The sequence below is a fragment of the Camelus ferus genome, chromosome 1 (genome assembly GCF_009834535.1).
Source record: "Camelus ferus isolate YT-003-E chromosome 1, BCGSAC_Cfer_1.0, whole genome shotgun sequence".
In the NCBI taxonomy this organism is placed as follows: Eukaryota; Metazoa; Chordata; class Mammalia; order Artiodactyla; family Camelidae; genus Camelus; species Camelus ferus.
Window position 1 is genome coordinate 120,235,579 of NC_045696.1, and position 494,108 is coordinate 120,729,686.

The 494,108-nt window shown below is 42.5% G+C and overlaps 3 protein-coding genes and 4 non-coding genes across 10 annotated transcripts; 3 read left to right on the top strand and 4 right to left on the bottom strand.

Annotated features, from left to right (window-relative positions):
* Window positions 1–41,891: 41,891 nt before the first annotated feature.
* On the top strand, window positions 41,892–158,967 carry COL6A5 (collagen type VI alpha 5 chain). The gene is given in 42 exon segments (XM_014566446.2): window positions 41,892–42,160; window positions 60,685–60,780; window positions 62,161–62,751; window positions 66,041–66,673; window positions 72,656–73,216; window positions 76,524–77,078; window positions 79,129–79,247; window positions 79,249–79,705; window positions 82,611–83,186; window positions 85,225–85,565; window positions 85,667–85,748; window positions 87,861–88,003; window positions 88,803–88,895; window positions 90,448–90,501; window positions 92,219–92,290; window positions 92,614–92,640; window positions 92,728–92,772; window positions 92,862–92,915; window positions 94,675–94,737; window positions 95,386–95,451; window positions 95,888–95,941; window positions 99,679–99,714; window positions 100,971–101,033; window positions 102,451–102,513; window positions 103,536–103,598; window positions 104,928–104,990; window positions 106,522–106,572; window positions 106,694–106,729; window positions 108,100–108,162; window positions 109,085–109,147; window positions 109,699–109,734; window positions 109,848–109,884; window positions 113,641–113,652; window positions 115,682–116,169; window positions 119,456–119,549; window positions 120,089–120,742; window positions 123,748–123,838; window positions 127,823–128,031; window positions 139,666–140,355; window positions 141,826–141,922; window positions 142,656–142,906; window positions 158,188–158,967. Coding segments are annotated over 41 exon segments (7,833 nt in total). The 5' UTR covers window positions 41,892–42,160; window positions 60,685–60,713; the 3' UTR covers window positions 158,208–158,967.
* On the bottom strand, window positions 157,346–157,417 carry TRNAT-AGU. The gene has a single exon. It is a non-coding gene; the product is annotated as a tRNA-Thr (tRNA).
* A 2,444-nt stretch (window positions 158,968–161,411) lies between the features above and the next one.
* COL6A6 (collagen type VI alpha 6 chain) lies at window positions 161,412–329,813 on the top strand. Of its 4 annotated transcripts, XM_032489339.1 has the most exons (38): window positions 182,821–183,045; window positions 227,267–227,373; window positions 228,337–228,434; window positions 230,709–231,296; window positions 233,235–233,855; window positions 235,628–236,188; window positions 237,408–237,965; window positions 241,107–241,682; window positions 244,210–244,779; window positions 252,679–253,022; window positions 253,105–253,183; window positions 257,188–257,342; window positions 259,629–259,721; window positions 261,044–261,097; window positions 262,780–262,851; window positions 262,938–262,964; window positions 263,290–263,334; window positions 263,426–263,479; window positions 264,345–264,407; window positions 267,172–267,237; window positions 268,771–268,824; window positions 275,001–275,036; window positions 276,560–276,622; window positions 278,408–278,470; window positions 286,101–286,163; window positions 291,078–291,140; window positions 291,920–291,970; window positions 294,142–294,177; window positions 295,051–295,113; window positions 299,987–300,049; window positions 303,150–303,185; window positions 303,302–303,338; window positions 305,355–305,366; window positions 308,742–309,235; window positions 312,038–312,134; window positions 314,904–315,575; window positions 318,342–318,435; window positions 329,334–329,813. In XM_032489339.1, the coding sequence occupies exons 3-38, from the start codon at window positions 228,368–228,370 to the stop codon at window positions 329,590–329,592; spliced, it is 6,849 nt and encodes a 2,282-aa protein (XP_032345230.1). In that variant the 5' UTR covers window positions 182,821–183,045; window positions 227,267–227,373; window positions 228,337–228,367; the 3' UTR covers window positions 329,593–329,813. The 4 variants fall into 4 exon arrangements, with proteins under 4 accessions (XP_032345222.1, XP_032345213.1, XP_032345230.1 ...); XM_032489322.1 differs by lacking the exons at window positions 182,821–183,045; window positions 227,267–227,373 and adding an exon at window positions 161,413–161,777; XM_032489332.1 differs by lacking the exon at window positions 227,267–227,373.
* Window positions 232,820–232,889, bottom strand: LOC116666651. The gene has a single exon (XR_004323578.1). It is a non-coding gene; the product is annotated as a small nucleolar RNA U2-30 (small nucleolar RNA).
* On the bottom strand, window positions 233,050–233,129 carry LOC116666654. Its single transcript, XR_004323579.1, has one exon. It is a non-coding gene; the product is annotated as a small nucleolar RNA U2-19 (small nucleolar RNA).
* A 2,779-nt stretch (window positions 329,814–332,592) lies between the features above and the next one.
* PIK3R4 (phosphoinositide-3-kinase regulatory subunit 4) lies at window positions 332,593–403,184 on the bottom strand. Its single transcript, XM_032489342.1, has 20 exons — window positions 402,723–403,184; window positions 401,226–401,998; window positions 393,808–393,941; window positions 392,063–392,645; window positions 388,204–388,338; window positions 386,374–386,595; window positions 381,345–381,518; window positions 370,205–370,350; window positions 368,121–368,324; window positions 363,118–363,319; window positions 361,180–361,367; window positions 360,120–360,330; window positions 357,063–357,228; window positions 344,507–344,671; window positions 340,366–340,577; window positions 338,116–338,247; window positions 334,773–334,873; window positions 334,184–334,272; window positions 333,788–333,896; window positions 332,593–333,073 (listed from the first exon to the last, which is right to left on the bottom strand). The coding sequence occupies exons 2-20, from the start codon at window positions 401,956–401,958 to the stop codon at window positions 332,903–332,905; spliced, it is 4,077 nt and encodes a 1,358-aa protein (XP_032345233.1). The 5' UTR covers window positions 401,959–401,998; window positions 402,723–403,184; the 3' UTR covers window positions 332,593–332,902.
* On the top strand, window positions 344,308–344,382 carry TRNAN-AUU. Its single transcript has one exon. It is a non-coding gene; the product is annotated as a tRNA-Asn (tRNA).
* Window positions 403,185–494,108: the final 90,924 nt, after the last annotated feature.

The following is a 494,108-nucleotide window of genomic DNA, read 5'->3' on the forward strand; positions in this document are numbered from 1 at the left end:
GGACAACTGCCTTCTCAAATAGCTTTCTTCTGTGGGGAGAGAGGAAGGGGTGCGGTGGGGGTAGAGAGAGAGAGGCAGAGATCATCTGGTGTCTCTTCTTATAAGGACACTAATCCTATAGGGTGAGGGCCCCACCCTTATGGCCTCGTTTAACCTTAGTTACCTCCTAAAGGCCCTATCTCCAAATACAGTCACATTGGAAGTTAGGGCTTCAACATGCTCCGAGTTTAAGGGGACACAAACATTCAGTCCACAACAGATCACTGGCAGCTGGTGGCTGCCCCCAGGGACCCAGAGAGGAGCTTGCTTTCTGGCAAGTTCCTGGTTCAGGCATGAAAGCTGTGATTCTAGAATGCTTTTTGATTCTCTCCTCAGCCCACTGACACCGCATTTGGAGTGGGAACAAACTTGGTCACAGAAACATTAACATTTTTATTCTGTTGTTATGACAGTCATTTTTATCTGAGCTCAGAAGAATAACTGTGTGTCGATGGTAATAAATTCATAAGACATAGAAATACACATGGAAGAAGTAAAGGTCACTGATAATCTTTTCTCCCTGATCATTTTGGTATAAACCAGGCTTTTTCTAATGCCTAGAGTACTATCTTTTTTTTTTTTTTTAACATTCTACGTCATAACCTGTTTTGGCTAAAGCATCTACATGATGGGGAGGGGAGAGCTGGTGTTCACTGGTGCACGGAGAGCTGCTCATGATGCCAGGTGTGTATACATTTCTGTGTTACACGTGACCTCAGCTCCCTGGCACAAAGGGGCCGGGCTTACCCATCCTGAGGATGGCATGTGATTTGAGCTGGGGTCTATTTTCCACTTGTTATTCCTGCCCTGCCCCCTGCCCTTCCCAAGTCCAGGAGTTGGGAACGAAAAGGCAGAGATTCAACGGTGTTGGTGGCTGTTCCCATCCTTGAAGTGCTTCTGAAGGCCACCTGCAGGTCTCCCAGCATCTACAAGGCAATGGTTTAGCCCTTCCAGGGAGGGACTCTCCCTCCAGGGGAGGGAGGATGGGCTGAGACCAAAGGAGGGGTCTCCTGCCAGACATAAAGGAGCTCTACCTTATGGTCGGCCTCAGAGGCTGTCCTCCCAGCCCTGGTGATTCTGGACTGGCTCTAAGGTTGGTGGGGAGGGAAACAGGGATGACGGAAACAGAAGTTGGACTGGGATGCAGGCCGATCCTAACGGCAGCCTGGCCAAGCCTGCAGAGAGCTCTGCGGCGCAGAGGGCTTTTCGGAGTTGCCCCAGGTGGGCTGAAAGGTTGCGCCTGTCTGCCCGGCCTCCATGGCCAGGGGATGTGGGCTGCCCCAGGAAGGCGTGTTCATGGGGGAGGCAGCTCTGCTGCTGTGGCAGCCCCTGTGGGGGCCCCGCTGAAGGCTGTCGGCCAACAGCAGCCCCAGCGGCTGGGCCGAGAAGTCCTTCATGGAAGGGGGATCCGGGTGGGGCGTCTCCACGTCCGTCACCCTGCCTCTCCCTGGAATGTCCTTTTGCATTCTGTTTCCAAATTTCCATAGCTGACCAAATCTAACAGGACAACTCAAAAGCCTGAGTACGGTGTACACGCCCGCAGGGATCCGGGCTCAGCATCCATCTCTCGCCCCACCGATGACAGAAGCTGCTCTTCCCCTCCAGATTTCCCCTTGAGCAATAACAACAAAGCAATAAATGCAGTTTCCTGGAAATTCCATACTCCACCCATCCATGCTCTTGCCCTTGGTGGTGCTTCTGTGAGTAATGCCTTTAATTCATTTATCTGAAAAATATTTCATCGGCACCTGCTATGTCCCAGGCCCATGGTCTGTGTCAAAATCCCAGCTCAGCACTCATTGCCTCTGTGAAAACTCCTCTTTTTTAAAAAAAATTATTATTTTTTAAACTGAAGTACAATTACAATGTGTCAGTCTCTGGTGCACAGCGCCATGTCCCAGTCATGCAGATACATGCATATATTCGTTTTCATGTTTGAAAACTGCTCTGATGATCACTTTTCATAGACTCACAGACATGGAAAACCTATGGTTACTCGGTAGCGGGGGGAGGGACAGATTAGGAGCTTGGGGTTAGCAGATACACATCACTATACACGGAATAGATAAACAAGGACCTCCCCACAGCACATGGAGCTATATCCAATTTCTTGTAATGAACCGTAATGGAAAAGAAACTGAAAAAACATACACGTATGTATGTACATAATGGAATCACTTTGCTGTACCCCTGAAACTGAAGCTAACGTTGTAAATCAATTACACTTTGATAAAAATTAAGAATTAAAAAAAGACTGTTAAAAGAAAGAAAAATCAAAACAAAAAAAGAATTAGTCGTTGTCCCCTATAAGCTTCCTTGTACACACTTTTCTTTTTGCCCTTTCCCCGTCAATTTATACCCTTTGGCCTTCCATCTTCTAGACCGTGAGCCTTTTCACCTTGGACCTGCCACGTACAGGGCTGACACATGTCCTTTCGGGTCTTGTATGGTCAGCCCACCCAAGATGGCTGTACTCTTGCTCTTGGCACATCCCCTGCTGGACCAGTGCCTGCCTCACCTACACCTACTCGCAGGACTGACCTTCCTGCATACTTGTCACCCCCTGCCCCCACCTGCCACTAGTGACTCTTCTTATCCAAGGGGCAGTGAGGGCCGTGCCCCCTGCTGGTTTCCCTGGTAACTGATGAGCCACCTGACCTCAGTTCCCCTTATAATGGTAACCTCCCTCTCCCTGCCCCCGGGGAGCAAAGACTGCTGCCAGTGTTCTGCCGCCATCCACTGCCCACGGGTGGGCAGTCACTCCAGAACCTTGCTTCAGGCGTGTGAGATCCCTGCATCCATTAACTCGCTGATGTCTCTGTCGCTGACTCCAGGCTCTTTCTTCGGTCTTGAGGCTGGGTGAGTACAGTGCTGGCAGGTCTGCGGGGTGCACCCCAACAGTTCTGATTTTTTAACTCTCTGCCTGTCTCCAAACAGTGTTAGAAATGTTCCCCCCGCCAACAGTGCTTGGCACTTTCCTTCCAGGTCTCTTGCTCTAGAAAAACTCTCTGCTTTGTAGATGTTCTTGAATTTGTTTCAGACACCAGGGCATCGGTGCCTCAGCAGACAAATGGGAAAGGTTCACATGTTTTAAATTTCTCCCTTGGATCTGTTAGTCCATTAATTATCACCATGCACTGCTTTTGGGGTTACTAACTTTTCTGATGAAAGTGTTAAGATGCAGAAGGGTCAAGTCACATCAAATCTAATGCAATGAATCGGTTGGTGGCCTAAAATTAGAATTAAAACATGTTTGGGGCTGATTTGGCATCCGCTTGATTCACTCTGCAATGTTGAAGGGTTTTGGTCATTGTGTGAATTGCCCACTTTGTACTTTTGACCCTATAAAGAGTTTTGTTGATCCTGGAAAATCAGAAGGTTTAGGGTTGTAAGCTCAGAACTTGGTTCTCAGGCATCTATCAAAGTGTATAAATGAATCCAAGGATTTTTCCCAAGTGCTCCCTGACTGAGCATGACTCCCAGGATTTCTCCTTTGTTCTTAATTTTGCCATCTTGTGATCCCATGGTGGATTAGTCCTCTAATTTTTTAATAATTCCAAAGGTATATATTGAAAACAGCTTGGGGTTCACTGCTGGGATTATGGCCTTACAGGACTTCCAAGCCTGAGGCACCTGAATTCAGCACCTGGTTTGCTCCCTAACATCCCTAGTGACCTTACACAGGTGAATCCAATTTTCTGAGCCTCAGTCTTTTCTGACTGAGGAGACAGGAGTTGAGAGAAACACCTCTTGACCTTCCATATTCTTTCTAAATTCTGCATGCAAAATAAACTCTTCGTTAAAAAAAAATCCCATTTCTCATCTTTGGTCACTGAAAGAAAGAAGTTCAGCTGAGAACAAAAGAACCCGCCGAGCTGAGCCCAACACAAATTAATGAGCGGTTTTAAGACACTAAGTCTGGGGTGATTATTATTTGGCAAAAGTTGTGGCTGAGTTTGCTCACATGTCCGCCGTCAGCTGCCAGCTTTTTAGGTCAGCTGGCTGGCCTCAGATCACTTCTTAATGCTAAAAAAGTTATGTATTTTTGTGCACCTAATAATACAGCCTCAAAATATGTAAAACACCAATGCAGTTAGATTTGAGAGAGCATTTAGGAGCAGAAGAACTAGAAAGGAAGAAATAATCTCTGTGTGTAGGTGACATGAATATGTATCTAGAAAAATTAAAAGTTCTACAGTAATAGCAATGTTACAGTTAGAGCCTGCACCATAGCCAGTCCTGCCATGATCATGTGACAGTTTACACGGACGTGAAATGTGATTGGGAGAAATACCTTTGTTGTTGGAAGCCACTGAGGTTTGGAGGTTGGGGGTTATGAGTGCGGCGTTACCGCGCCCATCCTCCGTGATACAGATCGATGGGAACGGAGGCTCTCAAATCTGGCCGCTGGGAGTGCGCATTAGAAAGACTTTTGGCATTTCCTAGTAAATTTGGAAACACAAATACGCTGAACCAGCCATTTTACTCTTAAGCCTATTCCCTGGGGACTCAGGTGCACTGATCACCAGGATACACCCACCTTCATTAGCAATGCTCAGAGCAGCATGATTTAAAACCCCAAGGTCGTGCACAGCCCACGCGTCCGCTAACAGGGAACCAGGTGACGGTGCTGTAATCCATTAAAGCGAGGTGCACGGCGGTGGAAATGAACGCATGCAGCTGAGTTACGGTTCAGTAACTGCGCTGAGTCTTAAAAACATATTTTTTGAGAGAAAGACACAAAAATAGGCACACAGTAGGATACCATTTATCTAAGCTTCAAAAACAGGCAAAAATAAATGGTTATCCCTTATGTGGTGAAACTAGAAAAAAAAAAAAGGCACAGGGCGATTCCCATTGGAGTCAAGATGGCGATGTGGTGGAGGCTGGGACGTCCTCACATCCCCCATCAGGAACGAAGGCCTGTATCCCTGTGCTGCTCTGAGGGCTCCTGGAAGGGGACCCTCGGGGTCAGCCTTGGCCTGGAGATTTCCGCAGCTGAAGAAGAATCTGAATCCCTCAGTGACTGATTAACACTGAGCTCTAAAGTGAGCCCCACGACTTGGGATGACTCTTAAGGGGCCATCCCAGCTCCAGAGCTGCCTTTGGGGCTGGCTGAGACCTTTGCTGAGACCGCAGCGCAGCCCAGCTTCTCTCTCTGTCTCGTTTGACATCCTCTCCTTCCCTTCCGCAGGTGTTAAGGTTAAATATCCTATGTGCTTAGCTCTGTTGCAGAGACTGCTTCTTGGGGGTCCCCAGCCTATAACCCTTTTCCTGGTCCTGGGAAGCAGAACTCAGATGCTGATAACGTCCTATCCTGCCATCACAGTTATATTTTCATAGCTCCTTACTTTCTGCGTATTCATTCAAGTGGACACTGATGTTTTATGTGGTTGGTTTGTTTTATGCATCATAGTGATCCAGAAATTCCGTAGAAGCATAAATCTGGTACACATGAGCTCATGGTATCTTCATATGACCCTTGGTTTAAGGACGTGAAACATATTCTGTGTTGGCCTGAGTTAATCTCTTTCTTTGGAAGGGATAGCAAATCCTCCCTTTTGCATTTATGAGTGGACTTATTTTAAAAGCATGATTTTTCTTATTTATTGGAACACAGCAATTGCATCAGAATTCTTTCCATTACGAAAAGAAAAAAAAAAAAAACAACCCAGACTGGGTCCAAGTCCTGAATTCTAAATCACTTACCTCAGGGGAAACTCCAGAGGGATGTTAGCATGTTCAATCTCATTTTAACATCAAGGTCTTTTAGAAATAAGTTAGTTTTGACTCGTAGAACTGGACAGGGGCTTATAGAGAAACTTGTAAAGGGAGATGTAAGAAGTAATATCTGTGTGTTCAAAAAATGTTCACTGAGCACTTACTGAGTTCTTTTATGCTTAGAGCTCGTCTATTAGCTTGGGATACATCTGTGGAATAAGAAAAAAATCGGAAATTAACACAACATTGTAAACTGACTATACTAGTTAAAAAAAGAAAAGAAAAGAAAAAAAAATCATTGCTTTCATTTGCTCACATAGTTACCATTTTTTGGTGTGTCGTGAGAGCACCTGAAATCTATGGTAGCAAATTTCCAGTGTACAGTATAGCATTATTGACTACAGTCCTTATGCTGTACGTTATAGTATCTCCAGTATCTCTAAACTCATTCATCCCACTGAATTGTAACTTTTATCCATTGACCAACATCTCTGCGTTTCACCCACCTCCCTGTCCCTGGTGACCACTGTTCTCTTCTCTTTTTCTGGGTCTTTGACGTTTTTAGATTCCACATAGAAGTGAGATCATGCAGTATTTTTCTTTCTACGTCTGGCTGGTTTCCCTTGCATCATGTCCCCCAGGTTAATCCATCTTGTAAATGGCACGATATCCATCTTTTTAAAGGCTGAATAATATCCCACTGTATATACGTAGCCATGATTTCATTCAATACCTGTCAGCGGACACTTGGATCATTTCTACATTTTGGCTACTGCAAAGAATGCTATACTGAATCTGAGAGCACAGATATCTCTTCAAAAGACTGCTTTCAATTCCTTTGGATATATACCCACAAGTGGAATTGCTGGATCATGTTGTGGTTCTATTTTTTATTTTTATTTTTTTGAGGAACCTCCGTACTGTTTTCCACAGTGGCTGCGTCAATTTACATTCCCACCAATAGTGTACAAGGGTTTCTTTTTCTCTACATCCTCGCCATCTGTTACCTCTTGTCTTTTTGAATAATAGCCGTCCTAACAGATACGAGGTGATATCTCATTGTGGTTTTGATGAACATTTCCCTGTTGATTAGTGATGTTTCATCTTTTCATGTACCTTGGCCATTTGTATGCCATCTTTGGAAAAATGCCTGCGTAGGTCCTTTGCTCATTTTGCAATCAGGTTTTTTTTTTCCCTGCTATTGAGTTGTACGAGTTTCTTATATTTTTAAGATATTAACCCCTTATTAGATATATGGTTTGCAAATATTTCTCCCACTCATGGTTGCCTTTTCATTTTGTTGATTGTTTTCCCTTGCTGAGTAAAAGCTTTTTAGCTTGATGTGGTCCCTCTTGTTTATTTTTGCTTTTGATGCCTGAGCTTTTGGTGTTATATTGAAAAAATCATCCCGGTCAGCAGGATGGCAGAGTAGGATAGACCAGCCTTCACCTTCCCTCCCCAAAACAACAATTAGACAGCTATCCATGACAAAAATAACCCTGGAAGGGCTCAGAAGTCCAATTAAGAACCTACAGTAATACACTGGCACAAAAAATGAAGAAATACACAGAAAAGACAGCTGAGGAGATCACATTGGTTAAGATGTTTGGCGATGACAAGGAGCAAAGAAAAAGACCAAGGGCTGTCAGGATTAGCCATGCGACAGGTGCTGTGTGCTGCCACCTCCCTAGTGGCCTGCTCTGCAGAGGTCCCTGGCAGCCTCTACCACAGAAGATCTCACAGCCCTGGTGACAGCTGCAGATTCCTGACAACCTTCACAGCAGAGGACCCCATACTGTTCACTAGCATGGACCGCAGTGGCTTTTGCCACTGAGGTACCAGGAGCCAGAGCTGCTGTGGACCCCTGGGAGGGAGATGCGGCTATGCATCCCTCAGGAGGAGCAGCTGTTGTGCTGCTGTGGGTCCAGGACTGCCTGCCCTCCCAGCCCCAGGCACACCCAGACCTCAGACCCCCAGCTCCTCCGACCCCCAGCTCCTCCACATGTGCCCACACTTCAGACTCTGGCCCCGTGTATCCACAGGCATAAGGCCATGCTCCAGAGCCTGACTCCAAGGTTGCTCTGTGCACACCCACATCTCAGGTGCTGGGGCCACTGCTGCTGTGGGTTAACCAGTACCCCTGACCCCAGAGCTTCTCTCTCTCCATGCAGGCATGACTCCAGAGCCTGGCTCCCTGACTGCTTGCTGCTTGCCCACATCTCAAGCACCACCAAAGGAACACAATAATTTTTCAGTAACTGACCCAAAAGAAATGGAGATCTACAAATTACCTGACCAAAAAAAAAAAAAAAAAAAAAGAAAAATTTTTTTATGGAAGCTCAGCAAGCTACAAGAGAACACAGATATACAACTCAATGAAATCTAGAAAACAATACATAATCAAAATGAGAAGTTCAACAGAGAGACAGAATTCATAAAGAAGAACAAATGGAAATTCTGGAACTGAAGAGTATGATGAAATGGAAAAATGCAACAGAGAGCATCAACAGCAGACTGGAGCAAGCAGAAGTAAGAATCTGTCATCCTGAAGACAAGACAGTCTGAAGAGAAAAAAGAATGGAAAAGAGTGAAGCAAGTCTATAGTGAATTATGAGACACCATCAAGAAAGCATTTGAATTATGGGCATCTCAGGAGAAGAGAGAAAGGAGCAGAAAGGTTATTTAAAGAAATAGTTGCTGAAAACTTCCTAAGTCTGGGGAGAGATGTGAATGTCCAGGTACAGAAAGCTAATTAGTCCCCACACAGATTCAACCCAAAGAGGACTTCATGGGGATACATTATGATAAAACTGATAAAGATCAATGAGAGAATTTTGAAAGCAGCAAAGAAAAGAAATTCATTACTTACAAAGGAGCCCTCCTAAGGCTACCAGCACTTTTCTCTGCAAAAACTTTTGCAGCCAGGGGATAATGGGATGGTATATTCAGGAGTGCTGAAAGAAAAAAAAAAAACTTGCCAACCAAGAATACTTTACCTGACAAAGCTGTTCTTCAGTGAAGGAGAGAGAAAGATTTTCGCAGATAAACAAAAGCTGAGGAAGTTCATCACCATGAGACTTTCCTTACATGAAATTTTAAAAGGAGTTCTTCATGCTGAAATGGAAGGGTACTAACTAGTAACATGAAAACATATGAAGTATAAAACTCATGTTAAAGATAAGTATATAGTCAAACTCAGAATATTCTCATACTGCAAAGGTGGGGTGTAAGTCACTTAACTGTAGTCAAAAGGTTAAAAGACAAAAACATTAAAAATAACTAATAGCGAATACACAGTATAAAATATGTAAATTGTGGTATCAAAAACATAAAATGTGGTGGTGGGGATTAAAGGGGTAGAGTTTGTAATGTGATTGAAGTCAAGTTGTTACCAGTGTGAAACAGACTGTTCTGTGTAAGTCTCATGGTAACCAATAGCAACCAATAGTAGATACACAAAAGAGAAAGAGAGGAATTCAAAGCATATCACTACAGAAAAATCATCAAAAGAAGACAGCAAGAGGAAAGAAGGAATAAAAGAACTGCAAAAGAACCAGAAAACAACAAAGACAGCAACAGTAAGTTTTCACTTATCAATAATTATTTTAAATGTAAATGGATTAAATTCTCTAGTCCACAGTGAAGGTGGCTGAATGGATTTTTTTAGACTCAAAACTCCTTCTTTAAAAAATCTCTAGTTCAAGTGTAGACGAGTCCCTTGTCACTGGTGCTTAGTCAAGCCTCTCTTGGATATAAGAAACAAAAGTGAAACTCAAAACGATTACTTACGGCAATAATACGAAGTCATTTTCTCCTGTGTCCCTTGGAAGGAGTGAATACAGCTGGGTTTCTGGAACCAAAGTCTCAAACACTGACTAAACTCCAAATTTCTGTCCTTACTTCTGTTTCTCTCTGTGGATCAGTTATAGTTCTTCAGACCAATTTCTCGACATCTTAAACCATCATCCCAAGAGTTCTTTGGTCATATCTTCCCCGCAAAATCACCGGAAAGTAAGGATCCTTTTGTTTTGTGAAAATGGGACACACGCCACAGAGCACTGTGGACTTCCTGCCTCCCAGGCCCCTTCTTCTGATGGTGTCATCTAAAATCTACTACTAGGAAACCTCTTCTTTGACACCCTGACTCTGAATAATCAAAATTAGAGTCTCATTTGAGTCTTACTACCTTGGTAGTTAGTACCCCTCATACTACCTTGGTGACCGCTTCTCCAAATTTCTACTCTTCAGGTGATACATATAAGAGGGTAGCTTTTATCTTGAAATATTATCAGCATATCTTAATAAAATATAGGGATCCCTTTTTAAAATTGAAGTATAGTTGATTGACCATGTGTTAGTTTCTGGTGAACAGCATAGTGATTCATTCATTCACATATATGTATTCTTTTTCATTATATGTTATTACAAGAATATAGTTCCCTGTGCTATACAGTAGGACTTTGTTGCTTATCATGTTTTTTATCTAGTAGTTTGTATCTGCTAATCCCAAACTCCCAATTTATCCCTTCCCACTCCCTTTCCCCTTTGATAAGTTTGTTTTCTATGTCTGTTAGTCTGTTTCTATTTTGTAAGTAAGTTCATTTGTGTCATTTATTTAGATTCCACATATACGTGGCACCATGTGATATTTTTCTCTCTCTTTTTGGCTTACTTCACTTAGCGTGATCATTTCTAGGCCCATCCATATTGCTGCAAATGGCATTATTTCATTCTTTTTTATGGCTGGGTAGTATTCCATTGTATAAATGTACCCCATCTTTATCCAGTCATCTGTTGATGAACATTTAGGTTGTTTCTATGCTTTGGCTACTATAAATAGTGCTGCTATGAACATTGGGGTGCATGTATCTTTTTGAATTAGAATTTTCTCTGGATATATGGCCAGGAGTGGGATTGTTGGATCATATGGTAACTCTATTTTTAGGTTTTTAAGGACTCTCCCTACAGTTTTCCATAGTGACTGCACCAATTCATATTTCCACCAGTAGTGTAGGAGGGTTCCCTTTTCTCCACACTCTCTCTAGCATTTATTATTTGTAGACTTTAATGACGGCCATTCTGACTGGTGTGAGTTGATACCTCATTGTAGTTTTGATTTGCATTTCTCTGATAATTTGTGATATTGAACATCTTTTCATGTGCCTGCTGGCCATCTGTGTGTCTTCTTTGGAGAAATGCCTACTTAGGTCTTCTACCCATTTTTGATTGGGTCCTTTCATTTTTTGTTCTTGAATTGTATGAGCTGTTTGTATATTTTGGAAATTAATTCCTTGCCAGCTGCATCATTTGCAAATATTTTTTCCCAGTCTGCAGGTTGTCTTTTTATTTTGTTTATGGTTTCCTGTTCTGTACAAAGGCTTATATGTTTGATTAGGTCCCAATTATTTATTTTTGCTTTTGTTTCTATTGACTTGGCAGACTGCTCTTGGAAAACATTGCTACGATTTATGTCAGGGAGTGTTTTGCCTATGTTCTCGTCTGGATTTATGGTGTCCTATCTTATATTTAAGTCTTTAAGCAATGAAAATATAAGCATCCTTTTAACTGTAACTACGTACCTAGGTAGCAGGAGAGGAGAAAAGCATGTTGTTCGCTCATGGGTCTTCCCCCACCCCTACTCCAAATTACGTGAGAATATACTTTTCTAAGGAAAACCATAAAAGAAAACTCAAACCACCTGGCACGAATTAACTAAGCCTCAAGGGGACTGACCAGAGTTATGTGAGTCACCATGTGGTTTTTTGAGTCAGGAAAAAGAAAGAGTATTTCAAGAATTTCTCCACCATGATTGAAAAAGTGTTCAAAGATATAAACCAAGAGAATTTTTCTAAAACATGTACAATTAAGGAATATTCAGAAGTTTTTCCAGTTACTGTGACTGAGTAATAAATGATCCCTAAATCTCGGAGTGTGAAAGCTGTTTATTATGCTCACAGATTCTGTGGATGGGAATATGGACTGGGTACCATGAGAGCCTGGCTCTGCACCACAGTGTCTAGGGCTCCACTAGAAGATGTCTTGCTCTATCCTTGGAAGCCACACTGCATCCTGTTTATCAAGGCAGTCACAAAGTCCTGTCCAGATTCATTAGCACTTGATGGGAGTGTCAAATGAAGAGCATCTGAAGCTGAAAATATTGCTTTGGTCAGTTTTGAAAAACAATCTGTCACAAAAATAAAACTGGAGACATAAGTATAGATAAAACAGAAGTGTAGGAATCCTAAGAATATTCTCCACTGCACTACCATTAAATTTGAAAATGGCACATGGCCTTCTCATGCATCCACATGGTTTCTGATCATGATGGAGTGACAGATATTGTACTGTCTTCTTTCTGTAAACATCCATAAAACTGGCCAAAACATATGCAGCAAAGCGTTTTCCAGCATTAAAGAGTATGCACGGCTGTAATCCTCAAGGGAATGGAAAACACCCGGCGACCTGCACATTAGCTCCAGCTGTCTGCATTGGAGGCTTTTCCAAACTGTAGCAGGAGAAAGCGGATCCCGGAGACCAGTGAGCTGCTGATGTGGCTCTGGTGTGCACCCGAGAAACAGAAGGATGCGGTACAGAGAAGGGTCTCTACTGAAGTCTCTAGCAATCTCTCGAGCCTTTGGCTGAATGTTAATCTGGGCTGACACAGCCGTGAGGACCGAAGCAGAAGGCTCACTGTGGGTTTGTGTGCTACATGGAATTTTCTCAAGTCACAAAGCATTGGAGTTCTAACTGGTGGGGGGTGGGGGGTGGGCTGGAGAGACTCCCTGGACAAAGGCACCAGCTGAGAACTCAGAGCAGCCACAGCTTAAGGGCAGGGCTCACAGACGCTAGGATGGGCTGCTTTAGACCCACCCTCCAGAGTCCAGAGAAAGGCATCTGACCTGTCAGTAAATGAACTGCCTTATACAGCAAAACTTAACATTTATGAATGAAAATGGCCCATAGCTGTTTCCTTTCCTTGCTTTGCGTCACCTCTTTCCGTATTGTCCCTCCAGCCCTCCTTCTCTTTCCCTCTTCCCTTCCTTCCTCTCAACTTTCTTTTTTTTAAAATCAGTGTCATGGAGGGGAGGGCATAGCTCAGTGGTAGAGCGTGCACGAGATCCTGGGTTCAATCCCCAGTACCTGCATTAAAAAAAAGTTAATAAACCTAATTACCTCTTCCCCAACCCCCCCCCAAACTGAACAAACAAAAAACAGTGTCATGTTAATACTGTAGAATAAATTAGATAGTTTCTGTAACTTTCTACTGCTCTTGAACAATTGACATAGGAATTTTCTAATGATTAATTCCATTCATTCATAATACTCTCTGGGTGTGGTGGCTGTTTCAGGGGTACATCTTTGAGAACTTAATGCAGTTTTATTTTATTTTATTTTTTGACACCTTTTATTATGGTAAGTTTCCTGTACAGTAAGCGGTTTATTTTAATATTACTGGTTTATTAAGGTTTTCCTCTACTTACGATTGTTTTGGCAGTTTACATTCCTATGTAGTCTCTATTTTTGGTTAATGTTTGTTTATTTATTTATTTAGAATCTAAAAATAACCAGTTCTCTTTTACTCTCCCCACATAAGCTTCTCATTGCGTCAAGACGGAATGTGAGACGGAGATTCTAATTGGTCAGATATGTTAATGATTATTGCATGAAGCCATTCACAGTAATCTTTAATTTCTAACCTCATTCCTGTGTGTAGCCTCACTCTCTCAACTCCAGGATTTATCTCTATGGTCTTCCTCTTGTCATTGTTATCAGAATGACAAAATTTTTGTCCAGTTTATTATTCTTTTCAAAGAATCAGACTCTGGTTTTATTGATCAGCCGTCCCCCCTTTTTAAAATTATTTTTTTAACATTTTTTGTTGAATTATAATCATTTTACAATGTTATGTCAAAATCCAGTGTTCAGTACAATTTTTCAGTCATTCATGGACATATACACACTCATTGTCACATTTTTTTCTCTGTGAGTTATCATAACATTTTGTGTATATTTCCCTGTGCTATACAGTGTAATCTTGTTTATCTATTCTACAATTTTGAAATCCCAGTCTATCCCTTCCCAGCCTCCACCCCCCGGTAACCACAAGTCTGTCTTCTCTGTCTGTGAGTCTATTTCTGTCCTGTATTTACTCTTTGTTTTTGTTTGTTTGTTTAAAATTATTTTTTGATAACCACGATATATAAAAATAGATAAAAAACAAATTTCTTCTGTATAGCACAGAGAACTATATATTCAATAGCCTGTAATAACCTTTAATGAAAAAGAATATGTAAATGCACATATGTATCTGCATGACTGGGACATTGTGCTGTACATCAGAAACTGACACATTGTAACTGACTGTACTTCAATTAAAAAAAAAGTTTTTCTCAAACAGGCAAAGACTCAAGATATAAAGCATTTATAAGCTTTTATGAAGATAAGCCTTTGAAAAGTGATTAAAAGAAGCATGCAACTAAGGGAAAAAAATTTTAAAAAGGACTCATGGTAAAGAATCATGAGTTGAAAGGATAAACAGAGGCTGCTGATTCTTTTAAAATATACAATTAACACTAGACAAATGTAGGTATGAAGACATAGAACAGAATGCCAACATCAAACGTGATCTTAGATTAAAATGCAAATAAATATTTGGAGGCAATTTGGAAGATGGTTAGAGGGAAACTTTTTAAGTGCACTAATTTCTTCAAATTTCATAGTTGGGAGTTAATGAATACCACATGATTGGGAAATTTTTTATGAGGTTTAAGTTTTAAGGATTGTCATGTACTACATGTTTATATGTAGTAGCTAACATTTACAAGCTCAAACTCCCTAATTTATCCCTTCCCACCCTCTTTCCCCTGGTAACCCTATGATTGTTTACTATGTCTGTGAGTCTGTTTCTGTTTTGTAGATGAGTTCATTAGTGTCCTCTTCTTTTTTTTTTTTTTTAGATTGCACATATGAGTGATACCATACAGTATTTTTCTTTCTCTTTCTGGCTTACTTCACTTAGAATGACCTTCTGTAGGTCCATCCATGTTGCTGCAGATGGCATTGTTTTATTCTTATGGCTGAGTAGTATTCCAGTGTGTGTGTGTGTGTGTGTGTGTGTGTGTGTGTACCACATCTTCTTTATCCAGTCATCTGTCAATGTACATTTAAGTTGCTTCTGTGTCTTGGCTATTGTAAATAGTGCTGCTATGAACATTGGGGTGCATGTATCTTTTTGAATTCGAGTTCCCTCTGGATATATGCCCAGGAGTGGGATTGCTGGATCATATGGTAAGTCTATTTTTAGTTTTTTGAGGAATCTCCATACTGTATTCCATAATGACTGCACCAAACTACAATCTCACCAATAGTGTAGGAGGGTTCCCCGCCTGTCTGAGAAAAACTTTTGGTAGTTTTCGTGTCCAGATGACTGTTGGCTGGTGAGACATTCAGAGTTCCATCAGGGAAGGAGAACCACGGTGAGTTTGGGGTAGGATTCAGCAGAGGACTCAAAACTCTATACGATTGTGCAGGATGTGGGAAGTGAGGATCCTGGAGGAAGCTGGAGAAACTGAGGAGTCAGCAACCTGAGAGGGCAAGCCTGCCTAGGCACTGATGTCAGACTATGGAGAGGAAGCATGTGGGGAGGTCCATGGGAGCCCTGACTCTGTGTGGCCACCACCTCTGCCAGTCTTCCTTCAAGCAGCTGGTGTCCAGCCTGGGGCTGCTGTTGGTCCACAGATCATCAGCTGAGAAGAGCTGGAAATGAAGCAGAGGGTGCAAGGGTAGGCTGTGTTCTCTCTGCTCACCTTGTCACTACATTTATTCATGGCAGCCTGCAGAGACCTTCACGTTCAAACTTCTGAACCTCACACAAATCCCTCTTCTGTCCAAATGGAACCTGTAATCATACAGCAAAGAGACTTCTGGGAAATGTAGTTTTCAACAAACTGCCACAGTGCCAACTTCCAGAACTGGGTTCGTGAGAATTTTTGTTCTTGAGTTTTACAGTTTTGCATTCTCATGAATACTCTTAACCTTTTCCTCCACTTTATAACTCATCCCTCAAATCACAAAATACACATTAACATACACTTAAATTTTTTTCTATTATGCTTAACTTCTGTCTAACTGAAAAAAGAACTCTTCGCAATGTTTATTGTCTTTGCATTTGAGCATCTGTTTTTATGAAGGGCTCTGAATTTCAGAAGCTTTTATTTATTTTTGCCTTATTTTTTATTAACCTATATCTTATTGCAGTCATTAAATGGATTTTCTTCTTTGACCTACTAAAAAAAGTTGTTTCATTTAAATTTTCTATTATTAAATAATTCTTAAAAATGGCATTGGGTCGTGGTGCATTCTTTGAATCCAATGCCTTAATCTATTTACAATTTTATTTAAGTATTATTTAATGTTGAATAGTATCAGATCATGGCTTTTTCCCTTTTGTATCATTGTCAAGATTTGAGGCTTCTTAAAAAGCAATTTGTAAGCTTATTTTCTTTCTCTGGGTGAAATAGTATCAACTCTTTGTATTTTGTTTTTAGTGAAAAACGCTAATTAAAATATCTGAAATCGTTTGTTGTTTTGTTTCTCTGGGAGAATGTAAAGAGAATTTCTTTGGAAACTTTCTCAATTCATGGTTTTAATTCATTTTTTTTCTATTTCTTCTTGAGACAGTTTTAATAATTGTTAAATTGCAGAAAACAATGTTTTCAATCCAAGTGGGAGTGATGATCTAAGTTAGTATCATTGAAAGTAGAACTCCTTCATCGAGTTTTAAATTTAATTGGCATCCAGATACAGAGGTACTACACACGTATTTTTCAAATCTGCTTTATCATTTGCGATAGTGCCTTGTCCCTATCATATTTGTCATTCTTTGTTTTAACTCATTAATAATTTCAAGTATACTTAATATTTTATTTGTATCTGGTCATTCCACCAACTGAGGTTTTGAGACTCTAATTTTAATATGTGCTGACTCTGAAGATTCCTGTTCATGGTGGCTTGTTATCTGTTTCTTTTCTTGTTCCTTTATGCTTTGTTTTCTAACTTGTGTTAGGCAGAGTTTTATCCATCAGAAATTGTGGGTTCAGTATATGTCTTTCCAGAGAGGATTTGTGTTGGCTTTTGCCAGGAATCCCAGGGTTGTTTTTAATCCAAGACCACTTTTAGTGATAATTTCTTAACTTGGGGACCCTATCATTCACAGGATGTTTGAACCCCTGTCCTGTGTGAGATTAGGCCTTTGCCTATAAATTCTCTGGTGGAACATTTCTTCTTTCCACTCAGGGCCCAGGCCAAGGCAGCTGAGTTCCGTGTCATCTCCTCTTTTTTTCTGGAAAGAGCTGTTCTTTTCTAATACCCTCGTTCACCAAGAGGGTCTCTCTTCGAGAATCTTGGATTTTTGTGGGGGTCTCATTCCAAGTCCTTGTATAGACCCAACACCTTGTCCTGTCCCCAAGGGGTCGTTAAAGTCCCTTGGTTTCTGTAATTGACAAATCATGCCGTGATGCTTTCCAGTTTCTTTTTGGCTTTGCCTCGGCCGTGGGGGTGGGGGGTTCCTCTCACTTTCTTTAAACTCAGGCATAGAATTAAAAGGTTAGTGCATTTCACCAACATTTCTAGTTGCTTTAAAGTGAGAGGTTCTTCCCCCATTCCCAATATACATAGCACATAATATTAATGGAATTGGAAATCTGCCACACAGTGTTCATTTCTTCCTCTGCTTAACATTTAACTTCATTCTTAATAATATTTTACTGGCACATAGATTAAGAAGTCAATCGGTTACACTCAGGTAACTACAGAAGATAGAAATTTCTTGCCCCTTACCTCCTCAATTCAAGCTCTCCAAAGACAATCACATCTAACTCTTTCTTTTTCATTTAATACTCTTGCACAAATCTTTCTTGACTTTTGAGTTTAAATATTCTCCACTGAATTTCTTCTACAGGTTTTCTTATTCAGCTGTTTCCCTTCTCTGAATCCTCCAAATAATTATATTTATATAAATGAGATCAATGTTCGATGTTTATATTATTATGATCATGCAAATATTATTCCCAGCAGGGTGATGTGTTGTACATTTCATGGAACTTCTTTGGGAGTAATAGTCACCTTCTTCTATTCCTTGCTTTGTCTGACAGCCAGTTGTATACATATTGCTATTTCATTGCCAAATGCTATGAGGACTGTAACTCTCCTCTCAATCTATTCAGACACAGTTTTTCTGTCGGCTTTTATCTCTTTACATCTCTCCTGGAGCCCTCAGCCTTTCTTCTCTGAAGGAATCTACAGGTTTATATGCTTATATTAGAAAAGAAGAAAGATTTAACATCAAGGACTAAGATCCTCCCTTAAGAAGCTAGGAAGAAAGAGCAAATAAAACACAAAGTAGGTGGAAAGAAGGACGTTGTAAAGAAGAGAGAATAAATCATTGAAAGGAAACAGAGAGTAGAGAAAATTTAACAAAATTAAGATCTGGTTCTTTGAAGAGATCACTATTGCCTTGACCCCTTATAATACAAATTTAGGGTTATTTGTTCTAGTTCTGTGAAAAATGTCATGGATTTTCGATGGGGATTGCACTACACCTGTAGATTACTTTAGGCTGTATACACATTTTAACAATATTAACTCTTCCAATTCATAAACGTGGGCTGCCTTTCATTTGTTTGTATTGTCTTCAATTTCTTTCATCAATGTCTTACAGTTTCCAGAGTATAAGTCTTTCACCTCTTTGGTTAAGTTTATTCCTAGGTATTTAATTCTTTTTAATGCAATTGTTTTCATGCTTTCTCTTTCTGATAGTTTATCACGAGTCTATAAAAAAGCAACAGATTTCTGTATATCAATTTCATTCTGCAACTTTCCTGAATTCCCTTATTATTTCTACTTGTTTTTTGGTGGAGACTTTAGGGTTTTCTATGTACATTATCATGTCACTGCAAATAGTGACACTTTACTACTTCCCAATTTGGATGCCTTTTATCTCTTGTCTTAAAACTATGGCTAGGCTTTCCAATACTATATTAAATAGAAATGATAAGAGTGGTCTTCCTTGTCTTATTCCTTATTTTAGAGGAAAAACTTTCAGTTTTTCACCATTAAGCGTGGTGTTAGCTGTGGGTTTGTCACAAATGACCTTTATTATGTTGAGATGTGTTCCCTCTGTACAAACTTCACTGAGAATTTTTATCACGAATGGTGTTCAATTTTGTCAAATGCTTTTTCTGCATCTATTGGGATGTTTTTTGTCATTTTCCTCATTCATTTTGTTAGTGTGGTGTATCACATTGATTGATTTGTGGGCACTGAACCATCCTTGCATCCCTGGAATAAATCCCACTTGACCATGATTGTAAGGTCCTTTGTATATATTGTTGAATTAGGTTTGCTACTATTTTGTTGAGAATTTTGCATCTATATCCATCAGAGATATTAGCCTGTAATTTTCTCTTTTTTTGTAGTGATTTTGTCTGGTTGTGGCCTCATAGAATGAATTTGGGTGTGTTCCCTTCTCTTCATTTTTTGGGAATAGTTTGAGAAGGACAGGAATTAACTGTTCTTTAAATCTGTGGTAAAATTCTCCTGTGAAGTCCAGTTCTAGATTTTCATTTGTTGGAAGTTTTTAAAAAATTATTGACTGAATTTCAATACTAGCAATTGGTCTGCTCAGATGATCTGTTTCTTCCTGATTCAGTCTTGAAGAACTGTATGTTTCTAGGAATTTATCTGTTTCTTCTAGTTTGTCCTAGTTGTTGCCATATAATTGTTCATAGTGTTCTCTTATAATTGTTTGTTTATTTCTGTGATATTGGTTGTAATTTTTCCTCTTTCATTTCTTATTTCATTTTATGGGGGTCCTCTCTGTTTTTTTCTTAGTGAGGCTGGCTACAGGCTTATCAACTTTGTTTATCTTTTCAAAACCGGCTTTTGGTTTCATTGATCTTTTCTATCTCTATTTTATTTATTTATGCTCTGATCTTTATTATTTCCTTCCTTTTGTTGACTTTGGGCTTTATTCTTCTTTTTCTAATATCTTTAGATGGTAGATTAAGTTGTTTGAGGTTGGTTTGTTTATTTGTTTGTTTTGAGGTAGGCCTATATTGCTGTGAAGTTCCTGCTTAGAACAGCTTTGCAACAGCCTACAGATTTTGGAACGTTGTGTTTTTACTTTTGTTTGTCTTAAGGTATTTTCTGATTTCCTTTTTGTTTTCTTCATTGAACTTTTTTCTTTTTTAGTGGCATATTGTTTAGTCTCTACTTTTTTGTGTTTTCCTCATTTTTCTTCCTATAATTAATTTCTAGTTTCATACCATTGTGGTGAGAAAAATGCTTGATCTAATTTCTACCCTCTTAAATTTGTTAAGACTTGTTTTGTGGCCTAGTATGTGATCTATCCCAGAGAATGTTTCATGTGCATTTGAAAAGAATGTATATTCTAGTTTTGGATGAAATGTCCTGAAGATGTCTATTAAGTCCAACTAGTCTAATGTGTCTTTTAAGACTACTACTTATTTATTGCTTTTCTGTTTGGATGATCTGTCCATTGATGTAAGTGTTGGGGGGGGTGGCAGTTAAAGACCCCTGGTTAAATTATTATTGCTACTATACTACACCAAACTAATACTACACCAAACTAATACTATACTATATTATACTAACACTACATGTATATACACATATACTAATATGTACTACACTGCTATGTGTATCATTGTAATATGTCTGTTAATATCTGCTTTACGTATTCAGTATTTATGAACATTATATCCTATTCTAGTATTGATCCTTTTATTATTATTTAATGCCCTTATTTGTCTTTTGTTGCAGGCTTTGTTTTAAAGTCCACTTTGTATGATATGAGTGTTGCTACCTCAGCTTTCCTTTTATTTACATTTGCATGGGATATCTTTTTTCCATCCCCTCACTTTTAGTCTGTGTGTATCTTTAGCTCTGAACTGAGTCTCTAGATGGATCCTGGCTTTTTTTTTTTTTTTTTTAATCCATTCAGTCACCCTATGCCTTTTGATTGGAGCATTTAGTCCATTTACATTTAAAGTAATTATTGATAGGTATGTACTCACTGCCAATTTATTACTTGTTTCCTGGTTGGTTTTGTAATCCTTCTCTATTATTTTCTTCTTCTTTTAGTCTCTTCCCTTATGGTTTGATGATTTTCTTTAGTGATTTGTTTGTGTTTCTGTCTGTCTAGTTTTTGTGTGTCTATTGTAGGTTTTTGATTTGTGGTTACCATGGGGGTTCATGTATGTTGACCAATAACTATATCTACTTGTTTAAACTGATAGTCATTTAATTTCAAACATTCTAAAAGCTCTGTGTTTTTTACTCCTCTCTCAAGCTTTTTGTGTTTTTGATGTTATATTTTACATTTTCATGTCTATGCCTTAACTGTTTATTGTAGTTATAGTTTATTTTATAACTTTTGTCTTTAACCTTTGGACTAACTTATATAAGTTTGCGATCCACAGCCTTTACAATATATTTGCCTTTACCAATTGGATTTTCCCTTCCTATGATTTCTTATGTCTTGCAGGTTTTTCTTTTTCTCTTAAAGAAGACACTTTAACACTTCTTGTAAGATTGGTTTAATATTGATAAACTTTTATTTCTTGCTTGTCTGAGAAACTCTATCTCTTCTTGAATTCTAAATGATGAGTTTGCTGGGCTGAATATCAGAATTTGTAGGTTTTTTTCCTTTCAGAACTTCAGATATATCATGCCACTCCCTTCTGGCTTGCAAACTTTCTGCTGAAAGTCAGCTAATAGCCTTATGGGGGTTTCTTTGTAACTATTTGTTTTCCTTTTGCTGCCTTTGACATTATCTTTTGCCATGTTAATTATTATATATCTTGGTGTGGCTCTCTTTGGGTTCAACTTATTTTGGACTCTGTATGCTTCCTGGACTTGGATATCTGTTTCCTTATTCAGGTTCAAGAAATTTTCAGCCATACTTTCATCATATGTAGAATCTCCCTTAAACTATTCTCATTTTTTAAAATTTGTTTTTCTTTTTGGTGATCTGACTAGATCACTTCCATTTTTCTATCTTCCAGATAACTTATGCATTCTTCTGTGACTCCTAATCTGCTGTTAATTCCCTCTAATGTATTTTTCATTTCAGTTATTGTATTCTTCAGCTGTGACTGGTTCTTTTTTATATTTTCTACTTCTTTCTTAAAATTCTCACTATGTTCATCTATTCTTTTTGCAGATTCAGTTACAATCTTATTACTGTTGCCTTGAACTCTTTATTAGGTAAATTATTTATCTCTATTTCATTAGGGCTTTTTTTTTTTTTCAAGTTTTTCCCCCGTTCTTTCATTGAAAACATATTCCTCTGCTTTCTCATTTTGTTTAACTTTTTCTGTCTTCATGAGTTTAGGTGAAACAGTCACTTATCCTGGTTTTGAAGGCATGTCCTTGTGTGGGAGCATTCCTATATAGTGTGCCCAGTGGCCTTGGTGGGGAGCTGGATCTGAAGTGAGCATGGGCTTTTATTCTCCAGGATGTGCTGGCGGCCACCACCTTGGTGGGTGGTAGGGCTAGGTTGGAGGGGCAAGAGCCAGAGCCAGGTGTAATCTGGGGCATCTCCTATTCTCAATGACTGTCACTGCTGTACTGGGGGCAGGGTCAGGCCTGGGGACCTAGAGTAGGAGCCCTGAAGGAGCTGGGTTTCACCTGGGTTTGATGGCAGTCTCAGCCTTGTTTGGGGGTGTAGCTGGGACCTGAGGACTTGGGGATGCACTTCGGAGCTGGTTTCACTATTTTCCTGGTGTTTGTGCCTTGGTTAGAGATTGGGTTGGGGCTGGCGGTGTTGGTGCCACACTACTGAGCTGGTTTTGCTGTCTCCTAAGTGTGCTCAGGAACATGTAGGCAGGTGATGGCAGTTTCTGCACTGGAGCTAGTTTCACTCCCATCTTGAGTGTGGGCACTGTTGCATGTGCACTGGTGGTGGCTACCTCCACCTGGTCAGAGGCAGGTCCAGGACTCTGAGCCGGCTCCATTCCCTCCAAGTGTGCACACTCTTGTTGGCAATGCCTGCCTCTGCCTTAGTGGGAGAGCAGCACCAAGAGGGGCTGGAGCCGGAGCCTGGTATGGGCTGGGGAAGCATGCTGGGTGGTCAGTGGCAAGCCAGTCAGAGACCCAGGCGGTTTTCAATCTTCTGCCTCCGTGCTGTGACTGGGAGCAGGCAAGTCTGTGCATGTGCTTTTCGAGAGCAGAGCTCAGTTTCCTACAGCCCTGCAGTTAAGCCCCATTGGTTTTCAAACCAGTTAAGGGAGCTTGTTTTCCAGTTGTTGAACCCCAAACCTTGGATACCTAATATGTGACTAGAACACTTCTCTTCCCAGGGAGGGTTGCTGAGTCTGTGATACCGCATCTCTTCTGGGTACCCCAGTAGGGGTGCAGGTCAACCGGATCACTTCTCCCTTCCTACCAGACTCCCTGTGGATCTTTCTTTATGGCCTTGGTTGTGGAAGAGCCATCTTGCTAGTTCCCAGGTCGGTTTCATCGAGTCTCTCTCTATGTAGTTGTAGTTTTGATGTGTTTGTGAGGAGAGGTGAGCCCAGCGTCCTCCTAGTCCACCATCTTGATCTCTTCTTTCAAAGATTGTTTGGCTTTCTAAATGAAATCCCAAGACTGGGCCATTCCTACTGAAAGAACATTTTTCCTTTGATTTTGATGAAGTTTACATCGAGCCCTTTATTTTTGCTGGATGCTTGGATGCCTTTGGAGAGTCCTGTTAATCATGAATGCTTTGATTACAAGCTCAAAGACAAGACAAATGCTTTGGCATTGAACTCGAGACACTTCCTCCTAAGTCTCTAGCTATTCGAGTGAGCAGTCCTCCCTCCACTCTAGCTAAGCTGATTTCCCCACTCTCCCTTGACATTTTTGCATTGTGCCCCTTTAGCCTGTGCTCGGGTTATCTTTCATGCCTGGAATACCTCCTTCCCTCTTCTCCTCCATCAACATATCCTATCCCATCTTCAAGGTCTTCTCTTCAGGAGACTTTCTCTCATCTGATATATACCTTATGAGAAATGTTCTTTCCCTACCGTGAACTTTAGGGGAAGAATAGTTAAGCATAAAATCTCCTGCCAATGCAAAAATTCCTCCCCCCAAATATATAGGAAAGACAGAAAACAGTGTTATTATTGAACAGACGTTGACTCAGACTACAATGGACATCATAGGCTCTCTGCTACAGAGGTTGCAAAGACAAGAGAGAAAGCTCTTCCTTTTGTCTAGACAAGCAGCTATAACCCATTATGTGCATTTTCTGGAGAGAAATGATAGCTAGTCGAGAAGACTTGACAGCACCATTTGTCATACATAGTTCATTCCAAGTTCATCTGATAATTTGGGTGGTCATCTGTGTTTGTTAATTGCCTTTATCCAAAGAAAAATTGTTCCTTACCACAGAGGTGGTTTTGCAGCATGGAGCCAGGCGCCCTGCCAGAGTTAGGATCTTACTCTTCTATGGAAACTGAGAGATAGAGAAGCTATCTTTCTTGATGATTGTATTTTAAAGAGATGGCTTCCAAATCCTTGAGAAAAACATTCCTGGGTTGTAAAACTGGCAAAAAGACTTATTTAACTTAAAAAAATTTACATGTATCTCAAAAAGGCCAAAAAATAATTTGCAAATATAAAAGTTCTAAAGTAAATGCTTTAAGAAAAAGGAAATGAGGAGTGTCCCTCTTATCTTTTTTTTTTTTTCTCTTGTGCTAGGAAGACTTTTTTTTCCTTTTAAGTTGTATTTCCCCTTACAAAGTCAGACAGCCTTTTCAGTGAGTGCCATTAAAATGCTGCTTCTTTGTCGGAGGTATCTATATGCTCAGTGTGTCTTGTTCCTGCTGTGTCATGGCAGGAAACGTACCCTGTGCTTCTGTGCTCTGGCATTTGATGTGTCCCCTGTATATTATTGGAAGTTAATTAAAATTGATTGAAGAATCAATATACCTGTATGATGTAGTAGCCAAGGTTGTGTTATATTTCTTTCTTTTTTTTTCAGTCTTTTTAATTGAAGCATAGTCAGTTTACAATGTTGTGTCAATTTCTGGTGTATAGCATAATGCTTCAGTCATATATGAACATGCATATATTCATTTCATATTCTTTTTCACCATAAGCTACTACAAGATATCAAATACAGTTCCCTGTGCTGTACAGTATAAACTTGTTTATCTATTTCAATATATACTGATCCGTATCTGCAAATCTCAAACTCCCCGTTTTTCCCTTCCTAACCCCCTACCCCCTGGTAAGTTTGTTTTCTATGTCTGTGAGTCTGTTTCTGTTTTGTAAATAAGTTCATTTGTCTTTTTTTTTAGATTCCATGTATGAGTGATATCATATGGTATTTTTTCATTCTCTTTCTTGCTTATTTCACTTAGAATGACATTCTCCAGGGCCATCCGTGTTGCTGCAAATGATGTTATTTTACTATTTTTTATGGCTGAGTAGTATTCCATTGTGTAAATATACCACAACTTCTTTAGCCAGTCATCTGTTGATGGACATTTAGGTTGTTTCCATGTCTTGGCTGTTGTAAATAGTGCTACTTGTGTCATATTTCAAAGCTACTTTACTTTCAAATATGAATCATCTGTTCAGTTATTTTGGTGTTAAGTTTACTTTGATAAATGCACTTTGTGGGGGGAAACTGAAAATCAGTCTCAAGGGAAAATTTTATACAGTGCTAAGTTCTGCTTAATTTTTCATAATGGCTTCTAAATGCCACATTCAGAGCCTTCAATATAAAAGAAATGCCATTGAAATCACCAGTCAGAATGGATATACATAAAAGAGAAACTGTACAAAATTTAACCCAGTTAGATCTTTGTCAACCAGAAGTCTCCAAGAGAATTATCCTTTAGTGCCTTAAGGTGGTGGTTTTCAAAGTGTGGTCCCAGACTAGGAGCACAGTAATAGCTGGAAATTTGTTAAAAATGCACATTTTCAGGCTCCACTCTATACTTTTTGAATCAGAAACTATATGGAGGTTGGGTCTAGCTGTTTCTGTTTTCATAAACCCTGAAGGTGGTTTCTATATTCCCTAATGCTGAGAACCACTGACCCCAAACATCCGTTGCATGTAACGAATTAGCTTATTTCCATTGCATCTAATACTACTTATATACCATTCTTGGGAGAGTAGAGAAAATAGCCACTCAAGTGATTTTTTGTGTGTTCAGATTGAGAAAGGCTACAGCGGATTTTAGCTCTTTCAGGCTACTGTACTGTCCACCCTACAAGGATGCCAATACACGGCCCAAAGGGGTGACATGTCTGGGACCTGGAGCCCTGGACATCCACTTGTGAGCCTGTTGTCTTTCTATTCAGTCCCATCCCTGGTTTCAGTCATCAATTCCCAAGCATCCCCAACTCCTCTGACTCTTATCCCCTGAGATGCTGTGGGCCTACGAATTCTCTTGGGAACTGCTTTCTTGATGAGCCAAGGTAGGTGCCCCACGTACATCTGATGGAACCTGCTTGTCTTTCTGGTGTGGGTTCTAGGGGAGTCAGTAGTAAGAAAGCAGTACCTTTGGCTGAAAGTTGGAAGGATGCCATGTGTACCAAATTAGCCTAAGACACTATTCTCCAATAGTGAATCAGACTGGGAGAAAATAATAGGATAAAGTCCTCCATTCCCCGATGGCTCTTTATCTGCTAATAACTGCAGTAGGTTGTGATTAACACTTCAGGAAAAGGTACTGAGGGGAGGTACTGAAGTTTTGAGGGGGAGCACAGAGAAACAGAACGCCCTGCAGAGGAAAAGCCAAGGGTAACTCCCAGAGGATGTAGCAAGAGAAGAAGGGACAGGATAACATGTCTAATGAGAATTGTTACTAGATCTGTTTAAAAAATTTTTTTTGATTTGCTTTTGGGGGTGGGGAGAATTATATATATTTATGTACTTACTTACTTACTTATTTATGGAGGTCCTAAGGGTTGAACCCAGCACCTCATGAATGCTAAGGGTATACTCTACCACTGAGCTGTACTCACCACCCTCTCAGATCATTTTTACAGCGTGTGAGATAAGTCCTATTTTGTTGCTCATTTGAAAATCATCAACAAAATCTACATTGCTCATTAATCCTTTCAATATGAGTGATAGCCTTTAAGAGGATTAATTTAAATTTCTTCCCACAGAGATGATGAGTCCTGGCTGTTTTCTAGGTTTCTTAAGGCCAAAATAGAGACAATGTTTTAATTAAACGTCATTCAGAGATTCAGATGCTTTAACAAAAATTTCCCAGCAGTGCTTCTGTTGAATATTGGCATGATTTCAAAGAAGGTTTTCAGGAATTAAATGGAGGTGGGAAGCTTCTCTTATCTCTTTCTCTAGACTAAGGGTCCTTTTCAAGATCTGTTTTCATTTGAGCAAGAGAATAAAAATTGTGGTCCCTGGCCCCAGTATTATTCCAGTTAAACCTGTGCAAGGACTAGATCCTGGCCTCTTTTCCAGATGCTAAGCTTGGCAGGATACAGCTAGCTCATGCTCCAATGGCCAGGAGGGTTTTGAAGTGGTCTTTGGCTATTGTTGATGCTAAGACAAAGGGCTTCTCTGTCTCTCCCCAGTGCAAAACTCATCTCCATCAATTTCTTATGTTTTTATAGAGAGCCATTCAGCTTGGACTTGGCTATGTCCATCTTGCTTGTTCACATCTGCTGCTTGACCCTGTTTTCGAAGAATTTGAATCATTCTGGAGAGGATGCTTTTGTTTGGTTTACGGAAACAGAAACATCCTCCAGCTATAAGTATCCACTTTCTCAGAAAGTCACAAGGATTATGAAGAATAAACAACTTTTCTCATCTCACTCATGTCACTAATAACGTCTCTCATTCTCCCAAAGCACTCAAGCCAGAAAACTCGTGGCCAGCCCTAACACCTTTCTTCCCTTCATGTCCTGTGTCAGACCTAGGGCCAAACCAAAATATTGTGTTGTCAAGTGGCTCGATTGTGGCCACTTCCCACTGTTTTCACTGTCATGATGGTGGTCGAGCCCCCATCGCCTCTTACCTGGACCTCTGCAGTAGTCTCCAGTCTGGTTCTCTGCTTCTGTACTCACCATTTAGTTATCACAAAGCAGGTGTGGTGTTCTACTTGAAATGTAAGCAACATCATGTTTCTTTCCTACCCAAAATCTTTCAATGATTTTTCGATGTGTTTGATAAAATCCAGGTTCTGGAACAAGCTTACATAATACTTGACCCTGCTTACTTCTCTGAGCACATTTTGGGCTATTCCCCACAGCCCCACTCCCAATGCTTTTGTTCATTAAATTGTTTACTTGTTTGGCTGTATTGGAATGAATTGTGTTTGCAAATTCCCAAAGCTTAGCCTAAAGCTTTAGCCTATACATTCTATCCATGGATCTGTAACAGTGTAATACATATCACATAGGCAAGGCATATATCATATGTTACCATATCATACAAAATGTCTTACTTTTGTCTGGATCACCATGGAAGAGTATCAGGCATTTTAAAAAAATCTTGATCATTTTCAATCTTTTTTTTTTTTTAACATTTTTTATTAATTTATAATCATTTTACAATATTGTGTCAAATTCCAGTGTAGAGCACAATTTTTCAGTTATACATGAACATATATATATATATATTCATTGTCACATTTTTTTCTCTGTGAGCTACCATAAGATCTTGTATATAGTTCCCTGTGCTATACAGTATAATCTTGTTTATCTGTTCTACAATTTTGAAATCCCAATCTGTCCCTTCCTACCCCCTACCCCTTTGGCAACCACAAGTTTGTATTCTATGTCTATGAGTCTATTTCTGTTTCGTATTTATGCTTTGTTTGTTTGTTTGTTTTAAGATTCCACATATGAATGATCTCATATGGTATTTTTCTTTCTCTTTCTGGCTTACTTCACTTAGAATGACATTCTCCAGGAGCATACATGTTGCTGCAAATGGTGTTATGTTGTTGGTTTTTATGGCTGAATAGTATTCAATTGTATAAATATACCACTTCTTCTTTATCCAGTCGTCTGTTGATGGACATTTAGGCTGTTTCCATGTCTTGGCTATTGTAAATAGCGCTGCTATGAACATTGGGGTGCAGGTGTCTTTTTGAAGTAGGGTTCCTTCTGGATATATGCCCAGCAGTGGGATTCCTGGGTCACATGGTAAGTCTATTCCTAGTCTTTTGAGGAATCTCCATACTGTTTTCCACAGTGGCTGCACCAAACTGCATTCCCACCAGCAGTGTAGGAGGGTTCCCTTTCCTCCACAGGCTTTCCAGCATTTGTCGTTTGTGGATTTTTGAATGATGGCCATTCTGACTGGTGTGAGGTGATACCTCATTGTAGTTTTGATTTGCGTTTCTCTGATAATTAGTGATACTGAGCATTTTTTCATGTGCCTATTGATCGTTTGTATTTCTTCCTTGGAGAATTGCTTGTTTAGGTCTTCTGCCCATTTTTGGATTGGGTTGTTTGGTTGTTTCTTATTAAGTCATATGAGCTGCTTATATATTCTGGAGATCAAGTCTTTGTCAGTTTCATTTGCAAAATTTTCTCCCATTCCGTACGTTGTCTTTTTGTTTTACTTCTGGTTTCCTTTGCTGTGCAGAAGCTTGTAAGTTTCATTAGGTCCCATTTGCTTATTCTTGCTTTTATTTCTATTGCTTGGGTAGACTGTTCTAGGAGAATATTTTTGAGATGTATGTCAGATAATGTTTTGCCTGTATTTCCTTCTAGGAGCTTTAAGGTGTCTTGTCTTATGTTTAAGCCTTTGATCCATTTTGAGTTGATTTTTGTGTATGGTGTAATGGAGTGTTCTAGCTTCGCTGATTTACATACTGCTGTCTAGTTTTCCCAACACCATTTGCTGAAGAGACTGTCTTTATTCCATTGTATATTCTTGCCTCCTTTGTTGAAGACTAGTTGACCAAAAATTTGTGGGTTCATGTCTGAGCTCTCTATTCTGTTCCATTGGTCCATATGTCTGTTTTGGTACCAATACCATGCTGTCTTGATGACTGTAGCTCTGTAGTATTGTCTGAAGTCTGGGAGAGTTATTCCTCCAGCCTCTTTCTTTTTCTTCAGTAATGCTTTGGCAATTCTAGTTCTTTTGTCCTCTCACTACTTAATTTTTAATTAGATATTTTTCTAACTCATTTGTATGGAGTTCCTTGTGTGTTATAAATATAAGTAATATATTAAAGGGGTTCAAGTCATACAAAGATTTTTCTTTGAACACACTGGAGTTCTATTAGAAATCAATACCAGAATGACAGTATTTTTCCCTTTAATCTATTAAGTGATCTTTATTTTCTAATATTGAGCTATCTTTGCATTCCTGGGTAAAATAAACACTGTTCAAATTACATTATTCTCTTATTTTTATTCTATTCTCTTCTTGTCTAATTCTTATATTTGATATCAGTGTTCTCTTAGCTAAATAAAATTAGTTGGGTAGTTTATAATCTTTGTCTATGTTCTGAAATAGTTGATATCAAATAGGATATTTCAAAGGATAATTAATCTCTTGAAAAATTGGTAGAACTTCTCTATAAAACTGTTTGGACATGGGGGCATATTATTTAGGAGTGGTGTTTGTTAGGTCCTTGATTTCTATAAAGTTTTCCTACTTTTCAGGCAGTTTTGATATTTTATATTTTTCTATAAAATTTTACTTTTAGCCTGAGTTTTAGGATAATTTGCATAAGATTTTATGTAACACCCTTATTATTTAACTTCCTTTATATCAATACAAAAATAATAATAATAGCTAATATTTATATGGTTATTTTCCTAAGCAGGTTTGCATATATTCCTTATGTAAGTTATTTGTGCCTTCTGTTTTTCTTCTACAGACTTTTCAAAATATTTTCTATTTATTGGTGTTTTTAAAGAAGTACATATGGTTTATTGATCAAATGTCCTTTTTTTTATTTTAGTAATTTTTGCTTCAATTTTATTATTTCCTTCAGTTTACTGTTTTCAGTTTATTGATATCAATACATATTTTTCTATCTTTTAAAAATTAATTTACCTAAAACTACAGACATTTCCTCTGACTACTGCTCCAGTTAAACAAAAAAGTTTTTTGTGTATTCTTCTCATTTTCATTCATGTCTAAATACTGTCTAACTTCCATTTAAATTTCCTTTTTAACCTGAGTTAAAGTATTTTCTTTCCATTTTTCCACTTGTACTTATTACTTTTGTAACAAGAAATCATTGGACTATGACTTGTTTGATACGAGTGGTTTAGAATTCATCAGGATTTCTTTCGTCACTGTATTAACGTTTTAGTTGTTTTCCCAATTTCTATTCCACCCCTACCTCACTGTATCCCATTCATGAAATGTGGGTGAAACTGACCTCACCTCTACTCCAGGAATAGGCTTTGATTGGCCTAAGACAATCAGGGTAATCTCCCCTTGTCACTATAGTGGTTCAGGTAATCCTAAACTAATCTAGTCAGTGTCTGATCTTCCTGTGAACATATGAATTTGTTCAAGATTTATATTCGCTCTGTCTAGGTAATCCCCAGACCTTGAAGTTAAAATGGTTCCAAGCTGGTGATACTACCTGATACCCAGCAGAAGCAAATACAAATTCGTCCTGAATTTGGAATGAGAATAGAAATATTAATTAATTATTACGTATGCATGCTATGTTTTTAAGAGTAATGACTAAAAAAGTAGAGAGTGCATAGTTTCCAAACCAGTAGGAGGGAATAAATGGAATTTTTAAAAAAGGATTATTGTACCATAGGAGCAGTACAAACAACTTTATTTATAGACAATGTAGGATATAAAACATTTATTACATTAACCCAGGTTATCTCTAAAGGTGTAAAATATAATGGTTAAGAAGATGGACTCTAGAATCAGCTTAGGTTCAAATCCTACTCTCAGTACTTATTAGCTTATTAGTACTTGTGATCTCAAGAAAGTCATGTATCTTTCCTGTTCCTCAGCTTTCTCATCTGTAAATTAGAGGTTATAACAGTACATGTCTTATAGAGGAGTCATAAGACTTACAGAGTGTCATAGACATTTATAGAGTGTCTTATGAGTTAATAAATATAAAATTCTTGGAACAGAAATCAGTATAGAGTAAACACATAAAATGCTACTAAGATTTGTGTTTAGAAAGGGGAAAAAAATTGTTTGCTTGTTTATACCTATCTCTGGAAGATTCACAATTAACTGATAAGAATGGTTGCGTTCACAAGGAATCATATTCAATTTCTTGTAATAAGGTGTAATGGAAAAGGATCCAAAAAATATATATACATATATACACACACACACACATATGTATATGTATACCTAAATCACTTTGATATACACTTGAAACTAACATTGTAAATCAACTACACCTCAATAAAAAATAAAATTAAAAAAAAAAGAATGATTGCCTTCAAGGAATTGCCTTCAAGAACTGTAAACCTTCTATTCCTTTTGATTTTGATCCATGTACAGTTATTATCTATTTTTAAATTAATTTGGAAATATAGAGATAATGTATATTTTAAAATATATTTTAAATACATTATAAATTTTAAAAGATCACTGACATACTAGAATAGGCTAACTGCTATAACAAATAGACCCAACTCAACAGAAATTTATATGCGGTTCAAGTGTCCTAAGTCACCATACCAATTCCTCCTGCTTTTCCTCTACCTTACTTACAGCTTTGTAATAGGTCCTTTTATTACCCTCTCTTCAAATTACCCAGCTGGAGTCTTCCATCTAGGACTAAGATTAGGGAAACCCATCAAATTGAGGGGTGATGGAGGTGCCCAGTCAGATGTGTCCTTTTTACCACTTCCTTCACACGAGTCCCATGTGGGGCACCCATCCTCTGGGGTCTCTGGTGGTTAAAAAGACATTCCCCAGGCTTTTGGCTTAGTCATGATTTGCAGCTTTTCCCAGCTGTTTTTCCCTCAAAAGCATAACACTGAGCAATCACTCAGAAAAGCATTTTAAGATTGCAAATGGGAGAGAGGAGGCCAAGATGGTGGAGTAGAAGGACGCTCGTAGCTCACCCTCTCCCACAAATACACCAAGACTCACATCCACAGACCCACTCAGCCAACCAGAGCACCTGCAGGAACTCCGACAGAACATCGTCCTCTTCAAAAGACAGAGACGCCAAAAATCAAGTAGGAGAAAAGGAAAAAGGAAAGAAGAAAAGGCAAAACAGTGCTGGACGGTCCCACAGGGAGGTAGGGTCAGAGGAGGACTGGCGCTGGTTTGCTGGGTCTCCCCTCTCCAACCAAGAGGCCAGCGGGATGGAGGGGGAGCGTCCGAGTCTTGGATCTGTACAGAGCAGCCCTTGACCAATGGAACTTAGTTAAACGGGCACAGAGGGTCTCCGCGACACCAAGCCTGAGAGGCAGGCTGGCAGCTGGTGCCAGGACAGGCTGCCCGAGCGAGTGGAGGACTAGGGCAGGCTGCACTGAGGCAGCCCTGGGGGAATGAAAAAATGCTCAGTATCACTAATTATCAGAGAAATACAAATCAAAACTGCAATGAGTTACCACCTCACACCAGTCAGAATGGCCATCATTCAAAAATCCACAAACGACAAATGCTGGAAAGCCTGTGGAGGAAAGGGAACCCTCCTACACTGCTGGTGGGAATGCAGTTTGGTGCAGCCACTGTGGAAAACAGTATGGAGATTCCTCAAAAGACTAGGAATAGACTTACCATGTGACCCAGGAATCCCACTGCTGGGCATATATCCAGAAGGAACCCTACTTCAAAAAGACACCTGCACCCCAATGTTCATAGCAGCACTATTTACAATAGCCAAGACATGGAAAAACAGCCTAATGTCCATCAACAGATGAGTGGTTAAAGAAGAAATGGTATATTTATACAATGGAATACTATTCAGCCATAAAAACCGACAACATAACACCATTTGCAGCAACATGGATGCTCCTGGAGAGTGTCATTCTAAGTGAAGTAAGCCAGAAAGAGAAAGAAAAATACCATATGAGATCATTCATATGTGGAATCTAAAAAACAAAAAACAAACAAAACATAAATACAGAACAGAAATAGACTCATAGACATAGAATACAAACTTGTGGTTGCCAAGGGGGCGGGGAGTGGGAAGGGACAGATTGGGATTTCAAAATTGTAGAATAGATAACGAAGATTATACTGTATAGCACAGGGGAATATATACAAGATCTTATGGTAGCTCACAGAGGAAAAAATGTGACGATTATATATATGTTCATGTATAACTGAAAAATTGTGCCCTACACTGAAATTTGACACAACATTGTAAAATGATTATAACTCAATAAAAAATGTTAAAAAAATTAAGTAGTGAGAGGAAATAGGCAATTCAAACCAGAAGAGGTATAAATAAATGACCATAAAACAAATATAAAGATGCTAAACCTCACTATTACATATGTAAGTGCAATTAAACAACTTTGATATTTTTTTTTCACCTAAGAGACTGGCAAAAACCCAAAACCAAAATTAACAAAGCACTCATAGTATCAACTGTAGTCAGGCATGTAAACAAACAGGTTCCCTATTTGTTGGAGTGTTAAATGTAACCCTGAAGCTAGCAGTTCATGACATAGACCTCATATACTTAAAGGGTGATCTTCAATTTAGTCATCTGTGTGGGCTATGGTAGATTTGAATCATTGTTCTCATTTCTTGTGAGATGTATCCATGCCTTTTGCCTTGTGACTTGCTGAATCCTCTCACTAGAGTGAGGGGGCATATTTCTTCACTCCATTAATGGTTTGTCATGTGTGTAGGTAACCACTGGTCTAAGGAGAATATGGAGACATGTAAAGGAGACCTAATACGAACCCAAAGCTTGGGGTCAAACCCACCTTTCTCATAGACTGAAGCAGAGACAACTCGAACCATCCCACTGGTCATGCATACTTATCACAGTGATAGATGAATAACTTATGAGCTGTAGAAATGGAGATGAGCCTGTAAACTGGAAAGCAGTTTCAAATCCAACTCCCAGACAGGAATAATCTGGAGGTGAAAAATAGGTGGATGAGGTCAAACGGTAGGGTAACTGTATAGCAGCCTTTGTAAACAGAGGAAATCTCTATAATTTCTCTGAGTCATTCTATTACAATTTTATTTACACATTATTTATTGAGTACTGCCTAAGCTCGGTAATTCTCTGGGCTCCTGAGGAAACAGCGCTGAACAGGATAAGCAGTCCTTGACCTCAGAATCTTAGAGTCTAGTGGAGAACCTGCTGTTGAACTAGATAGACCAGTATTTAATTTCCTATGTGTATGAAACAAACAAAAGCACAAAAACAAAACCCTGGGTGTGTAATTTCCCATCAAAAAGTGAGAGACGCTGTGATGAATACCTATACAACACTGTTTTTTGCAGCCTTCTAGATGCAACTCCTCCTTGTAGAGTGCGGATGCACACATCTGTTGAGGATAAGGCACTTTCTAAAGAAATGAAACTACTTGACCTCAGATTTTATTGTTGACAAATATCCTGCAAAGTTAGGAAATTGGATTTATTCTGAGCACATGCTGAGGTGAAGGATGTTAACAAGTGCGAGGAGGAAGCAGAAGGGAGGTGGTTATTGAGGAGTACACAACACAGAGATCTGACCGGTGGGCTTTGCTAATCTTTATATCCAGCTTCACTTATGAGAAAGAGATACCACACTGAATATTCACCAGCTTGGAGAAACTACTCTTATTTTTGGACTTCCCTAACTCTAGGGATGATGATACTGAGAGCCAGGAAAGTGAGATCATTTGCCCATTTTAAGCCCCCATAGTGAAACTGGGGTGCTGCTGAGACTCTGCCGAGATCCACCTCTTCCTCCACCTGGCAAAATTCTACATATTCTTCAGAGCCTTGATCTTGCGGTGTCTCCTCGCTGCATCCTTTCTTGACCTCCACAAGTGGGATGATGATTACTTCCATTGTAATCTTGTAGAAGTCTGGTGTTGACTCTACCAAGCTGTATCATGATGTCTTGCTGTTGTTTGTCTAGACATTTTACTCCTCTATTCCTCACCCCACTAACTTATGACCTCCATCTGGGCAGGAGCTGTGTGAGGCTTAGTTGTTACTACACAGACCATACGATAGTTTTATTTGCTCTTGCCTTATTCCTTCAGCAGCCATAGTTAATAATTTGGACTCTCCAAATCTGGTAGTTAGGATGAGTGGATGGAGGCCAAACAAACTTAGGTCAAGGAGAAGTCCTGCTCATCACAAGGGCAAACTGAATGGGCATCGTGGTTTGTGAAGCAGGGGATTGTGCATTTGAGTGTGTGAATCAATTCTTTGGACTAGTAATACTCAAACATGTCCAATCAAAGAGTCAATTTTGGAGCCTTAAAATATCCAAACTCTTGGCAGCAACACCAGGGATTCTGATTCAACAAGTGTTTGGTGGGGTCTATAAATACATATTTTTAAAACCCTCAATTGATTTTGATATAAAATCAATTTGAGAATATATGATCTAAACTTGATCTCTTTAGTAACCTAATAAAATAAAAGCAGGAAAATTGAGGTCCCACACTCACTAGGGTACAGCAGCTCCTCTAAGATTTAACTTTCCTGGTAAATTGACCTCAGTCGTTGATAACATCACCAGTTTTAACATCCCAATAGTACCGGGTTTGGGGATGGCATATTTTTTGCAATCTGAATGGAATTTGACCTACTCCTGAAAATCCTCCCTGCGGACTTGACATTCCGAGGACTTGCCCACCTGCTTAGCAGTGGTTGTTGAACATTACACATGGTGTGTACTTAACACACACAGCACCAGCCATTGAATGGGATCTGAGACCTGCTGGAGTTTCCTGTGATGAACTCTTTATTTCAAATGGAGACAGAGAACATCACTGTTGGTTTTTCCTACAGTGGTGCCTTTTATTCCCAGGTTACTTCAGTGTAGGCCCCTGGCTGAAGGCTCTAGAGAATAAGCCATGGGCTGAACTGATAAACAAGCTGTGAGGAATGTCACGTATCCAGGCTGGATAAGAAATGGCCTACTTAATGAAGTTTTGTGACGAACTTTAAAAAAATCTGTCCTTGATCATGTAACATCCTGTGGTTACTGCAGGAACTTGGGGACCTAAATAGATTAAGATTATTAACATTGTCACAACTTAGATGATATGTGAGGCATCGTGCATGTCCTATATAAACCCTTTTCCAAGAATCAATAAACAGAGAACTGCTTTGCTTCTCTCCACACGGTGTTCGTGTGTACATGATATCATGTCACCGACATTCAGGACAGTTCTGAGATACCAAAATGAGTAAAAGATGGTTTCTGTCATCAAATGCATTCAAGATGAAGAGGGTGAAACAGTCATTATATTAGACAAGCTTCTTTAATTGAATGAAACGTAACTAACTAGTTTTGGTCAAGAATGGATATTTCCTGGCCAATGGGCACACGTTGTGGGAAGGAAGAAGTTTAAAGATGGTGCAACATGGAACTTTAACGCCCCCAGAAGGCTCTTCCTTTCTCTTCTCTGCAGATCAACTCTAGTCTTTAATAGTCTTCATTCACAGTGCCTGGAATGTGGCTTCCATCAGCCTTCAGACTCACATTTATCTGCTGACGAATGGAGGCTCAGTATCTGAACCCAAGATTCCAGGGCTGACTGGTCCTGGGGATCAGGGGATCAGGGTCGTCCCCACACCAAGAACTAGGCTAGGGAGGTGGTACCCTGAAGAAATGGCAGTTCTCTTCGGAATCACGCAGGTAGAAAAAAAAGTTCCCAGGAGAGAGGAAGGGAATGTTCTTCTAAGAATCTTATCCTGGACGATTGATGTCCAGTATAGACAGGAAAGTTAATGGTTCCAGTGTTGAGACTGTAATTTGCATGGGTGTCTGTATCTCTGTTCCTGTCTGTATAGACTGTGGTAGAGGTCAGGATAATGAACACTGAGTGGAGGTGATGATGGGAAGAGGCTTCATAGAGGAGGTAACATCGCAGGGACTCTTTGAGGCTCACTAGCATTTTACTAGGCCGGGCAAATGGAAATAGCAATTGCAAAAGCATGAAGGTATGGATGGAATGGTATGTGCGGGCCACAGCAAGGTAGCTTTGATCTGGGTGTAAGTTAGAAAAGCAGACAGCATCGAGATCGGTAAAGAACTTCTCTCCCTTGTTCTATGTTGAACTCTGTCCTGGGAGATTGGGGACCCATTGCGTTTTTTCACGAGGTGAGTTTCAAATCAGATTTCTCTTCCAGGAGGACTGGTAAGCAGTCCAAAGTTCAGACTCCAGCTGGACACTTGAGGCTGGCCTGCTGCTCTGTGCTCTGTGCTCAGCTATAGCTCAGCATCCCTCTCTTCCTCGTTGTTCTCCTGGGCTTGCGTCCTAGCTGCAAGTCCAAGGATGCTTGTAGAGGGAGTCGGGGGCATTTGTACTACAGGAGAGGCGTACTTTGTCCTCCTGAAGGCCCCTCCACTTGACTCTTGACTGGAGGTCAACAGCTCTGACCCTCGACAGCACTAGGGTGAACATTGGGGATGACATATCGGGGGAGGGCTGGGGCCTGAAAGGATGCAAAGGACAATGATTATGGGACATCAAAGACGAGTTGCATCTACATCAATATGTTGCCTGGGCTTTGCCTCAGTACCTTCCATGATGAAGCTGATTTCTACCCCAAGTGCCTGGGCTCCTAGTTTGGTTGGTCTTTGAAAATCTGACAGGCTGAGAAACTCGGGGCAAAATTCTCCTTCTTGCCCACTTTGAATCAGGAGCAGAAATCCATGATCATCATGCTGTTTTTCCTATGTTTCAATCCCCCCTTGTTCTCAGTATGGCTTCACATAGAGAAAAGAAGGTATACCAGATTCCTACATAGTTTAATACAGAAACAAGAAAGTTCATTATCAATATTGCATTTTGTTTATCGATTATTTTACCTACTGGTGTACAGGCACGATAGAGTGATACACGGTCAGTTGGTGAGAGAAGTGCTTACTTTCCCCCCGCTTCTTCTAATAATTCTGATTGCACCAGGGAGAAATTCCATCACTTCATTTAAATCATCTCTGGCCGCAGATCATCCTGTGTCCTTTCTTATAGTATGGGTTCCACAGTTTTGGAAATAATATTTCTCTGTGAGAATTAAAAAGTGCAGAGTAGAGCACAGTTGCTGTACTCAGTCTAAGAGTTATCTCCTTACTTAAAACAGTTGCAGAAACCGCAGACTGTAGTGGCTGGGCTAATGAAAAAGAAATGTAACTAATGATGAATTCTGGGAAAACACTGAATATCCTTACCACAATTTTGAAACTCTGGATTTCTTTTCTTTTATTCAATTACCAAAGCCAGATAAATATAAGTCCAATTAATCTATTTTCTGTGTGAAGAAATTGAAAATGTGGTGGTTTTAGTATCTTAAATTCCTTCAAAAGTTCAGCTTAAAACTCCTACTTTCTAGATAAACAAGTTTCTTCTGCATAGCGCAGGGAACTATGTTCAGTATCTTGTAGTAACCTATAATGAAAAAGAATATGAAAAGGAATATATGTATGTATATGTATGACTGAAACATTATGTTGTACACCAGAAGTTGACACCACATTGTAAATTGACTATATTTCAATTAAAAACAAAAAAGGAGAAAAAAAAACCCCTTATTTTATGAAACAAATTTATGCATCCTTAGTAGAGTAAATGTAATTCTCAGTAGAGGACAGATTTTGCATTATAATTTCTTTAGGGAAAAGACTTGTTTGAATTTTACAAACAGAAGAAAGGAAAAAGAAGGGTTGAGCTCTCTGGAAAAGGCTGTCAATCCCCAAAGCCACTTTTATATGACTGTATGATTGTGAAACCTCAATTGTAAAAAACATTCCCACAATAATACTTTCCAGAAAAGTTACTCCAAAAAGCCAGCTTCCTGTTGTGCTAACATTATTTAAATGCTGCTGCTGTAGTTGGAAGGGGAGAACCCCACCCTTCTCCTGAAGTGAAGTCAGCCTCCTTCCCTCCCTGGGGATTTCACTCTTGGTTGGAAAAGAACGACTCAACTAACTAGTCTCTGTCAGCTGGGGATGTCTGGACACAGCGTGAGCACAGCTCCCCCCGAGGCCCGGCACAAGTGGGAACTGCAACGGTATTTGGTCCCTGAGGCCCCACGTTCTGACCTTGCCCGGACAGGACCTGAGACCCGCTGATGTTAAAGGTTGAGTCTTGGGGTGGGGTGTGGCGTGCACCTCAAGTGGGGAAACCATTCTTTGGCATCTTGAGGTTTTTTTTCTGATTATGTTCCAGAAATGATGCTAGGTGGTGGTGTACCAGGAGCGCAGCCGCCCACCTCTCCCCGCCATTTTGCTTTTGTTGGGTTGTGGTCTCTGTTCTCATGACATATCTTGGGGGACTACTGAGCGGGGCCAAGTCTGACAGTCAGAACAGGTCTGGTGGGCGCTGCCAGGGACCATGGATACTCAGCACACCTCCCACCCCCCAACACACACACACACATGAGAGGAAAACCTTAAGAGGGAGGAACCAGGTCAGGCAGGTTTGGGGGTGCTGACCCCTGAGGACCAGGAGGAGACCTCCCCCCCAAACTGAACAGAACTGTGTTCAAATTGAGCATTTGAGGGTGTCCTGTGCAGAACCCCCTGGCTTCCTGACTGTTTTAAGTAGATTCCAGAAGTCTAGGTCACCTTTAGCTTAGAGCAAATACACTGTCTTCTGGGGAAAACCATTTCCTCCTTATTAGTAAAAAGCACAAAGAAAACCAGTTACAAGTTCACACATATTTGTGTTCCCTTGGTTAAAAAAATAATAGTCAAAGGAAAAGGTCCCGACAGCCCTCGTTCAACTTCCCTCTTTCCATCCTTCCAACCACATTCTTCCTCAGATACACCTGGAAACTTCCTGATTAACTTAAGGAGCAGTTCCAGAATCAAGAAGCCTAGTGCCCCAGAGGTCCTTGCTGAGCAAGGCGGGGCTCCCACCTCTCATGTTTCCTCTTGGCCTTTTAATAAACTTTCATCAATGTAAGTAATTTCCCCATGTCTCTTCGTGGACAGCCGAGAAGCAGGCAGGCTACAGCAACAGACTAAAACAAATAAAAGATTGAATCCAACTGCACAAGCTGGGAACATGTTTACCTATAAAATCCCAACTGTGGGTCCATGTCCATGAGAAACAAACAAACAAACAAACAAACATTAAAAAAAGCCCCTCTAGATAAACAACAAATTCCTACTGTATAGCACAGGGAACTACATTTAACATCTTAAAATAACTTACAATGAAAAAGAATCTGAAAAAGAATATCTATGTGTAACTGAATCACTATGCTGTAGACCAGAAACTGACAGAACATTATAACTCAGCTATACTTCAGTTTAAAAAAGTAATCTGTATAAAAATCTTGTTCTCCAGCAAATTTTCATCAAAAATCTTAATGCCTCTTTTGCCCAGTTATGATGATAGCTTCGAAAATGTTGCTGTTTTAACTTTTTCATTCCTTGTACATTTATTAGTTGGCATTCTGTGATAAAGAAGGTCTTTTGCTCCTTCTCTCCATTGATTTATTTACAATTTTTAGCGTCAGTATGGTCTCAGATTGTTTTTAAATTTGATTTATTATATCCACTACTGTCATTAGGTTTCTTAAGTTGTTTTGTTGTGGTGTAATTTACCTACAGTTAAAAAAAAAAAAAAAAGCCTTCAAGTTCTTCATTGTCATCTCTGTGAGAAATCAGAACTTGATTTTTGATGCCTGCCCCACTTCCCTGGCTCCCGTTCCAGGGCGCTGCAGGGCAGCTCCTGATACCTGTACAGGTGCGCTCTCTGGTCCCTCTCCGACCTCCGCTTCGGGACATCGCCCTGTCCTCCCCCCAGCCCCCGCCCTCGAGACTGTCCTCTGGTTCTCTGCAGGGTAGCGGAGGAAACCGCTGAGGAACCCGCTGGAGCCAAATGGCCGGCCAGTCCTCAGCCCAGTAGCAGCGGTGGCCTCAACTCAGCGGCCAGCAGATAAAGGTTGTCCTAGGTTTCTGAGAAACTGCCTTCTCAAGTTCTTTTTTGGCAGCCCCCGTCTTCCCCCGAAACGGCTCGTCAGAGCCAACAGCTGGAGCGTCTCCGGACACTCACATGAAACGCGGGAGGAGTTCATCGTCAGCCTGCAAGCTGAGGTCAAGGGTCAGCGCCGGCTTTAAAGAGCCGCGCGGGCGCTGCGCTCCGGGTACCACCTGCGGCTTCCCGGCCGCTTCCCGGCTCCGCGCTCTTCCCCGGCCGGCCGCGCGCGGGCACTGCGCCCCGGCGCTCCTGCAGCCCTCGGGGAGCTGGGGTACTCTGCGGGGTTCTCAGTGGCCCCAGACCCCAGGAAAGCTCGGTGAGTGCGGCGTGCGGGGGTTTGGGACCTGAAGGGGGCGGAGGAGGACAGGTGCCTAGGCGTGAGTACATTCTGATGATTTCGCACCTGGAGGACGCCCTATATCCCGGACTTCAAGGAATTTTGCAAAAGGTTGAGACTGGGTTTTTAGAATTGGAAAGGACCTTGGAGCAGGGCTATCGAAAGTGTGGTCCAAGGACTAGAAGCAGCTCCATACCCTGGAACCTTGTTAGAACTGCGAATTAACGGGCCCCACCCCGCACCTGCTGAGCCCGAATCTCCGGGGCGGGGAGGGATGGGCTCTGAAATGCGTGTGTTAACAAGCCCCCCTGGAGATTCTTATGCAGCTGAAGTTTGATAACCACTGACATACAGGTCATTTAGGCTAGCACTTGGGCCCCTCACCCCACGCAGGAACCGGCAAATAAACAGAGGTGGGTGCAGGGACCCTGAGCCATAAGGCATTAGATACAGGGATATATTCAGAAATTGCCTAACAAGAACTTTGAAATACTCATGGTTGGTGGGGATTGCTATTCTGTTTCAAACTGTGAACTAACATCTTTAAGCTTTCCTCAAAACAGCACTTAACTGGCGTTAACGAACATTTCTGAGTTTATTCTATGTGCAAGGTTCTATCAAAATGAAGGAGGGAGGTACTGGTTCTTAGGATCTCCAAACTGGTGTATTTTTTTCTTAACCAAGATCTTTGTAATTTGGTGTAGTGCTTCATACCGCACTTTTATTTTGGCTTTAGGTATTTAAGTGTGCCTTCTGAAGTTGATTTTTGTTCTTGTTGTTAACCTGGAATGCCAGCATAGATATTTTGGAAGAGGTATTTATTTTGAGAGTTCTGAAGGAAATCTTAAAGGAAAAAAAAGCTTCACTTTCACATTGGCAAGACACATTTTTTGATCTTTGTACTGATATTTGCATGCCGTGATATATTTTATGAATAGAATAAATAGAGTCCCTGAGATTTCTTAAGAATCAAAGTGAGAGAGACAATTAGTTGTCTTCTCTGAGGAGTCCAATGCCACAGCAAGCTGCCTTGTACAAACTCGGAGAAGAAATCCATTGCTTTGGGGAAGCTCCTTAGAAACAAATATGGATGCCATGTATACCCAAATCATGTGGTTCCCCATTCTGCAAGTTTCTGAACAGTTTCTGCTGATGAACCAGGGACCCCATTCATGAAATACTGGATGATGAAGGTTCTATGATTGGTCTGGTGTCAGTTGTGTTGTTTGGTTCTCCTTTGTCTAATCTTTGGGTGGCTTAATTTAAATATTAAATCTAAATCCACTACTGACTCATTTGGAAACTTTGGAGCAAATGCAAATTTCTGTTTTCCTCTCATCTATGGGTGGATACGGGATGTATGGTTTATCTTAAAAAAATTTTTATTGAAGTATAGTCAGTTTCCAATGTTGTGTCAATTTCTGGTGCACAGCATAATGGTTCAGTCATACATGTGCACATATATTTGTTTCATATTCTTTCTCATTATAGGTTATTATAAGACATTGAATATAGTTCCCTGAGCTATACAGTATAAACTTGCTGTTTATCTATTTTATATGTAGTAAGTGTCTGCAAATCCTGAACTCCGAGTTTATCCCTTCCCACTCCCTTTCCCCCCTGGTAACCATAAGTTTGCTTTCTATGTGAGTCTCTTTCAGTTTTGTAAATAAGTTCATTTGTCTTTTTTTTTAAAGATTCCACATATGAGTGATACCCTATGGTATTTTTCTTTCTCTTTCTGGCTTACTTCACTTTGAATGATAATCTCTGGGTCCATCCATATTGCTGCAAATGGCATTATTTTATTATTTTTTTATGGTTGAGTAGTATCCATTGTACACATAAGGATGTATGGTTTTTGTTTTGTTTTTGTTTTTGAGTTTTGGAGGCAGGATGTATAGTTTTGAGGTAGCACTTGCTGGCAGCATCCCACAGTATCTCCCCAGAGTTCCCTACCTGTTGTATGGTTGTCACACTGAATCCTTATTAATATGTTAAAACAGAGAAAATACTTAATATCACGATCCTATCACTAATTATGTATGCACATTTTAAGTTAAAACATCTAAAAGCCTTGTTCACAGATTTCAAAGACTAACTTCTGTTTCAAATCAGCTTTGGACGTGTTGGTGAAATTGGAAGCCACTGCTAGGTATGTCACAGGCCTGTGAAAATACAGTATGCCACGGTAAATATTCGCCTGAATCATGACTGCACATGCTTGTTCCTAAGTATTCAAAGAGCATGTACTCAGCCTCCTTCTGTAATGAAGTAGGAGATTTACAACCTAGGTCTTGTTTTCATGTTATTGGATGTTGTGATTTTCCTCCTCCAAGTTCAAATCACCTTTTAGAAGGGAAGAATTTTGAGTCCGGGATTATCTACCCTTTAGCTCTGACAATAGAGGACAGAAACTCCCCTGAGATGTGTCCTTTTCATTGCATTGCAGTCTGCTTTTAGGATGTTCCTGTCTATTTCATAGGATCTCAGATCCAGGTCCTCTCTGCAGAGGAGGAGGAGGTGGGTACTGAGTAAAACTGGAGCCTAAGATACAAGCAAAATGCATGCCAGCTTCTAAGGAAGAGCCAGCTGGTGGTGCGTGTCACAGTTGTGAGCATCTGTCACCCTTGTCAATCTCCAGTGCCCAGTGGTACTGCCCTAGGTTCCTCTGACTTGTCTGAATTCTGATCCTTCAAGCCACTCTTTGGGGGCATACTGTGATTCAAGACTTAGTCTCTGAAAGGCTGTTGTAAAATTTCAAATTATTTGAGGGTCCCAGGTGACACCCTGAACCTTCTCCCTTAACATGATTAGCTAATCATCATTTTGGAAGATATTAAGGGACACGAAGAGCCAAGAATAGGAGAAGAGATCTTTGTAAAGGCAGTGTAGGGCAGTGGAAAGAGCATATCTCTGCAGGCAGAGAGACCTCCAGTTTTGAGACAAGCTGTATTACCGCTCTGACCCTCAGTTTCTTCATCAGTATTATGGGCACAATTACTGTGCACAAAGACCTACTTTTCTGCTGGGCCATCTACTTTCTGTGTATATTTCATCAGCTAACCTTTGCTACAAAGGAGGTTTGGAACTATGTTCTTATTGCTGAGCATGTTGCCCCATCCATCTATTGGTATGGAGGTTCTCTTAATAAAGAAAGGTGGAACATCAGGTAATAGGGAGGCAGCTAGAGGCCTCCGCAGCATGGATGCCGGACAAGAATGGTTCTTTGGAGAAGAGCAAGTGACCGTGGTTGTGGTGGGTAGTGGTTTGCACGTGTGTGTGCACTGAGGAATAGAAGGTGGAAGAGAAAATGTAACAATAGAAGTTTCTAGGCAACTCGATGGCTTGAGGATGTTCAAGTCAAGCGGACAGCCCCTTGGAGGAGAAGTAATCTGAGTGTGATATTGTGGTAATAATGGTATCTCTGTCTAGGTCTTGAAGCAGTTTATTAAAGTGGTTGTATTTAAATCTCACAGTGATATCCAAAGTTAAACACATAAACACATCTACTTTTTTTTTTTTTATTACCACTTCACTGATGAGAAATTTGAGGCTTGGGATTATTAAAACCTTGCCCAAGAGCTCATGCCCAGTTAGTACAGAGCTACCCTAGACCTCAGCTTTCCTGACACGCCGTTCATCTCCTTCATGGAGAGGGTGCAGGTTGTAGAAGAAATGAGAAAGTTAAGGTGACTCCACATACTTTATTTCAATGATTACAATTAAGTAAGAAAACAAATTTGTGCATTTGTTAAAAACACACAAATTTGAGAGATAACATAATCAAAATTTGCAAATGGTAGAATGATTTACGATCCCACTTACCTGGGTTCCAATCAACATTTCATCCCTTCCTAGCTGTGTGAACATGGGTAAGACATTTAACATTACTATCTTCTCCTGTCTTATGGGCAAGTAGTAGCACTCACCTCACAAAGACGTTGTAAAGATAAAGACAAAGAATCGTGACACATAATAAGAAACACATAAATGCTTGTTGGTCCAGGTGGACCATAACTAAAAGAAACAATGGAAAATTAATTGAGTTAGTTGAGATTCCTGATGACAAAATAAATCCAGAAAAAAAAATCAATAGCTTCTCTATAAGTAGTAACAAGCAGCCAAAAGTATGATGAGAGGAAAGTGTCTGTTCTTAATAGCAATAAACTACAAAATAGCTGAGAACCATGAACATGAAATGTACAGGACCAACTTCTGTTGGATCCAAACTTTACTGCCCTCACCTCACACTCCTACCTCAAACAGCCACCCCACACACACACTCAGAGGCTGCACAGAAAACCCATAGCACCAGTATGGGTCTAATGCAAAAACACTTCCAATAAACAAGGAAATATTTATGTTACATGCAAAACAAAGATGAAGAATTATTCCAGGAAACAGAAGAAAATGACTCCAAACTCTAAGGTGTCAGAGAAAACAGGTTTTGTAAAGAAAGAGCACAAAAAAATGCAAGAGATAGTGAAAGGCAAAGCCAAGGAAGGCACAGAAGGAGAATAAGACCATTACAAAACCCAAACCCGAACTAGAAACAGCTAGATGTAAGTCAGCCGTGTGGAAAACTGAGTTTGGACTTAGAGCCCACCTGCCTGGGTTCCAATCAGCATTTTGCCAGCTTGGGGAAAAATTTCACAGATCGCAGAGGGAAAAACTGGTGAAAGAGAGTAATAGTGATGGAAAACAACAGAGAAACAGCATGGGACTATGTGGACTTCATGGGAAAAAGAAAAGAGACCAAAAGGAACTGAAATAAATGTAAAACGTATTTGATCTCAAACTATCATTAATTTCAAGATGTACCATTAATTTCAAAATAGTTTCTGAGGGAAAAAAAAAGAAAAGGAAAAAGACAAATGAACATAAATACAAAACAGAAACAGACTCATAGACATAGAATACAAACTTGTGGTTGCCGGGGGGGAGTGGAGTGGGAAGGGACAGACTGGAAGTTCGAAATTTGTAGATACTGACAGGTATATATAGAATAGAAAGACAAGATTATTCTGTATAGCACAGGGAAATACACACAAGATCTTGTGGTAGCTCACGGTGAAAAAGAATGTGACAATGAATGTATGTATGTTCATGTATAACTGAAAAATTGTGCTCTGCACTGGAAATTGACACAACATTGTAAATGACTATAACTCGATAAAATAAAATTAAAAAAATAAAAAAACAAAATAGCTTTTGGGGGAATAAAAAGAAACAGTAAATTATTAAATAAACAATCTACTTACAAGTTATTAATCAGTTTAAGACTGAATGTGAAAAAATCTTCTAATTGAGGAAATATGGAATTAGATGAAAACTTTCCCAAAGTAAAAGAACATCTGGCAGGATCAAAAACCTCGTTATATTCCAGAAAACAAAAACAAAAATTACCATGATGTTATTGAGGACAATTGGTAAACTTCCAGGCAGAAAAATTAAAAATAAATTTGGCTAGCCATATGAATTATCTCCATAACATCAGATTCCAGAAGATAATAACTCAGAGGCAAAGAGCTAAGAGGGAAAACAAAAGGAATGAGACCCAAGGATTCTACAGTCACATTCTGTATATGCCTTGTGTTCTATTTCTATTAGCACTGATTTCGATTGCTCTAGGTGGCTAGTTGAAAAGGTATCAGAAAGAGATTCTCAGTTATGTCACACCTCAGTAGATATAACCTAATCTTTTACTAACTCAAGGTGTTTTCAGAAGACCAGCATCCTAATTTAAGGGATTGTTAAAAATGCAGAATCTCAGGGCCCACTCCAGAACTACTGAATCAGACCCTGCATTTAAAAAAGATGCTCTACACTGGAATTTGACCCAAAACTGTAAAATGACTATAACTCAATTAAAAAATGTTAAAAAAATTAAAAAGATGCCCAGGTAATTCTTGTGCATATTAAAGCTTGAGAAATACTGTCTTTTTTTTTTTTTTAACATTATTATTTTAGTTTAGTTTAGTTTTTATTCGAAGTGTAGTTGATTTACAATGTTAGTTTCAGGTGTACAGCAAAGCAACTCAGTTTCTTTTCCATTATTGGTTGTTACAAGAAATTGAATGTAGTTCCCTGTGCTATGCAGTAGGTCCTTGTTGTTTATCTATTTTTATGTAGTAATGTGTATCTGTTAATATCAAACTTCTAATTTATCCCTCCCCCGCCCTTTCCCCTTTGGTAACCATAGTTTGTTTTCTATGTCCCTGAATCTACTTGTGGTTTATAAATTAAATTTGTATCATTTTTTTAGATCACATATATGTGATGTCATATGATATTTATCTTTCTCTGTCTGACTTACTTCACTTAATATGATAATCTCTAGGTCCAACCACATGGCTGCAAATGGCATTATTCCATTCTTTTTTATGGCTGAGTAATATTCCACCACCCACACACACACACACCCCCACACCCCTACACACACACCCCCACACACACACACCACCCCCACACACACACCACATCTTCTTTATCCAGTCATCTGTTGATGGATATTTGGGTTGTTTCCATGTCTTGGCTATTGTAAAATAATGCTGCTATGAACATTGGAGTGCATGTATCTTTTTGAATTAGAGTTTTCTCCAGATATATGCCCAGAAATGGGATTGCTGGATCATATGTTGTCTATTTTTAGTTTTTTAAGGAACCCCCATATTGTTTTCCAAAGGGGCTGCACCAATTTAAATTCCCATCAACAGTGTAGGAGGGTTCCTTTCTCTCCACACTCTCTCTAGCATCTGTTGATTGTGGACTATTTAATAACAGCCATTCCGACTGGTGTGAGGTGATTGAGAAGCACTGTCTTAATGAACCACTTCCTAAAAGTCATCCAGCCCAGCACTTCCTACCTGGTGTATGTTGTAAGGACGATGGATGTGCTAAGATACTGCTCTCCTTGGCCTGGAGCAGTGGGGTGGAAGGCTTTGGGTTGAGGACCTAAACATTGTCATTTTCTGTGTGTGACCAGTGTGGTAGCCACTCACCATACATGGCTGTTGACCACTTGCAACATGGTGAGTCTGAATTGAGACCCACCATAGGAGTGAAATACACACTAGATTGTGAGAACTCAGCATGAAAAAAGAATGTGCAGTATTTCATTACTAATCTTCCTATTGATAATATATTAAAATTATATTTTAGATACGTTAGGTTAAGTAAAAGATATTATTTAATTAATTTCACCTATTTCTTTGCTAATGTGGCTACTAAAATCTTTTAAATTACTTCCTTGGCTTGCGTTCCATTTCTCCTGGACAGAGCTGATCTGGTTGCTTTTGATGGCAGAAAGATCAATCAAAATAAAGAACCCAAGAATATATGTGTACTTCTAGAGTGCATTACTTCTATTTAAACTTAGAAATAAAGTGAAAATACCTGTTGTATTGGGATCACAAAGTATGAATTCTAATTCTTGCAAGAAAGGATATAGTATAAGAAACCTATAATGAAAAAGAATATATGTATATAAATGTAAAACTGAATCGCTGTGCTGTCCACCAGAAATTAACACAACACTGTAAATCAAATGTACTTCAATAAAAAGAAACCAGTAGGGAAAAGTAGAGAATAATATATAAAATGGGGGTGGCAGAAGTAAGCCAAGACATACTTTATGACATAAAATTGAGTTTAAATTCCCCTCTTGAAAATATTCCCAGGTCAGATCAAAAAGCTGAATTCAGCCAAATGCTCTCTACTAGGGATATATCTAAAATAAAGAGATTTGATAATTGATATTAATGATATACCAAGAGAAAACAGGGATTATAATGTTATACCAGATAATACTGAGAGCAATAAAAAATGTATTAAGTGAGGCCTGCTGAGTGCTTTTTTAACTTCCTTCCCTTTCTTTTCTCTCTCTTTCTTTTTCTGTTTTTGCTTCTTTTTTAAAAAACCAAAGATGGACCTAGAGATTATCATATTAAGTAAGTCAGACAAAGAAAGATAAACATCATATCACTTATACGTGGAATCCCCGCCCCCAAAATACAAATTCGATTTGCAAACCAAAAACAGACTTACAGACATAAAAAAGAAACTGGTTACCGAAGGGGAAAGGGTAGGAAGGGATAAATTAGGGGTTGGGGATTAACATACACACTACTATATACAAAGTAGATAAACAACAAGGACCTACTGTATAGCACAGGGAACTGTATTCAATTTCTTGTAATAACATATAATGGAAAAGAATCTGAAAAGGAAAAATACATATGCATATACATGTTTAACTGAATCACTTTGCTGATACCTGAAACTAACATTGTAAGTCAACTACACTTCAGTAAAAATTTTTTTAAACATAAAAAATAAAAACTAGTATGTATTGAGTACTAACTACTGCCTAGGTACCAGTAAAGTCTGGAGATGCAACAGTGACCCAAAGCACTGACTGAGCTTCTGATCTAGGGATGGTGCAAACTGTTATCAAAGGTCACATTGTAAGGATAAACAAATGAAGACTACAGTCCACGATGAAGATATTACTATCACAACCTTAGGAAATAACTAGTATGGTATAGAGCTATATAAAGCTAAAATGTAGGAAATAAAAGAGAATTGATGAAAATACAGTGTGAAGGAAACACTGATGTACTTACCTTAGTTCTTGAGAGATGAGACAGGCAAAAATAAATAAGGATGATCCAATAGACTATTAATAAATTTTGTAACATCAGGAAAAACATACTTTCTTTTCAAGCATCCACTAATCATTTAAAAAAGTGAGCCTAAATTCAGTCACAAGGGAAACCTCAGTATATTCCAAAAAAGGGACAATATTACCACATTCTCAGATTCCTGAAACCACCAATGTAATAATGGATTGGGAAAGGAACATCAGTGGATAATAAAATCATTCTGTTAAATGTTGGAGAACATTATAGTCAGATGGTGACATAAATCATTCCACAGATGACTTATTAATTGGAAAGTGGGAAATAAAGGACTTCACAATGAGGAACCTTGTCAGTCACTACGTTTTAACAAAATAGGCTAAAGCGAGGCTTACTCAGGTGGGAAATCTCACATCAGGAGCTTACCTAAGGCGATACAGCGTCACCTAAGGCGCCTCTTGCTGACATACGTTCACTCCAAGGCAAATCACGCTTCTAGACCTCACTTTCATTTATGGGAAATCTAGAGGTTGAAGACTAAATAAAATGACACAAGGATGAAATAATGAGAACCAGACTGTGATTCGCTTTATACAAAGAAAGGTTTGGACTCCATAAAAAGTCAATGTTATGAAAGAAAATGCAGAGGAATGTCCCAGAATAAAAGAAGTTACAGAGATGTTAGAAGCAAACACAATATGTGAACTTTGACGGATACTGGTTCAAAAATCTCAACTATAAAATGTATTTGGGGGACATTGGAACATTTGAACAAAGAATTAATTCTTACCTTAAAAAATGTTTTGAAGCAAAGAGAAAGAAGAGCAGCTTCCAAATCATCCTTAGGAATCCAGGAGAACTGATACAAAACCAAAGATAGCTGACAGGAAGTAAAAGACAGGCATTCCTCAGTTCCGAACAATGATGCGAATTTCCTGAATCGGGCATTAGCAAGTAAAGTCCAATAGCACATAAAACAGAATACAGGATGATCAAGTGGAGTTTGTTCAAGAATAGTAAATATTAAGAACTCTAATCAATTACTAATATTTTGTTAAAGATCAACATACCATTAGATTATAAAAGAAAAAGCATACATGGTAATTGCGGTAGATACTGAAAAGGCATTGGGTAATATTTAGTAGCTGGGGTTTTTTTTAGTAGCTGTTCTTGATTTTCTTAAATCTGAGGTTTAAATGAGAAGATGGGATATTTTCTTAACATGGTTAGAAATATATATTACAAACCAACTGCCAGGATATCACACTTAAAGGTGAAACACTTGAAATATTACCAGTAAGTTAGAAACATTGGGACCACCATTATTTAACATTGTTGTCAAAGTTCTGGTCAGTGTAATAGTATAAGATAATATAAGAATATAGACATTTTAGAAGGAGGAGCCAAAGTAATCATTATTTCTGTTTCAAATAAGGATATACTAGAAAAGTCTAGATGAGTCAACAAGAAATTTCAGTAAAGTGGCCAGTAAAAATTATTTAGTAAAATGAGTAGAAGAAAAGATTCCATCTACAATAGCCACAAAGAATATAAAACTTCCAGGACTGTGTATATTCATAAATGTGAAGACTGTATCCAGATCACTACCAGACAGACACTTAGGAGGAGAGATGGCTGTGAAGGGTCTTAGGTAGACAGTTCAGAGGAGAAGTATAATTCCTAGGCTCACTAGTAACTAGAAATGCGAAGAACCATGTGTAATATGAATTTCTCCCTGCAATCAGGGTTCCAAAATCTAAAAAATGTGTGATGAGATGAGGACATAAGGACTCCCATATGTTCCTGGGGGAAATATAATTTAACGTAACCTTTTTTTGTTGCAATTGTTTAATATCGATAGTAATTTTAGATAGACATTCCCTTTGATGCAGAATTTCCACCCCTAATAAGTCATCCTATAAAAATACTTCTCCCACTGTGCTGGGAGGTTTATTGCAACATTGTTTAGAACTGTGAAAAAATTGGAAACAATCTAAATATCCATCTATAGAGAATTGGTTGAATAAATTAGGATACATTAATATAGTGAAGTACTATGCAACTGGTCAGCGATAATTATTAAGGACTTTCAAATAAAAAATAAGTAAGGAAGTAGATTCAACAGCTAATATGAATATTAATAAGGTATGGATGAAGTAGATACATTTAGGAAGAATAATTGCATCAACAATTGTTTTTAAAATTTAAAAACGAATACCAGGCAGAATGATAGAGATTATATCATAATACTAAACTTGTAAAATTATTTAGTGCAGCGTTGGTAGCCTGCCGCCAAACATAGCTCTTTTTGCGGGGGGCGGGTAGTTAATTAGTTTTATTTATGTATTTAAATGAAAGTGCTGGGGATTGAACCCAGCATGCTGAGCATACGCTCTACTAGGTGTACGCTCCTCCACCCATAGTTTTATTGAAACACAGCCTCACAGGGCCAACTTATCTACTAGGTACAGCAGGCAGAATGAATGGGGCCCATAGGACTTTTAGAAGCCATGAAATGCCTTAATTTCTTTAAAAGTCAGAAGGAAAAATAAATATCAAACTTTTAGGGTAAAAAATATTTAATATTTTTCTCACATCAGAAAAAAATGCAATGTTAGGGCCCACACAAGTCTATTTTTTTCCACAAAAGTCTATTAAATTTTGCCTAAAACAAAAAAATAATTCAAGTATCTAAAGCTATTTAAAGGTGATTTTTAATTTATTTTGTTATGATGGGAGGGGTCCCTAAGTGGGAGGACCACAGAAGTCCTAACACAGTCCTGCAACCGTGCTTATATATCTGCTTCTCCTTCTGTGGCTGAACGAGAACAAGAGTTTGCAAGAACAGAATTGAATACTTGTGTTGGACACAAATCCTAAAATACTTCCTATCTGGTTCTTTACAGGGAAAGTTTGCTGACCCTTGGCTTAGTGTATTTGCGCTCACGATGTTAAAAAAAAGTTTATCTTTATGAACTGGACTTTACTTTTACTTACTTCCATTTTGCCCATGAACTTTTTAGGGAAAATGTCCTATTTTTGAATTCTTCGTATTTCAGGACCATTTGTAACAAGGGGGGATGTCAACGGTCAGTTGAAAATTTTAAGAGAAGGTATTTACATTAAACTACCTTCATGCGAGACATGACAAGGACCATAGACAGAATGAAGAGAAAAGGAAGTTTTAAGGAAAAAAAGATCTCCAAATAGTATGCTCTTCACCAGACATCAGTTGCAAAGAAGCATCTGTAACACAGTGGCTTCAGGAATAATCCAGCCAGAAAGCGTGCCTGAGACAATTGTTCCTGAACTCTAATGCCTGTTGTTTATAACTCTGCTACTCGAGTTTTAAGAAAACAACAATCATTTACAAGTTTGGCATACAATTTCAGATTTATTCTTGGATTCCTCAGATTTGTGCTATGTTGGGGCTATATTTTAGCTTAGGCTAAACTATCTTAGTTTTAAGATTGAGACTCTTGGCATTCAACCATCATAAATTATGACTTATTCTTCCAGACGTTTTCTTATGCATAAGTATGTCCAAACTGGTACGAGCTTTATCTCCAGGGATGGAGATGTGTATCAGCTGTTTTACCAACATGGAGATGTGGTGGAAGTGGTCCAGGCAGCCAGGAAGAAGCAGATCGTTACTGACATTGATTAGAATTGCTAGCTCATTGGGATGATAAAAAGCAGGTCAACTGTATTTTATTATTGTTTTTAAAGTCTCCACACACCCCTTTATGCCTATCTTTAGTCCAGACTGCTCCCACCACCCTGCCCTTGGCACACCACTCTTAATGATCACATAATTTATCATCCAAACTGGGCACATCAACTGTATTGATTGTCACAAGTGGCAAGATTTCATTCCTTTTTATGGCTGAGTAATATGCCATTGTATATGTAACCCATGTCTTCTTTATCTAGTCATTGGTTGTGAAATCTTAGATTGCTTGCATATCTTGGCTATTGTAAATAATGCTGCAATGAGCATGGGGGTGCATATTTCTTTTTGAATTAGTGCTTTGTTTTCCTCAGAAAAATAGCCAGAAGTGGATTTGATGGATTGTATGGTAGTTCTATTTTTAATTTTTTGAGAAAACGTCATACTGTTTTCCACAGTGGCTGCACCAATTTACATTCCCACCAACAGTGCACGAAGGTTCCCCTTTCTCCACATCCTTGTCAACATTTGTTATGTATTGTCTTTTTGATAATAGCCATTCTGACAGATGTGAGGTGCTATCTCATTGTAGCTTTGATTTGCATTTCCCTGTCAAAAGGTGTTGATCATCTTTTCATCTGTCTGTTGGCCATCTCTCTGTGTTCTTTGGAAAATGTCTATTCAGTTCCTGTGTCAATTTTTTAATTGTATTTTTTGATATTGAGTTGTATGTGTTCTTTTGAATATTTTGAATATATTTGAAAATAGTATTTTGAATATTAACCCCTTATCAGATATACGGTTTACAAATATCTTCTCCCATACTGTGCTGCCTTTAATTTTAATTTAATTTTTAAATTTTTAATAGTTTCCTTCACTGTGCAAAAGATTTTTAGTTTTATGTAGTCCCATTTGTTTATTTTTGCTTTTGTTGGCCTTGCTTGAGGAGACATATCCAAAAAATATTGCTAAGACTATGTCAAACTGTGAACTGCCTATGTTTTCTGCTAAGGAGTCTTTTGGTTTCAGGTCTTACCATTTAAGTCTTTAACCCATTTTGGGCTTATTTTTGTATATGGTATATGAGAAAGTAGTCCAGTTTAAATCTTTTGTGTGTAGCTGTCCAGTTTTCCCAGTATCAGCTATTGAAGAGGCTGTCTTTTCCCCATTGTATATTCTTGCTTCCTTTGTCATCAATTAATCGACCATGTTAGTGTGGGTTCATTTCTGGGCTCTGTCTTTTCCATTGATCCATGTGTCTGTTTTTGTGCCAATACCGTACTGTTTTGATGACTGTAACTTCTAGTGTAGTGTGAAATCAAGGAGGGTGATACCTATAGCTTTGTTCTTTCTCAAGACTGTTTTGGTTATTTGAAGCCTTTTGCATTTTCATACAAATTTTGGAATTTACTTTATTTCTGGGAAAAATGTCATTGCTTATTTTGATATGGATTGCACAGAATCTGTAGATTGCCTTGCCGGGTATGGTCATTTTAACAGTATTCTTCTAATCCTTTTGCACAGTGTATCTTTGCATCTGTTTTTGTCATCTTCAGTTTCTTTCATCAATGTCTTACAGTTTTCCGAATACGTACTTGGTTAGACTTATTCCTAGGTATTTAATTCTTTTTTATGCAATTGTAAATGGCATTGTTTTCTTAATTTCTCTTTCTGATAGTTTGTTGTTAGTGTATGGAAACACAGCAGATGTCTGTATATTAAGTTTGTACCTGCAAGTTTACTGAATCCATGTATTAGTTCTAATAGTTTTGGGGGAGCATCTTTAGGATTTTCCATATATTGTATCATGTCATCTGCAAACAGTTACAGTTTTAACTGCTTTTTTCTAATTTGGATTCCTTCATTTCTTTTTTCCTGTCCAATTGCTGTGTCTAGGATTTCCAATACTATGTTGAATAAAAGTGATGAGAATGAGCATTCTTCTCTTGTCCCTGATCTTAGAGGAAATGCTTTCAGCTTTTCGCCATTAAGTATGATGTTAGCATTATGTGGACTTACCATATATGGCCTTTATTATGTTGAGATGTGTTTCCCTCTATACTCACTTTCTGAAGAGTTTTTTTTTTTTTTATCATAAATGAATGTTGAATTTTGTCAAAAGCTTTTTCTGCATGCATTGAGATGATCATATGGGTTTTGTTCTTCAATTTGTTAATGTGCTGTATCACATTGACTGATTTGCAGATATTGAAAAATCCTTGCATCCTGGGACAAATTCCACTTGATCACGGTGTATGATTCTTCTAATGTATTGTTAGATTTGGTTTGCTGATATTTTGTTGAGAATTTTTGCGTCTATGTTCATTAGTCATATTGGTCTGTAATTTTCTTTTTTTGTGGTGCCCTTGTCTGGTTTTGGTATCAGGATGATGCCAGCCTCACAGAATGAGTTCAAAAGTATTCCTTACTCTTCAATTTTTGGTAATGTTTTGAGAAGGACAGGTGTTCACTCTTCCCTAATTGTTTGGTAGAATTCACCTGTGAAAATGTCTCATTCTGATTTTTTGTTTGTTGAGAGTTTTTTTTAAATAACTTATTCAATTTCATTACTGGTAATCAGTCTGTTCATATTTTCTATTTCTTCCTAATTCAGTCTTGGGAGATTGTATGTTTCTAGGAATTCATCCATTTCTTCTAGGTTGTCCATTTTATTGGCATAGAGTTGTTTGTAGTAGTCTCTTATGATCCTTTCTGTTTCTCGGTTGTCAGTTGTAAGTTCTCTTTCATTTATGATTTTATGGATTTGGGCTCTCTTTTCTTTTTCTTAATGAGTTTGTCTAAAGGTTTATCAGTTTTGTTTATTTTTTCAAAGAACCAGCGCTTAGTTTCATTGATTTTTTTCTATTATTTTCAGTCTCCTTTTCATTTATTTCTTCTCAGATCTTATTTTTATTTCCTTTACTAACATTGGCTTTTGTTAGCTCTTGTCTTTCTAGTTATTTTAGGCATAAGGATAGCTTGTTTATTTGAGATTATTCTTGTTTGCTAAAGTAGGCTTATATCACTATAAGCTTCCCTCTTAGAACCACTTTTGCTGCGTCCCATAGATTTTGGATCATGTGTTTCAATTTTTATTTTTCTCCAGGTGTTTTTGATTCACTGCTTTAATTCTTTGATTTACTCATTGGCTGTTTAGTAGCATATTGTTTAGCCTCCTCTTGTTTGTGTTTTTTGTAGTTCTTGTGGTTGATTTTTTAAATTTTTTTTTATGAATTTGGGTTTTATGGATTTGGGATTTTTTGGGGGGAGGAGATAATTAGGTTTATTTATTTATTTAATTGGAGGTACTGGGGATTGAACCTAGGAAGTATGCATGCTAAGCACGTGCTCTACCCCTGAGCTCTACCCTCCCCCTCCTTGTAGTTGATTTCTAATCTCATACCATTTTGGTCAGAAAAGTTGCTTGATATGACTTCTTTCTTCTTCTTTTGCTCTCTTCCCTTGTGGTTTGATGACTATCCTTAGTGTTATGTTTGGATTCCTTTCGCTGTCTTGTGTGTTTATATCCATTATAGATTTGGGTTTATGGTTACCATGAGCTCTGTGTGTGTGTGATTATTTTAAGTTGATAATCTCTTAAGTTCGAACACATTCTGACCACCCTGCCTTTGTACTCCCCTCACCACACATTTAATGTTTTGACATCATATTTTACATCTTTTTGTTTTGTGTACCCCTAATCTACTTATCGTGGCTATAGATGGTTTTATTACTGTGTCTTTTCACTTTCCTACTAGCTTTATAAGTAGTGATCCATTACCTTTACTGTATATTTGCCTTTACCAATGAGATTTTTCCCTTAGCAATTTTTGTCTTTCTAGTTGTGGTATTTTATTTTCTACTTCGAGATGTTCCTTTAACACTTCTTGTAAAACTGGTTTAGTGGTGCTGAACTGTTTCAGCTTTTGCTTATCTGTAAAACTCTGGATCTCTCGTTCAAATCTGAATTATAACCTTGCCAGGTAGAGGGTTCTTGGTTGTGGATTTTTTTTCTTTCATTCCTTTAAATATATTGTGCCACTCCCTTGTGGCTTACATAGTTTCTGCTGAAAAGTCAGCTAATAGACTTAATTGGAGTTCCCTTGCACGTCTAATTGCTTTTTCTGCTTTTAATATTCTCTCTTTATCTTTAATTTAATTTTAATTACAATGTGTGTATGTGTGTGTGTGTATCTCTTTGGGTTCATCTTATTTGAGACTCTCTGTGCTTCCTGGACCTGGCTGTCCTTTTCCTTTCCCAGGTTAGGGAATTTTTCAGCTATTACTACTTCAAATAAGTTATCTACCCCTTTCTCTCTCTCTTTTCCTTTGGAACTGCTATGGTGCAAACATTAGTATGTCTGATGTTGTCCCAGAAGTCTCTTAAACTAGCCTCATTTTTTTAAAAATATTTTTTTCTATTTGACGGGTGATTTTTACCACTGTGCCTCCCAGTTTGTTGATCTGTTCCTTTGTATCATCAAATTTACTGTAAATGGACAATAGCAAGTGTTGGGGAGAATGTGGAGAAATTGGAACCTTTGTACCTTACCAGTGGGAATGTAAAATGATGGAGCCACTTGGGAAAACAATTTGGCAATTTCTCAAAGTGTTAAGCATAAAGTTACCATAAGACCAAAAATTCTACTCCTAGGTGTCTACCCAAGAGCAATGAAAACATATACCCACACAAAAATTTGTACATAAATGTTCATAGCAGCATTATTCATAATAGCCAAAAAAAAGTAGAAACAACCCAAATATTCACCAACTGATGAACAGATTTGTTAAATGTATATTCATACAGTGGAATATTACTCAGGCATGAAAGGAATGAAGTACTGATGCATGTCACAACGAGGATAAATCTTGAAAACATTATGTTAAATGAAAGAATCCAAACACAAAAGATCACATAATACATGGTTCCACTTATATTAATGTCTAGAATGGGTAAATCCATAAATAAGAAAGCAGATCAATGGTTTCTGGGAACTCTGGGAAGGGGAGAATTGGGAGTAACAGCTCATGGGTATGGAGTTTCTTTGAGGGTCATGAAAATGTTTTGGTATTAGTGAGAATGGCTGCAAATCCTGTTAATCTACTAAAACACATTAAACTGTCTACTTTAAAGGTTAAATTTTATACGGTGTGAATTATGTCCCAATAATTAAGTTAATGAATAAGTCAAATATAGGGTGTATTAGAATATAGTGTGTATAGATTTGAAAGTCGTTGCTGATATGATTTAGCCACCAACTTCTGGGAAGCCTCAATTTCCTCCTTGGCAAAATAAGAGTTTAATCTAAATGATCTATAGGATGTCTTTCAAATCTAGTTTCCAATGATTCTCTCAATCTTCCTGTATGATTAGCAATTTCAAAAGAACTCCTGGAAAGGTCAACTGTAGAATAAAATTCGGCACTTACACCTTTGGTGTCTCATTGAAGGCATCACCATTTTTGAGTATTGGTCATTTTATCTACTTCCCTATTAATAATGGACAACTTTGACTTGGTGGAATTTCTGTAAGATTGTAATTTCCCATGAAGACTTCTGATTGATTGTGAGCTCATGGGGAGAAATGCTGAAATTAAAAGTAATTTGTAAAACTGAGTATAACCACCAGTGAGAGAACAGTTTTCACAAGGGTTTAATGAAGAAAGAAATATGAGTAGCTGTTGGATTTTTGAGCCAAGTTGGGAACATATACAATAATTATAGTTGACACAAACATAGAGGGTAAAGAATAGTGACTGTGTAAGTTCTGCGAGTTCACAGATTTTGTGTAGTGCTCACAGCACAGTGGTTAAGAGCTTATGGCTCTGCAGTCGCCTTGTCTGGGTTAGGGTGCTGGGTCCACCACTTACCAAGCCACTCTGTGCCTGTTTCCTCATCTGTCACTGTGGCTACAGTAGTTGTACCTCCCTGTAGGACTGTTGCAAGGATTAAATAAGCTAATATGTATAAAGCACTGAGAAAGTATCTGAGCCATGGTAAGGACTCAACAAATACTAGCATTATCTGTTTTCAACAAATATTCAAATGCTTGATGAATGTTTTATGAACACCTGGCATCGCTTTGACAAATACCTGTTTACAGTGTATTGTGCTGGAACACGACTTTCCTAGTAGTTTTTTCTTATTATACAGTGAAATTTTTCATGGTGTAAATAACATTTTTTTAACAGAGTAAAAGCAAGAGAACTTCACTAACAAGATGAAGACCCTGCTAATTATATTTGTCCTAAACCTTTGGACTGAAACACTGACAGATCAGAGCCCAGGTACCAGTATATTTTATGATTGTTATTATTTAGGAAAATACATATTTTTATGTCTCAACAAATCTTTATTTTAATACATAGAAAGAAGGTATTTATTTACTAAAAAGTCAAGGTAGACAACATTTCTTCATAGTTGGAGGTACACAATATCAAGCAAACTTAAGCTCTTAAAGATGACAGAAAGCCATGGGCAAAAGTCATGAATTATGCTACACCTGGCTAGAAAAACTTTAAATATTCATTGATTTGCTTAAGTTCCAATGTTCCATGCCTCTGTGAATAGAGTCAACCCATTTGTTTTGTAGGTCAGTCTGTGGGTTGGCCTTAATAAATGGAAGAAAAGGGAAAAAAAGGAACCCCACAGAGCAAAGTTTATATACATCTGGAATATGAGAGCTAGGGTTTTCTACTCTTCTGTAATTACTAAAAACATCATTCAAAAAAAGTGTTTTTAGCTCTGTGCTCTGTGACCCTAGGATTCCCTGATGAATTTCGGGGTCACTTTGAAAGAAATGTCCTGCTTGGTTAGACATGTACCAGCAGGTCTCTCACTGAGAGTGTGGAGGTGGCAGATCATGACTGCTGAAGTCAGCGTGGTTGGCGCCTCCCCTTGTGCAGACCCTCTTTATCAGGCTGGCACACCTCCCCCAGCCCCAGCTGCTGGGAGGATCACCTGCCACAGCTCAGGCTGAACCCCACTTTCTCAGGAGAATTGCTCTTGGCTTTTCCAGAACCACCTTAACCTGGAGGATATGCCCATAATCCTCTGCTCCTTCCCTCCAGTTCTTGGGGAAGGTCTGCGGCCAATGACGGACTAATAGACGAGGGCAAAAAACTGTCCCTCTTGCCCCAGAGGGGGACACTCTGCTGGAATGGATGCTCCAGAGTCCCCTTGGATCCAGCCACATCCTGCTTTGCTTCACACTTGCTCCTCTTTCTTTGCTTCCCCGTGGAAAGCCCTATACCCACGTCCCCATCTCAGATCTCTGTCTGCTCCGACCCAAGATAGCTGCTTACTCCATGCTGTTTCAGAAGTTAGTCCACAGACCACTAGGGGCCTTTCCAGTATCACATCATTTATTCTTTTAGAACAGTGTCAAAATGTTTTGGGTTCCACAACCAAAAAAGAAAAAAAAATGTCGGTTGACCCTGGCATCCAGTTGAGAAAAAAAAAATCTATCGCTAACTTTACAGAGGCCCTCTTGTTTGACATTTTAGCATAAACAAGGATGGTTTCTTCTGTGAGACCTCCAGAAGACACTTTCCTTGGGATTCTGAGTGATCCTTAACTCTAGGACATAGTCTCAAAGGAGTACTGGTGAGAAAACATCAAGGCTGAACCATCACCTTGTTGGGGGTTGTTGTCTCTTATTTTAATAGGGCCAGGCCCTGAGTACGCCGACGTGGTGTTCCTGGTGGACAGCTCCGACCAGCTGGGAGTGAAGTCCTTCCCATTCCTGAAGACGTTCATCACCAAGATGATCAGCAGCCTCCCTATAGAGGTGGAGAAGTACCGCGTGGGGCTGGCCCAGTATAGCGACGAGCTCCACTCTGAGTTCCAGCTCAGCGCCTTCAGGAGCCGGGGCGCCATGCTCAACCACCTCAAGAAGAACTTCGGGTTCCTGGGCGGCTCCCCGCGCCTGGGAAACGCTCTCCGGGAGGCGCACAGGACCTACTTCTCAAACGGAAGGGACAGGAAGCAGTTTCCCCCGATCCTGGTGGTCCTGGCTTCGGCCGAGCCTGAGGATGCCGTGGAAGAGGCCGCCGAGGCCCTGCGCAAAGACGGTGTGCGGATCGTCTCCGTGGGGACGCAGAGTGTGTCCGAGGAGACCCTGAAGGCCGTGGCCACGGCCCAGTTCCACTACCGCCTCCGCACGGTCCGAGACCTTGGCGCGTTCTCCCTGAACATGACGCAGATCCTCAAGGAGGCGGCTCAGTCCACGGAGGGAGCAGCCCACGCTGAAAGCGCAGGTGAGGCAGCCCTTGGTTGAAGAGGCGCCCCGTCCCCATGGGACGGGCTGCACCCTCCTCTCTCGCAGACCCCATTCTGGTTTCCGTGATTGGACGTAAGGAAGTACTGGCGGTGTCCGCACCGGGACCCTACTCTCACCCCTTCTGCACTTGCTTCTGAGTTTCCTCCGACACAGGAATCCTCTTGTGCTCCCCAGCCTTCCTGCAGCTGAATCACTCCTGCCATCATTTCAATCATTGTGTAAACCTCAGTCCTACTCTCCCGAGGCTTTCGGTTCAGAGTCCTTTCTTCGGTCTCCCAGTTCCTTGCGTACTTCCCAGGCTGTAAGATTACCGAGTTCTGTGTTGGTTCCACCCCCACATGAACCTTTAGTACCACGAGGGCAGAACCGGTAACTTCCATTCCCCTCCGTGTTCTTTGGGTCTACGCCGTGCCTGGCAGTGAGCCGGTGCTCTGTTTCTTAATGAGTGAATCAGTGAAAGTCTTGTGGATAAAGAATAAGATCCTTGTCTGTTCTCTTTCCCTCGTAGTGCTGGGCACGGTGTGAGGCACACAGTAAATACTCAACAAATGCTTGTCAATATATAGGGACACTGGGTGGGAACCAACGCCTTAGACAGAGACCGGGTAGAGAAGGGGGCGCTGCGCGCTGTAAGCGCTGCAACGCGGCAGCCCTGCAGGCGCGCGCGCCATTGGCTCATCCTCTCCTGCGCTGCTTCTCAGTTTGTGTGTGTGTGTGTGTGTGTGTGTGTGTGTGTGTGTGTGTGTGTGTGTGTGTGTGTGTGTGTGTGTGTGTGTGTGTGTGTTTTCCTTAAGGTAAAAATCTCTTTCATGAGTGTCACCATCTGCTAAAGAAGTTCAGCCCATTCTGCCTCCTAGCTGCCCCCCCCCTTTTGAATAGTAAAGTGATTTTATTCTAATAGCTGTAATTACAGTGCTTGTTTGTCGAAATGAAATCTGAAAACAGGTATACAGGGCAGCTGATTACTAATCATGTATTCAAAGCAGTAAGAGGTCCCACAACACCAAATAAAGCAGCTCTGAGGTTTCCCCCAATTTGAAGTTGAACTCCAGCTTCTTCAGTGTTTAGCAAAATACAAAAGAAAAAAGTAGAGGTTATCTTTTTCTTTTTTTCTTTTTTTATTGAGTTATAGTCAGCTTGCAATCTTGTGTCAATTTCTGGTGCACAGCACAATGCTTCAGTCATACCTGAATATACATAAATTCATTTTCATATTCTTTTTCACCATGAACTACTACAAGATATTGAATATAGTTCCCTGTGCTGTACAGTATAAACTTGTTTATCTATTTTATATATACCAGTCAGTATCTGCAAATCTCGAACTACCACTTTATCCCTTTCCACCCCTCTCCCCCAGCAACCACAAGTCTGTATTCTATGTCTGTGAGTCTGTTTCTGTTTTATATATAAGTTAATTTGTCCTTTTTTTTTATATATATTCCATGTATGAGTGATACCTTACTGTATTTTTCTTTATCTTTCTGGCTTACTTTGCTTAGAATGACATTCTCCAGGAACATCCATGTTGCTGCAAATCGCATTATTTTATTCTTTTTTATGGCTGAGTAGTATTCCATTGTATAAATATACCACAGCTTCCTTATCCAGTCGTCTGTTGATGGACATTTAGGTTGTTCCCATGTCTTGGCTATTGTAAATAGTGCTGCTATGAACATTGGGGTGCAGGTGTCTTTTTGAATTAGGGTTCCCTCTGGATATATGAGGTTATCACTTTTGATGGCAGATTCTGTGCTTATGTTTTTCACAGCTAAGACATACATGCTCTGGGCTTCTTGCTTGTTCCTACGTCTTGCTGGCCTTTCTGCCAGAATTCGTCTTCCTTTTTTTTTGTTTTCAGTAATTTTTTTTTTTATTGAGTTATAGTCAATTTACAATGTTGTATCAAATTCCAGTGTAGAGCACAATTTTTCAGTTATACATGAACGTACATATATTTATTGTCACTTTTTTTTTCTCTGTGAGCTACCTACCACAAGATCTTGTATATATTTCCCTGTGCTATACAGTATAATCTTGTTTATCTATTCTACACATGCCTGTCAGTATCTACAAATTTCGAACTCCCAGTCTGTCCCTTCCCACCCCCTGCCCCCTTGGCAACCACAAGTTTGTATGCTATGTCTATGAGTCTGTTTCTGTTTTGTATTTATGTTCTGTTTTGTTTTTTTTTTTTTAGATTCCACGTATGAGTAATCTCATATGGTATTTTTCTTTCTCTTTCTGGCTTACTTCACTTAGAATGACATTCTCCAGGGACATCCATGTTGCTACAAATGGTGTTATGTTGTCATTTTTTATGGCTGAATAGTATCCTCTTCCTTTTGAACCACATGTAACTGAATCTTTTTCTTCATTCACATCTCAACCCAAATGTAATCCTGTCAGAGAGACCCTCCCTGACTTATTTATGTCTCAGATAAGCTAGTCCTCACCCCACATCCATAGCATAGGGCAGCTCAGTTAGGTCACCTGTTTTGTTTCCTTGCTAGCATTTATTGTGGTCTGAAGGGGTATAATCTATTCATCTGACCTGCCTCTAGAATGTAAGCTCCCTGAGGTCAGAGATTTTTCTACTAATTCATGCCTGCATCCCAACACTTGAAAGTGGTGGTGGTTCATACTGGTGGTGGTGGACTTGGAGGTCTTAGTGGTGGCTGGTGGAGGTGGTGGTAGTGAGAGTGTTGGAGATGAAGGTGGTGGCATTGCTGGAGGTGAGGCTGGTGGTGGCAGAGTGATGGTTGTTGGTGGTGGTAGTGATTGTTGTTGGTAGGGATAGTAGAGGTGGCGGTAATGGTGATGGTGTTGGTGTTGGTGATCGTGAAGACCATGGTGGTGGTGATGGTGGTCAAGTTGGAGGAGATGGTGCTGTTGGTAATGGGGGTCATACTGGTGTTGATGATCACGAAGACCATGGTGGTGGTGATGGAGGTGGAGGTGATGGTGGTGGTGGTAGTGGTGGTTATACTGGTGGTGGTGGTCATGAAGTCCATGGTGATGGGATGTGGGAAGAAAATTAGTAAGAAGCATTCTTCAGTTAGAGGAAAGAGCATTGCAAAGCCTCTGGAGTCAATGATCAATGTAACTTTGTTCAGACTTTTTATCTTTCTTTCAGTTAAAAAAAATTGCTAACTGCATCTGTCACGACTACTTCTATTTTCACGGATGCCTGTTGACAATCTGCAAAGTGCGTTTCTCACCCTGGGCCGGGGGTTTGTGCTAATCCTCATGCTTTCTCTCCACAGTTCCCTCTCCCAGGGTGTGTCAGAAAGATTCCCTTGCTGACCTCATGTTCCTGGTAGATGAGTCTCTTGAGACCAGAGAAGATCTCCGGAACCTGCAGAGCTTCCTGAGGAACATCTCCTCCTCCATGGGTGTGAAAGAAAACTGCCTGCGGCTTGGCCTGATGAGTTACAGTGACAGAGCCCAGACGCTTTCTCTTCTGAAATCAAGCACAACCCAATCGGAATTTCAGAAGCAAATTGAGAAGCTGTCTCTGCGGGCTGGAAAATCCAACGCAGGGGTTGCCCTTGAGAAGCTGAGGGCAGAAGGCTTCTCAGCCTCAAATGGTAGCAGGAGGGCACAAGGAGTGCCTCAGATTGCAGTCCTGGTCACTCACAGACCGTCCGATGACCAGGTGCGCGAGGCTGCCCTGAGTCTCCGACTGGAGGACATAACTGTGTTTGCCACAGGCATCCAAGGAGCTAACAAGACCCAATTAGAAGAAATAGTGTCTTACCCTCCGGGACAGATGCTCTCCATGCTGAAGTCCTATGCAGACTTGGAAACTTACAGTAAGAACTTCCTGAAAAAGCTCCAGAATGAAATATGGTCCCAAATTTCAACTACTTCTGAACAAGTGGAACTTGATAAAACTGGTATGTTTTAAAAAATACTTTTCTTATTATAAAAGTAATCTGAATAGTTGCCTAGGGCCAGTGCAGGAGCAAGGGCTGACTGTAATTGGATTAGGGATTATGGAAGTGTTCTAAAACCAGATTTTGTTTGATGGTTGCACAGTTTCATAAATTTCCTAAAAATTATTGAATGGTTGCAATGAATGAATTTTTTAAGCATGCAAATCATACCTCAATAAAATGTAAAAAAAACAATGTTAATTATAAAATAGTTTCATGGTGCTGATGAACATAAAGAAGAAAATAAAATCGCCTGTCATCCTAGCTGTCAGATAAAGCCATTCTTAACATTTATTTCTCTTATCTTTTATTCTCTTCTCTCTTGACACTCATACACACACACACATTTTTTTTTTAAAAAGGATGTAACATTGTGAATATCAGTGCTGTTGAATGGAATTTTCTGCAGTGCTGGAAATGTTCCTTCTCTTCACTGTCCAATAAGGCAGCCAAGTATGGTTATTGAGCACCTGAAATGTGGGTAATATAACTGAAGAAATGAGTTTTAAATATAATTTAATTTTAATTTCTCTTTATTAGAATAGCCACAGGCTGGTGGTTGTCATATTGGACAGTGCAGGAATGCACTGTTAGGTACCTTGTATCAGTCACAATTATAGCTGAGTGTGACTAACAAAAGAAAAAACATAGCAATGATTTAAACAGGATGAAACCTATTTTTTTTTCTGTTTCACACATAAGTCCTAAGGTAGGTTTAAAAAGCTGGGTGATACACCACAGTGTCAGGGACCCTGTCTCTTTCTAAGTTGTTGTTTTTTGTGTTTGCCTCTGATCTCAGCATCATAATCCAGGATAACTGCTCCTGGCATTACATTCACATCCAGCAACAAGAACAATGGAAGAGAAGGAAAACGGCAGGTTTCCACCTCCTTTTCTTCAAGGACACTCCTAGGAATTGCACACACCACCTTTGCTGACATCCCATTGGCCAGAACGTGGTCACGTGTCACACCTCATTGTAAAAATGATGGCTAGAAAGTGTAGTGTTTATCTGGGCAGCCAAGTTCCTAGGCAAATACTGGGGACTAATTGGTATAGAAGGGGAGAATGGATGTTGGGGATAACCAGTACTATATGCCTTCCTCACTCTTCTATGAACCTTATAGAATGAACTTTTGTCCAATTCCTTAAACATTCTTTTGCAACATTTTTTTAAAGATTGGAAATAATATTCCATCTTGTGGATATGACATAATTTGTTTAACACCTCCTAAATTGTTGGCTGTAGAAATCATTGTCAATGTTTTGCTCTTACAAAAGCCTTGCAGGGGTTATCATTGTATTTATTTCTTTATCCTCAACCATGATTTTTTCTCACTTTTTAATCTTTTAAAATTATTTTCCTCCATCATTCAAAGGGAGGATATCCTATTTGAGATGCTCTGTGAATCTGCTGTGGTTTTGCTGAGCTCTTCTCAAAGATGCTCAGAGATACTTGCCTAAAGAGACTTGATGTGGCTTTGAATTTATCTAATTTCTGAGATATCTGTTGCCTTCACACATTTCCCTGCAGATAAAATGCTGCCCAACAATTGGGACTCGAATTTGGCAGCATTCACATGGTAGAGAATTATAATCCTCCAATGATATGAAAGTGTTTTTTTTTTAATGGAGGTACTGGGAATTGAACCCAGAACCTTGTGCGTGCTAAGCACACACTCTACTACTGAGCTCTATACCTACCCTGCTAAGGGTTAATTTTAAATTCAGATTAGTCAATTGAAGGTTTAAGGGCGCACCCTGGGCCAGCCCTGAATTTCCTCTGGCACATAAACATTGCAAGGCAGCAGCAAGAAACCAGGCCCCTCTTACTTCCTGAGTGATACACAGGGAGTCCCTCAGAGTGGCAGTCGCCTTGGTCTAGTACAAACTTTTAGAGCATAGGAGAGATGTGTAGTGTGATCTATCTCAGAGAGTTTGCAGTCATGTGACAAAAAGCTATTATTGTTATAGAATTTCTAAATGGGAAGATACAGGACCGAGGCTAGGGCAAGGGCCATCCAAGGGGATGGCTATCTTTCAGAAGATCTTAGTAAGTGACTTCTTGTTAATTCAGTGGCTCTCACACATTGGTACCTGAGTTAGATTGAGTTCCTCAGAAATAGATGGTAGATAAGGAGTCATGTGAAATCAATGGATTAGAAATATACACAGGAAAAACTGGGGGTGGGTAGGGAAGTGAGGATTTGGGAACATGAGGGCAGGATGATAAGGAAACTCTCAGGGAGGGTCAGATCCACAGAACCAGTCTAGAGACAGCACGGGTGAAACCTTAGAGTCGTCAAGGGGCAAGGTAACAAGAGAATTTCTATTCCAGCATACTTGAGGGAATATACATTTCCAGACACATTCCAGACACTTTCAACAGCTGGAAAGCAGCCCATGTACCAGCAGACACAGGTCCTAGCTGTTGGAATGAGAGCACGGAAACTGGTATACACAAAATAGTAAAGGACTTGAGAGGTTACGGGCAGGGCACCCAAAGTGTCTACTGTGAACTTATCAGAGTTTGCTGCGAAGCTTGTGAGCAATTCAGTGGCCCAACCCAATGACTCTAGTCTCTGTGGGTAGGGCCTAGGCACTTGCATTTTAGAAAGCTCCCCAATGAACTCACACTAGGAATACTGGAGAACCACTACTGTAGTGAATTTGCCATGGTCTAGAGTTGGGTAGCTAGCTGTGCAGTTTTAGAGTGGTCAGACAGAGAGAATTCATCAATATTGACGGTCCCTGAGGTACCCACCACATCTGGCACTAGTAGGCATTTCATTTATTAACTAGAACTTTGTTCAGTCCAGGGAAGACTCACATTAACCAAACCGAGGGACTGATGTATAACAAAAGGATGGCAATTACCTTTGTAATGGAACTTTTGGTGCTCAGGGTCCTGGACATTCATGTCCTCTGAGAAATATAGTCTGTCCCTGTAGGCATGTAGACCAGTGAGCAGCTAAATTGTCATCCAAAGAGTGCTGGAGGTTGTAGAATCAGAGCAAGGGAGTTAGTTTTGTGACTGAAATGTCTAGCGGTATTTAATCAGGGGAATGTAATTTAAAATCAGATATATAGATCTGCATCTCTGCCTCTCTCTTGACATAATTGTGCAGGTGAGGTCGTGGGCCAGGGGACACATTTTTCTTCAGCACTGTCCAATTGAACTTTTTTGATGGAAATATTCTATAATTATACCATCCAGAATGTTAGGCAGCTGGCCACATAGGACTGTTAAGCACCTTGAAATGTGGCTATGACAACTGAAGAGCTTTCTTTTAAATTGTATTTAATTTTAAGCTGCTTGATTTCACATTTTAATAGCAGTGTGTGACTAGTGGCTAGTGTATTGGACCAGCCCGGCTCCAGGTGGGGTTGGATGGGTCTTGCCATGGTTGCCTGCTAGGACTCGGGGGTTTTTCTCTACTTCATTGCTGACCACCATTCTTCCTTCTGAAGAATACCTAATTCTTCTTTATTAGCTGTATAAATCCGTTCATTCTGTCTGCTGTTAAGTTTTGCTGGCCTGGGATCAACCCTGTCTTTTGCAGATCACTGCTTATCTTTGCCCTAATACTTTACATGTAGATTTCGTAATTTAATGCTCAGGGTTACATGTATTTCCAAAATTTCTTATTTCTTAAGGACCAACTCACTGTAGCCTACAGGAGTGTCAGTAGCTATAAATCCCCTCCACCCAAAAACTATCCAGAAAGAAAATAGTTTTGAAGTGACTAAATTGTCCTGTATTTTAAAGATCCTTCAAAATGCAGAGTAGATAAACAAGATTATACTGTATAGCACAGGGAAATATATACAAGATCTTACGGTAGCTCACAGAGAAAAAAATGTGACAATGAATTACATATATGTTCATGTATAACTGAAAAATTGTGCTCCACACTGAAATTTGACACAACATTGTAAAATGATTATAAATCAATAAAAAAAGTTAAAAAAAATAAACATCCTCAACCTTTTGCGCACATAACCTAAGTTTTCAAGGCGTGCTGTTTTCTTCTACCCAGTTTCACCGAGGACTAGACAGAGTTGTGAGCAGGCTATTAGGAATGTTAAAGCACTTTCTCACAGAATCTGCTCAGCACAGGAAGGAACACTGAGAGCTTTTTTATTCAACATTTTTTTGTTGAAATCCTGGGATGTACCAGGCCTACTAGGTGGAAGAGGAAAACTAAGTCAAGTCTCTGCCCTCGTGGAGATGACATTCTGTGGCCCATGAACAAATGAATAGGGTATTTCAGAAGGTAATGGGCACCATAAGGAAAACAAATGGGGTGACTAGAGAGACAGTGATTGCTGTGCTTTAGCTGGAAGGGAAGAGAAGGACTTTTTACTGCCATTTGTGTTGGCACATCATTGAGATGAGAATGAATCAGCCATGTGAATATTTGGGGGGAAGAGTATTCCAGGAAAGGGGAGGGCATGTGCAAAAGCCCTGGGGCATGTTTAAAGCAGAGAGAGGAGCCCATGTAGTTGGAACACGGTGAGTAAGATGAAGAACAGCTGGAAACAGGGTCAGAGAGAGAAGCAGGGGGAAAGACCAGGCTGACTTTTCATGTTTAAATTCTAAATGCAGTAATCAATCATTTAAGTTGAAGAGTAATATGGTCTAGTTCTTGGTTTTTTTTTTTAATTTTGTTATTGAAGTAGTAGTTGATTTACAATTGTTTCAGGTGTACAGCAAAGGGATTCAGTTATACATATACATATATATATTCAGACTCTTTTTCATTATAGGTTATTACAAGATATTGAGTATAGTTCCCTGTGCTGTACAGTAGGACCTTGGTGTTTATTTTATATATAGTAGTTTGTATCTGCTAATCCCAAACTAAATATCCCTCTCCTCCCTTCCCCTTTGGTAACCATAGTTTTTTTCTATGTCTGTGAATCTATTTTTGGTTTGTAAATAAGATTTGTGTTTTTTTTTTCTTTTTTAGATTCCACATATAAGTGGTATCATATTTGTCTTTCTCTGTCTGACTCAGTTCACTTAGTATGATAATCTCTAGGTCCATCCATGTTGTTGCAGATGGCATTATTTCACTCTTTTTTTAATCTTGTTTTAAATTTTTTTTATTGAAGTATAGTCAGTTTACAATGTGTCAATTTCTAGTGTATATCATAATGTTTCAGTTGTATGTATATGTATATATGTTTGTTTTCATATTCTTTTTCATTGTAGGTTACTACAAGATATTGAATATAGTTCCCTGTGCTATGCAGAAGAAACTTGTTGTTTATCCAGTTTATATACAGTAGTTAGTATCTGCAAATTTCAAGCTCCCAATTTATCCCTTCCCACCCCCTTCCCCTGCTGGTAACCATAAGTTTGTTCTCTATATTTCATTCTTTTTACTGCTGAGTAGTATTCCATTGTATAAATATAGTACAGCTTCTTTATCCAGTCCTCTTCAATAGACGTTTAGGTTACTTCCTTGTCTTGGCTGCTGTAAATAGCGCTGCCTTGTTCTAGCTTTAAGTATATTGTTCTAGTTGCTCCAGGCAGAAGAGGTTATTGGGGAAATAAGAACAGAAGGTCATCTATCCCATCCCATTTCTTAGGAAATATAAGGCAGAAACTGTCTGAAAAGGCAGGTGTCAATACTAGAACGATTTTAACTAAGAGCCTGGATACTTGGGAATCTGGTCCTTACCCTATAATTACTGGCCGTGTGACCTCAGACAAACCCCTATGTCTCCTTCAGTTTCAATTTCCTCATGAGATTGTAAATTTCAAAGGCGAAAACGGGCATGAATGTGCTTAGGAAAGTGTCCAGGCTTCTGAAGGGTCCTCATTCTTTAGAACCTTCCCAGCCTCGTGCTCCTGTGCAAACCCACTTGGAATGTTCACTCCAGATTCTCTGTAATTCATGGAAAATGCAGTTTCCACTTTACATTTTTCTGCAGGCTGTGTGGATACAAAAGAGGCCGATCTCTATTTCCTCATCGACGGCTCCGGCAGCATTGAGGACAAACACTTTGAGCAAATCAAGGCATTTATGACGGCAGTGATAGATATGTTTAGCATCGGCCCAGGCAAAGTCCAAGTTGGCACTGTGCAGTTTTCAGACACGACGGAAGTGGAATTTAATATCAGTCACTATTCTAATGATGTGAAATTAAAGCAGGCTGTTTCTAACATCAAGCAACTCAAAGGCGGCACTTTGACTGGGGCAGCACTGGACTTCATGCTGCGAGTGATCAGGGAGGACAGGAGACACAGGACCACCGAGGTCCCCTGTTACCTCGTTGTGTTGACTGACGGGATGTCAACGGATGGCGTTGTGGAACCTGCTGAGAGACTGCGGGCTGAACACATCACCATTCATGCAGTCGGCATCGGGGAGGCCAACAAGATAGAACTACTACAAATTGCTGGGCAAGAGGAGAGGGTTAGTTTTGGGCAGAACTTTGATTCTTTAAAGAGCATAAAAGACGAGGTTGTTCGCAGCATCTGCAGTGAGAAAGGTAAGCCAAACAAAAAGGCTTTATTCCCTGTACCTCATTCGTGGCTTCAGGTGGACAAATAGCCAGGCTCAGACAAGGAGCGAGGGGACCAGTGGTCTGGCTGACACTTTGCTGACTTCTTTCACAACTGTGGAGGGATTCAGCCCCTCATTTGAAACCCGTAGCCGAGATTGGAGAATCCCTCTACAGACAGCTGTCCTGGGGCCATCTTGGAAGTCAGAAGCGGGAAGGTTGCTAAGAGTGTTGTTGCCTTGACAAAGCCCACTTCTGTGAGGGGTAGGAGGCACTATATCCTGTGTGTGTGTGTGTGTGTGTGTGTGTGCGTGCGCGCGCGCGTGCGTACATGTACACACACTCACTGAGGCAGGTAAGTACAGTAGAAAAGAAGATGAGCTCTGACTTTAACTAGATTAGGGTTCAACTCGCTTCACTACCTGAGCCTTGAACTTGCTCATCTGTAAAATCAGGACAGTGCCTACATCAGAGTATCCTTGTAGGTTTAGTGTCATAAACACCAGCCATTATTCCTCTATGGTGAACGCAGATCTGGTACATATGAAACCCTGGTACATACAGAAACACGTATTTGTATTTTTGTTCTGGCTAAAAACCAAGTAACCAAAAGTTAGGGAGAACAAACTTGCAAATTCGTGTACCTGATTGTTATTTCTCTTATTAACATAGCCACTTACTAATGGAAGATGGTATGTGTTGATGGCTGGTCTTAGCACATGAAAATGCTGTCTGCTGAGAGGCATGTTAGCTTCTGGATTAGGATAAAGGATGCAGGAGTCAAAGCATCAAAGTCCACACGCCAGCTTTATCAGTGATGGGCTGCCAACCTGGAGTGGTTACTTACTGTCTTCCTGCCTTGGTCCCTTGTGTGTAGGCTTCTTGTGAAACTTAAAGGTAATAATGTGTGCGGACACTTAGAAGAGTGCTTGGCCCACGGTCAGCGCTGCATAAAACTTAGCTCTTGTAAAAGTTGGCTGAGGTGTGCCCTGAGGAGAAAAGGAAAAGAATTCTCACTTATTTGAACTTACAAAAGTGACAGTGTGTTGGAATTTTCTCTGAGTCACTCAAATCAAAAGAAAACTAAGCGAGCCCATAAGCAGGACTCAAAGCAAAATCCTAAATCACAATGTAATCGGTTTTTCTTCCTGTTGTGGGCAGTAGCAGCGTGGGGTCTTCAGGATGTCTTAGAAAGAGGACCAGAGTCAATGTTCCCTGACGTTTCCTGGAGCTGATGCCAAGGAGAGTAAAAGGGCTTCAGGAAGCATAAGCTGGATTGTAAGTCAGGTCTCTCCAGGGAGGAGGTCATGGACCAGTCTGAAGAGATGCAGTATGCTTTTTGTAGGTCAGGGAATTGCATTTCAGAAGCCCAACCCCTGGCACACTCAATGGAGGAGGCAAACTGTGGGCCAGGAAATGGGCCACGAGATGGAGAACAGAGGCAGAAAGGCTAAGGAGCTGAGCTGAAGGGCCTAGAAAAAGCCTGACTGGTCTCAGCAGAGGTGGATGGAGGGAGACACAGCATATTGGTTAAGGGGCAGTTTCAACTGCTCCAGCAAAAGGACCGCACACTGCACAACCCGGAATATTGTTTCACTCCTGTGTCACGGTCCAGGGTAAGCCGTCCTGGTCTAGCAAAGAGGCTGGTCCATGCACAACAGAGCATCCATCTCTAGGTCAAAAGTGGAGCGTCTGTTCCCATCACCTTGCATTTGTGGGAAGGGAGATGGGGCCAGGAGAGCTCCATTGTTTCGCTATTAAGACGCAGAAGCGGCCAGATCACTCCTGCTCAGACCTGTTGGCCAGAACACAGTCACAGGGCCCCCATCTAGCTTCAAGGAAGCCTGGGAAATATAGTCTGTACCTGGGTGACCATCTGCCCAGTTGAAACTTTATTGACATGGAAGAGATGGGGGAACCGATAGCAGAGGACAAGAAACAGTCTCTGTTCCAAGTAGAGGCAAGAAGGTAGATTCTGTGAATAGTAAACCACATGTATAAGTCTTTTCTTCTGACGTGCGTTTCCTGGAAGAGAGCCTTGCACATTTCACAGCACTGGGGCTTTGCCAAGGACACCAGCATCTTCAGTGACTTCCCTGTTTACAACTTCCAAAATGGCCCCAGGGCAGCTGCGGATCTCCAGTGATGGCCTTAGTGCCCCCTGGTGGGCCTTATACAAGTTATTAAAAATAGTCAGCATCTTTTAATTCTTCTAGGGCTGATGCTCACTGTTCATTTTCAAATAGTATGGGATAGACTCTGCGCATAGTGGGGGGGGGCTGGTAAGAAAATGGAGGTGGTAACTAAGAAGATACATGCTGCGTTTACACAGCCTGTAAATATATTGTCTTTAGCATGTATCTTCTTAGTCTTAACCCTTTTGTCTATATGTGATATATATAAATAAATACATATTTGTCTTAGTATATTATTAATATACATTAATATATTAATGTATAAACGTATGTAATATAAATATATATTTACCTATATATAATATATATGCACGATAGTACGTATATGTATATGTATGTATACATATACACACACCTGTACTATGAGTTATTAACATATTTTATGGCTTATAGAAATTAGTATTCTATGTGTATATATGTGTACAGATACCTATTTACATGTGCATATATATGTCCACTTCCCATCAGTAGGATATCTACAAATTTTATGTATAAATAAACAGTCCATGTTGAATGGATACATACTTACTAATGTCTTTATTACCTCTCGTAAAAGCTTTTGACCCCAATTTCTAATGTTGATTTATAGTGTTTATCAAATCACTTTAAATTATCCCAGAAAATTGTGCTATATAAATATTCCTGGGAACTTTGTGTTTCAAGAAAATACATAAAACCATAGAATATTACTCATATTAGTGTCTAAAATTGATTGCTCTTCTCTGATTTCCTTTTTTGATCACCATTGTGTCTTTAACCCATAGCCTGAAGTTTGCCATTTTGTACACATCAAGAATTATGAATGAGTGAATTATGAATAAATGCATAATGCATGCATGAAGAAACGAATGAATGAATGCATACTCCGGGAGTTGCATTTCTTCTTTAAAACTTCTTAGGTCATCTTCAGTGAATTTCTGATTTAGGGTTCTAGTCAACAGGCTTCTATAAAAGAAGTAACACTTTCAGGTGCAACGGCAGTTGCTTGAGTTAATTTTTGATATTTTCTGATTAATGGATTTATTTCTGCTTTACTGTCTGCATGGATCCTGAGAGCCATGCCAACCTGGTTTATTTCTGGTCTTTTTGATTACGTGCAGGATGTGAAGACATGAAGGCTGACATCATGTTTCTGGTGGATGGTTCTAGGAGTATAGGACCTGAAAATTTTGTGAAAATGAAAACCTTCATGAAAAACCTATTAGCTAAGATTCAGGTTGGTCCAGACAAAGTCCGGATTGGTGTCATCCAGTTCAGTGACTATAATAAGGAAGAATTCCAGCTTGACAAATACTTCACACAAGAAGAAATTTCTGATGCCATAGACAGCATGTCTCACATCGACCAGAACACTTTGACTGGAAGTGCACTAACCTTCGTAGCTGACTACTTCACCGAGCCCAGGGGGGGCCGTCCCACAGTCAGAAAGTTCCTCATCCTCATCACGGATGGAGAAGCCCAAGATGAAGTCAGAGACCCCGCGAGAGCCCTTCGGGACAAAGGTGTGACCATCTTCTCCGTGGGGGTGTACGGTGCCGTTAGGTCTCAGCTGGAGGAGATCAGTGGGGACAGCAGCCTGGTCTTCCATGTTGAGAACTTCGATGATCTAAAGGCTATAGAGAAAAAGCTTGTCTTCCGTGTGTGCGCTCTTCACGGTAAGGGACCCTGTCACCCTTCAGGGCTCGAGGGTGGGTGCTGACGACTTCAGAGTGGGGTGGACAGTGACTGGCACTCTGGACTTCAGTCTTAACTTTTGGTCTTCTCTATATTGAGTAAAACACTCATGACTCATGATTTCTAGGGATATTGCAATTTTGTCCACTAACTTGTCAGCAAAGTAGTCTGACTTTGATGACTTCAAATATATTCCAAGAGGGTCTCAGATTTATATATGTAACTTCCAGCTCTTTAATACCTGTGTACCTAGAGTTCTCCAGAGCCAGTTTTTAATCCCAGCTGACTCCTCCAAATTGTTTCTTGGCTGCCTATAACCATTGTTAAGCAGTAACTAATTAGAGATACAAATTCATCGTCCTGTTAGTTAAGTACAATATCCTAAGCGCACTCCAGCCGCCCCAGCAAAACCCTCTGTGTTTTAAATATATGGTGTGTGTTTTCATTACTTTGTGTTAGCCTTCTTACCCTCAGTCAGCTTAGCATTTCACATGTGCCTGTTCATGCATCCATCTCTTTGGAAAACTTCACCTTGTTACTTTAAAAAAAAAATAATTGCTTGGGAGTGAGGCATCATCCTTTTCATCTGACAAACTGTAGCGCTTTTTGAATTATATTGAACAACCTGCAGTTTGAGCCCATCAGTTTTTTTTCTTTTCTTTTTGTTTTGTAGAGGGGGAGGTAGTTAGGTTTTTTTTTTTTTTTTAATAGAGGTACTGGGGATGGAACCCAGGACTTGGTGCATGCTAAGTGTGTGCTCTACCACTGAGCTCTGCCCTCCCCACAAGCCTGTCAATTTTAATGGTTCTTGAGTGAGAACTTGCTATAAATCTATCACATGTTGTGATCTGTGTTTTGGACACCATGAAGGGAACAGACCAAAGCATTAGTACATTTCTTGTATGCTGTTCCTCTGGCAACACAGACACCTCCTTTGGACTTCGTTCTTCAGAATCCCGTGTGTGAAAACTTCAGAAAGTTAACAAATTAAGATAAACTCTGAGTTTCAGGCAATAGCTCTAAGATTTCCCTTGTCACAGCTTAACTGGAAGTTTTTTCTTCCTCCAAAAAGTGATTCCGAGCCTCTCGGTGCTGTGAAACTTTAGCTGACTTGTGTATGAGCTCACCTCATACATGTTTATCAAGTCGACTCATTAAATGTTCACCCAGTGGTGACTAGTCGCCACATCCCAGTGGGTCACGGCCCCAGGTTCCTCCTGACACAGCCTGGGCTCTTCCACAAGTGGATGAGACTTGGAATTTTGAGACCTGGTTGCCAGAAATAAGGGTTGGAGGTAGGGTAGGCAGGTGGGAGGGGGCAGGAAGGGAGCCCTGGGGAGGCACATGCTTAAGTGACTGAAGGGAGGAAGGGGTGGAAACTGGCTGACACTTTGGAGATCCTGCAGCGTGGCCACTTGGCTTCTCACGTGGAGGAGGGGTCGGGGCTAGGATGAGGCGATAGGAGTTTAGCTCTGCTGCCACGTGGGGCCTTTCTGACTTTCACTTCGGGAGGTCAGGGGAAGGAACACAGGTAGATGTGAAGAGGCCTGGTGCACCTGGGAAAGCTTCTCTCCCAGAAGCCGAGCAGGTGAAACTCCCAGTGTATACACTGAGCCCCGGAGTCCTTCAGCACTGCAGGCTGGTCGGACCAACACTGGTCATGTGTCACCACTCTACTGACACTGAATGACTTTCTGACATGCCCTGCTGGTTGAAAGACCACTTAGCAAAAGGCATGGCACGTCCCAATGAGATTTAGCAGAACAGAGTGGGGAGGCGTGGGGACCACTGGTCATGGGGTCCTGTCCATTAAAGGTGCCGATGTCCTTGCAATCATGATCCGGGCAAGTGGGACATCTCAGAGCCTCCTCTTCTTTCTCCAAAACATGGCAACAGCCACCCCTGAGTGAAGAGTTGCTCCTGGCCCGTGGCAGGCTCGTGGCAGATGTCAGTTGGCTTTCCCTCCTGAGCGGCCAGGCGTAGAACCTGCTGCAGAACAGGTTTGCGATGCCTGCCTTCTTCTCCTTTCAGATTGTAAAAGGATTAAGCTGTTAGACATCGTGTTTGTGCTGGACCACTCAGGCAGCATCAGCCGCCAAGACCAAGAAAGCATGATGAACCTCACCATCCACCTGGTGAAGAAATCGGACTGTGGGCCCGGACCGAGTTCAGTTTGGAGCGCTCACGTACTCTGACCAGCCCGAGGTTCTCTTCTACCTCAACACCTACTCGAACAGGTCCGCGGTCGTTGAGCATCTGAGGAGGCGCCGGGACACCGGCAGGAGCACCTACACCGCCCGGGCCCTGGAGCACGCCGGCAGCCTGTTCACGGAGGAGCACGGCAGCCGCATCAAGCAGAACGTGAAGCAGATGCTGATCGTCATCACGGATGGGGTGTCCCACGACCAAGACCTGCTCGGGGACGCAGCCTCGAAGCTGAGGCGCCAGGGCATCGTCATCTATGCCGTGGGTGTAGGACAGGCCAACCAAGAGGAGCTCGAGATGATGGCGGGGGACAGAAACTACACTGTCCATGTGAGTGACTTCAGCAAGCTGAAGGATGTCTACCAGTCTCTGCAAGACAGCATGTGCACCAACGCAGGAGAGGGTAAGTGCTTCCAGTGCCTCTTCCGGGGTGGCAGTCAGTTTAAGCAGGAAGTAAATGATGAGTCTTGGCTTCCCATTACCTGGGTGTCACAGGCTGCATCGTTCTCTGCTCAGGCTTCGTGTTTCTCATCTCTGGAAGAAATGCACTGATGAAGCAGGAGTCGACAGGTCCTTCGCCACCATGGTGTGCCTTGAAGCGATGCAACACGAAGGTTTCAGAAGCGTTCCTTGCTCTCTGGCCTCGCTGTTGCCCTTTTCTTGGCAGGAAGAACCCTTCTTAGGGTCATATTCACCTCTGCTCATTCACGGTTACCTGTGCCGCTCCGTTTGCGTGATGGTGTCAGAGCAACCACGGGGCATCAGTTTCAGGCCAAACTCAAGTGCAGAGTTTCATGGTTTCAACAGGTAGACTTGTTTTCAGAGATCCAGGGCCGTCTAAATGGGATTATCAACATCCTGTAGGGCCGTTGGACGTCCAAGTGGTGCGATGAGTTTTTCTGAATAAGGGCCACAAGTGCAGAAAGGAGGAATGGGAGCTGAATGTGGAGTCATAGAGACGGGGAGGGAAGGGGCCAAAGCCCACTCCATGGGATACGGCTGGGTTAGGATGGGCTGGAGGCATCACACCCGAGTGAGGAGACGGTGAGATCTGCCCCTGACCTTGAAGCAGGGGAGACTGACAGGTCACCCAGGAGGGCGGCTGTCCCTCCTCAGAAGGCTGGAATCCTTGCCGGCTATTGGCCCAGTCCTCCCGACCTGGGCAACGCACCAGCCAATCAGCTAGCTTCCTGTCTTCCCTCTTCCCCTCCTTCTGCCGACTTCCTGCTCTTTTTCCTCTCCTCCTCCCTCCCTTCCTCTCCCCCAGTTTGCAGCCTACTTTTGTATCCAACACAAATCGTGTTTCTCGGACTGGCGTTAACCCACTCTCATCCCTGTGAGACAGTCCAGCCCCAAACAAAACCTCCCCCAACGCCTGTGTCAGCCTAGCATTTGCTGTGCTGGCTGAGAATATGTCTGACCTCCGCAGCTGGACCTTACTTAAGTCAGCAATAAATCCAGCTCCTTGGTTTCAGATGCTGCGTGATGGTTGCATGTTCAGGGAAACGTGACTTGTCCCGAGGCAGTGGGACCACCTCAGTTCTTACGCCTGTGCCCCCCTTGCCATCTGTCCTGTGCCTTCCAGTCCCTCTTTAACATGAAGCAATCTTCCTGACACACGCTGGACTATGTCACTGATCTGCTCACGGGTCACAGTGTCTAAACTCTCGAGCTCCATGTAGCCCCCGCTGACATTTCCAACCTCATCTATTGCCCCACCCCCCACAGCCTCTCCAGCCATTCTGAAATCCCCGCATCTCCCAGCACTGTTCCACCCACCACGAACACACCAGCCCACCGCTTCCCCTGGCTACGTCTAGCTTCTCTGTCACATTTCAGCCTTTGTTTGCCCGTTTCCTGACCCAGCACCCGGCAGGGTCCCCACCGTGTCCCCCAACTCCTGCACCTCCTGCTTCTCCAGGTGGTTGCACTTGACACATGTTTGCTGTTTCCTCACGTGCGCCTGTCACAAGACTAGGCGCTCCTTGGGCAGGCTTGGCCTCTTGTTGGTCCTCGGGTCCCCACCAAACCTTAGGATGTTGTTGGGACTTCCATCTTTTCCTCGGAGTGCAGGACTGTCTTCTTCTCATCCCCTGGACCTGCCCTTTTGGAGGTAGATGCTAAGATGGAGTCTGGGATGCAAGATGTTTATTAGGGACGACGGCTGTGAAAGAAAAGGGGGAAGCAGAAGAGGCAGAAGTCAGCGACGCATGTCCCGACGTCTCAGTTACCTTCCGTGATCACTTCCGGCTGCAGCATCCCAGCCTTTGCACTTGATTAGAGCTGGGTGTGGGAGGTCATCACCAGGTTACGGGCCGTTTCCCACTGGCCTTCAGGGAGATGACCCTGTGCCCAGTTTACTAGCTGTGAGCACTTGCCCCGTGAAGTTTTAATATCTGGGCTATGGTATTATTAAAACAACTTGTAGTAGAAAAAATCCTGGATGTAAGGGTAAAGGGGACCCAGGTACCAACTCAACCGCATAGTAGTTATGTATTCTGAGGCAAGTTCCTTACCCTCTGGATTCTGTTCCTCTTGCAGGGGGTGGGAATTAGGTCTATTCATTGATCTATCTATCTATCTATGTATCTATCTATCTATCTATCTATTTATTTAAAGGAGGTACCAGGAGTTGAACCCAGGACCTTGTGCATGCTAAGCACGCACTCTACCGCTGAGCTATATCCTCCCCCCAGATATTTTTATTTTATTTTGTTTGTTTGTTTATTATTTTTTTGATAGAGGTACTGGGGACTGTGAGACGACTCCTGAGCTGTACCCTCCTCCTCCCGATTCTATTTCTGTGCCTAAAATCAGAATAATTCCTCCTAAGGTGGCCATGAATATTAACCATTGTTGTATGCTGGAAACGTTTTTTAAATGATCATTCTCAGCACAGATGTAAAGTGGTGGCACAATAGGAGCAGGATTACTATCGCAGGGCAGTGGTACCATTGCCGTGACTCGGGTGAACCTCCCGGGGGGGTGTGTAGAAGGGATTCCTCACCTTCGCCGTGACCTTCTAGTGGACATATTCAGGAGCCAAATTTCTTACTTTCCTTCCCAGAGTAGCTTTCAGCATCCTTTCAAATGAATTGTGTAAATAATTAAGATTTGAAACAAAATTGACCCTTTTTCTCCTCCCTGCTGTCTTCCCCGCTCTTCGAGGGCCGCTGGTGGTTCTCTCCTCTGTCCACTTATTTGCCACGAATGTGAGGATTTAGCAAAGCAGTTTAACTATTAGAACAAAGGGAAAATTTACAGTAATCCCTAAGGACAGTAACTGATTTCTTGTTCTTCGATTGCAGTCTGTCAAGTTCCAAAAGCCGACGTGATCTTCTTTTGCGATGGCTCGACTAGGGTGTCCAATACAGAATTTGTTACCATGATGACTTTCTTGTCGGACTTAATGGATGATTTTGACAGTCAGTCTCAAAGAATGCAAATTGGGATGGCTCAGTTTGGGGTCCGCTACCAAGAAATTATTGAGTTGCAAAATTCTCTGACTCCAGCCCAGCGGAAGGCTCGGATTCAGACCATCACCAAGAGTGGCGGGCATCCGAGGATGGACTTGGCCCTTAAACAAGTGGGTGTTATGTTTGAGCCATCTGCTGGGAGCAGAAGAAACGCTGGTGTCCCCCAAATTTTGGTTGTCATCACATCTGGGGACCCCACCTACGATGTGGCAGCTGCAGCGAAGACCCTGAGAGAAGACGGAATTTGCATTCTGGTTTTGGGCATCAGAGATGTTCATAAGGAACAGCTTCTGCCGATAACGGGCAATTCTCAAAAAATCATCACTTTTCAAGACTTTGATAAGCTGAAGAAGGTGGACGTGAAGAAAAGAATGGTCCGTGAAATCTGCCAGAGTTGCGGGAAAACCAGTAAGTGTCCCCTGGCTCTTTCCTTGTTTTTATTCAGCTGTAGTTCCCAGTTGTCTGCTTCCCGAGGAGTCTCGAGTCTAGCAGAGCGCAGTGTACAATGGTGTGCAGTGCGAATAGACATCTCCGCTGTTTCCAGGCAGGCTGGGCTCAGCCAGCCTCCCCCAGACCCAGAGGCAAGGGCGCAGAGGCCGGAGGAGGCCTGGGTGATGGCCTCTGGTCCGCCCTGCCCCTCTCTGCAACCCAGTGTCTATGCAGGTCTTAGTACCCGGAACTCCTCTCCTATTTCTCCCCTCTCCACTTCCAGAAGTCGGAGAACAAGGTCTTGCATCCCATAGGAAGTAAGTAAAAGGAGCATTTGCTGATTGGAAGTTTGACTATTTTAACTTTGTGAAACCAGCTTGTCAGGGACTCAGTGCACGTGCATGTGTGTGTCCGTCCGTGGGAGTGCATGTCTGTCTCTTAATGATGGCATTCACCTAATCGTAACATAGTGAAGATCTGACTTATCCTTAGGGATTATTTAATTTCCAGAGGGCCCCAAATGCCAGTGGCTGCAAAGGTGAGGAGGGTAGTGGAAGTGAGGCAAGGGGACAGGGAGAGAGGAAATGAATGCTGAGCCCTGGCCCATCTGATGGGGATGTCACCCTTCCGCTCCAGCTGAGGGCCCCCGTGTGGGACTCACGTTCTGTGCATTTGGGGCTGGGGGCTGGGAGGACAGAGCCCCAGGAAGCAGCAGTGAATGATAACACTTTGTGGAATTTGCACAACATGAGGAAATGCCCCAGGGTGCGTCTGGTTCTTGACTTGTTACAGTTGAAGCCACTTCTTTCACACAACATAGTGGCTTTTCTGAGCCCTCTGTTGGGGAGCTCACCTGGGAGCAGATTACAGTGGTGGAAAGAGCCCTGGTGGGGGCTGGAATCAGGAAGCCAGGCTTCCAACTCTGGTACAGCGGCAGCAACCTCCACGAGTCACTGCCCCCTCGACGGTCTGGACGGGCTCAGGGGTGACCAGGTGGCGACTTGCAGTCGAGTTGTGTTGGTCCTGTCTGGTGTGGACAGCCTGTGGAATTAGTTGACTGCTTTTGCATATTGGAGATTTTCCACTGAAATGTAGATTTCACCAGCAGGGATTGGGGGTGCAAAGGGATAAATTGGGAGTTCGAGATTTGCAGATATTAACCACTGTACATAAAATAGATAAACAACAAGTTTCTGCTGTATAGCATGGGGAACTATATTCAATATCTCATAGTAATCTATAATGAAAAAGAGTATGAAAACAAATATATGTACATTCATGTATGACTGAAGCATTGTGCTGCACACCAGAAATTGGCACAACATTGTAAACTGGCTACACTTCAGTAAGAAAAACGCAATTGTATGAAGTTGGAAAACAAAACAGACAAAGAAAGAAATGTAGATTTTAGGCTTCTCTTTGAAAAATCGGGCAGTGTGACCACACTGGGCCCCCTTTCCCGCCGGCGACGCTCGGCTGGAGTTAACAGTGAACAGACGGGTTGCTGCTCTGTTTTCATCTCTCACTCCCTGCCCACGAGACTCGTTTCCGTTACCCTCCTGGGCTTCACAGCCATCTGAGTTAGTGACCTCTGGGTTAAATAGACCCTAAGGACAATTCAAATACTTACTATGTTATAATTCTATGAATCAGAATATGCCATCATTAAAAGAATAAAATACACGTGCATTCGCGTGCGTGTGCATACGCACACATACACATACATGCACACGTGCACACACACACATACTCACACACACAGGAAGCCAGCCACTGAGAATGAGACTAGACTGTGATCAGACTTCAAATAGCTACTGAAACTTAATAGCATTTGCAAGGGCACTGAGGAAACACCATGTTTCATCTTGATCGAGAAGCCAGTATCTTCCTTCTTGGATGCTTTGGGTGCCAGGGACCCTCCAGTCCTGGGCCATGACCGCTTCCTCCCTCTTGCCATGTCTATCCTACCTTGCTTCCATCTGCTCATTAACTCGACCTTGTTTCCCGTGGTCTCCAGACTGCTTTCTGGACGTCGTGGTCGGCTTCGACATTTCCACACACCTGCTGGGGCAGCCGCTGTTCCACGGCCACCCCCGGCTGGAATCCTACCTCCCAGGCCTTTTAGAGGACATCTCCTCCATCGGGGGGGTGAGCTGTGGGGCAGGTGCAGAGGTGCAGGTGAGTGTGGCCTTTAAGGTGAACAGTGAGAAGAGTTTCCCTACCAAGTTCCAAATCTACCAGAAAACAATATGGGAAAACCTCCTGCAAGAAACCGTCTCTGGGCCAACTCACCTGAACGCGCAGTTCCTGCAGTCCATGTGGGACGTGTTTAAGGATTCACCTTCATCCCGAGGACAGGTACCCGTGTCACCTTCTAGCTCCCACCCCAACGTGTTCCTCCTCCCAGTGGTATATTGTGTTCTCATGCCATCTCCTCCTATGGTTTGCTCTTTCTCTAGGTGCTACTCATCTTTTCAGATGGTCTTGGGGGTGAGAGCAAAGCAGTGCTTGAAGATCAATCGGACAGGCTCAGAGAAGCAGGTATGTTTGAAATGGAAAATGGCAGTGACGAAGCTTGAAAGGTGCTGGACAGCTCCCTACCTTCCCAGGTGCTCTGGAACTGGGAGCAAACGCTACTGGTACCCAACGCCCTGGACCAGCTGCACCTCATCCCCCAAATGCCGCAGATGCTACAGCCACGTGCTTACATCTGTGACCGTCTACAGACGCGTGCCCTTGACTGATGCCAGTGTGACCTGACACTTGGAGAGGGGTGGGTTACACCATGTCCCACCTAGGAGGCAGGGGACCGGGAACAATCAGTGCAGAGGGATACAAAAGCCCCCCGTGCCTTTAGTGGGTCCACTCTGGTACAATTTACACGCCAGGGTCCCTCGTGAATCAGACCAAGGTGAAGACTTTAATGAGACGCATCCTTGCTCCCAACTTCCCTTCCCTTTCCTGTTTCTGTCTCTCCCTCCATAAGTCACAGGCACCCAGATTCCTCTCTCAGATTCTGCTTGTAGAGAATCTGACCTGAGACACTTCCCACTGTGTCTGATTTTCTGTGTGAAAGTTAGCCACGTGGACTTTTAAAAGCACTCGTCACTCCGCACCCCCATCCGGGTCATAGTTTCAGACTGAGCTGGAAGCTGAATGCAGAGGTTGGGAGTAGTGTGCAGAGACAGGAGGCGCGGCTGGCGGGCAGATGGGGCGCGTTACGGGAAGCTTCCTTGGTGTAGGCTCGCTGGCCTCGGGGTCCAGTTTCCACCCATGTCCTGCTTGGTGGCTGGGCTGTGCCACCCTCCCTTCTCAAAGCCCCTCGACACCTGCCCACCGTGCTTGGAACCTTGAATCCCTTCTGACCCGCGGGGCTCTGTGGGATCTGGCCCCGCCCCCCAGCCCAGCCTTCCCTCCCTGCTCACACTCAGTGGCCCAGCATCAGAGCCTTCTCCACTCTCCCTCCAGTGTCCTCCCAGCCTCGTCCTCCCAGACCTTGGCCGTACTCTTTCCCTGTGTGCAGAACCCTCCCCACTCTCAGCTCCCCTGCAAGTTCTTCTCCCCACCTGCCGTCTCTGGTTCTTTCTCTTGCCGACTTCCATTCATCCTTTATGACCCGCTTAGACATCACTTCTTCGCAGAAACCTTCCCTGAGCTTCCAAAACTGAGTTAGGAGCATCTCCCGCAGACTTCCGTAGCCCCCTGAGCTGCCCTCCCCAGCACCTCTCTGCCTCTTGCCTGCTCTCCTGTGAGACCACACATCTCCAGAGAGAAGGAGACGGCCGTCTTCTTCACCTTGTATCGCTGGTACAGAGATTACTACATAACAAGCTCCTGTAGGCAAGGTCTTGTTTCATGGAAAGAGGGAAACAGTAAGTGGACAAGTCAATGAATTAATAGGTGAGTGAGGGAGGGAGTGAATCAGTGAATGACTGAATTCCGGGGCACGGCCAAGAGTTCAGCGGAGACGGGAATCACCCTGGCCTTTCCTCGCCTGCAGCCCCCAGAGCCTGGCTCCCCGGGTATCTGGCAGTGGAGACGGCTGGAGAGCTCACGTCAATTTCCATTCAGAAAAATTCAGAAGAACTCTGAAGATGAACGATACCTTTTTTAAAAAATTGCTTTCAAATGCCCAAGAATCGCATTCAACTTGGTGGCGAGGTGGCAAGCACAGTTTTCTGCTAGTGTTTTTCTTGTAAGATTGGTAGTTTGTCTTGAATACTTTTCCTGGGGAGATTTCACATTACAGGCAGGAACCAGGGCCAGACGTCTGCTGAAAATGCAGGCAGAGCTGTTGCTGGGTTCTCCGCGTGTCAAGAACACTTCTTTCTTTTATTTTTTTCCCCTTTTTGATTCTTTGAATAATGCTCACCGGGTGGAAATATGATAGGCTTTCCTTCTTTTCCATGCACAGTTCCTTAGGTTTTTATCTGTTTTTTTTTTTTGTACTGTTTTTCCTTAAAAAACAAAGTTTTTTTTTTTTTAAATGAAGAACATACTCTTTTTTGTTGTTGTTGGGGGAGTAATTAGGTTTGTTTGTTTATAATGGAGGTGCTGGGGATTGAACCCAGGACCTCATGCATGCTAAGCATGTGCTCCACCCCTGAGCTCTACCCTCCCCCCGGCCCCGTATCTGTTGTTTTCACTGCCTAGGACTTGATGCTCTGCTGGTGGTCTCCCTAAACACGACTGCCCATGATGAGTTTTCCAGCTTTGAGTTTGGAAAAGGATTTGATTACAGGACTCCCCTGACCATTGGCACGAGAGAACTGGGCAAAAGGTTGTCGCAGTATCTGGTGAGTTGTTGAACAAAAACCTCCATAATTCACAGAGCCACAGAGGCAAGATTGGAATCTTCATGCTTTTTTTTTTTTTTATTGAGGCATGTCAGTTTACAATGTTGTGTCAACTTTTTTTTTAATGCTTGCTTTCTTTCTTTCGGGGGTAATTAGGTTTGTTTGTTTGTTTGTTTATTAATGAAGGTACTGGGGATTGAACCCAGGACCTTGTGCATGCTAAGCCCGGGCTCTCCCACTGAGTTCTACCCTCCCCCTCCAAAATTGGAATCTTGATAAGTATTTCCCGAGACTACTTGGTCTGCTCTCTTGGCAGTACATGGTCCTTAGCGCATGAAAAAGTGTGAAAGACCAGAGCATCGCCACCGTTGGTTCCCCCAAGCCCTTTCATCCTTTGTCATCTCGACAAATGAATGCACGGGGAACTCAAAAACCCAACCAACCCCGAATCAAACAAAAAGCCCCCAATGGATTATGCCACAGAAATCCCGAGAAATCAGAGCCTGTCAACCAGGAACCAGTCAGTCTGGTGCACACCTGGCCTGTGGCCATCTGTGTGGCGAGCGCCCCTTCTATAAATAGAGGTCCTGTCCTTGGAGAAGTTATGTCACCAGTGCAGTTGCTAACCTGGTCCCCTCTCTTCAGTGTTAAGTCACTGAATTGGCTGCCTCCCCTCCCCGCATGGAAAAGGATGGGCTTGTAGGTGGTGAATTACCATTTGTGTGAATTGGATTCTTATGTAATGCAGTTCCTCGCTGCTGCTGCTGCTGCTGCTCACTGGAGTTTGCTTTTTTCCCAGGGAAACATTGCAGAGAGGACTTGCTGCTGTGCATTTTGCAAGTGTCCGGGGGTTCCAGGACCTCGGGGGCCCCGCGGACAACAAGCCTTGAAGGTACCACTCAGCTGTGACAACGTTGTACCTAATGGGCTTTGCTTTGGTGTTGGCGGAGCTGAGGCTCAGTAGTTGAATCTGCAGCTTTTACTTGATGCAGATGAATTATTTTGGGCAATTCTCATGACTTCTGTGGTATAGGGTTCACTTTTGCTGCTACTGTTAAGAATGACTCCATTTTCTCCAGTGTATCCTTGGTAAATTTGCTCCACTGTAGACAGCCTGAAAGGTGACAAGACGTGTCAGAAATAGGGGGACAATTTACACTTCATCAGCAGTGGAACGTGATCAAACTGCAAAAAGAACATAGCATTGCAGATTGATAGCCCTTTAAGAGAACGAATTGTGAAAGATCATTTACACAACCATAGTGCAGATAAATCTATCATGGTATTTTAATTCAATGGAATGCCCTAAGGTAATGAAAATGAATGAACTATGGCCACACATGACAACAGAAATACATTTTACAAACCCTATAATAGTCCCCTAAAAAAGCAAAACACAGAAGAATACATACTGTATGATTCCATTTATAAAAAGTTTGAAAACAGGCAGAACTAACCTATAGCATCTAGGGATGTGTAATTAAGTAGTGAAGTTTTTTTTGTTTTTTTTTGTTTTTTTTTAAATAAAAAGGCCAGGAAGTAGTATCATCAAAGCGAGGGTGTGTTCCCAGTGGGGTGGGGGAAACGGGAGTGGTTTGTGGTACCAGTGATGTCCTACCTCCTGGCTGGGGCGGTGGCTACACAGGTGTCCACGTAATAATAATTAAGCTGTCCCTTTATATTTTATTTACTTTTGTGGGCTTCTTTCAAACGGGTCTTAGCTATCACAACTAAAAGGAGGCAGGTTTGTTTTATTTGAAGAGCTCAAACACCATCCTTGCACCAGAGTCCTGCATGGTACATCCTTGTGAATGGATAGTTGATCTTGGACTGTGCTGGGTTACGATGCTTTGTTTAGCACAGTTCCCTGTCTCATTACATGGCTCGGTGATGGAATTCTATCCCAGGAGCGCAGCCCCTCGGGGTGCAGAGCGGGCAGCGAGAGCCTGTGTTGGAGGGTGGGGAGAGCAAGCCTCCGGTGAAGTCCTTGCCCCAGATCAACCATGAGGCAGTGAAACCACAGAGGGGGAGACGACTGCAATTTAAATATACAGAACCTCGTCGTTGGGAGAAGGGTTATTCTTTTCTGAGCTCTCAAAAAAGCAGAAGACGATAAAATGATCTCTTTTTGGAAATGTCATCCACTTGCCTGCCGATGCCCTCCGGGCGAACCCCCAGGCACAGGGCTGGCCCTGAATCCCAATCTACAAGGTGGTTCCAAGATTAACCTCCTGTAGGCACTGGGAGGGCCACCTTGGCAGAGGGCTGACAGCAAGGACCAAAGGCAGCCCCAGAGGTCGCCTGACTCTTCCCAGACTCACAGCCACACCTGCAAAAACCCACAACCGGGTTGGAGGGAGGGACTAGCCCGGAGTGCCTAATCGTTTTACAAGTAGGAATTGATGGAAAATGACTCAGATTTACTTTTCTCTCTTTCCTCCCAGGGCTTTCCGGGTCTGAAAGGCAGCAGAGGACACAGGGGAGAGGATGGAGACCCTGTAAGTTTTTGTGAGCCACTCTCCACCACACCTACCAGTTTTCCTTTCTTGTAAAAAAGCTTTATTTTCCGAAAGGAGGAGGTGGTGTTTTGCTTATATATTTTTTGTAATTTGGGAGAGAAAATGGGTTGCATTTCTTCTTTTGTTTTCCTTTTCTTTGTCTGAATCATGAGACATTGGCTAAACCTACTTTTGAGGGGAAGGAGGGAGCAGGCTCACCTGCAGTCTGCCTGGCACGTCTTTGTGCGTAGCAAGGAGCTGCACCCTCCTCTCTGCCCCAGTGCAGGGTGTGGCAGGATTGTCTTTGAGGGGCTGTCCCTGGACCTGAAGCCCAGTGCTAAGTATTGGAAAGAGAAGCCGACAAAGCACCCCCCACCACAAACGTGGTGTCATGGTCACGTGCCACACGAGGTTTATGCGTCTCAGTCTTTGACCCTAAAACTGGGGCTCTCTCTTGGTTCACCAATCAGATTATAGAAACGGATTTGGAGGACCTGGAACCACTTGGGCGGCTCCATTTGGGGTGGGTAAAGTTCAGGAAGCATCCAGCCTGTACCTCCATCCCTCAGCATCCAAAACTGCTGTTTGTCCGAACAGCAAGTCATGATTAAGAGCACAGGTCCGGAGTCAGGTGGTCAAGGGTGGACCTAGACGTGGACCCTTAACACAACAGGTACCTTCTTGACCCTCAGTTTCCTTGTCCATAAACACTTATAAATTCCTCTATGACCAAAATTGGCAAGATGACCGCTGAGGAGAGTGTCTAAGTCACCCACCCTGAGCCTGCAAAGGGGTCGTGGAGCCCACCAAGCCAGCCAGGGAGGCCGCAAGTGCGGGGAAGTGCCACCCACTGCGTGGCTGTGAGCCCTCAGCCGCCTGGGAGTCCAGCCGGTGGGAACATGCCGGTACCTCTCAGCATCCTGTAGCCACGGGCGAGGTCTGCTTCTACTGAGCATGATTCTCAGAATAAAGAAAGCAAAGCAGAGGGGAAGGAAAATCACCTCTCCCCTCAACCCCCCAGGAAGGAAAGAACTAAGTCCATTGCTAAACGAATATTTATCTGTACAGCAAACCCTCAGCATCTTCTGTACGCCGAGATCTGAGCCAGGCACCAGGGTCACAACATGGGAAGAGCCAGTTGAGGTTCTTCTCTTGAGACTCATTTCACTGCGGCATTTACTTGTATTTAAATGTTTCCTGGGAGAAGCTGGACCGATGGGAGCTGCACAGGCCTTTGACCTTGGGCGCTTGTCCCTGTGTGAATGGTCTGCCTTTGGGGATCCTCATCCTGGTTGTCTGTCCTTCCCATGATCACCAGCGTGGGGCAGCATCACTTCCTACCAGCTGCCTCTGCTCAGCTCCAGTCCCCTGGCACCAGCCTGCTTCTCTGCCATCAGTGATGCTGACTTTCCCAGGCCAGTATTAGGACCCATTTGTATCCATGAGTGCCTAGAATGTGGCTGCAAAGTGACTTCTGACCCTTTGGCTGTGCTTTCTGATGAGGGCAGGGACACAACTGAGCTCACCCTGCATCTCTGTGTGATCCTAGATCTGGGAAGATGTTTGAAAACAGGGATAAATGAATGAGTTTGCAGGACAGTTTGATTTGCTCGGAGCTCAGTGCCCAGCTGCTCTGGCTTCACTCTCTAAAAGTAAACTGCTGGCAGCTTCTGGCAACGGAGTCATTTTGGATACCTGTTTGTGTACCTTTTCTTAGGGAACACGAGGAGACACTGGACCCCAAGGAAATACAGGGATCGCAGGATGTCCAGGGGAGCAGGGTCAAAAGGTAAATATTCTATTTTAAATTCCCTCCCCACTCCATCCCTGCCCTCTCCCGTGTTCTCTTCCATCTCCCCTTCCGTGTTCCCTTCCTCCAATTACATGTTAGTTTCCTCCTCTGCAGATTAAGTTTTACTGCTTAGTAATCTCAAGAAGTTTGGAGCCTTAACTGAATTCCACCCACAGCCTCTTAGTGGTTGTACAGCCAAAAGCAACCAAAGAAATACACAGTCCCTCTCTTTACGGAGGGGGCCCCCTTCCTGCTCCAACAGGCTACGAGTTCACGTTCTGTCTTTGGCGTGCCGCTGAGAGATATCTGCTCTTTTACAGGGAGCCAGAGGATTTTCTGGATATAAGGTACTGTAGTTTCTTCTCAGTCAAGTTTCATTTCCTGGTGGGGTCAGGGAGCCCTCTGACCTGACTGCTGTCCGTGCTGTCTCGCAGGGAGAACATGGGGACGACGGGGTTGATGGACTCAGCGGGGAAGAGGTAAACCATGCTTCTTCAAGTACCATGAAATTGTCAGGAGGCTGATGTATTTCTTTAATGGGAAGTTTGTTTGCTTTGCCTCCTTTCAGGGCGTGCGTGGATTTCCCGGCAATAAGGGAGAAAAAGGGGACCAAGGATCCCAGGTAACACTTTTCAATACATCAAAGAAGGAGAATTTGGTGTCAGAAATAGTCTCCACTGTTGGGTGTCAGAGGTTAAGAGTGGTGAAGCTGACAGTTGACTTGACCACAGAGTGAAGGTCTGTTACCACTGAATACAAGCTGCATCTCTGTTCAGGGCAAGCGGGTAACTGTAATTTTCAAGAACTTCCAGCTGGAAAGATTCAAGGCTTGCAAAGATCGTCTCCGGACATGTTTTTTCAAAAGTCTGAAAATGAATGCACTGTCAGCAGCTTCTGTGTTCTCTTTATTGCCTTAGAAAAAAAAATAGAAAGCAAGATAAAGAGACAAAATTATTTTGGTGGTTTTGGTGTCGCAAATCACAGTGAAACTTTTTTTTTTAAATTTTCCGTTCATTTCAACACTTATTCATATGTGCCTGCTTGGTTCCGAGTGGCTCAAATTTTATGTTCTGATTTACTTATTTACCAAATACTTTTGAATGCCTGGCATGTGCCAGGCATTGGGTTATGTGCTAAAGACTCAGAGGTGAACCACACTGTCCTTGTCTCCACGGCTCCTCCAGTGTAGCTGGGGAGACAGATGTGTCAGTACCTAATGATGACACAGAGTGTGGCTGAGGCCATGTTAGGGGCGGCCTGAGGAGGGCACCTAACCCCACAGGGTGGGGAGGAAGGGTAGGAAATCTTCCTGGAGGAAATGGTCCTGGAGCTGAAGGAATTAGCAAGACACGGAGAAAGGGCGTTCAGACAGGGGAACAGCATAAGCGAAGGCACGGAGGCTTGGGGGCTCAGGAGCCAATGAGGGGGAGTGTGGGTTTCATTCATTGGATGGTGGGGAGCCTTTGGAAGATTTTAAGCAGGGCGATCATTATCAAATTAGCATTTTAGGAACATGATGTGGCAGTAGCGTGAAGGCTGTGTTGGAGGTGCCGTAGATGGAGAGCAAAGATGAGAGGTGGGTCTGTAATAACCAAGGCGGAAAGCTGTCAAGTAAAGCAACGGCAGTGCGAACAGACACAAGACCCGTGAGGGACGGAACAGGGTCCAGACTGGCATGAGTACCCGGTGTGCAAAACCCACTCATTCTCAGTGTTATGCAGAGAGTGAGTGTCTGCCTAAATTTTGCACCCTAGGTACCTGGCTGGTCTCACCCCAGTTCTGGCTCCACAGTGTAAGCTCTCCAAGGCTAGGTGACCAGAGGAGCAGCAAATGCAAAGTCAGTCAAAATGTCTGCAAGGATCCTGGCTTGGGCGAGTTTAGATGGGAACCATTGAGTGCGCGGTGACAATGGGACGTGCCAGTGGAGGTGTCCAGTGGGCAGTTTCATTACAGGTGTCGGAAGTTGCTAAACTGGCTGGGATGTCCAATCCGATACCCACTAGCAATATGGGACTCTTTACATTCAAACTGAAAAATTCACTTCCATGGTATTTGCTGCACTTCACGTGCTCGGCAGTGCTAGTGGCCACCATACTGGACAGTGCAGATTTAGGACACTTCCATCTCTGCAGAAAATTCTGCTAGGCAGTGCTCTGCTAGACCAGGAGAACTCTTCCCACTTCCCAGCCTCGTTACCAGTAATCCTGACCCGAGATTTAAAACAGGGCTTGGGACTGCTTGAGAAGTCTAAGGGAAGCTGGTTGGGGACAGAGGAACGTGGATCACTTGTCCGATAGATTTTCTCCCTCCAAACACCACCACGCCTGACATTTTAACACCCTCCTACAAGCCAGCTCAGAAGCTCATTGTATTTTTTTCAGGGGAGCCCAGGTTCCAGAGGCCCCCCTGGAGGATATGGGGAGAAGGGCTTCCCAGGGGATCCTGTAAGTTCCTGGGGCCCCGGTGGCTTTGAAATGTCTAATTGCTCCACACCTCTCTCCTTTCTCTTGTGTCTCCTGCTAACCTGTAGGAAGAGGCTTGTCTGGGGAGGGGGGTGGTAGGTGTCGACCAAGGCTTATTGGTTTGGGAAAAATCTGCATCTGATCTGGGCTGGTTATATTAAGAATTCAGGGAGGGAACTTAAGTTCCATCTTCTTCATCCTTGTGTCTTGAGACTTCCAAGTTCCTTTGAGGGTGAAATTTCCCTAAATTTTGCTTATTGGGCTGCTAATCTTGCACATTCCCCTTAGACTCGCTCACAGGGGTATCTTATTACACCTTTGAGGGCGTGGCACAAGCATGTTTGGACTAGTGCATCAGTGAAGCTTCCAGTACAGAGAAGGGACAATCGCCGTCTCTTCAGCAAGCGTTCCTCTAGTTCTTCACTGATCCCTCAGCCTCCTTCAAACTGGGGGAAATATTGCTTTCATTTTTAAAAACAAATCTGTGAGTTTCCAATATGGAAAAATTTCTCCTACCCTTCATTATTTACCCCAAATTAGCTTATTTCTTTGACTATTATACCATTTTGAAAAAAAAAAAAAAAAGCTACTATTTCTTGATTCTAAAGTACTTTTTAAATCTCCCTCTAGGGTAATCCAGGACAGAACAATAATATCAAAGGACAAAAGGGGTCCAAAGGAGAACAAGGAAGGCAGGTAATTGGATCAATTTTACATAAATGAGTTGGTTAATTCTGTTACTGTGCTGAGGCTGTCCTAAAGTCTAATATTAATTTTTTAACAAAATATGTAACCACTTTCATAATTGAATAATCTCCCCCTAAGTTCACGTTTAAGAGAGCCTTATTTTCTTAAAATAAGGCATGTGTGTAGCTGGTGACACTTCTGTGGGCAAAATTGCGAAGTTTCTGGTGATACCATTATGTGAGGAAACTGGTCATGGCAGTGCCTGTTGCTGTCTCATTTCCTTCTGTGATGGATTTATACCCAGGAGTGTCAATGCGCAGAAAGATTCTGGCAGGACGCGTTTGTTCTGCTGCCTTAACTGTGCCTGAGTTTGCATTGCTGACAGCTTTGTCATTCGCTCAGCATCTTTTGCTTTACCATCTTGGGGGAATGGTTGTATTTCTAGGGTAGAACCGGCCAGAAGGGGACACCAGGCAGCCCCAGTTCCCAAGGAAGCAGGGTAAGTGTCCCCGTGGACGTTCGTCTCCCTTCCTTGTGGCCTGACGATGCCGCAGAGGCACACAGAACGCGTGTTGCTGCAGAGTCAGCTGGGCCACGGCTGATATGTGGACGCTGTTGTCCTTGGGGGGCCAGATGATTCTTTGTTGTGGGGGACTGTCCTGTGCATGATAGGGTGTTTTGCAGCCTCCCTGGTCTCTACTCACTGAATGTCGGTAGCACTCCCTCCCTGCAGTTGTGACATCCAAAAACGCCTGCCGACATTGCCACCCATCAGTCGGGGCAGTGGAGGATGGGCTGGTGGGCATATCATCCCTGGCTGAGACCCACTCCCACGGTCTGCCTTTCCCTTGCCACCTGACAGAGGCTTTTGAATGTCCTTGACATAAAAGCCCTCCTCCGGTGTCTTAGCATCTCTGAACTCCCATGAGAATATTAAGAAACAGGTAAACATACTCTTTTCCTCTTCATACACTGAGGACAGGAGAGAAAAATCACAGATAAATTCTTCTGGAATGAACCAAAACACTGGGGACTGGGGCCAAGCCAGTGGCAACCCCGAGACCTTAGAGTAATTTTACAGCATCCTGCATGAGATCAAGCCCCAAACAGGGATGTCAGATTTGCCCTTCTTTTTAGGAACAGCCAAAGATCGCTTTCCCCTCTGTGGACTAGTGAAGTTAGGGACGCTATTTGTAATGTGTTAGAAACCCCTCTTTCGGGCCCTCGGAGCGGAGTTCATAAAAAGAGAGTTATGTACAATGTCCTGGATTCGATGCTGAGTTTTGTCCAAGAGGACGCTGAAAATGCTCGGCTCCCTTTTCTGTTACAAACCTGGAAGCTTCCCACCACTTCGAAATCTGCTGCTGATTGCTTTTCTCTCTGGGGTGGATGGTGGGCGAATGTTTTCATTCCTGTCACTTTTGTTTATCTTGAGTCATAATTCTTATGGGAAGGGGGTTGCAGCTGGACGACTTAGGTGTCCCAGGGCTTCTGGTGAAATTCTCTGGGACTCTTCCCTCCTTTCCACACAAGAAGATTAAAATTAATTAGCGGAAGCAGGAGAGCAGTAAGATGAGCTAACTGCTAGGAATTTGAAAGATAAACCCGTGTGTTTGTTGGTTTGAAATAGCTTTATAGCTGTGACCATCAGTCAAGCGCTTTTAGAAAAGAGATCCCCGGGGTGGGGAGGGGATTATTCTTCAGGCAAACCAGCCAGTGACGTTACATGACTCCAGGCACAGGGGGCTCTCAGCCTCCCTCCCCGTCTTAACCCACTTTCCTGCCCGTCTCTTTGTTTGTGACTTCTTTTCTCTTGAAATAAACAAGGCAACACAGATGTAAAACCACCAGCCTTTCTACCCCTCCCTCACCGTTCCAGGGAAGACCAGAAATGTCTATGAGAGTCACAGGACCTTAAATGGATGACAGATTCTAAGAATACGAGCAAACCTAAGATGTCCCCTCCTGCGTGGCAGAATTTCAGCTCATGTAAATGCATTGTTTTCCCAGTTATTAGCAAAGCAATGTTTCAATGTACGAAGAACCAGAGCATTTGAAACCACACCCCAGGCCCATTGCTTTTGGCCTGCCAGGCACAAAGAAGGCTTATAAATAATAGTATTTATACTTCAAAAGCACCCATTTTGTGCCCGGTCCTGATCAAATAAATCTCTTTCAAATATTAATTCATTGAATCCTCATAACAAGTCTCTAAGGTAGATACTATTATTATACACATTTTACAGATGAGAAAAATAAAGGAACCCTGGGTAAAGCACCCAGGATTAGGAGAGGTATTAAGGCAGAGCTGGGTTTGAACCTGGAGTGTCTCACACCAGGCTCTAGACTCCTCACCTAGACAGTGCTCCCCAGTGTTCACAGAGCACTATTTACAATAACCAAGACATGGAAACAACCTAAATGCCCATGGACAGGTGACTGGATAAAGAAGTTGTGGTCTATTCATACAATGGAATACTACTCAATCATAAAAAAGAGTAAAATAACGCCACTTGCAGCAACATGGATGGACTTGTTCATCGTCATTCTAAGTGAAGTAAACCAGAAACAGAAAGAAAAATACCATATGAGATTGCTTATATGCAGAATCTCAAAAAAAGCCGAATGAACTTTTTTTTAACAAAACAGAAACAGACTCACAGACACAGAAAAGAAACTTACAGTTACCAGAGGGGAGAGGGGGTGGGAAGGGATGAATTGGGAATTCGAGATTTGCAGATACTAGCTAATATATATTAAATAGATAAACCACAAGTTTCTTCTGTACAGCACAGGGAACCATGTTTAAAATCTTGTAGTAACCCATAATGAGAAAGAATATGAAAAGGAACATATGCATGTACACGCGTGGCTGGTCTATTTTGCTGTATACTAGAAACTGGTGCAACATTGTAAACTGTCTAAATGCCAATAAAACATAAAAGAAGCTCAGGACCTCGTGCAGGCTCGGCACCTGGTCTACCCCTGAGCTGCACCCTCCTCCTCTCCTTGCTCTTTAATGGAGACAGAATTATGACATCATGGAAACCATGGTTTCAAGCTTTATTTACTGTTTCATCTCTGCTTTCACCTGTCAGGAGTCCTGTGAGTCACATGAAGATACAGACAGCTGACGAATTATAGTGGGTGACTTCTCCCAAAGGGTATTTGCACTTTAATGCAAAGAGTACCTGGATCATGGGGCAGAGCCTCAGTGGAGGAATTCTGATCATCGGCCAACCTGGTGGAGGGGGCATTTGGTCAGATAGTAAATTCTCAGGAACCTCAGAAGCTGGGCAGCTGAAAAAACAGTCGTTCTGAAATAACCATCTCCATGGCAACCTTCCGGAACAAATGAATAAGTTTTGTTTTTTTTTTTAAGGATTTGCTTCGCACATAAAATAATCCCACCTGTTGATCACCACACACAATATATTGAGTGATGCTGAGATGTTGAGGAATGTTGAGATGGTCCACGGCTCGCTCAGAGAGGCAGGGTGGTGGGTGAGGGTGAGGACACAGTCCTCATCGCTGCCGTTGAGGGAAAATGTTGGGATTCGGGATATGAATCTTCTTCCTGCTTGGCTACCCTCTGGGAAGGAGGGACAGCCACTAAGTGGGGAGCCTCAGCCGGCGATGGTGACATGACATGACTTCTGGAGAGAAGCAGATGGATTTCGGCTTCAGACTGGCTTTTTACAGTTGAACCAGACGGTGGCATTTGGACCAGTGCAGAGCTGAGCAGACCCCATGAGCCATTTCCTCCTTGGAGAACTCCACGGAGACTGACCCCAGGGGGCCTGTAGGAAGCACTGTGTGTAACGATCGTCACTCTTCCCTAAGACGTGATCAGGAGCCCAGGACAGAGAGAGAGGGATGTGGCACAGCTTAGTCACGCAGCAAGCCTGCATCAGCGGATGGTGCCTTGTGGGACTGGCCCGAGACAGAAAGGGACAAGACAGGTGTGTGGGAATGATTTGATGCTCCAAACAGCCTCCTGGGTCATTGTCCGAGTTGTCAGGCTAGAAAGGAGTCTGTAATGACTGTCAGATTGGTTTGCGATCGGTCCCCCAAACGCTGGTTGGTAATTAAGTGCCCAGTGTGAAAACGTGTCTTCAGAAAGTGCCTCGGGGAAGTGATTTCTGTGAGCTGCCTGTTACTTCTGTCTGCCTGTTTGCCTCTAGGGAGCCTCCTTCCAGATACTTATATGCTAACCCTTTGTCTCTTCTGATCCAGGGACGAGAAGGCCAACGGGGGACCCAGGGTGCCCCGGTGAGTATCCTTTCCTTCCTGTCCTCTGTGGGTGGTGGGGCCAAGGAGATGTCTCACGTGTAGATGGTACCACCAGTGAGGGAGCGTTTGCAGGAATGTTGTGGGAAGCACCGAGCCCTGGACATGAGCCCCACTGCCCAGGGGGTCCAAGTGTCCATCAGTTCGCTGGCAGGCACAGGATGGGCCTGACCTCAGGCAGTACCCCCCCCCCAACAGACATGTTAGAGACCGGGCACCTGTGCAGTCCCACAGTCTGAGCTCTGCCCATGCCCTGAGCGGTGACTGTAAGGGAGTGAAATTCTGTATTAAGATGAGAAATGACCAAGAGATCAATTCTTAGATGGTATGGAAGAATATCCTCCTAGGCAAAGTGGGACACAACCAAGAGTTGGACAGAACAGCTTCTGGGTACCACTCACTGTAGCACGAGCTACCATAAAGAGAAACTCTGTGCTGCAGCCGCTGTGGAGAAAGCATGGAGAGTCCTCAAAAACTCAAAATAGACTTGCCCCATGATCCAGCCATCCCACTCCTGGGCATATATCCGGAGGGAACTCTAATTCGAAAAGACCCATGCATCCCAGTGTCCATAGCAGCACTATTTACAACAGCCAAGACATGGAAACAATCTAAATGCCCATCGACAGATGACTGGATAAAGAAGCTGTGGTGTATTTATACAATGGAATATTACTAAGCCATAAAAAAGAACAAAATAATGCCATTTGCAGCAACATGGATGGACCTGGAGAATGCCATTCTAAGTGAAGTAAGCCAGAAAGAGAAAGAAAAATACCATATGATACCACTTATGTGTGGAATCTAAAAAAAAAAAAAGACACAAATGAACTAATTTACAAAACAGAAACAGACTCACAGACATAGAGAACAGACTTATGGTTACCAGGACGGGGAAGGAGATAGGAAGGGATAAATTGGAAGTTCGAGAATTGCAGATACTAACTACTATATGTAAAATAAATAAACAACAAGGTCCTACTGTACAGCACAGGGAACTCTATTCAGTATCTTGTAGTGACCTATAATGAAGAAGAATATGAAAAGGAATATATGTATGTACTTGTATGACTGAAACACTATGCTGTACACCAGAAATTGACAGGACATTGTAATCTGACTCTACTTCAATTAAAAAAAATAACTATGCAAATCTGAAAAACAAAGAGAGAGAGAGAGAGAGAATCTACATGGAAACCATGTGGAAAGAATTCTAACCCTGAAAACTCATCCCTCAGGGACAACCTGGGAACCCTGGACCTCAAGGCGCACTGGGACCTGAAGGATTACAAGGTCCACAGGTGTGTTGGAGTATTTATAAATACTGATGCATGATGCTGTTATTCTGATGGGGAGATGGGAAGGTGTATTATGATAAAAATAAACGACAGGACATTTTAAGCAGCCCCCGCCCTCCTCCAAGGTCCACGTCTCTGGGAGTCTGCATTTCTCACTGTAAGTGGGTGATTTTGCACCATCAAAATTCACAGCTCACTGGTAGAGGAAAGGCATGCTCTTGTGTGCACCTCATATTGTGTCTGCGTTTTAGCAATAATGAATTATTAAGACTTTGATACTATATTAGGAGCCAGTTTCAGGATCAACAAATTGCTTTTTTTTTTTTTTACAGAGAAGTCCTGCACACAGACACCCCCCTCCCCATGAAGGAAAGTTAGGAACTGGGAAGAGTTGTTCAGCTCACCCAAAGCTAACCCCACAGGGCGTGACACTGCTTCTGGGATGTCCCCCGTAGGGCTTTACGTGAGCCATCTGGTCATATCGTTAGTGAGCTGGGCGCTGGAGGCGGGACAGGTCTGTTTCTCGTCCAGTTCAGCAATATGCAGGGGTCGTCCTTAGAGATTCGCTTTGCAACACGTGGGTACTTCTGGGGTCCTGCTGGGGCCCCCTGAGCCTGGACTGTCTGGAAGGCCCCTGCCTGCATAGATGTGTCCATCCTAAGACCTCTCCAGAGGTTCATTGTTCTCCTAGATTCTTAACACTGAGCTGGAATTGGGAATTCTCTTGAGTGGGGCTGGTGTTTCCCAGAGCGAGTAACCGTGGGACCCGCTTCAGCCCATCCCCAGGCGTCGTAGGCAGAGGGGTGTTACTAGCTCTGCTGCTTGGACAGTGAACCAAGCTGGCCCAGGGGCTCCTCCCACCACTGGCCTGGGCACCCGGGACATTTTACAGCTGGTGCTTCGGCGGTGAGACTCATTACCAGCACCTCCGGTTTTTCCTTCTGGTGAGAGAACCATATTAGAACCATGCATTTGATGGGAAATGTGGCAGAAAATCTGCTTTAATTCCTCTGATAGGGATCTGCTGGGGAAATGTCCTTTGGTGTTAATTTTACACATTGTTAAGTTATTTGGCCCAAGGAACCTGCCCCATCAAAGGAATCCTTCTGATGATTGTTTGTGTCTCTCTTCCTTCTTCTACAGGCTTTATTTCTCCTTTTATTCTCTTTTCCGTCTCTCCCTGTTGGAGAGGGATGAAGAACTTATACCCAGGCAGGGAATTCCTTCACAGGAGCTGTTCCTCTGAGTCTAGGTCTCCCCTCAGCTCCTCTCCTGAGACGTGCTTAATGTCAGAGCCAAAGGCTGTGTGAAGGGTTGGACCAGCGCTTTTCCATGGGGCGAGGGGGGATTCAAAGCACTCATGAAGAAAGTCTGTGTTCACTGACTTCACTGCATGATGTTTCTTTTGTTACTGCCAAAGGGGTTAAACGGAATTCCGGGCAGGAAAGGCGAGAAGGGGAACCAGGGTCACAAAGGACCTCAGGTGAGTGACTCAGACGGTACCGTCAGTGGTCTCCAAGCTTCATTTTCCTCTTTCTTCAAGAACATCTTCACATAGAGTTTATTTTACATGAGCTACATATGCAGTATTTTGTTTGGGGATTAGCTTGGGACAAATTGGGGGTAAACAGCTCAGATTCCTTGACCATAGCTTAAGCGTTCCCCTTTCTCCTTCCCTGGGGTTTTACTTGGAAAGCACAGACCCACTTCATCAGCCGGGAGAAAGCATTTGAAAGCAGGCAGATCTCGCTGACTCATGAACGTTTCCAAGCCTGGTCCATGTCTCTGGTTTTTCTAACTTTTAAAAATGATCAGTGCCGTGCCTACGTCCACTGACTACGGATATTGGAAATGGACTCTGTAAAGCTCCCTCACTTCCCAAATTTATTTGGTTTCTAAGTTCAGCTTCAAATTCATCTGTGAAGCTATGTGCTTCCCAAATTTCTGACAGTGAGTAATGAGAGTTTGGATGGTGAGGGATTCTTATGAAAAATGTGCTGAATCTGTTCAGTCCTTCCATGCAAATAGCAAGAGCTCAGAAGGCAAGCAAGCCCTGTGTTTCCTCTGTTATCTTCCCAGTGTGTTTGGAAAAGGTCCCCCTTTGCAGATGGGGAAACTGAGATACGTTCCACATACCATTTTGCAAATGTGGATGGCTCAGGGCACAGAAGTGGCAATGGTACCATGTCTTGTTCTAACAAAATCGGTCCATTACGGCAAACTTGCCACATTCAGAAATAATGTGTGTCGTGACAAGGGTGCCTTTTCCGTTTCTCACTGAGGCCCCCTGTGGACCGTGGTGGCCCTGCAGATGATGACTTAGGGTCATCTGACCAGGACTATCACCTGCACCACCTGGTTTCAGCCCAGATGTCTCCCCTCCCTGGGTGGCTGGTCTCTTGTGGAGGGGGAGTTGGAAAGGACACGAAGAAAAGCAAAACTAATCTAACAGGTTTTGTAAAAATCACTGCAACACCAGTATCTATGTTGCCCGTTTTCTTCCAGGGCGCCGCTGGCCCGGTGGGAGATAAAGGAAGTGATGGAAGGCCTGGACCCTTGGGGAAGAAGGTCCGTGTTGTTTCTAACAGACTTCAAATACTGAGAAAAGAGCAACCCTGTTTTCTCCTGACTTTCTTGTAAATTCCTCACACGATCTCAGCACCCCCACTGCCCACCAGCTTTCTGCCAAATACATTATTTTCCTTCTATTGAGCAAAGAATTTCTAACTGCTGACCTCTCTGTGAAGCTGCCCCATTTCACTGGGAGAGACACAGCTTACTCACTGATCAGGAAACCACTGAAAAATCTCAACTCCCTGGTTTCCTGAATGCACAAACGCACTTGGTGCCAGAGGTGACCAGGGCCGTGAGGTGTCCGAATTCAGATCTGTTTGTGCCTGCAGTTCCCACATCTAACTCAGCCTCCCTTCCCTGAAGGGGCCCTGTTGGAGATGGTTACAGAGCAGGCCTGTTCAGAATCTCGTTGCCCTGCTCAAAACTTTTCAGCATCTCCCTCTCCCAGGGCCAGCTTCCTGGGCCGGGGGCCCGTGCAGTGACACAGGGGGCCTTGCCTAGAAGGCTCCGTGCTGGGCTTCATGCTGTACTGTCACCATCGGAAACTCTTCACATCTGTGTAAAGGGCCAGTGCTTTCATTTCAGTCCCACAAATTGTGTAGCTGCTCTCAACTTCCCGGTGGCCCCGAGGAAAATCTCCAAACATTACGGTAGTTTAGAAAGCCCTTTGACCCCGTTTAATTCTAGGGCCTCTTGGCTCATCTCCCTCCAGTGAGTCTGCCCCAGGCTTCTCATTAGTGCTGGCATCCTCCTGAATGTTTCTCCCTCCCTCTCCACCCTCTCCCAGCACATGCACACAGGCACACACACACACATCATCATCATCATCATCATTATCCTTCCAGCCTCAGCATCCCTGCTCCCTCCCCCCCACCCCACATCCCTGCCAAATCCTCTGACTCACAGCCCCCCTCTCTCTACTGCCGTGACCCTGCCCTTCATTACACAGTGTAGAGTCACCTGTCTAGTTGCCTCTCTTTCCAACCACACTGCTGGGTGAGGTCCACTTTCCAGGACAGTAAGTAATGGTTGGATGGGTGAATAAATCTGTGAATGAACCCACAGTCCCTGCAGGAAATTCTCCACTCTTTGCCTTCGCTTTCAGTCTCCCTGCAGCTGGGAGAGCAGGGCTGGGTCCAGGCGTGGGCTCTGCTGCTGTCTCCTGCTCACCTTGGGGAAGGCGGTGACTGGTTTCCTGCACCCCTTTCCTTCCTGAGCACTGAACCCTCCCAGGGGACCCTGAGTGTCCCCAGCCAGCAGACAGAGCATCCTGGGGTTGGAGCCAGGTCTGATTTTACTGATCTGGGGCTCTCGTCTCATTAGGGAGAGCCAGGAATTCCTGGAGACCCGGGGCCAGCAGGGCAAGCCGGACCTCGAGGAAAGCAGGTACGAGCGAGGTTTGAGGACTTCCACCCTTTGGCAGCTCCGAGGGCTCAGTTCTGAGAGGGGGGCTTGAGCACCTGGGGTACCAAAGGCATTTGGGGAGCTCCTGGGAAGATGTAGGGCTGTTCCTCCCAGCCCCTGCAGCTCTCGTCCTGCTAAAGCGAGGGAGAGGGGGCGGGCGTGCAGAGGATGCTGTGTGCATTCAGGCAGGGTGTTTGTGTATGTTAACAGCTTGTTTGGCCATGTCCATTGAAAATCAGCACAGCCTGTTTCTGTCCACTTGTAAAACTCCAGTGGAGGAGGGTGTAGCTCAGTGGTAGAGCACATGGTTAGTTTGCACCAGGTCCTAGGTTCAATCCCCAGTACCCCCATTAATTTAAAAAAAAAAAAAGGCTCTAAACAAAACTCCAGAGTGACAGGAGGAGGGGAGGAGGGCTGAGAAATTGGGTATCTGTTAGAGGAAAAAATTTTAATTTCTTTGTCTGTAGTAAAGGAAAAAAATTTTCTTTTCAAAAATAATATTTATTGTAAATGTTATACACAGATATTGTAGAAAATTTACTACGCATAAAAGATGGCAAATGCAAAAGAAAAAAATTACCCATAATCCCACCATTTGGAAATATTTATCATTAATGCCCTGGAGATACAAAACACATGACTCCATTTTTCCCTACGAACAGAACAACATACCATGAGCGTATTTCCACGTCGTTACATTTTCCCCTCAGTGTTACTTTTAATAGCTTTAAAATAGTCTACTGAACGTATGCGCCTTAGTTCATTGGATTAATCTCTAATTGTTGGGTATTTACTTTGCTTCCAGTTTTTCACTGCCCTAAATAGCAAGACAATGAACATTCTTGCATGCAATGACATTTTTGGACAGAACTATAATTCATTTCTACACGGAAATTTCTAGAAGCAACATGGCTGGATCATGAAATATGCACATATTTAATGAAGGCTTTGAACTCTATTGCAAAGGACCCTTAGGAAAATTCACAGGATGCGTGCACTCACGCTTTGCGCAGGAGAGAATTGCTTTCAGGGCACACACGTTGACAGGGGGTATTGTCAGTTGCTTCCCCTGCCATCTTTACTAATCTTATTGACAAAAAATGGCAACTCATTACTGTGTCAAATTGCATTTCTTTGGTTACTTGGGAGGATAACAATTTTCCGTATGTTTATCAGCCAGTTATAATTCTTCCTTGGGGAATTCCTCCCCCAGTGTTCTTTGGACCAGTTCCTAATTTTCCAAGCAAGTAATTGCCACTGACTACGTTAGTCCTAAATGACCATCCCTCTGCCTCCTGCAATGTCTCCAAAGTAGAGCTGGCCAGAGGAGTACCGGGGCACATCCCAGGAAGTGCAGAAAACCCAGCAACGTGCAAGTCCCCAGAGTTGAAGGTCATTGATTAATCAGGCCCCCTCCACCTGGAAGCCCCCGGTGCTTCTCTCCTGACACCATGATAGAGAGTACAATTAATTTTCACTTTTGAGAAATTGAAATGATCCAATATGTTCACAGGGTGATTACGGCATCCCAGGCTATGGTCCTACGGGACGAAAAGGAGTAAAGGTAAATATGGAAAACAATTAGTTATTTAATTGGTGAATCCAGCTTAAATCATACAAAAAGACATGATCGTACGGCAGAAATGGTGTGTTGATTTACTTATGTTCTCTGCTGAAAATCGTAGGGCCCAAGAGGATTCCCTGGCAATATGGGGCAAAAGGTATCGTGCACATGAACGTGTTTTGAAATTACTGTGCTCTTGACCTGCTGCTTGAGAATTGAGAGAAGTCTGTGGGTCTGAATGAAATGTAGGGGAAGGATCAGGCCGGCTGTTTCGGCTGAGCTTCATGAAGAAAGGACCATACTTAACTCCCGTGAAGGTTTAAATTGGAAAAGACGCGCTTCATTGCCTGATGTCGCTTGTCTTGCAATCGCACCTCTAGGCATCCTCTCAAGTTTGATTCTTTGTTCTCTTCTTGATTTTTCTGCCTCGGTGACCTCATGCAGAACTCTCGGTCTAGCCTTCACTGTCGTGGCCTCCGCTTCCTCTTCCCTGAAAGATTACAATATTCTTATCCATTTCCAACTTCCAACTTCTCCCTGCTTCAGTTAATCCCGAACCCCGCTGTCACTTGATTTTTTTTTTTCCAAACAGTAGTCTAATTCTGTTACTCTCCTGGTCAGACACCTTCCAGAATTCCTCACTGCCCACCAGGTGGAAATCCATCTCCTTGCTCAACAGCCAGACGTGCCTCCCATTTCAACCAGAGCAGCTCACGTTATACCTGTTTCTACACTGGAATTCTCTAACAGGATTTCTTTTCTTTTCTTTTTTTAAAGTATCCTGTCTAGAAGAGCATCTTCCCATAGTTGATGCTCAAATTAAAATAGAAAATGTGAATTTAAAAAAAAATAGAATGTCTAGGCAAATCATATCAACTATGGCATAGGAAAATTGCCAATTCTTGAGTCCCCTTAAAAGTGCTTTTGATTAATGAGTTACCAAAAGAGTTTCTTTCCTTAGGTGGAGAAGGGTGCAGAAAGGGACCGTATAAATGACTGCTAGGATAGGAGCTCTCATTGTAAAGGACCAATTTTCTCATTTACTGATAAAGAGAGAAAATTAGCATATTTCAAATTATGAATAAATGTGAAATTGACATGATGATAAGGGTGAAATTAGTTTCCCACCAGAGTTAGAATAAAGTTTTGTTGTTTTTTTTTAACCTTCAGCTTGTTCAGGAATGATGCATGAATTTAGGAAGCAGTTCATTCAACAGTATTTTATATAGTGAGTGCCCCATATGTTTTCCTTGATTTATACGTCCTTTAGGTGTTTTTAGTAACTGATTGGACAGCCCTTGCGTTGATATTTATGCATCAATATTTGCATTCTTAGAAAATTAAAATAGTTTGGAGAGCATCTAAGTGTATCAGTGACTTAGTTCCAGATAACAGGAGGAGGTGACATTTAAAGTTTAATATGTAATATAGTTACAAGAGCAATTAAGTTTTGGTTTGGAAAGACTCATTTTTATTCTTTCACAGCTAATATTTTAACATCTTGGTTTTTTATATCTGAATCTTTAGGGTGATGTTGGGGACCCTGGAATTCCTGGGGGGCCCGGACCGAAAGGATTTAGAGGATTACCGGTAAGTGGCCTTTAGTTCCAGAAATAATAAACATTTCTTTGGAAGACTCCATCTTTTATGTTGTAATTGTAAATGTGGATTGTCGATCCAACCCAGGGTCACTTCCTAGCTGTGCCGTCTTCAATACAGCTTTTCAGGGTCTGTATTTCTGTCACATGGGAATTGAACTTAATGACACCAAAGGTCACGTTCAGCTCTAAAATTCTATGGCTCCATGAATCTGCACTATTTTAAATATTTATAGATTGATAACTGGCTTTTCCAACCGTCTTCCACTCTTTTCTAAAGCAGAGATTAAAGCCCGGAATATTAACCCTGTGAGCAGAAATGAAACTGATACCTTCCCACTGTGTCCCAGAGCCTCCTCTGACAATTTCACCCACTCCCCGAGAGTCAAGATTGTCCGGGATGTTTATTTTCAGGAAAGCTGTTGAGATGTTCCCACTAGCTAAGTGCAGAGAAGAGTGTTATACTTACTGAAAAACAAAATGCTGAGAGGAGCAGCCTTTCATTTCAAAGTTTGAGTGGAATCTCACTGGTCGTTACCAGCATGAAAGAGATGCAGTTCAACAATGCTTTTCATCTGGCTGGAGCATTTTGTTAGCATCCGTATCTCTCACGTTGAGGTGCTGGGAATGATATGGCCACCCATGTGCTTGTGTATGCGGGGAGTTACTTCTCTCATTTGATCCTTTGCAGATGGGAGGTTTTTTGTTAGATCTCTGTGTGCTCTGGTACCTTTGCGTTTTTTGAAATAGATGTTTACCAATAATTAAGAATAACTATTTACATTACAAGTAAGGAATTTGCTTGACTTAAATTAGCAGTTGCTATTATTTTTTTTAAGTATGAAGTTTCATTAAACCTGGGGTAATCCCCATGGATAGGTGACGTAGAAACTGATGGTTATTCCTACCTGCAGCTCACTGTAGGTTTGAAAGGTGAAGAGGGTTCTCCAGGACGCCAGGGCCCACCTGGACAGAGGGTAAGTACATTCCTGAGAACTAAGCAGTGGGTACTGGGTTCTCAAGGGAACAGGCACAGAATTGAAAGTCAGAAGCACTGGGTTCAAGGCCAGCCTCTGCTTCTTGCTGCCTGAGTGCCGGTGGGCCAGTCCCAGGGTCTGTCAGTTTTGCCCTAAGACAGAGATGATGTGTCCCATTCTAACCACCTCAAAAGACAGCCATGAGCATCAGATCAAGGTGAACTTTCTTTGTAAACTGTCAAGTTCAAAGCAAATATTAGCTGTTGCTGGTATTCTTTTACTCAAGTTTTGCAAATGGGGTGGGATTGCATAGGCTTCATAAAGTTGTCCCGGCAAAGTTCAGTCGAGCGAGACAAGTTGATAGGTGAGGTTCCCAAACCACTGCTGGGACCCTCCTGACTTCACAATGCGGACTCCAGAGAGATTGGGAAATAAAATGGCAACAAATTTAAAAAATTTTTTTTTTTTTACATTCTTGGTGTGTGTCAGGGAAAGAGCATTGGAGACTCCAATTCACACACCAATCACTTGCTCTGTTTCTGTTTCCCTAGGGCGCTAAAGGCATGGCCGGGCAGCCCGTGTATTCTGTACGTATGTCTTTAATCATGAAAGATAATCCAACCAGTTCACCGGGAAATAAATGTGGCCCCTTGGAGATCACTGTACTCATGTCTGTCTTCTGTCTCCTTGAAATTTCCAGCAGTGTGATCTGGTTCAATTCCTGCGGGACCACAGCCGTGAGTATCTGGGTGTCCTAGACCGAGAGCGTCAGTGATGGGTGAAGGCACTTAGGCCCAAGGTGGGGCGGGCATGTGGAATCGGTGGTGGTGGAGCCTCACGTCCTCATGAGCAGGCTCGCCGTGAGTGCCTGCTGGAGGAACAGCTCGCAGCCAAGGCGGGAGGAAAAGCCACACGCCATAGCTCAGGAGGCACGGCTCGTACAGGGAGAGAAAGCACTCCCATGGGAGACAATCAGTGACCAGCTGGAAAGGTGTGCAGTCAGCTCACACTAGTGCCACAGTTACGTGCAGAGGCCTGGGGTGGGGGGCACGGTGTTCCAGGCAGGAACGTGGAGGAGGGGTTAGTGGGCTACTTAGTTCATGAAGGCTCCTTGGATGGAGGTCACTGAATCCGGATACGGGGACGTGATGGGAGCGGCGAGAGAACAGTTTCAGCAAAGGAATAAAGCAGGAATCGACAAATGGAGGGATCTTTTCTTATGAAGAAGGGGAAGTGAGTTAGCAAAACCCCAGGGATCCCACTTCTGGAAATTTACCCGAAGGAATAAAGGGAAAAATGATAGATAGGGAACGATGGTGTTGAAATAGTATTCATGAGAGAAAAATGACTGTGCACTTAGACTCTTTTCGCTTAAAGAACAATTAGATTGTGGTGCATTGTCTTCTGATAAAATATTAAGCAAATAGAGTTTTTACGAAGACTCAATCTGAATATGAAAATGCTGTCATATTTTTTTCTTTTTGTTTTTATTTTTTGGGGGTAGGTAATTATGTTTATTTATTTATTTATTCCTTTATTTATGTACTTATTTTTAATTGAAGTCTAGTTGATTTACAGTGTTAGTTTCAGGTACATAGCAAAGTGATTCAGTTCTACATATACATACGTACATATTTTTTCTTTTCAGATTCTTTTCCATTACATGTTATTACGAGAAATTGAATGTAATTCCCTGTGCTAGATAGTAGGTCCTTGCCATTCATCTATTCTATGCATAGTAATGTGTGTTGGTTTATTTATTTTTTTAAATGGAGGTACTGGGGATTGAACCCAGGACCTCATGCACGCTAAGCATGTGTTCTACCACTGAGCTATACCCTCCCCCCTGCCCTGAAAAATAGTCATTAAAAAGTAAATTAAATCCTTACTTTTACATATAGGTGTGTGTGTGTGTGTGTGTGTGTGTGTGTGTGTGTGTGTATACCTATATATATATATAAATATATATATATTTACCTATACACACACACACACACACATAGAAAGAAATGCTAGAAGAGAAATTGAACAAAAGTAAAAATCTGTTGTGTTTAGGTGGTAGAATTTTAGGTGATCCTTCTTGTCTCCATTGCGGGTGATGATAACACTTATGCAGTCACCATCAGATGCGTGTAAAGTGGGAAAATCACAGAGACTCACTGAAGTAGACTGGATAGAAATGTAGTCATTGCAGATGTGCGGCCAGGAAAGAACAGGACAATAGCAAGTTTAGAACTTCTGCAGGGCCAGAGCGGGAGAAGTTTGGTATTGCCGTGGGTGGGGAGGCAGAGGAGTTGTGAAAGGGAATCCGTGGGCAGGAAGAGACGATGAGTTGAAACGTTGTAGAGGCCAAGGAATGCTGTGCGGGCCCTAGAGGCACATGATCTCCAGGCAGCCGATGAAACGGGGCTCCCATAAAGGGGAGGATCAGGGGAAGAGACTCAGAGGAGGCTGAGGTCGCCAGAGGAAACTCAAATTCAAAAAGGTACATGCACCCCAATGTTCATAGCAGCACTATATACAACAGCCAAGACATGGAAACAACCTGAATGTCCATCAACAGATGACTGGATAAAGAAGATGTGGTATATTTATATAATGGAATACTACTCAGCCTTAAAAAAGAATAAAATAATGCCATTTGCAGCAACATGGATGTCCCTGGAGAATGTCATTCTAAGTGAAGTAAGCCAGAAAGAGAAAGAAAAATACCATATGATATCACTCATTTATGCAATCTAAAAGAAAGCAAAAGAAAAAAGAAGGCACTAATGAACTCATCTACAAAACAGAAACAGACTCACAGACATAGTAAACAAACTTATGATTACCAAAGGGGAAAGGAGGATAGGTTTGGATAAACTAGGAGTTTGGGATCAACAGATACTAACTACTATATGTAAAACAGATAAACAGCAAGTTTCTTCTGTGTAGCACAGGGAACTATATTCGATATCTTGTAGTAACCTATAATGAAAAAGAATCTGAAAACAAATATCTGTATGTATATGGATGCCTGAAGCATGATGCTGTACACCAGAAATGGACACATTGTAACTGACTATACTTCAATTTCAAAAAAAAAAGTGGCAGAGGGGCAGGAAAGTAGAGATGAGGAAATCCTGCCAAGTGTGGGAAAGAAGCAGGAAGAAGCCAGTGGAGAGATGCTCCCAGGGAGGCAGACCCATGTGAGAGACCCTCCCGCACAGGGAGGAGGTGAAAACCAGCCTGGGGCCACAGGCAGGGACAGAAGGAGAGCCCCTGGTGGAAGGGAGTGTGTGATCTACATCAAATGATCCAAGGAGGTGAGAGAGCTGGGGAGGTGGTACCCGCTTTGGAGGACCTGGAATTTGAGGTTTTTCATCACAGCAGGAAAGGGGTTAGCCAGGAAATGAGGGGGCCCAGGGGAGAGCTGCTGGGCTCTGTCACCAAACAGGGTGCAGATGAGAGCGTGGAACTCCAGAGTGCAGCTCTGATGTTAGCGTGGGGGCGACAGGTCTCAGTGCTCATTCAGCCACCTCACTGGAGGGGTGACATCTCCGAGGTCCTGTGAGGTCGTATTCCTGCTCTAACACGTGAGTTCTCCAGTCCCACAGGAGCTCTAGCCATACTGAGATAAGGCTGTGGGTTCTGGGAGCTCTCTCAGCAGGAAGCTAGCGTGTCAGCTGCTGCTGGGTGAAGACAAACAGAAACATGATGTGAGGGGGGAGGTGAGCCATGGAACAGCTGGACGGGGGCCAGTTTGTTGCCAGTGCCAGGAACATCTTCTGAGTGTATCAGAGTGATTCATTGGCTTCCTAGGAATGGAGTAAAAGGAACATGGAAATCATCAGGCCTGTGCTTTCCTAAAGATTTACCACTTTCCCCCTCCCTGAATCGTCTCCAGCTCTCTGAGTAAATCACTGGGAGAAACCAGATGCCGGTTGGCTCGGGAGAAAGCCCTAGGGGTTCCCCTCCTGTCTGGACACGGAGCTCACTCACACACAGGGGCTGTTTCTTTTTTTAGCAGAGACAAAGTGCATTTGGACATCCTCAGGGTTCTGCAGAAAAAAAAAATAGAGGTTCCCGAGGTGTTCACTGGGGAAGAAAATAAGACCCTGTGTCTGAGCCCTGCCTTGCTGAAAGGCTCTCCGAAGGCTGGAAGGAGGGAGACAAAGCACACTGCATTTTAGCTGTCTTGCTGTTTAATAAGAGGCTCATCTCGTCTGCTCCTAGGACAAGTGATCAGTGATTCAGATTTCAACCAGAGTTCTGCTAGCGTCTGCTGGCCAGGCGTCTCAGGGAGGAAAGGTCAGAAAGGCTCACAAATGAATAAAATCCTGTGTCTTCCTCCGTCCTTAACCTTGGCTCCCCATAATGAGGAACTAGCCTCCTTTGCCATAGAGTCAAACAGAATATTCAGCTTTGTTGAAATTGTGGCGGGGGAATTTGGAGTATTTTTAGTCTGGGTTCCAAAAATGTAACAGGCTCTTTCTCTTTCTTTTTTTTAATAGCTTGTTGGAAAGGTGAGTAATCTTACTGTATTTCGTTTCTTGCTGAATGATGCCTGCTTCTTGCATTCTGATAAAACCGACTGAGAAGCAGCCCTCATGCCCTATGGGAACAGGGGTTTCTCCCTTCTCTGCAGACACCCCTGTCTATCTGTGGGTTATGACTGTATGTACGGTTAATTCACATTTTGACCTGGCTATGAAATGCTGATTGCCCGCCACTGGCCACATCACCCTACTGTTCTCTCTGGGTCCTGCCACCGTTCACAGCTCATGGTCTTCGCTGCCTTGCTGGGCAGCTGGGTGTCAGGACTTCCTGCCTGACCACTTCTGCTGTCCATCCACTGCTCACCCCAGGGACACGCTTCTTGGACGAGTGATGTTTCCTTTCCTCCCTCTGACCTCCCTTCACACCTGCATCTCCACGTGCCCGACACTTGTCAGTCTGACCTGGAGGACGGAGGATGCTCTTCCCAGAACCTGGACCACAGTCAGTGTTAGGTGCAGCCTTAGACCCTTGGATGGAGCCGATCAGGCCAAGTCCAAGAGCTTCCGGTCTCTTGGAGACCTGCTGATGGAGACCCACATGGTCTTCGAGCTCATCCCAAAATTTGGCACCATTCACTTTAACACCTCCACCCTGTCCCCCCCCCCCCCCCCAGAATCCATCACACATCTAAGCACTCAATAAAACTTCATGGATCTGAATTAAATTTATCAAGTACCCTGCTGGGGCACTAGGAAAGGGAGAGGTTAAAAATAAATAAAAATTGATGCTGCCTTCTGGGAGAATCTCTGACAATAGGTCAGTTACAAAGATGCTTATTTATCACTTCATTAATAATTTTTAGTATAGGGCTAAGAAATCGGGACTATTTCATTGTTCTCACTTTATAAGAGTTTGTTCACATTTTAAAAATTCCTTTGCAGTCAAATGTCTTGATTTAAAACACATCTCGAAATCACTGCCTCCTCTTCCATCTATTACTGAGAACAATGGTTGAGGATAAGGGGATGTGTTGAGTTTAATGCTCTCTGGGAGTTAGCCGGATTGGGGCGAGAACAGCCTACGTAGGTGGCGGTGGGGAGGGTTGCTTACTTCCCAGAGAACTTCTTTTTCCTGTGTTCAGACTTTAACAAGGTCTTTGAAAAGTTATGTTTGATACAGAGTGAAATTCCCCAAGCGCAGTCATCATGAGACTAGCAGGATTGCGTTGGGAATTACAGACAGTCCTGCCATTATCATGGCTTGTTGCAACCCTGCCGTGGTCCATGCCTCTCCCTTCCTCCTGTCACCCTTGCTTTCATCCCCAAGCTAGCTTTCACGAAGCCTCTGGGATCCCCTCTCTCTGGAAACAGCCTCTTTGTCCTCTGATCTCCATTAAGAATAATAATCACTCTCTGCCTTTCAAAATAATGATTCTCCCTGGACAAGACCCTTGAGGGCAGACCTGCCTTCGGTTTATCTTTGCACGTATCTCACAGCACCTGTCCCCCTGCGTCTCACGGGGTGGGTACTTAATATTTGCTGTGTGAGTGGATGAATCTCTTTCAACTGACTCTCATTCGTAGTAGATCATCTCTGAAACTCTTTGAAGAGAATAAACTTTCCGATTTTCTGATCAATCGTCTCCTTTTAAAAATGTACATACAGTAAAGTCCACTCTTTCGTTGGGTTTTTCACACATGTATAGATTCCTGTAACCACCACCACAGTCATCACAGTCAAGGTGCAGGACAGTTCCATCAGCCCACATGCTCCCTCCGGTGTCCTTTTAAATAGCAGACTGATAATGGGGAGGGTGGTGAAGTCTGAGCATTTTAGAGCCAAACACACTGCTCTGTGTTTAGGTAACACCTTCCAGCTAAAGAAGCAGAGTCCTTTTCTTCCTTTGCGTGTGGGTACCTCTGGTCTTAGACCTTTGGGTATTACTTGCCTTTTCCCAGACCTCAGCATAAACTCACCTCACTGGAGTAAAAGATGGATGGGAAAGGCTTTTGATGCATTAAAACAACCTAAGACTTCTGCTTCTCATTTCTGTAGAAAAGTGTCCCGTGTACCCAATGGATCTGGTATTTGCCCTGGACCAGTCCTCTGACATCACAGAGCTGAGATTCAATGAAACGAGGAACACCATCACTTCCATCGTCAGTGACCTCAACATCCGGGAAAGTAACTGCCCCGTGGGAGCAAGGGTGGCTGTGCTTTCCTACGACTCAGCCACCAGCTATCTGATCCATCCGTCTGACTACCGTAACAAGAAGCACCTCCTTCAACTTCTTTCCCAGATAAAATATTCAAAGTCTAGAGAAGTCCGAGACATCGGGAACGCAATGCGGTTTGTGGCCCGGAATGTCTTCAAGCGGACGTCCGCGGGAGCCAGTGTGCAGAGGGTTGCTGTGTTTTTTAGCAACGGACAAGCCACCAGTAGGTCATCCATCATCACGGCCACCATGGAGTTCAGCGCCCTGGAGATCAGCCCGGCAGTCATTGCTTATAATGAGAGGAATTTCCTTGATGAGGCTTTTGGGGTAAGTACTTTCCTTGGCACTGACTTTAATTTTAATATATTGGCACTAGGCGGAGGGTGTAGCTCAGTGGTAGAGTGAGTGCTTAGCATGCACGAGGTCCTGGGTTCAATCCTCAGCACTTCCATTTGAAAAGAAGACATTGGTGCTGGCAGGATGGGAATACTGGGAGAGTCGGGGGAGCGATGGGGCCTCGTATCCACCTTTGCAGTTTTCACAGCTGTTTTGTTGCCCGTGTCCGTGAAATCCAGTAGCTACACAAACAAGTGGTCAGTCAATGCCAGCAGCTCCCTCCCCGCCGTGCGCCAGGATCGGGCCCTAGAGCTTTACATCCACACTCAAGATAGCCTCCCAGCCCTCAGAATTGAATGCACTTGGTACCTCCATTTAAAAATCAGGAAACCGAGGCCGGGAGAGTTTGAGTGACTCCTCCAGTTTGGTACCACTGCTCGGTGGCAAAATTGAGATTCGAACTCAGGTCTGTCTGATAGAAAAGGTAGTGAACCCATGCCCTCCCAGCCCTCTGCAGGTCTGGTGGCTCTCAGACCTGTGGTCCACTCAGGGGATACCGTGCAACCGCTGGTCTTAACGTGGTGAGTGACGTTTAGGGGGTCTTCAAATCCCTGATGTTGTGTGAAACCTTGATGTGTATGAACCTTTTCCCCAAGAGGCTCTGTCCCTCTTGGATTCACAGATTCTCGTGGGATCTATGCCCCCACCTTTCTCCCTACAAAACTGAAAATCTTCTCCCATCTCCTGTTCCTGCTATTTTGAAATATATTCCTATTATCCATGAAATACATGCTCCTAGAGCTGGGTAAAGCCATTAGGTCCTCCAAGAGGTTATGAAGGTCACTTTTTGTACAAATACACGTGTTTCTATTGAAAAAAAAAATAAGCCCTCTACAGCATGGAGAGACCCAACCTGCTTGTAACGTATCCACAAATTTTTGAAACTAAGAGCCACAGGGAGAGTCACAATCGATCCTGGCAGAAAGGACAGAAGGAAGACGCTGTATTTTCTATAAAAATAATCACCTCCCCTCATACTGGATAGATTATTTATGTATTATGTTATGGTGTGTGTCCCCTGACTCAAATGTAAGATAGAGATTTTATCTGCTTTGTTCAGTCCTGTATCCCCAGTACCTATTTACCATTGTAGGCATTCAGTAAATGTTTGTTGAATGAATGAATGAATGAATGAATGAACAAACGAAGTGTGTGGTTTACTCCTGTGAATGAACTTCCTTGATTTACCAAGGCAGCACTGAATCTTTACTTGGGGGACCAACCAGGTCGAATACCAAATAGCACCCAAAGCATTCAGTTTCATACACAGCAGAAAAACTAAAACAGTGGTTAATTCTGTGAGTGGTATCAAATTTGAGTGTTATGGAATATGAAAAAAAGAAATGAAAAATTATACTGTTTAGTCATCATTTTATAAAGATCTCAGTATATGGAGAAAGTTTATTTACATTAAAGATAATTCCTCAGAATATGTTAAGTGTTATTAGCTAGTACACGTGCATTATGGTCAAGTTCACTTAGTTCAAGGGAATATGATAGAAAATAATACTACATGGTGTCTTGCTATATGTAAATTTTATAAAAGGGAATGAAGGTTAGTGAAGATATACACAAAAACAGATTTAAAAAGTTTCTTCTGTGTAGCACAGGGAACTATGTTCAATATCTTGTAATAACCTTTAATGAAAAAGAATATGAAAATGAATATATGTATGCATATGCATGACTGGGACACTGTGCTGTACACCAGAGATGGACACATTGTAACTGACTGTACTTCAGTTAAAAAAAAGTTGGTGAAGATTATACTAAATATTTTGTTTATGCAGGTATAGTACCATATTTAAAAATAAATGGCTTTTTTCCTTAAAAATAAAAGGTAGAGAGCAGGAATGTAGTAGGTACTTCCTAACTCTAAGGCTGGAATGATGATAAATGTTTCCAAATGCTCACTCGGCACTTTACAGAAAGACAGAGGGTATGGCTTTTCTAACCTCTACTTTCCCGAAGAAGGAGTAGTGAAGTATGAACCTCTCTGTGGACTGAGGGATGCTCTCAGCACGTGGGAGCGATAGATTTCTTTCACTGTAATCAAAGTGTCTGTTTTGCATAGTGTCTCCTACAGACTAAATACCCAATAAATAGTTCTTGAGTCACTGAATGGATGCCGTGTGTTGCCCATTTCAGTGAGGATCAAAGCAAAAATGGCATCAAGAAACAGACAAAACCGGGCAGTGTGCTGGCAAGAGTTTTGAACAGACCTGGTGTCTTCTGTCTCCTGCCTCTGCCTTTGGGAGTAGACTGTCTGTTGGAATCTGTGGTTGGGAATGCCCACTTGGCACCTGACGGATGACGCCTTCTCGTGGGCGGTGTGATTGGGGTGGAAATCGCTGGAATCACTGCTTAAAGAGGCCGAAGGAAACTTGGAATGGAACATTTCGGCAGGACCTAGCTTCAGAAGCCGACGCACTTGCAGGAGTGTGAAAAAACTCAGTGCAGAATTGCAGGCTTGGAAATAAGAATGATAATTTTTTTCCCCCAGGTATACCATTAACTTACTTTTTTTTTATCGAAGTGCACTCAGTTTACAATGTGGTGTCAATTTCTGGTGTGCAGCTTAATGTTTCAATCATACGTATAAATACATACGTTCATTTTCATGTTCTTTTCCATTATAGATCACTACAAGATAGTGAATAGAGTTCCCTGTGCTATAGAGTAGGACCTTGTTTATCTATTTTATATACAGTAGTTAGCATTTCCAAATCTCAAACTCCCGATTTATCCCTTCCCACCCTCTTTCTCCCTGGTAACCATAAGATTGTTTTTTATGTCTGTGAGTCTGTTTCTGTTTTGTAGATGAGGTCATCAGTGTCTTCTTTTTTCTTTTTTTAGATTCCACATATGAGTGATATCATATGGTATTTTTCTTTCTCTTTCTCGCTTACTCAGGAATGAGATTTTAATACTTGCTTCACCCTGTGGGTGAATCTTGTGGTTATCTTGCAGGAGTTTTCTCATCATAAAATTGGGACGCTAATACCTGATGTGTATACTTCTCCGGGCTTGTGTTTAGGCTCACAGGGACATAGCGTGTGTGTGCTGGTGAAGATGCACCGAGTGGAGCGAGGGGCTGTGATGCGAGGTGATGGTGGTCAGTTGCGTGCTTTCCAAACTCTCAAAGTGGGGCATGATGGACTCCTGATAGTGATTAAAGAAAGCAGTCAAATAAGCACATACTTCTTTTTCAATGCAGTTTGACGACACCGGGACCTTCCAGGTGCTCCCTGTGCCTCCAGATGGGGAATACGAACCATTAGAGAGACTGCGGCGCTGTACCCTTTGCTATGGTAAGACTAATGAGGAGGATTTATTGTGCCGAAACAAATGCCTTCTGGGTGAGCCATTAAATCTGGCTTTATCAGAAATGTCCATTTTGGATTGTAGATCCTATTTTAAGTTTTCCAGTCCTCCAATACCGCAGGTCAGGGTTCCAATCTCTGCAATGTCTGAAGTTTCCATAGAATGTGAAAGTTGGTTTAGATGATGTTGCCAATTGATGTGGGTTTTCTTGGGGACAATTGGGTTGTTTGTACCAAAAGCCTCTAAAATATTACAAATATTTTTGAAATGAGTTTGGATATGACTTGTAGACTTCAAGTACATATGCTACCTACGTCTGCTTTCAACAAAGACATTCCCAGATTGTCTGTCAGTGGCCACAGAAATTGTGGGGGTGTTGAAAATTCCTTATTAATTTAAGTGATGTGAGGCGGAAGAGGTACTGATCAGGTTATTAATTCTCTATCATCAGTCACTTATTCCTTGAAGATCTCAACAGTGTCTTGTGTTGACCTTGAATCAGTGATGAGTCTCTATGTGTTTTCAGATAAATGTTTTCCGAGTGCTTGCAGCAGAGAGATTTTCTTGCCCGAAGACTCATACGTGGATGTAGCCTTCCTCTTAGACAATTCTCAGAATATGGCAAGAGATGAGTTTAAGGGTGTGAAAACCTTGGTGAGCTCGATGCTTGACAACTTCATCATTGCCTCAGACCCTATCATCTCAGACTCTGGTGATAGAGTTGCTTTGTTGACCTATTCTCCTTGGGATAGGAGAAAGAAGGATGTGGTAAAAACCGAGTTTGAGTTTACAACGTATGACAGTCAAGTTCTAATGAAGAGACACATTCAGACTAACCTCCAGCAGCTACATGGAGAAGCTACCATTGGCCAGGCCCTGCTGTGGACTGTGGAGAATCTCTTCGCAAGAACACCCAACCTGAGAAAACACAGGATCATCCTTGTGATCTCTGCTGGAGAAAATCGTGAGAGAAAGGAATTCTTAAAGAAGACGGCTCTGCGGGCCAAGTGTCAGGGATATGTCATATTTGTGGTTTCCCTGGGGTCAACCCATAGGGCGGACATGGAGGAGCTAGCCAGCCACCCACTGGATCACCATCTGATACAACTTGGGAGAGTTCATAAACCGAATCTGGATTACATCGTGAAGTTTTTAAAGCCATTTGTGTACTCAGTTCGACGTAAGTCGCTATTTGGTTTTTCTGCTTCGTTTTAATAATTTAGTGTTTCTTGATAATATTGACAACCCAACCTATCTTTGTATCTAGCGCTAACCCAAATACATGGGTGAGATGTTGAGATAGGGACAGGAATAGGACACGTTCTGGTTTTGCCCTGTTTACGACTTGGTTATAATGCAATGGGACCTTTTTCATGGTAGACAGTTTCTTTGCTAAAGTCTCAGCACCAGGAATTACAGGTGACTGGAGGTCTCCCGAGCCACACTCACTCAGCATAAAGAAGCTCGTAAGTGGTCTCCAGGAGGAGCATTTAAATACAAGTTCCCCCTCCTACACCTGGTTTATTTCCAAACTTGGCGGACCCTGGAGACTGGGGTGAGGGTGGTGACACCATCCTGTGCCGTTCCCAAAGAGTCTGAGCAAACACATCACACAAGACCCCTGTTCAATCGCAGGTTCTGACCCAGTGTGTGGGGGGTGGAGGCTGAGATGCAGCGTTGCTAAGAGGCTCCCCAGCGATGTCGTTGCTTCTGGTCCACAGAGCACACTTTGAGTAGTAAGGTTCTAGGCCAGTGCACCAGAACGTGTCACCCCTGGGATGGGCTCTAGTGCACGAAATGGTCAGTGCAGAGAGAAGTACAGAAATTGAGAATAAGCGTCCAGAAATGTTTAAAGCAATCTGACATGGCCACATCTTACAAGTGTGTGAACAGCGGATTTGGTCTCGTTGAACAAGATGTAAAGCAAACAGATCAGTGTGACACCTTGTCCTTCACCACAAATGGCTTGAGACCCTCTTCCTAGAGCAGTGGTTCTCAGTGGGGGATGGTCCCCCCACAAGATGCCTTTTGGGGATGTCTGGAGGCATTTTTGGTTGTCGCAACTGAGGGAGAGGAGAGTACTGGTATCTAGAGACCAGGGACGCTGTTAAACAGGACACCCTCGTCCCCTCCAGTGGAAAGAAAGGTCCAGCCCCAAATGTCAACAGCGCTGAGCTGAGAAAGCCTGCTCTGCGGGGTTCCTGCGGAATTGGGGCTGAGTCCGTTCTTTCTGGGACTCTGGCGGGCTTGGACTTAGGTTCCACTGGAACCAGTCCCAGCCCCCTAGAAGCCCCACGTTGCCCCCGTATTCAGGGAAACTCCAATATCACCAGCGTGACAGCGTCTTCACAGTTGACTCCTCATTGGAGGAGGAGAACCATTTTCCTTTCTCCTCTGACTCATGTGCGGTTGAAGAATCCAGTCGTCGTTCCCTTGGGGAAGTCATGTTATTTCTTTAACCCTAAATGCCTTCCATTGTATAATGTGCCATTATATGATGTAAAAAGGAAGAAAGAAGGGCTTCTGGGTAAATGTTGATATCAACTTTCCTCTTAGAGCTTTTTATTTTATGGTAACGGAAAGAGTTCTTTTACAGACGACCATGTCACTCTTGCACATGCATACGTGAAACAGATTGATTAAGGCATTCCTAAGACTTCTTCTTGTTCAAAATTTGACTCTTGTGAGCTACTTCTTGACTCAGAGGCATCGATGCCCACTTTTTTCAGTGCAGTGTTGTTCTTTAAGCTGTCAAGACTGATGATGGTGTGGCAAGTTAAAAAGACCCTATAAAGTAACCCAACGCTGGTCTTGCTGGGCTCTTAAGTAAGCTTTGCAACTATCGAGAGCTAGCTTACGTTTCTTCTCTCTCTTTTTTTAAATGGAGGCACTGGGGATTGAACCCAGGACCTCATGCATGCTAAGCATGCGCTCTACCGCTGAGCTACACCCAGCCCTCCTAGGGCCAGCTTACTTTTGATTTCCACCTGAGTCATGTGTGTTGGTGATGACTGTTGGGCGTTCCCACCTGCGCAGGTGATGACAGCAGTGTCACTGCTCCCGCCTCCCGGACAGCACCTGCCAACTGCAACTGATGCGAAGACATAGTCTTATTTCAGAGGATTAGAAAAACAATGCTCCTCTTAGAACCAGAGAAATGTGATTATTGTAAAACCATAAGTATTCTCTGAGATATTTTCATGGAGTCTTTGATCATTCAATGGCCAAAGGTCTCCTTTCACTAAAAACTGTTTATTTTCCTGAGTGAGGGGGATGTATACGTATATTTCTCAATATTCTGCAGGTTATGGAACAACAGGAAGGGGTAAAGGGACACATTATTTAGGTCAGTACCCTCTGATTATTTCCCTCCTAGGAAATCAGTGTTGTTTGGTGCAGAAGCACAGAAATAACATCATGTCATAAAATATTACCTTTCTGACATGTGCGCTATTAGCATAAGACTGCGTGAAAAAGCATGACAGAATGAAATTTCTGTTCAATTATGTTAGGCTGTGCATATGGAAATCAAGCGTGTCTGCATCACAAGTCACACTCACGCAAACAAGCTGAGGAGGTCCGTGTCCATGACCTTGGCAGTTCTTTGGCTGCAAAACAGTCTAACATCAGGTTCTGAACGCGCTTTCCAATTGCTACTATTTTCTGTTTTCATCCAGGCCAGATTGTCCTGAAATATTTTAGGAACATGTGTTGTAGCAGGAAGGTTCCTGTTGGAATTCTCTTTCCCTAACAAATAAAATTTCTAGTTTAAAATTTTAGGCGAGGGGAAGGCAGAGCTCAGTGATAGAGCGCATGCTTAGCATGCATGAGGTCCTGGGTTCAATCCCTAGCACGTTTGATAAAATAAATAAACAAACAAACAAATAAACCTAATTATCTCCCCCCCAACAAAACAAAGTTTTTTTTTAAATAAAGTATTTTTTTTTAAGGGAGAGTGGGTATAGCTCAAGGGTAGAGTGCATTCTTAGCATGCACAAGTTTCTAGGTTCAAACCCCAGTGCCTCCATTAAAAAAAAAATATATATATATATATATACACCAAATTACTTCCCCCTACAAAAAAAATTTTTTAAATAAATTTAAAAATAAATTAAAATTTTAAAGTTAAAAAAAGAAGTAAACATTTAAAAAAAATATGAAACTGTAACTTTTCTCATTCAACAGGAGGATTCAATCAGTACCCACCAGCGATGCTTGAGGACGCCTGCAGACTCCTCAGCTCAGAAGGAGAGGAGAATGAAGACATGAGTCTTCTGTGAGTTGGCGCTGCTGTTGTTTACAAGTGACTGTTGATTGGCCGAGGGGTGCTTAGCGGGGCTGATGGCAGGTTACGGGGCTGAGGAGGCTGATAAGTTCCCTGAAGGAAAGGCTCTTGATGTATTCCATTTTCTGTAGCAGAAGTTACACATCAAGCTGGCTTTCTAGATTGATGTTTTTAAAACCTCCTCATGAGCTCTCTTACAGTGTTGCTGTAAAATTCATGGTTTCCTCAGAAATGCCTGATGGAAGCTTACTCCAGAATAGAACCTGGGATTCAGCCTTAAGCCGCCCCAACCTCCCTTCGCGCCTCTCCCCACCGTAGCCTGAGTTCCGGCCACGCTGGACTCCCGTCTGCCTTCTGTGAACTATTGTTTCACCCTCCAGGGCCTCTGGCCACCCTGCCTGGGGCCCTGTTCCGTCTGTGAAGCCCTACCCACCCCTCATGGCCCTTATTGAAACTGTGTCCTCTTTGAAGCCTGTCTTAACTGGCAGTCAAAATCCACACTTCGTACTTTTTAAAGCAACTTTTGACACCTCAGCTGAGCCATTTACTACCATGTATCCCAGTGTTGTCTCTGTGACGTCCAGGGTTCCCTGTGACTCACTGTTTCATTCCCAAAGCACAGCCTGAAAGACTCCACAATGTCACTGCACATGTAAATAGTTTGCTTTAAATTTTTATCCTGAATGAGAATGTAAATAATGCATCTGATGGATCTTGAATCTCAGAAGGAGAATAGCCCCTTTGGCTGCTGTCTACTCCTCCCTGTGCTTGACTGAGCTTGGACCCCTGACTGCAGACCCTGAAAGCCCAGAGTGAGGTCCATTGTGACCCTATCCTGCCAGATTGCAAGGAAGCAGAGAGTTTCTCAGAATAGACACCTCTATTCTAGAATAGAATAGGTAAATAGGTCCCTCCCACCTATCCAGGAGCAAAATGGCAAGATGAAATGTTCCTCAGAATTCCTGCAAGTACGTCTTCCTCTGACATCAGGCTTCATTTATACTTAGTGGTTTAACGTGGAAGCACCCAGCAGCCCACACCTTCTGGAGGACAGCATGGCCCTGATGTCGAGGAAAGCAGTGTTTCCCAGCATGCACTAGGCAGGAATCTTATTTAAAGGAAAATCCGTTCTTGCAAAATGGTGTTTAAACATCATGTTATTTTAACATGGTCATATGTCAATCTAGCTGCAAATCCTATGTGCTCCTAGTTGCTAGGCAACTATCAAATGAAAACAAATGTGTATATCACATCCAAGCAAGTGCAATAAGACCCCAATTTAGAACACCAATTTAATGTAGTGGATGATTCTGCTTTGCCAAAACAAAATTCCTAAAAACTAAAAAAAAAAAAAAATTATAAATATGGTACATATTGGTGAAATATGTAAAATATGATGCATGCTGCAATTATACTATTGAAGTATAGTTGATTTACACTATTATATTAGATTCAGGAGTACAACACAGTGATTTGGTATTTTTACAGATTATACTCCATTAAAAGTTATTACAGTATAATGGCTGTAATGCCCCGTGCTATTCAATATATCCCTGTTGCTTATCTATTTTATACATAGTTTGTATCTCTTAATCCCATTCTTCTAACCTGCCCCTCCCCCTTCCTCTCTCATAACCACTAGTTTGTTCTCTGTATCTGTGAGTCTGTTTCTGTTTTGCTATATATGTTCATTTGTATCATTTTTTTGATTCCACATGTAAATGACGTAGAGTATTTGTCTTTCTCTGACTTGTTTCACTTAGTATGATAATCTCTAGGTCCATCCTTTTTGCTGCAAATGGCATTGTTTTATTCTTTTTCATGGCTGAACAGTATTCCATTGTATAAAGATACCACAGCTTCTTTATCCAGTCATCTGTCGATGGACATTTTGGTTGCTTCTATGTCTTGGCTATTGTAAATAGTGCTTCTTTGAACACTGGGGTACATGTATATTTTTGAATAAGGGTTTTCATCTTTTCTGGTTATATACCCAGGACTTGGATTGCTGGATCATATGGTAACTCTATTTTTAGTTTTTGGGAAACCACCATACTGTTTTCCATAGTGGCTGCACCAAACTACATTACTAGCAATGGTGTAGAAGGGTTCACTTTTCTCCACACCCTCTCTAGCATTTATTGTTTGTAGACTTTTGAATGATGGCCATTCTGACTGGTGTGAGATGATACCTAATTGTAGTTTTGATTTGCGTTTCTCTGATGATTAGTGATATTGAGCATCTTTTCATGTGCCTGTTGGCCATCTGGCTGTCTTCTTTGTAAAAGGTCTATTCAAGTTCTGTGCTCATTTTTTGAAATTGAGTTGTTTCGGGGTTTTTGTTTGTTTGTTTGTTTTTGTTTTTTTGTTGTTGAGTTGTATGAGCTGTTTATCTAGGTTGGATATTGACCCCCTTGAGGGTTGTACCATTTGCAGACGTTTTCTCCCATTTGGTAGATCATCTTTTTGTTTTGTCAGTGGTTTTCTTTGCTGTGCAAAAGCTTTTAAGTTTAATTAGGTCTCATTTGTTTATTTTTGCTTTTATTTCCTTTGCCTTAGGAGACAGATCCAAAAAAATATTGCTATTATTTATGTCAGAGAATGTTGTGCCTATGTTCTCTTCTAGGAGTTTTATGGTTTCAGATCTTACATTTAGGTCTTTAATCCATTTTGAGTTTATTTTTATATACGGTGTGAGGAAATGTTCTAACTTCATTCTTTTACATGTATCTGTCCAGTTTTCCCAGCACCACTTGCTGAAGGGACAGTCTTTTCCCCATTGTATATTTTTTTCTCCTTTATCAGAGATTCATTGACCATATGTGTGTAAGTTTATTTTGTGGCTCTCTTTCTGTTCCATTGAGCTGTTTTTCTGTTTTTGTGCTAGTACCACTTTGTTTTGATTACTGTAGTTTTGCAGTATAGTTTGAAATCCAGGATGGTGTATCTCCAGCTTTTTTTTCTCAAGATTGCTTTGGTAATTTTCAATGGGATTGTTTTCTTGCTTTCTCTTTCTGATAGTTTTTAGTTTATAGAAAAACAACAGATTTCTGTATATTAATCGTGTATCCTGAATCTTTACTGAGTTCATTTATTGGTTCTAATGGTTTTTGTGTGGAGGTGTTAGTTTCATGTCGTATGCAAATAGTGACAGTTTTACTTCTTCCCTCCCCATTGGGGGCCCTTGTATTTCTTTTGCTTGTCTGATTGCTGTGGCGACGACTTCCAAAACTGTGTTAAATAGAAGTGGTGAGAGTGGATAGCCTTGTCTTGTTCCTGAATTTATGGGAAAACAGTTGACCTTTTCACCATTGTATATGATGTTAGCTGTGGATTTGTCATAAATGGTCTTTGTTGGGTTGAGATATGTTCCCTCTGTACTCACTTTGATCAGAGATTTTGGTCGTGAATGGATGTTGAATTTTGTCAAATGCTTTTTATGCATCTATTGAAGTGATCACGTGATCTTTGTCCTTCCTTTTGTGAATGTGGTGTATCACACTGATTGATTTGCAGATGCTGAACCATTCTTGCATCCCTAGAATAAATCCAAGTTGATCACTGTGTGTGATACTTTTATATGCTGTTTGGTTCAGTTTGCTAATATTCTGTTGAGGATTTTTACATCTATATTCACCAGAGATAATGGCTTATATTTTTCTTTTTTTGTAGTGTCTGACTGGTTTTGGTGTCAGGTGGCCTTGTAGAATGAATTTGGGAGTGTTTGGTCCTCTGAATTTTTTGGAATAGTTCGAGAAGGATAGGAATTTGTTCTTCTATCTATGTGTAGGAGAATTCCCTTGTAGTGTAACGAATCTGAAGGAATTATTTGATTGAAATAAATTTAGATTTTTACAACTTAATCGTCTTTCTTTTAGCAAATGATTAAGTAACGATATTAAATTGTTCAGACATTTTATTTGTATTCCACAAAGTTATTTAGATCCACTTAAAACTTTCCTCTTTACCTTCTAGGTTTTCTTCTGAGCCGCATGAGATTTCTTCAGGAGAAAACAGCTTCATTGGTCAGGAATTAAGTGCTGGAAGAGACTCATCTTTTGTGTTGGGGGACAGTGGGAGTGACCATTTGGTTTACATTCCAAGCCACATGTTTATGCCACCGAAATTAATGACTAAGTATGAAAAAGATCAGGATTCTGGAGAAATTGCAAGTCTCACTTCGGGTAAGGAAACGAAAAGTTATGATGTGATGTGAAAGTAACTTGACTCTCCTCTTTTAACATTTAATAGAGAGTGAAATAAATAAGGCTGGTGCAAAAAGCAATTTTTTTTTCAAGTTCAAGATGGTAGCTACAACTGCTGCTTTTATTTGAATTGAAGATTTAAATGGTCACAGGTAGCACTCTGGAGATCACTGACACAAGCTCTAAGAAATGAGCCTGATATTTTCACCAAATTTAAGATTTCTCTAGAAGCCACAACTTAGAAGGTAAGTGTGATGTCAAAGGAGCAATCTGGAGACTATCAGAGCAAAGGAGGGATTAAAATGACTTTTACAAGTTGGCCTGGCCAGTGCCCCAGAATTTATGAGCACTTGAGAAGGTATAAGCTTTTGTTTGTTTTTTTTTTTACTGAAAATAAAATAAACTCCCCACTATCTTCTCGGTACATTTTAATGGCAAAGCAATAATGCTTTTTGTCAGGAGTTTCTATTTTCAAGCAAATCAGATACATAGAATTTTGGCTGCATTTTCATTTAAAAGGGTGACCTTTTAAACAGACTGTTCAGCTATTCGATCTATGCATCTAAAGTCTTCCAAAATGCTCATTTGGCCAGGATGCCAGCATTTAAAGCGTGTGTGTTGCTAAGAATATGCAAGCTTAAAAGGAAAAGGGGAAATTTCATGCTGATTATTCATAAGAATGAATAATATTAATTCTTCGTAACTTCCCTGGATGAGTAAGTGTTCTTTTCCTTGGATTAACACTTCATGTCCCTATATTGTCCCCCTATTGCTGAAATATGTATATTTGAATTTTATCTTTAAAACAAGCTAAACTTTCCTTTATAGAAGCTAGAATGAAGAATTAAAAAGTCAGTCATTAGTTGAAAACTAAAACTTTTTTGAAAAGGTGATGAAGTGAAACTGTACATACTTGGTACTCTGGCATTAAGGCATCCAAGTGTGTGTATTTTTTATTTGAAACAACGTTTTATTGTTGGGCAGACATAGCTTAAAGAAGAGAACAGAATATTTGTCCTTCTTAATGGATGCAGCCAATCTGGGGTGTTTGCTCTAATGATACGGGAATTACAACAGCCCTCAAGGCACAGGAATTTATTCTGTTTTGGTTTAGAAAGAAAAAGAGAAGTTCTTCGGGCAGTGTTGTTGATGCAGGAAAAACGGTTGTGGGGCTTGAGGATGTAGCTTCAGTAGCTTCATATGTTAGTAAGTTGAAGGACCAGTCTAACTAGTCTGGGGGAAGGGGCTGGGATTCCCAGGGAGTTGGCCACTGCCCACTCTTTGACCTTTTGTGGCTAGCCTTGGGACTGTCATGGCACTTGTGGGTGTATTATTCACCGTGTTAATATGTTACAATGAGCGTACAATGAAGCTCAAAGTCTACTAGAAGTCAGATCTCCCACCATCTTGAGCCTCAAGGCCTACTGGGGGTTGAATCTTCCACCATTTCGGTGTTAATTGCTGTTATCATTCCTTGAATGGCTGTGCCCTGCCCCCTTCCTGTCTCTTTGTCTTTTGTGATAGTATTGTTAGAGGTAAGCATTCTGAAGTCTAATAATTCAGAAGTGGGAACCTTTTCAAGAAAGACAGAAATAATTGGATATTTAACGGAAAAAAGATACCTTTTACCATCATCTTTAACGACCATCATTCAGTAATAATAGCAAGACTTTTCATTTGGTTTTTCAGATGTCTGGCAATTAAGATACTCATACCCAGTTTAAGGTCCAATTTGGCTGAAGAAATAACTGTGCATGGTTCTATAGGAAAAAATGTCAATTTTCTCTTGCTCCCATCCCACCCAATTACTCTTACACTGGGTTGAAGTGTGTTGGAACTTCCGTGGAGGATTATGTGAGGCTGTGGTAGCCTGGAAACAGAGTCTCAGACCGAAGGATAATATATATTATTTTATCCTTTAAAATAAATTTGAGTCTCAGATCATTAAGTGCTGTCTGGGAACTCGTACGAGTCCTTCCTTTTTTTTTTTTTTTTTTCTTTTTTAAAATCATCTTAAGCTGGGTGGCAAAAGCTGCTGAGAACTTTATATAATGTGCCCCATCCTTGTGGAGAGTAAATTGTGCTTCAGATATTTTGTTTGGTCACTGAGAGAGGAGCTTTGATAAGTTGCAGATGCACTGCACAAATCGAAGGTCGATAACTTTCATGAGCACCTCCATATGCTATGCCTATTATTCATTTATAATGTGATTCTTTTGTCTGATGGCTGATTTGTGTGCCCTTGAATGGAGAGTCTTGGGAAAAGTCAGAAGTCTTAACCATTTAAGAAATTTTTAGTGTTCCCAGACCACTGTGAGCTGGCACTGAGTTGTGTATCACTCTCTTTCACGAAAAACACAACCGCACTCTGTCTGTGCCCCTCCCTCTGCTTCTTCCTCCCAGCTCCGATTTCCAAGTTCATCTTTAATTCCATCCCCTTGCCTGGCCCTCTCCACTCCTTCCAGCAGCTCAGAATCACCTGCAAGCCCTTCAGAAGCACAGAATCCTAAACCTGTCTCAGAACTACTGCTTCATAGTTAGGAGTGTGAATGGCTACGAAAAAGCCACATGCTTTAAAACCACCATCGGTGATTTTTGTATGCCTTCATTTTTGAGATTCACTATCCCAGGGATTCTCAAATTGTGTCCTGAAGCCAGCAGCATCAGCACCATCTGGGAACGTGGTTGACAGGCGCTCATCCCAGACTGAAGCAGACACTCCGGGGGTGGGGCTCAGCCGTCAGTCTTAACAAGCCATGCAGGTGATTCTGCTGCAGGCTGAGGCTGAAGACCTGCTGCTCCTGCTGCCAAAGTTGCTCTGTGTTCTCAGCTAAAAGCAACTGGGTAATCAGTCTCACGGAACAGAAGTAAGAATGCCTAGTTCCAAAGGATTCCAGGTGAACTGCATTATAATTTTGCTTTGCACATCCAAGAACGCTGACCATCCATCCATCCATCCACCCATCCATCCAACATCTATCAGAACATTTTTAAGATTCAAACAGGTAGAGATTATCTGGAGATACTATTACGCATTTTGACCACAACATCCACGATATAAAAATTCGTTGGAAAATTCAGTTCCTCGTAATTACTTACCAGTGGAATACACATAGTTCTTTGGAATTATGTAACGAAAACTGGATGGTTTAATTCCAATTGAATTGCAACTAATGACCCAGTGGTGAGCCTAGCATTTTCATCAAAGATGCTAGGTTAACTAATAATTAAGATACAGTTAGTCTACTTTCAAGATTAAAGAGGGACAAGATTTTTTTTTAACATTTTTTTATTGAGTTGTAGTCATTTTACAATGTTGTGTCAAATTCCAGTGTAGAGGACAATTTATCAGTTATACATGAACTACATATATTGATTGTCACTTTTTTTTTTTTGCTGTGAGCTACCACAAGATCTGGACAAGATCATTTTTTTTTTCCATAATACCTAATATTTATTTAAGACCTACAGTGACTGAAAGCACTTCTATACAGTATCTCATCTAATCTTCATAACATGGTCAATACTGTTCTCATTTTACAGTCAAGAAAACAAGCTTAGAGAGATTTAATAATTTGCCAAATGGCAAACATCTGTGCAAGTGACAAATCAGCAGTGCTTAAGCTCCTATCAGTTTTCCATGGTCCAAACAACATTTTATATATGAAAATAAACTAAAACCTGTGAAAAGGATGTTGACAATATATTCATTTGTTAGCTATTTTAAGCCATTAACAGTTATTTTATCTGATATCTGCAATAATTATTGATAATCACATATATTTGTGAATATGTAAAACTTGGAAACAAGATTAAGTATATTAACAATTTAGGCTGCTTTTCTGTTGTCACATAATTTCAGTACATTTATAATACTTCAAGTAGAGTAATCAGTTTAGTCACTTTTTAAGATTGATAATATTAAGTAAAATATTGCAAAGAGTTGAAGTAGAAGTTAAATAGGGGGGCTTAATTAAATAGCCAGGTTTGAATCCTAACCATGTAAAGATGTGTTAATCACTTAATATTTTTAAGCTTCAATTTTCTCATCTAAAAATGGAATCAATATTTCTTTTTTAGCAACAGAATATATTTATTTAATTGAACTATAGTTGATTTACAATATTGTGTTAGTTTTAGGCATACAGCAAAGTGATACAGTTATAAATATTTTTTCAGATTATTTTTCATTATAGGTTATCACAAGATACTGAATATAATTCCCTGTGCTGTACAGTAAATGCTTGTTGCTTATCTGTTTTATGTATAGTAGTTTGTATCTGTTAATTCCTACTCCTAATTTATCCCTCCCCCCTCCCTTTCCTCTTTGGTAACCAAAAGTTTGTTCTCTTTTGTTTTTTTCTTTTTTTTTACTTTTTTTTATTGATTTATAATCATTTTACAATGTTGTGTCAAATTCCAGTGTAGAGCACAATTTTTCAGTTATACATGAACATGTATATATTCATTGTCACATTTTTTTCTCTGTGAGCTACCATAAGATGTTGTATATATTTCCCTGTGCTATACAGTATAATCTTGTTTATCTATTCTACAATTTTGAAATCTCTCCCCCCACCACCCCCTTGGCAACCACAAGTTTATATTCTATGTCTGTGAGTCTATTTCTGTTTTGTATTTATGCTTTTTTTTTTTTTAGATTCCACATATGAGTGATCTCATATGGTACTTTTCTTTCTCTTTTTGGCTTACTTCACTTAGAATGACATTCTCCAGGAGCATCCATGTTGCTGCAAATGGTGTCATGTTGTTGGTTTTTATAGCTGAGTAGTATTCCATTGTAAAAATATACCACTTCTTCTTTATCTAGTCATACATTGTTGGACATTTAGGCTGTTTCCATGTCTTGGCTATTGTAAATAATGCTGCCATGAACATTGGGGTGCAGGTGTCTTTTTGAAGTAGGGTTCCTTCTGGATATAAGCCCAGGAGTGGGATTCCTGGGTCATAGGGTAAGTCTCTTCCTAGTCTTTTGAGGAATCTCCACACTGTTTTCCACAGTGGCCGCATCAAACTGCATTCCCACCAGCAGTGTAGGAGGGCTCCCTTTTCTCCACAGCCTCTCCGGCATTTGTCATTTGTGGACTTTTGAATGATGGCCATTCTGACTGGTGTGAGGTGATACCTCGTTGTAGTTTTGATTTTCATTTCTCTGATAATTAGTGATATGGAGCATTTTTTCATGTGCCTATTGATCATTTGTATGTCTTCCTTGGAGAATTGCTTGTTTAGGTCTTTTGCCCATTTTTGGATTGGGTTGTTTATTTTTTTCTTATTGAGTCGTATGAGCTGCTTATACATTCTGGAGATCAAGCCTTTGGACAATATCATTTTTAATGAATGTTGAATACCAACCCAAACTCAGCCTAAGGCTCACTCATAGCTTTAAGCAGTCCCTGGTTTTAGGATGACTTCAACTGATACTCTTTTCAATGAATTTTATGAAGTAATGAGAAGCAACACTTCCCTCCTCCAACTAGGCTGGAGTTGTGCTCAAGGGAATTTGCATGGATTTTATTTTACATTTTTATTTTTCTAACTTTAGTCTGATTATGCTGTACAGTCAGCTTGATTCCACCCCCCACCCCCCAACCCTGGGAGACTTATGCAGTGTCTACAGACACTTTTAGTTGTCGTTACGGGAGGTACTTCTGGCATTTAGTGGGTAGAGGCCACAGATGCTGCTAAACATTCTACAGTGTACAGGACACCCCCCCCCCCCAACAAAGGATGACCCCGTTGGATTGTCAATAATGAGAGAAACTATTTTAGAAGAAAACTTCATGCCCCCAAGGTCATGGAACTCAAAGATTCGGTATAAGCACTCATGATTCCTACACCCTGTTTGCCATTTCCCATTATACCCTCAGGATTCTGCTAATGTTTTAAAAAATTAGGGAATGGGGAGGGATAAATTGGAAATTTGGGATTTGTAGATACACGCTACTGTGTATAAAAGAGATAAACAACAAGGTCCTACTGTACAGCACAGGGAACTATATTCAGTATCTTGTAGTAACCTATAGTGAAAAAGAATATATGTTTATATTTCTATATGTGTGTATAAGTGAATCACCATGTTGTACACCAGAGACTAACACAACATTGTGAATCAACTATACTTCAATTAAAAAAAAATACTATCACACAATGTAACATTTGAATACAAAGAGTTGCAAATCAAACAATTTAGCAAACTGAGCTATTTGTAGTGTGGAATATATTCTTTGGTTTTCCCATAGGTATATAGGATTACATAGTTTTATTCAACTGCATATCCTGCTTTGCACATAATATGTTATACATTGTACATATTGCTGCAAGCTTCATACTGATTTTTCTGTGTTCTTATAGTGTTACTTCAATGCATTAATTCTTTAATGAATGAATTCTTTAGCTCTTTACCTCTTGTTGAACACTTAGCTTGCTTCTAATTTTTGCTGTCCTGTGTTGAACTTAAATATATATATCTTCTGCTGAATTTAAATATATACTGAAATTAAATGCCACAGGATTGGCCTCTGAGTCACACACTGGAAAAGCCACCAAGCTGAATGTCCTACTGTCTCATCAGTACACATTCAAAAGGGGTCAGTAATAGAATTGGGATCATGTCTGAATTTGAAGGACATGTTTCAGGAACTCTATGGGGAATCTCAACTATCTTGATGCTCTTTGGGGTATAAACGGAGTCTCCTGTTCGTTTTAAACTGTAGATTGAAGTGATTGCATTTACTTTTGCTTGGAAGTTTATTGTAAAGTCATAGTTTGGAGTGTTCTCCTTGAAGACTTTTCATGCAGTGAAACTAATGTGAGCTGCGAGTCGAGGGTATGTGGACGATTTGTCTTCACTGAGGTCGCTTCTTGATGTCTCATGCAGTCGTTTGTGGCAACTAACGACTGTTCTAGAGTATTAAATGCGACACTTTTTTTCATATGGACCTGTTCCTAATGGAATAAAACTTGGGTAGTTGAAGTAGTAATTGGGTGATGGTGGGGGTGTGGGTGCAGCCCTCACTGAGGACTTACTATATGAAGGAACTCGGCTAAGCATTTCCATGGATTTTCCCATGAATATTCAGACATCCTTTCACACAGCAAATATGTATTTGGCTCCTGTTCTGAATTAAGCCCCAACCTAGTCTTTTGGGGGGTTGCAGAGATTTTTTATTTTTAAGATTCAGACAGAAGCCCTGTCTTCAAGGAGTTTGTAGTCTGATCGAGTGTACTCTGTGTGTACAAAAAATACCTTAAACAAGTCAGAAAGTATTCAGTTCAATAAAAAGTGTGGATGGAGCACTTTGAAGGCCAGCATTTATTTCATGCCGTACAGCGCTCAGAGCACTGCAGACACTGTCTCACTTGATGAATGAACAATGTGTGAGGAATAATAGTAACCACAGAAGTCACTGTTTATGTAGCGCAAATACTTGCCTTGCACTGTGCTGAGCACTTTATATATGTGATTTCATTTAACCTTTACCCCAGAAAGCATCATTATTATAATTACTGTTACATCTTATAGATGAGGACACAGATGCAAAGATTCAGAGCCTCCCCAAACACCACAGCTTGTCAGTAGCAGAGCTAGGACTCAAGTCCACACCCATCTTCACAAAAATGCTAATTTTTGACAGTGGTGGGCTGTGCTGTCTGACAGTGGCATTGTCCGCCTTTACAATGAGGAAATCTCTCCAGCTGCCAAATTTGAGAATAAGTGAAATCATGTCATCATTGGGAGAGTTATTTTTAAATAATCTTGTTGGTACAATTCTATTTCTAAATTAATTGAATTTCAAAAAATTCCTGCATATAACTCATTTGGTGGACTTAAGGATCTAGGCCAAGAAAGAGATTTATTCTGTCTTTGGGGAAAAGAATGAACTCTGTTTTAAGACAGTGACTCCTACATGTTCAGGAGAGTCAAGGAGAGAGGGACTCAGACACAAGACGAGAGAATTTGAAATGTATCAGTATTTCCCGTGGGCATAAAATCAGTGACACACAGTCCGAGACACACGCTTGTGCCTACTTCCTGTGTGCACCCACCTCGAGCTCGACCAGTGACCTCACCAGACAGGCCTGGGTCGGTGGTGTTGGCTGGAGAGGCATGTAAATTACTGCCATCACGTGCGTAAGCACAAGAGCATGTGCTGGTATGCGTGTAAGTTGTGTGCCACGAGTACCAGCTGACTTTGCCCTTTTTGGAAATTTTGGTTTGCAGAGAATATAGTATCATGGGTAGGATTTCCAGGTGTCCAAGACTTTCTACTTGTTTTCTTCTTTCTAAAAATTGTGGTGTATTTAGGATGTGCCAGGCGCTGTGAACATTTTATTTAATTCTCTCCAAAATGTTATAAGGTTGTAGTTGATTATTACAATTTTACTAATATTTTAGGTAATGCAACCGAGGCATGGAAGAGACGTGGGGATCACAGAGCTGACAGATGATTTAGACAGGACTCGGTCCCCAGAGACTCCGCTCATAACCACTGCTCTATAATGTCTGGAGAATTTTAAAAATTGCAAATTTTATTGAATTTGTGTACCTGCCTACTTTGGGAAGAAAACTTTCTTTAATAGCTTCAGTCAGAAGGAATAGCATTGACTGAGACCCTGGTTCTTCAAACCAGGTCCTGGGACCTCTGGTGAGGTGGCCGATGAGTCCTCAATGTGTCTGCTCCACCTTCATGTCTGATGACCAGTTCTTCAGGGTGAGTGACACAGAGCTGGGTGCAAATCCTGCCTGTCCCACATACAGGCTGTCATTTCTTGGCCAAATGGTTTGGCCTCTCGAAGCCTCAGCTTGCTCCTCTGTAGAATGGGCATGATAATTCCACCCTCATAGTGCTGTGTGGAAGATTAAGGGAGAGAAGGCAGGCATGGAGCAGAGCACAAGACTGGGAGCAGAGTGGGCGCTCAATTCAACACTTGAGAGTGGGAAAATGGAAGAGAGCATCGCCAGCCTTGTGGGAAGTCTATTTTATTTTATTTTTTTATGGACGTGTAGTTGATTTGCAATGTTAGTTTCAGGTGTGCAGCAAAGTGATACAGTTATACATATATGTACATACATGTATACGTGTGTGTGTGTGTGTGTATCAGCCTCGTGGAAAGTCTTATAAAAAGGGTTAACTGGAAAAATAGCTACTACAGTTCATGTGGACAGAGATGTGCACATCAAGGAGCTACAGTCATCCGTGTGCCTTGCCAATGGAGAACATACGATTGATTTTGGCCCCTGAACAGATTCCAAGGCAGACCACAAGATAACTCATTGCACATCTTGAGATTTCCCACAAATTCCATGAAAGGCAGCGTAGCTACTTCACACGCATATGCAATCCCAGTCCAAATGGCTCAAGTCTTTAGATTCTCCCTTGCCCCTAAATAGCATTTCCACCTCCACTTCTCCTGAAAGTTACTGGAGCACACTTGGCGCTGTGGCTTAAATCTTAGCCAAAGTTAACCTAATCTCTGGGGGCGCTTCCGTGGAAATCCAGCTGGATACCCCATTCCTTTCAAGCCAGTTCCACGAGAAGTGAGCCAGCTCTTCCTCATCTGCCATTCTGGGGAAATTCTTCCCAGTGTTGGAGATGGGATCGGTGTGTTGGTGACATTTCCAGAGAATACACAGCACTGCTGTGAGCTATAAATATACTTTATCCACACTCCTGCCAAATTTTCTTGAAGGAAAATATTTTTGAAGACCCAATCTCCCCAAGTAAGATGATTTAGACTCAAAGTAGGATAATCATAGGTGATTACTGAGTGTTTGACTACATTTTAGAGTTTTAGCATTTACCTTCTTTGACTCTCATGCTCGTCCTGCGAGTGGGTAGAGAACCTAGGTCTAGAGATTTTTATAGGTGAAATACACCTCCTTAGAAAATAGTTCTGCTGGGTACTCTGGAAAAGGATTGAGATTTTGCTCACTTATAAAGAGAAAACTAGGGGAGGGGGAAGTAACATTTCTGGTGTGGGCAGTGTATGAAAAAATATTTTACTAACATGATAAGTCAATCCTCCCTCTTCTTTTAATTGAAGTATAGTTTATTTACAATATTATATTAGTTTCATGTATACAACATAGTGGTTCAATATTTTTATAGATTGTATTTCATTTAAAGTTATTATAAAGTATTTGCTCTATTCCCTGTGTGGTGCAATATATCCCTGTAGCTTATTTACTTTTTTACATAGTAGTTTGTGCCTCTTAATCTTCTTCCCCTCTCTTACCCCTCTCCCCTTCCCTCTTCCACTGGTCACCACTAGTTTGTTCTCTATATCTGTGACTCTCTTTCTGTTTTGTTATATTTATTCATTTGTTTTATTTTTTAGATTCCACATAAAAATGAAAACACAGAGTATTTGTCTTTCTCTGTCTGACTTATCTCACTAAGCATAATAATACCCTCTAGGTCCAACCATGTTGTTGCAAATGGCAAGTTCCCACTCTTTTTTATGGCTGAATAGTATTCCATCGTGTATGGGCCACATCTTCTTTATCGAATCATCAGTTGACAGACATTTAGTTTGCTTCCATATCTTACCTATTGTAAATAGTGCTGCTATGAACGCTGGAGTGTATCATTTCCAATTAGTGTCTTTGTTTTCATTGGATACATACCCAGGAATGGAATTGCTGGATCCTTTGCTAGTTCTGTTTCTAGTTTTCTGAGAAACCTCCATACTGTTTTTCACAGTGACTGCACCCATGTATATTCCCACCAACAATGTTCTTGAGTTCTATTTTCTCCACATCTTCACCAACATTCTTATTTGTAGACTTTCTGACAATAGCCATTCTCACGGGTGTGAGGTGATATCTCATTGTGGTTTTGATTTGCATTTCTCTGATGATTAGCAATGTTGAGCATCCTTCCTTGTGCCTGTTGGCCATCTGTATGTCTTTTTTGTAAAAAGGTCTATTCAGGTCTTCTGCCCATTTTTTGATTGAGTTGTTTGTTTGTTTGTTTTGATATTGAGTTTTATGAGCTGTTTATCTCATGTGGATATTGACCCTTTGTGAAACATATAATTTGTAAATATATTCTCCCCATCAGTAGGCTTTTTGTTTTATCAATGGTTTTCTTTGGTGTGCAAAGGCTTTTAAGTTTAATTAGGTTCCATTTGTTAATTTTTGCTTTTGTTTCCTTTACCCAGGAGCCAGATCCAAAAAAATTATTGCTACAATTTACATGAAAGACTGTTTTCTTATGTTTTCTTCTAGGAGTCTAATGGTTTCTGGTCTTACATTTAGGTCTTTAATCCATTTTGAGTTTATTTTAGCATATGGAATGAGAAAATGTTCTAATTTCATTGTTTCATATGTAGCTGTTCAGTTCTCCCAGCACCACTTATTGAAGAAACTCCTTTCCCTGTTGTATATTCTTGTCATGGATTAATTGACCATAAGTGTGCGGGCTTATTTCTGGGCTCTCTATTGTATTCTAGTGATCTGCCGCAGGTGTGGGAAGGAAGCATGAAGGAAGCATGAAGACACCCCATGCTGTGTATCTGCCATCCTTGGCTAGGAGTTCCAAGTTTATCCTTCTACTAAAAACAGTGACTTGAGTTATTCTGTTGCAGGACATGAAAACCATGGCAGAAAAGAAGAACCAGGTCTTGCTTATGAACCTAGCACTGCCTCTCTTCAAGAATATTACATGGATGTGGCTTTCCTCATAGATGCTTCCCAAAGAGTAGGAAAGGATGAGTTTAAGGATGTGAAAGCGTTTGTAACCTCGGTGCTTGATTACTTCCACGTGGCCCCAGACCCACTGATCTCCATGCTGGGAGACAGGGTAGCAGTCCTGACCTACTCTCCTCCAGGCTACATGCCCAACACTGAAGAATGCCCCGTCTACCTGGAATTCGATTTGGTCACTTACAACAGTAGACACCAAATGAAACAGCATCTCCAAGACTCTCTCCAGCAGCTCAATGGAGATGCTTTTATTGGCCAGGCCCTACAGTGGACAGTGGACAATGTTTTTGTAGGAACCCCCAACCTCAGGAAAAACAAAGTGATCTTTGTCATATCTGCTGGTGAAACCAACCCTTTAGACAAGGAAGTTTTAAGAAATGTGTCTCTGAGTGCCAAGTGTCAGGGCTACTCCATATTTGTGTTTTCCTTTGGTCCTGTGCACGACGACAAGGAGCTAGAAGAATTAGCCAGCCACCCACTGGATCATCACTTGGTCCAGCTTGGCCGGTCCCACAAGCCAGACTTGGACTATATCGTCAAATTTGTCAAGCCGTTTGTTCATTCAGTCAGACGTAAGTCGTTGAAGTTTTCCTCTTCTATTGCATTTGCAATAGAGTCAATGTCTCTTTGTCTAATTCACTAGTGGGATCTAATCCACGATCCCCACTTGGGTCAAGAGTGGTGCAGTCTAGAAGGCAATGAGAAAACCACAGAGAAAAATCCCAGGTCTTAGTGACCTTGACCTTTGCTGCTGTCCTGTCAAGGTCTTTGCCAGAAAGTGAAAGGTGTCTTTTAACCCTAATCTGTGAGTGTTTACTATGTGCCAAGTTTTTTCGATTATGGTATCATTTAATCCTCAGGACAGCCCTCAAAGGGAGGTATTAAGTTTAAAAATAGTTTTATTGAGGTGTAGTTGATTTACAATTTTTTTTTAATGAAGGTACTAGGGACTGACCCCAGGACCTCGTGCATACTTAGGCCTGCACTCTCCTGCTGAGCTGTACCCATCCATCACAGGAAAGTATTAGCATCCCCACTTTACAAGTGAGAAAACTGAGGTTCAGAGACATTAAATAAATGGCACGAAAGCGCACAGTTAAGAGCTGGCAAATTGTAGGCTTGACCCCAGGCATCCTGAGCTCAGAGCCCTGCCCTCGTTCATTAAGCTACACTTCAGTCACTAACGCCTTAACGAGGTGTAGACCGCTGCAGTAAACACTGTCCCCCAGTCCCCCCGCCTGTTCCAAGGATTCCTATTTTATCTTGTCAGTTTTGGTTCTGAATTCAGTTCTTAAGAGCCATGGACAGGAATCTCTCCTAGAGACTCCGTCTCAGACAGCTGGCTCAGGGACAGCCAGGCAAGGGCTATAAGGTTGTTTTTCTACAGTGGGGATTTGAGAGAGGCTGCCCACCACTGTCCCTAAGTTGTAATTGCAGACACGGTTACAGTAGCAAACCTGAGAGCCCACAGCATCAAGCACGGCCTGGCCTCTGCTGGGAATCAGGATGCGGCAGAGGCCACGCCGAGCAGTGGTCTGCAGCCCCAGCAAGTTCAGCGGGGAGTCCCAGGGATGCAGATTTTCCAGCCCTCACGTAGCCCAGGGCTCACGGAACCCTCAGAAATCTTGGAAGTCTGGATTTATATTTAGTAGCAAGCTTGTCACTTGCAAAAAGAAAGTGCCTTCTTCCAACCGCGAGATAAATCGGGTAGTCAATTTCAATGGCTAATACTGTCTTCAGAAAGATCCTCCTTTTAAAGGGAGAGAAACAGATGATAGAAGAGATTCAGAGAGATCCTGGAATTGTATCACAAGCTGGTGACACGCAGAGGGGGAGAATTCTGGACCCCATCGCTGCTGGGTCTCGTTGGCTTGGCCAAGGAGGTATTGCAGCATCAGAGGCTGCCTGCTTGGCTGAGTCCCTTATAGGATTAATTTGCTCTAAAAAACACCTCCAGCCACAGGGGAAGATGACCTGACTTTGAGTGATAGTCCAAATGAGGAAGGGTAATGTTTAGACTAACCAGCCCACTCTCTCTCCAGGCGCCATCAACACGTATCCCCCTGCAGATCTGAGACCCCGGTGTGTTAACGTCACTGCTCCCCACCCAGAGGATGATGGCACAGAAAACACTGTGTTGTGAGTTGACACGTATTCACAGCTCGGGTGGGACTACAGCCGGAAACAGTCCTTAAGACGATCACTTGAAATAAATGGCATTTTAGTTTTTGAGATGCAAGTTTGGCTGTGGGGTGAGGTGTGTGTGTGTGTATGTGTGTGTTAAATGCTCCTGATTTGTGACAACAGCACAGATCTGGTGTTACTAGCAGACAGAATGATTCGTATTAGAAAGAACCGTATTTCCATGTCTGTAGCTTTTATGGAAAAAGAAGCCCTTCTTAATACTTATTAGTAGATATATGATATTGTTCAAATATGGGGTCCTGCCACAACAGAAAACTTCTAAGGTCAAAGGTTAGATGTAACAATGTTAGAGCAAAAGAAACAGATGCAAAAGAAAAACTCACAAAGAAGCAGCAAAAACATTTGCTGTTTCTAAAATGGAACCCCTGTGAACACTGGCAGGAAAGACTCTTTTAAGTTTGATTTTGCAAAGTCCAACCCTAAGTACTCAATAAGCAGTCAGTGATGAAGGTAACATCAGTTTGGAGCCCTAAGCCACTGACACAAATGTCTTGGAATATTAAAAAAACAAATGCCCCTCAGTCAAGTTTCATTCACAAACTGCATCTGGACTATTCAAATCATGCGCATCAGACTGATTCCTGTTCTGTTACCTGGCTGTGTTTACGCTGAATCCTGCAAGGGGCTTGGCTAACATACATCTCGTCGCTTTTCTCTGTCACCTCAGCCTCATTCCTGAGGTGTATGAAATAGAGATGGAGCACGGGGAGCCTTTGGGTGAATTCGGGTCCCAGCAGCAGCAGCAGCAGCAGCTCTCTGAATTAGGGGACAGTCGTAGGAATGGTTCTGGGACCAGCACTGATCTGATCCAGAGGTGGTACATGCTTTCACCTCCTGGGGAGCTGATGAAAGACAAGGACGAGGCACATTCAGAAGAACTCACAGCTGCAGCAGACAACAGACAGCAAGATAAAAAAGGTAACCTTGACGCAGTAGAGTTGACGATCCTGAAGTGCCTTTGTTTGGATTTTCCCCTGTAGAGGGTGAGCGGTGAGAACGCACGGGGACAATGGAGATGGTAGAATAGAGGGGCTTATCATCTAGGGCTACAGGGGTCCCCAAAACAAGGGGCAAAGGAGGTAAAATGTCTGAAGGGCCAAAGGGGGAGACACTGGTGTTGGCAAAACCAGAATGAGATATAAATGCCCGGTGTGGGGACAAGGAACAGAATGTGATAGGGGGTACAATAGGACTGCAGGTCCTGTGGGGGCGGGAGGAGCCCTGCTCTCTCATGGAGGCGGGGAGCTGAGAGGACCAGTCTACAGAGTCTGAACACCTGGGGGCTGCTGTCTCCCTTAGTGATGAGGGCTTTCCTGGTCTGAGATGCCGGCTCCCGGCTGAGCCCCAGCTCCCCGGAGCCTGGAGAGGACAGTGCTGTGGTGGTTCTGAGATCTCTGTGAAGGCTGAGGGGGGGCTTCTAGGCTGCCTGGTGAAATGGCCATGGACTGACAGCTAGAGAGAAAACAGGAGATGGGAAAGAGGCAGCCATAGGAGGTTCTAGGGCAGCTTTCTGCTCAATCTCTGCTGTGTACCAAAATCCTGGGAGACATTATTGTAAAAATAAATATGCCCAGGTACCTCCTAGAGCTGAAAATATGCAGATCCTCTGACCCACTAATTTTAGCCAATGTATATACCCCACAGAAAAATATGTATTCACAAAGAGTCAGGTACCAGAATGTCCATAACAGAACCATTTGTAGTGGGCTCAGAGTGGGAACAAAAATGCCCAACAACAGATATGGTAAATAAATGTGGGTGTAGTTATACAATAAAATATTATACATGTATGGTGTGCAGTGTGTGTGTAAAATGCTATGCATGTATGTGTACCTCATTTACACACATATACAATGTAGATTACATGTTATGTATTATATATACTATGTATATATTAGATGCGGGTATAATTGTAGATACAGCTGTAGAATACAGTCAGCAAAGTGATGGAAAACAAGAACTGAGGATAGAGGAAGTACAAAAAATTTAGACAGGAGAGAGAAGATGTATGAAAAGGAAAAATAAACCTAAGCATGATGAAACAGCTGGTGCGGTCGAGAAGAACTCATCCTGCTTTGGCCTCTGGACGGAGTGAGCCCACTTGGTCTCTCCCAGTGATGACAGCGGAAAACTCCAGACAAAACACAAAAAGCAACTCTGAGAAGTGAAAGCAGATACTGTGAAGGGCCGTGACTTTCCCGTTTGCTTTGTTCTCTTTTGGCTTGGGGCGGAGCCCCAGGCCTGAAGCTGCATGGTGGCAGTGGGGCAGGTGGCTAAAATGTGATAGGGGCCCCATATTTCTGGGCAGAAAAACTAGAATAAAGGGGCCTTTGTGTGTCAAAGATGGTGGAAAATATCCTCATTTTTTTCTCCCTCTTTTCTGTCATGGTTCTGCTCTGAAGGTGGGCACCAGTTTGGAGCTGAGTGGAAGGCTAGACAGCTAAAATTATTTTTTATTGAAGTGTAGTTGATTTACAATGTTGTGTTAGTTTCTGGTGTACAGCAGAGTGATTCAATTATACACACACACATATATATATTCTTTTTCATTATAGGTTATTATAAGGTATTGGATGTAGTTCCCTGTGTTCTGCAGTAGGACCTTGTTGTTTATCTACTTTATATATAGTTAGTAGTTTGTATCTGCTAATCCCAGACTCCTAATTTATCCCTCCCACTCCCTTTCCCCTTTGGTAACCATATGTTTGTTTTCTGTCTGTGAGTCTCTTTCTGTTTTGTGAATAAGTTCATTTGTGTCATTTTTTAGATTCCACATATAATTGATATCATATGATACTTGTCTTTCTCTGTCTGACTTACTTCACTTAGTGTGATAATCTCCAGATCCATCCATGTTGCTGCAAATGGCATGATTGCATTCTTTTTTATGGCTGAGTTGTAGTTCCTTGTATATATCCAGTTATCTGTCAGTGGACATTTAGGTTGCTTCCATCAGACAGCTGAAATTAAAGAGAAGCCCTGTCTTTTGGGGTGGAGGGTTCGAGAAGAGAAGCCCTGTTGGCCAGCATGTGGGGGTAACCTCAGACAAGAGAGCTGGAGAAAGGGGTTCTCCGATTTTAACTACAGGAACTGCATAAGCCCCAGGCTCTCCCCTAAGCTGTACATGGAGGGGAAAGACCCAAAACAGGAGAGCGAAGGCTTTGGACTCTAAACTGAGATTAGAACCACTGCTCACAGAAGGCGAGATGCTTACACTCTGAGCCTAGCACATTGATCACCTGCTTTAAAAAAATTAAGAGTCCTACTGAGAATTACACTAGACTTAGAGTCTAAACTCTAACATGATACTGAAACTTTTTAGGATATAATCCAAAATTATGCAATGTTAACAGAGAACAGGGAGGTGTGAGCAGTATTTAAAGAAAAAGATGACAGATGCCAACTTGAAATTGACAGGTGTTGCAATTATCAAAGGCATTAAAGCAGCTATTATCCCTGTACTCCACGGGACAGAGGTAAACAACTTGAGCAGATAGACATTCTCAGCAGAGAAATGGAGATGAAAAAGAAAAAACAGAAAGATGTTTTAGAAGTAAATACAGTATCTGAATTTTGAAAAGATTTACTGAATGGGCTTAATAGCAGAGTGAAGAGGAGAGAGGGAAGGGCCAGTGAACTTGAAGGTAGATTAATTGCATGATCTGAAAACAGAAAAGAGATTGTAAAAAAAAAAAAAAAAAAACGAGCAGAGCCATGGAGACTTGAGGAACAAAAGTAAATTGTAATAGTTAAGGTCTAGCATTTGTTTCATTGGAATTCAAGAAGCAAAGTAGAAAGAGATTCATTCAGGAAAAAAAAAAATTAGGCAAATAATGGCCTAAAATTTCCCAAATTGGTAAAAGACATGACTTTACAGATTTTAAACCCCACTCAGACACATCATAATCAAACTGCTGAAAGCAAAAGGTAAAGAAACAGTCTTGAAGCAGCTAGAGAAAAACCATGTGTTACAAAAGAAAAGAATGGAGGGGAGGATATAGCTCAGTGGTACAGCATGTGCTTAGCATGCACGAGGTCCTGAATTCAACCCCTAGTACTTCCACTAAAATAAATAAACAAACCTAATTACCTCCCCATCTCAAACTTTTTTTTAATGATTAAAATAAAAAATAAACAAAAAAAGGAAAAAATAATTTTTTCAATTTATAAAAAAAAGAAAGGAACAATTATTGAAATGACTATAGATTTCTCATCAGAGACCATGGAGGCCAGATGACAATAGAACAACATTTTTTCTTTAAAGTGCTGAAAGAAAAGAACTGTGAATACAGAATTTTATATCCAGCAAAAATAGCCCTCCAGAATGAAGACAAAATGAAGACATTTCAAGATAGAGGAAATGTGCATTTGTTGCCAGTGTATCTATTCTAAAGGAGAACTATGCTGGGACAGTGAGGAAATTGGAGTGAAGTCAAATGACTGGCGACTGGATGGTGAGAAAACATACTGGATAGGTGACTTGGAGGAAGGGACAGAAATGAGAGATCGAGAAGAGGCTGGAAGGGGAGGCTGGTTGAGGAAGAGAAGGGGGCAGGCACCAGATGCAGCTCATTCATCTATGGAGCCTTACGTTTACAAGGCAGTTTCACAAACATGAGCTCATTGGAGTCCCTCCAAATGTGGGAGACAGGAATTAATATCCTTCCTATGAAGATGGAAAAACTGAAGCTCAAAGACGTTTAGTGCCTAATTTGAACCTGATCCTGGTCTGGCTCCTCTGGCCTCAGTGTGCTTTCCTAACACTGGGGGCAGGAATTGGGGTGGATCAGAGACAGAGAAGATGGGTGAAACAGCTCAGGATGCCATAACATATGCCAATGGCTGTTTAAACAACAGTAATTTATTTTCTCACAGCTCTGGAGGCTGAGAAATCCAAGATCAGGGCACCACCCAATTTGGTTACTGGTGAGAGCTCTCTTCCTGGCTTGCAGATGACTGCTTCCTTTCTGGGTCCTCACATGGTGGACAGTCCTGGTGTCTCCTCCTCTTCTTAGAATGGCACCATGGCTGTTAGACCAGGCCTCCATTCTTTTTTTTCATTGACGTATAGTCAGTTTACAGTGTTCTGTCAATTTCTGGTGTACAGCATAATGTTCTACTCATACATATATTTGTTTTCATATTCTTTTTCATTATAGGTTACTATAAGATATTGAATATAGTTCCCTGTGCTATACAGTAGGACTTTGTTATTTATCTATTATATATATAGTAGTTTGTTTATTTTTTTAACTTTTTTTATTGATTTATAATCATTTTACAATGTTGTGTCATATTCCAGTGTAGAGCACAATTTTTCAATTATACATGAACATATGTATATTCATTGTCACATTCCTTTCTCTGTGAGCTACCATAAGATCTTGTATATATTTCCCTATGCTATGCAGTATAATCTTGTTTATCTATTCTACAATTTTGAAATCCCATTCTATCTCTTCCCACCCCCCACCCCCCCTGGCAACCACAAGTCTATATGCTATGTCTATGAGTCTGTTTCTGTTCTGTATTTATGCTTTGTTTGTTTGTTCATTTGTTTTTAGATTCCACATATGAGCGATCTCATATGGTATTTTTCTTTCTCTTTCTGGCTTACTTCACTTAGAATGACATTCTCCAGGAGCATCCATGTTGCTGCAAATGGCATTGTTTTATTCTTTTTTATGGCTGAGTAGTACTCCTGTGTGTGTGTGTGTGTGTGTGTGTGTGTGTGTGTGTGTGTGTGTGTGTGTACACACACATATATACACCAAACTTCTTTATCCAGGCATCTGTCGATGGACATTTAGGTTGTTCCCATGTCTTGGCTATTGTAAATAGTGCTGCTATGAATACTGGGGTACATGTATCTTTTCAAATTAGTGTTTCCTTCAGATACGTGCCCAGGAGTGGGATTGTTGGGTCATAGAGTAAGTCTGTTTTCAGTTTTTTAAGGAATCTCAATACTATTTTCCTTAATAGCTACACCAAACCAGATTCCCACCAACAGTGTAGGTGGTTTCCCTTTTCTCCACACTCTCTTCAGCATTTATCATTTGTGGACATTTTAATGATGGCTATTCTGACTAGTGCAATGTGATACCTCATTGTAGTTTTGATTTGCATTTCTCTGATAATTAGTGATATTGAGCATTTTTTCATGTGCCTATTGGCCATTTATATGTCTTCACTGGAGAAATGTTTAGGTCTTCTGCCCATTTTTGGATTAGGTTGTTTGTTTTTTTGTTATTAAGGTGTATGAGCTGTCTATATATTCTGGAAATTAAGCCCTTGTCAGTTGTATCATTTGCAAATATTTTCTCCTGTTGCGTAGGTTGTCGTTTTGTTTTGCTTGTGGCTTCCTTTGCTGTGCAAAAGCTCATAAGTTTAATTAGGTTCCATTTGTTAATTTTTGCTTTTATTTCTATTGCCTGGGTAGACTGCCTTAGGAGAACATTGCTAATATTTATGTTACAAAAACGTTTTGCCTGTGTTTTCTTCTAAGAGGTTTATAGTGTCTTGTCTTATATTTAAGTCTTTAAGCCATTTTGAGTTTATTTTTGTGGATGGTGTGAGGGAGTGTTCTAACTTCATTGATTTACATGTAGTTGTCCAGCTTTCCCAGTACCACTTGCTGAAAAGACTATCTTTTCTCCATTGTATATTCTTGCCTCCTTTGTCACAGATTTATTGACCATAGGTCTGTGGGTTTATTTCTGGGCTCTCTATTCTGTTCCATTGATCCATATGTCTGTTTTTGTGCCAGTACCACACTGTTTTGATTACTGTAGCTCTGTAGTGTTGTCTGAAGTCTGGGAGGGTTACTCCTCCAGCTTCATTCTTTCCCTTCTGTATTGCTTTGGAGGCCTCCACTCTTATGATCTCATTTAACTTTAATCACATCCTTAAAGGCCCTGTCTTCAGTATAGTCACATGGGGGTAGGGGCTTCAACAAATGAGCTTGTGGGGAACACAATTTGGTCAATAGCAGAGGGTATCATTATCAATGTAATCACAGGAAAGAGCCCTATAAATCTGCATTTGGCAAGCATGTCTATGCATTATTATCAGCTGGCTATTTACTGACAATTCCATAGTCCAGCCCACACCCCGCATCAGTTTAATTACATTCTCTGGGGTTTAGACACAGGCATCCATATTTTAGGGAAGCTCCATAGGTGGTTCCAGTGTGCACACAAGTTCGGGAAACACTGCCATCAATCCTGATCGAACCAGTCTTGCTAGATACTTCAAGGCAGTTAATGGCTGAAAGTGATAAGGTTAGCAGAAATAAGAGGATTATTGTCAAGTGAGCATTACCAATACCTTTCTTGTTTACTGTCACTTTTCATAATTTCTTTCCTTGGGAAGTTTTCTCCATTTTCCTATTTAATTCTGTATCATACTTACAGAAGTAGATGATGCCTTTAATCATTTCCCTTGGAGAGATCTAGTCAACAGCTTGATTTGGTGACTTAGACAGCCCTGCTCCTTGAAGTCAGTCTGAGAATCTTCAGAATATGTCAGTTTGACTTCTTAGAATTATGGGAGGTTAGAATTTGAAAATTGGGGTGGCTTTAGAAATCACCGAGTTATTCTGTATCTTTCTAAAGATAAGGAAAGGAAAGCCAGAGACATCTGAAGTGTTTCACCAAAGAACATTCACAGCACCCAGCCCAGTACTGTCTCATCACAACGATTTATACTCTGTATAAATCTTGTCCCCAAAAGGGAGATAATAAAGCTTATCTCTCGGTGGTTGGAAGGTTGGAGACGATACCCATGATGCTCAGAAACAGAGTGTGCCTGCTACATAATCAACTAGTCTATCCCTATACGATTTACCTAGATCTGGTAATGTGTTTGACTATTAAAAATAAAAATCCATTATGAAGACTGATCAGCCTTTATATTGCTTTTCTTCTCTTTTATTTTCCCAAAGAGAGTGGGCTTTTCTCTTCACCTGCCTTTTCTTCTGATATTCTCACTTTATCCCTGCACTTAATATACACATTTTCTGTTTGCTCGTTATAATGTACATTTGCAAGATTTTAATGTACATTTTAAAAAAGTGTAATGCTATTCCTTTTTCCATTATGCCAACCCAGCACTTTTTTCTTAGTCTTTATTTTTCCAGCATCAAGTTCAGCGTTCCTCGAAGTGTGGTTCCTGGACCAGTAACATCAGCATCATCTAGGGATGCATTAGAAATGCAGGTTCTTAGATTCCACCACAGAGCTGCTGACTCAGAAACTTGGGTGGGGGCCTCCAGAGGATTCTGACGTTGGCTAGAGCTTGCAGTATAACACTAACCTAGTGTTATACATACTGAGTCTAAATTCGTCTTCTTAAAGGGGATCTTGTCGCAAGATGTTAATAAATATTTGGGAAAAAATATTTTTCTGTGGAACACTAATGAGTAGGTGTCATTTTTACAGGACTTGTCAGTGACTCTAATGGGCTAATGTTCATTGTGATTCTGAGACAAAGGCTAATAGACCAATTTGACCATAGCATCTTATATCAGGGAGCATCTTATTGGGCTAATGTTTTAGAGAAACCACTTTGGGAAACAGCAGTTGAAAGAGTGAATCTAAGGGTCAGACATGGATTTGAGTCATATTTCTGCAATTACTGGTTATTTTATCTGGGCACATCATTTTTTTTAACGTTTTTTTATCAAGTTAGTCAATAAAATGACAATATGTCAAAATGACAGTGTTTATAGTCAAAAAATTGGCAATGTTGTGTCAATTTCTGGTGTACAGCACAATTTTTCAGTCATACATGAATACACATATATTCATTTTCATATTCTTTTTCACTGTGAGCTACTACAAGATCTTGAATTTATTTCCCTGTGCTATACAGTATAAACTTGTTTATCTATTCTATATATACCTTTCAGTATCTACAAATCTCAAACTCCCAGTCTGTCCCTTCCCACCCACCTCCCCCCGGCAACCACAAGTTTGTATTCTACATCTATGAGTCTGTGAGTCTGTTTCTGTCCTATATTTAAGTTCATACGATGTCATCATCGTCGTCGTCGTCGTCGTTTTCTCCTTCTCCTTCTCCTTCTTTTTTTTTTAGATTCCACTTATGGTATTTTTCTTTCTCTTTCTGGCTTACTTCACTTAAAATGACATTCTCCAGGGACATCCATGTTGCTGCAAATGGCATTATGTTGTCATTTTTATGGCTGAGTAGTATTCCATTGTATAAATATACCACAACTTCTTTATCCAGTCATCTGTCAGTGGAAATTTAGGGTGTTTCCGTGTCTTGTCTGTTGTAAATAGTGCTGCTATGAACATTGGAGTGCAGGTGTCTTTTTGAAGTAGGGTTCCTTCTGGATATATGCCCAGGAGTGGGATTCCTGGGTCATATGATAAGTCTATTTTTAGTCTTTTGAGGAATCTCCACACTGTTTTCCATAACAGCTGCACCAAACTGCATTCCCAGCAGCAGTGAAGGAGGGTTCCCTCTTCTCCACACCCTCTTCAGAATTTATCATTTGTGAACTTTTGAATGATGGCCATTCTGACTGGTGTGAGGTGATACCTCATTGTAGTTTTGATTTGCATTTCTCTGATAATTAGTGATATTGAGCATTTTTTTCATGTGCCTATTGGTCATTCATATGTCTTCATTGGAGAATTGCTTGTTAGATCTTCTGTTGGGCACATCATTTTACCACTCTGAGCTTCCATTTCCCTGTCTGTAGGCTAATGTGAGCAGTAAACGAATGTGAACAGCAATTTGCACAGAGTGAAAGCGTAATAAACGTGAGCTGTTGTTGGAGGTGGTGATGGTAATGACGATGATGTGGATGGCCATGGCGGAAGGAGGGACAAACTGGGAATGAGGAGACCCAGATACTAGTTTAGGTTCTGTCACTAACTAGCTTCGTGGTCATGAAAAGTCACCTCATGGCCCTCGTCCTCAACCTTCTTATGTGAATAAGGAGTCGCTTGGGCAAAGCCACTGTTTTTTATGCTGGGAGATGTGAGGGACATGTGGAGACTTTCAAATACGTGGATTTCAAATGCGAGGACTCTGCCTGAGGATGCCTGTGTCTGAGTGATCCTGGAGCTCTCCTTTCCTGCGTCTCCTTTTACAAAAGCCCCCCAACCCCCGGTTCACACAAAAAGTGGCATATTTCTCAGCCATCCCACGCCTTCTCATGGTGCTTCGCCCAGATGTAAAACCCTGTTGAGGAGGCACAGGATGGGAAGTGGGGGGCATGTTGTCAAACAGAGCGTCATTTTAAATGTTAGATCCATAGGCCTCCTCTAAGCCAAACGGGACTTCAGGTCTTTCCCATCCTGTACAGGTTTATGGCACAGAAATGTGTGTTGCTCGAACTTGGGTATTTGAACTCATACCAACTCACGTATGGTAAAGAGTGAACATGAGAGGAGTTATGACAAATTTCATTTAGCAATCTGGCCTGTTCTATCTCCCAGCTCTTAGCAAAGGATGCATCTCTCCTGAGTGACAATTCTGCAGGAGCAAAGCAAAGAGGATATAAAAGAAATACTGATGGAGAGCAAGTATTGCATCATCAGATCAAAAAAAAAAAAAATCATAGTGACGTCCTTAGTCATTTACCTGTCTTGGAATAAAGTCACAGGACGTCATGACAGAGACCCTTAGTAACATACTTATTTCAATTAGAAGATGAATTCAGATTCTTTCTAAGGCAGAAATTGGTTTTCTAGTAAGAACTTATTCTGCCAATTAGGCTATGTGGGGATATGTCCCATAACATGAGTGAAGTAAGTGGCAGCTTCAAAATATATAAAGCAGATTGTAAGAAATACAGTTTCATCAAAGAATATAGTCATAGTGCACATGTCCAATGTGCTTATTTATTATATAACTGGACGTTTGTACCTCTTAATTCCCTTCATCTGTGTCACCTAGGACCACCCTCTCATCCCAATGCTGCCACGATCTGTTCTCTGTATCTTTGTTTTCACTTTGTTTATTTTTATTTTTAGACTCCACATATGAAATCATGTGGCATCTTTCTCTGTCTAACTAGTTTAACTTAGCAATACCCTCTAGATCCATCTATGTTATCACAAATAGTGAGATTTCATTTTTATGGCTGAGTTATATTCCATTATATCTCTGTATGCACCACATCTTCTTTATCCATTGATCTATCAGTAGACACATGGGTTCCTTCCATATCTAGGCTATTGTAAATAATGCTGCATTGAACAATGGAGTGTATAGATTTTTCAAATTAGTATTTTGTGTTCTTAGAGTAAATAGCAAGAAGTGAAATTGCTGGATCATATAGGAATTCTGTCTTTAATTGTTGAGGTACATCTATATTGTTTTCCATAGTGGCTACAACCATTTACAGTCTCACTGGAAGTGCACGGCCCGAGGTTTCCCTTTTCTCCACATCCTCACCGAAACTTATGTGGTAACTTTTTGATGATGGCTATTCTGACAGATGTGAAGTGGTATCTCTTTGTGGTTGTGATTTGGGTTGTGTTTCCATTTTCATTTGTCTCCAGATATTTTTTAAATTTTCCTCTTTGATTTCTTTAGGGATCCATTGGCTGTTTAGCAACACGTTGTTAAGACCTCATGTGTTTTTTGGTTTTGTTTTTTTTTTTTGCAGTTTTTCTTATGGTTGATGAAGTCGATGATCTCTTAAGTTGGAACACATTTTAAAAACCCTTCATTTTTTTAAAAAAAATTTTTTATTGATTTATAATTGTTTTACAATGTTGTATCAAATTCCAGTGTAGAGCACAATTTTTCAGTCATACATGAACATATATATATTCATTGTCACATTTTTTTCTCTGTAGGCTGCCATAAGATCTCGTGTATATTTCCCTGTGCTATACAGTATAATCTTGTTTATCTATTCTACAATTTTGCAATCCTGTCTATCCCTTCCCATCCTCCGTCCTCTTGGCAACCACAAGTTTGTATTCTATATCTATGAGTCTATTTCTGTTTTGTATTTATGCTTTGTTTTTGTTGTTTTTGTTTTTTAGATTCCACATATGAGTGATCTCATGTGGTACTTTTCTTTCTCTTTCTGGCTTACTTCACTTAGAATGACATTCTCCAGGAGCATCCATGTTGCTGCAAATGGCATTATGTTGTCGGTTTTTATGGCTGAGTAGTATTCCATTGTATAAATATACCACTTCTTCTTTATCCAGTCATCCGCTGATGGACATTTAGGCTGTTTCCATGTCTTGGCTATTGTAAATAGTGCTGCTGTGAACACTGGGGTGCAGGTGTCTTTTTGAAGTAGGGTTCCTTCTGGATATATGCCCAGGAGTGGGATTCCTGGGTCATACGCTAAGTCTCTTCCTAGTCTTTTGAGGAGTCTCCATAGTGTTTTCCACAGTGGCTGCACCAAACTGCATTCCCACCAGCAGTGTAGGAGGGTTCCCCTTTCTCCACAGCCTCTCCAGCATTTGTCATTTGTGGATTTTTGAATGATAGCCATTCTGACTGGTGTGAGGTGATACCTCGTTGTAGTTTTGATTTTCATTTCTCTGATAATTAGTTATATGGAGCATTTTTTCGTGTGCCTATTGATCATTTGTATGTCTTCCTTGGAGAATTGCTTGTTTATGTCTTTTGCTCATTTTTGGATTGGGTTGTTTGGTTGTTTCTTATTAAGTCATATGAGCTGCTTATATGTTCTGGAGATCAAGCCTTTGTCGGTAAAAACCCTTCATTTTCACTCCCTCTGACACATTTAAGGTTTCGACATCTTTGCATCTTTTGTTCTGTGCATTCCTCAACTACTTATTGTGGATATACACACTATTTCTATTTTTGTATCTTAACCTGCCTACTAGCTTTCTAAGTGATTGATCTACTATGTTTACTGTATGTTTGCCTTTATCATTGAGATTTTTCCTTTTGTAGCTTTCCTATTTCTGGGTATGGTCTTTCTTTTTTTTTTTTTTTCCATTTGGAAAAGTCCCTTTATCATTTCTTACAAAGTTTGTTTAGTGATACCAAACACTTTTAGCTTTAGCGTCTGTGCAAAACTCTTTTATCCCTCCTTCAAATCTGAATGGCAGTTTTGCTGGGCAGTGTGTTCTTGGTTGTAGGTTTCTTCCTTCCATAACTTGGAGTATTGTGGCCTACAGAATCTCTGGTGCAGTCTGTTGATTGCATTATGGAGTTTCCCTTGTGTGTAACTAGTTGCTTTTTTCTTGCCTCTTTTAAGATTCTCTCTTTATCTTTAATTTTTGCCATTTTAATTATGATTTGTCTTGGAGTGGACCTCTTTGGGTTCATTTTGATTGGGACTCTCTGTGCTTCCTGGACCTGGATATCTGTTTCCTTTCCCAGGTTAGGGAACTTCAGATAAGTTCTCTGCCCCTTTCCATCTTTCTCCTCTCCTTGGAACTGGTATAATGCAAATGTTAATATGCTGGATGTTGTCCCAGAGGTCTCTTAAACTATTCTCACTTTTTAAAATTCTTTTCCTTTTCAGCTGGGTGATTCCACTACTCTGTTTTCCAGTTCTCTGATCTATTCCTCTGTATCATCGAATCTACTGCTGATTCCTTCTAGTATATTTCTATTTCACTCATTATATTCTTCAGTTATGGTCTTCTTTATATTTTCTAAGTTTGTTAAAATTCTCACTGTGTTCATCCACTCTTCTCTCAAGTTTATTGAGCATCTTTATGATCATTACCTTGAACTCTTGATCAGGTAGATTGTTTATCTCCATTTAGTTTTTTTTCCCTGAGGTTTTTGTCTTTCTTCATTAAGAACATACTCCTCTGCCTCCTCATCTTACCTGATTCTCTTTGTTTATTTCTATGCGTTAGTCGGGCGTTGTATTTGCTGGTCTTGGAGAGTGGCCTCATGTAGGAGACGTCCTATGTGGCCCAGCAGCACACTCCCCTCTGGTCACCAGAGCTGTTGCTTTAGGGGTGCCCCCTGTGTGGGCTACATGGTCCCTTCTGCTGTATTGGGGCTGAATGCTGTGGGTGTGCTGGTAGGCGGGGGTGGCCACCAGCCGGCTGGCTGCCAGGGCCCGCTTTGTGTGTCTGCTGGGCGGGGCTGGGTCCTGGTGCGGCTGGCTGCAGGGCCCGGGGAGGGGTTGGTCCCGGGGCTGGTGCAGGCCCGTTGGTAGGTGGGTAATCCCCTGGCACTCACAGGCCAGAGGGAGGCCTCCGAAGCATGCTTTGCCAGCAGTGTCCTCAGGGTTGAAGGAGCTCCCAGAAATGGCTACTGCAGTGTCTGTGACCCCAGGGGGTGTCCCCATTGCCTCCTGTCTCTCCAGGAGGCTCTCCAAGATCAGCAAGTGGGTCGGACCCACGCTCCTTTCAAATCTCTGTGTCTGTGCGGGGTCTCCGAGTATGTGAGTTTTGCACATCACCTTTAAGGACAGAGTCTGTTTCCTGTCGCCCTCCGGCTGTCCTGTACACACGCCCCGCTGGCTTCCCAAGCCAGCTGTTCTGGGCGCTTGTCTTCCCAGTGTAGGACCCCTCCTGAACTGGGAAGGCCAGTCTGGGATTCAGCCCTTCATTCCCTGGGGAGAGCCTCTGTGATTGTGATTTTTCTCCAATTTGTGGGTCACCCACCCAGGGCTGTGGGTCTTGAATATACCACATCTTCAGCCCTCCTACCCGTCTCTTTGTAGCTCCTTCTTTATATCTTTTTATTTAGTTGTGAAACTCTTCTCTGCTGGTCTTCAGGTCATCATCATGGATCGTTCTCTGTAAGTAGCTGTCATATTGGTGTGCTCGGGGCAGGTGGGGAGGTGAGCTCAGGGTCTTCCTGCTCCACCATCTCGGCTGCACCTCTCGTGTTTACTTTATAACTGGACATTTGTACCACTTAATCCCCTTCACCTATCCCCATCACCACCACCACCACCACCACCAGGACCCACTAGTTTATTCTGTGGATCTATGAGTCTGTTTGGTTATGTTTGTTCATTTATTTTATTTTTTCGATTCCATGTAACAAGGGAAATCATATGGTATGTTTACGTGAATAATGGTGGTTATCAAATCACGGTGATATTTAGATTCCATTAGGTAAATTAAATGGGAAATGTGGAAGTTTTGTTTTTACAGTGTCACAAGTTACATCCTTTCTAACTATTTTAACTCATCATTTAAAAAAGTCAAATATTATTTAACTTTAAAGAATACAAGAAAAGAGCACATGATTTTTTTCCTTTGGTGGGAGATGTAAGCAAAAGTATCTGAAGACAAGTCAGCAGGATCATCTTTCAGATCCTGTTTTGAACCAGGTTCCCCAGAGCCAACCCTGTATGTAGGTTTTGTGGGGGTGGGGAGGAGGTAGTTAGGTTTCATTTATTTGTTTATTTAATGGAGGTACTGGGGATTGAACCCAGGACCTTGTGCTTACTAGGCACACACTCTACCACTGAGCTATACCCTCTCCCCAGCCCCATAGCCAACCCCGAGTTGGGGATTCACATGTCTGTGACTTACTGCCATGGCGCTCACTCAGGGTAGAACCAGGAGGGGATGGTGGCAGCGAGATGGGAGCAGTGGATGCAGACAGGGGCGTCATCTCAGGCAAAGGACCACAGAGGGCAGCTTCAGCTTGCTCTTGCCAGGCACTCAGGCGTGTGAGTGATGCTACAGTGTCGTCCCAACCTGAGGCTTTCTTACTCCCTCATAGGTCATTGCTGGGTCAAGGGCTGCCCCAGGTAGGCTCTGAACTCCCAGGGACTCCCGCTGTGTGTGGTTAAAGCCACTCTTGTAGCTGGATGGCATCCCTCCAAAGAAGAAGAATAGGCGCTGATGCTGGAGGCCAAAGCTCACGTGGGGGTGATCGGGGAGGGGTGCGGCAGAGGGATGAGGGGAAAAGGAAGGTGGTTCTAGATATTAATGATAAAAAAAAGATCAGAGGGATTCCAGATAGTCCTTCTAGCTGCATCAATGGTACCAGCCACTAAATGTGCTAAGTATCAGGTTTCAGATCACCGGTGTACCTGGGTTTTCCTAGGAACAGATGTGTCTACACCTCTTGTATGTTGTTCATTTCTATCTGGAATCACATCACTCTTTTATTATGGCTATTGAAAATGGCAAAACCGTGCATGTTTTATTTCTTATGTGGCATAAAAAAGGAGGAGGCTCAAGAGGGAACATTTTTTAACAAATCCTGTGACATTAAGAGCAATGCATATTTCTACTTTGCAGATGCTGAGGACACAAGATGATCAGAGCAGGAAAGAATGTAGCTCCACGTGGCTCTCACCAGAAAGTTTAAATCATCTATTAGAGGTAGAGTGGTAAGTGGCAGAAATTTTTCATGAAAACAGTTGGCTAATAACATGCCAATTTGTTCTGTTTCGAATTTGAAGGAAAGACTTTTCTGAGTGAGGACTTCAATGAGCAGATCCAAGAAACTAGGAATGATTTTATTTCTTCCAAGAATTGGGACAATGGACCGTGAAGGATTAACTGAATCTTTTCTTTGACAACTCTGTGCCGGGCATCAATGGTGATGATGTATCTGACTAAAGCATATATTTGCCCTAATTTTCATCACATCTGTATCTCAAATTGGACTCGAGTAGAAGGCACTGAGGTTCAGCATCTCCTAAGAATGTCTTCAGTCTATTCAGAGAAATAGAAAGCCACGCCCATGTCTTATTTCCAGTGTGACCCTAATGGTGCATTTAAAACCGATTGCTCTGTAAACCCCCCATCAGGCTACTAACATTATAGTCAATGCCTGCTCTTCACAGGATGTTTACAAAAGAATGGAACTTGTAAGAAAGAAAAAATGAGACAAGGCTCATTTTATGCACTGCTGCTTTGTGCTGTGATCATCTGTTTTAGCATGCTTTGCTTTGCGGGTATTTGATTTTGCTGCAAACAAAACAAAACGTATGGAAAAGCATGAACATACGACCAGAACTGTTCCTGGGAATTAGCAAGAGACGAGTTCTACAATAAAGGCAAGCCTGAGCTGGGCGTTGGCTCTGTTCATTTTTCCTTACCTGTCGTCTAACTCAGACCCACTGGAACAGGATTAAACATATTCGGAAAATATACATATACGTATAAAGTCAAATAAGCCAATAGTGAATTGATTTTAAAAATCACTCAACTTGGTTAAGGCAGCAAGTAACTGCCAAGTCAATGAGTATATATTGTGTGTTTAAAAAATGACTATGCTAATGGCATGATACTGAAGGCAATTTTATATTTTTCCCACATAATTTTCCTTAACATTACTCGTTTGTTTGAATAATTTTAAAATGACTCAGTCAATTAATTCTAGACTGTCAAACATCTGAAAGTAGCCTGGGTTCAATCCCCAGTACCTCCATTAAAAAAATAAATAAGAGGTAAGAAGAGTGATATTAAATGACATTGTTTCACTGGAGGAACAATGACACTGTAAATATAGGGAAGTTTTAAAATAGCTGTAGTATGTATTTTGGACATTTTTAAGCCAAAAATAGAATATTTGAATGTATGCTGCAGGTACAAAATAAGTGGAGACCCAACAGCAGAGAATGACCCTAGGATGGGAAAAAATAGCACGCATAAATTCAGAGTAAGGCTGCCAAGGAGAGCCAGTAATTCTTTTGGAAACCACAGAAGTCACTTGGGATTTAAATAACTGGCGAGGAATAGACGGAATTCGCACCGTTACAAATCCTTAGTGCTGTCCTTTCTTTATGATAACAGTACAAGCTTGTTCCATGCCTTAAAATCTGACCTTTGCTTACTTTTCCAGCCTAATCTCTCCACTGCAAGGAACCCCTTCCCTGCCTCCCTCCTCTTCCTCCTCTGGTTGGCTCTCACATGCTTGGGAACATCTTCAAATTCCCAGCGCTGAGCAGAACACCCTCCTCCCGCGTGGCTCTCTCCCTCTGAGCCCTCACCAGGGAGGGTTATGCTGGCTCTGCCTGTTCACTCGTCTGCATCCCCACCGGGCACTGACGTGAGCATCCCTATTTGTCCATCACTGAACTCCCAACTCCCAGGATGGTACCCGGCACTTAAAAAGCACCCAATAAAGATTTACTGAAAGAATGAACAAACTCATCTTAAAAGATGCACATGGTTTAGTTTGAAGGGAGGAAGGGAACTGGCATGAACAATGACAAGGAAATAAAAGCCAAAACAGGACAAAATGAAAGTGTGCGTGTTTGTGCACTGATGTGAATAGGGAAGTCAGGAATATGTGAGCAGAGATTGTGAGGGGACCAGTGGGACTGGACTGGAAATCTGGGGTAGTGGGAGCTGAGGCCACTGCAAGTGTGGTGAGTGGCTGAAACACCTTTTTTTTTTTAGAGCTTAACAAAACCCAGCAAACTTAAAAAAAAAAAAATCTTGACCCACTCCACAATAGCCAACCTATTTGAATATGGAGTGATCTATAAGCAAAATCGCACGCCCTCAGAGAAGGGCCGTGGCATGTGTATTCAGCGCACCTTTTCCCAGGGGTTCTGTGCAGAAAAGACCCGTCTCTGAGCCGCTGCAGCCTTCCACGACTTGGACGATGCTGCGGAACAGCTGGTCAGAATTACAGATGACTAAGAATCCTGTGATATCTCTGGAAAACTTGATGTGACATTTTAAATCAGATTCCTAAATCTTTCCTCAGAGTGTGAGCAGCGGGGGTTTAAGAATCTGAGTTGAAAATTTGTGCAGCCCCTCTGGGACTCTCGACGTTGGAACCTCTTTCCATCACTGACCTGGGACTGTGGAATTTTCCGCTGACTACATTTCCTCTCCACCGTTGTCCACCGTGACAACCCTAGCACCTCTCCCCTCGTGGCGCGCTAGGATCTTCACAGATGCTCAAGAACCGTTTTGCCTTTTGCAGGAAGGGATGAATGAATAAGCCCTGTCTTGCTGATTTCCTTTTGGCCTCCCTCGCTTCTCTCTGGCTCCTACTTCTCACACTGAATTTGGATTCTGTGCTCAGAGCTAGTCCGATAATAGCTGGAAGGGTTGGCCTCTATCTACACAAACGCTGCTGGTAAGGATGCTCTCGCCTCCTGTGATGAGGACCACAGCCATGTGGGGGTCTGGCTCACGAGACGACTGTTTGCAGCCCCTTACGACAGAGTGTATAAGACTCTCGAGCGAAGGAGATGAGAATAGGCTAGTAAACAGCAAACCTCATCTTTTGTCCTCTCCGTTACTTGCACTTCTGCAAAGTAAAAAAGTTGCTTCTAGTGTGGCACTACTTGATCTACCAGCGCCCTGTGTTTCATGGCTCTGAAGGGCCACAGTCCAAGCTCCTGGAGCGCAGCGGATGGTCCACGAACCAGCAGCATCAGCAGCACCTGGGAGCTTGTTAGAAACGGCCCCGAGGCGACGGATCCGGCATCCACGTTGTTGAGAGCGTGTCCCCCCCCCCCCCCCCGTGATTCCCAGGCACCTCTCCGTCTGGGAAGCGCTGGCGGGAACCACTTGCTTGACGCTCTGCAGAGTCGTCGGTGCCTTTTGCTCACTTTCGGCTTTGCTTGGCGTCGTGTGTTAAGCAACGACCACGTCGCAGGCGTTATGCCAGACACAGGGGACGTGAAAAGGCAGGCAAAGCTGACCTATGCCTGGAGCTCATGGTCTAGCCGGGAAGACTGAGTCAGCAGGAGATCTTTGATTTCCTGTCGTAGTGCTAAGGTGAAGTGGGCAGAGAGCACTGGGGGGAGAAGGGGAAGGACTCCTTACCCCAGACTAGGGACCCAGAGAAGGTTTCATAAAGAAGAGCTCCACTGATCTGAAATAGGTGATTGGATGCAACTTAGCCAGGCAAAAATCAGGTAAGTAACCCAACAAAAAGCAAACCGTCTCCCCCACTTTGTCCTTAAAATAGGTTGCTGTCTAAACCATCAACGCCGTAGTGTGCCTGGGGAAGAGGGGTTGATGGGTGTATTCTGTGCCGCTCGCTGGGTGATGAGAGATGCGGATGGAGAGGTTACACAGGCCTGCCGTAGAGGGCCATGTGCCATGTTGCGATGCTGTCTGGAGGCCCCAGAGAAGGGACGTGGTTGGGCTTTTATTAGCTGGTACTGGCTGCTGAGGGAAGGGAGAAGCGCAGGGGAGAACCAGGCACAGGATAATCAGTGAGCTAGCCAGGCAGCCGTGGACAGCGGCGCTCCGTTGGAGATGAGTGGACGGTTAAGGGAAATATCTAAAAGATGAGTAGGACGTGATAATTGATCAGCTGGGACAGAGGTTAAGGGGGAGGGCTGGGTATTCAGAGCAGTGGTTCGCAAACTTGACTGTGCATAAGAATGCCCTGGAAGGCCCCACCCCCAGAATTCCTGATGCAGCAGGTCTGGTGTGGGGCCTGAAAACGCGCACTTCTTACGAGCTCCCAGCTGACGCTAATGCTGCGCATCCTGAGACCCCACTTTGAAAACCACTGCTCAAGTGGGGCGTCATGGTTCTTAGCTTAGACTGTTCATTGGGAACACCTGAGGAGTTGTTTTTTCAGTGACTGATGCCTGAGCCTCACCCCCAGGGATTCTGATTAAATTGCTACAGGGTGTAGCCTAGACACTGGGCGTTTTTTTCTTAAAAAGTATCTGTTTTGGCATCTTTGGTTTTTCTTCTTTTTTTTATTGATGTATATAGTTGGTTTACAATGTGTTAATTTCTGGTGTACAGCATAGTGATTCAGTTATATATATATTCGTTTTCATACTCTTTTCATTAAAAGCTATTATAAGCTATTGAACATAGTTCCCTGTGCTGTACAGTAGGACCTTGTTGTTTATCTGTTTTATATACAGTAGTTAGTATCTGCAAATCCCCGCCTCCCAATTTATCCCTCTCCACCCTCTTTCCCCTCTGGTAACCATAAGTTTGTTTTCTATGTCTGTGAGTCTATTTTTATTCTGTAAATAAGTTCACTTACATCCTTTTTTTTCTTGGATTCCATATATAATTGATAACATATAGTATTTTTCTTTCTCTTTCTGGCTTACTTAGTATGATGATCTCCAGGTCCATCCATGTTGCAGCAAATGATATTATTTCATTCTGAGTAGTGTTCCATTGTATAAATACACCACAACTTCTTTATCCAGTCATCTGTCGATGGACATTTAGGCTGTTTCCATGTCTTGGCTGTTGTAGATAGTGCTGCTGTGAACACTGGGGTGCAGGTGTCTTTTCAAATTCGAATTCCCTCTGGATATATGCCCAGGAGTGGGATTGCTGGATCATAGGATAGGTCCACCTTCATTTTTCGAAGGAAACTCCATGCTGGCTCCGTAATGGTTGCACCAGACTGTGTTGCCACCAACAGACACTGGGCATTTTTAAAGCTCCGGGTGTGTGCTTCTTTTGTGCAACTGAATACCAGCCAAATACCAATTAATTATATTAGGAACACAGGCAAAGGAGCCATTTTGGCATTTCTTAAATTTATGAAAATTATTTCCTAATATTTCCTATTTTCTAGTAAAATCAGGTAGGTCAGCCAACAAAAAGTAAGTGTCTCAGAGGCTCTCTGTCCTTAAAATAGGTTTTTGTTTAAACCATAATCCCCACCGTGTTTCATGGGGAGAGGGACTGACTGTGTGGATTCTGTATTGAGATGCGTCATTGTGTGTGTCCTCGTATGTGTGGGAATATATGGTCGATCCATTTGGAAGATCAGTATGAGAGTTGATTACTATCTAAGAGGGCAGATGCTGAAAAGAACGAAGAGACACTATTTCCAACACAAGGCAAGAGGAAGCAGGAAAAAACCACACATTTGTTGACTTCCTACCATGTACCAGATGCTGTGATAGGTGCTTCGTAGACGGGATTTCATTTAATGCTGACAACGGAAGGAACAGTAAGACATCACTATCTCTATTTTATAGCTGAGGGATCTGGGATTCAGAAAGAGCCCAAGGTAAAGAGGGATTTAGAGCTGGATTTGCCTGGTTCTTGTGAAGACTGTGTGCTTTTCATGAATTCTCATGGGATGAGAAATTGGCTATCAGGTATGGAGAGATCTAGTCACCGTTGGGCATCAGGTGCTTGGATTCGAGTCCTACCTCTACCCTCAACTGGTTGTGCCACCTTGAGTGAATCACCACATCTCTTGGCCTCGATTTCCTGATCAATAAAATGGGGATAAACCCTGTACCTAGCTCACTGGATTAAGTGAAATAACACAAGGCCTGCGTATGGAAGATGGAGAATGTTAACCGTCATTTTCTCCCTCCTCTTTATCATTATTAGCAGTAAAATGGCAGGAGTAGGCTCATCTCCCCTGAAATCCCTCGGTTTATAAATTCCGTGATTAAGAATTTGCTGGTTTCTTCGGTATCGGCAGCTTCTTTCTGAAACCCTTCAACTAGTGACCTCACCTTAAAAACTGGTCTTTGCTGAAATCAGCCACCCCCTCGCTGTCCCCCTCCCAGCCCCACCATGTCCGAGCTGGATCGGTGTCGTGCTGGCTCTTGCAGGGGCTCCCTCGGTCTCTCCAGCCGTGTGGCTGTGTTCAGCACCTGCATGAGAGCCCTCGCAGACCAGCAGGATTTCCACCCAGCGGACACGCGTGCAGTGATAACTGGACCACACTTGGCAGCTTCGATGCTGATGATCTTGTCCTGTGATCTGATAGCCTGCGGGCTTAAAGATTGTCCTGGATGCAGTTTGGAGTCATGGGAAGAATGAGACTTGTTCTACACCCTGGGTATGTGATGCTGGCTTGTGGCTTCACTTCTTGGAACATCAAATTTTCTCATCTGTGAAGCTGGCTTTTGTGAGTAGTGGCGTATGTACAGTACATGATCTAGTGTGCAGCACTGAGCAGCAGTTAGGAACTGTCCTAATGGCTCTGTTTGGGAAGCTGGTGATAAGTTTCAGGGTAGACTGAGGAACAGTATTGCGTAGAACTTTGGAGAGTGCTAATCATGACTTTACAAGCCTTTTACAGTAGATTTGATTTGCAGTCACTGGGTGCTTCTGTCACTGTGTAAGTAGCATGTTTCAGGAGCAACTTCAGCATCCCCCCAGACACACTTCTAAAAATTCTCCTCAACATAGTCTGGGACAGGACCTCAGACACCTTCACATACACAGCTGTCCCACAGCAGTGGGGGGACCACATGGTGTGGCAGAGTCGACAGCATTCCTTTTCTTATATGCTTTCTGGTACCCAGCAGGTGAATTCAGCCTCCCACAGACATGGGAGTGAGTGTCCACAGGGCTTTCTGCCAATGTTTGCAACCTGCCTAGTTGGAAGCCTCTTTCCAACTGCCTGAAAACATGTTTTGGCTTCTGTATCCTGATTTCTTATTCCATGGCTTACTCTTGGAGTTAGAATCAGTTACTTACTTTCAATTAAGTAGAGTTTTAACATGCAAGACAGTTTTACCCCAATGCCAATTATGGGATGGACATAAATAACATAGGATCAGATTTCCTTGGTTTCTACCAGAAAAGCTGAAGCTGATGTCCCAACAATCTTGTGGCTGTTTTCCAGACAAGCGTTTCTCAAAGTGGGCTCCAGGGACCACTCCCATCAGAATTTCATAATTGTTAAGTGCAGAGTTCCAGGGTCCCCCAATTCTACTAAATTGGAATTTCTAGATCTCAACAGAGAAGCTGCAGTTTAACTCACTCTTTAGGTGATTCTTGTTCATGTTGTATTATTCTTTTCTCTTTTAATTTGAATTGCTATAAAATATTACTAGCACAAAATTTTTTAAAAATCAAACAACATTAAAAGGCTCATAATAAAATTCAGCTACCCCTTCCTTTTGTCTGCCCGGATCCATTTCCCAGAGGTTACCATGTAAACTTTTCTTTCTTTCTTCTTTTGTTTTTTACCTATTTCTGGATAATGTGCTAACAGTGTAACTGTATGTCATATCGATTTCAGACATTATCTGATGACTTCCTATAATGACTGACGAATATTTAGCAACTTTTCCAATGTAGTCATCCATCCTTACCTTCCTGATATAGTCCCTTGTGTTTTCATTAAATCGAGAATTAGAGCTGCTAATTTATGACTATGTAAAGATCACTTAGCATGAAGCCAAGAAGGGACCTTGAATATCTCTTTCTTATTCAACTTCTGTTTTATCTTAGACTTTCAGCTCTGCTAAGCAACCATCAATTTCACTTTCCAAATAGTCAAATACATCAAATCCTTAGTATTTTCTCTCCCTTGCCCTGGAAGACTTCACCCCACTCTTCTGCTTTGCGTGGACTCTTAATTCTGCTTTCCTTGTTAGATTTCCTTTTACTTGGTTCCATGCCTTCCTCTTTCTTAGTTTACTTACTTATTTGGAAAAAGCACATCCTCCAGTAACTTCCCTAAGAACCAGTGCACTGGAGATACGATTTTTCAGTCCTTAAATTCCCCAGGTGTCTTTATTCTGTCCTTGTACTTGATTGATGGTTTGTACTGGGTTGAAAAGTGTTTCCCCCTCCAAATTCATGTCCACCTGGAATGTCAGAATGTGACCCTATTTAAAAACAGGGTCTTCACAGACATCACTAGTTAAGATGAGGTCATACTGGATTAGGGTGGACCCTCAGTTGAATGACTGGTGGCCTTCTTTGAAGGCTATGGGAAGACATAGAGACACACACAGAAGAAAGAAGGTCATTTGAGGACAGAGGCAGAGACTGGAGTAACGCACCTCAAGCCAGGGAACACTCAAGATTGCAGACAACCATGGAAGCCAGGAAAGATACATGGAACAGACAATCCCTCAGAGCCTCTAGGAAAAATCAACCTGCCAACACCTTGATTTTGGACTTCTGGTCACCATAACTGTGAGAGAATAAATTTCTGTTGTTTTAAGCTACACAGTGTGTGGTACTTTGTTATGACTGTATCAGGAAATTCATGGTTTACCTGGGTATAGAATTCTATGTTTAGCTAAAGTGGAACATAAATTGCTTCCTAATTATGACGTTCCGTGGCATCATAGCCTCTGGTGTCGGCTGGAGGAATGCCGCTTTCATTCCCATTTCTTTGTAAGTGACATGATCTTCCCACCACAAGCTTTTAGGATATTTCTTTATCCCTGGTGTCCTGACATTCATAAAGATCTTTCTTAGGTATTTCTTTTTTTAATTAATTGAAGTGGGCACATGAAGAGCCTTATCAACCTGGCAAATCAAGTCCTTCAGTTCTAGGGAATTTTCTTGTGTTATGTCTTTGAAAATTTCCTCTTCTTTATTCGGTGAAGCTTAAACTCTCCCAGATTGACCTCCCTAAATTTCTTATCCTGTTTCCTATTCTCTACTCCTATTTTGTTCCACTTTCTTAGAGATTTCCTTGGCTGCATGTCATCTATTTCCTCCATGTTGTTTTTCTATTCGTTTGAGTCTTTGTCATATTGGGAACTTTCCTCAGATGCCCAGTGATCCTTGACTCTGCATTTAAGAGTGTGGCAGAAAATAGCTGATTGGGAACGCACTGTGAAGGAGGGGCTTGTCAACCAACTCTGGAGAGAAGGAGCAAACTCAGGTCCCAACCACTTTGCATGAAAGATTTCAGTCACTCTCACTGTGGTCTCATGCCTCATCTGCATCTTTTGCTATACTTGCTGCTTTAAATCCTGAGCTTTTCCAAATTTCTACAGGACAAATCAGATCATTTCTTGTAAGTCTCTCTTACTCCCAGCCACTCACAGTTTGCAGTTTGCCCCACTCTGCTAAGAAAGTCATCACTCTCTTTCAGAGAGTTTTCTCTCTTCAAAAATTTTGTTCATTCTCACTTAAGGCTGTATGTCCTCTAATTCTCTTTGTCCTTGTGCATCAACTTGTTTCCCTCTCTCTCTCTCTCATATACAGTATTTTCAAGAAGAAGAGACAGATGGTGGTGTGGTCATCCACCATGTTAAACCAGAAATTTCCTTCATTTCCTAATGTGCAACACACAGCAAATATTTCTACTATAACAACGTATTTAGTGAGAAACCTCTGGTTAAACAAAAACACTGGCCCTAGAATGTGAGAGACATAAGTAGACCCCAGTTCTGATATTTACTACACACTTAATGTGCCTGAAACTCAGCTTCCTTGCCCTTGAAGAGAGATGGAAATACCCGCCTGTGAGTAGTCAGTGTTAGTGTATGGTGTTCATGGTTTCCACTTTGGGGATTACTCGAGGTTCACAGGATCACAAGTAAGGAGAAAGTCACAAATAGTTTAGGCTAATTCCTGCGATCCCTGCAGACCCTCCGCATTTTGCCCCCTGGTGTGAAATAAAAGAATGGTGATGGAGAGCAATCATTTAACTAACTTAACAAAATCACCCCATCTCAGAAATCTCAGGATGGGGAACCATCCTGAAAGACTAATTCACGGGCTGTTACAACGCAAAGGAAAGAGATGAAAATGTCAGTGAAAATCGCGAGCTCTCTCTTCATTTGGTCCAAGTGTGACTTCTCCACAAGGACAGGGCTGATTGGAAATTAGTTTTTTACATAACTTCCAGTGACAGTTTATCTTTTTCAAAATCTAACTATAAAATCCCTCAAGAATTAGAGAACATTAACTCAGAGCCAAAGTTCAGAAAGATAGTAACAAATTATTCATGGCTCAAGGAAAGAGTTCAACCATAAAATGTGTTGAATAGTTGTATTTGAAATATTAACAAATGTTCTCAAATTCCCACATGCAGATCCACACTTACTGATTTCCTCAAATTTTAGGTACTGCCTGATGATATATTATCTCCCCAATAGTCTAGAGACTCATATTCCTGAAAAGTCAACTATTTGTACTATGAATGTCACAAAAGGCACATTGGAAATATTTTCACTATTTCTTGCTGCTAAAGATGACTTTTTTTTTTTCCTTCTTGAACTAATGTGTATCTAATTATAAAAACAATGTGTCCATTACAGAAAAGTTCAAAAACACAATTAGCACTAAAACCTGCTATTACAGTTGAAGTTTATCTCAATTTGGATGATCAATTTTTATCAAAAAATACCTAACCTTTATTTAAATGTTATAAAATTCAAAGTTGAATAAAGTAAATTGAAGTGGGGAGGAGTGAATAGATGGAACACAGAGAATTTTTAGGCCAGAGAAAATGTTTTGTATGATACCATAATGATGGATACATATTATATATTTGTCCAAATCTATGGAATGTACAATATCAAGAATGAACCTTATGTAAACCATGGACTTCTTTGGATGATTATAATGTGTCAATGTAGATTCATTGATTGTAACAAATGTGCCCTTCTATTTGGGGATGCAGATAATGGGAGAGGCTATGCATGTGTGTGAGCAGGGAGCATATGGGAAATCTCTGTACCTTTTTCTTAATTCTGCTGTGATCGTAAAACTGCTCTAAAAGATCGTCTTAATTTTTAAAAGTAGTTAGAAATACCCAAGTTGTTCCAAACACACTGAAAAGTTTTCCAATACCTCAAATGAACATTAAATTTTTTAATTAATTAAAATTAAGTGAAATTAAAAATTCAATTTCCCATTCTGACTACCCAGTTATCAAGTCCTTGGCAGATACATGTGCTTGGTGGTGAGTGTATTGGACAGCACAGATATAGAAGTACCTAGATATATAGAGGTAAGGATAAGGGTGGGGATATAAATATGCCACAGATGAGCATTTCCCCATGTCAGTATCATATCAGTTCTTCCTAACTTGATCTGTAGGTTCAATACAAACCCAATCAAAGTCCCAGCAAGTTTTTTTTTTTTAATTGAAGTATATAGTCAGTTGCAGTGTGTCAATTTCTGGTATACAACACAATGTCCCAGTCATGCATATACATACATATATTATTTTCATATTCTTCTTCAGCAAAGGTTTATAAGATACTGAATATTTATTTTGTAGATACAAACTGATTCTAAAGTTTATATGGAGAAGCAAAAGATCCAGAACAAACCAACACAATATGGAAGGAGAAGAAGAAGCTGGATGACTGACACTTCCAGCTTCAAGACTATACATACTATAAAGCCACAAAATCAAGACAATGTGGTACAGGCATATCTTGGAGATACAGTGGGTTTGATTCCAGACAAACACAATGGAGACTATCTTGATAAAGTGAGTCACACAAACTGCAGCGGTTTCCTGGTGCATTTAAAACTTATGTTTACACTATACTATAGCGTATGTGTGAAGTGGCATTGTGCCTAAAAAAAAAAAAAAAAAAAAGTACATACCTTAATTTAAAAATACCTTATTGGATAAATTGGGAGTTTGGGATTTGCAGATACTAACTACTACATATAAAACAGATAAACAACAAGGACCTACTGTATAGCACAGGGAACTGTATTCAATATCTTGTAGCGACCTATAATGAAAAAGAATATGAAAAGGAATATATGTACATATACAGATGACTGAAGTATTACACTGTACACGGGAAATTGACACATTGTAAATGGACTGTATTTCAAATAAATAAATAAGTAAATAACACCTTATTGTTAAAAAGTGCTACCCATCAGCTGAGCCTTCAGCAAGTCATAATCTTTTTGCTGGTGGAGGGTCTGGCCTTGTCAGCGGCTGCTGACTGATCAGCATGGTGGTTGCTGGGATGGCTGTGGCAATTTCTTCATGTAAGCCAGCAATGAAGTTTGCCTCGTCAGTTGACACTTCCTTCCATGAGCAATTTAAACTCGGATAAAAAGTAAAACCAGCACAAAAGTGCAGCCCCAAGCCCTCAGGCCCCAGTCATGCCCCCAACCAAGGCAGAGACAATGATCACACCCAGGAGAAACCCAGTTTTCTTGAGGGCTCCTGCTCCAGCCCCTTGGGCCCCAACCCTGCCCCCCCCATAGGGCAGTGACAGCCACTGAGAGTAGGAGAACCCCAGATCACATCTGGCTCTGTCTCTGTCCCCTCCAACGCCAGCCCTCCCTCCCACCGAGGTGGTGGCTGCCAGAACACCCTGGAGAAAGAGCCCATGCTCACTTCAGGTCCAGCTCTCCCACCAAGGCCACTGGGCACACGCGGACTACACTGGAATCTTCTACACAACGAATGTTCCCTTCAAGACCAGGATAGGGGACTGTTTCACCTAACTTCACAGAGACAGAGAAAGTTAACTGTGTGCTTCTAGGAATTTACCTATTTCTTCTAGGTTGCCCAGTTTGTTGGCATATAATTGTTCATAATAGTCTCTTATGATTCTTTGTATTTCTGTGTATCAGTTGTAACTTGTCTTTTGTTTCTAATTTTATGTATTTGGGCCTCAATTCCTTGATGAGTCTGACTAATAATTTGTGAAGTTTGTTTACCTAAGAACCAGCTCTTAGTTTCATATTTTCTTTTCTTTTCTTTTTTTTTTTTTTTTAGTTTCTATTTCCTTTATTTCCATTCTGATTTTTACCTTTCCTTCTACAACTTTGGACTTTATTTGTTCTTCTTTTTCTGAGTCCTTTAGGTATGAATTTAGATTCTTTATTTGAAATTTTTTTTTGTTTCTTGAGATACTGCTATAAACCTCCCTTTTAGAACCACTTTTGCTGCATTCCACACATTTTGGAATGCTGTGTTTCCATTTTCACTATCTTGAGGTATTTTTTGATTTCCCCTTTATTTCTTTATTAGCTGTTTAGTAGCATGTTGTTTAGTCCCCCATGCTTTTAATTTTTGCAGTTTTACCCTTATAACTGATTTCTAGTTTCATACCATTGTAGTTGGAAAAGGTCCTTGATAAGATTTCAGTCTCCTTAAAGTCCGTTAAGATTTGTTTTGTCACCTAACATTTGATCTATCCTGAAGAATGTTCTGTGTACGCTTGAGATGAATATATACATTGCTTCTTTCGGATGGAATGTTTTGTAGCTATCTATTAAGTCTATCTGGTCTAATGTGTCATTTAAGGTCAACATTTCCTCATTAATTTTTAGTCTGGATGATCTATCCATTGATGTAATTCAAGTATTAAAGTCCTGTACTATCATTGCATTGTCAATTTCTCCATTTAGTTCTGTTAATATTTGCTTTATATACTTTTTTTTCTCTTCTGTTGGGTGCATAAATATTTACAAATGTTATATCCTCTTGTTGGATTGACTTGTTTATCATGTGTAATGCTCTTCTTTGTCTTTTGTTACAGTCTTTCTTTCAAAGTCTATTTTGTCTGATATAAGTATTGCTACCCCAGCTTTCTTTTTCTTTTTTTTTTTTTCCTTTTGCATGGAATATATTTTTCCATCACTTCACTTTCAGCCTGCATATGTTTTTAGATCTGAGGTGAGTCTCTTGTAGGCAACATATTGATGACTCTTGATTTTTTATTCATTCAGCCACCCTATGTGTTTTGATTGGAGAATTTAGTTCATTTACATTTAAAGTAATCATCGGTAAGTACATACTTAATTGCCATTTTGTTAATTGTTTTCTGGTTGTTTTTCTAGTTCTTTGTTTCTTTTTTTTTTTCCTCTTCCCTTGTGGATTTGGTGGCTTTCTTTAGTATTATGTTTAAATTCCTTTCTCATATATTTTTATGTATCTATTATAGGTTTTTGCTTTGTGGTTACTATGAGTTTCACATTTAACAGCCTAGATATATAACAATCTATTTTAAGTTGATAGTCACTTAAGTTCAAATGCATTCTAAAAGCGCTACATTTTTGCTCCCTCTTCCCATATTTTATGGTTTTGATGTCAAATTTTGTATGTTTTTATATTATGTTTTCCTTAACTAATTATTGTAGTTGCAGTTAACTTTACTACCTTTGTCTTTTAACTTCCATGCTAGCTTTATAAGTGATTGATCCCTTGCCTTTACTGTATATTTGCCTATACGAGTGAGTTTTTTCTTTCATCTTTTCTTATTTCTATTTAGGACCTTTTCTTTTCAGTTTGAAGAAGTCCCTTTAACATTTCTCATAAGGCCAGCTTAGTGGTAATAAACACCTTTAGCTTTTGCTTGTCTGGAAAACTCTCTCTCTCCTTCAATTCTGAGTGATAACTTTGCCAGGTAGAGTATTTTTGGTTGGAAATTCTTTTCTTTCAATATTTTAAATATATCATGCCACTCCCTTTCAGCCTGGAAAATTTCTGCTGAAAACTCAGCTGATAGTCTTATGGGGGTTCCTTTGTATGTAACTAGTTCTTTTTTCATGGTTCTTTTAATATTCTCTCTTTATCATTAACTTTTGACATTTTAATTATAATGTGTCTTGGTGTGGATCTCTTGAGGTTTATCTTGTTTGAGACTCTTGTGTTTCCTGGACCTGGTTGTGTTTCCGTCTCCCAGGTTAGGATACTTTCAGCATTACTTCTTCAAATACATGTTCTGCCCCTTTCTTTTTCTCTTCCCCTTCTAGGACCCCTATAATGCAATTTAGAACACTTGATGTCGCCCCACAGGTCCTATAAGCTGTCATAATTTTTTTTAAGTCTTTTTTTTTTTTTTTTTTTTTTTTTTTTTTTTTTTGCTGTTCTATTTGGGTGATTTTCACTACCCTGTATTTCAGGGTGCTGATCCATTCTTCTGCTTCACCTAGTCAGAGGTTGAGTCCTTCTGGTCTATTTTTCAGTTCAGTTATTGTATCTTCAGTTCTGTGACTTGTTTGCTACTTTCTTTTATTTTCTGTCTCTTTCTTGAAGTTCTCACTGTGTTCTTTCATCCTTCTTCCAAGTCAGGTGAACATCTTTATCACCATTTGGAATTCTTTTTCAGATAAATTACTTATCTTTGTTTCATTAAGGATTTTTTCCCCCCTGGGGTTTCATCCTGTTTCTTCTTTAGGAATATATTTCTTTGTTTCCTCATTTTGCTTGATTCTCTGAATTTGTTTCTGTGTATTATGTAAAATGTCTATCTCTCCATGTTTTAAAGGAGTGGCCTTGTGTAGGAGACGAGCTTTATCATTTAACCTTGTCCTAGTTCTTGGTTTTCTCTCAAACTGTCCCTTCAGTTGTTTCAGACCTATGGGGCCAAATGCAGGCCCCTTTGGGCACCTGAGTTTAGCACTCAAGGGGAGTTCCCTGGGTGGGCTACATGGACCGCCCCCCCCCCAATTCCGTTGGGCCATGCAGGCAGCATGGGGGAGCAGGGCTGCTCACCTGCAGCCTCTGGTGCCACATGAAGAGGCCACTATTACCAAAAGGATGAAAACCTCAGCTGCAGTAAACTTACCTCCAAACAGACCACGTATCTTACTAAGAGATGTCCTCACAAACTCTAGGACCTCAGAATCTTGTCATAAAATTTAAACATAATAAAGGATTGATGTTCTCATTTCAAAAATGAAAAGCATTGGAAAAACGCACACTGATGGATAAATCCACCCCTTGTGAAAAGAAAATCCACGCATATGGAGACACTCAGCTTCTGAGTTGAAATCTTTTGTGAGACTTTTATATAATTTCCAGTTGGGAAAAATGTGTACATTGAGGTGGACACTTAGGCAAAATATTAAGTTACTTTAGATATAACTGAGCAATTCTTGTCAGATAAAGGAAAGTTATCTTAACTAGCTTTTTTTTTTATTGAGATTTTTTTATTTTGACTATAATCTTGAAATAAAAACCTATGAAATATGTTAAATTATATTTTCAATTAAAAAATAGAAAGTAATCTAAATTATTAAACATCTTGAAGGATGATTTCAAATACCTCCAGGTCTCATCCTCACAGGCGGCTCATTCCCGGGGTCAAGTCACAGCAGGCTCAGGGCGGTTGACATCTCTGCCCAGTACCAGGTGCTTCCGAAGCAAACAGAGATCAATCAAGGCAAGGATCCTTTACCTGTCAGGGGCTGGTATGGGTGACAAAATGATTGATGAATATAAAACAAACTCTGTGAGTTTAAGAGAAAGGAGACTTAGAAAAAAAAAAAAGAGAGAGAGAATTGGACAGATTAAGGCTTAAAATGACAAAGATGAGAGAAACAGTTATTACCAGCACAGTGGTTCTTGCTGATGGCAATTGAGAGATAGCATGACTACAGGGATCAATGAGATACGGGGAACAACATTGAAGACCTGAAGAAATCCTGTAAGATCCTGGAGGATAAAATGCTTTTTTTTTTTTGTAGGAATAATGAGGGAAAATGGGATGATTCATCTAATTTTGAAAAAAGTGAATTACTGCTGAAGAGAAAACAGAAATCAGAAACAACTGACATTTATAGCTCAGAAAGAAAACTTCTTGTCAGAAAGAAGAATAGACATCAAACATATGGAAGAAGGCCATTTAAAAAAGAAGAACTTCACTTCTTTTTTCTTTCATTTAAAAGAATTTTTTTTTGAAGTGTAGTTGACTTACAATGTTAGTTTCAGGTGTACTATTTATTTATTTGTTTGTTTGTTTGTTTGTTTGTTTGTTTAACCCCTTTATTGTGGTGTGGTTCCTGCACAGTAAACTACACATATTTCAGATGTCCACTTTGATGAGGTTTGATAGATGTAGACACCCATACAACCACCACCACGATTAAGACAGCTAACATTTCCATCACTCCCTGAGAGGTGCAATTTTCCAATTTCCAATTTGTCCCTTCCCACGCCCTTTACCCCCTGGTAACTGTAAGTTTGTTCTCTATGTTTGTGAGTCTGTTTCTGTTTTGTAAATAAGTTCATTTGTGTCTGTTTTTTTAGATTCAACATATGAGTGATATCATATGGCATTTTTCTTTCTCTTTCTGGCTCGCTTCAGTTAGAACGATTATCTTCAGGTCTATCCATTAATTTATTTTTTTAATGCAGAAACTGGGGATTGGACTCAGGACCTTGTGCGTGCTAAGCATGCGCTCTACCACCAGCATGTGGCCTCCCAAGGAGCTTCCTTCTGTTTGCAGGGGTATCTGCGCCTCGGCCATGTCTTCCTTTTCTTGGCTAGGGTTACTGTCCACTCTTCCAGGAGCTCGCGTGCTGACCCCAGCACCCAGCCTGGAAAGGTCTCTCCAGCAGGTGTTGTCAGTGCTTCCAGCCCTACCCCCAGCTCAGTCCTATATGCTGAAGACTGCTCAGCCTGGTCCCCAGAAGTGACCAGAAACGCCAGAGATTTAACCCATCTGAGACCATCTCTCAGCCAGTAGTCACACACAGGGATCCGGCGTGTAAATACTGAGGCGTGTTCTGCACTCCTTCCCACGGTTCTCCAGGAGGACTGAGCTCCATTGTCCGGGGGAGTGGTCACTTGCTAGTAACACTCCCTTCACTGGTGGCCTTCTCTCTCCTGTCTCACTCCCTGAGCAGTGTTTCCCAGGACCGCCTCCTAAACTTCTCAGGAGTCTGCTTTGGAGTGGAAGTCAGAGGGCAAACAGGACATCTCCAGCCACCCCCAACCCCACCACCCCCACAGAGGAGGCAGCGCCACAGTGTTTACTAGAATTGCAGGCACAAAGCGTGAGAGAGATGGCCATGACCACCTGTGCTTGGCTGTTGTGCACTGCTCCCAAGTTCACGTCCTGGTGCGTTTCTGCAGCTGCGACCTTGGCTTCAACACTCAGCAGTGGCACAGACAGGCGTGGGCAGCACCCTCACCTCTCCGTGCCTGTCCCCTCGTCTGTCGATGACCCCCACCTCACAGAGCTGGCTACTTGTTGATGGTGTTGGCATCATTATTTCTCGGTTCTCCTTCTGAGTCCTCACACAGTCCTGTAGGGCTGCCTTGGCCTTTCTTGAATGTGGTCCAGAAGGTAACTCAGCCCTCCTGCTGGGCCAGAGGGTTAAGGTGAGGTACTTGGCAGTGATAGCAACGTCTATGAGGGAAAGTTGCCACAAACAAGATAAATCCCGGGGTCAGTGGTCAGGTTCACAGAGCCCAGCTGCTCCTCCCTTGCCTGGAGAATTTATGGTCAGGCTTGATTACATGAGCTGGCGGATTTTCTTGTGGAAGATGAGAGAAAATTTTACCACCTCGTGGGTTTTGTTTTCTGTTCCTTTAAAGACGAAGTGCAGACCATTCAGTCTTGGGAAGAGGATTTAGAAAACTTCTGCTGAATCCTATTTCTACCCTAATGGCCTGGAAGAGTGAATTGACCTCTCGTAGAATTATACCAGAGTTGTAAATCACACCAGGAGAGAATCTGGCTGAATGCCTCCAGCTTCTCAGCATTTATTTGACTGAATGAGGGGAAAGACTTCCACTCCTCTGCCTTCACAGCTGATTTATAACCTCCAGACTTAGAAGAAAATCTGTCTCTTTGACTGGTTCAACACATGCCCTAAATAAGTAATCATACCAGTCAGAATGGAAAATGGGGTCTGAAAATCAGTTGCATAAAATTTAGGGTTGCACTGTTGCCGGGTTAAGGAAAACCAATGTTTCTAGACATTCTACGTGGCTCAGAGGGCACAAAAGTAAACATAGTGACGTTTATACTGTTTGCAGCTGACCGTGTAACGAGAAAGTTCCCCAGTGACCACGAAACGGTCATTTTCTAACTGGCTTCTCCCTCCCTCACATCCCTACCCTGAGAACCTCAGCCTGCCCTTGTCTGAGAATCAGGATGGCTGGGGGACAGGAGTTAATCGTCAATGACGACAGGCCTAAATTCACCTACCCTCCTGGGGGTTTTACTGTCCTGCTTTAGAATCGCTGAGGTACAATTGGAGATGGTCCTAGAATGCACCTGATTTCCTGTTAGCCATAAACGTGTTTAGTGTGTCCTTACTCTTAGATTTCCTGTGGAAAAAATAAAGAAAAAAAGATAAGCCAACCTTGAAAAGTGTGGACTCAGAACTCCTGGAATGTGGTTCCGTTCCTGGTGTACTTGATGGTCTACAAGCTCCTCCACTTGTCTCCAGGAAAGAAAAGCCACACTGCCATTAATAAGAGGAACTTTGCCAGGCCTTGGTGAAGGTGCTACCCTAACTCTTCTTTCTCAGCCAAATTTCTTGAAACACTCCACCCCCCTGTAACCCCTTCATTCCCCACTCACGCTATGGGCCACCGAGTTCTGGCTCCCACCCCATCCCCATTGCTGTGACAGCGGTCACAAGGCTCCCTGTGATCCCAGAGATGCTCCCCAAGCCTTATCCTTCCTGCGTTTGAGAGAGGGCTCCCCACCCCCAGCCCCCTCCTGCCTCGCTGGCCAATCGTCCACAAGTCCTCTTGTCCTGAAGAGTCTTAAGATCTTAACATCTTTCAGATCACCTGGGTCTGACTCTTCAGCAACATTCCCACTGCCCTGAACAAACTTTTCTTCTGCTCATCCCTAGTGCCAGCTATTTCCCAGAACTCTGCTCCCACTCCCTGTCCCCTTCCAGTCGGCTATCCTTTATAACCAGGAATTACACCAAGTCACTCCTCTGCTCAAAACCCTCAGGGGCTCCCCGTGAACTCACTTCCTTCTCAGGACCCTTCTGACATCATCCTCCTACTCCCCGCTTTACTCACCCTACTTCAGCCACACTGGGTTCCTTCCCTTTGCTCAAATGCACCAGTCATACTCTGGCCCCAGGACATTTGCACTGACTATTCCTTCTGTGTGGAACACTCTTCCTTCACATGTTGCCCAGGACTTACTTCTCATCTTCATTCAAGACTGTGTCCAAAGTTGCCGTCTTCCTTAATTAAAATTGTCCTCTTCCCCTGCCATCCAATAGTGTTCTTTCCTCACACACCAGGACAGCAGAAACCTTGTTTGTTTTGTTCCCTGCTGCATCCTTAGGGCCTAGAACCATGCCTCCCACATCGCAGGTGTTCAATGGATCTTTGTTCAATAAATGATGTCCATATATCACCTCCTACTCTCCTGTGGCTCCAATACCAATTTTATGATAAACCCAAATCTGAGGTCTCCTTTGAGGCCTCACCTCTAAGCTCCAGACTTATATGTATCCGTCTGGCTACTGAGCATCACCATTTGCACACCTCCCAGGCATCTCAAACTCAAAATATCAAAGGATTATTTTCTCCCACCACCACCCCAGCCTCCTCAAGCCTCCCCTTGCTCCTCCTCCTGTGTTCACTATCTCTGTAAACGGCATTGGCCCCACATAGTTATCCTAGGCTCCTCTCTCGCTCAGTCACATCCAGTCCATCCCCTACTCCACCCGCTTCTTCATCCTCACTTCATAACATGCCCCTCCTGCCCAGCCACTGTTGACTTCCATGCTTTTACCATGCTGTTCCCTCTGCCTTACTGTTCCTTCCCTCTCTCAGCCTTCCTCACTCAACCCCAGGTCCAATGTCTATCCCAAGTATCACCCTCTTTCCAGGATTCCTCCTGTAGTGCCCAGTGCATACAGACTCCTGTCACATTAATAATTAGCTTACTTACCCATCTCCAATACTAGGCTTTGAGGTCCTAAGTGTGGAGACTATGGCTGATTGCATCCTGGTGTCTCATACGGTATCTATCACATAGTAGGTATTTAAAACATGTTTGATAAACAAATAGACCCTAGTGTGACTGAGGCTGTTGCCCCAGAATCACACCCCTGCCCTGCCCTGCCCTGAAATGGAAACCAATTACTCATATCTAAGTTTTAGGAGGAAGCTGCAAAGAGAGAGGGAAAAAAAAAAAAAAAAAAAAAAAAGAACCAGTTAGAACCAACTAAGCCCAAGATGGCAGAGGCTTTGACTTCCAGCAGACCTTGAGCCTCATTACATGTTCATCGTAATACACTAGCTGCTAAATGACACACCCACAGGCGCCATGACAGTTGACGACTGCCATGACAACCAGAAAAGCCCATGCAAGGACTGAAAAGGAGAGTTGCATCAGTTCTGGGTCCAAACCACACCCCTGTTCCTGGATAACTCATTAGTATTCCTCTCACTTTTTCCAGTTCCCTTGTTTTACCTCAACCTTCCTTATATTTGAGGTCTCAGCCTGAATTGGGTTGAGAAGCTGATTTGCTAGGTTCTCCCTTCTCCATTCTTTGGCCATTGAATGAAGCTCGTGCTGTTCTAGTCTCAGCATTGGTTTCGTTATTGGCTGTATGAATCTGACTGGAGAAAGAACCTCCCTAGCCAAGACAAGGTGGATCCGGACAACCAATTCAGTAATGCTAGTAAAACAAACAAGATGCCTGGATTAATTTATGGTGAAAAAATATATAGATTATGATTATAAAAATGACCCCAGTCCTTCACAGCACCTGGTCCGTAGTAAGTATTCAATATGTATTTTGCCAAGTGAATTAATAAATAAATGCAGAGGAGACAGCCTTGACAATCACATGGAAACACAACAGCAGCATGAAATCAAGCCATGCGAGTCATTTCTAGGCACTGAAGCTCACAGTTAGTGGTGGGACTGTGCAGGGTGGGCAGGATTAGAGGCAAGAAGGAAGACTAGGCAGAGGGATAAAGGGCTTTGAGTTTGGGTTCTGCTCGGAAGGCAGAGGGAGCCCTTTATGATATTAAGTCAACACAGTGATTGATCAGATGTGTGGTTTAGACAGATCCCTCTGTCAGAAGAATGAAAGACGAACTGGCAGGAGTCGGGTGGGGTGGAGGAGGAAAAGAGAAGACAGGACTCTGGAAGATCAGGTAGAAGACAACTGGAGGAGCCTGAGAGCTTGAGCTGTGAACGTCTAGCTGGCTTGAGTTCTGGAGACGTTCGAGAAGCCAGCATGGATCTCCCCAGGCTAAAGGGCAAGTCGTTGACTTTCTCCCCAAGGCTGAGCTATGAATGGACAAGGCTCCCAGAGCCCCGGCAGTGTCATGGTAGATCACTCATGTGTATGGTTTAGGTTAAGGGTTGTTCGTGTTTTCTAACAAAATTTGTGACCAGTTGGATGAGGCTGTCATGGGCTCCAAAAACTCCCTCAAGCACATGTGCTGCCCACACTTCCACTTCAGTTACAGACATTCCTGAAAAAAAGCTCTGGAAATACAGCAAAGGACACTGGCTACTTGCCCATCATTTCTCTGGTTCAGACATCAAGGGTTGCACAATGGGAAAGACAGGTCATTTTAGGCAACCACCCGCGTTTACAAGGTCCAATGACCTTTTTCCTTTCTCTGCCTTTTTGCTCTTGTCTAGGTGAAGGGAAACCTTATTCTCTGGGTGCTGGTCAAAGTTTGAACCAGTTGTGAAAATTGGTTTGGACATCAAAAGGTCTGGGACATGAGAGAGTGTTTTGAGATACCCCGAAACAACACACTAGGGGGACCTGGCTTGTTGTTAAGGCCGTGCTATCAAGTCCTCACATTACTGGACTGACATGATCCGTGGTTGTGGCTGGGCCCGGGGTCTGAGCTTATGGACCCGGAAGCGATTCCATTCGATTGGTGCTTCCTGCACGGCTCTGATAACATGGGCGTTTCTTGTATGCATGGTCAGTCCACTTTTACAGCTAGCTTCAGGTGAACGGGCAATTGGCTAAAAACCCTGCTAGCAGAAATCACATCTGCCTTTTTCAATAATGACCCTGCAGTGAGGAAAGTATACTTGTGATTTGAAGTGGATTTTTAATAATATTGATACTACGTGAGAATATGAAAAGTCAATTACTTAAGGTTAGTCATTTTAGGCAAAGGCAGTAATAATTTGACATGTTCCAATGTTTGCTTGGACGTGTGTGGATGTGTGTATGTTCCAGCGTTATCCCAGTCTGCCTCACACCAAAACCAGGGGACACACAGAAGAGTCACCATTTTGAAGTCACCTGTCTTGGTGCTGTCCTGCCAAGTCTATGACCAGATCATGAAGTCTCATGATCCAGGACACTCAATGAAAGGCCTGAGAAAGTATCTTTATTATTTACCTTCCACTGGGGAAGAAACTGAAATGAATGACCTGGCCACAGTTACAGTTGGTGAAGGTCTAACCGGGATGGAAAGTTATGTCCCAGATTCCAAAGGAATCCCCATTCTGTGGGAACCACCTCTGTTTTGAATGTGTCATTTGCCAGGGTGACACTTCTGGCTATAAAAGGACCCTCCTGGGTAAGGCTAACCTGCATTCAGTCACAATTCTGCCCCTGATGAATTTGCCTTCTTTAGATTTTAAATTTTTTTTCTTTACTTAGGATGGCAATAAGTAGCAAATGTCTAAAACCACTCTTAGTTCCTGCGAAGAGGGCAGGGCTCCCTCTGTCTTCCTAGGCTTTGTATCTGCTGTTCTGTTAAGTCTGGGACCCTCTTCTCCGTTTCTCTGCCTGTGCCACTCTTTAGATTTCGGTTTGAACTTAATTTCCTTGGGGAAGCTTCTTTTGCCCTTCCAAGGTTGAATTAGGACCCCTTCGGTGTTCCCACCGCCCCGCTTACTCCATCCAGCAATTACCACTGTTTCCTGTTTCCATTTCTGCCTCCCCAGTAAGAGCCCGACTTGGTTTTGCAGCCCAAGCACCTAAGAGTAGTACAAACTAGGTGCTCAAATATTTGTAAAATGAATAAATGGATAGAGAAATGAATGGACAGTCAGCGAGAAAAGATCAGTAGACGAGAGGGTCAAGAATACTTTCCTCTGGACCCTGAATTCCAAGTGGGGACCCCGCTGGCGCTTGACCTCCATTACGGGGCGCGCAGTGGCTGGTCTCCATTCACAGGCAAGAGGGAGCAGTACCCATCCTCCACCCGCAGACTCTCCGGCCCCCTTGCAAGAAGGTCCGAGAACACGGACAAAGCCTCCGAGCGACAGCAGTTCTAGTTGGAGCAGAACTGCAATCTTCCCGCCGCCTAGGAGCGCGCGCCCTGCCCGTCTGTTGGGCGCAGAGGGCGCGCATCACAAGCACCCCCGAACGCCCCAGTTTCCCCGCCGTCAGCTTCCTCCCCCTGATCCGGAGCTGAGGGTAGGGGTTCCACGGAGGGAAGAAGCCGGCGGGGCAGTTACAGCCCCAGTAGCCCCCAACTCCCTCTTCTGTCGCTTCTCTGTGGCTGCGCCCCCCTCCCAGGGGACGTGAGCTGGGCCGGGGCCGCCGGGGCGGGGAAGGGTCGGCCGGGGCGGGGAGAAGCGTTTATATAGCGGCGAGGAGGGGCGCAGGAGCTGCTGCCCGCCTGCGAGACACGGGAGGCCACGGTCCCCGAGGTCCCCACGGTCTCCGCGGTCGGCGCTCCCGGCGCTGCCGGCGCTGCGCTCCAGGCGAGGCGGTGCGCTCCGCTCCGCGCGGGCGAGGCGGTGCGCTCTGCTCCGCGCGAGCGAGGAGGCCCGGCCAGGGCTTGGGAAGAGCGGGGTCAGGGGCCGTGTGGACGTTTCCTCGAGGTAAGTCCTGGAGCTCAAGTCCGCCGAGCCGGCCAGAGCCAGAACCAGGTTTGCAACTGCTCCTTGGCTGCACGGGAGGGGCGCGCGGCATAGAGGGGGCTGCGCCAGGACCGCGGTGGAGAGAAGGGATGTTAAGAGCTCAGAATCGCCGAGTTCTGGTTTTCCCCTCCTCCCGGCAGAGTGAGCTGCCCTCACCCCGCCTTCTTTGAGTTTCCCGCATCGTCCTCTTGGAGCGCCTACAGCACTCTGTTGTCACCCTCTGCTCCCGGCTCCGCGTCCCCCACCGCACATCCGAGCGCTCCGGAGGCTGAGAGGTGCCTCCCTAAACCCTGTGTCCCCACGCCCAGCCCAGGGCTTGGAGTGTGGCAGGCACCCAGGACGGCACAGGGAGCGGATGACTGAGGTTAACCAGCCCGGGTCAGGAAGAGTCCCTCCCAAGCCAGTACAGACCCTGCCTTGTACTTTTGCTCCTGCAGTCACCCAGATTTATTAAAGGCGATTGGAGTTTTATTGTTGGCTGAAGGGAAGGGGGAAGGCAGAAAAAAATACACCCTTTTATGAATGCCCAGTCACATTCTGCAGTGAGTGAGAACCTCAGCTACCTGGCTTGATGTCAAGTGTCCAGATATTTTGAGGAGGGGAGGAGGCAGGCGGGGGATGAAAAAATATTGGCACGGAAAGTGACTTCGTCTGTGTCCTTTTGTGATATAGAGTTCTCAGTCCTCTTTTTAAAAGTCTACTCTATGGAGATATTTTAAGATGATCTTTGCCAGTTGGGGGAAAAGTTCCTATAGGGGAGTCCTATAGGATGTCAATTAGGAATATCTGAGATGAAAAGCATGACTTATAGGAAGGCTATTAGATGGCTTTTGTTAAGAATTTCTACAGTTACAGAATCAGCAGTCACTTTGCTTTTCCAAAGGAGCTATTTGACAAGTACTATGTTTAATGTAAAAATTTTCCAGCATGGTATTGTCTAAATGAAGTGTTTTAAAATACATGGATGGCCTTAAAAGCTTTCCCTTATGAAAGAAGTCATCAGCTTTCTCTCTCCTCCTTCATTTGATTCCAAAATATTAGAAGTGCAGAGGAAAACCTGAAGAGAAAGCTTGCCTTCCACTCAAAAGTACATGTGTTTTGGATGCTGTGCCCTGAGAAACCCAATTTTAAAATGCATGTAAATTCTTTATGGTGATCACTCATTGGAGAATTAACTTTTTTTTTTTAGTAATATAACTTCCTTTTCATAAATCCTCTCGTGAAACAATTCTCAAAAAAGGCTATTGTTAAATATAATATACAGGCAATTTCCACTTTTCATCTTCCCTTTAGATCGTCCGAATTCCAGAAAAGTTTGAATCTTTGGAATGTTTATAAAGAAATTATTTGTTTATTTATTTGCATGGACAGTTACCAAGTAACAGGCAGGTTACAAGAAGTGTGAACAAAAGTTGGTGCATTGTTGATTCATCGTATACACAGTATACTACGGAGTCCTGCTAATATAATGGTAGTGAAAATGACTAAAAATATCTTCCTGCTCAGGAAACATCTACTGTTCCTGGAATGCCTTCGGGAAAATATGTGATTGCCAGGTGTACCACCTGCAAATACGTAAAAGTGGTCCAGACTAATGAGGGTGTGTTTGTAACCCCCAAATCACCCCTCTTACTGTCCCAAGAAATAAACACGAAGAGGAGACTTTTTATAGCATCTACTTGTGTAAGTGTCATGACTGTAAGACTTGTCCAGAGTGACAGAGTGTTGGCCAAAGTCTCTTTTCTCCCATACTGACTGTTTTGTTGTGTTTCATTGTCGTGGTTATTTAAAGTTGGAAGTGGCTCAGCTTTCCTCTGGATTGGGTCTAGGTTGAACTTAGAGACTAGCTTAGATGTTTGCTTCACCTTTCTGAGTCTTTTCTCACCCATCACAAGGAGCAGTGATACCTACCTACCTCACAGGGATGTGCGAGAAAAAATAAGCAGGCGGCCCGTATAAAATGCCAGGGCAATAGCTCCATGGTGGAGCTGCGTGCTTGGCATGCACGAGGTCCTGGGTTCAATTCCCAGTACCTCCATGTAAATGCCAGGTACAATATGTGCTCAATAGGTGAGGGTGATGGCGAGGGAGGTGGTAAGGCTAATAGAAATGTCCCTGGTTGGGGGAGGGTATTGCTCAGTGATAGAATGCTTGTCTAGCAAGCACAAAGTTTGAGGTTCAATCCTCAGTACCTCCATTAAAATAAATAAATAAACAAATACAACCTAATCACCTCCCCTCCCACCCCCCAAAAAAGTATACAGTGCTATATGTCAGTTAGGTCTCAGTAAAACTGGAAGGGAAAAAAATGTTTTAAATAAAAGAAAGAGTTCCTAATAATGTATTGAGTGTTGTGGCCAATTTTATTCCATGTTTTGACCTCACTGAAATACCTTGTTTCCATGGAGTGTGACACGTGATTAAGACATTGTGTAACTCGCCAAACTTTGTATCTCCCTTTTCGCTTGGAAGTGTTCCAGTTTGCAGAGATCATTTAAGGCGAGACCTGTCACTCAGGCATGCTGCCATCCTGGAAGAGGTGTGGGAGTTGTGATTATTCCAATTTCAGTCCATATCTCTTATCTCCTGCTTTACAGTGTGGAGAAACTTTTTCTAGAGAAATCAAACTGTTCCTGCAAGTAGAAGTCTTTGAAAAATGCTCCTGGTGTTTTAGTTTCTTTGGATAACGGTTTTGTGGTAACAAAAATTATCTTCCTACTTTCAGCAGAAAGGTATTCTCTTTACATTTTCAGAATTGTAAAATAAAGCCCGCCCTGTGAAGAAACCTTAAATTCTTCAAGGGAATGGAGAATTTCTAAGGCATAGAGGATGCTTAACAGAACAGTGAATAATTAAAAGCCAGACTTTTTAATTAAGACATAATATTAGACGGCCTTGTTCTCATTCCATCTCCAGGTTCCTCACCTTCCTTCCAAACTTGTCTTTTCTTGGAGTGACCCCAAGATGCTTACAGGGAAATTTGGAAGAGATTACCATGAATAAAAATGGATACAGTTTGGCTAACATAAACCCTGTGTGGAAGAAAAGGTCTCTCGCACCTCTCACATCCCTACTGTTTCCCACAGTACCTAGTGCTCCACAAATGTCTGAGAAATGAATGACTTAAAATTTCGAAAGCTTGGCTGCAGGATACTTTTCATGTACATCTGGAGCCGATGTGCTTAGAAAATGCAGACAAGCCAAAGGAGGTGGTGTCACCTCTGCTCATGTCTTGGCTTCTGATCTTCAGTTTTGCTAAAGCAAGAAACAGACTCTGAATCTTACCTTTATGAGTTGTCTTGATTGACTGAGATAAACCCTAAAAGTGAACACTTTTTCTGGTTCCAAACAACAAGTCTCAGGGAATTTGCTGATTTAATTTTGCCGTGAGGAGAAAGTTTTCCCCCAGATGCTCAAACAGTGGAGTGGCTGAAGGAAGAGAGAACCTACAAACTTAATTGTCTTCTGATAACCTAAGACTTAGTCAGTCTTATGAATGAAACCTCAGCAACCCCTTCAAGTCACAAAGAGATCATAAATACACATTTAACCACCCTTTAACCATTTATAGTTAAAGGTTGGGTATTGATTTTACTCTGAAACGTTTTTCTCATGCTTTAAGCACTATATCCTAAACTTTGGAAGGGAAAGATTTGGCCAGAGTTAGTTGGCAAAGGCCTTAGCGTTGGCCTGAAAACCCTTAAGCTAATCACTCACTGAGTCCTTTAAAAACAGCTTGATTAACATCTGGCAAAATATGGTGACTGCAACTCTCCATTGCATGAGTCCAAATACAATAGAACTTTGAAGATCAGGAGCAAGTCATAGCCACACTTGGCTATTTTTGTTTGGGGAAAAAAAAAGTGCCATGGTGTAGCCAATGGTCCATATGCCATCTTTGGTGCATATGTAAGTAAGCCAGGGGGTAGATAACTCTATAATCACCTTTACTTCCACACTTTTCTGGGACTACAATACTAAAAGGGCGATGTTATACATTGTAGCAGCTTTCCCTAAGGCCCAGACTTTCCTCTTTTTCTGCTGGCTAGCAGAGGATGTCAGAGCCCCACCCTCATTCCTTCTGCATTCACCATTTCAGTGCTGTGGTGCAGGCTTCTTGCTTAAAGTACCTGTGAGAGCCGAAGGGAGCCTGGGTGACCGGAGCAGGCCAGAAGGGCCTGGGAGCAACCTTTCACCCAATTCCAGATGAAAGCTGGTGAATAAACATCCTTAGCCTTCTCACACCTTGGGGGAAGCCACTCTTGAGGTCTGACCCATCTCTTCTTCCAGAGGTGTCCAAAGGGATGTGCTCCAGCCACCCAGAATGTTCAGCCCACTTGCTCATTGACAAGATGACCTGGTTCCCTGCCCTCCCTGGGTCCCTTCCCCACTCCTCTACCAGTGCTGCCCGAGGTCACCTCCTAAATAAACCGATCACACAAATTCTTGTCCAGAACCTGCTTTGGGGAAGACTCAACCAACCACAAGCTTGCTCACTATTTGAGTAAATGCAGTGTTTCAGCTCTAAGTAGCCTGCTGATTCCATTCTAGCCCAAAAGTGAATCGAGAATGGAATTCTTGCTGTCCACACTGGAGAAGAGAATTCTGTCCCCAGCCAGTGCTGTTTCACTTGCGTCTGTGTCACTTAGCTTGTTGGTTAGGACCTCATCCTGAATTCACATCAGCTCTTTGAGAACTGTGTCGTGAGGACATGGAGGGGACGTAAGTGAGGGTTCGGTGTAACCCCATCGTTAGAGAGAGACCACAGAGAGCCCTTGGGCGAGTTGTGGGGAGTGGCTCAAACCCATGCTCCGTGAAGACGGAACTGGCTCTCAGGATTTCTGGTGGGTGTTCCTATTACAGCTTTGGTACCATTTCTTTACTGTATTAGCATTCTCCATAGAGATATGCAGATAAGGTTATCAATGATGGTAACTGGCTCACATGATTGGGGGGCTGAGAAATTCTATGATCTGTCACTTGCAAACCAGGGGACCAGGAAAGCCAGTGCTGTCATCAGTCTGAGTCTGCCTGAGAATCACCATGGTCACCAAAGGAAAAAGGGAGAAGGAGAGATAAATTTAGGGGGGTGGGGATTAACAGATACGCACTACTGTACATAAAATAAACAAGGTCCTACCGCATAGCACAGGGAACCATATTCAATTTCTTGTAATGACATACAATGGGAAAGAATCTGCAAAGAATATATATATGTATGTAGACGTATAACTGAATCACTTTGCTGTACACCTGAAACTAACATTGTAAATCAACTACACTTCAATAAAAAGTTAAAAATAAATAAATAAATAAAAGAACACCAATGTCCAAGGGAGGGAGTAAATGATGGATGTTCCAGCTCAAACAAAAAGAGCCCATTCGCTCTTCTTCCACCTTTGTGTTCTAATCAGGCCCCCAATTAATGGGACGATGCCCACTGGCATTGGGGAAGGCGGTTTTCTTACTCAATCTGTCCATTCAAATACTAATCTCTTCCGGAAACACCCTCAAGGTCACACCCAGAAATAATGTTTTACCATCCCTTAGGTCAGTCAAGTTGACACATAAAACTTACCATCACATTTACCAATTACTTCCGAATCCACCACCCCTCAGCCCCACCCCAAGCCAGACCTCCCCTGGGAACTCTAGACTCAGACATCTAACTGCCCACAAGGCGCTTCAGCATCTCCCCCAACAAACCCAACAAATCCCAAACGCCCTTCCTTCCCTTCTGCACAAACCCGCCCCTCGTCCTGTGACTGGCACAACCTAATGGCCCCAGCGGAAAACTCTGAAGTAGCCTCGAAGCCCTGTCGCCCTTCCTAGCCTTCGTCAACAATCCTATCCAGTCTGTCTCCCCATCTGACAATTTTATTTCCTACTGATCTCTGCAGAGTCCTCCCTGTCCTCCTCATCATCCCTGTCCCTGGTTCCCAAACACCATTCTCTCCTGCCCAGACAAACACTGCCTCCTGGTCACCTCCCTGCCTCTGGTCTCACTCCGCTCCTAGCATTTTCCATGTTTCAGCTTGAGTGAATTTCCAAAACTGTCTGCTCAGACTTTCCGGTGCTTAAATGCTCCAGTGACTTTGGATAAAAGCCAGAATCCAGAACATGGTTGCAAGTCTTCCCACCATCCAGCATTTATCCACCTCTCCTGCCTCCCGTCTGCTTCTTTGCCACCACTTGCAATCCTATTGGTCTGCAAGGGGCCCTTGCTCTCTCTCTTACCTCCTGCCATTTGCACGTGGAATTTCCTCTCCCTAGAATAATATTCTCTACACTCTAAGTCTGGCTAACTCCTTCTCTCCCTTTAGGGCTCAGCTAATATGTCCTTGGGAGGGTGTTACTGAACCCCTCCACTAGGTCAGGTACTCCGCTCTGGGTCCCCTCTGCACCCTGGTCTTCCACGGTTCCCTGTCGAACCGTGATGACTTTGTGGTCCATGTCACCAGGCTATCTTCTGTGCTAGCCCCTTAGGAGATGCTCAGTAAATAGCTATTTTATGAATAAATGAGCTGAAATCAGCTTCCTTCTGCTACAGGAAAAAAGACCGGGCGTGATGATGGCCATGTCCCAGGTCTCAGTCGAGTCCCTGGGATGCGCTCCACCAAGTGAGGGTCCTTGGCTTCATGCAGGAAAGAATTCAAGAGCGAGTCACAGATGAGTAAAGGTAGATTTGTTCAGAGAGATACATACTCCATAGAGTGCGGGACATTTCGGAAGGCAAGAGAAAGGCCATGAGGTGCATGCAGGGTTGGGTGCTTAGTTCAAAGTAGAAGTAGGTACACACTCCATAGACAGAATGCGGGCCGTCTCACTCAGAAGGGAGAGTGGCCACGGGGTGTGGGGGTTTGTTGTTTTCATGGGCTCGGTAACTTCATATGCTAACAAGTGGGAGGATTATTCCAACTGCTTTGGAGAAGGGGGTGGGATTCTGGGAATTGGGACGTCACTTGTCCTTGGACTTTTAATGGCCAGCCTTGAAACTGTCCTGGCACCTGCGGGAGCACCATTTAGAAGCTACTGTATTGTGATGAGCGTGTGTTGAAGCTCAAGGTCCACTGGGAGTTGACTCTTCCACCATCTCGTGCTGATGGCTGCGTCATTCTTTTGGTGGCTGTGCCCTGCCCCCTTCCCTCCTGTCTCACTTCCTAGCTGATCACCAAGGGCAAGGCACATAAGATCTCTGAACCTTATTTATTTGTTTATTTTGTAAAATTTCCAGTCAATTTGACCCTCAGTGTCAAAACTCTTAAAAACTGTTTTTTTGTTTATTTGTATATATTTTTATTGAAGTATATAGCCAGTTTACAATGTTGTGTCAATTTCTGGTGTACAGCATGTTTCAGTCATACATGAACATACATATATTCACATTCTTTTTCACCATAAGTTACCACAAGATATTGAATATAGTTCCCTGTGCTATACAGTATGAACTTGTTTATCTATTTTATATATATATTAGTTAGTATCTGGAAATCTTGAACTCCCAGTTTATCCCTTCCCACTCACTTCCCCCCTGGTAACTGTAAGTTCGTTTTATATGTCTGTGAGTCTGTTTCTGTTTTATAAATAAGTTTATATGTCTTTTTTTTTTTTTTAGATTTCACATATAAGGGATATCATATGGTGTTTTTCTTTCTCTGGCTTACTTCACTTAGAATGACATTCTCTATGTCCATCCATGTTACTGCAAATGGCATTATTTTACTATTTTTATGGCTGAGTAATATTCCATTGTATAAATATACCACAGCTTCTTTATCCATCTGTCGATGGACATTTAGTTTCTTTCCATGTCTTGGCTTTGTAAAGACTGCTGCTATGAACATTGGGGTGCATGTATCTCTTTTTTAACGTTCCCTCTGTATATATGCACAGGGGTGGGATTGCTGGGGTCATATGGCAAGTCTATTTTCAGTCTTTTGAGGAATCTCCACACTGTTTTCCGTAACAGCTGCACCAAACTGCATTCCCACCAGCAGTGTGGGAGGGCTCCCTTTTCTCCACAGCCTCTCCAGCATTTATCGCTTGTGGACTTTTGAATGATGGCCATTCTGACTGATGTGAGGTAGTTTCGATTTGCATGTCTCTGATAATTAGTGATATTGAGAATTTTTTCATGTGCCTCTTGGCCAATTTTATGTCTTCATTGGAGAATTGCTTGTTTAGGTCTTCTGCCCATTTTTAGATTGGGTTGTTTGGTTTTTTTGTTATTAAGGTGTATGAGCTGTTTATATATTCTGGAAATTAAGCCCTTGTCAGTCTCATCTTTTGCAAATATTTTCTCCCTTTCTGTAGGTTGTCTTTTTGTTTTGCTTATGGTTTCCTTTGCTGTGCAAAAGCTTGGAAGTTTAATTAGGTCCCATTTGTTAATTTTTGCTTTTATTTCTGTTGCCTGGGTAGACTGCCTTCGGAGAACATGGCTAAGATTTATGTCTGAAAAATATTTTGCCTGTGTTTTCTTCTAACAGGTTTATAGTGTCTTGTCTTATGTTTAAGTCTTTAAGCCGTGTTGAAAAATCCTTAAACTTTTGCACATCATTTGATCCCTATATTTCTATTTCTAGGTAAGATCGTGGTAAGAATGCTCAAAGATTTGTTTGAAGAATATTTGAAAGGACATATTTATAAAAAATAAAAATTGAAAGTAGCCTGATTACCCCAAAATACAGGATTAGTTAAACAAATTCTAATACACCCACACAATGAATTACTATGGAACCATTAATAATATTTAGTGAATTGAGAATTCTCTAAATATTTAGTGACATGGAGTTCTGTGATATATTAAGTGGAAAAAGAAGTACAGAATAGTGTTGACATCATAATATCCTTTTGGGTGGGGGGGACAGTTCCTCAATAATTTTTTTTATTGAAGTAGAGTCAATTTACAATGTTGTGTTAATTTCTGGTAAATACCATAGTGATTCAGTTGCACATATATTTTTGTTCCTTTTCCTATTCTTTTTCTTTATTTTCACATCTAAAGTGGAAACCATATCCAAGCACAGAGAGATCGAGAGTATTTGGTTGGTCGGTGCTGAATAGATGATTGTTCTTTTAGATTCAGCAAGATCAGTGTTATGCTTGACTTGACTCTGAGATGTTGTGAGCCGGTACAGTCCTCATTCCAGGATGTGTAAGTTTAAAGGGCGCTTTGGGTGGAACCCACAGGGCGGAAAGTGTCATCTAGTACAAGAATCCTGCTGTCAAGCCCTGCACAGAGGGTGTGTTTGGAAACAGAACTGATAGAATAGCATATAATGGTATCTAATTCCCTCACACGGCTTCTTCCAAATAATCCTTCTTCTCCTGGGATTTTGACATCTGCATTTCCTGGATTAATGCCACGAATGTGGTCTCTAAACTGAGGAGTTTTTTCCAAGAATTTTGCCTTAAGAAATTATTCTCAACTGCAGGTCCCCCTTGGTTTCTGCCTCCTCCACGACTGCTGTCATTGTTCTAAAACACACCACTAAGCATCTAATTCTTGGATCTCCAAGAACTTGTGAAAATGCTCACAAACCTTAGTGCACATTTGTAGGTGATTTAACTGGGGCGGGGGGGGGGGGGAGGCAAGCACTAAACAAATTAACTGACCTGCTCTGGTCAATGATTAAGGCAAAAAACTTTTTAGATTTTAGTAATGGGGAGCCAGTTATGCACATAATTGGGGTGGAAAGGAGGGTGATAGTGCCTCGGGGAGCTGTCTGCACACGTTCAAGACTTTTGGGTGTCATTGGGTCAATCACTGTTCTGGCTCACCTACCTAAGTCTGTGGCAATCCAGTTTTCAAGTTCACTGGGCCAGGGGTGCCTGCTCAGCTCTGACACACAAAGTATGTAAATGCCCTTTATTTCTCCATCTCCCACCAAGTTGGGCACACAGTCATTTGTCAGTAACAATCGTGGTCCTAAGAAATTGTTGGTAAATGGATGGTTCATGGTGTTGTCTGTGTTTGAGACCCACCTCATAAATCCATAATTATGTACCCCTGGATGCAAAATCCTGTATTTTTTTTAATAGACTTTATTCTTTTGGAGCAGTTTCAGGTTTACAGCAGAATTGAGCAGAAAATACAGAGTTTGCACACAGCCCTCCGCACCCACACATATATGCTCCCCTACCGTCAACATCCCTCATCAGGGTGGCATATTTGGTACAATCGATGAACCAACATGGGCACATTATTATCAACCAATGTCCATAGTTTACATTAGGGTTCACTCTTGATGTTGTGCATTCTGTGGGCTTTGACAAATGCATAACAACATGCAGCCACCCTATAGTATCATACAGAATCATTTCATGGCCCTAAAAATCTCTTGTGCTCCATCTATTCATTCCTCCCTCCCTCCCTATCCCCAAACCCCTGGAAACCACGATCTTTTTGTTGTTTCTGTAGTGCATTTTCCAGAATGTCATTTGGTTGGAATCGTACAGTTTGTAGCCTTTTCAGACTGGCTTCTTGCATTTAGTAATATGTCTCTTAAGTTTCTTCCATGTCTTTCATGGCTTGATAGATCTTTTTTTTTTCACTGCACATATATTTTTTAATTTACATATATGTACTGCTCATTATTTCTAAGAACGTTTAGAGCTTTTGCTTTTTAAAATTACATAGTTATCAAAGGAATAAAGCCAATCACAAAATAAGAATCAACTCAAAAAGATACATACACCTTGCTATTAACAGCAACATTATTTATAATAATCCAAAATCCTTTAGATCGATGACTTTTTCTCCCCCAGAGCTTGAGGGTTTTCATTGCTTTGTTCATTTGTTTTATTTCTCAGCTCTCCATCAACTTTTCCAGTTTCTTCATGGAGAAAGTTGCGATTGGGCATAGACGTTCCATTCGCATCTCAACCAGCAGCTTGAAAGTGGTTGGGTTGGGGAGAGCACTGGACACCGAAGGAGAGGTTGTCATTCCTGACTTCGCATGTCTGCCAGACTCCCCGCTGAGAAAGGAGATGTGTGCCCTGCATTCACAGCTGTGGCCATGCCACCAGCCTAGCCAGCAGCAATAGGTGACAGGGCTAGAACCACCCATGGAGAGAGAGACAGTTGGCTCCAGATTTTTTTCACACAGTAGATCTTTGAATACTCCAAACTCTACATCAATTAACTCATCACTTATTAAGCACTTTTATATACGTTATCACATTTAAGTGACAACAACCCAATGAGGAAGGTGATACACTATCATTATCCCCTGTCACTGATGAGGTCTGAGGTTTCAAGGTGCATCTGTGGCCAGTGGGTTTGAATTCATGGTGTGGTACAATCCAAGCCTTGACACTGCTACCTGTCTATTCTGCTGGGTCAGCCATAAAATGTGTGCTTCTAAAGCCTAGAAACTTCTAACACTAAAGCTCCACGTAGAGCCCTGCCTGGTCCAAATTATAGATCAGAAGTCAGGTTTTCATGGTAAGAGATGTTGACTCAATATTATTTAGGGGAGGGGAGAAAGGGAGTGTGCTCAATTCAACACGAACATAAAATCTCAGAGTGAAGATGTGAAGTAGTGACAAAACTCTGTGGGCCGAATTTCTGCCATTGAAGTTGACTCTGATGAGTATTTTTAAAAGTCCATTCTCATTTTGCTGTTTGATCTTTCATAGGTTTCGAGAATTTCAGGGCAAAAATGGGGCTTACAAAGCATTTCAAGGATGTTTTGTAAATAGAGTGATTGGTTCCTCCTCCATCCTTCCCACAATTAAAATCTTTTAATGATTTTATCACACTTATCTCAGGATAAAGACAAATCATTCATAGATCCTGCAAAGCCATGCATGGCTGGCTACTTCTTTTCCAGCCTCACCAAGGGCTAGGCTCCCCATGGCTCTGTGTTCTAGACATACTGGAATTGCTTTGGTTCCATGAGCACTCTGTTCTCCTTCCTGCCACAGGACATTTACACAGGCTCTCCTCCCTCCTGGCACACACTCCTTTTGGCCTTGTTAATGCTCACCATTCCTCCAGATATCAGCTTAGACAGCAGTCCCTAAAGGAAGCCGATCCTGACCTCTGAGTTAATCGATTCTGTTATTACATGTCAACACAGTATACAATAATTCAACAGATACTTATGGGACACCTTTTGATGTATAAGCCTTATTTTAGGCGCTGGAAAACGATGTGGACAAAGTCCCACCTCCAGGAAGGACATAAAGAATAAAGTCAACAAATATGTGCTAAACACGAGGGGAAGAAACAGAGGTATTTCGTGGGGTCGTGGCTGACTGTAAGGAAGCAGGAGGTTATTTTGGATGAGGTGGTCAGGAGGGCGTCTCTGAGGAGGTGACATCTGAGCAGAAACCTGAGTGAACTTGGGAGCCAAGCAGGGCTGCCTGGGGGAAAGGACATTTTGGGGCAGGAACAACATTGGCGTGAGAACAAGGAGACCAGTGTGGCTGGGGGGTGGGGGAGGGGTGGGGGAGGGTGAAGAGGATGACAGCAGATCAGCAGATCATGGCCCGTCTCCCGCAGAGACTTGGGGGCCATGCACGGGATGTTGGCATCTCATCTAAGCCTGATGGAAAGTCATTGGAGATTTTGAACATGGGGATATTGATCTAAGGTATGACTTGAAAGTCACTCTGATTAATGACTGGAGAATCTATTAAGAAGGACAAAAGTCAGAACATGAAGAAGTGTCGGCGTCAGCATCGTAATCCAGGCAAGAAGCAATGGCTGCATGGACATGGGTGGGAGGTGGTGAGAGGTGGTTAGATTCGAAGATACTATTGCCCCAACTCCCTGATGGATGGGCCGCGGGGCCTTAGACAAACCTGTTCCTTACAGCATGTGGCACTGCTGTGACTACACTTCTCCATGCCGTTCTTTCAGAAATAGGATGGCTTAGAAGACCCACGAGGCAAAGACCACATCCAGTTTTCCTCACCATGGCCCACCTGCTGCCTAACTCAGGGCCTGGTATAAATAAATGAATGAATAAGTAAGTATGTCAGAACCACTAGTTTACAGATGGGGAAAATGAGTCTCTGAGAGTTTAAGTTAAAAGGCTGGCCTAAGGCCTCTTAACTTGGACTAGGACCAGTGACTCAAGCTACTTTCCCTTTTAAAGTAGATCCCCCTCCAAACTCTGTACTTTTTTATTTGAGGGAGGAAGGGCCCACCAAAATGTACTTCAGAAGCTCCTAATGGGCGCCTCGGCTGTTTCGTCAGGAAGCCAGCACTGCTCTGTGTCACCTCTGAGACTCTACAGGGGCCCCTTGAGTCTATGACATTTCTTCTTTCTTCCTTGGAGCTGGTCTTCTGCAGAAAAGACAATGATCTCACTGTTGGTGAGTGTTATGCCTGGGACCCGAAGGAGGTCCGCCGGAGCCCTCTGACTTGTGCTCTGTTTTAAAAGACACTGCAGCTTTGGACCAGAGCGGCTGGTGTGCTTAATCTTCATACGAGAAGTTAGCTGTTCAAAAATGTTTACTTCCCAAGGGCATTTTGGAAAAAAAATCATTTGGAAAAAAATCAGGCTGTGATAAGGAGGGAAAAAAAGAACAGAATGCAATTAAGAGTTCCCTTGGTTCACTTGGAAAGGAAAAGCTGCCTGAAATGTAACTTTCTCAAGCGATTATCACATCCTTGGACCTCTGCCTTTCTAATTAAATTCCTGAGGTTATATGTATATATATTTTTCATTTAATGAACAGCTGGCAAAATTGGATCCTTACTCTGTGAGGTTTACCAAAGCAGTTCAGTATTTCTGAGTGATTGAACACTAATATTTAACCCCGGAATACAAAAAGAGGAAATTAAATCTAACCTAGTAGCTGCTCATCCTCTGGGAATTTCTAGACTGCACCCTCCCTGGTCTGCATAGTAATTCGTTCTGTTCTTTTCCGTGTCAGCTGGGAACACACACACACACACACACACACGCACGCACACATGTGAGAGCTGTGGGTTGAGCTTTACTCAGTGTCTTACTGAGGACTGTGGCCTGGGAGTCAACCTCTCAGATATCTTGAGGAACTGCTCTGAAGAGGTGGGGGCTGGAGAGTAGAGGCCAGTATATGTGTGATTTTGGCGAAGTCGTACATGCAATGCAGCACACCTTGGGCAGAATTTTACTGCTAGTCATAAGGAACAGATATATCAGTTAATGATTTTATGCTTTTCTAAGTATCGGAAGATGCAAGGATCTGGTCTAACTATCTGAGGGCCTGTTTTGCCTGTTTTCCCAAAGCACAAAGTGCCCCATCCTGTTCTTTGCCCTTGAACTCCCTTCAGAGTGTACTGTAGGTCAGTGAGTCCTTGTAGAGCCAGATGGTGAGCGACATTCCTTTGGTTTCCACCCACCAAGTAACTTCCAAAATAATCATTCCTCTTTTCATTACCTCTTCTTGGAAGAAAGAGGATGGTCATGTCCCAGGTCTCGGGCAAGTCCCTGGGACAAGATGCCCAGTGAGAGTTCTTGGCTTTGAGCAGGATAGAATTCAAATAAAGTGAAAACAAGTTTACTCAGCGAGAGGCGCGTTCCTCAGGCAGAGTGTGGTCCATCTCAGAAAGGAGAGCTGCCCCGGGGTGTGAGGGCGGTTAGTTTTTATGGGCTGGGCAATTTCATATGCTAACAAGCGGGAAGATTATTCCAACGATTTTGGGGAAGGGGTAGGGATTTACAGGAATTAGGCCACCACCCACTTTTTGGCATTTTGTGGCCAGCCTCGGAACTGTCTTGGCCCCTGTGGGCATGTTATTTAGCATGTAACTATGTTACAATGAGCCTATGATGAGGTTCAAGGTCTACTGGGAGTCAAATCTTCTGCCATCTTGGGCCACATTTGTTCTAACCAGTTTTTGTCCTATCCTCAACGGCTGTGTCATTCGTTTAAAGGTTGTGCCCTACCCGCTTCCCTCCTGTCTCACCTGTACCTTTCTGAGCTCTTTCTCATGTCCTGAGAACCCAGCCTCCACCCTTAGGAAGCTTCCCGTTGGGGAACAGACATTAATGAGATAAATACTCAAGTGAAGTTTTCTTTTTTTTTTAAGTAATTTTTTTAAAATGTCATGATTCATGTAAGTTTGTTTCCTAATTGTTTTTACTTATGTATGGGCCAGTAGGTAATTAGGTTTGTTTGTTTATTTTTAAACTTTTTTTTATTGAGTTATAGTCATTTTACCGTGAAAATGAATATATGTATGTTCATATATAACTGAAAAATTGTGCTCTACACTGGTATTTATTTTTAACAGAGGCATTGGTGATTGAACCCAGGACCTCAAGCATACTAAACACACACTCTACCACTGAGTTATACCCTTCCCCCTTCAAACAAAGGTTTAATCACAGATTTGAGACATGCAATGAAGAAAAATAATAAGGGGCCTTGAAAGAAAGATCACAAAGGAGACGTAATTTAGAACCTCCCTGAGAAAACAGTGTTGCCATAAAGACCCAGAGGATGAGGACCGAGCCGGGCAGAGGGCAAAAAAGCTGCCAGAGAGAACGGCAGGGGTCAGATGGGCACAGGGCAGGGTGGCTCAAATGTTGATGTGCATACACACGGCCTGGGGGCCTCCTTCCTCCGCAGACCGACTCACTGGGCTGGGGAGTCTGCGCCGTCAGCAGGCGTTGATGGCGCTCTGCGGGTGCTGACGGTGCTGAGCTGAGAACCACACTTTGAGCAGCAACAGTATCGAGCAAAGTTGGGCAAGTTTTTCTGCAGAGAGCCAGGTTGTAAACATTTTAGACTTAGTGGGTCGTGCTGTCTCTGCTGCACCTACTCCACTGTGCTGTTGAGATGAAAAAGCGGACCAACATAGTATGTAAATATATGCATGGGGCTGTGTTTCGACAAAACTTAGCTACCACAACAGAGTCCGATTTGGCTCACAGGTGATAGTTTTCTGACCCCTGCCGTAAGGGATCAGTGCTTAACTTTGGCTGTTTATTACAAGCACCTGGGTTTCAGAAAATTTCTACCACAACAGAGTCCGATTTGGCTCACAGGTGATAGTTTTCTGACCCCTGCCGTAAGGGATCAGTGCTTAACTTTGGCTGTTTATTACAAGCACCTGGGTTTCAGAAAATTTCCACCAGTTTCTTGCTCAGGATCAACAGCATCAGAATCCCTGGAGAAGGAGCTGAGGAATTGGTAGAGTTGAAGGGCCCCCCAGGTGATGCTGAAAGCCAACGTGGCCCTTAATCTCTTTGGATAGTCCCGTATTCTTTTAGCACTGGGATAAAGGTAAAGAGAAACTGACTCCACCTCCCTTAATTCTGAGATACCATCTGTTGCCCAATAGCTTCCAAGGAAGAGAAAAAAATAAATAAATAAAACAGCAATAAACGTACAAATCTATAGTAACAGCTATCCTGATTACAGGAATGTTAAAATGGGGGGGTGCGCTTTGAATCCAGGAAATACGGTACTTTCCTATTACACAGATGAGGAAGATGAGGCTGGGAAGATGTACTGTACAGGTTGTATGATGATGTGACAAGGAGATGAGGGCAAAACACTGCGGCTTAGCTTTCTGAACTGCCTCCAGCTCCCCAAATGGGGAGCCCTTCCTTCCCCTCTGGGCCCCTGCAGGTACACGGGGGTCTCCCAGCCTTGGACTGCTTCCCCTCCTCCTTGGAGTCCCCTGTCTAGTTCCTGCTTCTCCCTCACTTCCCAGCTTAGCCATCTGCTTCTTCTGGGGGGTCTTCCCTGGGCCCACACCTGGGGAGGGGCCCCGGCTGGGAGCACCGCCAGTGACCAGAGGTTCCCCACCAAAGCCTGGTCTCTTTCTAACAGACTTACTCCCCAGGCCCTGGAGAAGTCATGGGGGCAGGGACCCAGGGACCCAGACTGCCTTGCATCATTTTATCTCTACTACCTGGTGTGATTTTGTCATTTATAACGGGTGTATATTTTACTGTTGGTTCCTGGTTCCTGGCTCACAGCTCCCAAACCCTGGGAATTTCCTCAGCAATGAGAGCAGTGGGAGCATCTTTTGTTACATTTGGGTCTTTTTTTTTTTTTTTTTAACATTTTTTTATTGAGTTATAGTCAACACTGGAATTTGGTCTCTTTTTTAAATTGAAGGGTAGTTGGTTTACAGTGTTGTGTTAGTTTCTGGTGCACAGCATTGTGATTCAGTGTCAGCCGAGGGAGGCTGAAGGGGGATTCCAGGAGGTGGGCTGCCCGACTGGAAAAATGCGTGAAGAGCTGGCATGCAGCAAAACAGCCCTTTATTACAGTACAGGCGGGTGGCGCACGCGGCGGGCCGCGCTTAGGTGTACGCACTTGTCCTTTTATAATGCTAGCGCATGCGTGTTGTTCATAATGCTTACACGTGCTACTAGCTCACGCTGTACGGTTACCTCTTACCAGGTGCAAGCTGTTGTGAACTTTGGCCTGGGCCCCACGGCCTACTCACTTAGGGCTGCCCACATTCAGTTATACATATATATGTATATATATTCCTTTTCATAGTCTTTTTCATAGTAGGTTATTCAATACCAGGTATTGAATATAGTTCCCTGTGCTATACAGTAGAAACTTGTTGTTTATCTATTTTATACATAGTAGTTAGTATCTGCAAATCCTGAATTCCCAATTTACCCCTCCCCACCCCTCTTCTCCCCAGGAACAATAAGTTTGTTTTCTATGTCTGTGAGTCTGTTTCTGTTTTGTGAATAAGTTCATTTGTGTCATTTTTTAGATTCCACATATAAGTGATACCATATATTTGTCTTTGTCCAACTTGCTTCACTTAGTATGGCAATCTCCAAGTCCATCCGTGTTGCTGCAAATGGCTTTAACAAAATTTGGTCTCTTGTCCTCAGTCCCTGAAATGGCTTCAGAGACATCAGGTGAAATGAATGTCCTGTTATTCCCAATAAGCCCCTTTCCACCAGGACTGAGTTTATGTTAAGGAGGTGACTTTTGGAAAACACCTAAAGATGGGGCGTGGTTGCTATGGGGACCAACCGCAAATAGAGAGCTGAAACTTTCAGTCCCACCCCCTGATTTCCGGTGGGTGTGAATCACCATTGGCCAATGACTCAGTCCATCATGCCTATTACAGAAGCCTCTATAAAACCTTAAGGCCTGGGTTCGGGGAGCTTCCGGGTTGGTGAACCCGCGAGGGTGCTAGGAGAGTGCTGGGCTCGAGCCCCGGGGACACGGACGCTCCAGCCCCTTCCCCACACCTTGCCCTGTGCACCTCTTCCCTCTGGCTGTTCCTGAGTTATATGCTTCTACAGTAAACCAGTCATTAAGTAAGTAAAACATCTCTCTGAGTTTTGCCACTCTAGCAAATTAACTGCACTTGAGGTGAAGATAAGGGGACTGCCTGTAGCTGTTCAGTCAGAAGCACAGGTGACAACCTGGACTTGTGATTGGCCTTTGAAGTGGGTGGGGGGGGGGTTGAGGACCAAGCCAGTCCAGTGATGTTAGGCCACTGTTTGGAGGTGGATGACCCCCGACACATCAGAATCGATGCGGAACCTCTACACCTGGTGGCTGGCGAGGTCTTGGGAGCATTTGTGGAACGGATGCCCTTTGGTTCAGTCTTGCTCATTGTTACTTAACGCCGAGCTCAGCACAGTGGTTTGGAGCGTGGATTCTCAAAGTGTGTTCCCCAGGCCTGGTCATTAGCATCACCTGGGAGATTGTTAAAAATGCAAATCACTGGGCCCATCCCAAATGTACTGGGTGGGGCCCAGCAATTTGTTTCAGTTAAACCCTCCTGATGATTCCGGGTGAGACCAGGAGCCAGACTAGCTAACTTCAAATTCTGGCTCTGTCGCTTAAAAACCGTTTGGCTCTGGGAAATGTACATTGCCTTTCTGTGTCTCAGCGTTCTCCTCTATAAAATGGAACTAATCAAAAGAATAGTAGCTACCTGAATTGGGTTTAGCAAGAGAGAGCTCTTAACCCAGCATCAGCTCACAGTAAGTGCTCCAAATAGGCTGTTAGTAGTGTTAGCTGTGCAACCATGGGAAAATTCATTAACGTCTCTGAATTTTACTTCCTTCATCTTTAAAACAAGGATAATTTGTTCTAGTTCTGGGTAATTTGATAGGTAATCACATTAAATCTGTAGATTGCCTTGGGCCATATGACCATTTTAACAATATTGATTCTTCCAATCCAATTCAAGAGCATGGGATATCTTTCCATTTCTTTAAGTCATCTTTAATTTTTTTAATCAGTGTTTTGTAGTTCTCCATGTATAAGTCTTTCATTTCCTTGGTCAGATTTATTCCCAAGTATTTTATTGTTTTTGATGCGATTTTGAAAGGGATTGTTTCTTTACTCTCTTTTTCTGATATTTTATTGTTAGTGTAAAGAAATGCAACTGATTTCTGTCTGTTCTTGTGTCCTGCTACTTGCTGAATTCTTTAATCAGTTGTAGTTTTACGTGGAGCTAATGCCACTCATGTGTGGAATCTAAAGAAAAAGAAAAAAGAGGACACTAATAAACTCGTCTGCAAAACAGAAACAGACTCCCAGACATAGTAAACAATCTTCTGGTTATCAGGGCAAAGCGGGTGGGAAGAAATAAATTTGGGAGTTTGAGATTTGCAAATGTTATCTACTGTATGTGAAAATAGATTTTAAAAAAACAAATTTCTTCTGTATAGCACAAGGAATTATATTCAATATCTTCAAATAACCGTTAATGAAAAAGAATATGAAATTGAATATATGTATGTATATGCATGACTGGGACATTCTGTTGTACACCAGAAACTGGCACGTTGTAACTGACTACGCTTCAATTGAAGAAAAAAAAAAGGATAAACTCTTTGCCTTCCAGGGTTTTGAAAGTTGAGATATGTATGCTGATTAATTGATTGTATGTGTCAGCTTGGCTGCGTTATGCATGTTTCCCAGTTACTTGGTTAAACATCAGTCAAGATGTTGCTGTGGAGGGGTTTTTAAGAAGTGACTAGCATTGAAATCAGTAGGCTTTGAGTCAGTCAGGTTACCCTCCATGATGGGGGGCTCATCCAGTCAGCTGAAGACTATTAGGACTGAGGACTCCTGAGTCTCTAGAGAAGACAGCTTTCTCATAAAATATCAATATTTTGAACTACTAGCTCAAAGAACCCCCTACTTCAGTTATGACAAGCACATTACTCTCGAAACTGCAACCAGAATTTCCAGCCAGCCCCACAATCACGTGTGTCAATTCCCTGTCTCTTTGACTTTCTCTCCTCTCTCTGTAGATATAAATATATATAGATATACACACACACACCCTCTTTGTTCTATTTCTTTTGAAAGTTCTAGTACAACGTGTTAAATACGTATAGGTCAGGATTTCTCAACTTACATAGTTTCCCAATATTGACATTTGAGCCAATTCTGCGTTGTGCAGGACTTTCCCGTGTATTAGAGGGTGTTCAGCAGTATCCCCAGCCTCTGCCCGTTAGATGCCAGTAGCACTGCCCCCCACCCCAGCAGTAAAAATAAAAAATCTCTCTAGACATTGCTAAGTGTCCCCTGGGGGACAAGATCTCTTCCATTTGAGAACCACTGGTATCAGTAGCTGCGAAAATGCAGGAGCCTTCCCTCCCCTAAAACCAGTGCTGCGCTGCTGCTGGTGTAGCCCCCAGGCTCTGCCCTCCTCCCATCACCGCAGGTCCATCACTGTCCACAAAATCAGGCTCAAAACCCACTGCCACCAAGGGTGGCCCTAATAGTCCTCCCTCCGCCTCCAGATCCACTTCCACGTCTTTCTTTCCCTTGTGCACATTTCGCTCGATCACGCTGTTTACTAGCAGTCTTTTTGTAGCTTTCCATCCGTGTACTTTGCTCATTTCCACTGAATCTCCTGGAAGGAAGAGGCAGCCCTGGTGAGAGGTGTAGATGATTGTATCAGAGTCCAGATCCTGCTGTTTGCCCCCTTGTGACCTTGGGGTGGTCGCTCATTCTTGCTGAGTTTCAGCATTAGCATCTATAAAGCAGGAGGAGTGGCATCTCCTTCATAGAGTGGTTATAGAGTACTTTTTGAACTATAAAAATAGAGGATTTCTCCTCCCCCCAAAAGCAAAACCTGAGTCTTTTTTGTAAGAGAAGAGCCAGTGTAGGGGGAGATAGGATGAAATATGACCTTGAAAAAATGCCAAATGGACAAGTACATGAATTTGCATGTCGTATTTTGTGTTTTGTTCTGATTCGTTTTCTTCTCATAGCTTTTAAAGTAATGCAGGCAAGGTCCTCTCTGTGTCCTTCTGAGGTGAACATATACATGTCCTAGTAGGGGAGTTGCCAAGGCAACGCAGTTTGTCAGCGAGTTGCCAAGTTAGTGATGTCCAGTCCCCGCCCAGAAAGGATGGCACTTAGCAATACTTCTTCCTCCCCCCAGTGACGACGTCTTTATTTCCTTAGGGAACACCCATGCTTGAAATCCAGCATTTGCCCTTCAGAACTGGCTAAAGCAGGCCTCTACCAGAAAATCCTCTGCACCCTGTGCCCCGTCCTTTGCCAAGACATCCAGATGCTGGTTTTCTAACTTCCCAGAGCTCTCGGGGCTTTGCGCACCTGCATCACAGCCCAGGTCCGCCTCCCTGGCTCCCCTGTCAGGCTGTGGGGCCACAAGGCGGAGGGCTGTGCTCACTGGATCATGTGTCCCGGGGACGGGGCGGTGTGTGGCCACAGCAGGTGACTCACGGGCCCCAGTGCCATGTCTCCACTTCCCCGACAGGTAGGCGCCTCGAACAGCATTTCAGGAAAGCTAAGCCTAGATCTCCCTTCCTGTACCGGTTTATCTACTTTTGCGATAAAACCCATCCCAAAACCCAGGGGCCTGAAAACAACGTGTCTCTCATGGTTCTGTGGGCTGGCTGGGCTCTCCTGCGCGTTTCGCTCAGGGTCTCTGTCAGATCGTGGCTGAGGCCGGACCCATCAGAAAGCCTTTCCAATCACGTGGCTGGATTATCCGAGGGCTGGCCAGGTGGCTCTGGTTCTTTCCCACGTAACCCTGCCATGGGAGGAGTTTGAGCTTCCTCTCAATGTGGAAGCCCCAAAGTAGCGGAACTCCTTACATGGTGATTGGTGGCTCCTTCCCCAAGAGACCCGTGAGCCTGGATGCAAGCTGCAGGCTTCTTATATGTGGAAGTCTCACTTCTGCTGCATTCTGTGGATCAAATAAGCCATAAGGCCAACCCAGGTTCAAAGGGAGGGAAATTAGACCCCCCTCTCAGTGAGAGCGGCAGCAGAAAATTCCACCACATTTTCCAACAAGTGCAGTTTCTAGTCGCTGTCAGTGATTCTCTTGCATCTCAGAGTTTTTTTGTTTTGTTTTGTTTTAAGGGACCATACATTGGAATGAAAATAGAAATTCATTTATTTGCTGTTTTGGCATCCTTAATTTCCTCACCAGATTGGTTTTCATGAGACACAAACACTCCCTTTTCAAGGGCCTGTTCGTTCCCCCTTAATTCCTGCGTTACATCGTTCAGCGTTTCTTTTTTCCCTTCTTAGTCACGATTTCCTTGGAATATACAGAAAACTACGGAGAATAATGTAATAAGTGTTCCCAACCCAGACTGAAGGCTAACATCTTGCAATGTTTGTCTCAGACTTTGCTAAAGAAATAAAATATTCAAGTAGAGTTGAATCTCCCTGATCGCATTCTCTATGTTGCCTTCCTGGGGGACCACTGTTATTACGTTGATCTGTGTTATCCTCAGCTTTACTTTCATATACGGATGCTTTAAAGATAGTATTTTGATGTTTTCCAGAGACGGCATTTCTTCTGGGATGTCTTCCCTAATCCTCTTATCCAGAGATGGGAGTCCTATGAGTAGGTCATATCAACCTCCAACTAGTTTTCTCACTCTGTTTTTGAGATTTACTCCTACTAAAGCATGCAGAGCTAAATTATTCATTTCATGCTTGAGTGATATCCCCAAGTATGAGTTTATAGTAGTTTAATGCTTCCTGTTTCCTCTTCACATATATTCAGATAATTTGCAATTTTTATAAAAACGCGTAGCAGTGCTCTTGTGCATGCGTACCGGGGTTTCTCTAGGGCATTTACTTTAAGTGAAGTTTCTGGATCATCTTTAATTTTACTAGATATTGCCAGATTGCTCTCCTAAGTGAGTGTTTCAAATTATATTCCCACCAGGCACATAAGTGAGCTCTGATTTTCCTAACTCCCTTTCAATCCTTCGTATTGTCAATCTCTTTAATTTTTGCCAGTCTACTAGGAAGAAAATAGTACCTTTTTAAAATATTCCTTTCCCTGTTACTGATAAGGTTAAGGATCTTTTCATGTGTCTATTGGCCATTCGGATCCCCTCTGCTGTGAATTACCTATTCATATCCGTGGTCCGCTTTCCTATTGGGTTTAGTAGTTTCTTACTGATTTGTAGAAATACTTTGTACATTCTGGATATTAATCTTTTACTGACTCAATATGCTGTTCCCACTAGTCTAGCTGCTTGTTTATTTATGATGTCTTTTGTCAGCACTTAACATTTTAACATACTCCCATTGACTCCTTTATAGTCTGTACCTTATTGTATCTTCCTTAAGAATTTCTTCCCAATTCGTAATGATTTTGGTTTGTATTTTGTCCTGTTGCTTTTGGAGAGTCTTTTGTGTTTTGTTTTGTTTTGTTTCTTACTGAAGTACAGTCAATTATAACGTATCAATCTCTGGCGCGCAGCACGATGTTCCAGTCATGCAGGTACATACACATATTCACTTTCATATTTTTTCCATTAAAGTTTATTACAAGATATTGAACATAGTTCCCTGTGGCATACAAAAGAAACTTTTTAAATCTATTTTTTAATATAGTGGCTAGCATTTGTAAATCACAAACTGCCAGATTTATCCCCTCCCACCCCCTTTCCCCAGTAACCATAAGATTGTTTACCAAGTCTGCAAGTCTGTTTCTGATTTGTAGATGAGTTCATAGTGTCCTTTTTTTTTTTTTTTTTTAAGATTCCACATATGAGGATATGGTATTTTTCTTTCTCTTTCTGGCGTACTTCACTCAGAATGATGATCTCTAGGTCCATCCACGTTGCTGCAAGCAGCATTATTTTATTTTTTATGGTAAAGTGGTATTCCATTGTATAAATACCACAACTTCTTTATCCAGTCATCTGTCCTTGGACTTTTAAGTTGATTCCATATCTTGGCTGTTGTAAATAGTGCTGCTATGAACATTAGGGTGCATGTATCTTTTCACATTGGAGTTCCCTCTGGATATATACCCAGGAGTGGGATTGCTGGATCATACGGTAAATCTGTTTTTAGTTTTTTGAGGAATCTCCATACTGTTTTCCACAATGGCTACACCAAACTACATTCCCACCAGCAGTGTAGGAGGGTTCCCTTTTCTCCACACCCTCTGAGCATTTATCATTCATGGACTTTTGATTGATGGCCATTCTGACTGGTGTGAGGTGATACCTCATCATAGTTTTGATTTGCATTTCTCTGATAATTAGTGATACTGAGCATTTTTTTTTTTTCATGTCTGTTGGCCATTCATATGTCTTCACTGGAGAAATGCTTGTTTAGGTCTTCTGCCCATTTTTGGATTGGGTAGTTTTTTTTTTTTTTTGTTATTAACTTGTATGAGCTGTTTATATATTCTGGAAATTAAGCCTTTGTCAGTCGGATCATTTGCAAGTATTTTCTCCCATTCCATAGGTTGTTTTGTTTTACTTATGGTTTCTTTTGCTGTGCAAAAGCTTATGAGTTTGATTAGGTCCCATTTGTTTATTTTTGCTCTTATTTCCATTGGCTGGGTAGACTGCCCTAGGATAATGTTGCTAAGATTTATGTCAGAGAATGTTTTGCCTATGTTTTCTTCTAGGAGATACACCGTGTCTTGTATTGTATTTAAGTCTTTAAGCCATTTTGAGTTTATTTTTGCGGATGGAATGAAGGAGTGTTCTAACTTCATTGATTTACATGCTGCTATCCAGTTATCCCAACACCACTTGCTGAAGAGACTGCCTCTACTCCATTGTATGTTCTCGCCTCCTTTGTCGAAGATTAATTGACCATATGTCTGTGGATTTATTCCTGGGCTCTCTATTCTGTTCCATAGATCCATATGTCTGTTTTTATGCCAATATTATGCTCTTTTGATTACAGTAGCTCTGTAATATCGTCTGAAGTCTGGAAGGTTATTCCAACAGCTTTGTTCTTTTTCTTTAATATTTCTTTGGCAAATCTGGGTCTTTTGTTATTCCATATAAATCTTAGGATCATTTGTTCCAGTTCTGTGAAAAATGTCCTGGATAATTTGATAGAGATCGCATTAAATCTTTAGATTGCCTTGGGTAGTATGGCCATTTTAATACTGTTGATTTTTCCAATCCAAGAGCATGGGATATCTTTCCAATTTTTTAAAGTCTTCTTTAATTTCCTTAATCAGTGTTTTGTAGTTCTCCATGTAAAAGTTCTTCACCTACTTACTTGGTCAGATTTATTCCTAAGTATTTTACTGTTTTGGATGCAATTTTAAAAGGGATTGTTTCTTTACTTTTGTTTTCTTATATTTCATTGTTAGTGTAAAGAAATGCAGCTGATTTTTGTACATTAATCTTGTATCCTGCCACCTTGCCAAATTCTTTTATTAGTTCTAGTAGTTTTTTTGTGGAGCTTTTAGGATTTTCTATACGTAGTATCATGTCATCTGCATATAGTGACAGTTTTACCTCTTTTCCAATTTGGATCCCTTTCATTTCTTTTTCTTGTCTAATTGCTATACTAGGGCTTCCAATACTATATTGAATAGAAGTGGTGAGAGTGGGCATCCTTGTCTTGTTCCAGATTTTAGTGGGAAGGTTTTCAGTTTTTCATCATTGAGTACTATGCTGGCTGTAGGTTTGTCATAAATAGCTTTTATTATGTTGAGATATGTTCTCTCTATACCCACTTTGGTTAGAGTTTTTTTTTTTATCATAAATGGGCGTTGAATTTTATCAAATGCTTTTCCTGCATCTGTTAAAATAATCATGTGATTTTTGTCCTTTGTCTTGTTGATGTGATGTATCCCATTGATTTGCATATGTTGAACCATCCTTGTATCCCTGGGATGAATCCAACTTGATCATGGTTTATAATCTTTTTTATGTGCTGTTGGATTCTGCTAATATTTTGTTGCGGAAGAGTCTTTTGTTTTATCAGAGTTAACCTTAGTAAATATTGATGCTTTTCTTGAATAATAGCCCTCTCCCATCTTCCGTGTTATTGTTGTTGAATATTTTCATTACACTTTATTTGAAAACACCCCAGTTATTTCTTATTTTTCCCACAATCAGCACTTTTAAGGGATGGGAAAGGTATGTAAGGGGAAGTGCTTTTCAGTAAGGCATTGACCAAAAGTCTAAGGAGGACACAATACATAAACAGCTAAGCAAAGTGGGGATGCTGAAAATGCAAAGGGTGTGAAGTAGAACAAGCTTGTCCTATTCCAGATGAAGCAGGATGAGTGATGCTGGAGTCGGGGTGGGGAGAAGGAGATGAGGTCAGAGGATGAGTAGGACCCAGACCTTGTAGGGCCTTGATGGACATGGTAAGGAATCTTGAGTAGATGAAGGATCATGATCTCATTCTTTGTTTTAAAGTAAAGCATTCTGAAAGAATCTGTAGTGGGGCAAGAGTGAAAGCAGGGAGTCTAAAACAGAGGCTTTTGCTCATCAGCTGAGCTGATGGGGTCTTAAATTAGGGTGGGAATGAAAATGGTGTTGAGACATGGCTGGATCTGAGCTCTACTTTTTGTTTTATTGAAGTATAGTCAGTTTCTATGTGTCAACTTCTGGTGTACAGCACAATGTCCCAGTCATGCATATACATATATTCATTTGTATATTCTTTTTCATTATAGGTTACTACAAGGTATTGAATGTAGTTCCCTGTGCTTTACAGAATAAATATGTTTTATCTGTTTTACATATAATAGTTAATATTTGCAGATCTCCAACTCCCAATTTATCCCTTCCCACCCCCACTCCCCCAGTAACCATAAGATCATTTACTATGTCTGTGAGTCTGTTTCTGTTTTGTAGATGAGTTCATTAGTGTCTTCTTTTTTCTTTTTTTAGATTCCACATGAGTGATACCACATGGTAGTTTTCTTTTTCTTTCTGGCTTACATCACTTAGTATGATAATCTCCAGGTCCATTCATATTGCTGCAAATGGCATTATTTTATCTTTTTATGCCTGAGTAGTAGTCCATTGTATAAATAATACCAGAACTTCTTTATCCAGTTATCTGTTGATGGACATTTAGATTGCTTCCATGTCTTGGCTATTGTAAGTAGTGTTATGAAATTGGAATACATGTATCTTTTCAAATTAGAGTTCCTTCTGGATATATGCCCAGAAGTGGGATTGCTGGATCATATGGTATGTCTATTTTTAGTTTTTTAAGGAATCTCCATGTTGTTTTCCATAGTAGCTGCACCAAACTACATTCCCACCAACAGTGTAGGGGGGTTCCCTTTTTTCCCCAACCTATCCAGCATTTATTGTTTGTGGACTTTGAATGATGACCACTGGTGTGAGGTGAAATGAGCTCTACTTTTTAAAATAAAAACACTCTTGCTTAGGGGTGTGGAAGAAAGGAATTTGTCCTAATTCCCATGGTTCTAGCCCAGGAGATTCTGTAGCAGTAGCACTGTTTCCAGGGATGGTAGTCTAGCCAATGTGCATCATTCAACAGTTAATTGTTCTGTAATTACTGTATGTGTTGCAGCTCAACAGAGTGTAGGTTTTGTCCCTCAACATAGGCAAGCAGTTGGGGACACTCTGTTCACATTTGATAGATTAATTGATTGCACTTCTATCCATTAAACACTGTGTGACTTTTGGCAAGCATCATAACCCTCTGACTCAGTCTTATCTGTAAAATGGGTCTAATATTCATTGATATTCATTGGGTCTTTGAGAGGATTGAGTGTAGCCCTTAGAGAGATGCCTAGCACAGAGTAAGAGGGCAGTAAGTATTAACTCTTCTGATTCATTCTGGGATTCCCCCCACAAGCTATAGTCATTCAAACCATGGATCCATATATGTATATATATGCTTATGACTATATAAGTATATTTTATATATTTTCTTCAGATTCTTTTCCATTATTTGTCATTACAAGATATTGAATATAGTTTCCTATGCTGTACAGTAGGACTTTGGTGTTTATTCTATATATAGTAGTGTGTATACATTAATCTCGAACTCCTAATTTATCCCTCCCACCCCTTTCCCCTTTGGTAACCACAGTTTTGTTTTTTTTTTTAATTGAAGTATAGTCAGTTACAATGTGTCAATTTCTGGTGTTCAGCATAGTGTTTCAGTCATACATAAACATACATATATTTGTCATCATATTCTTTTTCATTAAAAGTTACTAGAAGATACTTAATATAGTTCCTTGTGCTATACAGAAGAAATTTGTGGGGGGGGGTTTAATATAGTAGTTAATATTTGCAAATTACAAACTCCTACTTTATCCCTTCCTACCCCCTCTTCTTTTGTAACCAAAAGATTGTTTACGATGTCTGTGAGTCTGTTTTGTAGATGAGTTCATTGTGTTTTTTCTTTTTTTTTGGTTCCACATATGAGTAATACCATATGGTATTTTTCTTTCTCTTTATGGCTTACTCTACTTAGAATGATCTCCAGGTTCATCCATGTTACTGCAAATGGCATTATTTCATTCTTTTTTTTTTTTTTGGTGGAGTAGTATTCCATTATACTCACACACACAACCCCCACATCTTCCTTATCCAGTCGTCTGTTGATGGACATTTAGGTTGCTTCCATGTCTTGGCTATTGTAAATAGTGCTGCCATGAACATTGGGGTGCGTGTATCTTTTCAAATTAGAGTTCCCTCCAGATATATGCCCAGGAGTGGGATTGCTGGATCATAGGGTAACTCAATTCTTAGTTTTTTGAGGAATCTCCATACTGTCCTCCATAGTGGCTGCACCAAACTGCATTTCCACCATAGTTTGTTTTCTATGTCTGTGAGTATTTCTGGTTTTAAAAGTTCATTTGTATCATTTTTTTAGATTCCATGTGTAAGTGATACCATATTGTTATCTTTGACTTATTTCACTTAGTATGAAGATCTCCAGGTCAATCCATGTTGCTGCAAATGGCATTATTTTATTTTTTATGGTAGAGTAGTATTCCATTGTATAAATACCACAACTTCTTTATCCAGTCATCTGTCAGTGGACATTTAGGTTACTTCCATGTCTTAACTATTGTAAATAGTCCTGCTATGAACATTGGGGTGCATGTATTTTTCTGAATTGGAGTTTTCTCCAGGTATATGCCTGGGGTTAGGATTCTTGGGTCATAGGGTGAATCTATTTTTAGTTTTTTAAGGAACCTCCACACTGTTTTCCATAGTGGCTGCATCAAACTACATTCCCACCTGCAGTGTAGGAGGGTTCCCTTTTCTCCACACCCTCTCCAGCATTTATTCTTTGTAGACTTATTGATGATGGCCGTTCTGACTGGTGTGATATGATACCTCATTGTGGTTTCAATTTGTATTTCTCTAATTATTTAGTGATGTTGAGTTTATTTTCATGTGCCTGTTGGCCATCTGCATGTCTTCTTCAGAGAAATGTCTATTTAGGTCTTCTGCCAAACGAAGGCTCTTAGGAGTTACCCTTTATTTTGTTTGTTCAGTGTGAGGTTGGAATATTTTTCAGAGGCACCCAACATTTTTCAGAGCTGATAGGGAAAATCCATGCCAATTTGAGAATGCTGCTCTGTGTCTGAATCTCTTTAGTTACCTCTTGATTTTTCTAAACCTGAAACTTGCAAGGTCAACAATGAGTAGATGTTTAACTGCTAGGATGCTAAACAGGACCAGTTAGGTTTAACTCCAACCTCCTGCCACCCTAAGCCGTGGATGCTTTTGATTTAGCTGCAAGGATTAAAAATATTTTATCAGTGACCCAATGTGTTTCATTAGCTCTCTGGTCCTTCTGGTATTGCTGGACAGACCTCAGACCAGCTGACGTCATTGCTGGCCTCTGAACTGTGTCAGTATGGCTGCTCTGTTGTAACTTCAGCCAAAGAGGGAAAAACAGCAACTTGGAGATGCAGACCTCCATTCAGACCTGATGGAACCAGCTGTAAACAGCAGAGATTCACAGCAGTTGATCCTAATTCATTGAGAAGGGAGATAATTTACAGAAACAGTTTTCAGCAAAAAAAAAAAAAAAAGAAAAAGAAAAAGTCATTACAAACAGATGATACATTCTAACACAGGAGATGACATTCGTTCATCCTCAGAGAACCGGATAGTTCCAGGCTGTGCCGCATGGAAAGCGTTTGGATGTAGTGGAAGAAGCCCGGGGCTCATGCCCGGAGGCTAGCTGGGAGCTGGGGGTGCTTAACCTCGCTCACCCTCAGATGTCTCCTTTGTAAAATGGGAACCCTAATTCCTGTTTTCCTCACAGAGATGCTCTCAGGGCCCAGGAAGGTAATGGCTACCACAGGGCTTGGAAAGGGGGCAAAGGGTTTACTTCCGCAGATGTTTTTACCTGTATGAGCCTATACAAGTGTTAAGGTTTGAAAATGTGGGTGGGAACGACTTGAGGAGAGGAAGTAAATAGAGTTCCCTTCCAGGGCACCCCTTAGCAAGTGGTTTTCCTAGACTGCTGTACCTACAAGCTGTCCCACTGTAAAGATGGCAATTAAAAGCAAAAAGAATAACAGCTGACATTTATTTAAAATCTACAGCAAAGCGAACGCTCTGCCAACTCCTTTACATCAATTCATTTAACCCCCGCAGCCGTTCCCTGGAGTGGGTGTGGCCACTGACACCATTTTATGTCTGAGAAATAGGTTCAGAGGGGTTAAGTTACTTGTCTGTCATGAGTCAGTGGGCCACATGAGCAGGATTTTAATCCTGATTTAAGTCTGATGCCAGAACCTGTGAGTTGAACCACTAGGCTACGCAGCCTGCAGCTGAATGGCAGTGTAATCAGAGCGTGCCCTCAGTGTTGGGAACTGCAAGGCATTCTTCATGGAGCGAGCCCCCCTGTGCTCGGGCATTTGTTCGGCCCCCTCCTACTAAGCCCTGCCACATCCTCTCCTGTCCCCGCTGTTTCATGGTGCCCCACCATCACAGGTGTTGGCGGCTGCATTGGTTTGAGTGACACTTGCTGCTGTAGCAAATATACCCCAAAATGTATCCACAAAAACACAGTGATAAGTGTGCTCTGCTTCCAAAGTTATTTAATTTTCTCAATGTTTGAGTGTTATTTTTGTGTGTGTGTTGATACAGAATTGGGAAAAAATATAAATATTCTTAAGCATTTGCTGGATCATTTTTCGACAAAACTTGTTTGTATAATGTAAAACACTCTCTGAAGGGCTGTTTTTTCTTTTTTTTTTGGTTTTCATACCTAAATCACATTTTGTAATACTGGGGACCATTCATAATTGTCAGATATTTTTAAAAATTATTACCTAAATACATCACTTTTATTAAAAAAAGGTTTTTCTGAAAGGAAAGATACATGTGTCCCCAGATGTTTGTATAACTCTAGAATGATCTAGACTATGTATATTTAACTTTTATTGAATACACAGGTGTCCATTTTGACATTTACACGCAGTCCTTTTATATCACATGAAGTTTGATTTGCAAACATTTCTGTAGCCGAACTTGTATATGTGGTTGCCTCCTTAATAAACAACCTGACCATTAAAAACCAAAAAATCATCACTGTTACTGATGTAACAGAAGTAGGTGGATGCGTGCATTCATGGCACAGGACCTCTCCACGTGGCCATTCTGCCCCCAGGCTGAGAGTAGCTCTGCCATCTTTAATTTTTGGCTTTGGGGTTGTCTCCATTCCAGCCAGGAAAGGATGGGGGAGCACCCTGTGAGAGGCATAAGGCCTGGAAGTGGGTGACATCAATTCTGCTGGCCCAGTGGCCACTTAGCCACTGCAAGTGGGTCTGGGACATGCAGTCCCCAGCTGACACCCACGGCTCAGTGACACCCTTCCAATGCAGAGAGGACGCACAGATCAGATTTTGGGTGCGCATAGACGGTTTATCTTTGGTGAAAGTTTGTTTATTCGAGTGCCTTCAATTGGGTCCTGCAGGATGCCGGACAGAGTTATAAACTTGGGGAAAGTTTTTGGCCGAAATGTGTTCTTGCTTTCCTGTTTCCCATTCCACTAACACAAAACGTGGCACAGATGACAGTCTCGGGGGGACAAATTTCTCCCTGTAACTGTTCTATACCTCCCCGCAACACGTCACTGGACTCAGCTTAATTGCTGTTTTCTTTTCCTTTCCTATAACTTATTTAACTTTAAAAATTGGTTATTCTTTATCTATACATTTATTGGATCTCAGGGACGCAGAATTGGATTAATTCTAACCTTTAGCTCATTACACACATTCATCCGTGAGTCTTTGCAAGACTTTGTTTATTTGCTTGCTTATTAATACTGTAACAAACCTATGAAACTCCACCATATGAAAACTGGAATATTAACAAAATCTTGTATCTACAATGAGTTCCCTGTCGATTCATTCCCCTGCCTCCCATATCCTGTGTAACGACTATCCTGATCTTGTGTTTATAATTGGTTTGCTTTTTTTTTTTTTAAATAGACTCTGTTTTTTTTTATAGCAGTTTTAGATTCACAGCAAAATTGAGCAGAAGGTACAGAGATTTCTCACATGCCTCCCATCCCCACACATTAGTAGTCTCTCCCACCATCAGCAGTCCCCATCAGAATGGTACACTGGTTCCAGTGGACTAATCTACAACGACACATTATTACCACAGTCCGGAGTTTACATTGTGGTTCACTCTTGGTGTTGTACGCTCTTTGGATTTGGATAAATTTATAATGACGTGTATATACCATTATAAGATCATAGAATAATTTTGCTGCCCTAAAAATCATCTCTGCTCTCCCTGTTCATTCCTTCTTCCCCACCGCCCCCGTCAGCAACCACTGATCTTTTTACTGTCTTCATAGTTTTGCCTTTTCCAGAATGTCCTACAGTTGGGATCATACAGTACGTACCCATTTCATAATGGCTTTATTTACTTAGTAATGTGTATCTGAGGTTCCTTTGTCTTTTCATGGCTTGACAGCTCATTCCTTTTTAGTGTTGAATAATATTCCCCTATCTTGGATGTCCCGCAGTTTATTTATCCATTCACCCGCTAAAGGTCTTCTTGGTTGCTTTCCAGGTTTTGACAATTATGGATAAAGCTGCTATAAACATCCCTTTGCAGATTTCTGTGTGGACATACGTTTTCAACTCCTTTAGGGCATATAGCAAGGAACAGGATTGCTGGATTGTTTGGTGAGGGTATGTTTAGTTTTGTCAGAAACCACCAAGCTGTCTTCCAAAGTGATGGCCATTTTGCATTCCCACTAACAACTTGAGAGAGTTCCTGTTGCCCTACGCCCTCACCAGCGTTTGGTGGTGTCAGTGTTTTGGATTTTGGTCATTCTAATAAACGGGTAATCTAGTTATTTTCATTAGCAATTCCCTGATGATAACGTGATGTGGAGGATCTTTTCATATGCTTTTGTCTTCTGTAAATCTTCCTTGAGGTGTCTGTGAAGGTCTTTGGCCCATTTTTAAATTCAGTTGTTTGTACCCTTATTGTTGAGTTTTAGGAGTTCTTCGCATATTTAGGATAACAGTCCTTTACCAGATGTACCTTTTGCAAAAATTTTCTACCAGTCTCCGTCTTGTCTTCTCATTCTCTTGACATTGCTTTCACAGATAAGAAGTTTTCAATTTTAATGAAATCTAGCTTCTCCATTAATTCTTTCATGAGTTGTACTTTCGGTGTTGCCAAATCCAAGGTCATCTAGATTTTATTCTGTTACCTTCTAGTGTTTTATAGTTTTGTGTTTATATTTAGGTTTGTGATTCATTTTGAGTTACTTTTTGTGAAGGGTAAAAGGTCTGTGTCTGGATTTTTTTTCCTTTTTCTTTTCTTTCTTTCTTTCTTTCTTCTTTGTGTGTGTGTGTGTGAGAGAGAATGTCCAGTTGTTCCAGCACCATTTATTAAAAAGATGTTCTGTTCTCCATTGTATGACTTCTGATTCTTAAAGATCAGTTAACAGTATTTACGTGGGTCTGTTTCTGGGCTCTCTGCTCTGTTTCGTTGATCTGTGTGTATTTCCACAATTACGAGCAGACCTTGTTATATTGTGCTTTACTCGATTGAGATTCTGCACTTTTCACAAATGGGAGGTTTGTGGCAGCCCTGCACGAGGTGAGTCTATCAGCCATTTTTCCAACAGCATTTGCTCGCTTCGTCCCTCTGCGACACATTTTGATGATTCTCACAGTATTTCAAGCCCTCCATCAACAAAAAGATTACAATACCCTGAAGGCTCAGATGATGGTTAGCATTTTTTAGCAATAAAGTGGTTTTTTAAATTAAGGTATGTACATTGCTTTTTTTAGACATAATATTACTGCACACTTAGACTACAGTCTAGCGTAAACATTACTTTTATATGCACTAGGAAACCAAAAAATGTATGTGACTTGTGTTACTGAGATACTTGCTTTATTGTAGTGGTCTGGAACCGAGCCCACAGTATCTCTGAGGTGTGCCTATACCACATCGTCTTGATTACTGTAACTTTATAGTAAGTATAGTCTTGAAGTCGGATGGTGTCAATCATCTAACTTTCTTCAGTATGGCATTGACTGTTCCACCTTTGTCTCCGTATAAACTTTAGAATCGGTTTGTCAATAACAACAAAATAACTTGCTAAGATTTTGATTGGGATTGTGTTGAGTTTATAGATCAAATTAGGAAAAACTGAAATCTTGACAATACTGAGTCTTCCTTCCATGAACATGAAACACTTCTCCATTTATTTAGTTCTTCTCTGGTTTCTTTCATCAGAGTTTCGTCATTTTCCTCATAAAGATCTTGTATATATTTTGTTAGATTTATTATTTAATTTGAGGGGAAGCTAATGTAAATGACGCTGTGTTTTTAATTTCAAATTTCACCGGTTCATTGCTGGTATATAGGAAAGTGGTTGACTTTTCTATATTTACCTTGTATCTTGCAACTTTGCCATAATCGCTTATAGTTTCAGGAGCGTTTTATTCTTTCAGATTTTCTACATAGATTATGATGTCATGTCTGAACAAAGAAAGTTGATTTCTTCCTTCCCAATATTTGTTTTTTCTTTTGTTTTCTTTTTTTAGTTTTTAAAATTTTTAAAAGATAATACCTGTTTATCCATCCCAACCCCTACCCCCACCTCTCATAACCATCAATGTTTCTCTGCATCTATGAGATTGATTGTTTTTTGTTTTGTGGGGTTTTTGGGGGGTTTATTTGGGTTTTTTTAGATTATACATATAAGAGAGATCATACAGTATTTGTCTTTCTCTGTCTGACTTATTTCACTTAGTGTAATGCCCTCAAAGCCCATTCATCTTGTTGCTGCAAATGGCAAGATTTCATTCTTTTTCATGATGGAATAATGTTCTGTTGTATATATTTTTGTGTGTGTGTGTGTGTAGATACACACATATATACACACCACAATTTCCTTATTTACCCACCAATGGACGCTTAGGTTGCTTCAATATCTTGGCTATTGTAAACAGTGCTACAGTGTACCCAAGGGTGCATGTATTTCTTCAAGTTAATGTTTTCATTTTCTTTAGATAAATACCCAAGTGGAATTGCTGGATCAAATGGTAGTTCTATGTTTAATTTTTTGAGGAACTTCCATACTGTTTTCCACAGTGGCTGCGCCAATTTACATTCCCACCAGCAGCGCACGAGGGTTCCCTTTTCTCTGCAACATCTGTCATTTGTTGTCATTTTTATCATAGCCACTCTGACAGGCGGGAGATGATCTCACTGATGCTTTGATTTGTATTTCCCTGATGGACAGTACTGTTGGGCATCTTTTCACATGCCTGTTGGCCATTTGTATGTCTTCTTTGAGAAAATATCTATTCAGATCTTTTGACCGTTTTTTTCATTGAGTCACTTGCTATTGAGGTTTGCTATTGAGCAGCACGAGACTTTATACATTTTGGATATTAACCTCTTATCAAATAAAAGATTTGCAAATATTTTCTCCCATTCAGGAAGTTGCATTTTTATTTTGTTGATGGTTCTTAAACACATCACCTTACCTATATGTGCAAGAACTTCTCTGGAAGTAGAACTGCCAGGTCATAGGGCATAAAGCACGTTCAGTGTTACGAGGTAATGCCAAACTGTCTTCCAAAGTGGTAGTACCGATTTACCCTTCCACCGACAGGGTGGGTGCGGTCCTGCGTATCCACATCCTCTCCAATACTCGATTTCATCAGACTTTTTAATTTTTGCCAGTTGTAAAATGATACTTCAATGAGCTCTTGGTTTGTATTTCCCTGAGCACAAGTGAGTTTGAGTATTTCTTCACACAGTTAGTGCCCATATGTTTTTTAATTCTATGTTTTCCATTCATGCTTTTTCCCCCATTTTCTTTTGGGTTATTTATTCCTAGAAATTCTAGGAACGTTGATATGTTTTTGATACCCATCCTCTGTCAGTATTGTGACTATCTTTTTCCAGTATGTCTTTCCATTTTCTTTTAGATGTCTTTGAAGTTCTCATTCTAATATAATACAATTTATTAATTTGGAAGGTGTGGGTACTTTCTGTGTCCTGTTTAAGGAATCTTCTCTAACCCTAACCAAGGTCAAAAATATATCCACTGATGATTTTTATGCAATATTTTAAAATTTTGCTTTAAACATTTAAGAGCCTTACCCATGTGTACAGTGTGAAGGAGAGATACAACTTCACCTGTTTCCAGGTAAACAGCCATTCCCCTCCCATCCCACTGGTCTACAAGGCAACTATACATGGGCATCTCTGGGCAGTCTATTCCATGCCTTTGGGGTATTGTCCTTCAGTAAAGTTCTGTAAATTTTGCTATCAGTCTTTTACACTTTAAAATTTTTTTGGTGTTTGATATGTTGATGGTATGTCAACCTGACTCTTCTAAAAAGACCATTGTTTTCTAGTTGCTTATTGCATATTTATTGAAATGCAATTGACTTTTACATCTTGATGTTACACAAAGACATCTTGAATACTTGTTGTATTTAATAATTTGTCTACAGATGTAGACAGTCATGTCACTTGCAAACAGTGACAATTTTATTTGTTCTTACTCTTCTTTCAATCCTTGTGGCTTTAATTTTTCCAGAACCTTGGAGTGAAAGAGGGCCACCTTTTCTAGTTCCTCATTTTAAACAGAGAAGAGAGTACTCCTAGTATTTCCCCACTAGGATGATTTATATATTGCAGATTTTTAAAATGTATCCTTTACCAGGTTAAGTAAGTTTCCTTCTACTCCTCATTTGCTAAGTTTTTCTTTTTTAATTATGAATTGATGGGTGGTTTCTTTTCATATTTTTTTAACATTTTTTACTGATTTATAATAATTTTACAATGTTGCATCAAATTCCAGTGTAGAGCACAATTTTTCAGTTATACATGAACATATATATATTCATTGTCACACATTTTCTCCTCTGTGAGCTACCATAAGATCTTGTATATATTTCCCTGTGCTATACAGTGTAATCTTGTTTATCTATTCTACATTTTGAAATCCCAGTCTATCCCTTCCCATCCCCCACCCCCTTGGCAACCACAAGTTTGTATTCTATGTCTATGAGTCTGTTTTGATTTTGTATTCATATTTTTAGTTTGTCTCCTTTAATCTGTTGATGTGGTAAGTAATATTTATGTGCTTTCTAATTTTTAGACCATATTTATTCCTTTTTAAAAACTAAAGCAATTCTTCAATATTATATTTTTTATTTTTATTGTTACATGATTTTTGAGGGTTACTTTCCATTTACAGTTATTATAAAATATTGGCTGTATTCCTCATGTTGTACAGTACATCCTGGGGCCTATCTCATACCCAATACTTTGTACCTCCCACTCCCCCACCCTTATATTGCCCCTCTCCCCTCACTGGTAACCATAAGTTTGTTCTCTTTATCTGTGAGTCTGCTTTTTTTTGTTACAGTCACTAGTTTGTTGTATTTTTTAGATTCAACAAATAAGCGCTATCATACAGTATTTGTCTTTATCTGACTTATTTCCCTTAGCATAATGTCCTTCAAGTCCAACCATGTTGCTGCAAATGGCTTCTTTCATCCTTTTTAATGGCTGAGTAGTATTCTATTGTATAAATATACCACATCTTCTTTATCCAATCACCTGTTGATGGACATTTAGGTTGTTTCCATGTCTTGGCTGTTGTAAATGGTGCAAATGAACACTGGGGTGCATCTGTCCTTTTGAATTACTGTTTTTGTTTTTTTCAAATATAGATCCAGGAGTGGGATTGCTGGGTCATATGATAGTTCTATCATTAGACTTTTGAGAAACCTCCCTACTGTTTTCCACGGTGGTTGCACCAAACTACATTCCCACCAACAGTACACAAGGGTTCCCTTTTCTCCACACCCTCTCCACTTGTTATTTGTGTTCTCTTTCATCATGGCCATTCTGAGAGGTGTGAGGTGACATCTCATTGTGGCTTCGGTTTGCATTTCCCTGCTAATGAGTGATGCTATGCATCTTTTTACGTGCCTATTGGCCATCTGCATTTCCTATTTGGAAAAATGTCTTTTCCAAGTTTAAAACACCCTTGCATACTGGAGATAAACCCAATCTGATAATGGTGTACTATCTTCCTTATATCCTGAATGAGTCGATTTGCTAATGTTTTATTTAGGATGTTTTTACATGTATATTCATGAGTAAAATGGGCCTTTCATTTTCCTTTCTCACACAGCCCTTAGCTGGTTTGCATTTCAAGATGATACTGGCTCCATAGAAATAAAAGTGCTGGGGTGAGGGTGTAGCTCAGTGGTAGAGTGCGTGCCTAGCATGCACGAGGTCCTCCGTTCAATCCCCAGTGTCTCTGTTAAAGGTAAATGAAAACCTAATTGCCTCTTCCCCCAAAAAAATCTTTAAAAAAAAAGGAATAAAAGGGCTAATACTCATCTTTTTTTAGTCTGTGAAATAATTGGTAAAAATTTCAGTTGATCTGTTTCTTAAAAGCTTGATAGAACTTGGCAATAAAGCCATTTGGACCTCGGGCTTTCTTCCTGGGAACATTTTAAACTCCTGTTTTGATGTTTTAAAAAGTCTTTGCCTTATTACTAAAGTTGTGTCTCCTTTTTCTTTTATACACGTACCTTTTGTGTCTTCTGTCTCCCTCATTTTTTTTTCCCTCAGTCTATTGTGAGGTTGGTGTTTTTCAAACTTAATTTTCTTCATCTTTGTTTTTTACTTTGCTGATTTCTGCTGAGATTTTTAGTACTTTAAAGTATCTCTAAAGTACTTTGGAATTCTGTAACTTTTTCTAATTTCTTAGCTGGGCACTTCATTCCTAGTGAGTCTCAACGCCTTGTTGCAAGTTGACTGTCCAGCCTGTACCCTTTCTGCTGAGCCAACCTCACAACAGACAGCCTCTTTCCGTGGTTCCAGAAAATGCATTTAGGGGAAAGTGTGACACAAACAGTCAACCGATGACATTTGCTTGGCCCACGCTTGCTCTTGGGTTTGGTTTTGTTCACCGGCGTTGACTCAGTGTTGATTTGTTCCTGTTGTGTGCCAGGGATTTATCCCGCACCGTCTCAACATGAACTTAACTCTCACCTCGAATATGTTTTCTTCCTACTTTTTGACTTCCGAGAAGGGAGAATGGGAAATAGTGAAAAGATCAGGGGTTAAATAACCAACTGTCTATCTCGAACTTAGTGGCGCAGACCCTGTGTTATTTCTTACAATACAAAAGCTGACAAGATTCTTGTTTCTGCAGAAAAATTAAATTGGTGCTTAGAAATGATGACTCTTGCATGCTCGTTTTGAAGGGAAAAAATGGCATTTCTCTTCATTCTGCTGAAGTCTCTTTTGTATCCCTTCTAGGCTTTTAATATTTTTTCAAAGACATGTCCTAGATTATGAATTAGCTCATTTGGGGCAGAGGTCTTCCTGCAACCCCTGGTTCTTAGTAGCCTCAGGAGAGGTGTTGCATAAGTTCTAAATGTTATGGGTTTGAAGCCAAGGATTGGGTGGCTGTGTAACTTTTGCAGCTGTAGTTCAAATTAGAAACATTGTACCTTCTGGACAGAAAGTTTACAGAGATCCAGATTGTCTTCACTCTCTTTTTTTAAACTGAGTTATTATTAACTTGCAACATTATGTCAGTTTCAGGTGTACGGCAGTGATGTGATATTTTTATGTATTATGAAATGATTGCCTCTGCTAAGACCAGTTATCATCCATCACCATACAAAGTTGTTCTATACTGATTATACTCCCTCTGTGTATATTACATCTCTGTGACATTTATTCGATAACTGGAAGTTTGTACCTCTTAATCCCCTTCACCTTTTTCATTCATCCCCCACCCCACAGCTCCCTGCTGGCAACAACCAGTTTGCTCTCTGTCTTTAAGGATCTGTTTCTGTTTTCATTGTTCATTTGTTTGGTTGATTAGATTCCATGTATAAGTGAAATCAGACAATATTTGTTGTTCTCTGTCTGACTTATCCATAGATGAATGGATAAAGAAGTTGTGGCATATATATACACAATGGAATACTACTCAGCCATAGAAAAGAATGAAATCTTATCACTTGCAACGTCATAGATAGATCTTGAGGGTATTAGGCTAAGAGATCCAGATTTTTAAAAGGCTTTTTATTATAACTTCCTTTAAAAAATAAAAAGGTGTATTAGCCTCAGCTTGCTTGAATCAGAATGGATGGAGTACTACAAACTTCTGATTTAAGAGAGCTGTACCTTTGAGAGTGTTTCAATAATGAGAAGCAATCAATCTGACTGTTAAGATGGTGTGTACCATGAATTTAAGTTTTCTTTTGTTTCTTTGAATACATACCCCCTTCATTCCCTGCTCATGTCTTGGAGGACTTAAAATTTTTTATTTTAAATATTTGGATATTTTGAAAATGTAAGTCTGTACATCCTGGCCATCTCTGGTAGTGGAACACCATACAGATTACAGACGACGCATCCATGTTTGCTGTGGTCAAAATGAACCCAAGCCTCCTCAGCATTAGCGTGGAGATTTAATCCTCCCACTGGTACCTGCCGCACACACAGAACAGGGCATGTAAGCATTTTAAGAGCCCTTTGCATGGGCTTCAACATTGCACAGCCTTACAGCACACCAGATTTTGCATTTCATTTAAAGGCTGCAAGAAAATTGTTTGGCTGGATGCTGTCCCAGAGAACTCACCTTCTCATGGACCAGTGGTACTGACCACCAGCATGGGGACATTTCCAGTGCTTCCTGCTGTTTGGGGCTATTGTGGCCTTACTTAATCCTCACTATTCTATCCAAGTTTTGCTTTTTGTTTCTTTGGTTTTTTTTTTTTTTTCAATCTGTTTTCTTTTCTTCTTTCTTTTCTTTCTTCTATCTTTTTATTTGAAATTGTAAAAATGCTTTTCATGTTTATAAGATGTTAATTATAAATTCTGTCTTTTTTTTTTTAATTTTTTAAATTGAGTTTATAGTCATTTTACAACGTTGTGTCAAATTCCAGTGTAGAGCACAATCTTTCAGTTCTACATGAACATACATACATTCACTATCACATTTTTCACTGTGAGCTGACACAAGATCTTGTGTATATATATATTTCCCTGTGCTATACAGTATAATCTTATTTATCTATTCTACATTTTGAACTCCCAGTCTGTCCCTTCCCACCCCCCGCCCCCTTGGCAACCACAAGTTTATATTCTATGTCTATGAGTCTGTTTCTGTTTTGTATTTATGTTCTTTTTTTTTTTTCAGATTCCACATATGAGCGATCTCGTATGATATTTTTCTTTCTCTTTCTGGCTTACTTCATTTAGAATGATGATCTCCAGGTGCATCCATGTTGCTGCAAATGGCATTATTTTATTCTTTTTTATGGCAGAGTAGTATTCCATTGTGTAAATACACCACATCTTCTTTATCCAGTCATCCATTGATGGACATTTAGGCTGTTTCCATGTCTTGGCTATTGTAAATAGTGCTGCTATGAACATTGGGATGCAGGTGTCCTTTTGAAGTAGAGTTCCTTCTGGATATGTGCCCAGGAGCAGGATTCCTGGGTCATATGATAAGTCTATTCTTAGTCTTTTTTCTTTTCTTTCTTTTTTTTTTTTTAAAGAGCTGATTAAAAAAATTTTTTCCTTCTAGTTTTATTGAAATATAACATACAGCACTGTATATATTTTGGGGTAGGTGGAGGAGGGAAATTAGGTTTTTATTTATTTCTTTATTTTTAGTGGAGGTGCTGGAGATTGAACCAGGACCCCCTGCATGCTAAGCAGGCGCTCTACCACTGAGCTATACTCACCCCCTCAATCCAGGTGCTAACTTCCATTCAGTACCATTTTCTCCCCACCTTTGGAGTTTATCCTATGGAACGTCCTAAAACCTCTTCTCCTTTCTCTCTCCTAAAGATAGCACTCACTTAAAAAGCTCATAGTGTAGACAGAAAAGAGGTCATACAACAATAAAGATGTTTATTAAAAAAAAAAAAGATGTGCACAGCCTAAAGTCTTGGTTTTGGAAAGCAAAAATAAAAAGGCATGAAAACAAGTGCCAGTATCTCCTAATACTTAGAAAAAAAGACACAGAACCTGGAAACTTGGAGACACTCTTTGCGTTCATAATGCTGAGTTTGGGACGCAGAGGAGCTGAGCTTGGCGATCCATATGTTAGACTCAGACAGATGTGGCCTCTCATCTTACCTGTGGCCCATTGTATCTGTGGGACCATGAGTCACAGTCTCCTTTATGACTCTCTATTTCCTGATCTGCAAAATAGAAACATTAGTATGACCTGCATCTAGGTTGCTGTTGTCGACAAAAATAATCAATAAACAATCAATAGTAAGAATACAAAAGAGTTTTGTCTGAGCCAAGCTGAGGTCTGTAACCCCGAGGATGGCCTCTGAGGTGACTCTGAGGCACTGCTGGGAGAAGCAGGGTTTCCAGCGGTTTTACATCTTGTCAGAACAGAGAAACATGAGTGAGTCAGGAATACGTTTCTTCAAGATTAAAAAAAAGAAAAAACAAAGCTGCACATACGCGGTGAGTCAGTGTGGCCTTGGCACCTGGGAGAGGAGTCTTATCATCAAGGGAGGACCAGCATTCACGTCCCAGGAAGAGAGGAATTTAATCTTTATTTTCAACATGAACATTCTTTACTTCTGGTCAATGTGCCCTTTTATAATTGAAGCCAATGTACAATGTATGTTTGATAGACCACGAACAGGCTATTTTTGTTAGCATAAAATTTGTCGACTGAAATAAAAAATGCACAGCCTAAAAGTTGAGAGTAATGTTTTATTTGGTGGACACTTCTGAGGACTCGAGCCCAGGATGACAGCCTCTCAGATCGCTCTGAGGCACTGCTCCAGAGAGGTAGGGGAGGAGCCAGGATATATAGGAGCTTTACAACAAACACCAGGTAGTCAAAACATTAAAAGATGATTTGTTAACTGAAGAAAACCAGACACTTCAAGTTAAAGAATTTAGTGCTTTTCTATATATAGGAGGGGGCAAACATTTGGGCTCACTGAATTCATTCCTTTGACAAGTGGCTAGCAATCTAGGGCCAGTGTCCTGTCCTTTCTTGTTCTGAGTCCCCTCAGAGGGCACCACTGTGAGTGGCTGCAGAGGCTGGGCTACAGGCTTGTCTTCCCTGGTTGGGGTGGGGGGGTGGCAGCGGCTGATGACTTGATGGCTTCAGCATTTTTTGTTTACTGATATGGTTTGCAGTATTTTCATTCACAAATTCAAGCAAATTCATGTATAAGCCAGGGTACCTTCCCTATATCTCAGTGTGTGAAAATGCCTTTCATGACTGTCAGTATCAAACAGGAGGACAAGGATGAAGATATTAGCATGGAGGATGGCCCACGGTCACATCTCCCCAAATGGTAGAACTTGTTATTCTTACACACTTTAGGAGGAAATTTGTACAGATAAGTGGGACTTGGTTTTAACTTTGGGCAATCCACTCGGGGACTAAAGTTCCTCTAAAATGAAATATTGGGCTAAAAACAACCTCTTAAGGGTCTCTTCCAGCTCACTGATTTCCTCTGAAACAGGATTGATACGTTGACTCAGAGCCCAAAAAGATTGCAACATCCAGGCTTCTTATGAAGGAACAGAACAGAGTCCCAAATTCCAGAATGTCAGAGGGATGATGGAGCAGGTGAGGAAATGGGGATGGAATTTTTCATGGCCAGCATCCCGTTTCTGAAAGTGTGCAATATTACTCAACAGGAGCCTTACAAGGGACGAGGCAGCTGTATCTCTCAAGTATATGTTTGGGTAAGAATTAAGCCAGAAACAGAGATACTGGTTTATTCATATAGATCCATTTATTTTTCATTCCAGGGATTGAATGAGTGAATGGATGAGCCCAACCTGCTTAATGAAAATATTTATTATCAATATCATCAGCCTATTTTATCCCGTGAGATGGATAATTCAATGTGGCTGAAAATGCTTCAGGTCAAACTAGGATTGGGAAAGTTGCTTCGTGCAGTTTTAGGTAGTTGGAAGCCAAGGGATTCAAACTGAGTCATTCCAAGGAACAAGGCATTGTATGGAAGATGAAGGGTGGCTGCTTATTTTTTATGCCTTCTCTCAAATTTAGGAATAAAGGGAAATGTGAACTTCATCCTCATGCAGGAAAAGGAGAAAACAGAATTCGGACCGCATCTCAAAATATTTCTCAGATAGGAAACACACCCACGTATTCATGATGGAGAAATTACAGACCAGGTCTTCCACTGTGTCCTGGCTGTGAACTCTGAATTGTCTTGGCAGTGAGTGGGCAGAGGGTGACATTAGGATACAGGGAAAAGGATGACTAGGAGCACGTAATCTTGGTAGAACCAAAATGCATCTGGTGGCTGCCACTGACAATCCAAAATCTCATGTTTCTGCAGGGTCTGCAGTCCACGAGCAACTTGAGTGAGTCTGTAAATGCTAGTGGTTCATTTTTCTCTAAGGCCCTTCACAGATCCAAACGGTCAGGGAACCTCAGGAATTCCTTGTTTCCTATTGCATTCAATTGATTATATAATTTCGTGTGCTCTTACATGTGTGAGACTTGATTTCCAGATAATACCCACAACAATTTTCGATGTTTATATTTTTGCCTTTTCAGATTTCCAGTTGGCGACGTTTCAGGTTATAATATGAAAATGCTGCTGATTTTGTTCCTCGTGATCGTATGTTCCCATGTTTCCATCAACCAACATTCTGGTAAGGAAAAAAAAAACCTTAAAAAAATTATTTCATTTTCATGATGGAAAATAGATAATCTCTGAGTTTGACTTGCTTAAAAGTTAGGAGTTCTGTTTTGCTTTGTTTTGATTTTGTCGATGTTTAGGATGGGAGCAGCAGTTCAGTTTCTTTCAGTGTCACCCCGTGTTCCTTTAAAGATCATTTGTTTCTGGACCTTACTCCTTGTTAATAATAGGGAGAGATGAGAGGTGGTTTTTTGTCCTCAGTTTCAACTCCTTTGAGGTCTTCTGGGAGGTTGCAAGAAAATTATCTCAATATTAGTTTCAAGCCTGGAAAAACTGAACTGTCCCTTTCTCATTCATTTGTGCCAAAACATTGCCTTCGTTAAGCATCCAGATTTTCCTCTGGTTGAAACTATGTGTCTGCTAATTGTAAAGAAAGTGCTTTGACCCTGAAGAGAGGGCACCATAGCTGTCTACTGCCTGTCATCCATCTGTGTCCCGTGGACTTGACGTCACGATCGTGGCCTCACCCTCACTGCTGCCACCAGGGTAAGAGTCGGTTCTTACACTGGTTACTTCATGTCCAAGGCCACCTAGATAGCCCTTTCCAGTATTCTCCAGGACTCTGACCTTGGAAGCAAGAGATGAACTCGACTTTACCCTGCAGACATCTTCCTTTGATGTCTCACTAGGCCTGATGTTAAGCTTTTTAAAGAGAGAATGCTTTTCCCTCAATGGTTTCCTGGTTCAGATATGGCACTGGGCCTGATCAGAACCTGTATCTGCCTCGCGGGGCCGTGGCCACACTTCTTTTCTCCACACAAGATGTGGAGGTCTGTCCATGAATAGAAGGGTCACTTGAGGTCGCAAGTCAAGCCATCATGGGTGGGGCTCACCTGGCAGACCTCAGAGGGGTTCCAGCCTTCTCTTGGCGAAAGATGTGAATTCCTCCACGCTGAGTTTCCCCCCTGAGATGCTGCCGGCTATCTGATCATCAAAGGAATCTCAAAGTAGTTGAAATGAGGTCATGTAGAAGAAAAGAATGACTGTATCCACTTTGCCTCGATCAGACTGCTATAAAGAGAATGAAATAACACAGGGGTGTCAAAGCTGGTTTGCTAGTAGCTGTAGACCAGAAGAGACTGAAGTTCTTTTAGTGGAATTAGAATTTATCTAATAACCATTGTAGATAATCAGAATCTCAGAGTAAGAAGGAACCTTAGATATTTGCTAGTTGAATCTACTCATTTTAAAAGTGAGGAAACTGAGGCCCAAGTGTATTGAATGGCTTGACAGAGCTGGAAGAATTCGCTGATAACCAAATTAAGACTCCCACTACTTGTTAATTTACACTGTGTTTTCTTAAATGTATAGTATCCAGACACACACGAGTACTTCCCTCCCTTTCCTGGACAAGAAATGGATCTGATGATGAAAGCTCTAAATTCAAACCAGGAGACTGACCACCAGCTAATGACATTTTGTGCTCGAACCGAATGATTCTGTTACATAAAAGTATGTCCCTAGCCTTGAATCTGGCATCGAATGAAGCCTTCAGAGTGTGGCCAAGTACTGTATTCCTACATAAAACTTCCATTTTTAACAGCAACTTAAACCATAATCCCTTTCCTGGCTGAAGGTATCCTGTTTTCTATTACATTTTACATATGTGGGAATCAGTTCACCAATTATAATACTCATGTCTCATCAAAAAATATTGTACGTGGCTTTAAAATAGATTAGGGCAACCCTGTATTTATGATTTTTAGGGTTTTATAAACTGTCATCAATTTGGCTCTTTGGAATACAAAGCTAATATGTTTATAAATCAACCAGGTCACTTGTTGCTCTCTTGAATGGCGATCACAGCTGAAAGGCTGTTTTTCAGATTTCCCGGTTCAAAAACCTTGATGTGATTCTCAATTAAAATTTGTAGCCCCTTGATACAGATTGAGGTCAAACTCTGAAAGAAAAAAGAAACAAGGGGAGATTATGCACTAAAGGTATAAAAACACTTTTTTTTTTTTACTTCTCTATATTCACCTCTTTGTAACTAATTTCTCACAAGAGTGACAGTTAATTTCGTGATCGGTTCAGGTAGGAGAGCGTGGGGAAAACATGAGCCCGAGAATCAAGTGTTTATTTTTCTCGAGAGAATACGCCTTATTTTCAGCCCCTTGGGAGCTACTACAAACACAAGTGAAAGTCTGTTCTCTCCCATCGGTTGGCATTAAACGTGGCAGGACTTTTTCACAGTTAGTTCTGTTTCTGCTGGTCTGTGGGTTTGCAGGCCCTGAGTACGCCGACGTGCTGTTCCTGGTGGACAGCTCCGACCACCTGGGAGTGAAGTCCTTCCCGCCGGTGAAGACGTTCATCAGCAGGATGGTCAGCAGCCTCCCCATAGAGGCGGACAAGTACCGCGTGGGGCTGGCCCAGTACAGCGATGAGCTCCACGCTGAGTTCCAGCTCAGCGCCTTCAGGAGCCGGGGCGCCATGCTCAACCACCTCAAGAAGAACTTCGGGTTCCTGGGCGGCTCCCCGCGCCTGGGAAACGCTCTCCGGGAGGCGCACAGGACCTACTTCTCAAACGGAAGGGACAGGAAGCAGTTTCCCCCGATCCTGGTGGTCCTGGCTTCGGCCGAGCCTGAGGATGCCGTGGAAGAGGCCGCCGAGGCCCTGCGCAAAGACGGGGTGCGGATCGTCTCCGTGGGGACGCAGAGTGTGTCCGAGGAGACCCTGAAGGCCGTGGCCACGGCCCAGTTCCACTACCGCCTCCGCACGGTCCGAGACCTTGGCGCGTTCTCCCTGAACATGACGCAGATCCTCAAGGAGGCGGCTCAGTCCACGGAGGGAGCTGTCAACGACATCCTTGTGGAAGGTAGGTCTGGGGTGCGTGTGTAGGGATGAGCATGATCAGATGCTTCAGGAAGATGCGTGTGCATATCCGTTCCCCAAAAGCGGAGCTGCGTGTTTGGATGTTAAATGTTGGCGAGGACCCATTTAAAACCCAGTGACCTGGTCAGTCTTGGTTTCCTGTGTTTCACTAACCATGTTGCCCGTCATTCACAGGCTCCTTCAAATTCAGGGACGCCTCCTCCCTGCCCCCAGCTATCAGAGCTGTTTCCCTGCCCTTCAGTTACCGCGTGGTTTTATTTCTGGTTCATTTAAAAGGTGAATTTGCTCCTAAAGGAATACTTGACTCCTAAAGCCACAGAATGTCACCACAGAGTGTCAGAGCTCGAAACAACAAGAAACGGGCAGTTCAAATGCCTGTTCTGCAGAGAGGAACCTGCAGGCAGGTGCTCTTAGAGGTGATGTGACTCTGCCCGGGGCCAGGCTGCAGTCCAGAGTCGGGGCTCTGCCTGTGTCCTGTCAGCCCCACACTGCCTGCTTCCTGCAGCTCTGCTCTAACTGAGCTTCCCTGTGTTCTGCTCCACCCCCACCTGCTGTCCTGGTGGGTCCTCTTGTACTATTCTCTTAACAGGAACAGCCAAGACGGGGGGAGGGTATGGCTCAGGGGTATGGCATGTGCTTAGTATGCGCGAGGTCCTGGGTTCAATACCCAGCACCTCCATTAAAAATAATAATAAATAATAAACCTAATTACCCCAAAAAAAAATCTTAAAAAAAAAAGAAAAAGAATGGCCAAGAGTTTATGAACATCATTCAAGAGAGAGGAAGGAGAGAGCCAATAAAAAACACAATTTGCTCCAAGTGTACAAGGCCAAAGAAGTGACGTAGGAAACTCACGTTAAGTCAGTTTGAATTAAATAACGTATTTAATTATCCCCAACAGAGAACAGTTTGCTTGTGGGGCTCTCTGAAAATATGGATCCTATTATGAGCCTATGTCCAAAGAAAATATTGGAACGTCAGTTGCTGTTCCATGACCATCCCTTAAGAATGTTTGGACTATATGGGAGGGGAGGGTACAGCTCAAGTGGTAGAGCGCTTGCTTAGCATGCACGAGGCCCTGAGTTCAATCCCCAGTGCCTCCTCTAGAAATAAATAAACCTAGTTACCTCTCCCTCCTGCCAAAATTAAAAAAAGTGATTAAAAAAAAAGAATGTTTGGACGATAACTGATGATTTTAATAGTGATTTTAATACAGTAACCGTGGCTTCTGTTTGTGGAGGGGCTTTTTTGTGCCAAATCCCACATGAAGCACATTGTCTCATTTAATCCCCATGACAAATGACAGCTCTGTGAGATCAATATCATTGTTAACTATATTTACAGATGGAGAAATTGAAGCTGGGAGTTTAGCTAGGATCCAGTATTTGAACCCAGGACCTGCTGATCTCAGCTTTGTTTTCATCTGATACACTTACTTCCTTGTTTAAGGGCATAGCCAAGCTCTAGTCGAATTCTCTGTGCCTTTTTTTTTTTTCATTCTAATTCTGAGCTCAGATCGAGTGCAGAAAGCTTCATAGTTATGAAGGTCAGTGGTAAACCCTTTTCATCATTGCTCAGAACTGATGAGCCTTTCATACACACACACCCCCGACCATTCTCAGTCACCTGTCAACAAGTTCTCAGTTATCCGCTGCCACCTTTACTTACATGCGTACACCCACACCCCTGCCGCAGACAGAACCCCTTCTTGTTTTAAATGTCTTTGTCCTTTGGCTTTTCAGAACCACAGATATCATGCATCAGGCAGGCTAGAAGGTCTTCTGATGCTCACATGTGACTGTTTCCATCACAGATCCACTTTAATCAGAGCAGATCTCAGCGAAGCTCTGTGCCTCCGAAAGCTGAGCGGAGACACTGCCCCTCCTGCTGAAACTGCATGTTTGCTCCTTCTTGCCCGCAGTGTGCCAAGGCCCCTCCGTCGCTGACGTCGTGTTCCTGTTGGATGTGTCCGTCAACGGCAGCTGGGAGGACTTTGACTATCTTCGAGAGTTCCTGGAGGAAAGTGTGTCTGCGCTGGACGTCAGGGAGCACTGCATGCGGGTCAGCCTGGTGGCCTACAGCAACGAGACCAAGGTGATCAACCCCCTGAGCCGGGGCGTCAACAAGTCGGTGGTGCTCCGGGACATCCAGAGCCTCTCTCCCCAGGCTGGGAAGGCCTACACTGGAGCCGCCTTGAGAAAGGTCCGGAAGGAGGTCTTTAGCGCACAGAACGGCAGTCGGAAGAATCAGGGGGTCCCGCAGATCGCCGTGCTGGTGACCCACCACCCATCAGAGGACAACGTGACCAAGGCGGCCGCGAGCCTCCGGCGCCAGGGGGTGACCATCTTCACCATGGGCATCGAGGGGGCCAGTGATGCCCAGCTGGAGAAGATAGCATCTCACCCTGCTGAGCAATACGTCTCCAAACTGAAAACCTTCTCCGACCTGGCAGCCCACAACCAGACCTTCCTGAAGAAGCTGCGGAACCAGATCACACACACTGTCTCTGTGGTCTCGGAGCGGACGGCAACCCTCAAATCCGGTAAAGCCTTTTGCTGAGAAGGATTCTTCCCAGCCTTTCTCTCTCTCTCTCTTTTTTACCCCTTTATTGTGATTCGGTTCCTGCACAGTAAACTACACACATTTCAGATGTACAACTTGGTGAATTTTGATAGATGTAGACACCCATGCAACCACCAGCACAATCAAGACAGCTAACATTTCCATCACTCCCCAAGGGGTGCAAATTTTCCAATTCCCAATTTATCCCTTCCCACTCCCTTTACCTCTTGGTAACCATAAGATTGTTCTTTCTGTGAGTCTGTTTCTGTTCTGTAGATAAGTTAATTTGTGTCCTCTTTTTTTTTTTTTTAATTTTTTTTAATTGAGTTGTAATCCTTTTACAATGTTGTGTCAAATTCCAGTGTAGAGCACAATTTTTCAGTTATACATGAACGTACATATATTCATTGTCACATTTTATTTTCACTGTGAGCTACAAGATCTTGTATATATTTCCCTGTGCTACACAGTATAATCTTGTTTATTCTGCATATGCCTGTCAGTATCTACAAATTTTGAAATCCCAGTCTGTCCCTTCCCACCCCCAGCCCCCTTAGCAACCACAAGTTGGTATTCTATGTCTATGAGTCTGTTTCTGTTTTGTATTTATGTTCTTTTTTTTTTTAATTCCACATATGAGTGATCTTATGTGATATTTTTCTTTCTCTTTCTGGCTTACTTCACTTAGAATGACATTCTCCAGGAATGCGTGTGTTGCTGCAAATGGCGTTATGTTGTTGGTTTTTATGGCTGAATAGTATTCCATTGTATAAATACACCACATCTTCTTTATCCAGTCATCACTGATGGACATTTAGGCTGTTTCCATGTCTTGGCTATTACAAATAGTGCTGCTATGAACATTGGGGTGCAGGTGTCTTTTTGAAGTAGGGTGTGTCTTTGTTTTTTTTTAGATTCCACACATAAGTGATCTCATAATGGCATTTTTCTTTCATTTTCTGGCTTATATCACTTAAAATGACAATCTTGTCTGTCAGGTGTTCTGTCTACAGAAAGGCTGGAGAGTGAGTTCCTAGTTTGGGTTTTTTTTTTTTTTTTAACTTTAACTGGATAATAGGAAGGGTGAAGTTGGATAGAGTAAGAGCTATTGAGGTGTTGGCCTGGGGAGAAGGGGTTTCCCTTTTTATTTCCTCTTGTGTGCAGCTTTAATTAGATTTTCATGATTTCTCAGCCCCCCAAATACCTTCCTTTTGTTTCTCCCCCTTCCCTGCACTTTTTTTTCTCTCTTTCCTGGCAGGTTCCCCTGTATGTTGACTATAAAATTGTCCTCGTCTGACATGAATAAGGCCACTGACAAGCCCCCTAGTCGTGTTAATTGACTAGGAGTGGATGAGGAGTAAACCCTTGGTTCAAGATTTCAAGAAAGAGCATGCATCTACCCACAACATCCAGCTAAATACCTCCTCTCGTTCACAACACCCCACTTGACTCTTTTGCCGATAAGAGAAGTGACTGATAAAAAGCATCTTCAGGTTTTCTTTCTCATCTTTGACTCTGTCCAGATTGTGGGTGGAGAATTAGCGCCAGCCATGTTAAACAGCCTGGAACGCTTCACTCGGCCTGCCCGGCACCAAGACCCCGTGGCTCCAGCCAGCAGAGTGGGTCTTTCTTCCCGAGAAGCTCTGTCCCACTTTGCTGTCTGCAGAGGCTGGGACTGGTTTCCTCCCTGCCTGCCCTGCTTCTCGGTCACACTGGCCCCGGTGCCTCGCTCAGTCTTGGGTTGCCTTGCAGGTTGCGCGGACACGGAGGAAGCAGACATCTATCTGCTCATCGATGGCTCCAGGAGCGTCCAGGCCACTGACTTCCAGGAGATGAAAACCTTCCTGTCGGAGGTCATAGGAATGTTCAACATCGCTCCCCAGAAGGTGCGGGTCGGGGCCGTGCAGTACGCCGACCGCGGAGACTTGGAGTTTGACATCAGCAAGTACACGAACAAGCACGACGTGGGCAAGGCCATCGAGAACATCCGGCAGATGGGGGGGAAGACCAACACGGGTGCCGCCCTGAATTTGACCCTGGGCCTCCTGCAGAAGGCCAAGCGGCAGCGGGGAGGCCGCGTGCCCTGCCACCTGGTGGTCCTGACCAGCGGCGCGGCCCACGACAGCGTCGCCGAGCCCGCGGAGAGACTGAGGCAGGAGCTGGTCCACGTCTACGCCGTCGGGGTCAAGGACGCGAACCAGACGCAGCTGCGCCAGATCGCGGGCGAGGACAAGCGGGTGTACTACGTGCACGACTTTGACGCTTTGAAAGACATCAGAAACCAGGTTGTTCAGGAGATCTGTGCTGAAGAAGGTAGGGGAAGGGGTGGCCCTGCCTTTTTTTTTTTTTTAATTGAAGTCCAGTCAGTTTACAATGTTGTGTCAATCTCTGGTGCACAGCATCGTATTTCAGTCATACGTGTACACACATAGATTCCTTTTCATGCTCTTTTCCATCGTAGGTTACTACAAGATATTGAACACAGTCCCCTGCGCTGTACAGAGGAAACCGGTTGTTTATTTATTTCATGCATAGTAGTTAGTATCTGCAACTCTCAAAGTCCCAGTTTATCCTTCCCACCCCCTTTCCGGCCTTGCCTTTTGACTTCAGCGCCCACGCCGCCTTCCTGCCCCATCTGACATCACAGGTGTAGAGAAACAGCAGAAGTGTCCCGGCAGAGACTGGTTGAGTTGTGTAGCTGTTTATTCTCAAGAACAAAACTAAGGACCCGTTAAGGTGTTGCTCTAATTAGTATCTGAAGGGTAAGAAAGATACTTGGAGGCATTCATATTCATTGGTTTCTATTAAGTATTAATTAGCATCTTCCCACAAATCCATGGGAGGGGAGATCTATGATTAGATACCACATGTCCAGTATGATCAGCTGATTTCTGATTTTAACGAGCATTTCAGGTTTATTTGCATTGCTTTTTGATAATTCTTTTGGGGGAGGTAATGAGGTTTATTTATTTTAGTTATTGTGAACAGAGGTACTAGGGTTGAGCCCAGGACCTCGTGCATGCTAAGCACATGCTCTCCCACTGAGCTCTACCCTCCCTGCTTGATTGCTTTTTAATAAAACTTGTGCGGAATCTTGTAGAGCTGGCTGGATCAGTAGTTTTCAACCAGGGATGATTTTGCCCTGCCGGGGGAGAGCTGGCCATGTGTAGAGACATTTTTGGTTGTCACAATCAAAGGAGGGTGACTGGCATCTAAGGAGGTAGAGGTCAGGGAGGCTGCTAAACATCCTAGACTCTCCTGCAGTGCGTGGATTTCCCTCCACAGTAAGAATTTTCCAGCTCCCAATGTCAGCAGTGCTGAGGTTGAAAAGCCCCAAGTCGTACATTACTAACTAACCAATAGCCTAGTCTCACTTTTATGGCCTCCAATGCCTTATTTACCAGCAAAGAGTCCTTACCAAGCACGCACTGAACTCTGATAGGGAATTATTTGTGTTTAGGGTCTCCCCATTCACTCTTCATCTTTTTACATGAAGCCAAGTTGAATTAAACACCTCCTTTCTCCCGTGCAGCCTGCAAGGAGATGAAGGCAGACATCATGTTTCTGGTGGACAGTTCTGGCAGTATAGGACTGGACAACTTCATCAAAATGAAAACATTTATGAAAAACCTGGTGAGCAAATCTCAGATTGGGGCAGACTGGGTGCGGATCGGCGTGGTCCAGTTCAGCCACGTCAACAAGGAAGAGTTCCAGCTCGACACATATGGGTCCCAGGGGGACATTACAGATGCCATAGACCGAATGGCTCACATTGGAGAGACCACCTTGACCGGCAGTGCCCTGACCTTCGTGTCTCAGTACTTCAGCCCGGCCAAGGGGGCCCGGCCCAGTGTCAGGAAGTTCCTCATCCTCATCACGGATGGTGAGGCTCAGGATGCCGTCAAGGAGCCAGCGGTGGCGCTCCGGCAAGAAGGCATCATCATCTACTCTGTGGGCGTGTTCGGCTCCAACGTCACCCAGCTCGAGGAGATCAGCGGCAGGCCGGAGATGGTCTTCTACGTTGAGAATTTTGACATCCTCCAGCACATTGAAGATGACCTCGTTTTCGGGATCTGCAGCCCTCGGGAAGGTAGGTGTGGGCGTATCCATCCGGGGCACTAGCCAGACACCAAACTTCCATCTCAGCCATTGTTTCTTTTTTTTTTTTTGTCTGTTTTTGTTGTTTTGGACGGGGGAGCGGGGGCTATTGTTGTTGTCGTTGTTGTTTTGGTTTTTTTGAAGGTGGGGAGGTAATTAGGTTTATTTATTTTTAGAAGAGGTACTGGAGATTGGACCCATGACCTCGTGCGTGCTAAACATGCACCCTACCACTTGAGCTATGCCCTCCCCCCCTTTTTTTAATTATTGAAGTAGAGTTGATTTACAATGTTGTGTTAGTTTCTGGTGTACAGCGTAGTGATTCAGTTATACATATATATTCTTTCTCACATTCTTTTTCATGACAGGTTATTAGAAGAGAGTGAATATAGTTCCCTGGGCTGTACAGTAGGACCTTGTGGAGTCATTTTTCTTGGACTAACTAGACTACTATTTGAACAGTGTAAACTTTGAGTTTAATTGAAATGTTTATCCTGGTGGCTTTTGACCTACATACAAAAATGTGAGTTTTCTCAATGGAACCATTCCTTAGATAGTAAGGAACACTTTTTGTTCGTGTGTTTTGGGTTTTGGTGTTTTTCCTCACTCTGCATATTGATTTTTAAATTTTTAAATTTATTTTATTTATTTTTTAATTAAAGTATGGTCAGTTACATTTTTGTTCCACCTAGATTCTTCCCCATTTGTAGACAAAACAGCTGGTTAAGAAAAACGGTATTATACTGGATTTTAGGTCTGGGTCCCAAGAAGCAGAGTCAGGGATTCTTGTGGAAGTGGGGTTTTTGTTTTTTTTTTTTTAATTGACGCAATAGTTTGTTTACAATGTGTTCATTTCTGGTGCCCAGCATGGTGATTCAGTTATATATGTGTGTATGTGTGTGTGTTATATATTCCTTTTCATATACTTTTTCATTATAGGCTATTACAAGGTACTGAATATAGTTCCCTGTGCTGTACAGTAGGACCTTGTTGTTTATCTATTTTAAATATAGTAGTTAGTATCTGCAAATCCCAAACTCCCAATTTTTCCTTCCCCACCTCCTTCCCACACCCCACTCCAGTAACAAGTTTCTTTCTGTGTCTGAGAGTCTGTTTCTGTTTTATAAATAAGTTCAATTGTGTCACTTTTTTTAGATTCCACATGTAAGTGATATAATGTGGTATTTTTCTTTGTCTGGCTTACTTCACTTAGAATGGTGGCCTCCAGGTCCATCCATGTTGCTACAAATGGCATTATTTCATTCTTTTTATGGATGAGTAGTATTTCTTTTCAAGAGGTGTTTTCAGAGGGGGCGTGAGGAGCACAGGATGGGCACGGGTAGGAGTGAAGGAAGGAGGTGGTCTCCCCTGGAGTCTAGCCAGGTCCCATGGGGAGTGCTGGGGTGTGAATCACATCACAGAGTAGGGGGGGAATTACATCACCTCGAGACGAGGAGCCCAGCCTCCTACAACCTGAGTTTTGGGGCCACGTGGGATCCGATAAGGCAGACAGTGGAAGGGCATAACCTCTCAGGCAAGGTGGCTCTGCTCTGACCTAACATCCACTACATATGTTTGTTCATTTTACAATTTTTAAGAACCAAGGCATATAAAAAATGAGATAATGTTAGTAAAATCACTTGGATATTTATGGAATCCTATAGAGGAGGAATGCAGTACAGAAACCTGAGCAAAGAATGCTTCAAAGGAAGTGACTAGGATAGTTACCATCCTGTTCCCACGAAGCTACAGAGTAAAGGAAGGGATAGAACACAAGCTCAGCCAACATAAGGGGCTGATTTACGCTGTCACCCATGGGGCCTGGTGACAGAGGTGTTCTGAAAACCTCTGTGAAGGAGATGGCTCTGAATGGAGTTTGGAAGGGAAAGAGGAACATGGTTATTCAAATAACAGTTCTGTTCAACCCCCACTAGGTTTGCTGACTATGGTATGTATCTGGTGGAAGAGGGATATTTCCTGGTAACTCCACCCAGAATAAACTGGAACTCTTTGAAGGGTGCCAACACTGAGCAGTCTACCCCCGACCCCCTGGGTAATGCACGCAGGCTCCCCAGGGCAACCAAAGGCCAGAGAAACATAGTTTCTTCTTTCGTGGACATAGTATTTCTGGAGACTTTGGTCATGACTCTGTACGCATGGCCTCTAGGCACTGGGGAAGGGCACTGGCTCTGGCATTTGCAACAGTCACACCACGTAGCAAGCAAGGGGCTGCCTAAGAAGGGGACGTGGGGGTGGGGGGGGTCCCTTCTCACAATTCTGTTTCTCCAGAATGGATGAGTTAACATTTGGAACCCACTCTCAAAGGCCTGTGGAGAGATTATGGACTAAGTGGACTAAATCATTCCATTTCTCGGGAACGAGTGAGTTGGAGTTTGGAACTCTGCACTTGGACGGAGAATGTGCTAGACCCACAAACTACTTGGGTCTTTCTTGCTTTACTTTTCCCTGGCATTGACGCCATGTTTAAAAACGTTCACTAGACCATCAGGCAGGGATCCCTTGTTGGGGCCAAGTGTAAAATGGATTATTTCTATGATGAGGCCCAACCATGAAAACAGATAACGTTTCCAGGAAGTCAAAAAGGGAACAAATGTAACCTTGAAAAGCCAGCCATGTATAACCGTGAAAAAATACATCGTGGCCAAATTCATGTTCATTCAGTCATTTCCCCAAGGTCTAGCTCAAGAATGAAATCTCATGATCCCCATGGCTTTAAAAAACTAAATAGACAAATTTGCATAAATGGAAGCACATGCTGAAGGCACCACTTATATAGGAAAATTTCTACAGAATGGTGATTTTTTTTTTTTATCTGAAAGCCCATGACATGTTCGTTTCCGATGACCCCGTGACTGTCTCCCCACCGGCTCCAGCAGGCTTCATGTCACATCTGCCTTGTCCTAAAGGCTCACCTAAATGAGCATCCCCGTGTACTGGCCACCCAAGGGGATCTGTGCCATGTCTGCTACCCAGGGATCAGGCGTTCTGATGAGTAAACAGCTTGGTGACAGGGAGAGGAGACGCTGGCAATTGACAAGCAGGTGGGGGGAGAGGATGCCCCGGGATGCACAAAGCTCATCTCCTACGGTTTTCCTTTCTCCGCCTCTTCCAGAGTGCAAGCGCATTGAGGTTTTGGACGTCGTGTTTGTGATTGACAGCTCTGGCAGCATCGACCAGGATGAGTATAATACCATGAAGGATTTCATGGTCGACTTGGTGAAGAAAGCTGACGTGGGCAAGAACAAGGTCCGGTTTGGGGCTCTGAAATACGCCGACGACCCGGAGGTGCTGTTCTATCTGGACCACCTTGACACAAAATGGGAGGTGATTTCGGTGCTCCGGAATGACCAGCCCATGGGGGGCAACACCTATACAGCCGAGGCCCTGGGCTTCTCAGACCACATGTTCACCGAAGCCCGGGGCAGCCGCCTGGACAAGGGGGTCCCCCAGGTCCTCATCGTGATCACCGACGGGGAGTCCCACGATGCTGACAAGCTCAATGCCACAGCCAGGGCCTTGCGGGACAAGGGCATTCTTGTCCTGGCCGTGGGGATCGCGGGGGCCAACCCCGTGGAGCTGCTGGCCATGGCGGGATCGAGCGACAAGTACTTCTTCGTGGAAACTTTCGGAGGCCTGAAGGGGATATTTTCAGACGTGTCCGCCAGTGTGTGTAACTCTTCAAAAGTAGGTAAGGTTTGTCCATGAAGTTTTTCTTTATGATCAGCAGCGGTCAAAGCATTAGCCCTCGGGGGCAAGTTCTCCAGGGTGGAGGGGAGAGAAGGGGTGCTGGTGGTCTGGTAGAAATGCCCACGCTGTGGAATCCCAGGTTGGAAAGGCCTCAAGGGAGTTTCCTCGGGTTTCTGTGACAGTCCTGCTTGCTTCTGCCTCAACTCTAACGAAGACGGGAAAGCCACCGTTTTCCAACAGCCTTTATTTACTGGCACACAGATTTGTTTACACACCACTTTCACTCCTTAGTTCTTCCTGCTCCTGATGCAAGAAATCAAGTTCCTCTCTCCCTGAGAACCGGTGATCACGGCCTGAGGTCCTCTCCCCTCCAGTCTGGAAGTGCCCTTGACCCTGCACCCATGTCTGTTACAGCTGTGAGCTCGTTGAAAACGCAGAGCCCCTCACCAAACACAAATGAGGGGGCCTGTGCCCAAGTCTACCGAAACCATGTAGAATGATTGGTTTCATTCTGTTTTGTTTGCATAGTCTATTTGACCAGGATTTGAGATTAAAACTAAGATATTGTTGTCCCACCAAAGTTTTTGGTCTCAGGATCTCTTTACAGTCACATTTAGTGATGACCCTGTGCTTTGTTTGGCTGGATTATATCTGCTCATATTTATTGCATTTGAAATTAAAATTGAGTCATCGGTAAAATATTTCTCCATTTATTAAAAATAATAATATATCAAGTCCATGTTGACATAAATAATATATTTTTAATGAAATACAACTGAATTTTCTGAAGCAAAAAAAGAAGAATGATGTTATTTTATATTTTGAAAATCTGTTTAGTGTCTGGCTTAATAAAAGACAGCTAGATTCTTTAAAAAAAAAAAAAAGCAAAATAAAATAAAATAAAACATGGAGCCCAATGTTAAGCACTCGATTTTAGCCTCAGATGTTTCCAGAGCAGAATGCCTGTGGGACTTCTTTTGCCCACGATGTTGGGTTTCTATTCTGACAGCTGGAGATTACATTGCCACATCCATGTATGTATATTTTCATTCATTCATTCATTCAGCTGCCATTTTCCACTTTGGTTTCAAAGGGAGATTGTGGTCTATTAAAATTCCTTAGTATTTTTAGGGGGATATGTTTTACTAAAAAATACTAAGTGTTTTTATTAGATGAATTAATGTGAATCCAGGATTTCAGTATCTTGGTGCAGTTCTTTTTAAAAATTATTTAGCTTATTCTGTTTTTCGTCTGCCTGGCCTCCTGAGAATACAGCTACTATCTTTTTCTTTCACAAAGCTAACAAAATACATCTGGATCTTACAGAATACTGGGATGAACCTCTTACCTTCTGTTGGCCAGTATCTAAAAAAATCAATCTGCCCTTTGCAAGTCCACTGTAGAAGCTAAAATTGAATTTTTATATTAAAATTCCTTCCTTGGGGAGAAAAAAAAGTTCTTTATTTCCTTTATTTGAATCGGAGACAAAGGGATGTAACTCAGTAATCCTACTTACCATGTTTCTCTTTCTTGCTTATCTTGACTGCGGGCATCTCAGACACCTTGAATCTTTCCTGAGGTTAAAATGAGAATAAAGTTAGGTCGGTCGTGAGCTCTCTGAGGAATTCAAGGAAAGGCTAATGTTTACCAGAAGGCTAAGGAGCTCATGTGAGTGTGTGCCAAGCATAACTCATTCATTGGCAAAGATCTGTCACATTCTTTTTGTTTTGTATTTGCTGTTAATACAAAGGAAGTATGTCTAAACCATGTTTTGTTGTTCAAAACCTTTTTTCTCCAGTAGATACTTTTGCCTATGGACACCAGAATGCAGGCTGTATACACCAGAAAGAGGCAGATTGACTAGATAGAGGCTGGAAGGCATGATTCTAAAATCTCAACTTGCCCTCGTAAATGAGAAAAGCGTTTTATTGGCTCAGCTGGCCGGTGAGGCCAAGTCAGTAACACAGACCATCTGTCTCTTTGCTTGGGTCCCTAAGTGGATGTGTGTTGCTATGTTTATCCCCGCTATGCTACTGCTGGCCATGAGCTTTCTGGAAGATTTATGGCTAGATTGCTGGTGAGGACAGGTTTTCTGTGTCACCATCCCCAGTTCGCTGGCACCTCGGAAAAGAAAATGGTGTGAGACCCAGCAGAAAAGCCAAGAGAAGCCCCGAAGGATGTGGGACTTGTTCAGTCTTGTGTTACCTTTCTGATGGGATTGTTTTTATTTCCTCTCCAATTAGTGGGACCACCAGGTGGTGTAAGATAAGAAACTACCTTCAGAAACATAATTTCTTAGGGGAGGGTTTAGCTCAGTGGGAGAGTGTGTGCTTAGCACGCACGAGGTCTTGGGTTCAATCCGCAGTACCTCCATTAATAAATAAATAAAAACCTAATTACTCCCCCCCCCCAAAAAATTGATTAAAAATAATAAAACAAATAGCATTTCTCCATAGCTGCAAACATCGAACCGCCGCCTGCTGGGTTAGAGAAAGGATAACCATCTGATGTCTCTCCTCTTTTTGTAGATTGCGAAATTGAAAAGGTAGATCTCGTCTTCCTCATGGATGGCTCGAACAGCATTCACCCGGACGACTTCCGGAAGATGAAGGACTTCTTGGCGTCCATCGTGGAAGACCTCGACGTGGGCGCCGACAGAGTGCGCGTAGGCGCGGCGCAGTTCAGCCACACCTACCGGCCCGAGTTCCCGCTGGGCGCCTGGGGCGGCCGGCAGGCGGTGTCCTCGCGCATCGCGCGCGTCCAGCAGATCTTCGGCTACACGCACATCGGCGCCGCGCTGCGGCAGGTGGGCCGCTACTTCCGGCCGGACGCGGGCAGCCGCATCGGTGCGGGCGCCCCGCAGGTGCTGCTGGTCCTCACCGACGGCCAGTCCCAGGACGAGGTGGCCCAGGCGGCCGAAGAGCTGAGACACAAGGGCGTCGACATCTACTCCGTGGGCATCGGGGATGTAGATGACCAGCAGCTCGTTCAGATCACCGGGACCGCGGATAAAAAACTGACCGTCCACAACTTCGACGAACTGAAGAAGGTCAAGAAGAGGATCGTGCGCAACATCTGCACCTCGGGGGGCGAGAGCCGTGAGTATTCCGGGTGTCCTGCCAGTCTGTTCTCCCCCTGGGGCCCTTGCGAGCATTTTGATCCATGCCTCCGGAATTCCAGTGGAACTTTTCACAGTTAGCAAGCATTTTTTGTGGCTTGTGAATTGAGAAACAAGATGTCCGAGAGACTGTCTTTTTTTTTTTTTTTTTTTTTTTGCTCTTGGCCTCTTGGGGGCACGTGCCCCCTTTGTGAATTGGGAATGCCTCATCTTCCAAAGGTGGGAGGGAGAGGCCGCTGTTCGCAATCTGGTGGGTTTCAGAGCTTGAAGAACACGTCTCAGAGAAATCAACTGACAGGTTCTGGCTGCCTGGCAACGGGGCTGCCGCGTGCTGGGGCGCAGGGAGGGAGGCAGCATCCTTGGAGGCTTAGTTAGAGCCTTACCACAACCGTTTACTGGGGAAGTTGCTAAATATCTTCTTTAAAATTAGCACATTTTGACATTTTTCCAGTTAATGGAAGGAAAGGTCTTTTAAGAGAGAGAACTTTTTCTATTTTTATAAAAGTACCCGGGGGTGGGCTGTGATTCTAACTACCTATGGTAGTTGTTAACCCTGGATTTCCACCAGGGAGAGGAAAGCCACACGACTGCCATGAGGCAGATGGACAGCTAAGCTACAAATCCCAACTCGATCGCCATTTTTTCCTGGACAAGTGACTTAACTTTTCTAAGTGTAACTTTTAATTTTAATTGAAGTACAGTCAGTTACAACGTGTCAATCTCTGGTGTACAGCACAATGTCCCAGTCATGCATATACATACATATATTCATTTTCATATTTTTTCCATTAAATATTATTACAAGATATTGAGCATAGTTCCCTGTGCTGTACAGAAGAAACTTTTTAAAATCTATCTTTATATATAGTGGTTAACATTTGTAAATTGCAAACTCCCATATTTATCCCTTCCCATAATTTCCCCGGACTTTGTAAACAATCCAAGTGTAATTTTCTCACCTGTACAACGTGAATGACAGCACCCAGTTGGGAAGGTTGTTGTGAAGATGAAATGAGAAAAGTGCACATTTAATGCTACTTTAAATAAGCATGGCCCCTGGATTGTCATTATCAAATCACTTCATTGTTTTAAAAAAATTTTTGTTCAGCTGTTTTAATTTTAATTTTTTTGAGGAGGGGGAAGGTATAGCTCAGTGGTAGAATGCATGCCTAGCATGCACAAGGTCCTGGGTTCAATTCCCAGTGCCTCCATTAAATAAATGATAAACCTAATTGTCTCCTCCCCCTACCAAAAAAAAAAAAAACTATTTGGGGGAGAGAGGGAGACAGGTAATTTGGTTTTTATTGATTTATTTTAGTGCAGGTTGTGGGGACTGAACCCAGGACCTCCTGCATGCTAAACACACACTCTGCCACTGAGCTACACCCTCCCCGCAAAGCACTTTATTTTTGTCTGTGATGGACCCATCACATTTATTTCCAGGGTCCCCTCTTCCCTTGCCCTCAGTCACTTTCAGGAGATAAGTAGCCTCTTCTTGGTGATTGATGTGTCCATCACGGTGGGGCCATTCACACTTGACACTTGGGTCAAGGTTCCTCTGCTTTCCCTGCCACTGAGCGCTCACCGGCTATGACAGAAGAGGCCACACACAGCGAGCATTTGATCCTTGGTGCCCACCTCGCACTCCTGCCCCTTCTCACTAACTGTGGTTTCTGGCCACTCCAGAACGGGCTGGGGAAGGGAGGGAAGCCAAAGAGGTGCCCGGAAGTCCCTGCTGATGGCACCTGTCAGGAATTGTTTTCTCTGCAGTCCGTGTCAACGCCGTACCCATTCATAAAGTTTTCAAAGACTTCCCCGCCTGCCCCCCACCCTCTCCACCCCCACCAAGCACATTTGTCAGGGCATCTCTCCCCGGAGCTCCCATCTCAGTCCCCAGTGTTCCCTTATGCCTTCCTCAGCCTCTGGGCATCTGGTGACGCCTCCAGCTTTATCTGCTGTCAGGTCTTTGTCCCTCCAGGCAAGCTTCTCAGAGGAGAGATCCGAGGAGCCCACCCGCCCCCCACCCCAGCTCTTTCTTACGCCAGTCTGCTCCATGGAAAACAATAACATATCAATTGACTCCATAAGCACCGGAAGGTACAGCCCCACAGTGAGGCCACCTCTCCTTGGCAGACAGAGCAGTGTGCCAGCCTGTTTCATTCTGTAGAATTTCTAGGCTGTGTCATCTCCAGGTTACCTCTGGAAGGTCCCCTCTCTTGACTTAAACAGGACATTACCTCCCCTCCTTGTCTATGTGTGTGTGTGCTTGTGGGGAGGGACCTCACAGCACACAACAGCCATCTCCAAAGTGCCCTTCCAAACTCCAAGTTCAAACCTTTCATAAGACCCAGGATGTCAACTTGAGGTGAAGAGTCCCGTAATTCTGAACATTATGGTGTATAGCAGAAACTGACACAGCATTGTAAACGGACTATAATTTAAAAAAAAAAAAAAAGAAAGAAACTAACGAAAAAAGAGTGCTGTCATTGATCAGGGACTACTGTCTTTGTAAATCCTGCTTTACATGTTCCCCCTACTTTGGAATGTGTCTGGTGACCTCAGCCAAACCTTCCATATTATTTTCTGGTTTTCCATGAAATACCCATCTCCAGTTAGGAGTCAGGGAATGATCTCAGAACCACCTAGTCTTGGACTTGAGTGAGTAAAAGAAAACCACATGGGAAGTCAAAACCAGGAGTGTGTACTCCAAGCAGTCAGTGAGTTATCTTTAAAGAGAACAGTCATGAGTATATGAATGAATGAATGGAATGAATGAATGAATGAGGAAAGTGCTCTATAACAATGAACTTCAAGTGATGACTGTAGCAAACAGGGATGTGTGAGGTCTTTGTAGCCAAGCTGTGGGCTAAAGACTGACAAGGCTGGAATGCAGGCTGAGAGAGCTTCAGAACCTGTGCACATTACATCAGAGGATGCCAACTCTCCTAAAACTATAAACGCCCAGGTCAAGGAAATCAGACAGGACTTGGTGTGTCTCAAAGCAAACCAGGCTTTGAGCCTGAACATCTTGCTTTGCCTTTTCTTAAAATATGTGTAACTTCAGAGAAATCACTGTACTTTCTTAGTTTTCTCACGTGTGCAGTTAAATCATCTCTGATTCTCTGGTTGTCCGTAGGATTTATTTTATGTAAAAGGACAGTCAGCTACCTGGAGATAGTAGGGAAGTGACTGAGAATCATTATTTCTTGAGCATCTCTGGAGAGGCAAGCATTATTTTTTTAATTGAAGTATAGCCAGTTTACAATGGTGTAGATATATGATGGAATACTACTCGGACATAAAAAAGAATATGCCATTTGCAGCAACATGAATGGACCTGGAGATCATCACACTAAGTGAAGTAACCCAGGAAGAAAAAGAAAAGTATCATATGATATCACTTATATGTGGAATCTAAAAAAAAAATGATACAAATGAATTTTTTTACAAAACAAAAACAGGGTCACCCATTTTTAAAGCACTTTAAATGCATTAGCTCATCAAATTCCCAAACCCTCCGTGGTTTGTATTTCTAGTCCCATTTATACATGAGGAAACCAGGTCTCTGAGGAATATTAATAACCTGGCCCAGGTCATACAGGAAGCAACAAACCAAGCAAATTGTGAAACCCCGGTCTGTCTGCCAGGTTTCCCAATAGAGTCGTCATCTAGTTTATCCGATGCTCCCGCTATAAAGAACTCGCACCTAAGTGTTGTGCGTCCATCATTAAGAGCTGGAACTTACTGAGACTTCAGGAGTGTATGTCTGAAAAGCTGCTCTTCCCGAAGGAAGGCACTTGCTTGCTAAGCTGTCGCTTCCAGCATCACGATCTCACAGCAGAGCATGGAACCTGCATGATGTCGCATCCCTGGCCCCCCAGGAAGTTGTGAAGGAGGAAATTCAGCATAGGGACTCCAGACAAGCCTGGATCTGATCCTCAAGTTGGGACCTCGGGCGAGTTCTCTGAGTCTCAGCCTCATCTTCTGCACAATGAGTATTAGAGTTCCTGCTTATTCTGTGTTTCATAAGGACACGTGAGGGATGCGTGGGAAGTGCGTGTACATATCCTGTGACAGTTAATAAGTTTCACTGAGTATTGCTGAGGGAGCCTGATAGTGACCTTTGTAAGTGCAGATACACGGAGTGACGGGATAGTCTAGTTCACAGAAGGGCAACTGACCAAGACGTCCCTGGTTTAGGAAGGCGGATAGTTGAGCAGCCTTTGGGAGCTAGAGCCAAACTTAATGCCTCAACCTGCTCCCAGTTCCCCTCAGCAACTAAACTCCACAGTCTGTTTTCTCATCTTCCTTCATGCTTCGTCTCCTGATTTTTCTTGCCTATTCTGAGCACCTAGAGGAGACCTCCGGCAGTTTTGGGGATGTGACGTGCTGCCTTGGGGGGCATGGAGCCATGACCACGTGGCAGAAGAATCAAGAGCGCCTCAGCTTTTGCATCGTCATGGAAGATGAGCCAAAACGGAGACTGAACAAAAGGCCAGTCTGATGAGGATGAAGCAGGCGCACCCTCAGGAGCTGACTTCAGGACTGTGGGAAATACAAGGGGAATATAGATGGTCACGTCCAGCTTAGCTTGACAAGAATCTCTTGATGCTTCTGCCTTAACTGGGTTCTCTAGAAAACAGAGAACTCACAGCACAGTTTCAGTGTGGATCCATCAGTGGGAGTACCGTCCCAAGGAAGCAAGAGTGAGTGGAGGGAAGTGATAAAGGGAAGGAGGGAAGTAAATGCAAGAAATGTACAAGATGTGTATTACCAAGCTCGCTACAGCTTCTGAGAAAGCATCACTGGTACGTTGGTCCTGCAGAGCATCACCAAGGAAGCCACATGGGACCACTGCACAGACCTGCCCCTTAGAGGGGTTAAGGGCGAGGGTTGGCCTGCCAGTTCCTTCTCATCCACTGCCTGCTACTGGTCAAGTTCCCCCCATGGAGAGCTGACTCTCTGACCCAGCTGCACTGTCATCCAGCCTTTTAGGAACCAGATACAGGACCCACAAAGCTTTGTACCTGTGGCTGAAATGGAGGAAGGAGACAGAGCCCCCATGAGTTCAGCTGGGTTGGATGTGGGTACCGAGTCATCAAGAACCCACTGCAGTGAGAACGAGGGAGGCCGTGTCAAAGCCCAGCCCTTCCCTGCACAGTGAGGTGCACCCGGCAATAGTGGCAGCAGAGACTCTCCAGGGGACAGATGTCCAAGTTCTGGGTGTGTGTGTGGCCCGGGCAGGTGGAGGGTGGGGCACCAGCAAATCTGGGAGGTATAGAAGCCTGGTCTTTAACAGTACCTAACTCTATTTTCTAGATCATTCTTTCTCTTTTTCCATCTATAACTTTTCTTTCAAAGGCTCCAAACAAATTGTTCTCTTATCCCAGCTAATAACCTCCAACAGCCCAACTTTCCCTTTTATTTTTTCCAGAGTCTATCTTCTGCTTTAATGAACGTCCCCTACCCTCTTGACAGTGTCTCTTAATACTAAGAATCTGCCATCGTTAACTTCAATGAAAGACTTTCTGTATAAGTCAGATAATTAAAATCAGCTTTGGGGCTTGGCAGGGAGTCAGGAGACCATGACTGTCAAGTCCAATCCATTCTTTCCTGTTCTTTTGTCATTTTTCTTTTGAAATGTATAATCCCTTTATTTTTACAGACCAGAAAACTGATGCCCAGAGAGGTTAAGAGATTTGCCAGAAGTTAGTTAGCAGTGAGAGTTGTGGCCTGTGCACGCCTGAAACTAAACTGTGCCTTCCCCCTCAGAGGCCGCCCCACCCCCGGCTTCCCCACTGCTGGTTGTGATGGCTAGTCACCTTCTCGGACCATTAGTGTTGTTCCCTTTTATCACCCTCCGTAGCCAGACCTGGGGATCCTCCTGTTAATTTCCCTTGCGTTTATCATCGCTTTTTCATTCCCACTCTTGCTCAATTACTTCAGTCCTTCATTATCTGTCTTTGGAAGCCCAATTTTAGCCTTCTTCCCAGCCCACTTCCAAAACCATCACTGCCTCTTGTTAACTTTGAAGAGCTCCTGAGTCCGGGCAAATGTCTCTGGAGAGTCCGCAAGACCATTCCAGGAGAGCTCACTTGACCCACGCGACCCCCTCTCTCTCTCACTGTCTCTAGACACAGCACTGCCACCTCTGGGCTCATTCCCCAAAGTCAAGTCCTTCAGTCACATCATCGTGGACTCATTTGTCAATTTGAATTTGTTAAATAAACATAAGGAGCTTGCTTACTTGAGCTGGCAATTTCAGGAATCCAGACAAAAAGTTAAAAGCCTCCGTTTTGAAAGGGGACAGTTCTCAGGAACACTGAGTCACATTTTGACATTTTTGCCAATATTTGGTGTTTCACCAGAAACCATTTTCCTTGAAGGCAGTAACATGTCAGGGTTACTGAATGGCTTTCAGTTCAGAGAGGAAAACAGCGTTCACCCAAGAGGGTAACTTTTGATCTCAAAATAGAAATGAAAGGGTATAGATTTAAGGAGAAGTTTGGAAAGAACAGAAATTCCAATGCTTCCTTCTGGCTAGTTTCTTTCTCTTTATCTCACTTTCTGAATATTGGGAAAGAGATTTTTCGGTAAATTCAGGACGGTAAAATAAGAAAACCCACCTTTCAGATTTGTTGATAACATACTGATTTACCTTGAATGTCATGGGGAAACCTGATTATCAAATAAGGTTGCTTTTCCCTCACCCAACTCTTTTCTCATTAGAAATGAATCGAGTTCCTGGCCCTTGTTTTGAGACTTGAAACTGACATTCTGGTTTCAAAGACTTGCAAATGTCCAGCTGACCAGTGTGTCTGGAAGGTGGGCATTTGTCCACATAACAAATCTCTGGAAAACTGCTTATCTAGACAACGCAAATTAAAAATTAACACTCCGTCGCCTTATTTTACCAAGCAGGCTGTGTGTGTGTGGGTGTGGGGGTGTGTGTGTGTGTCAAATTGGCTGGAAAAGGTTGAGGTTTCTAATCAACTGAAAAGTTCCTGAAGGAAGACTGTGTATGTCATAGGACTATCTTTCTCAAATTGTCTTCCCATTGGGAGGCTCAGCTTAAAATAGCAAGCTTTTCTAGTTTTTCCAGTGCTTAAGTGTCTCAAGAGTTAATAAAAAGGGCAAAGCACTTCAAATGCAATACCTCTCTGAGTCTTTCTCAAACCCCAAAAAGGCAGTGGCTTTGGTTTGCTGGCTGGCTGAGCTCTGAGGGCAGTGCCGTCTTTGACGTGGTTGAATACAGGTAATTTGGTGCCTGTTTCTTCACCTGTGGGACTCAAACCAAGCAAGATCTCAAAGGACCTCATGGGAGTTATTTTTCTTTCTTTCTTTTCCTTTTCTGAATGGACATTAAAAGGCAAAAAGAGAAATCAGAGATTCTTTTCGGAAAGACAAAGCATCCAAATCCTGCAGGAGGAGTCTTGCAATTTATTTTTTGTAAATCACTTTTTCTGTTCAACTGTTTTTATATTTCCCTTATACTTTTAATATTTGTTGAATGATCTCAATTGATAAGGGGCATGATGTGAATTTCCTATTTTAGACCATTGAAATTTCCACCACATAACAGCTGTTTAATCTGCATGGCTTTTCCAGTGGACACAATGAAACCTTTTGCAACTTTGTAACTTTGTTATAGGATCATCTTGATTATATAGATGCTCAAAAAAAATAGCACTTTTTACAAGTTATGAAAGAGTGATTCTGAGTCTCTTCCATTATTTGCTCATGCTCTTCCTTGTTTTCCAGCTTTGTAACTAGAGATAGAAGTAAGAATTCCAAGTTCCATGACGTGGAAACATGGCATCCACGTCAAGTAAAGCTACTTTGTTGGTCTCATAAGAAACCCTTTTTCCTTGACCCCTAGATTGTTTTGTGGACGTCGTGGTGGGATTTGACATCTCAACTCAGCAGAATGGGCAGACCTTGCTGGAAGGTCAGTCTTGGATGGAAACCTACCTGCAAGACACCTTGCGTGCCATCAGCTCCCTCAATGGGGTAAGCTGTGAGGTGGGCACGGAGACTCAGGTAAGCGTGGCTTTTCAAGTGACCAACGCCCTGGAAAAATACTCCCCCAAGTTTGAGATCTACAGTGAAAACATACTGAACAGTTTAAAGGATGTAACAGTTAAAGGACCGTCTCTTCTCAACGCCAACCTCTTGAGTTCTCTGTGGGAGGCATTTCAGAATAAATCAGCTGCTCGGGGAAAGGTAACGGTTTTATTTCATTTGTTGGTCTTGGGTTGCAGTGCTCTCCTTTTCACTCATTTGTCTTTTTTGAATACTTTCCTAGGTGGTTCTCTTGTTTTCAGATGGATTGGATGATGATGTTGAAAAACTTGAACAGAGATCTGATGAACTTAGGAAAGAAGGTACCAAGCTTGGGGGAGACTGGGAGAGGAGTGTTTATGGACTTCATAATCTCAAAACTCAGTCTGGCTCTTACATCTCCAGACACTCAAATGACACTGAGTTTGCCAGCCTTTCTGCTCCGTATGCACTTGGCTGAACAAATGAGCCCTCAGACGTTTTGGCATCTACTTTTTCCCTCATGCCCATATGAAGTAGCACTGAATACAAAGTCTGTCCTTTCTCTTTACTTTATTTCTTCTTCCTAAGCTTTCCTGGAGGAGGGTCCATCTCCCTTGCCCCATGTTATCTAATATTGCTATGTCTCTGGTGTCAGCCGATGTGAACCATGTATATTTCCCCTTGACTCAGGCCTGGGAGACTTGGATGATTGTCTTCTAATGCTTTTAAAGTTTCCAGACTTGCAGGCTTTGTTGGACAAGTTTACTCATGTTTGGGGACTGACTAATCAATCCCTTCCTTCACACTGCAGATGGACCCACTGTGGTGTTTATGAGTTTTTTTTAAAGCTCTGGCAGCAGACTTTTGGCTTGAGGAACCAACGCCTAGTCTGATTTACTGTCAGTTCCCACTAAAATGTGGACCAGTGGAAGAAAAATGTGTTCACATGTTCTGGTTTGACAAAAAATAGAAATACTTCCTTGTAAGTGGGTGCTATGGGTGCCTCACCCAGAGCCCCTTTTCAGCCAGGTCCCCCCATCCTCCAGCTGGTATGAATGTTGGCTGCTAATACGTTACTCATAGGTTCCCTCTTCTCTGAGCAGCTGCCCTGGGAGCCACCTTGCCTGGAAGGTTACTGCCATCTCACCCCTGGGCAGCAGGTCTATGTCGAGGAGTTGGACCCTTGCCTCAAAGTGGCCCCAGTTCTGTGGTGTAACTTACGCTCAGGGATCCCCCTGGGATCAGGCGCAAGTTACACTTGAGCTGAAGCCCTGTCTTGCTGGCTCCTTCCCCAGCCCCGTCCTACTGGCTCTGGTGCCCTTCTCTGGAGCGTGCTTCCTCAGCACGTGGTGTGCCTCCACATCCCGTCTCAGGCTCCACGTCTGGGGAACCTGGCCTGACATCTGCCTCCCAGGCTAGCTGGAAGAGGCTGACTGGCATCTGTCTTTTCTGTTTGGTTCTCTCTCCTCTGTCTTAAACAAACGGCAAAATTAACTGAGTTCACAGTAGGAGAGAAAGGATTTCTATTTTGCCCTTGATTTGCCAAAGTTGCTTCTCTTGATTCAAGTCACGTCATGGCCTTTTTTCATGATCTGTGGTGGCGATACTGATGAGGCTGAGAATAAGACCCTTCCATGGGTGAGGAGGGTGTTTTCAATTCCAGCTTTTCTCTTTTTTGAGGGGGAGGGTGATGCGAGGGGGAAGACGTATCTCTTGCAGACAACATCAGAGTTCTCTCTAGGAAGTTTCTCCCGGAACACCCAGATTTCTCAGACCAGTCTTCTATCTTCCAATCTCAAGGGGAAGATAGAAGTGTACATGAGTTTCAACTTCAGAAGCTAGCTTTTGAACATCCTCAGAAATTTAGCATCTTTGAGTGGGAAAGATAAAGGGGTGATGGCTGTAGTGTTCTTTGAAAAGTGTCGAATGTCCCTCCCTGTGGACAAAGACCACCTCTGGCTCTGGCTCCTCATATTTAAACATAAAGGATTTCAGTTGATGCCGGGCCCTATGATCTGTTGACCCAAGAGAGCCTCCCTATTTAAGGCTCGGTATTTACGTGTGTAAACCGTATCGTCAGCATGGGACAAGAGGCCAGGAGATAAACAACACAGTCCTACTGTACAGCACAGGGAACTATATTCAGTAGCTTGTAATAACCTACAATGAAAAAGAATCTGATTGTGTGTGTGTGTGTGTGTGTGTGTGTATAACTCAATAACTATGTTGCACACCTGAAACTAACACAACATTGGAAATGAACTCTGCTTCAATTAAAAAAAAAAAAAAAAGGAGGTGGGGAGACCAGGAGAAAAGGATGCTCATTGGTGGATGTGGCTTTATAACTAATCTATGTGGATTGGAGTTCGAATCTAGTTTCTTAATTTTTTAAACCTAGTACTCTAGAATCTTCTGAGTGATTCTTCATGCTCGTAATTTCTAAAACGTTTTCTTAGTTCATTTTTAGGAAGGAAGATGCTGTGTTTAAGATCATATGACTCATTTACTGGACGAGTCTATAACGACTAGGACTGGAGTCTTCTCCAGTCCTGGGGAAAGCAGTTGCAAATTAGAGCTATAGGCATATTTCCTGCAAATCAACCGCCCCATAGTTCTCATAACTCTTGAACTTTTACATTCCCTGGAATTTAGAAGAAAAGTCAGATGTGAGACCTTTTGCCCATATAAATAGACCCATTGACCGCCTTTAGATCGTTAAATGCCAGCTAATGAGCTCAGAATTCCTCACTGCCTCTCCAGCCCCACTCCCTCTTCTCCACCTCATCCTCATTCTTGGAAGAGTGACCAGCGGTCCTTGTTTGCTTGAGACAATCCAGAGACTCGGCAATGGAGCCAGGAAAATTCAGGCAAACCAGGACGAGTTGGTCACTCCATGCTTGGGTGTTTCTTCCTTCCCCTCACTCAGCCAGCCTCGTTGTCCACCTCTCCTGGGGCTGGCACCTCCCCAGCACGTCCCTGAGCTGTGTTCTCTTTACTCTCCTCTTCCTCTCATTCAAAGTCACATATAAACATACATCGTATAAGAAGGCATCCTTAACTCTGCCGAGTCCCTGAACATCTCTTCCATAGCTCTTCCTGTCCATTGGTTTCTAAGTCCCATCCAAAGACTTCTTTGCCAGTTTATAATAGAATGAGACAGGTTATGCCAGTAGAGTCAAGGTTTCATAAAACTCAATTTATTCACCTTTAGGACTGCTTTTTACTCTCTGATTATGTCCTGAGTACATTTTTGTTCTTAAAATGTCCTTTGAGTGTCAGCTTTGGCACCAGAGCGTCTGGGTGAAAACCTAGAAGTACCGCTTGAGCCAGTGATGAATCTCTAAGCCTCCGTTCGCTCGCCTGTGAAGCAGAGCTGTCATGGTGCACACCTATACTGTTGTATTTGCATCTTATGGATAAGATGACGCTTGAAAAGCACGTAGCCGACTCCCAGGCACAGAGTAATTATTAATAAATGAGAGCGCAGTTGTTGCTATGGTTACCCCCACCCCAATGATGGCCAGGTTTACTCCCGGCACCATTTAATGTCCTTACCTTGCGAAAGAAGTTAACCCTTTGTTGGTCCCTAAAAGTCTTAGTTGAAATACTCTGATCTGTAAACTTTCTGAGCCTGTGAGCCACAGCTCTGGAAGGTCCTATGTCCTTGGTTTCTAATTGCCTGACAAGAGGTCTCTTGTACCTGCCTTTCCAACTAGATTGTTGACTCTTTACAAGGTCGTTTAGAGCCGTGCTCCTCAAACTTTAATGTGCATACAAATCACCTGGGGATTTTATCAAAATACAGATTCTGATTCTGTTGGTCTAGGGTGGGACCTGAGAGTCTGCGTTTCTGATAAGCTTCCAGCTGAAGGCGGCCCTGCTGCTCCAGCGATCCCCCTTTGGGTGGCAGAGATTTAGAACAGTTACTTTCTTGACATGTGAACTCCTCTGTGCTTCAGCACACTCTGCAGACTTTTTAACTCCCTGTCTCACTTCAGATCATCAGAGAACTCATAGCTCTGTTATCTTTGTGTTTTGTTTTGTTTTTTATTGAAGTATAATTGATTAAAATTCTGTTAGTTTCAGGTTTCCTGTTGTAATTTAATATGTAAGTTACTTGTAGATTAATACATAGATTTAATTAGTTCTGAAAACTGGAATTCCTTTTTCTCTTATGATAGTCCCATCACTTGTCAGTTTTGGATTGTGTGGGTGGGGGAAGTGGGCAATAAAATGAGTATTTCTCTTGCAACTGTTTCCTGGAATAACAATTTAGATCCATATGCAGAAAGGTGGAAGTAGCCCAGCTCTCCTCACCTGGAGAATTGTCATCTGTGTTGGACAGGCCTCAATGCTCTCATCACTGTTGGTCTGGATGGAGCCACCAGCTCACATGACCTGGCTGACCTTCTCTACCTTGAGTTTGGGAAGGGATTTGAGTATAGGACCCAGCTCACTCTCGGAATGAGGGATCTTGGGAGCCGGCTGTCAAAGCACCTGGTAAGTTACTCAGAAGAGCCTGGTGAGTTTAACCTTTCTCTTTGCTTTGTGCATGGGTTTAATATTTATGCTTATGGATTTGAACTCACTTTGTCCGTTTGGGAGTGGCGTAAGGCTTTTCGGATTTAGAAAACAGCCCAAATACGAGGGTGTTTGGAAAGAAATGTGATGCAGTAGAGAGATGTCAAAGCACGTTCCATTTACGTGCTTGGCAAAAGCAGAAAAAACTCAATAGCACGTGCAGTCCTGCCCCTGTTAGTCAAACACACACACCAGAGTATCTGGGGTGTGAGGGGTGAATTACCGACTCCCTCAGCCAGCCGCTTTTCATGTCCCTTGCAGACCCACGCTGAATGTAATTCTACTGCTTCAGATGAGTGTTTTCTCTGCACCATGGCTTATGAATGAGAGCCAGTTACATTTAGAGTTCAACTAGAGACAGGGCAGTCTGTTCCAGCCCGGGAGGAACAACCAGGGATGAGACGTTGGGCCTCCTTTGTTGCCCCTGATGATGGAAATGTTTTTAAAGGTTATCTTGACGGACCGCGGTCTTTGCCTTGGGATCTATTTTCAGAACCTCACACCTCTAGGAGATCACAGTCGTATTTCTTTTAAATAGCAGGTCTTCTGATTAAATTATGCTGATTGCTGATCCTATTTAACAAAAAAGAAATGTATAAGAATTCAAATGAGATTAGTGACGTGTTACTAAGTTATCTGGCTCCACTTTTCACCTTAATGAATGGCTGATGGTTTGGAATTTGCTTATACTTTATAAAATCTGTAATCAGCATATCAATATTCCAATAAAATTCTAGCTCCTGCTTCTTTCTGCCTCTAGAATTTGTGTATGCATATTTGAACGAAGTTTGTTCAGTGTAATAACTGCATAAAAATAATTAGGGAAATGCATGTTTTGTTGTCATTCCTTTCTACATGGGAGGACGGCATCTGTTTTACAAAAAAAAAAAAGATTCTGTCTACTGCCCTTTGAAATCCGTATTGGTGTAATTCACAGAGGGAGGAAGTTATTCTTCAAAACAAGCCTGTTATTTTTTAGATAGCACATCACACTGTATAAGAAAAACTTAATTTTAGAAATCGCCAGTTTTCATGTTAACAGAAAAGGATTTGGTGCGGTAGGATTTTAGTGATCCAAATAAAATGCGTAATTATCTAATATGAGAGCACGGAACCCATTTTGTTGTTGTTAGTATTTGGTTTCACACATTTCAGGTTTTATTGGGTTTTCTGAGGTTTTCGGGCAGAAGAATTTTCTCATGTCAGAAGAGAAACATTATAAAATGAAGAGGGGACATAGCCAAAGTTTTTCTTTTTCATCACACTAGAATTTTGATGAGAAACATCTCAACACAGAGAGTGATTCTAGCCCAACTAAGGCAAAAATGTGGCATTTATTGCAAACAGAATTTTCCTTAAAATAAATCTTGTGGGTTAACTGTAAAAATGCACAGGAATATGTCAGTGATCCCGGGAATGACTAACTAGGACCAGAATGAAATTTATTCATTTTACAAGGTATGTAGCATGTGCTTTTGGCCAGAGAATAAAATTTGGCTAGAGTGTCAGATCTCTCTGTGCCTTCACCCTACACACCAAGTGCTTCTGAAATGTTGAATATGCAATTGGTGTGTTTGAAATCCTGCCACACACAAACTGCTCTGGAAGTGCTTACCACTGGACTCCGTTCCAAGAACGTGACATTGAACACTAAGTCCTCTAGCAAACAAAGATTTCACCAAATAGTGAGAGGAGAAAACAGCATGCTTTCATTTTACTGAGCAAAATACTGGGGGCAGAATGATACAGGGTAATTAACAGTCCCAGGGCCAATGCTGGGATGGTGTGAGCGCAGGAAATCCCATGAATAAATTAGCCTGCATTGCTGTACAGGGGAAACTAACATTGTAAATCGACTACACTCCCATAAAAAATAAGAATTGAAAAAATTAGCATGCAGTGAGCTGGCCATGGTTAAACGGATACCATTTTATGAACCCAAAAACCTCTTTGAGTTGATTCTGAATCCCTCATATGGTGGGGAATGTGGCTCACAGAAAGATGGGCGCGAAGGAATGCCTCATGCTTCTCTCTGGAGCAGTCACTGTGGTAGGAGCAGGCTTCCGAAGCTGTCGGGGAAGTCTGCATCACATCCCTGAGCCTGTGTGTGAGTGAGAGTGAGAGTGAGAGAGAGAGAGAGAGAGAGAGAGAGAGATATTTGGGAAGCAGTGTTGCCAACTGTAATGTGTTTCCTCCCTTCCCAAGGTCAATGTTGCAGAAAGGACATGCTGCTGTCTGTTCTGCAAGTGCATTGGAGGAGATGGTACCGTGGGAGACCCTGGACCACCAGGAAAAAAGGTGATTTTAATTAAGATCATGGCTCACTTTATTTGATTGTAGTATGTCTTTCCCACATGGGTTTAGGTAGAAATATGGGGTGTTTTTAACTTCTAGGGTAGAGTCCCTGAGGTAACCATTTATCCTGCTCATCTTTTTATAGGTCAGATTAGATACTCATGGCTTTTTCTCAGCATCCTACCTTAGAGCCTTTTAAAAACATTTTTAGACAAGTATCAGGAGAAAAACTGCCAAGATCATTGATTATCCAGTGTTCTTGCAGTGATGACAATGATGCAGGAAAAACATCTGTGATCTCTCCTGTTGAATAATGAAAACCTCCTGAAATGCTGACACGTTTTCTCAGTTTCCCTTGTTAGTGGCTGCAGAGTCATTTAAATCAAGCAGGGAGTATGTTGTGTAGTCCCCTGAAAATCAGGCCAGATCACATCACCCTAGCATAGCAAAAGATGCTAAGATGTTTCCTTTGGTTCTAGCCAGACCAAAATGTTGCCACAGATATATAAAAACAGGCCAATTAGGAAAACAATAACCAACAACAGATTTGTGTATTTCCTAACTCAAAGAAGTGGATGCATTGTAATGTAAAAATGTGATTTGGGGCTTGAGAAAATGTTCCGATGTGTATAAACGTACTATGGATGGATGTGTTTAATAAGTTCATTTCTGCCTATTTACATGTGTGTTTGATTTTTGAATAATTTATGCATAGCACTGGGACTTGAAAATCACCATGGCTGTGTCTCTGAAGAAAGTTTTTGGACTAATTATTTCCTGAATGCTTCAACTTTCTTTAAAGAGAATGGTAGATTTTTTTTTTTTTTTAACGGAGGTACAGAAGATTGAACTGACAACCTACCCTCCCCCCAGATTTCTTTTTTATAAAACAGATCTCAGGAAAAAATGGAAAGAAATCTTGTGTGGTCTGTTTTTTTATGTGTAGCATAAATCCTCCAAAAGACTTTTAATGAAAAGAGGATGATTTTAGTCTGTCAGGGGGCAAATAGAGGTATGTGCATTTGAAAGTTTGGGAAAAAACTTCGGTTCAATTTAGAGAGGGTTATGGGCAATATTATGATTCACACACACGCGCGCGCACACACACACACACCCCCTTGAGTTATCTGGATACTTGTCTCGAAATTCCTTTTATTTTCACGTGCATCAATGCAGCTTAGGCTGTGGAAGGAAGACCTTTTTTTTCCCCCCAAGCTCGTACTATTCTATATAAAGTCAAACTGTAAAGTAGAAGAGTTCTGCCTGATTACCCCTGGCAGTTGGTCTGTGAGGTGCTAATGTATTCTTCCTTTCCTTATTTGCAGGGACCCCCAGGCTTTAAAGGCAGTGAAGGCTACCTGGGAGAGGAAGGCATTGCTGTAAGTCTGTTTCTTTCAGCTCCATTTATTCCTAAGAGCTGATCTGCCGTATTGAAGTCATTTGTATCAAGCCAGCGGGAAGCAGGGAAAGTCTGGGTTCTAAAGATTCGTGCGCAAGATCTGAGGCCTTTCCTAGTCCTCCTCAGGCTGCTGGTGGTCACGAGGGTTTCCTTCACCTGCCGTGTCCTCTCTGAGTATCCACCGATATCGTCTGACAAACTCAGTGCAAGGGTTATCTTTTCACCAGGGGAGTCAAATCACTGCCATTTCCCCCTTTCTAATTCATTTTGCACAAGTAGACCAGCTCACCACACTGTTTATCTCACTTTTTCCTGCATCCGTTCATCCTTTTCTCCTTCCTTCCTTCCACCCATTCAGTTAACAAGTGTATATTAAGAATCTTACCATTGACAACATTATTTATCAAAGACCTCACTCATAAATGAACTCATCATTCATTTAACAAGTGTGTATTAATGCATCTTACCCTGAGCCCGGTGCAATGCCAGTCCCTAGAAATAAAAAGAAAGAAAGAAAAAAAACATGGGTTCCTCTCTCAGGTAACTTCCAGGCTGGTAGAAAGACAAAGGGGACAATAGTATTTCCAGTTACTCTACACAAGGACTGTACTCGAGGTGTTATGAGGGGGGCAGTGTGGCAGAGTGTGTCTGTGCAAATACTAAACAGTGTCAAGTAACAGCCCTGATGACAGCTGGGGTTTGGGTGAGGAAGACTGCAGATAGGAGTAATGTCTGGGCCAGCATCTGAAGGACAGATGGAACCAGGTGAAGTCTGTAAGGGAAGAAAGTTCAACTACAGAGAGAACAGTGTGTCCAAGGGTGTGTAACTGAGAGAGCTGTGTGTTTGCAGAATGACCCGTGGTCACTGTGGCTGGGAACCCAGGACACAGTGAGAGCAGGCTACGTGGCGAGATGTTGGGGGGTGTCGGATACCCTGCAGAAGACTTGGATGGTGGCTTCCAGTTGATGGGCAGCCAGGGAATGATGTTAAGCCCAGAAGTGTGAATGGTTAGGGGACTGGTTTAGAAAGCGTGCGGAGGCGACATCATGGGGGATGGTAAGGCGGTGGTTACGGGCAGGGGTCTTGCAGGAGTAGGTTGTAGGGCAGTGAGGATGGATGTGTTAAGGTGGTTGAACAGACATAACTTGGTGACCACCTGGGGGAGAGAAGCTAAGGATGGCATCTTTGTTCCAGCTCACAAGACTGCCCAGACTGGTGGGGTTACCAAGACAGGGATTGCAGGAGTTTTTGGCTTAAGGAAGAAAGAGAAGGGAGGTAGAATTTGGTCTAGAAATCTGCCTCCTGCTTCATCCTACCTAGAGCATCCTTCCTTCTCTGATGTCTCACCAGCTCTTCGTTATCAGTTCCTGGAATATCTCCTGAAGCCCTGAGAGTGCATGTTAGCTGCCAGTCGTTTGTGTGTGTGTTTCCTTTAGATTACCGCCACACCCTGGGAAGTGTCCAGGTGGGGTTTAACACAAAGGGCTGTCATCAGAGGAGCTCTGATTTACTTTCATCCTCAGGTTTTATAAGCCTGAGTTCTATAGATTGTAAACTATGAGCAGTCACATTTTTTTTTCCAACACGAAAGTTGTCAGATTTCCAAGACAGATTCCAGGCAACAGTAGACAAAGCTTATGTGGATCTGTGCTCTTTCTCAGGGAGAAAGAGGAGCGCCTGGACCAGTGGGAGAGCAGGGCGCTAAGGGATGCTATGGCGCCCGGGGTCCGAAGGTAAGGGCCGCTCGGGACGCTGTGAAGTCTTCTCAGCGTTAACTCCGCGTGCCTGCGCTAACCCCGATTGTCTTTTCTGTTTTCAGGGACACAAGGGACTAAATGGACAGGAGGTATGGTGCCAGACATCATTCATCTGCCTCTGTTTCTAGGAATAGGTTTATTTGAGATGACTGACCAGTAGATTGCACAAAGGAAGTTTCTGTTGACCTTCCTTTTTTTTTTTTATTGCTTACTGTTTGATTTTGTTTACTCCTGCCCTTTATTGCAGTCAATGTGTATTATTTGTGGACAGTTTCTATTACTCAATAATCTTTTATGTTACCCAGGGCCAGCCTAGCAAAGAGGCTGTCTCCAAAACACAAAATCAGACTTTTTGTCTGGCTTCTCTCCACATAAATGCAATGCCCTCTATTCTGATCACATCTGTCTTTTCAGGGAGAAGTTGGGGAAAGCGGAATTGATGGGTTAAATGGAGAAAAGGTAGAGCCTTCCCTTTGTACCACAAAGGTCCTTCTGAGCTATGTCTCGTTAAGAAAATGGGAATTTGAGTTTATTCTTTTCTGTTTTTTAGGGTGACGATGGTCTCCCTGGAGCAAAAGGAGAAAAAGGTGATGATGGAGTCCAGGTAGGGATTCAATAAAGAGACAACATGGGAATTAAAAGTGTGATTAACAGAGTAGAAGGGCCACCCCAGGGGTATCAGTCAGCTTTGCAATGATGACGGAACCTCCGCTGCATGTAATAATAAACATTTATGTGTCTGAGAAGTTCAGCTGCTCTCAGCTGGTCATGACCTTGGCTCATGTGTCTGTAGGTTCGCTGGGGGCTTCGTTTCACTTGCCTCTTTTCCTCCTGGGACCACAGTCTTGGTGCTGGGCAGTACACCGAGTGTGTGTGCCACTCCCTCCCTCAGGAACAAATCCCAGAGCAGCCATACTTCCACTACCCACTTTATCTGTCATGAAAGGATGAGCAGTGGAGTCAGGAACTTGCTTTCTAGCTGATGCAGCCCCTTTGGGGAAAATGGATAATCTCTCGGAACCTCAGCTGCCTCGCCAAGAGAAAGATAAACTATACCTGGTTTATAAAGAAGCTGTAAAAACTGAGCAAGACAACAAATGTGTCTGGAACACATTGTTCACCACTGTGGCCAATAATTGAGGTCACTTTCTCTTTTCTTGATTGAAGTAGAGTTGATTTACAATATTATGTATGGCAAAGTGATATATCTATTCTTTTTCAGATTTCAGGTTATTACAAGATAGTGAATACAGTTCCCTGTGCTGTGTAGTAGGACCTTATTTATGAGGTCACTCTTAAATTACTTGTATGATGCCTGAAACTATGGGCTATTCCTCTTTCCAGTTTAGAAATAACTTTAGTAGAAAAATACTTAACAATTGAAATCAGGGAGAAGGTAAGCTCTTTGTTTTTATTAGTGTTATTTAAAATTCTTATGTTGTCCTTCTTCTGATTTGTGTTAACTTTAGGGAATCCCAGGAGAGAGAGGGATTTCCGGGGACCATGGAGCAAAGGGCCTGCGAGGAGATCGTGTAAGTGCTGGGGCTGCGGGGCTGCAAACTAACATCAGGGCTCGCCGTTTCCCGTCAGCACTTCTGATGGAGAGAGAGCCCACTTTAAATTACCACAATAGCAAATCTGAGTTGAAATCATTGTGGGCACAACTGTTGTAGAATTTTTAAAGTAGGTCCCTTGTGCTAGGTCCTCTTCATATATGGGATGAGTGCGGGCAGTGAGAAGCCCTGGGACATCTTTTGCATGTGTATTTTTTGCAACTGTCCTTGTGCTTCAGAGCTATGAAGGAATTCCACTCCATTCCATTGTCTTCCTCTGGGTTCCTCAAAATATGGACAGAATGAAAGAAACAAAGCCATCTCTTTTGTCTATTCTCCAAGAGTCTTTCTCACTTAAGAAGATTAGCTTCATTTCCTTCAATCCAAGCCAGCTAAGAGGACAGGAAGCAAAACTGAGGACACAAAGGCACCTGCTTTCAGGGGGACACACCTCAGTGGGGATGGCTTGACCTACACTGGAAGGAGCATGAGGCACATCAGTCCAGGGACTGTGCTGTGTCCGGTGGGACATATATGATGTGTAGTACTATAGGGATTCCACCACCATGCCCACTCCTAATGAGTGAGAATTGAGGTTTGTTTTCAAATGTTTATGAAACTTTTTAAAACTGAGATATAATTGACATACAGCATTGTGTAAGTTTGAGGTGTACAATGTGTTGATACATTTGTATAGTTGGTTTGATATATATACATATTATAATAGGATTACCACCATAGTGTCAGGTAACTCCTTGATCATGTCACATAATTATCATTTCTTTCATGTGATGAGAATGTCTAAGATCTAGTTTCTTAGTAACTTGGAAGTATAGGCTACAGTAGTGCTGTCTGTAATCACCATGCTGTGCATTAGCTCTCACAGACTTACTATTAAGCTGTCGTGTGCATCAGAAAAGTACACAGATTATAAACGCACAGCTTGATGAATACAAATACACCTGTGCACTCACCACACAGGGGAAGAAATAAAACATCGGACCACAATAGAGTATCCCAGAATCCCCTCATGTCCACTCCAGTCCCACCAGCCCCCCAAGCTCATCACCATACCAGGATCATAAATTAGTTTTATCTGTTACTGAACTTTTAAGTGGAATCATACACACTTTGATTTCTGGCTTCTTTTGCCCAAGTATATGCTTGTGCAATTATTCGTTGTTGCTGTGGATAATATAATAACGATATTCATTGAGTCTCGTTGCTGTATAATATTCCATTGTGTGAATATACCATGATTTATTTATCCATTCTGCTATTGATAAATATTTGGGTTATTCCCACATTTTGCTTTTATAAATAGTGCTGCTGTGAACAGTCTTGTACATGTCTTTCAGTGGACTTTTGTACAATTTTCTATTGAGTCTATACTTAAGGAGTAGAATGTCTGGATTATAACTTGTTCATCTATATTCAGCTTAAGTCTTGGCAGCCAAACAGTTTCAACAGTTTGAACTGTTCACACTCCCACCATCAGTGGACCAGATTGGTCTACTACACCCATCAGAAAGCCTAAAACTTATAAAAACTGACAATAGCAAGTGTTGCTAAGGATGTAGGGCAGCGAGGAATGTCAGAGGACCCTGTCTTTACTACCTTCTCCTCCAGTGCACAGCAGGTTGGTGAGAGAAAGAATTGGGTACAGTATATATTAACAAATGCCCATGCTACATATGCATGGGAGATATCTGTTGAAAAAGCAGAAGAATTTGCACTTGAAGACAACGTTGTTTACCAAGTGCCATCTTCTGATAATAGTCTGGTGACCTGAGAGTTTTCAAACTTCAGAGTGTCTAATTAGAAATCTATCCACAAATAAGGATAATTAAGAAATAGTAGTTCAGGGGGGAGGGTATAGCTCAGGGCTAAAGCACATGTTTAGCATGCATGAGGTCCTGGATTGAGGTCCCCCAGTACATCTCGTAAAATAGATAAATAAGTAAAAATAACCTAATTACCTTCCCCAAGCCCCACCCCCCAAAAAAAGGAAAACAAAGATTTTTTAATGAAAAGAAATAGTAGTTCAGAATATATGTATGGGGGTGAGGGTATAGCGCAAGTGGTAGAGTGCATGGTTAGCATGCATGAGGTCCTGGGTTCAATCCCCAGTACCTCCTCCAAGAATAAATAAACCTAATTACCTCCCTCCACCAAAAAACAAAACAAAACAAAACAGAATATATGTATGTACATGCATGACTGGGACATTGTGCTGTACACCAGAGAGTGACACATTGTAACTGAGTGTACTTCAATTAAAAAAAAAAAAAAGAAATAGTAGTTCAGTTACAATGACATTCCAGTTATCTGTACATGAGAGCCAAAAATACACTTGGGGTACTGCTGTAAAATCACCCTTCCCTTTAATCAGAATCCCCCCAATTGTCTGCTAAACTGCCTGTACCTCCATTAAATACATAAATAAACAAACAAGGGTTGTCCTTCCCACAAGCCCTGTCACCTTAAGTCCCTTGGCTGTGCCTCCCACAGTGACTGTTCTCTGTACCCCACACATTCCCCTCATCTCTTCCGATCATACAGAGCACAAGAGGAGAAGAAAACACTTGTAAACCGTTGATAACTTTAATCTTTTTCTGTTTTCAAATGAGTGGGCCTTCTCTTGTCACTTTTTGGGAGGATGTCAAGATGGGTTATACATTGCATTTTTAAGGAAAAATGTTCCAGGCCTATTAATGCTTTCTCTCTATTTTCTATTTTTTAGGGCGTTCCTGGATTTGACAATAGCATAGAAGGACCCACGGGCTTGAAAGGAGAACGTGGAAGAGAAGTAACTACGTGGGCATTTGGAAGTAAACTTGTAACCATGTGACCAGCGTGAGGCTTGGGGTTCTAGCGATGGAATGTGAAATGCATGTACAGAATTTGGAGTCAGAGTGGATGTGCTTGATACTGAAAAACAATTTTTTAGGAGCAGAAAGATCTCTTACTCCTCCTTATCTGCTCCTCTGCGGCTTAAGAAACATTCTCTCCTGAATTTGGGTGACTTGCTTCACCAGGTCCTCCCCTTGAGATCTTAATTTATGAATTCAAGTATCTAAACTCTAACTTAAGATGTAGGGCTGGGTAACAGAGAGCACTAGCAAAAAACTGGTTGGTCTTTCCAGGATCCAGAGGACGTGTACCTAAAAAGATACCATATTATTTGTAATATATGATAAGAAGAACAAGACCTGGTCCATCTGTCCAGCCCACACACTCAGGGCAAGTGTCTTGAGATTAATCCCATGAAATCTCACAAGTCACAATTTGATCATCTTAAATTGTTTGGGGGAATTGTAAAAAAAAAAAAAAAAAAAAAAAAAAGTATCTGGAAAATGTGTCTCTGGGTCTCCTTGGTGAGGAAGTTCCTTAGGGACTCCCCCTGGGGGAGGGGTCTGATGCTCTGGGAAGAGGCCAAGGTACCATTTCATGCTCTGTTCCCGAACAGGCAGGGGTCTGATGCGATGGAAAGAGCCTTGCTCTGGGAAGAGGCCGAGATACCGTTTCATGCTCTGTTCCCGAACAGGCTACTTTCTGTAAACCTGCAACATAGGACAGATAGGCTACTTTAGAAGGTTATGGTGAGAACTCAGTGACAGACCCTGCTACGTCTTAAACCTTCAGTAAATGTTTCCAGCCACCTTTTTTTTAAAATGTAACTTCCTTAGCATTCTTTTTCTTTTTTAGTGATCTTTTTTGGGGTTCAGGGTTTTTTGGGGGGGTAGGTAATTAGATTTATTTATTTTTAATGGAAGTACTGGGGATTGAACCCAGGACCTTGTGTGTGCTAAGCACACACTTTACCCCTGAGCTATACCCTCCAGTGGTAAATGTAAGTCTCACGAGAGACTCATAATTACACTCCCCCTTTGTCTATCTTGGGAAGAGTTGTGTGTATGGTGAGATTTTACTCACATTAGGGTGTTAATCGACACAAGTTAGCCAAATAGAACAAGAAATCCAAAGGTAGAAATCCAGGCCAGTAGGAACCATCCCTGATATGTGGCATGCTTCTGTATTCACTCTGTGGCAATATGGTGGGGACAGTTTGGTTGAAATCGGCCAACTTACAGCCCAAACACAAGTTGGATGGTGGCAGTGGATGGATGAGGCCAGGCGACCAGCATCTTGTCCCGTAGTCCTCATGGCCCCGTGAGGTGTGATTTATGGCGGGTGAGAGTACAGCCACATTCCACAGGGAGGGCAACGCTGGACCTGACGTGTACCCAGCCACCGCACCTGGAGCACAACACGCTGCTGGGGAAGAGCACACGTGCCAGTGCTGTGCATTGACTGTCATACGTCTCTGTTCCTTCGACAGGGGAGAAGAGGCTGGCCAGGCCCCCCAGGAACACCGGGCTCCAGAAGAAAGACAGTAAGAGTCCTCGTAGACAAGGAGCCCCCGCCCCGCGGCCTGTGTGGGGGTGAAATGGCTGATTGTGGGGGTGGGGGCTGGTGGGGGGGGCCCACGACCTTGGGGGGGATTGACTCGGGACAGAGCTGGCGGAGGACTTGGGGAGGGGAGGCTCCCGGGGCCGAGGCAGGAAGGTGCTGGCTACAGGGGACATTGCCGGTCAGAAGAAAGAGCTGGGAAGAGAGACCGGCAAAGTAGCCGACTAGGGGAAGAGAGGGCAAGGTTTGGTTTAGTCACTAGGCCAACTGAGGTCTCAAGCCCAAAGCTCCATTCCTCTGCCAGGTTTCAGGGCGACTTAAAAAGTCAGTCCTGGTGGGAGTCCTGTCTCCTACCTTCCATTTTCTCTGCTTCGCGAAGATGAGCAGTATGTTCCAGGATACGAGAGTGCTGTCTTGGAAGGAGTACTGCAGTCTTACGAACTGATTCTATGTGAACTTGTGCTCAGAAAATGCGGTGCATGAAAAATGCAATATATAAACTACTTCTTATTTGTGCTAAATTTTAAAATATTAGATACATTTTATTGAGATATAATTGATAGATAACATTATATTAGTTTCAGGCGTACAACATAGTGATTTAATATATGTACGTATTGCAAAATGACCACCATTCGACTAGCACGTCTAGTTAACATCCGTCACCACGAATCCGTAGTGAATGGATTTTTTTTTTCCTTGTGATGAAAACTTTTTAAGATCTACTCTCTTGGCAACTTTTATATATACGCTATCGTAGTATTAACTATAGTCACCATGCTGTATGTTACATCCCGTGACTCAATTATTTTATTACTGGAAGTTCATATCTTTTGACTCCCTCCACCCATCTCACCCCACCCCTACCGCTAGCCTCTGGCCACCGCTAATCTGTTCTCTGTGTCTATGAGTTGGGTTGATTTTCTTTTTAAGATTCTGCATATAAGTGAGATCATACAGTGTTTGTCTGTCTCTGACTTACTTAACTTAGCATAATACCATCAGGGTCCATCCACGTTGTCACAAATGGCAAGAGTTCCTTTTTTATGGCTGAATAATGTTGTGTGTGTGTGTGTGTATGTATATTATATATATACATATATACCACAGTTTCTTTATTTATTCATCCATCAGTGGAAACCTAGGTCACTTCTATTTCTTGGCTATCATAAATAATGTTTCAGTGAACATGGCGGGCATAGCTTTTTGAATTAGTATTTTTACTTCCTTTGGATAAATACCCAGAAGTGAAATTGCTGGGTCATATGGTAGTTAGGCATTTAATTTTTTAAGGAACCTCCATATTGTTGAAAAGATTATATATTATACATGCCTATAAAAATATATATCTGACAGCAAAATTCGGTCACTTATGGAAACTTTTAGGGTCTTTGTTGTTTCGTTGTTGTTCAAGTACTTTTTTAGAAAGATTCTGTGCTTGACTTCTTAAAAGAGGACTGAGATTATAAGAGATTCTTCATTCACTGAGAAGAGATAGCTTGAATGAAATACACTTAAATGCCTGCGGTGGGTTCTAAATTAGACCTGTCTTTCCTCATTGGGCAACATTTTCTTCCCATTCTTCATTAGTTTAATTTTTAAATTGAGCAGAAATAAAAACTAGTTTAATATATTGCATTTATGATACATTGTATTTTCTGAGCAGAAGTTCAGAGACCCAGCCATTATGCTCCACTGGGAAAATATTTTCTGTTTCTTGGAACACACTCTTCCTCTCTGCAAGGCAGACAAAATAGAAATAAGAACAGATGATGTTTAAAATGCACAGAATTTAATAGTTGGGAAAGCACTTTTTAGTGCATCTCAAGATTTAAAAAATACATTTGCAATTTATTTCCCTTTCTAAAAGGGTGTAACCCGTTTACATATCTCAGGAAAATATTTTGAACTTAAAGACTATCATCCAAAAAATCCTGGCGTAGGAGATGTACTTTTATTGTCTTATAGAGGTTCTAATCTCTGTAGAGGCGAATGCAGGATCACAATGTATTGTTTAAACCATGTAACTCCTAAGAAATGCAGCCCCATCTCGGATTATAGATTGAGCAGTGTCCTTCGGGAGCAACAGCACACTTCCAGCTGAAGATGGCAAAGTCACGGTGTTCTTTATACAACTCCCTTTTCTGTGCAACTCACCAGAAACAACAAAGGAAATTAAAAGTAGATTAACAAAGAATGACGACAACTTCAAACCACACATGTTGACCAGTATTGGCCAACGATTTTAAAATCTGGATCCTAATGAGGGAGACTTTGGAGAACTGACACCCCGCAGCTGGAGCAGGAAAATCAGATGGATCTAAAAGTCGCTGCTGTAGTCGTGAGTTAAAAATCCAGCGGCACTGTAGATTTGGAGAAGATATACCATGTCCTCACCTTTCATTATAGGGAGTGAGTGTCTAAACATCACCACAAGCTAAGATATACTCAGAGCATAACCAAACCTCCTCTTTTTTTTTTTTTAAATAATCATTTGTTCCTCTTTTGGGGACTGTGTATCTCTTATTGTCAAGAAATGTTACCACTTGACATTTCCAGTTTTATTTTTTTCTTCTGTTAAATCCAAGTGAAATTACATGTAATATCTTAATTTTAGAATAGCATGAATAGCATGCCTGTTTTAATCAAAAGTACCACTGTTCAGAACTCTAAGTATGCACAGGAAGACGTCAGAAATTATGATTACCAAATGTTAATAATAATTATTTCTAAATGGAGGATTTGGGATGACTTTTAAATTTTACTGTGTCTTTTCTGCATTTGAATATTTAAAAATCTGTATGTATCATTTTGTACAATACCAGTAAAGTCATTCTTTTAGAAAGAAAAATCTGTACCACTGACTACAAAACTCTAAGATAAATAGGTAGATAACAAGCATCGAGGGTTGAGTGCAATAAAATTCTGTTGAACAGATAAATGATTGGAGGATGGCTAGTGGTGGGTGGTGGCCAGTGGTAGGATGGTGGCTGGAGGTAGGAGGGTGGCCAGTGGTAGGGGGTGGCATAGATAGAAATAAGAGCAGTTGACTAAATCTGACCTCTGTGCATTTGGTGAACATCCGCTGAGCACCCACAACGGCTCAGCAGCTCTAACTACCAGAGCTACAGACTCAACTAAGACATAACCTTTGCTCTCAGGGACTTAGGATCATGTTGTAGGGCGTGGCGTCTCAGCCTGATAGTGACATTTGGGCTGAATAACCCTCTGTTGTGGGAGCCACCTTGTCCATTGTAGGATCTCCAGTATCTTCCTGGGGCTCTACCCGCTTGGTGCCAGTAGCCCCCCTGACTTGTGACAGTGAAAAATCTCTGGACATTGCCAGATGTTCCCAGGGAAGGGGGTTGCTAAATCCGCCTCTTGCAGTGGAGAAACCACTGTTGTAGAGTCTCTCTAGGGCTGACAAGCTGTTTTGTTGCTCTGCAAGGAGTTGGGGCGGCGGGGGGGGGGGGGGGATCAGAGCCAGAAAGCTGCTGTCCTTGGGGGTCAGGAGGGGCAGGAATGGGGGGTTGGCTCTTTCTGAGCCAAACTTCACTAAGAATGAGACTAGATTGCTGTGGCATGGGCGATGAGAAGGAATTGTAGCCTCAAACTACAGCAGGACCTCTGTCCTCTCCAGAGCTGAGAGCTGCTCCTTGTGCTTTGCCCTTTTCCTCTCTCTCTCAGCACTGCGTTAGGCAGGGTCATTCATCACTGTGAATCCTAGAAGCACTCTAGGACGGGCATTCATCATTGTGAATGAGCTTGCTGTTAAGACTGAGTATCACTGTGATGTTTTACTGTTAAGAATGTCCCGCTTTTTTTCTGGGGATTCTGTGTTCCAAATCAGTCCACACCTCTCCAGGAAAGTGGACCCTGATAAACCACCAGAAAGCCAGGGCGTAGTGGGCGGAGGGACTGACGACCCTGCTCTGGGTCCTTTTACCCTCAGGTTGTCTTTGGGGGAGATTTTCTTCTTGATGAGCCTGTTGACATTCCCTTTCACCAGGACAGCAGGCTGTCTGGCTCTGTAACCAGCCCACTGCAAGCCCTCGGGCAACCCATTACGGCATGTGGGGATTTCACCGTTCCCATCTAAAACACTTGAAAATTGGAAGCAACGCTGTGAAGCCATTTCCCCGTTTTCTGTGTGTCTCTCGCACCTGCTCATGACTTTGGAGTTGAAAGCCGAGTAGCCACTGAAAGACGTGCTAGGCAATGGCTTCGGGGGTGTTCCCATTATTTGCGTGAATGGAAGATCAAAGACTGTCTCTTCCATTAGGCTTTCAAGCCCCGCCCAGGGGCCGGAGTCGGTTTTCACTCAGCACTCATCCCAGTGCCTCTCGGGGAGCAGGTCAATAAATGGGTTGAGATGATTCATTTTACTCAAGCTCTTCCAAAGTCAGGCTGTAAAGACACAGAAAACAAATGCTTATTGCTTATATTTCAACCACAGACAGTAGACCAGAGATTTGGGGATAAAAAGGCTTGTTTTATAGCCCTTATTTTGCCTGAAGACAAGGTTGCGTTCAGTCGTTCCTACCACAGCCAGATGTATCCACCGAAAGCCTAGGTCTAGGCACCTACATTTCTTGCTCCAACAACCACAGAGGTTTCTCCTACTAAATGGAGTAAGAACCCTTCAGTCTAGTATTCTCAGCCTAGTAACCGTCCTACTCGCCTTTTCTCATATCCTTGGCAAGACTTGCCACCATCAAATGTATTTCCTAGCTTCCTGCCCCTACTTCACTGCTTAGGCTGTGTCCTCTGCTAAAAAGACTTCTCTCATCCTCTACCTGTGGAACTCCTACACGTCCTGTGAAACCCATCTCAAAACTCTCTTCCTCTAGGAAGATTTTCCTGATTGGACCAATTGGGTATGATTGCTTTCTTTGAAACCCTTGTTTCTATCTTGCCCTTTCTTATAGCATTTGCCATATTCTGCCTTATAAATATTTGTAATATTTATCCCTACCCACCCCAAAGAGTGAGGGTCCCCTGAGGTCAAGAGCTGTGTGTGTATGTATGTGTGTGTCAACTTTACGCTCCTGTGGTTCCCGTCCAATACGCTTTGTGGGAAGTAGATCCCGGGTAGATATTTTTCTGAATGAAATGGAAGTGAATGGAACCAGAACAGACAAACCCTTGTGTGAGAAAAGTAAAGGGAGCCGCTTTTCCTCCCTCTGATGGGGGGGGGGGTTTAGACTTTCAAAATGACTCATCAGGTTTTAAAGAATTAGGCCTCCAACCATTTCCCCAGATAAACAGTCTGTCATCTAAATAATACTAGATTTTGACTGAAATATGATTGGAAGAATTTAAAGTCTGCAGTACTGGCCTCAACATAGAAATTTGAGCTGAATGTCTCAAATAAATTTCCATCAAGAAAATGTTGTCTGATATTGATTGAATTTTGCAAATCCTGGATGTCAGTCTTCCTGTAACCTTACAGAGAGGCCCTAAATTAGACAGTAAAATGTCTTTGTCTCTTGGTTTCCAGATTTATGAAATACTGATCTAGAATATACTCTGATCTTAACCTTATATGTGAGAATAGTAGGAAAAATCCACCTGATCTGGTAGTGTCATTTTTTAATTGGATATTTTATTAACCTGCTGAATTGAGTAACTTTTGAATGCTTAAGATGATTCTTTCATTTCTGACAGGTAAGTGTGTTTGTCATCTTCAAGGAGAGGGTGATAAAATTAGTTTAGCTATCTTTGGCTTCTGAAATTAATCTGTTAGAAAGTTCACGAAGTCAGTTCTCCACTGCTTCCTCTGGCCTCCTGCCTTTTGGCCACTTCTGCCTCAGATTTCTGGCTTGCTTGGTAGTCCTTTGGAAAAATGAAAAGAAAGAAAATTCAGATTCAACAGTTTTGGAGCTTGTGACTAGCTCTAGTACTGGCTAAGTGGGGGATGAACTATTGACCATGGTCTGGTCTCACAAATGTCCATAGATTTCCATTGTCTGTGATTTTAATTATCTGTTGCCCAAGTGGGCAACATTTTGCTTTCACAGTGCAGTGGATAAACTTAAAGCAGTATGTGGGAACTTTTTCATTCAATGTCAGTGCCTTAAGGTGTCTGTTACTAATTTAAACATAAAAAGGCATTTTTTCTTCCAAGTTAATTATATCTACCTCCTTTTCCTATCTTAGACAGCTCATGGCCGGAGGGGACATACAGGCCCACAGGTACAGCAACTTTTTTCTTAACTGCAAATGATAAAATCTCTGAATCCAGCCAAGGAACTGGAATAAAGGCTCTGAGTCTCTTCCAAGCCTAAGATTCTTTCACTCTTTGATACTATTGCTTATGGAATTAAGTGCTGGAAAATGTTTAGGCTACAACCTAAAGAACTTAAATCTTAAAAGAAAATTAAATCTTGGGCACTTCAATCAAAAACAATACTAATTAATGATAAGAGACAATATTTGGCCAAATTGTTCGATTTAACTTTGTTTTTGGATTCAAGTATAAAGTCTAGTAACTCAATGCCTTTCAGATTTTCAGTTAACTCTGAAACCTTACTTATAATTTGCATAAACCCCTTTTAAACCAAGAGAGTCTAATACAGACTGGATTACCCGAATGTTTTGTTCAAAAGTCGACTCTACAAACTGTCATGTTATATCCCCTTTGTATATGTTGGTGGTATGTTACACATGCTTCATGGACCTACAATATTTATGAAAGAGCAGTGACCTGGAATTTTACAAAATTGAGGAAACACACATCCTCATATTGAAAATGCAATGAGGATAAGTAATGAATCTACTCAGTCACATCATGGTACAACTCTGGAAGGTTAAGAAAAGATCTTAAACTACCAGAGAGAAGAGAGATTCTTACCCATGAAAAGAATAACCAAATAGGTTGCAGCAGACTTCTGTTCAACAATAATACATGTCAAAAAAACAACAAAGTAATATTTTGCAGATGTAGAAGAAAAGTCACTTAACTTAGAATTTTATACCTAGCTAGACTATGAGTGGCTACAAAATAGACATTTCCAGATAGACGAAGATGAAGAAATACACACACACACACACACACACACACACAACTCAAGGTTAGACTGTTGCAGCAAAACAGAGCAAATCCAGAAAAATGGCATGAACTCAATGAGATGAGATTGAGGAGAGAAGGTGTTGAGAAGTTTCCTCTTTCTGATTTCTAAGAAAAGGCATCAGAGGGGGCCAGTTAATCTCATCTAACTGTGCAACCACTGAGAGAAATTTAGGCTCCCCTATAGTCCAAATGAACCTTTTTAATCTTATTTGGAATCCTTCTCTGCGGCAGAGTTCAAGGGCAGTGCAAAAGGAATGCTCAACTTTTGATCCCTAGGTGTTTTATCTATTTGAGTATAAAGATAATGTAAGATGCCTGGAGATGTTTGAAGAAAATGTGAATTGTGGGTTTTTTCAGGCCAAACACCCAAGTTTGATACAGTATAGGACAAGGAAAAGAAGGGAGTGTATGTGTGCGCCCCTGTGTATGAAGACTGAGAGCAAATACACTGACATACTAGTTTGTGGTTTTCTCTGCTTGATGATATTATGGAAGATTTTTATTCTCTTGGATTTCCCTTTATTTTTCATATTTTTTGCAAAGATTCTGCACTGCCATTATGATTGAAAAAATTTAGAATCACACTCATGAAGGAGACAGAATTCTTAGGAAACGGTGGTAATAGTTGGATGCTCTCTCACCACAGGGGGAAGCAGGCACCCCGGGCCCAGACGGACTTGCAGGCTCCCTGGGACTTAAGGGCCCTCAGGTACGTATCCAGACTAATCAGGCTGTGAGGACAGAAGGAAGAATCTACAGCTTTGAGAGAATCCCTCAACCCTTCTTGCAGAATTAGACATTTCAAGTGTCTTCAGGGTGATAGAGGAAGGAAATGACAGCCGTCCTGACTTAGATAAAGGAGACCCAATGCTGTCTTGAGGTTCATTCCAGTCAAGAGGTAAAAAGAAACTGCACACACTGGACAGTGGTCCCTGTGTGATGGGTCCAGGCTAGTGAGGGCATTCTAGGGAGACTTGGATCCAAGGACAAAGTTGAGCCTCAAAAATGGGAATTTGGGTCAATTTAGCAGAGCGAGAGCTCAGTGTTACTTACCTGGATGCCTGTGATGTAGAAAAATTGGCTCCACCCTGGGAATGCATTGTCCCCAGTGCGGCTGACATGTGCAGTAGGGTACCTTTTGAGCTTCCTTGTCCAGGGAGCTGCCTCAGTACGTTTTCCTTTGCAAGGAAGAAGCTGAGGTTGGCTCTTACACTGATTGCACGAGGGGCAAGGAAGCATGTGCCAGAAAGAGCAAAATGCAGCCAAAAGAACAAGAGAGGAAGGGATGTCCTAGAAAATGCTGAGACGAGAGAAAGAAGGCTAGACTATAGGAAACTTAGAATATTTTTTCCTTTCCAAACTTTGACTCTCGAAACCTTGAGAAATAAACTTACTCTTTGTCGAATGCAAGACAAGCAAGTTTTCTGTCATTTTTCAAAGTTTTAATCCATGGAGCTAAAAGAAATTGAAGTAACTATCATATGTTGGCAGCTGGGTGCCTAGAAGCTGGGCAGACTGTCCTTTAAGACATCAAAGAAGAAACTCAATCCACATTTTATCAAAATTGCAGAACAGAAAACAGTCTGCCTCCGGGACTTCCATCTCTTTCCAACGTGATTGCTTTTCTTTGTCTCACTTGGTAGCCAAGGAAAGTTGATTTTTCTTACCTTCAAGTGAGAAATATTTGCCACTGGGATTGTGGGGAAGTATTTCAATAGGCTGGCTGGCTTTATTTGAGGCTGAACAAGTAATATATCACTTTTGCCATTTTATAGACTCTCTTTTTTATGACATAACTTAAAAGGAGATACAAAAAACCAAATGCAGCATGAAGGTCTCTGCATGATGTATGGAAGCCAGACTTAACAGACAACGTCATATTCCGGAAGTAGCATTATCCGAGTTTCATCTCACCAAGGGCGATGTCGTATTTATGACCAGTCTTCGGTGTGGTTATTAAATAGAAAATCCATTTAATTATCTCAGTGTCAGGTTTACATAAGTAAGAATTAATTTTTTAACATAACAAGCAGATGCATTTGGAATACAAAGATGCTCAGGATAATTAGAAAGCAAAATAGGAGGAGGTAGAGCTCAGTGGGACAGTGCACACTGGGCTCAATCCCCAGTCCCTCCATTAAAAATAAATGAATAAATAAGTAAACCTAATTATCCCTCTCCCCTCAAAAAAAAGTTAAAAGAAATAAGAGAAGAAAAAAAAAAGAAAGCAGTACTGTGAAACTCAACTGTTCAGTATTTCTTCACTTTGACTGCAAATGCCCAACCGTCTAAACACTGGATTGACCCCTTGTATCCTTGCCAAGAGGGGGAGATACTCGACCGATCAAGGTAGACCCAAAGGCATGCATGGAGTTCTCTTTCTTTCCAATTTCTGCCCATGTGACTGACTTAGCATTTCTGTTTTTAATATTCAGGTTAACATCGTAGCGTTCTCTTTCAGCGAGAGAGTAATGCTCTAATTCTCTGCATGCAGGGCCCAAGAGGAGAGCCTGGTGTGAAAGGAGAGAAAGGAAGTCTGGGAAGTAAAGGACCCCAGGTAGGTGATGAGAGAAATGACTGCATCTGGCTTGGGTCTGGGCTTCAGCGTGTCTCTGCTGGTGGGGTCCTCCCTGCAGGCGGAGTTACTTAGGGCCTCTGAGCCAGCAACGTGTACGAGGTTTGACTGCAGTGCACCAGGTGGTGGCCCCGTCGCGTTCTGGTCCCTGTCTTGCAGAGCGGGTGTCCTTCTGTCAGACACCGAGGTGGGAGACGTTTTCTAGCCCCCTTTGCCCCAGCAGCTCAGCCATTACTGTGAGGTTAAGAATTCCTCCTCTGTGTAAACGAGGTCATGTGACTCCCCTGAGCCCCAGCCTCCGGGCTTCCCCTCACACCCAGAATACAGCCTACTTCTGTGTTCCTCAACTAGCTACACGGGAGAATCCCCTGGGCCGGCTGTGGAACACTCCACCGCCAGAACCCTCCCCAGATCACTGAAACCAGAATTCTCCCGGGTGATTCTGATACACCGGCCCAGCGCTGGGAGTGACGGTCCAGCATCAGCAACACTCCAGCTTCAAAGTGCATGATAATCACACAGAGAACTTGTTAAAATGCAGGCTCCGATGCAGTAGGTCTGGGGTGGGGCTTGAGATTCCACACTTTTCCCACCAGCTTGCAGGTGATGCTGCTGCTGCTGGTCCCCGGACCACACTTTGAGTAGCAAGTCCCTCTACATGGCCTAACCTCTGGTTACCTGCTACCCAAGAATATCTTTATTTGCTTAGCTGTTTGTCTTCCCTTCTAGATGGCCAGCTCTGTGAAGGCCAGGACTTTGTCTTGCTTATATCATATCCCGGAGTCCAGAATCACAGGCTGCCTGACACAGTCAGGCTCAACACTCATTTGATAAGGAATCAGTCAGTAACTGAATGAATGAGTCACAGTTGGGACTTGTGCTCTGGGAATCCATTACTTTGTGTCCATTAATTCAGCTGGGCCAGTGGCCCAGCACTCAAGTAGATCTGTCCATCATCAAAAATTTTAAGAAGCTATTTGCATGAACTTGTATCTCATGTACACAGTATTTTAAAGTGTATTAATTACTGCTCATGAAGAGATTTGTTCCTAATGTTGATGAATGTGCTCCTTCAAAAAGCCTGAAAACTTAGTTTCCTGTAGGACTAAATGGATGAAAAGGAACTCTTTGGCATTCACATCTTTGAATCATTAAAAGCTTGTTGGCACAGCAAATTGGGATTGGAAAAAAAAATCAGTGCCAAAGGAAATATATATGTGGTGATTATCTCATCGGTTTATATGAGATACTGAGATGTGGATGGGTTGAAATCCAAAGAGCTTGATAATTCCCTTCCTGTAGAATCGAAAATTGTATCCAAGTGGCTATTACTCAAATAAGTTACTTCATTTGCCCTCCAGTAGACTTCTATGGATGAGTTCCCTTTAATCTCGCCTTGGCAAGACTGGTCACAGTCATGAATCATTCACCCTCTTGGCATCAGCAGACGTGGTCAGAAGGCACCACCTCTCCCTAGTCTAGCTCTTCCATTTGTTGGGCTGGAAAGCATGGCTTGCTTTCTTGGCTTGCTTTTCTTGAAGTACCCTAGTCAACACCGTGAAAGGGCCATTTCAAAGATGGGTAGAATTTTTTCTGCTCAGGATGTGATGAATTAGATCTCAGAGTGGTTGTTTTCAGAGGAAAGCTGTGAAGACAAACACAGTTAGATAGAGGAGAGAGTGTGGCTCTTTATTGGCTCTATAAATCCACTGACATGGGCTTCATGACGTCTCACAGCACAAAGACCAACGTCTTGGATGCAATTACTGAGTGTTTTCTAATCACAGGCTTTAAAGTTTCCCTTAGGGTATACATTTGGGGAAAAGGATGTGATTTCTGTTGACAGTGTTCTGAAGACTTGCTAACTTGTACATCGTTGGGGCATTCTGGGGAAATCAAACGTGTGCTAACCCAGCCATGGATAGAGCTATAATATAAAAAGAATACAGTCCGTAGCACAATGAAAAAGAAGAAAAAACTTTGAAAGGAATAGCATATTCTTTTATAACTCCCTTTGGTCCCTTTATGTTTGGTTTATGGTAAAGTCCTCTACTAATGTAACCAATGCTTAGAAAAGAAATGGAAAATTAAACACAAAAATACTAATTCCAGTGAGAGCTGGAATTATTCTTTCCATACTTAGATTTTTCAGTAAGATAATCACTAGCATCATAGGAAATATCAAGGAAGGTTGAAATTATCCAGTGCAAACTTGGAATACAAAATAGAATTTGTTGCCGTTTTTACAAAGCACAGCATAGTGGTCCAGGGCATGAGAGTCTGGAGCCAGGCTGCCTGGGTTGGATTGCCAGCTTTGGATCTTCCTAGCTGTGTGGCCTTGTGTAATTTACTTAACCTCTCTATGCCTCAATTTTTCCTGCTATAAAATAAGAGCAGTCATAGTAGCTACCACATTGAATTGTTGTGAAAATTAAATGGTTTACTATATGGAGGTGCTTTGAACAGTGCCTAAATTTAATAAGCATTACATAAATGTTGATTATTACTATACAGCATCAACTGCACCTAAATTAACAGGGGCATTTTATGCCAAAAGCATGCTAATGCCAATCCAAGGAAGGCCATAATAGTAGTCAGAAGATAACAGTGTATAATCTGTATTATAGTCATTGAATTTCATTATTCTGCATGATCTCGGTTGGATGACCCATCAACCATTCCTTTTATTCACTTGGCAAACACTCACTGAGTGCTTCATGTGTGTAAAGTAAAAGGATGAATCAAATACAAAGTCTAGCCTCAAGGGCTCCCATTCTCGTAAAGGAGACTCATGCAAACAATTGCGCTGTGACATGTGCTAAATGTCAGAATAGAATTATGCCCAAGGTAGGGTGGTGGGAGAAAGGATGGAGTTAAAAAAGAGGAGGCAGTATGGCTTAGCTTTTGCAGATTAAGGAGATGTTTTCCAGATGACCAAGGGAAAGGAGCCAGGTTATATAAAGAGAGATCACGGCGAGTTTAGGGAACCATAAATGGTTCAGTATGGACGGATTGTACGGTCCGTGAAGAAGGATCAGAAGCTGAGGTTAGGGGCTGTCTCACAGACTGGCGCTGTCCAGGCCAGCATCTCCTCATGTGTCTTGGGGTCGTTCTTGTATTAGCCCACTCCTTGCTGACCTCTTGATCTTTATTTTCTCAGACTTAGCTCATATCTCTTACACAAGCTAAGTGTTTAATCTCCTTGGGGGGTTGCATTCCAGCCGGATAGTTGCTAGTTCTGTGTAGACTGGGTTTCCTCCCCAATGAGAATAATAAGATACAAGATTCCCACACCTCTTGCCCCTGCCCTGCCCTGTCCCGTCCAAGGTCATGTTGTCCTTGGCAGTGCTCTAACCATTTACCCCAAACTCCTAGTGCAATCCCTTCTGATAAGATGCTAGCCAAAGACAATTTTTAAAAACATTTACACTCCAAGCATCTCTTCACAAGGACTCTGTGGTGGTCTCACCGTGAACATGATCCCCAACCCAAGTTCCCATGTGAGAGGTTAAATCTGGCCCCAGCCTCCTGCGTCAAGTCTGGAGATGCACATTTTTTAAAACTCCAATCTCAGCTGGTGGGTGGATGGCAAGAGTTTCAGAATCCTGTCCCAGACGTGGGCCTCGGAACAGCAGACGTACTTGGCTGACAGCTCAGAGTCAGAGTCGGGTTTAAGTCCCACCTTCTCATTAACCGAGTGGTTTGTGGGTAAACGCTTTGAGAGTCTGTTTGTGACTGGTAAGCTGGTGTTAATGATAGGTATCTCATTGTGTTGTGGAAGGACTAAGCAGTCTCTCTATATAAATATATACCCCTCAGCACACAGCCTTGCACAAAATAAATTATTCTATAAATGGCCGCCATTACAACAAAGCCAGTGGTGACTGGCCCTCTGGCTAGCGCCCTTCCCCTTTAAATGCTCTAAGTGTCTCTCTACACTCTACTGCTCCTCTTAATATCAGAGCAAGGTACATTTTTGACTCTTTGACATCTTGGGGGTTGCAGGGAATTTTTCTTCTTTTGTTCAGGTACAGGGTCCCTTTTACAAACGGCAGTGTTTGAGTAGGTCATGTATCTGAGGAAGAGTTCACTGGAGCTTGAGTCCCATTCAGACAGTCACAACCCCTAGTCTGGTACTTGTATGACCCTGCCCAGGAAACTGAATCAGGTTTTCTTTCTTTTTTAAAAAATAAACTTTATTTTTTAGGGCGGTTTCAGGTTCACAACAAAATTGAGCAGAGAATGCAGAGAGTTCGCACATAGCCCTCCCCACCCACACGTATATACTCCCCTGCCCTCAACATCCCTCATCAGGGTGGCATATTTGGTACAATCGATGAACCAACATGGGCACGTTATTATCAACCAAAGTCCACAGTTTACATTAGGGTTCACTCTTGATGTTGTACATTCTACAGGCTTTGACAAATGCATAATGACATGTAGCCACCACTATAGTATCATACAGAATACTTTCATTGCCCTAAAAATCCCTTATGCTCCACCTGTTCATCCCTCCCTCCCTCCCTCCCTCCCTCCCTCTCCCCAAAGCCCTGGAAACCACGATCTTTTTATTGTTTCTGTAGCTGTGCCTTTTCCAGAAGGTCATTTGGTTGGAGTCGTACAGTTTCAGACTGGCTTCTTGCATTTAGTAATATGTCTTTTAAGTTTCTTACATGTCTTTCATGGCTTGATAGACTTTTTTTTTTTACTGCACACATATTTTTAAATTTACGTATATGTACTGCTCATCGTTTCTACGCACAGTCAGGTTTTCTAATGTTCTAGTGCCAAGGCTATCTGCATCCGTCCATCCATCCATCCATCCATCCATCCAAGAATTCATGTATTTTGGAAGGCCTTCAAGCAGGTTGATGTCTTATTGCGCCTGTGTGTGCTTCAGGGGACTACACATGAAGTCATCTCTCAGAAATGACCTTCATAGAGCTCATTATGTCTGAAGGAAGCATGAGAGTGAGCTCTTAAGTGAGACTTCTGGCTTACCCCTTATTGTCAAGGACGTTAAAATCTCTCTACTTCACCCTTCAATGAAGTTCATGAAAATTTCACATGGAAAAACCAATAAATTAAACACATGATTTCACCCCTCTTGGGGACCATTCCTGGATAGGTGGATGGATGGATAGAGGAATGGATGGATGGATTGATCACTTCCAGGTACAATCCTAAGTTCTGGAGAGATGAAGGCAGTAAGATGTGCCACTTCCTTCAAGGAGCATACAGGCTGGTATCTAGTGGGTGAGACAGAGAAATAAATGGACAGCCACATGCAGAGTAGAGGAATCTGTGGGACAGTGATGAGACCCAGCATTCCAGGGGGTTCGGGTGTTCTTGAAACAGTGACGCTGAAAGTAAGGTTTTCAGGATGGGGAGAATCTGCCTCTCCCGAGACAGGAAAATGGAAGAGCCAAGGGAACAACTTACATAAGTGGGGAGGCGTAAGACAGCGAGGAATATTTGGGGGCTTCAGGTGGTTTGATGAGCATGACCATAGCGTGACTGAAGCAGCCCCAGGTGACTGTGGAGGCATGTGACACCCACGTGTTCAGGTATTATTTCATAGCAATAAAAACCTTCCACTTCATTCTGAAAGCTACTCGGCATTCAGAATTTCAGACAAAGTAACAGCATCAGCCTGACATTTTAAATAGAAAGGAAAAATGGAAAGGAGAATGCATTAGAGGGAGGCCAGGCTATGGTCCGGAAAGCCGGGAGTTTCAGCAGAAATGCCAGCAGGTCCTGCAGGTAGGTGGTGGCCGTGGGAATGGAAGTGAGGTGGTTACAGGAACAGGGAAGGCTCTGCAGGGCTTGTAGCTGATCGACTTGGAGACGAGCTGGAGGGAAGGTGATGTTCTTAGGTTACTGGCTTGGGTTGCAGAGGAAGTAAAGGGTGGCCCCATTCCTCATGGAAACAATATGGGACTGAGTGAGTTTGGGCAGTATGACTGTCTTTGGTAATGAATTCCCGTGAGATACCAAATAGTCATTTTAATATTTGAGTCCGTTGTTCAGTTGAGTGGTTCCAACTGGAGTCACATATTTAGGAATCATTTTAGAGGAGTGGTGTGTGAATCAGGGAAAGGGGATGTTGTGAAAATATAAGATCAGAGGGGCCTGGAGATTTAAGAGGCAAATAGAAGAAATGTCTTCAAAATTTACTGAGACGAGACTAAGGAGGGACCAGGAGGACCGTGGTGACTTGGCATTACAGAAGTTAATGGGAAAGTGTCAAAGAATATGTGATCAAATTCAAATAAGGTAAGAACTGAAAAAAAGTCAATTGGGTTAAACACGAAGGTCATGGGAGCTCCATGCAGTGGGGGAGTGAAAGTTAGAAGAGAAAGGGTTAAGAGCTATGGAGAGTGAAGAAATGGAGACTCTTGTAAGATGAAGAAGGGAGGAGGGGATTGGAAGCTTGGGGAAAGATCATTATCTTCCCTAGTAACCAAGGCGTTGTTCAGCTGTCTTTCCTATTAGGAAATTTTCAATGTCCAACTTATTACATTTTTAATTTTTCAAAAGATGAAAAGGTTAATGACCATTATTTCTGACTTAGTATCATGCTTATTACACAGATTTGGTTTATTTATTTTTAAATTATAGTAACCATGGCAAAAAGAAACGTGAAAATAATTTCAATCCACTGGTGTTTGGATTACTTACAAGTACCTGAGAACAGTGTAACCGAAAGAGGTTGGTTGCCACATGTCTGGATCTCCCAGAGGAAAAACTCATCCCAAGAGTCAATAACATAGGAAGGCAGTGGGGCTGTCTCTGAATTGGGGTTTTTAAATGTGCAGCTCTAAAGCTGTCCCGGGAAAGCACGTTTTCTAGAATATTGGAGAGGCTTCTGCTATAGCAAATGGATTCTCCGTATTGATGCGTGGTACGTTTGTCCATTTGTTTAAATTTTGTTACTAGGTACTTCAGTAAAATCTTACAGCTTTCTTAAGTAGGTCTTCTATCTTGTTAAATTTAAGTAGTTTACAGTTTTTTTTTCTTTTCTTACTGGTACATGGGAATTTATTTACATTTACTTTTCCAACTTAGCATTAGGAAAGGGAAATGATACCAGAATATTTATCGTGTACCACTTGAATATATTTTATTAATGCTGATTATTTTTAGTAAAGTTTCTTGAGCTTCCTATTGTTCTAATCATGTCATTTGCAAATAAAGATAAGTTTACCTTCCACAATGACATCAACATGCTTCCTGCCAAAACAAGGAGCCAGGAAGGCTGCAGTTGAAGGCAAATGTCATTTGAAATGCCTTCTTAAAGCGGGAGACATTTCAGCACCATCTTCTCCGACAGCAAAACAGGGAGAACCTAAAACCTCTTTGGAGGAGACGACTCGCGGGGGAAAAGCGAGCATTCCGGCAACAGCTGGCGTGGATCGCTTTATTAATTTCCTTTTGGTTACTGCTGTTTATTTGACAGCTGTGATACTGTTTTTTTCCAGAGCAGGAATCAATAAAACCACCCCTCTTTTCCCATCTGTGGTTCCTTTTCATCTTAGAAGAGACACAGAGGGTTTAGAGGAAGGCTGCTTTATGTTCTGCTGCATTTGTCATCCTTGTTTTGTTTCAGGGGCTTCCAGGACCTGCGGGAGAGGCAGGGAGTCAAGGCCGATGGGGAAGCCAAGGAACTAAAGTAGGTCACATTCTTTATACCCATGACAGCTGAAGTTTTGCCTCTCAAGGGAAGTGTGTCTGGTTGAATTAGCCAGAGCACTTTCAACACAGAGGAGAGCATACCTCATAGTCCCTATGCCCGGGCTTGATTCTTGGAGCGCCAGCAGCATCGAAGGGTGTGGGTGTGGACTGGGATGAGGTCAGGGATTCGAGCTCAGCATCCTCTCAGGAGGGCTCCACCCGATCTGAGCCGGGGGGGGGGGGGTCTCCGGGGAGGGGGACTGCTCCGGGGCAGGTCTGCCTTTCTCCCCCACTCCCTCCCGCCTTCTCTTATTCTTCCTTTCTTTCCCCCGCTCATACAAACCTTTGCTGAGCGCCTTTTAAGAAGAAGGTGCCCTGCTGGCATTCAGCTGGGCTGGAAAGTCGGCTCCAGGAGAGCAGGAATCCCTGTCAGTTTGCTCTCTCTGAATCCCTAGAGCTTAGAACAGTCCCTGGCACTGAGAAGCGCTCAGTAAACACTTGTTTAATGAAAGAATTTCTGGATTGTGTAATGATAAGGATGACATATAGAGTCAACCTCACAGAACTTAGAATATTTTAATTAATTAATTTTTATTGAAGTAGAGTTGATTTACAATGTTGTGTTAGTTTCTGGTGTACAGCACAGTGATATCTTCTTTTTCATATTCTTTTTCATGATAGGTTATTGCAAGACATTGAATACAATTCCCTGTGCTCTACAGGAGGGCCTTGTTGTTTATCTAGTTTACGTACAGTAGTATCTGCTGATCCCAAATTCCCAGTTTATCCCTCTCTCCATCCTTTCCCCTTTGGAAACATAAGTTTGATTTCTATGTCTGAGTCTATTTCTGTTTTGCAGATAAGTTTATTTGTATTATTATTTTAGATTCCACATATAAGTGATACATAATTCTCTTTCTCCGTCGTGCACTTAGTATGACAATCTCCAGGTCCATGTTGCTGCAAATGGCATTATTTTATTCTTTTTTATGTCTGAGTAGCATTCTGTTGTGCATATATTATTACATCTTCTTCATCCAGTCACCTGTTGATGGACATTTAGGCTGTTTCCATGTCTTGGCTGTTGTAAATACTGCTGCTATGAACACTGGGGTGCAGGTGTCTTTTTTGAGTTAGGGTTCCTTCTGGATATATGCCCAGGAGTGGGATTCCTGGGTCATATGGTAAGTCTATTTTTAGTTTTTTAAGGAACCTCCATACCATTTTACACAGTGGCTGCTAGAATATTTTCAAGACACTAGCCTATGACGTAAAGCACAAGTTGGGGTGAGGAACTGAAGAGGAGATTTAAACGCAGTTTTAATAGGAGTGTCTGTGGGCTGGAGGAAGAGCCATCATAAGGGTGCAGACTTCACATGGACTTAGAAGATGAGAAGCACTGGATGAGCAGAGAGGGGACATTTCATGTGGAAGAAGAGTGAAGGAAAGCACAGGGTTGGGAAAATCCCGTTAATCGTTTTTAGGGGGATGAAAAATGGTCCTGTCTGAGGGGCACAGAGAAAACAAGAAGGTGGGTGGTGACTGACTTGACTAGGTAGCCAGGACGGTGTTAACTACAATTTGTGATTGGAGTGTATGGACACAGCCAGACATTGGAAGACTTCAAATAGGCAGCTCATTGTGGAGGTCATCTGAAGGCTGAGAGAGTGGAGGCGGGCTGGCGTGCTCTCACGGTCTCCAACACAAGTGATGATTGCATGACGTAACAGGGCGTGGGCAGGAGGGGCTTGTGATGGTTAGGAGTCTTCAAGGATGAAGCTGAGGCAGAAGAGTCTAGACGAGCCGTGGGCTTCCAGCAGGAGCGGTCACACCATCACAGAAGTGGGAAAGTCAGGAGGAGAGCGGGGATGAGAGTGAAGAAATCACTTGGTTTCAGGGACAGAGGACAGGGTCTAGGGCTGGTTGGGGATGCCTGTTTCAGAATCGTTTGGATTTCAAAAAAAGACTCTTGGGGACGACTCTTTGTAAGAAGGGTAAGAGGAAACAGACGATGAATTATTAGAAAGAGGGGGAGAGGCAGAAAAGCACACCGGATGCTGAGAAAGAGGGTTCAAGGAGCAAGGAAGAGTCAAGTCCCAGGTAACAGAGGGCAGTGCTAGGATGCTCCAAGGAATGGATTCCAAAACGTAGCAGCCGACCAGCTGCAAGGGACTGAACAGTGTGTTCCGGAGGAAGAAATGGTTATGGGGCTGAAAGCTACTCTTTGAAGAGACTGGGCTTTAGAGGCGACAGAGACGGCGTTGGCTGCTAGTACCAGCAAGGTCTAGGACAGATCGGAGCGGGGTATGTGTTTGCTTTCAGTGATCCCAGAGACACTAGCATGTTGATGAACAGAGAGAAGAAAAACAGAAAGGAGGAGGTTGAAGATGTGGGAAAGAGTGGATAAGTAATGGAGAAACTTGACACCGAGGATGAGACCAAGGGCAGAAGAAGGGAGACTTGCTTTGTCATGATGGAGAGCTGCCGAGAAGGCTGGCATTGGTGGAGGCAGCAACGGAGTGTTACAAAGGCAGTTGACTGCAGGGTGAAATGAGGTCCACAGATGACAAGGATAATCAGCTCCCAGAGGAAGGGGTTACTGGAACAGGAGGTGTAGCTCTGATGGTCTGGAAAGGAGAGTTTGGAACCCATGCGGTCCTACCTTGCCCCGGAGAAGGCTGCAGGGCAGGAGAGTCGCTGGTAAGAACCAAGTTTAGCTCCCAGTGAGCAAGGGTGTGGGTGAGTGCAGGTCTCAGGGATGTGGAGAGAAGGTTTGAAGGTGCACTGACGGCGCTCCACGGAGTATGATGGAAGGGACCAAGAGATGGGTAGCCGGGGATGTAGGGACCCTAGAGCTGGTGTCGGTGAGCGTGTGGAAGGAGGTGGAGGTGAGCGGGGGAGCGGTGGCAGGGAAGATCATTATTAATAAGAGGGACTTGAGAATGGGAGGGGGCAAGAATTGGGGAGGTAAGTGCCCTCAAAGCAAACCCAAAGCCCCTGGGCAGCCCCAAGATGTCCCAAGTCCTCTAGACCCCAGCACTTACTCCAACCTTTCTCCATTAAGTTCCCAGGGAGCAGGCTCAGTGCCTAGCTGTAACCCGTAACAAAATGTTTGACCCTGGACAAGCCATACGACTTACCTTGTCTCCCTACCTTAAAGCAGATGCTCTCAGGTTTCAGTGCGCCCAAGAACCCACTGAGAAGCTGGTGTACAAAGGCATATCCTAGGGCCCCACTGCCAGAGACTGATACCCAATGGGGTCCAGGAATTTCCTTTTGCATGTGGACCCCAGGTCCCTGGGAGGCAGGTGGCCCCAGAGCACACTTCAGGGCTTCCCTTCCATGGAACCCTATTCGATTTCACGCCCAGGCTCAGTGCTGGTGGACCTTTGTCCATCTGGACATCTCACGCGGACCATGCTGCCTTTCTATCCTTAATGGGTTAACCACCCCCACTCCTTAAGTGTGGGCTGAGCCCTCTTCCACACACTTTCCCCCAAAGAGTGCATTATGGAAAGGGCAGGAGGGGACAGACAGTGGAGAAACTTGACCAGTCCTCCCTCAAGAGGATGGTCAAGGTTACCATCGGTAGTGACAGCCACGTTACTAGCACATACTGTTGGTACGATGTGGTGACAAGGGCGCTTCCCTGCTGGGGTCATATCTCCCCAAAGTCATAAAACCCCACGTGATGATGAGGAAAACATCACACAATCTCCAACTGAGGTGTCCTCTACAGCATACCTGACTGGTACTCCTCAAAACTGTCCAGGCCATCAAAAATCTGAGAAACTGTCACAATCCAGAGACGGCTAAGGAAACGTGACATTGGTATCACAGATGGGATCCTGGGACAGGCAAAGGCATTAGGTAAAAACTAAGGACATCTGAATGAAGTGGGGGCTTTACTTAATAAGAATGAGTCGGTATTCGTGTACTTGTTGTGGCTACTGGTGTAATTAGTGTCATATCAACCATAGAGGAGTGTGTGGGAACTGTCCACTGTCTTCGCAACGCTGCTGCAGGAGGTAGGGGTAAGGCGCAGTAGCAGAGTGCATGCTTAGCACACACAAGGACACAAGGTCCTGGGTTCAACCCCCAGCACCGCCATTTAAAAAAAAAAAAAACTGTATTCAATTTCTTGTAATGAGCTGTAATGGAAAAGAATCTGAAAAAAATATATATTTATATATATGTTTATAACTGAATCCCTTTGCTATATACTTGAAACTGACATTGTAAATCAATGACACTTCAATAAAAATGACATTTAAAAATTTTTTTTAATTTGTTGTAAATTTAAAATCTAAACTTTTTTAAAGGTTTTCTTTTTCTTTTTTTTTTTTTTTTTAAGAAGAGGAGTAAGCCTTCTTTTGTAGACCTGTATTAGCTTTCCCAGGTAGCTGGCTTCCCTCAACAGAATGCTGGGGTTGCTTTATGACCCACAGTAGGTGGCTCCTGGTCAGAAGCCAGGCCAGGGATGGCTTGCTACCTTGGTTATCTTGATTGACACATAAAACCTTAAAACTAGGTGACTAAGTCTGTTTCTGCAGCAGTCAGATGAGCTGCCTAGATCACCATGGAAAACAGTTGCGTTAACTTTTTGAAACAGCACGGCTCCCCCCCTTACTCATGGTGAGACATTTCCAAGGGCGCGGCCCCGGCCCCGAGCTCGCCCTGAGAGGGCAGCCTGCGCCGAGTAGGTCGGCAGACCCTCTGGGGCTTCGTCCTTCAGCGGAGGAGCCTTGCTCGCCAGCCACAGCAGCTCATCTCGTGTTGCTTGGCCAGCTCACAGTCCTGGCCACAGGCCCGCCGTCGCTGTGACACAGGGATGCAGTTGAAAAGTCTTGTCGGCTAATGTCCTTTGCACGAACAACCTAACGAGGACGCGTTCTGCTGTACTCTTTGACAGGGGGAGCCCGGTGACCTGGGAGAAAAGGGAGCCACTGGCCTTCGGGGACCTCGAGGCGCTGCGGTTCGTGTTCTATCACTGCTTTTGATCTGGTTCTTGGACTCTTAGTTCAGCAGATACCAGGTGTGGTCTCTGAAGAGAGCGTCGGAGAGAGCGTCCCAGTCAAGTTGTATCGCTTTCTAGAAACTGAGCTATTCCTCCCATCCTGGCCAGCTTTTCCACGGTGGTGTCTCACCTGGCACCAAACATCCTAACCAGATGCACTTGAAGCCAAGTGATAAAGTGGGCAAAACGTGTCTTTAGCATCCCCGCAACCCTCCTCCCACCCTTTCCTCCCACCTGAACCTGTTCGTTGGAAACCCAGCCCGCCCTTCATCAGGGCCCAGGGCTTCCCTTAAGGCGCTGTGCAAGGCTCGGGGCCCAGCAGTCAGCCCCGACGCCCAGGCGTGGAGGACGCCTCCCTTGTATCTAGCAAACTGCAAACGGGTCAGAGCGAAGGTATTAAAGTACAAACGTTGTCCAGGAGAGAGAACACCACCGCCTCCTTTTATGAGGATTACTATATACCTGGAACTTCCACATTCCATCCTCCTAACACCAGGAGCAGGGGAATTACTACTGCTCTTTGACAGATGAGACTAAGAGATGGTGCATTATCTGTATCTGGTATTGAGGGTTTTCTTTAGTGTCATGGTCACCGGATGTCAGTGCCCTGCCCCAGAGGGAGAATCCTGGTGTCTAATTTTTCCTAATCAGACCGAAGAACTGGCGCTCTACTCTCGTGGGTAAGCCTGCCTCTGTCTGTAGTCAGGAGCGTTTGTAAATAATTGCCTTGTTTACAGGGCGGTGATGGCGGCCCGGGTTATGGCAGCATCGGCAGTAAAGGAGCAAAGGTAAGACACGGTGACAGGAAGCAGGACGTTTTCCTTTTCTTTTTTGTTGCTTTTGGGGAGGGGGCCACATTTAAGAGAAAAAAAGCAGTGAATAAGGTAGTCCTGGACCTTTACAGCTAGATTTCGATCATTGATTTGCTGGGATCTCATAAGGAATACAGTAGAAGAAAAAACAGCTTGATGGTTTCAGGTGCAGGCAACAATCGAAACTTGAAATTAATTTTCTGTTCTTTGCAGAGATGTGCGGCCAGGGCCTGGCTGGTTCCAGCCTCAGCAGTGCATCCAATCTTAGAAGCTCTGTACTCGAGGGGAGCATTCCAGAATTTGCCCTCCTCTTACGATGTTTACTTTCACCATCACTGAGAAGCTTTATGGGCATTAGGCCAAGCCGTAACTTCAAAATTCAACCTTTTGACCTTCTGCCAGAATTATAATTTTATAGCAGGGAGTGTACAGCTCAGTGGCAGAGCGTGTGCTTAGCGTGCACGGGGTCCTGGGTTCAATCCCCTGTGTCTCCATTAAAATAAGTAAATAAACCTAATTACCTCCACCACCCCCAAAAAATTAAAATTAAAAATAATTTTTTTGAAGATTATAACTTTATATTGTCACTGAACATTTAAGTGTCTGGAAGTAAGATATTTTATACTGTAAATAGTGATTTCTAAATACCAATAGTAATCACTTAGAAATCATAATAGCAGTGTCCACAAAAACATAATAAAGTTAAGAATAGCCTTTCTGCCAAATGTTGGAGACCTATGACAAAAATTACTGAGGTAGAACATTTCAGCAAATGGAGACATACCAAGGTCTTGCTGGAAAGTCTAAAACATTATAATGGATCAATGTAATTCCAAGTGAAGTCCCAATGGGAATGATGTCAGAGGCTGTGAAATAAACAAACCCCCTCAAAGCTAAATTTTCTTTTAAAAAGAAAAACTAACGAATGAGGACTTTCCAGTGAAGTTTTCATTAGAATGGAGAATAATTGAAAACAACCTTAATATCTGATAAAAAGGGAAGCCTTTAAGTAGCCTGTGGCATTGGAATATTAGCCACTCTTTAAAAATGAATGTATATGATGTTTATACATTAATTGTATAGAAATTATATGACAATGTCAAGTGAAAAATCAGAATGTAATAAAAAAAAAAAACCATTTATCCCAATTGTGCCAAAATGCATTTTTTATTTTGGGGGGTGATTTTTAAAAAAAAAAAAAACACCTTTATTGTGGTATAATTTCTATACAGTAAACTACACATATTTCAGGTGTACAGTTGGATGAATTTTGATAGATGTGTACACCCATGAAACCACCACCAGAATCAAGACAGCTAACATTTCCATCACTCCCCAAGGGGTGCAAATTTCTAACTCCCAATTCATCCCCTCCCACCCCTTTCCCCTCTCTGGTAACTATAAGTCTGTTCTCTATGTCTGTGAGTCTGTTTCTGTTTTATAGATAAGTTCATTTGTGTCTTTTTGTTTTTTAGATTCCACATATAAGCAACATCATATGGTTAAAATGTGGTTTTTAAAGATTAAAGAAAATCATTACATGATATTTATTGTAACAGACAAATACAGAATGTTTATAGTTACAGTTCTGGGAAGTGAGATTGTGGTGGTTTTTCTCCTTTCTCTTCTTTGGTATTTTATATGTATTTGAGGAGATACTCCTTTTAATAATCAGAAAATAAACTTTTATCTTAAAATTTTTCTTCACCAAATGAGGATTAGCATCCCTCATCAGCTATAGTCTGTGGCCAAAGTAAGGTGAACAGAGGACCAGAAAACACACGATCAAATTCAGACTGCAGGCTTCCCAGATTTCTCCATTGAAATCCACTTTAAGAAGACTGTTTCAGAGGCACGTGGCCACATCACCAGCTCCCCTGTGGAAGACTACAGTCAGAGGAGAGCTAATTTTAATCCCTCAGATGTGTACTTTTATTCACTTGTTTTAGATTGTCATGACATTTTGTTGAGCCCAGTAAACAGTTTAATTTAGAAGTTGGATTTAGCTTCTCAAATCGTGCTATACAGTTTCCTTTCCAATTGTTTTGGCCCTTCTGTGGTTCACAGGCACTTAAACTCGATAAGGCAGCAGGCAGAATTCAAGTCAGTGTGATATGATCCATACGTGTATTTTCTGTCAATTACAGGGGCAGGAAGGATTCCCTGGAGAAAGTGGACCCAAGGTACCGTGTCCTTCATACTGACTAGAGGTCAACCAGAGATACCCCTAGGGTCGGGAACTGCATCACAGGGCGATAGAAGGGTTGTTAGTTATAACTGAATAAAAAGAAACCTTGATGGGGAAAGGGGCGAAGAAAGAAGCCAGCGTTTCAACAAGTATTTTATTCTAGTTCTTTAATTCCTAAGGAAGAAGCCACCCTCACTTTTTCCCTCGCACGCACCCGTTCCCCTCTATCATTCGTATTTTCTTCTTTGCTCTAAAGAAGTAAAATGTAAGGGAAATGAAAATTACCTGATTCCACTTGGCTCAGTTCTCCAATGTGTTTATAAATCACCCTCAGAGAATAAGTTAGCAGTGGCTTCCCCTCTCTTAAGGCTTTGACTTCTGCTGGCGACGCTTACGGAGCTCAAGAAATGCCAGGTCCTGGGTAGGATCAGGGGACGAAATAAAGGGCAGGGTTCACGTCTCCAAGGAGGCTGTGTTCTGGCTGGAGAGACGGGGAAGTCAGACAGTGAGGCTGCAGTGTGCTTAGTTCAGAACTAAGAAGTAAGGGGTTTGGGTTGGGGGGCAAGACACTTCAAAGAAGACTGTTAAAGATAAAAATATGGATGAAAAATGTCTTCGTGTTGGAATCAGTTTAAAAACACATAGCATGTGGGGAGAGAGTATAGCTCAGGGGTAGAACGTGTGCTTAGCATGCACGAGGTCCTGGGTTCAATCCCCAGCACCTCCATTAAACACATAAATACGTAAATAAATAAACCTAATTACCCCTCCATGCCCCACCCAAAAAAAAAGTAGAAATAAAAACACATTAAGATGTAGTTCTTCAATTTTAGTAACCATTTCATTTTGCTTGTCTAACCTCCTTTAGGGTGAGGAGGGCGACCCTGGCGGTCCAGGAGAAACGGGACCCAAGGGAGCTGGAGGCAAGACGGTAAGCTTCTTGGACAGCAAAGCCTCCACCCGCAGCTGTTTTTTCCCGTTTTACAGGCGTTTGTCACTTGATCCCAGAGACATGTAAAGCGTGTGTTTTCTGTTAAGGCAAACTTGGGGAAGGGAGATGGGTATTTTTCCCATCCTCACGGCCAGCAATAAAGTAGTGAACTGTTAGCTCTGAGCCAACAAGGCCACCTGTCCTGGCTACCACGGTGCCACTCTCAGCCCTGGGGATACGTGTGTGTGCAGGTGTTTCATAGGGAAGCCTTGTGGCCCAGGACAGTTTTTGCGCCACAGAATACGGTCGGTTTAATCCCGTCCCCGGGCAGAACTCGTGTAACTTAATGCCTCCTGGTGCCACGTCTTCTCTGTTACGGTCTGGACAGACTGTAACGAGGTGGTCCTCTCCCCATTTAGTTCAAGAAAGGACCTCCTGAGCTCTGCGAGAAAGTTTGCATTAAGCATGTGACTGAATGTGCCCTTGGGATTCCCTGGGGGACCTTGGACAGTGCCTGATGCTCTGGACCACTCAGTAACCACCCGTGTCGCGAACTTGCCTTGGCTTCCTGTGCGCTAAGGACGGATCCTTGCTCTGCTGACTCCTTATACGCCATCAACTGTGCAAAACTGAGGTGGCTGCTTTATAAGAGACGCAATCTTAGCACCGTCATCTCCCAAGACATCCTTTGTCTCTTTTCTTCCAAGCGGCATCCATCAGGTGAACTGATCTTGGTACCACGTCAATCAGCGGGGAAAGAAAAACACAAAGTCTGATAAAAACTGACACTGGAGGTGGTTTTTCAGTTTTGTCACCAGAGTTAATTTTACTCTGATCTGTTTTTTTTTTTCCCCTGCAAAGTATAACAAAAACTTTATGTGAAGAGATGATTTATGTAGGTTTTAGGGGTGCAGAACAGAGAAACTTCCCTTTCCCTCCGTCCTGTTTCTCCCAAGGGCACTGCTTCCCAGCTGGAATTCTTTCACTCACACGTATTTTTGGATCACTATCCTTTAACATTTTGCTCTTTAAAAAAACAGATGAAGACCGATATAATTGGGAAAATAATTGGAAAAGGCTTTTGGCATTGAAATATCTCTGGATCCTTCCCCTGGACTTGTTCATGAAGTCGCTACCCTTGAGCATCAGAGACATGCTGACAAGTCCAGCCTTTTCTTGGGTTCCCTCCCTGCCATACGGCACATTCATCGTCTTTGAAAAACAGTAAACTAATGGGAAATAGATAATCTTTCTCTCTTGGCCTTTGGTAATGAATTTTTTTCCCCCACATTGGACAACTTTTCACTCATTTTACCTGCCAAGCTGCTTTTTTCTCCACCTCTGGGAGGATTTTTGAATTTGAAGCTGAAACCCTGAAAACATCCAGGTTTTCCCTCTGAAAGAATGGACGCTCCTGTAGGAAGGTTCTGGTGACAAAGCTCTGAGTGCCTCCATAGCTCTTTTGGAATGATTACATTCCTACTTCAGTGTTCTCAGTCTTCACCTTGGCATTTTTTCCTCCCATCTGAAGCTTTTTTTTTTTTTTTTTTTTTTAATTTGGCATGGTTTTTAACCAGTCTTGTTTTGGGTATACAGGTATGTTTGTATGTGTCTGTACTTTTTATCAGCTTTACACGTGCACATACTTCAAGGCAGGGTTCCTCAGACTCCGCACTACTGACGTTCGGGGCTGGATAATTGCAGGGGGAGGGGCCGTCCTGTGCATTGTAGGATGAAGAGCAGCATCTCTGGTCTCTACCCAGTAGATGTCAGCATCCACCACCCCTCCCCCCCTCCCCCATTATGACAGCGCAGAATGTCTCCAGACATTGTCAAATGTCCCCGCAGGAGTGGGGGACAGGGGACACAAAATCCCCTCTGGTTAAGGACCCCTGGTTTAAAGAGTCAAGTAATTGCATAAGGTTTGTTACAGAAAAAATATTAATCCCTCTGCCATAGACCTCCTATTTCTCTAAAGGTTGTCTTTTTGCTCTACCTTCTGGGAGATTTCTTTGACTTTGTCATACAAGTGTCAACATACATAATCAATAAACAATCAATCATAAGAATAGGAAAGAGTTTTTTTTGAGCCAAACTGAAGACCGGTCCAGAAGCCCACACTCCCCAGGTGACTCTGAGAAACTGCTCTGGAGAAGCAGGGTTTCCAGCACAGGTTTATATCTTGTCAGAGTAAAGAACCATTAACAAGTCAGGGGTATATTTCTTCAAGGTTTAGAAGGAAAAAAGAACAGACCAGCACGTATGCAGTGAGTGACAGTGGCCTTGGCACCTGAGAAGAGAGGCTTGGCATCAAAGGAGGAGCAGCATTGCCGTCCTGGGAAGAGAGGCATTTAATCTTTATTTTCAACATGAACATTCTTTTCTTCTGGTCCATGTGCCCTTGTCTTTAATAATTAAAGCAGATGTACAGTGTATGTTTGATAGACCACTGGCTGTTGCAGCCAGCATCAAATTCAAGTGAACTCATCTGTAAGCCCGAATGACTTCCCTGTCTCTCAGTCTGTGAAAATCTCTCTTATCACAAGGCTCTTCTCGCATGTTAACTTTCAAGCACTCATTTTTGCTCTCTGAATATTCCTTTTTTATACTATCCTATTCTTGTTTCCTGGTTGAAACATCTCTTCTCTCTCTGACGATGTACATTCATATTTTTAAGTCTTCTCTGCTCAATGTAATCCATTTCCTGCAGTGTGGGATTTGTGTGTGTGTGTGTGTGTGTGTGTGTGTGTGTGTGTGTGTGTGTGTGTGTCTTGCTCTGTCTCGCAGGTCTGGGGACTAAGTTTCCTCTTTCTACTTGAGAATTGAGGACAAAAAGTCTGCCGGGAAGCCCCGAGGACATGGGTGGGCCTTGGCAAATACAAGCTGCCCTGGGGGGCGATCTGCCTGAGTACTTAGCCACCTGCCCCTAGCATCTTTAGGTCTGCCCTCTCTGTCTGGTCAGATACCCTGAGAAGATTCTCTCAGTCTTCTGCCTGTGGGTGGAGGTCTGGGTGCCAGCCTCCCAGCGGGCCTCGCATCTCCTCCACACCTTTGTTCAGTCTCCCGTGCCCTGAGCAGGGCCGCTGGCCTCGGCTCTGCCTGGAGCACCCTCGCGCAGGCACCTCGGTTTCCCCTCGGTCTTTGGGTAGAAGAAGGGACATTCACCCACCTGTGGAGAATGGGGAGGGGTCTGGGGGATTTCTAAAATGATTTTCAGTCAGTCTGCCTTATTTAGCCTCTCCGTTTCACCTCCAATTCTAGAAGCATCTTGGGAGAACATGTTAGAAATCACAGGTTCCTGGCGTTCCTGCTGTGGGTCTCAGATTCGGCTTTTTTCCAGCTCTGCCGAGTCATGTGATACTTTGACTTGTGCTCTTTCCAGCTTCCCAAGTTTGGTGGCTGTTGTCTCCTTTCTTATTATCCCCATGCTGGTTTTTTTGTTTTTTTGTTTTTGTTTTTGTTTTTTTGCCTTAAAAAAAATCTTACTAGTAATTTAGTGAGACACTGGGAAGGGAGCAAAAGTGAATACATATATTCAGTCTGTCATTTTTTTCCCTGGAGGCTAATCTATACCTTCTAAATAAAATATGATCAGTACAGTGGTTGGGTTTTTTTCCCCCACTTAACCCAGCGTGCTGTGAATATCGCTGGAGTGCCCAGAGGACATTGATAATTATTTGCCGTTCTGTGGGCAACCTTCTTAAAAATTAAGCTGATTTTAGACAGCTTGGTTCTTTATTCCTATGAAAGTTATAAATCTCATGACCTTTTGAATGAACAGAAAAACATTGTCCTACTTCTTAAACTAAACTGTGGCTTTCTTGATGAGAAATTGCATTGTTGACAGCACATGCATGCGATAAATAGTCAACCATTGTTTTTATTTTCTGCTGTTTTTCCCCATTTCCAGCCAGCTCTTAAATGTTTTCTTGTTGTTGTTGTTTCAACGGTTTCTACGTTTAGGTTTATTTATTTTTATTTATTTATATATTTATTTAACGGAGGGACTGGGGACTGAACCCAGGACCTTGTGCATGCTAAGCGCGCACTCTACCACTGAGGTATACGCTCCCCCCTTATATTTAAATTTTTATTTTTCTGGGGTTTTTTTTTTTTTTTCATCTGTTTGTTTTTCAGTGTGGTCACCTAGTAAATGTAGATACTTATTTGTTTGGGGTTTTTTTGGGGGGGGGATTAGGTTTATTTATTTTATTTATTTATTTTGATGGAGGCACTGGGCACTGAACCCAGGACTTCGTGCTTGCTAAGCACGCACTGTACCACTGAGCTATACGCTCCCCCCAAATATAGATAAATTTAGATAAAAATTCATTTAGATAAAAATTTCTCCTTTGTCCTAGCAAGCTTCCCTAAGGAAATAACCAGAACCGCACGTATGACTTTGCAGTGGCATTGCTTATTCAATAACAGAAAACTTAAATGCCAACCGTTAAATAAATCATGATATATCCGTGTCATGGAATACTGCAGCAGCCGTGAAAGGTGATTTTTACAAAAGAATATTTGGTAACATGAAAATGCCCAGAGATATCTACTTAGTTTAAAAGGCAACAGGAAAAAGTATAATATTGTAAAATATATAGAGATTAATACCAAAAGGATAAATAAATAAAAGACTAGAAGAAAAGACGCGAAAATGTTAACAAGGATTATTGGGGAGAGAGGCGGAGAAGAGATTCCTGAGGATTTTTTTTCCTTCTGTGAGCTTCTGAAAAGTGCACAGAAGGAAAAAAGAATCCGCAGCAATTTTCTAAAATGGAAGTATATTACCTTTGAAGCTGAAAACACCCACACCCCCACCCACACATACATGTATAAATACGATTTTAAAGTGAATGCATTCTGCTTTGAGGTGTCCGCGGGGCTTCCAGGAGAACCGGGATCCCCTGGGGAGCTGGGACCTCCTGGACGCAAGGTAAGTTAAAAAACCATCCATCACATCAGTTCCTTTTCTCAGTGCGCGAAGTCCTCACGATCCATATGCGTGTGCCTCCTGTGATTGCAGCTTGGCAGTGATTTGCACTATTTTTCCAACTTAATGTGCTCAGAGAGGAGGGGGAAAAATGCCATTTAAACATTGGGTGGTGGGGGACTTGAGGAAGGAAATGAGAAGCACTAGACTACAGTGGGGCTTCTCAGTGAATGTTCTGTATCTGTCCAAGCCTTGCCCTTTTCTTATTTTAGTAAGTAGTCGAATGAAAGAGAGAGGGAAAAAAGTGCATAAATAGTGACTAAGTTACTACGTTACATTCACACGGAATTTATTTTCTTCAGGGCATCTTTCCCCCAAGTGTCTCTGTTTGAGAGTAGCCAGACCCTTCTTGTTCCAAAGAGGGGACTGGATGTATGAAATTAAAACCAGTCCCCCTCTGGTCTTCCTGTCCCCGAGAGAGATACATATTCATGTTTGGAAGACAACAAGGATTACCTCTCCAGGTGTTAGGTGTGAGTCTGGTCACCTTGTCGGCCAGCTGGTGACGGGAGCAGATGAGGGTTCCGCTCCGGGCCACCCGGTGGGCAGGGCAGAGCACTGGGGGGACTTGGAACCTCTGTCTTAAGGAGGGGCAGCCACATCCTTAGCTCCTGGACAACCTGCATCATCTAGAGATGCCGCTGGAGGAAAGCGGCCACTGGGGGCTCACTGCTTACAGTTCTTCCCCTTTGAACGTTACTGATCACGAGCTGATGACGGGCAGCGTCGGTGTGAACAAGGACCACAGCATCCCCCCGACTTGGGAAGGAGAGGGAGCAGAGGGCAGCGTCCGGCAGAAAGGAAAGGGACCCTCACACCCCGTCACACCCTCACCCGGCCCCACTGAGTGTTCCCTGCTCGGTACTTTCTTTTGTTTTGCATTTTTTTCAATGTACATTCATTTTTTTTTTAAAAAAACTTGATATAAACAGATGTTTCTTAAGCTAGGTTGTATAAGTTTTTCCCAGCTTCATGGAGGTCAAATTAACCTGTAACTGTATCAGTTTTAAGCATACAATGTAATGATTTGCTATTTGGATGTACTGTGAAGTGATGGCCAGGATAAGTTTAATTAACATCCATCACTTGACATAGGTACACTTTTTTTTCTCATGAGGAGAACTTTTAACAGCTACTCTCTTAGAAACTGGCCATACCTCATTGTAGTTTTGATTTGCATTTCTCTGATAATTAGTGATATTGAGCATTTTTTCATGTTCCTATTGATCATTTGTATTTCTTCCTTGGAGAATTGCTTGTTCAGGTCTTTTGCCCATCTTTGGATTGGGTTGTTTGGTTGTTTCTTATTAAGTCGTAGGAGCTGCTTATATATTCTGGAGATCAAGCCTTTGTCGGTTTCATTTGCAAAGATTTTCTCCCATTCCGTAGGTTGTCTTTTTGTTTTACTTATGGTTTCCTTTGCTGTGCAGAAGCTTGTAAGTTTCATTAGGTCCCATTTGTTTCTTCTTGCTTTTATTTCTTCTAGGAGAACATTTTTGAGATGTATGTCAGATAATGTTTTGCCTATATTTTCCTCTAGGATGTTTATTGTATCTTGTCTTATGTTTAAGTCTTTGATCCACTTTGAGTTGATTTTTGTGTATGGTGTAAGGGAGTGTTCTAGCTTCACTGCTTTACATGCTGCTGTCCCGTTTTCCCAACACCATTTGCTGAAGAGACTGTCTTTATTCCATTGTTTTTCTTGCCTCCTTTGTCAAAGATTAGTTGACCAAAAGTTTGTGGGTTCATTTCTGGGCTCTCTATTCTGTTCCATTGGTCTATAGGTCTGTTTTTGTACCAATACCATGCTGTCTTGATCACTGTAGCTCTGTAGTAGTGTCTGAAGTCTGGGAGTTATTCCTCCAGCCTCTTTCTTTCTCTTCAGTAATGCTTTGGCAATTCTAGGTCTTTTGTGGATCCATATGAATTTTATTATGATTTGTTCTAGTTCTGTGAAATATGTCCTGGGTAATTTGATAGGAATTGCATTAAACCTGTAGATTGCCTTGGGCAGTGTGACCATTTTAACAATATTGATTCTTCCAATCCAAGAGCATGGGATATATTTCCATTTTTTAAAGTCTTCTTTAATTTCCTTCATCAGTGGTTTATAGTTTTCTGTATATAATTCTTTCACCTCCTTGGTTAGATTTATTCCCAGATATTTTATTACTTTGGGTGCTATTTTAAAGGGGATTGTTTCTTTACTTTCTTTTTCTGTTGATTCATCGTTAGTGTAAAGAAATGCAACTGATTTTTGAACGTTAATCTTGTAACCTGCTACCTTGCTGAATTCTTCGATCAGCTCTAGTAGTTTTTGTGTGGACCTTTTAGGGTTTTCTATATATAGTAACATGTCGTCAGCATATAGTGACACTTCACCTCTTCTTTTCCAATTTGGATCCCTTTTATTTCTCTCTCTTGCCTGATCGCTGTGGCCAGGACTTCCAAGACTATGTTGAATAGGAGTGGTGGTAGTGGGCAGCCTTGTCTTCTCCCAGATTTTAGTGGGAAGGTTTTGAGTTTTTCACCGTTGAGTGCTATGCTGGCTGTAGGTTTGTCATATATAGCTTTTATGATGTTGAGATATGTTCCCTCTATACCCACTTTGGCAAGAGTTTTTATCATAAATGGGTGTTGAATTTTACCAAATGCTTTTTCTGCATCGATTGAGATGATCAGGACCTAATGCAGCGCTGTTAACTGTAGTCCCCACGCTGTACGTGATGCCCCTGGAACTAACCCATCTTCTCACTGGAAGTCCGCGCCTCCTGACCCCCCACCCGCTGCTCTCCCTCACACGAGACCCCCTCCCTTCTCATTGTCACCACCAGCATCTCAGCCCTTCCCACCCCTGAGCACTTCTGTAAAAGGAAAAGAAATAATACTGGGTTATGAGCACCCTACCTAAATCCTTTTCTGCCTCTAACTTAGAATAAAAACCTTTAGAAGTGACCCTTTTCTTAGGGTAGTTTTCGTGCGCCCTCAGTCTCCTGATGTGTGTGTCTGGAGCAGTAAAACCACCTTCTTCTTGTTTCCCCAGGGTGTCAAGGGGGCCAAAGGATTGGCTTCATTCTCCGTACGTATCTGCTGACTCCCAACAGAGCCTGAGCACCTGTGATGTGGATTTATTTCTCAGCTGCAGGGCCTGGCAGGCTGAGGGTTAATTCTTTCTGTCTTATTTTTCAACTGCAGACGTGTGACCTCATTCAGTATGTGCGGGACCACAGCCGTAAGTACCCCTCTGAAAATGCTCACCTGGGTGGTCCGCCTTCCTTGAAGAAAAGCCGCAAATTCTGCACTCGAAATTGAGACCATTTACCAGCCAGTGCCGTAACCTTAGAGATGTCACCGCATAGCTTTTGAGTCAGCGTAGACTGGTGACTATTAACGCCCGGTCTGGGTACCAGCATGTCTGTTGGAATATGTTCCGTGCACTAAGGGTTAACAGATCTAGGACTTTTCCTCCAGGGAAAGCGGGGACGAGGTCAGCGCTCTCCTGGTGGTGAAATCAACCGGTGGAGAGTTGTGTTCAGCTTTTTACAATGATTGTAGGCCCCCGACAGTCACTGATAGGACAGAATTCAGCTGGTTTGAAAGAGCCAGCGTCCCGGGGCTGTCCCAGTGGGTGGGAGCCCTGACTTCAGTTCACCTTTCCTCCTCCTTCCCTGAGAACCTGGGCTTGCTTGCCTTTACTTAGACTCGTTTGCTTGCGAAATGGCTCCTTCTGTCTGTCTTGTCTTTCCTCTCTCAACATTTTAAAAGCAAAAAGTCACTGCAATTTGGCAAATGCTCTTTTGAGTTTGCTTTGAGACCCACCTAGCATCCTCTTCTATCAAAAGGTGTGTTAGCGCCATCAAAGGAACTCCAGGGACAGGGTGAGGAGAGTCAGCTAAGGTTCAGCTACAACGCGTAGTGACTTCCCAAATCAACAGGAGGACTGAAAAGGATGTCAGAGTCCCCTCAAAGCATTGTGAAGAGAGAGAAATAGACAAATCAGAACCCATTTCTGTAGAGAACCTTGGTCTCAGAGACACAGACTTGTACAAGCTTTGAATGCAACTTTCCTTTTGTAGGAGAATGGAACCATCCATGATGGGAGTCAAAATATATACACTGGGTCGTGAAGATGAGTTGCTTGGGGGCCGGATTAGCGCAGTGGGCTTTCTGACATGGGAGCCCCATGAACTATGCTGATTCACGGGTAGATCCAAGTGTGTTGAGACCTGAACTTTTGTTTTTAATTTTTTTTGGAGGGGATGATTAGGTTCATTTATTTATTTTATTTATTTTAGATGGAGGTATTGGGGACTCAAACCTCAGACCTCGTGCATGCTAAGCACGCACTCTACCACAGAAATATACCCTCCCTTCTGATCTTGCAAAATTTAAGGGGTTCAATACAAAAGTATAAATCCAGAATTAGGTACAAAATGATTTCAAAATTGTCCTTTAAAACAGGAAAGGGAATCACACCCAGTGACTTCTGCATAGTGTAAAAGCACATGACCACGTGAACAGGTGTTGGGGTCTTGCGAGGGGGGCCCCTGAGGGTGAGAGGTTGAGCACAGTGCTGCCCAGAACTTTCTGCAGTGATGGAAGTGTCCTCTGCAGGGTCCAGTATGGTAGCCACTAGCCACTTGTGACTTTGAGTCTTGAAAGGTGGTGAGTGTAACTGAGAAGCTGAATTTGTTGCATTTGATTTTAATTGATTCAGATGTAAATTGTTGCATAAAGCTGGTAGCTTTTCGTGTTGGACGGCGCAGTCCTAAAGCTTAAGCTTCATTTGCTTCAGAATAAATCCACGTCTGATGTTGACACACATACACGCACATAAGCACATACACATACATAAACACATCGATCTGTGTGCACACGGATAATTGGCAGCTAGAGGGATCTCGGTGGGGAAAATTGAGAGTAGAAAGAGGTTAGCACCTTTCGACTTTACAAATTCTGTGCACCCTCCTGCAACGTAATGTCCCTTCCCTTTGGCTCCGACAGCTGGCTGCACGTGGCTGATGCAGGGCTGTCCTTCTCCCAGCCTGTTCCCTGTGGGAGGCACTGCGCTTTTACCAAGAGGCTGTACCTGTCTGTACTTCTCCAAACCCCATCTGCTGCCTTGATTTTTGAGTCAGCTACAAAAAGCCCCCAAGGCAGGGCCTCAGCTGTCACGATTTCCTTAACAGTACAGAATGCTGCTGTCCTCCCAAATAATAACCCAGTCTCCTTTGTTTTTCTTCCCCAGCCAGCAGACACGGTGAGTAATCTTTATTTACAGCCTCTTATAATCAAGCTCCAAAATGTCAGACATCTGGAAAGATGGCTTAGCCCCGTGGGTTGCCTGCCAAATTGTATAAATTTTATCTGGACTCTCTGCTGCCTCATACTGGTAGCGCAGACCTGCCTCCAATAAATCACTTGAGTTGAAGCTGAGTCTCCCAGCTATTTGTCAACCGAGTGGCTTGATTTTTTTAATTACTCGTATTTTAAGGGCCAATATCACCATTTACCTCACCAAGAGAATTTCTGTAATAGTATCTCTCCCCTCTTCCATCTTCTCTCTCTCTTTGTGTGCCGTATTACCTCTGTAGTCCAGTGGTTAGGGATTAAGATGCCAAGGGCAAAAGTGTGGAGAAGAAAGGTAAGGATGATCAGACGGCAAGTGAGCTGCACGTGTCACTCAGATAAAATCTCTGGAGCTCATAGCTGATGTTAATTGCCAAGTTGGGTCAGTATCTCTGTGCGCCAGTTTCCAGGTACGTTACAGACACTCGTTACGTGATGTTTTCGTGTAGACCTGTCATCCCCTACTTACACCTTTATACCCTTATACCTTTGGTATCACCCATCAACTCTTGCCCTCTGATTACGTGTTCACTCACCCAACAAGTACTGGCGCCTATTAGGTGCCAGTCTCTGAGATACAGGCGACGCAGGGCTGAATTAGATGGACGTAAACTCTGTGTTCAGAAGCTTCCACTCTAGTGGAGGACCCAGATAATAAACAAAGGAAGGAATCACAGAATCCCTTAGTTGCTGTGAGAGAAAGAATGAGGTGTTCTGTCACGGAATATAGCTAGGGGAGGGGAGAAATGTCTCTGGGTGTAGGACTCCTCTTTGAGGTGATAGCATGGAAGTTAGGATGAAGAAGGAAAAGAAGCCAGCTTTGCGAGAGCCAGGCAGGGGGTCCTGTGCGTGCAAAGACAGACCCAGGGGTCTGCTAGGAGCTGACGGAAGCCCAGTGTGACTGGGACACGGGGAGGAGGGGGAGGCTGGTGTGTGAAGACGGGGAGGAGGAGGAGGCAGGGGCCAGACCACGCTGAGCTCTGTGGGTTTAAGAAGGAGGCCGGACGTCATTTAAGTGGGAAGGTACTCCAACGTTTATGGGAAGGATTGAAGGGAAGAACGTGAACTGGTGAACAGTTTGTTAACGCTTATTTGGGGGCTGCTGTGGAAGAGGGCTTGCAGAGGGGATGGGCATAAGTCAGAGGACTGGCCCTGGGGGCAGGGGATGTGTTGAGCTCCTCCAGGCAGACGCAGCGGTGGCCTGGACTGGCCACTCTGCTGGGTGTTAGGCACGTGGTGGTGTTTGGTTCCCCTTCCTCCGTCACCTGCTCTGTGCCCAGCAGACACCATCAGTGTGCAGGGCGGAGCCACAGAGCCACCTTGGGTCCCCAGGTGGGGATCCACACCTGGAGGGGACCCTCCTTGGTGCCACCACAATCCAGCCCAGTTTCCTCAAAATCCCTGGGGTCCTGGCAGCAAGCTGAATTAGCCCTTAGGTGTCTTTTCCTGAAAACTTGAATTTTTCCTTCTCTTTGGTGAGTGCAGAATATTATTTCCCTTTATCTCTAAATGACACCCGAAGCTGCACTGTAGTTTTGCTGCTGTTGCCCTCATATGAAATAGGAGCCCAGAGAAAAAGCTCACAGAACCACTGTCATGTTTGGTCCTAATCTGACTCTGTGTGTGTGAGTGTGAAATTGACAAGGGCTCAATTTTTTTTTTTTTAAAGTATCTGCTCAGCCCACTCAGACTCAGAAGCTAATGAATTCTGTCCTGTCTCCATTGAGATCCAGTCTGATTGGGGTTGAACATTTATTCTTACTGGTCCTTCTGTTTGTGATGGTCACAGAGTCCAGGCCCAGAGGGAGTTGAGACTCTGGCACTCAGGCGGTAAGGCCCGGCCCCGGTGGGTCTGAGTTCTGAGCTTACCTGGGATGAGCCGACTCAGTGGCCTCTGAACGCGAGGAGGCCTCCCTCCAGGGGGTGCGCACCATCCAGATTTCCTCCTACCAGTGTGCATCTTGACGCCAGGCTTCCGTCTCTCCTTCCTGCACCTGCTGCAGAGAACTGTCTGTGTTTGGCTCTTGTTCGTTTAGTGTTTATGAGACTAAACACGAATAGATGGGACTAACCATCGCAGATCCAGAGACGCTGTCCCTGTCTCTGCGCTTCGTGAAGTAGTGGGGGAGGTGAACGATAACCAGTCACATAGAAATCTCCCACTGTGACCAGGATACGAGCATTAAAAAGGATGCACTGGGAGCAATGAATACATTGTAACACTTACATAAGAGTTTAATCATCATACTTCAGAGTTTCTCTAAGTCGTAAGGTATATTTATTGGTTAAACCTGCATTTCTAACTGTTAAGTAAAAATGTATCAGTTAAAGCTTTCTGCATTCTTTTAAGTCGTAGTTCTCTCAGTGAGTAAGTCTGTAATGATAATTATAACAGTAATGGTTATGTTGATTGAGCACCTGCTACGTGCCAGGCACTGCTGTCCTAAGAACTTTCCCTGTGCTGATTCACTCCATCCTCAACACAGGCAGGGGGTGAGGTTAGGACGGCCAATACAGAGATGAGCACACTGAGGCTCAGAGAGGGTAAGTCACAGGGGCCAGGTCACACAGCCAGTGAGTAGTTGGGCCAGGGCTTAAACACGTCCCTGCGGTGCCCACTCTCTGCATCTAATGGTGGTTCTTACAGGCTGTCAGTCCTCTCCCAGTCTGCCTGAGATTATCAGCAGGGCTTGGACCGCCATCCCTTTGTAAACCCTGTTACGTTTCCTCATTAAATTAAAAAAAAAAAAAAGTATCGTGAAGTGTATTTAACAGAGAGAAGTTTCAGCAACAAACACAGTACCATTGGTCTAATCTCTGGAGGCAAACGGGCATACCCCTGAACTCTTTATTATTTAGAAGGAGTTTGGTAATGAACTTACAAATTGCATTAAAACGCAAATCGGATTAGAGACTTTCCCTTGTGCTTCATTTTTGTTTTTTCTTTTTAAATTATTACCATTTATTTAATGGAGGTACTGGGGACTGAACCCAGGACCTTGTGCGTGCTAATGAGCATGTGCTCTGCGGCTGAGCTGTACCCTGCCACCGCCTCTTGTGTTTCATTTTAAAAGCACACAGTTTCTCTGATAGCATCTGTAATTATTCAAGGTTTCCACACTTAATATTTTAAGTGTTTGTTCTACTATTTAAGTGATTAGTATCTCATGATTTAACGTTCAGTTATTTTAATACTGCACGTGTAGAGGTACTCGGCCTCCCATGCAGGTACCTTTCGTCTGTGTTAAGCGAGTGCGCTCCGGGTAAAGGTGCCCTTGCCTCGTAGGGAAACCCGAGTGCCCCGTGCATCCCACCGAGCTGGTGTTCGCGCTGGACCAGTCCCGGGGCGTCACGGAGCCGGAGTTTGTGCGGATGAAGGAGATGATGTCCTCCGTGGTGCGGGGCCTCCGGGTCCGGGAGCACAGCTGCCCCGCAGGCGCGCGCGTGGCCGTCCTCGCCTACGACTCCCACGCCAGGCACCTCATCCGCTTCTCGGACGCCTACGGGAAGGACCGACTCCTCCGGGAAATCCAGGCCCTTCCTTACGAGCGGTCCTCAGCCGGCCGGGAGGTCGGCCAGGCCATGAGGTTCGTCTCCAGGCACGTGTTCAAGCGCGCGCTCCCGGGCGCGCACACCCGCCGGGTCGCCACCTTCTTCAGCGGAGGCCCGTCCGCCGACCCCCAGACCATCACCACGGCCACCTTGGAGTTCAGCGCCCTGGACATCATCCCAGTGGTGATCGCCTTCACCAACGTGCCCTCCGTCCGGCGCTCGTTCGCGGTAAGAAGGGGAACCCTGTCATAGGACTTGCTTCTCCTTTTGCCGATGTTTAGAACTGTACTAAGCATTTATTGCTACCAACCGGAAGATGCCAAGCCCTCTAAACGCATTATCCTGTTCCATGCTCACAAGCAGTCTGCATGAGACGGGAATAATTGTTACTCCCGTTGGCTGGATGAGAAAACCGAGCCTGGAGAACCTGACCTACATGCCCGGGTTCACAGATTAGAAGTGGCAACATCAGGGCTTGAACCCAGGCTTGCTATTCTAGCGCTCCTCTGAGGGCCTTTCTGAGTTGCCTCTAAGTGTAAAAATACTTAATAACGGCCAGTAAATGTTCCCGGATGTCACTGACACGGCCAGGGTGGCAGTCATTGCCGTAGGTGTTAACCAACGGACTGATTGGATAACTTCACCGATCATGTCGATGTCCACATTTTATAAAGGAAGAGTCATGCCAGCTACAGCTTCTTAAGTTGCAGCTTAAAATCTTACTGTGTAGCATTTCTAAATCAACCGCCCAGGATCACAATGACCTTGAAAACACCCTATGGCAGGGGGTCCACACAGAAGGCCCGCTGGACCCGGCAAAGTTCCGTGTCCACCCAGTATGCTGTCTTGTTCTCCGTTCGTGGGGAGAGCCTGGGGAGGGGCCCCAAGCAGCCACCAAGGGTGTTGGAAGAATGCACCTTGAACCAGCAGGACAAGCATTTGAATGTTATTTCATGTAGAGAAAGTGAGTCACTGTCTTCAAGTGTGTGGAAGATTATTACCAGCTGAACTCCAAGTCAGAGAAACCTCTTATTAGGGAAACAGCAGGGCAAACCCCAGGTTAGACTTAACTAAGAACTTCCCAAAGGCAGGATTGACTTATATTGTCATAGGCCAAATGGCTCAAGGTAGGTGGTCAAGATGCCACCTTTTTGTGAGAGGTCACTCACCTGTTGACTTCTGTCCCTCTTGGAGACTGGCAGCTATGAGGAAGCAGCCTTCTGGGGCCCTTTCCAGCTCCCTAATTTTCTGTGAAATTGTTAAAAATGAGCAGACCAGATTGAAAGGTGGTACTCCTCTGTAAAGTACGGAGAGCAGAGCTTGTCTCCTGGGGCTGGTGGTGAAGGTGAAATGATGTCACTCCACGCCCCAGGCCCTTGGAGCTTCTGGTGAGCACGCCAGGATGCTAGCTTTTGCTTTAAATATGACTGTTATCAGTTGCTTGATGCAAAATGAAAATCTGTTGAACAGTATTAAAGTCTGGCTTGTAAAGGAGCTGAACCCACTGTTAGCATCTTTGAACTAACTCAGAATTATGCAGTTGAACAGGCTGATGTACGAGGCTCATGAAAGAAAAAGCACATAACTGAGAAAACTGGGGCCAGGTTACACGGAGGCAGCAGCTCGGAAGTGGATGGATCTGGGTGCGCACGGAGTCCTCTTCATTCCCGGTTTACTGGGAGCCCCCATGGCCCCTGGCCTTTATTTAGTCACAAAACAGGAGACAACTCTTAATATCCTGATGCAAATGGTTGGTGGTACTTGTGATATAAATTCAAACAGATGCAATTCCACCCACCCCCTCAAAGCTCTGTGCCTAGCATAGAACTTAAGAAAACGTTTTGTGAGGTTTGTCTTTTTAAACTGTGGAGGGTTAACAGTCCCTCTTAGAGATTCTATCCAAATCACCTAGGGACTCTGCTCCTTTCTTGAAGGAGTTTATCTTAAAAGAGCCCCAGCGAAGGTTCAGATTCTTGACAGTGACCTTCAGAAGTCAGACTTGGTTCCAAGGTGCATCCATCCAGCAGATGGTGAGTGAGCAGCTTGTGTAGACCAGGTGCGCCCTAGGCTCTGGGGGAGACAGGGTAAAGTAGAAAACCAGAAACCTCGTCCACTCGAGGGCGCAGCTGTGCAGGGCTGTCCAGAAGGTCTCCGTGCAAGCTGGTGAGAAGCCAGTACCTGACATTTCAAAAGAGATCATGTTGCCACTTCTCCATTTTCCCTCTTTTTCTTCCATCATTCTCTTCCCTTGTGCTTACCTACACCTAAACTTGTTTTTTATTAAGAACAGAAGTCCATTTTAGTGACGCGATGAATTCTTATTTGGAGGCTATATCACAAAACCCTAGTTCGATGCATCATCATCATGCCTTTGACATCTCAAATCATCTGAGAGTTTGGCAGAATCCAAATGAAATTTGGAGCCAGTGTGGACATGTGGGGCAGGTCTCAGCAGCCGACACAGGCTCGCTTCCCTATGTGTCTGAGCAAACGGGTTGTGCGTCTGATTTCTCCTGCTGCTCTGGGACTTGGTGGGGAGGGCGCGTCTCGGGTCCTCTTCTTTAAACGGCTTCCGTGTCATGTCGTCTGATCTTCCTTTGACCTTCCTTGGAGCTTGTTTCCCATCTATAAAACAGGGACGACGTGAGAAGAACGAGCTCCCTGGGCTTTGCGACGATGGGTGTGGAAGTGCTTGGTGTCTGTCACCACTCGCGAGGCACCCACCAGGTGCCAGAAAAGTTCTTTTCCGTTAGGAACTGATGTAGCGCCCCCAGTGGTCTTCGTAGGGATTGTGATGACTCCGTTTCACAAGTGAGGGAAGAAGCCGAGGCAAAGGAGGAACCTGTCATCCAGCTGCAGGGGGAGTCAGCTTAAACCCAGGCAGTGGTCTCAGCACCCCTCCCCTCCCCACCCCATTGTGCTTCCTCCCTGGACCCCCTTAGCAGGGGCCCCATCGCGCTCTCCAGTCCATCCTGGGAGGGTCCTGCCACCCCACCAGGCAGCTCTTCCTCCTGCTTCCCCTCCTTGCAGATCGAGGACACTGGCACATTCCAGGTCATCATGGTTCCGTCCGGAGCGGATTACACGCCAGCGCTGGAGGGCCTGCAGCGGTGCACTTTCTGCTACGGTAAGACCCACAGACAGGATGTACCCTGATCTGGCCCCTCAAGTGCAGTGAGTCACCGCTGGCAGGAGCGGCTGGAACTTGGCAGCAGGGATGCCCAGAGCCACGGGAGCACCTCCCTGGGGCTCTGCGCTGCCCCGCCCCCAGATGGAGTGGGGACACTAGTGCCGCCGCCAGGAAACCGTCATCATTTTCAGAAAAACTTCAGCCTGTCCCATTGCCAAGCTTTTCATGCTGTAAAGTATATTTATGAATTTTCAAAATCTCTAGCGTTCACCAGCCAAAGAAATGCTTTGCAGGAGAAATGGAAATTAGCAGAGATTCGTGCATTGCTCGTTGGAAGGAGGCTTCACGGACTCCCACGTGTCACGCATCAAGAAGAGTCGCAGTGCTGGTTTGTCTGTGGTGTTTTAGACGCAGTCTAAAACACCACAGCTGGAGAACTGGCCAGACCAAATAGGAGACTAAATATAACTGGACAATTAATAATAATTGGAGTGCTCTAATAATTACAAAGACAGGTTTGAACCTTCTGTGTCTTTTTGCTCTAATAATTACAAAGATTGCTGGTGGGTGTGACGGCTAACAGTTATCAGACACTCATCATTAGCCATGCACCGCTCTGACCGCTGACGGTGGTAATGAGGACAGTTAATACTTAAGCTGCTGTGTTCACTGTGTTCTAAGGACTCTTCTCATTGTTTGATTCAATCCTTATAATCGCTCTAAAACATCTGAATGGTTATTAGCTCCTTTTTACAGGGGAGATGAAATAGTTTGCTTACAGCCAGGTCACACCCAAGAAAGCTGGCTTTAAAACACTTGCAGTTCATGAGTGGCCCTGATGGATCCCTGGAGCTCCGTGCCACAGAGGCGACCTCGCAGGGAGGTGCGACTCTGAGGGAGACGCGGGAGGTCTTCTAGGAGCCCTCTCCTTTCCGTCTTCCCCTCTGCTTCCCTCTGATGGGTCCCTCCCTTCCCCGCTGCCCCCGGGTTGCACAGGGCCTGTCACGTGCCGGCACTCTGCGCACCGCTGTTAAGGGTCCGAGCGTCCCCTGGGCGGACCCGGCCCACCTTGAGCACTCGGCTGCGCGGTCACTCAGTGACCGCAGCGCACTGGTATGCTGCACGGTCAGAGGGCGCACATGTGTGTCTGGGGATAGATCTTGGCTCTGCTTCTTGGCTGAAACTCTTGTTTTGTCTCTAAGGCTTTTAAGGGAAGCTATTTTGGCTGTCATTTCCTGCAGCTAAGAAACCCCGCAAAAATTGAACCAGTGGGCGGCGTGCGGTGCCCGGTTTTGGAAAGCCTCTCGCACACAGGTGACCATGCTGTCCCCTGACAAACGTGAAGCGTGGTCGTCAGATCTTGCTGAGTGTCGAGAGGGGAACCGTGACTTGTTGGGAGCCGTGTCCTCACCAAGTCCATGAGTGGGACTGAAGTTCTGCAGCTGGCCGCACACCCTGGGGGCTGCATCCTCGGGATGACCCTTACATCTCAAAGTTTTTATTCACGTCCCAGATCCACATCTAAGTTGTCCACACTCGTGTTTTTGGTTTCTCTTTCTTCTCTTTGGCTTTTAAAGAGGACATTCTCCTTCAGTGTCGGCTGTGGCTGAAAAGCCAGGATTGCAGGATGTCAGCCCTGGAAGGGCTCTCGGGACGAGTCTCATGCAGTCACCTCGCTGTGCAGAATTGAGGCCCAGCGGTGGCTTGGACAGGCCCACCCCGCAGGCTTGTCTCTGGGGACAGCGAGACCAGAACCCAGACATCGTGGCTCTCAGGCCCTGCGACCGCCCGGCTGCGGTCCCACACGGCCTCGTCTCTGACAATATGGCCCTGATAGGCAGACACTTGAAACACTGGTGTATCTTTGGCAAAGTGACTTCACCCTCCTGGCCTCAGTAAAATTAGAAGAGTAGGTGACCTCTAAGATCCTTTTTATTTCCGATTTCTTTTTCTTCCTCTGAATATTCATTGTGGTCAGAGCCAATGAAATCCATTCTCTGTTTTTATGACCACCCTTTTCGTAAAGGAGATGTGCATGTTTATTAAAATGACCTCACGCGTTATGAAAGCCCATTAGCCTGCAGCGTTTGTGTGTGTTTATTTAACAAGCACATATTGAGCTTTCGACTAACAGGCACTTTAGACATACAAACATGGGTGGTAGCTCTGTCCTGAATGTCTACGCAGAGCCAGACGTCACGTTATAAACCTTTACTTGAATTGAAATACAAGGCTCCTTGCTTTTCTTCACTCAGTCTTAAGCAGATGACTTTTCAGACTAAAGTCAGAGGCCATTCGCTTTTACATCATGGTAGTGTACTCGTACAAGCGCAAGATGAATTGTCCACTTCATTCTTTATAAACTTAAAACACAGCCGAGATGAAACTTCTGTTAGACAGCCTCATTTTAAAAAGTTGGGGGGCAGGGTAGAGCTCAGTGGTGGAGTGCATGCTTGGCACGCACGAGGTCCTGGGTTCAGTCCCCAGTACCTCCGTTGAAAAAATGAATAAATAAAATGAAAAATTAAAGGTCAGACAACAGTCATGAATGGGATTCAAGACACAGGCTGGATATAAAGTCTGTGCTGTTTGGATAAAGATGTAATCCACATACTAGGAAACCTTCCCGTTGCTGCTCCCAGAGTCACTTAGAAGCTCTGTGAACATCAGAGATGAGGCGCTTCCCAGTGCTGAAATATCTGAGATGCTGCCCTTCCTCTTCTGTCCATTCCTGGTGAGTAACCCTCGGTGACTTTTGCTCCACAGACATATGCAACCCGGATGCTTCTTGCGATCAGGCCAGACCACCTCCCGTGCAGGCTTACGTGGATGCTGCGTTCCTGGTGGACAGCTCCCGGCACGTGGGGAGGGCGGAGTTTGAAGACATCAGGGGCTTCCTGGGCGCGCTGTTGGATCACTTTGAAGTCAGCCCGGAGCCCGAGACCTCTGTCACTGGAGACCGGGTGGCCCTCCTGAGCTACGCTCCCCCTGGCTTCCTCGCCCGCTCTCAGGGGAGTCCCGTTAGGACTGAGTTCAACCTCACCACCTACAGGAGTAAACGTCTCATGAAGAGGCACGTGGACGAGTCGGTGCAGCAGCTCCACGGAGATGCTTTCCTTGGCCACGCCCTGCAGTGGGCTCTGGACAATGTCTTCCTAAAGACACCCAACCTGAGGAGAAACAAAGTCATTTTCGTGATATCAGCGGGGGAAACCAGTCACCTGGACAGGGAAACCTTGAGGAAAGAATCCTGGAGAGCCAAGTGTCAAGGTTATGCTCTCTTTGTGTTCTCCCTGGGCCCTTCGTGGAGTGACCAGGAACTGGAGGACCTAGCCAGCTTCCCTCTGGATCACCATCTGATCCAGCTTGGCCGCATCCATAAACCTGACCACAGTTATGGCGTGAAGTTTTTGAAGGCTTTTATGAGCTCCGTCAGGCGTAAGTCATAAAATCCGTTCCTCCTCGCACATTCAGAGTATAACTTGGTATTCCCCAAAGAAGGGTTCATGAGCTGACGTGGTTCTTGGAAACCTCTGTCTCCAAGGGCACCGCAGGGTCAGAGAGGAAAATGTGGAATGATGGAGGGTGGAGGGAGGGAGCCTCTGATTTCTAAGCATTTCATTTTCTGGCTCATCTTTTTTATGCCTCTCGTTCCTATGGAGACGCAGTCATAACAAGCAGCTGCTCACACATCTGTCTGCAGGGAGCAGTAGAGTCCAGGGGTGGGAAGTCACAGCCTAGACATGAGCTAGAGTGGAAACCCCCACGGTGGAACATGATCCTGCTGTCCTTTGATAGAAAGTGTGACCATGTAACACACCCCAAGAGAGCCCAAGAAAAATTCAGCAGTTCTGGGCTTTGCTTTTACAAGGTCCCAAGACAGAATTTGAAGTCTTAAGAGACACCCTTCTACCGGTCAGTGAAAGATACCCACCTGCAAAATTTCTCAGCCTTGTTAATGACTTTGTATGATCCCCGTAATTAGTGTAACAGGTGCCCATAAAAAAGAAACGCAGGCTGTTTCTTGGCGTGAGCTTGCCTTGAAAGTATGCGATTCGTTTCAAATGGAATGGGATGGATTAAAAGAAACCATGTCCTGATGTGGCTCTGGAGGTTGACAACCACGGTTGGGTTTCTGATTGTTTTCATGGTGAACATACTCTTGGGGGTTAGATAAAAAAAAAAAAAAAAAGTGAACGCTCAGGCTAAGAAGTACGCAGTGCAGCTGAAGGGAGCTTCTGACCACGTCCCAAACTTGTCACTGACGTTGCACGGTGAGACCTGCTAAGGCGGCAAAGACGTGGACGGGCCGGGGTCGGTGAGGTCTGGGGAGCCTGGGGAAGTGGTCAGTGGGGCTGCTGCTGTGTCCCCTGGTCCCCTGCTCCCCCAGGTGTCAGTCTAGGACCCACCTCCCAGCATCATCTAGGAGCTTATGAAGAATGCAGAATCTCAGGCCCTGCCCCAGGCAGTCTGATCCAGAATCTGCATGTTATCAGGAGTCCCAGGGGATCCGCATGCACATTATGGTTTGAGAAACCCAGATACACGAGCAGTGTGTTCCTAGAATGAAATGTGCATGGGCATGTTCTGTAATAGGGACCAGGAAGCTGAGCCACGAGAAATGAGGCACAAAGTACGGGGTGCTGGGGGTCTTTCTGAGGAAGAGATCACAAAGGATTTGTAAGGGTGAAACAAAAGAACACCCAGAAAGATGCAGAAACTTTTAAAGAAACACTCCTTATAAGGCAAAAAGTTGAAAGGAAGTTAAGATGGAGTTTCCATTCCCAGCCCCCCAAATTCGTGGTGGTGTTCCATGGTAATTAGTCCAACTGCATTAAAGGACACCCTCGCCACCACCCAGGGGAAGGGGAAGAGGTATTTAAGGAGGAATGATGGGGTAAGGGAGAGACATATTAAGTGCTTTTGAAAAACTATGACCATGACATGGTTATACACCACTTTTCTGAAACTTAAGTATCAAGAAATTGCCAATCTTGGTGGCGGGGAGGGTGTAGCTCAGGGGTAGTGTGTGTTTAGCACGCACGAGCTCCTGGGTTCAATCCCCAGTACCTCCATTAAAATAAGAAAATAAACAAGCAACCCCCCCCAAATAAATAAATAAGACATCTCTAATCTTTATAGCTGTAAATCCAGCCTGCTGCATCCCGTAGCAGGCCCCCAGATGCACTCTCCCAACTTTCCCACGTGTGTATGAGGTACCTGCCCTGAGCCACTCCCTGCTCAGATGCGGGATATCAAGGGGTGACCCACACTGTTGTGGTCTCTGCCCTCCTGGGGGTTCTTCCAGCTCTCTCTGAGCCCACCCCGCTGTGACAGAGTTGGCTGTCAGGCACAGTCTGCATTGGAATCAACACATTTTCTAAGTAAGACTACTGACAAACAACATGATGGCCAGAGTTAAGACAGATTAAAAAAAAAAAAAAAAAAAAAACCTAAAAATCAGATGCACAACCAAGGAAACGTCGCAGTCCTGGCCGTGCGGTTGAGAAGCACCCACCCAGTCCACAGCAGCAGCCCCGGAGGTGGTGGCCCAGCCCAGGACAGGCTCGCTACTTACCACGACACTGGGTCACCAGGAAGAGATTTCATCGTGTTTAACACACAATTAAACTTAATGCTGCCAGGAAATAAATCATGCAGTTTTTAAAAGGTTCCCATCACAAAATGACCTTTAAATGGTTTGGGGAAGAGGCATGCTTTATTACTATGAAAAAATGATCATACTTCAGAGGAAATGAGCCACTAATGAATTAAACCCAAGATGGCGCTGTGGTTACAGTTGCTGTCAATGACACAGAGACCAGAAGGGGAATGTCTTTCCCCTCTGCGTTTTGATATTCCAAAGGAGCAGATAAAAAATAGCTGTTCTGCTTGGTTCATGTCAGTTAGAGGCTAGACTCTTAGGATGGACTCATGATGCCTCCTCTAATGTTTGATGGGTGTCAGCAGCGAAGGGCATCTTACTAAAGGGCAAGTTGGATTCTCCACCTGTAAATTTGGCAGAGATGCATTTTCTGAACCCAGTTTCAGAGGCTCCCCTGGGAAGTCTTCTCAGTCCCTTAGCTGGTGTCTTCCTTTGGTGGATGCTGAAGGCGGCGAAGGGACACTTGGCATACAGAGCGGGTTGCTGTAGTGTTCCCTGCTGTGATTGAGGGTCTGCTCACACATGTTTTCTCCTCCCAGGCGCGATCAACAAATACCCACCGATAAACATCAGAGCAAAGTGCAGCAGGCTGGGCGCCCCGGATCCGCAGCAGCCCCCACGGCAGCTTCAAAGGTACCGCCTGCTTGGTATTACCTGAAAGATGAATGTGCTGCCCTCTCCCTCCTCCTCTTCTCCCTCTTCGCTGTCCTATTTGGATAAAACCTTTACAGGGCGAGGTCTGGCGGTACCCACTGTAACAACCCAGATCTGACAGCGTGTGCCCCTGAGGGCAGATACAGCGTCACCCACATGAGATTCTTGCTGGAAATGTCTGACCCAAGTCTAATAACGAGGAAACCACTGGGACAGTTCCAGAATGTAGAATATCCTTCCTAGGTTTCAGTGGCATGAACAGCAGAGGGATGCGGGGACTGTTCTAGAATGGGAGAGACCACGGGGACTCAACAGCCACACATAATGGCTCCTAAATCAGGAAAAAAAGAAAAAAGGAGCTGATACTGATGACATTTGGGTGATAACTGGAGACATTTGAGTATGAACAATAGGTTGGTTGGTATTATTGATTCACATGAATTTCCTTCTGTGTGGCAGTAGCACCATGTTTGTGTAAGTGTCTTTGTTCTTGAGAGAGGTGTGCTGAAGTATTTCAGAGTCACATGTATAATGGCTGCAACCTACTTTCAGACGGTTTCCTAAAGGGGAGTGGAACGGTGTGTGTGTGTAAATATATTAAGTATATATGTGTATATAGAGATATATGTGCTTGTATGTACACACACAAAGTAGTAAGATGGTAACAGCTGGAGAATCATCTAGGTGAAAGGTATACAGGTATACGTTCATGGTTCTCTGTTCTTTAAAATATTCTGTGAATTTGACAGTTTTCAAAAGAAAAAGATAACTTGTAAAACTTAATGGATGTCAGATGAATGGATAAAGAAAATAAGATATATAAATATATACACTGGAATATTACTCAGCTATAAAAAATAATGAAATAATGCCATTTGCAGCAACATGGATGGACCCAGAGATGATCATACTAAGTGAAACGTCAAAGAGAGAAAGACAAGTATCATATGATATCACTTATATGTGGAATCTAAAAAAAAAGATACAAAGGAACTTATTTACAAACTAGAAATAGACTCACAGACATAGAAAACAAACTGTGGTTACCAAAGGGGAAAGTGGTTGGGTGGGGAGGGATAAATTGGGGGAGTTTGGGATTTGCAGATACATACTACTGTATATAAAACAGGTAAATAACAAGGACTTACTACATAGCACAGGGAACTATATTCAACATCTTGTAATAACCTATAGTGGAAAAGAATCTGAAAAGAATCATATATATATATATATATATCAGTTACATATATACACCAATTATATATACACACACTTATATATAACTGAATCACTTTGCTATTATGCACCTGAAACTAACACAACATTGTAAATCAACTATATTTCAATAAAAAATAAAAATTAAAGGGTTTGGAAACTATATATATATATACAGACTAAGCATGCCAGTTATAATTCGAGATGGATGGATTTAAGAAAACAAAATAAAATCTAGCCAAAACTTTTCTAGAGACATGGCTACAAAATAAAGACATGGAAAATTTGAAGGTAAAATTATGGAAAATAGAAAGTCTACCAGGCAAATATTTTAAAAAGAAAGCTGGAATAGCTTTATTAATATCAGATAAAATATGCTTTTAAATAAAACCATTTTGTAGGGATAAGGGAGGGTCACTACATGATAAAGTGTTCAACTCATGAAAAAGATGTGACAATTCTAAAATTTTTTAAGCATTTTTTTTTATTGAGTTGTCAGTTTACAAAAACAATTCTAAACTTTTAAGAGGGTAGTAAGATAAACCTTAGAATGTGCAAAGGGGAAATTGAAAAAGGAGGAATTGCCAAGGAACTGTCTTCAGTGTTGGAAATTTCAGTACATCAGTTACATCAGTCCAAATACTGATACGTCGAGCTGACAAAATTTAAAGACATAAAAGATTTAATCATACGTAACAGACTTGATTTAATAGGCTTCTATAGAATCCTGTACAGAAAAATGAGACATTCTTCTGAATACATGCAACAGGGTGTTTGAATGAGGGTGGAGAATTTATAGTTGTTCATTGTGCAATTTTTAACTTACAAAACAAGGGTTAACACATCTCTTAAGAACTGGTGTCATACAATCCAAATTGATCATATTGCAGTTAAGGTAGAAATTATTACAAACTATTTTTAAAGACCATACATTTTAAAATCAAAATCACATTTCTAAATAATTGAGACAAAAGATCATAATGAAAACTTTAAAAATACTTATAACTGTATAATAATTAAAATATTACATGTCAAAACTTGTGGAATTCATAGTTCAGGGAAGTTTATAATTTCAATTCTTATATTAGGGATTTTTTAAAATTTGCATACAATGTCACATTAGTTTCAGGTGCACCACATAACAATGTGACATTTATACACATTACTAGATGGTCACCATGATAAGTCTAGCTACCATCTGTCTCTATTTAAAATTTTACATTATTGACTATATTCCTCATTCTGTGTATTTTCCTCCTTGTGACTTATTTATTTTATAACTGGAAGTTTGAGCCTCTTAATTTCCTTCACCTATTTCGCCCATCACTCCCCACTCCTCTCTGGCAACCACCAGTTCTCTGTATCTGTGAATCTGTTTCTGATTTTTTTTTCATTTGTTTTGTTTTTTAGATTCCACAGGTAAGTGAAATCATACGGTATTTGTCTTTCTCTGTCTGACTTGTTCTTTAACTTAGCATAATACCATCCAAGTCCATCCACATTGTTATAAATGGCAAGATTTCATTCTTTTTTATGGCTGAGTAATATTCCATTGTATGTATGTATATGTGTGTTACACACACACACACACACACGTATCACATCTTTATCCAGTCATCTATCAAGAGACACTTAGGTTTCTTCCATATCTTGGCTGTTGTAAATACTGCTCCAGTGAACGTAGGGGTGCATGTATTTTTTCAAAGTAGCATTTTCCTTTTCTTCAGGCAAATACCAAGAAGTGGAGTTGCTGGATCTCATGTAGTTCTATTTTTACTTTTTTGAGGAAACTCCGTATGGTTTTCCATAGTTTTTAACACTCTAAAAGCTAATGAGCTATACATTGCTCTTAAGATGTCATAAGAAAAAAACACAAAATACACCCAAAGAATGGAACAGACCCAAAGAACGGGATAAGAGCAGAACTTACTTAGTATCTTTTAATTATAATATTTTTTAAAAGTATCATCAACAAAGGCAAGTTAGTTATTCTAAAACGATAATATACATATATTATGGCTTTTGCATATAGAAATATTATTTTTTGAAATAAGGAATAATTGGAATCAAGTAGCAAGGAGAGAGAGTTGGTTTCAGTGGTGAACCATGCCGTGCTGACACACACGTGCTCCACGTCTGCCTGAGATCACACGTGCTCCAGCCCCTGGGAACCACACTCAGGCAGACACCCACTTACTGTGCAGTGCGAGCCTTTCCGTGGGCCGTGGGGTCGGGGAGAAGCCTCTGCCTGGACTCGCGCCTCACCTTGCCGGGAGGCGGGGGAACTGTCCAGCAGCAAGTGCTTCTGAAACCCGGTCTCAGCAGGCCTGGGCGGTCAGTCCGGGAAGAGCGGGCGCCCCCTGCTGCAGGTGTCTGGCAGCGTGGGAAGGGGCTTCCCATTTAAAGGTGCAGTGCTCCACCCTTTACGAAGTAGCTGGGGTGACCACAGGGGTGGCATTTTTAGAAACCACTCCTGCCCCGTGTCCCTCCCTTCTCCACAATGCCCTAGATACACTGCAGACTCAGGTCCTCCTGTGTCTGGGAATGGGGAGATTTCCCAAGACGGCTGGGATGTGGGAGTTCAGACGTGACATCCACACTGCTGTAGGCGCCTCCGCGGGCCTTCTCTAACTCACCAGAGACTATGATACAAGCTAACAGCCCACAGCACTGCTTCCCTGACACTGCCCGCCTGAGCCCTCAGGAGCAGAGGGGCAGAACTGAGCACTCAGGGTCAGGGGGCTGAATGCCCGCGAAGCAGGAGGCCTGGCCCTAGAGACGACTTGCCATGGCCTCAGAATGACATGCATAAGAATGAAAGGAATCTGAAAAGAAAAGAAAAAAATTATATATGTATATATATATAACTGGATTGCTTTGCTGTACACCTGAAACTAACATTGTAAATCAATACAAAATTAAAGAAAAAAAAAAAAAGAATGAGATCCGTCTGCTGTGAGACTCCGAGAAACACAGGTTGAAGCTAGTTCTCTGATGAGGAAAAAAAAAAGGACTGAACCGAAGCACACGCAGCCAGGCAGACAGATGGCCCTTGAGGGTGAGGCTGCAGGGCAGCCTCTCAAGCACTGAGATCCACAGAGACGTCCAGAGACAGAAAGCCACCTGCTGTAGCTTCAGCCAGACTGCAAGCACCTGTGTCAGACTTGAAGGCAGAGACTGGCCAGAACCAGAACAAGGGAATCGTAGAAGTGGACACGGTCACCAGTGCCCAGTGAGTCAGACATCTGTCGTCATTCTGCTTTCCAAAGTATGTTTGCTCGACACACATAACGCATACTAAGATAAAAAAGCATTCTCGAAATAGCAGTCTTGTCGGCATTCTGTACCCCGTCAGCGAGCAGAGCACAGCTGGCTCCTGAATTTCTGCAGAGATGAAACGTGATCACAGGGGACTGAAATCCGCACCGAGTCCCACCCACCTCATTTTAGCTGGCTGCCGCGACTTTTTCCACAAGCTTTACTGGGGCTGGACGCAAGTTGCAAAATGAAGACAGTAGTTCATCCCTTTTGCTTTATTTTGACTCCCTGTGGTTGAAATTCCCAATCAGCAAAGAAGTATCTGAACAGTATCGAGCAAGAGAACGAATGACAGAGTGTCTACGTGATCCCCGAACACAGTAATCAAATGATTCTTACCCAGTGCTTACTCAGTGCAAACTCCACATACAGCACAGTAGGGAAAAAATGGAAATTCAGAGATATGGTATTTATCATGTTCCACCCTTTTTAGAATAAAAAAAAATGTTTAAATAACAATACCATGCTGTAGAAGCAGTTAGCAATTTAACAACTTTTTCTTAACAAAGAGGGAGGAAGATGACAAAGATAACTAAATTTACTATAAAGAGAATCCAGTGCAAAGGGAAGGAGAGTGAGGGTAGAGGGAAAGACCAGAGTAAATAAGAAACTCAAGCCTTGAAAATGGACTCAAAAGAATGTCCCCTCCGCCATCAGTGGAGCTGTGGTCTGTGCGTACAGACAGTTATGATTTTGGAGACCTTGAATTCATCATATTTAGTCTGGAAATTAACAGAATATAGAGAGGAGCAAAAATGAGGGAGGGTGTGGGAAATTATGTTTGCAGTGAAATGCAGCCATGGCGGCTGTTCTTGGTGACCGGGAGGAGTTGATCAAGTTAGTACATCCCCAGTAGCACGGACAGGAGCCCAGACGTGTTGAATACAATGCATGGGGGCTCCGGGGCTGTGTAATGTGAATGGCAGGGTTCTCCTTGGGTTGATGTCTCCCTCATCCCCAACTCCCATGGTAGATGGAAGAAGACTGTGCAATGTGTGGGCATGTGAGAGAGAGACAAAGAGGCAGAAAGAGAGGAAAGCACAATGATTTAAAATTCTTTTTATGTCTTTCACTTGTTCATTGTCTAAACTGGGCTGTTTTGTGAGAGAGATCGGATTTATAGTTGGTAAAAGTAGAAAACTCCAAATGCAGAGATGGACCGTGGAGAACACTGCCACTGGTCTCCTAGTCTCAGCATTTTGGAGTTCTCCTGAATCCTCCCTTGACACAATTCGGCTCATTTATGAGGTCTTCTCCCTATTGATAAACCTCTTCTCATGTGCCACCAGGCTCCCACATACTTATCCTAAAAAATTTTTTTCTGTTTGATGCCATACTTGACAACATTTATTCCTTCTTGCTCGTAGTCCCTGTCATTTTCACTGAGCTTACATGCCTTTGCCTCAAATACATATATGTATATTTATAGTTTATTGACGTATAGTTGATTTATAATGTTGTGTTAGTTTCAAGTATACAGTAAAGTGATTCAATTATATATATATATACTTTTCACATTCTTTTCCATTATCGTTTATTACAAGATACTGAATATAATTCCCTGTGCTATACAGTAGATCAATGTTATTTATCTATTTTATATATAGTTAGTTGTGTGTATGTTAATCCCAAATTCCTAATTTATCCCTCTCCCTGACCCCTTTTCCCTCTGGTAACCATACTTTGTTTTCTATGTCTGTTTAAGTCTATTTCTGGTTTGTAAACAAGTTCATTTGTATCAATTTTTTTAGATTCCCATATAAAAGATATGATTTTTGGTTTTTTCTCTCTGAGTTAACTTTCCTCAGTGTGATAATCTCCAGGTCCATCTATGTTGCTGCAAATGGCATGATTTTTATTTTTTTATGGCTGAGTAATATTCCATTGTGTATATATACCACTTCTTTATCCAGTCATCTGTTGATGGATATTTAGGTTGTTTCCATGTCTTGGCTATTGTAAATAGTGCTGCTATGAACATTGGGGTGCATGTATCTTTTCAAATTTGGGTTTCCACTGATACATGCCCAGGAGTGGGATTGCTGGATCACAGGGGAAGTTTATTTTTAGTTTTTAAAAGGATGCTCCATACTGTTCTCCACCGTGGCTGCACCTAACTATATTCCCACCAACAGTGTAGAGTTCTCTTTTCTCTGCACCCTCTCCAGCATTTATTATTTGTAGCCTTTTGATAATGGTCGTTCTGACTGGTGTGAGGTGACACCTCATTGTAGTCTTTTGATTTGCATTTCTCTGATAATTAGTGATATTGAGCATCTTTGCATGTGCCTGTTGCCCATCTATATATCTTCTTCAGAGAAATGTCTGTTTAAGTCTTCTGTCCATTTTTTGATTGGGTTGTTTGTTTTTTTGATATTAAACTGTGAGCTGTCTGTGTATTTTGGAAATTAGTCCCTTGTCGGTCTCATCATTTGCAAATATTTTCTCCCATTCCATAGGTTGTCTTTTCGTTTTGTTTCCTTTGCTGTACAAAAGCTTTTAAGTTTAATTAGGTCCCATTTGCTTATTTTTGCTTTTATTTCCATTACTCTAGGAGAAGGGTTGATTAAATAAATAAATAAATCAGTAAGTAAGTAAATAAATAAATAAATAAATAGCTGCAATTTATGTCAAAGAGTGTTCTGCTTATGTTTCCTCTAGGAGTTCTACAGTATCCAGTGTTACATTTAGGTCTTTAATCCATTTCGAGGTTTGTGTGTGCTTGTGTTTGTGTATGGTGTTAGAGAATGTTCTATTTTCATGCTTTTACAGGCAGCTGTCCAGTTTTCCCAGCACCACTTATTAAAGAGACTGTCTTTTGTCCATCGTATATTCTTGCCTGCTTTGTTGTAGATTGTAAGTGTGTGGGTTTATTTCTGGGCTTTCTATCCTGTTCCAGTGATCTATGTGTCTGTTTGGGGGCCAGTACCATACTGTTTTGATTACTGAAGCTTTGTAATAGAGTCTCAAGTCAGGGAGTGTGATTCCTTCAGCTCCGTTCTTTCTCAAGATTGCTTTGGCTACCTGGGGTCTTTTGTGTTCCTACAAATTTAATAATTTTTTTCTTCCAGTTCTGTGAAAAACTTATAGGGATTGCGTTGAATCTGTAGATTGCCTTGGGCAGTATGGCCATTTTAACAATATTGATTCTTCCAGTCTAAGAACACTGTGTACCTTTCCATCTGTGTCATCTTCAGTTTCTTTCATCAGTGTCTTATAGTTTTCAGAGTACAGGTCCTTTGCTTCCTTATGTAGGTCTATTCCTAGCTTTTTGTTGTTGTTTTTTTTTTAATTTGATAGTAAATGAGATTGTGTCCTTAATTTCTCTTTCTGGTATTTTGTTGTTAGTGTACAGAAATGCCACAGATTTCTGTATATTAACTTAGGATCCTGAAACTTTACTAAATTCATTGATGAGCTCTAATAGTTTTCTAGTAGCATCTTTAGGATTTTCTATGTCTAGTTTCATGTCAAATGCAAACAGTGAGTTTTACTTCTTCATTTCCAACTTGGATGCCTTTTATTACTATTTCTTCCTGACTGCTGTGGCCAGGGCTTCCCAAACTATGTTGAATAAAAGTGGCGAGAGTGGGCAGCCTTGTCTTGTTCCTGATCCTAGAGGAAATGCTTTCAGCTTTTCACCAGAGTATGTTAGCTGTGGGTTTGTCATATGTGGCCTTTATTATGTTGAGGTATGTTCCCTCTGTGCCCACCTCTGGAGAGTATTTAACATAAATAAATGTTGAATTTTATCAAGCGCTTTTCCTACATCTATTGAAATGATCATATGGTTTTTATTCCTGAATTTGTTGATGTGGTGTATCACACTGATTGGTTTGTGGATATGGAAAATCCCTGCACCCCTGGGGTAAGTCCCACTTGATCATGATGTGTGATCCTTTTTATGCAGTGTCGGAGTCGGCTTGCTAGTATTTTGTTGGGGAGTTTTGCATCTATATTCATAAGTGATATTGGCCTGTAATTTTCTTTGTGTGTGTGTGCAATATCTTTGTCTGGTTTTGATATCAGGGTGATGATGGCTTCCTAGAATGAGTTCGAAAGTGTTCCTTCCTCCACAATATTTTGGAAGTTTCAGAAGGAAATGTTTGGTGAATTTGCCTGTGAAGCCATCTGGCCCTGGACTTTGGTTTGTTGGGCGTTTTTTAATTACTGATTCCATTTCAGTGCTGGTAACTGGTCTATTCATATTTTCTTCTTTTCTGTTTTTTCACGGAAGCGTAGCAGTTCACAGTGCTGTGTCCGTTTCTGGTGCACAGCGTCATGTTTCAGTCGTACATATACATATGCGTATTCCTTTTCAGATTCTTTTCCATCATAGGAAAAGAATTTCCACTACAAAACATAGATCGGTTCCTATTTTCTGTTTCTTCCTGATGCAGTCTTGGGAGGTTGTGCCTTCCTAAGAATTTGTGCATTTCTTCTAGACTGACCATTTTATTGGCATACAGGCGCTCACAGTAGCCTCTTATGATCCTTTGTATTTCTGTGGTGTTGGTTGTAACTTCTCCTTTTTCATTTCTGATTTTATTGATTTGGGCCTTTTTTTTTTCTTCCCCTTGTTGAGTCTGGCTAAAAGTTGATCAATTTTGTTTATCTTTTCAAAGAACCAGCTTTTAGTTTCATCGATCTTTTCCATTTTTTTAGTCTATGTTTCTGCTCTAAACTTTGATTTCTTTTCTTCTACTACCCTTGGGTTTTGTTTGTTCTTTCTCTGGTTACTTTAGGTGTAGGGGTTAGGTTGTCTGAGATATTTCTTGTTTCCTGAGGCAAGTGCGTACCGCTATACACTTCCCTCTTAGGGCTGCTTATTCTAAAAATGTTTGAGGTGCCGACGGGCCAGGCTCCACACAGCTTCTTAGCTTCCGCCCCGGCCGTCTGCCTTCCTGTGGTTCTGCACCTGTATCCAGGTGCTTCTGACAGCCTGCCATGTATCACTTCACTTTCTTACTCCATGTGTTTTCATAGTTCTTCACGGTGTCCTAAATAAGAGCCCAGTTCAGTGGGAGGAACACTGGACTCACCATCAGAAGAGCTGGGCTGGGGTCCTGGCTCTGTCATTCTCCACCCCCATGTGCACTTGTCTTCTCAACTATAACCCACAGAGCCCTTGAAACATGGTGTGACCAGTGTTGACTAGTCTAGGGGACCTTGATTCTTGTGGACAACATTGGTCGTGTTCATCCTCATTTTACACGTGAAGAAACAAGGATCCCTCTGGCGACATGATCTGCTCAAAGCTGCTCAGCTAGTAAGCAGAGGACCTAGAATATAAGAACGTTCTAGGGCCCAGAGCTCTTGCCACTGCCTCCCTGTGAGACACGCTTGTCTGGAATGGCTCCCTTTCTGTGCTGGCCAAGACAGTAGCCACCAGCTTTCGGCTAAATGAGACTAAAAATTCAGTTCCTCAGTCACACTAACCACATTTCAAGGGCCTGACAGCCACATGTGGCTAATGGCTGCCACGCTGGCCGGTGCAGATCACAGGACACCTCCATTGGCACAGAAGGTTTTATTGGACAGGCTAGAACCTCTGGTCAGCATGTGACTTCTGATCCCCTGACTTGTCAGTCTGGCACTCAAGGCCCCCTGGACTCTGACCCCAGCCCTCCTTCATGGCTGGGCTACTGTTGACCCCCAAATTCCTTGTGTCCCCTGCCACAGTAAGCGCTATTTCTGTGTCCCCACTGCACCTAAGACAGTGCCTCCCACAGAGCATAAACATCTGGATGACTGACGGATGGATGGATGGATGGGGAGGAAGGAGGCGGCATTCAGTCATGCTTCCATCAAACACTTGTCTCCCACGTGCTCAGCACTTCCAGGTCCCTGGGATTACTACGGTGACCAGACATGGTCTTGTGAAACTTAGCTTTCTGTCTGGGATGGTGTAAGAGTAGGGAACAAATCACAAAGAAGTTTACCCATAAATACAAATTCAGATAGTGGTAAGTGTAAGGGAAAAAATAAGAGCATGTTGTGTGGAGTGACTGGACGTGAGAGCGGGGGTGGGAAAACTATACATGTGGTGGTCACAGACGAGGTGCCGTTTGAACCAAAATCTGAATAATCAGGACCAACCATGTGAAATTCTGGGTGGAACAGACTCCACAAAGAAACTTTAGAATTACTTTTGCATAAGGTATCTTTTAAATCAGCTTCTAATATACCTACTCAGTGTCAGCCCCAAAATGAATCATCCTAATGAACTTACCCCGAAGGAAGGCTGCAACCGGGGATTTTGGGGAGAAAGGCAGAGGAGCAGAGTCTGTTACAGCTGATGTGGCATCTGCCTTCCATGACGTCTCTCTTCTTTCACTGTCTAGCTTTCTTCCTGGACCACATAAAGCTACCCTCAAAGAAGATGCACTGCAGAAGGCAAAATTCTTTCAATATAAAAAATACTTTCCAAGATTAGTAAGAGGCAGCAGAGATGATACTGTTTTTACCAGAAACACATCTCATACCTTTAAATATGGAAGAAGGGTGGTAAAAACTGCTCCCAGACCACATGATAAAGGAAGTGCTCGAACAGAAGAACTTGGCCTCAGGAAGCACGCTGAGACTCTGGACGCAGAGAACTAAATCTGCCACCACGACGACGGGCAGCTCCTGTCTGGGCACCTGCCTGAATCCGGAGGGCCGCTCCGGAGGGCCAAACACGTGGTGGGTCATCGGGCAGCTGTCAGGTTGCACTCACTGGTACTGAGGTATATACCTTGTCCATTTATGTGACCCTTCCTGATCATCCCGGCACTGACTGATATGTTCAAGAACTGTTATCATTAAAGAATGGAAGAATGAAAGAGGTGTTTTGAAAAGTCTAATGGAGGTTATGTTTGAAGGTAAATGTTGCAGAGTGTGTGTGTGTGTGTGTACACGGGCCAGTGCTAATGCTTTTGACCTGTCCTGTTCCCTTTCTGCAAACCAAGCCTTCCTGTTCAGCTTAGGACTGGTTGATGCACATGGGTTTAACCAAAGGCTAATGTTTTGGGAGATCCCAACCTTAACTGTAGAAATCGATGCTGTTTCTATGTCATAATTTTGAAAACTAGACCTTCCAAGACAGTTCCACTTGAACACACCTGTGTCTCTGTCTGGACTGACCAGACCTCCAATGGGCTTGTGCTGGAAGCTTTCCTTCACCTTCTGCAGTTGTTCACTTGCACAGGTGAGAAGCAGGTGCTTCTCCCCGGCTCCAAGTCCTCCTCCCTCACTGAGAAACACAAAGTACATAGAGCCTCCTGCCTGGCCATTTTGAGACTTTATTCTTTCTCATTATTGTTGTTTTTTGTTTTTTGTTTTTTTTTTAACTAATCCATGTGCTTTTCAGAAGGGTAAAGACACAGTGTGTTGCGGGTGAAGCTCTGAGTTTACCCGTCAGCTAGCTCTTTAATCGAGAGGAAGCAGCACCCAACAGCACGGGCAGAGCTCAAGGAAGAGGCTTCAACGCACAGTGAGTCTGGAGAGAGAAAGGTGCTCACGTTAGAATCTACAGACCCTTACGGGGCCACAGAGCAGTGGGAGGTCAGAATGCGTGAGAGCAGGGCGGGGCTTCCAGGTGCATCTCTGCTCCCTCACTCCTCAGGCCTGTCCCGGTCACGCAGCTCATCTTAACCTGATGGCGTGGCTGATGTTGTCAACAGCTGCACACCAAGGTAGCATGGCTTAGACACAGAGCCCCCACCCCCAGCCCAGGCACCGGCGCCACGGCGGGCAGCAGCGGCCCTGCTAGGATGCGAGGGGCACGCGGTTACTGACACTAGAGACCAGCAGGTATCGTCTGACTTCCTTTCCTATGCTGCTCTCCCTGCAACCTGGGAAAGAAGGCCGCCTGCAGTGCTTCTGTCAACCGCTTCGCCATCCTTGCTCAGGCCACTCCTCAGAAACCGCTCCCAGTGTCTCCAGAGCGCAAGGAGTCGGGTCACGTCCATGCTCAGGCAGGAAGAGCAAAGCACATCAGGGTCCTTCACGTATCCTAAGTGGTGTTTAGGGGGTCAGGGAAAATGGTTTCCAGGACAGGAAAACTGATGAGCAATGTTTAAGAGGTATTGAATAACGAGGGTTTTTCTGGTTAACTTTAAGCAAAAATTCCTTGTTTATTGTGGGACATCCTTTTAAAATGTTATTTGTCTCTTTTTCCTGCGTTGGTAAGTAAAGCACACCACACACGTACCCCCTCGGTGACTGAGACTGTGTTAGCATTCTCGGCTATCTTTTCAGGGGTCTGATGCACAGTATGAATATTAAGTTCCTTTTAGAAAAATTAATACCTAATATTAGCATTTTCCATGATTGCTCTCTTTTTCTTAACGGGGACAGCACCAAAAGTTGGGTGTAAATTAAATGAAACCCTATTTAAACCAAAAATCACACAAATAAGCGAGGATGCTTCTTGATGCAGAATGTAAATTCACTTCAAAGGACACTTCTCTTATCTCTGCACTGAAGTAGGAATCAAGCCTGTTAAAAAGAACCAGCAGATGTCAAAAAGAGATGCAACTCACCATGGCAGCTGAGTGTAATGTAATGATTCAGCCACGTGGCCTCTCTTTAAGGGAGGGGTCTTTTTGCGGGGAGAAGGGTTGGTCAGAAGCAGGGAACGCTCATACCTCCGCTGGCCCCTCCCACGTTTACCTGTCCTGTGGATTCTCTCAGGGTTCCAGGCTCAGGGCCACTTCAGCTTAACAGTTTATGTCTCAAAAAGATTTCCCCCAACCTCTGCAGACTGACTCGGGAGCTGGAAATGTCGTAAGTGTGGTCCTAGCAGGCTGTACGCGACACAGAGCTAATGCCCGAGACACCCCGAGTCACCGCCGCAGTGCCGCGGCTGTCCGAGCTCGCGGCCCATCGGCGTCCAGCACGCCGGCTGGCCCTTCCTGACGGGCCCCCGACAGTTTCACTGTCTACCTGTCGGAACAGTAGGTGTGCTGAATCACAGGCAGCGCCAACTGTCGTGTACTCTACTAAGGTTCAGTCATTATAGAAAAGTTTTGGAGCATTTCTTAAGTATTTTCCCGAGATTCAGATTGTTCAACTTGTTGGGTTTTACAGACTCGTGTGACTAAGTCCCAACTGAAATAACCGGAACCCCACAAATCCTTCCGCAGCACGCGGATGACAAGTACATGTGGCTACAGAGGTTCGTACGCGCACAGTAACGGAGACGCTGGAAGGTTTATTTTAGTGGGAAAGGCCCAGTTTTGGGCATGTTTTTAACAGCTTAGTCCTTTTACTCCTCTCTTTCCATGCATTTAATAAATGACACACACTGGATAAACGCAAGCTGCTGGGCCAGGTGTCAGAGTTGAGTGCAGAGCAAACAGTCACGAGGACCAAGAAGAGACAGCGCTCTGGAGCCGACACCCGGGAGACCGAGTACCCAGGGTTAAATGACCGACACACACACACACACACACACAGGAGCGAGACTGGGTGGAGCAGCAGTCCTCATACTGAGTCCACAGAGCTGGACCTGAGGCCTAGTCCTGAGTACCTATGACTCCAAGTCCATTTCTTTACACAAATGCAGCTGCCGGGGAGTTTGTTCTGCTCAAGTTCACCGTTAAAAACACCAAAAACAAATCAGGTGCTGGAACAGTTTATTGGCTGCTTTGAATAGCATTTTTAACCCCTCAGCTCTGATATCTACCGTAAGAACACGCCAGGTACGGCTGTCTGGCTGAGTCTCGCTGAGGTACACGTCTGCTGGCACGTGCCCCGCCCTCAGCCCTCTGGTGTGGAGTCTGTTTCATCATGAAACAGGGACACAGAGACATGAGTCTGAAAATAAAGCAAATGAGGCTACTCTCACTCTGTTCTCTAAAAATACTTTTTTCTTGCATTACAGTCTATTTACACATTTTTACAAATTATACATACAGGTCACCAGTTTTCACTTCCAGACCTTAACAATCCCATCTCTAGACGCGGTTATGATGAAGCCCTGTGTCGTCTGGAACGTGGCAATGTCCGTGATGATGTCATGGTGTCCCACGGGCAGGGATTCGGGGCCCCTCCGAGGGGCGTCGTCGCTCGGGCCCACCTTCTGCTTGTTCTGAATCTCCTGTTTTGTGGTTAACAGTCAAGGAGAAAGCCCGGAGTTAGAGTCTGGGGCCCGCCCCGACTCTCGGGGCCGTGCTGCTCACGCTAACCGCCCCTGGGAACGGGGCCGTGCTCACAGACACTGAGCCTGGCACTCGTGAGTCCGCCGGAACATTCCAGGTTTCCAGCCACCAGACTCCACAAGTAGCCACTTATGAACAAGCCAGTAATCTGTGCAGGTTACCTTCCAGCAACAGCAACAGAACAAAGGGGAGGCACGGAGAGGCAGAGACGGCCAGGACAGCGATGAAAACAGAGCCACCTGACGAAGGACCCGGGCCCCGCACCTTCAGGTGCGTTCGGGACCTCCCCTGCAGCTGCTTCCTGACTCAAGGCTTAGGAGCTGGTTGATATGACGTCTAAGTGACTCAGCGCTCTCATTTGTAGAAGAAAAATAATAAAGGCACCTCCTTATAAAGTTGTTTTAAGGACTTGCCAAGCATTTGAAAAGCTTGCTTTGACCTGTGTCCTTATATGGGTACTTTCTATATGCTAATTATACTTTAATAATAGTTAACTTAAAAAATATGAAAGGCCAAGAGAAAATAAACTATAAACTGTATTTCTTAAACTCACAGTGCCACTCTTGGCCAAGGTCATTTTATTTGAATCAACTCACTATCTCTGAAAGCCATTTTTGTTCCTACAAAAGTTGAAACACATGATCTGTGTGTACCTGGACAACCTCCGTGCCTTCGATTATCTTCTTGCTGTAGGACACAGACAGGGCATTTGTGCTTCCAACGACAACATAGGACCTCTCGGGGTACGCCAAGTCCCAAAACCTAGGGAAGAGGAGGAAGTGGTGAGACCCTTGAAAGGAGGAGGGGCAGGACCAGTGATTACTGGCTGACACTCATCTTTTGCATTAGGAAGAGAGATTTTTCTACAATAGCATAAAATTCATTGCAAAGTATTAACGGCTGTCCCTGCCCAATGCAGATGACTTCAAACATTATAACGTTGCCAATCCCTACAATGAATGACCCTCAGTGTCACCCATGCTACCATCCAGTGACGACCCTCTCCCTTGCAGCGGGACGTGTGAAGCGCTCGTCACCAGGGCCTGTACCTTACTTTCATGTCCGAGCCGGCCGTGAGCAGGATGGGATTCCCATCCGCAGGGCTGCAGTACAGACCGTGCACGCTGTGAGGAGAGGGCTGGAACGAAATAAAGATGCGTGAAGTTCTTAAGAGACGCCAGCGGAGACAAATAATGTCGCCATTCTAGAGACAAAAGTCAACTGTCAGAGGTAACTGAAGACACGAGAGATAGGTTATGTACGTCTTAGGGACATCTTCCTTAGGGAGTAGAAGATGCATTTGCTTCGTATCATTCTGAATAAAGAAGCAAAGCCTGTCCAGCTTCCTAAAATTTTCTGTTTGGAATAAGAAGGACCCCAACCAGAGGAGAAAAAATCTTTCCTACCTTTGCCCCAACAAAGCACCTTTAAAAAGGAAAGTGTGTTTAAGACGGTGATGTTCTTTTTTTTTAATCTGTGCTTTTCCTGATTAACCTGGATTTTACTGGGGTTCCAGAGGGACACGAGCTGGCAAGCACAGGCGGCAATGGCCACCTCCCACTTAGTACAAAGCCCAACAACTGTCATGTGTGGGGTGTGGGAGATGCTGCTGGCCTTTACAAGGAAAACCGGACAAACCTGTGGCTCAGAGAGCGGCGGTGCGCTGCTGGCCCAGAGCGTGACCCTCCGGTCGCCCGTTTCCATGTCCCACATGGAGACCTCGTTGTTGCCCTGAACAGCTGAGGGAGACAGAGGCCAGAGCGTTACTCAGACAGGAGGGCTGCCGTCCCAGACACCACGTCTGGGTAGGTCCTGCTAGTCAGCCAGGACCCACGTCCCCATCCTCCCATCCCGCAAGAAATGCTCACTAGCACTAAATAACACCGTGACCCTGTCACCGGACTGGAGTGCAAAAAAGAAACATTTTTAACAGCCTACTAGGAAGTATTTACTAGTGTCCAACCAAGTGGAGAGAACTGTAGGGTGAAAAGCAAAGCATAAACAGATTCTGCCCTCAAGAAACCTACAGTCGGGAACTATATTCAGTATCTTGTAGTCACCTATGATGAAAAAGAATATGAAAACAAATATGTGTATGTGTATGTATGACTGAAACATTATGCTGTACGCCAGAAATTGACACTACATTGTAGACTTTACTGTATTTCAATTTAAAAAAATAAAATTTAAAAAGAAAAAGATACCTACAGTCTAACAAAAGAATAGATATAACTGAACAACTTTGCTGTACACCTGAAACACTGTAAATCAACTATAGTTCAATTTTAAATTAAAAAAAATTTTAAATATAAAAAAACCCCTACAGTCTAGAAGAAAAGAAAACAATGAGTATATGACGATGAGCACAAGAAGAAAGAAGTTCCACCTGCACCTGAGTAAGGAAAAGGTCACACCCAGGGGGTAGGAGTCCCAGCCGTGACGTGGATGGAGGTGGTGTCCCCGGACCGTCGCAGGTGACACGGACAGATCGGGGCACACGGTCACGCCTGAGGGAGGAAGGCTCTCCGGGTGCTGTGGTCTGACGGGCGCTCACGAGGGACGGGAAGGAGGTGGGGAGGCGAGCAAAGGGAATGGAACCTGCGGGCCTGGGGCAGACGTCCTCCCTCAGTATGTCTGAGCAGGGAGTGCTAATCCCTCACTAATATTTACTGAAACCACAATCAGCATTTGCTACAACTCAGTCACTGTCCTACGCACTGAGGAAAAGGCAAATAACGCAAAAAAGATTCACTGTTTCATGGAACTTGCATCCTAGTGGGGACAATACCCCCCACCCCCAAAAAAGAAAGGCCCTGAAGCAGGAAGGTGCTCAGGTGAAGGCAGCCAGGAAGCTCGCGGCTAGGCAGATGGAGTCGTGGCCACCGCCCTCAGGCTGACCGCGTGGATGGCTCACAGGCCCCTGGGCCCTCTCCTTCCACAGGGGTGGGCCTGTGGGCGCTGCACGATGGCCCCAAAGGGACCCAGGCCCTACTCTCTGGAGCCTGAGTGTGACCGTCCTTACCTGAGCTGCAGCGTCTCCTAGAGTGGCACTTAGTGAGCCCCTAGTGCCACCCCAGCTGTCCTGGAAGAAAGGCAAGCCGGCCCGCAGTGAACCCAGATACTACAGTGCAGGCTCTGAAGATGGAGGGCCAGGAGCCAAGGCCGGCCGCCCTCGGAGCAGGAAAAGGCACAGCTCCCTGGAGCCTGCGGGGGAGGCGGCCTGGCTGCCGCCTTGATTCCGGCCTAGGGAACTCACTTCCAACGTGTGGCCTCCAGAAGAGCTAGGGAATGAATGGGTGTTGTCTCCGGGTCCCAGGTTTGCGGTGACTGCAGCAGTCAGAGGAACTGACACGGGCCACGGGAAGCCCAGGGGGAGACCACGGTCAGGTCAGTCACCTCACCTCCAGCCCTGCCCCTCTGGAGTGGCCTCCCCTCAAACCCCAGTGACCAGGCCCCCCTGCCTCTGCCATCTGCTGGCACCAGCCCTACTTCCCTGCACTGTGTTTTATGTCGCCACACACCACACCTTTGTAAATAGTGCCTGACCGTAAATCCTCCTCAAATTATCCTACCTGGGGTCTGTTTCCTGTTGGAGCCCTGACTGACCCAGAGGAACAGAGAGCCTCTGGGCCAGAGGGAGGCATCTGGCTGTTACCTGGACCAAGAGCCCCTGCTGGAAGGTACTGAGCAGAGGAAAGAACAGTCTTAAGAGTAAGAGCAGGGCGTTCCAAGGACGCCGTGAACAGAGACAAGAGACCAAGGCACGCTGGACTAGGGAGGCAGGGATGGAGACAGTACAAAGTGGTCAGGTTCTGGACACAGTGGAGACGGAGCATGTACTAGTGGATGGACCCCAAGTGGGATGAGAGAAGGATCACAGACGCACCAGGCTCCTTCCTGAGCCTCAAGCACAACAGCTGGCACTGAGACGCAAGGAGAGCAGACTCTTCTCGGTGGGGAGGAGGGGATATGGGGGCCTGGCGGGAAAGACAGGAAGCCGGGTGTCCAGCATGGACAGGTCAAGGTTAAGCTGGCTGCCAGACACCTTAGGGAAGACTAAATAGACAGATAAAAAAATCTGGACAAATCAGTATTCAAAGCATGGGACTGGATGTGATCACATGGGAGCCAGTGCAGAAGGAGGAGGGGTTCAGGCCACAGCTTAAAAGTCAGGAGAGGAGGCAGAACCAGCAAGTCAATGATCAGGAGAACCAAGACAGTGATGTCCTTGAAATCAGGCAAGGAAAGCCCTTCAGAGAGAGGAAGTGATCAACTGACCAAGTGTCAAGTCAAGTCAGGCTGGGTGACGGTCGTCGAGCCTGCGGCACTCGGTGACCTCAACAGCAGCAGCACGCGAGCGAGATGGACCGTGTGGGTGAGAAGGGACCGGAAGGAGCCCGGAGGCAGGAGGACCAGTGAGGAGACGTAGGAACAGTGAGAGCTGCTGTGTGTCGAGCCCTAGCCGCGCCAGGCTGTGCACCACACGTCACATCTCCAAGTTCTTACAACTCTGCTATGTAAGCACTTTTTACCACACTGCACAGTGGAGGAAAGTGAGTTTCAAAGACTTGTCTGAGGGTTTATATAAGAAAATGTAAACGCGCAATGAGAGAAGGAAACACAACAGAAACAGAGCCACAGACACGGCAGCTGAGAAGGATGCGTCGAGCCTTCTTAGACTTCTGGGAGGTGCCAGCAACTTTAACAGGAGGAGGGGACAGAGGAGAAGAAACAAACGGAAGGGAAATGATGGCAGACAGGGATGGATGGTGGTGGTGACCCATGAGATTTTTTGTAAACATAAAAAATAAGAAGTGACAATGGAACATCAGTGGTGGGAACTTCTGTGATCAGAATTGAACAAAATCAAGCTCTTAACTCTAGTGTAAAATAGAACTCTAAGAACATGAGTCTGGGCAGCAGGGGTTTCCACGCTTTCTGAGAAAGCCCCCCAACACCTGAGAGCCAGCCCTCCTCTTACCTGCAATCACCCAGGACTGGTACAGGGGGTGCATGGACAGGCGTCTGACGCGAGCCCGGGAGGGATGACAGTGACTGGAAATCGGCAGCTGGAACCTCATGTCCCAACAGGCCATGGTCCCACTGCTGGTCCCTGGGGAAAGGAAATCCCAGAAAGTTAGCACCCAGGAGGAAAGCACATCGGGCTACGCTTACCGAATGGTAGCTTGTGAGCTCTGAATGCACATAACCCGGCTGAGTCACTTAGAAAAGGCTTTATTCTCAGGAAGCCATCCCCCCCAGTTTCAAACAGCAGCTTATACCAAAGATACAAAGTGCTATCACAATGCTATTACAAAACTGTCTAATGAATGTAAATTGAAGATGAATAATTCATTCATTACTGACACTTATTAACTGACAAAGGCACCCACCAAAAAAAACAGGTCGATGATTTGCTAGAAAGCCTCACAGTATTCAGCATTGTTACACTCAAGGGCTATGATTTATTACATCAAAAAGAAGCAAAGCAAACTCAGTCAAGGGAAAAGGCACAAGGACTGAAGTCCAGAGGAAACCAGGGACAATCTGCAATAATCCTGTCGCAGGGAGGTCACACAGGACGTGCTTAATTTAAGCTCCATCAAGGTGTTGTGACAGGAGATGGAAATGTCTGCTAGGGAAGCTAATTAGGGACCCGGTGCCCAGGGTTTCTTAGGGACACACTTTCTAGCACATAAACCAAATTCTGGACCTCCAGAAGGATAGCAGATGTTCAGTGTAAGCCACATGGTTACACAAAACACTTGGGCACACTGAGCCACTCTTCATTTCTGGGGATGGTGAGAAATCTCCCAAAATCTAAGGTCCCAAGCCCCAGCCTAGGGTTAACCTTCCAAGCTTAAAGAATAGCCGTCTCAGGCCTGCTGAGTGGCTTAAATGGTACTAAAATGCTGATTAATTCAAGATTTCTGTAACAAACATTAAGCAAATATAGTTCCCTACAAAAAAAAAAAAAAGAAAGAAAGAAACAGGTCGAGAGAAGACATAAATTATCATAAGTCAACATGTTCAGATGCCTTGAAGAACCGGAGGTGGTTCCAGGCGCTCAGTGACCAGCCCCTCCCACAGTGCAGCTACCATCACACTTCAGTCATTTCCATGCGCCCTTTCCTCCAAAACAGTCTGCAGACAGGAGTGGGTGTCCAATCACAGCAGAAACTGGGGTGAATCTGCATGTCGGCCCATGACAACCCCCCCCACCGAGAGGTCTCCCACCCCAACACCGAGCAGCTGGTTGTGACGGCACAGAGCGTGTTCCTAGACTGGCCTCCAGCTCCAGGGAAAGATGAGGGCTGGCTGCCCTGCTCCGGGTCAGGGGCTCAAACAGCCGCAGGTAGTCCTGGCTCCCTCCAGAGCTACCGGGGCCACATGCTAACTTGCTAAGTGTGTAATATCTACCCTTCTAGACCTGCCAGCGCAGGTCAGTCACACAGAAGGCAAAAAATTAGCATTTTGTATAAACTATATAAAAACTAATAAAGGCAAGGAGAGATACTTAACAATGTCACAAATGCAAGTTAGGGGATCTAGAAACCAATACTCAAGCACCGCGGATTATAGTTCTGAAAAAGAATGCCACCTGGGAGTAAATAAACTATAGGACCTTCCAAACGGGCAGGTTCAGAGCCCTAGCAGGGAAAGAAGGTGAAACTGAAGCAGAGGAAGCAGCAAGGTCACAGAGTGCATCTTCAGCACCTGACGGAAGCGGGCAGGGAGGGGTATCCAGCCAGAACCCTCGGCTGCGCTCTCCTCCGGTGATGGCCGCCTCTGCCCTGTGAAGGAGCCCCGCACGCAGCCCCTGAGAGGATCAGCCCCATGTGAAGATGAGGAAACAGGGACTCAGAGGAGCTGTGCAGCTGGCCTGGGGTGACTGTGCCCAAGTTCAAATGCTCTCCTTTGTCAACCGGGCCCGCCGCCTCCCTGGTACAAGAGGATGCCGGCAGATCTGGTCACCATGGTAATGAGACAGAGGCTCATTTAAGAACAAAGTTAAAGAGGTAACTGTTTCATGTGCTGGGATACTGACTTCACTCTTTCAAATCTGTTTTTAATGAAAAAAATTAAAGTGCAAGTGGCTATAACATAATAATTATGAGGAAGAAAAGTTCATGGAAAATATTACCCCTGAAGAAAAAGAGAAAAGCTCTCCTAAGAAGGCAGTTCTGGACAGCAGCACCCAAACCTGGCCCAGGACTAGGGGGCAGCTCACCGATGCACAGCCAGCACTGGTGGGTGTCCACGGCGAAGGAGGTGATGAGGCCCGCCTTCAGGTCGTGCCTGAGTGTCCACGCGTTGCTGGACGACCTGAGGTCCCAGCCCACTAGGGAGCCGTTCACGGTGGCATAGGCCAGGACGGACTGCGCCCCGGAGTGGAAGTGGTGCATGTCCACGACACAGCCATCCTCCTTCGGGTCCAGGACTCTGAGAAATGCACATGTCAGAAGGCAAACGCTTCTCCAGTCACACAGCACCAGTCTCCATTCAAGATGAATTCATGTTCTAACCACGGTCAAGTGGCCCATCAAGACAGTGACAGCTCAGCATTTTAAAAAAATTATTTTAGACTTACAGGGAGTTGCAAAAATAGTACAGACTTCTGTGTCGCCCTCCCCTCATGCTAATACTGCACGTGAACACAGTACATAACATAACATCCCTCAAAGCTAACGAGGATGCCCGGCCCCACAGCAGGAAGGTGCAGGACATGGTCAGACGTCACCAGTTCTCCCACTCTGATCTCAGCTGCTCTGGCTCCACCGAGACACCGCCGGAATGTGGCTGCCCTGTCTCCTTCGTGCCCTCTACCTGTGCCCACGCCATCTTGCTGGAGACTAGTTGTTAGTCATCTCGTAAACGTGCCCCTTCTGGGTTTGCCTCCTGCGCTCTCAGTCTGGGCCTTCCTGGGCAGGAGACCACCAGGGGGACGTGACTGTCCCAGCGCCCAGATGAGGGGGCAGTGCTGCTGGTGCCACTGGGGTCAAGGGAGCGACCCGGGTGGTGTCTGCCAGGACTCTCCCCTGTACACTGGGCACTTCTCCATTTATACTACTCTGTTTCAGACTATGCAGAAACCTGTTTCCGTGTACACCTCTGCCGGCTGGCTTCAGGCTCCGTGGACAGGCAGGCCCGTGGTGCGCTACTGATGACTGTCGGCCTCTCTGGGTCCTGGCTTCGCTGGGTCCTGCACTCATCCAGCTCTCCTGTAAGGAGCAGCTGTCCTTCTCCATCAGCCTGTCTGTATCAGCGTGGACTCACAGTCGGGACCCAGTGCTTATTCTGTTGCTCTGGCTGCACCATTGTGGCCATGGGAAGCGACCAGGTTGGCTCTAACGCCCTCTCAGTGTGCTTTTGTGGACCACTTCCCAACTTTCGGGCATCACGAGATGCCCCAGACTCATCTTGCATTGTTCCTGCCCCTGCTCTGGAATCAGCCAGGTCTCCGAGGAGCCCCGGTTCCTTTCACTGGAGATGGCATTTAGACCCAGGTCTGTGAGCAAAGTGCTCGCTGCTAGTGGAGTGCCTGTGTCTGGTCCATCTCGATGACCAGAAGGATGTTAGGTACACCACCCTCGTGCCCGCAGACAGCCTGTTTCTGTGTCTTTGTGCATGTACACACACAAGTGAGTCACGCTGACACTGAGTCCACATCAACATCTATCCGGCACAGGGTCCACCGCAGCCAGCCCCCTTGCCCTGACTGTAATCTGCTTCCTCCGCAGTGAGGAACCTGGCTCTCATGACCTGCAACACACTTACTTCTCAGTTCAACCCCAGTAGACAAACCAAGCAGTTCTGGAACCATCAGACCACAGTCCCGTGAAAAACCACCAACTAGAAACAGCGTGCAAGCTCAGTTCCTTCTATCATTAGCCTCACCGGAGCCAACTGACGACTGTTCTCCAGAGTCATTCAGGGGGCGCCTTCACTCCCCCAGCTCGTCCCCGGGGCGGAGTCATCCGTACAACTGACCTCTCACCCCATTCTCCCCCATATCCTGGCTGGTTGGTTTTTTTAATCTCACATACTGTAAAATTCACTTTTTTGTGGCATACGGTTCTCTACATTAGGACAAACGCATTTCACATATCTTCCCCCATAGACCACACAGAACAATTTCACACCCCAAGCTGCGTCCTGGGCGGCCCCTGTGGGGTCAACCCGACCCCTACCCCAACCTGCGGCAACCCCGGATCTGTTCTCCTCCCGAGAACTTCATGTTTTCCAGAATGTCATATAATTGGAAACTTTCAACATATAGCCTTTTAGATCTAACTTCTTTCATTAGAAAAAAGGATTTAAGAGTCATCAATGTTACTGCATGAATCAATAGTTTATTCCCTTTTATTACTGATAATAAAATAAAAATAAAACTACTACTGAGGCCTTTGTAAGCCCTGTTCTAATGTATGGGTGCACCTGTCTTTCTTACACTGAAAAGAACACCATAAACATTCTGGCGCCTCCTCTGCCTGCCTATGCTCTGGGGGCCAGCCCCTTTTTCACTGCACAGCGCGCCTCTGCACACAGTGCCACTTTAGACTCACTAAGCGTCAGCCGACAGTTTCTCTGAGGAGCCAGGTAGTAAATATTTCGGACTTTGCAAGGCACATGCACCCCTACTGCAAGTTCTTTATTTTTTTAATGACCCTTTGAAAATGCAAAACCATTCTTAGTTTACGGGCCACACTGCAGCCTGTAGCTCGCTGACCCCTGTCTGAGGCAAACAAGTATATTTACATTCCAATACCGGCCACGTTCCCTAGAGTGATGACAGGAAGTCCAAATGCCAAGTAAGTGGTGAAAAGATGCCAAGACCCTAATTATTAAGAGCCGGGCAACAGCCAAGCCTGACTGAAGGAAGGACACTTCCTGAAGGGACCCCGCTGTCAGAAGGCAAAAGCTGACCCCCCTGCACAGCCTCCCACCCAGGCAGCCAGTGCTGCCTCTGGTGAAAACAGTAATGCTTGCAGTGAAAGGTGCATCTCGTGCACACAACGTGCACATCACTGCCAGCAGTCGCCACGCACCGCGGGCTGTCGGGAGCTCTGCTCTTTCACACAGACTCAACAGGTACGGGCTACACGGTCACCCTCTGCTGAAAGGACCTCAAACAACACTGGCAGGCAATGATTTTTTAGTTAAAGGTCATTACAGTGTGTCCGGGACAAAAGTGGCCCAAATCTGTGTAGTGAGTGTGTTAACAGATAACATGTATTTTAACTGCAATGGCAAAATAAAATCATAAGCAAACGATAAAACAATAAAAGCAAGTGATGCAATCCCAGCTGAAGCATCCCACCCCCTCTGCCTTAGCTGCCTAACGGCCACGACTCAGAATCCACTCAACCACCCGCTCACACTGCCTTCTTCCTGGGGTCCGGCACCCCCCCCCCGGTCTCACCCCACCCCCCAGGCCGTCCTCCCTGTCCCCCCACCTGCTGGCCCTGGCCCTGTCACACGGCACACCATCACACTGCACTGATGTCATCTGTCCACCGGCCTGTCTCTCCCACTGGGCTGTGGTTTCCTGGAGAGCATAACAATTCTCATGTCTGGAGTCTTTAATGTGTAACACATCCCAGTGAGTTGAAAAACTGTTCTGCCTGATCTTAAATATCTTACTTTGCAAGTGTTTAATCTGCAGGCAACCACAATTTGTAAGAAGTGGAGGAAATTCTTAAATAACACCAGCCAGTACTTTGTTTTTAAAATGATAAGCAAGTCATCTGACTGCAAATCTCTGCCCCGTGTTCCCATCCACTTCAGAGGTTTCACCACCAAGCAACAAAATACTGACAACACTGGAGTCTTCTTTAATGACGAACACTCACAGTGCCACCACCAGCCAGCCAGAGCCGCGACGGGAGATGTAACAATAATTAGGTTACTCAGACAGATTCCAGACTGGGACGGGCCACAAGTTCAAAGCTGCCCTTCTGACCTTTTGACAAATTCGCAGAAAGTAAGCACGCAGACAGTTTCCTGAAACTATGTGTGATGGATCTGAGCTGGCAACACAATTTTTTTCATGTGCTTAAAAAGAGAAGCACACTGTAATGAGCCCTCAGCTGACCCAGACTGTACTGGGGGGAAGTTAAATTACTCTGGTGCACTAAATGCAGTTGAAAAACCACAAAGCATAACGGGGGGGGGGGGTGTAGCTCAGTGGTGGAGCATGTGCTTATTAGCAAGCACAAAGTCCTGGGTTCAATCCCCAGTGCCTCCATTAAAAAACAAATAAATAAACCTAATGACCTCTCCCCTCCAAAAATTTTTATAAATAAATAAATAAATAAAACATTATTTTTGAAAACAGACAATGGTGAAAAAACACAAAGACAGACAGATACCTGCTTTGCAGAGGATGAATTTTAGGGGACTTGGGCAGCTTAGACGCCTCGACCGCAAGCAGCTGGACAGCCCCGTTATCAGACGCGATGGCCAAGTAGTGGGACCCCTGGCAGAAGGTGAGCGTCTTGACACGTCCCCCAATGCGGCCGTATGTGAGAACAGACCTGCCGAGAGAAAAAGAAGGCTGCATTTCCCAAAGCCACAGGAGTGTTATTACTGTGGATATTAAACAAATACCCACACGACGATTAGCGAACAAACAGTACTACCGACTCTGAGGTCCGTTTCACATTTTGATCGCATCACAAAAACTACTCCCCCTCAAAAGCGCTGGTATAAAATCACCTTTCCTTCTGCTATTTTTAAATGACCCTCTTCACACACTTCCGTCCGACCAGAGGCAGGCTGCTCCTCGTCCGACTGTACTGTGGTCCTGGTCCAGCTCTTCCTCCTCCTGCGCTCCCTTCCCCCACTCCTGCCCCTTCAGTTATTTACTCTGCAGTCCCCAGATGCAACTGGTTCCACTACTGCCTGCCCTCAGACGATCTAGGTGGAGCCACGTACCCCACTGGGTCTCAGCTGACTCATTTACAAAGCAAGGACGGCCCGAACCATCTAACTGGGATGTAGTGAGGCTCAAACACAGAGACCAGAGACATTCATTAATGCACAATATTATCATCATATTCTGTACCCCCAACACACGTGCCAACCCCCTAAGCTGTCTGTCCTTCTCTAAATTCACTGCAAACTTCTTGAAGACGTGAGCTTCAGAGAGGGCCTCCCGCCATCACAGGTCCCCCTTCATTACCCTCCACGAGGGATGCATGCTCACCCTTCTACAGGATCATGACCCTGAAAGGTCACGAGGTCCTAATCACCAAATTTATTCACCTCTATCTTTTATAACTTAAGTTAATATTTTTTAAATATACAAAAAACATTAAAATACAGACAATAACACAGAAAAGTCAAAATGCTTATAATTCAAATACCCCGAGAGGAACACTTGTAATATTCTGTTACATATCCTTCCAAAGAGATTTCTATACATATGACAATATATTCATATTTGCTTCTTAAATAAATATGGGATCACATTTTATGTATTTTTCTTAATCAGGCCTCTCTAGTACACTTTTTCTTAACAATGGCTTTGCTGAAATACAATTCACATACCATAAAGTAGAACATTTTAAAGTGTGCAATTTAGTGATTTTTAGTTCAGCAACAGAATTCTGCGAAATCATCAGTATCTAATTCCGTAACATTTCATCCTTCCCAAGAAACCCATCTCAGACCCGTGAGCATCCACTCCCAGTCTTCCCCTCCCCCAATCCCTGGAAACAACAAATCTGCTTATACTTCCTATGAATTCGTATTTCAAATAAATGCAGTCACACATTAAGGCCCTTTTGTATCTGGCTTCTCTCATTGAGCGTGGTATTTTCAAGGCTCACACAAACCCTGTGACAGTTGTGTATTACTATCCCATCAACTGGGTACACCACAGTTTATCCATTCATGAGTTGATGAACCTCTGTGTTGTCTCCGCCCTTCAGTGGTTATGAGTAATGTTGCTGTGAGTACTTGTGTGAGTCTTTGTGTGGACGTGTGTCACACACACAGCCCGCATGGCAGGCTAGTGAGCCAAGGACAAGGCAGCGGGAGAGACAGGGATGTCAACGTGCTCCATCGCTCACACCTGCTTGTGACTGCTCTCCCTTCTTTGATAGTAGACATAATTTACATACCATAAAATTCACCCTTTGTGAGCAAATAAAGGGATTTCTAAGCTTTGTAACCATCACCATTATCTAACTCCAGAACATCACCCCAAAAAGAAACCCTGTACCCACCTGCATTCACTCCCCAAAGCCCCAACACCTTACCCCGCCAGCTCACGGGAACCACTGATCTACTTCTGTCTCTGGATCTGATACTGGACGCATCATATGAACAGAATCACACAATACCAGCTAGGCTTTGGATCACATTCCTTCCCCTTAGTGTGTTTCCAAGGTTTATCCATGCTGTAGCATTCATCAGTGTTTCATTCCTTTCTATTTTTAAGTATGGTCAGTTTACAATGTTGTATCAATTTCTGGTGTACGGCACAATGCATAAGTCATACATACATACACATATCCCTCTTTATATTTTTTCATTATAGGTTGCTACGAGATAGTGAATATAGTTCCCTGTGCTATACAGTAGGTCCTTGTTGTTTATCTATTTTATATATAGTAGTTAGTATCTGCAAATCTCGAACTCCCAATTTATCCCTCCCCACCCTCTTCCCCCCTGGTAACCATAACTTTGTTCTCTATGTCTGTGAGTCTATTTCTGTTTTGTAAATAAGTTCATTTGGATCTTCTTTTTAGATTCCATATATAAATGATATCATACGGTATTTTTCTTTCTCTGGCTTACTTCAAAGAGCTGTCAGACACTCTGGTTTCCACTTTTTGGCTATTACGAATAATGCTGCTATGAACACTAGCGGGTAAATTTTCATGTGAACAAATGTTTTCTGCACGGTCACAAGGCAGCTCTCTGTTTAGTACCTGAGAAACTGCTGCACCATTTTACATTCCTGCCAGCAATAAAGATGTCGATTCCTCCACATCCTCCCAGCACTTGTTCCTGTCTTTGATCACAGCCATTCTAGTGGGCGTGCAGTGGCATCTTCTCACCGTGGCCTTGATTTGCATTTCCCTAACGACTAAGGATGTGGAATAACTTTTTTGTATACTTACTGGTCCTCTTTGGAGAGACATCCACAGTCACCCCATGGTATCCTGGGGGACTAGTTCCACGACCCACCCTCTCCATGGATTCCAAACTCAGTGGATGCCCAAGTCCCTGAGTCAGCCCTCTGGCCCCAGGGCTCCACGCCCATGAAGATACCCTATCTGAGGGTGTCTGACTCTGCGCACGTGGAACCCGCAGCCAGGAAGGGCCAACTGCATTTGAATCCTCCACTTCTCAACTTGGTTTTTTTTTTGTTTTTTTATTGTTGAGTTGAGTTCTTTATACAGTTGGGGTACTTAAACATACGATTTAAAAATATTTGTTTCATTCTCTGGGTTGTCCTTGTACTTCCTTGATAGTGTCCTTTGAAACACAAATGTTTATAATTTTGATGAAGTCTCATTTATTTTTTTCTTGTCACTTGTGGTTTTGATGTTGTATTTCAGAAACTCTTGCCTAATCCAAGGTCATGGAGAATGACATGCTTCTGTTTTCTTCTAAAAGTTTTACAGTTTGGCTCTGACATTTTGGGTCCATGATCCACTGTGAAGAATTCTCTGGGAACTCATTCTTTCACAGGTGGACGCTCAGTGACCCAGCACCGTCTGGTTCAGGCCATCCTTCCCCCACTCATTGCCCAGGAACCCGTGTCAGAAACAGTGACCATAAATGTATCCCTGCATGTCGATTCTAGCCCACTGATCCTTACGTCAGGAACACAGTGTCTTGATTTCTGCAGCTTTGTAGCAAATCTGGAAGGGTGAGTTTTCCAACTTGGTTCTTTTCTTTCAAGACTTTTGCAAATGGGACCTAATTAAACTTATAAGCTTTTGTAGAGCAAAAGAAACCATAAACAAAGCAAAACAACAACGTACAGAATGGGAGAAAATATTTGCAAATGATGCAACTGACAAAGGCTTAATTTCTAGAATATATAAACAGTTCATACAACTTAACAAAAAAAAAAAAAAAAAAAAAACACCACCCAATCTGAAAGTGGGCAGAAGACCTAAACAAGCAATTCTACAATGAAGAAATACAAATGGCCAATAGGCACGTGAAAAAATGCCCAATATCGCTAATTATCAGAGAAATCCACATCAAAACTATAATGAGGTATAACTCACACCACTCACAATAGCCATCATTCAAAAGATGATGAACAATAAATGCTGGAGAGGGTGTGGAGAAAAGGGAGCCCTCCTACACTGTTGGTGGGAATGCAGTTTGGTGCAGCCACTATGGAAAACAGCATGGAGATTCCTCAAAAAAGTGAAAATAGACTTAACCAAAGATACAGCAATCCCATTTCTGGGTATATATCCAGAGGTAACCCTAATTCGAAAAGATACGTGCATCCCAATGTTCTCAGCAGCACTATTTACAACAGCCAAGACATGGAAGCAACCTAAACGTCCACCAACAAATGACTGGATAAAGAAGTTGTGGTATATTTATATAATGGACTACTACTCAACCACAAAAAAGAATAAAATAATGCCATTTGCAGTAACATGGATAGATGTGGAGTTTGTCATATTAAGTGAAGTAATAGGCCACAAAGAGAAAGAAAAGTAACATGCTATCACTCATATGTGGAATCTTTAAAAAAGAAAAACAAAGACACTATGAACTCATCTACAAAAGAGAAACAGACTCGCAGACACAGTAAACATCTTATGGTTATCAGGAAAGGGGATGGGAAGGGATAAATATGGGAATTTGAGATTTACAAATGTTAGCCACTATATATAAAAATAGATTTAAAAGAAGTAAGTTTCTGCTGTAGAGCCCAGGGAACTATGTTCAATACCTTGTAGTAACATTTAATGAAAAAAATATGAAAATGAAATATGTATATGTATGACTGGGGCACTGTGCTGCACACCAGAAATTGATACAATGTAAATGATTGTACTTCAATTTCTTTTAAGAAGGTGCAAAAAAACCCCACAAGTTAGAACTGAATGTCAACAGAAGCACAGTACAGATGACCCTTGAACAACTTGGGGGTAGGGGTGCTGACACTGCTCCCCCACGGGCAGTGGAAGATACACATATAACTTTATAGTTAGCCCTCCCTATCCTCAGATCCAAATCCTCAGATTCAACCAACCACGGATTGTGTAGTACTGTAGTACATATTTACTGAAAAAATCCATGTATAGGTGAATATGCATAGTTCAAACCCATGTTACTCAAGGGTGAACTGTATATTATTTGTTAATTATGGAAGGTACATTAGTTGTTGATTGATAACATTGGTACACATGAGTAATTAATAAATATTAATGAAAAATTATTTTTTAAAAAAGACAGTTTGGGCTATTTAAGTCTTTTGCATTTCTTTGTAAATTTTAGGATCAGTAGGTCAATTTATGCAGAAAAGGGCAGCTGGAAATTCCACAGGGGTTTCACTAGATCAATTTGGGGATGTTTACTGCCTTAACCATGTTAAGTGTTCCACTGACAACATGGGATGTCTTTCCATTTATTTAGGTCTTCTATAATTTCCTTCAATGACGTTTTGGAGCTCTCAGTATTCAAGTCTCATAACTTTTTTGTGAAATTTATTCCTAGGGTGTGGAGAAAAGGGAATCCTCCTACACAGCTGGTGGGAATGTAGCTTGGTTCAACCATTATGGAAAACAGTACAGAGATTCCTCAAAAGACTAGGAACAGACTTACCATATGACCCAATAATCCCACTCCTGGGCATATATCCAGAAGGAACTCTGCACCCCAATGTTCATAGCAGCACTATTTACGATAGCCAAGACATGGAAACCACCTAGATGTCTATCGACAGATGACTGGATAAAGAAGCTGTGGTATATTTATACAATGGAATACTACTCAGCCATAAAAAAGAATAAAATAATGCCTTTTACAGCAACACAGATGGACCCAGAAATCATCATTCTCAGTGAAGTAAGCCAGAAAGAGAAAGAAAAATACCATAAGATATCACTCCTATGTGGAATCTAAAAAAAAAAAAAAATCACTATGAACTCATCTACGAAACAGAAACAGACTTGCAGACATAGTAAACAATCTTATGGTTACTGGGGAAAGGGGGTGGGAAGGAATAAATCTAGGAGCCTGAGATTTGCAAATGGTAGCTACTATATAGAAAAACAGATTTTAAAAAAATCAAGTTTCTTCTGTATAACACAGGGAACTATATTCAATATCCTGTAATAACCTTTAATGAAAAATATGAAAATGAATATATGTATGTATATGCATGACTGGGACATTCTGTTGTACATCAGGAATTGACACACTGTAACTAACTGTACTTCAATAAAATACTAAAAACATAGTACAAATAAATTTATCCCTAAATATTTTATTTTTGATGCTACAGTAAATGGAACCGTTCTCTCAATTTCACCTTTGCATTGTTGTTAGCACACAGAAATTCACTGCATTGTGTACAAATACAACATGATCTTGTATTCTGCAACTTTGCTGAACTCATTTGTTCATTCTAATAGGTTTTTCTTCTTATTGTTTAAGAGAATCTATACACAGGATCATACTGTCTGCTAACAGAGACAGTTTTACTTCTTCCTTTCCAATTTGCACACCTTGTATTTATTTTCCTTATCTAACTGCCCTGCCAGTACAGTACAACTGTACCTCCAGTACCATGCTGAATGAAAGCCGTGAGGGTGGACATTTTTTCTGGGCTCACCTTAGGGGGAAGCTTTCAGTCTTTCACCATTAAGTATGACATTCAAAGGTTTTCCACAGATACCCTCATCAGTCCTCATCCATCCCTAGTTTGTTGAGGTGTTTTTACTCATAAAAGGGTGTGAGATTTTATCAAATGCTTTCTGAGAAACTGTTGAAATCATCATGTGGTCTTTATCTTTTATTCTATTAATAAGATATATTCATTGATTTGCATGTTCAGAAAGGTGTGCATTCTTGGGATAAACTGTACTCAGTCATGGTATATAATCCTTTTAATATGTTGAAGTCGGTTTATTAGCGTTGAGGATTTTAATGCCTTTATTAACTATGGGTCTTGGTTTGTTGTTTTGTTCTGGTGCATTTGTCTGGTTGTGGTATCAGGGGAACACTGGACTTTTAGAATGAGTTAGGAAATGTTGCCTCATTTACTTTTTGGACAAGTTTTTGAAGGATGGGTGTGAATGAATTAAGTATTTGGTAGAACTCACTATGAAGCCATCTCAGTCTGGGCTTCTCTTTCTGGGAAGATTTTTTTCTTTAATTACTAATTTCATCTTTTGTTATTGCTCTACTCCATTTTCTTTCTGATTCATTTTTGACAGCCTGTATCTCTGGGAACCTGTCCGTTTCATCGAGGCTGTCTCATCTGCTGGCACACAACTGTTCACGGTATTCCTTTGTACTCCACAGTAATGCATTCAGTAGAAGCATTCCCTCCTCCATGCCTGATTTTAGTAATCTGAGTCCTCTCCCTTTTTTTATTGGTTACCATGAAAAAGTCTGCCAATCCTGATCTTCCCAAGGAACTGACTTGCTTCTGCTGGTTTTTCTCCTTCATTTTCTACTCCCTATGTCATTTATTTCCTCTTTAGTCTTTATTAGTTCCTTCCTTCTACTTGCTTTGGGTTTACTTTGCTCTTCTTTTTCTAGATTCTAAGAGGTCAAGGCTAACTTACTGATTTATGACCTTTCTTCTCTTTAAATGCAGATGTCTACAGCTATAAATTTCTCACTGAACACCCCTTTAGCTGCAGCCGCAAGTTCTGGTATGCTATGCTTTCATTTCATTCACCTCAGCATCCTCTAACTTCCCTCAGTCCACTGGCTACTTAGCCATGTGTTGCTTCATCTCCACATATCTGTGAATCTCCCAAATTCCTTTCTGTTACTGAGACCTCGTTTCAGTCCACTGTGGTTAAAGAACATGTATGTTGATATGGTTCAGTGCTTTCAAATTTAATCTTACTGAAGACCCCTTGGACGTGACAAGTCACTGTTTTCTTGCCGCTTTCAATATTTTCTTTTTCTTTCAACGATTTTCTTACCATGTGTCTAGAATGGCTCTCTGATTTTTCTCCTACTTGGAGTTCACTGAGCTTCTCAGATGTGCGGATTAATGTTTTTCATCAAACCTGGATGCGTAGGGTTTCAAGCCACTGCTTCTTCAAATATCCTTTCTGCTCCCTTTTCTCTCCTCGCCTCCTGCCGTACGAATGTCAGTACGTTCGCTGGTGTTCCACACATCCCTGAGGCTCTGTCCTTTTTCCTTTATTCTCTTAGTTTTCATATCTCTAACTGGATGCCAAGTGATCTCTTTTCAAGTCCTTGTTTCTTTTCCCTTGCCAGGTGAAATGTGTTCAGCTGTGAGTGAATTTTCCATTTCAGCTATGATACTTTTCATCTCCAGAATGCTATTTGCAGTTTCTATCCCCTTACTGATACTATCTATTTGTTGGAGCATTTTTTTCATCCTTTCCTTTTAATTCTTTAGACAGGGTTTCTTCTAATTCTTTGAAAATGTTTTTAATCACTAATTAAAAGTCACTGTCTAGTAAGTCCAATGTCTGGAATTAGGAAGGTACAGTTTTTCCCATATAGGACATACACTTTCTTACTTCTCCGCCTGATCTCTAACTTTGTTCAAAGCGGGGCATTCTGATTACGATGCATCACCTTCAGAAATAAGATATCAATGTTGTTGCTGCAACGTCTGTATTTTCCCCTCATGTATGGCCCCTGAAGTCTTTGCTCATTTAGATTAGTGGCCGGCTAATGACCGGACAGACATCTCACATCTCCAGAGCCGGTGAGTGTCCCAGGCTCCGCTGAGGCTCTGTCTGTGCCGAGGCCACTGTTAACACCGCAGTTCACAAACTGCCTCGCCCTTCAGCTCCCACTCGCACAGGCTCAAGGTCAGCCCCAGTACTGGGGGTCTCCTCCGCTCCTTCCTGGGCTCATACACAAGCCTGCGAGTGCATGTGGCCTGACAGAGGCCCAAGAAGTCGTCCAAACTTTTCAAAGGCCCCATGGGAATCTTTTTCTTGCTTTAAAGTTTTGTGTCAGCCTCTTATTAGCACAACTCGGAGTGCCACCTCAGGCAGCTGCAACGGTAAACACACACCAGCAACGCTTTCAACAAATGCCCTGCGGCTGGAGTTTTCCTCAAAGAACAAGGTATCAGTCAGCTCAAACAAGGACCGGCCCTGATCATGGGGCTTTTTGAGCAAGCTGGTCAGATAGGGACAGTTCTCTGGAAATGGGGCTCTGAGGGAGTTCCAAAGCCATTATGACCCTTCCAGTGGCTACCAGACTGTTGGTTTTCCTCTTAAACCTTTGTTTTCAGACACTGTATCAAATATATTCCGTATCAAAAAATTTTATTTCCACCATAATCACTTATTTATCCAATTTCACCACTACTGCTGAACTTTTAGTTCGCTTCCAGTTTTTTACAATTATAAAGAAAGCCATTCTGAAGACAGCCTAAATCTCTGAGTTTATTCTCAGTTCTTCCTCTACAAGCCGTACATCCAAAAGCCCCTGGGATGACGATGTGTCACGTGCACTCCCCACAGGGCACTGCTGGGCTCTCAGGCTACTTGGCTTCTTTGCTGCATCCAAGAGCTGCCTATAAACTCTCTTTCACTGCAGTCTGCATAACCTTCATAGTTTCTTCCTTCTTCTCTGATCACTCTCCTCTTGTTCCCAAAGTTCAACTTTGTAAAATTCAGGCCTTCAAAACCCTTTACTTCAGGGGAGCCATACCGCTCAAAAATTTCAACTTCCAACACTATCTGCGACTTTAAAATATGTAATCCTAACACTGATAACTTTCTTGCACACTCCTATACTGTTTCAACTCTACATTAGGACAAAATTCCACTAAGATGTTTTACCATCAAATTCAGCAAGTACCATATATATCAATCTTCCCTAAAACTGAGAAGCTAAATGAGTCAAAAATGTAACAAGTTTCTACTGTACAGCACAGGGAACTATATTCAATATCTTGTAGTAACCTATAATGAGAAAGTACATGAAAATGAATATATGTATGTATACATGTGACTGAAACATTATGTTGTCCACCAGAAACTGACACAACATTGGAAACTGATTATACATCAATAAAAAAGACAATAAACAATAAAAGTAAAAAGATAAACAATGCTAAAAAAATGGGGTAGCACAAAAAGCATATATGGAAAATATAATTTAGAATACTGTAGAGGGGTAAGCTGAAAAAACCCATGTATAAGTTGAGAAAAACAGCAATTTTTCAAGAATTAGTCCCCCAGGGACAAACTAAAAGTTTAACTCAAGAAAAAAGAAAAAGGGCAGAGCTAAGATCCAAGCAGCCTAAATCACCAATCGTAATTTGATGAGAAAGTCAGAACTGGAAACCGGGTGGTCATCCGACATGACACCTGGGGGAAAGCCTCAGTGGTCAGAATGTTCTCCTAACACTTTCTAAGAAAACGCCACTTTGCTGCTCTTCCTCAGCCACCAGCCATTTCCCACTGGGGTCTCAGCAGCTCATGAAGGCACGTGATGAGGGCAGCACCTCCCAGCCCTTCCCTGCCACCCTGGACCTGGGACGATGCCAAGCCCTACTGCCACCCACAGACCAGAGCAAAGCTGGGGCACGGCTGCGTCCAGAGGAAACCCAGTCTCCCAATCACCACACAAACTTCCCCAGGACGATATATGCGGTCAGCTAAACTGTCACGTTTTCTGAAATGTGACACTGGGATACCACTGCCTAAAACATGGCTCTGAAATACAGAAGGCATGTCTCTGTGATAAAAATCATTTGGGAATTAACAAGAGAGGTTTTTGCAAAGTTAACCGATGATTCCAGATTTTTACTTGAGCGGCTTACTAGAGTCATTTGAATGTACCCACTGAATAAAAGTGATAATGAAAGCAACTAACCATGACAATAACAAAGAATCATTTGGAAAATAATCATCAGAAGAGGTGTTTAAAATATTAATCAAAATGCTAATAACACTGGGGGAAAAATCAAAATAATGGTGGTAGGCAGGGAGGAGGCAGGCATTTTATGCCAAGGAGCACAAGGGAACATTCCGGTTACGTTCTGCATCTTGAGAGTGGTTGAAATTGCATGGGTGTGTGCATTTGCTGAAAAGTTCTTGGAATGGTTAAGATCTGTGTACTTCACAGCATATGAATTTTATGCCAAAAAAGAAAAGGAGAACTATAAATAAATATTAATGATATGCACGCTCCGGTTTCTAGGGGAAGTATCCTGATGTCTGCAACTTATATTAAAATACATTTTTAAAAGATGAATTGATAGAGGGATGGATAATTATATGACAAAGCAAATATGTAAAAGTATTAATTATTTAGAATATGTGGAGTGAGTATATATATACACATGTATATACGCAAGTTCACTGGAAAATTCAACTTTTCTTGAGATTTGAAAATTTCATAATAAAATATTGACAAAATATTGCTACATGGAGCCGGGATTCTTTAATTGGTTTTTGATTGTATTCTGATCAATGCAACGCCAAGAGAGAACGAGCATGAAAAATAATTAAGTATGTTGTAAAAATACAGAGCTCTTTCTAAAAAATAAACAGCACAAAATTGTGTCAGATTGGTAAGGAATAAACTTCTGAATTATTTTAGTTTATCAAAGGTATTTCATTGTCTGACCAATTTGTGGTTAACCATGATCAATGAACCGTATCACGAAAAGCACCAAAGATTCCCCACAACTTTTTATGTACATAATATTCAATTTCGATTTCTAGTAGACTTCCTTTCAGACCCAGACCAAACTAGGCACAGAACAGATATGAATACAGTGAACCTGACGGGGATGGGGGGTGGTACAGACAAACAGATCGCATGACAAGCAGGGATAGAACTATAAAGCGGAAGCAATCTACGACACTCCTTGTAATCACTTACCATAATCACATCATGCATATTTAAGGAGTCTGAGATTTCAAGTGGTAACTCATCTCTCCCTCAGCTGCTGCAGCAGGTCCAGGGCGGTTTGTCCTTTGCTCGCACAGCCAGCCCTTCCACCACTTTCCCACTTCGCTCCCACTCATACCATCCGACCCACTCAGCCAATCTTGTTGGCTCTGCCATCGAAACACACCTAGTGCCTGATTGCTCCCACCACTTCCACCTCTTCCTGACTCCTACAAAGCCTCCCAGCTGCCCCTGCCCACAGCCCTTCAGTCGGTCCCCAACATGGGAGCTGGAGCCACTCTGCTGACACCTACCTTGGTCCACGTCTCTCATCTGCCCGAGCCCTCCAAAGGCTCCCATCTCACTGGGGCAGAAGTGCAAGTCCCCTGTGAGAGTCCACAGGGCCCCTCCTGCCTCCTTCCTGCTCACACAGACCTCCCCGCTCCTCCCCCAAAGCACCAGACACCCTCCCGCCTAGAGCCTGGCCCAGAGGCTCCTCCCCAAGATCTCCACGTGGTGTTTCCTCTAATGGGTCAGGTCTTTTCTTAAATGACATCTTCTCTGAGGCTTCTTTGGCCAATTTACTTCAGTTCTACCCTACCCACCAACTGCCTTCATTATCCCTCTTTTTCGCTGTATTTTTCTCAATAACACATTTATCACCTAGCACATCACGTGCTTTCCTGATGTATACACTGTTATTGTCTATCACTCCCACTGGAAGGAGAGCCCAGAGCACGTGTTTCTGCCCCTTTCTCGCTGCTGTATCACTGGTCCCTAAGACAGCAGCTGTCACAGACGACACACTGAGTTAGTATCTGCTGGCGGACTGAACGGGTGGCAGGTGGGCGGGCGTGCTACCTGGTGGTGGTGGTCTTCCCCTCCATCTTCTGGCTGTTCCAGACCCTCACCGTGCCGTCGTTCGAGCACGTCGCGAACAGCGAGTGCTCGTCAGAGACTCTGATGCGGTTCACAGCGGACTTGTGCTCATGAAGGTGTGCAACCAGGAGCCCCTTGGGACGCCACCCTGAGGAAGAGCCAAGGAATGCAACTTACTTTCAGTTTACACATACAACCCTCCTGCCGCCCCCGCTGTGAGCGCTGACCACCTGCGTGAGAACCAACAGAACTAAAAAAGGTAGCAAGGGCTAGCCAACAAGGGCGGTCTACTGCCCAGGACAGATACTGTCATCTACGGAGGAAGACATGCAAGACAGCAATTAAGAGTTGCTCAAACAGCCTGAGAAAGACAGCACCTGGGGCCTTTCTCTAGTGTCCTAAAAGGCACAAGGGTCACCTGCTACCCAAAAAAACCCTGCCTAGTGCTCAACAGCAGGAGGTAATGACTGTTGGGACCTAGAAATCAGGCACTGGGGAGGCAGCCTGGTCCTGAAAGTCTCCAAGACGCAGCCCCACCACACCATCACATGTGACCCGGGGATACTTCTTTAAACTCTGAGTTTCAATTTCCTTAAGCATAAAATGAGGGGGGAATTACTCAACCCAAAGGATGACTGTATGGATAAATGAGATATAAAGGGTCTAACACGGTCCTGGGCCCACAGTAAACACCCAAATGTAGACTGCTTCCCTACCTGCAATCATTTACTCTGTGATACCAACAGGCTGATATAAATAGTATTACAAATGATAGCTTCAGAAAGCCCAAAGACATTCTACTGCTTTCTTTATGACTTCTACACACCTCTGTTTATCTGTATTCTTTTAGTGTATCACTAATTTCCTCTAATGAATTATGAATTCCTTGAAGCCAGAGACCATGTCTTACCCGTTCCAAACCACTCAGTTTTTAGCAGAAGTATATATATATATATATATATAAAACTATCTTCAATGTATTATGAACAAACTTTTATATTGTGCGTAACATTTAATAATAATTAATACTAACTTTTAAAATAAAAAAAAACAGAAAGCTATGCTGAAGATCATACTATATTGGGAGTCAGCACTGTGCCTAATTAAGTCCTAATAAAGTCATATTAAAATCAACTTATTTGTTTTACCAAGAAACAAAAATGCCAGCAATCCTGCTTCTGAGTAATATATCCAGAGGGAATTTTAATTCGAAAAGATACATGCACCTCAATATTCGTAGCATCACTATTTACAATAGCCAAGATATGGAAAACAACCTAAATGTCCACCAACAGATGGCTGGATAAAGAAGTTGTGGTATATTTATACAATGGAACACTACTCAGCCATAAAAAAGAATAAAATGCAATTTGCAGCAACATGGATGGACCTGTAGATCATCATTCTAAGAGAAATAAGCCACAAAGAGAAAGAAAAATACCGTATCACTCATATGTGGAATCTACAAAAAAAAAAAAGGACACTATGAACTCATCTACAAAACAGAAACAGACTCGCAGACATAGTAAACAATCCTATGGTTACCATGGAAAGGGATAAATTTGGGAGTTTGAGATTTACAAATGTTAGCCACTATAGGTTTGAAAACAAGAAAGTTTCTTCTGTATAGCCCAGGGAATTATGTTCAATATCTTGTAATAACTTTTCATGAATATAAAAATAAATGTATGTATGTATATGCATGACTGGGATATTGTGCTGTACACCAGAAACTGACATGTTGTAACTAATTGTACTTGCATTAAAAAAAAAAATAGCAAAAATGAAACCAAGACTACTGTCAAACCTGGCATACTCTACAACAGAAAACTATGTTTCCCCTTGGATGTCTACCTCACATGTGTGGATGTGATTTGAAGGAGGATATGCTGGATTTGAGAATCATCGAAAACACTTTGCCATGAAGTCTAGGCAATCTAGCAGGCTAGGTTGAACATTTCCCTGTAGAGAAAATCACACAACCACTCAAGTGTGGAAAGAAAAAAAAAAACAAGTCCAACAGTCACTGCACATATCTCGAACGACAAAATCTGACACCTTTTCTGGGATTGCTGTATAAAATGTATAGCTCCACTTAAGTACAAAATGCCACTTATAAAGATAGATTCTATCATAAAATAGACAAGTTTGTGGTCAACTTTTTTTGTTTTTAAAGCAAGGCTGGTTAAATAATACTGAACTGTATCTCAGAAACAACTCAGGCATTGCAGGATATTTATTTTGATTAAAAAAATTTTATGTGACTAGAGATGCCACTTACCACTTACTAATATTTCTTAGATCTTTGAATCACTGACTACCACTTATTCCCCCACTTCACAATGGAAGCCCGTGGGAATTCATGTGATTTTTCTCTCTCTAACACATAAGTACACTATGCATTTCTCAGCTTTCAAGTTAATTTTTCATTATTAAAATCTATACAGAAACTCAATAAAAATGTTTTTTAAAATCTGCAAATCTAATATCAAAGACTAGCTTCCCCACATTACACTGTGCAAGTCTGTAAACACAGCTAGGCCACAATTTTCACCTAACTTCTCTCCAAGTTTCTTCTAAATCTCCCCAGAATACAGGAGTGTTTTCCCCCAAATCTAAATGCTGACGACTGCTGAGCGGTGGGGGTTATAGGTGATTTTGTTTTCTTTTCAGAAGCACCCATTATTTTCTAAGAGTTTTACCTTTTTTTAAAGAAAACGAATAGATAGTAAACCCTTCAAAAATGAAAAGCCGGAGTCTACTCAGGGAAGCCTGACATCCACCGAGAAAGTGACACAGCCAGGCAATAAAACCACCACCAGAAGGAGAGAAAACCGCAGGTGACTGGCCCGACAGACACAGCCAGAGCTACGGAGACCCAGACCCCACAAGCAATGACTGGACACGAATCACTCTTCCTCCGGCCCGGGGGAGTGAGCTCTGCTCCCACGCCCTGTACTGGGAGTCACCCACCACCGCTCCTGTCGACTCGGGCCCGGGAGCCTGGGCGAGCGCGGCCCCCAAGGACGGCACGTTTACCGGGCGGTGGCGGTTTGCTCTCCCACTCTGCATTCTCCATCATCTGCTTGGCCATCCGCTCGGCACTGCACTGCTCCCGCTTCTGCTGCAGGAGCTGCTGAAGCTCGGTCTTGCACGTGGTCACCCGCACCTGGTAGGCAGACGGCACGACCGTGCTGCTCAAAACCTGTACCGCCGGCTTTCTGCTCTGCACGTTCGTCACTTCTGCAACCTGCAGAACAAAACCAATTACAGGTATTTATGTCATAAGTAAAGTACATTTGATGATAAAAAAGTGCTATGTTCTCTCTATTCACTATACCAGCTTTTTGTCCTTTTTAGTGCACCAACTTTTAAATGCTTTTTTTTTTGTTAACAGAGGTACTGGGGCTTGAGCCCAGAACCTCGTGCATGTTAAGCAGGTGCTCTACCACTGAGCTATACCCTCCCCTAAATCTATTTAAAGACAATGACGTTTTTTCCACAAAAACCTAGTTAAAATGAAGTTTAACCACAACATTTCCAAACCCCTACATTAAAAACAGATGATCAGTGCAGCAATAACATTAAATAAAAAGCCTCATTAATTTAAGTGAAGAGAAAAAAGAGAATTTTAATTTATCAGTTGGCTGAATTAATATTTTTCACTTAAAGTATTACTGGCTAGGGAAGAGTCACCTTAAATTATAAACTTACTTCAAGTAAATCAAAATCACTGCATTTCTCACACACAGCAAACTTGGGACTTTTTCCCCAGAAGCATTTTTGCTATTTTACAGATCTAACGATATTATATTAGAGTAAGAATAAGAGAAGATTTTAAGGGTTCACTGCAGCCCAACAGAAGCACAGCTCACGATGTCTTCACCCACAGACCACTCTACTGCTGAGTTCTCTACGACGAGATCTTTTTGGTGCTTTCAATACTAGATTTCCCCTTGGCTCTAAAGTTAAAGATAAGCCTGTCTTAGAGACATGTCCTTCCTACAGGACAAGCCACTATGCTGACTTTCCATACAGCACACAGCCCTTAAAGACCCCAACAGTAGGCTGGGACTCACTACCACCCAGACAGCAGTACCTGAGGAGAAGTGGACAAGGGGACGCAGATGCCAGCAGAGGACTCGGAACGTGGGGGCTTCCCAGGCTGAATCACCTCCTGGTCGCTCCCTTTAGGTGGGGCCTGCGGGATGCTCGGCGGTTCCAGGGACCCAAACATGCTTTTCCATTCTTCATTTACATTTGAGTCTTGTTTCACGTGTTTTCTAGCTACGAAAACAGAATAAACTGAAGGAAGCCTCTGAAATAAATTAGTGCTTTTATTATCTTTTTTGGGGGGAGGGGAAGCAATGGACTTCTACATGCTATTTGCTCTTTCAACAGCCAACTTATTTACATTTACTTGTACACTTGTCAGCTCTCATTTCATCTCTGGACAGATGGACAGATGCACTTTCAGTAGTGTTAATAATTAGACCTAACTGCTTCCTCGTTTCCCAAGGTTAGCTCAGTTTCAAGTAACCACTTTTACATGAAGAACTAACAACAAAAACAACTTTTTCAAATGTCACTGACCACACTACTAAATATGACCTCTCTATTTCCAGTATCAGTTACATGGGGAAAAAATTAAGAAAAAATAAAAAATCAATTGCAATACAGCTGCATCCTGACTACAGGCAGACGAGAAACCCCCCCCTATTTTTTAAACTTTGTCCAATTACAAAAAATACATTAAGTAGCACAAAGTTCTGGCATTACCAATATGTAACACGAATTGTCCCTTTAACTCTGTAAGCCTCATAAACTATGTAGTTTAATAATACACTACCATATTATTTTGCAAAAATAAAATAACACATACTGCTTCACAACTTGCTTTTTCTCCTACTTAACTAAATATACTGAACATTGATTTAAATCATTCCCGTGTTAATGGACATTTCAATTATTTCCTTTTATTCTGAGAGCATTCTTACATGTTTCTTCAAGTCTGTCAGTGCTTCTGTGAGAAACTTCCAGAACTGAAAATGGTGAGTCAAACAGTAAGAGTATTGTGCAACTCACAATCTCACTGACAGTGAACGAAAGCGCCGACCTCCCCACACGCTTGCTAACACCATTGTCATCAGTCTTTGCTAATCACACAGGCAGAAAATGCCATCTCACTGTTTTCATTTGCATTTATTTTGTTGTCTACCTTTCAAACATACGCATTTCTGTTCTCCTATTGGCTCTATGTTCAAATCCACTATTTTTCCTCTGGGTGCTTGCGTTTTTCTTATTAATTTGTATGAATGCTTTACATTTTATGGCTGTAAACCATTAATAATTAAGTTGCAAATACTTTATTCCAAGTTTGGCAGTTAGAGGTTTTTTAAAATATAATTCATCAGCTGCCCTCAAAATCTGACACTGGATTAGAAACATTTCCAAAAGGCATTTAAGTGAGTATATCTCCAAAAAGGGTTCAAGGAAGAATGCTTGAGATCTTAAAAACCTCATATGATCAATGTCACTGTCATTGCCACAAGAGCTGACAGTTGTAAATCTGAAACCTGCACCGTTAAGGCTTCTCTGGTGGCTACTCTTTTGTAAGACTTTTCAATTCGCTGGGCGTTACCTACTAGAAACAGGCTAGAAAATTTTATGTAATCTTATATATAGACTATTCTCCTTGCTTTGGTGTTTAAAGGATTAAAAAACAGAATTTCACCTTCATTCACATACTTCCACAGGGGCAACATAATTTTAAGAGCAGAGCTCTGGTTTGAATTCTGATTCTGACACATACAGAGCAATGAATGTGGAAGGTTACCTAATGTCTTAACTGTCACTTCATGCCTCCACTCTTCTTCCCCGAAATCTTCCTGCTACACAACGCACTCGCTCACTCACTGTACATGAAAGCTCTGTATCTGGAAATGTGACTTTTTAGTTTTACTACTAGTTAGCTAAAACTAACCTCGTGAAGTAACTTATAATGACCAGCTAAGTGCACACACGTAAGTGGACTCACCTCGCTTGTCATCTGGTTCCTGTTTGGTTTTAACAAGATCAATCTGCCTCCCAGTTATGCCCAAGGCTGCCAAGTCAATGACTCCTTTCTGGCCACTATCATGCAGATGGCTCCGGTCCACAATATTGGCCTTTGCTTTGTTAGATTTCATCATGAAGTCTTTCAGTGCCAGAAGCTTGTCCTCCTCCTCCTCTGTCATTCCCTAAAACCAAATAAAGCCGTATGTTCTACGTTACTTTCACAAGTGGTAACAGGCCTCAGAATGACTAACAATTGAAGGGTCAAACCACTCGATTTAAAATTTCAGAGTAAGAATGGTGAAATGAAGCAAGCAAAAGCAAGAGATAAAGATATTATCAACACACAACGAAATCTCACTAACTGATCTCTCCAGCCACTTTCTACTTCGTATCATGATTTATGCCAAAATTCAAGTAGAATTCAGCTTTGAAATCTCCAAAAAACTTTAATACAGTGCCTGGTAACAAAGAGATCTTTAATACATAACTGAATAAACAAACATTTGGTATCTTCATAAAAATTCTGAAAATATGATATTAAGCAAAAGAAAGTGCACCTACGTCACCCTTGTTGCTAGCTATGTGGAGGACATGAAGTGGGGCCCTGTATGTGAAGCCACTCTGATATACAGAGCGCTCTGCACACCTCAGGAAGCGACATGCTGGCCAGCTGAGCTGCTAGTGTCAGCAACACACCCACCCACATCCCAGGACAGCAGTGTGTCTGGAGTCAGACTGCCTCTGTTCAAATGCCAGCTCCATTACTTACACTATCTGTATGACCACGGGCAGGTTATCCACTTCCTCTGTATCTCTATCTACAAAATGTGGATAATTACTAGTACCCATCATAAAAGGTTATTATAAAATGATAATAAATTCATCCACCTAAGACACTAAGAACACTTTAAACTATCTGACAGCTAATGAATATTATTTAATTTAAATAATTGATGTGCAACTTAAATATTCTGGTACATGAGTAAGTTCTCCATTTTCTTCTTAACTTTCCAACCATCCACAGAACCCTCTAAAATGTTTTTATTATGTAAATGAAAAAGTAATAAAATAATTCCCCTAAAGCCTCAATCTAAAATTCCAGCGGACTTTAAGGTAATATTCACAGTCTGCTGGCACAAGAGGACACAAACCCTAGAAAGTCAGAAAACTAAGAAGTGATGAAATAAAATAACATTAAAGTACATTAATTATTGAGAGATCCTGGACCGAATTTTTTCCAATAACCGGAATTCTTCATTTATTTTCACCTCTCCTCTTAAAATCTTACAGCCATGGTAAGAGGTCTGTTCTTTCTGTGAATCTACGTTTCAGTTGGTAAGACAGAGGGCTCAGCTCTCGTCCACACGAGGCAAGGCCATCGTAAGGCTGTACAGAAGACTGAAGAAGAGCCACACCCCACTCCACGGGGGAACCTTCAACATACTGCACTAAGCAGCCAGACACAAAGGCCACGTACTGTAAGATCCCGTTTACGTGAAATACACAGAACAGGCAAGTTTGTGGAGACAAAAAGTAGATTCAGCAGTTGCCACAGCAGAAGCCAACAGGGAATGCCTGCTAATCGACACGGCTTTCTTTCCGGGCTGATGAAAATGTTCTGAAACTAGACAGTGGTGATGGTTTCACAACTCTGTGAATGTACTAAAAAAAAAAAACACTGAATTGTACACTTTGAAAGAGTGAATTTTACTGTATGTGAATTTTATCTCAATAAAAAATGTCAGACGTGCACCATCAAAAAAAAGAAAAAACCCGACAAGGACATTACAAGAAAGGAAAACTGAAGGACAACTCACTTGTGGAAATGGAAAAATTTCAAAAAAAAAAGGAAAAAGAAAAAGCAATCCAAATCCAGTCTGTATAAAAATGTACTTTGCACAATACTTATGTTCACATTATTTATGTATTATACATTTATAGTATTTGTGTGTTTTACAATAAAAATGTATTTAAACATAAATACAATATGATACAGTTGTTTCACAAAAAAATCTAGGTATAAAAGGTTGATGACATGGGAAGATCAGTGTAGCTAGCTACATTAACAGAATATTAAAAAAAACCATATGATAAAGACATCTGATACATCTTAATATTCTTCCATAATAAGCCTCAGCAAGCCAGATATGGGTGGGAATTTCTTTAATCTAATAAAAAGTGTACCGAAAAAGTGTTAGCAGACACCAAACAGTATAATGCTGAGTTTTCCCAACGAGATGAGAAACGAAAAGAATGCCCACTATCACAAATTCCATTTACACTACACTGAAGACCCTGGTCATTTAAATAAGGCAAGGAAACAAAAGTATTCACTGGGAAAAAGTGAATAATACTGCTACTACTGTTCACACACAACAGAATTATGAATGTGCAAACTCAGAAGAAGCATCCAAGCCAAGAGATTAGAACTGGTCAGTCAGTCAGACGAGGTTGCTGGATTCAGGATCAATATAAAAATTTTTTCTATACACCAGCTACAAAAACTTTTTTTTAATATACCAATTATAATAGCATTAAAAGCCAATTACCCCAAATATGTATAACAATTAAAGATATATAAAACTCTACAAAGTAAACCATAAAACATTACTGTGATAACTTAAAGATCCAACTAAACGTAGACACGCACCGTGTTCATCGACTGACGTCTCACTGGCAAGACTTTGATTCTCTCCTACAGGTTCCAATGTAATCTCAATCACATACCAACAAAAAAAAATTTTTTTTAATAAAGTGACAAGATGATTAGGAAACATCATTTGGAAAATGTAAGTGGAAATGCAAAGGACCAAGACAACCTTGAAAAGCCAGCGGGGAGATTGTGCTCTAATCAGAGGTCAAGTCCACAAGCATGCCCCAACACTGCTTCCAGCCGTGATGTCCAGGAGGGACAAGATTTACTCTCCCATGTTAAACAACTTTAAACTGGACAGAAACTATGAAATGCCACTTTTCAAGCACTAGAAAACGGGAAGCACAGGCTGCGGCCCCCAGGACAGAGGAGAGTCCTAGGACTGCCCCCTCTCACTCTCTGGGGAGTTTCCAGTCCATGCACGAGGAGGGGGAACGCAAACCCAGTTCAGCAGAGCCACGTTCAAGGAGCACGAAGGCTGAGCATGTGGGGCACAGAACTGGGGCAGGGGTCTGGCCCACGGCCAGGGCTACGGCACAGTCTCCTCAAGTCTGCGGCTGAGTACTGACACCGGGAGCGCGAGGCCAGGAAGAGCAACCAGAAAGCAGGAAGCCCCGGAGCTCACCTGGGCTGGGGTCACACACACTCCAAGCAACCAGAGCATCATGGACCCCAACATTCTGGAGTCAACCTGAGCCGGCCACTGACCAAAGGCTGCTCTGGGCCTGTCCTAACAAAGCTTAAAACAAGGTTCAAGAGGAGCCAATTGATCCCCAGTAACTTAAACTGCACCACAGAGCAGACCTAACACAACATAGTCATCACATGGAATCCGCAGGGATCAGGTCCAGGACCCCCATGGACACTCAAGTCCTTTAGATAAACTAGCGGCTTAGTATTTGCATCTAACCCACACACAACCTCCTGTATACTTTAGATCAGCTCTTGATACAATGTAAATACTACGTAAATAGTTGCCAGCATGGCAGTGGGAAAACCAACACCAGCAGCAAGTCAAAAACATTTACTAGGAGCTACGGCCGCCTCGCAGAGAACTAATGACTCACGATGAAAAGCTTTCGAGCTCATACACAAAACCTGCAGGACGGGGAGAAATCCAAAGAATCACACCACCCAAGCTTGAAGGTATGTCTGAGTCGGGGTGGTTTTTATTGCAGGGAGAAATCCTTTTGATAAGGATTACTTACTCAGGAGAAACAACTGAAAAATGTGATTTGATATCCAAGTTTCCATAAATTGCTTTCTAAAATACAAAATACACCTAACGTACAAGCCGAGGTTAAAAGAAAACTCAAAAGGCTGGCAATTCAAGTCACATCAAACTGAAGTCCTCTGAAATAGAGGAAAGAGAAACACTGGCCTGGAAGGCACACTCAGAGGCAGCTCTAGCCTCCAGGCAAATTCAGACCCAGAAGAGCCGCAATGGTTACGGACCAGCCTCCTGGAGAAGCCTATTCCAACATTCCGTCACCCGAGCCAGCAGGTGGGCATCAAACAGCAACGGACAGTTAGGGATGAGCACAATGCGTGAGAGGCTTTACATCCCAAGCTGGACTGTTTTTCCCATCTTCTTTTCTCATTAGACAGGACAACGACTGACAGGTATCCTCCTAACCAAAACGTCCTGCAGACTTAAAGACAGTCATTAACATCGTCTCTCAGTATCTGCTGTGTGGCTCGTGGAGATTTACTCAGAAATCAGATTCTTTATTTCTAACCATTTTTATTCCTACCTTGACTTCTCCGGGATCCACATATCCCTCTTAAAACACGATGCCAAATCTATACGTAATATTTCTAAAGAGGCCTTAATGTTTCTGAAGAGACCAAGTAAAATAAAAAGATTAATTTCTAATTCTAACAAAATTTGCTAAACAATCTGAATTCATAGACCTGTAAGACACAGTAGTAAAATCTGGATTGAGATAAACCAGGATTTTCCTCTATTGCATTTGAACTTTGTATTGTTCCTTCCAATTGAATTTCATTGTTTTTCATGAAATATGGAACTGAGCCAAGAATATCACCTACATCTAGGGTTATACCCCCTCTTTCCCTCATTTATACAGCCAGTCATCACAAAAAACTTACCAGGTCTCCCAAGATTCCTTATTTAGCTCAACCCAATTCCTTACCATCATCACAGTATGTCCTAGATACCAAAGCAAATGCATATAGTATCTGCCAGATTTATTTACTGGTTTGTTATAATACAATGTCATTTAAAATATTTTTAAGAGCTAGATAGAAGCCTCAATGTTTTCATAAAAGTTTCATTTAAAGGTAAGATTTCAGAAAGGTGATACAACCTGTGAGAGCAACTTCTTCAGCAGCTGTTCTATGGCGGGGTCCTCAGGTGGGGGGCAGGCAGGAAGAGACCCGTGTCGTTTCTTCTGTCGCATGTGCAGATGTCTGAACAAGCTAGTAATGTCCTTAGACCTCAAAGCATAATCAAATATAGATCGACTTACTGGCTCTTTTAAAACACTGAGCAGAACAAGTTTTCTTTCAATCTATATTAGAAAAATAAAAAAGAATCAGCCAAAGATACAATGTAGAGTACAGTTATTTCCAAATTCAACAAATATAAACTGCGTAAAGTTAACATAGGTATTTATTTTCTAAGAAAACGGGAGATACCAACATCTGCAATTTCTGCTTAGAAGAAAAAAGAATGCTAGCGCCCTTTAAAGAGCAAACATATTCCTTCTGTTCACTGTTAGCATCTGAGCACACAACTGTGTCTGTCACACCAGAAGCTAACAAACACCCAGGTTAGAAAAGTTCAGATCGCGAGTTTTCTAGACCCCAAAATGTCAGACGACTTCCTAGATCTAAGAAGTCCCTGCAGTCCACAGGCCTAACGGCCAAAGGGCACTGGTCCAGGGGAGCCGCTCAGCAGCTACCGGCCTCGTGCAGCCAGGCCTCCCAGCAGCTCCAGCTGCTTCTGAAAAACATTACTCTCTCCAGAGAGTTCATATTCCTTCCTTTTCCAATCCCCATGGGTACTCTCCTTGCCAGCACATATACAATAAAAAAGGATGAGCACTACGAATGGTAGCCAAGAGGGCTTTCTGTAGATCTCCTCAACCACCTGGTGAGCTGGCCCATAGAAACCTGCATTAAAAGGGTATCTTTCGTCTAATCCCAACTGTAGACAGGTAAGAATTACAAAATATAAAGATAACTGGTCTCTCAACTCCTGAGCCTGGTCTTTCAAAATATAAACCAATGAGAAATGCAAAAAGTAGTAATAACTTCTGAGAAAACAAAGAGAACGGTGCAGATTTCTCACAAACCACTTTCACGTCGCATTCCTTAGTAAACCACAACTAAACAGTATCACAAATACATGCAATTTTAAAATCCCAGAAACACCTTCTCCATATTATTAGAGTTTAGAAACCAAACTTCTAAACAGAGTAAGTAGTCAAAAACAGTAAGTCTCTAAACATGATTTCCAAGGAAGCTTTAATAGTGTCAGGGGGGGGTATTTTCTAGTAATATTATCCATCTTTCATGTACACACAAATTGTTCCTAGGATAAAAATTTATAAATTTACAAACTGTATGAAACAAAGAATGATGATCCCCTAAAATGAACTAATCTATTATGAAAAGTAAGGACTGAAGGCCTGACCAAACCCACTCATTTCCAGAGGACATCCAAGGCCATTTTCTCCAACCACAGGGAAGGCACATCGGGCTAAAAAAGCAGGAGAAAGCCAGAGAGGAATGGGAATTTGCAGAAGAAAAAGAGTTTTAGTAAAAATGGGACATTTCAGGATGTCCTAACAGCCAGAATCAACTCTTAACAGCCCATTCAACCTAAGTGTCGACTCTGACAGCTGGCTGTCCCGCAACGTGAAGGGGGTGAACAGTGACAGGCCCGGTCCACGAGTGCCCTGTATAAAGCAGACACCAGAGTCCACCACTGAGTGCTAGTCTTCTGGGGGGGGTTGGGGGGTACTCATTAGATTAAAAAGGAAAGAAACCAGAACCACTTAGTGTGCAGAAATCACATTTTGGAAAACGCCTTTTTCTACTTTATTATAAACGCTGACTCGGACTGAGGTCAGTTACACTTCTACAGGAGAAGCCCTCGGAGGTCCATCAACACACACTTCTGCTGTACTTCCCTTCAGCGGCAGGTGCTCGCCAGCACTGCACGTAAGAAAACAAGGGACGAACTACTGAGGGCTGTGTTACTACAAGGCTGTGTGACAGAACAGTCTCCTGAACTTCCCTCACCCTCCAGAGTATCTGTCCCGTTAACATTAACTGCTTGAAAGGAAGGTGGAAATGCAGTACCCCAGTTTAAATCTTTAAAAATTTAAATAAAAAGAGGACTCTCTAAACCTCCCATTAAGGGGCACGGTTGGCACGTGCTTACCTGTATTATGGGCTGAGTGATGTATGGTTCAAGGTAAGGCATCAGCTTGCAGTAGACATCCGCTGTGCTGATCTGGTGAGCGACCACCGTGATGAACCCCACAGCACCGTACCGGATCCACAGGTTGGGATGACACAGAAAGGGGGCTAAACAGGCAAAAAGGTATGGATGAAACCATGTTCATCAACAGTTTCAAACTATCAAGATAAACAAATTTTCACCTTATAACACAACTGATAAAGGGACTACACCAAATTTCACTGTCAGGTTGCCTTTTATACGCAATTATCCTGAGATATACACTGAACCAAGTGAACATACTGATGTAACTATCATAAGTATCAGCAATCCCATGAGAGGAAAAACAGCTCCCTCTTTTCTCAGGATTTAAATTGTCATATTTTAGTTAGGGCTGAAGATGAGCAGGCATAACCTCATTTACTTATAAGCCTGGGTTAAAAACTGTCAGACAAAGACATCAAAAGCCCCAGCAGTATACAGCAAACCACTACTCCCCCACCTAATACCCCACAGAAGTCCAAAGATGCACCCGCCATCTTCCTCATAAAGAGCAAGGAAACCGGGAAGTTCTTTCTTCTCCAAGCCGTAGCTTGGATTAAGGGAATGATCTCACCTCTTTTACATCCTTTTTAATGCAAAGGTTGGATCATGTCAAATACAATACTTATAAATTCATATACAAGGTGTTATAAATGGGAACTAAAAGACAGAAAACATATGATGCCTGTTGTGTAAGATTAACTCAGAAAATTAAATCTTTCACAGCTTTTATTTTAACTATTTCCTATATTACATTAATTTCAACTAATCAAAAAATTTAGAATAAAATTCAAACATCTAAAGTAACCTGATTTAGAATAAAATTTAAACTTCTAAAACACAAAAAACTGTATTAGTTCTGAGCATGCAAAAACATCCACATTTAGAGAACATTAATTTTATAAGAAACGGCAAACAGAGAAATAAGAATACTGCCACGATGATGTCAACATCGTGGAGGAGTGAGACACTCCCTTCGACTCTCCCCTTCAATCTACAGCCGGGAAAACATGCACAACACAACAACGGTGCCTCTGCACAACGCACTAGAGCAGGAGAATTCCACACATGTACATCTAGAGGTGGGCAGACTGGAACAGTGAGAGGAGGAGGAACCTAAGGCACACAGCAGGTATTGACTGCAATCCTGTAACCTCTGCCCAATACTGCCACGATGATGTCAACATCGTGGAGGAGTGAGACACTCCCTTCGACTCTCCCCTTCAATCTACAGCCGGGAAAACATGCACAACACAACAATGTTGCCTCTGCACAACGCACTAGAGCAGGAGAATTCCACACATGTACATCTAGAGGTGGGCAGACTGGAACAGTGAGAGGAGGAGGAACCTAAGGCACACAGCAGGTATTGACTGCAATCCTGTAACCTCTGCCCACAGTAGCTGAGCCTAGAGCCCCAGAGAACCTGGCAGCAGCAGGGGAGGTGGCACACACGCTGGCCTCCCCCACAGCACCACCTGCACCCACAGGTAACTGGGTATCAGCAGTGGTGGGGGCTGGGACACCATCCCTCCAGCCACAGAGGCACCAACAGGTCTAGCACCCCACGCCCCTACCCGCAGCAGCAAAGCCCTCACACCCTACAACACCAGTCACAGCAAAGATGCCCACATGGCTCCAACTCCACCCCATCCTCCCCCCATCCTCATGGGGTACTGGAATTGGCAGGAGAGCCCACCAACCTGGGGCCCCAGGCAACGATGCCAGCAACACTGGCAGCAGCAAAGCACCAACACCAGGCACACAAGAAGCAAAAGTCAGGTCAACGGGGCAACACCTCTAACAGAGGCAGTAGAGGGTGGAAACTGCAGACTCTCATATATAACCAGACGCAGCTCAGGTAAAAGAAATGTTGAAAAACTTGTGCTATATCGCCACCTACTGGAAAACAAGGAGAAAAACCTCTAACTGCCAACCTGTTGAATCACTAGAATCAAGTAGAGAGCTATTTACTACTCAAAAGGGACTAGCGGAGAAACAATTCATCAGCACCATGAAGAACCACAGTAACATTGTGCCACACAAGAGGAATGACAGTGATACTGACATCAGAGAATCCCAAACAGCTGTCACAAAGAAGCTCTAGGAGCTACAAGAAAACCCAAAGACACTTCAGGAATAAAAAAAATCAATGAACAGAAGTTAACACTTTACCAAAGAAGACTGAAACCCTAAAAATGAAGCAAACAAATTCCAGAGCTGAAGAAATCAATAAACGATTTGAAAAACGCATTAGAAAGCACTGGAGGGTAACCACAAATCAAAAGCATACAACAGAGTCACAAAAACCAAAAAGAAACCAAGACAATAAAAAAGAAAATTATCAAACCAGAAAAAGAAAAAGAAACAAAGCGGAAATACCAAATCAACTGGAAAACTAAGTTCAAAATGGCAATAAACACACATCTATCAATAACTGCCATAAATGTCAATGGACTAAATGCTCCAATCAAAAGGCAGAAATAATAAAACAAGAACCTACAATATGCTGCATACAAGAGACCCATGTTAGGGAGAAGGACACACACAAACTGAAAGTGAGAAGATGGAAAAAGATATTTTATGCAAATGGAAACAAGAAAGTAGGAGTAGCAATACTGATTTCAGACAAAATAGACTTTAAAACAAAGGCCATAAAGAGAGATAAAGGACACTGTATAACGATCAAAGGAGCAATACAAGATGAGGATATTACACTTGTTAACATATATGCACCCAATATGGAAGCACCTAAATACGTAAAGCAAATAATGAAAAAAAAAGGGAGAAATTGATGAGAACACAATCATAGTAGGATACTTTAACACGCCATTAGTATCAATGGATAGGTCTACCAGACAAAAAATCAGTAAGACAATGGAGACACTAAATGATACAACAGAACAGTTAGACTTGGTTGATATTTTTAGGACATTATAACAAAAAAAAAAGAATATACGTTCTTTTCGAGTGCATATGGAATATTCTCTAGGACAGACTATGTACTTGGGCACAAAAGAAGCCTCAAGAAATTTAAGAAGGTAGAAATTACTTCCACCATCTTTTCTGACCACAATGCTGTGAAACTAGAAAGAAACCACAGAAAAACACAGGAGAAAAAAAGCCTGGAGATTAAACATGCTATGAAAAAAACCAATGAGTCAATGACGAAACCAAAAAAATTTAAAAAATACTTTGAGACAAACGACAATGAAAACATAACCACACAAAGTCTATGGGATGTAGCAAAAGCAGTCCTAAGACAGCAATTCCTCAAAAAAGAGGAAGTCTCAAGTAAACAACCTAACATATCACCTAAAATAATTAGAAAAAGAAGAGCAAACAAAACAAAAAGTCAGCAGAAGGAAGGAAACAATAAAGATCAGGGAGAAAATAAATAAAATAGAGCTAAAAAAAAAAAACCAACAGAAAAAGTCAATCAAACCAAGAGCTGGTTTTTTGAAAGAGTAATAAACAAAACTGACAAACCTCTGGCCAGGCTCACCAAGAAGAGAGAGCACAAATAAACAAAACAAGAAAGGAAAATGGAGAAATTACAATCAATACGACAGAAATACAAAAAAAAAAGAGACAGAGAGAGAATACTACAAACAACTATATGGAAACAAACTGGACAACCTAGAAGAAATGGGCAAGTTTCTGGAAACATACAGTCTGCCAAGACTGAATCAAGAAGAAACAGACCACATAAACAGATCGATCACTAGAAATGAAATAGAATTAGCAATAAAAAATCTCCCTGCAAACAAAAGTCTAGAATCAGATGGCTTCACTGGGGAATTCTAACAAACATACAAAGAAGAACTCATAACGATCCTTCTCAAAACTCACCCAAAGGACCAAAAAAGAGGGAGTACACCCAAATTCATTATATGAAGCCACCATCACCCTAATACCAAAACCAGACAAAGACACTACCAAAAAAGAAAATTACAGGCTAGTATCACTGATGAATATAGATGCAAAAATCCTCAACAAAACATTAGCAAACAGAATCCAACAGGACATAAAAAAGATCATATACCATGATCAAGTTAGGTTCATCCCAGGAACACAAGGATGGTTCAACAGACACAAATCAATTAACATGATACACCACATCCACAAAAGGACAGAAATCACATGATCATATCAATAGATGCAGAAAAAGCATCTGATAAAATTCAACACACATTAATGATAAAAACCCTTACCAAAGTAGGCATAGAGGGAACATCTCTTAAGACAATAAAAGCTATTTATGGCAAACACACAGCCAGCACAATACTCAACAGTGAAAAACTAAAAGACCGCCTCCTAAAATCTAGAACAAGACAAGGATGCCCACTCTCACCACTCCTATTCAATACAGTATTGGAAGTCCTAGTCACAGCAATCAGGCAAGAAAAAAGAAAAGGGATCCAAACTGGAAGAGAAGAGGTAAAACTGTCACTATATGCAGATGACATGATACTACATATAGAAAACCCTAAAAGCACCACACAAAACTACTAGAGCTGATAAAAGAATATAGCAAGATAACAGGAAACAAAGATTAACAGACAAAAATCAATTGCATTCCTTTACACTAACAATAACTTAGAATGAAAAAAAAAGTAAACAATCCCTTTTAAAACTGCATTCAAAAAGATAAAATACTTAGGAATAAATCTGATCAAGGAGGTGAAAGACTTACACGGGAAGAACTACAAAACACTGACTAAGGACATGAAAGATGACTTAAAGAAATGGAAAGATTATCCCATGCTCCTGGATTGGAAGAATTAATATCATTAAAATGGCCATAATGCCCAAAGCAATCTACAGATTCAGTGTGATCCATATCAAATTATCCAGGACATATTTCAGAGAACTAGAAAAATCCTAACATTTATACGCAATCACAAAAGACCCAGAATTGCCAAAGCATTACTGAAGAGAAAGAATGAAGCTGGAGGAATAATCCTCCCAGATTTCAGACAATACTACAGAGCTACAGTAATCAAAACAGCATGGTACTGGTACAAAAACAGATATATGGATCAATGGAATAGAAGGAGCCCAGAAATAAACCCACAAACTTTTGGTCAATTAATCTTTGACAAAGGAGGTTAAGAACATACAATGTAGTAAAGACAGTGTCTTTAGCAAATGGTGTAGGGAAAACTGGACCACTGCATGTAAATCAATGAAGTTAGAATACTCCCTCATACCATACACAAAAATCAACCCAAAATGGCTTGAAGACTTAAATGTAAGACAAGACACTATAAACCTCTTAGAAGAAAACATAGGCAAAAAGAAAGAGAAATAAGATATTTTTAAAATGAGGAATTCCACAAGAGCTTTCAGACTCTTTAGGAAGGGCAACATTAGGGTAACAAACATTTAGGAAGGAAAAGAGAGGACGAAGGGAACAGTTTATTTAAAGAAATAAGAGCTGAGAACTTCCCAAGCCTGGAGAAGGAACCAGATGTACAATTCTGTGAAGCTAAGACAGCACCTCATTACCTCAATGCAAGAAGACCTTCTCCAAGACACATTATATTAAAATTGTCAAAAGTCAATGACAAAGAATTTTAAAGGCAGGCAGGCAAAAGGATGGTAACTTACAGAGGACCCCCTACCCCTGCCTTAGGCGACCAGCATATTTCTCAGCAGAAACTCTACAGGCCAGGAGGGAGTGGAATGACATTCTCTAAGCACTGAGATAAAAACTGTCACCCAAAAATGATCTCTACAGCAAAGTTATCGTTCAAATGTGAAGGAGAAATAAAGACTTTCCCAGACAAACAAAAGCTGAAGCAGTTCAGCAGCACTAGACCTGTCTTACAAGAAATGCTGCACGGACTCTGCTACCAGAAACAAGAGGTGAAGGTACACAAACTCTGAGGAAGGTGATAAATAGAATCAGAAAATCACAACTCTTTATGAAAACAGGTTCTTATTACAGCATAAATTTTACTTTACTTGTCATTTTACTAAAATTACATTTTATTACAGCATAAACGTAAAAGGGGGGGAGCAGAAAAAAATAACTGTAGCTATTTCAATTTGGTAACAAACTCACAACATAAAAAAGGAGCATTTGAGACAACAAGAGTACAAACAGGGAAGAGGAAAAGGGCAGAATCCACACAGGTAAATGAGGACGCCATCAGCAGAACAAGGACCATTCTACCTATGAGATGTTTGACACAAACCGCATGGTAACCACAAAAAATAAATCTAGAGCAGAGACAGGAAACATAAAAACAATGAGGAAACAGAAAAACAACATAGAAAACCACCAAACCAAAACGGCAAAGAGAAACACGGGGGAAAAGTAACAACAGAGATGTAGAGCAACCGGAAAACAAAAGAGTAAATAGCAGGACTGGTCCCTCATCTGTCAACAGTCATTAAGTTAAGTTAATCAGTGATTTAGATGGACTGACTTCACCAATCAGAAGACACACTGTGGCTGGATGGGTTAAAAACAAGGCCCAACTGTGTGCTGCCTCCAGGAGTCTCACCTCAGCTGTAAAGACACACACAGGCTCAAAGTGAAAAGACAGAAGATGCTGCCCCAAGTTACAGCCTAAAGAAAGTAGGTGTAGCCACACTCCCACCAGATAAAACAGACTTCAAGCCGAAAAAGGTAACAAAAGACAAAGATGGACAGTATATAATTATAAAGGGGACAATTCATCATGAAGACATAACAGTTAATAAACATATACCTAACATAGGGGCACCAAAATATTCAAAACAATTATTAAGAGACCTAAAGGGAAAAACTGACAGCAACACCATGATAGTAGGGAACTTTAACACCCCACTTACATCGATGGATAGATCACCCAGACAGAAACAAACCCCTGCATGTGGATAATTAATGTGAACAGACAATGGAGAAAGGATAGTTTCTCCAATAGTTGGTGTTGAGAAAACTGGACAACTACATGCAAAAAAAATGAAACTAGACCCTATCTCACACCACACACAAAAATCAACACAAAATGGATTTAACCCTTAAATGTAAGACCTGAAACCGTACAACCACTGAAGAAAACATAAGCAGTACGCTCCCCGACATCAGTCTTAGGTCTTTCCAGGTAAGTCTTTCTAGGTAAGTCTCCTCAGACAAGAGAAACAAAAGCAAAGGTAAACAACTGGAAAGACACTAAACTAAAAAGATTTTGCACAGCAAAAGAAACAATCGACAAAACAAAAAGATGACCTATTGAATGGGAGAAGATATTTGCAAATTATATCCCTAAAAGGTTAATATCCAATATATGCAAAGAAATTATTTCAAAAAACAAACAATCTGATCAAAAAATGAACTGAAGACCAAAATAGACATTTTTCCTAAGATACAGAGATGGCCAACATGCACAAAAAAGGTGCTCAATATCACTAATCAGAAAAATGCAAATCTAAACTACAATGACATATCACCTCATACCTGTTAGAATGGCTGTGATCAAAAGACAAGAAGTAACAAGTGTTGGTGAGGATGTGGAGAAAACGGAACCCTCATACACTGTTGGCGGGAACGTAAATTGCTGCAGCCACTATGGAAAACGGTATGGAACTTCCTCAAAATATTAAGAATAGAACTACCAAAAGATCCAGCTATTTCATTTCTGGGTATTTATCCAAAGAATACAAAAATGTTAATTCAAAAAGACACATGCACCCCTATGTTCATCATGGCATTACTTACAATAGTCAAGATATGGGAACAACCTAGGTGCCCTCCACTGGATGAAAGGATAAAGAGGATGTGGTAGAAATATATAATGGAATATTACTCAGCCATAAAGTAAGATGAAATCTTGCCATTTGCAACACAAATGGACCTTGAGGGTATTATGCTAAGTTAAACATATCAGAGAAAGATACCATATGATTTCACTGATATGTGGAATATAAAGAAACAATAAGTAAATAAATAAACAAATCAAACCAAACAAAAACAAGCACATAAAGAGGAAAGAGTTGCAGACACCAGACGAGGAGGGAGGAGGGAAAAAAAATGGGTGAAGAGGACCAAGTGACTGATGGTGGGGAGAAACCGCATTTCTGGTGGTGAGCATGCTGTAGTGTGCAGGGAACGAGAAACAGACGCTGTGCACATGAAACTTACATGTTATAAACCAATGTTACCTCGATAAAAAATAAATCTGAAAAATAAATGATCAAAAAAAATACTGTTACATGCTAATGTTACTTATATAAACAGGCGAAGAAGAAAAAAATTGTTCAAGATACCCATCTCCAAAGTTCTGCCATTTCCAATTCTTCCAGGTACACATGGAGGAGACTACAGTTATTTCATAAACACCCTGCAGCCTCTGATACAGCCAACAAGGGAGGGCTGGTAGCTTCCCTGACAACAGGACTGGAAAAACACTGACAACCCTCCAAAAAGAAACTGAACTCAAATGGCCTGGCAGGATCAGGGCCCTTTATGTTACCCAGGTTACACAAGCACACACCCACCTTGTGCTCAGGGTGTCCAGAGGGTACCTCCCTGCCCCCTGATTTCATGGCAGTCACATCCCCTACTCTAGCCAACAGAGTGTTAGCAGGTGTAACACAGAGAAGCCTGAAGCCAGGCTTCTGCCATCACCCAGAATGTAACCTGGGCAGCCACTGCCCTGCCAACCTGAGCGCCAGAACAAGACACATAAATCACAGTCACCACAGACACGTAGGAGATACAAAGCCTAAAGCTCACAGATGCATGATGAGAACCTTCTGGAAGCATTTACCGGGATTCTGTGCTTGACTGCTGCACAGCAGTGTTGTATCAGGAAATCACTAACTGATATGAAGGACCTCAAACACTCAAATAAAAAGAAACCAGAATTGAGAGATCTCCTATAGAACATCCAGTATACTTCCAATTATCTGGGGACAAGCGCAGGAAAGGTGTGTTTGCGTGATAGCTAAGTGGGCTGAGTGTAGCTTTCATCAGGATTACCACCACCACCACGAACACAATTCCCCTGAAGAATCAGCCCAAGAGATAACCACGCACCATTTAAAGACAATGGAGGGTGTGCAAAGTTTGTCATCAGCTTTAAGCAGGTAAGTGTTCTAAGCTACTAAAAACTTTCTTCTTTTAAACAGTTCAAGATGCTAACAAATGACTGACTGATTTTTCCCAGCAAGGCTTTCCCCCCTCACTGCAAAGCTGGTACAAATTCAGTTCCAGTTCTAAGGGAGTTTACTATCCAAAAAGTTGGACCACATTGGATTTATTCTACACCTAAAGATAATAATAATTTATTTTGATGCTAAACTCAAGATACAAGAGTACCCCACATGTTCACCCGATGACCAATGACTAGAAACAGCAGGATGCAGAAAAACCTCTGCAAAATTTGAGGAGAGGTGCAAAACTAGCTTTTACCACTTTTGCTTAAAAACTGATAGACATCCATTTCGCAGATAAAGAAAATGCTAATTATAAGCTATATTAAATCTCAAAAAAACTCCCAAATATCCAGGCAACAGAAGGACTGTATTACATGAAATCAGAGTATACAGGCACATATTTATACACAGAGGACATTAATTAGAACGAAGAAGATCAAAGTCAAAAGCAAGAAAAACTCTACCCTTGGGAGGTAATGCCACTTTCATGAGAGAAAAAAGAAAGCACTGATGTGAGAATTCAGAAAATGAGAATGAGCAGGAAAATATTCCAGGCAGCAAGATACACACGTTAAGATGGTACATTTTCTCTTCAGTATTATTAAGAAAACAGATCTTTCTACAACCGCCTTAACTACAAATGACCAGAAATTCAAAAACCACTCTAACATCTTTTGTCTTATTATAATATTAGTAATTTTTGTTTCCCAAGCTGTCACCTCTCTAAAAAGCTGGGGGGAAAAAGAGACGACACCCTCAAGATTCAACACTCTGTAACTTAACACAAAAAATCAAAAGCATTTCAGTGTAATGGAGATTTTCATCATGATTATGTTGCCAATACTCAGAACTTTTCTATCGAGTTTGTAATTATTTTTAACATAATCATCAAAAAAGTCAAACCAAACTAGAGATATAAATTAAAAAAAAGGTTACAGCTATTGGAGTGCAAAATAAGAAACCTACATACACTCAAATTTCCATAAATATTTTTCTTTTAAAAAGCTACATTCATGCCTTAAAAACTTCCACAAATTTTATACCTCTACTATCTAAACATGTAATTTCTCAACAATCAAAATAAATTATAACTCCTCTGTCTTTCTTCTCTGAGGAGTGCTTCAAGAAAAACCTACCAACCAAGTCTAACTAATTTGATCTTTCTACTAATTTTCCTTGGCAAAACATTTAGCAGCAATAAAGTATTTTATCTAAAAAGGCAATTTTCTAAGATTTCATGTCCTCTCAGTCAAAGCCAATCTGCAATCTTATACTGGTTACTTTCTTCAGATGAAGCTTCTGATATTCTTAACTTTACAACGTGCCACGTTTACTTGTTTGCTCTTATCTGAATTTTAAGTTTATGGACATAGATAAGTGTCATAAAGATCAGGGAATTCATTCCTTTCATTGGTTAACAAAATTACCAACAGTAGTAACTTCAATACCATGAATTCTTAACTGGTAATCAGCACAGTGACGGAAGTGAGAGACATTCCTCCACACCCAGTTTCAACCCAACCAACAGTCAAGTGTCTGAAAACATAAGTTGACTCGTCATAGCAGTTAAATACTTTATCCACATTGCGTTTAAAAAACAAAAACATTTTTCAAGAATTTTTCAAGAATCACCATTTTTCAAGAATCACCAAGACATGACTACAGATTAAAACAAAGATCTATTTCCCAAACAGGGCTTGAGGGCCAGTGCCCTTGTCTGCCTGTGTCACTCTCATGGATAAAGCACACGTGCACAGGCACGCACACGGGTGAGTGCACGCGCACATGCACACACACACACACACCAGGGACAGCACAGTTGAAAATCTGACTCTTGATGGCCTAGAAATTTTACAATGCCCTAGCAGCTATTATTTCCCTTACTACTTTCCAAGTTTTCCCATCCTAATTTTGAGAACCAGAAACTTACCAATATCACTGGCAAATTCATAGACATGGGGTTTCTGAAGCAGCCCTAACTGGCACATACAGGTAAGGGCATTCAGAGCTTTCACAATAACAAACTCCTCGGCGTCACTGAGCCCTTGCTGCAGCAGGGGTTTGAGGATCGAGGAGCTCTGCCAGCCAACGTAGGCAGCAACACCTGGAACAGAGGAGCACCATTAGGTGATTATTCCATACCTCCAAGTGCAAATGCTGTTAAGTCAAACAATAAAGTTAATCAAATGCCAGATATATTGAGTGACAATCCAGGAGGGTACACTGCACTTCCTACCCAGAACAGTAAAGGAAAAAGACCCACACCAAACCGAATCATCAAGAAATTCTGGAACACCAAGGGGGAAAAAATCCTGTGAACTGAAAGAAAAATACAGATCCCCCCAAAAAGGAAGGAGAATCAGACTGGCATGAAATGAACCTCAGCAACAATGGAGGCCAGAGAACAACAGGGAAGCCCTTCATAGTTATGGAAGAAAGTTTTTATCACAACTGTCAATAAAATAAGAAAACAAAAGTAAGTCATTTTGAGACACGCAAGGACTATACAGGTTTACCTCCTAAACAAAGATTTCCAAAAAAATTTCTTAAGGACGTACTTTAGCAAAATAAAGAAAATGTAGAATGCACAAAATGGCAGATACAACCAGGAATTCAAGGGGAAGAAAAGGATACAGCTAGTAAAGACCCAGAGATCAATCAGCCCAAATAAGAACTAAAAGCCAATAAACGTCAATATGTTACCAAGAAGAAAAATGGAACAGATTAAAAGAATAGACAAAACTGGTAAGAAAGAAGCTAGATTATCATAGGTAAGTTGAAGAAGATATAATACTTTTCTCTCTAAAAGGAAAACAAAGAAAGCTGCAACTCTAGGACAAATAAATTGTTCAAGAAAGTCATGGTATAAAAATGAAATTAAAACATGCTATGTATTTAGTAATTTGCAGAGGATAGAAAGAATTCATTGGCCATGTTGCTATAAACATTCTCATCAAGTGAAAAAGGAGTCATGGCATTAGAACTAGGGTGAAGCAAATATACAGTGCACTACTTGGCTCTAAAGTCAATAAAATGCACCCATTCGTAGTCATGTAAATTGTTCTGAATTTTCAGAATCAGTCTATACGAAGCACAAAAGACTTTACTACGATTACAGAACAAAATGTAAGTATTATCAACTATGAAAATGCAAATGTAAGTGGAACTGTCAACTAACAATTAGTTGAATTATCAACCAACAAAAGTAGAGAAAGAGAAAAGAGAGAAGAGAGAGAGAAAGAGAGAGAGAGGCATTAAATTCCTTAGAGTCTGAATCCGAAGTAGATCAGTAAGAAACAGGTTTAATTATTTAAAGTTACAAAAACACAAACTAAAAACTGAAGCACTGTGAATATAGTGATCTACAACTCAAAACAGGGAAGGGAAGGAAAGGCAGATGATATGAGTGAGTTAAATCTTCATCTGGCACAGAAAAAAGTCAAGGGATAAAGTATAAAACTTATCTGATAATCCTAAAAATAGTCATATGAAAATACTGTTTAGAGATATGGCAAAAATCACCTGAAGATACCAAACCAAAATCAAAAACCAGAGTAGGTACCTCTGGAAAGTGCAACTATTGTCTTTCATACATTACTTCATAAATTTTGAATGTGCAAAAGCGTATTTCCCCTTATCTGAAAAATAATTTTAGAATTTTTTGTAATAAAAAGAAAAATGCTATTTAAAATTCCAGTGGATTATATTTAGAAACTTTATAAACTGAAATGTATAATGAGCTAAAATAGTTCAAAATATTTTGCAAAAGAAGACTGACATCTCGGAAGCTTATCCTACCGGATACTAAAGTTGCTTATAAATATCCAATAATTAAAATACAATATAGCTATAAAAATACAGTACTGCATATAGAAATGAAAAATCAATGGAATAGGATACCAAGAAAACTGACTCTAAAAGACATGCATGCAACAGATGATAATAGAGGCTTCATAAATCAATGGAAAAAATAAATGAAATGTTTAGTAATTTAATACTGGGAAAACTGATTATATTTCCAAGAAAAATTTATATTTCACCTCATACCACAGCCTAAAATAAAGATCAATTACACAGTTCCTATTTTTATGTAAAAACAAACAAACAAACAAAAATGACATGTACCCAGAATATTATAAACCTAATTCTGGAATGGGAAAAAAATTTAAGCACAAAATTAAAAGAAAAAAAATCACAAAGGAAAAGATCAAATAAATTGACAACACTAAAATTATTTTAAAAGACATACAAATAATAATCAAGTTATTTGAGAGAAGCAGTTGCCATAAAAATAATAAAAAGCTATTGTTTTTCATGTTATATATAAAAGGCTTTAAAAAATCAACAAGAAAAGCTTAACACGATCAAAAAAGGGGCCAAAATAATACATTAAAAAATCAGAGTAGGAAACATGAATGAGTAATCAACAAGAGAAAGTTTTTCACCTTCACTGATAAGCAAATAAATATATATGAAAACAAGTTATCACTTTAACCTACCACCAGGCAAAGACTAACTGAAGCCTAGTCCACACCAGAAGGCTGTGTGGTGCTGTCAAACAGTGCTGATCAGAGTAGACAACGACATGATCTTTCTGAAAACCTTATCAAATGTGTCAATTTTTAAAAAATATGCATATTCTTTAACTCAGTAGTTAACATTTCAGACTTCTAGCCTGAGAAAATAATCAGAAGCAAATACTTATGTAAATGATTATCTGTATAATATATGATAGACAAAAAGTAATTAAAATATTCAAAAGGAGGAGGGGATAGCTCAGTGGTAGAGTGCCTGCCTAGCATGCACAAGGTCCTGGGTTCAATCCCCAGTATCTCCACTTAAAAAAATAAGTAAATAAATAAACCTAGTTACCTCCTCCCAAATAAACAAATAAATATTCAAAAGAAGACCTGAATAATTTTAGTAAAACTACATAATAGAATACTTCTATCCATTAAACTATGGTTTCAAAGGATTTTTAATGACATGAGAAAATGCTTACAATATACGTATGTTACTAGAAAAAGGTTTAAAAGTAATAAGACTAAGAAGTAATATATTCCATACATAGAACTTACATGCCAGGCACTATCATCTGTTAATTCATTTTACCTTCACAATAACCAGTGAGTTAGGTATTATTATTATTCCGATTTCACAGACAGCTAAGGCATAGAGAAGATTAAATGATTTCCTCTAGAACCAAGCCAGCAGGTGACAGACCCAGAACCTGAACCCACCAGTCTGGAGCCAAGAGTGCCTGCTCTTAACCAGTGCCCGCAAGGCCCCCAGCACAGACGGCAGATGGGAGGACGGGACAGGAAGAGCAGGAAGGGGGGACCCACGGGAAGAAAACCCGAACATTAGCAGAGGCTGTACCCAGGCTGGAGGCCTGGAGGGGATTTGTCTCCTTCCTGGTTTCCAAATTTTCCAAATTTTCTACAGCAAGTATGTATTACTTTTATAAACAGACAAAAAAATCAATGAAAATTATTTTAAAATGAAAAAAGAAGGCCATGTTTCAAAATACATATGAACTGACCAATAGATGGAGGAAGTTCCAAGAGCCACCTTTGCAAAAGAAATAAAAATCAGATTATTGAAACAAGAGCCCAAGAAAGACAGAAAGATGTGAGAAACAAAGCATACTGTATTTAGGAACCAAGTTAGATGGAGTCTGGGATGGAAGGCTGAGATGAATCAATAACCTGATGCAAAAATAAAAAGCAAACCAAAGATGTCTGAAAAGAGGAGGTACAGTAATCTCCAGTTATAACAAAGCGAGAACAGCAGAAATTTCAAAGCTTCTCAGAAGTAGAAAAGTACTCTTTTCTCCAAAACATTATGTGATAGTATTTGCAGAACTAGGAACACTGTTGCCATAAGTTTCTTTTCTTTTTTTATTTTTATAAGAAAGCATCCAACAGCAAACCTTTCAGCAGTTAACTTCCCAGATTATTGGGAACCAAAAGTTAAACCCTACAGCCTTCTGCTACTACACAAGAAAGTCTGGATACCCGTGAAGCTTCCTAATGTGTAGCACAGTTTTTTGAGTTACAGACAAGCTATACAATCATGTACAAAATGACATAGGAGGGTTCCTGGGTAACTGTAATAATACAGCTTTAGCACAGAGTATTTCATAAATGACTCAACCTAAATTTGAAAAAGTCAGTACAATCAGGTGGAAAGGAATCAGTTATTACTCCAAAGAGAAAAAGATTAAATCCTATGTCAAACATGACTATTCAAAATAAAGTCCATTTCTTTCTGTGAATCTAAATGTAACAGGACTTATGCAGATAAAATACAAGATCTCTCTCTTCTTTAGATAAATCTGAAAATGAGGAACAGCACCATTTTTAAAAAAGTGGGGGAAAAGCTGATTAATTTTTAAGATTTTCAGTTTATACAAAGTAAAGTCTGTAAGCTTTACTTCTTTCTAATTAGACTGATTTTCAATCATAGTTATACTTTATTTTCTGATTGTAAAAGTGGTATGTTTACTATAAAATTTGACAAATATGGAAAATATTAAAGAAACAATCACTAGCTCCAGAGATAATCACTCTTCACATCTTAGTATATTTAACCTTTTTAATAAATATATGATTTGTTACTGTTACCTTTACACACTGAGTAAACTTACAACCCACTTCAGTTACTTCAATAATATTTCAAGGTACTCTCCCAGGTCATTAAATACTCTTTTAAAACATACTTTTTAATGACCACATGGTACCCGCTTCATACGGACGCATGTTTTATTAACCAGCCCCTTGATCAGCTAAGATACTTCCATCATCCAAAAGCAGCACGAAGATAGACAGAAATACCAGGAACTCATTTCATTAATGAAATCTGGTAGTACTGTCACCTTTCAGATTGCCTGGAAGTATCTGTTTGAGAAGATAATTCATAATCTTAAAGAGAAATTTAAAAACAAACAAAAAACATACCAACTATACTATCAAAAAAGGCTCCACGCAGATGCCAATCATTTTTATCATTCAGGAAAGTGATCATGTGGGAGAGTAAAACGTCATTGGCTTTCTGACGTCCAAAAAAGACACACAGCCGTGTTATCCCATTTTCCATTAAGGTCTGTTTCACAATGTTCTCAGGGTCACTTAGCAAAGTGACAACTTTCTGCTGGACCATTTCATGTAAGGCTTGGAGCTCTGAAAAAGAAAAAAAAAAAAGGATTAATTTTCTTTTGTCCATACATATAGACCCAGTCTTTCTTACTCCTTGGAGGAAACAGAATGATTACAGAAGACACATGGGAAGTCTACAATCACTAAGTTTTTCCACTACTCAAAGCTCTGAAGGACAGTCAGGAAATTGAAATACAGACTGAAAAACATTCTAGTAAGCAGATGCCACAAGCGTAGTTACTCTCTCCCTGGTTAAGAGCTCTATTTACGAAGTTCAAAGAAAAACTATGGGGAAGCACCAAGAGGGAGATGATACTGCCCCAGTAAGAGCAACTTAGACCAGGACTTGAAAACACTGGACTGGATCAGGATATAATCTGATGGTATAGGGCAGTCCTTTTAGAACGCGCTTTTAAAGGCTGGTTAATTACATTTTAGAAAGCCAGGAAACACACTGCAAGTCCTGTCAAGGCTGTCCATGACCTGGCCACTGCCTTCTTCTCTGACCTTACTGCCTACCCACTCCCCCCTTTCCCTTTGTTTATGGACTAAGTTGTCTGTCTTTCCCTTACTAAAGCATAAGCTCAAGAGCAGGGACCTCCTCTGTCCTGTTTACCACTGTATCTCTAGTGCTTACAGCAGGACATAATTGCTTGATGCGAAGCTTGTCTTTAATAATTATCTGTTGACTAACTGAGGGCAGACACCACGCCTGGTGCAGCCACTGCCAAGGGAAAAGGTGGTCTGATAGGAAAAACTCTACCTTCACATTAAGAAAAACTTCATATTAATGCCCCAAAAGTTTTAATGCCCAACTTCACTATTTAAAAAGGTCTAATTAGTTACAGAAAGTAAGACAGCACCATTTTCTAAGTAATTCCATGAAAAAAAGCAAGGATTTCCTTTCTGATACATCCTTCTCTAAGTCTAAAATTATTCCACTGTCTTCAACTCAAGATAATATCTACTGTTATAAAATGATCCATTAGAACAAGTTACCAGACACCACAGTTGTCTATAGCATAAAAATCTGAAAACTAGATTTCTCTAGTTTTTCTGAAGTAGAAACATCTTAGAATAGATCTAGGTATATTATTTTACTTCTAAATCTCTTACACAATAAACATTAACTAAAAGCCTGTTGAAAGCTGTGTGGACGTAAAGTCACTTGAGGCCGGGACTGTGACCTCAGAGTTTACCACCATATCTGCTCCTTTACAGTAAAAGGTGTGAGTTTTGATTTAAAAAAATCATAGACAGTATGAAATAAAACAGTTGATGATGGAGGATACTCAGAATATACTCACATAAAGAGAAAGGGTTCAATTCTTTAGTATGATGTTTCCAATTTTTTTTTCTTTTATAAGAATTAGATAATTTGGCTAGTTTTGCTGTTGATACAAATCAATCCTGGCTGAAAAACTGAGCTTAGAATCTGTGGCAACAAGTTGATCGTTCCCTGGCTAGACAGCAGTGTATGAGAACAGAGCACAGTCAGACAACAGAATCCCTCCCACTGTGTGTCTGGTACTCTGTCACTGCACATCAAAACTATAAATGACAGCGTGCTACAAGTTCACATTAGCCATTCACTCCAAACAACAGGAAATCTGGAAGAGAAAATAGTATTACCTGTGTCATAATTTCCATTGGGATGTGTAACTTCATCTATTTCTTCACTATTTGGGTCATTTTCCATATTGAGATTTTTTAACTGAACCAATTCCAGGAATCTCAAAGCTGTTTCTGCCAGCAGAGCTATGTTTTCTATAAAAGGGAGAAATTTTGTAATAATTATAATCATAAATTTGGGTAATGCTTATAACTTTTCTTTCCTAAGTATTTATACACAATCACCAAAAACTAAAGAAAAGTGGGACTCATCCGTTTAGCACTTAACCTAATCAGACTTCTAGTGACTAATCTCATAATCCACAACTATCCCCAAACTACCAGTTTTAAGAATAAAACATAAGCTTCTTTTAAAAATATAGAAAAGTACAAGGTAACTATAGTTAACATTGCTGTATGGTACGCATCAGAGTTGTTAGAGTAAATCCTAAGAGGTCTCACCACAAGGGAAAACATTTTTTTTCTTTTTTCTTTGTTTTTTCATTATATCTATACGAAATGACAGATGCTAACTACTTACCTTGATAATCCCTTCACGGTATACGTAAGTCAAACCTTATTCTCTACATCTTAAAATTACACAGTGATGTGTGTCAATTATACCTCAATAACACTGGAAAAAATACAAAAATAACACAAAGCATAGCACTCAAATCTACTGAGGCAAAAAACGCCTAATCTTTTCAACAGTAGAGACCTAACCTTTAAACAGTACCTAACAGGTGAGAAACAGGCAAGCAGGCTAGCAGAGAAACAGTTTCACATTAAAATAACAGATCGAGCTGGGTTTTGGAATCACACAGGCCCTGGCTCAAGTCCTAACCATGACACTCACGAGCTGGCTGCCTAGCCCACCCGTGTCTCGGTTTCCTCCCACAAACCACCTCAGAGAGCCACTACCAAAGTGAATCAGCCATTTCTAGACGGCTCTACAAGGGACACTGAAGTTCTGAATGAACAAAAGTGAGACCGCTTGCCACAGTCCCGCGGGGGTCTGGCTTTCCTCCTTCCTCTCTGATCATCTGTCGAGACTACCTCATACTCCTCGCCGCTGTGAAAATACCGACTTGGCGATTTTTGCCGTCACACTTGCTGTGAATTACATCTGCTCTTTGCTTACACTTTCCTCTTCCTCCCATTTTCATTTATTCCTGCAACTCCATCCTCCTACTGCCGTGCTTCTTAACGTAGGACTACACCAGCCAGAGACGGCCCTCCTCCTCCTCAGCAGTGAAGGGCACTGAATGTAAACCACCTTATTTCACTGACTCTAAGACTCACTTTTTCTCAACTCTGAAACTCACAGTGTGCATCTCACAGTAGCTGAGATTTCTGAGTCTATCAAATGCAGTGATTCCTTTCACCTTGGAGCCCTGAGCCCAGCCCTGCCAGGTTCAACACTGTTCTGAATAGGGCAAAAATTTACCTCTCAGTAGGCAAGATACTGATACTCTGTAATGCCTGCTCACCCTACAGACAGGAGAATTCTGGACCATGCTGACAGTTCTAGGTGAACAGCCCACTGTAATGAACACATCTTTATTAGGAAAAGTCTCCTACGTTCCTGGGCACCTCTCAAGTCTGAGTAATCTACGCTTATTTCCACATTTAAGTATATAAACCACAACACACTTGTCACTTCATGCAAGATACAAGTCTATGCCAGCATCTTTGAGTTAAAAATACTATAAAAGAAATTTTTAATTGATTTTAAACTTTTATAATTACTGACATGTGTGGTTTAATTACATTTAACCATACAAGTTCAAACAGACTTCTGACTCTACTTAAAAAGGCAGCTTTAAGCAACAAGGTCCTACTGTACAAGGAACTATATTCACTACCTTGTTATAAACTATAAAGGAATGGAATATGAAAAAGAACATATACATGTATAGCTGAATCACTATGCTGTACACTAGACACTAACACAACATTGTAAGTCAACTATACTTTAATTTCAAAAAGATTGCATTATATTGGAATAAAAAAAAGTTTTTTTTAAAACAGCAGCTTTATTATGCACTCAACCATGATAAAGGGACACTGCAAGGTCCCAGCACTGACCCTGGGTTACCAGGGACTCTTTATCAAGATCCAGCAGACCAAATAAAAGCAGGGTTGCTTCAAAATCAAGGTCTAGACCAGCAGCTCCAAGAACTGAGAAAAATTATCCCAGATACACTTTGGTTGTGTTATTTAGCCTCTTCCATTCCCAATTTCCTCACCTGTAAAACAAAGGTACTATAATATCTGCTGCTCAAGGTTGTTGCAAGTGTCAATTGTAAGAGACACAGATTTTAAAACTTAAAATCTAAAACCTACTTCAGAATCTACATAAGTTTTGTAGCTAACCCTTGCAACCCTGAGCAGTAGATGCCTTACACCCAGCAGATCTTTCAATAAACAGCAGCTATAATTTTTATGCTGTGACTATTGGTAATTGAATGTAAATGTGTTAACAGCGCACCTATGTATCAGAGCCTTACCTGCTTAACACAACTGAGAAAAGACTAAGATGCACTGGGCCAAAAGCAGGTCATAACAGTCTAAAGAATACAGTTTATTTTTAAGAATTATGACTTTTCTTTTTACTTAATTTTATCCAGTTCAATTACAGCTGACCCTTGAACAGCACTGGGATCTTTTTCAATAGTAAATACCACAGTATCACACAATCCATGGCTGGTTGAATCCAGAGACGTGGAACCACGAATACAGAGGGTCAACTATGAATTATGTGGGGATTTTCGAATGCTTGGAGGGTCAGCGCCCCAACCCTGGCACTGTTCAAGGGTCAGCTGTGTCTCTATTTGCCAAATGAACTGTAAATACACTTTGTTACAACTGATAAACCTGGATATGTCTTGAAAGAAACTCTGAATTTTCTAAGCTTGAAATTTACACCTATACAATTATGGAAACCATAAATAAATAAGCAGATGGATAAATACATGTACTTAAAAAAAAAAAAAACACCACCAATCACTCTGTGCATGTGCCTAGCCATAAAGGCAGAGTTCAAAGACCATTTTTCACGTTCCACTAAAATAATGACAAGCAAATCATAAAATAATGAACTAAGCATCTTTCAAAAAAGTGACAATTTCATCACCACACATATGTTGTGTACTACTTACAAAGACGTCAAAACAGAATGCCTGATTTCCATCAGATTACATTTTAGAAATAAACTGAGGAATTATGCAAATGTTTCAGTGATATTTTCCATGCAGAAACTAGCATTTGGAATTAATTTGGGGAGCTAAACACATGAATCTGTCATCACCTGGTTTTATGAGAATTACAAATAAAACAGGTAGGTGTGTTTATAACACACCCACCACATCACAAAGAAGCCACACATCCTAAGCATTATAGTAACTGAAAGGACCTTAAAATTCAGTCACTTAGAGGCTAAATTCTTTCGACAGCAAATTACCCAACAAAATTAACCTCTTTCAACAGCAATAGACTGTTATAGCCTAATAGTCAAATGATTCTATTTGTTCAGAGAAACTCTATAAACTCTGTAAAGGCCTCAAGACACTAGATCAGAAGTACGTACTTGTAAACATTAGTCTTACTCCAAATTAAATATAAAATTCCCAGTAAAATCAAAAGATTCTGTATTATATACTTTCTACTTAGTAATTCTGATCACAAAAAAAACTTGCTTTTCAATACAAAGCTTGAGTCCCAAGAGCAGGTTAGCTGTAAATAGTATTGAAATGTACACAGACATTTTCAGTACCAAAGTTCACTCTCGGAATTTTCAAAGTTATCAGGGAAACAAGAAGTATTATGGTCACTACCATCAGTGATCCTAGTGGTTACCTCCTGGACACCAAGCTCTTACCAGCATAGGCTAGTCTGACGATAGTTGCGTCATCCTGGGCCAAGTGGGCTATGCCTGGCAGGATGTATTCTGGGTAGATGTTGATATCGTTGCGAGGAACCTCTTTGACAAGAGCGAGAACCTTGGTTAACGTCCGCAAGGCTTCGGCCCTCACTCGAGGAACAGAGTCATTGCTGAAATGCAAAAGATATGGAGTGATACGATCCAAAAGAATTTCTACGCTTAATCTCGGGGCCAAGCGGAGAATGAGTTCCAGAGCAGCGAGTTTGGAATCACAGTGCTTAAGGGTCTGCAGGCAGGACGTTATAACGGACACCAAGATGACCAGCCCGTTTTCCTTAGGCTCTCCTTCAGCCTTTTCTGGCAAATCGTGTCCACAGAGGTTGTGAATAATGTTGCCCAAATCCTTCCTTATGACCAGAATACGTTCGTCTGCAGACAGAAATGTTTCCTTGGCAAACTGAGCCATGTAGGGCTGAAGGAAAGCGTAGAATATTTCAGGAAAGGCATTGCCACGCTGCTGCTTTAGGTAATCTTCTGCCTCTAAACGTTTCTCTGGTTCACGGTGAATCATCTGAGTTACCTACACCAAGGAGGGAAACAGTAAAAACTTGATTTGAGAACAGGAAATTAAACCAGATGAAAGCTACAAGGGCAACTTACACATGACTTAAAGGATTTCTGAGGCAATTCTGAACCTTTTCGATCTTCTCCTTTCAAGCTATGTCCAGACCCTGACTGCAGAGTGACAGGTGACTCTGCTATTGTCCTAGAAGGCAGCAGGAAGCCACATACTTGTGTACTCAGATGGCCCAGACACGAAGAAGAGAATAAAGCCTTAAAATCAGTCAAATTCACTCCTGTCACAGTTAAGAAAAAGTGGGCCCAAATTCATACAGTTCCTTAGCCAGCACACCATGACAAGTGAGTGCCACACCCGGACAGCCAGGTGTGCCAACTCCTAATCCATGTCCCCTTCACTGAGCCTGAGCTAAAAGGGCATCCTCAGAAGCATCTTACTTTTTAACATTTGCCACTGGTAAGAGGAATCAAAATGCACGTTTCCCTACCTTACTAAAGAATATTCTAAATATAACATACCCTTCCCATGACTCAGCGTCCTCCTCAGAAGCATCAGTTACTATACTGTCTGACTTTAAAAAGGTTCCCCTTAACAGTGATGTGGGGATATGGGACCTCCCACACACCTCTGCACATCTGTTCTGCTTTACTAACTTGTGATTCTAAGTTTCCCCTTCCAGGCTGCCCTTGGGGTCAAGGGACGTACACAGAGCTGGCTGCCTCTGCAGGAAACGCCCTTCACTGCTGTATTACATTCAAGTTGGTGCCTCCTGTCTCCTCGTTTTAGATACACATCCTCTTCATGTCTCACTAGCAAGCTCCACCCTGGACAACCTCTCTAACCCCCAGGCATCTCCTGACCTCCCTCCAAATCTGTCCAAAGCAGACCTAACGATTATAATGGGAAGGGGTGTGTGTGGGTGTAGGGGTGTGTGTGTGTGTGTGTGTGTGTGTAAAATTAAGTCAAATGAGCTCTATGCCTAAGAAGGGGGAAAAATTGTACATTTCTGCCCAATAAAGTAAAAACAACAGGCTGTCTATATCAGCCTATGGGGCTTTATTGCTTTGTCCCAAATTCAGAATATTCCAGAGAGCTGACTAATGCAAAAGTGAGAACATAATTCTATTAAAAACTTGATGGCATATATTTGTAGCATAGTTACCAATTCTCTGATACTGCGATCTTCAATTTTATTTAGCACTTGTTCAGGGAAAAACTGTCCATTTCTATAAGCCAAAAGTTGAGAGAGATCAAACAGTGGCACGCCTTCTGTAAAAAGCTCAGCTATCACGCAACCTGGAAAACAGCAGATATAATTCCATTAAAAATGACACGCAAGATATCATTAATACAAATGAAGAACTGAGAATTCATAAAACTCAAAATGCAAAACTCAAAGTAAACTGAATTAAAATGTTTAATGCAACACACAACTACAATCAGGCAAGATGGGAAAAATGTCTGCTGCCTAATCACCAACCTCTGAAAGCACAGAGTCAAAAAAGGCCTATTCAATTTTTCTCCTCCTTAAAAAAACTTAAATAAAATTACCTCCTAGTTCTATAATTTAAAATGAATATATTCCATATTATGTTGTATATACACATACATATTTAGAGATACAAAAATTAAAACCCATAAGAAATATAGTGATTTCTTTTAAGTATGGATTTATAGACATTAAGTCCATAAGAACTACTGAGCAGTCATATCTGCCAACTTGTTTATTCACCATTAAACAGTAAGTTACTAGGTGGGTGCATTACACACTAGACTCTAGCAGAGCATAAACAGATAAAATCCCTGCCTCATGAAGCTTACATTCTAGAAAGAGATAAATAAAGGACACTGGTGAACAAACACGACTGTAAAATGAGAAGAGCTAAGAAGTGTGGCTTTAAGTTCAGGGAGGGAAGGAGACAACCTTCCTTTTGCACTGACACAATCTCCAAGCAAGGAAAAAATAAAGTACCTACATTCCCCAAGGGCAGAGCATTTCACTGAATCACAAATGACAAAACTCTAACAAGTTGCAAAGGGCTCCGTGAACAACCTGAGCTCATGGCCTCTGCATCTGCTGGTCCCTCTGCCTGGAGTGCTGTCCCCCCCCCACCAAGTATCCTCACAGCGGACACCCCACCTCCTTTCATCTTTAATCAAATGGCAGCTCAGCAATAAGGCATTTCTCAACAGCCCAGGTTAAAATTACAAGCCCCACCACCCAACCCTTGCTGCCTAGCACACTCCCCCGCTTTCCTGGCCGTTTTTCCCCACAGCACCAAATGCATAGGATATATTGTATGCATTTATTTCTTTATTGTCCATACACCACTAGAATGCAAACTCCATAAAGAAGAGATTTTTGTCCATTTTGTTCACTGAAGAATCTCCAGTAACTCAGTTCCTGACACATAAACATTCAATAAATTTCTTAAATTAATTTCTACCCATACAGTGCCAAGTTTTAGAATAAAAACTAAAAACGGCTATTAAGAACACCATAAGCAAGTAAAAATAGAAGAACTGAACAATACCATAAACCAGATCTAACAGACATCAAAGGACCTCTTCACTCAACAACGGAACACAAAGTTCTCCTCAAGCACACGTAGAAACTCTCCAGGTGAAACCATACGCTAGGCCGTAAAACAAGCTTCCATGAGTTTAAAAGGACTAAAAATCATACAAATTATGTCCTTCAAATCACAGTGGAATGAAACAAATCAGTAACAGAAGAAAATGTGAAAAACTTGCAAATATGTAGAAGTTAAAAACACTCATAAACAACCAATGATCAAAGGGAAATTAGAAAAGACTTTGAGATAAATGAAAATAAAAGCAACACACAAAAATGTGTGGGATGCAACTAAAGCAGTATTTAGAGGAAATGTTTAACTATGAACACATTCTTTCTTTTTTAATATAAAAAACAAGAGCTCAAAACAGTAACTGAGAAATAAGAAAAGTAAACTAAAACCAAAGCAAAAAGAAGGAAGGGAATGACAGAGATTGGGTGAAAATTTTATGATAGAGAATAAAACAACACAACAGAGAACATCAACAAAACCAAAAGTTGTTTCTTTGAAAAGCTCAACAAAACTCACAAACTTTTACTAAGAGATGACTCAGACTACTAAAACAGGTATGAAAAAAGGAACATCACTATCAACTTCACAGAAATGAAAAGAATTATACAGGAATATAGTAAACAATTGTATGCCAAAAAATTAAATGAACTAAATGAAATGGGCAAATTCCTAGAAAGATACAGATTACCAAAGCTGACTTAAAAAGAAATGGAAAATCTGAACAGACCTTATATAAAGACATTGAATTAGTAATGAAAAACTTTCACAAAGAAAAGCCTAAACCAAGATGAATTGTCAATTCAGGTGAATTCTGTCGAACATTAAAATAATTAACACCCATTCTTGACAAATTCTCCCAAAAAACAGGACTGGAGGGAACACTTTCTAAATTATTCTACAAGGCCAATATTACCCTGATAACAAACTAGACAAAGACATCACAAGCAGACTATAGACCAGTATTGCTGATGAATACAGATAAAAATCTTCCCAAAAATATTAGCAAACTGAGAGCAGGAATTAGAGTCCATACCAATAACCGGTAAATAAATGTGGGGAAATAGGGAGCACCTCAGTACAAGAGAATGCTGCGGGCCCCCTGGTGAACATGGAGGAAGTGTTGATGGTGGGAAAGCATCACTTTGCAACCGTCACAGTAAACACTGGATCAGACGAGAATTACCAACAGATGCCAGATCAAAGGGGAAACTGAGGACTGGCAGGATATTTGTATGGTCTTAAAGTTTCTTCCCACAGGATGCTTATTGTGGCAAGGGATTAAAAACACAAAAAGTAACTATAGAGGGGAGAAACTGGGCAAGATCTTGACCCAGTGATCAAAGTTAACATCAGCCGGGGGAGGGTATATCAGTGGTAGAGGGAGTTAAGTGCTCAGCATGCAAGAGGTCCTGTGTGCAATCCCCGGTCCCTCCGTTAAACACATCAATAAACCGACCAAACTACCTCCCGACTCCAAAATAAATAAATAAATAAATAACATCACCAATAGACACCATTTGCCTCCAGATAGCTGTGCAGGATCCCTATTGAGAATTAACAAGCTGAATCTAATTACAAGGAAACAGCAGATACACCCAAAATGAGGACCCTTCTACTGAAAAACAAAGAGGTGAGGCTGAGCAAGGGAGAGCGCACACATGCACGCGCACACACATACACACAATGCAGGTTAAGAGCTGGTGAAAACTGAACAAGGTCTATAGTCTAACAGTAATACACCAACGTCAACTCCTGATTCTGAATGCCACTACTGTCATGTAAGACGTCACTACTGGGGGAAGCTGGGTGAAGGGTTCTTCACTATTTTTGCAACTTACTGGAATTCTATTATTTTCCATAAAAAGTACAAAAATAATTTTTAAAAATTTAAGGGGAGAAGTATTCTCCAAAAAGTGTCAATGTCATAACAAAGAAAGGCTGTGGAAATGCTCAGAGGCAGCTAAAGAGACACGACTACTAAAAGCAATACCTGACCCTAGACTGGGTCCTGTCCTGGAGCCGGTAAAATGCTAAAAAGGACATTACTGGGTCAAATACAAAATTAGAATAAAAAGTGTAAACTACTGTATCAATGTTACATTCGCTGCAGTTATAACAGTAACATACAGTGACCTAAGTATTATGTAAGAGACCAACCCGGATCTTAAGAAACACAGACTAAAGTATTTAGGGCAAAGGGCCATTGAGGTATATAACTTACTGAGGAAAAAATCGGGAGGGGGGATGGAGTGTGGGGCAGGAGTATAAGTGATAAAGAAATTGGAACAAAATGTTAACAACAGGTGAATTTGGGTAAAGGACTTATGGGTGTTCAACATACTCTTTTTATTTTTTGCAGGTTTTTAAAGTTTCTAGGTTTGAAAGTATTTCTGACTACTGTAAAAAGTCAGAAAGAATGACTATTTACAACAAAATGGAGACTATGGACTGAACTATGTCCCTCACCACCTCCCCCTACACCCCCAAATTCACAGGCTGAAGCCCTAACGCAGTACCTTAGACGTGACTACCTGGAGAGTGCCTTTAAAGAGGTAATTAAGGTAAAACGAGGCCACAAGGGTGGGGCCCTGACCGATGATGACTGGTGTCCTCATGAGAGGAAGGACACCAGGGAAAAGTCGGCGTAAGGATATACCAAGAAGGTGGTCACCTGCAAGTCAAGGAGAGAGGCCTTGGGAAATCAACCTTGACCTTGGACTTCCAGGCTCTGAGGGAACTTTCCAGACTGAGGGACAATACATTTTTGTTTAAGCTACCTAGTGTGGAGTGTTTCATCACAGCAGCTCTAGTAAACTAACACAGAGGTAAACATAGGGTTTTTTTCCTTGCACCTTTCAAAATGGTACTCCGGAGAGGTGTTACAGGATGGTACTTCCCTGTGGAACAATTCGTCCACACTGCCTTTATCAGCACTGAGTCCTTTGTCACTGGATCTCAGCTCCGTGTCACCTTCTGAGGAAGCCTTTCTCCTATGTCAAGTAGTCCCCACCAGCCCTTGTCACTCACTTCATCACAGCATTTAGCACCAACCGAAATTAACTTTCTCACTTTTTAGTCTCCCCACGACCTTAGAAAAAGCAAACTCCCAAGTGCAGATGCTCTGACCGTCTTGTTCACAGCTGCGCTCCCAGCACCTAGAGGGCACAGTGCCTTACACACAACAGAGACTCCAGTGTCTGTCCAGTGAAGGAGGGAAAGAGCTCCAGCAAAAAGGCTCTGCCCATACGTGTGACCAGAGACAGAGCGTATATACCCGTCTCCCAAACTAGCACCAGGAACCATGGACATGCATTAAAATGCGGAAAAGTCACACTCAAAACCCAAGGACCTCAATCAAATCTTAGGAACTGTGGAGGTGGATAGATCCCACCTACCTCTTTCAAAGAAATAAAACGGCCTGTCTTTTAGCCAGAACAACGTAAAGTTCTTTAGTCTGGAAAAACAAACACTGAGTAAGAATTTTGTTGACGTTTACAAAACTATAATGCACAGAAAGGCATTAACCCCTAAAATTTCAAAACTATAATTAACTTCCAGTTATAAAATAAATAAGTCAGGGGGATGTAATGCACAGGATGGTAACTATAGTTGCTAAGAGAGTAGATTTCAAAAGTTTTCACCCACAAGAAAAAAAAATTTGTAACTATGTACGATGATAGATGTTAACTAGACTTGTAGTGATCATTCCACAATATATACAAATGTCAACTCATTGTGTTGTGTTGTACACCTGAATCTAGTGTTATATGTCAGTTACACCTCAATTTTTTTAAAAGCTATAAATGATCCCTGAAGCTAAAAAGCAATCACATTTCTAAGCCAGAGGAGTCCTATTTATAGAACAGTAACTTTAAAACATAAAATGGTTCAAGAAAAATTTAGATAAATTCACTTGTTAGGTAGTTTAGATAGAAATGAGCACTGGGCAGGGGGAGAGGAAGGGGAAAGGAACAATTCAGACCACAAGGAACCTGAGCTGTCAATCAACCAGAGCACAGGGAACCTGAGTTGTCTACCAATCAATCAGTCAATCATGAAACCAGAATATAAAAACAGGAAAAATGGGGGAACAGCGCCATTTTTCCTCTCTTGGTTGGCCTGCTCCCAATTCTCGGGAGCGCACTATCTCTTACTTTTTCACTTCACTAATAAAAATCTTGTTTATATCACACTTTCTGTCTCTCATCAAGTCTTTTTTTCGGGTGACTAACAACTGAGGTAATTCTTATTTTCCTTTTCCTGGTAACACACTGATCAAGTTGGGACTTTGATGAATTATATTTCTCATATTGTTATATTTACAACCTGGAGGCTAACCATCTCATCAAAAATACCTCTCTCAGCATTACCCGGGGACACAGATTAGCGAGCTGAACAGATCAACAGAGGTACCATCCCGTGTAACAATTCTCACTCCTTCCCCTAGATGAAATACACTTCTCCATTAATCATGTTAACTTTTCCTAAATAATCTAAAATACAGCTCAGTTTTCTTTGTAGGAAACCTACAGGTGAGAAAAAGATTAAAGCCAACCTTCGGAAATTTTACCCAAAAAATGGCACTGATACCTGAGTTCATACGGCATTCCTCCAGGTACCATCCTCAGCCCACCTCTTCCCAGAAGTTCACAGATAACCTAGAACACATGACCAAGCTTCCTGTGCTCTGTGGATGTCAAATAAAGTATATGAATGTACAACACTTTTTCCCAAGGAAGGAGGTCACCGGTTTCATTAAAGTCTTCAAGGGGACTCAAAAAAGCTTAAGAATCACTTCTCCACATACCCTTCCTGGCTATGAACTCATTCCCTTGGCTACAGTAGCTGAGTCCTGATAACTACCAAATCCCCACCCCACCCCTCTAGGCATCAAACCTTTGTAACCAACTCCCTGCTGCGCATCTTCCCCTGCGGGTCCCACACACCTCCTACTCCGCGTCCAGTACCGACCTCAGCAACTTCCCACCCTCGCCTGTTCTTCCTCCCGTGTCTCCCATCTCACTGACTGGTATCATCTCCCCAGCTCCCCAAGCCAAACTGGGGAAGGAAAAGCAGCGTTCCTGATCCTCCGGTCACCGAATCCTAACAACTCCACCCACTAATTATCTCTGAAGCATTACTTTTCTCCACCCCCACCTCCAACTGGCACAACTTAAAACCAGTAAGGGTCAAGGCATCTGGACTGTGGCGGCTGATGAGTAGCCGTTTTTCCCGTCCGTCTCGAGTGCAGCCCCTCTGCAATCCACTCTCTGCGCTCCAGTGTCTGGTCTAAAGCACCTATCAATAACTTCCCCATAGACGAGCACGGCAGGCCAGACCCCTTCCTACCTGGGCCTTGCTTACTTCACACACTACATTCCAGATGTACTGAATTACTTAAAGTGACCTAAGGCATCAGGGCATTACATTCTGGTCTTCAAATCTCCGTGAAGCAACACCCTCTGCCTGAAACAAACTACCCTTATGACTGCTGCTTTCACTTTCAGGTCCCAGTTTAAACATCATCCTTCCAACAAAGACGCCTTCCTGGTCCTGCTGTCACCGCCTTGGAGACTAACTTAAGTGTCCGTACGTTTCTGTAACACACCCTATGCTTACCACCACCACAAGTCACAGAGCACTGAACAATGTCTTTTTTCGTTATCACACCTAGCTCCCCATTAAAGTGTAAGCACCCAGAAAAGAGAAACATAACCATCCACCCACATCTCCAGTGCTTACGACAGTGGACACATACAAAAGGCAAGAATTCAAACAGTTAAGCATCTGAATGAGTGGACCACTCTTTGCATTTTCTAGGTACTTAATCACGTCCAGTGAACAAATGCTGCATCTACCTGAACAGTGTATGAGGATTTATCAAAAAGTTAAGTTTTCAGCAAACAGGGATTAAAAAGAAGCTACATCTCTATGTTTAAGAGTTAAAATAAATGCGCACTCCCCTGGCAGCAAATGTGCCCAACTCAAATACCTGCTGAAAAGATATCCATGGCTCGCTTCAACTCTCCTCCTGTTCTCTGGCTGCTATTCAAGTCCACAAGCGGAGTGGAAGGATCTCGCATGTACTCTAACTCAGTGGCAAACAACCCACCATCAACAAAGCGCTCAGGAGCAATGTAACAAGTTCTTCTCCGGGAAGTGTCAAAAAAATAGTTGAAATCCGCTGGGTTGTCCTCTGGAAGATACGTGGGTTTAAAGCTGGCAAAATCAGTTAGCAGGACCCAGTTCCAACTGGTGACCATGACATTCTCGGTCTTGATGTCCCCGTGACGGACTCCAGACTTGTGCGCTTGGTCCACAGCGGTCAGGATCTGGAAAGCCACCCAGCGCTTCTCCGTGTTGTTGAGGAAGGGACGGGTGCTGATGCGGTCGTAGAGGTTGTCTCGCACATACTGCCTGAAGAGCATGGCCGCTTTCTCGGACGCTTTTTCTGCTGCTTTCTGGAAAGGCAGACAGTTCTGTGCAGAATGAAGCCTGATTTTCAGTTCCTCAAGCTCCTGTTTATAGCTGGTTAGAGGCAAGGTGGGATCCTGAATGGCAAAGACCTTCACAACCACCAGGCCTTCTCGGTGCTTCGCTCGAGCAACTTTAAAAAAACGAGTACTCCCCAGACTCTTATCATATTCAAAGTCATGGATGTCTGAGAAATAACTCTCCACTGAGAGGATCTGGGAGGGAGCAATGCCAGCGAGCTGGTTTCCCATAGTGACAGCGAGTCCCTCCGGGTCAACGTTAGGGTACACCTATTTAAAAAAAAAAAAAAAGTGGGGAGAGGAAGGGGGGAGGGAGGAGAAAAAGAGAAAGGGAAAAAAAATAAACAAGCAATGAAACACCACTATTTACGTGGGCTCTTCCTAAAAGATGCACCGTATTTCTCTTCCACTGACAGCACTGCACTTAGCCTTCTAGAAGCCTGTAAATTTCAGACATATTTATCTAAAAACACCTTTTTACCTTGCCCTTTCCAGAAGCTGACCTATATTTAAGCAGTCCCTTTCAATATTAACTTGAAAATACCAGAGTGTGTATTTTCTGGTCTTTAAATTTAAAATTTAATGAGCCTTTACTATGTGCTCAGTATTGTGCTCAGGGCTCTAAGAGTCACAAAAGTACTACATGACAGTCTCTGTCCAAGAACTTGTGCTCTCGAATATAAACCCAGGCACATTAAAAACGTAAACCTGACCAAGAGTCGCCTAGTATAAATAGGTCAGGCTACAAAACTCCAAAAGGCCAGCATATCCTGGCCCTTCCAGCCTAACTCTAGTGTGCCTTCCCACTCAGCTCACAGAAGTCACAGAGTTTCTTGATTTGCAACAGCGACAGGGAAGAAACCCTGGCAGAGCTGTTAAAGAAAAGTATACCAAAACACACGCTGGACAAACAGAGCCCAGGATTCTCCAGGCTCAGCCTCTGCAGAACATAAAAACAAAAACGGACACACGGCCATGCACACGTGCGAACATTTACCCTGGGACTCTGGGATGTGTTGCAAGTCGACCGCTACCTCGCCCTGAGGTCCTGGCGGGTTCTGGGCCGGGAAGGGAGTCGGCAGCCTGGCGCGTCTCCTCCACGAGAGCCCTCTTCAAAGGCAGGAGGTGGGATCCCGGGGAAGGGACGCGGAGAGGTCCAGGCTCCAGGACCCCGGTGGTCCGCGGGGAGGCGAGGAAGCTCCCGGGCCGCAGCGGACACAGCTGAGGAGATGCCGGCCCCTCCTCCGCCCCGTCGGCCACGGGATCCCGGGCCTCGCCCTCCTCTCGCGTGGACCTGGCCCTCGAGGCACTCCGACTCCTCGAGGGCCTCCCCACCCGCGGGCCGGCGGATCCTGGAAGGCAGGGACGGAGACAGTTCCAGGGAAGATCCGCCGCTCTCGCTGCTGCAGACGCCCCAAACACCGAGCTCCCGGGAAAGCCGCCGGCTCTGACCTCACTTCCTGTCGCGGGCGGAAGTGACGACGCCGCCAGGCTTGAGGAAGAGCGCGAGTTTGGAGCTGGTTGCTAGGAAACGAAGGGGCGTGGCCTCGCGGCGGGCGCCCGAAGGAAGAAAGACGCTCTGACCGTAGACTGTTCGCCATCCTGCTCTTGTCGCTGATTCCAAACTCTGAAGCTTTCCGACATCTCCGAGACCTGCTCAGACGCCCTTCACCCAAGGACACTAGAACAGAGTTAAGAGAATTCACAGGCTTATTTAGGAAATTTAATACATCCCAGGTCAAATTGTGTAAGAGCTTAATAGAGATATAATTTGCATACTATTAAGTTCACCTGTTTAAAATACACAAATCAATGGGGTTTCACACATTTTAGTGCTATCATCCCTATAATCTAATTTTAAAACAGTTTCCTGAGCCCCAAAATGAAACCCTGTAACTATTAGCAGTCACTCCCCATCCACCCCATTGCTCCTCCCGTTGGAACCCCCAGGCAGTCACTAATCCGCTTTTCTGTTGTCTGTTCTGGACATTTCGTATAAACGGTAAACAACACGTGGTCTTTGAGACTGCTTTCATTTCACGTAATTTTGAGGATTATCCTTGCTGTGGCTCATATCAGCATTCCATTTCTTTTTATTGCCAAATATTCTAGTGTATGGATATTCCACATTTTGTTCATCCATTCATTCCGTGATAAACATTTGGGGGTTTCCACTTTTTGACTATTACGAATAGTGCTGCTGTGAATATTCATGTGTAAGGCTTTGAGTAGTCATATGTTTCCACTCCTCTTCAATAAGTGAGTGATTTGTGGAGTCACATGGTAACTCTATGTTTAACATGCTGAGAAACTGCCAAACTGTTTTCCAAAGTTGTTGTACCATTTTACATTCCTGCCAGCAATTTATGAGGACTCCAGTTTCTCCAAATCCTCAATGGCACGTGTTATTATCTATCTTTATAATTATAGCCACCTCTTGGGTGTGAAGTAGTATCTCATTGTGGTTTTTATTTGTGTTTTCCTAATGACTAATGATGTTGAGCAACTTTTCACGTCCTCACTGCTATTTTGTACATCTTCTTTGGAGTAATATCTATTCAAATCCTTTACCCATTTTCCAATCGGGTCATCTTTTTATTATTGAGTTTAAGAATTTTTATATATTTTGGATACAAGTCCCTTTCAGATTTGAAAATGGTTTTTCTCTGTGTTGTCTTTTCACTTTCTTATTGGTGTCTTTTGAAACAAAATTTTTTAATCCAGAGCTGATTTTTGTTTTTCATCCCAACAACATCCTCTTGTCCATTCTTCCCTGTTTCAGTAGACAGCACTGCTACCCACTGGATTCCTCAAACTACAGATTAGGAAATCCTTAGACTGTCCTCAGCATCCTTCTACTCTCTCTTTCCTTCAGTGACCCCACTCAATAATCACCTGCTCTTGCTAATTCCACCCCTAAATGTGCTCTGAAGCCACGCACTGCCATCTAAGCCAAACCAGGGCCTAAGCCAAACCACCATCATTGTTGTGATGTCTGGACTTTGAAACCTACTCAGAAAAGGCATTTCACCCCCACAATATTATTTTTTATACTTCTCCCATGATTTCTTCTGGGTCTTTTTGTATTTTAAAATTTCTTAAGTATGTGTTTTAATCATTGTAAAATTGTCTCAACATCTGACATGGCTACTACTCCAGTCATCTTGTTTAAAATGCAACTATAATTATGACATCTATGCTTACATCCTTCCAGATTCTCCCCCTTGTTTTTAGGCTAATATTAAAAATCCTTAATTTGGCCTACAAAACGCTGCATGAGCTGACCCCTGCCCACACTGCCAAAATCTGCTTATCTTTCAAGTTCCAGATTAAGTAGCAACACTTCAGAAAAGTCTCCCCTAAAGCATCCCCCACCCCAGCCAACTTCCACCAGTATATAATAATATATTAAAAAGTTCATGGACCCTGAACTTTTTCCTTATAGCCTTTATTATCATTGAGATCATTTAATTTTAGGACGTAACTATTTGCTTAATGTCTGTTTTCCCACCGGGCCATAAACCCCCTGAGAACAATATTTTTGTAATTCTTACTCAACACCTAGAGCAGTATCTGGCATCTTGTAGGCATTCAACAGATACTTGATGAATCAATAGGTGTGGCCTTGTCAGGTTTGTGACCATTAACGCCAAGGTCATGAGACCTAGGACAAAGAATGTCTAAAATACACATTTAGAATTAGTATACACATACAGTTATTTAGCTGATAATAATTAAAGATTATGTTTACATTTCAGACTCTGAACACCATGTAAGTGCTTTAAGCATCTCTCCAGTAGAGAACTCAGGGTGTAGAAATGAAATAAATCTGTCTGAATTTAGATTACTGTTGCATTTTCTCCACATCTATTTTTTTTTGCACCACTACATTTTGTGAAATAACTCATGAAATATTTTTAATACCTTCTATACTCACCTCTATGGTTTTCTTTCCTTTTCTTTCTTTTTTTCTGTTTTTAAATAGCAATCATGGCTACCAATGAGGCTTTTGAAAAGGAATCTCACCTGGTGCTTTACAGAGTAAATAAAAAATTATAAAATTTGCTTGCCACTGGTGCAGTAAAAAGAAGAAAGCGCCCGCAAACACTCCTCTGTCCTCTGGCTAGTGGCCTCTCAGCTGCATTGTGGCAGTGACGAAAAAAATAGATGTTTCTGGAAAAAAGCTGCCCTATAGAAACTCTATTTTCCAGCCCCACCCCATCCCTCCCCTTGCATCTAAGTGGGGCCACTGGACTAGCTCTGTGAAGTGCATGTGGAAATGATGTGTTTCCTTCTGAGTCAAGGCAGTTAAGAGGACAGTGACTTTCTCCACTCTCCTCTCCTTTCAGCCTAGATGCAGGGTCTCAAAGCCTTAGGGAACGCGAGAGTCGCACAGCGGTAGGAGCCTGTGTCCCTGAGGTGCAGCCTGGAGGAAGACCGCCTGTTAAACAGCAATACCCATGGAGCGCTTTTACACAAGCAAAGCAAACACCTGCGTCTTCAGCGTACTGACCAGGGATCTCGGCCTCCTTAATAACAGAAATCGGTAAGAGGCCAGAGGAGGAATTCAGGCAAGGCCTTATTGGGACTCTTGCTGCCGCAGGAAGGAGAGAAAAGTAACAGATGCTCTTGCTCCAAGTTGAGGGTGGGGGAGGTGCTGGTCCCTTACACGGGGAGAGGGTAGGGATGGGTCCAGGGGTTGGGCTGGAGGGGTGGCTGAGCTGGTCTGCCCACCTCCTTGGTGGGGCAGCGTGCAGGGATCGTGCAGGGATCATGCTCAGTAACCAGCTTCTGCTCCTGGCACGTTAAAGTGGCAGTTGGGGTTTTGGTCTTTTTGTATCCTGTAATTCCTTACTTGCCCCAACTGTGCATGCACAGTTATTTTTAGTCCCTTATAGTTTCATTGTGTTCTGTTGTTCCATCCAGGCGGAAGCACTGCAGCCCAGGTCCCATCTCGTCTCATCAAGCCAGTGAAATGTTAGCACTTATTTGCTACAGTCATCAGCCTCACCTTAACAAACACACCCATATTCCTGGTCTCTGTTCACCCCTACCTCTCCTGGGCTGCTCACCTCACCAGGGCACTTCCCAACCCGGGAGGTGTTCCCATGGACTCTTGGCAATCCTTGCATCCTAAGGAAAAGGAGCAAAGAGAATCCCTAATGGAAACAAAAACAACACCTTCCAGTTAATAGTAGATGTCTTCTCTTTTTGTAGAAGATTTCCAGCTAATCATGTAAATGGAATTATGGAAAACTACATGTTTGTAATTTGCAGTATAATCTTTGCCGTATAATCACCACAAGCGTTAAAAACGGAGTCTAAAATCATTGGGTAAGAGGTTCTGAGGCAACAAAATCTGTTCATTGCGCCCAAAGAATACCTACAGGTTACTTTTTATGTTAGAAAGGGAAAAATTAACCTTTTATGATGAAAAACTCTGGCAGAAAACCCCTTTATTCAGGTGATCAAGCTTAGCATCACTAATAGTACACGATATCAACCATGAAGCATTCTTACCAAGAATATTCAACTTGAATCTAATCAACCTCTTGACCTCACTGTCCAACATGGTAGCCACTAGCCACAGCTGACACACTTGAAATGTGGCTCCTCCAAATTAAGATGCACCCTAAGTGTGAAAAACACACAGCTTTTAAAGTACTCAATACCAAAAGAATTTTTTAAAAAACTCATTGATACCTGTTTATACTGGATTATATATTGAAATCATATTTTTAAAATATTGGGTTAAATAAATATCTTATATAGCATAAAATTAATTTAATCTTTTTTTACTTTAAAAAATGTGGCTATCGGATTATTTTATTGGGAGGGATAATTAGGTTTATTTGTTATTTTTTAAATTATTATTATTTTAATGGAGGTACTGGGTCTTGAACCCAGGATCTTGTGCATACTAAGCAGGCACTCTACCACTGAGCTATACCCCCCACCCCAGATCACTTCAAATTACATATGTGGCTCAGGCTATATTTTTATTAGACAGTCCTGCTCTTGACCTATCTTCCAGCTTATAAAAAGAAATAAAAGAGATAGAGGAATAATTTACACAACACCATCAGGAAATAATCTGACAAATCTAGAAAAATGGAACATAAGCCTGGATTCTTCAAAAAAAACAGTGGAAAAATTTTCTAGACTTAAAGACTCTAAAGAGACACAAAGTTCAAATGCAGTGTGTAAACCTCAACCAGATTCAGGATTAGAAACATCTGCAAAAGGCATCTTGCATATACGTGGGGAATTCTGAATATGGATGGAATATTTCAGACAGAAAAAAATGGCAAAAATGTTTTTTAAATCGCTAATTATTTCAATTTTGCTATCACTTTCTGGGTCTTCTTTTAAAACAGCTAAGCTGTCTGACCTATAGCTAGTTCTCCATCACACATCACGGGATAGGATCGGCAGAGTCAAGAGGGCTGGGCTCCTGTGAATATGGAACCTCGGTGGGTAGCTTTGTTCTAGAGCCAATGGGAATGCAAGAGCTAAAGAAAGTTTTTTAAAAGAAGATGATAGTTGTTCAAAAAAAGATGATAATTAATAAGGGCTATGAAGAAAAAGTACATGGAAATGAGAACATATAACTGGGGGAGGGCGGTGTTCAGGGAAGGCCTTCCTGAAGGGTCGGTAGTTAACCTGGGGACCAAAAGATGAGCAGTTGGCTACGTAAGGAATAGGGCCAAGAGAGCTGTGAGCAGAGGAAAGAGTCAAGGTGAAGCCTTGAGAAGCTAAGGCCAGTTTGTGTGTTGGGGGTTGGGGGACATTGAGTGGGGACAGCTACAGTGTGGGAGGGGGACCACGGGACCCACACATCAAAGCCATCCCCCTACTCTGCCCCTGTTCTTCCACGTCTGCTCCTCTGCCAGTTCTGTTCCACAAAGGATGTGAAGTGCCTTTACAAAATGAAATCCGACAATGAAAACAGAAGCGAGAAATAGTCATGAAAAGGAACAGAGAACTAGTACGTAGAATCAGTGAATTGAAATTCAGATGAATTTTCAGTTTAGCTTTGAAATTGTGGCAACTGATCCCAAAGGGTAAACGTGTGGTTTATGTAGTTCCCATTGTCCAGGAAAGGGAAATTAATTAATATGGAAAGGAAGTTTTTCCCTAGACCAAATTCAAGGTGAGATTTTTACCTTTGAATCTTTATAGAGAAGATGTTGGTTAACATGTTAAGTAAGCATCATGAGCAAAGATTTTCTACAGAGTTGGGTAAATGGTTCAGCAAATATGGTGCCTATCACTTGGGACACATTCAATATTACGCTTATAGCATCTTCTATTTTTCGCTTAATTTCCATCTAAACACCCACTTTCCAGCTCTGTGGCTTTTAACATCATCAGTATGCTGACAATTCTATTTTTCTTTCCTCTCAAACCCTTACCCAACCCCTGAGCTCAAGTATCCAATACCTATTTGACCTTTATACTTAAGTATGTAATAATAATTTTTAAAAAGACCACTGCTTGTACAGGGCTTAAAATGTGCCAGATATTAATTCATTTAAACTGCTCACAAATTCCATAAAGTAGATACCTTTCTGGCCCCATTTTTCAGATGATCAAATGACCCAGAGAGGTAAATAACTTACCTAAGATCAAATTCTTAGTGAGTCCAAAGTAGTAAATGAGAAATACAAAGATACTGAAGTGCCAGACAAGGGTATGTGCTAGTTTGAGTAAAGGACAATATTTGACTAGGCAGTGAGTTTATTGGTGGTCTATTCATTAGTGATTTTTGTTTTTATAGAGGTGCTGGGGATTGAACCCAGGACCTCGTGCATGCTAAGCCCGTGCTCTACCACTGAGCTCTGCCCTTCTCCAGTGATTCTTTTTTACAATTGTTGATTTCATGTTCAACATTGTAACCTTGGGCATTAGATAATAAATACATGGTAAATGAAGATTCTCTGAAGTAACTTTATCATGTAATTGCTTCGATTAAATGAGATAGTACTAACATATAGTAGGATTTTGACATATATTGTCATTCAAATGGGTGTGTGTGCGTGTGTATCGATTTGAAAAGCTAAATACTTGTGTTCACAGAGGTTACCTCTCATTGGTTGATATTATTAAAAGCTAAAATTTTAAAGCTAACTTTCTGTATCTAGTATTCTTGCTTCTTATTCATAGTTAATGTTTTATTGTAGAAAAATGAGAAAATACAAAGGGCAGAAGATGCATGATTCTGTCAATATTTTAGTGTCCATCTTCCACATTCTTTTGAGTGCCTATTTGTTCATATTTATTTTTGACAAAAATAGGGTTATACTTTGCATGCTGATTGGTCAATGAAAAATCGAAAAAACTTTGGAGCCTGAGCTGTATTTGTATAAAGGTTACAATCAGATGGATGAGTTTATGAGTGACTAGAAGGCTTGATATATCTATAGATTGATTCTATTGGTCAGTGTTTTCATGAATATTTGACCAAGATAAAGCGTCATTTTCGTGTTAATTTTGGACACTGCAGTCTCATCCAACATGTAGTTCCAACCACCTTCTCCCTTGCCTGTGTCTACTACAGAGTCTGTAGAAGACAAATGCTTGCTTTTTCTAGTCCCCCTCATGCTAGAAGTGGCTTTGGGGTGTCGTGCCCATTGAGATATAAGGAGAAATCTGCTAACACCACCTATTCCCATTTGACCTCCTTCCAGCCCTGATCACAGGTGTCACGTCTAGAGCAGCAATAGTCATAATGTGACTGCAATTTACGAACAGGAGGAGAAGAGAAGAGAATCACAGAAATGCTGGCCCTGATGATGATTAAACCTCTGAACCAATGTCAACGATCCCAGTATCCACATTTCTTATTACATGAGAAAACTAAGCATTTAGGTCACTGATGGTTGGATTTTTCTGTCACTTTAACCAATTATCTTCCTTAGGTGCTAAAATACTATGAAGTGGGAGGAGGGTATAGCTCAGTGATACAATGTATGCCTAGCATGCAGACGAGGCCCTGGGTTCAATCCCCAGCACCTCCATTAAAAAATAAAGTAAATAAATAAACATGATTACCTCCCTCCATCAAAAAAATAAAATAAAATACTATAAAAATGTACAAACTTATCTTGCCCTAGAACTTTTAAGTCCATTAATTCCAGGGGACATCACTGTTTAGACTTTGCAATTGTACTGGAGCTGACTTTTATGTTACTGTCTGACCTTTCCAGGCCTCTTGTTTGCAGCAGGTGGGAATGCCCATGTGGCTTGAAAAATAAAACTAAACCCGTGGCCTTTAGTGCATGTGTTTCTAGCAGCTGAATGTGGTTTGCTTGTCAGAATGAAAATTCCCCCTAAAGGTTAATTGATTCAGTTTGACAGTGCTGGCTGCATCGTACGTTAGTATCATGATGTTTTTGTGAACTAGCGGTAAAGATGGTGGTGTAGAGGAGAATGTGATAGGTGTGGGGTAGGTACGGTTGTTTGGATTGTTTTGCCTTGTTTTTTAATGGAATTCAGGACGAACGAGACTCCTGTCTCCTGAACGAAACCCTCATGCATATATGGGGATGATCCGATTTAACCGACATGTTTGGGTTATCTATTGCTACATGAGAAATTACATAGTGTTTTGTCATCAGAATATAGTGGTTTAAAATAACAGGAATGTATTATCTCTCACAGTTTCTGTGGCTCTGGAAAATTCAGGCAAGGGCAGCTCATCTCTGCTTTCTGGGGCCACAGCTGAAGACCTGAAGTCCAATTGCGGGGGCTGGAGCCCCCTGCAGGCTCTTTCACTCACACCTGGAGGCTGGTGCTGGCAGCGGTGGTGGCCTCACTGGGGGCTCTGAGCTGCAACCCTGCACAGAGCCTCCCTGTGTGGTGGGGGCTTCCTCCCAACATGGCAGATGGGCTTCCAGGGTGGAATCCAGAGACAGAGCCAAGGAGAAGCTGTGTTGCCTTTTCTAATCTAGCCTCAGGATGACAGTGTCACATCTTCCCCCTTATACTGGGTGAGGCAATTCCAAAAGTTCCCCTGACTATACACCTCTCAGTGGAGGCATGTCAAACTCATGTTATAAGAAGAGCAAGTGGGATGGAATGTGTGTAACATGTAGTAGGCACAGTCCATCTTTGGAAGCACTATGTGCCACCATATACTATTATCTGTCTCTTCAGTGAACAGCCATGCCATACATACAAGGGTTTGGATGATACTGACAATGTCCAAATATATTGTTTATTGTCACAATGGTGGTGGGGGTGGTGGGGTAGAGATTGCTACTGGCATCTAGTGGTTAGAAGCCAGGCATGCTGCTAAACATCCTACAAGGCACAGAACAGCCACACACGCACATACATACACACACACACACACACACTCAGAAAGAATTAGCCTTAATAGAGGTCAAGAAATCCTGTTTTAGAGTATCAACACTCTACAAGTATTCGGAATAATTAGACAGCGGGTGGAGGGACTATAGAAAACATCAAAATTCTAAAAGTCTTCCAACAGAAAGATTTTATTTGGTATTTGGTATTATGTACTATTTATGGTCGACAAATAGCAAAGGTTATTACATAGGCAAATCTTTTTTCTCAATATATGTTGATCATCAAATCCTAGTGAACATAAGTAAATAGAATTATATCCCTTGTTCATGGATCAGAAGAACAAATATTGTTAAAATGTCCATACTACCCAAAGCCATCTAGAAATTCAGTGCAGTCCCTATCAAACTTCCAATGGCATGTTTCACAGAAATAGAAAAAAAATCCAAAAATTTGCATGGGACAACAGAGGACCCTTCAAAGCTACTGTAATCCTAAGGAAAAAGAACAAAACTGGAAGCATCACATTTCCTGATTTCAAACTATACTACAAAGCTGTAGTAACCAAAACAGTATGGTGTTGGCATAAAAATACACACACAGACCAAAGGGACAGAATTAAGGGTGCAGAAATAAACCTTTGCATGTGTGGTCAACTAATAGTTGACAAAGGAGTCAAGAAAACTCAACAGAACAAGACTCAATAAACAATGATAGGAAAACTGAATGAAATTGGACCCCATCTTACACCATTCACAAAAATTAACCTGAAGTAGATTAAAGACTTAAACATAAAACTGACACCACAAATCTCCTAGAAGAAAACATAAGGGAAAACTCTTTGGCATTGATCTTGTCAAGGTATTTTTTGGATACGACACCAAAAGCACAAGTAACAAAAGCAAAAATTAGGAAATGGGAGTACAAACCAAAAAGCTTCTGCACAGCAAAAGAAACAATTACCAAAATGAAATAGTAGACTATGGAACAGAAGAAAATATTTGCAAATCATATAGCTGATAAGGAGTTAATATCCAAAATACATAAAGGATTCATACAATTTAATAGCAAAACCCCCCAAACAATTAAATTACAAAATGGGTAGAGGAATTCAGTAGACATTTTTCCAAAGAAGATGTATAAGTGGCTAACAGGTACATGAAAAAAAGGTTCAATATCACTAATCATCAGGGAAATAGAAATCAAGAATCGAAACCACAATGAGTTATCACCTCATCAAAAAAGACACAAAATAACAAGTTTTGGCAAGGAGGTGGAGAAAAGGGAACTCTCGTGCACTGTTGGTGGGAATGTAAATTGGTATAGCCACTATGGAAAACAGTGTGAAGTTTCCTTTAAAAAAAATGAACAAAGAAAAAGACATAGAACTACTCTATGATCCAGAAATCCCACTTCTGGGTATATATATCCAAAGGAAATGAAGTTAAGATCTTGAAGAGATATCTGCACTCCCAAATTCATTTCAGCATTATTCAGAGTAGCCAAGATATAAAAGCAATCAAAGTGTATGTCAATGAATGAATGGATAAGGATGATGTAGTATAAATACTCCAAAAAACAAACAACCCGATCCAAAAATGGGCAGAAGACCTAAACAAGCAATTCTCCAATGAATACATACAAATGGCCAATAGGCACATTAAAAAATGCTCAATATCACTAATTATCAGAGAAGTGCAAATCAAAACTACAAGGAGGTATCACCTCACACCAGTCAGAATGGCCATCAGTCAAAAGTCCACAAACAATAAGTGTTGGAGAAGATGTGGAGAAAAGGGAACCCTCCTACACTGCTGGTGGGAATGTAGTTTGGTGCAGCCATTATGGAGAACAGTATGGAGGTTCCTTAAAAAACTAAAAATAGACTTACCCTATGATCCAGCAATCCCACTCCTGGGTATATCTCTAGAGGGAACCTTAATTCAAAAAGATACATGTACCCCAGTGTTCATAGCAGCACTATTTACAATAGCCAAGACATGGAAACAACCTAAATGTCCATCAACAGATGACTGGATAAAGCAGCTGTGGTATATTTATACAAAGGGATATTACTCAGCCATAAAAAAGAATGAAATAATGCCATTTGCAGCAACATGGATGGACCTAGAGATCATCATTCTAAGTGAAATAAGCCAGAAAGAGAAAGAAAAATACCATATGCTATCACTCATAGGTGGAATCTGAAAAAAAAAAAAAAAGGACACTATGAACTCATCCACAAAACAGAAACAGACTCACAGATATAGTAAACAACCTTATGGTTACTAGGGAAAGGGGGTGGGAAGGGATAAATTTGGGAGTTTGAGATTTATAAATGTTAGCCATTATATACAAAAAGTAGATTTTAAAATTTTTCTGCTGTATAGCACAGGGAACTATATTCAATATCTTGTAATAACCTTTAATGAAAAAGAATATGAAAATGAATATATGTATGTATATGCATGACTGGGACATTGTGCTGTACACCAGAAACTGACACATTGTAATTGATTGTACTTCAATTTAGAAATTAAATTAAATTAGTTAAATTAATTTTTTAAAAAAAGACACAATGGAATACTACTCAGCCCTGAGAAGAAGGAAATCCTGTCATTTGTGACAACATGGATGGACCTTGAGGGCTTTGTGATGTTTGAAATAAGTCAGACAGAGAAAGACAAACACTGCATTATCTAACTTACATGTGGAATCTGGAAAAGCCAAACTTACCGAAAAAGAGTAGAGTGGTGGTTACCAGGGGCTGGGAGGGGGGTAAGTGTGGAGATGTTGGTCAAATGTACAAACTTTTGGTTGTAAAATGAATGACTTTGGGTGATCACAGTTAATAACACTGTTATATATGCTTGAAAGTTGCTGAGAGCAGATCTTAAATCTTCCCATCACAGAAAAGAGATGGTAATTATGTGGGGTGATGGAGGTGTTAGCTAACACTACGGAGATTAATCATTTTCCAATATACAAGTGCATAAGATCAACACATTGTATACCTTAAACTTATACAATGTTGTATGTCAAATAGAACACTTGTACACCTTAAACTTCCACCATGTTATATGTCAAATACATCTCAATGAAGCCAGAAAAGAAAAAAAGAAAAGCTCTCAGTGAACAAAATAAGTTTATTAAATGTATCTTCCATGATTTTTACCTATATTTCTACCCATAAAGGGCATTTGTGTCGTGGACATTTTTACCCTTTTTGTGAGTAATTTATTTGTATACTACTTGGGGGAGTATTTGTCTTAAAAAAATTGGCTTTTTGGCAAGGTTTTTGATCATCCCCTTCCCTATCCGGAAATCCGAGCTCAAAGGATATCAGCAATTTTAATGTAGGCCATGAAGAGTTGTCATTTCCTTAAGAACCTTTGGACAACTCTTGTCTTTTATTAAATATTATACGTGCTGTGTTAAGCCTGTCTTTGCTGCTTCTGCTTTTTCATATTGGTCATTCACTAAAGCATAAAAAGACGTCTCATTTTTAAGAGCCAGCTTGCTAATAAAGATAAAACTGGCGGGTTTCTCTCCTCCTCTGCACAGCATGCCCCACAACTGCACACAAAGCTATTACAACTCACCAGTCAGCCTTTTCCTCTGCGATAGCATCAGCAATTTTGCTCAGGACTTCTATTCTTGATGAACAACAGCAGAAATAATGACCTAATTCACTTAAAAAAAAATCTATTCCCATTGCTTTCTCCAAAAACATGCAGTATTAACCCAAGACCTCTGTAATTAAATCAAGGCCATCCAATTATGCATTTTAATACAAAGGAGGATTTTTAGCAATATCAACGTGAAAGAGGTTCATTAAAAAATATTAGAACTGAGAAATTAATGTGAACTCAGAGGAAAGCAAACCTTGGTCTGTTTGAATTTCCTGTGCTTTACCTATATTTCCAGATTTTTTGTGGATCCCAGTGAAGTCTACTTTGTCTCTCAGTGCTGGTCTTCACCCAGTTTGACATCTCCTCAAGCCTTCGCGTGTAAGTTGAAGGGAGAAACTTGAAATCTCGTGTTACTTCAAGGAACAGAGCAGCCATGTTGATTTCAAGGCCAAAATTCTGGTCTCACTCCCTGGAGTGCATTTCTGAACTTCTCTGGGGTTTATTTACTTTATTTTCCAACCCCCACCCACCCCCAAATTTGGAAACAATCATCTCTCTCTACATCAAAGGAGATAGGAAAGAGGCAGTTGAACATTCCATCATATTTAAGACAACGCAGTAACAGCAAGCAGTAATGCAGCAGAAAAGCCCCTTTCCCAGGGAGGAGGCTGGGCAGACGGCGACAGCCCTGTGACCAGAGAGCCACAGGGTGTGCCCAGGGCATTGGATTAAGACTGCAGCAAATGTGGGAAATGTTTGTGATGTAATGTTAAGTGAAAAAAAAAAAAAGTAGAATTCAGATACTCTGTAAAAATGATGTCTGTTTGTGGATGAGTATTGGCAGAGTAGTTAAGAGCTTAATCCTGACCTCTCTGGGAGGCATTCCTGTCTTCACCACTTACACGCTGTGTGTCTTTGGATGAGTTGCTTTAAAACCCTTGAGCCACAGTTTCTTCAGCTGTAAAACGGAGACAGTCATGCCCAGGGCTGCTCTGACCATTAAAAGGGACCATATATGTAAAATGTCCAGCGTGGTGCCAAGCATATAACATTGCTCAACAACAACAACAAAAATAGGATAATGATGATATTGACAAAAAATACTGAAAAGATATGTAAGAAAATTAAGATAATTTTAGTTGCTGAACTCAGTTTTTAAAATAAATTTATTAAATTGTTTTATCATTGAAATTTATACTAGAGAGTTTCTGGTAGAATTTATTTTTAATTGAATTTAAATGAAATTATTCTCTTAGAGAAATATTCTGTTTTTTTTCTAATAGCCTATCTTCAGCACTTAAACTTCAGAGAGGAAAATGTGCATGTTGCTACAAAATGTTGTTTTAGTCATTTTAATGTCTAGAATATCATTATCACATTTTTGCTATTTATTTTTATTTCCTAACGGAATCATCTGTCAACATCCTAAGGGGAAAAAAAGTGGAATGTATAGATAATTTGTCTTTTAAGGCTTTTAAATATTATTCCTCATGAGCTGTGTAGCCTCAGGGATGGTACAGTACCTTTCTCTTAGAATTCCCAGTGTGAAAAGATTTTATCTGATGAAAAATAGAAATATTTAATAGACTGTACATATGCCAATTACTTATTACAAAATGATTCTTTAAATAGGAGTTCCAGAAATCATTTTGGAGTTCTTTTACAAAGTAACTCTGTGTTAAAGAGGCAAATAGAGCAGAGTAACTTAAGGTTAAAATATTCCATCACTGACAATGAAAGGTCATTCAGAAATAAAGATTTAATGCCTCTGAAATTACAGTGAGTCAAACTGGGAATATTTAATTTATAAAACTTTGATTTATATATTGTTCGCTGTTCCTAGCCTTTTAAAAGTAGCTGACTCACTGCCACCCATCACAGGAAAAAATCAAACAAAGCCAGCCCCAGGCAAGAGCTGACACCTCAGGCCTGGATTTGCCGAGACTGTAACCACCATTCCCACATCATGTCCAGCACCAGTGTCACCAAGATGACCACCCTCTCTGCCATCACCAACTCCACCGTCACCATTACTTCCTCTGCCTTGCCTAACTCATTGCACACTTTTTAGAAAAATCTCCCTACTAATTTGACCCCACCTGGCTAGTTAGTAAAGAGAAAGGAAATTGGCTGGGGATTTCCTGCACATTGTTGTAGTCTAACCTTCGGTGTAAATTACAATACATTCTTCTAAAACTAAACATGGCAGGTAATCACCTCCACATCCAAACCCGGACAGAGTCTTGGAACACCAGGCACCTGATGACCACTAGGAAACATCACTAGCCCTGGACGCTGAGGAACTGTCCCCTTAACTGCTTGCCCATCACACACGTACTGTGACGGACGTCCGGGAAAGTACTCTGCACTAGCGTGTAGTCTAGAAAACACGGGCCTTGGTAAGTATCAGGAACAATATGAAACTTGACCTATTTAACATGACAACAGCTTCAACTTCATTGCCCTCTGGCCCGTGCTCTTCTGGCGGCCCTGACCTACATAAAGCTGTGCCTACAGGGCACCAAAATTCTTGACCAGTCTAGCAAGAACAATGATTTGCTGGATTACAGGATTCTGCTCAATATTCTGGATCTGAAAGGTATTGCATACTGTGGTTCCTCAACCTGACACTAACAACCACCTGAGGAAGGTGAGCTCTTATAGTCACTGATCCACAGAGAGCAAACTAATAGCCCATGAAGGAAGGCAAGGCATATGGCCAAGTGGACCACCATTCTGGCATGCTCTTTGGGTTGGATGTCAGTGCTGAGTGTGCTTTCAGCATTTAAATCTGGCCCATTAATCCAGTAGCTGGGACATGAAGCAACGCTCTCTTGGGGCCAGCCTCCACACCGAGTCATCACAGTCTGGTCACCTTCTCCTGGAATCCCTCATTAAGCCTTATGTAGGACGATAAGATTTTCTATCTAACGCACTAAACACAATTTCCACAGGACACATTTCAGCAATATAGATAAGTCATGTGTTTTACTGCCTGAATACGGCTCACTGGAAATGAGGGACTTTTGAAAAAGCAGGATGTTTAAAATTTTAGGACATGTTAACAAAAATCGTGTGAAGGAGGAGAGCACCCACATGAACTAGAATAAAGAGGCGGAAACAGCCAGAAAACCAGACGTATGAGATGGCAAAGCAGGCGGCGTCTGCTCAGCTTGGCGGGGCTTCTTGAAATAACTTCGCAGCAGCCCGAGACTGGCACTGAGCACAGCCGAAGAGGCTCAGTGATTGGCGGGGCCTGAGTCTGCGGCTCCATCTGGACAGCAAACTTCCTCTTGTTTCTCCGGGCGGGAACTCCAACTGCGCTGACTGCTGCCGGAGAGGGCATGGCCCTGTCTTGAACTTGACCATGGTTTCACCTTTCTGGCAGGGCTTTGGACCCTCCCAAGGACCAGCCTGCATTTCTGGGACTTGAAAGGTATTGGGAGGTCTCCTTCCTCATGACTTGCTTCTCTATGGAAGCTTTCCTAACACATTCATGTAGACTTGGAAGCTCCCGTTGTGCTCCCATTGGACCCTTGTTACAAAATTTGTTGAGTTAATTAATTTAATTGTGTGGCTATTTCCCCTACTCAGCTTGTTGATGGCAAATACCAAGTATCGATTAACACTTTTATTTCCCTATTGTCTTGTACAGGGCATTCACGGCACATCCCAAGTCTTCAATAAATGCTTCATGGATAAATGAATGAATGTTTGAATGCTTTTGTAATACTGTCATCTTTGCCCCAACGCAGGCTGAAATTCTATTATCAGTTAAATCATTTTCACTTAAATCACCCCAAAGTTCCTGGTGTGTCTATCAGTCACAGAAAGTATCCTACCTACTTCTAGGAAACTCAGAAACTTTCAGAGTTCTTCATGGAAGATAAGACTACTGAATGTATATAGTATATGTTCATTTATGTGTTATTTTTTGGATGATTAATTATAACTGACATTGAAGACTTACTGTGTCTAGGCCCTGTTCCTGGCACTTACATATATTCCCTTCATAAATCATTACTACAACCCCATGAAGTAGGTACTATTGTTTTCTTAAAGAAACTAAACCTAGGATGGTTAAGAAACCCTTCCAAGTTGACAAAACCCGTAGGTGCGAGAACCAGCAATGAACCTAGTGCCTGATCCCAGAGCCCCCACCTTACCCACTACGTGGCCCACCTCAGAGAACGATCTGTTCATCTGCCCAGGACACCGGACAGTGAAGATACACCTTCCAAGACTGTAAAGGGGGAAAGGAGACCTCAAAAAACAAAGTCACTGCATGTACAGGCAACGCCTACAATCTAAATTCTGTGACTCCCCTGCCAGTTCTTTGGTTTAATATTGTACTAGTGAGCTACTCAATCCAATGGGCAAAATAGGGAGTGAGAGGGCCTTATAATTCTTTTTTTTTTTTCAGACTCTGCTAGGGATTTTAACTGAGACTTTCTCACATCTTTCTCAGTAACAGAACCACCAGATATACTATGAGTATAGCATAGGAGATCTTAACAAAATAATGAACTAATTTGACTATAGATACATATATACATATCAATATAGAGAATATCTATTTATTAATTGACCTACATGGAATAAACCCCCAAATGGACTACTTCACTGCAATGAAAAGATACTATTATATTCAAGAGCAGGAATAAATTTCACCATCAAAATGGAGTCATACACAAAAGAACATACATTATATGAATCCCATTATAGAAAGCTCAAAAGGAAGCAAAATTAATTGGTGGTGCTGAGGGCTTTATAATTCTTATGTGCAAGCAGATTTCAGTGTCTCCATTATCTTCCTTTTGGTTGTTAGCCTTGAGCTTGTGTTCTTACTTTTCCTCTTTATTCTAGTTCATTTGCTTCCTATTATTCTCCCAGATACCTGATGCAAGAAACGGACCAGAGAATGGGGAGACACATGGATCTGAGGTAAAGGTGTAAACCGGGGAAGAAGGTGGTTAGGACCACCAGTGTATAAGCATCTCTGATCCACGACCCTCCCTGTGACAGCATCAGTCCCCAGAAGGTTGAAGGGCACTGCCCCAAGACCCACAGAAGAAAAAAATGCCAATAAATATATGAAAAGATATTCAATTTCATGAGTGATCAGGCAAATAAAAAATTAAACATCAATGAGGTGCCATTTCATATCCACCAGGTTGGCAAAATTTCTTACATCTGATAACACTGCATATGGGGAAAAGGGAACATTTAATTTCTGCTGGTGGGCCTGTAAATTAATATAACCACATCAGAAAGTGATCTGGCAGTACCCGTTGAAGTTGGAGATTTGCGATACTCTGTGTCCCAGAAATTCTGCTTCTACCTGTGTCCCTGCAGAAACTCTCCTATACACATATTCAAGGATGTTATTTGAAACATTGTGCTGTAATAAAAAAAAGTTAGAAACATAAGTATATGTGAATAATAGAATGGATAAACAAATTCATATACATTCAGATGATGGAATACTGCATAGCAATAAAATCATTAAACTTGATATGTCAACATAGATTCCAAAAACAAAATGTTCCGTGAGGAAAGCAAGTTAATGGATGAGATGTCATAACAGTCTGATAACATTTATATCAACTTTGAAAACACACAACCATTCTACGTATTTTTCGTAAATATGTGCATATAAAACAGAAGCATAACCACACACCCAGGAAGGAAGCACCCCAGCATCGGAGCAGGGGCTGCCTCTAACTAGGACTAGTGTAGAGAACAAAGGTGACCGTATGTTTCCTATTTCCTTTCTTTCAAAAAATAGTCTGAAGCCAACAGGACAAAATAATAAAATGTGTCAACTCTAGATAGTTGCTGTTCAGATGTTTGTAATGTTATTCTTTCTGCTTCTCTGTACGTTTGAAAGATTTCAGTACGAACACAAACGTTGTCCTACACTAAACACTTTCAGAGCAGTTACTCATAGGGTCTGGTAAGAGAAGCTACAATTAAGGACAAAGATGCTTGAAGACAGAAATGGACCCAGACAGCTCCAATGCTGCAGGGACGATGCAGTATAGTCGAAGCCTGGCTCTCTCCACATCCTCTAGAGCACAGGGCAGTTCCTCTCCACAGCCAGCCGTGGTCACTTCCCAGCAGGAAGGACAGTTTGGACCTGTCAAATAGCCTTCTAATTTCTCTTAAAGTCAGGTGGCGCATCTGTGATTCATGTTACAATGTTGCTTATTTTTGGTAAATCCTGCCACCCACACAGGTATGAAACTGACACGATTAAAGAAAATTCAGTTTCCAGTAAAATATGGTAGGTACCAACTACAAAAAAAAATTCCTTAAGTGAGCCGAACCAAATCTTTTTGGTGCAAAATTCTTGTTTCCTTTGTGGTCTTTTCTTACATCCAGATTCTTGTTGTTGAAAGACTTAAAAAAAAAATAATATTTGGAGGACTTGGGAGCCAACTTGAAGAGATGTCCCACAGATGGGACAATTTTCACATGAATAAGGGGTGTCAGCTGAAATAAAAACACACAACATGAGAGTTGTGAGTTTCTGTTTTATCTGAGGATTACTGAGGACAATAGCCTCGGAGACAGCCTCTCAGAGAGCTCCGAGGAACTGCTGCAAAAAGGTACCGGGGGAGGTCAGCAAGTGTGTGATTTTGGAAAATGGGGTACATACAACCAAGTACACATCTCAGTAAAAGGTTGCTGCTAGTCACGAGGAAAAGACATCTTAGTTAATGATTTCAGTGCTTTTCTAAATATGGGAAGATGCAAGAAATTAGATTCATAGCATTTTCTCTTGCAAGTATCTAACTCTCTGAAGGTCTGTTCTGCCAGTTTTTCCCAGAGCACGGAGCACCCCATTCCTGATCTCCACCCTAAACTCCTCTCAGGGTGTGCTGAAGGTTAGTGACTGCCGTGACTCATGATGTCATTCTTGTAGAACCACATGGTGAGTAATATTCTTTAGTTGGCAGAGGTCTAAACACGTCAAATATATTTATATCTCTAAGTTCATTATTACACACACACGTGCGCACGCGCGCACACACACGAACACACAGCTAGTTGGTCACCTTGGAGATGCTTTCGTTTTGAAAACTGGTAAATGAAAGAATTATTTATTCTGCCTTTCCTATGAGAACTATATCACCACATAAATAACAGATGTGGCAGGATGTCTCTTCGTAAATGATTTCCAACAAATAAATGAAGAAGGAAAGCAAGAATGGGAATATTGTCATTTTGCAACCCCTAAAGGATTAAATCATCTGGGCATTAAACATCCTTAGCTGCTCAGGGCAGGACAAAGGGGACCATCAGATACTATGTGCTTCCTGATGAATGCACACCACTGATGAAACAGTCTTGCTGAAACAATCAAATCGGAATCTAAGCCTCAAGATCCAGCACCAGTTTACAGGAACACAGAGGGCAGAGGAAGGTGTTAGGAAGGGAATCAAATCAGCAGATTCAGGCAGCGGGAAAGTATTGGTTAAATCATCATGTTTCTACAACAAATAATTGCAAGGTGAAAAAAAAAGAGAGGAAGAGGAAATCTGTAAATTCAGAGACTCAAAGACTAACCTTAAAAAAAAAAAAAAGCAGGCAAAACTAAATTGCAGGCAAAACCAAATTACAGAGTTTAGAGCTCAGCACACTTGGGCTGTGAAACTGCACCCCAAAATAAGTAAGCGAATATTACAGCATCAAGACCGCTGAGTCCTGGGGTAAGGACGCATTGTGGCTGAACAGGCACGCGTTGGGAAGTCTCTTCTGACGGGAAAGGTGGTTTCAAGGATGTTTTCCTTCTAATGATCCATCAAGCTGTGTGGACTGTTGGTTAAAGAGGGAAAGTCTACAGAACATATGTATTGAAATATAACAAGATGATATGGGGAAAAAATATTATTACTACTAATTAGCCTCAAGCAGGACTTCAATAGGTCTGTAAATTGCATGATTCTTACCGAAAGCTTTGACATCACATCAAGCAATTACAAAAAACAGTGTTAAAAAGAGGAAATACAGTGGTAATTATATTCCATTTGGCTTTTAACTTGCTGGATGTAAACAGTATGTATATTGGCCACATGTGATTTATCAACAGATGTCTGAAGCCTTGTCTTCTGTCATGTCATTTAAAAAGTCAAACCTAAAAAGCTAAACACAAGCCTGTTGATATCTTAAACTGCAAAAATGCAGGGATTCCAAACATTAGATCATGAAAAGGATTTGAAATCTTTTTGATGCCATAGAACAAAATTAAATTTTATTTCTGCATTTTAGTATATACTGGGCCTCAAAGCCAGACACAGCATAAAATGTCATACCCTACTTTACTAGCTGATAATTATTACAGAGTTAAAAGTAAATTAAACAACATGCATTTATTATTAATTGGGGGTAGTCAAGATTTGTCTTTTTATATTACTGACATTAAGGAATGTATTTAAAATAAACTTTGTAATACAATAGCTATAAATTTTTGCATCAGTTCTCTTAATTACAGCATGCTGTAAAAATGATTTTTAAAATAGGGGACATTGCCAAGGTGCTGGAGTAGAAAGACACGGTGCTCACCCCCTCCCACCACCAAAATCTATATCTGCATATGGAACAATTCTCACAGAACACCTACTCAACTTTGGCAGAATATCTCTTACAATCAGAAATAAGAGGAAATTCCTCACAAAACCGGATAAACAACAAGTTTGTACTCTATAGCCCAGGGAACTATGTTCAATATCTTGTAGCAACCTATAATGAAAAAGAATATATATGTATAACTGAGTCACTATGCTGTACACCAGAAACTGACACAACCAGAAACTGACACAGCATTGTAAACTGACTATACTTCGACTTAAAAGGAAAGAAAATAAGTGAATTCAAAAAGGATCTGCGAGATTATATATTTCTCTAATTCGAAATGGTAATAAACTCTTATTCATATGTTGGCTCCCAGGGCAAATGTCTGTTTTATAAGCTTTTCCTGATTTTGCCTGATGGAATGAGTCAGTCTCTCTTCCATGGTCTCTCAGCCTGTGGTGCCTTGACTTCCGTGACTGCAAACACAGAACCATATTGTCATTTATTGTCACTTATCATTTTGAACATCTGTCTCCACCCAGACTTGTCAGATAAAACCCAGAGTACCCAGTTAGATTTGAATTTCAGATAAGCAAATAAATTTTTGGTAGAAGTATGTCCATGCAATACTTGGTACATACTTACACTAAAAGTTTTCATTTGTTGTTTATCTGAAATTCAAATTTAACTGGGCTCCCTCTACTTTTATTTGCTAACGCTGGCCATCCTGGTCTCCACCATAAGATCGTAAACAACTTAAAACTGTGTTTTCTATAATGTCATTCTGGGGTGTGTGTGTGTGTGTGTGTGTGTGTGAGTGAGTGTGTGTGTGTGTATGATTGCCTAAATTCTGGAAGGACACAAAAGAAAACAACTAATAATGATTGCCACTAAGAAGTTTCAGTCTTGGAGAAGCGGTGACTTTCTCTTCTGTACTGTTTACCTTTCTATCACTAGCATGTATTAATTTTGCAATAAAATCCCGTTTTTAAAAGATCATGAGCAACTTGAGAGTAGGAATAATTATTCTTCTTTACATCCTCATAATGCTTGGCATATATGCATAGTTTTCAGTAAATGTGTGTTGAGTGAATGAATGATGGAGCGAGATCTTTGAGAGCGCTTAGTGAAATCTACACGGCTGTTTGTTCAGTAAATACCCACGCAGCACATCCAGGGTTCCATGCACTCTGCTAGTAGCAGCAAGAAAGCGCTTTTTCATACGCACCAGCCATCTAACATCGCAGCTTTGAAATAACGCTTCCTAGGCTTATGACTAATGGATTTTCAGGAGGTTGAATGGCTGTGTATAGCCCTTGATTTATACTGTTCAGTTGTCCTTATTGACCATGAACCAAACAAACAAAAAAGAGACCTCCCCCCACTTTGTGGAGTCTGTATTCCAGTGGAGATAGACAGATGATAAGAAAGTAAACAAATACATTAAGATAACTTCAGACATGTATAAAAGTGTTATTACGAGACAACCAGACAAGGTAAGGTGATAAAGAGTAATTGCAAGCTTTTCTGAGGAGGTGACATTGGAGATCTCACTGATGAGAAGAAGCCAGTCCAGGATAATCCAGGAAAAAACTTCAGAGCATATGGGGAGGATCTAGTGGGTGCTTAGCTTGCATGAGGTCCCGGGTTCAGTCTCCAGTACCTCCATTAAAAAAATCTAATTATCCTCCCCAAAACACAAAACACAAAAAACAAACAAAGCAAATGCACTGCAAAGCAATGACAGTGAGGAGGAACCAGCTAGCCATGTTGAAGAAACAGAAAAAAGGCCCCAAAATGCAAATCAAAACAGTGCTGGAGTTTCACAAAGAAAGGTAGATGCACGTGAAGACACACCCACCATCATCAGGGTTCAGGAAACTAAAAATTCAGACCACAATAAGATATCACTAGAGTAACAGAAATTTTAAAATCTGACCATACCAACGGTTGGTGAGGATGTGGAAGAACTGAATACCTCGACTGCAGCTGGTGGGAATGTAAAATGGTACAACCATGTTGAAAAACGGTTCAGTGGTTTTTCTCAAACATACATTTACCAGACAATCGTATGTATGCGTGTGTATGCATGTGACTACACCAAAGAGAAATGAAATATGTCAACACAAAGACTATACACATTACTATGTATAAAATAGATAAACAACAAGGACCTACTGTCTAGCACAGGGAACTGTATTCAATTTCTTGTAATAACCTATAATGGAAAACAATCCGAAAGGAAAAAATATATATGCATTATATATATAACTGAATCACTTTGCTGTACACCTGAAACTAATGTTGTAAATCAATTACAATTCAATAAAAAATTTTTTAAAAAGACTATACACAAATATTCATATTAGCTTTATTTATAGTAGCAAAAAAATGGAAACAGCCCACATCACCAACAATAGATGAGTGGATAAACTAATTGTGGTTTATCTGCACAATGGAAATACAGCTCAGCAATCAAAAGAAGCAAAATACTGACACACACAACAATGTAGACAAATCTCAAGAACATTATGCTGAGTGGAATAATCTGGAACCCAGAGCATACACTGCGTGACTCCATTGATGTGAAACCCTGGAACAGGCAAAAGTAACCACAGTGACAGAAAGCAGGTCACAGGGGAACTTTCTGAGGTGATGGAAATAGTCTCTGTCTTGATTGTGGTGGTGGTTATTGGGGTGTATCCATTTGCCAAAACCCATCAAACTTACATCCAATGTGGGTGCATTTTATTATACATGAATTATAGTCCAATGAAGTCAATATTCGTAAAAGTTCTAGAAGAAACAATGGATTAAAAGAGCTAAAAGGACTTAGGGTTTAGGATGGGGAAAAAAATAAGCATGCTGCAGTCCTCAGAGAGGGCTTCCTGGAACAAGGATTTTGAGGAGAGAAGCCAGGGAGAAGAAACTACAGAATCAAAGCAGGAGCATGAGGAATTCATACAGAGAAAAAAAGACAAAGACCATTACTATGTCTTGAAGTTAATTATTTTTTTAACAAAGTCATGTGGCTGAGGTTTTGCCTTTTATTACTTTCTCAGCATTGTTTAGCAGCAATAGAGCACTTTTTAAAAATGCACCAGTGATTAAATATTGCAGCTTTTAAATAATGTTTCTCAAGCTTTTGCCTAATGGATTTGCAGGGGGTTGAATGATGGTGTCTGGTCCTTGACCTACACTGTTTAATTATCCTTATCGACTGACTCATGAAATTCCAGCGTGCGCAGCAGTGTGCTATAAATGAGGCTTTGTTCCTTTTGTGAAATTGAGAGCTAGCTCTCTGCCTTTCCTCCTGGCTCGTGATCAAGAATCGGGCTGCATCTTCTCCCCACTGCTGGAGACAGAAACCCAGCAAGACAAACAACCACAGAAATGAGATCTTGATATTCTATCAGAAGTCTACATGATACTGACAGGTATATGTAGAATAGATAAACAAGATTATACGGTATAGCACAGGGAAATATATACAAGATCTTGTGGTAGCTCATGGTGAGAAAGAATGTGACAACGAATATACGTATGTTCATGTATAACTGAAAAATTGTGCTCTACACTGGAAATTGACACAACATTGTAAACTGATTATAACTCAATAAAATAAAATTTTTTAAAAAAAAAGAAGTCTACACAAGCACCTCTCATATAAGATTTTTTAAATGACACAGTGAAACCAGATTCCAGAATCAGGGCCAACCACACCAGCAGCAAGATGGGCTGCTGAGGTGGGGTGACTTCTAGGCATTTGGAAGAAAATGCTGCCTCTTACAATGTATCTCTCCCGCCGACTGGTGGCTAGAATCCACAAGAAAGTGGCATTCCTGTAGGTTGAAACGTTTTTTAAATAGACGACCTGTAAGGTCCCTTTAACATTCTAAATCAGCACTTGGAAACTCAAGGTTCCCCGGGGTAAAACAGGCCTGAATATGTGTTTTATTCAGACCCACTAATGCCAAATTTATGTATGTGTGTGTACACATATATGTACTTTTTACGAATTTGTTCGTAGATGTACTCAGAAAAAGTGTGAGAGGCTAAAGGGTGGCATTCTCTGTAGCTCATGCATCCCGGGAGCTCTTCTTTCACTATCTTCGAGTTGCTGTTTTTTTTTTTTTAATAATTCTGTTCGTTGTAGAAAACTGATAATATAAATGATTCTTGTCCAAAGAAATGCAAACTAATTGTGCCCAGTGAAACGCATTAATTTCTGCACAGATGAGTAGATAGATCCATTTTGTGGATAGATCTGTTTCTCATCGATTTGGAAAGTTATTTCAGAATTCTCTGTTCCCTACAAATCTCTGCTCCTTATATTGTCCTTTTAACTGGTTATAACATCTTCCTGGGTACCTCATTAATGAGTCAAAGTATTTGACACAGGTACATTTTATAGTTGATTTTACCTTTTTAAAAAAATTATCGTTTTTTTAAAGCGCTGATTATTTATTTATTTATTTATTATTGAAGTACAGTCAGTTACAATGCATCGATTTCTGGTGTATGCATGTTTCAGTCATCCATATACCTACATATAATTGTTTTCATACTCTTTCTTCATAAAAATTTAATCTTTTAAATGTACATAATTTTAGATCTCGAGAGGAGAGAGTTGAGAGAATTGTTGCACTGCTCATGATAGATTGTTGTCTTTGATTCTTGCAAGGTCCCTGTTTTGTCTTCATGATTTCCTTTTACCCCCATAGTCACCCGCATTCTTTTCCTGCCCCAACCATGGACAACTATTCTAATGTTTATTCTAAGTATCTTTTTCTTTGAATGTGTTCATACTTTTTTAGTTGAGGTTAAGACATATATTAAAATCAAAAAGTGTACTAATCTTAGATATAGAGCTCACTGAATTTCAAGCAATCACCACCCAGACATGGAATATTTCCAGTACTCTGTAAGACGTATTCCCAGGCAGTACTGTGACTACCTCTGACCTTCCCCACAGAGGCAGCAGCATTCTGGCGTCCATCTCTAGAGATGAGTTTTGCCTGTTCTTGAACTTGTAGTATGTTCCTGAATGTCTCATACAACATGCTCTCCGCTGCATCTGCCATCTGACACTCATCATTCTGCCTGTGAAGTGTCTCCATGCTATTGTACGGAGAACAATTTATTCATCTTTCATTGCCAAGTAGTATTCATTTTATAAATATACCACCTGTTGAAGGTGGGAATCCAAACCATCTACATGTGCTCGGCGACACCACAGTATACACTGACATGGCCTCACTACGCCACAAACTTCATTAGCACAATTTTACTGTTTTAGGAAACTCTTGTCCAGGAAGACCAAAGTTGCAAACCACTCTTTTATTCATTCTAGGCCCTTCCTGAAGGAAACTCATCAAACAGTAATTGACACTCCTAGTCTCTTTAACCCCTTGCCTTGGCTGGTTGTGTCCATCAGTCCTTACTGTTATCATCATCACCCTTCCCCGGTCCTAACCGAGACCCACTCCCTTACACTGAAAGGCTCACCTTAAAGCAGACTTCAGAATTGGAATTAATGTCTTGACTTCACCCTCCCCACTCCAAGACCCTGCAAAGACATTGTTAAGGTGTTTGCATTTGTCTTTTATTTTTTTGGATTTCTAAATTTTTATTTTGTTATTGAAGTATAGTCAATCTACAAGGCTTCAGGTGTACAGCAAAGTGATTCAATTACACATATATATTCCTTCTCAGATTCTTTTCCATTATAGGTTATTACAAGATACCAAATGTAGTTCCCTGAGCTACACAGTAGGTCCTGGTTGTTTATGTATTTTATATATAGTAGTGGGTAATATGTTAATCCCAAACTCCTAATTTATACCTTCCCTTCCCCTTTCCCTTTTGGTAATGATAAGTTAGTTTTCTAGGTCTGAATCTATTTATATTTTGTAAATAAGTTCATTGGTGTCATTTTTTTAGGTTCCACATGTAAGTGATATCACTTGATATTTGCCTTTCTCTGTCTGACTTACTTCGCTTAGTATGAAGACAATCTCTAGGTCCACACACATTGCTGCAAATGGCAATATTTCATTCTTTCTGTGGCAACATAGTTTTCTTTTGTCTTACCAATAGGTGATCTCGGTGATAATTTAGGAGCCAGCATTCAACAAGCAGCATTTGACTTGTTTCCCACTTTTGGCTTTTACAACTAAAGCTGCTGTGAACATCCTCACTCAGGATTTTTAATGGATGTGTGCATTTATTTCCCTTAGGTTCATAGCTGGACTGGGGTTGTGTGCCTGTGGTCTAACTTGCCAATATATATATATATATTTTTTTTTTTTTTTAATTTGAAGATTTCACATAAAATTGAGCTTTTCAGCCTTTCTTGAAAAACCGGAAGACCTGGCCATCCCAGGTCAGCATCGCCTGTTGTCCCATTTGACTGGAGCTGAGGAGAGGCCACCCACCCTGCTCCTCGTTGAAGTCACCTCTGCACCAGTGGGAGTCTTAGCTGGAAACCTCTGTTCTAAGCACAAGCTTGGGAAGGGAGACTCTTTAAGCTCTTGTTACTTTTATTACAGAAAACCGAGAGCAGGTTTTACTGGAAAGGAACAAGACTGTCAGCGTCTGAGGGAAAAGGCCCCTCTGCCAAGGATGTCGGGCGGCAGCGAGGCCAGAGAGCAAAGCCGGCTTAGGACGCCTTGATCTATTTTGCAATTCAAAGGGGAACCAGTGTTCTCTGAAAAGACACTAGCAATGGTAAAATGAGAAGCGTGATCACCAAAAAAGACCTAGGTCAGTCTTCCTTACTCATTAACATCATAAGTAACTTTTATGAAACTTTCTTTTTTGGCATTTAGAGTGTTACAGACGTAAAGAAGAGTTAAAATAGCTCCCCACTGCTGAACCGAAAGAATTTAATACAATCCAGAGCCCTATGATATAAAAAGATATTAGTCATTAAAGACTAATAATGCAGCTTCTCTATTATTCTGGTAGGTGGAGAACAGAGCAGAAACCATATGCACTTCCACACAATCAAGGGGGCCCATTGGCTCCAAGGCCTGGATAAGATTCTGTGCTGACGGAAGACATCTTTCCTTCCCCAGAGTGGGTTTTTTATCCCCAGTCTGCAAGGAGAATGTCTGTATTTGGGAGGTATATCTGTACTTGGCATAATAGGCCTATTAACAAGAGGAAGTTGTCTGTGGGATTTGCAAAGGAGGAAGCCATTCCTATCCATCTCCCCTTTGTCCGAGGGAGGGAGAAAGTGACTCTTTACCTTCCTTTTGTATAAAATTGTGTTTAAGTTACTTGGCACTTTCATAAATGAAATTTGCCTTCACTGGCTTGGCCTGGTGCCATGGTCTTGGGCCAGATGAATGATCTATGGGCCAAAAAAGGAAGGCTTGAACCTGCCCACGCATCAAAACCCCATCCTCAGGGAGCTCAGCCCATCACATACCCTGAACCTCAGAATCGCCAGCACCACCCGGAAGGAGGAGGGTGGCTGACAGAACAGCAGGGAAGACCCAGGCTGCTGGGGGCAGCTCTGGTGACGTGGCACCTTCTGCTTATCCCTGTAGCTAACATGACCCCTCCTTCTGGAAGGGGCGGGGAGGGACACCAGCCATCTGGGGTGCACTGGTATTGTTTAAGAGCCAAATAAATCGTATCCAGCATCAATTGTCACAGAGTTTGATGTGAATCAAATGACTCCATCAGATGTCAGCCATGAAGAGGGATGAACAACAGTGCTCTGGGCGCCAAGCTAATTGTTGGCTCCCTCGAACAACCTGGGGGTTCACAGGCAGCACTGGACTTTCAAGCCGTCAAAATGTGTGAGCCTTAGTCCTTCAGGCCAGAGCCTGCTGCTTTGCTTTCATTCCTCCTCCCAGAGCACACTCACGCCACAGAACAGCTGGGACCGAGCGTCCCGAGGCTTCACTTCCGATCTCTACTCTGCCTTGCTTTGCCTAACCTCACCTGCAATCCAACCTCCAGGTCAGGCCCATCAGGCAAACTGGACCCACATATTTCAGCTCATGGATTTGTCTTCTAGATCATCACCAGTCTCCTTTGTCCTGGGCTCAGATTCTAAGGATGTCCACCAGCCAGCCTGACCGCCCTGGATCTCCTCCTGAGAACTGTCTCAATCGGCAGCTGACTTCCCTCCTCTCCACATAGACAGTAAAAATAAAATCTTAAAATGAGCAACATCTCAAGATACTCCTTCAACCTAAATCAGAAGGTCCATAGTCCTTTCTTTTTTGCTGTTGCCTAAAAATTTTTATTGGCTGTTTTTTTATGCCAAGCACAGTGCTAAGTATTATTTGGGGCATTATCTCATTGAATTGGCATTTCCGCGCTTCTAGGTACGTATCCTCAACAAACTAATACTTGGAATAGTTCAGAAGGCTACAACTGTGGGATCACTTACAACTTTAAAATGTGACGTATAAGCCAATTTCGAAGCTGCCTCAGTCATCAGCTCCAGTGGACTGAAATCAGGTGAGACCTTTACGGATGAGTTTGCGGGAAACGTTAAGGATACAGAACACATTTAGGAGACGTTAGAAAGGTGTCATCAAGAGAGGGAGGTTTAACGCCCTCCACTTGCTGTGTAATGACCTGTGGCTGCTGCCCCTCAAAACTCATCAGTTTCAACTGGACAAGATATTTCTCGAGGTTATAACTACACTTAAACGTTTATACTGCACTCTGCCGTGTAATGAGCTCATCCGCCTCAGTCTCCCGATGGAGTGGGCCTGTGAACCACATGTGGAGGCGCTGGATGGAGCCGCTCTCCAGACCTAGTGACCCCACGTGGGAGACAGTCTCTCCCTCGACCAGCTCGGAGACCTTAGGAAGGTCTCAACTTCTTGGAGCCTCCTTTCGCAATCTGCAAAGTAAGGGATGGATCCAAAACTCTAAGTCTTTTTAGACTTGCCATTGCATGATCCCATTAACCTTCCATTACACAAGTTATGTGGTCACCAAACTGAAATGCCTCTAGGGGCCAGGTCGAATCAACGAAGCACCAAATACGTTGGTGCAGACAAGGGTGGGTCCCGGGAAGAGAAGACTTTAATACCAACTCCCGTCAGCGCCATTGCATTCTCCACTCTCAGACATGAGCACCTGATGCTTTCCCGTTTTGTCGGCAGGACTCAGTAGGCACAGCGCGCAGTCAGGGCCCCTGGCCCCGGCTCCCCACTTCCACCCCCAGTGCTGTGACCAAGCCCCTCTAGTTATAGGCACCTCGGAGCTGCAGCTGGCCAAGGACAAGCACTGGACTTTGGCAACTAGAGAGCATGTACCCCCATCTGTAACGGGCCTTGCTGGCACCCTAACAGGAACCCTCGGGTCACTCTTACAGCTCTGTGTGCCCAGGCTCTGCACCTACATGCTTTGCTACTAGTGTTTCACCTCTGGGACCTTCAGAGCTTTGCTCTTGGGCCCGAGAGTTAACCTCTGATAAGGACAGGAGAAGTGTCTAGGGACGATGGCCACCCCTCTTCCTGGGCATCCATCCGTCACTGTGGTAGGGTATGAACGCCCACACCCTTTATCTCCAGGAGGTGCCAACTCCAGCGGGATGAACATCGGTTATGCTCCAGTGCTCCCTGGGGGGGTCAGGCTGAGTCTGCGATGTCACCTGAAATCACACCCTGCCTTGGCTTCTTCCACTGCCTCATTCTGCTCCCTGACCCCTACATCAGTGTCTTTTGGAAGCACTGCCTTGATAACTCACTTGTCCCCGAATCCTTGGCTGAGACACTGCTTCTGGGAAAAGTCAAACTACTACGCTACCTAAATGCATTCACATGCAACTTTTTAAAACGGCTACTGTTCTGTCAAACAAAGTACATCAGAAACCCAAATTTAGCCAGTAAGCCACCAGTATGCAATCTCTGGCTTTATCTAAGAAATGGTTTTATCCCCAGTCCAGTGAAGAAAGCAGGGGCTTGAAGAGGGCGCTGAAGAATTTGACAAAAATGTTGAGAGACTCCAGAGACATGTGTCTAACACCTCCGGCTATTTTAAGCTCTTGGGTTCCCCAATGCGTTTGGTTCTTTCTGCTCTGTTTATCAACACCAGCCATAAAGATTACAGAACAGGAACAGAGTGGCTAATTCTCCAGCTGCTTTGTGATGCAGAGTAGAAACCGCTGACTCTTTCCATCTCATAAAGACTCCACAGTGCTCTTTGTATTATCAATGCCTAACGTTCGTTTAGTATAATGTAGTCTTCAAAGTGCTTTCTGACACATGACCTTCTGTGATTCCGCCAATATCTCTGTAAGGTAGTATTATGTCTTTATTTCACAGGTATGGAAACTGAAGCTCTGAAAGTTGCAAATCAGAAAAATATGACTCCAAAACTTGGATGTTTTTCTAGCGTAGAGTCCATAAAAGATCCATTGTCTTAGAAAAGTGGTGATTCCAAACCAGACAGTTAGTAATAAGAGAAGAGCATGTGAAAATTGAGATAAACAGAAAAAAATGAGGAAAGGGAATATGCAGAGAGAAAACAGGATGTTTTTAGGAGAAACCAAATGAGTTGATATTATGACGAGTTGGGGAAATAAGCAAAATGGAGAGAAGACAGAAAATGCTCTGGTTCACAAGAAAAGTGGAAAGGTGGAGAGAAGAAAGTTGGTGGAGGAGTATAAAGACCCCATCACAAAACGAAACAGCAAGAAGTTCAGAACTGAGGATGACAAAGGCCATAAACAATACAGATGCTTATGTTACTGGAAAATGTGGTTCACCTCCTGATGGGTGTCCAGCCAAAATGCAACCAAGCCAAAAAGCCGGAGAAGAAAGGATTTATTACCTGAAGCAAGCAAAGAGAATACTGGTAATGCTCCCCAAAGCAGTGTCTTCCTGCACAGCAAACTTGGGGAGGGTTTAAGCTAAGGGCACATGCATATTCACGAACGGGCTTGAGCAGAGGAGAATTCAGCCTAGAATTGGGGCCAGGGTCAAGAGTCCAAGCTTTAGCTGATTGAACTCACGAGGGTCAGAAAAGGTCAGCGTCCTCATCCCTTAGGTTCCAGCTGACCTGGTTGAGCACTCAAAGGGGGTTTTACATTCTGCAGAACAGCTCAAGAAAGTGCTTCAGGCTGGTCTTTATCATTGAAACAGAACTGGGAGCCTGGACAATGGATCTGTTACCTTTAATATTGTTACTTCTCTTGCCTGATAACAGTTCCTGCATTCTTCTGTTCCTCTAAGGTCAGTGATGACTGGGGACAAGGACAAGCACTGTGGCCAGGTTTGATCCCAAAATGGCTTAGACCAAAAATGACTTCTCTTACGTCAAGGAAGCCATGCCTGGTTCTCTTTCTCTGGGGACCCCCTACCCTGTCTGCTTACAATCAGGCAAACAAGATGTTAACACTCTCCCAGCATAAGCCCTTTCCAAGCCCTGGGAAAGACAGATGCTAACAAACTGGGTAAAGACTGGGACAAGTCAGGCACAAAAAGGGCCACAGGCAGAAGTAATCAGTGGAGCCTACAAGCTGGTAGGAAGCAGAGTGCTTAGCAAGCGAGGATCAGGCAGCTCCTGCATCAGGTCCTGGGGTTTCATCCCAGACATTAGTTCCAAAGGATTATCTATACTGGGCGGGGGCCGTGGCTTGGGAGAACAAGAGATGATGTTGAGATACTGGTCATGGAAACTGAGGTCGAAGGCAGAACAAATCAAGTCTGAGCTTTAGCCCTGACAGGTTGCTGATCAGGCCTTATATAAGCCACTTTTGGCAGGAAAGAGCTCTCTGCAGGAGGCTCCTTTTGTCTTGCCACTAACCTCAGAACCAGGCACCCCATGCTCCACTCTGGCCTAAGCACATCTTTCAAGTCTTTTGCTCACACAATACCTTGCCTAACCTGTTGGTTCTTTCCTGGATCAAAGAAGTAGGAACCACGAATAAGTAATTAGCAGATGACCAGGTCTCTTCCCCAGCTTCCCCTTCAGTAACCTCGAGAAAAGACTATGTGAAAAAGACAGCATGTAAGGAAAGATCACAAGGAGTTGACAAGCCTGCAGGCAGTGTGGGATGGCAGCGACTCTGACCCCCAGTTGTTACTGAACAAAAGTTCCAGTGCCCCTCGCACCGTGAAGCCAGACAAACCAAAACATCGGAGTTTGGAGCAGAGAAAGGTTTATTGCAGGGCCGAGCAAGGAGGATGGGCGGCTGGTGCTTGAAAAAACAAAATTCTCCAATGGTTTTGGGGGAAAGTTTTTTATAGGAAAAATTTGGGGTGAGGGCTGCAGGGTGTGAGACTTTTTTCTGATTGGTTGGCGGGGAGGTAACAGGACGGTGCTCCAGGAATCTGGTGCTCAGCCTGAGGTCACCATCCTCCACCATCTGTGAACTGTATCTACCTTATAGGGGAATTAGGAGAATTGAGCTATTATATGCATAGTGGTTCATAAATGGTAAAGATTATGTGTTTTTTTTTCCATGTAAGGTAGTGAGACAGGAAGGAAGAGGGCAGGGCACAGCCATTCAAGGAATGGCACAGCAATTAACACCAAGGTGGCAGAAAATTCAACTCTCAACAGAACTTGAGGCCCAAGATTGCAGGAGACTCAACTCCCAGTAGAGCTTGAGCTACATAATACGCTCATTGTGATGTTTTAACATGGTGAATGACACACCCACAGGCACCAGGACAGTTCCCAGGCTGACCATAAAAGGTCAAAAAGTGGCCCAATTTCTGGGAATACCCATCCGTTCCCCAAAGTGGCTGGGATAATCCTCCCACTTGTTAGCATATGAAGTTACCGAGCGCATAAAAACCAACAACCCCACATCTCATGCTTTTCTCTTGCCTTTTGAGACGGCCTGCACTGTCTCTGGAGTGCACATCTCTCTGAATAAACCTGCTTTTACTCACCTATGACTCGCTCTTGAATTCTTTCCTACGCAAAGCCAAGGACCCTCACTTGGCAGGGTGCGCCCCAGGGACTCAACTCGGCCATCCTCTCACCCCACATTTCCCTGTATCAGTAGAAACAAGTTTGTTACTGACAATCTTTATTACAATCACTCTTAAGTGTAAGAAATAAAGGGTGAAAACAGTTAAGAGGCCGCAGCTGTTATGGTGGGAAGGGACTATGTGACCAGGAAATCAGGCAAGTTATTTCAAATGGGGAGTTAGGAAAAATGCTGAAGAACAGAATTAATACAGAATCTTACCAAAGACTGTTGGATGACTGCAGAAAGGGACTGTGGTCATTGCGATGAAAAACCAGTCAGATATGATAGTTTCACTTTTCTCTGTGGCCTTGAATCCTCACTGTTTGAGAATACATTCTTATCTTTGCAAGTCTTAAAAAGGTCAGAAACTTGGCAATGAGCCTGCACTCTGTCAGCCCTTGGACTTTATTTATTCTGTGGAAACACAAAGGATTTCCATTCTGTCAATACCAAGAGCCCTACAAACCGGGACATTTTCTGTAACCCGTCCTGAGTTCTACAAGCTTCCGCCTGGTATCAGAGGAGCCTCCTATGCGGGAAAGGATGGAAATGTGAGTTCAGTCATGTTTGTCTTTTTCACTGGGAAATGGTGAAGACAGCTTTTGTTATGCCAAAGTGGCTTCAGAGAAATGAAAACAGGTTGCTAAAGTATCATTACATATGTGTATAAATTAATTGCAAAAGCTTTTGGTCATGAGCTTTCATGGAAGGAGGAAAAGACAGCCTTCCCACGGCTTCCGCTTTATGAGAAGACTCGTCAGAAGAAGCAAAAATGACAGGGACACTCAAACATCCGGGAAGAGTGGGACATTATAGGAACCACACAGGGTGAGGATTTGACATTCACTCAGCACTGATTTTTGAAGCCCATGGTATGTGTTAAACTACGCTAATCACATATATGCCACACATGAGTTTTACGACCATACGTATATTTCAAATGCTAACATCATGAGCTATTTGGAGGAGAACTAGTTAACAGTCCAGTTTTTCTATTATATGTAACGTGTCAATGACAAGCCATGCACCAAACTGAATTAAAACATTAATTTTCCAAGAGTTCTGGGAGTTGCAAGCTTTATTTCTATAGATATTTGGCATATCCTAAAAATGAGCTATGACTGCTGTGATGGTTTTAATAGAATTCCCCTAAAACCTTTTCTTTTTGTCCGGACAGTGTAGGTTCTGGATGACAGTGAGTGGCAGAGGGGTAAACGAGAGAGAGCAAACATTTGCTGAAACCATTTTCCATCTGAAAGATAATGACACTGAGAGCTCAGCATGGGAAGAGGCTTTGAAGATAAGCTAAAGACCAACCTGTGCCCCGCTGAGATGTGTAGGATACAACATGACTTGAAGGGGGGCCAGCTGGCCACGACCCTCAGGAAGCAAACGTTTCCAGAGGGTCTGCTGCACAAAGGCAAGACATTAGGTGTAGGAGGAGAGCAAATATAACTCCCAGCTGCTGCTCCTGGGAGTGTTCCTAGCCCATTTGGAGAAGAAACACAGACACACTTGAAAAGGAGGTAAAGCTTCAGAATAGGTCACCACGGCGTATCTTTGATGACATCCTCTGTTGCCATAAGAGAAAAGCACTTGAACAGTAGGGGGGATGTGGGCTCATGTACCTGCAAAGTGCAGAGATCAGATGGGCTACTGCTGGTTTGACGGGTCAGCGCTGCAGTGTCATCCGAGTCCTAATTTATTCTGGTCTCTCCTCCCCTTCCTCCCTTAGGCTGGCTTCTCTCAGAATGCTGCGATGCTTCCACAGTTCCGGGCTTGCCATCTGAACACCACAATGGCCATTCCTGAAGAAAGAGAAGTTATTTTCCAGCAATCGAGCAAGGGTCCTCACTGTCGCTCTGATTAGACATCTTAACGCCCATGACCACCTGGGGGATGGATGTGTTCATTAACATGAGGCGATTGAAACCCACCCCTTGAACGAGGGCAAGAGGGAGCTTCCCTTCCCAACTCTTTTTTTGTTTGTTTTTAACATTTTTTATTGAGTTACAGTCAGTTTACAATGTTGTGTCAAATTCCAGTATAGAGCACAATTTTTCAGTTATACATGAACATACATACATTCATTGTCAGATTTTTTTTTCTTTTCCGCTGTGAGCTACCACAAGATCTTGTGTATATTTCCCTCCCCAACTCTTCTGGGCTGCAGGAAGGAGGGACAGACATGCAAAAGAGAATCTGGACACAGTCCAGAAGTGGAATGGGGAGTCGGCCCTTGTGAAGGCAGCCACTCACATCCACCCAGGAAATTCTGAAATCTCTCTCAGAATTGGTTCTTAACATTTCACAGTTAAAATGGTCGTCATTTTGTGGATCCTAAATCACTTGTTGCAATTTAAGCTGATCGATTTCTCTGGAAAATGTGTCTGGAAAGACATGACTCCTTTTTCCCCCACTAACACCCCTTAAGCACCTGAAGAGGGCTCTTAGACAATGCATGCAACTGTCATGTATCCATTTCAAATCATTCGAATTTCTTTCATTTCTGAAAACTCGCTTGAGCATCACCTGTTTTCCTACTTCAGGATTTTTTTCTCTGGTTGCTCTCCTGTGTGTCTGAACGTCTTGCTAAGGCTGGGGAGCAACCTCAGTGGAGCCCAGCGCCTGCTGTAGCTGCCATTCACTGAGATACTGTGTACCAGCAGAGCATATGTGCTTTTCACTCTTAAGCTAATTTAATGCTCACAACAATGCAACAAGATATGTGATGTTAGTTCTATCTTAAAGATTAGGAAACTGAGGTTCAAAGAGCCTAAGTAACATGCCCTAAAACGCACAGCAGAAACAGGATTAGAACCCGGTATTCTATGATTCCAAGGCCTGCTTTCTTGCCATTAAGCCAAACGGCCTCTAAAAGTCCAGCTTGAGCAATGCTGAGTATCATTGGTGAATGCAAATTATTCAGCACATCATGTAAATATAAGGAAAGAACTGATGTCAGCACCAGCACTGAAAAGGCTGTCGCCTGAAAATTATTCCAAGGTTAACATAGTAAAACAAACTGCTTTCTTCAGTATTTAAACTGTCCCTCCAAACCACTTAATTCTTCTCTGTAGCCAAGAATGTAAAGTAATATGGGTCTTATGCATGACAATCGAGAAATGATTAATGATCTGCATACACTAGTAACATTTTTATAACCCCACCTCAAGTCTCACTGATTAACTGATTTCAGACAAGGTTACTAAGAGTTCAAAATATAGGAAAATGAATACCTTTTGCTTTCAAAGTCAGTTGAAAGGCACTGGCTAAAGCAGCATTGGAAAGGGTTAAAAAGAAAAAATTGCAAACAATTATGTAAGGTTGAGTTTAAGGGATAAAGGACCTCAATTAAAGCCCTGCCAAAAAAAGTAATTAGGCCATACTTCATTGTTAGAATGAACTGGAACAAGAAAAATGAGAAATCTGGTCCGGAAAAAAGAGGGAACCCTCCTCAGTGCTGTCACCTGACATTAGCACAAAATTATCCATTTGGTGACTTTTTTTTCTTCTCTCTTTGGGTGGAATGCAGCTTTTCACACATTTGCAAATGTTTCTGACAGTCTGAACTTGGTCTTCCTTCCAACAATCAAAGCATTCATTACATTGCCAAATGCCTTTCTGATCTCTTATTTCCTAAAACCACCAACAGAATACAAAGTAAGTAGGATATGTGACACTGAGAAAAAAATTTGGCCTTGGAACAGTTTTAGAAGGAAAAAATGTTTTATCATACATTACATGGAGAGACCCAGTTAATTCAATCCAAATATTGTGATTTACCAGGAACGTTTTCAATTACTAAATTTGAAAATGTTTCCACTCACATTAATGTATTTTTCTGATCCACTGTATATTTATTTCACAAACATTATAAACTATAATGTTCATAGTATCATAATTATCATGTTTATTATATAATAATTATACAAAATAATGTCCCCCTTTTGTTAAGCAAATACACATTTCCACTAGTCTAATAAATCAACTATTTTTCTTTTTTTATGTCCATTTGCAGTTTATGTCTATGTACACATAATTTAAAATTTGTTCTAACTTTATACAAATACCATTCTGTATACTGCATTATTCACTTAACACTGGGTGATAAACATTTCACCTATTGCTATGTGAGCATCATAATTCATGTTAATAATTTCATGATATTCTACGAGAATATTATGAAAAACTATGGAAGCAAAATGGATAGCCTAGAGGAGATAGACAAGTTTCTGGAAACATACAGTCCACCAAGACTGAATCAAGAAGAAACTGGCCACTTGAACAAAACAAATGAAACTGAATTAGCAATAAAAAACCTCCCTACAAATAAGAGTCCAGGACCGGATGGCTTCACCAGGGAATTCTACCAAACACACAAAGAAGAACTCATACCAGTCCTTCTCAAACTCTTCCAGAAGATGGAAAAGGAGGGAATACTCCCAAACTCATTCTATGAAGCCACCATCACCCTGATACCAAAACCAGGCAAAGACACCACCAAAAAAGAGAATTACAGACCAATATCAGTGATGAACATAGATGCAAAAATCCTTACCAAAATATTAGCAAATAGAATCCAACAGCACATAAAAAAGATTATACACCACGATCAAGTGGGGTTCATCCCAGGGACACAAGGGTGGTTCAACATATGCAAATCAATCAATGTAATACATCACATCAACAAGAGAAAGGACAAAAACCACATGATCATCTCAAAAGATGCAGAAAAAGCATTTGATAAAATTCAATACCCATTTATGATAAAAACTCTCACCAAAGTGAGTATAGAGGGAACATATCTCAACATCATAAAAGCTATATATAACAAACCTACAGCCAGCATAGTACTCAACGGTGAAAAACTCAAGAGCTTCCCACTAAAATCTAGGACAACACAAGGCTGCCCACTATTACCACTCCTATTCAGCATAGTCTTGGAAGTCCTAGCCACAGCGATCAGGCAAGAGAGAGAAATAAAAGGGATCCAAATTGGAAAAGAAGAGGTAAAAATGTCACTATATGGAGATGACAGGATACTATATATAGAAAACCCTAAAAGGTCCACACAAAAACTATTAGAAGTAATCGAAAAATTCAGCAAGGTAGCAGGTTACAAGATTAACGTAAAAAATCAGTTGCATTTCTTTACACTAACAATGAATCAACAGGAAAAGAAAATCAAGAAACAATCCCCTTTAAAATAGCACCAAAAGTAATAAAATACCTAGGAATAAATCTAACCAAGGAGGTGAAAGTCTTATACACAGAACTATAAAACACTGATGAAGGAAATTAAAGACAACTCAAAAAAATGGAAAGATACCCCATGCTCTTGGATTGGAAGAATCAATATTGTTAAAATGGTCACACTGCCCAAGGCAATCTACAGATTTAATGCAATTCCTATCAAATTACCCAGGACATATTTCACAGAACTAGGACAAATCATAATAAAATTTATATGGAATCACAATAGATCTAGAATTGCCAAATCATTATTGAAGAAAAAGAATGAAGCTGGACGAATAACCCTCCCAGACTTCAGACAATGCTATAGAGCTACAGTCATCAAAACAGCATGGTATTGGTACAAAAACAGACATATGGACCAATGGAACAGAATAGAGAGCCCAGAAATGCACCCACAAACTTTTGGTCAACTAGTCTTTGACAATGGAGGCAAGAATATACAGTGGAATAAAGACAGTCTCTTCAGCAAATGGTGTTGGGAAAACTGGACAGCAGCATGTAAGTCAATGAAGCTAGAACACTCCCTCACACCATACACAAAAATCAACTCAAAATGGATCCAAGACTTAAACATAAGACAAGACACAATAAACCTCCTAGAAGAAAACATAGGCAAAACATTATCTCACATACATCTCAAAAACGTTCTCCTAAGGCAGTCTACCCAAGCAATAGAAATAAAAGCAAGAATAAACAAACGGAACCTAATGAAACTTACAAGCTCCTGCACAGCAAAGGAAACCATAAGCAAAACAAAACGACAACCTACAGAATGGGAGAAAATGTTTGCAAAAGATGAAAATGCCAAAGGCTTGATCTCCAAAATACATAAGCAGCTCCTACGACTTAATAAGAAAAAAACAAACAACCCAATCCAAAAATGGGCAGAAGACCTAAACAAGCAATTCTCCAAGGAAGACATACAAATGATCAATAGGCACATGAAAAAAATGCTCAATATCACTAATTATCAGAGAAATGCAAATCAAAACTACAATGAGATATCACCTCATACCAGTCAGAATGGCCAGCATTCAAAAGTCCACAAATGACAAATGCTGAAGAGGCTGTGGAGAAAAGGGAACAATCCTACACTGCTGGTGGGAATGCAGTTTGGTGCAGCCCCTGTGGAAAACAGTATGGAGATGCCTCAAAAGACTAGGAATAGACTTACCATATGACCCAGGAATCCTGCTGCTGGGCATATATCCAGAAGGAACCCTACTTCAAAAAAACACCTGCACCCCAATGTTCATAGCACCACTATTTACAATAGCCAAGACATGGAAACAGCCTAAATGTCCATCGAAAGATGACTGGATAAAGAAGAAGTGGTATATTTATACAATGGAATACTATTCAGCCATAAAAATGACAACATAATGCCATTTGCTGCAACATGGATGTCCCTGGAGAATGTCATTCTAAGTGAAGTAAGCCAGAAAGAGAAAGAAAAATACCATATGAGATCGATTATATGTGGAATCCAAAAAGAAAAGAAAAGAAAAGAAAGACAAGTGAGCATAAATACAAAACACAAACATACTCATAGACATAGAATACAAACTTGTGGTTGCCAGGGCGAAAGAGGGTGCGAAGGGACAGACTGGGATTTCAAAATTTGTAGATACTGACAGGCATATGTAGAATAGATAAATAAGATTATACTGTATAGCACAGGGAAATATATACAAGATCTTGTGGTAGCTCACAGTGAAAAAGAATGTGACAATGAATATATGTATGTTTATGTATAACTGAAAAATTGTGCTCTACACTGGAAATTGACACAATATTGTTAACTGACTATAACTCAATTAAGAAAATAGTTTCATGATATTCAGTTAAGATAATCTTCTGTGACTTATTCAACCATTTTTAAACTATTGTACATACAAATTATTTTTAATTTTTCCTAATTATAAATGAAGCTGCCATGACTTTCATTTTACAGAAAACTTTCTCTGTATTTTTATATTTTCTTAGAACAAACTCACAAATATTTCGCTATAGTTTTTCTTTCTTTTTGGGGGGTGGGGGAAGGAGGTAATTAGGTTTATTTATTTACTGATTTATTTTAATGGAGGTACTTAGAATTGAACCCAGGACCTAGAGCATGCTAGGCATGCACTCTTATACCCTTCCTCTCACTATAATTTTTTTTTTAAATGTGCCTTATTCAGACAGTCACTACCTAAAAAAGGCTTCAGACTTAGTAGAACAGCTTTATTTTAAAGTTTACTATCTTGAAATAAAATGTAGCCATCCTGATTTTTGTGTCTCTTTAGTAGTTTTGATAGATTTCAATGAAGCTTGGAATGTATAAATAAAAACACAATGCAAGCCACATGTGTAATTGAAATATTTCCAGTAGCTACCCTAAAAAAAAAAAGAAATAGGTAAAATTAATTTTAATAATGTATTTTATTTCACCCCATAGATTCAAATGATTATCATCTCAACATGTAATGAATAAGAAGTATTATTAATGATAGTCATAATAATTACACATTATTATGAATATCATTATAAGTAATGTGTTGATAATAATATTATATATTATGTTAATAACATTATTATGTTAATAATTTTAATAATTTAATAGTTTAATAATAATATCATTAACATTCTTTTTTTTACAACAAGTCTCCAAAATCCATTGTATATTTCACACAGCACATCTTAATTCAGATGCTAATTTTCCTAAAAAATTATCGATCTGTATTTAAGTTACATAAAACTTAGTTACAAAAAGTAAATTTACATACCCCAGTTGTTCAAAACTTACTTAAAAGTTTTCCAGTAACTTGATGTATCAGTTTTTAAATGTAAATTATTGAATATTAAACAAAACTAAGAATTCAGTTCCTCTGTTGCACAAGCCATATTCCAACGTGACTATTGTACTGGGCAGCACAGTGTAGACGGAGGACTTATAACTGTGATTTTTCTGAGGAAGGTCTATAATACATAGAACCAGTAACACTTATTTCTTCTTAGAGAAAAAAAAAAAATCTGCATTGGCTTGCTTGAAAGCATTCCCCTCCCTCCCAATAAGAAAAACCATGCAATCATTTGCATTCATTCTGGTCAAAAGGATCAGGGGATCCAGTAGGTGGAGTACCAAACTCTCCTTAATGAATCCACTAGACGGATACTCAGCCGAGATTTTTGTGAATAAAATGTTCCCACATGAAAAGAGAATGAGCTCCTTTAGAAGCTTTTTCTGGGGGAGGTGGAAAAATCCAATTGTTTTCATAGGACCAGCTGGTTCTTTGGAGTTGAAAGAAATAACACCTCCCAGGGGTGAACGTTTATTTCATGTCCAATCAGAAATGCAGTCACCCTGATTCCCTAGGAGACCACGCTACCTGATAGACAGTACTGATGGCAATTAGGATGAAAACAACAAGTAATAAGGACACAGATTCTCACCCCTGTGGCTCTTCTCCAATCCTTATTTAGTTTGTGTGTTTCTGGTACTAATGAGATACCCCCACCAAAAAAATCTATTTCAAGTTCAGGGTCACTTTTTGTCCTGTGTGAGGGTGGCAATAGTCACATAATGCTAAAAATCAAAGTAATAGCTTCTCTTTTATTTTGAGAATTTTTGAGTGTTTAGTATGCACTGGGTACTGTTAAAAGCATTTCATAATAAACAGAAGTATTTAATACTCACAACTAGTGGATGAAGTACACATGACGTAACTTGCTCAAAGTCATATGGCTATGGTCTTCACAGACATTTTTTAGATGGGAAATTTGCCACTGAATTCTATACGTTTCTTACTCAATGACTTCCTCCCACACACACCCTACTCATCCTTCCTTCCTTCCTTCCCTTTTCATTTGGTACCTTCCCTCCTCACTTGCACTATTCAGTCCATCACAGACTGGTCTCTACTACCCCAGACCGCTCTTGTTGAGATCACTGATGCCCTCAATGCTAAGCCCCAGGGCCCACCTTCCAATTCTCTGTGCAGTGGGTCTCTTTTAAACATCCTCCCCTCTAGATTGCTGGGGGCCTCCTCTCCTAGCTTTCTCATCATTTCCCCCACAATCCTACTTAATCACCTTTGCCGTGCTTCTTCCTTTGATTGTCCCCTTAAAGGTAGGTGCCTCACAGATTTATTCATATATATTTATTAATTTTTATGTGTGTGTTTGTGTATATATATGTATATGTATATATGACTGATCTATCAGTCCTCAAACTGATCAGAAGGGAAGCCCCCTCTCTCTACCGAAGTAAATTTCCAGAGCTCATCTTGTCTCCTGCCTTTAAATAACACGTAGATAATGCCAAAGCAATCTCCAGTTCAGACTGAATTCAGAGCTCATAGATCCTCTTAACATTTTCACTTGGATGTCTATTAAGGATTCACCAACTTAAAAGATTCAAACCCAGTTTCTACAGCACCCCCACCACTCACACACAGACAAACCCATATCTACCTCTTCTCCCCCCACACCCAGTTCACCAGGTGGGATTAACTTCATGGCATGAATTTGTCCCCTAACTCCATTATCACTATCCTACCCCTACAGTTATAAAATTTAAAAATACATTTTAAAAAATGAAAAACAAAACACACACACACACACACACAAAGAACTCTTACAATTCAATAACAAGAAGACAGATCACACAATTAAAAACGGTTGAACAATTTGAATAGACATTTCCCCCAAGAAAGAATACAAATGGCCAAAATGAGTACATGATAAGGTGTTTAACATCATTGGTCGTTAGGGAAATGCAGTTCAAACCACAATGAAATAATGCTTCACACCCAGTAGGATGACCAGAATCAAAAAGTCAGACAACAGTGAACATGGGAGACAATGTAGAGAAACGGGAGCCCTCAGACATTGCTGGTGGGAATGTAAAACAGTGCATCCCTTCTGGGTAATAACTAGGCAGCCTCAAAAGGTTAAATATAGAACTACCATATGACCCAACAATTCCTTTCCTGGATATATACCCTAGACAGTTGTAAATATAGACCATACATAAACCTGTGCACAGGGTTCATAATATCATTAGCCATAACAGCTAAAATGTCCATGAACTGATTCGTGAATAAATAAAATCTAGTCTAGCCATACAATGGAATATTATGCAGCAGTGAAAAGGAATGAAGCACTGATGCTACAACATAAGTGAACCTTGAAAACAAGCTGAGTGGAAAAAAAACAATCACGAAAGGTCACACATTGTATGAAGCTATGTACATGATATGTCCAGAATGGGCAAATATGTAGATATTTTTGAATATGCAGAAGCACGAAGCCCAGAACCACCTGCACGGAACACTGATTATCTTACCTTTCCCCACCTACAGTCACTGTTACTATGCTTTTCCCATAACTATCCCAAGCCTCTTGACTCAAGGGAGGCAGATCTGAGACTTGTTCTCTTGTCTCCTCACTTGGCTGTCTCGAGAATAAACCCTTTCTCTGCTGCAAACCTCGGTATCTCGGCATTTGGCTTGCTGTGCATCAGGCAAATGGACCTGGTTTGGTAACAGAAGGGTACCTTTCACGTGAGAGATTTATTTCCTGCTTTCAGGGAGACAGAAAGGAGGGTGAGAGTGTCCCTCTCGCATTGACCATTTCTTAAGCAACTTTAATTTAAAATAATCAATATGCCATTGAGACACATTTTGGGGCAGCTGACCGTGGGCCTCAACAGGGTGATGGTTTCACAACTGTATGTATACTGTAAACCATTGAAGTGTGTATTTAAAACAGGTGAATTGATATGTGTTGACTGAAAAAAAATATACAACCTAAAAGTTGGGAATTATGCTTTATTTGGTGGGCATACTGAGCTCTTAAGCCCAGAGACAATCTCTCAGGTAGTTCTGAGGGACTGTTACCAAGAGATAGGGGAAAAGCCAGGATATATAGGAGTTTTTGCAGAAAAGAAAAAAAAACCCCACAGATAATCAGAACATCAAAAGGTTACTGTTAATTAAGAAAACCAGACATCTCAAGTTAATGAATTTAGCACTTTTCTATGTATTGGAAGATAAAAGATTCTGGGCTCACTGAAATCATTCCTTTGATTCTCACCTTAACTACATGGGGCCAGTATCCTGTTTTCTTCCACACTGTCCCCCATAGTGGCTGCACCAAATTACGTTCCCACCAGCAGTGTAGGAGGGTTCCCTTTTCTCCACACCCTCTCCAGCATTTATTGTTTGTGGACTTTTTAATGATGGCTATTTTGGCTGGTGTGAGATGATACCTCATTGTAGTTTCGATTTGCATTTCTCTGATAATTAGTGATATTGAGCATTTTTTCGTGTGCCTGTTGGCCATCTGTAACATAATTTAGTGACCTTCCATGAACCTAGGTACAATGAAAGTAAGACATGTCTGGATTGATAAATCCAACAAGCTAAAGCTAGCTTTAATATCAGATACTAATTTAATATTGACTATTTCCTAGATCATGTGAACCTGAAATTTATTTTGGTCAGTTTCTTTTATATTTAGTAATATTTAGTTTGTAAGTGCTTACTTTTAGGTCAATTAAAAAGAATTATTTTATAAATGCTGATAATATTTTCTAAAGGTAGAGACATTTCTTATGTATAATGTTTACACAGACATACAAACAGACAAAACTAGAGATCTGGTCGCTTCACTTTTAAACTTAGTTATGAATCAGGTATTACAATATGAACTTAAACTGGCTTATAAATAACAGTTAAAATAAGTTGGATTTGTTTGCTCAGATGACTAAGGCTTTGCTATTTGTGGAAAAGACTTAAGATTTGTATTTGTCCTTCATAAACCCCTAAGGAGGCTAGGAATTAGATTCTGGGGGAAGGAGACTTCCAGTAGTTTGAGTTTAAAAAGGCTTTCCCCCTCCTCCATTCCTACTTTTTCTTTCTTGGTTCCGGATTTTACCTGACTGAGCTAAGTAACTCGGGCTCAGGTCATAGCAGGCTGTATTTACATTTCTGATTTGTCAAGATTTTCAGGACAAAGACAGTTGCCTTTAATTCTCCAAAGGACTGGTCTGCCACCTAAATGATATTAAAAGGTTGATTTGCCCAACTATACCTTCTTTAATTTGCCTTTTATACTGGTGAGAAGATTCCCAACTAAACTGAAAGTTTAAACTTCCACGTTCCAAGATATCTTTCCATTTCTTAGTATCATCTTAAATTTCCTTCATCAACGTTGTACAGTTTTCAGAATATAGGTAACCTTCTTGGCTAAGTTTATTTCTAGGTATTTTGTTCTTTTTGATGCAATGGAAACATTTATGCCAGTTATAAAATTCTGGTTTTTGAAGTGGGAAAAAAAAGTGAATGGCAAAATATCCTTCTTTCTTACGGGTGAGTTGTGTTCCATTACATATATATGCTGCATCTTCTTTATCCATTCATCTATTGATGTGCACTTACGATGCTGCCATGTCTTGGCGATTATAAATAATGTTGCTGTTAATAGCAGAGTGTATGTATCTTTTTGAATGAATTCTAATTTAGTGGTTGGCTTTATTTCTTTGATAACTATGTAAGTTTAAAAAGCTAAAGCTCTAAATTTGACACAACATTGTAAAATGACTATAAATCAATAAAAAATGTTTTAAAAAAGCTAGAGCTCTAAACATTCTTAGAAACAATGAACAGTTCATATATGTAAATGTAAAAAACATGTACAGTATATTGCATATATGTATTTACATGCAATACATTGCATATGTGCAGTCAAATTCTAACAATTCTACCTAATAAAACTGAAGAAAAAATTTCATGTTCTAGAATTTTAGCATGCAATTTATCATACCTTCAAAAGCTTGCAAAAGGCATTCAACAAAGGCCTTCTTTGTTTGTTAGACCCCAAACAAAATCTCTACTATTATTTTTATTAGCCCCTGAATATTCGCTCTCAATTTTACTTTAATATTGTCTGGGCTCAGGTAACACTCTTGCTTTCCTCCAGTATGTTTAATGTATATATCCTGAGGGGCAGATTCATACCTTATGATACCAGGCAGGGGAAGCGCTCCCCAGTGGAACATGTCAGTCCCACAAAATAATGAAGCGAAAGAGATGTAACCGTCTTCTATAGAGCCCATTTAAATATACCAATTTTGGCAAACTTTCATCTCAGTTCTATCAACTTTTATACCTTTAATTTTAGTTGCCATTAGGATCCGATCAACAAGTCTCGGTCTTATGAGGAGTCCTATAAGCTTTCCTTACTTTTTAATTCCAAGACCATTTGCTCTATTTTGTATAAAAGGCCCTGGGGTCCCCAGTGAGGGGTTGAGCTAAGGGACTTAGGCCCTTTTGTCAATCTTTTAACTTGATTAATTGGCCTAACTTTTGCCCCAAGTAATTGTTGATCAGGTATCTCAGTGTAATTTTCTTTCAGTCTTTTAAATATATATATATATATACATATACACACACACACACACACACACACACACACATATATATACTTTAAACTGGGGTAAACAGAGCAGAATTGTTTGGTTCCCCCTTACTGTTGGGGACTGATAGGGGGTCCCTTTGGCCCACTGCACTGAAAGAGGATTAATTAAAACGGCCATATTTAGACTAACAGATTTCTTATCTTTATGCTTGCCCTTAAAATGGTCAACTGACCTGACTGACCGGTTCCTACTCACAGTCCCAGGCCCATTGTTAAAATAAAGCTATTAATTCTACTGTTTCTGCTTTTTTCCAGTAATTGAAACTAATAATCATACTTGGTTTCTGACTTGTTCTCCAGGGAGAAGGTCACAGAACTGTAACCTTACAAAGTAGGCTAAGTACCAAGAAGACCACACCTGGGGTGCTTACGAGATAAAGAGATGGAAAGAGTGATAACCACTGGCCTCTATAGAATTGGTCTCCTGGAGGCATCACGATGCCACTCTAAGTATTATACTGAGAAAATGATTCTGTTGACTGTTTATTGTTTGAGCAACGGCAGTATAATCGCCCTGCCCCACACCCAAGGTGGGTGCACAGTCTTGAAGGCCCCACCCTGCTGTGAGTCCCCTTTGCCCGGCAAAGCAACAAAGCTGCCTCTTTTCTTCTAAGCTCCAAGACTCGGCCTCTGAGTTTCAATTTGGCTCGTTAGGACGGGAGCCGATATTTCGGTAACACCACCTTAGGTAATGTTGTGCCAAAATCTTTTGTTTTAATCTCATTAACGTCCATGTTATTTATCCCATTCCTTAATAACCACCTAGAGTGTTTTCTTTTGAGAAGAGTCCCTTTAAAATTTCCTCCTTGTCAGGAAAATCTCCAGACTTTCACTTCAGTATTTTTCTTATTTCCCTGTTAATCAACTTGATTAATATTAACTCTAATGTTTTTATTAGCATCTGTAAGACCCATTGAGGGGAAGGAAAAGGCACAAATAAGCCTTCCCAAACTTGTTTGTTTGTTTGTTTTAAACTAAAGGAGCTCTTAGTTTAATCATTATATACATACGGTTTTTTCCACTTTTTAATTTTTTTTTCTATAGGTACCAATAAAACAGCTGTTTATTATGAGAATTCTCTAAAAATTTACCAGTTTAGGTGTTTATCCAATTTAAAGGATCCATCATCTGGCCTCAAACTGATAAGATGCAAGAGGCAACCCCACAAGAGAGTGCAGAGGATGTCACCTACACAAGATCCAGAACATTTACTCCCCAAAATAGTCTAAGAAAGTAAAGGCCTTCCTGGTCCAGGCTGTTGCAATGATGGTTAAGATGGCAAAAAGCCCCTAAGAGTTGGCACAGTCATACAAAAGACTGCTCAGAGTCCTAGTCTATTTGATAGGCTGCCAAATGTACACCATATGTGTACCTTCCAGATGGCAGAGACCAAGTTCTCAAAATACATGCACGTGCACACACACACACACACACACACACACACACACACACACACACACCACTAAGGAGACCAGGCAGAACATTTACATCTCAAAGGCACAGGGAGAGAAATACAAGTTCCCTGTAGAAGGGCTTTTGTTTCTTTAAGGTCAGAATTCTGAAAAGATGTTTTATCAATCTGGCTTTCTCTTACATAACTGCATACACAATAAAAGAACTCCATTTAGTCTTTTTCAGGGTGAGATTTTCTTTAATTCCCAATTAAGAAGGTACTTGTACATGTAAGTTTTGTACATACGTAAACCTGACTGGAGTGTGAGTTGGAGGCTGGCAATCTGTTGTTCCTTTTTCTTTTATTTTGAAAGCTTCGTTCCCCATTTTGAGGTCGGTGATGGCGGTGTGGTGGGCCCATGTGCTTTTGTGAGCTAACCTCCTCTAGGTTTTTACCTAGAATCATTTCAGCCTTCTTATGTGTCTTGGTTTCTCCCTTGGGTAGCCTAAGACCACTGTGGGTGTTCAGATCACAGTGTGGCCCCTCTTATATGTGTCCCTGGCAGGGACCGTTTTGAATTAAAATGACTGGATTTCCCTATAAGGATGACTGCACGGTGTTAGGTCTTGGCTTCTGCCATTCCCGCCAGTTTCTCAGTTGTCCTGAGAAAGCCGATGTTGGCTGGGAGGAGATGTCCCTTCTTTGGAGCTGAGAGCTCTCATGAGATATCATCACTTTCATTTCAGCAAACTCTTTTAAAGTAGCCAATTCAAGGGAAAATGGCAGGCCAGTCTTCCACCTAATTACCCAGTCCAACTTTACAGTGGCCTTCAGATGAGAAAAATAGCCCCAGTCTTTCAACTGAGGATAAGCCACTCAGTGTCTAAACTGAGCAAACATCTTCCCAGTGGCTTTCACTGAGGATAACCCAGGAACTTCTTCTTAAAACTAAGTTTCAAGGATAACCTCCTCCTTCAGAGGGGAGTTTAACACCACCGAATGAAACTTAGGATCAACAGTCAATAAAGGGAGATCCAAAAACCAGGAGAGACTCACCCAAATTCATTTGGATTCTCTGAGGAGACAGACAGGCACAAGAGACCTCTGCTGGTACCAGAGCTCTGGATCCTGGTAGAGTTCAGGTGAAGGAGAGAAGTCTGCCCTGGTTCCCTTTGTTGTTGCCAATTTATTCAACAGACTTGCTGAGGACTTACACCGGGAAGACAGCCTCTCAGCTAGGTCTGGGGGACTGACTCCAAAGAGGTAACGGAGGAGCCAGGATATATGGGAGTTTTTGCAAAACAAAAACAAAAACGCACATAGTTTGAACATCAACAGTTACTGTTAATTAAAGAAAACCAGACTTCTCAAATTTATGAATTTAGCACTTTTCTATGTATGAGAAGATGCAAGTCTGGGCTCATTGAAATCATTCCTTTGATCTGCACCTTAACTCTCTGGGGCCAGTCTCCTGTTTTCTCCAACCTGAATCCCCTCAGGGGGCACATTTAGGGGCAGCTACAGTGACTGATTGCTTGATGACTGCAACATTTTTGTTTGCTGATATGACAGGTGACATTCTTCATCCACATATGTAAATCAGATCACAATAAAGCTGTTCTTAAAAAGGAGAGCGGATGTTGGGGTGAACCATGCACATATCTAAAGGAAGAACATCTTGCTATCGAAACACTGGCTTTGCCTCTGGGTGGGTGTTGAGCCAAAAGGTACAGAGATGGGGAGAAAGAAGGATTTATTATCATTTGCAGCAAGTAAGGAGAACACTGGTGCTCTTTTCCAAAGCAGTGCCTCCTTAAACAGCAAAATTGGGGAATTTTTAAGCAAAGGGTACATGCATATTCATGAAGGGGCTTGGGCAGTTGACAGAGTCCAAGCTTTAGTTGATTTAACTCACAAAGGTCAGAAAAGGTCAACATCCTCATCCCTTAGGTTCCAGTTGATCTGGTGGTTGAGCACCTGAGAGGGGTATAACTTCTGCAAACAGCTCAAGAAAGTGCTTCAGGCTGGTCTTTACCATTGAAACAGAACTGGCAGCCTTGACAATGGATCTGTCATCTTTGCTATTGTTACTTCTCTTGCCTGATAACAGTTCCTGCAATCAGGTCAGTGATGACTGAGACCTGTTCAAGGACAAGCACTGTGGCCAGGCTTAGACCCCAAGATAGCTTGGACTAAAAATGGCTTCTCTTGTGTCAAGAGAAGCCATGCTTGGTTCTCTTTCTCTGGGGAACCCCTTACCGTCTGCTCACAATCTGGCAGAAGAAGCAGTCAGAGCAAACCCACAGGCAGGAGAGCATCTCAGGGGGTTCAAGGAACAGCAAGGAGAACAAGGTGGCTGGAATGGAGGGAGGGGAGGGAGGGCTCACAGGGAGAAGGTCAGAGAGGTAACGGGAAGCTGGCTCAGGTGGGATCTTTTATGGGCTTTGTGAAGACTTTGTATACACAGTAAGGGGGATAGGGAGCTTTTGCAGCGTAAGGAGCAAAAATGTGACATTACATTGATTCATATGTAAAAGGATAAGTCTATCTGCTTGTAAGCAGATGGGGTAGGGGTGCAGAGAAAGAGAACCAGGCATGGCTTTCTTGATGTAAGAGAAGCCATTTTTGGTCTAAGCCATTTTGGGATCGAACCTGGCCACAGTACATTTCCTTGAACAGGTCTCAGCCATCACTGACCTTAAAAGAACAGAAGAATGCAGGAACTGTTATCAGGCAAGAGAAGTAACAATAGCAAAGGTAACAGATCCATTGTCAAGGCTCCCAGTTCTGTTTCAATGGTAAAGACCTGCCTGAAGCACTTTCTTGAGCTGTTCTACAGAAGTTAAACCCCCCTCAACTGTTCAAGCACCAGATCAACTGGAACCTAAGGGATGAGGATGTTGACCTTGTCTGACCCTCGTGAGTTCAATCAACTAACACTTGGACTCTCTTGACCCTAGCCCCAATTCTATGCTGAATTCTCCTCTGCTCAAGCCCCTTCATGAATATGCATATGCCCTTTGCTTAAACCTTTCCCAATTTTTCTGTTCAGGGAGACTCTGCTTTGGGAAAAAGCCCCCATGTGTTCTCCTTACTTGCTAAAAGTGATAATAAATCCTTCCTTCGCCCAATCTCTGGCTTGATTGTGCCTTTGGGCTTGACACCTACCAAGAGGCAAACCCAGTTTTGGGTACCATGCTGGGGTGGGAAGTAGACCATGACATGGCAGGACAAAAAGTGAAGCAGAGAGATTAGTTCAGAGGCTGTCATCCATAGATTGTAGGAGAAGAGAATTTGCCAACCCAAAATGTCTCTGTGGCATACTCATTGTTTTAAGTTGGTTATTTTTTAAGAAACAGCAGACACAGAGAACACCCTGAAAACCAAATAAGTTACCCTTTTATAAGAAACATTCACCTTTGAAAAATAAATCTCCATTAGTAAGGATGTCTCCTTTACTATACCAGCAAAAGGAGGAAGACCAAGAGTCTCTACAGACTCTTGCCAACTGAAAACTGGCCCTGGCCATCTGCCTCTATGAGGACTGAGTCACACTGGCACTGGCCATCTACCTCTGCAAGGATTAGATCATAAGCCGCTACAGCACTGACCTCCAACACTCTTTGAAAGGAGGTCAGGGCAGAGATCACCCATGAGGTTCTCTGGGCTCTGGGAAAACCCAATGGAACAAGCCTTCAGAGAGTCAGATATTCTCAGGGGATATTATGAACCCAAATTCTTGTATCTCTTCTTATCTAAAAAACACTAAAATCATTAACAGTGACATTTGCTCCTCATGACTAATGACAAGCCTCTGCAAAAATATGTGCTTGACTGTATGTACTCACCTCAGTGAAATCATATGTAATACTGACCTCCCCCCAACCCCCGCCTCTTTGGAGCAGTTCCTCAGAGCTGTCTGAGATGCTGTTTCCCAGGCTATAGTCCTCTTTTTGCCCCAAATAAAATTTAACTCACAATTCTCACATTGTGCTCCCCCCCCCGCCCCCAGTAGACACACTTAACAATGGAAAAATCACTGACGTAAATCTGCGTAACTTTAACCTTGTCTACTGTGCTTTTCCTGGTAACTGCAACGTCCTCTTTTGTCTTTAGCTGAGGATGGTATTTAAGGTGATGGCTTTGGCCATTCTTGCAAGTTGCAAAGTTTTACTGGGTCTCTCTCATGTGTGCATAGTATTAAACTTTTGTTTGATTTTCTCCTGTTAATTTATCTCATGTCAATTTAATCCTTGAACTAGCCAGATGAATCTAGAAGGGTAAAGGAAAATTTCTTCTCCCACACAAGATGATGGTGGCTCAGACACCACTGGTTGGATTCGGGAGACCTTAACTCTTTAATCCCCAGATAGCCCAGAGAAATACCTGATAGCATCATTGCTATTTTCCTGATGAGGAAATTGAGGTATTATAATTTCATAGCATACAACATCACACAAGGAATAGGTGGCACAGCTGGGAAACCCAAGTGGTCTTGTTCTGGAGTCTGTGCTCTGCTTCACTGTACTATACTAACCTTCTGAAGTCTCTGCTGTCACCTGTGCCCATCAGTTCTTATATGCAAACTTGGGAACATTTCTAAAAGCATGCAAGTCACAGCTGCTAGCTAGACTTCTCTTCCTGATAATTAACAATGTTCCTGGGGCTCTGTCCAACAACTCTGTACTCATACTGAAACACTTTGTTTCTATGAAAAGTGAGCCAGCAACACCACTGAACAAGACAGAAAAAAGCTGAGGCCTAAAAGGAGAATTAAAAAAAAAGAAGAAGAAGAAGAAGAAGAAGAAGAAGAAGAAGAAGAAGAAGAAGAAGAAGAAGAAGAAGAAGAAGAAGAAGAAGAAGAAGAAGAAGAAGAAGAAGAAGAAGAAGAAGAAGAAGAAGAAGAAGAAGAAGAAGAAGAAGAAGAAGAAGAAGAAGAAGAAGAAGAAGAAGGCTGAACAGTGTGGCATTGCTCTAACAAGGAAGAAGAGAGAAAATAAATGTCATGGGAAGAGAAACTGACAAGTGTCACAGAGTGGAATTAATCTATGAGCCTTTGTGATTTGGAATTTGGGTTCTACAAAAGACTAGATAAAGAGAGTGAAGTCGTTTTTACTTTTTAAAGTGGTTTGAGTTGAGTCATGGTGTAGCAATTACACATTGTTCAGAGCACACTCCGTAACGGCAATCCTGTCAGTTCATTCTGGCCCCGGGTTGCCTGTATCCAAGTTTCCCATAAACCCAGATCTTTGGATTGGAAGGAAAGTGCATGTGATTGGTGTCCCTTTTGCTTCCTCTAAACAGTGGTCAAGCAAAGAGAGATCAGAGTGTTTCACCAGAGTTTGTACGACTCCCCCTTTCTCTGCTTCCTTCCTTTCATCTTCTTTATTTTTTTAAAATAAAGCACAACCAGCAGCATCATATTTATTTGCTTTATGTGTGCAGCTTTCGAGCCGTTTCCAAATGGTTTTTGGAAATAGTCGAAAAATGTCTCTGACTTGGCAACTATTTAGGTGGTAGCCTAGCCTGGGCCTCTGGCTATCACCTCAGGATTCAGACACTCACCAGGAGTCTATTTTCAAGAAGAATTAAGAGTCTCCAGGGAAAGAATCTATTTTCAGGATTTTTTTTTAAAAAGCCCTGGGATGAGCATTTATAATTTCATTGTGCTGCCTGTATCTGAACCCCTTCCTGTTTTTAAGTTTGTCAATTCCCATCTGTGAGATGAAAGGCAGAGCCCGCTCTGCTAATGGGGTGGTGGTGGGGGATTGCCAGGCAGGGTCCCATTTTCCAGCGTCCCCTCCCCCACCCCAGTGTACTGAGGGCCTTGCCACTGAGGCTCTAGCATCAGACACGGCACTTGGCAGTTACTTGAGGGTCCAGGGTCCAAAATGCCCCCTCATCCTCTTTAAATCTCACCCATACTCCCTACCTCTGGAAAAGAATATTCCATTTCCAGTTCTGCTGTGTTTCAGCTCCTCATGCTCATGTGAGACTTCTCTTCTACTGTTTCAGTGTTTCCCTTCCCCCCACCTCCCTCCCATGAAGATATGATATCCAGAGCAGTGGCTGCCATCCTGCAGCTGGAGGCACCAAGAGAATTCCAGAGTGCCAATGCATGTGACATGCTGAACAAGCTCTGGGACCTCCTTCCTCCACATTTACAGGAGGTGTTTAAATTATTTCACTGCTTCAGTGTAGTTTTCTTCCAGATAAGAAGGTATCCTAAGAGGTTAAGTAATTACCAATCTCACCTTCTTTTTCTCTTTCTCCCACGAGTTTCCCCTGGTGTTGGGCGGGGTGGGTATGGGGTGAGGATACAGGGTGTTTTCAACTCTTCCTCACCTGGTGCCCAGCCACAGCGGGCCTGAAACTGAGTCCACCTAAAACCGAGCTCCTTCACTGAGTTTATAATTCATCTCTCTGTCCAAAACCTTATTCCTTTTCTCATCCCCTCTGACCTCCATCCTGAGCTAACTGGACACTAATCACTAGTCGGATGCCACTATTGCTGTTGTAGGCGTCATCCTTAACGTACAAGCTCAGGTCATCTCTCCAGGGCAAGATGAGCTCCCAGCCTCCGGGGTGTGGACCACCTGGCCCGAGGATCCGGGACATCTTGATTATGAATTGTCACAAGATGATGATTCATCTCAACTTCTTTTTTCCTTCCCTTAAAAAAAAAACCCAACCCAAAGGCCAAGTGGGGTGGATCTAAGGCTGGTCTCTCACTCTCTTGCTTGACATTTGCAGTAAACCTTTACTTGGCTGCACACACCCACTGTCAGAGTTTAGCTCTCTGTGCTGCGGGCATGTGAACCTGTTGCTTGGTTATAGGTCAAATCTTCTCTGCATCTGGATTCTCTCTCTCACTCTGTCTCTGTGTGTCTCTCTGTCTCTGTCTGTCTGTCTCTCTCTCGGAGGAATCAAGGCCTGTCCTGACTCCAGTGAGCTCAGAAAACAAAGAACCCTGCAGGAATCAGGAAACACTTTCTGAAATAACACCTGCACTTCCCCACTGTGGCCCAAGGTCACTGTACCAGCAACTTCCCACAGACCATCTCCAGTCCTCCTTCTTCATGGAACTCAGTCAGGTTCCTAGTTTTGTAAACTACTGTCTGTTCTTGTGACACTGATTTCCTTGGTATAACCTGCTTAAACATTATCCCCAGTTCAAAAGCAATTCAAAAAACCATACTTTCTTTTTTGTCAATGGAATGTATTTTTCCTTTTTTCTTTTTTTAACATCTTTTTATTGTTATAGTCATTTTACAATGTTGTCTCAAATTCCAGTGTAGAGCACAATTTTTCAGTTATACATGAACATACATATATTCGTTGTCACATTTTTTTTTTGCTGTGAGCTACCACAAGATCTTGTGTATATTTCCCTGTGCTATACAGTATAATCTTGTTTATTTATTCTGCATATGCCTGTCAGTATCTACAAATTTTGAAACCCTAGTCTGTCCTTTCCCACTTCCTGGCCCCTTGGCAACCACAAGTTTGTATTCTATATCTATGAATCTGTTTCTGTTTTATATTTGTTCTTTTTTTTTTTTTAGATTCCACATATGAGCAATCTCATATGGTATTTTTCTCTTTCTGGCTTACTTCACTTAGAATGACATTCTCCAGGGACATCCATGTTGCTGCAAATGGCATTATGTTGTTGTTTTTCATGGCTGAATAGTATTCCATTGTATAAATATACCATTTCTTCTTTATCTAGTCATCTGTCAATGGACATTTAGGCTGTTTCCATGTCTTGGCTATTGTAAATAATGCTGATATGAACATTGGGGTGCAGGTGTTTTTTTGAAGTAGGGTTCCTTCTGGATATATGCCCAGCAGCAGGATTCCTGGGTCATATGGTAAGTCTATTCCTAGTCTTTGGAGGAATCTCCATACTGTTTTCCACAGTGGCTGCACCAAACTGCATTCCCACCAGCAGTGTAGGATTGTTCCCTTTCCTCCACAGCCTCTCCAGCATTTGTCACTTGTGGACTTTTGAATGATGGCCATTCTGACTGGTGTGAGGTGATATCTCATTGTACTTTTGATTTGCATTTCTTTGATAATTAGTGATATGGAGCATTTTTTCATGTGCCTATTGATAATTTGTATGTCTTCTTTGGAGAATTGCTTGTTTAGGTCTTCTGCCCATTTTTGGATTGGGTTGTTTGTTTTTTTCTTATTAAGTCGTATGAGCTGCTTATATATTCTGGAGATCAAGCCTTTGTCAGTTTCATCATTTACAAAAATTTTCTCCCATTCCATAGGTTGTCATTTTGTTTTGCTTATGGTTTCCTTTGCTGTGCAGAAGCTTGTAAGTTTCATTAGGTCCCATTTGTTTATTCTTGCTTTTATTTGTATTGCTTGGGTAGACTGTCCTAGGAGTACATTTTTGAGATGTATGTGAGATAATGTTTTGCCTATATTTTCTTCTAGGAGGTTTATTGTATCTTGTCTTATGTTTAAGTCTTTGATCAATTTTGAGTTTATTTTTGTGTATGGTGCCACACAAAAACTACTAGAAATAATTGAAGAATTCAGCAAGGTAGCAGGTTACAAGATTAACGTTCAAAAATCAGTTGCATTTCTTCACACTAACAATGAATCAACCAAAAAAGAAAGTAAATAAACAACCCCCTTTAAAATAGCACCCAAAGTAATAAAATACCTAGGAATAAATCTAACCAAGGAGGTGAAAGACTTATACACAGAGAACTATAAACCACTGATGAAGGAAATCAAAGAAGAGTTAAAAAAATGGAAATATATCCCATGCTCCTGGATTGGAAGAATTAATATTGCTAAAATGGTCACACTGCCCAAGGCAATCTACAGATTTAATGCAATCCCTATCAAATTACCCAGGACATATTTCACAGAAATAGAACAAATCATAATAAAAGTTATATGGAACCACAAAAGACCTAGAATTGCCAAAGCATTACCGAAGAAAAAGAAAGAGGCTGGAGGAATAACTCTCCCAGACTTTAGACAATACTATAGAGCTACAGTCATCAAGACAGCATGGTATTGGTACAAAAACAGACATATAGACCAATGGCACAGAATAGAGAGCCCAGAAATGAACCCACAAACGTTTGGTCAACTAATCTTCGATAATGGAGGCAAGAATATACAATGGAATAAAGACAGTCTCTTCAACAAATGGTGTTGGGAAAACTGGGCAGCAGTATGTATTTTTTCTTAAGTTTGGGTGGCACCATGGAAATATCTTGTCTTCTCTCGTACACATATGTGTTTTAAGGCTAGAGCTTTGCGTGCACTGCTGCTATCTGCTTCCACAGCACTTATGAAATTCAGTTCAGCCGAATTCCTTGCTTTCCACATGCTGTGTCTTTACAGTGGCATCACTCTGCTATGATTGATGGAAACACTGAACAATGTGCTGCTGTATTAAAAGACTGTATTTGGGAAGCCTAACTTACTGGTGATAAAAAAAACTTTTAGCTTGGCTTGTTGGCTATTGCTTTCCTAAGCTTTTATAAAATTTTTTTTTGAGTTTGAATGAACTTAGAATCTATCTCAGACTCAGGGGTAGAAATTACTTTATGTTTCTGCAGAATTGTTTTTCATCACAAAGTAATAAACCATAGGCAAAACTCCCTGTGGGGCCTGCTCACCACATGAGATCTCAACTGTATCATTAATCAGAATTAAAATAAAGGAGGACCAAGAAGCCAGGCACATGCACAGATCTGTGGCAGCCTCTGTGATAGGTTGTCATGTGGGATGGTGACAGGGTCTGTCTCCTCAGAAACAAAAGGAGGAAGTGACACCGTGACAGCAGCGTGTCTAATGCATTGACAAGTTTCTTCATGGAGGCTCCGGCTCTGATCTCTCTCCTTTGCATTGCGTTGAGAAAGGAATTTAAATTCTGTCCAGAGTTAGGCATTTCTGAACTGATTTAAATTGAAAAATAGCATTACGACTTCTTCCTCTCTGGATATGTGTTAAGTCTTTGTTTGCACGTGCAGAGAAGCTGTCTGCAGGAGAAAGAGAACTCAGCGCCATGTGACACGGGGTGGAGTCCGCACGGTCTGTCTGCCCGGGTCTGCTCCACCAGCTCGGCTGGCCGTCTTACTGTCAGAAACCACCTGCAATCTCCCAGCAAGACAGTACTGTGATTATATGCGACACAACATTGTAAACTGACTATACTTCAGTGAGAAAATAAAATGAAATAACAACAAAATAATTAATTAATTTAAAAGGAAAAAAAAGAAAAGACTGAGTACGGAGTAAATGGCATTACCTAACAAGCAGGCCTATTTTAAACCTTCTTCAAGATGGCATGTATTGAAAAACTGAAAGGACTTGATGGTAAAAAAAAAAAAAAAAAAGGGATGAGAATGACTTGCGGGCAAGATCAAAGGCAACTGCAGTCTTCACAACTTGAGACTCATGAGACAGAACAGTTCCCTGTGGCAACAGGGGCCTAGAGAAAGGGAAGGAACCAGGGGCCGCAGGGAGACCGTGCAGCAAGGCTCTCCTCCCAGCCCATGACTGCAGCAGACACACCCTGAGGTCCCACCCCCTTGAGGGAAAGTACAATCTGTGACTTACTTCTGACCAAGGAAGGCTGGTAAACATGGGATGTCACTACTGCAAGTGTTACCTCACATAGCAAAGTTACGTGGTGACCCGCCCATGATTACATCACCTGTCTTAGAGGCGGGAGTGAGACGTTCTCCTGATGAGCCCCACGTGACCTTCCCTGAAGACAGCCGTGTGGCAGGGGACTGAGGGTGGCCTTGTGTGAGGGTGGCCTTCAGCTGACGGCCAGAAGACTCTGGGGCCCTCACTCACACAGCTGCAAGGAAACAGATTTTGCCAGCAAAGAGATTGAGTTTAGAACTGGTGCTTCCCCAGCCAAGCATCCAGACAAGAGTGTAGCCCACCTGACACCTTGACTGCCACCTCATGGGACCCTGAGCAGAAGACCTAGCCACGCTGTGTCCAGATGCCTCCCATGGGTGAGGCACTAAGTTTGTGGTAATTTCTTACACAGCAATAAAAAGTCAATACAGTGGTCTAGAACAAGTTTTTGTCCTTCTGAGTCTCAGTTTCCTCATCTATAAAATGGGGATGTTGATACCAACTCATATAGACAGGTTGAATCATCAAATGAAATAATGGCTCTTGCTAACACGTACCTGTTTTATTGTATTATTAAGAATCTTATTATTGTTCGGGGTACGTGGCCCTATTAGACCTATCACATGGCTGGACAGGCATTAAGGAAGTGACCCTAGCTCTCGGGCCATCCATAGAAGTGGGACAAAGGGCAAAGCATGGTGGCCAACACAACCAACAGCCAAGGGTCAGCCCTAAGAATCTAAGAGGAAAGGGTTGAGTCCTAACAGATGGCTGAAACACTGAGTCAGAATTCCAAATAGATGATGCTAAAAAAATCTGGTAGCAGGCAGTTATGTGAGCTGACCAGACCAGGGCAGAGTACTGAGACCCAGAGCACCAGGCTGGCTTTCAGGGGCTCAGGTCCATCCTGGGCCCCAGGCCACAGGGGATCAGGGAGAACCACACACGAGGAAAGGGAAACACGGCCAGCTGTCCTTCAGCTGCAGCTCCCTGTAAGGCTGAACCTTTCCTGACTGCCTACCCCATGCCCAGCAGCGTGCCAGGCAAAGACACTATGGAGAGGAGGGGGAGGTCCTCCCTGCCCTGGACAGTGCCCAGGCTGGTGGCCACAAGTTAGATTCCAAGACCAACACCGGGGTTCTGTGTTCAGTGCCGGGGTTCCAGATTCTGCAGGCGGCACGGCTAGGCTGTCGCGGGGCTTTCAGGCTGCTCGCCTCCCTGGCCGCCTGACACCAGGGGAAAGCAAGGCTGAGCTTTCCTACAGAGCGTGGGGAACCGACCGGGGGGAGCCGTGAGGGCTAAAGTCAAGAGAATGAGGTGGGACCTTGACACCCGTTCACAAACCACCTGGAAATGGCATTCCAAGACAGGGCAGGCTTATTTTAAGCCCTCTTTAAGAGGACTCACGACCCACCCCCTTGCTGTGCTTGTGTGCAGAGGGCAGGCATATTCTCCATTTCATTACCAAAGTGCTAAAGGCTTAGAATGCTGGTCAAAGTATCAGAAACTACCTACCAAAACTCAGACCGTGTTGAGCATCAGACGCCAGTGGATGTGGGACTAGAGCTTTGGCTCCCCTTTCCCCTTGGTGAGGTGTCTGCAGGGACGCTATCTTGAGTGGCTTGTCAACATGCTTCACCGAAGGAACAGAAAGCTGCCCTGGTAATTACAAGCGGGACCTCGACACCCTGGGAGGCAGAGGCACCCATCACCACCAGACCTTCCTGCTCCGAGTAACCTGACAGCTACTGTCTCGTCCGCACCAACTTTTTGAGGGGATCTTGGTTCTCTGCCTGCCTCCACAGAGCCCTAGAAAATCAGCCTTTTCCCTGACTTTCACTCCTCTCGATGGCTGTGAAGACCTGTGAAGTGTGGTGTTTGAGAGCCCAGCCCCCGGAGATGACGCGCAGGATGAATCCAGCTCTGCCCCCGGCCAGCGCTGCTCCGCTTACGTTGACTTGGCCTCTCTGAACTGGGAATCAGGCTAGTGAAAGTGTGTTAGGAAAGCCCCTGTCACAGAGCCTGGATACAGAGAGTCCTCATTAAGGACATTGAGGTGGCTGATACTATTATGACCGCTAAAATGGCTATTGCCTTGCACTTAGGTTTCAGTTTACCGGGAAGTCATTAATGTCTCTGGGACAGTGCAGATCAAGTGACAGCAGGTGGAAGAGTCTCAGAAGCTCAGTGAAGCCAAATTGTTTATAACTATGCCTCAGCCCAGGGATTTGCAAACTTCCTCTAAGAAGGGCCAGGTAGAAAATATTTCAGGCTTGCAGGTCATGTGGTCTGTGTTGCGACCAGTCACCTCTTCTCAAAAGTAGCCTCAGACAATACAAAAGCAAATGGGTGTGGTGTGTTCCAGTTAAACATTATTTACAAAAAGAATGGGCTGGATTTGAGCCACAGCTGGCCAACACCTGTTCTCGCCCTTTGCCCGCGTGCAGCAAGGAATCTCTGAGCAGCACTCTGAAGGGAAGAGCTCAAGACAGAGCAGACACAGTGGCACCTGGGTCCCCACTGAGTCATTCTGGGGGTATTAATTCCTCCGTGCTCAGGTTCTCCCTCTGCAAAACAAGGGAACAGGACCTCTCACACCCAGTTATTGAGGGTAAATGACCCCAAGTATATGACATATAATTGAGGACAAGAGATAAAGTAAGTGTGTGTAGTTCTGGTTTTTGCACATGCTTTTACTTCTTATTTGACCGGCTAGATTGCGAGTTTTTTGAGAGCTGGACGCTTGTCCTCTGTTGCCCTTGCTTCTCTCACCTCCTCGCTAGGTCCTAGGGAGGTGGTCTGCATAAAGCAGGGCAGGGCAGCCTGCATTCAAACTTTGGTTATTCTGTTAAGATCACTTGTAGTTGCGGACAGGAAGAACCAACACCTGCTAAGTGAAAGAGGAAATGAACTTGTTAGGGAGACACGTACAGATCAGGGGAGGCAGGCTGGGGCGCTGCCCTGCCAGTCAGGATGGGTGCCCTCGTAAAAGGGACCCGAGAGCTCTCTCGCCCATTTTCCACCACGTGAGAACACAGGAAGGAGGGAGTGGTCTGACACTCAGAGGAGGGCTCTCACCAGAACCTAGCCAGGCTGGCACCCTGATCCTGGAGCTGCAGCCTCCAGAAATGTGAGAAATAAAAACCTACTGTTTATAAGCCCCTGGTCTGTGGCTCTGCCCTATAGCAGCCTGAATTGAGTAGGGAACAGCCCCAGGCAGAAGTCTCTGCATGGCTGAGGCCAGATCACTGCCTACACCTAGGCTATGAGGAGACAAGGACAGAAAACTTTATTCAGCAATTCTGGCCTCTGGAGTGAGAGCACCACGTCACTCAGTGATGAGGAGCCCTCCAAACAGGAAAGATGTGGGGGCTGGGGAGCCAGAAAAATGGCTGGCGTCGCCTGCACTGATCATCCACCAGCCTGACCCATGAGTGCGTGGAGAGCGTTTGGGTCACAACGTGGGCCACCACCACTATGACTCTCAGGTTTGTTGCTTGTCAGGTCAGCGCTGGGATGGATTAAGCCCTCCGAGCTCTGGCCTCGGGTCTCCTACGGCAGATACTCCAGTGTCCCTCAGGTGCGCGCTCTGTTGTGCCCGCCAGCCTGACTGCCGGCAGCTGGAACATACAGCTTTGGCCAGAGAGCTGTCCTGCAGCTGCTGGGACTCATTTTGGCCACAAGTAAGGCCAGCTCAAAGTGCCTGGGTGATGTGTAACCCACAGGGGCATCTGCTAACCTATTATTGATCAGGGGTGAATGTGCACATACCCCGGTTCCCTTGCCCTGTGTCTAGGATCATAATAACATACACGTTTTACATCATTTCCCAAAACTTAACCACTAGTTTGCACATTTTAATTGCACTTAATGGTAGCTGTGTGTACAGACTGCCTTCTCCTCCTTAGATTACTATACGCACACACACGCACACACACACACACACTCTTCTGCCCATGGCTCCCAACACTGCAAATGAACGGTGTGCACTCAGCCTTCCTCTTAGCTTTGCTTCTGGGAGAAGTCGGAACACAACTCTCTCGGCCTGAGCGTCGGCACGCTGTTCAGCAGACACATCAGGGAGGCTGAGATGGCTCTCACCACAAAGCTCTGTGATTGACAGGAACCACAGCAGGTGCCTATGCAGCTGAACAGGAGACTAAGAGAATATTATTTCCTTTCTCTATTAAAGAATCAGTATTAAAATTAGAGACTATGTGTTTATACAAAATCTGCCCCTATGATGAAAACACTGATGCTGAGAAGGGAGGGAGGGAGGAAAAGAAAACAGACGACTATTATTCAGGAGAATCAGAAGAACATAAAGAGGATGGGTCTTGAAACAACAAGGACCTACTGTATAGCACAGGGAACTATATTCAATGCCTTGTATTGGCCTTTAATGAAAAAAACATGAAAAGGAATTGAATCACTATTCTGTACACCAGAAATTAATACAATATTGTAAATTGACTACACTTCAATTTTTTTAAAAAAGAGGATGGGTCTTGGACTTCTGGAAGGTGATGAGGCAGACTGCTTTGAGGCCACAGAGTAAAGAGGAGAGCTGCCTTTACCCTCCCTATACCCTGGAAAAACGAGATATGAGGAGGACTGTGAACCACCGGGTAATCAAAGCAAAAGCTATTCTGCAGGGCCCTGCGGAAAGCTATCAGAAGAAGGAAGGTCGGGCCAACTCTCTGTGACTGAATGAGCACAAAGCCATCATGTCCTGAAGCTGAGAGGACTTGCCTGAGGCCTCTGGTAGCTTCAGGGGCTTCCGTGGCTGCTCTTCTCCCTGGGAACTGGGAGGAGGCAGCTCCTGCTGGACGCTCTTGTGCAAGGAGGAAGGTAACTTGAACATGTATTTTCTCTTCTCTGCATCCTGACCATTGAGTTGTGCTGATAAAGATCAGACCATTGTGCTGAAGCACTGAGCTCTTCATGAAATCATAACCCGGCTGCTGAACTCTAATCCCGTTTCCCTCTTTGCCGGAAAAGGGAAGGATTTTGTTGGCACCTGACTCTGTACAAGTGGGAAGATGGCACATTAGGACTATGTGCTCTGTGGCCAAAGGTCACTCTGGATACAGGGAGCCAGCTAGGTGATCCTTATGGGGGACCAAGGGGGACCATCCAGAGGAGGGAGAACCCCTGGGGCTGAAGGCGGGCTGAGACTAGAAGTGGAGGAAGTATGAGGAACTGGCTGGTCGTGGAGATGAAATGCATCAAAACAACAGATGGATTCCAGCTCTCGCCCAAAAAGGATTTAAGAAGGGGAAAAAAAAAACCTTGGAATCAAGTTTGGTGAGCGATCCTAAAAGTTGTTGGTGTCCCACCATCCTGCAGAAGGTAAAGTACACGACTTGGGGCAGCAGAGATAATTCTGTCTGAAACATATTTATTTGTGGACCTAGAAGGGAACAGTGTTATTGTCATCGACTACAAAGAAGATTCTGGACGAGATGCAAGGGCTACAGGGCGTCCTCACAATGGCTCCAGGAGCTACGACATGCTGGGCTGACGGCAGGTTGACTTTCCCACTGATAATGCCATGATTCTCTTTTCTGAAGGTCACAGCTGAGGGCATGTCGGTCCCTTCTTATGGAGCAGAGAGCAGACAGTCCACCTTGAATGCCAAGACGTTCTCATGGTAAGGGAGGTGGTCCAGGTGGCCCAAGTCATATCAGCTCATCTAAGGTGGCAGGCAGTAAATAGTTCTTTAAAAGAGTACTTATTAGCAACAATCTCAAAGCATGGTTGGTTCTCCCCCTAGACTGGCCACTGCTCTAATGAAATGCCAGGCATGGTTTCTCCCAAAGTTTAGCTGGAGTGGTTTCACATAATGATTCTGGTCAATACACGCACGGGCATGCAAATGCAATGAAAATCACGCCAGGTCATTAATAACTGTAGGCGCTGGCAGGTGACAGACATGAAATAAATGAGTTCCTGCACATTTCTTTACTTAATCTTTAAAAAATTAGTTTTGAACTTTCTATGAGTAATATTATACGTCAACATGTGTCTTCTATTTTGAACTTAATGCAGTATTTATAAGAATGTTATACTCGTCTGAATGTGCAGTTACTCAATAATTACTCAAAAAACGGTATGTGCTTATATAATGCTGAAGAATTCTTTACTTAATCAACTATTCAAAAGGTTGAAGAGATGTCAAAATGTTCAAACTATCAAACGTCAATGTCAAAACTCTAATGAAACCTCAGAGGAGAGATTAAATTAGAAACAGACCAAAAAGAACCAGTGACAAGGAAGAGAGAGAGCACTGAAGGAGAAGATGACTGTGAACCAGGTGAAGTGAGGGCACAGACCCCTCTGAGGGTGCCTACATTCACCACACTCTCCCACTGCCCAAACTCACGTCCTCTGTCCTGCAGGATGAGGGGACATTAATGGCTTTTCCTGTGGTCCCTCCAGACTTGGTTCTAGACCTTTTTTCCTTCCTAAATCCCTTTTGGATAAAACTTGGAATCCATCTATGGATAACCAAACTGAATAACCAATAGGCAGTAATCAACACGGTTGCATTAACATTTGGGAACAGCCCAACTGGGAAGGCGCCAATGAATTTGTTCTCCCTTCCTGGTTCAATTTGATACAAACATCCCTTTCATGCTTAGAATAGGACAGTATCCCATTTCTTTGGCCTTTTCATAACCATTAACAAAGTATAGGGGAAAAGCCACTTTGACAGAACCATTCTGAAATACAGTTGACCATCGGGCTCATCAAATGTTGTCATGTAAGAAGAGATTTGTTTGTTAAATTTAGAATTAAGCTTACAGATCTGTAGATAAAATACGTGGATGTATTAGTTTTCTGTTGTTGCATAACAAATTGCCACAAACTCAGTGACTTAAAACAAAGTATGTTTCTTATTCCACGATTTCCATGGGTCAGGAGTCCAGGCACAGCTTAACTAGGTCCTCGGCTCTGAATCCCACAAGGCTGCACTCAAGGTGCTGGGTGAGGCTGTGATCTCATCTGGAGGCTCAACCAGGGAAGAATCGACTTCCAATCAGATGTTGGCAGAATTCACTTACTTGTGGTGGTGAAGGCAGATGGCTCTGGTGTCTTGCTGGCTACTGACTGGAAGACACCCTCAACTCCTAGATGTCACCTGCAGATCTTTGTCATGTGGGTTTTCCAACATGGTCATTTACTTTGTAAAGCTAAGCAAGGAGAGTCTGCAGAGCGAGTCTGCTCACAAGACAGAGGCTTATATAACATAAGTAGTGATCATGAGAGTGACATCTTACTACCTTCACCATATTCTTTTAGTTACAAGCAAATCACTCATTTTCACTCAAGGGGAGAGGATTACACAAGGAGACCTAAATTGTGGAGGGTCACTGTGTGCACAGTAAATACTTCATTTCTCTGGGAAAGGATCCACCTTCTTAGGCATCAATACCTGCAAATACGGTAGCATCAGCAATCAAGCCATTCTCGGGGTGGCGAGGGGGGGGGGCAACTCAGGAGATGCCAGGTCATCTGGGAGAAGGACTAAAGGGGCTTCCTTCTTCTCCACTCTTGAAAGTGCACAATTAGCAGGATCCTTTCTATAAAAGCGAAACTGTTTTTATTGGAGCAGAAAGCAAAACAATCAGATAACTAACTAGGATACATTCATCCATTGGCTTGTGAGTAACGTAGACTTATTGTGGCATTAACTTCATTTTATTTTTACCTTAATTTTCTTCACAGAACATTTGCTCTGATCTTTTCGTGGAAATTTTCCGTGTAAGAGCTTCATGACTGGCTTTCTATGGACCCGGCTCCAACCTTGTTTTATCCTTGAAAATATTCTCAAGTGTCAAGTAAACCAACAGTCGGAAGTCGGGAAAGACTGTAGCCCCAACAATATTGAGATGGCTAATAAAAGGGATTGCTGGCTGAGACTGCCCGCGATTTCTGGATGTTGCCATGGTGTGGCTGTGCTTCAGTGCTCAGAAATAATGGCACTTTAATCTCAGGTCCACTCATCACCATCTGAGGAGGGAGAAAAAAGCAGAAGATATAAAATACCAAGGAAGGGTGAGTGTACTGCCTCATTACCCATAAAATATGGTTTTATTTCAACACTGCAATATAATTGTTTTCCTTCTAGTGCTGAGTCATTTAGTCTTATACACTCAAATTTACTTTATGGCTTAATGTGAGAAAAACCTCATTTTGCTCTGAAATTCCAGTTTTGGTGACACTGCTTTCTCTATGAATAATAGGTTTCCTTACTCCTTCTGAAATGCACTTACTGTCTATAACAGAGATTCAGTGGTGTCCTGTGTTCTGCAGGCAGAAATGCATGCAGGGCAGCAGCACACAGCCCACGACGTATTTGCTAAAATCTGAGCCGGGACCATCCCGAGGGATACAGTGGGTCAGAAGTGTGATAATGAGATACTATTACACACATATGTTTTGCATTTAATTGACCCCTTTGTAACAGTTGGCACAGTGGACAACCTTTTCCTAAAACAACAAATTTAAAAAATCTCTCTTAAATGTAAATCAAAACCACAATGAGGTATCACCTAACACCAGTCAGGATGGCCGTCATTAAAAAGTCCACAAACAATAAATGCTGGAGATGATGTGGAAAAAAGGGAACCCTCACATACTGTTGGTGGAAATGTAGTCTGGTGTAGCCACTATGGAAAACAGTATGCAGGTTCCTCAAAACCCTAAAAACAGACTTACCCTATGATCCAGCAATCCCACTCCTGGGCATATATCTGGAGGAAGCTCTAATTCGAAAAGACACCTGCACCCCAATGTTCTCAGCAGCACTATTTACAGTAGCCAAGACATGGAAGCAACCTAAACGTCCATCAACAGATGACTGGATAAAGAAGCTGTGGTATACTTATACAATGGAATACTACTCAGCCATAAAATAGAATAAAATAGTGCCATTTACAGCAACATGTATGGACCTGGAGATTGTCATACTAAGTGAAGTAAGCCAGAAAGAGAGAGAAAAATACCATATGATATCATTTATATGTGGAATCTAAAAAAAAAAAAAAAAAAGGACACAAATGAACTTATTAACAAAAAGAAACAGACTCACAGACAGAAAACAAACTTATAGTTACCAGATGGGGAAGGGGGTTGGTGAGTGATAAATTGGGAGTTCTAGATTTATAGATATTAATTACTATATATAAAATAGATAAACAACAAGGTCCTACTGTACAGCACTGGAAACTATATTCAATACCTTGCCATAGCCTATAATGAAAAAGAATATGAAAAGGAATATATACATATATATGCGTAAATGAATAACTATGCTGTATACCAGTAATTAACACAAAATTGTAAATCAACTATACTTCAATAAAAATAAATAGATAAATAAATATTGTTTTAGAAATCTCTCTTTTATTCTGGAACCCCACGCCGCCGACCCCATCCTGTTGCACTTAACGGTACCCTCTGCTTTTAAATCTACCTCTAATCCCTTACATTTTTTTCAGGTTGTATCTATGGTCTTTACAAGCGTTTAAGTCCTGGCTCTGCTACATACAAGCTATGCAAACTAGTCCATATGCTTAACCTCAGGGAGCCTCAGTTGCCCCATCTACAAAATGGGACTAATTGAAGCAACCACTTGTTCTGTGGTGATTAAATTGACAACACACCTAAGGCACAGTCCTAGACAGTGTTCAGCCGACAAAAGGCCTCTTGTATCCCCCTCTCTCCACCTGTTACCACCCTCAGAGACCTCATCTCCCCGTACCTTTAACAATCACTGCATTTGGGTGATGCCCAAATTGAAATAGCCAACTTTGGCATCTCACCTGGGCATCATTCTTGCATCTTCAAGTTTATGGTGGGCATTTCTGACAGTTCAGCTGGCCCTCAACAGAAGTGTGCCTGAGATCAATCTTAACATGCTCCTCTTGGAAAAACAAAGAAAACAAACTCCAGGAAACATTTGGCAGTTCCTTAACAAATTACACATAGAGTTAGCATGTGACCCAACAATTCTACTCTTGGGTATGTATCCAAGTACACTGAAAACATATATCCAAACAAAAACTGGTCCATGAATATTCAGAGCACTCTTACTCAGGAAAGCCAAAAAATGGAAATAACCCAAATGTCCATCAACTGATGAATGAATAAATAAAACGTGGCCTGTCCATACGATGGAATAATAAGCATATGAAGGAATGGAATACCGATGCACGGAACAACATGGATGAACCTCAAAAACACGCTAAGTGGAAGAAGCCAGGCATATGTCCCTGTACTGTATGATTCCATCTACACAAAATATCCAGAATAGGCAAATCCACAGAGACATAAAGTAGACTGCTGGTTGCCAAGGCCTGGAGGGGTGGGGCATCAGGAGGTGACAGACGGTGGGTGTGAGGTCTCTTTCCCAGTGATGGAAATGTTCTGAATTAGTGCTGACGGCTGCAAGATGCTGTGAACACGCTGAAAACCACTGAAACGTATACTTTTAAAACATTAAAATAGTGAGCTTTACATTACATGAATTTTCTCTCAATTTTAAAAAAGGAAAGAAAAAACCAACCTCTGTGGACAGGGCAACAGCACTAGACTGTGGAAACAAAGGGGAACTGAGCCAGAGATGCAGAGGAGCTCTAGATGTTTTGTTTTGTTTTTGTTTTTGTTTTTGTTTTTTTTATTGAAGGGTAGTTGATTTATAACGTTGTGTTAGTTTCTGGTGTGCAGCATAGTGATTCAGTTATATGTATGTAGATATATACATTTCTTTTCTTACTCTTTTTCATTACAGGTTTCATGGGATATAATTCCCTTTGCTATATAGTAGGACCTTGTTGTTTATCCATTTTATATATATTCATGTGTATCTGCTAATCCTAGACTCCTAATTTATCCCTCTCCCCCTTCCCTGTTGGTAACCATAAATTTGTTTTCTATGTCTGTGTGTCTGTTTTGTAAATAAGTTCATTTGTATCATTTTTTTAGATTCCACATATAAGTGATATCATATGATATTTGTCTTTGACTTACTTCACTTAATATGATAATCTCTAGGTCCATCCATGTTGCTGCAAATGGCATTATTTCATTCTTTTTTATGGCTGAGTAGTATTCCATTGAATAAACATACTGCATCTTCTTTATCCAGTCATCTGTCTATGGACATTTAGGTTGTTTCCATGTCTTGACTTCTAAATAGTGCTGCTGTGAAAAATGGAGGGTATGTATCTTTTAGAGTTTTCTCAGGATATATGTGCCTAGCAAGCCCAGGCAATTGCTCATGTCACCAGAACAAGTTTCTGAGGGTATAACCATACCTACTTTCAGGCAGCATTCAGAATCTGACCCCTGAGGCTCAAACAAGTGGATCACTTATGCAGCTTTGCTGAAATACATTCAAATCTAGACCTAAAGACTAAAAACAGAGGTGGAGATCAAAGGGTGAAAATAGCCAAAGGAGGGACTTGAAATGGAGAAGAAGTTCCTCATGGGACACATTGATTATATTCTTTATTACCAGGTCCACCTGGAAGGGCAGTCAGTCCTCTGCTCTGAATCCATTTAACATTTCCAATGTACTTTATGTCATTCTCTTTCTCCCTGCTTTTTCCTCTTTAATCCAAAGTTTGAACGTCAAGGCCAACAGGAGTTCTGAAACTTCACATTTTACAAATAAAGCAAAATCCAGTCCTCACAAGGACTCAGCTTGAAGTCAGTTCTTCGAAGGCAACCTGGGCTGATCATCGATTAAAGGTGATAAGGACATTTCAGGGAGTTTTCAAGACAGGCTGTATCTGCCTCTATCAACATTTTATTAATCTTCCGGTTTGGGGAAAGTTCCCAAGAATAGGACCTGGGAGATAACATTCCCAGTTCCCCGCCTCCAACGGTGGAGCAGATCTGAATAGCCACTCAGTGCAGGAGTCCCTGTGTCCCCACAGATGGCTGCTAGAAAACGAACCATGCTTACCAACTCGAGAGAACAGAAAGAAACGGAGCATGGACCTTCATGACTTACCCAGGCCATGGTCAAGTTCTCATGAATGGCCAGATAATCTTGAGTTAGTTTATTCTTCCCAAGTTCTTCTCTCCCGACTCAATTTTTACAGCAAATAGTGTTTCCAAAAGGGCAGGCACTCTGCTCAGAGCCTCTGCTGTACACACAAGATCTGGGAACCATTGGGGGAAAGCTGAGTCGTCCTCCCTTGTGGCCAGTTTGCTGGGGCTACCTCAATGGACTAGCACAAATGGAGTGGCTGAACCAGAAACTCACTGTCTGGCAGTTCTGGGGGCCGATGTGCAGAGTCATGGTGTCAGCAGTGATTCCTCCCGAGGGCTGTGAGAGCGGTCTGCTCCAGGACTCCCCCGGCTGAGGTCTGGCCATCTTCTCCTGTGTCTTTCTGCATCATCAACCTTCCATGTGGGACTTTGCTTCCAAATTTCCCCGCCTATAAGGCCACTCATTGTATTGGATCAGAGCCGGCTCTTAATGATCCCATTTTAACTGGATTACTTCTATAAAGGCCCTGTCTCCAAATACAGTCACGTTCCAACGAACCGGAGGTTAGGACTCCAGCACATCATTTTTGAGGGGACACAATTCACCCCACAACACAGGACTATGCATCTTAATGAAGAGCTGAGGGAGAGGCCCTTTCCCTCAACATCTGGGAAATCCTCCGTTGGAGCTGGACCCGGGGGAGTTTGGTTCTGGGCCAACCAGGAAGGACAAGGACTGGAACAATGAGGGTTCAAGAGAAAGAGTGTGCAGCAAAGAGGGGATAAAAGGCAGTGTGGAATTACCAGAAATTCTGAGGACAAAGCTGCCATCAGAGGGCCTGGAGTCCAGCCAAATTGACTTACAGAGGCAAAGATCAGAGTCCAAATTCCTGGCATACATTGTAGATACTCAGCAAGAATCTGTTGGAATGAAAAGAAATGCAGAAGGCCCAGCTGGACAAAAATGCAAGAAAAATGTAAGATGGGATTATATCAACCGGGAAGTCTCACTTGTCAACAACGGAAACTGGCTCTGGCTAATTGAAACAGAAAACAAACTCATTAAGAGAATGTTGGGAACGCAAGGAAAAGTCTAAGGGGTGAATAACAGTTTTACTATCTTGCTTTTGGTGGTGGTTTTACAGGCATATACATGTGTCAAAATTGATCAAATTGTACACTGTAGAATGCATTTTATTGTATGTCAGTTGTACCTCAATAAAACTGTTTTTAAGAAAGGACATCAAAAACTTGTGTACATTGATGGTAGGCGTAAATTTGCATAGTCACTTTGGAAGATGACTTGGCAGTGTCTAAGAAAGCTGAATACATATCCTATGACCCATCATTTTGATAAAAGAGATGTTCACCTTCTGAGGTATGGGAAGTCATTCTGGTTTATACATGAGTTAACTTGAATTTTATGCTAAATAAAAGAGCCGTTTGTGGCCTATCCAACATACACTGTACATCTGCTTTAATTATTAAAGACAATGGCACATGGACCAGAAGTAAAGAATGTCCATGTTAAAAATAAAGATTAAATGCCTCTCTTTCCAGGACACCAATGCTGGTCCTCCTTTGATGATAAGACTCCCTTCCCAGATGCCAAGGCCACCGTGACTCACCGTGTACCTGATGGTCTGTTAATTTTTTTTTTTTTTTGAAATGTTGAAGAAATGTATCTATGATTTGTTTAATGCTCTTTGTTCTGACAAGATATAAAACTGCACTGAAAACCCTGCTTCTCCGGAGCATTTTTTTCTGAGTCATCTGGGGAGCGGGCTTCCAGGCTAGTCCTCAGTTTGGCTCAAATAAAACTCTTTTCTATTCTTATTATTGATTGTCTGTTGATTGTTTTCATAGATATTGCCCACTCCTAAGTAACCACCCAGTAGTAATGCACTCAAATCTTCACCAAAAACACATGCAGGAATGTTCATAGCAGCGTGATTCAAATTGATTAAAAATGGAAAGCGCCTAAATGCCCATCAACAATGGTATAATACCGTGCAGAAGGGGTTGACTCTGCAAGCCTGGACCACTGAAACACTGCACATTCCCAAAGTCTTCAAGACTAGTCCTTGGCTTGGGCCCTGGAAGAAGATCTCTGAGCCCTGGGAATATCCCGCTTGAAAAGAGTGTCTTTGTATGCCTGATGCCCTGGGCTATGCCGGTTAGTTCAAGCTAATAATGTGACTAATGTGAATGCCTGTTGTACACTGAGCCTCTAGGTCATGACGTTATCAGTTTGACCTATGGGGGAGGGGTGGGTGGTGGGGACTGAGTAGCTAAAGTCACTGGTGTGGACACTGCATGCCTACAGTGACTGGCCTCCAAAATACCAAAAACTCCCCCCTGCCCCTCCAGTGACTGGCCTCCAGAAAAACAAAAACTAACCTCCCCCCACCCCACCCCACAAAGGCTTGGATGAGCTTCCCTGATTGGCAACATTTTGCACACGTTGTCACACTTACTGGCTGGGAAGGTAAGCGCTATCCGTGAGACCCCACCGGGACAGGGCAAGCCAGACGCTTACTCCTGGTTTCGTCTGGACGCAGCCCTGTGCACGTTTTCCCTCTGCTGATTTCCATCTGTATCCTTTACCTGTCATCAGTCTGGGAGTGTGTCCTGCAAATGATGTTCCTATTTTCATTTTAGATCTTTTAAAAGCTATACACGTGCAAGAAAAATTAGAAGGGAAATAGTTGGAGGCAAAGAGACAAATTGGGAGGGTTTTCCAGTAACCCACTGAGGTCAGGGGACCTGAACATGGGTTGTGAAGTAGGGATGGAAGTAGGAGACATTTAGGAACTAAAACTGACAGGACCTGGAGACTGTGAAGGTAAAAAACAGTTCTTGCTAGAAACTGGTCCATGGAGCCAACAGTCACTGAGTTAAAGGGGAGGACTGTGATTTCATTTTAGACGTTCTGAGCCTGAGGTGCATATAGGCTCTCCACCGAGACCTGGGACAGGTGTCTGGCAGAGACAGACACAGTTTTGTGAGTCATTAACACTTAATCAGAAGCACGTCCCCAAGTCCTCCAGCCCCTTACCTTTAATATTCAAAGAAAATGGCCTGAATTCCAACCCAGGCGTGCGAATACAGAAGGTCTCTCCACAAACTTTTCTAGTGCCCATGGGGAGAGAGGTTGGGACCCAGACCTGGGAGGGGCTCACAGGCAGCTGATGCTCTTGTCTCTGGGCTGAGGAGGGTCCTGGGGGCTGGGACTCAGACCTCTGAGAGGGGCCGCAAGACTGATTCTGAGAAAACTGAGAGCTCGCTTCCACCCGTGCTGTGGAAATAAATGCTCCCGCTGAAGTGCAGCCTGGCGGGAAGGGGTATCGCCGTGCGGAAAGCAAAATGGAACCGGGAAGGAGCAAGTCCCTTCTTATTCCTTCAGACTCAGTTGCCCTCTGCTGGCAGAGCCCAAGGCGGGGGTAGCTGGCAATGGGATCCCGTGGTTTGTGGAATCCCAGCATCACTAAGAAGGGTATAGAATGATGTCTTGGGAGCTGAGGGACAATTACTTAGTAAATAGCCCACTCTGCCTGGGCAGAAGCAGGTGTCTTACCGCTCTCTTCTTGTGACTCTGGCCAGGAATTGTGGTCCCAAGGAGTGATTGTGTCAGATTTTGCCTGGGGGTCTTATGGAGGAGGGTGTGCTCTCAGAAAAGAGGGCCAAACATGGCTTGGGTCATAGTGACTCCTGCTCTTCTGGCGACAAGGAGGATGGAGAGTGAGAGAGCACCTAAGCTAGGACAGCGCCGAAAACCCGTTGCCCGGGGAGCATTTTAAAAATGTGTTCTTTAGCCCTTACATGTTCAAAATGAGCAAAATGAAATTCTTCATTTGGATGTTACAGCCAGTCTGATGCATACGTAACTGAGCAGGACCCTGGGGGGCCTTCCAGGGTCAGACCCCTCCCCCATGTCCTCTGCTGTGGCTCCTCTCTGAAGGACCCAGATAATAGCATCTCATATCTGTTTCCTGAGTTTGTCAGATGCTTCAGAGCCACCACCAAAGGGAAGAAATTAACTACCTGATAATTGAGAATGTGTGGCTCCCAGACCTTCTGGCACCTAAGGATAGATTACCATCAACTAGAGAATTGTGCATGAGCTGATCACATACCTGCGACCCCCCTCCCTTACCTGGCCTTTAAATATCCTTTGCTGAAACCCTTTGGGGAGCTCAGGGTTTTCTTGGGCACTAGCTACCCTGTCCTCCTTGCTCGGCCCTGCAATAAACCTTTCTCTGCTCCAAACTTCGATGTTTCAGTTTGCTAGGCCTCATGGTGCGGCGGGCACACGAGCTTGCCTTCATTAACACATATTAAATTTCAAGTGGTAGTCCCGCCATCACCTCTGCCTCCACCCATAGCAAGAAACCCAGCACGGACTGCCGGGAACTTAGCAGCTGGGGGATGTTAAGCTGCCAAGTGAAGGCACCTGTTACAAGTCTGCCTCTTCTGGAAAACAAAGGCGGTAAGCTCCTAATAAGGATAAAAGTGTAAAGAACAATGCAGATGGAGTTGGGCACCTGCTGTTAGGGCGGCAGGGAGTCCATTTTTACATGATAAGATATGCATGGTGGGACGCCATCGAAAACACTTGGGGAGAAATCCTTGGGAAGCAGAAAACCTTAACACGCTCTTGAAAAACAACGTGTTTATGAATTTACAGCTACATGAAGGAAGGGGACTCAACGGTGCAGTCATTCTGAGCTCCTTTTCCAATTCAGCAGGACAGGAGCAGTAACAGCACTTCTGTTGCTCTGTTCACTGCTTCAACCTTACATTCTTCTTGAGCTTGACAAGCCTAGACTTTAAAACACTGCTTTCATCACGAGGCATCTCAGAGTCGTAGGGTGTCAGACTTGGACAGGACCTCAGAGCAACAGAAAAAGGAATTCTGTAGCAATAAAAATTGTATAACTGTAAACAAGGGCCTCTGGGGAGATACAGTTAGATGTAAGTGTCTGAAAACTAATATTAAGGAAAGAAGGGTTGTTTGGGTTAGCTCAAGGAAATAACTCAGAAAAACTATTTTAAATAAAGCAAAAGTAACTCAAAAAACAATTTTAAATAAAGCATTTTTAAGGAAAGCAATCTCAACTAGGATGAGAATTATATTTTAATGCTGAAGATGGAGAGTAATGGAGACTATTCATTTTGATTACTTTTACTTTTTTTTTTACACCATTAAATAATACAGACATCACCCAGGAAACTCAAACACTTATAAATAAATTCTGAGTAGGCAGGGTTGTTTAGAACTTTCTAGAAATGTGGATGCTCGCATACAGGAAAGATGAAACAATTTAGGCATAAACAGATACTACTCTAGTCATACTTCCTGAGCCCAGCAATGTGCTATGATCTTCCAGGGCCTCCTCCCTGTTTCCATCCTGAGGCAACGTGACCCATAATGAGCTGAATGCTTATATCCCCCATCCCCCAAATTTATATGTTGAAGGCCTAACCTCAAGATGGAGTCCCTAAGGAAGTAATTAAGTTTTGATGAGGTCATTAGGGTGATGCCTAAATCCAGTAGGATGTGTTCTTTTTTAAAAAAAAAAAATTTTTAGGTATATTTTTGATGGGGGGAGGTGATTAAGTTTATGTATTTATTTATACTTTTTGAGGGAGGTATAGTGGGGATTGAACCCAGGACCTCAGAGCATGAGGGGCACACGCTCTACCACTGAGCTATACCCTCCCCCAGGATCAGTGTCCTTTTAAAAAGAGACACCTGAGTGCTCTCAATTTCTCTTTCTACCTGTGTGCACCCACCATGGAAAGACCATGTGAGGACACAGTGAGAAAGTGGCTGTTTGCAAGCCAGAAAGAGATTACCAGAAGCCAAATTTGCTGTCACCTTGATTTTGGGCTTTCCAGCCTACAGATCTGTGAGAAGATAAATTTCTGTTGTTTAATTGCACCCAGTCTGTGGTATTTTGTTACAGCAGCCCAAGCCGAGTGAGACACCCACCAAATCACATCCATTGTTACACTGTCCACTCCTCACATACTCATAGGTAAACCAGTGTGTAAATTCTCCAGTGATAATGGAGAATGAGCATGTGTTGGCTGTCTTTCACAGAAGCTGTTTTATTTTTGGTCTTTAAGTGAGAACTTTTTATGGCATTGGCTTGACGCGCTGAGAAATGGTAGCACTAAGTAAACAGCTGTAATGGAGGTTGGTTTGAGCCCAAGAGTTATGCTAGAGACCAGGAGCGCACAGGCAGGAAAAGGGGGCTGTCACTATTTGGAGGAACAAGCTGTATGCGTCAGGAGGATGAGGAGGACCCTGACCGCGTATCTGTTACTTCCACCACAGGAGCCCAGACCTAGGATAGCTCACTAGTCAGAGGGCTTTAAATAGAAAGGATGACAGCATCCAAGTAGACGGGTGTGCTTTCAGCTTGGTTCTTTTTATAAGCACATATATCAGGAGCCTATGGTACACCAGGCATTCTGCTTGGAGATGGAAGAGGATACAAAATAGCAATGAAGGCAGTACTGCGTAATGGTTAAGAGTTTGCGATGTGGAGCCAAAACGGAACTGGGGTGGGACTGTCAACAGGTCATTTACATGCTCTGTTCCCTCAGGCAAGTAACTTTACTTCTCTGAGCCTTATGCCGACTTCACAGGGTACTTATGAGATGGTGCAAGCAAAACTCACAGCACAGTGTTGGAGGCATAGTTAAGTCATTGATGAAATGCTGTTAATAATGTCAAATATGAATGTTTAATTAATAATTTTAAATTTTAAATTATTTGAGCCCTGGGAGCTATCGATCTAGTTTGAAGCTAAAAGTCGGCACACCTCTTTATAAAGGGGAACATTGTTAAAATAAAGGTTCAAATAAAATACAGTGAGAGATATCTGTTTCTTGTAGGAGAAAGAAGAGGTTGGGGAAAGTTTGACAAAGGATGTAACACCTGGACTATTAAGAAAAGTTTATTTCTAAATAGTAGGTTACCTCCTGAGGACTCTCTAAGTTCGTACCTGTGATAGTGACACAGAAATGGACAAACTGAGCATCTGAAAACAGATCCAAGTTGTTACGGGCTGAATTGTGCCCCCCACCCTCCTCCAGTCCTGCCCAGATTCATGAGTGAAGTCCTAACGCCCTGCCCCTCAGAATGTGACTGTGTTGGGAGATAAGGTCTTTAGAATGGGAGTTGTGTTGCAATGAAGTCATTAAGGTATGTCCTAATCCAACATGATGGTATCTTTACAAAAGAGGAAATTTGAACACAGACATGTACAGAGAGAAGGCCATGGGAAGACAGAGGGTGAAGATGGCCACCTATAAGCCAAAGAGAAAGGCCTCAAAAGAAACCAACCCTGCCGACACCTTGATCCCAGACAGCTAGCCTCCATGACTGCGGGGAATGACATTTCTGTTGTTCAAGACACCCACCCCTTGCTACTTCATTATGGCAGCCCCAGCAAACTAATACACGAGTGTACACTAGACCTGAATAGAGCTGTGCCCCAGTATCCACAGGGGATTGCTTCCAGGACCCTGCAGATACTGTTTGAGCAAGCAGACAGCTAGATATGAGCAGGGAAAGGGGGACACAGACCAAATGGCAGGAATTGGGCAGAAAGGAGGGGCACAGGCCAAATGCAGGACACCACACATCATGTAAGCACCAGGGGTCCCTGGGCAGAGAAAGAAAAGAAGGAAACTTTGGGCTGATAAGGGGCCACACCTTTTGGGGTGATGAGTGGCCTGGAGACCGCCAAAGAAAGGTGAGAAAAGGCAGGAATTTCCAGTGTCCAAATGTGCCTTTTGCTCGTTGTGCCCTCTTTTCAATAAAATTAGCCTTGCAGATCAGAAGTACCCATCATGCACTGAGGCCATGACACTTCTGATCCAGACTAAATAAGGACAAAAATCCCTCCTCCCTTTGGGAAGGTGGAGTTGGGATGATAATCAGGGAATACGACCCCAAACCCTCCCCTCCCCAGTGAATATTCCGCCCACTCATTTTCACACCCTATGTAACCAGCCTGTCAAAGAAACTCAGGGCAGCCGCTCACCTGAGCCTGCCGGCTCTACCCTGCGAGTGTGCTATCCATTCTTTAATAAATTCTTGTTTTACTTTTCTTAACCACTGCGTCTTGTCTCTGAATTCTTTCTGGGGCGGGACTAGAACCTGGAACACCGGTTGCATCCACCGGCAACAATGTCAGAATCTGCAGATCTGCAAGTCCTTTATTAAAATGGTGTAATATTTGCATATAACCTACACACATTCTCCCACACACTGTAAATCATCTCTAGATTACTTATAATTCCTAATACAATATAAATGCTGGGTAAAGAGTTGCCAGTGTATGTCAAATTCAAGTTTTGTTTCTTGGAACTTCCTGAATTTTTTTTTTCTGAATGTTTTCCATCCATGGTTAATTGAATCTTCAGCTACAGAATGTGCTGATACGGGGGGCTGACTGTGGTACACCATTGTATATAAGGGACTTGGGCATCCACAAATTTTGTTATCTGAGGTGGTCCTGGAACGAATCCCCCAGGGATGCTGAAGGATGAAGTTACAAAAATAAAATTTAAATGGTATTAAGTATCTAAATGTAACAAATAAAGCACATTAGAAAATATGTAGACCATATTCTTACAACTTCAGGGCTAGGGAGGTCCCACAAAGCAAGTCTGAAAACCCAAAAGCCGAAACACTGGTAGGTTTGACACGCATTTGGGGATGGTGGCAGGCCTTGGGGGGGAGGAAGACCCTGAGCCAGGTGCTAAAGACTTCAGTGAATGAAGAACCACCAGGGAAAGATAAAGTTCTAAACAATGGCCGAGCCCCGAGAGAGTGCGACACCTGACAGCAGCCCCAGCCAGGTCAGAACTGTCGACTGAAATAAATGCACAGCCTGAAAGTAGAGAGTTATGTTTTATTTGGTGGGAGGACTTGAGCCGGTTGACAGCTTCTCAGACAGCTCTGAGGAATTGCTCCAAAGAGGTAGGGAGAAGCTAGGATACATAGGAGCTTTACAACAAAGACCAGGAATTGGAACATTAAAAGATTACTTCTTAACTGAAGAAACCAGGCATCTCAAGTTAAAGAAGTTAGTGCTTTTCTGTGTATGAGAGGGAGCAAATATTTGGGCTCATTGAATTCATTCCTTTGACAAGCACCTAGCTATCTAGGGCCAGTGTTCTGTCCTTTCTTGTTCTGAGTCCCCTCGGAGGGCACCACTGTGAGTGGCTGCAGAGACCAGGCTGCAGGCTTGTCTTCCCTGGGAGGTGGCGGCAGTGGCTGATGACTTGATGGCTTCAGCATTCTTTGTTTACTGATATGGTTTGCAGTATTCTTCATTCACAGAACTTTCAATCCTCATTACTTGTCTTCCCTCCCCTGCCTCTGCTTGGGCAGATTCAAATACCTCAGCCAGTAACCCAGGGGAGGAGGAGAAATGCTAGGCCAGGAAAGAGAGCAAGAGGACCACTCCTCTCCCTCTTCCTGCAAGCGATCAGATCATGCCTAGCAGGTCTCACCTGGAGGGAGGGGAGAGACACGTGGATAAATGAGGTTGAAAATTTATTTTCTGAGAATTGGCAGGGTCAAATTAAAACTGTGCTTCTGACCTAAGGTTAATAGTTGGATTTTCCAGTTCCTCTGAGCAACTGAAAAAATCATGGGGAGTATCCTGTATAGAGGAAGGTGAGGGGCATGCATGCGTACGCATATTTAAAGAGACAGTAGGCACCAAAAATAATGGTTTTTAATGTCACCCTGTGAGTTCTCTGTGTTCAATGAACCCGTTACACCAGAAAAGACTCAGCTAGTGAGAAAAAATAGCCAGGGGGAACCTATTCTAGACAGAGCAGTATGGAAACCCTCTCTGAGGAAGTATTATTTAAGCTAAGACCTAAAGAAGGAAAAAGGAGAGGGGAAGTATAGCTCAAAGTGCTAGAGCGTATGCTTAGCATCCACAAGGTCCTGGGTTCAACCCCCAGGACCTCAGATAAATCTAGTTACCTGCCTCCCCCCACCCAACTATGTGCTAACTCCGTATTTTCTGCTCAATTGTTGTGAACCTGAAACTGCTCTAAAAAATAAAGTCTATTGAAAAAAATTTAATTTAATGAAAGAAGAATTAGCATCTGTGTAAAATATTATAAAAAAAATTTAAACACTACAACCCTAATGTGGCAACAACTAGAAATACGTATTTTATAAAGACTGGGTCCATGTATCTAATCTATGCAACATTCTTGGTTTTCTAGCTCATAATGCAGGGAAGGTGGGACAATAAGGATTAAGTCCGGCTACAGTAACAGAGTCTTGAAAAAGAACAGCATAAAAAGATAGAACCTTATTTTCTTTTCATTTAAAAGAAATCTGTAGGAAGTCAGTCCAGGTGGAGCATGGTGCTCAGTGTCATCGGGGACCAGAACTCCTTCCAGCTTTCTGTGTCTTGGGCTGTGGTGCTTGATGGCTGCTGGAGCTCCTCATTTGAAGCAGCAGGAAGATGGAAGGGAAACTGAAGTTTCCTTTTAGGAAAACTTCCTATACTTTCTACATTGCACCTTTTTTCTGCTTACATCTGATCGGCCAGAACTTAGTCACATGTCACCCCAGTTGCAAGGGAAGCTGAGAAAGGTTATCTACCAGCTGGGTGCACGGTGCCCAGAGGAAAATTAGGCTTTGTTATAAGGAAGGGGAGGATAATATTGGGAGGCTATTTGAAATCTTCTTTCTGTTCCTTTCTAACTCTTAATTGTGACGAATAACTACTTCTGGTGTGCTGAATATTAGATAAGAATGTCTGTTTATATAAATTATTGTATGTAATTCTCATATAGTCAATAAAATGCCACAGGATGGGAGTCAACAGACATCTGAAATTATGAAACAAAGTGGGGTGCAGTAACAGCCCAGGAAATGGGTTCAAATTCTGATTCAATTTCAGTTGATTAATATCAGCTGGCCTAGGATGGTAGTGAGTAAAACCCCAGAAAAGCATTTAGAATTTTTTGGTCTTTGAGCTAGTGATATCTTTGTGTAAATTTAGTTTAGTAGTAAGTTTTTTTAAAAAAAAAATCCACGTGCTGTTTTATACATATGATTTTTTAAAGACGTCTATTATGATTAGGAGAATATGATGATTAAATTCCTAAGTCTGACCTACCAGCTAAAGAACTGCTTAAACCTTCAGGAAGGTTTTGTCTGTGAGATTTATGTCTATACTGTTAAGTGTACGAGGTGTTTGAGAGAATAAAATATACTAACCTTGTTAAAAAAGAAAGAAAGGAGGACAAAGGGGGCAGCCGCTCACAGAGAGGCCTGGGCTTCACCGCCACGTCCTCTCAGATAACAGGCAGTGTGTGAAAAGCAAAGGCACAAACCCAAAGAACCACATGAGCAGGAGAGAAGCCATCTCCAGTCTTCTGCAAGCAAATGTCAGTCTCTCCTTAATGGAGTGAGGAGGGATCCAGTCCAAATGCTTCTTAGAGCTTTTCACCCTGTCTTCCTGTTTCCACCTCCGCTTCCAGTGCTCCCTGCCCCGCCAGTTCCCGAACCTTTGGGGATTCTGCGGCGCCCACTGGTTTCTCCTCTGCTTCCTGCTTTCCGGGCTGCTGCCTGAAGCTTCAGCTCTCTGTTCTGCTAAGTCAGGTACTGCTTGCTGTCCTGCGCCCTGCCTTCCAAAGTGCATTGCTATTTGTGCCAGGGCTAGGAATAAAACGATGACCAAGATGTGGACTGACTGAACCACCGTGCTGTCCACCAGAAATTAACACTACATTGTAAATCGACTATACTTCAATTTTTAAAAAAAAAAGAAATACAATTGAGAAAAGAAAAGAAAAGGAAAAAAATGCGGATGTGGCTCCTGTCCTCATGGAGCTTACATCCCAGTGGAAGAAACAAAACAAGAATAAACAAATGCATAGAAAAGTAGCACATTGTGTTGACTCTTAGGGGGAAACTCACGTAACAGGACATTAAAATTGAACTTCCCACAGAGGCTCTGAGATACTGTGGATTTTGCCTTCCAAACGAGGTGCTGGGCCCTTGCTAATTAAAGTGGGGTGCATGGAACATCAGCCTTGCCATGAAACTTGTCAGAAGTGTCGAGTCTCGCTTTTTGGGTTTTGGCTCGGAGGAAGCCAAGGTGCAACTTTCTTTGGTCATCCCGAATCTGGGTTCATCTGACACCAGCCACCTCCACCATATCGCCCAAGTTCGACGCCAGCAAGATCAAAGTCGTATGCCAGCAGGGCACCAGTGGAGAAGTCGGTGCCACATCTGCCTTGGCCCCCAAGATCAGTCCCCTGGGTCTGTCTCCAAAAAAGGTTGGTGATGACATTGCCAAGGCGACTGGTGATTGGAAGGGTCTGAGGATTACAGTGAAACTGACCGTTCAGAACAGACAGGCCCAGATTGAGGTGGTACCTTCTGCTTCTGCCCTGATCATCAAAGCCCTCAAGGAACCACAAAGAGACAGAAAGAAGCAGAAAAACATAAGCACAGTGGAAACATCACTTCCGATGAGATTGTCAACATTGCCGACAGATGCGGCATCGGTCTCTAGCTAGAGAGCTCTCTGAAACCATTAAAGGATCCCGGAGACGGCCCAGTCTGTGGGCTGCAATGTTGATGGCCGCCACCCTCACGACATCATAGAGGACATCAACAGTGGTGCGGTGGGATGCCCAGCGAGTTAAGAACTACAGAGGAAAATGATCTAATAAAGGGTTATTTGACAACCAAAAAAAAAGAAGTGTCTAGTCTCATGCTCCAGCCCAGACCCACCATGGGATTTATATGCACACAAAATACTGAGAGGCACGGTACTAGAATCATAGGAAAGGTTTCAAAGTCTTTAACCCAAACGTGTTTCATACAGCCCCCTTGAGCCTCCTGCCCACATTGTGTTAAAGGAAAAATCATTCATTTGACACTTGTCAAATATGGTAAAGGAGACGGCTCAAAAGGGACAACCACAGTGGAGGCTTGGCATAGGGAGCGAGACAGGGCTCACCCCTGAACGGCCCAAGGACGAGCGGAGGCTGACAGCTGCACGGTCAGGCCACTCGACACGGCTGTCCTCTTGCTCTCCGTACATCCCTGCTTGACTGGTCCCTGCCGACTCATTTGACTGTCCAGTTCTCTTAATTATAGGGCTGAATCAGCAACCGCCCCCGGCTTGTCCCTGCCCCGGCCGCTGGTCACTGGTCTCCCTGGCAACTGATGAGCCAAGCCGACCTCACTTCCCCCATAAACAGTAGCCTCCTTCTCCCGCCAGTAGCTAAGACTACTGCTGCGTCCTGCCCGTTGCAGACGGTGGGATGTCCCTCCAGGACTTTCCGGTCCTGGCGTGTAAGATCCCCTGTCCGATAAGCCATTGATGTCTCTGGGCTCTTTGTTTGGTCCTGAGGCTGGAGGAGTATAGGGCTGGCAGGCCTGCAAGGTGCAGCCCAACAATGGCCGAGGAGCAGGGCTGGGGGTCAGTGGATGGAAAAATTTCCAGGAGGAAAGAGGAAGGCTAGAGGATTCTTACTAGACCAACTCAACAGGAGTCTTGCTGAAGGCCAGCCAGGGAGATACTGTACCAAGGGTGGGAGAGTTAATCTAAGTGGACCCAGCAGGACTTCTGCTAACACTGGACTAAGCAGACAAGGTTGGGACATAGTTATAGTCAAAGAGAAATCTCAGAGGAGCTGACTCAAGTTTGGTCAAGGAGAGAGTCCTGGTCAACTGAAAAAGAGTCGAGCAAGTGGAAAGACAGAAATGACTTTGTGCGAAGTATTCATTTGGAGAGACCACGCCCCAGCATGGGAGAAGGTGCAGTGTGGGGCCCTCACTTCTAACTTTCAGGGAGGCACCTGGAGACGTTGATGTGGCTTGCTCCTGAGAACGGGGAGGGGGTTCACGGCAACAAGCTGAGACTGTATCCAGTGAGTCCCTCTGTTCTCCTTTGGGGGCAGGCAGGGGTGTTCAATTCTGGGACCCAGGTGTGGAATCCGGGGTCATCATAAAGGCGACCCTGCCCAGAAGGGCGGCTGGCGAGGTGAGGATGCCACAGCAAGGACTCTGAGCTGCGCTGAATGCAGAAGGGCAGGCGGGTAGTGAAAGGGGGTCCTGGGAGCTGCAGCTGAAAAGCCCCCAAGAATGGATGAATGGGAGGCCCCTGGGAGGACATTCATGACCTAAATGTGGGGGAACAGAGAGCAGTGAGTTAAATGGGGAGACTGGAAGATGCTTTGGACCTCAACAGACTCAGGGCCTCACTGTAGGTACACAGTGACACACCAGGTGACAACAGCAGTGACACTGAGCAGGGTTAGGGGACCAGAAAAGACACTTGGAAAGGAAGAGTGGACAGTACGTGGCAGCTGGCCAGGACTTGCTGGAAACTGTATGAGAGATACTCTGACAGTGCCCAGAAATACTTGGGTGGCAGTTTTCAGCAATAGGAGATTCTACACAAACAGATGCAGACGTGAACCAGTGGGCTGTTACTTCTAACATAATCACTCTGGATTCAGAGACTGACAAGATCTGTGAAAACTCCAGGCAGCTCACACCCAAGTGCTACCCGACACATAGACTCAGTCATCCATCCTTAAATAAAGGCATACTGAGCACCTGTGAGGCACTGACGTAACAGTGGACGAGGCGCAGTGACTGCACTGACGGAGGTCGTGAAGAAGTCCCCAGCCAGGGAGCTACAGACGAGGGACAGGTATCCTGGAGAGATAAAGGTCAAGCTATGTGCGTGGTGGGGTGGAGGCATGTAGGAGTTCTGCATTTATCCCCAGGCATTGGTCTCAAACTTTCAGGTGCATAAGAGTCACGTGGGACTCTTGTCCAAACGCAGATTCAGATTCAGGAGATGTAGGGTGGGGCCTGAGATTCTGTGTCCCTCTCAAGCTCTGGGATGGGCGATACGAATGCCCCGGTGTGTGGACCACAGGATTAGCAAGGCTCTAAGGAACACCTAACAAGTCTTGCATAAGCAAACAAACAAACACATCATCCCATATACCTCTGACTTTGACACCTAAGATTTTAGCAATGAAAAATTTACATTCTGGTCATAATTACCCAGGTGATTGTTACCTGTGTTTTGTCTGGGTTGCACCAATACTAATGCTGTTTGGTGGTTCAGCTGAGGGCAGACATCATTTTCATGTGCAGGGTAACTGCCTTTTGTATTAGAAAAACTCAAGAACACCAGTGTGGAGGAACATGACTGTGTAGGCCTCACTGTGACAGGCAATTTCTCTCCCCCAAATTGCATGCACAATCTCTCTCTTTTAGATTATCTGGCTGCCACCTCCATTAGACTGCCCAGCCAAACTGGGTGAGTTACCCAGATATGCTCCTCAGGCCTGGGCCTTTCCACCAGAACCCAAGACAGTATTTGAGGCTCATTGGAGGTTCTAAGCTCTCTGGCCCTTGAGTTTTTCCCAGGCAATGGAGTCAGAGAAATGAGAAGGTGGGTTACATCAATCACTTCTTTATCCCAAGGGCCATCACCTGCCAAGGTGGGGTGGGCCTGGCCCAGTCACACATCTGCTTTCACTTACATCCTTAATTCTCAAACCACCAGGCACTAGAGGGCACACCAACCTGCCGCACTTGCCCCCTCCCTCCAGCCTCCTACTTAGGCAGAGCTAAGGGAAACATGTATTTTCCTTATTTCTGAAATCATATTGCTAGTTTTCATCCACAATTATAGGTAGCACGACTGCCATCTTGAAGGTTCCCCAGGGTTGAACCAATCCCCCCCCCTTTCTTCTTCTGGTTTCCTCCTCTCAGAAGGAGCCCAGAATGGCTGCAGCGGGGAGGCTGGGAGGAGACCGTGTCCTGAGGAGAAGGTGACAGGGCTCCAGGGACCCGCCCCCAAGCCCACCGGGAACAGTAAGTGTGCTGGGGGCATGTTGTGTTTCTGCTAAAGGAATGGTTTTCAGTCAGGTCCTGAGAGGACACTCAAGACTGGGTGAGAGGAGGCGGAGTTAGCGGAGGGCCCATCCCAAAGCACCCCAGACACTGCAGGCAGAGCCCAGCAGATTCCACTGGGGTGTTTGGAGGGGTTCTTGCTAGGAAAGGCTCCAGCAAGAGTGGCTGCGAGGAAAGCCACCACCCCTGGGGAAGTGCGTTTTAAGATGTGGAGCTGATGGAAAGTCTCCTAGTGCTCCAGCAAACAGGCTGTCTGTCCTTCCCACTCCATCTGAGATGTCCCTTTGTGGCCATGTCCACCCACCAGCACCCAAACCCATGGTTTTCAAAGTCAGGTCCCCAGGCCAGAGCATCTGCTTCACCAGGGAAGTTGTTACAGATGCAAAATCTCATCCTCACCCCAGACCTACTGTAGCAGAAACTCTGGGGCTGGGGCCAGCCATCTGGGCTTTTCTGATGCACATTCAAGTGTCTCCTCACCTATGCAGAAAATAACTTTTTGTATGTGTGGAAGACAAGTGTCCCATGGGTACAGAGTTATTGAAGTTTTTTAAATAATTTTTTTTTGTTTTTGAGGAGGTAGGAAATTAGATCAATCAATCAATTAACTAATTTAATGGAAGTACTGGGGATTGAACCCTAAACATCGTGGATGCTAAGCACCCAGCTTAGCTATATCCTACCCACCCCACAGAGTTATTGTTAAATTTGAGAAATCAATACTTGAAACCAGAAAGCAGAAAGCTTAAAAGTTGTATAGGTCGCAGAGCAATTCGAAATACCAGCAATATTGAATTTGGATTATAATAGGAACTTGGGAGGTTCTGAATGTGGGTTTTGGGAAAACAAAAATGCATCATATGCTAATACGAGATAATTACCCCCTACATGGTACGGGCACCAAGAAAATGTTGTCATGTGAACAAGTGTTTTAATCGGGCAAGAAGGCAGAATATTGGTACTGCATGAACTTGTCCTGATGAGCAGTGGTGAAGGCCTCGCTTCTCCCTCTCCTGATTTCATTTACAACTGTCCTTGGAGGCAGGAGACTGGACCAATATCCACAGACCTAGAGGGATGAGAGTGACTTCTGAGTGGAATTCATAATGAAAAACGGTTTCTGTTTTCTGGGCTAGCTGCTCCTCCATCATTCAAACTGCCTGCCCTTCATTTTATATCCGGGCTGGATTCATTCCCAGAGGATGGAACCATTTTCCTGATGGAAACTCTTAGCACTGAGTGGAAGGAAAAGAGAGATGGGTTTGAATGGGGTTTGGGGCCTTTTTGATGCAGTTTGGAAACCCTGCCAATGAAAGGTATCCTGGAGGGACATTTTCTGTTTTTTCCTGTTCCTCATCCTAAATTGAACACTTGGATCCCATTCTTTCCTCTTTCCCTTCCGCTTTAATGAATATACATTGGTGTGCATTAATGAAACACCGACTGTGTGCAGTGCATAGTGCTAGATGGCTTCACAAACCCTCCTTTCCCCCCACCTCCTCCAGCATTTGAAAAGGAGTGAACTGGAAAATAGCTCTCTCTTCACCTGCTTGGCGCTGTTTTTTCTGGCTTTAATTTTACCTCTTTATGTTGCTCTTCAAGTGAAGACATTGAGATTCCTCATATTTCAAGCTATTTGTGAAAAAGCAGGTAATTCTTAGAAATTAAAGAGAACACACGAACATCCTCTCCCCGTGGGATTGCAGCCTCCACTAGGGATGTTCCTGGGTTTGTGGTTTCTGCTGGTTATCTTTCTATCGAATAGAGGACGAGGGGTGGGAGTGAGCTGTACAGGTAACAGGCCATCGTCTGCTCTTTATTGTGCTGCTTTGCAGGGGGAAGAAACACTGGGCTCTTCTGGTCTTTGCAGACAAACACTGCAGCCTCCAGGACTCTGGGCACTGCCTTTCGCCAAGGCGGCTGGGTCCTGGGGGCAATCCAGCGGCCCTCCTCCAGGCTGAGGTGCGGAGATGGCCACACTGTGAACACACAGGGATGGCCACTCTCACCCACACCATGTTTATGTTAAATATTAAGAGAAATGGACCTCTGTCAGACAGAAACCGAGATTACAGTAGTTTCCAAAGTCTGGGAAGCAGAAAACCTGTATCAACGAATACAGACTCTTCCAGATCACCAGAATCATTTCCTAAAGGAAACTTGAAGAGGCAAATAATGAGCATTAGCCTTATTTTTAAGGAATCCGGGGTAGGAAGTTGTGCGGTCTTTCATGAAGGTGCATGGGCTCTAACCTAATCATCCTGGTCTCTAAATTCCAGTCAGTCTGCATTTGTGTTTCTCTTTAACAAGGCAACTCCTTTCCTTCTTCAGGTTAACCCTTAGAGGCGTCCTCAGAAACGCACTTCTGCATGTGGGCTAAAGGGCTGTGCTTTAAATGGATTGGGAACCGAGACTCTGGAGATGATGGGGTCAGCCTGTTTGGTTGGAATGCCTTCTCTGCGTTGTGGCTGCGTGACCTTGGCAGGTTGTTTGTCCTCTCTGAGCCCCAATTTCCCCAAAGGGTACTGTAGGATTACATGAGATACATTATCTCATGTGCCCAATAATTATTAGACACAACTTATATTTGGTATCACTTGAACTCCTAAGGGAATTTTAGTTGCATGTGTTTCACCAGTTTCTCTCTTGATGCTCAGTCTGGTCAGGATAGATTTTTTTTGGTTTGTTTTTTTCTTTCCCTCCCCATCTCTTTTCATCACTCTCCTCAACCCTGGACAAGGTGGTCATGAAACAACCATTTGAAATGAAGTCTGCTTTGTGTTGGTCCCTTTCGGAAGAGGCTTTGATCGCCAGCCGTTCCGTGGGTGTTTGGCAGGCTGCTGGCTCTGCACACAGTAAGAGGCATCTCTGAAGTTTTAGCTATTTTTAAAAAGAGAAGTAAAAGGGCAGCTTGTGGATTCCTCGAGGGTGTGTATAAATGGCACCTTTGCCTATTCCCAGTGCCCTGAGGGCCCCTCCTTCCAGGGCCAGGGCATCCAGGTGGCCCAGCTCCTAAGTCACAACACATCCGCTTAGAGTCCTGTGGTTCACAAGCATGCTGCTTCTCTGGGACCCTTGTTAGAGCTGGTTGCCTCCAGCCTATAGAGGAAGGCTGGCAGAGCCTCTGGAAGCACCAAGCCGTACCCCTGCAGAGGGGACAGGAGGACAGGGCCTCCCCCGGGGAGCCCGCCCCGC

Coding starts and splice junctions, on each gene's coding strand:
- PIK3R4 (XM_032489342.1), bottom strand. CDS start 401,958: ATGGGAAACCAGCTCGCTGGCATTGCTCCCTCCCAGATCCTCTCAGTG. Junction 381,519..386,373: donor CTTTTTTGATAGTATAGTTG/GTATGTTTTTTG, acceptor CCTCTGTTCCAG/GTGTTGCTGCCTACGTTGGC. Junction 357,229..360,119: donor GAGCAAACCGCCACCGCCCG/GTAAACGTGCCG, acceptor GCTCTTCCTCAG/GGTGGCGTCCCAAGGGGCTC.
- COL6A6 (XM_032489322.1), top strand. CDS start 161,752: ATGCAACTTAGCCAGGCAAAAATCAG. Junction 303,186..303,301: donor AAGGATTGGCTTCATTCTCC/GTACGTATCTGC, acceptor TTTCAACTGCAG/ACGTGTGACCTCATTCAGTA. Junction 312,135..314,903: donor GCGGTGCACTTTCTGCTACG/GTAAGACCCACA, acceptor TTTGCTCCACAG/ACATATGCAACCCGGATGCT.